A 421,931-nucleotide genomic window follows, 5' to 3' on the forward strand; every position below is an offset into this window, starting at 1 on the left:
GTTTAAGGTCACGCGCACGGCGATGACCACAAACCCGCAAGGGAACTTGGACAAACTTAATTGCGGTGCGTGTTTCACCACAGTGGGCACAACACCCGCGCCGAGACATTTGCATACGGGATTGGCCGTCTCCAATCGCCCGCCCCTTAATTCAGTGTATTTTTGTATCCCGTATTTTGTACTGCTAACTTACGTTACCCGAGTAACGAGTGCCACGTAACTTGTGCGCGCCCCCTTAATCCAGTGTATTTTTGTATCCCGTGTTTTGTATTGCTAACGTACGTTACCCGAATAACGAGTGCCACGTAACTTGTGCGCACCACCTTAATTCAGTGTATTTTTGTATCCCGTATTTTGTATTGCTAACTTACGTTACCCGAGTAACGAGTGCCACGTAACCTGTACGCGCCCCCTTAATTCAGTGTATTTTGTGTCCCGCCTTTGTGTTACGAAATTACGTTACCTACGTACCCAGTGAGACGTCTGAGACATAACAGCATCCGAGGCCACGTAACGCGGAACACAAACAATAAGGCGCCACGGAATAACAAGTAAAAACCCCCCGGGGACCTCTGTAGAGTGTTGTATCGTGTACGACTCGCTCCTCTGAATAAAAGGTACGACACCACCACCTCAACTCCACGTCTCTTATTTAAAATCATCTCACGCAACACCGCCGCCGGCCCTAGTGGGCCACGCAGGGGCACATACATCCACGACCCCAAATTCACGACTAGAAACGAGCTAGTCTGGCGCCCACCCGGACAACACAGATCAAGAACCGCCTTTTCCCACTAGGAGCCACACCGGGACTCGAGCCCGAGACCCCGGACGACGGCAAATTAATACACGGCCAGGACGAACTGCAGTGAATGTTGAACTGATTGATACTGGCTGTATCAGAAGGGCATGAGAGTAACAGAGGTAGAGAATTACCGGGCGTAATAAATAATGTATCAGAGACACCGATACCTTTTTACTCTGGTGATGACGGCACGGAGGATTTGTACCCTGTAACGAGAATGCTGATACCTTGTCGCTTCCTGGGACCGCTACTGCCCTGATACAAAAGTATCAGATACTTGTAACTAGGTACATTACTGTATCAGTATAAGGATGGAACAGATAACGAAAATTGCTGTAACAACCCACCTCTAGGTTTAGGTGGGGGTAAAAACCCCCGATGAGTGACGCGATCAGGCGTCTGGGCCGAAGAGCTCTTGCAGGCGTGCAGCAAGTCTGGCCGAGATGGGTTGCGGCCGTGTAGGGCTTCGGGGGGCGGCGGTCGGGAAGGGGAGGAACTTCGATGGGGATGAGGGGAGGAGCGGGAGAGCTGGGTGGTGAGACAGGGGTAGGGGGATGAGGTAGCAGGAATTGCGCAGAGGGCGAGTGCTCTGGTGAGTAGGGAACGGGGGAGTGCTGCCCAAGGGACTCGGGATGGTGGGTAGGCCTGGGTTCTGTCGGCCCAGTGAAATAGCCCTGCTGGTACAGCTTCAGCAGCCTGGCTTAGCTCAGCCAGAGTAAATATACAAATTATGTACATATTCATCAGGGAGGGCACATCTGTACCCTTCCTGTGCATACATATTCGAATTACAATACTATTTACATTCACTTGTATAATTTAAAGGCTTCTTGTTACAACACTGGGTATTTACATATTTGTCCTGAATTAGGCTGGGCAGGTAGACAAGGTTTCCTTAATTTACATTCCCCTTTGTCTGCTACCTAGGGGCGGGTGGCGAACTAACTTTCCTCCCCATAGATTATGTAGGATGGGTGGCGCACTTGGGGCTTGTGCTATCATACCAGCCGAGGCCAAACTGGTGGACATGACAAACTGTAAAATTGCGAAAAACCTACATTTTTAGGGAATTTACTAGCAACTTGCATCTTTCTCCCATAAGAACCAATGCTTTTACAGCTATGTTTTGCCCACCATTCTGTCAAATCAGCTCTCTGTCTCTCTCGCTCGGATTATAGTTCCCCAGTATGCAGTCGACAGCAGCAATTGGCACTGAAAGCAGGGTGATAAGCAGTCTATATATCTCTAGGTCGTTGGTGAGCCCCAACTCGGACTGTTTCCTTAGTAAGATTTCAACTTTAAATTTGCCTGGTTTTGCAGCTTGCCATTTTTTCTTTTAAACGGGTCGTTAGGTAAGTACAAGAAATAATAATAAAAATTGACGGTTTTAAGCCTTTATTACAGCCAGGTGCAATACAAGAGGCATTCTCTCACCATTTGAACTTAACTAACCAATACGGTATAATTTTAAGGATCTGAACAGATTAGGCATTTATTAAACACGCAAACAAAAGAAAAAAAATTAATTTGGAAAAAAATTTCAAAAATTGAGACAGAATTTGGAATAATATCATATTATATATGAAACTCCCATCTAATACAATGTTAATAAAGGGTTTTACTACTCCTACTAGCGCTGTAGTTTGCAGGCCGCCGTGAGCTTAACTAATCTGACGTGATACGCCAAGTCAAAGGATATGAAGTGGCCAGATCTATCGATATTACAGTGGTACAGAGTATGGTAGCCTACAACTCATGTAGTTTCTGTTCCCTACCACGTTCGTGCAACTTCGGATTTCTCTCAAAAATTGAAATTAAAAAAATCGAAGGGTTAGGTTAGGTTAGGTCAGTTATAACATGCTTGTTTTCATTGGAAACTTCTGATTTAGTGGCTGAAGTGGCGTTAATGCCAAATCGCAAAACTTCGGAAATCTTCGGAAATTCTTGCAGGGAACCGAAAATACATGAGTTGTAGGCTTCCCGTACAGAGTACTCACGCGAGAACATGTAACTGAATGACATTTTTATTTTAGAAAAAACTTCTTATTAGCAATCCCCAGCAACATCTTAAATTATATGTAGGCTACAAAAAATTTAGTCTTAATTCTAAATGGCTCTTTCGTTCGGTCGTTTTAGCAATGTACGTGCAGCGATTTGAAACAAAAAAACTAATATATTTTAAATTTTAAATTACTAAACAGTCAAAAATAAAATGTTAAAAATATTTTTTGTATTGAGTTGATAAATTGATACACAACAGTAATTTTGGTGCTATTAAGTGATAGTTGGCTACATGTAAACGTTTCTGCGCAAGATCGGTGCATGTGATAGGTCAGCTAGCAACTGATGCCGTAGCCATAGACACGGAGTTAACTAGAAATCAACAACTTAAGAGGTGAATATTTTTACACGTCTGCATTTGATACTGTGTGCTTAAAGCATGGAGCAGCATAATGTGTTTTTGTAATGTCGTGTTTGTCACGTGTGTATTGGTGTTTGCTTAATGTGTCCTACCTTTTACTGTGCTGGTGAATATCGAAAGACCGACCACTGTGCGTTTTAATAGCAAAATGGCGACGTTGTGTTAATTTGCCCCTTTAAATGTTTAGTGGACATGTTACGGACACTTTGGACATTTATTGAACTCAGATTTGTCGTGCTGTTAGAAAGATAATTTTCAATAGTTCCCGCTCAAGTGTCTTCATTTTTCGTAAATAAAGGTAGGAAGGCAGTTAATATTAATTTTCTCATGTAATAAACATTCATTATATTTACCTCTCATTTTAAGATAGCATTATTGGTTATTATTAATAAAAGTTGACTAATTTTTAAGTTGTCTAGTAAAACATTATTTGAGGTTATGTATGTTAACAAATTTGCTATTTGCTGATGTTCACTTACATTTATACAAAAGTATTAACTCATGTTTTTGGTAGGAATTTGTGATTTTACAATTGCGGTTAACACTGCGTTACACACATTAAAATTTTACCTATGGTTACACGCAATGTATCTACCAGATACATATATTAATAAACATCACATGTATCTTTAAAAAGTACAATTATTTTATGAGTATCTTGTACATAATAGTAAACAAATGTTTGAGTCGACTTGCGAGTTAAGAAAATTAATTTACTCATTTGTTTACATGGTAATCATTACACACTTTAGTTATATAAGTTTTACAAACACTTATACCGTTTCACTTTTTTGTTGCGGTATTTACTCAGATATTCGTTCAAAAGCTTTATTCACTTATTCGTCTTGTCCCATATATGTTTCTTTTTGAGTATATTATATTTAGTTTTATTCTTGTTCCTGTGCAATAATGAAACCTCCCTGGGCAGTTCCACGGTGTCGGACGTAAAATTTGGAAACAAATTTGTTGAGTAATCTTCTTCGTATTACTATTCTTTTCCATGTATCATTAATATTAATGCTTGAGTAAAAAAAGAGAGATTATAGGGTACATCCTGACATGGAATGGTTCGAATTTGCTAACATGCAAGGCAACAATTTGTTTTTTATTTTTGGTGTCGGACGTAAAACAGAAAACAAAACATTTGGCACATCAGGGGCTAAAGTAACTAATGTCTGTGAAAAATGAAATTAGCTTATTAAATTATGTTATAATTTTTTTCAGCTTGCCTGAATAATAACAAAGAATGTGCATATATTAGATGAATCATACTGTTTAGTTATCATAAATGTATACATTTTTAAACTTTGGTGTCGGACGTAAAATGATGGGGTCGGACGTAAAATGTATGACAAAAAAATACTTGGTTCACAAAGCTTAACTAAAAATACTAAAGGAACTTAACTTATTATCCAGTATATGGCTTCGGTGGTTACATTTATCACTATAACTGATGTTTCTTCTTAAGTGTCACTGTCACAGTCTTTCTCTCTTCTTATTCTCACTTTCCTTGAGATACATTTCTTTCACTGTATTACCACTAACAAAAATGCTAACATTAGGCCTACTCTATATGGATAACAAACTAGGAGCAGGAAATGTTGGCAATCACGAAATGAACATGAATTGAAATTGGTTGAATCTTAGTTTTCACATATTTTGCTAGTGAACTGAAACTGGCCTCTACTCCCAGTCACAATAGGGGCATCAATTTTTTTTACCACATCACTAAATAAATATGAAATGCAGTCTTCTTGTGAAGGCCACTTGTAGTAACTACCAGTGTCTGAGAGATGCATAACAGATACATCAACATAATCTGGCCTTAATTTTTTCACCAGCCCTGGAAACAGTTTGCCATCATACTTAACTATAACCCAGTCGTCTAGATTCACGTGGTTACATTTAGTGCTATTACTCATGATGTCTCCTTCACTGTTACTGCCCTCATCTCTGCTTATTTTCACTTTCCTAAATACTTCATTACTGTCACTGGTACCACCAACTAAAATGTACTTGTTTCCAACAGGAGTAACGCAGTGAACACTGTGTGTGTTTGCAACTGGCAATGCTTTGGCCCATATCTCAGCTACTGTGTTGTTCTTGCTTCTGTTCTCTTCTGCTGTGATGTAACACACAGTGATGTTGGGATTTCGCTCTGCTGCAATTCTTGCAAACTTTTCTGGTGTGTTTACAATGCTTCTACTTGCCTTGACATGGTTCCAGACACTTCTTTTAATTGTTCCCCCAATACCGTCAACAACACCTTTTCCATGCGAAGTCGCAAAGAAATGCCATTTAAGTTTTATGGTGTGAATTTCTTCCAGTTTGGCAAGTACTGAAAAAATAAAACGATTTTTGAACTGTGACGAAGCACCATCTGAGAATATATTTACTGTACTAATATCTGGGTAGGAAGTTTTCAAATACGTAAGAATATGATTAATGTAACAAAAAACTTGTAATTTGGTGTGTTCAAGATCATCAGATACTATTACACACCCTTCAGTTAGGTTTTTATTAATCCATGCATAAATTGTAAATAAAGTTGATTGTCCATGGCTCCAGTGAGCTGATTGTATTTCATTTTGGTTCACCAGAGATGCATTTTCTGCAAAATCAACTTGAATCACAATTTCACTGCCATTAACATTTGATTTAATGTCTTTGCTTGAATGCGTTCGATATAGGTATGAACTAAAAAGTCTTTCAACTTGCTTTTCAAATCTTCAAATGTTTCTTGCACACTACTCAGTATCTCCATCTTCTCTGAATGTCCATCATTGTTTTGCCACTGAGAATATTTAAGTGGCTTTCTCAGATCTTCATCTTTAGGTGTATGTTGACTTATACTGTTAGTACAAGATTCACAACTGTTGGTCATACAATCTTTGGATGAAGCATCACACACTAGAGTAGTAATGAAGGAATCAAAATCTGTTGGCAAGTCTGTAAAGTCTTTCAGTGCCAGTAGCAACAATCTGACATTCTCATGATAGGAACATACACACACAAAATGTGGAATTTGAGAAAAAAGTTTACAGTGTTTAGGACGAAGTGCACAAAATTTTGCTCGACAAATTGTAACCTGTGGGTGTTTCTCTACAAATACCTTATACGCCTCACCTAGTGACACCAAAAGATAACGAGCCTGGACTTCACGTTTCACTTTATTTCCATCCTTGTCTACATCTTTGTATATTACTCTGTCTTTCTTTCCTGGTGCTTGCCAACTGACATCATCATTCTGATAAAATATATGAACCCATTTTCTTAACTTTTCTGAAACTTCATTTTGTCTGGTTCTTCCTATTGGAGGAGTTACTTTAAAGCCACATTGGTTAGCTAGACATTGCACAACATGTTGCCTTTTTCGTGGAGACTGTGGCAAATTACGCTGAATTTTTTTCATAGCCTTTCCTAAAGACTGTTTTGTTTTAAATGGAGTTGAATACAAAGGTATGTCACTGTTTTTTTCAATTGTTGCTGGCTCACCTTTTTTGTTATGATACCAACATTTCACTCTTTCACTTTCCTTTGCACGTAACTTCTTCAGTTCTGTCTCAGACATACTTTCCTTCTGTTGTTTTCTATATTTAGCTTTCCTTAATCGATCTTTCTCTAATAATTCTGCTCTTTTTACTGGATCACCACCCTTAATTCTTGCTCTGCGACGTGCCATCTTTTCTTTGTTGCTGATCTTTGCCATGACCTAAAAAGAAAAGAAAAATTAAATAAACTATAGAAAGATAAGTAATGAAGAGAGTGCTTCAGATATATTATAAAAAGGCGTAGGCCCTTAGGAAGCAAAAAGACTGTAACTGTTAATTTCAGACATAACATTTATTCCTCAAATAAGTTCCATTAAACTTTGGCTTATTAACTTTTCCCATGAAAGTATTATAAACATTAATTTTTAGGTTAGGAGTTACTCTATATAATATGGGAGTATTGTAAACAGATGTGTTTACAGTATACATCATAGTAAACAAATAACTGCCTACAATAATGAACATAAATTACTTACACTGCTGTTGGTGTAGCTTTCTTTATCTGTTGAAGAATGTATTTCACTACAAAAATACTGCAGTTTCAACAATAGAAAGGACTGTGAAGGCCAGCATGGGTGACATGTAAATAACCAAAATGCACAAGTGCAGGTGTGACAACTTACAAAACAAAAATTATGTTCTACAAATATAAATAAAGATATTTACAATATAGGCGGTTAATTACTTCATAAAATCACTGAAAATATAATTTGGTATTAAATGTAAATATTATTAAATTTGGTGTCGGACGTAAAATTATTTTTACGTCCGACCCCCCAGTTATATAAAAAGTTAATTCATAGCAATCTTTTGTTATGTATAGAAAGTAAAGATCAGTACAAACCTACTTTGTATGTGGGTTGTTAGAATTATATCACTAGCCTTGTGGGCTGTATAAAACTGAATACACATTTTGGTGTCGGACGTAAAACTAAAAAAACACCTGCTTTGAGGGAGGTTTATAGAACAGTTATATGATTTAGTCTTCTTAATTATAGTTTCTACGTGTAGCATTAGGCCACACAAATTGAATGGCTTAGAAACCAATCTAATATAGTATTAGTATGTCATCAAGATCAGCCAAGAAAGCAATTTGCGTACAATTGAAACTACTAAGAGAATAATTTTTATTAGGTTTGTTCATCATTATTAATTACATCACAAAGTTAAAGACTAATCTAAGGCCTAGTTTCTGGTAGAGAAATATGTTAGCTTTCCAATGATATAAAACATTTCTAGGTTATGTTAATTTTAATATTTGCTACCATGGTTGACCTTTTCATGGAACTGCCCCCCTCTTATGTCTTACTACCCATTTCAATTCTTTTTGATCACACACAGTTTATCTCGAAATACAAGTATTTTTGGAACAATTTCATTTACCACACTAGCATGTATACATTATTGAAAAGTAAAGGAATACTGAATTATTGGTATAAACAATTTAGTCTAAAAGAACAATCGGCTAAAAACTGGGAAAATACAGTTCAGTCATCACTATCAGGTGTTCTGTTTGTTGCACAGTCTGAGCACACAATTTTTGTATGTTGCAGACACAACCACTTATTGCATTTTATGCAATGATATTTGGTAAGGCGAGTTTTCTTTGTGGTAAAACAAGGTTCACATCTTTTCCTCTTCCCATATTCTTCTCTGCCTGATTCGATCTTCTGTTCATTTCGCCCTTGTAACCTCAGTTGCAATGATGATGGAATCCCTCTGGTACTTTGTGTTCGATGCTCTATATGCTCGGCTGTCAAATCTCGCACTAACTGTTTCAGAAACTGTCTCCTATATTTGCTTTAACATGGTTGTTACAGGACTAGAAAACCGGGAAAACCGGAAAATGTCAGGGAAATTAAAATGGTCAGGGAATTCCGGGAAATGTCAGGGAAAATTCTACGAAATATGGAAATTTTAAAGTTGTGTATAATTCAAACAAAGCTTTGTTTTGATGCGATCGTACCGCTACCGAACGACTACGCTAAAAGGCTGCTGCTTAAGGCACACGGCAACTGCAACTTTTTTTTTACTTGGTCTACGATTGTCCGTTGCAATAGGCTGTTACAACCACCCACCATTACTTCTGGCCAATCCAGGCACTCATTTGTTCACTACCGAATCCAGGCCTTCATTTGTTCGTGTTTTGCTCCTTTTTAATTTGCCGTTGAGACTTTGTATTATGTTCCGTTCCATGCAGTGAACTAAAGAACGGGCATGGCGTCGTTTATCTTTTGAAGGCTATTTTCACGTGGAATAAGATGAGTACAAAGCTTATTACGTGAATTTAAAGGCGTTGTTTCAGGTGAAGTTAGTTTTTGATGCGATCATAAGAAAATAAAGTTCATTTTGATTAAGAGGCAATACCAATTCTCATTTTGAAAACTACCAAGCTGATATGAAAATACGTGGCTTTTGTGTGCGGTTATGTTTTTGCATTTTTTTCTATCTATTTTTTTAAATTACTTTTTTTTTTTCAACCGTAATAATCCGTTAGTTCTATTGCGTGGCACTTACATTGTGTATAAAAAAAATATGCATAACAGAACATGTTTTTCCCCAGAATCGTTAGTTCACATTGTAAGATTCTAAGAGTATTGTATGTTGTAATGCTGCTATTGTAATTCACTAAGTAGGCCCGTTATATTGCTAGTTGTGAATTTGTAATAGTTTTTGTATTTGTTTAGTTATTTTTTTTAAGAATTCATAAACAATAATGTTTTAACCTAACCTGAAAATATTATGTACTTTTTTTTTAGCTTAGAGATTTCGAAACAAACTACTTTTAAGGAGAATTGGCTCAAGGAGCCACAGTTTCAGCATATCAAACCCTCTGCTTAAAACATAAATTCTGCATACTGCATTTTCTGCTACAAAAGTATTCAACTCAGCAATATGGGTTGAAGAGCTCTCACCAGCCATGTCGAAGGAAAAAAACACATTCACAATTCTGCCGTCAAAATAACACAAAAAAAACTTATTTTACCTCATGTTGAAATTTTTATATTACATTTAATCATATGCACGTTAATATTCATAGTATGTACTTCAAAAGAAAGTCAGGGAATTTTTCTCTTAAATTTCTGGAAAACAGGGAAAAGTCAGGGAATTCTAAGATTCTATTTCTGTAGCAACCATGTTTAATTTTTGTTGTCCAAATATATAACTTGAGCATTTACATCTACAATATTCAACATGTTGTAAAACACTACCATCAGCCAGCGCCTTGTATTTCTAGCAACGTTGTAAGTTTCAGTCATTTCATCCAAGACATAGACACCTGATTTGGTAGCATTATAAAACGTTATGATTTGTGGTTTCCTAAGGTCACCACACTCTTTATCAATTGCTGCATTATAATGAAGGCTTGACAGAAGAACAACTTTTTTTTCCCTTTTTTGGCACATATGACACTAAAGTCATTTCATTTCGAAAGCCAAAGATGCTACTTCGTTGCTCTCTATCTCTAGCAGAAAAAAATTCAACAGGCAGCTCTCGTTTATTTTTCCTAATGGTGCCAACGTAACTAAGCTTATGTTTTTTCAACTTTTCTACGAGTTCCACACTAGAAAACCAATTATCACCAGTTATATTTCTACCAGACTACCATAAATATGTTCTGAAAGCCTCATGACAATTTCGCTACCACTGTTGCCATTTTTGAATGGCCCATCAGGCTGCTGTCCAACATACACTTCAAGATTGCTCGCATAATACATTTTTGCATCCACCAGAGCAAAAATTTTGATCCCATACTTAGCTGGTTTTGATGGGATATATTGTTGAAATCCACATCGCCCTCTAAAAGCTTCCAGTTTCTCATCAATTGTTACATTTTCTCCAAGAGAATAGCATGCCTTACAGTTAACAACAAATTGTGTAAAAATATCACGCACTGCAGCCAATTTATCAGTTTTCTTTCTTAGTTCTCTTGTGTCCTTGTCGTCAAAGTGCATGCAGCGAATCAAAAAACAGAATCTATTGACGGACATCACAGTACGAAACATCTCGACACCCATTCCATCTGAACTCCACAAATCTCTTACATGTAGCTAGTTGTTTCGCAGCAAACCCGCCAGGTATAGTAAGCCAATGAATGCTTTTATCTCTATTTTATTGTTATTCTTGCAGTCTCTTTCCCGAGAATATTTCCCCTTGATAGAATCTATGTACTGGTTTGTATGTTCAACAATAATGTTTAGCATAGAATCATCAATGATACAATACCAAGAATCCTCTGGTGTTTTGCAGCCTACAGCTTTACCACGAACTCCTGGTAGATGAACAAGCAAGTTGTGTGATCTGGTTCTGGTGTTCCTAGCTGGCTCACGAGCACTCCATTTGGAATTATCTTTCCCTGAAAAGAAAGTGCATGAAATGGAAATAATTATTATAACACATGAATGAAAAAACAACTAAGAGTGCAACATTTCTCTATACTGGATAGTAAAGCAATGTAAAATGGTGAAATAATCTACACAAAAAATGATATATTGCAGCACATTTATTCAGTGACATAAGAAATAAAAATATCAATATTCATTTTTCAAATTTTATGTTACTACAGAAAAAAAAATTACCTGTATAAATTGAACTACAGTGCCGTTGTTCTTCATCAGCGACACTCTCATCAACTTCACATTCATGGTCAGTGACAGAATTTTCCACTCTTTCTTCAACAAAATCACTATCTGAACCAGAGCTACCGCTAAAATTGTAATTTTCACTATCGCTATCATCTGCGAACAACAAATGGTGCACTTCTTCGACGTCTCTTTCTTTAGACAGGTCGAAAATACAACCAGTTCGCCCCATTTCAATTTCTTCACTGAGCTCGCACAACTACAGGCAATGTATCTCTCAGATACAATACTGCTATCTACGTGCTGAGAAAAGGAGTAACTTGGGAACCCCTTGACACCAAAAGCAGTATCGTATTCTGATAAGGTACCCAAAATATCAGTGTTGTAACACGAGCCATTTAAAAATAAACTCAAGAAAACAAAGGCATGTATCTGTCAGATCGATTGCATGTGACGCAGGTTTAAGGATGTGTTACCTTTAAAAGAGTGATTTTTATCTGGATTGCTTAATCTATTTCATAAGAGAATACATTTTTTTTGTGCTCTCCTACTCTCAATCCACTCTGTTCGGGAGTAGGTATACTCTTTGTTTGGTGAATAAACTAAACTTTTAAAAATGTATCAGGGAGCTGGATAGTAAAATAGGGGAAATTGTAGATACCGGAATATATTTTGTTAGTTAATTCACCCTCTTTTGAAAATTCCTTCTTATGTCGTGGCTTTTCCGCAAAGTAAAAATAAAATTACGAAAATACCATCTTCAAACACTAAAGATGTTCCTGTATTTGCTCTGCAAGCAGCGTTAATAAATATGTACTAATTTATGAGAAATCTCACTTAACTTGCATTACTGTACAATACCTGTGCATGGACGGTGCTGTCACCATTGATTGTTTACCTCTAGAGGTTTCTGTGTTTATTATAATAAAGTAATTAATATGATGGTATATTGCAGTGGTAGGGAAATTTCAATGTTTATATTTTCTTTTTGTTGGTTGTTTGTACAAATGTCATTGAATTAAAAAATAATCTTTCTTTTGTGACATTTCATTTAAAGTAGGGTTTAAATAATGTAATAATGAACGATTCATAGGTTTACGGCAGTGATGTAAAAAATACGTTTAAATATTGAGGATGGTTAATTGGGTTAGTATAGAGACATAAAAAATACTGCAAAATAGGTTATCAACGTTAAAAATACTGTGAAATCATGTCAACGGTTGGTTAGGTCAGGTTAGCCACATATTAAATTAGTAATTAAGCAGCCATAAGAAATGTTTTTTAGTTATTTTAATGTAACTATACTAACACAACTAACCATCCACAATGTTTGAAAGTATTTTTAATGTAGCTAACCTACCTATTCGACCATTCACAATATTTGAATAAAGTTCATCAAAACAAACACACTAACCGACACGGGTAAACAATTAATTGCAGCGGCTCTGGCAATGCACAGGTGCTGTGGCAATGCACAGGTATTGAAATGTTAGATGAAAACTGTGATTTCTCAGAAATTAATAGAACTTTATTAATGCTGTTTTCAAGGTAAATACAGGAACATCTCTAGTAGGCCTATTTTAAAATTTTTTTCTTCTTTTTTTTCTCGTAATTTTATTTTAACTTTGCGGAAAAGCAGTGACGTAACAAATATATTTTTTCTGCTTTGTTGTGCAGCTCAGTTGAATTGAAGCAGTGAGAGAGTACTCATTTTGTGTATCCGAATACACCAATCCTTTACTTAGCACGATTAATGCATTCTTAAAAAATTTTGTGTTATTTGAAATCACCTATTCTATAGCCTTGGTCTCCATAAATAGCAAGGCTAATTTATGTAATGTGTTCCAAAATGTCTAGGGAAATATTCATTAAGTAGAATAACACTCAACGATAGATATGTCAAACCATTTATTTTTATAAGCCTACCGTAGAATACTTTGTATGACAAATACGACACCGCATAATGGGAGATAGTTATTGTCAGTCGGCTGGTTGCATGATCTTCAACTCACATCGTGTACCTTCCCGCGAACCTTCTAACCTATCCTTTACTGTCAGTGAAATCAATATTACTGCCCAGTTATTTACATTTTAATTTTTCAAAATAAAGTGCTTATTCTTGTATCATCGCTTGGTTCACATTAGTTCTGTCAGGTCCGTGATTATTTTTATTCCACCATTCATTTAACAATTTTTCCATGTGAATCATCTGTTTATTTCTGTTTCGGTATCTAATGTCAAATATACAAATATATTCCCGCTAGTACAACCAACAGCATTGTCTTGTATAAACTTTTGATAGAGTACTCATTTTGTACGATTGTGAGCACAGTTGATTTGCTTAAAACTAAAGTGCAACCATCACAAGTGTGGCCTTCTTGACATTCTGCACGCCATACATAATACTTCCAGATTTGTTTCAAATACTCGAACACTATGCATTATGCTCTCACTTAGAAGCCGTAATTCCAATAAGATTCTAACTGCAGGTGTTTATGCACGTAGAGTTATCAGCAGATGAATGGGAGATGTTGCATGTGTTTGTGCGAGTTCCCTGTCACTGGCTAGACTGAGTTCATCATGACCTAGTCTGTGGCCGGGCGACAACGGTACGGTGGCATATATGCACAGACATAAAAAAATTTGGTCCTTTACACTCCATAGCAGCAACTTGACTTGCCATCGCTGATGTTTGTACTACATCCGATAGCGTAGTCAGACCTGCACGCGCATCTTTTCCTTCCTCATGTGGCTGTCTATGCCACGATACATCTGTTGTTTATCGAGTTGAAGCAGATTTTGTGATGTCATACCTAACTTTTTTTTGCCTGTGGTGATTTCGTGCTAACGAAAATTTACAGACGTGCTATTCAACCTGGGGCAGTAAAATTAACATCACACAAAAAATTAATTTGCGTAATTTGAAGATGTGCCAAGTGAGGGATTGGTGTACAGGTTTCGGAAAAATGTATTTTTTCATTTGAATACTTAACCTACATCCTTACTATTTGCAATTATTATCTTGTGTTCAATATATTAAAATACTAATTATTTATCTCTAGCTATATCTAATAAGCATGTGGACTCCAAGCATACTTTTTTTTCAGTCAGTATTTGGAAGTACTTAACTATTTATTTACGTCAATTTATTTATAACTATTTATTTACCTCAATTCAGGCAGTTAGCAAGAAAATGTCAAGGTCACCATCACGGATTTGCTTTAAAAATTAACAGCATTTACAACCAGTGGAGACAAAAAGTGTGCTAAAAGGGTTTCAACCCAAAATTTTTTTTACCCATTTTATAGCCTCTTGAAGTTGGTTCAAAATCAAAAAAGGTGGAAAAAAACCACGTTCTTCAAATGAGTGGCACTTCAAAACTATTTAACAGATTCCATTGATTTTTTTGAAGCTATTATATTGAACAGCAGAGTGGTATATTTCCAATTAGCTCCATCACAATATCTTTGAATGGGGAAAACTCAAAAATTTGACAAAAAAATTTTAATTTATTTTTGTATTATCAAAACAATTTTTTACATAGAATAATCAATTTTCATAAAAAGTAATTCTGGCAATATGTAGACCTATTACAGTAGTTTTACAGAAAACTATGATGCATAAAATTATTAACATTTAACTTTAAATTTTGTAAAATTTGACAAAAGTGCCATTTTTGATTGACAATTACTCAAAAACCCAATTTCTTAAAAATCTGAAAATTGTTAGTTTGTAGGTAGTCCTAACCTTTGTTAATAGCATGCACTTTGTTGGATAGTGTGTTGTTGCATGTAACCATTTCTAGAATATTTTGAAAATTTAAATTTATTACATTTTCTAAGGTCTGCATGCACAATTATCAAACATGTTCTGTTGGTCTCTAAATATGAAATATAATTCATAAATTGGGTAAACCTTGGGAGTTACGAATGGAGAGTCCGTGTGTACATTACAACGTTAACATAATATGTACCTATATATAATCGATATACACACACATATATACTATAGTCCATCCACGGTAACCTCCTACTTTTTTAAACGAACCTTTGAAAAAACACACCAGGATGCAGCATGTTTGGTTCGTTTGCAAAAATACTTTCCATCATATGCATATTAAACATGCATTAACACTAAATTACCGTATAATGATGTTAAATAAAATTTTACAAAAAAAGTAACTATCTATGTACAATATTATTAATATTAATGATCTCGCATGTGTGTAAATGAAACAGTGAGAGAAGTGGTGTGTTGGCAATGATTAGAACGAAATAGTTCCATAGCCAAAATATATATTTTTTGACTTTCCGCGTGTATTTAAGAATTTGTTTGGGTATTTGTTAAGTTTGAACATTTTTTAAATCTCTGGTGAAATAAAAACGTTATGTTAACGGTAAATAAATATTACGTGCCGAAACCGTGGTCGCGCATTAATAATGTTAATAGTCACTTGTTTGTTTTCTCTTTCAGCCGTTTGTCTGCAGTTACGCCATATTGCAGTGTGTTTTAATATATTACTGACCGTGAAATAACGTACAGTTTGTGTTTCAGGATTTTGTGTTAATATTGTGTATTTTAACTTTGTTATATTATTTATTATCTACTATTGTAATGATGGAATTTGTTATCGTTTTGATATTTTGTGTGGTTCTTGTGATTGCTGTAATGGTAATTGGTTCCGGGATGGGGAAAGCTACTTCTTCGCAGCGTCAGATGGACATCATTAACGTCGCTCAGAACTTATATGTTTTAATTAGGAAAGGCGACTTGAAGAAATGTGACGTTACGCAGACGACCGCGTTTCTTCTCAACATCGCAAAGTCAACTGTTCTCAAGTAAGTAGGCTTTTTTCGTTTTCATGCACGTAAAAAAAATATTGACTGTGTCCTAAGTATTGTCGGCCTGTGTTTTAACTCACGAGGTTTTTTGTGTTTTATTTCCAATTTATAATTTTTGGTGTGAGACAACACCGCCATGTGGCGTCTCTGTTGAAAAGTTAACCTAAAATCATATTAGGCCTACTCAGGTCCTAACAATAACAATATAGGCACTTTCAAGTATTTTTATGGGTGTGATACACGTTTGTTTATAACGATGTTTATAAACTTTATGATAGGTTTAACTATAACATAAGGGAGTGATTTTATAATTTGCATTTAATTAGTTTTTCATCTGTTTGGGAGATCACAAAATAAATAAAAAAACACTTCATTAATTTCGTGGACAAAGTCTGTCATGTTTCCATTTAGTGACCACAAAGCAAATATTTGTGACAAAATGCCATATTTGGAACACTGCCTAACTGCGTATTGTGAACGGGTCCCCGGAAAAGTGTTATGACAAATGTTTTTTTTTTTGTTAGGTACTACAAGAAAGACATTGAAGAAGTTTCAACACCAGGAAAAAAGAGGAAAAAAAGGCCACAGGAAGGAAAGTCACTTGACACAGTCGACGATTTCACAGTAAATGCAATCAGGAATGCAATTTACAGGATGTACGCTGAAGGTAAAAATTTGATACTGAAGAGTAGTTTCAATATCACTGGGGTAGGCCCTACTTAATTGTATTCATTTCATATATCCATATGCAGATTGACCGGTTCAGTTTTTTTCCCGATATAATCTGTCCTTTAAAAATACTTAACATTTTTGGGTGGTTTGTTAGGTTTCTTTATTGATATGGTATTGATATATAGAATATTGTGCAACATATGGAATATGTACACGTCCTTTTAAGGTTAGGTTAAAGATAGAAAGAAAATTGTTACATTCTAAAACTACAAGTAATGTTTATATCGTTATACACAGTATACATATTAAATAACCTCAACTTTTATGATGTATCAGAAGGTTAAATAATGACTATTTCCAGTATCAATAATATCCAGTTGTGCGCTTTAGCAGTAATTGGTTACAAATTAGTGAGTTGTGGTCTAAGCAAGCATGGTTATTAAAAAAAAATTGGGATACTTAATTGGCTAAATTGTACTGTGTGGCAGGGTCCAGTACAATATATATTCTATTGCAAAATAGTGTCATGCCCCGCCTAACCCTTTAGAAAATATAGGGGTATTGTTATTTTATAAACAATAGGCCTACTTAATTGTAATGAAGTATCATATGAAAACACAACTTAGCCAGACAAACTGTGTGTTAGTGTATGAAGTAACAGAAGGTTATAAAACAGTAAAAGTTTAGTATCGCGTATCCGATTCGATACATTGATCCTGATCGCATGATCCTGCAAATATTGATCCTGTGATTGATGATGCTTGCTTTTCTAATTTATTACAATTAAAAATCCTGTACAAAACCAAAACTAAAAACCTGTGATATAGTAATGAGTTATGATTTAAAGTTGAATAATAATGAAAATATATATGTTTTATTAAACTTATGATAATTATTCTTGCTATACCACAATATTTGATTATGTTCAGGATCTTTGATCTGAATAAATGAAAAAAAAACATGCACCACACGATCAATAGGATGTACAGGTTCATGCATAAAGATCTAGGGATCACATGGGATACACGATACAAAACATTTACCTATAACACAGTGTAGAGCTTGTAACTTATTGATTGCTAAATTGAATGCTGAAATACTAATATTTTACACAACTTCAATACAAACGCGCAATATAATCGTCATATCATTGCAGACAAAAATACTGCAATGTAGAATTCCTCTAAGCAAACTACAAAATTTAAATTAATTTAAAAGTATTTTTGAAATGTAAGTTTATTAAAACTATTTAATAAATGTAAATTGTGCACTTAAATTATCTTCTACGGGGTTGTGGTTTCGCTTAGTTTTGTGTACCTCTGTTATTTCATGTATTGTTAATGTATGCAATAAATTTACAGGTTTGAATGTTACAGTCGACACCATTTTTAAAGAAATCAGGGAAAGACAAATAGATTATTATGGTGGAAGATCAAGTCTTCATAAATTGTTAAAGAAGATGGGATTTTCATGGACAACTGTTGATGGACGAAAAGCTTTGATAGAGAATGAAAACATAGTATTGCAGCGAATAGATTTCTTGAGAAAGTATAAAGAAGAAAAAGAAAGAGGTGCCAATTTCATATTTGTTGATGAAACATGGATTTTCCAGAGAGGCAAGGCATTAATTTATTTGAAAATTTGTTCTGTGGTCCAATACAAAGTATTTCATTTCCATTTCATATATTTTTCAGGAACTGTATCAAAGTCATGGCAGGACAAGAGTCTACAATCTGCGAAGAGACGTACTGTTGGAGATGGTAAAAGGTTTATTGTTGTTAATGCTGGAGGGCGCACTGGCTTTGTGCCAGGAGCAGGATTACTTTTTGTTTCAGGTCAGAAGACTGCAGACTACCATGGCGAGATGAATGGGGAAACTTTCTTGATGTGGTTTGAAGACATGTTGGTGCATCTTGAGGAACCCAGTGTCATCATAATGGACAATGCTTCATATCACAGCACCCAGGTGTGTGCAATGGTAAAGCAGTGTCTTTTTATTGCTCAAATTGTAATGTGAAAAATTTACATGTGTTTATTATTGTGTATAAGTACGAATATTCGAGACTAATACATTTTGCCAGCAATAATTGTTATCTTAATAGTATGCCTACACTACAGTTTTATAAACTATAATGTTTGAGCTGAAATTGATTACACACACATACACACAGATATATATATATATAATGTAATTGAATTACATCGTAGTGCAAACTAATTTAGTAGAGGGTTTGAAATACCAAATAAAATTTTTTTATTGCAAATAGCATTTGAAAATGACATAATTACTTGTTTGGTAAAAGGACCCACTTTATGAATGCTCTGTTGCCCTACTTAATAAATTAAAATAATATTTTCAAAAAAATTTCTAGTCACTAAACTAACATGCTTTGTTAAATTTAGAAATTCATTACGACAATATGCCAAAACACATGTTTGCTTTGCATAAGTACAGTAGAACCCTGTTATAATTTGTTTTTAAGGGGCTACAAGAAAAAAAAACATAAGCAGGAAATTCAATTTAGTACTTTTTAGTGTGGATTTATTGCCAATGGACTCAACAAGCTGCATAAAGATATATTTGATGCTCCAATTTGCTTGTAGCAAGCCAAAAACAATTTTTCTTTAACATCATGGTGCTTCCAGCTTCTATCTGCTTTGTCTTTACTTACACATTGTCTCATTGCTGTAAAATTGTCTCATTTCTGTATAATTGTCATAATTCACGACAGTGTTTACAGTGGAAATGCTTAAGTCCAGTTCTTTTGCCACTTGAACATGTGATTTAAGTGAATTCATTTGAAAACACACAGAATGGCTAAAAATTTATGAATTTATTTGTTTTCCAAGGGTGTCAACAGGCAGTTAACTGCTAACATACACATATACATAGACAGTATAGACAAAGGCTTTTAATTTTTTTCGTCTTCTAAAATTTTATGAAGTGAACATTACAAGCACGAAACGCATAATTTGTGAAACATTATATCCAGGAATTAAATACATTGTCCTTATAGGGAAAATATTGGACTTGAAAAATAATACATTATAGGCAGGAAAACTTTATAAGCAGTAAATTTGTAACAGGGTTCTACTGTCATTTTATTTTATTTATTTTTATTTATTCATTTCATTCCGTAGACCCCTTACAAACTGCTGGAGTTCTGGGATATGGAACATGTCATGAATTCTTATCAGCTACTTGAGTATTTAGTTAAATGTTGGCATAACGTAGGTTGAGAAAACACCTACAACGAACTGGACCAAGGAGAAGAATGAGATAAAACATGAAAATAATTTGTTGAAAGTGGAGCTGCTGAGAATAGCTAAACAAAACAAGCCCCCAATACGGTATATTATTTCGTTTTTTTTACAGCATTTCTTTAAAAGTGAGATAGTTGCAAAAAATTACGTATACGCCTTGTTCTAACACACTTTTCAGATATGAGGTAGACGAGTTGGCTCGTAACTATGGCCACAAAATTCTACGACTCCCACCCTATCACTGCCACTATAATGCAATCGAACTTGTTTGGGCTCAATGTAAACACCATTACAATAGTAACGTGGGGCGGGCCAAGAGATTTGACAATGATGCAGTTGCAGCCATCTGGAAAGAGGCTCTTGATGCTTCCACACCAGAGAGGTATTTTCATGTTGCATGACCAATGGGGTATTCCTTTTGAAGTAGAAATTGTTTTATTTTCCTGTAGAACATTCCTCAAGCTTCAGCAAAACCCTTACCATACATTTTTACATAATACGTAAGTATTGTTGCCTAGCAGCCTAGTCCTACCATTCCTTTTGATAACTTTGTGTGCTAGTGTGTGTATAGTGTGATTATCATTTTGTGTATATTCATATACCAGTAATACAGTTTTAAAACAATTGGTAAAAATAAGTGGTTTGAATTTGTGTAGTTGTCGTTTTGAAAATGTGTTGCATGTATGTGTTTGTGTTCGTGTTTGTGTTTGTGTTTGTAATTTTATTCCCATGTGATTCATACATATCTGTGTAGTTTCTAGATCTAACAGTGGTGACTTATTTGCAAGGTTTTTTTTTTTTTTGTAATTGCAGTCCATTTGCAATTGTTTCATTTCCATAAATAGTTTTGTATTTATTAGTAATTGTGATATTACTTTCTGTTATGCTTAATCTTGTGTCAATGACTTTAAAGTTATGGTGGGTTCAGTGCTGTAGGCAGATTTCAATATTCAGATAAAATTTCAACGTAGAGAATTTTAAATATTTTCATCTAGCGAACTTGAATAGGTATTTACACATGTAGTTCTTGCACATTAGTATTTTCAAAAGTTATGTTATTATAGTGAAATACATATACAGTAAATCATCAAAACTATTCAAAAAATTAAATTTTCGCTATATCTCACTGTTTTTGTCTGGGACAAATTTTAACCAAAAACAAACACAAAACTTATGAAATAAATATTTTATCATATGCATTCTAAGCCTTTATTGATAACATAGAAAATATTTACAGCTTTATTATATCTTGAATAAACCACTATAAATTTTTTTTTTTCAGATAACATAAAACAAAACATGTTACTTCAAGTATTAAATAATAGCTTTGATAGTTGAGGAAAACACATTAAATGAGTTTTGTTGTGTTTAAAAATAGTTTCTTGTGGAGTGAGTTCAAAATTGTATGTAATAAAGAGCATGCCATGCATTGTTTACTATGCCGTTTTGACAGAAACAAACATATTTTGTTATAGAGTGGTTTTTGCTATAAACAGGTCATTTATATAGAGGTTTTACTGTATACATTAATTTTTTTAGATGGGCGAGGTGTGTGGATCATGTGGAGAAGCTAATTCAAGCAGACTGGGAGAGAGAAGTCCACATAGACAGCGGCACCATTCCTCCACTCATCATCCACCTCAGCAAGGATAGTTCAAGTGAAGACAGTGACAGCGAAGAATTTGAGGTTACGACACAGCAAGTAGATGGAGACAGTGAAGTACTGGCAGTTCCTCTTGATGATTTACCCGGGTGTTCTTATTGAGGTCTGTATGTAATAAACACCTGGGCAACTGTAAGTATTGGGGTTTGAAACATTTTTTTTTTCTTTTATGCATTCCCATTAAGTATGTTGACTACTGGAACTTTATGTATTAACTTTATATTACACATATTATGATAAATTTATAATAAATTTCATTTCTGGATTCGTATAGGTGTATGTGAAACATTTTATTTTGTTGTGTGTCTTCATTTTTCAGTGAACTTACTTGGAAAACAAAAAGCCAGTCCCCATCCAGGGCCACAAATAAATAATGCATATAAGTGGTATAGAAATTACTGTCAATTCTTTACCACAATTTTACTGTTCATAAAATTATGATTTTGTCTAATAAGTATACTCAGGAAAATGTATATAACCATATTTTTATTTGTGGCCTTAACCGGCAAAATGGTAGGGGTTTATAAAATAAAAGAAGAAAATTCATTTTTAAATGTTTTCATCTGAATTTGTTAATTTTATTAAACCTTCAGTCTTTTCCAGATTGCTTAGATGGACAGCCATATGTATAATTTACAATACTTTTTTTTTTCAGATGCAGAAAACTGTGTTGAACTGTACTAAAGGATGATATTTATTGCTTACATAAATGTTGTAAATTTATATGTTCTCCTAAAAATTTACTTTAAATTATATGTTATTTCTTTAGCTAACAAACTTATTTTTTAATATTTTTACCATTGGGTATCATAAATGTTATGAACATATACATGTATACTTAGATCATATTCAAATTACTTATATATATATATATATATATATATATATATATATATATATATATATATATATATATATATATATATATATATACATACATACACACACACACACACACACACACATTGTTTTGACAGCTGGTGATTGTAAACAAACCATTTGACATTTGTCACATGGCAATGTTTTTGTTTACATACGGCGGAAGGATACATAGTGAGATTAAAGTAGATCCGGTGAAAAGCAGGGCTTCAGAAAAGTAGGAGGTTACCGTGGATGGACTATATAAAATATTTACCTGTAGATTATGCAAAGCAAAAACAGTAGTTCATGAATAAAGTTAATAATACAGTAATACTTATACTATTTAGGGTAAAATGGCATTAAAAATCAATTCAAATAAAGAGCCATTCCATTTCAATTCAGGCAGGAGCGTGTCAGGTCACCATCTCGGATTTGCTTTAAAAAATTACAGCAGTTACAACCAGTGCAGACAAGAAGTATGCCAAAAGGATTTTGTCCCAAAAAATTTTTTCCCCATGTTATAGCCTTTTGAAGTTGGTTTGAAATCAAAAAAGGTGGAAAAAGGGGTGTTTTTTAAATGAGCGGCATTTCAAAACTATTATACTGATTTTGTTGATTTTTTTTTATTTTGTACCTATTATAGTGAACTACAGAGCGGAATACTGTAGGGCCGCGACGTCTTGGCGTGTCGTTTTGCGGGGAAGCGGGGAACAGTAAATGAGAGGGGAAGCAGCTGCGCGCGCACATCAGCCGCTATGCGGTTCATAGCAAAAACATCAGGCGCCACACTCAAAGTCTGAAGTGATCAATGGAGCCCGACGCAGGACATTCAAGATACAATAAAGAAATACATAGTGGGGAGAGGGGAATTATTAGTAGTGTAATCAAGTGTTGTGATGAAGCTGCCAACAAATGTCTGCTAGTACCTCTTGCAAAAGCAACCGAAAGAGCTGCGCGATACACAGGTATAAGCCAAAGATCAGTTTCGCGCATCCGAAAACACAACAGAGAGACGCCAAATAAAAAACAAACAACAACATTATACGTTTTTAAACGCATTCCCCGTAATTTCACCCGCGGTTTGTTTGTTTTGCATTTGGCAATTTTCCAAACTTTCTGCACCGCTTGTTAGAATATTTGTTAGCTATAAGTGTAGCCAATATTGCTACACATTATATTGCATTATATTCAATGATATTATATTACGCTATATTACATTACATACATTATACAAACACATACATTATATATTTTATTATATATATGATTTTATGATATATATTAATGTATATTATATTAATATATTATTTATTTACAATTTATATGTTTATATTTACATATATGTAACACTCCTTTATTTGACCGTGAAACAGCCTCTCGTGTTTAATTATTCATTTCAAGCCAAAAAAAAAAGGGAAACGTTTGTTGTCAGTTGATGACTTTGATAGAAGTGCGATCAGAAACACTAGCCACGAATTTTATGCAGTAAAAAAAGTGGTTCCCACAACAAGGAAATTACTGCCAGTTTTGAAAGAAAAAATCGAATGGAGTTGGGAAATGACATCGCTGCGTTAAATACTCAAATAAATGGGTTTTGTGTGGAGAAGAAGCCAAAATAAGCGAATACTTCTTCTCGAAAGATCTGACGTTGTTGCTTGGTGATCACGGTACCTGACTCAGATGAAACAGTGCAGGGAGGCTGGGAAGAAGATATATTTTACATGGATGGATCCTGGGTTGACACTAATTTAACCTTTCAGAAATATTGGCAAAAGAAAGGTGACTTTGAAGGTGTAATGGCAACAGGAAATGCACAGACTGATAGTTGTAAGCGTTGGTTCTAGGGAGGGCTTCCTTCCCGGAGCCTCTCTTGTTTATAAAGCAAGCACAACAACAGGAAACTATAAAATACGCGAGGATGGTTTGTTATAAATATGGTTTTCGGCCCGCTCTAAATGACTAAAATGGTTCTTTCAGAGTGCTGTTATGGAAAAAATACCAACCCGTGTGCATAAAAGTGGTAAGGTTCTTGAAGTGCGTGAAAGTGTCATGTCGATCGTCTTCACATTTCAGCCAAACCAAATGGAAAAGAAAGCATCAGCGAGGGAGTTACATGCAAGTCTTAATTAACTGTATTTCCTACAGCAACCTACAATTACAAATTTAGTTCTTAACTTTAAAGAATTGTATAGCTATGTTTAACTAAGCTGCCCAGTCGAGAAAATGGTGCACTACCTTTAAATAATAAATTACCGTAAAGCATTATCGCATCTTTGTATCATTAAGATCTGCGCTGTGTTGCACCGTACGTGAGATTGTTCTCGACTAATGTTTTCGGAACGGCATGAAGACTTCCAGGCCGTTGTTATCTGTGGAGAGGCAAGGCGGGACGTGTCGATTACAAGGTCGCTGAGCTCTAGGGAGTCGACCCGCCAAGACGTCGCGGCCCTACAGTAGTTCCAATGAGCCCAACGACAATATCTTTAAGGGGGGGAAACTAAAGAGTTTGGCAAAAAATTTGAATTTTGTTGAATTTTCAAAAAAAAATTTTTATGTGGAATAATCAATTTTCATAAAAAGTAATTCTGGTAATATGTGGACCTATTACAGTTTTACAGGAAAAATTGTTTTTAATTCTATGATGCATGGAATTATTAAAATTTAACTTTAAAATTTTCAAAATTTGACAAAAGTGCCATTTTTGATTGAAAATTACTCAAAAATCCCATATTTTAAAAATCTGAAAATTTGTAACTTTTTAGTCCTCACCTTTAGTAATAGCATGCACTTTGTTGGATAGTGTGTTTTTGCCTGTAAACATTTCTAGAATTTTTTGAAAATGTAATTTTCTTACATTTTCTAAGGTCTGCACACTCAATTAACAAATGTTTTGTTAGTTTCCAAAAAGTGAGATGTAATTTGTAAATTGGGGAAACCTTGGGAATTACAAAAAGAGAGTCTGTGTATACATTATCACATTAACATAATATGCACAATACATATACACACATATAATACATATGCATACTCTTTAACTTGCATGAAAACCAAAATTTCAAAGTAAAATTGAAACCAACAATATGTACCTATAATTAATTATATGTAGACTGCTTACCCTTCCTCAACTATATGTAACATATATTGACAAACTTCCTAAAATATTATTTGGCTGATTAAAGACAGTAGATCTGCTGGATCTTCATCAACTCAGCTTTGTCGAAAGTGTGGAGTCTTGCTGATTGTCCAAGTGGAGTATGATTGCTTACTGCTAACAAAACATTTTGTAGTGGCACCGGACATTCATCCTTCTTCTTTTCAGATTCCTGTGGCCACTGAAACCCTTTAGCTGGACCATGGGGATGCATAAAAGACACTGTCATGTCGTTCAACTCTTTAGATATACCAGTGATCTGTCCCATCCACCAATTCTGATCGTATACACAAGCAACGAACTGGCCTACTTGGAAATCATTTATTGAATAATGTGTTTTAATCTGGTTAGATTGTACAACTATTTCTATTTTATCTTTAATTGTGCGTCCCATGTATGTCTCATTTTTAATCAGCCAGTAATGTTTAGATTGTATTCCAACAACTGGTTTTACAGTAGCCCATTCTTTTTCCTTAGATGACCTATACGTTTGAATTGTTTTACTTTCAAGAGCCAATAGAGTTATCTTTGGTACAAGGTTACCTACTTCAGCAACAAATGAAGCAGAATCTCTAATGGCATTAACACACACTGCCCGAAGATTGAACTTAGTTGCAAAGTGTTTACACAAACCACCTATTGCATTACATGCACTTTTGCCATGCCCTGTAGCAGAAAAAATCCATTTTTTTTCAACAGTTTGAGTATTTTTACATAGTTCATACAGCTGAAACCTATTTTTGAAATGTCCAGCTGCCCCATCTGTAATGTACACTATTGAACTCAAAAGTTCTAACTGACAAAATTTTGAAATTTCCAGTTTTATAACCTCTAAAGCACAGAGAACGTGAGCAGAGTCGTGAGCTATATCATCAGATACTATAACAAAACTTCTTATTTCCGCACCAAAGTATGCAACACAGGTAAACAGTGAAAGCTGATCAGTTTGCCAGTGGTAAGTTTGGATTTCATCAGGCAATACAACTGACCAGTTCTCAGCAAAATCAAAATGTAAAACAAGAGCATTATTTTGTTGGACAGAACTTCTTGCTTCAGCTATTCCTTCCCTTTGTATTTTCCTAATGTAACTGTGAGGAATAGCTTTTTTAACCCAATGCCTTACATGTTCCAGAAAATTATTTACAGATACAGTTTTTTTTATGAGGTCACCATGTTCCCAAATCGCAAATGTAACTTCTTCCCCTTCATCCAAGCCAAAGTTTTCAACAGTTAATGTTTCTGTGCCAGGACAGTCACCACACTCCTCGAGCCAGCAATCTTCATTCCTTTTTTCGTCACACAAACACTTCAGTAGAAGATAGTCTTCATCAATTTGGTTATTTGTTACATTTCGAAGAGCTACACAGATAAGTTGCATGTTACTGCAGTAAATACAAGAACACACAGTCTGTTCTGGCTGAATTTTCACCCATCTTGGTCGTAAGGCATAAAACTTTGAAAGACTAATTTCTATAAGAGGATTATCTTTTTTGAATGCTTTGTATGCCTCTTTGATGGACCTTGTCATGAATCTTTTAACCTTTTTTACTTTCTGGCCATTACCATCCTTAATGCAAATAACATCTTTTTTGTTTGGACTTTCCCTTGAACAGTCTTTACTATCTTCTAGGTAATATGATAATGCTAGATCTTGTACCTGTGTAGGTAAAGGATGTCCACTATAGGGGTCAGGTTGAGCATAAATTCCCTTATTTTTTATAACTGTGCGACATTTATCAATGAGGTACTTTGACACTGAAGGTAATTTTTCCTTCAATACAGTTTTACTAAATGTTTGTGGTACCAATGTTAGTAGCTGTACTTTTCCATTGTAGTTACAAGTATGAAGAGCTGAGTCAATATTCGAAAACCATAGACTACAATTGACACACACAGGCATTTCATCATCAGACTCACTTGAAAGATGCACGTGATATATGTCTTGTAATTTGTTCACAGCAGAAGTTTTTAACTCATCAACTAATTTTATCTTCTTTTTCCTCGCATAACCTTCTCTCCTATCCAATCTCACCTCTGAAGGGGATTTCAATGGTGATACTTCTACATTTAATGTTTTAATGAGACTGCTATTTAAAACACTTACTAGTTCATCCTCCGGAATAAAATTCTCTGATGTGGATGTTTCTTCCGCATCTTCAGCAAGTTCCAGAAATTTTTTTTTATAAAAAGTAACACAGTTGCTACACAAAATATCATTTTTATTTACTGAAACAGATACACCCACAAACTTTTGAATATCATCTGCTAAATCATTCACCTTACACATCCTCACACATTTACTTTTATACACACTTTTTTTGTGCCTTTTAATGTAGTCCACACATTTAATTCTCTCCGTACTATGAAAGTCAGACATGATTTAGTTCACTAGCTGAACATCACCCATGAACACACACAACACAACTGTAACAGCAAAAGTTTGGGAATTCCCTTGTAGTCTTGTAGTTGATTCCCCCTATGGTCACCAGGGATTTCCCTCAAGCTACCAGGGATTCCCCTTACAGCAAGCGCCTGGGAATATTCAGATAGGGACTCCCCCTTCATATTTCCCAAGGTTTCCCCTCATACAAAACCAGTTACAAATTATCACATACTATTTAGATACCAACAAAACATTTATTAATTGAGCATGCACAACATACAAAAGGTAATGACATTACATTTTCAAAAAATTCTAGAAATGTTTACAGGCAAAAACACACTATCCAACAAAGTGCATGCTATTAATAAAGGTGAGGACTACAAAGTTACAAATTTTCAGATTTTTAAAATATGGGGTTTTTCAGTAATTTTCAATCAAAAATGGCACTTTTGTCAAATTTTGAAAATTTTAAAGTTAAATTTTAATAATTCCATGCATCATAGAATTAAAAACAATTTTTCCTGTAAAACTACTGTAATAGGTCTACATATTACCAGAATTACTTTTTATGAAAATTGATTATTCCACATAAAAATGTTTTTTTGAAAATCCAAAAAAATCTAAATTTTTTGCCAAATTTTTTAGTTTCCCCCCCTTAAAGATATTGTCGTTGGGCTCATTGGAACTATTCCACTCTGTAGTTCACTATAATAGGTACAAAATAAAAAAAAAATCAACAAAATCAGTAAAATAGTTTTGAAATGCCGCTCATTTAAAAAACACCCCTTTTTCCACCTTTTTTGATTTTGAACCAACTTCAAAAGGCTATAACATGGGGAAAAAAAATTTTGGGACAAAATCCTTTTGGCATACTTCTTGTCTGCACTGGTTGTAACTGCTGTAATTTTTTAAAGCAAATCTGAGATGGTGACCTGACACATTATCTTGCTAACTGCCTGAATTGAGGTGGAATGGCTCTAAAATATAATTGAAAACCAAATGTTACAAATTAAGTACATTTTCTGTTTTATTTATACAATTATAATGGAAAATATATTAGGTTTTCATTATCATTTTTTATGTACAGTTATGTTATAGTTCATAAATTATTTATCCTACTAGCCTACTAATATTATAAATGCTAAAGTTTGTATGTGTGCGTGTTACCACTCAGCTCCTAAACGGCTGAACAGATTTTCATGAGATTTGGTATATAATAACTTTACGTCCTGGAATAGAGCAAAGAGTACTTTTCATTCCGGAAAAATTTATAGTTCCTGTGGGATACATAAATTTGCAATGCCAATTCCTGTTTTTGGTCGAAAATCTACATGGCATTGCATTGTTGATGCTTCCTCCGCCTCCATGGCAACGACTATTGCACTGTTGATACATTCTTTGTCTATATAAAAAGTTTTGTGGAGGTATCAAAGACCAAATTTCATATTTTTCAATTATGTCCTACACACTTGAAACTCTGCAATGATGTCCTTATATTGTGAAATATTCAGCCCGGGCAAAGCCGGATACTTCAGCTAGTTTTTTTATATTTTAACAAAAATAATTTGTTGACTATCCCTCATGCATTCAAGTGGTAAAATTTACATAATAGGTATGTCAAATCAGACATAATAAGGAGGTGAACGATGCATCAAATCAGGTATTTTTGCTTTTTTGGAATTTTGTTTATGATGCAAAAAGAGAATGTTAAATCCAAGATTTTGACCACGGAAGACAACCGTATCATTATCAAAAACTTTAAAAACCACGAAATTTTCAACCTTTTTTCAGGTTTTGTGGATTTTTACCCAGAAGGACTTGGTTTTGGGCAACGACAGTTCAATTTACGTTTGAAGAAGATTAAATTTGCAACAATATGAGACTAAAACGGTTATTGTAGGGCCAATATGTTCGGAGATACAGCTTTGAAATATATGGCCCATTTTTCATTTTACATGATTTTTAGCAAAATTGCATAGCTATACATTAATTTCATAATTACATTTATGTTTCTGAAGGAGCAGTTTATTGTTCGTAAACCCTCCTACCCTGTCAATGGAATCTACAAGTGCCTCAAAAGAACACAAAGTGACCCCCCTCCCCACCATTTGTGTAATTTGGTTGTCTCTTAAAATCCAAATAGAAGAGCTACCTAGACACATTTTTTTAAAAAATACTACCCATCTAACTGTACTTGTTATCTGTACCTACAAATTACCAAATTGTTATGCACGTGAAAAGGATGGGCCATCTGGACGGGGAACGTTAGGGAGTGGTCCTTTGTTTACATGCCAACTTCAAAGCAATGGTCCTACTGCCCAATTGTGGTTGCAGTATTTCCAAATGGTTACACTGATGAAACAATTAATCGAAGCAGAGAGATCAGGAAACTGGGATTTACATCTGACCACCACACAGCATATACTACCATTTTTACATGCTGCAAGCCACTTGTGTTATGCTAAGTGTGCTCACTTGTATGTTTAGGACATGTTGGGTTTGGAAGAGAGAACGGATCCTCAGGAATATAAACTTTTTACAACAGATGGATACTTTACAATCCGATGCTCTAAAAAATTCTGGGCTGGCATCTGGTCTGATATGTCTCTAGAGCAAGTGCTCATGAAATCCATGAAGAGCTATGGAGGGCTCACCCGGGGTCGTGTAATTACTCCCAGCATTCTGATTTGATGGACTTTGGGAATGGTTTATCTCCAGAACATCTGCGAAGAAGTAGAGGTCTACTGTGATATTGACTCAACAACAAGTGAGCAGCATGTGGACCTACGCCAGTCTCGTATTACCCGAGATGTAGCGAATACAGAAAAGTTGTGTCACTAGTTTTCCCAACATCCTCCATTCCCTACTACCAAATTCATAATGTCAATATGCAGTTAGGATGGTTGGAGAAGCAACTGTTAACTGCCACATGGCTCTTCAGATTGGGCATGATTCTTTGTTACGAGTAGTTGGAAAAAAATTTCTGTGATGACAAATTAAAATGAAACAACAAAGTAGTGTCCCTGGCATCTGCTATACAATCAGCATCAGTTGGTGAGAGAAAGGTGACAGTTGACCCTCTAACCCTGTTTCACTGGTTATGCATCTTGAAACAATCTGATGAATTGAAATTGTTTTTTATGTACAAGCGATCACCATTCCCACTGTCGATGTTTACAGAAGAAGGAATGAGGAAGGGCACAAAATCAGCTTTCTACGCAGCATTCTTATCTGTCAACATAAATGAGTCTCGAGAAACACCAAAACATGTGGTGATAGATGGCGGGCATCTTCTCCAAAGTTGTGTGGCCTCAATTCCTTGTTTGAGGTAATAGCTGCCAGGTAAATCCAATACCTCACCACTCACTATGGATCCAAAGTCACAGTAGTTATTGATGGCTACCCGACTGAGGCTGCAGAGGAGAGCACGAAGAGCTCCGTGCGTATTTGCAGATCTAAGGCTGCAACATCCCCTCAAATTTTATTTAACGCCAGTACAATTGCTCAAGTGTCTCAAGAAACGTTCTTATCCAATGAACACAATAAAATTCTGTGTATAGACTTCCTGAAGACAGAAATGGGGAAACACAATATTCCAACAGTGCAGGCTACAGAAGATGCCGACAGACTGATCATAACAGCAATCTCTTTATCCACTACTCACGATAATTGTTGGTGAGGATGTGGACTTGCTAGTCATACTTGCAGGCATCACACTGCCAAACCTCCGGAACATATTTCTTACGAAATGTGGGCGGGGTGTACATGATGTGACCTATACTAACATCTATTTCAAATATGACTATAGTAACTCTCAACTTCTGCTTGTTTTCCACGCCTTCAGTGGTTGCAACTCCACATCATTCTTTGGGCAAGGGAAAACAAAAATTGTCACCAAATTTGAAAAACATTGAGACCTTGATGGCAAAGCTGCAATTTTCTTTGACAGCAACACCAACCCGGATGATATTGGAGGACTGCACAAAACTCAGAACCTGGGTGAGCTGAGATACAATTTGTTCGCAAAGGCTGCGATGAAAACAAACTTCAACCTAGTGAGATTGCCTCCCACCCAGGATTCAATCAGGTTTCACTCCCTGCACATCTACCACCAGGTACAACAGTCTTTAAATAAAATTTATCTTTGTATTTATCATATATCATTGTGCTCTTTGATTGTTTTGGTATAGCCAATCAATGATTGAACTTGCTTTGTATGTGTTTTTTTACACAGGTCCAGAAGTGGTTAGCAGTCAACAAACAGCCTCTTGACAGAGGGTAGCTGCGCACTTCTCAAGGTTTCAGCCCAAAGATCATGACAAGAGATGCGGCGCCTCAACATCTGCTGGAGCTCATCTCCTGCGGCTGCAGAAAAGGCTGCGGCAGCGATTGCATCTCCAGGAACGCTGGGCTCAAGTGCTCCATCACTTGCAGCCACTACGAGGGAGCCTCATGTGACAACATCCCTGAGCTCGCATTTGGCGTGAATTACTCACTTGTCTCAGATGACATGACAGACGAAGACGAACTGAAGAATTGTGGACGCCCGTCTCAGACATTCTTGAAAACTCTCCTGTCATTTCAAAAGAAGTCTTGGACCATCCAAGTCCATTTAAGAGGACAAAATTTGTTTAAAATAACAAATAAATCCTCAAAATTGTTTAAATATGTTAGATTTTTAGATGTTTCCATCTATGTATTTATTTTCAATATTATATAAATAAATAATTATCCCAATAATTAAAAGACATCGTAAGTGATTGTCAGTATTGCTGATTTTTTCGTATTCCCATGACTGTAAATAAAAATACAAATATCTCTTTTTTTTTTGCTTAAGTGGCTAGGGAGTGGGTCAATTTGTAGTCCCCTGAGATCCCAGTAGAGTCCATTGAGAGGGTAGGAGGGTTTACGAACAATAAACTGCACCTTCAGAAACATATATGTTACTGAAAACCATGAAATTTTTCTAAAAATCATTTAAAATGAAAAATTGGCCATATATTTCAAAGCTGTATCTCCAAAACTGTTAGTCCTACAATAACCATTTTAGTCTCATATTGTTCCAAATTCAATCTTCACACGTAAATTCAACTGTCGTTGCCCAAACCCAAGTACTTCTGGGTCAAAATCGACAAAACCTGAAAACAAATTTTAAATGTCGAGGATTTTTTTTTAATTTTTTACAATGACGCGGTCGTCTGCTGAGGTCGAAAACTTGGATTTAGCATTCCCTTTGCACAATAAACAACATATCAAAAAAGCAAAAACACCTAATTTGATGCAACGTTCAATGTCAGATTTATTGAACTAGTAGGTACTTTCTACAAAAACTGCACCTTTGAGTGCGGAAATTTCAAAAGGTACGGACCACGTGGAACAAAGTCTCTGTATCCAAATTGTCAATTCCCACCTACTTGCACCTTCTTGACTTTTCACACCACCTCTCTAAGCAGATGAAGAAGTTATAATTACACGTGTCAGTAGAACAATTATGTTGTCAATGTTTAGTTACTACTTCTGGTAACATGAACGCCAAGTAGCTTAACTTTCTGGTGGCTGATGTCTCAGAAATACATCTAACTTCAACAAAGTCTTTAAGGGGCCGCCTAGTCAGGGGTGTAAGGCAGGATGATAATTGGTGCGCACTGGTGCTTATAGCGCACCATCCCTCTAAGCGGAAGGCTGTGGACTAGCGCACAGTCTTCTCGTCGTGCATACGGCAACTGTGATATTTGAGTATTGACCATAACATTGCAAGGTGGAGAAATGAAGATAAAGGTATATTGCAAGTCCCTAGTTTGCTTTCAAGAATCTCTACCAGGTGTTTTATGCCTAAAAATTATTCTGAAAATGTGAATTTTAGCCATTTTCACTCTTCAAAAACCATAGTTAAAAAAAATAATGAAACAGAACTACTCATCTGCCCTCAGCACAGTCTTAAATGCTTTTCACAAACAGACACCACTCGGCTATCCTGAGCAGTTTTCAAATTGCATATTTTTTTTAAGCACTGCACACTTAATGTGTGCCCAGGCAGGTGGAGCCTATAAGACATGAAACATCCTCTTGATTTTATTTGTCAATGTTACAAGGCATTCATCAACAAAAACATCACTTAGACTATGTGTGTGGAAAATAAATTTGCTGGAAACTCAAAATCTTGCAACCACAATTTTCAAGCTATTTGTGTGATAGTTTAAAGGTGTAAAATAACTTTATAATTCACAATGCTTGTTTGGGCTCAGTATCTAGTAAAAAAAAATTGTTAATTGTTTAGACAATGTATGGCCCATGTGGCAATTGTCCAATTTGCAGGTCTAGCAACTGCAGAAATACAACAGCAGACCGAAATACAACAGCAAGCAGACCAATTACAGCATGGAAACATATTGTTAACTTTATTAAAGCACACCTTACCGTTTGAAAGTAGATAAGTAGTGGAAGTTAAATATATGCTGGTGATTTTGCTGAGCGCTGTCAATGTAATCCGAGCAAGATAAGATAAAGTTAACTATACCTGCAGAATATGTTACCTTTCTGCATGAAATATGCTGCAAATTGGTCACAGAAGGATAGTGCTATTTTTTATTTGTTTCTTGAGACGCATAAACATTTTTCAATGTATAGCAATTTTCTATGCTGTTAGTGTATATACTTTTGTATGTTTTGTTTTACATATAAAACATATAAAATTGTTAATAAAATAGGCCATGTGATAAATCACGAAACCACCAATAAATCATCAAAAATTCCAAAAAAACTTGTTTTACTATGTATGAAGTTAGGTTCTTTACAGTAATTTATTTGAAAACCTGAAAAACTAGAATGATTCCTTATGTTCAATAAACTAAATAAAAGCTATTTATTATGGTAACCATAAACCAAAGAATCCTATCTTATGACTTGATACAAACCCTCTATCTACTTCAGAGCCATTCCATTTCAATTCAGGCAAGAGCGTGTCAAGTCATTATCTATGATTTGCTTTAGAAAATTATAGCAGTTACTTACAACAGTGGAGACAAGAAGTGTGCTAAAAGGATTTCGACCCAAAAAATTTCTTACCCATGTTATAGCCTTATGAAGTTGGTTCAAAATTAAAAAAAGATGGAAAAAATTGCTTTCTTCAAATGAGCGGCATTTCATAACTATTTAACGGATTCCAATTTTTTTTGGAAATGTTATACAGTGGAACCTGGATAATTCGAACTTCTTTAATTCGAAATCTTCTTTAATTCGAATTTTCCTCTTGGTCCCTAGCATTTTGTATCTAAACAATGCTAAAAATCGTGGATAATTCGAATTTTATTTTGGATAATTCGAATTTTCGGTGCGTCTAATTTAGTGAATAAATTATAAACTACGGCTCAAAAAATTGTAAATTTATCGGGAAATACGTTTTACAAACAATACTCGGCAAAAGTTAAGCGTTTGACCAAATGCGCGGTAGCTTGTAGTGTGATGACTCACCCTTCCCCTCCCGCACACTTGTGCCGAGTGCCGACCGCCTGCGCGTAGCAACAACACGCAGCAGTAGTGTCTCCAAGGTCACCTCTCCCCACACTCACCCCTCTCCACTCCGTACTGTACAACTGTGCATCGTTCTGTGTATCGTCTGTTTTGTAACATACAGTGTACTGTAGCTTATTTAAAATTGTCTTTTGATGTGTGATTACGTGTAGTTTTTACGTACAGTGACGTTTAGTGAGTGAACTGTGAGAGTAGCAACCATGGCGTCGACCTCGTCTACAAAATCCCGTGCTTATAAAACTTTGACTCTAGCTGAAAAAGTAGCGGCGATTAGGGAAGTGGACAAAGGCGTGAAAAAGAAATTGGAAATCGCGAAGGACTTTGGGATTCCACCCAACACTCTATCCACTTTCTTGAAGAATAGAGATAAAATTCTCAGCAGTGCAGAGGAATTTGATAAAGACCGAAAACGACTACGAGAACCAGATAACCCAGACGTCGACAATTGTGTTCTTAAGTGGTTCAAGCAAGCCAGAGACAAAAAAATTCCGTTGAGTGGTCCCCTAATAAGGGTAAAGGCCGAGCAATTCGCTAAAGAATTGGGCAAACAAAATTTCAAAGCTAGCACTGGATGGCTGGATGGTTTCAAAGAACGTAATAAAATTACGTTCAAAGCAGTCTGTGGCGAAAGTGGGGCAGTGAACCAGCAAGAAGCCGGCCAGTGGAAGCGAGATTTAGAAGAGATGATCCAAGATAGAGACCCAAACAATATTTTCAATGTTGATGAGACTGGCCTTTTTTTTTAAATGCACACCGGACAAAACATTGGCATTTAAAAGCGAAAAATGTCATGGTGGAAAACTAAGCAAAGAAAGAGTGACGCTTTTAGTCGGAGCAAACATGGACGGCTCAGAAAAGCTGCCCTTGTTGAAGATTGGAAAATCGGCTAATCCCCGTTGTTTTAAGAATGTCAAGTCGAAACCGGTGGATTACGTTAACAGCTCAAACGCTTGGATGACAGGCGACCTGTTTTCAAAGTGGCTAATAAAGTTGGACAAGAAGTTTATTAAAGAAAAGCGTCAGGTGGTCCTCTTCATCGACAACTGTACTGCGCATAACACCATACCAGTGTTGAAATGTGTTAAAGTGGTTTTTTTCCCAGCCAATATGACATCTGTTGTCCAGCCAATGGACCAAGGGATAATAAAAAATTTGAAACATTTCTACAGAACCTTGCTGGTAGAAAACATACTGGCCGGAGATGGAAACGCCCTGAAAATAAAGCTCGATATTCTGCAAGCTTCCAGAATGTGTAAGCAAGCGTGGGACAGAGTGAAGCCAGAAACAATCAAAAACTGTTTTAAAAAGGCAGGTTTTGTTAAAACCGAGGACGAAACTGTGGAAGCAACTGAAGCGGAAGCCATTCCAGCAGCAGTCGACGGCTGGGAGAATGTGGGAGCCGACCCGACCATCTCGTACGAAGACTTTCTCAATGTCGATGAAGATGTTGCGGTGTGCGGTGACGTCACTGACACCGAAATCATCGCAGAGGTGCTCGGCAGTGAGAAGCAAGACGATGACGGGGAAGGTTCGGAAGAAGAGATCGCTGGAGTAGAAGAAGAACCGGTGCCGAGTGCAGCTGACGCCATGAATCACATAAAAGAACTTAGACGTTTTTTTGAGAGCCGAATTAATGTAAGTGATTCATACTTCATCTCTTTGATTAAGTTAGAATCTTTTGTAATGGCCGAGAGCCTTAATTCGAGAAAACAGGCCAAAATATCATCTTTTTTTCAAAAACAATAGGTTGTTTTTATGTTTCAGCTCAATAGTTTTAAGGTCATTTTAATATGTATGTATCGTTTAGGCATTAATTGATGTATTTATTCAAAAAATGTCAACCAATAAAGAGTTTTAATAGAAAATATGATTTTTTATTGTTTTGGCCCTATTTATATTACGAACTTCTTTAATTCGAATTTTTGGATAATTCGAAGTTTTTGACTGGTCCCTTGAGGTTCGAATCATCCAAGTTCTACTGAATTGAACTACAGAGTGGTAAAGTTTTAATGAGCCCCATGACTATATTTTTAAAGGGAGGAAACTCAAAAATTTGACAAAATATTTTTTTTTTTTTTTTGGGATTTTCAAAAAAAAATTTTTTAAATGGAATAATCAATTTTCATAAAAAGTAATTCTGGCAATATGTAGACCTATTACAGTAGTTTTACAGAAAAAAATGTTTTAAGTTCAATGATGCACGGAATTATTAACATTTAACTTTAAATTTTGCAAAATTTGACAATTTCTTAAACATCTGAAAATTTGTCAGTTTGTAGTCTTAACCTTTGTTAATAGCATGCACGTTGTTGGATAGTGTGTTTTGGCCTGTAACCATTTCTAGAATTTTTTGAAAAATGTAAATTTATTAAATTTTCTAAGGACTGCAGGCTCAATTAACAAATAAGATTTGTTGGTTTCTAAATATGAGATGTAATTTGTAACTGGTTCTGAATTTGGGAAAACCTTAGGAAATATGAAGAGTCCCTAACTCAATATTCCCAGGTGCTGTAAGGGGAATCTCTGTAGTTTCAAGGGAATTCCCTGATGACCACGAGGGGAATCACCTACAGGACTACAAGGGAATTCCCAAACTTTTGTTGTTACAGTTGTGTTATGTGTGTTGATGGGTGATGTTCAGCTAGTGAACTAAAACATGTCTGCCTTTCATAGCACCAAGAGAATTAAATGTGTGGACTACATTAAAAGGCACAAAAAAAGTGTGTAGAAAAGTAAATGCGTGAGGATGTGTAAGGTGAATGATTTAGCTGATAACATTCAAAGGATCGTGGGTGTAGCTGTCTCAGTAAATATAAATGATATTTTGTGTAGTAATGTGTGTTACTTTCTACAAAAAGACATTTTTGTAACTTGCTAAAGAATCTGCAGAAGGAATACCTACATTAGAGAATTTTATTCCGGAGGATGAACTTGTATGTTTTTTTAAATAGCAGTCTCATCAAAACATTAAATGTAGGAGTATCACCATTGAAATCCCCTTCAGAGGTGAGATTGAATAGGAGAGAAGGTTATGCGAGGAAAAAGAAGATAAAATTAGTCAACGAGTTAAAAAATGTAGCTAAACAAATTAAAAGACATATATCACGTGCATGTTTCAAGTGAGTCTAAAGATGAAATGCCTGTGTGTGTCAATTATAGTCTATGTTTTTCTAATAATGACTCAGCTCTTCGTACTTTTAACTACAATGGAAAAGTGCACCAACAACATTGGTACCACAAACATTTAGTAAAACTGAATTGAAGGAAAAATTTACCTACAGTGTCTCGAAGTACATTGATAAATGTCGCACAGTTATAAAAAAATAAGGGAATTAATGCTCAACCTGACCCCTTAGTGGACATCCTTTACCTACACAGGTACAAGCTCTAGCATTATCATATTACCTAGAAGATAGTAAAGACTGTTCAAGGGAAAAGTCCAAACAAAAAAGATGTTATTTGCATTAAAGATGGTATTGGTGAGATAGTAAAAAAAAAAGTTAAAAGATTCATGACAAGGTCAATCAAAGAGGCGTACAAAGCATTCAAAAAAGATAACCCTTCTATAAAATGGGTCTTTCAAAGTTTTATGCCTAATGGCAAAGGTGGGTGAAAATTCAGCCAGATCAGAGTGTGTTTTCTTGTATTTACTACAGTAACTTGCAACTAATTTGTGTAGCCCTTCGAAATATAACAAATAACAAAATTGAGGAAGAAGATCTTCTACCGAAGTGTTTGTGTGACAAAATGAATAAATATTGCTGGCTCGAGGAGTGTGGTGATTGTCCTGGCACAGAAACATTAACTGTTGAAAATTTTGGCTTGGATGAAGGGGAAGAAGTTACATTTGTGATTTGGGAACATGTTGATGTTATAAAAAAAACTGTATATCTGTAAATAATTTTCTGGAACATGTAAGGCATTGGGTTAAGAAAGCAATTCCTCACAGTTACATTAGTAAACTACAAAGGGAAGGAATAGCTGAAGCAAGAAGTTCTGTCCAACAAAATAATGCTCTTGTTTTAAATTTTGATTTTGCTGAGAACTGGTCGGTTGTATTGCCTGATGAAATCGAAACTTACCACTGGCAAACTGATCAGCTTTCACTGTTTACCTGTGTTGCATACTTTGGTGCGTAAATAAAAAGTTTTATTGTACCTAGTACCTATCTGATGATATAGCTCACGACTCTGCTCATGTTTTCTGTGCTTTAGAAATTATAAAACTGGAAATTTCAAAATTTTGCCACTTAGAACTTTTGAGTTCAATAGTGTACCTACATTACAGATGGGGCGGCTGGACATTTCAAAAATAGGTTTCAACTATGAACTCTGTAAAAATAAACAAATGTTGAGAAAAAAAATATGGATTTTTTCTGCTACAGGGAATGGCAAAAGTGCATGTGATGCAATAGGCGGTTTGTGTAAACACTTTGCAACCAAGTTCAATCTTCGGGCAGTGTGTGTTAATGCAATTAGAGATTCTGCTTCATTTGTTGCTGAAGTACCGTAAGTAATATTGTACCAAAGATAACTCTATTGGCTCTTTAAAGTAAAAAAATTCAAATGTATAGGTCATGTAATGAAAAAGAATGGCCTACTTAAAACCAGTTGTTGGAATACAATCAAAACATTACTGGCTGATTAAAAATGAGACATGGATGGGAAGCACAATTAAAGATAAAATAGAAATAGTTATACAATCTAAACAGATTAAAATACATTATTCAATAAATGATTTCCAAGTAGGCCGGTTCGTTGCTTGTGTTTATGATCAGAATTGGTGGATGGGACAGATCACTGGTATATCTAATGAGTTAAACAAACGACATCACTGTGTATTTTATGCATCCCCTTGGTCTTCTGGAAAGACCACTACAAAAAGTTTTGTTAGCAGTAAGCAATCCTACATCACTTGGAATATCAGCAAGACTCCACACTTTCGACAAAGCTTAGTTGATGAAGATCCAGCAGATCTACTGTCTTTAATCAGCCAAAAAATATTTTAGGAAGTTTGTCAATATATGTTACATATAGCTGAGGAAGGGTAAGCAGTCTACATTTAATTAATTAGATATAGGTATGTTGGTTTCAATTTTACTTTGAACGTTAGGTTTTCATGTGAGTTAAAGTGCAGCATTATGTACTATAGTCCATCCACGGTAACCTCCTACTTTTCTGAAGCCCTGCTTTTCACCGGATCTACTTTAATCTCACTATGTATCCTTCCGCCGTATGTAAACAAAAACATTGCCATGTGACAAATGTCAAATGGTTTGTTTACAATCACCAGCTGTCAAAACAATGTGTGTGTGTGTGTGTGTGTATGTATGTGTATATATATATATATATATATATATATATATATATATATATATATATATATATATATAAGTAATTTGAATATGATCTAAGTATACATGTATATGTTCATAACATTTATGATACCCAATGGTAAAAATATTAAAAAATAAGTTTGTTAGCTAAAGAAATAACGTATAATTTAAAGTAAATTTTTAGGAGAACATATAAATTTACAACATTTATGTAAGCAATAAATATCATCCTTTAGTACAGTTCAACACAGTTTTCTGCATCTGAAAAAAAAAAGTATTGTAAATTATACATATGGCTGTCCATCTAAGCAATCTGGAAAAGACTGAAGGTTTAATAAAATTAACAAATTCAGATGAAAACATTTAAAAATGAATTTTCTTCTTTTATTTTATAAACCCCTACCATTTTGCCGGTTAAGGCCACAAATAAAAATATGGTTATATACATTTTCCTGAGTATACTTATTAGACAAAATCATAATTTTATGAACAGTAAAATTGTGGTAAAGAATTGACAGTAATTTCTATACCACTTATATGCATTATTTATTTGTGGCCCTGGATGGGGACTGGCTTTTTGTTTTCCAAGTAAGTTCACTGAAAAATGAAGACACACAACAAAATAAAATGTTTCACATACACCTATACGAATCCAGAAATGAAATTTATTATAAATTTATCATAATATGTGTAATATAAAGTTAATACATAAAGTTCCAGTAGTCAACATACTTAATGGGAATGCATAAAAGAAAAAAAAAATGTTTCAAACCCCAATACTTACAGTTGCCCAGGTGTTTATTACATACAGACCTCAATAAGAACACCCGGGTAAATCATCAAGAGGAACTGCCAGTACTTCACTGTCTCCATCTACTTGCTGTGTCGTAACCTCAAATTCTTCGCTGTCACTGTCTTCACTTGAACTATCCTTGCTGAGGTGGATGATGAGTGGAGGAATGGTGCCGCTGTCTATGTGGACTTCTCTCTCCCAGTCTGCTTGAATTAGCTTCTCCACATGATCCACACACCTCGCCCATCTAAAAAAATTAATGTATACAGTAAAACCTCTATATAAATGACCTGTTTATAGCAAAAACCACTCTATAACAAAATATGTTTGTTTCTGTCAAAACGGCATAGTAAACAATGCATGGCATGCTCTTTATTACATACAATTTTGAACTCACTCCACAAGAAACTATTTTTAAACACAACAAAACTCATTTAATGTGTTTTCCTCAACTATCAAAGCTATTATTTAATACTTGAAGTAACATGTTTTGTTTTATGTTATCTGAAAAAAAAAAATTTATAGTGGTTTATTCAAGATATAATAAAGCTGTAAATATTTTCTATGTTATCAATAAAGGCTTAGAATGCATATGATAAAATATTTATTTCATAAGTTTTGTGTTTGTTTTTGGTTAAAATTTGTCCCAGACAAAAACAGTGAGATATAGCGAAAATTTAATTTTTTGAATAGTTTTGATGATTTACTGTATATGTATTTCACTATAATAACATAACTTTTGAAAATACTAATGTGCAAGAACTACATGTGTAAATACCTATTCAAGTTCGCTAGATGAAAATATTTAAAATTCTCTACGTTGAAATTTTATCTGAATATTGAAATCTGCCTACAGCACTGAACCCACCATAACTTTAAAGTCATTGACACAAGATTAAGCATAACAGAAAGTAATATCACAATTACTAATAAATACAAAACTATTTATGGAAATGAAACAATTGCAAATGGACTGCAATTACAAAAAAAAAAAAAAACCTTGCAAATAAGTCACCACTGTTAGATCTAGAAACTACTCAGATATGTATGAATCACATGGGAATAAAATTACAAACACAAACACGAACACAAACACATACATGCAACACATTTTCAAAACGACAACTACACAAATTCAAACCACTTATTTTTACCAATTGTTTTAAAACTGTATTACTGGTATATGAATATACACAAAATGATAATCACACTATACACACACTAGCACACAAAGTTATCAAAAGGAATGGTAGGACCAGGCTGCTAGGCAACAATACTTACGTATTATGTAAAAATGTATGGTAAGGGTTTTGCTGAAGCTTGAGGAATGTTCTACAGGAAAATAAAACAATTTCTACTTCAAAAGGAATACCCCATTGGTCATGCAACATGAAAATACCTCTCTGGTGTGGAAGCATCAAGAGCCTCTTTCCAGATGGCTGCAACTGCATCATTGTCAAATCTCTTGGCCCGCCCCACGTTACTATTGTAATGGTGTTTACATTGAGCCCAAACAAGTTCGATTGCATTATAGTGGCAGTGATAGGGTGGGAGTCGTAGAATTTCGTGGCCATAGTTACGAGCCAACTCGTCTACCTCATATCTGAAAAGTGTGTTAGAACAAGGCGTATACGTAATTTTTTGCAACTATCTCACTTTTAAAGAAATGCTGTAAAAAAAACGAAATAATATACCGTATTGGGGGCTTGTTTTGTTTAGCTATTCTCAGCAGCTCCACTTTCAACAAATTATTTTCATGTTTTATCTCATTCTTCTCCAGCCACGCGATCAGTGCATCCTTGGTCCAGTTCGTTGTAGGTGTTTTCTCAACCTACGTTATGCCAACATTTAACTCAAGTAGCTAATAAGAATTCATGACAGTAGAACCCTGTTACAAATTTACTGCTTATAAAGTTTTCCTGCCTATAATGTATTATTTTTCAAGTCCAATATTTTCCCTATAAGGACAATGTATTTAATTCCTGGATATAATGTTTCACAAATTATGCGTTTCGTGCTTGTAATGTTCACTTCATAAAATTTTAGAAGACGAAAAAAATTAAAAGCCTTTGTCTATACTGTCTATGTATATGTGTATGTTAGCAGTTAACTGCCTGTTGACACCCTTGGAAAACAAATAAATTCATAAATTTTTAGCCATTCTGTGTGTTTTCAAATGAATTCACTTAAATCACATGTTCAAGTGGCAAAAGAACTGGACTTAAGCATTTCCACTGTAAACACTGTCGTGAATTATGACAATTATACAGAAATGAGACAATTTTACAGCAATGAGACAATGTGTAAGTAAAGACAAAGCAGATAGAAGCTGGAAGCACCATGATGTTAAAGAAAAATTGTTTTTGGCTTGCTACAAGCAAATTGGAGCATCAAATATATCTTTATGCAGCTTGTTGAGTCCATTGGCAATAAATCCACACTAAAAAGTACTAAATTGAATTTCCTGCTTATGTTTTTTTTTCTTGTAGCCCCTTAAAAACAAATTATAACAGGGTTCTACTGTACTTATGCAAAGCAAACATGTGTTTTGGCATATTGTCGTAATGAATTTCTAAATTTAACAAAGCATGTTAGTTTAGTGACTAGAAATTTTTTTGAAAATATTATTTTAATTTATTAAGTAGGGCAACAGAGCATTCATAAAGTGGGTCCTTTTACCAAACAAGTAATTATGTCATTTTCAAATGCTATTTGCAATAAAAAAATTTTATTTGGTATTTCAAACCCTCTACTAAATTAGTTTGCACTACGATGTAATTCAATTACATTATATATATATATATATATATATATATATATATATATATATATATATATATATATATCTGTGTGTGTGTGTGTAATCAATTTCAGCTCAAACATTATAGTTTATAAAAATGTATACTATTAAGATAACAATTATTGCTGGCAAAATGTATTAGTCTCGAATATTCGTACTTATACACAATAATAAACACATGTAAATTTTTCACATTACAATTTGAGCAATAAAAAGACACTGCTTTACCATTGCACATACCTGGGTGCTGTGATATGAAGCATTGTCCATTATGATGACACTGGGTTCCTCAAGATGCACCAACATGTCTTCAAACCACATCAAGAAAGTTTCCCCATTCATCTCGCCATGGTAGTCTGCAGTCTTCTGACCTGAAACAAAAAGTAATCCTGCTCCTGGCACAAAGCCAGTGCGCCCTCCAGCATTAACAACAATAAACCTTTTACCATCTCCAACAGTACGTCTCTTCGCAGATTGTAGACTCTTGTCCTGCCATGACTTTGATACAGTTCCTGAAAAATATATGAAATGGAAATGAAATACTTTGTATTGGACCACAGAACAAATTTTCAAATAAATTAATGCCTTGCCTCTCTGGAAAATCCATGTTTCATCAACAAATATGAAATTGGCACCTCTTTCTTTTTCTTCTTTATACTTTCTCAAGAAATCTATTCGCTGCAATACTATGTTTTCATTCTCTATCAAAGCTTTTCGTCCATCAACAGTTGTCCATGAAAATCCCATCTTCTTTAACAATTTATGAAGACTTGATCTTCCACCATAATAATCTATTTGTCTTTCCCTGATTTCTTTAAAAATGGTGTCGACTGTAACATTCAAACCTGTAAATTTATTGCATACATTAACAATACATGAAATAACAGAGGTACACAAAACTAAGCGAAACCACAACCCCGTAGAAGATAATTTAAGTGCACAATTTAAATTTATTAAATAGTTTTAATAAACTTACATTTCAAAAATACTTTTAAATTAATTTAAATTTTGTAGTTTGCTTAGAGGAATTCTACATTGCAGTATTTTTGTCTGCAATGATATGACGATTATATTGCGCGTTTGTATTGAAGTTATGTAAAATATTAGTATTTCAGCATTCAATTTAGCAATCAATAAGTTACAAGCTCTACACTGTGTTATAGGTAAATGTTTTGTATCGTGTATCCCATGTGATCCCTAGATCTTTATGCATGAACCTGTACATCCTATTGATCGTGTGGTGCATGTTTTTTTTCATTTATTCAGATCAAAGATCCTGAACATAATCAAATATTGTGGTATAGCAAGAATAATTATCATAAGTTTAATAAAACATATATATTTTCATTATTATTCAACTTTAAATCATAACTCATTACTATATCACAGGTTTTTAGTTTTGGTTTTGTACAGGATTTTTAATTGTAATAAATTAGAAAAGCAAGCATCATCAATCACAGGATCAATATTTGCAGGATCATGCGATCAGGATCAATGTATCGAATCGGATACGCGATACTAAACTTTTACTGTTTTATAACCTTCTGTTACTTCATACACTAACACACAGTTTGTCTGGCTAAGTTGTGTTTTCATATGATACTTCATTACAATTAAGTAGGCCTATTGTTTATAAAATAACAATACCCCTATATTTTCTAAAGGGTTAGGCGGGGCATGACACTATTTTGCAATAGAATATATATTGTACTGGACCCTGCCACACAGTACAATTTAGCCAATTAAGTATCCCAATTTTTTTTTAATAACCATGCTTGCTTAGACCACAACTCACTAATTTGTAACCAATTACTGCTAAAGCGCACAACTGGATATTATTGATACTGGAAATAGTCATTATTTAACCTTCTGATACATCATAAAAGTTGAGGTTATTTAATATGTATACTGTGTATAACGATATAAACATTACTTGTAGTTTTAGAATGTAACAATTTTCTTTCTATCTTTAACCTAACCTTAAAAGGACGTGTACATATTCCATATGTTGCACAATATTCTATATATCAATACCATATCAATAAAGAAACCTAACAAACCACCCAAAAATGTTAAGTATTTTTAAAGGACAGATTATATCGGGAAAAAAACTGAACCGGTCAATCTGCATATGGATATATGAAATGAATACAATTAAGTAGGGCCTACCCCAGTGATATTGAAACTACTCTTCAGTATCAAATTTTTACCTTCAGCGTACATCCTGTAAATTGCATTCCTGATTGCATTTACTGTGAAATCGTCGACTGTGTCAAGTGACTTTCCTTCCTGTGGCCTTTTTTTCCTCTTTTTTCCTGGTGTTGAAACTTCTTCAATGTCTTTCTTGTAGTACCTAACAAAAAAAAAAACATTTGTCATAACACTTTTCCGGGGACCCGTTCACAATACGCAGTTAGGCAGTGTTCCAAATATGGCATTTTGTCACAAATATTTGCTTTGTGGTCACTAAATGGAAACATGACAGACTTTGTCCACGAAATTAATGAAGTGTTTTTTTATTTATTTTGTGATCTCCCAAACAGATGAAAAACTAATTAAATGCAAATTATAAAATCACTCCCTTATGTTATAGTTAAACCTATCATAAAGTTTATAAACATCGTTATAAACAAACGTGTATCATACCCATAAAAATACTTGAAAGTGCCTATATTGTTATTGTTAGGACCTGAGTAGGCCTAATATGATTTTAGGTTAACTTTTCAACAGAGACGCCACATGGCGGTGTTGTCTCACACCAAAAATTATAAATTGGAAATAAAACACAAAAAACCTCGTGAGTTAAAACACAGGCCGACAATACTTAGGACACAGTCAATATTTTTTTTACGTGCATGAAAACGAAAAAAAGCCTACTTACTTGAGAACAGTTGACTTTGCGATGTTGAGAAGAAACGCGGTCGTCTGCGTAACGTCACATTTCTTCAAGTCGCCTTTCCTAATTAAAACATATAAGTTCTGAGCGACGTTAATGATGTCCATCTGACGCTGCGAAGAAGTAGCTTTCCCCATCCCGGAACCAATTACCATTACAGCAATCACAAGAACCACACAAAATATCAAAACGATAACAAATTCCATCATTACAATAGTAGATAATAAATAATATAACAAAGTTAAAATACACAATATTAACACAAAATCCTGAAACACAAACTGTACGTTATTTCACGGTCAGTAATATATTAAAACACACTGCAATATGGCGTAACTGCAGACAAACGGCTGAAAGAGAAAACAAACAAGTTGTAATGTTGCAGAACCCTGCCCTCCTAATTAAATAATTTTTCTTTTAAATTATTTTCATGAATGTAAATATTTCTTAAAAAAGTCTTTCTAATGATATTTTACCGTTTGTTATACATTTTAGGGTTGATATTTTTCACTTGCTATGTTTTTAAGAAGGTATTTTGTGTTTTAACAGACATTTTCTATCATTAGTAATTTTTATGTAATTATTCACAAAGAAGTCGCTGTTCTAGATTTTTACGTGGTTAGGCCTACTTTTTCATGTTTTTCTCAATAAGTTTAATTTTGTAAAGTAATTCGTATTATAATTATTGTTCTTAAATTTTATTAACGTGTTGTAATATAATTATAAATCACGGGACTGTGTCTGGGCTTGTGTGATGGTTAGAAAGAGAGGCATGAGAGGCCTGTAAGTGTAAGTAAGAAAGGAACAGTGCTTCCCCGCCAACCGAGATAAAGACGGTAATTTCCCCCCTGTATGGGAACTGAGTGATAACTGCTCTCTCACGGTGTGGGAGAGAGAGCGAGAATGGGAGTCCCCGATTTCGAGGTGAAATTGAAAAGAGACTGATCAGGGGAAGCCCAGAGTTCGGTGTGTAAAAGATTTTTTCATGTGTTGTAACTTGTTCTGTAATTGGCTGATATCTGTAGAGTGAATGAAGCGTGCGTGTGATTGGTCGGTGAGGTCATGTGACGTCTACTCCCTGCGTGGAGGAGACGAGTTCATGAGATCACCAGTCGTCTGTCGATCGCTGCCACAGTAGGTCGCGTTCGATGGCTTCTCACTGATAATGTAGTTTACGAAGAGATAATTTCACGTTGGTGGTCGGAGCCAGGCCGAATAGTAAGTCAACCTAATTCGTTTTTTTTTTTTTTTTTTTCGGACAATGAATTAGAAATTGCGGCCACCTTCGTCGGCATTTGGCTCGGGGCGGAATTCGTTTTTGCTGGGTGCGGCCCTTTTCGAGGTCGCCCCATTTTTTTGTACTTGCAGTAAAACATTACTGAAGGACTTCATCTACGCTATAAATTTTCGGTAATTTCTCGTCATGCGAGCTACCAGCAGTTTTTCGACGGGCAGATATATGTGTGAAAAGAGTGAATGAACAATTGTAAGTGTTTGGAATCGTCTGTGAAACATTCTATTAAAATAAAATAAAAACATCAAAATTTGCAATCGGCGTTGAACTGTTTATTTTGTATATAACGAACCGTTATATTTGGCACCCAACGTGGGGCTTGAATTTGGACATGACCCTGAGAGCAAGACGGACATTTTCGGCGGTAAACAAAGATGATCTCCCAGAATTTTCGGCGCAGCTGAGCGGTGAATGCAGTTTTTCTCCGCGGCGAGAGACAACGGGCTGTTGCAGCGAGTGAAGAGTTCCAGAGAAACGACGGAAAGCAGTACATCGCGGGACAGAGCGACCCAAAGCGTCGTGGGACTTCAGGCCTGTCTCATCGCGGGACATCGAGATCGTCGCATCGCGGGACTTCGAGATCGTCACTTCGCGGGACAACGTGGGATGAGTCGCCGGAAACAGCAAGTGAAAGGAGCAATATAATGTAAAGAATTGTGTAATTAGGGTTCCAGTATTGTAGTGTTTTGTATGTGTGTTAGGTTTGATATCCAGAATTGTTGGTTATTGGTAGAAACATGAGTACCAGTAGCAGTGAAACTACCGATTTCATAGGATTTTTAGAAAATCCTGAAAATTCAAATCATTCAGATCCGAACCTTGATATTGAACTAATAGAGCAAGGTTTTTCATGTCAGCAGGAAAAACCTGTAAACATGGAACATCCTGCAGAACTAGGTCAGGATATGGAATCCCACACAATAAGCAGCCCAGTTGAGGTTATGGGGGGGTCAGATCAAATGCTACAGATCTTGTTGTCAATGAGACAGGAAATGAAACAGGGACAACAGGAAATGACACAAAAAATTGAACGGGGACAACAGGAGTTGAAACAGGAATTAAAACAGGATCTTACTAGTAAAATTGAACAGGGACAGAATGAAACCAACAACAAAATAGATCAGGCAATTCACAAAATTGAGGTAAATTCACAAGAGATTGCTAAGTTAAGGAGCGAAATAGGCACACAGTTGCGACAGGAATTTGGCAGGGTGGAGAACAAATTTGATGTCTTTAAAATTAATGAACAGGTAGCCATGTGTACAAACAAAGTAGATGGGTGTGCAAATAATATGGCAGAGATGCAAGTGGAAGGGGAACAAACTAATTTAGAAACTTGTGAAATGAAAGTAATAGTGGCAAAAGAAAATATTGAATTTGTTGGGCAGGATGTAAATGAAAAAATAAACATTGAAAACACATTTGAATTGTTTCATGATGAAGTAAACAGGGAATGTTTGTACAATGTGGTTGAAAAAATTAGTAAAGGTAAAGGTAATACACATGTCACCAGGATTTTGTGTAAACAAATGAAAAAAGTAGAAATTGAAATGAAAATGTTCTCAGATAAACTTAAAGATGAGTTTACTGAGGAAGTGATCAGTGAAGTGAGTTTTGCAAATTGCGGAGAAATCATAAAGGGGAGATTTTGTCAAAATGTAAGCAGTAATGTACGAAGATGTCGGTTGTGTGTACCGAATAGGTTAAAAACTAAAACTTTCGCACTGATCCATGTGGAACTTGGATTGAAAAGAACTGTGCAACATGGTCAGAGGTCTTTTGTGTGGAAGCATGTGTACAGAACTATTGCCGAGATAGTAAACTGTTTTTTGTTCTGTTCAAAGGCAGAAGAAAGTCATGGTAAATGTAAAGGAGTGATGCAAAATCTGGAAACAGTGTGTTTGGACTTGTATGGCCCACTGCCTAGATGGAGGGGTGGAGTCAAATCTAGTTTTGTGGTGTTTGATGTTTTTTAAATTTTTTGCATTTTTTGCCAATTTTTTTAATGTTTTCAGATTTTTTTTTATTTTTTGAATTGTATACTTTTTGATAATTTTTTGTATTTTGTAGATTTTATATTTTTTGAATTGTTATAGTATAATATAGGAATGTATATGTAAGATTTATGACAGCAAGTTTTTGAGATGAATAAGGTTTTTAAAGAAAAGGAAGGTTATACACATAAATTTTTAAGATAAATAAGTATGTTAATGTGAATATTTTGTTTTGGAACAATAATAGTCATAATGGTATTAATTCTTTTGAGTACACAGTTACTAAAATGCTTTACATTGTGAGAATTTCATTGCACTTGGGTAATTAATGTTTTGTTTGTTTAATGTTGTGTCATGGGAAGGTGTTAACTGAAATTTATTGAGTTGTTTTTGGGAAAATGATATAATTTTGAAATGGTTAAATATTTTAAATGAAAATGCCACATATTGGTAATACTAAATATTTGTTTTGGATTGATGACAGGGTGACAACATCCTATATTAAAGGTATGAAGTGTAATGCTAAACGTTAATGAATAACAGTCGTCGAGTTTTGAAGCTGCAGAAACAGTTGTGTGTTCATGATGGCCAGAGTTTAGGTGAATTTTTGGTATTGCCCTAAATAAGCAGCAAAGGTTTTTTTTGTGTAATGTGTTTTGTGAGGCAGCTGGGGGGCCAGGATATTAATTTTAAATATGTTTCCGGCATGGAGTCCGATGTTTTTTCTTTTTGCAAGGGTGAGTCCCTTATCCTTGGTCGCTCCCACCCCTCATCAATGTTAATATATGTGCTGCTGTTGCTGAAAGGGGATGTATGATTTGAAACCTGAGGAAGGACATTAGTTCATGTAATTTGTTTTTGAAGAATAGAAGCATACGTCTGAATCTTAATGAAGTATTTGCCATGCCATGACTATAGAATTGTCAACTTGTTGTTTGTAGAAATTTAAGTGAGATATCTAAAGCTTAAAATTTGATGTGTAATGACAAGTGCAGTGTATATTTGTGTATAGCTTTGTATTATTTTTTTGTTTTAAATTTCATTAATAGGTTGGCCGAGCTGACTAGCAGCTAAAAGGGTTGTAATTGAGCGCCCCTTACCTTTCGGCTAGCTCAGGAGCTAGGAATAACGGAGAAGGCAGTTGGAAGAGTTTGTGTATTTGTTATGTGTAAAAGGTTAGCCGAGCTGACTAGCAGCTAAAAGGGATGTAAATGAGCGCCCCTTACCTTTCGGCTAGCTCAGGAGCTAGGAAAGAAAGATAGAGGAAGTTGGGGAAATTTGTGTATTTTTTGTGTAATTTGGTAATAGGTTGGCCGAGCTGACTAGCAGCTAAAAGGGTTATAGTTGGGCGCCCCTTACCTTTCGGCTAGCTCGGGAGCTAGGAAAGATGGAGAAGGCAGTTGGAAGAGTGTGTGTATTTTTTATGTGGATGATTCTACAATTATAGGATATTTCTGTATACCTAAAAATCAAAATGTCAAATACGTTTTAAAATTTCCAAAAAAATAATTTTAATACTTTAAGAGGTACATAATTATGGCATGGTATCAGCAAAGCTTAAATATTTTTATATGTTTTTGTTTTCATTTTTGTATACTTTCACAACCATGTAAATGACATGTGGGCATGTTAATGACATTCATGAGCATGTGAATGATCAGATATACAGCATATACAAAATTAAATGCAATTTGATTGATTAATATAAAATGTTTTAATTATACTCTGAAACAAACTCTTGCTAGGATTACTTTGAAATTAAGCATAAGTTTTTTACACTTTCACAAATTTTAAATTTAGTTTAACACTTAGGGTCTTCGCAGTACTTCACTACAGAGTTTATCAATTTTTGATTTTTCAGGCACTTTGAATTTGGTTGATGATGCTGGAATAGGTGGTTTGATCATGCACAAAATTCCTTCTCTTGGGTGTAGTTCACAAAAGTATTTTTTCAGAACATCTGGTGCTGCTGCCAAGTTCAATATTTTGTGGCACTTCATGATCTATCTGCAAACTTTCTTCCCTTGAATGGTGAGAGACAGTGTCTAAATCACTTTCTGGAGGTGAATCTTGAAACATTTCTTGTAAACCTTGTTTTTTCTTTCTGTATGCAGCTGTTTCTTTTCCAGTTTTTGCATTTGTTCCTCAGCTCTCTATGAGACATGTCCTTTACTAAGTTACCTACACCTTTTTCTTTGTTTTTTATGTACCCCTGCTTCTCTTTTAATTTATGTTGTTCATTTTTTGTGGATCTTCCCTCAACTTCTTTCTTCTCTCCCTTTCTTTCAATTTTCTTCTTTTTTTTCTGTGAGCTTTTTTTTAGGCATGTTTTCCAAGTCCTGAAAAAAAGTTTAGTTTAGTGTATTGCATCCAATATAAAGTACATGAGTGATAGGACAAGGAAGAATTGATTACAAATTTTTTTTTATGATTAACAATGAACAAAATTATTTTTATTTGCACAGGTAAATCAAATGGCATTTGTAATCAGTTGTCATAAGAGGAATGTTTACTCATTATTTGTAAATTAAAATACTGTTCACTTTTAATTTTATATACCTGTACACATAAAATCTTAAAATTGATATAAAACTGAAATAAGGCATTACATCCTTGACTCACCAACACATGCACACACACACAAAGCCATTTTTACACTTTATAGTACATAATAGTAGGCTACAATTGTGAAAATGTCATTCGCATAGCTTATAAGTCATTCACATGCCCAAATTTGAGGCATGTGGGTGACAGCAAACCAGCCATGTGAATGACAAAATGGTTGTTTAATGCTTCTACACAAGCCAGTTTATAAGGCAACTATGTAAAAATTTGGCCAAATGCCTTCAACTGGAAGGTTTACCGAGAAGTATTATCCAAATTCAGTTATATTTCATATTTAGCTATTAAAATAAACCATGTTAATGATAGTAAATAAAAGCTCTCACCTTCAAAATGGATTAAAGTTGGTAGTTAAACACACAGTTCTTGAAATACAGTCAGCAACAACTTGCGCTAGTTAAGAAGAGACATCCATGTTGGTTTTCAGGCAGTGTAACCAGACATAACAAATTTCCTTTCTTAGTAAAAAAAAATTTTCTTTTCAGACATGTTAATGACCAAAAATCCCTAGGACAATCACTATATTAATTTTAAAATAGTTTTTTGCCCTTTCATAGTTTGTTTGGTTAATATTTTCTTTATAGCATAATTTTAAATGAAAATAAATAATAATATTAACAGAAAACAGATAATTTCCAGTAGAAATCTGTGAGAATGTGAAAAGATACGTGAATGGGACAGGACACGTGAATGACATTTTAGGAATTTAAATTAATTTTTTTTAATAAAGAAATATATTTTGGAGAATTAAATTTTTGAAAAAGTCAGTATAAACTAAAACCTAACTGTGGGGGAAAACCAATATTATAACATTGTGTAATGGAGGCTCAAATTACTTTAAGACATGAATATTCCCATATTTGTAGAATCACCCATGTGTAATAGGTTAGCCGAGCTGACTAGCAGCTAAAAGGGTTGTAATTGGGCGCCCCTTACCTTTCGGCTAGCTCAGGAGTTAGGAATGATTGAGAAGGAAGTTGGAGGAAAAAGAACTGTATTTTTTATGTGTGATGATAATGATGTTTTTGTGTTTTTTATATTATGATTAATGAGAATAGAAGATGTAAGTGAATAATGTCAAATGAAAATGCAGTATGGTGATACAGAATTAAGTTAATGTGTATTTGGTGTAAATATTATGAGGTTGTGTAACTTTTTAATAAGAAATTTTGAATATGATAAGTGAAGAGGTAGTGTGTTGTAAAAAAGTTTTTGAAGTTTCAAATAACTAATTTAATGTTTTTTAGAGTTGTCTTTGTGGTGGAAAGTTTACTATGTGAGTTTCAGTGTCTTAGGAAGTTGATGCATCTGTTCAGAAGTTAGTATTTCTTGGGTTATCAATATTGAGCAGACTAGGTCTAATTTTGAAATAAGTGTTGTCCAGTGGTTGAAGTTATGATAGAGGTATTGGTGAGATTCTTAAAATGTTAGAAGTTGTTTTTTTTGATGGAATTTAGGAAAATTTGGTGTCAACAGTTTTGAAGTGATAGTGTTGTCAATGTTTTGTTGGTGCAGATATGAGGAGTGGAGATATTGGTGGATTTGTGAGTTAAAGTGGTTATTTCATGGGATTTGAGGAGTTTGTCAGAAGCAGCAGAGAATCAGAGTAACAGCGGTTTTTTAAGGGATTTGAAAGGAGATAATTTGTTTGGAGGTTATTTGTCGTCGTCATTGAGGTTAGAAGTTTTTATCGTCGTTGAGAAGTTTTTATCGTCGTCAAGGTGGTCATGGAGACGTAATTCCTGGAGGTTTTGTATTCGTCGAGGTAGTCATGGAGACGTAATTCCTGGAGTTTAAGATTTTCATCGTCATTGAGGTAGTTATGGAGTTTATTGCAGCTGGTGTTGAGGTTTCCACAGTTGTAAAAGTAAGTTGTTCAGAGTTTTTTGTTGTTATTGAAGATTCTTCGTTGACCAGGGGGTGTCTGCTTGAAGCTTATAGAAAGACCAGTTTCAAAGTGATCTGTATTTTGCACTGATGAGAGAGAGATAACCATTTGTGGAGAGTTGTTGACATTTTTGTAGTAAGAGAGATGTTTTAAAAATTTGGCTTTTTAACAAAGAATTGATGTTATTGCAATTTTTAAGTAACAGTTTTTTGAATTTCTATATAAACAAGGGTAGTAACTACTGGATGCATTTATTTCTCAGGATGGTTTGTATTTATTTTCTACAGATTAGTTTTTCACTTTTGTAACTTTTCAATTAAATATAGTGTTAATTTAATTGAAAAGTTGGGGGGGTAATGTAATGTTGCAGAACCCTGCCCTCCTAATTAAATAATTTTTCTTTTAAATTATTTTCATGAATGTAAATATTTCTTAAAAAAGTCTTTCTAATGATATTTTACCGTTTGTTATATATTTTAGGGTTGATATTTTTCACTTGCTATGTTTTTAAGAAGGTATTTTGTGTTTTAACAGACATTTTCTATCATTAGTAATTTTTATGTAATTATTCACAAAGAAGTCGCTGTTCTAGATTTTTACGTGGTTAGGCCTACTTTTTCATGTTTTTCTCAATAAGTTTAATTTTGTAAAGTAATTCGTATTATAATTATTGTTCTTAAATTTTATTAACGTGTTGTAATATAATTATAAATCACGGGACTGTGTCTGGGCTTGTGTGATGGTTAGAAAGAGAGGCATGAGAGGCCTGTAAGTGTAAGTAAGAAAGGAACAGTGCTTCCCCGCCAACCGAGATAAAGACGGTAATTTCCCCCCTGTATGGGAACTGAGTGATAACTGCTCTCTCACGGTGTGGGAGAGAGAACGAGAATGGGAGTCCCCGATTTCGAGGTGAAATTGAAAAGAGACTGATCAGGGGAAGCCCAGAGTTCGGTGTGTAAAAGATTTTTTCATGTGTTGTAACTTGTTCTGTAATTGGCTGATATCTGTAGAGTGAATGAAGCGTGCGTGTGATTGGTCGGTGAGGTCATTTGACGTCTACTCCCTGCGTGGAGGAGACGAGTTCATGAGATCACCAGTCGTCTGTCGATCGCTGCCACAGTAGGTCGCGTTCGATGGCTTCTCACTGATAATGTAGTTTACGAAGAGATAATTTCACGTTGGTGGTCGGAGCCAGGCCGAATAGTAAGTCAACCTAATTCGTTTTATTTTTTTTTTTTTCGGACAATGAATTAGAAATTGCGGCCACCTTCGTCGGCATTTGGCTCGGGGCGGAATTCGTTTTCGCTGGGTGCGGCCCTTTTCGAGGACGCCCCATTTTTTTGTACTTGCAGTAAAACATTACTGAAGGACTTCATCTACGCTATAAATTTTCGGTAATTTCTCGTCATGCGAGCTACCAGCAGTTTTTCGACGGGCAGATATATGTGTGAAAAGAGTGAATGAACAATTGTAAGTGTTTGGAATCGTCTGTGAAACATTCTATTAAAATAAAATAAAAACATCAAAATTTGCAATCGGCGTTGAACTGTTTATTTTGTATATAACGAACCGTTATAAAGTGACTATTAACATTATTAATGCGCGACCACGGTTTCGGCACGTAGTATTTTTTTACCGTTAACATAACGTTTTTATTTCACCAGAGATTTAAAAAAATGTTCAAACTTAACAAATACCCAAACAAATTCTTAAATACACGCGGAAAGTCAAAAAATATATATTTTGGCTATGGAACTATTTCGTTCTAATCATTGCCAACACACCACTTCTCTCACTGTTTCATTTACACACATGCAAGATCATTAATATTAATAATATTGTACATAGATAGTTACTTTTTTTGTAAAATTTTATTTAACATTATTATACGGTAATTTAGTGTTAATGCATGTTTAATATGCATATGATGGAAAGTATTTTTGCAAACGAACCAAACATGCTGCATCCTGGTGTGTTTTTTCAAAGGTTCGTTTAAAAAAGTAGGAGGTTACCGTGGATGGACTATAACCTTTGAAACCTAGTTTTCAAATTTGTATTTCCTGCTCACCCACACTTCTGCATCTTTCTCACCACTAGTTGACAGTTTGGCTGTGGTAACTATAGAGTATTACTTCCAATAACAAGATTTTTTTTTACAGTTTGGTTGCAGAACTTGCAATATTTAGTTCATGTGAACAAACCGAATGTCTTATATACTAAATAAGGAACATTGAAATTGCTGTCCATGAAATGTGTCTTCTTTGGGTAAGTTTCAGTGCAAAAATACCATGATTGTACTTCCTTTTAGCTGTGAAGTTCATAGTAACTGAAACACTGATATTCAGCTGATTCATAGAAATTAAAATTTCAACATGTGTTTGAACGTTAAATAAAAAGGTTAGTGCATTGTAGGAGAACATTGTGTATAAAACCATTTTGGGATGGAAGTTAATTTTAAGCAGGACTTCCGCAAGTATTTATTTTTTTTGTAACATGCCTACAAACAACTGAGAGCCTTAAATACCAAAAACTACAAATAGGGATAAGAATACTAGATAATAATAAACTCTAGGAAAAACAATTTTAACAGTACACTTTTGTAAGATCGTGTGATTACATTTAAGCGAAAAATTATGGATATGGAAAATTTTTTTTACACTTAACAATCCATCAAATAAACAAACAAAGCTGTAAAATTGATAAAAAAAAATGTTGTTAGTTTGTTTATATCATTAATATTATTATTTGTAGAGGTATTGTACTGTTTACTGATGACTGTAGAAGAGTGGAACCTCAAAATCTAAGATTATCAAGTACAGTCAGGTTATGTTATAATCATTGCATTTGTGAACAAATTTCAAACCAAACAAATATCCAACTAAATTCAAATGTATTCTTAATTCTTCCGCATTGTAGTAAATTTGGAACCATGATATACTATCCATAAGTTATGTAATTAAATTGATTGGTTAACACATTATTTTGATCAAATAATAGATGTTTTAAAATTTGTTTCAGATCTACAAGCATTTAACATGTCTTCACACTCAAAAAATGTTTTCTCAATCTAATTCCTCTGTTTTTTTTGTTTTTTTTTGCGCTGGTTGTTGCTCCAAATTTAATCACCTCTGATATTTTTATACTGATGTTAGTAAGAAGACCTTAATGGAAGCCAGGAATTAAATAGTTAATATTTAATAGAAGTATATTAGGATATTATGAGTTTAATAGCCTAGGTGTCCACATTTGGGATAGTCAGGACAGTCGGCAAACTTGTCATTGGTCAGGAAAAGGCAGGGAATTTACTAATTGAACTAATGGAAAAATCATGGAAAATCCCCAGTAGTAGTAATTTGAGGAGAAACGTCACGTTCCGTTCTGCCATCACTCAGATTGTGTGAACATTTTTTTTTCATATTGTGTTTATGCATAGTTTTCACTATAATATGATGACATATGCAAGGTTCGGTTTGAACTAGTCTAGCAATGGGGATGGTGGAGGCTGGACTATCTTTATTTATTTTAGAAAATTGCTAAATAAGTAAATTATTTGAAAAATAAATGAAATTGTGAAATTGTTAATTTTTGTTATGGAAAGTCATGGAACCATTAGGGAAGTTTTATTATAGATTTGCAGCAAAATACATGATGCATTCATATTGTTTTGGCTTCATTTTAAAATTACTATTCTGGGGATGATATTTTGGAAGTGATTTTTATTCCCAGTCTAGGCTAATGATGGTGGAGTGCCTTATGAGTTTGTTTGGAGCTATGCAACTTACGTGTTTAAGCATTATCTTCTTACTTTTACTTTTTCAGTGTATTTATTTCTTGAAAATTTGCTGTCTCACAAATTGAAAATCATAACAGTATTTGTCTTAGGTCCACCAATAGTTTTAACAAATACTACTTAGATAGTTTGCTTCACTTAGCTTAGTTAAATTTTTAAAGAAATAAAACTATGTTAACATATAAATCCTGCCATTTGAATAGTATTTTATTAGCAGTTGATGACTGATGAGTTATTGCCTGCTGTTTGGTGGTTAGCACAAATAAAGTAGTGACAAGAGTCATGAATCCATAATATTAATCTTTTGGGTAAAATTAAATAAGTTCTGGTTTTATTAATTCTTTATAAAGACTATATAAGTTTTTGGGAGTTGAAAAATTATGATAAATATAATAAAGGAAGAGAGTATGATTTTAATTAAAACTTCCATTGAACTTAAGTCTTGCAATATTTCTAGATATTAGAGTGTAGGCTACTAGTTTGTTTGAGAGTTCACAGCATGCATTAAAGGCCAACGTACCTCCATAAACTAGTAATCAATAGTCTCAGTGCACTATGTACAACCCTGTAAATAAATTTAGTTCAAATATAACAATAAAATGATACTAAGTATGTTCAGATTATCTTAATTTCTCTTCAGTTGTGATAATTTCTGTTCAGGAAAAGTACGTAACAGCGTGTTACAGCTCAGAGTAGGTACAGTTTACCTCATCTAGATGACGATGCTGATTTGCGAAACACAGCCAAATAAATATGGTTCCATGGATGTTTTGAGTACAATTCATTTTAGTTTCAGTTCCATGCATTTAGATTATATTTTTGTTTATGAAAGTAAGAATAGCTCCAAAAGTAACATCAGATCCTTGCAGTTTGCTTTGGAAAAAAACAAGAGAGGCATGTGGAGTATGTGTGTTTCGTAGACTTGCAACTGTGGTAGGAGGACACGTAGTTTGTTCACTTATTTCCCACAGAAATGTCAAATTGTAATGAAGTTGTGTGGCTCAGGCTTTACCTTTACAGCAGTAATGTAGATACACCCAAATGTTGCTAATTTAGTTACATGCTATTGAATTCCGTGATGTTTTTTTGGGTATTTAATTTATTGTTTTTTCATTGGTAAAAAATAAAATATAAAATGTGTATGGACTTGTTTTTCATTAAATGTTAACATTTTTTTGATCTGTTTAAAAAATATACATATATCAAACTGGTTTGAAGTGGTTTCTCTTTTTATGAAGCTTCGTAAGATATGTTGAACCCTGTAGGGACAGGTATACCCGCGGGAGTCTGGACATCTGGACCTCTTTATCAGCCTTTGATACAAGATTAGCAGGATCGTGAGCTGCTCATAGAGGTTCAGGCCCAAATCTGCCCATTGTGTCGGGGATCGGTGCTCTTGCAGCCGATTGCTGGTCAAACACAGAAAGTATGTAGTTGTGAATTCCCACTTACTCGTAATATTTAAGGTGTCGGCCTAGTCAGGATTGTATTTGTGTTAGTGAGGCAGGATGATAGTGCGACGTTTACTGGTGTTTCCAGTGCGGTATCATCTCTAAGCGGAAGGCTGTGGACTGGTGTGTAGTCTTCTCTTGCATAAGGGAACAATGAGATTTTAGTGGTAACCACGATAATATGCTGGAGAAATAAAGAGAAAATGTTATGCAAGTCCCTTAAGTGCTTTAAATTAATTATCCAGAAGTTTCATGCCTAAAAAGTATTCTGAAAACATTCGTTTTTGTCATTTTAAATATTCTTACAACACTGTTTAAAAACAAAATACAAATTATAGCTACTGATCAATCCTTAAATGCTTTTCGTAAACACTGATAATTTCAGCAGTTTTCATAATTGTGTAGCTTTTTCTGAAGCTCTTCACACCATATGTGTGCCCAGATTGGAAGACTGATAGCTAAAGACACCACCTTAGTTTCAAAATATTTTTTTAATTATAGCAATTTATGATTTTTTTATTATTGAAAGCACTCAATATTGTTACATTCGTGCTAGGAGGCAAAGTCTCGACGCGTGCCAGCAAGCCTTCCAGAGTCTGGCAAGCGGCCCCGCACGGGCGCTGATGTCATGCATGCCATGTGTGCCCGGCCGGATTAAAAGGGTCTAACTAACCGTCCCCCTCCGCTCCCCACTCACCGTCTCGCCTTGAACTATTGTTACTGACACTTTAAGTGGCCTGGAAATTCTGTGGGATACCCGAGACTGCTGCGTGGAGTGGCGCAAATAAACGCCGCCTTTCTGGATTTTTCGGCCTTCGGGTCAGCCAGGGACGATGTGACACATCACAGCCACTCTCGTCCCTTCAAGAAGGATGCCAGGTTTATATAAGCGATGACGCCGGCCTCCTTGGGAGTTTGGAGAGTTTCGTGAGTGAAGTGAAGTGCGACTTTGGCGAAGAGGGTGAGAGACCTCCCTCGAGAGTGACGCAATGAGGAGCGACGGGACAGTGAAAGTGCGACTGAATGGCTTGAGGCTGTGTGTGTGAAGACAGGCGCGAGGTAAAGGGTGAATCACTGTCAAGCCTAGCTCCAGTGAGGAGTGTGAACTGTGGAACTTGACAGACATTGAGTGACTTGCCAATAAACATTTTTAAATGCAAGTGATTGGTGATCAGACTTTTGGAAGTAAAATATTAACTAGTAATGTAAATATCAGTAATTAAAAAAATTAAATAAAACTTAATTGGGCTATCCCTTTCGAACCCAGTTCCCCCTCATTATACTAGTAACAATATAATTGAATGTATAGTCAGCATAACGTAGTTGCGTAACGTACTCTCATATTTTAGTCCGATTAAAATATACATTTTAAATAACAAAAATTCCGATATACCTGAATTTTGGTAGAGACCTAGGGTACACCAGTAGAAATAAAGTGCCAAATGTCTCCATAGATCCCATGTGTGCTAAAAAAATTATTCAAGGTCAAAATGTTTGGTTTTTTGATTTTTCTCAAAAACTGTGTAAGTTTTGACAAAAATTGTAGATTATAAAATTATCTACAAAAATGGCCCAAATCCTTTTTTTCCCTAAGAATCACCATTCCTATGATATCGCCATTCTAAAAGTTGAAAGAGTTATATTCTACACTATATGCACACATTTCCACGCCACCTGTAAGGTAGTGTACTTGGCACGTTTGTTTTTAACATGGTTTCCCCGGTAGGCCTACTCAACAATCTGTTATGACGGAGTTTTATGGGAAATTACTGTATTTACTGCATGATGATTACTGATTTTGATTTTGATGTAGGTGATGAATCAGCTGTCTCTTCATCAATATCAAATGAATCTTTGTCAATTGGATTAAATTGAACATTCGAGCAAGACTGGCATTGGCAATTAGTGCACGCTGGTGAACACAACAACCCTACTCTTCTACAGCCACATTTAGCACTACAACCTTTTTGCAATTGCAAAAAATAGTGTTTAGGAGTTTTTTTTTTCTCAGCCTCTTTATCCGCTTCATCACCACAATACAAGCAATATTTTTTAAAACAAAAGTCGGACTCATTTTCACGCGCGCTAGTACGAGGTGGACTTACTTTCGATGGACCGGCTTGTTCATCCTCATGTTTTCTTTTAATAGCAGCAATTGAACTTTTCCGGTTGTATAATTTTCGGCAATCAACATGGATTGTTACAGACTTTTCACTTCTGAGATAACCAACAAACTCATCACCTCTTTCGATACTTACATCGATCAAAGTTTTCATTCTACGACTAACTGTAACAGTTTCACCATCAGTCAAAAGTTTATTTCAAATAAAGCACAATTGTGTAATTTTTCAAAAATATTAATTGGTACAAACTGTAATAGAAGTATTTCACTTTAGCCACTTGAAGAAGAAGGTATATGACCGTTGCCACGTGGACAATAGAGTAAGCAGATGTTGCTCAAGGCCATGCGGGTGAAAGGGAATGGCTAAGGGACAGTTTCTATTGAGTGTATATTCTCAGAATTGTATATTTTATGTATATAAGATACACAAATAGTCATTTTTACTTATATTAAGTGCCTAACTACATATTTACGTGGCATTTGTTTGCATATCATGTAGAATCTAACTCCTCCAACTTTAAGAATAGCAATATCTTAGGAATGGTGATTCTTAGGAAAAAAATGTATTAGGACCATTTTTGTAGATAATTTTATAATCTACAATTTTTGTCTGGGCTATATTTTTGATAAAACTTACAGTTTTTGAGAAAAATCCAAAAAACCGAACATTTTGACCTTTGGCCTTGAATAACTTTTTTAGCACACATGAGATCTATGGGGACTTTTGTAACTTTATTTCTACTGATGCACCCAAGGTCTCTACCAAAATTCAGCTCTGTCAGAATTTTTGTTATTTGGTCACTATTTTTATGTCTATTTTGACCTGACTATTTTAGTTTCTTTACCTGCTTAATGGAATACACTTAAGCAGTTTTACGGTTGGATGTATATATTCATCTTTATGTGGAACATGATTGCAGCATACATGAGACCGTTATGTCTGTGACCATGTAGAGTGGCTGAAGGCTGATCTTTAGTTCCTGGTCTATTTTTTCTGAGATGTCTGGGAGGGAAGGGGTTACCATGCACGTGACTGAGTATACCTGCGTCCCTCCTTCCACTGGCACGTCTCCCCTCCTGCTCAATGTAGCCACTGTACCGTGAAGGCTATTATGTCCGCCCCTGCATTACTCATCGTGCGAGTGCAGGTGTAACGCCGCAAAGGGGGTAGGGAATACACAGGGGTGGGAAAATGTTTGTCGCAGCCGCCCACTACCACCTGCATAATGTCATAGAGCACACCCATTTCAGATCACTACCTATGTCATAGGTGTTTTAACAGTATCCACATTGGTCGTGTACTCAATTCAGTTTTACTTGCTGGAGTGTGAAATATTGAATTTAAAAAAAAGTGAAAGGAATATATTAGTTCAAATGGAAAAATGCATGTTATTTTATTAATGTTTTGTTATGCCAAATAGCTGGGTAGCTGGGTGAACGGACAACACATTAAAATTACAACATGGTAGCAGATACTTTATCAATTGATCTCAAAGATGTGGTCTGTTTTGACTAAATGCAGACGGTTGTCAAATATTTGAATTACCAATTATAAATATTTTTTTTTCACATAAAATATTTGAAAAAATATCTTATTGAGAAAAATTTTTCTAAAGATATTGAAATTATATGTTATTGTTATAAATGTTTCCATAAATTTTCATTATGAGCTACTTGTTGAGACAGCTCTAGAGAGAATTCTGAGTTGTATTATTCACTATAATATTTGTGTGCTGTATTTTTATTTTTATAACAATGAAAGGTAAAACATATTTTTTGGTGTTAGACATTTAGCTTAAGGAATAGTTTCTAGTTTATAAAAACTTAAATAAATAAGAGTTTTTGTAGGGGTAAAATAAGTCTTTTAATATTATATAGCATAGTGTTTCAAGGGTGTAACTATATTCTTACTACTTACTTATGTTTTTTTGTCTTGTCTGCCATTAAAGTTCTTGAGAAGCATGAGGTACATTATTTTGTAAATATTATTGTTGACTGTAAATTTAAATGTTTTACACAGTTTGGCTTTAGTTTATAAAAGTTAAGTTTTTCCTTTTATACTTCATGTATTTAAATCCGGTTGTGATAATTATTAATAGTCTACTGTACCATATAGTAATCCCTTAATACTAAAGCAGCAAAAGCAAACTCTTTCCATATAATTTTTGCAAATTTTTAGTTTATACCTAAAAGAGTGGTTGTGAAGTGACATTTACGATAAATTCCATAGTTGTCATACAAGCATTTCTTGTAATTGTGTTTAAGTACTATTTTCAATCCATTGTCTCACAAAGAAATACATACTTACTATTTATTTGCCAACCGTGACGTAACGCTTCATTTAGTAAAGCCTGTTCAAATGATGCTTATTATGATTTTCTTTTCCAAGAATTCACAGTTGCAAAATATGTTTTAATTATTTATCTATAATTTAGTCAGTAGCAGTGCTTCTTCACCTATATAATTTGATCTCTATTGTATGGGTTCCAATTGACTTAAGCATTGAGCTTTATCTATGTTACAGTTAGGATTTATAGGGGGTCTGGCATTTGTTTTAAAGATTAATAAATTTGAATTAAAACAGAAAATAGCATAAAAAATTGTGCAAAAATCCAAAGATAGCATATGTTGTTTTTTTGAAGTGAATATAACTTCATTACTTTATTTTTGTTATAATGGTTTTATTAGTTTAATAATTTTTAGGATATTTATGAGCTAGTATTATACTATGATTTTCACATAGTGAAAAAAAAATGTGTTATTTATTTGAAAAATATGCAATACTAACAAAAAAATTGACTTTACAGTAATTTTTATTTCTTTCTTAAACATTAAATAAATTAATCAATATCAAAATCATCAATATTTTGAGAAAATGGTTTCCACAAATGTCAAAGAATGTGATGTAGGTTTTGCCAAACAAAGTCAAATAATTTTTTAGATCAGTAACCACTTATAATTTATTGTAAAATGGTAAACACACTTTGCTCAATAAAATAATCATTACATTAGTATTTATTCATCATTTGTTTGACTGTAAAAAGTTTAAAAAATATATATTTCTACAGATAATATGCAAATTTCACTACCATTTTCTTTTTTCGGTTGATTATCAATATTTATCAGAATTTTAATAGGTTTTGCAAAACTTGTTAGTATTATTAATAACATCTTACGTAAAAAACCTCATCTAAAAAAAATGAATTTTGTTTGAGGCTAAAACCCATGCCACATTAGCATCTTTACCCAATAAATGAGATATGCTACCGACTATGCTGACGTATCCTGTGTTTAAATTGGTTGTTTCAAGAGTGTAAATACAATGTTACAGGCAATGTTTTTATGATTTAAGGGACAATATTTTGTTATATATTCTAAATGATGTAAACAATGTGCAATAAGTGACAGTGTTTTAGAATTTCATTTGCTTATTTGAGTGGTTTAAAAACATGTGAGTTTACATGGGGCAAAAAGCAGAATGAAAACCTATTCAATGTGCTGTGGCAACTAAGGGACCTGAGAGGTTTATGTAAGCATAAAAGAGCTTACAGAAAATAGTATCATGATAAAACATGCTGGAACTACACAGTTATGTATGCAGCAGGATTAACAACAGTATTCATACAGCTATTTACTTCCTCAAGTACGAAATGAGTAATATTAGTAGTGTTTTGTCACCCGCTACTTTATCAAGTAACTTACTCCTCGAAGTAAAAACCTAATTTGTTCCAGGAAAACTGTGCACTATTTGAAAACATTTTTTTCATAAGAGTGTATGTTAATCAAAATAATTTGTTTTCCAATCAAGTAAATTTGCTTGCTGACTACCATTTCAATCAAGACACTACTCCTGTTAAAATCAATTTACAGTACTAATGTATGTCTAAAGACATTTAAAGTACATTTTTAAATACTTTTGGTTTCCAAATATACTCTGATTATGAATTTGACCAATAGTACCTATTTTATTGGGTGTGTCTAATTTTTTTTTAGAGACAGCAGTAAGTTTTTTGCAAAGTATTTTATTCTGTTTTAGTCATTAGTTATTCCGCCTGAGTGAACTAACATGCATGTTGGCTCCCCTTATTTTGTTTGGTCCGGCCCCCACCTTCTTCCTCACTTTGCAAGGTTTGATGTGTTGGGGGAGGGGGGTGTAGGTTGGGGTTGGGGTTGGGGAGAGATGTAGGACAGGGGTCTTGATGGTGCCTACCTCTGCCTGCCCGAACATTTTCTATTGGAGATCACTGAAGGTGGGGGCAACTCGGAGCTGCAATTATCCCAGATGAGCAGGACACGGTGAATGCTCCCTTTATCTCTGTCGAAACGTCACAGGGACTCATCTAGCATAGTTGGCTCCTTTCCTGTCTCGTCTGTTATTCCTGTTTTTAGCTGATGTGCTGAGTGCAATATTTGTCATTCTCCTGGAATCAATGCAGGTATTGTTCTATTCATGAAGAGCTACAAATAGCAAATATTCAGGTATTTTAAGTAAGGCTGCTACACAGTACGTTCACTAAGGCTGTGTGTGTGAATTCATTTGACCACATGGTTTGATTTAAAAGTCATATTTTTTACATCTATCTTTATATTATGTGTTTTGTATGTTGGTAGTGGGATAGTTCATTAAACCCAAGTTAATATTTAAAATCTTGTTTTGAAGTATTAATGTATGGACTTTAAAAGGTTTATTGATTCATAGAGATTCCTAACTCATAACTTACATAATGCTTGAGTGCAAAGTGCCAGTAACACAATAATTAGAAATTTAATTTTTCAACTAATTTTTGTTTGTAAGTTATAGTTAGAGCCAAGATTTTATGATTTTTATGTTGATTAATTTTTGTATGAAAAGTTTAATATTTCACTAATATTTATTTTTGTGAATGCTGTAGGCCTACATATACTTGTATTGCATGAATATTTTAACTACGGAAATTGTGAGATGTATAAAATTTTATGTATCAGAGTAAGAAATAATGTTATTTCAACTACTGAACTCACATAACTATATTAGCAACTAGCTGCAGTACCCGGCGTTGCCCAGGCTGAACACAGGGTGAAGGGGACCTTTTTCGAAATCAGATGTAGACAGTAATATTGTCTTCTTCGTTTGAATGTTAAGTGTGCAAAATAATTTATATCGCTGGCAGAACCCAGTAGACGTTGTTCTGCCAGTGTTTAGTTATTTACCTTTATATATCTAAAAATTGGTGGTCTGTATGTAATCTAGACTCTATAAAGCATTATAGATAAAAGATGAAAAAATAAAAGATTACTTATATAGAAAAGATTCCATTATCTAGCTAATGCTCGGCATGCGTTGCAGTGCCTCATTCAGTTTTGTTTTGTAATATGTTTGAAGTAGTTACACATATACAAATGATCTATCCATCTTTATATGTATATATATCTTTTTCTCTATCTGCATCTATATATCTATGTATCTCTATCTATATTTATCTCTCTATATATACATATATACATCTATAACTCCCACCATCTCTATCTCTTCTATATACCAATCACTATATAGCTCTATACATCTACATCTCACTCTATATCTATCACTCTATCTCTGTCTCTCTTTTATATTTAATTAAATTGTCTAATGCATGCGCACTTATACAACGAAAACTGACAAAGTGTCACTATATAATATTAAATAAACACATTTATTGAAACGACTCTTGGGCTACCTATTAACTCACCAAAATTTCATTGCAATCGGATGAATGGCGTAGAAACGCATACGGCACAAACAAAAGAAAATTCAAGACATGACAAACGCATCAAACGATGGTGCGTTTAAAATTTAAGTCAACTCTTATCTATTGACGAAGTTAAGAACAAAACTGTTATTAGCGCCTTTATTTTTGCTAGCTGCTGCGAGCTCCACTACGCAGGCTGGTCTAACCAAGGAGAAGGATATGAATTTGCCAGACCTTACTATGTTTATGATCGTGTGGCAGACATAGAGAAATGAAACTCACTATTTGTATGTCTATGACCTATCATTTTTTCTGTTATAAAATGAAATTATCACTTTTTCACTCCCTTAGGGATGGAATTTCACATAAATATGTAGCCTATATGTTAATCCAGGTTATAAACTATCTTTGTGCCAAATTTCAATCAAATCCGTTCAGCCGTTTTTGCGAGATTGAGTAACAAACATCCATCCATCCATACTTACAAACTTTCGCATTTATAATATTAGTAGGATTAGCTGATATCCCCATGCTTTGGGACGGCTGTATACAGTAGTAAACACTCTTGTACTGCTCATTAAACCAGCAGTACTCAACCTGGGGGGCACGCCTCTCTGGGTGGTCTGGAAGAATTCCAATGGGGAGGCATGAGTTTAAAAAAAATGGTAATAAAAAACCTAAAACTAATTAATTTACTCTACTCAATTTTACGGTCACAATGTAACCGTAACATATTTTCGATAAGAGCACAAACACATTAATTGTCCTAATTGTAAAAACAGGATAATTGTTGTACATCTGGCAACACTGCAAGAGCTTGAGGACAGTTTCTCGCTCAGCTGCTTACTTTTTGTTATTAATTTTTCTCTTTTTCCTTTCAAATTCTCAGCTTATTTTCCCTTTCTCCGTGATGCATGCATACCAGTGTCGTCTGACTCATGGATTCATCTCTACACGTGAATGTAGTAGCTGTGAGCCGCCATTTCTGTTGTGATTCTTAATGTCTGTGTTGATTGTTTTAATCTCATTAAAAAGTGAAAGTGACAATTTGTGGGTGTTGTTGTAAGGATGGAAATTGGCTAAATCACAACAAAAGAAAAGACTATGTAATGATGATTATATTAATAATGGATTTATGTTCATTGAGAAAAACATCAGTAAATTACCTCAGTGTGTTATTTCCATGCTGTTCTGAGTAATGATGTAATGCGGCCTGGACAATTAAATCAATATTTGACTACAAACCATTCTGCTCTGAAAGACAAGCTTTCTGACTTTTTTTATTGCCAAAGAAAACAGTTTTAAATGCATGAAACTGGATTCCACTGTAAGTTTTTGAATGGACATTGGAAAAAGCTGTTGAAGCTTCTTATAAAATTGCCTTATTGATAGCAAAAGACAAAAAACCTCATATAATTGGTAAGTTAGTAACAAAACCTTGTTTACTTACTGCTTGTAGAACTGTGCTCAGTGAAGACAACTGTAATGTAGTTGAAAAAAATTCTCGGTGAAATGACACAGTAAAATGCAGAATTCATTAAATGGCTCTGGATTTAAAAATTCTTTACAGTGTGATGAAACAACCAGCATTGAAAAATACACACAGCTAATTTTTTACTGCCGTTTATGGAAAGAACTGAATTCTTTGGGAAAATCCTGTTTTCAAAATCTCTGTAAACGACAACTAAGGCTGTTGATGTATTTTCTGCACTTCATAATTTTAACAGCTATGACCTTCCTTGGGAGAAAGTAACTGGAATATGTACTGATGGAGCTCAAGCCATGACAGGATGCCAATCAGTGTTTATAGAATTGGCTAAGAAACAGAACTCTAAAATAAATCCTTTCCCATGTGTTATTCACAGACAAGCTTTAGCTTGTAAGACTCTATCTGAATCACTCAACGTTACTTTAAACATTACAATCAAAATAGTAAACTATGTGAAATCCAATGCTTTGAACTCTAGACTCTTGAGACATTATGTCAAGAATTGAACAGTGACAAAGAAACTCCTCTTTTTCACACAGAAGTTTGATGGCTGTCCAAAGGTAATATGCTTGCTAGATTATTTAACTTAAAATCGGAAGTTGAAATTTTTTAGAAGATCAAAAGAAAGCATATCTGTATAGCATGTTTTCAGATGAAAAATTTATCGTTCACTTGGCATATTTATCAGACATTTTCGAAACACTCAACTTTCTGAACATGAAGCTACAATGTCAGAAAAAAAACATTCCGAAGAGTTATGATACAGTTAAGTGTTTCACAGAAAAGATAGTTCTTCAGAGTTCAGAGCCAAACTTTTCATCCTTTCCAAGTTTTAAACGACCTCCTCGATGATAAAAAAAATCTCCTGTTGGTACAGATAAATTAATTGAAGGACATTTGGTAGTTTTGCAAAATGAAATTGTAGACTATTTTCAAAATGAAATTGTAGACTATTTTTCACATATGTCATAAAACTGGGAGTTTTAAGTGGACAAGAGATCCTTTTAAAAATCGACATGGATGTACTTCCTGATCATATTCTGGCACAAGCAATCAACCTAACATGTGATTCTCAAGCAAACGCAGAATTCAAAAACATGGATGTTGAAAAGTGCTTTGAGGTTGTTGGCTAAGTTTTCTTTCGCATATTTCTGTGAATCTGGATTTTCAGCATTGGTATACATAAAGTCAAAATATTTAGCAAAGCTGGACGTTGAAAGTGATCTGCGGTGTGCTTTGTCACAGTTACTGTCTAATATTCTAAAACTTCTCAAGAACAAACAGTGCCAGATGTATATAAGAAGAAGAGAAAATGCAAACGAAGCTGATATGAATAAAATGAGACAACATCAGTCAGTAGAAACCAATTGCGAGACAATGAATTTGATAATCGTGGAAGAAGACAAATAAATGTTACATTGAATAATCATTGAGCTGCATTTTGTTACAACATGACAATTGATTACAGTGCACACCAGTCAGTTGCTATTGTATCAATGAGAATTGTGTGCTCACATTTTAAGGCACTGAAATTTAGAAATGAAACTCCTGGATTGTGTTGCGCAAGTGTCAAAGTCAAATTGGTGCCATTAGTCCTGCCACCAGAGCTATTGCACTCATTGGTTTCTGGAACAGGATTATATTCCACACATTTCCCGAAAAATACAGAAATACAACACAGTTGCTTCCTAATGACTTCATTTGGTGCAACAAATGTATTTCCTGACAATTTCATGCCCATTTTGAGGTAATTATAAAATATATCATAGATCAGGTTCACTATTGCCACTGTAGGATGCAAACTATAAATTTTTACAGATTTATTTTATGGGAAGTTCACGACAAGAAGTAGATCACCGTTGTGCACACAACAGTTTAATGAAAAGACCAATTGACATGGAACAACGCAGCTAATGGCATAACTATAATAGATAAAAAAAGGGTCATTCCAAATCAAATCATCCAGAGAAAACAAAATTTTTCACCCCACCCTCTCAGATTTTTATGAAATTTTTTTACAGCATCTATGAACAAATATAACAACGCATGTTTTTTATTTTGGCCAAATTCGCTTTAGTTATTATTTTATAATTTGTTTTAGAAAATGGTGCATTTTAACCAATCTGTTATTTGAGGTGCAAGATGAAAAAGGCATTTTTCAGTAAAAATTAAATTGTGAAGTTATTATTTAATACTAACTAATGAATTTTACAATTCTTACTTGAAATTTCATCAGGGTTCCAAAAATCAGGTTAAAAATAACATTTGACTCATATTAAACCCTGTTTTCACTCTTTAAAGTTGGCACTCTGTAATTTTTTCATCTGTACAGCGATTTCCGTAAATGTTCATAACTTTTTTCTGGTTGATCCAATGAGGCTGAGAAGTGTCTCATTTGAAAGAGGATGAAAAATACTATAATAATATAAAATATAATTTATGGGTATTTGATGTTATCATTTGATAAAAAGGGGAAAAAATTATTATTTTGCTGAAAATAGGCAGGTTAACTCTAAATCATTATCAAATCAATAGTTAGAATAATCATATTAATTTTATTTATTTATTATTACACATAACACATAGTTTGTGTACACTTTAAAATTAGCTAACCTTCTTTTACTTGAGATTTACATTTACACTAAACTCTCGATTTTCCATGTTAATTAGAACCCACCATTGTAAAAACCCTGGATAATCCTTTTCTTGCTATGAACCCTCGAATTTGGATTGCACCATATATTTGTCTTCAGTAAAATTCTGAGCACAAGAGAAGTCTTTGTATTTTTTTCTCAGCTATTGGAATGTAAACCTTACAGCACTGCCCCCCTCCCCTTCCCCGCACACATGTATTTCTCCATCTGCTGGAGAGGCCCCCTTCTCCCTGCTTCCTTGTATTTAATTTTTTTTTCTTTGGTGGAAAGTTATTATTTATTCTCAGTCCCTTGCCAGTTAGTCACATGACCATAGAAAAAAGTGGTTGGTGGGAGGGGGGGGGGGGGTTTGCCAGGCAGACAGGGGCAGGCTGAAACAAACCAGGCTTCTGTGAAGCAGCTTTCAGCCAGCAGTCAGACCAAACACCTTTTTGACATCATTTTTAGAGAGAGCAGTGACTCACAGCAGCAGGGATGTTGAGCCCTCTAACCTCAGTTAGCTCTGTGACCCTGTTGTGACAAGAGCAGCATAGCACTAGCAGTTTTTATCATTAGTTAATTGTGAACAGGTATAAAAATTATGAAAATTAGTTTTGTAAAATAGTTTTTTTTATAGTAAATTAATTTATACATAAAAGAAAACAGTGTGAGTTTTGGACCAAGTAAACTGTGCAGTAAGTAGTTAGAGTAAACTGATAAAGTGTTAAAAAAAATATTTTTTGATATTTTAGTGATATCAAGATAAATGGCAAAATGTTAATTCATGCAGGATACTAACTGTAAAAATAAGTTCAGATGAAGAGTTGCCATTATTACCTAAAGAACAGTGTAGTGTGGGCCTGATCACCGATTCTAATTGTCATAGTATCGATTTTACGGATAAGAAAGAAATTCTGTTAGTTTCAAATTTACCATATCAAGTACAAGAACTCCTTAGTTGGAGGTTAGCAAGAACCTTGACATCTAGTTCTGATGTATGCTTACATCATTTTCTGTACTATACAGAATATTATGAAAATTACCAAAAAAAGTGTTGTGACCCAAACAATGTCCACAAAAAAGTCATTAAAGCAGGCTTAAGACCGATTTCACAGAAATTTGCTAAAGCAGTAAAAAGCAAAAAAGGAGCAGTGTTAGTTCCTGGCAAAAAGATCTGTGACAACTGCAGGAAAAAAATTGTTTGAGACGATGATGACAGTGATGAAATAAGTGACGGTTGCAGTGACAACTCCCTTGACAGTAGCATGTTAACGTCAGTAAATATTTAAAAAATTGATCTACTGTCCAAAAGCCTTAGAAAAGCACGATTTAGACACAAGTATGACAACACTAGGAGTTTCACCGATAAAAGTAAAATCATTCTCAACAGGATCCAAGGTTAAATATGTGAAACGAAAAGTCAGTGAAATTAAATGTAAAATAAAATCAAAGGTTGTTCATGTTTTGACTCTACCAGAAAATGAGTTAGAATATAATGATTCAAATTCAACGGACGCTGTATCCACAATAGCACAAAAGGCCCAAGATTTTGACAACCTTGTCAATGCTATTAAAGAGAAGCTCATAATCACCCAAAGTAAGAGAGAAAAAATTAAAATTTTAACTCTGACACCCCAATCATGGTCGAGGAAGAAAACTGCATCAGAATTTAAAGTAACTTAATACATGGTTAGAAAGGCACACCAGTTGCGTCAAACAAGAGGCATTTTGTCCATGCCTGAGCCAAAAGAAGGAAACAAAGTTCATATTGATGTATTAGAAAATGTCAAAGCTTTTTATGAGGATGGCAAATTTAGTAGGATCATGCCAGGAACAAAAGATAAAGTTAGTATTGCAAAAATGTCCATATTCAAAAGTGTTTAATGCTCTGTAATCTTGAGGAACTGTACTCAGCTTTTAAAGAAATGTACCCTACTGCCAAAATTGGACTATCAAAGTTTTGTGAACTTATGCCAAGTGGTGTGTAACAGTTAATCAAAGAGGAGTTCATTCAGTATGTGTTTGTTGCATTCATCAAAATCCTGTACTACTTATAAGTCCAATGAATCTGGATAAAATAAAATTGAAGGAATTAACTAAAATGTTAATGTGTGAAGATGTAAAAAGAGAATGCATGTTAAGAGTGTGTGATAAATGTCCTAATTATGACAAATTGGATGATTTAGTTAAAACAACACTGGAAGACTATGATGATAAAGACCAAATAATATTCAAGCAATGGACGAATAATGACCAGAGCCAGCTTCGAACAATGGTCCTACCATTGTCCGAGTACATTACACTTTTAAATGAAAAACTTGAAACCTTGATACCTCATTCTTATATTTCAAAGCAACAATCTGAATACATAAAAAAAGAGGGAAAGAAAATGTATCCCAAAACGAAGTGCTTTGCTTTATGGATTTTTCTGAAAATTACGGATTTATCCTTCAAGATGAGATTCAAAGTTATCATTGGTCCCATGCATCTTGCACACTACATCCAGTAGTAGTTTATTACAGAGACGATGATAGCTCCTCTGTTTCACAGCAATCATTTTGCTTTTTATTAGATTACATGAAACTTGATGTAAACTTTGTTTATGAAGTACAAAGCAGAATTTGCAGTTACATGAAAGCAAAACAACCAAAAGTAACAACAGAAGAATACATCACAGATGGCTGTGCTGCACAATACAAAAATTTCAAGAGTTTAGTCAATCTTTGTTTTCATGAAGCAGATTTTAGTCTAAAAGCTTCCTGGACTTTTCATGCCACAAGCCATGGAAAATGTGCTTGCGATGGTACAGGTGGCTCAGTTAAACGATCTGTTACAAGAGCCAACCTCCAAAGACCATATAAAGACCAAATTTGCACACCAGAAGAAATGTTTAAGTTTTGTAGCAAACACTTTTCGAAAATAATATTTAAATTCATTAATATAGATAGTGTAGAAAATGTAGAACCAAAGTTGACTCAGCATTTTAGTGAACATAAAACTGTACCTGGCACAAGATCTTTCCATTTTTTCCATCACTATCTAATACTGTAATAGCAGCAAAACGGATAACCAGTGACAAAGATTTTTCATCGAGGTATAGTTTATCGCAAAAACTAGAACTTCCAAATTTCCAACCAAATACCTACATAGGCTGTGTGTATGAAGATAAGTGATTCATTGGACTCATTTTGGAGCTTGATGATGACAATAAAGATGCTTATATCAATTTTATGCACCCTCACTGGCCATCACAAACATTTTTTTGATCAGAAAACCAAAATGTTGGAAGAGTGGATAAGTGCTGGGTCCCTTTTACAAACATAATTTGCTCCATAGATGTTCCACAATTAAGTGCTCAAGTTGGACAAATGATGTTCAGTCTTTCTAAAGAAATTGTTAAAAACATTAATGTAGCCTGGCCAAGGAAATATTAAGTTTCATATCAACAAAAAAGGTAAGCCAAAAAATTAAATAACTTTATTAATACCTATAATTTTTAACACACTTTAACTACCTACTCGACACTTAAAAGTTACATAAAAATCCTAAGTAGTAACCTTTACAAAATTAAAACTATATGATTAGTTTCATTAGCCTATTAGAGTGTATAAGCTATTTGTTGTGTAATAATAAAATTAATATAATTGTTCTAACTATTGATTTGATAACGATTTACAGCTAACATGCATCTTTACAGAATATAATATGTTTTTCCCTTTTTATCGAATGATAACATCAAATACCCATGAATTTTGTTTTATATTATTATAGTACTTTTCATCCTCTTTCAAATGAGACATTTCTCAGCCTCATTGGATCAGCCAGAAAAAAGTTATGAACATTTATGGAAATCGCTGTACAGATGAAAAAAATTACAGAGCGCCAACTTTAAAGAGTGAAAACAGGGTTTCATATCAGTCAAATGTTATTTTTAACCTGATTTTTGGAACCCTGATGAAATTTCAAGTAAAAATTGTAAAATTCATTAGTTAGTATTAAATAATAAACTTCACAATTAGATTTTTACTGAAAAGTGCCTTTTTCATCTTGCACCTCAAATAACAGATCAGTTAAAATGCACCATTTTCTAAAAAAACTTGTAAAATAAAAACTAAAGCGAATTTGGCCAAAATAAAAAATACGCATTGTTATATTTGTTCATAGGTGCTGTAAAAAAAATTTCAAGAAAATCTGAGGGGGTGGGGTGTAGACCCCTGGATGATTTGAAATGGATTGACCCATAACTTAAATCCTGCAAAGATCAAATACTAAACAAGTGGTTAAACAGGTATGTATTCAAGGGGGAACAATGGGTGCAATTGCTTCCCCTAACACCCACCCCTTTTTAGCATTGGTTGAATTTTCTTACTGTTTACGGAAAAAGTCCCAATATTTGAAAATTTTTTAATATCAAGCCAAAACTCCTGAATCAAATATATTTTATCATCAAAATGAAAATTGGAATTTATATCGTATCATAAAAATTATTATTTTTTGGATAGTAAAAATTTTTGAATTATTGCCATTTTTATTACTAGAAAAAAATAAGTTGCAGTATTTTGTAAATAAGCGCATGGGCTGAAAGATGCAGAAACACTTTTTTTATGCTTTAATAATTATAATATCTTGGCCACTTTCACAACACAGATGTGCATTTCAACTATGGGATTGACATAGCTGACATAACTTTAGACAGTATTGAACTTGATTTCGGTGATGATGGTACACTCTCACCGGCAGAAAAAATGTATGACATCGCAGAATTCAACAAGCACAAGTAAAAAAATATGTCAGTAAATCCCATGTCTGCTATGTCATTCTGTCTAAGTCAGACATGCTGTTACTCCCTTGGATGAAACCTTTCTTCCTCAGCCATATTGCAGACATTCAAGCAACAGGCAAAGTCTCTGTTCACACTCTTTCCCCTCCCTTGTGATGTTGCTCAGGCTCAGCATTATTGGGTGCGTAATATACTTGCTAAATTTGTAAAGTTGCGCTTGTTGATCAGTTGGATCAGGTGATTTCAATCGTGCTATTGCCGTGCAATGCAAAAGTTTTTCAGTGTGTCAATTTTTTATGCAAATATCTTATCCTAATAAATAATTATTGGTGCAATGATCAGTCACATCCATCCGTCACCCGTCCATCCATCAATCACATGATCTGCCACCCATCCATCAGTCATGTGATCTGCCACCCATCCATCTATCAATCATGTGATCTGCCACATGTCCATCCATCAATCATGTGATCTGCCACATGTCCATCCATCAATCACATGATCTGCCACCCATCCATCAATCAAATGATTTACTACCCACCCATCTATCAATCATGTGATCTGCCACATGTCCATCCATCAATCAAATGATCTGCCACCTGTACATCCATCAATTATGTGATCTGCTACCCACCCAACCATCCATCAATCAATCATGTGATCTGCCACGTGTCCATCCATCAATCACGTGATCTACAGCCAATCAGATGGCCTGAAAATTTGTATCTGTCCGTTTGTCAAATCTTTACCAAGTAAGATGGACGGGTGGATAAAAAAAATTTTAATTTCAAAAATGCCTTTAAAGTACTTCCTTTATTTTAAAAGGTTTTTTTATTTTGTTAGTTTGTTTACCGACTTCCATTTTTTGTTTTAATATTTTTAAAGTTTGAAATTCGAAACAAAAATTGACTGAGACACTAGCAACTCAAAAGTATATTTAAATAAATAGTATAGCAAAGAAAACATAGTTTAATAATTTATAAGTGCTTAGCATACATGGTCATCCAACTTGCTAATTAACCTTAACAAGAAAATGTTTCTCAAAAATGTCGGCCTTCTAGTCATTTGAAGGCATTCAAAGGATAATAAATTTAGCAGATAAGTGGAATATCAAAGTAAATTCTAATTTTTAATTTTTTTAAAATTAATTTTAATGTTATATATATTAATTATTAATTATAATGCAGCTTTACTTTCAACATAAAAATAAAGCAATAAACCATTGTGCAAGACTAATTTTTAGAAAGTTTCCTTTCTCTTTAAAAATATTATTTTTAATCTTTGTTATTTGGTTTGGTTATTTTGACATTGGTAAAAATAAAAAACTCTTTTTTAATATAAATTTTTAGTAACTTACTATATAAATAACTTGTAACTGAAATTTTGGTTATATACACATATGCACACACATCGCAAAACCAAAATGAATTTTTGCACGTTGGTCAGTCAGGGTGTCCACATTCTGAAAAGTGAAGAAAGCTAGAATTGACCAGGGAATGTCAAGGAATTTACTTGTACCTAATCCTGGAAAAGTCATGTAAATTCCCCAGTGACAGTTATTGGATGGTAAATTTTTTTTTTTTTTGCATATTCATACAAACTTTTAAATGGCTTTGGAAGTTTGTTGTGGAGGCTAGATTTTTTTTTTTAGTTCAGAAAATTGCAAAAATATATCAAGTCAGGGAAGTTTAAAATATTGGTAGGGAAAAGTCGGGGAAATGCTATTAAATATTTGTGTAGACTCCCTGACAGATTTCTCATCTGCTTTGTGTTAGGTGCCGAAAAGCGTGCAGAATGTTTGTCATTGCTGTGCTCCTGTGGGACTTAGTATTGTAAAGGTTAAACTGTCCTACATATCCTTATTTAACGTTAAGTGGAGGGACTAGGAAGTGAAAGATGCCATCTTGGTTTTGAACTTTTTGTGCCATTACAATTTTTATCAGGTATTGGTAGACACGAAGATTTCATATTTAAAACAGGAAATTTCTGTGTTGTAATTTTTTTTAAAATCTGTTTATTAAAAAAGATAACCATATTACTGAACAAATGTGACGATGTTCCATGTTATTAATTTCTTAAAAAAAAAAAAAAAAAAACAGTGTCATTTTTACTGATAAATGATGCACTTTTACAATATAATGATTTGTAAAAAGCATGAACCAAGATAAAATAAATCCATTACTTATTTCTTTATTTGAAAAATGTACTAACCACATAATCCAAAATTGAAAAAGTAAACTTTTGCTACATCTTTTTTACATAAATTGTGGTACATACTTCGTTCTAAATAAATTACTTTCATTGAATTTAATATTTTAATGATTTTAATTGCATTTTGGTGCTTTGTGGTATATTAACTTGAATTTTGGTGTTGTGGTGTACTGACATGCTTATCGTGTTATTTGGTTTTCTTCGCAACCCACTGTATAATCGTGTCCGTATGTATTGGAAATTGGCCTTTGTTAAGGCAGAGAGTACTCAATAAGAGATTCTCTGAGATTGTAACATAGTGTCTGGTGAAAGTGTTATTACAGTAGTTGTGTCCATTCCCATAAGTGAATACTATACACTAAACACCAGTGACTGCACAGAGAAAAATATTGGTAGCAACTAGTCACAACTACAGGCATTCTTCTATATTATATACAATGATTTAAAGATGCAAATTTGCAATATTATGTGATAAATAATTATGACCTACCTCTGGGTGTGTACCTTCTGGAATAAAAGGGAAAACAAGGCAAAATTCAGGGAAGCTAGAATTTGTTAGAGAAAGTCAAGCACTCCACCTGAAATTCTGGTAAAGTCATAGAAATTTCAGAGTAATAGTAATTTCAGAGGAAAATGTCATACTTCAGTCTGCCATCACACAGACTGTGAAAGCTATTTTTTTACAGATGGTGCTTTGGTGTATAGTCATTCACGTATTAATTTGGCATAATGCAAGGTTCAGTTTGAATTTGGCTGGTTATGGAGATGGTGAAGGCTGGATTTTTAAATTTTTTTTATATAATTGAAAAATGGGTTATTTAATTAAAAAAAAAATTTAATCAGGAATGTTTCATATTTTGGTCAGGAAAAAGTTAGGGAAATTTTATTACATATTTGTGCGGACACCATGTAAACAAAAACTTTTGAAACCAAGATGGCATCTAATTTGGTAACTTTGATATAATACATTTTTGTACTGATAATGGTACTATTTTTTGTTTCAGCCATATTCCTTATTAAAAGTAACTTTTTTTAAAAATAAATTGGGGGGGGGGGGGGAGATTTTGATGATTTTATTTTTTATTAATCCTAATTATGACACCGATGAGAAATCTATAACAGATTTTGAACAATACATTTTTTGTTTAAGATTTCCATATAGTATTCCAGCCAGGAATTTAGCTTTCTTAAGAAATAATAAAATTTAAGTTTTAGAAAAAAAAAATAACTTGGCTGGTTAAAATTATTTTATAGGTTTTTTTTTTAAAAAAATTTTTGCTTGCATTTTTTTATGAAAAAAAAAATTTCATTTTTTTTTCAAGATTATTATAATCTGCAGTGTAGATTATTGTAAGCTGTTGTAGTTTTTTATGAATATGTGCAGTTAAAAATGTTTGTTTGTAATGTGTGTATTGAACTCCTTAAATAAAGATTACTGCATTTTGCCAACACACTATTTGGAAAGTATGCTCTGTCAGTACAGTATGTTATATTTGGTGGCAGTTCTGTTTTAAAGTAGTTTTTCAACTTTGATTAATTTTAACGACCACTGCATATTGAAAATTGGCGGTTGATCACCAAAAAATTGAATACCTTTATCGTTCTTGGGCATTCACATTGTTTATATGGTGATGTTATTGCTTCAGTGTAGAGTGAATATGATTTTAAATACATACATGAGGCACCCAAATATTGAGACTGGGTTATGAGATGTTAATTTTACCTAGTATATATATATTTTTTTTAATTTTTTGTGGATTGAATTTCGTATACAGCTTCCGACCAATTTTATGGTATAAATTCCGCAGTAAATGCCCAGAATATTCTTTCCAGTTTATTTCGTACAGACGAGCTAGTACATTGGAACATAGTTTGTTGGGAAAAGTAATGTCACCAAAATGATGTTCAGAAGAGTTATTCTTATTTTGGAGTGCAATGATCAAGTGATGAAGTATCAATAGTGTTATATTAAGGTTTTGCATGGGGAAAATATAAGTAAATTTATTTCCTATCACAATTGTTAGTTACATAGTTAACTGGCTATATCAGTCCTGATAAAAAAATATTTTCTTACCATTTATATGTAAGAGTTCAAAATTTTTTTTTGTCGGCCTAAAACGATTAAAATCCTCGGTACAATTAGGTGGTCCTCAGACGTGACCCTACCTGATTATGAAATTGTAATGTATGTGACATCACTCTGCACGTGTTGAAATTTCCAACTTTAATATTTGGGGTCATCAGCAGGCTGGCAGGGTGTATGGATTCCATTCACCATTGTTTTGTGATGTCATGAAATGACATGCCAAATCAAATGTTTATTCAATGTACAAAGGTAGAGTAAACACTATTCGTCTTCATGTTATATATATACACACACGTACGCACGCACGCGCACGCACGCACACACGCACACACTCTCTCTCTCCCCCCCCTCCCCCCTCCCCCATGAATTAAAACATTAACATACAAAGAATGTTAAAACTCACAAACTTTGAGTGGATGAAAATGAGTTGAAGGGCATAAACAAGAGGATTACATTCACTTATTTTTTTACTTTTTTATTCTTTTATTATGATGTAATTAGGTAATGTTAAATTTTATAGGTCTCCGTATTAAAAATTTTTATTTATAAAATGGCAATGGAAAATTTACAATAGCTTCTATTCACAAATAAAAATATGTAAGTATTTCGATGAACACATGAAAATGTACGTAGCCAATGTTACTTTTTTTGGAAACTCTGGATCTGCACTGACTAGAGCAGGAAAGTAACAAAATGTTGCAAATTTTTTTTCAGTTGTTCTTGCCTACCATTATTATCTTTCTTCTCAGTAATTAATAGTGTTATGGTGAGCCATGAAATGTAAAATATAATAGCTTAATAATTTCCAAATAAAACTATAGTCTTAAAATATAAAATTGCTTGTGAAAAACCATTAAAATATTTTCTGATATTTTAATAAGTAACTTATGTTTTAGTAATAAGCTAATAAAGGCTCTTAAAGGAAATTTAATATGCCACATGACTATGTATATTAATCATTTTTGGTTGGTATATAGTTTGGGAACTATTCTATTCAAGTATAATTATTATTTTTTAAGTCATGGCAGCTCGGACAGAATAATTAAATTTGATATGATGTCTATGTCGTTTATATGTTCATAACTTTATATAGACATCTTAAATTTGCGTAGTTTCACCATCAAGCAAATTCCTTAAAAAAAAAACAAAATTTTGTTCCTTGTAAACCTGGAAATGTGTATGAATTTCAAAATCAAAGTTTAGTGGCCAGCCTGTGTTAACTTAGAAGTAAGGTTTTTCTTCTACAAAAATATGTAAGAGTTTAAAATTAAAAGTCAGTTGTTTTGGAAGCTAAGCTTTAAACTTGTTAACTATTAGTAGGCCTACGTATGTCTGGTAAGACCCATGAATCCCAAACTGTTCAGAATATGTGGTGTGTATGTTTTGAGTGTGTGTGTGTTTGTGTGTGTCTAACAAGGGGGGATTACAGGACGAGGGATTTGTGATTCTTATTGTTATATATCCGGTGGACTCTTTTCATTCTCTGAAAGGGAGAGGAGCGAGACGGGCTGTTCAACCTGTTTGTAGTCGTCATGGAGACTAGTTTTATCTCTTCTAATTGAGAGGTTTGAGGGGCTGAGGGTGTTTGGTACCTGGCATCCTCCCTACCTGAGTCACCCTCGCCGCCAGTGTTGAGCGGCAGATTTTATTACCTCTTCCGTGTTCCCGCACAGGAGAAATTTAATACCACGTATTGATTCAGTTGTGCTGGATTCTTGTGGGAAGTATTTCTTTTTAATATTATTTAACAGGTCTAGTAAAAAATATTTTACATGGGAGTAGAAATAGTAAGCTTGTAAAGTCCAATTTTTTTACTTTTTATTATATCTATAATATAAAAATGAATTGCAAAATGTGTTGGTAAGCGCATAACTCAACAACGCCTGGACCAATTTGGCCAATTTTTTTTTTTTAATGTTCGTTGAAGTTCAAAGATGGTTTTTACGGCGAGAAAAATTCGAATAATTGCCGGAAAAACCCTAAAACCAGCGCTTTTATTTTTCCCATACAAACGTTTTCTAACTAAAACGAGCACTCATTGTTGTTTAAACAATGTAGGTATGTTCCTAACGTCAAAGAGTCAATTTGCACTTTATTACCTCTGTACAACGTTCAATCATATCTATCAAAACAGTGTGCGTTGGAGCACAGATAAATAAAAAAAAAAAAAAAACAGAAATCGAATAGTTCAATTTGGTTGGCTTCACAATATTATTTCATTTGTTTTACTTCAAAATGCATCAGTTTTCAAGTCATTACATCAGTCAAACAAAACCAGCGTTACCAAAAGTATTTCATAAGTTTAAGTTTTTATTATTTTTTTTCCCTATTTTAAATACGGCTTGAAGGATTTGACTCCAAGTCATATCAAATTAAAAAAAAGTTGAAACAACAACAAACTGTCAATGTCAGTGTTTTTTTTTCCTTGGATTTTAGGTTACCTACCCTAATGAGTTTGCTTTTGTCAACTTATACACGAAACAAATTCTTACCTATATAGTGTTTTGTGCAGTGTTTATTTACCTATGATCGCTAATTATTTCATGTGACAAAATAATCTATAATATAGATATGCCTCCTATTAGACGAATCAATTTAGGTAGAAGAACCCGAAATGCTACAAACCAAGCTAATTACAGATCTAATCATGCACTACAATGAAAATAAAAATTATTATGTTTAACATGATTAACAATAAAGAGATTACTTTTTTTTATTTATCTTTTTATTTATATGTTTTATTTAATTATATTTCTTATTCACAACACCCTGTCACCAGGGTGACAGTTCTGTTCAGGAGAATTTTTTGTCCCGACTATAAAATATGTAGGAACAAAAAAAAGTCACATTACAAATCATTTTGACAGGACTTTATTGCAATTTAATTAGGCAGTGCGAAGTCTGCCGGGTCAGCTAGTATATGTATAAATGTATGTGTAAAATTTTGTACACATGATAAATTATGATATAGTAAATTGTACTAGCAAAAAAAAGAACACATTATTTTAAAACTTTTTGTGTAATTATATTTTAGATGTTTTAATTGATTACTAATTAGTTATTATGACAACACTATATTTATATTTTTTTTTTATAAAATAATGCGTACATATTTTTATGGCAGTTTAGTTATATAAAGATTTAATCAATCTTATTTTAAAAATCCATAAATTGTAACAAGGCATAGTTTTTTAAAATTTTGATGGCTTCAAGTTGAATATGTTTAATTTTGTCCATAGTTATGGTTTTTCAAGAAATATTTTATGAAATGTAATTTCATTTGGTGGGGTGTTTTGTTTTGCATTGAAACCTAACTACAAAGTTCCTCATTTAAATGATTTACTCACTTTGAAGTATGTATTTTTGATCCTATAATATTTTTTATATTTAGTAACAGTTTAGTTTAAAGTACATATATTATATATGTATACTGTATATATATTTTAAAATAATTTTACTGCAGTTTGAAATTGGTTTAGTTATAATTTAACTACAAAAGAGTTCTTCAACTCCATAAACAAATCCTTTCTTTACTTATTTATTAGAATTTAAAAAATCTTTAAAGGCAGTGAACTTTTGTTGACCATTGTTTTAATTAAATTATTGATGTACTCTTAGCGACAGTTAAATTAAAGCCTACAAAAAATACTTTTTTATTAGTTTTGTAAATATTTTTTTCTGTTTTATCACATTTCCAAATGTAGTTTTTAAAATATATATTTATAATCTTACACGTGAGGTTGTGTTGGGTAATTTATCGTTAAGCAGTTGAAAGAAAATTATTATGCTTTGTTTTTTTTCCCTCTTTCCTACGTGTGTCGCAGATGCCTCAATGCACGGTAGACCTTCTGGGAGGGGCTGTCATATATTGGTCTCGGGTGTATTTACAAATTAATGGTTTCAATTAATGCAACTTAATAGTTTCACACAACTTTTGATGAAGAGAAGTTTGTTTAACACTATAAAAAAAAAGAACAAAAAATTGAGGTTGGGCAGGGGTGCTTGTGCGCAACACACACCATGAGAACACTTGTCTGTGGCAGGGAGACTCTGTTGCCATGACGACGGCACAGCCGGCATTCAGCATGGCGGCATCGGACATCCAGCAGGCCCAGCAGCAGGGCCGGGGCCCGGGGAGGGAGCCCGCAGGGGTGGGGGTGGTGGTGGTGGGGGCACAGCCTCCCCAGCAGCAGCAGGCGCGGGGGATCAGTCCCAGCACGCCCGCCGCCCAGGTGCAGGCGATAGTGTCGGCCGGCAACAACACCATCACCATCACCCCTGTCGGCCACCCGGTGCTGCAGGTATCCCCTCCACGTTCACCGGCTCCTTCTGCAGGAGCCCGTGCTATTGATCATGCCTGCATATTCATCCTCCAAATTTTTTTTTTCACAGATAACAATCAAGTTTCACTGTAGGTTTTTTTTTGTATGTAATGCTTAGTTTTAAAAGTTTAAAGTGGTATGTTTGTAGTTTTCAATGGCTTTTAATTTTAAAAAAGGAAGTGGTAAGAGTTACAGTACATATGCTATTGGTACATAAAAGTAAACCATTTGATTGAAAGTTGGTTTTTGATCTTGGTTGCGAACAATTTTAAAGTCAGCCTGAAAATAAAAACATTGATTTGCTTAAAATTTTGATTGGGTGAAGTAAATTTATTAAAAATTGGTGATTTATTTAATTGTGATTTTTTTGTCCATATTTTTATTCGGGCAGCTTAGGTTACAACAATAGATAAGATAATGTTATGGTTTAATTTTTGGTGTGATAGTGTGTAGGTTGCATAATTTTTTTATTTATACCTATGATCAAAAAAAACATGAAGGCGCATAGTAACATTTACTTATTGACACTTTTAATTTTCATTTAATGATTTGCAGCTTTAAACTATTATTTAGGCTTGAATTTTAAATTCCATTCATAATCAGTTGCAATATGTACAGTGTTTTAAATCCCTTTGTGTAACATTTAATTACACTGCTACCATGTTTTCTCTCTTGGCAATGTATATGCCAAGGACTTTTCCTTACCAGTTTAGGTTATTGATTGATTGAGTGATGTATTTATTGTTTGAATAATTGATTTGATTGATTGGTTGATTGATTTACTTGTGATTGGGTTTTCGTCCGGTTGCAAGGAGACCACAAAACCCCCCCCCCCCCCCCCCCCATCCACCCTCTACACGCCCAATTTCTGAAGCCTCTTCTTCAAGTCCTTTCCTTTTCTCACATCCATTATCTTTCCCTCAGTCCTATTTCATTTTCGCCCTGACCTCACCAGGAATACTTGCCTTCCTCTTTCCATTCTTCTCCACTCTCTCTGAATCTTCCACCCATGATCCCTCCTCCCTCTATACACCCCTTTGTTCAACTTGTCTCCCATATTACTCTGCTAATCATTGCACCTCAGAAATGGTAGAACTAAATGAAAATATTCATGGAGCTAACAACTAGCTTCTGCGGTTAGGTCTACACTTAAACAAGCAGCTAAAAGAAGTTCGCTGACAGCACTTTAAAAAAAATCAGGGGTATCTGTTTTTTCTCTGCAAAATTGTCTTTGACTTTAGATGTGTTTTTCTCAGTATTTTTGCCTTTAAATGAAATTAATTATTTCCTAACCTCTAAAAATAAAGAAAATTTTAAATTCAGGAAAATCAAAAAAAAAGAAGGCTTATTTGTTTCAAAATAAAAACAATTGACACATTAAAGTAATTAATATAATTAACTAACACCATATAGTATTTTGATGCTGCTTCGTTAATGTTTACCTTTAGATCCTTCTACATTAAAATTAATTTGTGTTACAGGAAAACCATTTTTTTATTTAGATAGTTAATAACTATGTATATATCACCTAATTAGTTACACATGCAATAAATTACTATCTCATTTTTGTATTATCAGTAAAGTGTGTCACCTGTTAGAAATGGAACTGTTTATCAGCAAAACTATGAATTAAGTTTAATGCATATTGCATGTTGTCACTTATTTTCTTGTTGAACACATTAAATTGTAGTACTTAATTTAATAATTTTACACATACATGCTAAGCAGTACTTAAGAAGTTATGGGCTATCTTCACATTAGAGTCAGTAAACATCATACATATTTATAAAAAAATAAGTGCCATTGTAGGTTATCTGCTTGAGTCGCTAAGAATGTCAAGCTGAAACAAAATTTTCTTTAAAAAGCACATTACACCAGTTTTAAAATCGGTATCAAACGTCTGTTGGTGATGGATAGAGATATAATTTTCAAAGGTTGCAAATAAATTAATTCTATCTTTCTGACTTTTGCCCGGCAGTCTAACCAGCATGTCCTCTTAGTGAATAGCTTTAGAAGCAACCAACTATAGCGTATAATAAATATCAAGTGGTGTTTGTGTGATAAAATAAAAATAGTTGTAAGATTTAACATTATAATGTGTGCAAGTGTGTATCTACCTCATACCAACATAACGAACACACAAAAAAAAAAGTTACCAAACCAATTATTCCACTCACTTAAATCTTCGTTAATGTTGCTCCTAATTATATTTAAAAAATAAATATGAATGGGTTATTCCAAATAAAAAAAAATGTTGCACAAAAACGACAGTAAAATTATTTAATGTTTATTAACGTATCATCATTCTATCAGTATAAATACATTCTTTAAATTAAATTATGTTACAGAAAATGATTGCTCGTGAAGCTAGAGACAACCTAGTATCTACACTAAGAGCCTCTTTTAGTTATTGTCCTTCAGTGTAATTAATGGTAGGTGTTTCTAGTAGTAGGTATTATGGATTATGACACAAACATTGAATTTCAGTTAGGTTTGCAGATCGTCATATCCAAGTAAGTTCCCAATAGAAGAACTGGAGCAAGATAGCTGAAAGAAATGTCTAAAGATACGACTCAAAAGATTCGGCATCAGGAACCAGAATTCAGCGAATTCCGTGGGAGTTGCAAAATCCTATAGGCAGGAACATTCTCATCAACGTTGGACTTATGGTAACTGCTCAACTTAGTCTTCGTCTTGAAGCACTATAATATGGTCTTGACTGATGGTGGTTGGAATTAATGGGTTCAAACAGACTTCCTTAATCTGACAGGTAAAATCAGATATCCCTAATTTCTTATACTAGTAAAGATCTGCCTATGGCGCGTAGGTACGAATCTTCTTGTCGTTCGTGCAGGGCTCCGAGGATTCGAAGACCCTCACGTATACGAACAACGTATTCGCTCCTTCATTGGCGGACCTGTTCTCCTTATTTCCTTCTAAAAGAAACTTATATTGTTCAGTTTTTTGTGGCAACCAAGGAACAAGGCTGCTAAGGGAACTGACTGAAGACTGAATTTATAACAAATTGGAGGAATGAAACCATCTAATAATAGTGCTTCGTGTATGAAAATAATAAAAACAAATATTTGACCGAAGAAATATATGTAGATGAGACTCCAACAAAAATTAAAATATAACCAAATTAATGACTGTTTACATGGTTATAGCTATAAAAATTATAATTTTTTTTAAAAATAATTACTACAACTTTTCCTACAGCTTAATTTTAGTTTTAATACTACTCTATCTTTATTCCTGAGGTTTTAACCCATGAACTGATGTAGGATTAACAAAACAAAACATATTTTCCTTCTGGATTAACAGGATGTTAGGATGAGTGGGGTCTGAATTAGTGAATTTACTATTTTCGTAAAATGTAGAAAGTAATATATTTTATTTTTTATTTTTTTTATTTTACTGGCTACAGAAAAATGCATACTTGAGAATGTCTGAAATGTTGTTAGAAATGAAAAAAGGGGTGACGACAGCCGGCGTGTGTTCCAGAACGGCATCAAGGTGTGCCTGGAGAGCGCGGAGGAGTCGAGCGGGGAGGCGTCGGGTGGGGGCGGGGCGGGAGCCCAGGTGACGGCCCAGGTGGTGGTGAGCAGCGGCGAGGCGGGGGCAGGCCAGGACGCGGCGGGCGGCCAGCAGGCTCCCGAGCCCACGACCATCGTGTCCCCGCACTACATCACGGTCACAGGTGGGTACGTTGGCGGCGATCAGAGTGCCCTTAGTGCACATCTCTTCTCAGTTTTCAAATTGCATGGTTATTTTATTTTTAGTACTGTTTAGCACGTGGACATTGGAGGTGGGAATATACGAGCGTCAAGGAATTGGCGAAGGGATCAATATGCCCTTCAACAAGGAACCATCCAAGCATTTTCTGAGAGTGATTTTGGGAAACCATGTAAAACTTTGATATAAGATGACTGGATGAGTATCTGAACCTAGGTCTACTCAATTGTGTATCCCATTGCATTACCATTTCAGGTAATGCAGAAAAATTCTTACTTATGCATTTTTTTTATTGCACAAATATAAGACTCATTCTAACACACTATGTTGATTTTTAGTACTTATTACATAAAATCTCTGCTAAAAATTGCTCAATTTATTTAGAAAATTAGACTTTTTAAAAGTGAAAATTTAACAAATGTTAAAACTGTATTTACATCTATCTGCCCCTTGAAGTAACACATTAATTTGTCCCAGGAAAACAGAGCGCTAACGAAAACAGCACTAATCAAACATGTTTATTTTATTAAGAGTGCATGTTAATAAAAATTATTGGTTTCCCAGCTACGGAAGTGAGATTGTGGACTAGCTTTTCAAGCATGACAACGATCCCGTTAAAATCAATTTACAGTATTATTTATATGTCTAAACAAATTTAGAATGCATTCATAGAAATGTTTAGTTATATTTTGAAAATAAACATCTAAAAAAAAAAAAATGTACGAAAGAACTTTTTTTTTTTTTGAAAGTTTTGTTTTGTAATATTTAAACATTTTTGTGGAAAAATAAAGATTGGTGCAAAATACAGCTTTATTTCTGAAAATGTCACTCACTGAGAATGAAATTTCAATAATAAAGTATTTTTATATGTCGAACGTAGTATTTTTTCTACTACAAAGCCAGTCTATATTATTTTTTTAAACATAACAAACACAATTTTTGCTCTTTATGCTGTGCTTACAACACAAAGTTATACATCTTATTTTTATATCTTTGGTTATTTAGTTTAAAAGCTGGAATTTTTTGTTTACAAGAGATGCTACTTTGCATTTTATGTTTATACGTGGTTTATTAAACTTTTCTTTAATTCCTTTAAGTGACACAAAAATAGTATGCTATTTTTTTTCAAGTGGAGAAAATCATTGATTCTCAGAAAACTTCTGAACAAATGTGAAAAATCATACGGATAATAAAAATATTTGTTTGTTTACTTAATATTTTTGTAATTTTATTGATTTGACCACGAAATAATTGTTAATGGTATGAGGATACCTGTTAAGTGTTTTAGGTGCGTTAAGCCTTGTCCCTGTGTTTATGTTTACTTAAGTTTTCAATACATCATCTAGTAATATACACATATTGTAGGTTTTGCCAAAGTATGAGAGTTGGTTTACTGCTTTATTAAGAATCATGTGTCTTAATGATTTAATGGTAAGTATTTTTTTATTATATTTTATAGTAGTTACAAAAATGATCTCGTGTACATTTCATCTGTAATTCTGAAGAGCAATGTATTTCTGAATGAAAATAATAAAACTTTTTTTTTTCCGACATGTTTTTATAACATTGTTTTAAAAGAGTGCTGTGATATTTCAAGTAGTTTTCCATTTTAAGTGGTGATGTTTGGTTAGCTATATTTAGAAAATTGTACATGATTGGTTAAACAGGGTGGCCAGCCAACCGGGAAATCGGGAAATGCGGGAAATAGCCAGGATTTCTTAAAAAAAACCAGGAATACCTGGAATCAACCAGGAATTTTTATTAGAACCGGGAATTTTTTTTATGAAGTAACAATCGCAATAACATACGGTTTTTAGAAATATAAATATATATAAATAAACCCGAGGTTGGCCGAAGGTGAATATTCGGTCGTATTCGGGCAGGGACAGAACTTGATGTACATCTTAGGCTTCCCGTTAAAAGCCTATGATGGAGAAACTTGGACGTGAGCACGTTCACCACCCGTCGAAGCACGACAGTATGCTCGTGTGCTATATTTTGTGAAAGTTAATTTATTCATATTGCATTTAAAAACTTTTGTAGTACGTAAGAAACCATTAACAATTCAGACTTCCTTACTTATTATGTTTCTGTATTCAAAAGCAACAGCATTTTAGCTGAAAATGTTGTTGTAGGGTGGTAGTAATTTCTAGCACGCATGTTGGTAGCACTAGTTTTGTGTGTGTGTGTGTGTCTATATTACTATGCGCTCATGTTGTTGCGTCACGGTATCATGGATACTTTTCTCAAGTTTTTTAAAAGTTTGGTTATGCGGGACGTTGTTTTTAATTTTTTAATCTAACATGTAATTTGCGCAGACTATCAAAATGTCAAAGAGTTTGGTCACCACATACAGTGACAAATATACGGAAGTGTTTGAATGGGTGGAGAAAGATCCAAAGTGCAGGGCAGATGCCATTTGCAATTTGTGTAATGTTAAAATCAATATCGGTAGCATGGGAAGAACAGCATTAGCCAGCCACGCAAGAGGGGCAAAACACGTGCGTTTGGTGTCAAGTAAGAAAAATAATTTGCCACTGGATTATTTTGTGAAGAAAAGAGAAACATATGTGATTTCTACAACAGCAGGTAGTTCGTCTGTGCCATGTCCAAGTACTTCAGATGCGTCACAATCAAATCCAGAAGTTTCAGGTATGACAAAATATTTGCTTAATGAAGATGTGGCAAAAGCGGAAAATGTATGGTGTATAGCAACTGTAATGAATCACTTATCATTTCGTAGTGCTGTATCTCTGGCATCATCACTGCCCCTCATGTTTCCTGACAGCAATGTTGCCAGTGAAATGCAGATGCAAAGAACTAAATTAGCTTATAAAATTGTTCAAGGTATTGCACCATATTTCAGAGATAAACTTACGAACTCCCTTGAAGTGTGTGACCACATAGTTATTGCATTTGACAAAAGTTTCTCAAAGGCAGCAGATGGATATTCATGTGAAATTTTGGAATGAAACTAAATCTGAGGTTACTAGCAGATACTTAACTTCTGCATTCCTGAATCGTACATGTGCCAGTGATCTGTTGAATTCTCTTCAGGAATTAGTGGGATCTCAGCTTCTTAAAAAAACGATACAAATTTTGATGGATGGTCCTACGTTAACTTAAAATTTGTTAGAGATCTTGAAGCTGCTTTGCATGATGGGAGTGCAGATGCACCACATTTTTTTAATTTGGGTACATGTGGCCTGCATACATTACATAATGCATTTAGGGTTGGATTTGCTGCAACTGGCTGGAAGCTAGTACAGTTTTTGCATGCTCTATACAATTTGTTCAAAAACTCTCCTTCCAGAAGAGGAGACTTCATTCGGTACTCAAAGTCAAATAGATTCCCCTTGAAATTTTGTGCGGTTAGGTGGGTGGAAATTGTTAAAGTTGCTTCCAGAGCTCAGGAAATACATACTACCAGATTTGGTTACATTTGCTGATGGGATAACCAAAGAGAAAAAGTCCCTAATTGTGAAAGTTTAAAAATTGTGTCAGAGTTATTACACGACAAATTATTAGGGCCAAAGCTGGCATTCTTCAGTGCTATGGCTACTGAAGTGGAACCCTTTTTAGAGAGCGTTCAAGTATTACGTAACGCAATTTTTTGATATTTTTGACCCCCCCCTCCCCTCATGTAACGCACCGTAACGTTTTTCTGTACCCCCCCCTCCCACCTAGTAAAACGTTACATAACCCAAGTGACCATTTTTATCAAAAAGTCACAATTATGTGGCGTAACGTACCGGAATAAATCACTAAAATACCTTTGTTATTGTTTTAATTGCGTTAATGTTATTTATTAACATTTGAAATGTCTTGTTTTTAAAAGCAAGAGCTTTCTAATTTTTTTTTGTCCTAATAAATTTTTACTACTCAATCATACATTTAGCAATCGTACATTAAATTTAAGTTATCATGCCATTTGAATTTTTGATAAAAAATGTTTTAAAAAATGCGTCAAAGAATCTGTCTCTACAGGACCATTCTGAAGGGTTAAAAAAACAATGTGACGTAACGCGTAGGTCAAACCCTCCCCTGTAACGCATCGTAATGTTTTACAAGACCCCCCCTCCTCCCCAAATTCGTTACGTAATACTTGAACGCTCCCTTAAAGGAATTCCAAAGTAATGTCCCATTGGTTCCTTTCCTACACAGTGCTCTCAATTCAATGTTAAAATCAATCATGGAAAGATTTGTAAAAGAAGATGTGCTTAAGAAGAAAGGGCTTTCAAAGATTGATTTGTCAGCCAGTGAAACCCTTATCCGTGCAATGAATATTGATTTGGGTTTTGCTACAAGAGATGATTTAAGGAAATTGAAATCTCATGTGAAAGACAGACTTACTTTTCTTCAAACAAGATTGTGCAAAATTTTACAAATACTTTGCTATCAAGATTCTCTTAAAGTCACCTCTGGCATACAAATTAGCTAAGTCTGTAACCTGTCTGGATCCACTCGTCATTGCTAGTAGTAGTGCATTTGCACAACAGAGAATGGTCAACCTTCTTGAAACACTTGTTGAAAAAGGATGGATCAGTGGATTATTTGCAGAGAAAGTAAAAAGTGACTTCCAAAAAATCTGTAATTTGCCAAAAATTCAAGAATGTGTTAAATCATACACAAGAAGTAATTCACGTTTGGACCATTTCTGGATGACAGCAGTTGGATTGAGTGAGCTCTTTCCAAATTTTATGTCACTTGTAAAAATTGTGCTTATCTTATCTCACGGTAATGCATCTGTAGAGAGGGGCTTTTCAATCAATGCTGAGTGTGTTGTAGAAAATCAGCTTGAAGAAAGCTTAATAGCTTTGCGACAAGTGTATGACTATGTGTCAGTTCTGGGCAGTATAAATAATCTTCTGATAGATAAAAGTCTTATCCATTCTTGTAAAAATGCTCATTCAAGATACAAAGAACATTTAGAACTGAAGAAAAAAAAGAACGCAAGAAGAAAATGCCAATGCTCAAATCAAGAAACAAAATGTTTTGGAGATTAAGGAACTGGAGGCAAAAAAGGCCAAACTACTTGCTGATGCAGCAAATATGGCTGCATTAATTGACGCGGAAATTGCAATGAAAAAACATTAAAAGGTATGCTTATTTTGTGTAAATAAGTTGAGTTCGGCAAATATTAAATTGTTTTAATGGTTGTGTTATATATATACTTTCGGGGGCGTAATATATCAAAATTTCCAGTTTTTGGTAGGAAATCACCATGGCAACGGCTGTTGCTTTGTTGATGCTTCATTTGTCTCTATGGCAACGACTATTTCCTTGTTAGTGCAGTCATCACCGTTGAAATTTTGCAGGTACTTTATATATCAAAAATTGCCCTTTTTTTCAAGTATATATATCTTACAGACTTGAAACTTCACAGTAATGTTCCTTATGTTACGCAGAATGACATTTTCCGAAAATTAGATCCCATGGGTGGTTAAAACCAGGCAACAGTGGGTACTTTGCATGAGAACAGGATTTTGCATTGTTCATGCCTTCTGCGTCTCCATGGCAACGGGCATCGCGCGGCAGTGGCGTACCCACAAGGAGGCGCATGTATAATGAGCGGCGCAAGAGTGATCTGCCTGTAGACTGCCGTAGCGAAGTACGGGTACATCAGTTGTACGCTGCGTGCATGAGTCGGGAAACCATCGGTGCTATTCATTTTCTCTCCGGTACATTATACAGCATTGTAATAAATTTTCACTGAATTTTTTTTTTTATTTACTGTGATTGGGAGATGTGGCTTAATTTTTTTCCATTAGTATAGCCGTGCGAAGCCGGGTCGGGCAGCTAGTTATAAAATAATGTGCACTTAATATAGAAACAGTTTCATGTATCTAAACAGATTAGGGGAGCATAAAGTTTATTTTTTAAACTAGCAACTAAGATTATTTTACCTTTTAACGTAGGTAGTTATGATTCCGGACTGTTGTTTACTAAATTCATGTCTGTCAACTAAAATGCTCAAAAACTAACCACATGACTCACTAATAGCACGTCCTGGTAGGCGTGAATTAAACATGCCCTAAAAACTTCTGGCCTTTCTCACCACAGCTGCTGCTGACTTGCATGGTAGTGTAATATAAATACACACATGCGCAGGTGCATACACGCATGCGTGCACATGATATTTGTGCATAATACTATAAATAGTACCATTTTTAATGGGCGTAAGTAAGTAGGTAATGAAGGGAATTAATAGTTATTAATAAAAGTGTTAGGTACAGTTTTTTTGATTCATAACATAAGTAATTTGATGCATTTGTTTGATGTTACATTAATGGTAGAGGAGCTTAATAGGGGATTTTGGGATTTACTCTAGCGCGGCAGATGAACATAAGGGAGGATACCTTGCATTTTGTTGAGTATCTCCACCATATATCAGTCCTTTATATAGGAACGTGTGTCTAGGGCAACCCATCAGGATAGTAAAAAAAAATTGATAGAAATACTGAAGTGTGTCAGATTAAGGTAAAGTGGTTTAGTTACTAGCTGAAAAGCATGCATTTCAATAATCTGAGCGCAACGTAACAAAGTGGGTGAGTCAAAAACTTGCAAAAAATAAAGTCGTCGTGACATTTTTGAGCGTGGTTGATTTTTTTTATTTTGAAGGAAATAATGCAATTATAATGGGAAAAATATATTCTGCCGATTTCCATAAGCCGAAGTAACAAAAATTGTTTAAAAAATGTAGTGCTTGCAGCTGGGGTAAAGCATGTGTTTCCCCACTCCACGCCTCTCTTTCACTTTCACTTTTTCCCTATCTCTGACTCTCGCACCTGGTTCATTGGTAATCAACTGCTAGAAGCGTAGGAAGATGTCATAACACCAGTTATTCTAGGAGATACTTCTGATTTAGGTATATTTCTTTTCAATACTTTAATAACACGCTTTTCATGGAATAAATTAAATATTGTTAAGTGTTAATAACTATATCTTGTTACAAATATGAAACTGCAGTTAATATCGATGACCCAATTGAATCAGTAGATTTGCATATGACAATAATTCCTCAGAAAATATATATTTTCAACAATTATATTTTATTTTAATTTTTTTCTGAATAAATCATATTTCTAAATATGTACTTCATTATTCGTACTTTTGTCACATTTCATGGTTATTGAAAAGAAAAAGAAAATTCATAAAAATTTTTTTTTAGCCTTCAGATTAAGAATTACCCTCCAAATAATTGTCAGATTTTAGGCTAGCATGACTGGGACATCAAGTTGAACCATCTGTATAAAAATCTGACACGTTCAAGCATTTCAATATAGCAATTTTTTTTTCGGCATTTTAAAAAATTCGCTACGAGCATGCGTCACTTCCGAATCGTCAGTCTTTTGAATGGGGGTATTTTTAGGGTTCACTTAACATCCCCTCTGAATATTGAAATACTCGACTGAACCCAAATTGTTAGATACTGTTACTACAAATTTTTGTTACGCAATCATGTATAAACCTATTATTGATGATAAAATAATAATGCTATACTTTGGGGGGAAATTTTATTAATTTTTTTTTCCACAATACTTGTGTGATTCCTATGCAACATCTAATGTGAAGCACTGCTGCAATGGAAATGCATTAGTTGAATGCTGCAGCCACTAGGGCAGTAGAGCCGCGCGGCCAAACCGCTCGGGGAGCGGGATAGATGCAGCTACACTCCAGCAGGGCCGAAGGCAAGGTACTATTCACAGTTGGCAATATAAGTTGTTCCAAAATTTTACAATTTTCTTCTATCATGTTTCTTTATGCTTAGAGGACCAAACTATGTAGGGAAATTCGTACTGCTTTAATCAGCCTAGCATACCAGGTTTTTTCAATTTTTATGGTTTATATTTGCGTCAGCGCTTAGTAATTTTTAGCTTTAGTGGTCCAAGTTTAATAGAAGCTGGGGATGTTATTTGTTAATCAATTTGGCTCACAGTAATTCAATGTTAGTCTATAATATTTCAAGTCTTTCCTTTCAGATGCCCTACATAGATTACTTGTATTTTATTCTACTCATATTTTGGTTATGCCACTTCTGACTCGGGTCTACATTAGAACCTCCTTGAACGCCTCACCTCCATGCATTTGTCCTGCTCCCTGGAGTAATCTCTTCCAGCACAACATTTTTTTACAATTTCTAGTTCTGCTTAAGAAATTTGTATTCGTGACTATAATGTCTTAGCATTTTGTCTTCTAATAAAATGTTATAAAAATCAAGTGATGTATGTTTTGTTGATGACAAAAGTCATAGGCACTTTTCAGATACCTTATCATCCTTCTTAAAACTAAAATTGAAAAGGTTACCGGTAACTCCGTGTATTATTCATGTGCATGTCTCACCTCCTGCTCGAAAATTCATCAATATTGTGTGGTATATCTTCATCATTTTCGTCTGAATCATTTGAGGGTACATATTTAGATCCCGAATCAGTTACTGAAATAGTAACATAAAACAAAATTGTTAGTAGTTACCCACATAACCTAAATATATGAGCTTACAAAGCAGATTGGATGCTAAGTATACTTACATTAACTGACATATCTCTGTCCCACTCTTCCAGCATTTTATGCAGCTACTCATCTGCCAATGCCCTTTTCAGTGATGTCATGTTGAGAAAGTAAATAATTAAACCCACTTAACAAACATTATAGGATAAGAGCATGCACGTGACAACAAAAAGAAAAACAAACAAGTAGTCACCTAGCTCAAGGAGGTAAAATCAGTATCTTTGCCACAGAGGTCTTATGTATGTGAAATCTATGGAATTGGAATGCTGATAATTATATCCAAGGTTTAGTCCCCACTCAAAGGATTAAAAAAGAACTGATATAAACCTGATACATAGGCCTCAAAGTCGACACCTGCCTATGTATCAGACTGATACACATGGCTTTGTGCAGCATTTAGGCATGTATATAATTAATTTGTATGTATGGCTTAATGGGGAAGACTAGTTTGGTATAACACATATGCACATGGCAGTTAATGTTTAAGTTTAGATGAGTCCCAGATAATATTTTGATTTTAAAAAGTGTGTTTTGTTTTTGGTTTAACTTTTTGTATAAAAGCAATAATGTGTGAAGGGGCAAACGATAGCTGGGCTGTCGACAATGCTCTGGCACTTTTGGGATTTTTTCCCCCAGTCTTTGTTTGAAATCATTTGTGCTTAAGTCACGTGGTTGTCAGATTTTTGGGAAAATGTGACAGATAGCATGAATAACAGCAGCTTGTTGCCCATCTTCTTTCATGCTCTCACGGCTAGAGGGTAACGGCACAAGGTCGTACACGTCTCTTACGCCTGTCAATCCTGTTGTAGGTAAGACCTAACTTTAGAAGTGTAGTCATAGTACCTACCGTGTGCTTGCTTTGAAACCTGAAAGGAAGTGCTAGGCCATTGCAGATTGCAGGTGGTTGTAATTGTTGCATGTGCTATAGCCCGTCCCACTCTTAGATTGCAGTACACGGCTTATGGCGCGCGCTGTTGCCAAATCTCTAAGACATTACGAATTTCAGGAGATGTGTGTCTTTGTAATTCGGATCGAACAAAAAGCATTTTAATAAATCATATCGTAATTTATAATATTTTATACTATTACACATATAAATTTTAAACAATGCCACTTTTATGTTAATTTCAAATAAAAACTACCTATTGTAGACGAAAATTTCTTATAGTTTTCTTTTATGTTTTATATATATATATATATATATATATATATATATATATATATATACACACACACACACACACACACACACACACACACACACACACACACAACATTTTAATGGGCCCGATAAATGCCGTATTTTTGACAAGTCTTGTCCAAAATGATAAATAAAATACGGTAATGGAAATTTTCGGTCGAGTAAGTTATGGGAAAAATCCAAACAATTGGGTCGAAATGGGGAAGATTTTTTGAAAAACAGAAAAATCGCAACAACTCCCATAATATGAATAATAATTTTACCTTACCTTAACAGGCGTACTTAGGGTACCATGTAGCTGCTGTTCCATCCTTATGTTGTAAATGGTTCGTTCGGAACAGCTGGTTGCTTTGGAAGCTTCCTTAATTGCATTGCACACACTCATATTTTTTGAAAAATACTCAAATACATTCTACATAATCTTGCTCTCCCTCCCGCGTAGCCTACCGATATAATTTCTTTTCGGTGTTATATCTTCCATGTTTTATATGTATGTAATAAAAATAAATGTGGAAAATAAAATCACGTATGCTAATATATAATTTGTCAAAATTATAACTGTAACTAGTCACCGGACACAACGCGTTGCTTCGTCGCGAGACGCGATACTAACTGGCAGGCTGGTTTTCAGAAATGCGTGTCTAAGGAAATACATGGTTGACTAAGGAAGTCATGTATTTGAAATTGCTTGCAGGACAGAACCCCACTTATCTAAACACACGACCCTCTTTCCTCTTACGACGGCAGCTTGTGAGAGAAACCTCTATTGCAGCGCGGTCTTGTACTGATAAGACACTTCTTTAACAGCTATTTCCATGGATACTGTAGAAGCAATTGAGATGGAGCTGCTTTTAAAAACTAATTAAATTCATTGTGAACATTTTTCACGCTTTCGTCCCCTATCTATCTTTAATAGAAAAAAAGTTTTCCGCTGGTCAACTTTTTGATGTGTCAGTTTGTGAGAAAATGCATAAAAAAATTATTTAAGTGAAACCTGTACAGTTTTTGTCTTAATATTTGTTCGGTGACGTCCTAAGGCATTAATTTATTAATTAAAAAAATCTTAATGAAATACATAAGTAGGTTATTTTTCTTTGATGTGAAATATCTCTGAATACTTCAAAACAGTTGGCAGTGAATAAGTAATGTTTTTTAATTTTTTCGGACACTTTAAATATTGTTAAGTATTCAAAATAAGCATTGCCTGATGCGTATTTCGATGCTATACAATATGAAAAAAAGCTTGGTCCAAAAATTAAAATTTTAATTTTGTTTGATATTTGGCAACAACGCACGGAGAAACAAGGACAGCGCTAACGGCAATCGGCGTGTGTTAGAGAGAGAGAGAATGCGCCCATTTACTTCCACACTGCAATCTAAGAGTGGGATGGTCTATATATAGTATAATAATTTTGTCTATATTAGTGTTGGGTCAAATCCCAATTTTATCAAATCAGAATCTCGAATTCGAATCCCAGAGGGGACCTCAAATATAACCCTGGAATCCAAATCCAGGTGTCAAGGGTAAAATAAAAGTACAATAAATGAATAATATTAGCTATGATGTTGAAACAAATTAATTTTAATTAATTTTAATTAATTAATTTTCACAAATTAAGTTTCCAGAATCAATAAAAATTGTAATTTTATTAATATAATTATATGTTAAAAGTGCAATAAGTTGGGGAATGGTAACAGGATAGGTATGAAGGGAAAAATTGTTTAGTATATATAATTTTTTAATTTACTTAATTTCCATCTTCCTTTTCATCTTTTTCCTTAAATATTGAATCCTTTAAATACTAATTAATTATTTGATTGGCCCATCCCCAGTCTATATTAATTGGGTTATTTGACATTAGTACACAGGCTTAAAGGCAATATTTAACTAGTTTCAATGCTGCCGTTTGGGTATTTTGACTACCGAAAAACTAAGTTTAGATTAATTTTTTTAATTTTTTTAGTTAATGTTTTAGGGGTTATAAAAACCATTATACTACATTTGTGCATAGTTCCTACTTTTTTTATAAATATTATTCTTTAATATTTAGTTGGGTATTATTTATATAAAACAAATACCGGATGTCATCAGTCCAGTAGGCATCTGCGAATCAGTGATTTTCAGTTGGAATCGAATTCCGAATTGAAGTTAAAAATACATATTCGCAAATTTCGAATTTTTATTGAATCAAATTTTTCAATCTAGTACTCATCAATTTTTTTAGCGTTAGTTATATATTGAAACGGTAAGAAATTTCATATTTTATATTGGAATTGCCAGAGAACATTCACTTATTCTAAACATGTACAACATAATTGCTGTTTTTGTTTGCATAAGTGTTAGGTTAACTTAGATGGTCAATAAACTTTCTGAATTAAAAAAAAGTAAAACGAAATATTCAATATCATAATAAATTGTGCCTAAATACAATATTGTTAATATTCCCCCCTAAATACTATTGAGAACAAACTTTACCATTATGTTGTATTTATGTAACACTTAACAAGTCGTTAGAACAAAGGCTGTCATTTACTAAGTAGGTTTGTATTAGGAAGCAAAGGTAGTATACTAAATGTGACAAAAGAATATTGAGCACTGAAAAGTTACAACACATGTCTGTAATACAATCTTCATGCACTTTCCATAACATTTAATAATGTGTAACTGCAGTCACAGAATATAACAAATGTTTTACGACACTCAACTTTTATTATAATTGTCATGGAGAAACATTAACTGCTCAACATGCTGTAGCAACAACTCACGCCGAGTGGTAACAATGTTTACCTGCGGTGGAGAAAACCCTCTCGCTCGCAACTTGTGTAGCTGGAAGGGACACATAACGCTGAGCTACTTGAGCGACAAGTGGAAAGATCTCTTGACTTTTCCTTCCACCACTCGTACGGATAGTCTCAGTATATGCGGTGTTGCCAAATAACTTTCAATAGCCTTTGTTTTCTGTTCACCACTTGCGTGATTTACTTCTGGTTCTGGCAAATGTAAGGGTATGCTGTCAATTGTATCCCACAAAGACCTAGAACTGGAATGTGGGTTTTCTGTGGGAGTACTAGTACTACTGCCAATTTCTGTGCCTTTTACTGTCATTTTTTCTTTCAATAGATTGACTGCATGTTGTCTTTCACCATCATTGAAAATTGCCACTTTGTATCGAGGATCAAACACATTTATGTCATCCATCTTGTACATGGGGAATCTACTTTTTAAAGATTTCAATAGATTACGTGCAAATGGAACACCTGTTCCTAACTCATTTTTTCTGATGTGGTTAGTTGTAACTTCAAGGCAACCAATAGTAGGAATAATCATTGATGCTGTTGGATAATTGTCCCCACACAATTCTTTAGTCGCCTCTGCAAATGGTTTCATGACTTCAACTATACCACTAGCAAGCTTCCATTCTGATGGTGAAAGTGAGTCAACATCTGATAAACTTAACTCAGCAGCTACAGCTAAGTCATTTTGTCAAACATTGCAAATTCGCTCGATCAACGAGTTTCCAAGTCTTGAATTAACTTGAGCTGTGGTAGGTCCATACTTTGTTGTACCTTCAGCAGCCTTCTTCTAGCAGCACTACTTCTATTGTAACGAGCAACAATACTTGTGGACTTGGAAAGCAGTTGATTTACATTATTATATATGATCTTTCCCACCATGTATTGCCAGCTGCAATGTTTGAGCAAAGCAGCGTCTTTGAATTCACTGTGTTCTGTCAAGAGCAGCTCGTAGATTTTCAGCGTTGTCAGTAACCATAAATATTTTTATGGAGCTCATTTTCGTGGGCGATGGAAGACCCCAGCTTTCACTTAACTCAGATAATGCATTTCTCAAATTTTCACCAGTATGTGAATTTTCCATAACAATATTGTCTACAGTCATGGATTTGTACTCAAAATTTACTAGGTAGGGTCAAGTTAGTGACATGTACCCATCTCCAGCTTTACTTGTCCAATTATCTGTAGTGAGTGACGGATTTTTAAATGCTTGTTCATCCAAATCAAAAACACTTTCTTCATCATATCCTTAACCTTTCCCTTTCTGTAGTGTAAAGTTCAAGCATGTTGTTATGCGAAAAAGTTGTAGGTACTACTGGGAACACAATAATTTGGCTTTAAGTGGTGCATAAGAGCTCGAAAACCTCGCTCTTTAACAAATCTGTAGGGTAAATAACAAAGAGCCAACATTCTGACAATTTTATCACTGATAGCTTTGGCTTCATTTCCTTGTGGTGACAATGTCTCCTTTTTCTTGAAGGTGTCAAAAAGGGTTTGTTGTTTCCAGCAAACTACACTACCAGATGGTGTACCTGGGCCAACACCTTCCATTTCATCATTAACTTCTGCATCAAGTTTCAAATATTCTTTATACTGAACCACGTGATGGCGTGACAGATGATTCTTCAACGTGGAAGTTGTTCCCATCTCTGTTTTGAAATGTTTTGAACACTGCAAACATTCTGCACTGTCATTTTGTTGTTTAAAATGTAACCAATGTTTGCTGCATTTTTTGCGCAGGTTTGTCTCACTTGCATTCGCCGTACAATCGCAAAACAGCACCAATGTCGAATAAACAATTATTTAATTCACAATAAAAAGCAACGTAACTATGAAACAGGCCTTAACGATAGGCAATAAAATATACTGCCATCACTTGGTGGGTTTTCGGGCCGGTTTTTCCTTAGTGATAACAACTAGTAAAGCCAGCAGCAAATATCTAAGTTGGAAAATGGGGACTATTTAGTAAAACTTTGAAATTTGATTATTTTAGTAATGCGAAAATCGGCATACGCGTCTATTTCCAGTTTTCTGTTATTCCACTGTTTCATGTTTAAAAAATATTGGTCAGTCAGTGGTACCAAATTTTCTTTGGTTGGGCGGCAAAACAAAAAAAAATCCCATAGACATATGCACTGTTGAAAATAATTTTAAACATGATCACCTTTGTTAGAATCAATCGTTGATGCTGTGACGCCCTCTACATATTTGAAAATAATTTATAACCCAATATTAGGAACGGCTCATGATTGCGGTATTTGAACCCCGAATGGAACACTCCTTGGCGCAGATAATTTGGGATGGTATTGGTAATCCTGCAAGCCAAACCTTTTTTTTTTTTACGTTTTAATGGCCCTTACCTTTACGTTCGCTATCGTTCGCTAGCAATAACATGAAACAAAAGTCAGAATGATGATTAAATAACCATGAGAATGTGTAATAATTTTTCACTAGTTCTTGTTTTAAAATGCACATGTGAATTGGTGTATTATTTTCACGTATTTGAGTCTTGGTGCTTGATTGTAATGAAAAATATTTTAGTGTTTGAAACATTACCTCAAAATTTGTATGTTTCGATATTTTTCATTTGTGATTTGATTTAATTTTGTTATAATCGATTCGTATTCGTAATTTACGAAGCTTCGCAGATGCCTACAGTGCAGGAGGTATTTGTAAACACCTTAGAGTATTGAAATGTATTTTATAGTTTATCCAAACTTTGGGGTGATTCAATCTTTGCCAACTGGAAAGGTATCTCATCAGGATTTCCTTGTAAAGTTAACATTCAGAACATTCTGGCAGGGTTATCCGTTTAGCTATGCTGAGTCTCAAGATTTTAAATGTTTGAAATTCTGCATGTAAAAAAATTTTGGTGGTTATCCTTTCAGGGTTTACTGTCTAGTGCATGATCACTATCAACCCTTATGGTTAGGGGGTTTCTAGCCTTAGTGACAAGATTCAAGGTCTTTAAATTTAAAAAAAAAAATCTAAATTTCTCATTTATTCCAGAACTTTACAAAAGCCTAAAGTGCAGAGAAATTCATATGGGTAACCTTTCCAAGCAGGTAGGAATTCATCATTCCCCATGATTTTGTTTATTAGTTATAGTAAAATTTACTCATGTAGAAATAAAAATATTTTGTTGACTGCTATGTCATTGGAACTCAATAGATATTTCTAGTACCAATTCTAACTACTGTTTGTAGTGAGATTTCCTGCTGTAACAGTCATGACCATTCTGGCTCTTTTGTTTATGTGGAGAATAGTGTATATAGTTTTAAAGTTAATATTTATTACTTGCTGGCTGGCGAGCAAACAGCACAGGGGCATCTATTGAACTACAGATCAGCTTGCCATCTGTCAAGTTATAACTTGTCACATACACTATCTACTCTGGTGCATAGTTCAGTCCTGCTGTTTTGTACTTTCATTTATGTTTATACTTGTCATTTCTTGTAGATTATTTTGATAAAAAAAATAAAAAATAAATTTTTTTATAACTACGATTACAAATTTAATGTATTCTATACAGTATTCTGCTTCTTCAATTTCACTCACAATTTGTCAGTTTTTTTTTTGCAAAGAGTGCAAAATACTTGCTAAGGCCAGCAATATTTATACTTTGGTTTAATTTTATACGCAAAGGTAGTAGTGAGTTCTTTGTAAAGTATTGTTCGATGGGATCTTCATGCATTTCTCACCCTTAGGGCTTTCGTGCTTTTGTTCTTAAAAACTCCAGATACGTGAACCTTCTGTAAGCATCCTAGCCACGTATATGACATTATTTCTATGAATGTTTCATACAAATTTAAGATTTTTTAAAAAAAAATATGAATTCAATGAAACATATTTTTATAATAATATTAGCACTTCCATGAATTATTGTTTGCTTTGAAGTTTGTGTGATTTATTGAAATAATTAATATCTTTATGTATTTCTGCAAGGAATTGGCACTGCCGTTTAATCATGAAAGTTCTTGTATTACGATTCTGTTTTATTAAATGGGTATATTTAGTACATCAAAGTTTTTTTTTAACATTGCAATGTTAATTTCTTTTTGTGATGCAGTAAATTAAATTGATTTACCCATAACAATAGGAATGTTAAAATTTTTAATTTTTACGGTTGGTTGCATCATTTGTCCCACATTTCCAAGCTGCACGTGCAATGCAGCGCTTATCTTTGTTGTACCTGTGCTGCAGTGTCGGAAGCCGACGCGGTGGGTTCCGACGCGGTGTCGCAAGGCGTCCACCCCACGTATGTGCAGTATGTAGAGGGCTCAGCAGACACTGCGATATACGCCGCGACAAATGGACAGATGTGAGTACCCGCAGTTTTCCTGTCGCTGCTGTGGTGTGAGGGTTGTTTCTGTGTGTGCTGCCCAACTGATGGTTTTTTTTTGTGGTGGTGTGGCAGGGCCTACCCAGTGTACACGGTGGGGGAGACAGGCACAATGTACACTCCAGCCACGGGGCAGTACTACACGGGGAACAGTACTGCAGTCACCTACAGTCAGGTAACAGTAAACATAGTTACTTTTTTACATTTAAGAAATATAATAAAACAGTGTGATTACTTAAAAAGTTGTAGTGTATAGTGGCACTTATCTAAATTAATTTAATAAATGCAAGAAGTACCAAATTTAAAACAAGTTAGAAGTTTCCATAAAATATTAAGTAATTGTTTGGACGTGTATTTGCTACATTGCAATAACACAAATTTGTATGGTAATATAAGTAGTTTTTGGTAAAATTCTGTATGCCAAAATTAAATTTAAAAACAGAATACAGTTGGGAAAACACCTATATTATTCAACAAGATATATTTGTGCTAGAAAAAAAAACATGAGACATTAATTTATTTTGTGGCTTAAGTAGTGTTGGGCCGATTCCTAAAATATACCGATTCTGATTCCATTTTCGATTCTTAAATTAAAGGGTCGATTCTTCGAATCCGATCCCGATTCCTTAATTTTTATCTGACAGTGTTCAACAGAGTAATATACTCAGAAAAAAAGGTTTTTTATGATTTTAAAAATGTAATTGAATTGTGTTTCATTTTCTGTGCAGAAATTAACATTATATACAGCTTTTATAATGTTAAAAAATATGCTCATTACCATCAAGTTACGCTACCTTGAATTTCTAGCACAAATTGGCCTTTTAACCTTGCATATAGTTAGACTAAACACGTGTTCAAACACTGCCAATAATCAAAGATGTCTTATGACGTAAATTGTAAATAATGTTATAACTTAACCAACTTTAGATACCTTACATTATCAACTCAATTAATTAATTGTAAAAAAAAGAGGTTTGTACGGTTAGGTTAAGAATTTTATTTTCAAGCACAACTAAATAATGATCCAAATAAAATGACAATATAACCTCGATTATACATATTTCTAGGGACCAGGGTGAAAAAAAATAAAGAGGGAAATGTAAAAATAAAACTTTATTATCTCATCATGATGGAAATGACAACAAATATGGACCACATTAAAATAAAATGTCAGAGATGCTTACGTTTTAATATACTACCTAGAACTTAATTATCTCACTTGGTGAAAAGAATAAATTCATCCAGTCTTGCAGTTCTTCACAACCGTAAAGAGAAAATAAATTTTCGGTTCTTGAGTAAGAAAGTTCTGTGCATGTTTTAGCATCTCAAAATTTCCACATTTTATGGTGAGATTTTCTTACACAAAATATTTAAACTCTTCAAATAATCGCGTGTTAACATTTAATTCATTTCAGAAATTTATCGGAAACAATTCTGTTAAACTAACCATGGTTGCTACAGGACTAGAAAACCGGAAAATATCAGGGAAATTAAAATGGTCAGGGAATTCCGGGAAATGTCAGGGAAAATTCTACGAATTCTGGAAATTTTAAAGTTGCGTATAATTCAAACAAAGCTTTGTTTTGATGCGCTCGTACCGCTACCGAACGACTCCACTAAAAGGCTGCTGCTTAAGGCACACTGCAACTGCAACTTTTTTTTTACTTGGTCTACGATTGTCCGTTGCAATAGGCTGTTACAACCACCCACCATAACTTCTGGCCAATTCAGGCACTCATTTGTTCACTAGCGAACCCAGGCCTTCATTTGTTTGTGTTTTGCTCCTTTTTCATTTGCCCTTGAGACTTTGTATTATGTTCCGTTCCATGCAGTGAACTACAGAACGGGCATGCCGTCGTTTATCTTTTGAAGGCTATTTTCACGTGGAATAAGGTGAATACAAAGATAATTATGTAAATTTAAAGGCGTTGTTTCAGGTGAAGTTAGTTTTTGATGCGATCATAAGAAAATAAAGTGCATTTTGATGAAGAGGCAATACCAATTCTCATTTTGAAAACTACCAAGCTGATACGAAAACACGTGGCTTTTGTGTGCGGTTATGTTTTTGCATTTTTTTCTGCCTATTTTTTTTAATTACTTTTTTTCAACCGTTATAATCCGTGAGTTCTGTTGCGTGACACTTGCATTGTGTATAAAAAATATGCATAACTGAACATGTTTTTCCCCAGAATCGTTAGTTAACATTGTTAGATTGTAAGAGTATTGCATGTTGTAATGCTGCTATGGTAATTCTCTAAGTAGGCCCGTTATATTGCTAGTTGTGAATTTGTAATAGTTTTTGTATCGTGTAGTTATATTTTTTTAAGAATTCATAAACAATAATGTTTTAACCTAACCTGAAAATATTAATATGTACTTTTTTTTTAACTAAACTAAACGGAAATATAGGTACAAAAATTGCAAAAAAAGCCATTCGCATAATAACTAAAGATAAAAAACATATAGTTGCAGAAAGATATTTTAAAAATTAGGAATACTAACATTTACAAATGAATTCATATACAGAACATTAATTGTCTGCAATAGACACCAAACAAAATTTAAAAGAAACAAAGAAATCCATCATCATAATACTTAAGGCTACAATAAATTGAGACCCATACAACACACCACTACTCAATTTGAAATAGGAATAGAGCACATTGGCAGAATACTATTTAATAGCTTACCTTAAAAAATAATGGAAATCAGCAACATAGACAAATATAAAGCTTCCATAAAATCCATTTTACAATTTAAAAGAATTTATGGAGTATACTGCTGAAAGAGGGGAAGCATTCTGGAACAGCCAGACTCCCTTGTATAGCTACAATGCCTAACAACAATATCCTAATACAGTCAAACCTCTATCTATCGTTTTTCAGGGGACCAACAAAAAAATTCAGTAGATGCGGACATTCAATAGATGTGGACTTCAACCTAAGAATTTTTTAAAAATATTTCAACCTCAAAATTAGTGTCAGAAATATATCAGTTACTTGTCTTTAAAGTTAAATCAGTTGAAAAATAAATAAAAATGGAGGTATTTTACTTAATTCAATTTACACTTGCAAAAAAAAAAACATAAGCACAATAAATCTACATGGAAATTAGTCATTTTCAATATCCTGAAGTCTGAAATATGTTTACTCATGTCATCAAATGTAGAGCTGTACTGAAGAACCCGATTTTGCCAATACACCAATCCCTCACTTAGCACGACTAATTCGTTCCTAAAAATGTTCGTGTTAATCGAAATCGCGTATTCTGAAGCATTAGTCCCCATAAATATAAGGCTAAATTATTTAATGTGTTCCAAGATGTGTAGGGAAGTAATCTTTACATAATATAAATGCGTAGAATAATACTTGAAAATGCATATATCATATCATTTATCTTTTTAAGCCTACCACCGAATACGTTAGATAAAGAAAACATGGCACAGTGTAACGGGAGATAAGTGGTAACATATTTACCGTCAGTCAGCAGGTTGGCTTGCCCGCCCAGGCGTGACCTTCAACACGCGCGTGCGTCTGTCTGCCTGCTGTTGCAAGCAGCTGGATCCTTTGTTATTACGTTTAAAACTTAACAAAATTAAAACACTTTTATGAAATTAAGAACCGGTTTTATATAACTTTAAAACACACAGCCATATGTAAACATTTAATTTGTTATGCACACCTCTTATAAAAGCGGCTATGTAAACAAATCAGTTAACAGATAAACAGATTTAGATTTTCCCTAGAGCACAAACATAACATTAAAATACGGGTACACTCCCTATTTAACGCGGTTGTCGGGGGACATAACTTTTACCCGCGTTGTTGCATAACCGCGATGTTTCGATGTGACCAAGGTCAAAAGGCATAAAACACCGCCTGTGTTCTAATAGGTCGGCAAGCACGCACAGTATAGACGGCCCGCCTTTGTGCGGACTTTGCATCCGCAGTTTCCACTAAACACGGGTGAAAAAATAAAAATAATAAATTTTAAAGATAAATATTAAATGTTGAATTGTTTTTATTTTTCCGCGTGCTGCGCACAGTTTGTCGCACGGCCTACGAGCGCGCCACACGCCGCCATACACACGTGCGGCACACAAGCTGCTGCTGCCAGTCTCGTGGTGTTAGCCACAGTATCTGCTTCGTCAGTGTCCGTAACAAAGTAAGTGCAGTGTGTGCGGTTACACACGATTCTGTGGTCAAAGTCTTCTAAAAAGAAAGGCCGTAGTGATACTTCAAACCGAATATGAATCGCAAAGTACCGAGTTTGATTGACAAAATAAAAATTCTAGATTTACTTACAGATAGCTTGTCTTTTGTAGAAGCAGGCCGCAGATACAGGAAAAAAACGATTCTAGCATTCGTACAATAAAAAATAAAGAATCGTCTATCGTGTCAAGTGGTTAAACTTTATTATCCATGCTTACAGTAAATTATAAATGGTCACATGTGGGAAACAAAAATTGCGCCAATTTAATTTTAGCGCAATCAGTGACACCGTGATCGGCAAGTGTTATATTCCCCAGCCTCTGTGTAAAGGTCGGGAGACCGCTACACATAAACATTTCCGGGACTTGTTTACTACCTCACGGCAAAAGTGGTACAGTATGGTTCACGTAAATATTGGACCACTGGGAATTCCTGGGCAAAGATTAAAAATACGCTAGCCGATTTACTTTACTATTTAATGTTAAAACATTATACCAAAGTAAAAAGATGAACGTGTATAATACAATGAATTACCCAATAATATTACGTCTGTAGGTTTAAGTTGTAACAAAACATTTATATACAGATTTCCAGTAAAGTACCAATTAAGATTCTGGAGTGGAATTTTAAACACCGGACTACCTGATTTTGCCTTGTACGCAGCGACGCTGCTCAGTCAAGTGACTCATGCTCTGCCTGTGTGCTGCGTGAACACATTCCCTCCCCCACTCCCCCTGGTGTTTCTGCCCGCTCTAATCTCTACCTCTCTCCATATTCTCGGCTCGTCTCTCCCTACCCAGCGCTTGCCGACAACCAAGCCTATCCAACATCAATCCCCAGCCGAGTCACGCTGGATAATGTCGCTGGACGGTGGGCTTTATCAGGTCCCCTGTCCGATGCTTCATTTGTGAGATAAAGCGACGTTAAGAACTAGTGTTTCAGAAAATATCACTGGGCTGGATTGGACCATAATTTGAAAACCCTACAAGATAGAGGAATAATGTACGGAGATATCTTGTTTATAATTTTACTGCGGACATTTTCTACACCTAGGCTTTTTTCTGCCCGATGCTTAGTTTGTTAGTTACAACGCAAAATTATCCTAATCGGCTGTCAACCATTTATTCCATTATTATTATTCATTTCTGACTGGGGGACATGGTTTGACCCGCGATATACCCGATTCCGCGATTAATCGGGGCGCGATATACCGGGAGTTTACTGTATGTACAATATGTACATATACAAAACATAAAAGTTAGTTAAATATTTTCTGGGGTGAAATTAACACTATCATCTTGCTTTTTTTAAAAAAAACGTGTCCAATTTCATCTGCTTTGGTTTCTGTACGGTACGGCCTGGTCTGCAGCCGGGCATCAACGGTACGGCCTGGTCTGCGGCCGGGCATCAACAGTACGGCCCGGTGTTTGTTTATCTGCGTGCGCATCTCTTTCCCCTCGCATTCCAAACCACTCTTCCCCCCTCGAATTCCATACCTGACGTCGCGTCGTTTCCGAGATTTTTTTTAGCCTGTGGCGATTTCGTGCTAACTGAAATTTACAGACGTGCTATTCGAGACTAGGGCAGTAAAATTTACATCGTGCTAACTGAATTCGCATTAATTGAAGACGTGCTATGCGAGGGATTGGTGTATTTAATTGAATCAGCATTTCTGCCGACTTCCGATACGCTTGTTAATTTTCGGCCGATATACTGAAAAACGAGAGACTGCCATAACCTAAAAATCCACGAGTACCCTTTTCAGTTTTCGTAGTAGTACTGCATTCTTTCAGATCGCATTATTTCTTCGCAACATGTGCCAAACGTACATATTTAAATTTAACATCCCTTTTTTCAATAATGTTCTTTAATTTTAATATGTCATAAATAAATACATCACCGTCACGGTAAATAGACATCTCGGTTGTTACGTTAACTGTAGTGCAAATGTGGTAGCTATCGTGCTTCTGTAGTAATTATGGTATAGACAAAGAATCTTTAGTTCCTTTTATGGTAATTATCTTAGGATAACAATTGGGTTTGTACTGTAGTTATGGTACATCATCCATATTTCTTCGTAAGTTGTTCATTTGTCTTTTCTTCATATTTACGTGTTCCATTACTTGGCTGCAGATTCAAGGTGATATTTACCATTGTATACTATCGTTACTGTTTTTATGACGGTTTCTTTCTAAGAAATGGTTATTTCTGCAAAATCTTTAAGGTTAAACGATCATCTATTATAATTTATAGTGACGGGACCACATATTTTGTACGATGAATGCGGACAAAACGATAATTCGAACATCGGTACAAGCGGACTTTTTTAACCTTAGTTGTATGGCAATTTTGCCGGGACCGTAGAAAGTATACGATAAACACGGACAATCGATACATGCGAGTTTGATAGATGGAGGTTTGACTGTACCCTAAATCCTGCTTAATTTTTTTTCCCTTACGTAATAAATATAAGAAATTGCTTGACATATCATGTCTGGGTATGAATAAAAGAAATGTTATATTTGTACCTAATTAAGATTATCTGAAAAAAATTATTACTTTTTGTTTTACTTCAAAGTTATATGTATGTAAAACTAAATATGTATGTGTATTTAAAACTGTGTCATGTAAAACTGTATGTATACGTATAACTGTAAATATGTAAATGACATGTTCCATAGCCTTATGGTTTCTACCAAAAGAAGGCTCAATGGAATACAAATAAATAAAAAAATAAATAAAAAATAAATAGCTTAGAGATGTCGAAGAAAACTACTTGTAAGGAGAATTGGCTCAAGGAGCTACAGTTTCAGCATATCAAACCCTCTGCTAAAAACATAAATTCTGCGTACTGCACTTTGTGCTACAAAAGTATTCAACTCAGCAATATGGGTCGAAGAGCTCTACCAGCCATCTCGAAGAAAAAAAAAACACATTCGCAATTCTGCCGTCAAAATAACACAAAAAAACCTTATTTTACCTCGTGTTGAAATTTTTATATTACTTTTAATCATATTTACGTTAATATTTATGGTATTTACTTCAAAAGAAAGTCAGGGAATTTTTCTCTTAAATTTCTGGAAAACAGGGAAAAGTCAGGGAATTCTAAGATTCTATTTCTGTAGCAACCATGCTAACACAACTTTCAAAAGATTGTTTATGTTTGGTAATAAAAATTTACGAACGTTTCAGCAGCAGTGTTTGGAAATTCAGGTTAGCCAACTGCCTTTTGAAAATATATCTAATGTAAAACGAGCATCCATAGAGTAAGTAAAGGCGAGCATCGCTGAACACGCACAAGAACGCCGATTTACAGAAATTTGGTTATGTTGCTTTTAAAATTATTTTAATGTGGTCGCAGTAATCCACTGTGAATTTGGGTAAAATATCATTCAAAAATTATTTCATTTTAGTTCTTTAAAGTTTAAAGTTCAGAGATGTGAAACATCTTAAATATCACGTTCACGTCACCAAAATTTGGTTCATGGCCGTATGGCTTTCCATGGCAGGTAGCACAAACAAAAAATTAGGTTGTTTACAATGGAAAATGTAGCTGCCATGAACAAATAGTTAACGTTTACATTATTTTACTTGCCGTTTACATTTACATAATTTTCTTTAAACATTTTTGGTTGTGTCTAATTATTTTTGAAGGTTTACTATTACATACTGTGCTGCTGCAACGTAATTTCCGAAAAATGCTTTCGCTTCAAGCGTAAAAGTAGATACTGCATTTGTACTGTAGGGAAAATGGCGGTGCATGTAAATAAATACGTCGATCACCGTAATTCGTAAATCAGTTCTGTAAAAAAAGACTGTATTATGTATTTTAAAATATATATATGCATGCATTTTAATATTTTACGTTGCGTAGGAGATGTATTTTGCAAACTTAAAAACAATGTAGGAATCGGTCATGGTCGATTCCAAAACCATTATATTCTGAATCCCACGGTTATACTGGAATCGGTGGAACCGACCGATTCCGGAATCGGAATCGACCCATCACTAGGCTTAAGTTTTTTTGCAGTGTTACAATTCTATTAAGTTACACAAGCTTTTCCAATATGGCATCTCTTTTAATGTTTTAAAACAATAAAAGTATAGTTTATGTTTTATGGGCAGTGTATAATTATCTAATTTAAAATAACTACTTTAAGAAAACTGCATTGCATGTTTGCAAAATAGTGGTACATGTTTAATGCTCATTGCACCTGTCATGTATTGATTTTAAGAAAATTACTGTCGAATGTTGTCCCATTGAGTATAAAGAACTTGATAGTTGAGTCGAGCTGAACCTACTTGCTCGACTCAGCTTGAGTTTTCAACTCCCGGCCTATCTTTACAAACCTGGAGTAATCTAGGATTATATGTACCTCTTAATTGTGATGCTCGTACAATGTGTTCATTATAAAAAAAATGATTATTTGATACACATTGCAAATGCATTTCTTACAGAATCAAGTACTTCAACATGTAATGCTGTACTTTCCAACTGTTTCATTATAATAAATAATGTATAGACTCATTTGTGATCACTTAAAGTATCATCGCTGCAGTTTTGTTCATCTTAAATCTATAGTACAAAATTTTAACTCCTTTGTAAGCTCTTTACTCAAAATTTAAAGAATTTGCTGCAGAAATAATGGTTTCTTAAAGTGGGCTAAAAATTACATTTTCATATGAACATAATGAGTACCGTATGTCATTAAAAACAAAAAGTAACAAATGAACAAAATACAAGTTTACTATAAACAGTTTGCCTAACTGAAAATAATGGTGCACGTTTAATAAAAACAAATTTTAAACATTGAGTGATGAAACTTTGACAAAGTATCATAGGGTTTCTAAACAGCTTGATAATTGTTGGACAGGTAAAATGTCAGGGTACTGCTGTTGTATAAAATCGGATGATATACAATTTTTACCTTAAACAACCAGATACTTATCCTATATCAGTCTAGTTAAATGTTCTGGTACTGCTTGAAGTGCTGAGTATATAAAACAGATACAGTAAAACTCGCTTAAGGGCGTATGTCCCGTTCCAGGTCATGATTTTATATTTATATTAATCACTGATCAACTTTTAGACATTTTCAATCGTTTAACTTTCATGAAATGAAAAATATATATAGTAGCATACTTTTTGCATAATTAGCTGCCAAAGTTACATTTTTAACCTTTTTGGGTTGTACAAATAAGGAGAATTTAATTTATTGCAGAACTGAAACTTTTTAGGATTAACTGCTATGCCACTGGCTACTTCAAGAAATGGTTTGCATTTCTTTCAGAAAATATTAATTAATTTTACCTGACATTTCAAAATTCTCAAAATTTGTATGATCTTGACAGCCAAGAAACATGAAATGAGTTTTTGTGATAGAAATGCAAACCATTTCTTGAAATAGCCAGTGGCATTGCAGTTAATCCTAAAAAGTTGCAGTTCTGCAATAAATTAAATTCTCGTTATTTGTACAACCCAAAAAGGTTAAAAATGTAACTTTGGCAGCTAATTGTGCAAAAAGTATGCAACTATATATATTTTTCATTTCGTGAAAGTTAAACGATTGAAAATGTCTAAAAGTTGATCAGTGATTAATATAAATCTAAAATCATGACCTGGAACGGGTCATACACCCTTAAGATGTTCCCATGTATGTAATACGTTTTCCCGTTTATAATGTTTAACTAATTATTCCCTTGATAACTTCCATATATCCCTATGTTATTTTTTCCCATTCAAAAGTTTGCTTTTATAGATGCTTCTTGCATATAACTTCAAATAATGTAATAAAGTTTATCTTTACGCTCTTAAACTTTATTTATAATTAAATTTTTAGACAATTGTTTCAAAGCAATAACAAACATGGCCATCAAAACCTTTGTCGCATGCAGCACGCTGTTACTATATACTTTTCGACCAATCATCTGCTTGCATTCGTATCCTTTGTGAGGTTTTTCCAACTGTACACCATTTCCCTCATTCGAGGCATAACTTCTGACGAATACACAACAAAATTAAACCACTAGCCATTCGTTGACCTGATTGCTTGACACATGACACAACTGTTACAGCAAAATTAGTAGCTTATTCACTGCACTGTGGTAAAAAATTTGATATGGTGGACGTAATGATGAACCTTTTAGTTTACTCATCTTGCTATGATTTCCGTTTTCGGCCGGACATATACCGTATTTACTCGTAAATTGTACACAATTTTTCGTAAAACGTGTGATGAAAAATCATGGTACAAGGCTCATTCGAAACTTGACAATGCCGCATAGCAACGCTGCATAATGCACAGGTTTCTTCAGGCTCCAAGGTTGGTTGACCTGCTAGTACTTAAAAGAACGACACATCTTGTATGTTGATTGTGCTTTGTTATTTTGTTTTTCTGTAAGAAGACGTTGCAATGATTGCTGAAGGTTTATGGTAGCGATCATCTACGTCTGCTGAAAAAAAAAAAAAAAAACCTAAAATGATTTTAAAAAGCTCAGGATATAAAAACTTATGCCTTGGGTAGGAAAAACATTGTGGAAAATCGTAAACGCATTTGATGGGTGGGGGAATTGGTTTTGAGTGATGTTATTGCAATAAAAATTTTATTTAAAAGGTGAGAATTTGTAACATGTACTTCCTCAGCAATTTGCAATATATTTTGTTTATAATCATTCTTACTTGGCATTGAGATCTGTCGTCTGTCACTGAGATGTTTATGGCGCTTCACTTATGTAAATAAAACGTTCTGTGATCGGTAGCCATTATTTTTTTTTTTTTCCCGGTCCATCACAATAAACATGTTATTCATACAGTAAAATTCTGTTATAACATAAATTTATAACGGCGCTAAAAGTTTATGTTATAGTGAATTTTCGTTATAGCCAAAATTAAAAAAAAAATCTAATTTTTGTAGCATTTTTAAAATATATTATTTTCTCGCTTGTTTTTACCATGGAAATTCACAACAAAAGTAAAGGAAGTATACATAAAACTTACTAAAATAACATTTTTAAGTAGGGTTGTACAAGAATGAGATTAAGGCATCGAGAAATTTTCGAGAAAGAAAATATTTTTCTCGCGAGAAACGAGACGAGAATGAGAAATTTTTAAATAATCAAGATTTACTGTAGATATCACTTTCAAAATATATTGTTCTGTACATAAAACTGTTGTTTATCATATAGAATGACAATTTAGTTGCCTGTGCACAACTGACATGCACCACACGTTTTGTAAGCCTACACTAAATTATAAATAAACATTCACTCACACTTAGGTAAAAGTCTAGTAGCTAACATGTTAATTGTGGTTCCCGTTGACTTACCGCCACTTTTTGTGTAATACTGCCACACTGATATGTCCACATCTTCCATTTTACCGTAAAATCAAAGTTTAATTTGACAACAAAGTTTACTTCTGTTAAACTGTTATATTCCAGCAACACTTTTTTTTCCACTAGGTTACGCCGCAGTTAGAGATAAAGCAGTATTAGGAAATTATTCTCATATTCCTAATGTAATTTAACAGGCGTCACATTATTTATTCATACTTGCAGAGTAGCTCGCGTAAACGGGAAACTCTGGTACTGTAATGAAAACAAAGAAATTGATACTAGGGAGGCTTTGGCGGGATTCATTACTCGTGACGTCTTACTACTGAGTGAAACAAAGGTGGAAAAGGAAATGGGATAAACATACTATTTATTCTGCCTTTTCAACGGGTTTGAACACAAACATTCACGTAATTTTACGTAATACAAGGGCGTGAATTGTTCTGCGTGTTCAATCCATTCCTTTACATTCCAGTCCATTTAATAATCACATGACTTGCGCAGTCTTTTATTGGAAATGAAATAAGAAACGGAACAGCGAAGCAGACTCGGTCTTGCAGCATGACCACACCATTCCCTTTTGTTCGTTAAAAAGTAAATTTTGTATTTCGCCGTAATAATCAACATTTCAGTATGCTATTAAACATTACCAAACAAAATATTATGACTAAATTAAAGGTAATGCTTTTAATAACTTTACCGTAATAACGTGTAGGTATGTAAATTGGAATTTCATATGACAGTTTTTATTCACAGTTTTGGTTATTGATAAAGGTTTTGGATGGTTGACTATCGGCTAGTCTAATATCTCTTAATGATTGCATAATGTTTGCTTTGTGGTTCCGCCAAATCATTTTTCGTCCAAACAGGCAGACGCGTTTGGTATTGTTAAAACATTTAAACCAAAATACTGGCAGTGTGTGTAATGTTTAACATATAAAAATACAACTATCAATATCAAATTTAGTTTGCATACCAAATTGAGTTGTTACCGGTACCAAAAAAAATTCTCGTTTTTTTCGAGAAATTATTTTTCTCGCTCGTTGTTCGAGAATGCAATATTTCTCAAAATTTTTCTCGAGGTTCGAGATCTCGCACAACACTATTTTTAAGCTATATCAGCACTTGCTGACTGCGAATAATGAGACAGTGTGGCCGTGATAAGGCCGTCACGCACATCGTGGCTAAGCGCACAGCTGTTTGTTTACATGGAGACGGGCGGGCGGGGTCACGCAAGGTCATGCCGGCCGCTTCCTGTCGCTTTGACCGCAGCTGGTTTGCTGGAGACATGTGCGCTAAGCTGATGATATCGGGTGCATATTTGCGGAGTTTTGAATACTTACTAACAATATGTAAACTCAAAGATGTAGTGAAATTTATTTTAAAATTTGTCACATTATTACTCACGTTGACACCTATGAAAAATGTCAAACACAAAAAAAAATTTAAAAAATCTCTAATTACGTTGGACAACCATACAAATTATATAAAATAATTTTTCCGACAATTGGTCAGTAACACAAAAATAATCACTTGTACAGACCCTTGGAAAATAACACAAAATAAAAAATCACTTTTTTAAAAACGAATCAATTTTCGTTTGCCTTGATTTCACTAGACTTTCGGACAAAATAAACAACTGGACCTCTTGGAAGTTTGTCAAATCTTTCATCGAAGCATTTGTATGCTGATAAAAACTACTGATTTTTCAAGTGCCTCCATCATTGACTTTTCGACGGAACAGATACGTCACTTGGTTCGTCGTCATTATTGTCATCATCTTCAGACGCCGCTTTGTTTTGATTAGAAGAGACGAGCTCGACAAGTTCCGTGTTTGTCAACTTCCCGCACACATCAACATTATCATCAGCCATGGCAAATTCGTGGAACGTGCATGGCACATGCAGTTGTTCAGCAACGGTAGGCCAAACACCGGGCTCATCTGCTGAACCATCCGGTTAGATGTAGAAGCATCAGTTTCACATTCACGTAAACCTGCATGCCTAAAACACGTAACTATCACTGCTGGCGTGATCTTCTCCCACGAAGCTGCCATAGCCTGAATAGCTTCCAATACAATTTAGTATAGTTCGAGAGATTTTCTTTTTTTATCCATGTCTGAAGCTAAGTACGTAGTTACACGTGTCACGTATAACTAGACGTAAACAACAATGCGCGTAGTGCCGTACACTGAAACTAACCCGTACGCAACACTTACGATGCAAGTGTGAGACGAGTTATGCTCATTTACGGGCTACAGTCGGCATGATTCTAAATAAAAATGCTCGCAGCGGGGCCCTGTCGCACTTGCTTTCGTCGCTGCGAGGCAAGCTATGCTAGCTGTGGGGCCCCACCTTGTGCGGTGTTGCCAAGACGGCCACATCATGCGCGTTGTTTCATTCACCGGACGCGTGGAATTGTGCGAAGCTGTTTCTCATTTATTAAGGAAATTGTAGATGTTTTCTCATTGTTTTAGAGCAAAATTACAGATGTGTAATCTATCGCTAAAGTGAAAATGAGCCCACGCTGCATTCGTTATTTCCGAAATTTTTGTCCTACGCAGCATACGCAAAACAGACGGTGCCGATGGCAATTATCGTTATAGCGGACTTTATGTTATAGACCATATTCGCTACAACGGACTTTCACTGTAGTTAATCCATAAATAAAATATTTATTACCTGGTATATTTAGATACATGTATTTACGGCAAAGAATTGTAACTTTGTAGCAAAATTAAAGAAAGCTGCAGAGGTTAACACCAATTTCGTGAATGTTAACTGTGCTGAAGTTAGCTCTATCCGCTGGCTCTATTTACTGCCCAGTGCATCATTGTACAGAGAGCTTGGGACAAGAGCCTAAGCGATTCCACGCAACTGAGGCAAATTCTGTCGCAGTTTTTATTTTTTTACATTAAATTAGGCAATAATGCTGATAGACCTAAGGACCTTCCTACAGGTTTCTACTACCATTAAAAAATTAAATTCAAGTCGACCACTGTACAGCATCAGTCTCTCTGAGAGCCTCCAATGTGTGGTTTTCAAGGTATCTGTCACAAACTTTAATTTTTCCCCATCCAATTTGGCTATTGGTGGTGATAGATCTAATACATAAGGCATAAGGGCCTTTCTACTGGTGTCTACTACCAATAAAATAGAGAGGCAAACACTGTACAGATTGCACCAGGGCCTCTGAGGGTCTCCAATGAGTGGTTTTCATGGTAACTTCAAAGGTAATTCAATATTTTGAATAATTACTTAATTGAATAATAAACATTCAAAGTAATGCGACGCTTTTAACCAACAACAAATATTTGTGGTAATGGAATCCCCAGAAACGGCTGAATTTTATAAGAGAAAGCTGAACAAACGGCGCATATCCTAAGTATGTCATTTTAAGGCTAAGATCCTGAGTTTCTCGCGAGTGGGCAAAGACACGCGTAGTTATCTTTGTCCTCAACAGAGCGCATTAGCAGTACTGTTGAACGATGTAGCGACGCGCGGAAAAAGGAGGGGGGTGGGCAAGAGGACGCTGTTCTCAGAATTCTTATCGCCCAGCGGGGTGTCATGTTTACGACCGGTCTGGGAGAGGGGGATGGGGAAGGGTGTACTCTTCCTCGGCTAGCATTAGATTTCCAATCCCTTTGCCTCTCTGTCCCTTTCCCATACACCCATCCAAGACTACTCGATCCTCAACAAAGCGCAAGAGAATAAATATTACTATTTTTGGTACATTTCAGTTAGAAACCCTTACGTAACCGAGAGCAACCCAAGGTAATTATAATAAATATTAATTTGGTGCACTACACATATACAATATACAAATTGTATGTTTTACTGCGGTGATTATGTGGCCAAAACTATCAAGATATGGTCTCTTTTCCAAGAACGCTCGTTCACAGCTAACCGCTACATTCAAATAAGTTGGCCAGTAATGTAGTTTTCCTGCCCCCGTAAAAAAAAAAAAATATTAATTTTTAACTGTGTACTACAAAGGTTTTGCGCTCCTACAAATTTTATTTCTTTACACATTTTGTCACAGGTGTGTGCGTATGTGTATTACACAAACAGTTGAACGTTAACCATCTAATAGCATGACGTTGTGTTGCAAAGCTGTATTATTTGCTATATTTGATATCTCATTAGGACTGTATTTTTCTTTGCAACTACGTATATATACAGGTGAATTTTTTATACTATCGGAGAATATTTTGTAGCTGAATATCTGTCTTCAAAATATTGCAGGTTATTGCATTAATTTTAGTGTTTTAAATGTATTATGTTTTTAAGCATGTATACATGAGGCTAGAGCTAGAAAAATGTTTGGTTTCCGTTTTTAGCTGACCTGCAGCTTATGGCTTTTGATTACACTTCCTTTTTTTATATGTGATGTTTAAAAACGATGTTATTTGTAAATGTCCTGGCATTCGTACTTCTTGTAAAAAAACATAATCATATTTTCGAAAAATAAGCTATCATTTAGTAATTTATTATTGCAATATAAATACATGTCTATGCCAGTCGCGTCTGGCGAAATGAGGAGCTCCTTCACGCTATCCCTACTGGTGACGTCAAGCATCACTGGTAGTTCGTCTTTTATGTATGAACTGGAAGTCAAAGAGGCTCGAAATAAACATCAGTTGTAACTAATAATAATAATTTAATTCTGAAAGGGCCACATACTCGAAGAATTGCCTTCTCTACGCAATCAAACGTGTTGGAAGTAAAATATCTAAGGAGTAGGCTACACGTCATAGGTTGTATAAGAATATTTCGGAGGGAGCTAACCAAAGGATATTTTATCAAGCATACAGATAAAGTGATATTTTAAGAGTAGTAATTCCCCCCCCCCCCCCCCCCCCCCAACACCACTAACAAACTGACGGATTTATTGACACATCCGTACATAAAAAATTACTGCTCCAGAATCTGCACCTGAATCGTCTTAGTGGGGAAAAGGTGTACATAAATTTCGATCACTGACTGAGGTTATACAGAAGGTAATCAACCAGAGTAAGTGATTAGGAGCAAGGAATACTAATCCAATAAATATACCATTTATATAATTAAATGATAATTTTTACTCACGTTTTAGAATTTGATATTGCTGAATAGCAAATTTACATTTTAAAATATTGTAACAATGAAAAATTGCGAACCAATAAATATTTTTTGCTGAGTGTATAATTTGATTATGTCTTAAGACAAATAGAAACTAGATATTATGAGTACAAAATATTTGTAAGTAATAAAAATTTACATAATAAAATACTTACATTCATACAAAATACAAATATTTTTCTTAGATATACAAGTATAACTTCAATTCATTTTCGGCCAACGAACATTAAGTTATGCTTTGGGCCCTGATAATAAATAATACCTACATAATTACATTTTCACTTTTCACCAAAAGTACATGAGGTACAAAAGTCAACAAACCTTAAAACACAATAAAAATATACCCGGTATACATTATATTTTAATACAAACACCAATACAATACTAATTTTAACTGAACATTTTTTGGAGGTATGCATAATTTTATTAAAATAATCAGAAAGTAATGCAGTTACATGTTTACAACCTTGCGTACTTCACTTGCCTTTGACGAATCCGGATATGTTCAATGTTTAGCCAGCCGAAAAGGATGTTTGGATTTTATTTTTAAACATGTGAAATTAGTCCTTTCTTTTAACACTTCATCGCTGTCACGTGAATTTAAGGCATCTTACATTATTATTGTACTTTTGTTTTGTAGTAACGATCGGTAGGCTAAATATATACATGTGTTTGTTGAAACTTCGTTTTAAACATCCATAAATTAATTTTGTCAATTTATTTATTGATACTAGTAAAATACAAAATAAATGATATTTATTTTACGACCTCTTAAATTATTTAAATGATATATAAAATATGACCAAATTTTTTTTCAAATGAAGACGTATTTTCAACTGGAAGTACGCGAGAATTACACAGATTCATTTACTTGCGTATTGCATATAACATACTTCACGTCCATTTCTGACAGCCTTGCGAAGTCACTTCCAAAGTATCTACAAGTATATTCTTCAGGCGAATTCGGACACGGCATTATAATCTTCCATTATATCTAGAAGACGTGTTCTTACATTTGTTGGGAGTTTTCAATTATTTTTTTGAAATAATAAAGGCAATTTTAAAGTTTAACTCCATTTCAGAAACACGCAATATATTTGGTGGTTCTCTGAAAGTGTATTTTGTGTTTTATTCTATTTCGATAATGAAGTCAATCTGAATTTCTTGCCCTTTTTTCAGATTTGTTTATACATTAGATGTATATAAATATAAAAATGTATGTAACAGGATGAATCTTATATGGTTTGAACAGTTATCTATAATGACTTAGTTGGTTTGTTCATTAAAAGACTTTCTTTTTTACTGTTCAAGTTGGATTCCTTTATAACTCAAAATAAATTATCATGTAACTAAAAAAATGAATAAAACAGGGTTCCCACGCTCCTTGAAAGTCCTTGAAAAGTGCTTGAAATGGTTTGAAGTAATCAAGGGCCCTTAAAAGTGCTTGAAAAAACATTTAGGTGCTTAAAAGTGCTTGATAAAAATTTTACGCTGTTTACAAGAGTTATAATTATGTTGCATTTATTTGGGACAAGTTAAAAGTGGGGCACCGCAATTTAATTTTACGATATTTATGGTACGTTCGAATATTTTCACATAGATTAATGCCCTGTTTTTCGATGGCATACGATAAGATATCTTCTATGTACTATTTTTACCGGCAGTTATGGTGTCATCAATGTTTTTGTTCTGATAAAAGTTCGGTATAATGTTAAACTCAGCCAGTTTGAAATGTTTCTGTTCCTCAGATAAGCTTTTATCTTTCTGTTTGTAAGTAATAGACAGAGAAAAAAAAATTCTGCACGTGTTCAAAATATACGTACTAAAATTTTCATAATATTTGGGTCCTTGAAATTTTTGAAAAAGTCCTTGAATGTGCTCGATAAGTGCTTGAATTTTTTTAGCTAAAAGGAGTGGGAACCATGTAAAAGAGCAAACTTCTGTTAGTATAAAGGTGTTAATTTTATGAACATAATGTAATACAATTTGTTCTCTAGATAAGTAGATTTAGAAGTAAGACTTCATATTTCGTTACCGTGGTACGACTTCCGGAAAAGTTTTACATATATATATATATATATATATATATATATATATATATATATATATATATATATGTTTTTACAGAAGGTACCGGAGCTTGCAGGTTGCGCAGTAAGTAATTGTATTGTTTGCGAGAGTTCTCTGTTGGCAGTAACACCTATGATATATGTTTGATGTTCTGTTTCCAACTCATCGTTAAAACTAAATTTTACAGACTGATTATTATCCTTTGATTTAAAATCTAAGTTATTTACAGTGTTTAAAATATGCTTTCTTGCGTTTAAGAATATTTCGTATTGTTTGTATGATGTTTGAGTTACCCGCAAAGATAATGAGATAGTTATTTTATACTGATTCTTTAGCGGTTTTTTTAAAATTTTAGTCTTAACAATAGGGAATGAATTATTCAGGCTGTGCTAAATAAATAGCTTATGCTTTATGTCATTAAGATCAAACTCTTCTGTTTTTGTGCATTGTATAGTATTCCTAGTTTAGTTAATTTATCCAACAATATATTTATTCAGTCAAGGGCTTAGATGCTTTATAAAAAAAACTCAAGTGATTCATAATCAGTTGCCGTGTATAGATATAATTTGTAGAAAATAAGCAGTATATGTTTTACTGCTTAGAGTTGATATAAAACCATGTATAAAGTTTGAAAGTATTTTGTACTTTTCATACTTAAAATTATCATGCAATGTTCAAATATTTTTCGATATAAGTAAGGACACATGTATTAAGCGAATACATGTCGTGTCAGGCTATTTCACACATAACTGTAGCTTTTTACTTAGAGGTTTGGCGAATTGCGGGCGTGCAGCAATACGGTAACTACGTCCTCATTGGCCCCGTCAAGTGCGGGAAAACAGCCTTCACCGACCACAGCCAATAATTACAAGAAAAATCTACAGTGTTTTGTAAAATACCTTGACACGAAACGTATTCGCGAAATACAGGTTTCCCTAGATATAAGACGTAATTGCTCTCTGACGATAATTTTCTTTACTGGTATTTGGCAGGAGAATAGTTTTTGTAGTCTTGTGATATCCATTCTGAAAGAATTCCAATAATGGAATATGTGTTTATTATAATTAATGGAGAAGTGTATATACTATTAGCAAATGGATCATTAAAAATGTGAAAAGAAATTATAAAAAATTACAAATTAGTCTACTGCACATAAATCACAGATTTTAAAAAACCAAATTTACTATAACATTCAAAATATTACAGAGCGTGCCATGTAAAAAACACGGACGCATGTTGTTGTCTAAATGAAATAAATAAAATACAAGTCTGCGGCTTTAAATATCAAAGAAATAAAATGTTTCATAAATATTCAACGCTTGTAAGGGTACAACCATACATTACACTGATAGGACATATTTTTTCTAGTACATCATACTGATTCCTAACCAGACACACATATATAAATAATTTGTGTTACACTTCAATTAATTTGGCCATGAATTAAACCTGATAAATAAACAATGCAAACAAGCAAAACTCTACAGAGTATCGTCAAATAAAACCTGGGCCAAAAGTAAATCAATATTTTAGTGCTCAATACAATTCGGAGGAAATGGAAGATTTTTTGTAGTATTATAAATGATCATACAAGGATTGCTGATTTGGTTTTGTATTAATTTTGAGCGTAAAACTACCCCGAAAATATTGAATAAATTTTTCAGTTAAGCTGCATATAAACTGAACTGGTTTGCTAGCTGTCTTGCCATCGTAAACATGACTATGAGTCTGATTGGCCATGTTGGTGATAGGCACGATTTTCAAGGCAGTCTCCCGATATTATATGAAATGTTTTTATTTTCATACAAAATGAAGCACGAATATGTTTTATATTTCTTGTGTGAGATACCAGTTGCAAAGACTTTGCAGTTTGATTTTATGGGTAGTGAATCAATGGTATAAAATAACTTCATTTATTTTTTCCCGATAACATCTTTTTGACATTAGTATAATTTAATCACTCGCCAAGCAGAGAACCTTATTTTTTGTAGTCACGAAAAAAATTGTTTGTATTCAATATCAGCTAATAACTTACTATTGCTTATGTCATCAAATACATTTACAGTACTGTTCAATTTGTACAAGCATGAGAAGTAAACAATAATTTCTGCAACAACGTTCTTCCGAAAGAAGGTATAAACCGATTTTAAAGGTGCGACCCAAATTTCAACTTTCCAGCCCTTTTGGTGTGGGTTGGAATATTTATAGGCCAGTGTGTGAGCGAGTGAATTACTTTTTGCATATTCGAGCAATTCAAAATTTAGGCAATAAAGTTTAATTATAACAATTTCACGTAAGCTAGAAAGCTCAAAGGCTGGTAAAACAATAGAATTTTATTTCATATAATTCTAGATCAATTTCATCTAAGTATAACACACCCATTTAAACACACTTTATATACATAATAATTTTACTTCAGCAAGGTCTTCGGTTTCTTGTAACACAAATAAAATTACCTAAAAGAATTACTGGACATACTTACAAAAGTTTTTAGATTGTAATATTTGCCAAATAATTTAAATAAATCTAACTGAAAATGTAAGAACACAATATAAAGGTCTTTAAAATTGTATTTTGGAAAATTACCTGAATGTTTATTTGCTAAAACTCCTCATTTCACTTGTTCAAAAGTATTTACATGTATACATATGCGTGCGTGTGTGCGCGCACTTGGAACTTATGTTTCTTTGATCATTTATAGTTGCAAATAATGTAGCGGATGTTAAATTGAAAAATATATAATTCTTTCTGGCCAATATTTGTTTACAAACATAATTTTACATGACCCCAGAAGAAAAATAAAAAAAAAGAATCGCCACTGCTTTGTAATTGTGTTTCTAACGAACTTGTGTAACTAACGAAAATGTTTAACTGCTCGAGGTTAGTGATACAATAAATGCTTGGGTAGTGAAAAATCTATTGTTAAAAACCAAAGGTAATTTTAAACAACTTTTAGTTGACCATTGTTCAACGACAGCATCGAGAGATTGGCCCTTATTTTTGTATCGTTATATACATAACTAAATCATTATGCGAGGAAGTTGCCATAGGCGGCTGGTCCTTTAGTTACTATTTTTTTTTTTAAACATCTCTATAGAGTTGCAATAGTAACTATTAATATTTTGATCATAACTCATTTATGTAACATTACACCCAGAGGTATAGCCCATTCTACCAGAGCTAAAGTCGAGGTACAAATATAATTAAAGAAACACAATTAAATAAATATAACTAAAGAAATATAATTAAATAAATTTATAGAAAATCATTGTCATTTTGCAAATAATTTTTTTTACAATAATTGAAATATTCTAATAAAATCTTAAACATTATTTATTTGTCTTGAATGTACGATTCTTGAATAGAAGTATAAATAATAATTTAATAATTTAAATTGATTTTGAAAGTTATATTATTATATGAAACCATTTTGCTATTATTGTAATACACCGTGAATGCTAAGGTAAAGAGTCATATCAAAATACATAATGAAGTCACTAAGATAATATGTGAAATAATGTTGTAATAAATGTAATTTGCGACGTTCACGTAGATGCCCGTAAACGAAACAGGTTAGATATTATAATCATATTTAGCACTTTAGTATTTCCAATATAAGTTTTTTTTTAAGACGCCTAACTATTATAATAAATCTCTATCTACTAAAACAATTCAGTAATTGTAGTTAGATGATTTTAAATAAAAAATATTCTATGAATAAATTTGTCACGACAAGTGAAGCATATTAATAATAATTTACATCACTGAAAAGCTGACAAATATATCTATAGAAATTGTCGACAACGTGAGACGGTTTTCAATTCATTGATTACTATTGCTGATACTAGTGTTGTGTTTTGACTGTTTCGAAGCGATAATATTCCCGCCTGAACTCCTGCGATATTAGAGCCATCTAGTGAGTAAACTCGGAACTAATCGGAGCTCTAGCGGCAAACTGTTGAACTCGTTCCTTTCATCAGCGGCAAGTGACAGTTAAATCACAGTATTTAATACTCAGATTATTTAAATTCTGTACGTTGTATTAAAAAAATTACTAGACAGAATTGTTCATTGTACCTCCTTTAATTTGTGTGCAAAGTAATAGCCATGTACCGTTAAAATATATACCTAATATTTAGTTTTGAAAATTTCAAAATTAAAATTAAATAAGAAAGCATTTTTTTGAAAAAAAATTTATCGTCATATTTACAAAATTCAAAGTTTTATTTACAATTCTGTCTAGTATGTATTTTTTATCTACTACGATATTCACGGGAGAAATAATTTTCTTGGAGGCTGCAAAACTAAGGATCTTAGCCTTAATGATTTTTTTTATTTAGCAACTGATCTGTACTATTTCCCTTTTATGAAGTTTTCCCTGTTAAAAAGTTTTTCTCATCCAGTCCATTTAAAAACATCTTAACAGGGTTTTACTCTATTAGTGGACATGAGTATTGAATTTTCTGGGTACTGTGCATAGAAATTGTAGTGTGTGAATATATGGCAATGAACAACTTGTATGTTTAAAATAGGAATTTAATATGTATTTATTGTAATGTTAAAAAACTTTTATTTTATTTTTTAAAAATTAACATACCTAAATAAAATTGCAATGCATCTACACTAAAATATATTTTTTCTTGTTTTGCATTTGAAAGAGTTATTTTTTTGATAAATATTAGTTTTTTACAGATATTTTATTGGTTATACCATATTGTTAGGGACAAGATTATATGGTGAATTGTGATGAAACTGAAATAACACCAAAAAGCATAACAACGAAATGCAATTTAATACATCATGTAGCACCAAAATGCAAGTTATATCATGAAATTACGTAGCTTTTAATCAAAACTGAATCAAAATCAAAATAAAAGTAATCTGTTAATGTTTTGAAATTCAAGGAATGTCATTCTTGGACAAAAAATTTGTACCATAGTGCATGCAACCAAAAAATCAATTAAATTTGTTTTATTTTGCATCTCTTTTTGAATTACTTTTAAACTACAAATGCTTGCTAATTTATTTTGTATTGTTTTGAATGTATCATTTTAGAAAAAAATTCATTACAAATTATTTTATCATAAAAATGCAGCATATAAATTTTGCAACTATTTTGGTTGCTGAAGTATTTAAAATCTGCTTATATAAATATAAAAACTACTACACCGAAATCTTCTGTTTTAAAAACAAAATCTAGCTAAAAATAAAACCATAAAATCTTTTCTCTACATATTATGCAATTTCAAAACTACTGTGAGACATGTGCATTTTCTGTCATTCAAGCTTGAAAAGGAAAATGCAATAATAGAGTTGTCTTTATACTCAACTCTAATATACTCTCTATATTGGCTGTAATCTGCTCTTCATAAAAATATGCTACTTGCGCACCACTAGCTGAAATGGCAACTGGTTTGTTTTATATGTATTAGGAATGGGGTAATCTAATCCTCAAATTCTTCAATACCATCATATTTGAGGAAAAATTTTTAATGCACAGATATTAAAGAATTTAAACTGTACCACCTGTGTAGGGGATTTACACATAACTTAGAAACACACAACTTAAAACAGACATAACATAAAAATTCTAACTCTTGTGTTTCCATGTTATGTTTTTATAAGTTTTGTGTTTCTAAGTAATAACAGCAGCCCCCTTGTGTAGTTGAAGAGGACTACATTATTTAGCTCTACAAAAACTATCAATGAAATATGTATATCCCCCACCAGCTACAATTTTTTAACGATGTGTTTAGCACTTCAGTGAACATTTTCGACACTCGGAGAAATTGTTTGTATCGTAAAATATGTAAATACACAATGGTTTTTAATTGAAGTTTAATTGTTTGAATGTTTCTTAGCAACTTAAATTATTGTGTTTTTGCTCATAATTATTTCATTTCTGACTTTTAGAGATCTATATTGGGATCGGAGGCTCATTTTTTAGGATTAATTTTAGTTTTAAATTAGTGATGGTTCGAATCCCATTTTTCTCGAATCCGAATCTCGAATCCGAATCCCAAACAGTACCTCGAATCCACCCCTCGAATCCGAATCCGAATTCAGTTCTCAAGGGTTAATTATAAAATAATTTATAAGTTAAGAGAAAAAATTAAACATTATGCAGAATTATTTGACCCTTTAAATTTTTATAAAAAAAACAAGGATTTTGACACGGTCTGGATCAAGACGATTCCGTTTTTGGTCACATATGTTTCCTGCAGTGCTGAACAAACGTTCAGAGAACACTGTTGCAGGTGGTGAACACAAATATTTTTTGGACAGTTTATGTAGCCTGGGTGAACACGCAGACTGAGTTTTCCAGTATTCGAGAATGTTTACTTCTGGGTTAACTGTAGGATCACGTAAGAGTCTGGTCATTTCATCAATTGCTGTAGAATCCGACTTGGTGGATTTAAGGAATTCAGGCATTATCTGTGAGTACAGTGATTCATGTATACACGGAAATCAGAAAACGAAATTCAACATCCGACGGAACAATATTTTGACATTTGTTTAAAGTCCGAAATGAAGGTAAACGCTTTCCTGAAATATTTAATGGAAACTGAAAGGCGCCATCTTGGCTTCAATGGTTTTAGGCCATAAGAAATATTGTCGTGCGTCTTTTAAAATTAAGCCTCACTAAAGCATAGTGATTAATATGCCCAAAGTTAAAAGTGACGGGGTGTTTTCTCTATTTTACCCATTAAAATTTTTTATATTAATATTAGTTATTTTTTATGTTGCTCAAAATGATTGGCTTACAAATTCATTGGTTGGCCATCATGGAATTCTCAGATAATACATATTTTAACTTTGGTAGTCTACACAAACCAAACTTGGTCCTAAAAAAGTTCATAAATAGAACGTGTATCAGAATATTTAAAATTGGATTACGATTAAAATAATAATTGTATAATGTATTAATTTTTGTCATTCATTATTTCATTGTTATTACTACATGTGCGACCATAACTTGTGATGAAAGTCGGCATTATTGTTGTATTACTAAGTAACAGATTTCTCGGTAAAGTTATTTAAAAAAAAAAAAAAACAAGATTCATATTTAGTCTAGATCCTAAATGTGCTTTATTTTATTTTTTAGCATATTCTGAGAATACATGTGATTTATGCCTTATTTAATGCCAATGTAGCGACAATGCATCCATGTTCATGAATATAAAGTAAGTTTCCCAAATCAGTACATGCTTCATAAATTTTTTTATATAATAACGAATTAAAAGTACAATACAGTAGAACCTCGTTAATCCGTGATGCGCTAATTCGGGAATCGGATAATCCGAGACGATTTAAAAGAGAAGAAAAAAACGAGAAGTAAAAATTGTCAGCGCTTAAAATTAACGTCACGCGGGCGGGCGGCCGGCAAACACTACAAGCCATCGCGTGGGCCGCCAAACTCTGCAACGCTGTTTGTACCGACCCTTTGTGTCGCCCCCCTTTCAGCTGTCACATTTGTCACTCTTTAAACTTGAGGGGGATGTCCTGACTTCTGCTTCCCGTTTCCCTTTGTTTGTTTCCACCCGCCAACGCACGGCAGGCGCCTAGCGAGTGACGTGTCTGGCTGGCATTCGGCTGTACCGAAGTGGGCGAGGGGGGAGGGTGCAAGGTCAGCACGATCTTATGTTTCTCTCTTCGTCTGTTGTAAATGACCGTGAACTAATGGCTAGGCAGTGCTGTATTTTTTTAAGCCAAGACACTAATTCGAAGACGGCCGGCCCTTACCGTGAACGGCCTTAACCCAGCTGCACGCCGGTGTCTGAGAAGCTTGACAAGACCTTCCGGGCTTTTAATCGTTAGTCCGTGAAATTCGGTAATCCGTGATTATCTCGGTCCTGACCATCAGGTATTAATGAGGTTCTACTGTACCTTAATAGGATGTGTTCCAAGGAAAACGTAAACAGTCTAAGTAAATTGTAAGCATTTAAGTTTTTAAAGTACTACATTTACATCAATATTTTTCCTCGAATCCCGAATCTTTTCCCTCGAATTTCGAATCTTTCGAATACTAGAGATTCGGTGGGATTCGAGGATTCGAGGATTCGACAGGCCCATCCCTATTTTAAATGTAAGAAGTGGATTGGACTTGCCACTATTTTATGTCTTGATTTAGTGTGTAAATTAAATAGGGGTGTGCGAAGCTTCGAGTATTCGAAGTCGAATCGAAGATATTTTTTCCTTCGACTTTGGCTTCAACAAAAATAAACTTCGAGTGGAAAAGTCGAAGATTTTTACCAGAAACGTTTGGCCCACTATTTGGATCAATATGTATATACTGCCAAAATATATTTGCGGCGGGTAATTTCCCGTTTATGTATACAGCAAATTCTCTCTAGTACGTCCCTATTGTTAACGTTCAATCCAGTATAACGTATAAAGCCGCCGGTCCCTTGAAACACCATGCAAATTAATAGGCATAATAAATATATAACGTATGTTTTTCAAAGCCCTGGATGGTAATTTCTCGTTAATATGTATCGTTTTGCAAATATTAATACACAAAATATTAAACATTTTCTCATTTCATTCACAATTCTATAGCTTTGTTTAAGGCCGTCCCTGGTCCAGCCTCTTGATAGGGAATTGTAGGTTAAAAAGTGTTTTCTACATCTTCTACAATTTTTCAGATAAAAATTTTGTACTTGGCTTGTTTGCTGCAGTTTTACAACAGAAATCATCTGTCAGATTAATATTGTAGAAAAAATATTGATAAGTATTTTATTTTACGTTTTTAAAATTAAGGAAAACCGAAAAAGTGGTCTAAAAACAGGCTGTAAGATATACAAATATTTAGAGTCTGCACAATTTTTCCTTTTAAAGTAAAGATAAAAAAAGTAAGCGGTGGCATACTGCTAAATTTATTAGAACAAGAAATATTTCGTATTTTGCATTTTCAGCTATTTTTTCTGGCCACGAGTAGGTTCACTTGCGCCTGTCTTACGCGCGGGAGCGTGCAGCCGGCTGCCGTGTTGCCATTACTTCGGACCCATCCTCGGCTAACGGAATCTGACCCCACCTCCTCCGTGCCAGTAAATAATCTGAATGGTGCGGAGTACTGTGTGAACGACGAGAGGAAAGCTAAGAACAGTGCCATCAATTCAGAGACGCATGGATGTGCAGCAAAAAGCGTAAGGTTTGAAGAGAAGGTGAACCCAAATTTTTTATAGTTTTAATTATTTCTTCCATTTACTGTAAAGTGTGTTTGGGCAAAAAATATTTTGTGCCATAATGTGCTTCACAAAAACTTCCAATTTTTTCAATTGGAAATGTGATCAAGTGACGCTTTGCAAACTAAACTATCCTGATTCAAGAAATGAATTCATTTTTATGTAAGTATAAGTTAGGCACTAAATCCTCAGCTTAAAAGTAAGAGTAAACAAACAGTTCTACGTGGAAAATTAGATTTGGTAAGCATGAAAACAAGTTAATTTTCAACCGACTTAAAAAAAGGAGGTTCTCAATTCGGTTGTATTGTTTTCATTCACGTGAGTATTATACTGTCCAAGCCAAATTGTTAGTTACAATTAGCCAACTTTTAAATTAATTGCTGCTTATAAAAAATATGGTGCCTGGATTTAATATATATTATTTCAGTTCCTATGTGTAAGACTTAAAAAATTAACTTGGCTACGTTGGGGAATTCAACCCATATTCAGCGGCAAACTTAATTTCTTAGCACCAAACTTAATTTCTTAGCACCATTCGTTACTCCGTCAATAATTTTTACTTAATTCGTTTACCCTGAGAATCTCAGTGCACTAGCTCTGAGATAGTTTCTCTCTTCCCCCCCCCCCCCCCCCTATTTTTTTGTTGTAGTTCAAGACAATGTGAACCAAAAGTGGAAACTTGAAACTTGTACCTTAGATAGGTTAAATATATTTTACATATTTTGGAACAGCTTAGATCCGCTGTGCGAAAAGTTTCATAATGGAATTTATACTTGCATGCTAAGGTTTACATTAAATAAAAGGCTCAGTAGATTAAGCAGCCGGTAGGTAGTTATACCATTGTATTATTACATAACATTTTAAGTTGTTCTGTTCTTCGGAGGAGAAAGAATAATTGTAAATTTTTAGACGACTTTCTGAATGTAACTTAAAGCTAAATCCCTTTATCAGGCATTATTTTGTTTTAACTTAGGAAGCTACATTGAATGAATCCACATAGCAATGAGACAACAGTTTGAAAATCTTATTAGTTGCCTAAAAATAAGTATTTTATTTAATATTAGTATACCAATATTAGTCACAAAAAAAAATGGAAAATGTATTGGGGTGTGCGGATATTCGTAAACACGAATAGTAGCGCAGTTTTTTATGAACTATTCACATTCGGAAGTCGAATATCAAAGATTAAAATTGCTAATATTTACAGGCACATCTGTAGTTGCTGGTTGTTACTCAGGTGAAGCCAAACTTCTCTTTTTTTCATAAGATATTATAGTCGTCATTGCTTATTTGCCGATATACAGTAGACTCTTAATCATACGACACTTCACGATTCCAGGTAAAAGCATTGTTATTGTCATTTGGACTAGTTTTGACCAACCCCGATCTAACCTAATAAAAACATTTTTTTGCTCTTGAATCTGTATTCAACCTTCTCTAGCATGAAAATAATACACTGTTATATTTAACTATTTATTTCCCTTAATAGATGGCTGTCTTATGAAAAAAACAACTGATAACCTACAAGTACATGTAGGACCTGAATTGATACCAAAACAAGCCGTCTGGCAGCTAGCATCTACGGGAACAATATCAGCATTCAAATAATGCAGGGTTTATTTCACGCAATGTTACCTCACACACTGTGTGTATGGCAGTCCTCACCGCCGCTATGTGCCCAGTCGTATTGTGACGCTCCGCAAAAACGGTTGCTTTTTTCGTTATGATAATAATACGTGGAAGTAAAAATGGCAGTTACAGTTTTAGACTCTGGTTTCTACCTACTGATTACTTTTTGGTAACCAATGAACGTTTTAAGATAAACACGTTTTAAATAGCGAAACTAAACAGATTTACATACAAACACATTTATAAATATACGCGTTACAAGATGATAACACCATCTCTTAGCACTCGCCGCCCACGACCGTGCTACCACATTCCTGAAATGTCAGCCTTCACGTGACACTCCTGGAAAGAGATCTACAGAACTATCAGGAGATTGCCGCTACTTTCGGGCAGCTGGAGGAATATCTGCCTCAAGTGGTGTGGGTATGTACGTGTGAGGACGCCCAGTGACAACACGAAACGAAGCGCTGAATCTCAACAGTGGGCCGTCGACCTTGGGTATCTAACACAAGCTGGCTGGTAATATAGTTCTCTTGAAGAGGATCTCAACACGCGGCACCCATGAGTGCAAAAAGTTATTTTCCAGCCTACTTCCTTCAAATTTTACAAATTCTCATCTCCCCCTCCCACCCCTCCGTTATTCATTGCGGTCATGGAATTTGGATTTTAATTTTAATTTTAAAAAGTACAGCACTGCACTTTTTAATATTTCTATCTGAGAAATGTGCATATTAATGATGTTTACATTGCTTCAATAGTTAATAAACATGGTACAATTTTCACTTTGTCTGCAAAAGTTAATATAGTATTACTATTTTCACTACATGTGTTCTGTATTGTTATGTATCTATCTAAGTGAAAATGTAAGATAATTTATCGACCTTGAAATTATTCGCAATAAATTAAAAAAAAATTCCTGTTCGATTCAAAATTTTCGACCACCAAAATACACTATTCGCACAACCCTATAATGTGATAGATTTGTGTAGTGAAATATGTGTACATGTGATTTGCATAAGTTTTCTTAACGCTACTACTACGATGTTTTTTTTATTTAGTTTCGGCAAAGACAACTTTCCAAGAAAATGATAGAGAATGGAAAAAAAACTAGCTATTGCCATAGGGAACGTAGAAAATGATACACCACATATTAGTATCGTAGGGGACGGCGGCTGGAATAAGAGGACTGACTGGCATAGTTTCAATTTAAGTGGAGTGGTGAGTTATCTTCCTGTTTACACCAATGCTTACTCAATAGTCTGTTGTTCATAAAATAAAATATTTCAGTACTTATAACATCCAGTCAAAATGTGCATGTTAATTTTTTTCTTCTTTTTTTAAGAATTGCATTATCAGAGCCGAAACAAACCAACTCTCGTACCTGGGAGTGAAAAGGAAGTATTGCTTCGCATGCGAATTTGCAAGACTCAAAAACAAAAAGGTGAATGAACATCTTTGCTTTAAAAACTATAGTGGTCCAAGCACTGTAATGGAACAAACTATAATAGTAGAAGGGTTCTGCGGGAGTTTTGAGCAGCACTTGTTAAAATACTTACTTTGGTGACAGAGATTCAGTGTTTACTCTAGAATAAAGCAGCGAGTTCCTTACGGAAGGGAAGTCATAAAAATTGAGTGTGCAAACCACATTGTAAAAAAACCATGTTCACAAATTTTCCATAAATATGTCATTTCCACCATCTGCGCGTCGTTTGCTTGAATCAAGAATAGTAAGATTAAAATCCGGCGCTAGAAAAGAAATCGAAATTGCTGGAACATCTCTTGTTGGTACATCTATCGTTCGATTGAAACTTGACATAAAAAATGGTCCTCATCATGTATTCGGTTGTCACGAAAACTGCCGTGTAGAATACTGAAAAAGAAAAAATACCAATGAAAATTTTGTGACATTTGTGAAAGAGTCGGGGATTTTGGAAGCTATTGAAAAGGCTATTGATCCTATGGTAATGAAATCTGATAGACTCATACTTAACAAAACTAAAAATCAGGTTGAGCGATATATGAGTATGTTAGCTAAGTTTTCAGGTGAAAAACGGGTAAACTTTGCTAAAAGAGGCTGTTATTACGCTCGTTGTATGGGAGCTGGACTGGCCTATGTCAGAGGTCCTAGGTGGCACTTCATCCCATGGAAAAACAAATTTGGTCGAAGCCCAGGAAAAAACTTCCAAACAGTTTTAAAATTAGCTGTCTCCAGTATGAAGAAGAAATAAAAAGAGACGACCAAACAACACTCCTGGTCCTGATTTGGAGTATGGTCCAAGTTCTGAAGACATTTTTTGTCCTGAAGATGTGTTGAGTCCTGAAGAACTTGATACAAAGATGAAGTTTATCCTGGAAAATCTGAATCGGGATGCAACAACATTAAAAAATATTCATGAGTTGGAAAGAAGGAAGTACTGTTGGTCAACATGAGAACACTAAATGGAGGGATGCTTCTATGAACAGACTTACAGCATATAGTTTCGGTTTTGTGGTAAAAAGAACACATACATCCTGTCACTGTCTAGTAAAATACATTTTGTATCACAGAGAGATAAATTCCAAAGCCGTTCAGTTTGGACAAGTTAACGAAAATGTGGCTAAGAATATGTATTCCAAACTAAAAAATGTCTAAGTCGAAGATTGTGGCTTTTTTTTGTACACCCAAGCTTTTCATTTCTCGGAATATCTCCAGATGTACTAGTGGCAGACGATGGTTTGCTGGAAGTTAAATGCTTATTTTCAGCTGGGGACGATAATTTAAGGACTACATTTCAAAAAAGAAAAAAAAGTTTATCAAAGAAAAACCTGGAGATTTGCATCTAAAGAAAACCCACATTTTTTTTTTTTCAACCAGATTCAAGGTCAACTTGGCGTCTGCAGTAGAAATTATTACGACTGTGTAGTTCATACGAAAAATGATTTCCATGTTGAAAGAATTTTGTTCGACAAAGAAATTTGGGAAAAACTGATGCTGTCAAAGCTACAACAGTTTTTTGTGGAGTGCTTACTTCCAGAGATAGCAGATCCATTAAATACCCGAAGACTAAATGCGCGAGAGCCTGACTTTGTAAAAGAAGCTCAAAAATCACTAAAGAAAAACATAAAACAGATTTCTTCAGTTTTGGTTTCCTAAATGTTATGCACGTTTTCTTCTGTTTTTGACATAGTCCTAATATAACAGTGTAGATAATATTATGATCATATTTTGGTTGTAAAAGCAATACAATTTTTTTTAGAATTTTGGTTATCAAGCACATATTTTATGTTTATTTGTAGATTAAATTCGAACTTCTTATAAATTTATATAGACACCTCTTTTACTAAAGTATTATGTGTATCGTAGCAGTGAAAGTACTTGAAAGACTATAATTTCTCTGTTTAAAAATGTATGTCATGTTCATTTCAATCTTTATATTATATGTAATTAATATATTTATTTACATAGTACACATATTGTATACATTTTTTAATGGTGTCTTTCAACGGTATCATTAATGTACATACATAAAAACTATCTTTGTGAACTCTCTGTAAAATTACACAAAAAAACTCTGGCCAGAGTATCATTGTTTAATACAGCATTAAATTTTGTATCGTGTTTGTTCCTGTACATTTAAGGAAGTATTTCAGACATAACTTTATTAAAGTATTTAGTACAATTAAAAGAAGTTATTTATTATCGAGTGAAAGGTTTTTTAATCGATTAGAGTTATAAGACTGGGAATTATTTTTTTATTGTATTCGGTTTATGCTCGAAATTAGACCACAAAATCATACCCGGGCCGAGATTATACATCAGAATCTCTCGCTATAAGCCACTCTTCAAATAGTAACTAAATCCCAAATAAATAAATTGTTTCAGCGAAGAAATTGTGGTTGACAACTGTTTAATTGAAAAGGTATGTAAAATAACACGTGCACATATAACGCGCACAGCATGTGAAGGCCGTGGATCCCGGCGGAGGAAACATATCGGGTGGCAGGGAGGCAGATAACAAAGGCACTGCGACAGCGGGCAGCGCGCGACTGACGACTTGGCAACCCCGCGCGCGGAATAAGCCTCGCCGCAGCCGAGCGCTGCACATTCGCGACACCCGCGTGCTCTACCGGATAACGACTGACAGGACTGGCTCTTGTATCCCGATAACGACAGGTCTTGTGGAAATTGTTTACAGACGTTTTCTTTATTTCGTTGAGTATGGCAGTTGTAGTGCTGGTAACCGAGTGGATAGAAAATTCATTTGTATAAAAAAAATGTCCGTTTTTTGTGTGATTGGTGTAACAACATAACATTTATGCGGAATAATCAAGAGTTATAAATAAAAAACGCTTAACTTTTTCAATTAAGAAAAAAAGATTTGATTATAATATTTATCCTACAAAATGGGTATTTTCGCGTTTGAATTTGTAGCAACGGATATTGGCCGATGGCGGCCATATCTGGCTAGGTACATAAAACGTGGATTATACGATGGCCAACGACTACTAATGCGTTTTTGTTACCGTTTGTTTTCTGTTACGATGACCTAACCTATAATTTGTTTGTAAACATAATTTCAAATTGACATCTTTCGCAATCGTACACAAATGTAATACGTATACAACATTTATTTAACAGATCTAGTGGCACGTTTCCGACGCTAGTGAACATTTTGTGACGTTTCGTGAAGCTTGTTTAATGGCGACGCGACATGACGACGTGGATAACCTGTTTATATTTTTATATTTAGTGTATTACGGCAGCATATGTATATAGGCCTACCCGTAGCAGTTATGAGAAAAGAAAAAGTGTGATGTTGCAGAACGCTTTAATATTGCACCTACAACTCTGTCCACAATAGTAAAAGACAGAGCAAAAATTGAAGGAAATGCTGCAAAACTGCACCAGAAGAGGTAAAGATATAGCAAATGTATCGATAGTGGCCTTGACAAAAATCTTTTTGATTGGATTGTGCAAGCATGCTCTAATAACATACCCATCTCGGGCACAGCATTGCAAAAAAAAGCTTGGAAAGGCTTGGAATTGACAATTTTAAAGCCTCAAATGGCCGGCTCACACGTTTCAAAGCCAGGTGGAATTTAATCTAATGAAAACCAGATGAATGAATTTTACAAATTTAAAATAAATGAAAAGTACTTATTTTTCCTGTGGATTAAGACATTTAACAGTAGTTATGTAGTATATATACATTTTTTGAAGATGTTTGGTACAATGGAATTTTCTTTAGTCTATATAATCATGATGAAACATATGTAACAATTTTTTAATATTAAAAATTATCTTATTTCAAATCCTTCTACTTCGATTTTCCTTCGACATTCCTTCGCACAAGCTTCGCTTCGACTTTGCTTCGCATTTAAAAAGAGACCTTCGCACATGCCTAAAAATAAATAATAGTTAAAAAAAAAAAAAAAAAAACATGCTTTTATAGAAAATCCAACTATAAAATAGGAAATAAGTTTTAATAAATTTGAATTAAGAATAGTGTAAATAATTTTATTTATTTTTTTTTTTTTTAAGTTGTAAAAGCTTAGGGTGCTTTTTAAGATATTATCAAAATTATAATCCTTCTACTCATATCTGTCAATAACATATTTATAACTATTGACACCATGCACCCCATGCTTTTTTTATAATAAAATACATTTTTTTCTTATTTAAAATATTCTTAATTAAAATTTATTTTCTATTGTTTTAGTTGGATTTTCTATAAAAGCGTGTTTTTTTAGTTTTTTTGAAACTATTATTTATTTTTCATTTTTTAGCCTTCTTGGTCTTGGCACAAAGACACTAGGTACCAGTTTTATGAAAACAAAAAAATCGTTAATCCTGACAATCCTAGTAAGGATAATGGGTCTAACTGTTGAAAATATTGAATTGTCATCGGTCCGTGATAAGTATACCAAATAATCCGACGTTTTGGAGGGGGTCAAAATCATGTTCGAAGTTTCTGTTACATTCTAACATACATATGTATGAAGCTAATAGAAGCATGTTAATGAGGAAGTTGGCATTGTGCAGGTGGCGAGCAGCCTGACGCAGGGCGCAGCCACCAGCCAGCTGCTGGCGCAGGGCAGCAGCACCTACCTCATCCAGCAGGGGGTGGACGCGGAGATCGCGCACTCGGTGATCTCGGCCCAGCGCGGGAGCCCCCCCACCGTGGCTGCAGTGAGTGCCATGCGCTTGTGGTGCGGTTGTCCAGTTGGTAGGGACAAGGTTGTATGCTGAATTGTGATTAAACCATGTCAATACATCACATAGCACCAAAATGCAATTGAATTCGTCATAAAGCAGTGTTTCCAAGTATCACGGTTTTCCCGTGATTGTTACTGGTTTAAATGTTCCGTTACAGAATTACGGAGTTGTATTTCTTGATTGTGGACAGAGAGAAATTTAAGTATTTACAAATAGCCATTTTCTAGTTTGTTCCGAGACATTTTCGGGACGGCGCAATACATTTGTACCGTAAATCTCGCACATGTAGCCATTTAGCAGTGTCATTGGAACAAGTGTTTTGGAATTCTATAAGTTTATGGCACGACAATTTGGCAGATGTGGTTTGTTAATGGTTTGGTAACATTGGAAAGGTTTAAAGTTAGCAACAGCCAACACTAGAGACCGAAATGGGCTCTTGCAGTTGTGCTTGTGGTGTGTTTCGCGTTGCCATTGTTAAATGGAAAATGGTGAAATGAAGCTTGCTGCCGTTAACTTCAACATCTAGCTGCAAAATTTTCTTTTTTTTTCTTTCAATATTTAAGTGTCTATGTCTTGTTCCTTCTAAAGTATTTAAAAGACATATATTTTGTGAAGCTTGATTCTACTATCACGCATGGGGGCGTGATGACTGCCGATGTCACAGTGAGTCGAGGAGCATCAAGACTGTGGTAAACTGCTATCTGTACGCAAAACCTATTTCGTTTTTTTTAAAGTGGTGAAAGTGAGAGTGCAAATGCGGAACAGTTATTTACGCCATTTCTGGTGGAATATAATGTTCCATTGGCCATTTCCAACCGTGGAATTAATTTTAAAATAGTCCTAAAGTATGGATGTTAATAGACCTAAACATCTGCATTAGTACAGTGCATGGCAAAACTAACTAAAGAAGAAATTGCATCGGTTTTCCCAGTTTCAGCATTTTCATTGGAAGTTGATGACAGCACAGACAAAAATGTGATTTAGTTTTATAGTGAAAAACTTAAGAATGTACTGTGTTATTGTTGCTGGAATTATTGGACAACATAAGTGAAGGTATTTTCACTGCCATAGATAAAGAACTGCTTTCATTACAACAATAGTGGGAGAACTGTGTTGGTTTTTTGTGTGATAATGCTAACACAATGATTGGTGCAAACAAAGTAGTTATGTTGTTTGCATGGGCTTAGCACCCATTTATTTTTCTACAACACTGTTCATGCCACCTTATACATTTGCCTCCTCAGAAATCTTCAGTTCAGCTTTGTGTCAAATAACTCACGAGATAGTGAATGCCAGGTTGATTGTCGAGGAAGAGAGTAAATGTAGGGGAAACTGTGGGGAGAGCTATTCAGCATTGTCTGATGACAGCTTGAAAATTCTGGTACTCATATCTTGAGAAAACTGGCACTTCAGTCAAAACAGTGGTATGTTGTGCATGGTTTACTTGATAACTATTGCGAGGTATTTTTGTAAACCAATTTTTTTTATGTAACATGGTCATCACAGTTTAATATTTTTAAAACTAACCTAATGTCTAAAACTGGTTTTCCTTTTTTTTTATACCCCTACCTAATCGAAAATAATTTAATTTTTGTATTTCTTAAACTAAGACAAAATAAACTATACCTGTAATACGTCAAGGAATTACCAATGAAAACTGGTACATGTACCATGAAACTAGTATTACTAACACTCCTTTGTCTGGTTGGCCGGCTAGCTGGCAGGAGGGAGGTTAAGCCACGCCTCTGCCTCTCTCTCTCTCTCCCCCCCCCCCCCTGCCGCAGCGCTGCCTCTCCCCCCTGCGGCTGCCTCTCCCTCCTGCCGTGTATCTGCCTCCCCTACCCTCCCTCATTAGAACAAAGACGCACGACTTGCCAGTCGTTCCGCCAACTGTTTTATTTAATCAAAATTTAATTTGTGTTTAAATAATTTGTGGCGGTATTTCATTTTGCTTTTATTAAATGTTATTTTTTCATACCTGAAAAAAAGAAAAATCTATTTTTTCCTCCAAATTTTTTTGGAGTTGAAAATTCGGAAAAAAAAGTGGGGCCTTTACGCAAGTAAATAGGGTATATATGCAGAAGGGAAAAAACTGTTCACTCTGTATTGGTTATATTCCTATAACTTTTCAAAACCAGACCGTTGTTCACCATTTCATTTGACAGGAAAAATTTTATATCATTACATAGTCATGGTTTAGTGTCAGGTGTGGACGGTTGTGTGCACGCTCGGTCCTTGGCCTCCATAATGTTCTGTTATTTTTACTTTGTTTATGTGATGGTTTACAATATTAACTTGTCACTACTAGATCAGTCAGATTGCCTTGGGTTTCTTCAACCCCAATATAATGTTCTAGCTTTAGAACAAACACAGGTTTTCAATATGCTTAGATTGCCAACTAAGAAATCAAATTCTGGAACTGTGGCTAGTGGTGATAAACCTTTGTCTGTCACATCGAAATCCAAAGTCTACAAAATGGATCAACTTATCAAAACGGTTGAGATCCTTTGTTCTAAAGTGGATGACCTGAAAAATTAAAATTGTATTCTTAAGGGTTCGGTTCACTCCCATGCTAGCCGAATGGCGGGATAGGGATTTACAGGTTAAACTTAAATGCACGTGATTCCGTCAGTTATTGTAATAGAAAACTAAAACAAACACCAAATTGTAGATATTATAAGCATACAGGTTTCTACGAAAACAATTTTAATTTAATTTAAGTTTTTAAGTTTGATATTGTAAAATTAGGTTTTAATTTTGTCACAGTTATCAGTCAGTATGTTCTACCCCCTTAATTATCTCGTAACAACGTTGGTCATATCTCAATCTCACGAAAAGTCCTTGGCGATGGCAATGTATCTGGTTAAATATGCAAGTAACACCAAATTTTTTAAATGTATTTTGTGGCAGTGCATGATGTATAGGCTGCAATGCACACTGGTAATATGACGTGCTCCGCCGGCGGCGGACAAGAGATAAGGGCCGCGTGGAATGAGAGAAGGAACGGCCTAGTTGCCACTTCGCCTATTTCCCCCTCATCCACCCCTTATCTTCAGCTGCCACGTGACAGTAAACCCGCACTTCAAGTGATTGTGTTCCTCGGTTCAATTCTCCAGTTGCTACGCTACAGCCATGGGAAGAAATTAGCGTAAGTGTTCCAAGATCTCGCAACCTTTATCTCACCGTAGAAAGTCCATGAAAAATCGAATGAAGCTTCTTCTAGCATCTAAACGTCAAAGTAAATGGTGTGTATTTTATGATGCAACAATTATTTTAAGAAAATTTTATTGTAACCTTTTTACAGCTGGTAAAGTAAGATGAAGCGATGTTGTAATCAGCATAACAAAAGCGTAACGCTTACAGGGTAACTAACTATCAGCAGTGTCGTATTCGAAGGAGGATTGGGGAACGGGGCTCAGGAGTGAGGTGCTCAATGAAATTTTTGCATTATAGCACACTCGCTTAATTGAATACTTGCGCATTTGTCTACTTGCTCACTTGCATACTTGCACACAATCCACACATTCGTAGACATTATTATTCATATACTTACATATATTGATACATCTCTTCTAACGCGCATAGTGGCCACTCGTCCATATGATTTTTATGGGTTTTACGGCTAGAGTACTTATGCTTTTGAAATCAACACAGTCAGTACAGTATATAATTCTGTAGTGAACAACTGGCTTAGGGCTAAAGGTTTCCAGCGGGAAATGAATATATATTTCATTCATAAAATGTTTTTATTTGCCTTATAGGTTGTGTATGGTACATGCAGCCTTACAAGAAAAACAACACACATTTTATAGTTTTATTATTTTGCCTGCCTATAAATTCAGCAAGCCTATTTAAGACTGCAAGCAATACAGTTTAAATGTGCAACATGAAATGACCACTCTATGCGATATTCGGATCAGAATTTCGGGTGTGCCATGAATTTAGTTAAAATTGTATAATTTTTTTTATATAATTTCTTTATCCATCCGCCCCGGACAAGCAGACGTAAAGAGCGAGCGTTGAAAAGCAACAATTTCACAAGAAACTATCTAAGCTTAATTACTTCATAAAAATGCGATGAAACTATTTAAACTATCAAAAAACCTATGGACTTCTAAATCTGGATCAGATATTTTGAAATAAATTTTAGGCATTAGTAATAAAGATTCCGCCGGCTTTCGCGGCCATTGTCTTGCATTTATTGGCCAATAAATTTAGGCATTAGTGTTCCTAAGATTAGGTAGTTGATACGCCGAGCCCTAACAAACCCGCCGGCACACGGGAACCTGTAAAATAAAATAAGGTATCAAAGTTTTTAAAACTAGTCAGTGCTGAAATTAATGGAGTTGAAATATTGGATGTTTTAAAATGAATATTACTAAGTATGATATTAATTCATTGTTATCAGTTAAACAATTTCTCACTTACAAGAGAATGTATTACTATCATCATGCCAATGACTACAATTATAATACGCACAATGTTATTATGTTTTTATTTTTATAACATGGTTGTATTTGATTCGAACAACAGGAAAAAAAATATTTTTCTTTACAAACTATATTTACGAAATTGTAGTAATTCGACAGGCCCTTGAACATAATTTTGATATGGTAGCCATTGATTAGGCCTATGTTAAACAAAGTTAATTGTAAGTTAATTTAGATGGTTCATGAGGCTGGAATATATATAATGTATATATAAAAATTACATTTAGGTTTATGTAGTGAAGTGGTCACTTAGTAACGGCAATTACGTTTATTATCTCCCATAATCTTCAGTATAATTTGCGCCAAACTTCTTAGCGGGCGAATTTTCACAATGTTGTGCATTACCACATCAAAGAACTTCTAACTCAATGTCCAGTCGTTACCTTGGTAATAGTCTGCTTACAGCCGAGCTGTTAGCAATTTAAGCTACGGTGAACAGTGCTTTTCTGAGGACCATTGAGTGAGCAACTATATGGATGAGTCGTTGTGACATTGCTTGGACAGTTATTAGTAGCAGCGATTTTTTTTACCTCTTAATTTATGAATATATATATATTCAAAATACTGAACATTTAAATGACATGTAAAGCAAGTTATATTGTACAACTCATTTAATATTGTAAATAGATAGGTAAACTGAATATTTCCATCATTTATTTCAGTCTGTTAAATAGAATAATAAATGATGTTTATTACATCCACAGCGCACGCTGTTCACCATGTATTTGAAAAAGATAAACATGAACGAACTATTTAACTGATAGAATTAGTTTATGAACATTTTATAATGTGCCTGAGCATTTAAAATCTAAATGTATTCTAAATTTTATTCTTCAGGTCAGATCAGTGCAAATAACTATTTCCCCCAAAAAAGAACATATATTCAAGCCGGCGCATACAAAATACAACTGCAATACATATTAGAGCTGAAATAGTTGAGGAAACTAGCTAAAAAGTTAAAATAGTATTAAATAGAGCTGGAAAAAAGTGTGAATTAAGAATTCGTGTGAAGCTATTGCATTTTTATCTGGGAACCACAACTTCTTAATCATTTTTTTATACACAGGGAAAAAAACACTACAAAATAGCTACTTTTATTTTTAAGAAGTAGAGAAATGTTCGTTATAGCTGTAGGTTTTCACTGTGATTTTTAAGGTCTTGTGTGTTTTGGCATTGTAGTGGGAAAACCTTGACAGAAACGTAATAATATAAAGATAAGCGAGGACTGATAGCCACAGCATTATTATCGTTCCACTATTCGTCTTGCTATTTTTAATACATGAAATAATTAAACAATTATAAATATTTAACTAAGGCTATTTAGATGTACATCTCAGTAAGTTTTTTAAAGGAAACCTGCTACGGAAAATTTTATCATAATAGGGCTAGTTTACATCTTACATTATTACGATGCGGAAATTAAGATTTACTTTAAATGCACTTAAATGAATCATTCTTGTCTCCAGTGATAATTACGATATCAACAAACATTTTATGAATAATTTTAGTTTTCATACAGAATATTCTCCATTGTCATTCTCAACATAAGAACAAAATATAGCATGTTATCCTGAGCATTTTATTAATAATAAAGTAAAATCAGAACTAATAATTATTTTAAAAAAGTTTGTTTTTTTAAGCCCTAAAAACGTTTAATAATTGTTGCTAATAAAAACATTATAAACTTAAAAATTTGCTAATGTTTTAAACATTTCAAACCTAATAATCATTTTTACAACCAAAAAATAACAAAAATATCTGGCTGAATAATAAGTTGCAGTACCTAGAGTCGGGATCAACAAAAATTATTATGACACAAATTGTTGTTTATGTTTCCGATAGAATAGTTTTTAATTTTGAGATGTCGTATAATACGAAATGTTGGATAAGAAAAGGTCGGATGAAAGTGACACTTGGGTATTTGATTATTTGTGCATAATTCAGTCATATTCATTTAGTAAGAAAATGAAAGTAGGTAATGAAAATAAATCATAACATTTTGTGGTTAAGTTTATATCAATCATTGATTTGAATTAAATAAAACCTGCATGTGTAGTTCCGATGCGAGTGGTAAAGTCTCTGTTTTCAATGAGTAGAATTCGTGATTTTCCGGAGGTTCAAAGTACAGGAGGTGCTTTTGGGCGTTATTTATTTAATGCCTAAATTATTTTGATAAATACTAAATTGTTTACATGGAATTATGTTAATATAAAGCAGTGTTTACGTTTACAGTAGTCAAATGTCAAGTTTCCTTTAGAATGACTGTGAAAAACGGGGAGGTTCATCGCAGCAATGAAAGAAATATTTTAGTGTCCAATATAAGTTATAAGCCGAGGCTCCAGATTGTAAGGATCTCAAGGCAATTGCGAGCTACATATATTTTGGGTGAAAAATTATGGGTCAAATAAAGTATTGCATTAAATGTTCTGGACATTTATAACCCGGAACCACGAGATGAAAATAAACTGTAGAAAAAATGCTAAAATGTTGTTTATTTATTATTAATTCTGCTTGCGTTTTGTAACATATTATCCCAGCCTAATCAACACGCGAGTCAATAGGCCTCAAAGATATAAATTTTTTATTGGTAAAAAAGTATTAGCCTGGATTAGTATATATTGCATTGAAGAATTTCTGTTTGTCACACAACATATTCTTTTCAATCCAGTGTTAGTTTAATACGGTACAATTTCAAATTTATATAAATATAGTAACATTTGAAACAAACAAACGGTACGTATTTTGCTGAATGTATCAAATATTTATTGTAAAACCGATTGGATGATGATATCAGGAAACTAAAAAAAGTTACGTTAACTTATTAAAATATTGTTTGCCAAAATCTAAACCATTGAAATAAATATATATGTACTTTATGGAAATAACTTTAAACTGAGAATACACAAAAAAAAATTCTGTTTTAATTCTTGAATCACTATATTAGGATTTTGCCCTTAGTTCTGTGTTTTTTTTTATTTGAATATAATTTTGTAGGTAATATTCTATTTAACTTTTCCTTAATCGTACCAGACTGCCTTTCCCACCAGCCAGCCAAATGGTTCACGGACTGCTATTCAATATATCCATGGTTAAACCAGCAAGCAAATAGCACACGCCGCCAATTAGGGCCCATTCGGAAGCAGAAGGCACTGCCTAGCTGCCCTCGGATAGCTAGCAGAGCGACCGCGGAACCGCCTGTCTTCAGTAGCCCGTAGCCCTTGGTGCGAGCGTCATGTGTCAGATAACGCTTGGCAACACCGCGTTGTAATTATCGTGTCCCCCCCGCTTCTACCCGGATGACAGCGGCACCCGGGAAGAATATATGTCTGTGATAACGAGTGTTCAACTGATCGTGACTACTAGCGCTCTCCAGCGGGACAGAATCACAACCGTGACCTTGAACCGAGCCCTTAAGACTGTACTCATCGATTCGCAATCCAAATTTTCAGAGATTAATCATGAACGTAAAGTCTGAACTATAATAATGGAAATGACAATTCCTTCAGTCAAGCAGTCAAGAATTTAGTGTACAACAAGAAGGCCGAACGTGTTGAGTCACCCGGTGGCGTGGGTAACGGCACTTCTTCTAGTTACTTACTTTTCACACAGCATGAAAGTGCAACGTAAGAAGCAGTGTCCCCACCCAGATTGTTGACAAAGACGGTTTACCCTTGTGCAACACAAGCACATATTTGTGTCAAACCCAACTGTCATTGAAGCCTGTGAAAAAGAAGGGAAAAAAATTGGTTGTCTGTAAAGTTGGTTTACGGACGATAGTTTAACTTGACAACGTCATAACAAAACATTGATGAAATTATTGCATACTTTTATGAATAAAATTGAATCATTTTTATTTTAATGATAAAAGAATACATACTTGAAATTTTACTAGTAATCAGATTTTAAAAATGCAAGAATAATTAACCTTTATTGCCAAAATTGTTGTTGTAATAAGCAATGAAAACCACGTTAACTTTTCACTTAACTTTATAAACAGTCGACGAAACAGTTCATGTGTAGATGACTTGTAATTAATTTTAAAAACTGGCATTTAGCTATAAAGCTATATATATATATATATATATATATATATATATATATATATATATATTATATATATATATATATATGAACAAGTTTTCATAAAAATAAACTGTAATCAAATATCTATCATCAATTATATGAATCACCATAATTTTTTAGTCAATTGTAACATAACCTATTATTACTGCACTCGCCGACAACGTAACGGAACACAGCGTAACGGGACACAGCGTAACGGAACAATGTGCGCAACGGGACACTTTTTCGTGTGTGCAGCTGGCGTTCATTGATTTATTAGACGTCACGTCAAAAAAACCCATGTAAATGGGAGTTCAAAATACTTCCACATTAAAATCCGTTACTAAACCAACAGTAAACAAACCTAAGGCAATGTTTGTCACCTGGTTCAATCCCGATATTCAAGGAAAATAAATCTCTGATCACATCTCCAACGAACTTATAGTCCATTAATTTGGGAGTTTTACCTGGAAAGTTTTTTGGGAGTTTTGAAAATTGGCATGCTTATAGATTTTGAAGTGCTCTTTTCAAATTTACACTTTGCCACATCGTAACTTTGCCACTCGCGCCACCATTTTGGAAAAATGGCACCCAAAAACAGTGTTTTGACAATATTTCCTTTCCAACTGTTAAGCAATAAAAATAGCTGTGTAATAAATTACACTAGATAATATTTGCTATAATTTATTTAATTGCCTTTTTTCTGTGAAATCAATGGTTTTGTGGAGCTGCCCTTTGAAGTAATGGTTTGAAAGATGTATACTGTACAAGTGTACTCTTAAGGGGCCTCCCTAGTAAAAATGTTTAGCGTGTGGGCCCACTGGCCACGTGCTACTGCCAGTGGTTGGGCGTGGCTATATACGTGAGCCTGTCGCCTGCGCCTGGTGGAGGGGGGAGAGGGCGTTTCAGCGAGGGGGGCGGAATAATGGGAGGGTTGTCATTGTGTGGAGTCCATTTACTACTTATACCTGCGTTATCTGCGAACAAGATCGTGGCAAGAAAGGTGACTGTTTTTCCCTTTCGCTACATTCAACCAAAAGATAATGTTCTCGTATTGCCTTGCTTGCTTCCTGACAGTGTTTATTAACTTGAAACATTAAATTAGTTTTGCGATCCAGTCCATATCCATGAAATGCAAACAATCGTCAATTCTGTTTGAAAAATTTATTTATATTTTTTAATTATGTTCTACATAATTAAGAGATTTACATACATTACAAAAAATTGTCACCAAAAATTAATGCGTTAGCTTGTGTTTTCAGAAAAAAATTGTAAAAATTATTATAATTAAAAAAAAATTTACGACATTATACTTTAGAACTGACATTTGTGTGATGAATGGTTTTGCACGAACATTATGCTTTCATTCATAAAAGTCTTCCGCACCGCGACGAGAAATCACGTCCTACTAATAGATTGAGTAATAAAACTGGGAATAAAATCATGAAAATAATATTAAATATTTTTACTCTTAGACACAAATCAAATTTTGAAATCGCAATAACGACAAACAAATTTTTAACTTACTTCCTGAAGAAAAAGTGCATGTCAAACTCACTTTAAAATTCTGTAGAGAAAAAAATGTCAGGAACAAACAAGTGTTCCCACCAACGACACATCGTCAACTTTGTATTCTAGGGTTCACGTCATATTTAGTTACACTAAATATTACAGTATATTATTATTTTCTGGCACTTATTACATGTTTAGCATTTTATTTTTTTAAATATTTTTTAATGATTTTAACGTTGCAAAATATGTAGGGCTGTGCGGGAAAGGATTTTTTTTTTCGGGAAATTCTCGGGCGGGAAAATATTTTTCCCGCCGGGAACGGGATTGGGATTGGGAAAAATTGATTGAAATATATTAGGGCTGTGTGGGAAAGGATTTTTTTTTATCCTGGAAATTCTGGGTCTGGAAAATATTTTTCCTGCGGGAAACAGGAACGGGATCGGGAAAAAATTGATTGAAATATATGCTTCATATCAATTTTGTATCCTATAAATATGTTTATTTTTTAAAAAAATGTTTCAAAATAATTTCTTCTACTTGTTTTAATAATTTTTTGACACTGTTTGCATTTTGCGGTTTGGTTAGCATTTTTCTCATAAAATTTCCACACGCCTTTTAACTCGGACGTTATTTTTCCCGAGTTTTCCATACGGACAAAGAAAATATAAACGAATTGCAGAATACCACATAAATTCCACTAAAGATAGCCGACAAGCACCGTAAACTATTAGACAGTGTAACCAACTACCAATACCTCCAAAATGCTGAAGTTTGTTTATCTTTAAACTCAAAAACACTAAAAAATTAACTGTCCGAAAGAAAATATTATACTTTTCTACATTTCAAAGCTATTACGGTAACTTGTATTTAATTTTACAATATAATTATTATTTTTTTATTTTGGCTTTTAAATCTCCGAAAATATGACAAAGAAATACGTGATCCGATCAACAGGAATCATTTATGCTTTGTTTATGGCCTGTTGGCATCCAAAGGAAACTGATTTTCGGACATCTCGTGATGTTTGATAAAGAAAAATATTTTAGGTGTTTTAAATCGGCAGAATACTAATTATGACAAAATATTAGTAGTGTCTATATTTTAGTTAAGATAATTAATGGCATAGAAAATTCGGGCATTATTTAATGCAAAACTGGCGTATTGCTGTCATGTTTGACAAGTTTCTCTCGTGAGTAGAGTTGAGATAAAACCATTTTCACGTATTTTTGTTTGTTTTGCTATAAACATCAAGTGAGGCATTCATTATTTTTAATGCTGTCGTATTTCGGGTATGTTATAGGTAATTACGTACGTATGTCAGACATTATGAAAACAAGTTATCATTAAACCTGGAAAAAAAAAAGTTTAAAGATTGCTAAAACAGAATAAAGATTTGCGGTTTTCCTTCTTTCCAGCACTGTAAATGTTTATTTTGAAGGAAATGTGTACAGTAGAACCCCTGTCATACACTTTTCAACGGAGGGCACAAAAATGGTGTATGATGCGGGAAAGTGTATGAAAAGGGAATGGCAATATACAATTTTTTTCCAATCTAGCATACCAGCACAATGTCAGATTAAACATAAATACATATGCGTAAATAATTGCATTATATTTATAAAATATATGAATTATTCATATATATATATATATATATATATATATATATATATATATATATATATATATATGTATTTATAAAATAAAACCACCAGAAATGTAAAATACAGTCCATAATCAAGTAAAGCTGACATGAGAAACAGTGGCCTTACAAAATGTTATAAAGTCCTTTCTTGGAGGGAGGGGGAAAAGTCACCAAGCCTAAATTAAAAATAAAAATAAATTAGGCTATTGTAAAAAAAATCATAACTATTTGCTTGTTTGTTTTATTTTACAAACAACTTTAAGCAACTAAACAATTTTCAATAAAATTTTAATTTGAGAAACGTAAAATACAAAACAATCCGATCGTAAGTAAATAATAACAAACGGGTATATTCAGTTCAAAGATTAATGAATGCACAAAATATGAGATCCGTTCCTTGGTAAAACGCGTGCACCATTTTCATAATCATTGCTAGTTTGCGCCACTAGTCTCGCTTCGGTGCTGGCTATAGATGCTACTAGCGAAGTGCACAGTCTTCCTGATACTATCCATATCTATGGTGATATAAAGTTATTTTCTTACATTTGCAATGGTAAACAATGAACGTTTTTCAAAATAAAAGCATTAAAACGTAGTTTATAAGGAGGAATATAAAAAAACATTTGTGAATTTTAGGGCTTTTCCGCTTCGTAAAAACGTATGAAACGGGAAATTAATGATTTTATAAGTCTGTGTTCCGGTTAAGTAAACCATTTGTAAAAGTACTTTCGGCGGGACCAAGATTAATTGGCGTATGACACGGGAAAATGTATGAAACTGGAACGTATCATTGAGGTTCTACTGTAAGGTTGATTAGCTGATTGATTTGAGGTTATGTTATATCTAGTAAAGATAAACTTAAAATTCCCGAAAATTTTGGGAAATTTATTTTCCCTCCCGACGGGATAAAAGCCTCTATGTTCCCGAAATTTTTCCCGAATTTCGGGATCCCGCACAGGCCTAATAATATGATGAATAAATATACACTAATGAACTGGAATCCCGTTCCGAGACTGTTTACGAGCAGTGTAAATTTCTTAGCTGTTGCAACAGCGGCCTACAGGTGGATTCAGACTGCAGGCTTAGTCAGTCATGCTGAATCCACCTGAGTTCAGATTTTATCGAAGACAAGTGCGGGTGGTATGTAAGAACTCAGTGTGCACTGACTGTTGTGCTCAAGGTGTCAGTGAAATGTATAGCTGGAATCACGGGCGAAAATCTGTAGGATTCCCATGAGGCCCGCGCGATAACGTGAAGATTTTGCAAATGCAAGCGGGCCCCCTCCGATGGGCTTTTTTTATTTCAGGGAGGTTTGGGCCACCCTGAGATTCTCCCCTCCTCCCGGAATCTACACATGCAGCTGGAATTAATTTTTAGCCAAGTACGTCATTTGGTGCTGTATTTAGGCTGTCAAAGAAGATACGAAATATGGCTGCTTTGATAATTGACGATAACTCCTTTTTATTATGAAATAGTACCCATCTACAACGAAATCCCTAAATATATCACCACTACTGTTGGGGATTTTCTATACAAACTATCTAAATAATTTTGGTTTCGTCACTGTCACTAGCTGTTATTGTATCATACGAAAACATGTATGTTTTGTGTATTAATTTACGGTATTCATCTCTGTCAAAAAAAATCTTTTTCGATAATAAAGTGTAAGCAAGGTAGAATATAAGGCTAATTTTAAAATAAAAATTGAATAAAGTATTTTTTGCTTGCAGTAGTTCAAATTTTTGAATTAATTTAGTTGTTTGTTAAAAAAAACCTTCTAAAATCAAAGAAACTACCTACTTCCTAAATAGATAAATAGCGCTTTAAGAGTTCACACGCTTTTATTAATATTTAAACGCCAACATTTCAAATGTAGGTTTCACATAATGATAAAATCTTATCTATTTTCATGGTTACGCCTAATGGAAATAATAAACAACAATTCGTCATATATGTTTTTTATGCTTTTAATAACTACTCTACACATGAGCGAATTTCAATATACATAAAACTAAGGAACTCTGCATTACATTTTAAATCTGTGTACGACACTAACAGAAATTGAAGCATAAAATAACATTTTTATTTTTTAATTAATAAGTATTTCATCAACGTGAGCTATGCTTTCATCTCAATGAAGCCACGCTACATAGAGGAAGTGCACATGTATTCAGTCATAACAACAGACCCTGCGGATCACAGAGTAAACGAATGAATGGAATTCATAGCATTACCAGGGTTTTACGACATATTTTCGCTTCTACTCAATCGCAACATCTCACTTAGCATGTATAATGATATGGTTTCAGTAAACATAACATAAAACATATTCGCCCCATGTACAGTAGAGGAAACTAAAATGTTTGGAACACTGTAAACTAATTGTATTGTCATTTCTGTAGTCGCTCGAAGCGGCAAACTATGTATTATTGTTCAATAAAACGAAATATTAAAACAAACAAACAATAACATTACGTTCAGACAATTTGTTATGTGAAGTGAATGTAATAATATACACAAGACAGTTTCTTAAAAATACACACACCAAAACACAATCCCATAAAAATCATATAATATTCCATGTCGACTTAAAATTATTATCTATTATTCACCATGATAATTTATTGCGGGTAGCCAGTAGCAAAGGGACACAATTTTTATTCATTTAATTAACTTTGACCAAACTTGTAAAACCAGGCATGAGCAAAGTAAGCTAATTCACAATTTTATTTTGCATCACAATATTAAACATCAACTAGTAATGAATTAAGAGTTATCTTCGCTTGGTAGAACATCGAATATAGTCATCTCCAGGTATTAAACTGAATTTTGAAAGAGGGACTCAAGTTTCTGAACAAGTTGTTGACTTTCCTGATGATCCATCGACAGTTCGTAAACGGTCTCATCGTCGGGATGTCGAGCTTGGGACCTTTTTCCTCACCATAGACCCGTGGTCTGTTCTACCATTCGCACAGCTATCCCAACCTATACAAATAGCAGAGTGCTACTACTCCCGTTGCTTCTATCATGGAGCTCGCCCGCAGTCGTACTTCCCTATCCAGCCTGCGTAATACACGCGTCCTACCTGCTAGCCGCCAAGAACGCGTCCATTTGTGAAAAAGCCTCACCCGCCAACAATACTAACTCATTAATTATAATATGCAAAACATAAAAACATTACATATGCGATAAAACAAAATTTGCTGCTGTCATAAACCGAAGAAAAAGAATCAAGTTGAAATACCTATATCATAGACAGATAAATCTAAAATAGAGTTATCGATAGTAATGTTTTAATAAACAGAATAATGTATGTCATATTACGCTAAATACGTGTTCTTACTAACAACCGAATTTAAAAATAATATAAATATATATATTTTTTTTTTCAACCATAACCGCATAGATGAAACAATACTTTTGATAAAAAAAATTGTATAACTATACGACAGGACTAAAAGTACATTGTACGTAATAAGTATTTTCTTATAGAAATTAATGCTGCAGAATATACGAATAGATTCAAATGCATAGAATTTAATATATTGTCGAATTTATTTGAAAATTTGCATGTACAAAAGATTGAATTTGAAATGAATTATCTGTTTTTAACTACAAATATAATTTTATCATATCTCACTTTCATTCATATTTCAGAGTGTCATTTTCAACAACAAAATAGCCACAACTTCACTTAAAAATATTTTAATTTGATACTTATATTGTATAACTTTTGATGAAATTAAATGTTAAGAGTTTCATTTAAGTTTGAAAGGAAACATAAATATAACGTTCAAAATAAATAACAAACGTTTTGTCTAGTTAGGAGTTCCGCGTCATGCAAATAAAGGAAAGTTAAACTTTTCAATATACGGCTGCAATAATTATAGAGGAAAATGCTATTTATTCATTACTTTTAATTCCCGTTTGAAGAAGAATAAATCGAAAAGTGTTATACCGAAAGTATAAAGTTGAAGTTCAATATTGCTTGTCAAGTAAGTTCAAAATCAAAATAAAAAAGAAGAAAATTTGTTTTCTTGAATCTACTTTTTTCAGAAAAGTATACATACATACAATATGTTTTAAAACTAAAATAAACATTTTTAGTCCTTGAGTATAAATTTACTGAAATATTTTTTTAGTTAATTAATTTTTTCATGCGAAGAAATATTTAATTGTTAAAATCACGAGAACATAATTTATTACGTTTATGTATTCTAAAAGCTTATGTTAAAGATCGACTATATGCTATTCAATTTGCCCAAGAATTTTACTGCTTTAGGAGAGCATTGCAAAAACACAATTTAACTAATAGGTATTATCACAATAAGTTATGTTCATAAACTATATTAAAGGGAAACAAATATTTATCATTTAATGATATGAAACTTTTTCCTTTGAGGTAAAAATTGAGGTATATTTAATGTAATAAGTAAATCCTCTCATAAAATTTACTGAAACTAATATTCTTCATTGTCCGTCATATTATGATTCCAAACAGTTTAAATCAACTGAAACATGAAATAAAATAGTAAGGTTAACCATGAGGTGTGGAAGAAATTAGAGATTGCTTTGTAAAAAGTGTTAAAAATTTCTCATGAAATATTGTGATTATTATGTTCGTACATAATGTAATAAAAAATTCAATACATGAAATTCAACACATAGGTACTTTGTATTGCAAGTTATTAAACATACCTATATTTTAAAAACACATGTGCGTATCTAAGTCGAATTGTTATGTAATACATGATGAACAATAACATTACCAACACAACTTTCCTTCCAAATAACTTTCACCCAAAGATAAGGCCGCGGACAAATTATACACACTGGTCGCACGAGGAGCTGAAATAAGTCTTATAAGAAAGCCGGCCGGAGTAATTCTTTTCAAGTCAAAGCTGAAAGTAATGGATGTTGTTTGTCTAAAGCAGGCAGTGAAATGACATACAAGTTTACAGAATAGCCATATAAGATCTTTGACGCTTCTTATCCCGTCAGTGGACTGTATGCGAAGAACCAACTGCATCATGGCCCGCCGCCAGTTATATACTTACGTATGAATACACTTGTAAACAATGGTTTGTATACTTATGTATGTTGCCGACATCGATAGGTATTCTTTGGCAGCTCGATGTGGATTCATTCGAACATGTTTGCGCTAAACACGACATATTTTTAAATAAGAGTGACATCGCGCACTGAAAAAAGTTGCAGGTCTGTAATGCAACAGTGATACAAATATTACATAGTTAGAACATTTTCTGGAGCACAACATTCACTTTGGGTAATGCTAAGCTACTTGATAGGTACACTTTACCCGCTTTAAAAGTGATAACTTAAAAAAAAAGTGTACATGGAAGCAGACTCAGCCATATGTTTATTGCTGTTGTATTTGTCATAAACCTACTAAGTTCAATACGGCCTGTAAGTAGAACCCATGTTTTTTTACGACTTGTGTACAAGCTGTGGTTGTAAAGCGAATTTATATTCTTAGTTAACTAACGTCTATCATAACAAATTTGGAATAAGGCTTCCTTAATTTTTTTTCTAGAACGAAAATATCTGGAAATAAAAATCAAGGAAAAAAGCATGAAAGATTACGGATTATTTTTTTTCAACAACAAATAATTTATGGTTTAACTGCTTTGTGTACTATATAAAAACATAACAAGCTTTCAAAATGTTACATTTTTTTTGATTATCCGTTATAGTTATGTTTTGTTTTAACTCATAAATATTTAAGTTGATTGCCAACGTCACGAGTGTACAATAATTTATTTCACACCGCTCCGGGTTGCAGGTAAAGTAACAGGCGTGAAATTTGATCAGAAACGCGTTCTATTTATTCAGGCCCTTTAATTGGGCGTGACGGACCATGTGCCAAATATGTAATAATTATAAGTAAGTGAAGTATTACTTAAACAAAAAGAACTTGAATGCAAAATAATGGATCTAACAAAAATAATTTGCAAGGTTCTTTCGTGGATGTTGTAATGTATGGGCAATATTTACTTAATTTTGGTTTTTGGATAAACTATTTGTGGTTAGTAAAATTGTAATAATTTTGTATAATTGCTGTAAAAAAATTATTTCCTGCCCTTATTAATTAATCGAGCTGTAGAAATAAGTTTATCTGAAAATGTACGTAATCTTCATTAAACATTGCCACTATTTATACTTTTTAACTTCAAAATGGTTTTTGAATTTTGTAATTAATAACGTACCATCCATAATTACATATGTGAGCAATCGGTCACTGACCTCATCTTCAATACTCCTCGTGACTCCTGCGCCAGGAGGAACATATATATACTTCTGACTAGCTTATTTAATATAGATCTTCCCTAGTTTTTATTTTTTATTTATCATTCCATGAACATTTTTAAAACAGAGAAGACCATCAGATATCTATCCAACCAAAAAGCATAGAAAAATGACATTTAGTTTTCAAAATATGATTTTTCTTTTAGTTTAAGATACATTTTATATAAACCTACATTTTTAAGTATGAAAACTTTTGTAAATAGTTAACCATTTGGTTAATACCAGTATAAATTTTTCTTCAGCGTTGTAAGATGTGTAAAATCATTTTGGAAAACTAAAATAATTTTAAAAAATATTGGGTAGTATAATAATTGTTTTTTGAATATTTATTAAAAATAGAAGGAAAACACTGAAGTGTATGTTCATGTTAAAAGTTAAATATAAATTTTGTCGAATTAGCTAGCGAGACTGTAAAGTCACCAATGAATAGTTTGTACGACAACTTTCAACGTGTTGATTGATCAATTTCAATACTTTATTTCGTAATACATGATCTAGTATTGTACGCTTTAGGATATTAGTAGTTTAAAAAAAAGCTATGTTTTAGAGATACACGAATATACACACAGAGTAAGTCGAGCACATGGTACTGTGGCGAGGCACACTAAAAGCAATTCTGGGAATTTCTTTCGGTCACGGGATTATCTTACCGTTGCGGTTGTGGGTTGTCTCCCTCTCACGCACGCACACACAGGTAGCCTGCCTCCCCTCCGGGCACTGGTTCCCTCATCCCGCTACCTGAGCTGTGGGCTGCGAGCTGGCTTCGCCGAGCGGCAGCATGAGACGGTGGAAAACTTTCAGAATTTGCAGAAATTGCGAAAAAAAAATCTCGGAATTTAAAGCGATGACTATATGTTTTAAATACATGAATTTCTTCAGAAAAAAATTATCTTTTTGGCTAAACTTGTACTTTTTTTCTGTCATTATCCTAAGCAGTATAAAATGGCCCCAAAGTTGGACAAGTTGGTGATTTTGTATTTCATATTTTGATAGAAAAAAACAAAAATGTAAACGTATACAGACAATTCGTGTAGTATCTTCTCGTGGGTGAAAAATTTTCAGATTCGTAGTGTCGATCAATAAAGTCCCATCATTATTTAAAAAACATAGTGTTCCGCTAACTTCTGAAGCTACTAGGGAGGCCCCTTAATGCAAAACCACAGCACCAATGTAATGGACAGAACTGCAGGAATCCCTTTGATTTTAACCTGGAATTTAAATAATGTGTTCAGAGTCATGAAATATACTTGGAATAAAATGCAAATTAAGTGTGGAATACTATGTGAAATTTTAAAGGGTTCATAGTATTACGGTGACAACACATATTTCCATAAACTATAAACAATATATCTAAGAAACGCTATTAATCATAAACCCTTTTCCTTAAATCTAATTTAAATACAGTAGAACCCCGATTTAACGAAGTGCTATGGTTACCGAAAATGTTTACTCTAAATTGATGTTTCGTTAAATCCGATTTACCAATTTTCAATGACCCCCGCACTCATAATCACGTCCCTACGTTTCCATATCGTAGACAGGGTCGACGCCGATATCTTGTGCTGCCGTGCAATCTCAGACTTTGTCAACTTTCCATCTTAAACGTTTTTGATCTCGCTCGTACGTACGTACACCTCAGTCGTACGTACAGGTTTTCAGAAACCATGAAAAATTAGGCAAAAAAAAAATGAAAAGTGTAAGAAATTCGTTAAAGTTTATTAAAATACAGTCGCAACCTGCAGCGTTTATAACAAATACGAGCTACATACACATTGCGTCACAGTAAAAAATTAAAAAAAAAATGGCAGCAAAATTGATGGAAATTTACCGTCCATAGCGCACCGTACGCGGAGAAAGGTAATTAATTGTACTCGGTCAGCTGTTGTAACGGCGCGGCGTAGCCGCCGGCGGGCTCTCTCTGTTCGCTGAGCTGCGAATGCGCAGTATGACTCACTCAACACACCGCCCAGACTCGTGACCTTCCATCAGCAGCCAGCCAATAGAAGCGAGCTTAGCGGAAAAAAAAAAAAAAATAAAAGCTCCACCGCCCGTGTCCCAGTTTTGTCCAGTTCTAATACCAGTAACATAAACGAATCGTCAAAAAAACGTAACAAAGCCGATATCCAAAAACAGTAAATAAAGTCATGTACAGTAGAATACCGCCGATGCACACGGCAGTGTCTAGCCGAGCTCGGCGCGTCCACTATAGCACGAAAAGCCGTCTCAGCTATCATGTTATCTTACCCGCCCGCACGCACGAAAAGCCGCTGTGGTAGCTTCTGCGAGAGCGTAAGAAACTCGTCCGGCCAGGCTGGCGGTAGCGGCGGCTTGACGTCATACGTGACGTGACGCTTACCTCTCCCATCCCCTGCTAATTCTTCAAGGCTCATCCCTCCCAGAGCCACAAACCTTGTAAACCCCCCCCCCCCCCCCCCTTTACCCACTAACATTTCAACACATTCCCTCCCTTATTTCAACCTTCTGCAAGTTATTATGATAAAATTTGTTTATTAGTCACACAGCAGTTTCTGCTGAAAAATCACTAATACCTCGAATTTTATTGAATAGAAAAATTTAGCAGGGCCGTAAATATTTTTATTTTAATGCATAGTTACTTTTCCATCTGCATTCCGACGTGTTTTTTTATTATTATTTTTTTTTTACGCTGCGAAGGGACGTGGAAAAGATAATTGCTTGAGCTGTCAAAATAAACATCGCTGACGGCAAGCATCCTGTCAGTCTGTCGCTGTGATTATCTACTCCAAAAACATGTCACAGCATTTCAGGATAGCATTGTTCTTATATCTTTCGTTTATAGCCGAATGTTTTCTACCTGATCCACACAAGTTCCTTCGAAACGTTTTGAACGAAAATAACCAGCCGGCTAGCATAATCGAACTCGCGTGACGCGAATTCATTTAGTGCAAGTATTTTATGTATTTGGATATATTGGGGGGGGGGGGGGGGAAGTAAGAATTGGCCCGAAATCTCTATTGCGACCATTCCGTTTATAAGTCCGTTTTTCCGGAAACCGTGAGTGGTCGCATCATTGGGATTCTACTGTACCAATAAAAAAGCTAAGCAGGTGGTCAACAGGCAGTGTAGTCAATTCCAATCACAATCTGTAGTCAAAATCCAAGAAGAAAAGCAAAAAATCGAAGTCTGAACAGCACTTATAAAAAATGCATTCCAAAAACTAAACACCGCGCACAAAGTTCTTACTGAGAATAATGATAATGGCGTATTGGTGTGACGTGGTCACAAGTTGAAAAAACCTGGAGGATGGGAAAGGGAATATTTGGAAACGTGTTATTATTGGCTAGCACTGTTACTATGCGGGCGTGATTGGAATATAACGTGGTGAGTCAAACCTGGGCAAAGGAATGGGGAGGGGGATGCGGACAAAGAAACCCTTCATGACGTCATGTGTCGCGGACAGTCTATCTATCCAGGCGCGCGCAATGGCACGCATCTACGCAATTCAGTTACAGCGCCCGCAGTTTTTAAGCAATTTGAACTTTTTTTTTTTTCGTGTTTGGACAGATGATTTAAAGGCACATATTAATATATAGTACCTCTATTCTATTACAGACACCACAGAGTGTATTTTTTAATAAGTTTCCGTTACAATTTACTTTCATTTTTTGGAAATCTATATTATTATTTTAATAAATTGGTGTTTTTTGATGGTTCCTGAAAACCTTTACGTTAAATCGCTGTTTTCGTTAGATCCGTGTTCGCAAAATCGGGGTTCTACTGTAGTAGCAGGTGGTCTCTGTTAACACGGGCTCAGTTCTGTCAATACTATGCTAATTCTCTTGATTAGCTATCAAAACAAACATTGCAAAACATTATTTACTTATTTTCATAATCAAAACGGGATAATCTACGTATGATGCATCTATGGTGTTCTGAATATTTATCAGATTCAAGCTAACATTAATTTTAAATATAAAACTTATTATTTCAAAGGCTCAAGCTAAGTGTGTTCAGCGGTTCAGCAATTGGACCACTGGGTGATGAACTGTAATATAAGCACAAAATGAAACTCAACGAAAATTATTACATTTACTCTAGTATTCATAAGGTGAAAACAGACACCATTAGTTTTATGCTTAACATAACAACAAAAAGTTTGACTCACAATAACAATATTGTCAAGGTACAGAATAATATTTTAAATCCGTAAATGTTTAGTATGGTGTTTGACTATAACAAGGGGTACGAATTTCAGGCGTTTGCTTGGGGGAACAACCCACCTTAGTTTGATGTATACCGTAATATGTTGAAGTTGATGACCCTTTTGGAATAGGCCTCCATTCTGCGACGACTAACTATGAATGCGAATGACGGAAACCTACTTCCTTCGGGTTTGACAGTTCTGGGTTGACTAAGGCAGATAGAATAGGAATTGAAGTTCAACTCGGCAGTGATGTCTTCGTCTGCTATTTCTTGATACTCCACCAATGGAAAGACATCCTCCTTCGGGATGTTGTATTGGCATAAATTCTTCTTAGTTTCTTTTCGTTTGACGTTGTAGTAACTTCCGACGATGTATCCATCTTCTTAGAAGTTTCGTAATATTCTTCAATGATGTCTCTTATTATAATTTGTTGCAATGATAAAAAATTCAGAAATATCTATATTGCAGATATTCGTTAATCAATATAATGACGGCTTTCACTGCTTACAATAAATATCTTGAACTTAACCAGAAGTCTTTCATGCAGAAGCTCGTTTTCATGTCCTTTCCGTATGACAATAGAACAATTACTTTTTAAATGTAAAAATTTCTCATTTTTGTCCACGATTCTCAAAGATATGCCATATATACCCAAATCTAAGACGACCTCGAATCTAAGACGACCCCCAAACTACAGCCTCATGTTTTCAGGAAAAAAAAAATTTATTGTATTAAACACATGCCAACAAATTAGATATAAAATTGAAAATATGAATGTTACAAAGGATTTCAACCACCACTTTTGAAATACTGTTAACAGTTTATGTACAAACAGAAAGAAATACCTATATGGCTGGTACTGTAACTGTTGGAAACTGTTAGAGTTTCATTATGCAGATGCATCATCTTCATTGTTGTCATCTTCACTGCCTCTGACTTCAGCTTCAATTGAATCTTATTCCCACATGACACTATCTTCACTGCCATCCAATGCATTAAAATTGAAACATTTCTTGAAGCCTTTGATGATCACTTCCGATGAGATTGTGTCCCATGCAGCCTTAATCCACTGACACAAGACTGCTACACTTGGTTTTCTGATTTTGCCTGTTGGTGTTAGAGCATGGTTGCCTGCCAAGAGCCATTCATAGTACAGCACTTTTAGACGGTCTTTAAACCTGCAGCTTTGAAGTCATGCCTCCAGGAATAATAACAAGGTCGGTGTTCATACCTTTAATACATGATCTCACCTCTGGCATTAAATGTTCTTTGAATGCATCTAACACTAACATCCCTTTATTACCATCATCTTGAAGTTTTTCATAGAATTCTCTTTCCCTTATAGTAAAACGGCTTGCAGACGTACCGCTAGTGTCCAGGTGGTCGGCCATTTTCACATAATAATTTGTGTTAAAATGTAAATAACATAACTCGCGGAACCATTCGTCCAACTGAAAAAAATAATGACAGCAAGGAAGTCATGGAGAAGGACGTACTGTATAACCTACATTAATGTTTTTGTACAAGAAACTAGTCGATAAGATGGGCGCCATCTTGTGCCATAGAACATTCCAAAAACATCAGTCATAACATGTGCAGCCAGTAACTACTGCATAACCCGAAAACATTGACCCAAAATAGGTATGTTTACCTAAAAATCAGTGTATCTGAATCTAAGGCGACCCCTTTGTTTTGAATTATAAATTATGGTAAAAAATGTCGTCTTAGATTCGGGTTTATACGTTATACTGTATAGTAAGTTCAAACAAAATATAAATAATTAAACAAGCGCAACGCTTAGAGCAATAACTTCAGGCAAAACATATTTTAGTGCAGTAAGAAATTATAAAGAACAATAAATTGTGTTAAAGACATGTAAGGCAATTGTAAAAAAAAAAAAGTATAAATATTTTATTATTTATTTTGCAATATAAAACTTCTATAAGAGCGCAACCATTTGCCTCTATAGGTTGAGCGTACAATTTCTGCAAAGTGTACTCTAACACGCGTATTGACGATAAAAACTCATTTCCACACCACTAGGCCTAATCCACATAATGCACTTATTACAATTTTCAGTGCAATCTGCTTGGCTTCGTTATTCTTGATGGTCCAGTTTCTGCGGGTTAATTGTCTCCAGAACCGAGCAAAACGTTACAAAATAAATATTAATATGTATAATTATTCTTTGTTTTCTCTCTACCACAAGCAGGTCAAGAACTTACTTAAATATGACTTATCCTAAAAAGTTCTGGCATTACGTCAAAGTACTTAAACACTGTTTTTATGAACATCATGCACTTAGGCAATCGAGTTGTATCTAGTGTTCCTGTGGTACTATCTTTTATTTTTGCTGATATTTTTCTAGTGATTGTGTGTCCTCTAATTATAAGTAGTGGTGCACCGATGCGGATACCGATTAATCGTAATCGGTGATTATGGGTACTTTCCAATTAATTGTAATCAGCGATTATCTTAACGATTACTTTGCCGATTATCTACGTCCCGGCAAAATTAAGTAGGTTTTTACCGTGTAATATTTTGTAACACATTTTAGGACGAAATACTGTAATATTTGTATATATTATAAAATACATCTAACTTCGTCAGATCTTGATTACAGATATTTCGTTAAGTATAATAAATATAATTTCCACAAATAAAAAATACATTTTTCCTACACGTTTATTTACGTTTCGTCTTTTGTTCTGTCTTTTTAGTGGCCTTGTACATTACCTATAGCCAGAGATGTAAAATAGATGGCACGCAATATAAATACCACAAGCAGTTGCAGTGGATTCTATGACGATCAATCTTTTCGAGTCGTAGTAGCGGTTCAAAATCGCGGTCCTGATACCTTCTATAGTTTATCACTGTGTTTTACATTTTACCAACTCGTTATGGGCGTCTTTGTTAACATTATCCGTTGTTGTGTTTATTGTATGTGACGTGAAAAGTGAAAAAGTATTTATAATTTTATATATTCAGTCAACATAAATAAAATTACATGTGCTAGAATTGGTTTTGTGTCATTTTTATATAATTATAGTGAGATGGCGAGTAGGGAGAAAAAAAGTGAAGTGTGGAAACATTTTTCTATAAACTCAAGTGAAAAAAATAAAGCAACATGTTTACATTGTTAAACGGTAATTTCTCGTGGTGGTGGTGGTGGTGGTGGTGGTGGTGGTGGTGGTTGTAGTGGACTGACCAATCAGCAGGGATATACTACTATTAACCTATGGAACCACGTCAAGCAAATGCATCCTGACAAATTAGCGGAGAAGTGTGCTAATGTAACCATAGATGATTGTGAATTGTGATACAGATGGGGTTCCAAGAAAAGTAATGAAATTGGCTTAAACAAAAATAACATACATCATGGAAAAGAAAATACTGTATGATGTGAATGTCCCAAGAGCATTAGAACTGACACAGTTTATAGCTGAAATGATTTGTGAAGACATGCAACCTTATGTGATAGTTGATAATAATGCTAGTTTTCCGCAACAAAACCTTACCCATTGTAAATTACAATTATTAGACTGTAGTTCAAGTTGTTTACAGTAACAAATATAAATAGAAATTAATTTAATTTAAACTTTGCAATGACTTAATAGTGTATATTATATATTTTTATACTGTTATTATAACTGTATGGCCTATTCTCAATTTTACCTAATCTTGTTATTAAATTCACATGGGAATAAAAATTTTTGTGTGCATTATTACACTTAAAAAAATTTGTTCATTATAATCGGTAACTGAATCGGTATCTGCCGATTATTACTCTCATAATCGGTAATCGAATCGGTAATCGGTAAAGTCATATCGGTGCACCACTAATAAGTAGATACAGGTGTTTTCTGTGAAAAAATTTGCACAATTTCGTTACTTTTTATGAGATGATTTCGGTATATTTTTCGCTATTTTATCAGTAGTTTCGTCAAAAATTTTGTTCATTTTAAAACTGCAATATGAGGTTTATAAATATAAGTTCTACATTAATGTGTTTAATATGTCATTTAAGAGTAGAACTACACAGTTTCATACATAACTTTACCAAATATTTGCACAGAACAAGCAACAATTCAACAACTATGCAGAGCATTTCCGTATTCTACTGGCAGGCGGCAAGTTCCCAGCGCCTTAAAAAAATAAATAAAAAATAGTGGTGGATAATTAAAATGTGTTGTAAAATTTTTATTGTAACATAATTAAATGTAACTCTCTCTTATACAAACCACAAAAATAAATACTTTTCTAGACCTATATATGCCTTTTAAACTCTGTAACCTGTAAGGCCTACCACAATTCCGAGCATGATAATTCACAAGATATTATTGCACAATTTATACAAACTTTTTTGTCTGCATTGTTCAGGTTTTGTCAACCGTCAAATTGAAGTAGAAATAACGCCATTACCAGATCTAAATTCAGCATTTCACTGGTTCAGTAAAGCCAAATTTTTCAGTGTGTTTGACCTAAACTCGGCTTATCATCAAATACCACTAACTCCAGAGTCAAAACACGTCACAGGTTTCTGCGTTCCGTGGAATCTCTACCAATACAAAGTAGTACCTTTTGGTCTAGCCACAGGCGCGCAAGTGTTAACACGCCTTCTAGACCAAATTTTCGGCGACCTGAAATTCAAATTCGTTTTTAATTATCTTGATGACGTCGTTGTTTATTCAGAAACTTTTGAAGAGCATATTGCTCATTTGCAAGAAGTTCTTGAGCGACTACGTAAAGCCGGCCTAGCTGTCAATACAAAGAAGGTAAAATTTGCAGTGCAGGAAATTTCTTTCCTCGGACACCTGATTTCAAGTCGAGGAGTAACCATAGACCCTAGTCGCACACAAGCGATAAAGGATTTCGAACCCCCTAAAGATGCTAAAGGAATTTCCAGATTTATCGGCATGGCAAATTTCTACGCTAAATTCATACCTAATTTTGCTGAGCATGCAGCACCACTGAATGCTCTACATAAGAAAAATTCAGTTTTTAATTGGGGTCCAGAACAGGACAAAGCCTTTGATTTCCTAAAACAGGCAATAGCTAGCCCTCCAGTGCTCAGAATGGCTGATTTCAGTAAGCCTTTCATTCTGCAAACCGATGCATCCAGTGTGGCCATTGGTGCCATGTTATCCCAAGATTTCGATGGCTGCAGGCAACCTATAGCTTTCGCCTCCCACACCCTAACACACCAGGGGAGAAAAGCCTCCTCGGTGTACGAACTTGAGTGCCTTGCCGTAGTTTTCGGCATAGATAAGTTTCGGCCATATCTAGAACATAAAGAATTTCTACTAGAAACAGACAACCAGGCCCTTGCTTGGCTTTTAGCCCATCCGAAGCAACTAGGTAAATTAGGTCGCTGGATTGTAAAAATTGCTTCTTTCAAATTCAACATCCAACATATTCGTGGTTCATAAAACATCGTGGCAGACACTCTTTCTCGAAAGTTAGAGAACCCTTCCAACTCCGATATTCAGGAAAACAATCCCATTGCCTGCCACGCATTGTTAACAGATTTTCCACTAGCATTTTCCGACATACAATCCAATCAAAATTCTGATCCACAATTGTCAGACATAATTAACCAAATAAAATCAGTCTCCCCTCCAAAATATTACAAACTTTCAAAAGGCATACTTTACCGAAGGACACAACAAGGAAAAAGATTCAGAATAGCCCTACCTCAAAATCTCAGGGACATGGTTTTCCAGTATTACCACTCGTCACCTTTAGGCGCACATTTAGGAATTTTCAAAACGATTGAAAACATTCGCAGGAATTTTATCTGGGACGGGATGCACAAGGATATTACACAAAGGATAAAACTGTGCAAATTATGTGCATTGAGTAAACCTGCGCAGCAGACCCAGTTCGGCTATTTAAGTTCTGACGTGGCCGAAAGGCCCATGCAAAAGCTTTTCATAGATTTTGTGGGACCCTTCCCAAGATCAAAGGACGGAAATACAATGCTTTTGGTATGCGTAGACGCCTTTTCAAAATTCATGTGGCTAATTCCAGTCAGGAGAGCCACGCCCAAAATTACCATTCGAGCCCTACAAAACAACATTTTCAAAATTTCTGGAGTTCCTTCCATCATCGTTTCCGATAATGCCACAAACTTTAAATCGACTCTTTTCAAAAACATGTGTTTTTCACACGGAATACAGCATGTAACCACTACACCATACTATCCCCAGCCTTCGCATGCGGAGCGTTTCAACAGTAACCTCCGATCTGCTCTCATAGCATTTCATGCGAACTCGCAGGATAAATGGGACTCTAACCTCGTGTGGTTACAATTGGCTTTCAATTCGGCCAGACATGAAGGTCACAAAACAACACCGTTTGAACTCATGTTTACCTACCAGCCCAACACCCCACTCTCTAATCAATGGTCTTTGAAAGAGTTACTACCAGACGACCCGAGGAACATTAAGGAAGTCTGGAGTAGAGCTCGTAGAAACCTGCACTTAGCCCATGAGGCAAGTAGACAGAAATATAACAGAAAACATTCTCCCAATCCCTACAGACTAGGTGATTTGGTGCTGTGCAAGGCACACACCTTAAGCAAGGCTATCGACAAGCGATCAGCCAAGCTTTCGTATCGTTGGAATGGCCCCTGGCAGATACAACGATTCCTCACGCCAGTAACCGTCGCTCTAGCCGACCATAGTTCTGGCGAATTTCGCTTGCGCGCCCACATCTCCCAAGTGAAGAAGGTGCACCTTGACATCACTACTTTCCTTACACAAGGAACAGCGCTAATATTCCAGCATGCCATACTCAACACACAGTGTTGATATTTCAAAAAAAATTCCTAGGTCCTAATTATAAGAAGAAAAAAAAAACATGGTACTAGTTCATAAGATATTTAAGTTAAGAAGTGTTAAGGTGTCTAGTTTTAAGTGGCGCCACTTATTCAATAAGTTATCTGTAAGTTTTAGCTCTTATTTAAATGTGTAAGAATTCTTATCGGTTGTAAGTAGTTTACTACAGTAGATCCTGGTACACTTAGGTTTTTGGTGGCTCAAGATGGCCACCCTGACTCCGTCTTTCAGGGGGGAAGTATGTGCCGTTTCAGTGCCACTTTCAGGCACAAATGTACGAATTTAAATTTAATTTTTAATTTTTAAAGAAAGAAACCAAATAATAAATTTGTATTTTTTTATTTTATTTAATTTTGTTTCCATTACTGTACACTTCGACATAATCTTGTGCTACCCAGTGCACCTGTGCTTGTTCGCAGGCTTCAATTAGATACTGGTTGCTGATGATTTGTGATCGCAGCATCTCGGCCGCGGTTCGCGTCACGTTTTCCCTATGTAACAGAATGACTTTCGTGTTAGCGAACGATACCCCAAGCCCACTGCTAGCATCTTTCGGAGGCAAGCATACGTAAGGGTTTTGCCGTCACGTACTGGACTAGGTTACAGCCAGCGGCGAAGCCTCGGGACGGTCCACATGACGCCTTTCCCAGGCGATTTAGCAAATTTAAACCCCCCTCCCCTCATCACCCACCGGTGGCTTCACGGAAACTCCAACCCGGAGCATCGACCCCCAGTGAACCCAGGCGGGGACATTGTCTCTTCAAGGACTTTCGCCCTTGTCAAACAGAGCCCTCAGCGAAGTCTAGCGGCGGGAAAAATCCCTAACCTTGCTCTGAGCACTGGTCGCGAGCGCGCCCACTGCACTCTAGCGGACGTTTCTGTGACCCTCCAGGCAGGTTCTCGTCTTGCCCGCCAGAGTGCACTACTCATCCCTCTCATAAGAGACAGCTTGTCACAATCGACCTTGCCAGCAGTCGCAGTGCGATTGCGATTTTAGTTCGCCTACGACTCGCGTGAGAGCGCGGCGAACATGTTGCAGTCTGCTTCGCCCCTTCGGGCATCTCCGGACACCTTCGGGCAATCACCACCCCCTCTTTCTTTGGCTGGGGGCAGTTGCTTCCTTTAATTAGGCACCCCGACGCCATTTTTTGAAGATTCGGCGGGCAGCATCTAGTCTGTGCGGACCACGCGTCGCTATCCGCGAGAGTTAATCTCCGTTGTTTGTCCCAGACTCGACACTACGTCATGTAGTCGCCAACGTCAAGGCATAGAGGCCTCAATTTTCTTATTTTTAAATTTTGCTGCCCGCAATAGTTTTTTTTGTTAATCTAAATTATTTCATTTTCTCTAATCATGATTACCGCGAACTTCCATGCCGCTAGCTGCATTCCCTGCTCCTGGAGGCAGTCTACATGAACTTCACCCCGCTGTTTTGGGTAAGTGGTCGTCATCCCTACCCCCCACCCCTTTTTTTTTGCCTTTCACTGGGCATAGTCTTGCCCAGGCTTAGCCGCCTGTTAACCAGTCTAAGTAATTTGGGACTTTGGTTGCAGGCGGGGTCCAAAATCAGCCTCAAGGTTTAGCTCCAAGTTGAGGTCCAAAATTAGCTCCAAAATTAGCTCCAAGTTCAGCTTCGAAGATTATCTCCAAAATTAGCTGCAAACTCCAAAATTAGCTCCAAGTTTAACTCTGAGATTAACTCTAAGTTTCTTCTCAAAAATGATTTCTTCTGGACTTTAATCTGCCGAAACCTCCGGTGCCAGGACACAGGATATAATTAAATTTCAATGTAATTGTTTCTTTCTTTTGAGCCTGCGAGCTAACTTAAAACCAGTATTAAGTTCAAGATGTATTATGGTGTTACTTTTATATGTATTTTGTTGCCATTTTGTAATCAATATGTTTTAATACCAATGTAATTAAAAGATAAAAACAAAAGTAAATTATTTTAGTAAAAAGGGCACTTATATAAATCAAACCACCAGTCTTGTTATTTCATTATTATTCATCCCCGATCCACATAGCCTACTAGAGTTTCTAGGAGGTTATAAATAAAATTCTTTTATACGACGTCTGGGCACCTCTGTGGTTATTGTTGTTATTGTTTTGTTTTCTGGGCTGACGCTTCCAAGGCCTTAATTTAATTATTCATTGTTGAGTGTTTACCTGCAGCCCAGCCCACACCTGTTGTTTCTTTTTCTGCCCAAGAGGGGGGTTAATCCAAACATGATGTCACTGCATTTTCTAAAGTACTCTTTCAAACAATTTTCTTGGCTATCACTGAACACTTGGGATGGCTTACTGCAGGGGTCGGCAACATGTCGATCGCAATCTACTGGTAGATCACGAGACAATATTTAGTAGATCACGAGCGTTATTGAAAATTCACGAATTTTTCCAACCACTACGAACCACTGCAAGTCTTAAATGAAATTTAAACATCAAGAATATAACAATTCTTCGTTAGCTGATTGAGGAACAATTTAAAAATACACTTCATTCGCGAATGATACCGGTAGGTATAAAGCTGTTTCCGCCAGTACAATAAAATAATGTGTTATTTTGCAAATGGTTTTTGTTATGTAACGAAAATATAAACAAACACGATACTCAGTTCAGCAGTGTAGCCATCTTGATCTCATCTTATAGCAAATGTCACGGATGTGGGGCCACATTTTGATGTTTTCTACACGCTAACAGAAAATGTATTGAAAGCGAAATAAGAAATAAATATTGCGCTTAGGAAGTTATAATAAACTTATTTTCCGAATTAGATATTTTCATGCAACGTACTTAGAGAATTTTTGTGGGTACATATATGTTGGCAATCCTGCTAGAATAAAAAAGTAGTTTAAACGTTTCCTTGTTTATAACGGTTAATAACTTCAAAACCATCAAGTATATAACGAAAATAATGGCTTTAATCGTGATGTTTATTTAACGAATGCCTTTTAAAAATACACAGCCACAGTTTATGCATACGTGTATGACGAACCGATGTTAAAAAAATAAACGAATTTGTTTTTTTTTTTAAACCAGTGTCGTCTTGTGATGACACCTCTTATCCCTGATCGTATTCACAGCCGTTGATTTATAACTCCAAATACTCTAAACAGGACACAACTGCGTGTAAATATTGTTTTCTGATATTCACGTGACGATTGTTGGCCGTGCAACAACGTTTACTATTACATTTATTTTAAGCCCACATTTCTTAATTATTGACTGGTGTGATAAGTTAATCACTTATGATGAGTGCACCAAAGAAACAAAAGACTTACAACTTCCATGCATGACTTTTTTGTCACTGAAACAAACTGCAAATGCATTTGTTTACTGTGCAAAGTAAATATTGCATTCATGAAAAATAGTAATGTACAAAGACATTTAAAACAGTACATTCAAACATAAATAAAGAGTTTCTCCCGATCTCAGAACTGAGGCGAGAGAAAATTAAGAAACTGAAAAATATGTTGTCATTACAACAACACATGCTTACGAAAGTGACAGATAAGGGCACAGCAGCCACAAGTGCTTCTTATCGCATTTCTTATGTGTTGGCAAAACATAAGAAGCCATTTGAAGACGGGGAGTTAATTAAAGAAGCATTTCTTGAAGCTGAAATAATGGCAGCTATTCAGTCCCTGCAACTTTCAGCTAGAATTGTCACAAGAAGAGTTGAAAATATGACAAGTGATGTCATACATCAAATAAATAAAGATTTGGATGCATGCTGCTACTTCTCTCTCCAGCTGGATGAGTCAAATGATGCAACTGGCATTGCTCAGTTGCCAATATTTTCCCGACTTGTATTCAACGACTTTTCAGTCTAAAGAAGAATTGTTGAAACTGATTCATTTGAAAGGCCATACTAGAGGTGAAGATATTTTTTTTGCAGTGAAGCAGTTTCTTATATCTGACAAAATACCAATTCACAAGCTTGTGAGCATTACCACTGATGGAATGCCTGCCCTTATTGGTTCAAATAATGGCTTCTTGGCTCAGTGTCGAAGAGATAAAAGCTTTCCAAAATGTTTGTCATATCATTGCATCATACATCAGCAATCTTTGTGTGGAAAGTTCTTGAACATGAATGAAACCATGAAAGTAGTTGTGCAGATTGTTAACAAGATACGGGCCCATCCTCTCCAAAGACGACTCTTCAAAGATTTGCTGGATGAATTACAACTGCAGTAAGGAGAGCTACTTCTGCATTGTGAGGTGCATTGGCTGAGTAAGGGCAAAGTTCTTCAACGATTCATTCACCTGCTACCTGCTATTACAGCATTTTTGAAAGAACAGGAACACTCCATGGCAAATCTTCTTGAGGATGCAAGGTGGCTTCATAATTTAGCTTTCTTGGTTGATCTCACAGAAAACATTAAACTTCAAGGGAAAGATAGGGAAATGGTTGAAATGATATCTGAAGTAGATTCTTTCATTGAAAAACTTAAATTTTGGGAGAAAAGCCTAAGAGGAGGTGATTTAAGGCACTTTCCTACCCTGAAAGCTCAAGTAGAAGCATTGGAGACCCCATATGAAAGAGAAGAACATGTAAAACTTTTGTCTCATATGAAAAATGATTTTGACTCCAGATTTTCAGAATTCAAAAAGATTTCTCTGATATCCCAGTTTGTCTCTTTTCCATGGGCAAACCTGAATCTTGAGGAGTGTACTTCCTCAATGGAGACGACGTTCAACATTGATAGAACTGCTACAGATCTCGAAATTATTACATTGAAAAATGACTTGCGTGTGAAAAGTGTTGCACAGCCAAAGACCTGTTGGCAAGTCATTCCTCAAGAGAAGTATCCAGTGCTCACTGATGTTGCACTTCGAGTGAGAGCCTTGTTTGCTTCAACGTACCTATGTGAGTCTTCATTTTCCAATATGAACTTCATCAAAAATAAGTACAGGAGTAGGATAACTGATGAACATTTGGAATCATGCATTCGTCTCAGTATAACCAGCTATTCACCAAACGTCAAAGCTATTGTTAAGGAAAGTTCCTGCCAAGTTTCCCACTAAGTGGAGATATTTTTCAATGTTATTTCAATTTTTAGTGTTTCGTCTATAACTAACAGACCTCATTTAATTCAGTTATTTCTGTAATTATTTCTTTATGCACTGTAACCATAAAAAGTAGGGTATTTTAAAACTACCAGGAAAAACCAAATAGAGACTATTTTGTAAATGTGTGAAAGTAAACTTGTTTATGTATAATCAATAAAACAGAACAGTAGATCATTTCAACATGTGGCGACTTAACAGTAGATCACCTACATTTCCAGGTTGCCTACCCTTGGCTTACTGTAACCACAACAAAGAGGTGTGTTGTCTTTTTCTTATCAAGGGTTTAGTGTTTTATTTTTATGGAATATGAAAATGTTGAATAATGAATGTTATATTCCTTGGAAATGTTTCTGATGGAGAAATCACTGAACCTTGATTTTCTAAGACAAGTTTTGCAGCCCTTTCCATGATATCCGGTGGTGTACTTTGTCTGTTTGTTTGTAATTCCTCATTTTTTCCTTAAAAATATAAATATATGAATAGGTAACCAAACACAGTGTGCTGGCCTGAATGACTGACTTTCCTTCACTACTATATTTTTACCTTGTTAAGGCAGAAAACATCATGGATTTTTTCAGCTACCTCAGGGTGGCCACTCAACCGGGAAATCGGGAAATCCGTGAAATAACCGTGAATTTTCGTGAGCACCGGGAATACCTTGAAAAATCCAGGAATTTTCGTAGAGAGTCGGGAACGTGTATGTGCGGGATTTTTCATCATGAAATGTATACGCATCAGCAGTAAATAACCTTAGCTTTCCCATACATTTGTTGTATAAACTCTTTAAATAATAATTATCTTATTAAATGTAAGTTAAAATAACGCATTATGATGGCGAGTAACCACAGTTTTCGATGTCTATTAAAAAAAATGTGACGAGTCTGCTTGCGCAGGTACGCACGCGCACAGCGATCGATCGATATTTCTCCCAGCATGCATTCTAGCAGTCAAGTCACATGACTTGTTTGCTTCCTCGTTCGCACGCGCGCTTCGCCATCTTTGTTGTACAGTTTTAGTGCTCGGACAAGGTTATACGATTTTCTACGCAAGTGAAGTGTGTTAGATGTTGGAATATTACGTTTAGAAGTCCATACACGCAGCATTTGAGGATTTATCAATTGAAGTATTTTTGTGCGTGGCTCAAGTCCGTCTTATGTTTACAGTAATCGTTTAATATAAATCGCCGCATTTGAGTTTGATTTTGCATATATTTGTTTTATGATGAATATATCCTATTTACGTGAACAACAGAAAGAGTTTGATGTAACAACTATTTGTTTTATGATGTAAATATAACTATTTTCTGTACAGTAAGGTTATGTGATCTGCAACAGTGTGTAATTAATATGCCGAAGTGTTCTGTTACTACGTACAGTGATAAGTACAAAGATGAATTTGAGTGGGTGGAAAGGGACCCCAAGTGTAGTACAAATGCATTGTGCAAATTGTGTAATGGAAAAATCAATATTAGTAGTATGGGTAGAACCGCCCTTGTTAGTCATGCTAAAGGTGCAAAGCACACATTTGCGGCAGCAAATAAGGCAAGATCTTTACCAATGGATGTGTTTGTTAAGAAAAAACAAGATTTAAAGCCTACATCTTCGGTTGTAACACTTACACCATCTTTAGATTTGCCTTGCTCAAGCAGTGTAGTTCCGGCATTAAAAACTTTTCTTGTTAACGAAGAAACGTCCAAGGCAGAGATTTTATGGTGTTTAGCAAGTGTTATGTTTCATTTATCATTTAGGAGTGCTGCTGGTTTGGCATCTTTGCTACCCATCATGTTTGCTGACAGTACCATAGCTAGTAAATTGCAGATACAGAGAACAAAGTTAGCTTAAACAGTAGTACATGGAATAGCTCCTTATTTCACTGAAAAACTAAAAAATAAGTTAAATAGTTGTCCTCATGTTGTTTTGGCATTTGATGAAAGCTTGAATAAAATCTCCCAACGTCAGCAAATGGACATTCATGTCAAATTTTGGGACGATAATAACAATGAGGTAACTAGTAGATACTTCACTTCTGCTTTCCTTAATAAGGCCTGTGCCAGTGACCTTCTGAGAGCTATTCAAGAATTAGTCCCTCCTCAGCTTCTTGAGAAAACCATTCAAATTTCTATGGATGCGCCAAATGTAAATCTTAAAGTAGTTAAAGACCTTGAATATGTTTTACATGAAGGGAATGTTGATGCTCCTTACTTTCTTCAATTAGGAACATGTGGTCTGCACACTGTGCATAATGCTTTTAAGACAGGTGTTACATCTACAGGCTGGAAGTTGGTTCAGTTTTTAAGGGCATTGTACAATTTGTTCAAAAATTCACCTTCTAGGAGAGGAGATTTTATAAGTTACACAAACTCATCCAGATTCCCCCACAAGTTCTGTTCAGTTAGATGGGTGGAAAATGCTAAAGTGGCATCCAGGGCTCAGGCTATGCTACCTGACTTACTTTTGTACACTAGCAATGTTACCAAACAAAAGAAAGTTCCAGATTGTGAAAGTTACAGAATTGTTTCTGAATTTTTAAATGACAAACTTCTTGGGCCTAAATTAGCTTTTTTTAGTGCCATGGCAGCAGAAGTGGAGCCTTTCCTTAAGGAATTTCAGAATGAAGCTCCAATGGCTCCTTTTCTGTATAGTGCTCTTCATTTGATGGTCAAATCTGTAATGGAAAGGTTTGTGAAATGAGATATAATTGAGAACAAAGACATCACGAAGATAGATCTAACACTCAGTGACAATCTTATATTTGCAAAGAATGTTGACTTGGGATTTTCCACAAAAGATGCATTAAATAACTCTAAATTACATGTGAAAGATGTAGATATTCTTCATTTCAAACATGACTGTGTCAAATTCTACAAATCATTTGTACAAAAGATTCTTTCTAAGTCGCCTCTCTCATTTAGGTTATCAAAGAATGTATCCTGCTTGGATCCAGCAGTAATTTGTGCTAGTCCCACATTAGCTCAACACAGGATGCAAAAACTTTTAGAAGCACTTGTTGAGAAGAGGTGGATGGCTGGTTTGTTAGCAGACAAAATAAAAAGTGAATTTAGGGAGCTATGCAAGTTACCATATCTGCTGGAATCTGTAAAATCGTACAGAAGAAATGAAGAAAGGTTGGATAAATTTTGGATGCAAGTGGTTGATGTTGATAAGCTTTCACCAAATCTTACATTGTTGGTTAAAATGATGCTGATTATGTCCCATGGAAATGCATCGGTGGAAAGGGGCTTTTCAGTAAATGCAGAATGCCTTGTTGAAAATCAACATGAAGAGAGCCTGATAGCATTAAGAGAGGTGTATGATTCTGTATCAATTTTAGGGGGCATAGGAAAAGTTCTAATTGATAAAAGTCTTATCCATTCGTGCCGGAATGCTCATGCGAAATATGTGGAACTCTCAGAAATCAAGCGAAAACAAAAGCATGAAGAGTCAGTTGCTATCCAAGAAAAGAAAAGGAAAGCCTTAGAAATTAAGGAATTGGAAGCCAAGAAGGCTAAACTGCTAGCAGATGCAGCAAAAGCAGCTGCATTAATTGAAGATGAGATTTCAATGAAAAGAAAGTAACAAGTAAGTTGTCCATTTCCTGTTATCTTCTAAGTGTATATACCTAATTGTAATAATTCCTATGTAGTTCAATAATTTTACGGCGTTAAAAATATTTTACAGCCATTGTTTGTTGTGATTTATAATTTTCAAGTTTGTTGCCATGCAATTTCAGTGAGTTGAGAAAACCTGGAAAAAACCAGGAATTTAAAAATGTCAAATGGGTGGCCACCCTGTACCTTAACTTGAGGCTTACCATAATGCGACAACTAGCAAAAGAACCTAAGCAGCCAGCAATTTAATTGTGCGAGAAGGCTCTTTTGTTTTTTGTTGCACTATAACAAATAGACAAGTTGTCATTAAATATGGTCAAGAACCAGAAAGCTACTTCAATTGAAAGAGATTACTTTTAAAATGGATATAGAATTATTAATAATGCTGCAACATAAGACTGCAGATAGGCAAATAATACTCGCAGATACAAAAAAAAATACTATCAATTAGGGATGGGGTGAATCCTGATTTCCTCGAATCCGAATCCTAACTCAAATCCTCGACTGGAATTGCCAAATCTCAAACCCAAACCTGAATCTTTTAACAAATGATGTCCACATTTCTAATGTGAGTGAGATATTTTTGCATCACAAAACAGACATGCAGCTTTGGTGGTGTCGGATTTGTCCAGAACAAAATTTTCCCATACGTCCGACATCTCTGATTGTGATTTACGTCACGTAAATGACTTTAAATCACCATTCACAACGAAAGTTAACACATGTTACATGGAAACATTCAATTCAGTAGAAAAACTCGCACAGATAAAATCAATACCGATAACAAATTAATAAACAAACGAGACGAGACGCCATACTTCGTGTGTGAATTGCGTGTTGTGAATATTGTTTTGTTTGAGCTTCGTTTCTGTTGAAAACTTTTACGTTTGTTTGTAAACTATTTTATTCATTTATATTCTTAATTAAAACATAACAAAAAAAAATTCTCATAAATTCTCATAAATTCTCATAAAACGGAACAGTGTTTGATGAGTTCGAAGATAATGCAGCTGACGATGCGCTGCGGTCGCGGGTTGTGAGTGGAAGTTTGGGGCTTGATTAGGTTATGGCGCAAACTGTAAAAATCAATAATACTTTTGCATCACTGCTTGTATTTTGAAAAGTGGCAGATTATTAATAAATTCTTAAACTGTTGTATGTAGGCAAAACATAATATCAACACAGCTTAGGCTGAGTACATTCTTGTTTATAACATCTGATGCCTTCCTAACCTCAAATATGTTGTGCTTTTACTGTTTCTTGTGTATATAAAGAAAAAAAATTTTTCTTGAGAAATTTCAGTTTTAGTACAGATTAGCGGTTAGGATTTTTTCTATAAATAACCCATACAAGCAGTTTATGCATAATAAATAAATAAAAAACACCGAATCCTTTGACGAACCCTATATCAGACCTGCCGAAACTTCGAATCCCTAGGATTCGGCGGATTCGGCGGGTATTGGATTCGGTCGCCCCATCCCTACTATCAATATTACGTACTTATTCAATTTTAGAACTTAAATTTCTGGGCAAATATATATTTTATGTACCTATTATTAAACATAGTTTAAAATCAAAATGTAGCCTTGTTGTAGTGAAGAATTAAAAGTTAATTATATTTATTCTTTTATACATGACGTAGTGAAGGACACAAAATTAACTAATACCGTGTAAAATCATTTAATGCAGTGTAAAATTAATTACCACAGTACTTAGGCAACATTTGCTTATAATGATATAATTTTTATTCAGTATTGTTACAATCTTATATACTATTAAAATCATACCTAATTGCACATGAAATTATATGTGGTTACCTCTAAGTTTGAAAAGAAGTTTCATTATTAAAATAGTAAAATCTACTTCGGAGCATTCCATGGGGCACGTTGCACCATGACTGGGGAAAGTTGCAACACGTTGCAAAGTGCCACGCAGTTTACTCATAAATATAATCTTGTCTTGTGCACAGTTTTCAACACAAAAATAAAACTTATACTATTATGAATATGTTCTGCTATGAATAAGCTATCAGCCCGGCACTGTGTTTCACCAGTAAAGTACAAGTTTAATGGTCAACCAAAACATTTATAAAAAGAAAAAACTTACTTACCAGCACAAAAAATTGATTTTTCCGTGTCACCTGAAGAATAACTTCCAGTGCCTTCAACTGACTAGCCAACTGATGCGTTCTACTAGTACATTATTTCACAGCACTTGTTCTGATACACGCCGAGAAAAGTGAGCTGTTGCAACCTACCCCTGTTGCATTGTGCCCCGTATACCACTAACAATGTACAGACTTGTCTTGATACATTGAACTAGGCATTTGCTTAAAGTAATTAGGTACAGTTACCTTGATGTACTCAGTCATGTGACCATGTTTGCTATATTACCCCCGGTTTACCTGGTTGTTTTTTTGGTTGCTTTGATAATGTTCAAATTTCATATCTGTAAAAACATGGAGTGTATATTCATGCTATTGTATGAAAATCACAGTGATTAAAATTTTTTATTAAAACTCTGTTTAACTGTAAAGTGCCTAAATTAAATTTAAAATTACAAGATTGCTGTTTTTCTAAATAGAAAAAGAGAACATTTTGCATGTTATTTAAATGGTTTTCTATGAAAATGATGCACTTTATTTATTATAACTAGCTGCCCGACCCGGCTTCGCACGGCTATACTAATGGAAAAAAGTTAAGCCACATCTCCCATTTACAGTAAATTAAAAAAAAAATTCAGTGAAAATTTATTACAATGCTGTATAATGTACCGGAGAGAAAATGAATAGCACCGATGGTTTCCCGACTCGTGCACGCAACGTACAACTGATGTACCCGTACTTCGCTACGGCAGTCTACAAGCAGATCACTCTTGCGCCGCTCATTATACATGCCCCTCCTTGTGGGTACGCCACTGCCGCGCGATGCCCGTTGCCATGGAGACGCAGAAGGCATGAACAATGCAAAATCCTGTTCTCATGCAGACAAAGTACCCACTGTTGCCTGGTTTTAACCACCCATGGTATCTAATTTTTGGAAAATGTCATCCTGCGTAACATAAGGTACATTACTGTAAAGTTTCAAGTCTGTAAAATATATATACTTGAAAAAAAGGGCAATTATTGATATTTAAAGTACCCGCCAAAATTTCAACGGTAATGAGGACTGCACTAACAATGAAATAGTCGTTGCCATAGAGACGAATGAAGCATCAACAAAGCAAAAGCCGTTGCCATGGTGATTTCCTACCAAAAACTGGAAATTTTTATATATTACGCCCCCGAAACTCCCCTTGGGATCGGATTTCCGCAGATTCCGTTCTTAGTGAGCGTCTACATCACAAAATGAGTAACTATGCTAAATTTCAAGTCAATCGGGTGTATAGTTTTAGAGATCTCGTGATGAGAGAGTCAGTGAGTGGTATTTTATCCCCTTGGGGGTATAATTAATCAAAATCCTTTCTTAGCGGATGCCTACGTCATAACATCTACCTGCATGCCAAATTTCATCCCGATCCGTCCAGTGGTTTGGGCTGTGCGTTGATAGATCACTATGTCAGTCAGTCACCTTTGAGTTATATATATTTAGATAATTTTTTTTGTGAACAAAAATCACATTGTGTTAAAATAGATACTACATTAAACTATGACATCAGAGTCATTCCGTGTGAAATCATTGAATTTAAAATTAATAGTTGCTCGACCATTTTAAAAAAATTTAAAATTTTTACCCAAGAAAGTCTCATCAGTAAATAGCTCAAAACTATTTTTATTTAATTTTTATCTGCCACCATTTTGAATCAGGGCTCAATTATCTTCGCTACTGCGTGCAAAAATAAGGCCTCGTAGAGGTTTTGTTAAAAGTTTATTGTTGGCCTTGACTAAAAGATAGTTGTTTCTTGTCTTTACTGATAAAAAGAGAACATAATAGGCTTACATAAAATGTATAAAAATATATTAAATACATTTGGAAAACATAAGAAAAATGTCCTTGAAATATGCCAAAATATTGAATATTTTCAGAAATTTTCATGATCTTTTAAGGTGACACTTGGGGTTGGAACCATAAGACCAAATTTTCTGTGTAATAACTATGGCTAGAGTAATTTCCAGCTGTGTTGAGTTAAAGTAATTGTTTCAAGCCCTTCCTGCTTTTTTTTAGCATCAAAATATCAAAATTTTCAAATTTTGCTAATTTCAAGGTCAAATATCTTAAAATGTTTCTGTTCATGCCAAAAAAATACATCTCTTAGTGAAGTTTCATTTTGTGGTTCAAACTGGTTTAAAAGTTTTGGGTGTTTTGAAACATGTGTTGAATTGCTATACACGTAGGTACTTATAATTCAACAGTTGTTCATGTTTTCATATTATTTTTAAAAATGTCTTTATCATTAAAATTAAATTACACTTATACATTATATGTACAAAAAGGTTTAGTAAAGAAATTAACTATAACATTCTTTACACAGTTTGATATTCACTTATACACTTTAGATACCCACGTCTGTGTAAGGAGACATTGATGTGCATGTTCTAACAAGCAAGGCTAGTTTGATCATCCGCCTGGCAAGTTGTAACATGTCTACAGACAGTGCCAACTAGTTCAGTCTTGTGTGTGTTCTCAAAGAATGAAGATGTGTTTTTTTTTTGTTTTATCCTAAGCAGCTACGTATGTTTTTTCGTTTGTTATTTGCAGTTTTGTGAAGTTCTGCAGTGAAGTAGCTTTCTTGAATTTCAACTAGGTTTTCTTACTGGTTTCTAAATACAGTACATACTTCTAGATGAATATATAGCAACAATATTACAAGACACATGTAGTGCTCTGTGGGAACGGTTACAAATGAATGCTGTGAAAATCAGTCCTATGGAAAGCAAGAATTAATGACTGCATCACAATTAAATGAATCACAACGTTACCTTCTCAGAAAGAGTTAAAATAGATTGTTTAGCTAGTGTGTGTACTTATCACGAAAAGAAATATTTGGAGAAATACCATCGTTTGTTTGGAAATTCATGTTGTGATCCATTTTCATGCCATAAAAAAGTTATTAAAAACAGTTGAGGGAAATAACCCTAGCATTGTCTGAAAGATGGCCCACACTGATTCCTGATAAATCTGTTTGTTGCTCTTGCCATAAAAAATTTGTTGTCTGTAAAGTCGGTTTAGGGACGATAGTTTAACGTGACAACAGCATAACAAAACATTGATGAAATTATTGCATACTTTAATGAATAAAATTGAATATTTTTTTTATTGAATTATCACTATTTTGTATGGATACAAAGGACTGAAATGAAATCTACAATTTAATTGATAAATTTACTTTTATTTGCACTCATTAATTCAAAAATGTTTATTACTTTAACAAAGAGATTATTTTAACTATAACTTTTATACATGTTTGCTATTTAACTTCTTCCAATCTGTGTTATTCTGTTAAGGATAGGACAATAATAGGAAAAGTAGGAAACAAATGGGAGTGTTTCAAGGATAATGTGAAGGAAAATGGCTTACCCAACACCAAGATGCAGTCAAAAATAATATATTTGCGCCATGGACTCTGCAGCAATGCTAGGAGCAATGAAAATGTTACATTGAAATGCATGAAAACAGAATTATGCCACGGACTGGGTCGCAATGCTAGGAGGTTCAGGTTAGCAAAGAGAAATATAAAATGAGCATAACGGGACACAGTGAAACGGGACAATGTGCTTAACGGGACACTTTTTCGTGCGTGCAGCCAGCGTTCATCGATTTATTAGACGTCACGTCAAAAACACTCAACACCTTCAAGTAGTGATTATGAGAACTTTGATGTTGGAAAAAGTGTTGATGAAAAACCATTCCGTTTCACCTGAAATTGTCTTGGAATCTATCAATGACGCAGGCTCTGTTTTAGGAGTTTCGCCTACTAAATTAATGAAACTTAGTGCTGAAAAGAAACACCTATAAGTAAAGTGAACTGTAAGCAAATTTTCTGGTGTGATTCAGAAAAAATTAAGTGACACTTTTAACATCAGCTGTGAATTTCAAGATAAGGAAGAAGAATTAAAATTGAAGATTGTTGATACTGCCACAAAAGACTTACAACATATTGTTGAAGATCTAAAGCGAAGAATAATGACCAGCACACCCAACAATGAGAAGATACAAGTTATGTGTAGTACCAAAGAGCTGGTCAATAAAAAAAACTACACAAGAGTTAGGTGTGAGTGAATACCTAGTTAGAAAAACCCACGAAATAGTTCAGGAACATGGTGTCATTCCACAGCTTACATCTAAGAAATCAGGGAAAAAATTGTCCAAAGAAACTAGAGAGTTGGCTGTTGAATTTTATGAAAGTGATGAAGTTAGCAGAATGTGTCCTCGAATGAAGGATACTAAATCAGTTCGTCTTGAAAATGGAAAGAAAGAACTAAAGCAAAAACATTTAATCCTATGCAATTTAAAAGAACTATACAGAAAGTTTGAAGAAGAACATCCATCAGTAAAGATGGGATTTTCAAAATTCTGTTCTCTACGCCCCAAGTGGTGCATTCCGGCTGGAGCCAGTGGCACTCATTCTGTTTGTGTGTGTTCAATTCACCAAAATTTCAAACTAATGACAATAGCAGCTAAAATAGAAGACTGGAAGATCCTTCTTGAGAAAATTGTGTGTGATCTGAACAGTGAAGACTGTATGTTTGGGGAATGTCAAAGTGTCTCGGAATAGCATCCTTGAATTTAGATGAAACATTGAACTCTTACTGTGATGAAGATGATGATATAACATATCAGCAGTGGATGATGAGTGACCATTGCAGTCTTGTTATTATAATTGAAACTTATACTGAATTCAAAGAAACATTTGCTAGTAAACTAATGGTGTTGAAAAAACATCATTTTATCTCACATAGTCAATCACAGTTTTTGAAAACACAGAAAGATAATTTTAAAAGTGATGAATGTGTAGTGATTGGTGATTTCTCTGAAAACTTCACATTTATCATACAAGATGAGATCCAGAGTTATCACTGGATCAACTCTCAGGCCACACTTCATCCCTTCTGTATGTACTACAGAGATGAGACCAGGAATTTATGTATTCGACACCTTTGTGTTATAAGTGACTGTATGAATCATAATACATTGGCTGTGTACACATTCCAAACAAAGTTGATATCATTCATTAAGTCCTTTGTTCACAATTTGAATAAAGTTGTTTATTTCTCAGATGGAGCAGGAGGTCAGTACAAGAACAGGTTCAATTTTACTAACCTATGCAAACATAAAGAAGACTTTGGAGTTGGTGCTGAGTGGCATTTTTTTGCAACAAGTCACGGCAAGGGACCTTGTGATGGGGTAGGTGGGACTGTAAAGCGACTTGTGGCTAAGGCAAGTCTGCAACGACCGGTAGAAGGCCACATTACAACACCAATCAGCATGTTCAATTTTTGCGTGGAAAACATTAAAGGAATCGGCTTTGTCTTTATAGAGGAAAGAGAAGTTCGAAAGGTAGAGCTTCGTTTAAAAAGTCGGTTTGATGAAGCTAAAAGAATTGTTAAGTACTAGAAACCATCATTGTTATGTACCAAAGGATAGGTCAACAATACAATTCAGCACCATTTCAGAATCATTCATCAGAAACCATCAAGAATATACTATTGATGGAACTCGTGTAGTTTGCATGACAGTGACATATCAGTGAAGGACAATATTGTGTGTGTTTATGACAACAAATGGTACATTGGTAAAGTTTGTGAGGTTTCAAATGAAAAAAAAAAAATGTTATCAAGGTGGTATTCTACAAACCAGGTGGTCCATCAACAAGCTTCAGTTTAACAAGCGATGAAGTCTCATGGGTGGAGATGAAAAATGTTTTGGATGTCCTCCAACCTACAGAGTTCACAACAATGACAGGAAGAACATTTAATATTACAGAAGAGAAAAATACTGATCTCTCACTGAAACTAGAAGCCCACTTTCACAAATAAAACTTCAGCATCACAACTGTACCAAGTGAATTTCAAACTGTGTAAAGAATTTTAGGCTATTGTGAGTTTTTTTAACTAATCCTTTTTGTACATATTATGTTAAAAGTGTAATTTAATTTTAATGACAGACATTTTTTAAAATAATATAAAAATGAACAACTGTTGAATTATATGTACTTATGTGTGTAGCAATTTAACACATGTTTCAAATAACTCAAACTTTTAAAACAATTTCAACCACAAAATTAAACTCACACATTTTGATAATCACTAATATATGTATTTTTTGGCATGAACAGAAAAATTTTATCCGGTCCACCTTTTAAAGATATATGACCTTGAAATTAGCAAAATTTGAAAATTTTGAAATATTGATGCTAAAAAAAAGCAGGAAGGGCTTGAAACCATTACTTTAACTCAACACAGCTGGAAAGTACTCTAGCCGTAGTTATTACACAGAAAATTTGGTCTTTTGGTTCCAACCCCAAGTCACCTTAAAAGGTAATGAAAATTTCTGAAAATATTCAATATTTTGGCATATTTCAGGTCATTTTTCTTATGTTTTCCAAATATATTTAATATATTTTTATACATTTTATGTAAACCTATAATATTCTCTTTTTATCAGTAAAGACAAGAAACTTCTATCTTTTAGTCAAGGCCAACAATAAACTTTTAACAAAACTTCTATGAGGCCTTATTATTGCACGCAGTAGCGAAGATAATCGAGCCCTGATTCAAAAAGGTGGCAGATAAAAATTAAATAAAACAGGGTGGCCACAGATCGGGAAAACCGGGAAAACCGGGAAAAGTCAGGGATTTTAGAAATGGTTAGGGAAAATCGGGAAAAGTCAGGGAATCGCCTGAGAGGTCAGGGAAAATTTTCTCTTCTACCGTGCATGATTAACTTTGAATATGCCATGTTATGTTAGAATGTGTACCGTAAACCAGTTCTTACGTGCTGTTCTCGTTCGACAGTACGAAAACAATGGCTTGCGTGCAACATGAATAACTGTCGTAGATATATTTTTACATGCTAAATATCGCACACCAGTACCATAATAATTTGGTGTGTATGGTTTTTATGCTCGCGGTGTTGCCAACAAATGTAATGCGTACCGGTAAACCAGTTCTTACGTGCTGTTCTCGTTCGACAGTACGAAAACAATGGCTTGCGTGCAACATGAATAACTATCGTAGATCTATTTTTACGTGCTAAATATCGCACACCAGTACCATAATAATTTGGTGTGTATGTTTTTTCTGCTCTCGGTTTTGCCAACAAAATATACTTGTTTTTGAGCACGTTCTAAGGAATCTACAAAATCAAATGGCTACTTTGTTTGGCAGCATATTTTCAGTTCTTATTTTCGCTTATATCATGCATATTATTTCGTAGGGATTTTTATAAAATAAAAGGTTTAATAATTGACGTGTTAAAACATTGCAATGAAAATCAAAAGGAAATGAAAAGCCGGTGGTTGGGTTAATTTAAACATTATTTCTTTCGGTTTCGGCTGGGATCGCCATATTGGCTTATTTGCCTTTATGTAAATTTGTAAAGTACCTATTGCTTGTGTTGCGGAAATTATTAAGACAGAGTTGTAGGGGTAGTGTTCGTTAGACGCAGTGTTTGAAGTGATTATTACTGCAGTGAGCTACTTCTTAGGAATCGTAAATGGGGATTATGAAACGTCTAACATGGCTGGCTAGATGTTCAGTGAGTTAGCTAACCTATTTTTATACAGACGTGACAGACGTTCGATTTATTTGTTTACACGTGAAAATATTGCGTAAAATTTCGTGTTTCAGTATTTAAAGCGTGACGAAATTTTCATAGTTTAGAAATGACAATTTAAGGAAAGTTCGTTAACAGTTTCATGGTAAGTTGCGAATAATTTGAGACCCTGAAACATGGTATTTCCAAGAAAGACTTCAAATTTCAAAGATGATTGGCTTCAAGATGAGAGATTTTGTTTGTTGTTGGAACGACCTAAAACCGGAAGTAATCATGATCGTTGTTCGCTGTGTCAAAAAACATTCTCCCTCAGCAACATGGAAAAACGTGCACTCACAAGTCACATGAATGGTGAAAAACACAGGCAAGCAGAAGAATATTCCAAACGTAGCAGTTGTAACTTGGTTATGTACTTTTCTTGTAAGCCAAAGCCTTCTACTAGTGCCAGTGGTAATTTTGATTCACAGTCATCCTCCATGTTGTATACTACTACTATTGTTTCTGATGGTACTGTTCTTGGTGACGAGTCAGGGGTTTTCAGTAAAATGCAACCCGAGAAATATTGTGAACAGTCAGTTGTGGAATCTACAGCTCTTTGCAAAATGCCACTGTTTGGGATAAACACGTTTGTTTTAAATGAGGAGGTGACTAGGGCTGAAGTTTTGTGGTGCATGCAAACAGTTTTATCACATAAGTCTTTGCGTTGTGCAGCAAGTGATGTGACTGTGATGCAAATGATGTTCCCAGACTCATCAGTTGCCAAAAAAAACTCCAACTTCGAAGAACAAAAATTGGGTTCATTATATTACGTGGCATAGCCCCTTATTTCCATAATGAATTAGTGAAAGACATATTCCAGTATACTGAAATAGTTGTGGGGTTTCATGAATCAGTAAATAAGACTTCCGAACTTGGACAAATAGATATAGTGGTGAGATTTTAGAGAGAACAGAGCTGCCAGGTTTCAACTAGCTACTTCAACTCAGCATTTTTGAATCATGTCACAGCTGAAGATCTGCTGAAAGCATTCACTGAGACACTGTCAGAAATAGATTTGTGCAAAATTCTGCAAATATCTATGGATGGTCCCAGTGTCAACCTAAAGTTTCACCGTGATCATTGTGCTTCTTTGTCAGTCCTAAATATTTGCATTGCTTGGTTATAACAATTTTTACTTTTCAAATTTTTAATAGTTTTAGATACTGCATGGTCTTATTAATTTTTTATTGTTTTTATTACTGTTGAAATTTTTATGCCAAAGAATCGTAACAAAACTGCTTACAACAGATATCCTATATTTCTCGTTTTAAAATACATTTATAAAATCGCAATCACGGTTGTGTAAATTTAAAAAAATGTCAGGGAATTTTTTTGCACAGTCAGGGAAAACCTGGAAAAGTCAGGGAATTTCATTTCTACATTTCTGTGGCCACCCTGTAAAAATAGTTTTGAGCTATTTACTGATAAGACATTATTGGGTAAAAATATTAAAAATTTCTAAAATGGTCAAGCAACCATTCCTTGGTGATTTCACACGGAATGACTCATCAGCAATGTTTACTTATTTGTGTGCGGTTTTTATGGTATTGTGTGCTACAGCCAACTTACCGTACTGTTGCTCAGGGTTAGTCCAGAGTTGATAAGAGTTAATCCAGTCACAACCTAGTAGACAGTCCACTGATCAATCAGTTTTATGAGCTACATTTTGTAATCATCTGATGTAAAATATCTTTGTTTTGATAGTAAATAATTAGTGTTTTTTTTATTTAAAACAAGTGGCATTCACCTAAATTATATAGTCATCTGTGTTTTTAGGAATGGCTAAACTCTGTGATTTCTTTATCAATATTTTATAACCCTCTCCACTTTTGGAAAATTGTGTTCTTCTGTACAAAGTTGTACATCATCTGTAAGGAACTTTCACTTATATGACCCTAAGTTTTGAAGGACTTTTGAATTATTTATTTATCTGAGCCTACTTAAAGATTTTTTATTAAATTATAATTTTATGGCTTTTCAGTGGTAAGGCCCAGTACAGCTGTAATTCATGGAGCACGAATTGGGAAAATGTCAACTTGTCCACACAGAAAACATATGTGTAGTCTCCATTCATTTCCTCTTTTTATGTTCTCTACTTGAACTTTAGGATATTAATATTTAAATTTCTCTTTCCTTTTCAAAATATTAAAAATAATTATTACTGAACTCTGAAAGTAAAAAGAAAATATTTGAATGGACTTCATGTTTATTTTATAGCAGAATATTTTTGAAGGTGAATATTATATATGTTATATTGAAAAGGTAAAATGCTTTGAATTGGAATTAATACAATTTTTGACTGGAACTTGGCAAATATTTTATTTGAAATAAGTTATTGAGATGTAGAGGTAAGAAACTTCACTTCATAGTAAATGTGGTTTAAATTTTTTTCAGTTATATTTAGAGACCGGAAAAATTCGCGAATTCATTTCGCGATAGGCTAAAATACAAATAGTTATATCTCAGTGCTGCCTCTGCCATTGGCTCAAAACTCACCTGGATGACTCTGGGCCAATGAGAAACGCCCGACCAAAGCTTTATCGAATCACAGGCTGCTACGTTGGGACGTCTCACAAGATAGCAGCCAATGAGTGGGTGACATTTGGCCGAGTGTACGTAGAACTATGGAGTTCATTCTGCAGGTCATTGAACCCGCGAATTTTTCCGGTCCCTAGTTATATTGTAGGACTTATGCTTCTTAAGTTGATGAATATTTTATATTATTCTCATATTGCATGTTACATTAAAAAACTAAAATTGTGATAGTTATTTTATTGTTCATTAAGATTGTCCCAGGTGCTTCAGAAATAACTACTATATGTATTTTAGTTGTTTGCAGTGCATGGTTAAAAGCTTGTCTAGGCGATTCTTCTAAAATTAATCATGGAAAAGTTTACAAATGTTTATCTTCTAAGAGAATGTGGTTTTGCCTGTGTGTAGTTTAATAGTTGATTGACAATGTTGCTTTGTTCGAGTTAAAAAAATTAATTGCCATTGGTATATATGTATGCCCTGCTCATAATATGATTTTTGTTTCTTGAACTGTAGCAACTGCATTGAGTAGAACCCTGTTGGATTTTTCCAATGGAAAAATGTTCATCTATGCAGAAAAATTTTATAATCAGGAACTTCATCTTCAGGAACTCTTTTTATAATGCGTAAATTATTTGAGATACAGATTTTACATACAAAATATCAAAAATGTGAAACAGAAATATTAATATGATTTATTATGATAGATTTTTTTGAACCTAAGTCCAACAGCTATCATATGAGAAAACTCACAATAAATTAATTTCAGTTTTAAGATATGTATTTATTTATTCTTCTTTGGGGAGCATGGACTTTATGCATGTAGGTATCTACAAATGCTTCCTGCTGTATTGAAGAAAAAAAAAATTATTTGTTGACTACTTGCTTTCATAATCAATAGCACAAATTGTGAGTTTAACAATTTTAAAGCTTATTTTACAATTAAATATGCGGGGATTATCAAAATATATGTTGTACATGGAAACTTACATGATCTTCTTTATGAAGAAATAGCTGGGATTTATAAATAATTGTATTATAAGCAGTAAAACATTATATGTAGGGACCTTATAACAGGTTTCTTCTTTGTTGAAGTTTATACAAAACTTAACATTTAGGCAGCATTATTATGTTGCCTGTGCAAGTGAATGCCTTGATTCTGATGTGCAAATGGAACTTTCAAGTGTATGCTGTTTGATGTTTGGAAGATGTTTATTCCTTCTTTGACCAGCTGATGTTAATCTCTTGTTCATAATTATTTTTTTGGCTGCTAACTCGCGTTCCCTCCCAGGATGGTGGTGGGGTGGCGTACTTGGTTCCCGGGAATACTAACCCCTCTCCCATGGAAGGTGACGGTCACCCCAGCCTTTCTCACGCCACCAGGGTGTCACCGGCCACTGTGAGTCTTACACTAACTGCTTGCTTGTCCTTTGCTTTGCTTCACTTTGCTTTGCTTGTTTGCTCATCTTGCTTTTGTTGTCATGCTTGTGTTTTGTGCTATTTAAATTTATGGCTTTTTGTGTGCCATTTAAACATTTATTGAAGCTAAGTGAGTTTTTACAGAAATAGGGGCTGGGGTCTTATTTTAAAACTACTCACAAAAACTTGTCAGCTTGGTATTGAGCACCAGGAAAAGCCCACATAAACTTAACTCTAAAATAAGCAATATAGTGTATTTATGTGACCACCCATAATACAGCATTAATTTGTATTCTTATAACTTATATTGTACATTCTATTTTACATTTGCAAGTTTGATGGTAAAGCAAGGTTAAGTATTATTTCTTGTATTGGTACTCTAGTCTATGCTTAGTAATATGTTCCTTCTTGAATGCAATGTTAACCTAAATTGTATGGTAGACACATTGTGCTAATCATAATTTAACGTTGTATGGTTTTTTGAAGATTAAAGGAGCAGGGAAGGACCCATGAAAAGTTTCAAAATAAAGGAGATTCAAAACTGCAAAAAAATTTATATACCTAGCCATGTAGCTTCAAAGAAGCTAAAAAAGCGAGCTTAAGAAATGAAAAATTTATAGGTAATAATTCCCTAGAACATTATAGAAAGAAACAGCATCAAGTATATGTTTAACTAGAAGAAAATTACAACATACAATAATATTTAATTTGCAGCTAACACTTAAACATGAGATTATAGTAACAAGAGAATATACGACAGTACACTTGATGTCCAGTAAAAATTACACTTGGCAGAGGCTCATGCAAGTGCAAACTACCGCAGATTAAAGTAATGAAAAACTATAAGTCAAGAATGAATGTGATTCATTCTTAAAGGGATAGACAAACAAGAACATTATCCCTTTAAAAAAACATGAGAAACCCTAATGATATAGCAAAGTATCTCGCAAGGAAATGTGCAAAGGTAAAATATTACCAGCTCACAAAATCTACACATTAAAAAAAAATCTACACATTATACAATCAGTTAATCCGGACTCAAAATTTTGATGGTGGCATGCAAAAAGCAATTCAAACCAGAGGTTAAAAGTTATTTCAAATGAAGCCACCACGTACCAGATGAAAACATCAAACTATAAAGTATGTTTTGCGTCTTGCCTTGACAATTTAGCTAAGGATGCATCATACTTCTTATGCATAAATGCTTGAAAATTTAGTTTTATTTTTATATTTAGGTAGGTCTACTGTAGACATGATTATTGTTATTACCTACATTTAATGTTTATTTTTAAAATATAATTAACTTTCATGTTTCTTATTTAAAATTACTAATTTTTGTTGTAAAGAGTCTTAAAATCTATTTGCATTTATAAAAATATAGAATGAACATAATTATCTATACACTTTCAGAAAATCATAAAAACAAAACATTTACATGAAACTTCTTTCAATCACTATTAAATTTCTGGAGTTTTTTATTTTTTTATTATTTACAAATTTTACAGATTTGTTTATTGCAGGTTGGCATTGCTAGGAGCTGCTAGCACATTTAATGGTGCCTACCTTATAGCAAAAATATTGGTTTGTGCTTCAGTTAACAAAGAAAAAGAGTCATAACTGTTGTGCAACGTGAGTTCCGTGCACAATTTGACGCTAAGGCATCCACCCAGGCATCCATTTTAGCTTGTTACAATAATAGAGGGTGCATTTGCAAAGGTAAGATTAGTGGTCAACCCTCTGTGCCTGAAGAAGATGTGGACCATGTTAGAGAATCATTTTTGGTAGATTTCCTAAACAACACCTGGTGCGGACATTTACTTATGAAACCGTATATACTCCAGTTCATCCAGGCACTAAAACAGAATGATTACTATGTATAGACTTAAATGAATAGGCACAACACCATTTTTCAAGGAACAGAAAATCGTGTCACCTTTAACCATGAGAGAGATTCCGTGAAAGTGAATGTGTTCCATGCCATGTCAAGGGAAGAAGATTTGAAAGCCCTTCTTTTTCATCGAAAAAACTGTCATAGGTCATTCTTACCTCGACATGCCGGCTTCTGCGTCAGTTGGGAGAAGAATCAAACTTCATCTTCCAACAAGTTGGTGGCCTCACTTCCATTTGGCTGTACAGGAACACGTGAACACACACATTTTCCTGGGAGATGGCTCAGTCTTGCAGGTGTCAACGATGTGGTGTGGTGCAATTGCCACCGTGATCATTAGGCAACCCAATGCGATTTCTCTCTGTGGGGTTATGTTAAAGACAGTTGTGCCACGTCTGCCATAATCTTTGCTGTACCTGAGTGAATTGAGAGGCAGTTGCGTGGCAGTGTAGTCCATCACTGCAGACACACTGCTCAAAGTGTGGGACGAGTTTCAGTACTGCTTCAATGTTTGCTGCACAACTCAGGGAGCACATTTACTGTAACCATTAAAAAGCTTCATATATGTTCCATTAAGTGATAGCTGGTTCAAGTGATTTGGCTGTACCAAATAATTTCTTATGATTTGTTTGACAAGTGTTCTGTACAACCAATAATAGAGGAATTTTAAATTTTGGAAAATGTAATGTGCTAGAAATTGAACTAGTAATTTAATGGCTTGTGTATGACACATGATTTGCCACTCTTCCATAAGGATCTATCTATCTGGGGTTCTATCTTGCCAATTGCATTTTAATGCAAGTGTATGTTTTATGCTGTTGTTTTGTTAACCTTCTATTTTTAAATGTAATTTTGTCTTGAATGCTGAAAATGTTGTTTTGCACGATGAAATTTTGTCGTGATTCTGAATGACTGCTTTGATTATTCATTGTGTTCAGTGTACTTTCCTATCTGTGCAGGTCCAATGGCTGCTGGAGAATTACGAGACTGCTGAAGGCGTCAGCCTCCCGCGTTCTCTGCTGTACAACCACTACCTACGCCACTGCAGTGAGCATAAGCTCGATCCGGTCAACGCTGCTTCTTTTGGGAAACTAATACGCTCTGTGTTCCTTGGCCTTCGAACAAGAAGACTCGGAACAAGGTATCACACACCTTGGGTAATTCTGGACTTCTGAATGTAAATTTGGTGCAATTTACTACCTATGTTATGGTGGTTTTTTTGAATGGTTTTTAATGAGTACCAGTATAGGAAATACAAATTTTATCTTATGTATTAAAATAAATAACCTAAAATTTTAAGCTGTTATGAAACAAATACCACTGTAAATAGAACAAGCCATCTGTTTTTCGTAATGTGGAATACTATATCTTTCCATAACTCGATGTGTAAATGGTTGGTTCTTTGAATTTAAATCTTACTTTACAATATTATAATGCCAATAAAATATTTGTATTTTCTGTGATGGCATTATTCCTATCACTGTTTCTTACTAAACAAAAAAGGATTGTAGTTTTATTTTGCCAGAAAACTTCACTTAGGGTGTCAATGTGAGATTGTTATTCCTGTTAAAATCCACAAAAAAATTTGATAATCCTATATTTTTTTTTTCAAGATAAAAGTTTATTAAAATGTGTGTTTTTTGTTCCCAATTTCAAATATAAAAACTTAAGTCCAAGTTTGTGATTGTACTTTGGATTCAAAACGGGGTCTATACTGTATGTATGTATTCATCAAATAAGTTTTGTTGGCCTGTACAAATATTCAAATTTTTGAATACAAATAATAAACTATTTTTATTCAATTCAACCTCGATACTAACACTTCGGAATAATAACTATTTGTTTCCTACGAATAACAGACATACCTTACCTCGTGAGAATGTCTTATACCAACGTTCACTGTTGAGGTTAAGTAATTTCTGCAATATAATTATCCTTTTTGGATGTTATAATGGGACACTATAATCAGAAACATGAACAATAAGTGGTGTTTTAAACATGCAATGAGTACTCAGTTATTTTTTCACTACTGTCTCGCTAAACAGTAATGGAAAAATCGCGAGGACGATTCAAAACACGACACATTACGAGTACGACATTAGTGATATCAAACTTGAAAACAAAATAATATTGGAATACATTTCGTTAAACGCACCAGAAGCAGGGGAAAAAATAAAATTAAGTCTCCTACTATGGATTACAACACCACAAAACATGAACAGTCCATGGACAGTGTACATCTATGACAAAGCAAACTTTGCAACTCAAAAAATCTACAAAAAAAGTTAATTTTTAGATTTAAGATTTAAGATTAAAGATTAAATAAAAAAAAAAATTTTTATAGTATTGCTGAACTAAAATACAATTTACCTGGTGGCTGTTAAAAATGAAAACTTGTGAATAACCAGAGTTAAAATAGGTCAATAGTAGCCCATTCTATCACAAATTGGAAATACAGCATTTAAAAAAAATAAAAATTAATTTTTTTCGTAAAATAGATTGCAATGGATTTCACGGTATTGAGCGGTTCGCAAAAATTCTCTGGATCAATATGCAGAGTAGCAGGTTGTAAAAAATAAGGCGAATAGGAACTAAAATGAATGGTTGGTTGCTTAGGTTAAGTAAGGTTAGCTGTATAATTAAAAAAATTAATTATTTCATAAATTAAATATTTTAATAAACATTTTTTTATAAATAATTGTAGCTGACTTAACCAAACTTTCACTTCATTATTATCTGTCTAATTTTCCAGATGTTATTACATGATGTGAAAAAAATATTTTAGTGATATTCTATTTATAATTCTTACTATTAATTTTGATAGGGATGTGCGGGTACCCGATATTTTCGGGTACGGTTCGAATCCACAATTACCCAAACCAGGAATCGTTGTACTTACATGGATTCAAACAGTATACGGATATTTACAAATGTTATGAATTTATTTAATACAGCTCAAAAATACTAGCAATGAAAAATCAAATTAGGCTACTATTACGTAAGTATTTATTATATGATGTATCAAAGAAAATTAATTTCCCTGTAATTATTTATGCAATAAATAATTTCCTTATTATTGTTGAGCACGTAGGTATATTTCAGTTTGTTTCACATGGTATATTTTGTCATATAACCATTTATTTTAATATAAAACTTGTACCCTTTTGAAAATAATTTTTTTTTTGCCAAAACTTGAAATATTTCCTGCAACTGCGATTGATATGCTCGTCTATGAGATTTCCTTGCGGCGCCGCATTCGTTCAAATTCAACGTAACCTCCATACTGGTCTTTGTATGTATTTGAGTCTTGAATTGTAGTTTACAATATTTCATGGTGAAACAGTTTTTAGGTATCGGTTTAGAAAAAAAATGAGTTCCGACAGTCATGATGGTGCATGTGCGTTGCCAGTGACGTCAAAACGAAAACATCATAGTTGGCGTAGCTTTGTTTGGAATTTTTTCGCTAAAATTTCAGATTTTAAGTCAAAGTGTAAAACGTGTGGACGTGAGCTTAAATGCACCTCTGATAGTACTTCAAGCATGAAGAAACATTGAATGCTGCACAAGAAAGAGTATTCTGAAAGTTCTGAAAACCAATTGATTTATATAGGCCAAGTAGGGAATATTTGAAACTTGCTTCAATTCATGTTTTGAATTTCATCATTTAGAGGGTTTGTTATTATTTAAGTTAATAGGTATAATTATAAACATTTCAATTTCAGTGTAAGAAATAATTGCCAGTAGTTACAGTTAGAAAAAAGAGAATACACATTATTTTTAATTATTCTATACTTAATATTCGGAATCCGATTCATATCTCAAATATTGCCAGTTCGAACCGAACTGAAAATCAAGGATTCGCACATCCCTAAATTTTGATATTCGTATTTGTGAATAATTTGATATTCGTATTCAATTCAAAATTTAATTTGAACTGAATAACCGGGATTCGCACAGGCCAGGCCTAATGTTTTGATATTAATTTATTTTCTTTTTTTCCATAGGGGCAATTCCAAGTACCACTACTACGGTATCAGGGTGAAGCCAGGATCAAGTCTAACACAGTTTGTAGAGGAGTGTGCTTCATCCGGGAGGCAGCAGAACTCCCAGAAGCGTTTCAAGTTCCTTTCAAACTCTAGTCAAAAGTCGGAGAGCCAATACGAACAAGGATCGAACAACTCTACGTCCAGCCACCCCAACTCTGTGTCTCCTCAGCATCTGCAGCACCACCAGTACCTGGGAGATGGCTCGGGGGCGATACCGGACTTCCCGGAGATAGACTTCAGTCCGGGGTTGAGTCTGCCGGAGGACTGCACCCTGGAGGATGTGGATACGTTGCGTAGTATATATAGGGAGCACTGTGAGGTGAGAATATACTGCTTCTGTTTTATTATAGCTAATACAGGGCTACCACTGGTTTATAACTCAAATCCTGGTCTCAGACTTAAAAATAATCCTGGAAAATCCTGAAAACTTAAAGTAGAAACCAGTAAAAATCCTACAAACTTAAACTGAAATCCTGTAAAATCCCTGCAATCTAAATAAAATAACAATACAACATAATTTTAACCAGGAATTTTTTGTAAAAATGTATTCGCCTGTGTTACTTAAGGTCTGGTAAACTAAAAATAGCCCAATTAAAAAAGACATATTTTTAAAGCATACTGTTAAAACAATACAAAAATCCATAAAGTTATTTATAACCAAAAAATTGTTTATGTTTTCGTTGCTGAGTAATACACGGCGGTTGTGGACTGCTATACTTAGTTGAAATAAATGCTGTCTTTCACATACAAACTCTATCACTTTTTGAGATTTCTTGCTTTCTTTCTCTTTCCTAGCAGAAACTTACATCAAAGGATTTAGCATTGGTGACTGCAGAGATGACAGATGTGCTGATTTGATGAGTTTCAATTGCCTGAATGCTCTCTCTACACTCGCATTAGTGTGAGGGAGAATCAACTTTTCTCGTGCCAACTTGCAGTGTGTTGGAAAATGTGGTTTGCCATTTCTCTCACACTTGAAAACTTTGTGCCAAAATAATACATCACAGCATTCAGAGAATCATGATCATCATTAGACATGACATTTGGGAAAGCTTTGGCTAGATTTGCGATCTTCACCCATTCTCCACACTTTTTCTTGGCTGGGTTGAAAAGTCTTAAGTTTTTGAAATATTTCACTTGTTTAAAGGAGGATATTTTGTTCTCTGCTAGGAATGTATGAGCTGAATGACCAATGAATGGAGAAGCATCAGGTTTTGTTCAAAATTGATTGAGGTCAGATTACTTTTCTGTACAACACCAAACGGAACGAAACTGACATTTGTTAGGGCATGACCTAACCACATGAATGTCACTACACAAGAGACAACTTTGTGACTATGGAGAACTTACTAATGTGTGTACAGACTGACCTCGAGACTGCCTCCAGCTGTTTTGGTACCCTTGAGCCGTCCGTTTGGGAACCTGATTTCCTGAACTCCTAGAACGGGAAGCTATCACAGCCTCATGAGCACAACAATGTTTTTCAAGAAATGAAGTGAAACTACTAAGAGTGGGAAACTCGTCTGTTAATGTCATTTCCCATTGTGTTTGTAAGGCAGTATCCAAACGTTTGCATAGAATGGGAAGCAGCATCAGATCCCACTGGTCTACAGGGACAGACAAGGCCTTAAGAGCAGACACATTCTCTGTAACAGTGTTCAACAGTTGGCGCAATGCCTTGGGAGAGTCAGCTGATGCAGAGGGTGCTTGAAGTAAAGCCTCCACATGCACAGACACAATGAGCCTCTTGTTCTCGTACCTACCAATATGTAGTTTCCAAGCCACATCAAAGTTTAGATCAGACATGGGCAAGGCCTGAATCATGCTGAGGGGTTCACCACTGAGAGCAGTCTTCAGATAGCCAGTTTCTCAACACATGATAGGTCACTATTGTTAGCAACGAGAGTGCAAAATAGGTTGGAGAAGTTAGGCCAATGTTTAATGCTACCCTCAAAACTTGGAAGTGTAATTTTTGGTATAGCCACCCTAGAATTGCTCACCTTGGACCTTGACGATGTTGAGCTCTCCATCGAACACCCCTCCAGGGCACTTACCGTCGCCATGACTTCAAAATATTTCTCTTCGGAATCGTCCATACGTGCCGTCAGTTCTGAGAGATCGATATCAGAATTTTGTGTTGCCCCAAGAACCACAAAATCCGCCTCAAACTTATCACGGACTTGGGGTGGATCACGAACTATGGCCCGAAACAATCCTTGCTTAGAAACATTGTCAACAACACTTTGAGACAGGTCGACGGCACGTTTGAGCCGAGCCTCTGCTAGGCGGATACGCACGAGTGCCGAGCCTATATCTGCCATGGTCACACACAGAAGCAAAGGACAAAATAACAAAAAAGGCGCGACAACAAAGAAATAAACAAAGCGAAGACCAATATAACCAAGGTTAGACACAGCAAATCAAAATTTATATCCAGCAAAAACACCTAACGCAACGAACAACATGAGCAGACGCCGATAAATAATACATCATAACCCCAACACGAAATATATTCCACGGAAACAAAGAAAATATAACAGTTTCTTAGATCACTAAATCTTTGCGAATTTCTTCTTAAACACGTTGCCGAAGAGATCTTTACCATGAAAAATACTCTAAATAACGAAAGTATAGCGCACGAAATAACATGAACGAAGTGTGATTGTTTACCACGTGCACACGAAACACACGTTTCAAACAGCACCAGAAAAAACCAGAACTATCCAGCCCGGAGGACCAAATGTTTTGTCTAGAGACGTACGAGACTGTAAAATCCATATAAAACGAAACAATTAATAACTATTCACTCGCGAACAACTCGATTGGCAGCAAGCGTGCACGATAGCACAACTTACCGCCATGATGGTTCAACAACAACTGTTGCTTCGTTGCCGGAAGCTGCAGGGCTACCCACCTTGGCAGGCAGCCAACTTGAAAAACTTGGCGCTGCTAGCAAGCAGCGCGGAAAGTTCAAAATTCAAATGTTTCAAACACTATACACTAAATTACACACAATATTTACAAGTCCAAACAGTACAATAACTACAGTACAAACCCAATAGTTATTTTAAGATAATTATCATAAAAAGACATAAAGATTCTTTGTAGATACCATAATTACTACAGAAGCATGATAGCTACCACATTTGCACAGTAGTTACTGTAACAACCGAGATGTATATTTACTGTGATGGTAATGTATTATTTATTTATGACATATTAAATTAAAGAACATAATTGAAAAAAAAAAAGATGTTAAATTTTGATATGTACGGTTGGCACATGTTGCTAAGAAATAATGTGATCTGAAAGAATGCAGTACTAGTAAAACCTTTTTGTTACGACCCCATTTATTGCGACCACTTATCTATTACAACCCGATTTCGAGGAACCGTGAAAAAATTGCCGAAAATCCGAAGAAAATCGGACAGAAAATAAGTTTTCTTGTGGTGAGTAGCGTGTTACTGCGTTTCTCTTGCCGAGTGCTGTACTGCTGTAGGCAGCGCATATCTAAAAATAGATACCACTTCCTGTCGACCGCTGTCAGCGCTTGACAACCCCCATTCCACGTCCCTTTGCCGGCAGGGTGCAGATAAAAGTTTTTGTGGCAATGTGTTTACGTTTAGCTTTTTGCGAGTGTCTAGTCTGCCCTCCTAAGAAAGAAAGCCTTAACTCCATTTTTTTTTTTTTGTTTTTTTTTTTTTTTTTTTTTTTTCCCCTTCATATTCTGAAGCTTTGGAACAGAATACACCTTTCTACGCTACAAAAACAGTGTCGTAACGAATCTTTGCCAGTTTAAATCGCTAGTGAAAAAAGCCATAAGTCCAAAAGTTAGGGCAAAACTAAGGACAATTTCAAGGAAGAAAGCCTTAAGTACACCAGTCTTTGTACTTAAGGCTTTCTTTCTTACGGTTTTCAATAGTTGACATTGGTGTACACGATGCCTTAGGTGCTTCTAAGTAAATTGAAAGTGAATCTCTTGTCATTTACACTTTAAATAGAGATTCACCACATCATATTTTTTTGGAAAACATGTAATTGTTACTTGTAGAGACTCTTTTAGCCTCTGTGCTGCCATCTCTGTTCGGGAGTAATTTTTATAATATTTCTCCAGGACAGAGATGGCAGCACTGTGTGGAACACAAAATCTGCAGGCAATATGTGCCACTGAGTTGGTACACATGAGTCTATGGAATGGCTATGTTGATTGTTACTTTCGTTGTCAACATTAAGTACTGTTTATTGTCATATTTGTGGTTTATTTATCCATCAGATATACCCAAAGTGCAACAATGTAAGTCAAAATAATTTATTTAACTTAATTTATGTCCGGCATTTAATAACCATAATTCAGACCATAGCAAAAATAATTTGGTACTAGACTGTGAACAATGTACATAATGGAAACACCACATTGACCAAAGTATCGCAGCCAGAACTTTGTACAGAAAACATGGAGATGAAGAACCATGTGGGAACAAAGTTTATTTTACAGCTGATTTACAAAAAGTCGTTATGTTACCAAGAATGGAAGGTATCAAGTCTGCAATATTTACAAAGCGCATCATTGCATTCAATGAGAGTTTTGTTCCTGTTGGTGGCAAACAAAAATCTTTCAAACCTCTAGCTGTCATATGGCATGAAGGCATACCTAGAAGAAAGAAAGAGGACATAGTTATTGCATTCAATGTTTTTTTCCTACACTGCAGAGACATACACCACATAGTTTTATGGCTGGACAACTGCTCCGGACAGAATAAGAATTGGTGCTTACTTACGTATCTTGTGCATATTGTCAATTCTGAGTATGTATCCTCACACGTAATTGAGTTGTATTTCTTTGAGCCAGGCCATGTGTTTATGGCTGCTGATTCTTTCCACCACCAAGTAGAGCAATCCCTACACCGCCATGGTAAGGTGTATGACTTCAAGGATTTTCAAGACTGTTGCAAAGGCTAACTCTGGAAAAACTGAAGTCAAATATATGAGATACGTAGGGACCCCAGAAAATGGTAAATAAAACTGGCTCATTTCGGTGTAAAAAAATGACAAAAGCGGTGCAAAAAACCTGTGTAAAGATTAGCAAGCGGTGCAAAAAATCTGTGTAAAAATAAGCAATCAGTAGAGACCCCAAAAAATTGTGAAAAAATTATGCCATTGGCGGTCTAAAAAAAACCTCATAGCCTTACTGCTTCCTTATTTGCCTGGCCAATTTTTGGGACATAAGTTTCTCTAAGAGTGTTGGCTGATGATGGCAAATCCCCTGCACCTAAAATGTATACATAACATACAATGTACTTATAAATAGGTAGCATTTATAAGGTTATCGCTGAAAAATATTAATGGGCTAATTTATTCAAAACAATTCTTAGCCAAACATAACCTAACCTTTTCTAGATTAGGTACTGCTGGATTACAGAGTCAAACCATCAATCAATCAGTCAAAAATATATTGTGGTGTGCTCACCATTTCACAATGCAATCCATCCTATTTATGTGTTTGTTAATCTGAGGTACTTGCATATTTATTTGAAGTAAAGGTAAGTTAATCGATAATAATGTAGGCCTACATATGCTTATGAACTTTTATTAGAGGGGGAAAACATTTCTAAATAAATAAGGCTAACCTTCAACATGGGTGTTACACCATTCCCTCATAGCTGGATGATCAGCTTTTTCCAAAGGAATGTTAACTTACAGCATCATATTAACAAAATCAGAAAAAAAATTCTTGTTTTCTGCATTTTCAAGCTTGTTTGCTTTATTCACGCTGTCGCCTATCGAGATTTGTTTAGACACGGTAGAATGCTTGACAAAATAATTGTCTTTTTTGTTTTGTTTTGTGTGTGTAATTTGCCACATGATTTTTGCACGTGTCTTAGCGTGTACAATCAACCCGCCCGTTGCAGAACTTGCACATCATAATTTTGTCCCGCTGATCAAAAATATAAAATCATCCGATATTATCTCTCTTTCGCGATCAAACATTGTCGAAGTTTTCGGCATCTTAGCCACAAATTCAACTGTATCACAAAACTTACAAAATGTGGATGGTAGTTGTAAACACTCATAGAAATGTGCACGCAAAAATGACTGCCATCTTAGCTCGATGCGATTAAATTAGGTTAGAAAAATCGACACCAGTGCGCCTTGCGGCAGAAACGACCATTATTCAACACACAAAAACTGTGGAGTCAATTTGTTATGTTGGTAGTGCGCACATATCGATTGTTGACAATTTTTACATTTTGTTTTCATTTGCGATGGCAATATGTACTGCTTGTAAACAGAGTAATACAAATACAGTAAAACCTCGTATTTACGTTCTCGTTATTTACGTTTTCCCGCAAATAACGTCATTTTATGTAGGTCCGTTTTATTGTACATTAACTTTCGTGTTGCATTTTCCCTGAAATTACACCGCTACGTAACCAAAAAACCCGGAATGTATGTTTCAAAACACGGTAAAAATGTAAATACTCGTCACGTTAGTCATAGATGTGAAAAGTTTGAAGTAGTTCGCCTATTGTCTGTAACCTTTCGTTTTGATGTATCGACAAGTTCTATGGTGCCTCTCCTCTACTAACGTTTTAATCTTTGCTGCCATAGAGAACTTTCGTAGCAGAACCACAAACGGTTTTATTTATGGTGTCATAGAGCACTCTCGTAGCAGAGCATAGTCCGAAGCGCTGAGCTATCGATACTACCGGAAAGCGCTCATACACAGTACGTATATTTAGTAGTGCTGCATTATGTACAGTAGATATCTATGATGGCTTTCATTGTTTACATTAGTCAACGTCCGTTTTGGTTAGCACGTGTTTTTTTATCGTTCACAATATTATTTATGGCAAGATTTTGATTGAAGATGGATAGGTATAAAGTTCCACGAAATACTTTATCTATTGAAGATAAAATTAAAATTATTGAGAAGTTTGACAAGCATGTGGGTACCCGAGTGGTTTTGGCCAAGGAACTGAATATTCCTGTTAGTACTTTAAACACAATAATTAAAAATAGGTGTTCTATTGAAGCAAATGCTGCCCAATGCGGGCCTAGTGCGAAGAAGCGCAAGTACGTGAAAGACTCTACATTTAAAGAACTTGAAAGTTTGTTGTATGAGTGGTTCATTTGTGCTCGCTCTTCAAATCTTCCAATCAATGGCAACGTACTACGCGAGAAAGCAAAAGTCATTGCTTTGAGGCTTGGAATTGATGATTTTTCAGCTTCTAATGGATGGATAGACAGATTTCGCCAGCGCCATAATGTTGTTTATAAGGTTGTGTGTGGTGAAAGCAAGAGTGTGGACGAGGAAACTGCTGATGTTTGGAAAAACACGTCGCTCAAGGAACAGTTGGAGGGGTACTCAGCTAAAGATGTTTTCAATGCTGATGAGACAGGTTTGTTTTACTGTGTATTGCCTAATAAAACATTATGCTTTAAAGGGGAAAAATGCCATGGTGGCAAGCTGAGCAAAAATCGCATTACCATTCTCTTACTTACAAATGCTGATGGTTCTGAAAAATTTCCGTTGTTTGTAATCGGCAAATCAAAAAAACCACGTTGTTTTAAAAACATTAAAACTTTGCCAACTTTGTATGAAGCAAACAATAAATCCTGGATGACAGGGTCTCTTTTTCAGCAACAGATCCAAGCTTTTGACAGAAAAACGGCGCTGCGTAACCGAAATGTCTTGCTATTCATTGATCAGTGCCCTGCCCACAAAATAAACATAGAGCTGAGGAATGTGAAGATTGTGTATTTCCCTGCGAATTGCACAAGCACACTCCAGCCCCTAGATCTGGGCATCATCAACTCTTTCAAGTGCTATTACCGCAAATGCATTGTATCCAGAGCAGTTGCCATGCTGGACAATGGCAAGGACCCAACACAAATGAAAATAAATCTACTAACTGCACTACATTTCGCAGCAAGAGCATGGAAGGAAGTTACACCAGAAACTATAACCAACTGTTTCCAGAAAGCTGGTTTCTTTGTTGACAGTGGACAGAGTGCTGGATCCAGTGAAAACTTGCCTGGAGCAGATAAAGTGAAAGAAGAATATCTGCAACTTTCACAAAATGGAGACTTCACTGACTATGTACAACTGGATGATAATGTTGTAACTTGTGAAGTCCAGACTGTGGAGGACATTGTTGATAGTCATCTGGCAGAAAAACAAGAAAGTAGTGAAGATGATGATTCGGAAGTGGAAACTCCCATACCGACGACGATCGATGCACTTCAAGCCCTACAGACTCTAAGGAATTATATTCTCAGTGCACCAAACAGTGAAAATGCAGTTGATGCACTTCATTCCTCGGAAAAAGAAATTCAGACCATACAAACTGAACAAAAGAAAAGTCAAACAAAAATTTCAGATTTCTTTAAAAAGTTTTGAATTTATACTAGTATGTACCTATAAAACTGTACTAGAGAAAATTTAATGTAGGCTTTATGTTGCATTGTTTTTTATATTTAAGAAAATTATATTTTTGCAGTGCCCTAAATGTGTTGTAAACAACTATTGTTTGTCTTGTAGCACCAGTAAATGCTGATACATTTTTTTAAGCTAAAATTTAGCATTAACTGCCAATAAAAGTGCTTTCCCACAATTTACACTTTCCCGCAATTTACACTTTTTCCTTGGGGTTCCTTGAAAAGTGCAAATAAGGGGTTTTACTGTACGTGGATTTCAGTAACGTGTCAAAACGAAGATAATATCACGGCACTAGTCTTTCAGTCTATGTTTATTTCACGCCTATGTTTATGATGGCGTAAATAAATAGAACTTACGACATAAGGACATTATTTTGTGCGAAAATTCGTGAACTTCGCGCGAAAATTCGTGAATTTCGCGACTATGTCAAAATAAAAGGAAAGTCGCAAAATTCGTTTAAAGTATCAAATTTTCGCGTTATTTCGTGAATTTCGCGCTTCACCATTTTTCGGGGTCTAGAGATACGACAACTTTTCTGACTTGACATCCTGTGTTTTATTTCTCAAACTTAAGAAGGATGAAAACCGTCCTCTTTTAAGTGACATAGTCTACATCAAGGCAGAAAAAGGAAACAACAATCTACAATATAAGTCATGTTATGATGAATTTTCCCCAACAAGAAACCTTGAATTCATGACCATGAAAGGCCTTTCCACTGCTTTGAAACCTCCAACATTCAAAACATCTGCAAGAGGTGTCTGCCCAGATAAAAAATAAGATATACTGAAAAAACTTGTACCACTTATGCCAGAGAGTCGCAGACAATTTTGGAAAGTCCTGCCTGTAAACAATGTTCCAGATCTGTGTATCTCTGACGATAAGTAGAGACCTGAAAAATTCGCTACCGCGATAACGCGAATAATAACGCGAATTTAAGCATTTTCACATGTAAAACGCGAATTTCTGCACTTTTAATTGAAAACGCCTATTTATCATGCTTTTGGCACATTTTAAAGAAATTTTGTAAAATCCGCCTAACAATTACGTATCAAAATAAAGATGAATCGTAATTAATTATTCATACGTATATTTACAATGATTTTCCGTAAGTTAATTACTTTTCTAGATACTACGGTTATTTTGATTTCTTAGTTTAGTCGCCATCTTTCTTTTCTCAACGGTTGTTCACTTGTACTATAAAAATAAAATTTGTCACGGGCTTGAAATATATTTATACATGATTATATAATTATAAAATTGCAATGTTTAATTTCTTTCGTAAATTGTTCTCATATTCTTATAACATCGATTAAATTTACTTTTATATTTTTAACGGTGCCTTTACGTTTGGGTTGAAAATAAATCGGCTGGCTAAGAATGTTTGAGATTTCATGTTGGTCACTCTGTTTTGTTCGTTATTTTCATACAAACAAGTTTCTTCTGACAAAAACTTTAATACGTAAATTACGTTGTAGTATAATACGAACGACAATATTTATTGTTAAATAATTATTAAAATTAATTTTTAAACTTTCCTATACCCATATTTTAAAGTTATAGTTGAATAACACGAAAGAGACATACAACAAGTATGGAACTTCAATCGTAACCTCAAAAAATGAAATCCTACGAAGCTGTAAACAAGTTTGCCGCGAAAACCAATTATTTTATCAACGAGTAACGTAGCTAGTGCGATTATATGAGGTGTTTGTTTTCGTTGTGGTTTTCTGGATTTTGAGCATTGCTTTAAAATAATTGTACAGCTAGTGTTAAATTAAGTGTAAAGTTACCCATATTTTGTTTGAAATGCCTAAGCCTACCGTAAATGCGTGTATACGGGCGGAAGAATTCAAACGTTAAGGTTTCTACGCTTCTGACCCAAAAACGTTAATGTGCAGACAATGCAGCTGCACAGTTACATATTAAAAAAGAGATAAGAACAGCAGAAGTCAGTGGGGTCGTTACCACAACGCCGAAATACCATAATGCTGAATGTCAAAATTGACCACAACGCAGACAGCTAGAAAACTGTTGTGTACCACAACGCCGAAATAACTGAATGAATTTGTGTGTGTTTCTTAAATGTACCTAACGCCGAAATACCACAATCAAACCTAACCTAACCTAGCGTAATATAACCTAACCTAACCTAGCCTACCCTAGCCTAGCCTAGCCTAACCTAGTCTAACCTAACCTAACGTTTGTAGCAGTCCTGCAATGACATTTTTCAGCATTAGTGTATTTCGGCGTTGTGGTACACAGCAGTTTTCTAGCTGTCGGCGTTGTGGTAAATTTGGCATTTCTGCGTTGTGGTGCGTTCCCTAGTTAGTTTTTGTAAACAATAATTCGCAAATTTGTAAAAAAAAAAATCAGTACCAGTTTTAAAGTAAGGAAAATAATACCTATTTTGAAAAAAAAATAACACCTATTTTTCAAAAAAATAACACCTATTTTTCAGAAAAATAACACCTATTTTTGAGAAAAATAACATCTACTTTTTCAGGTCTCTAACGATAAGTAATGGATGAGAAATGTACATAACACAGTTAGTTCTTATACCATAACTTTTGACTTTATAAAATATTACAATGACTGTGCAGCATGCTGTAATTAATACAGTAGAACCCGTTTATAGTGAACCCGCCTATAATGAATTCCCGTTTATTGTGAATTTCCGTCTCGGTCCCGGCAAAATGATGTGAGGTTATGTATTAATTTATTGGATATAGCGCACAACTTTTGTCAATGTTGATACGTTTTCCCGTGTACCACGAACAAATTTTGCCGACATAATGCACATTTATCTCAAATATTTTCATATAATTACAAGTATTTTCACAAAACGTCTATTCTGGATCACATTAACGTTTTTCTCCGCAATATGCTACTCGATATTCCACTGTTCATATTATAAACAAATCGTAATGGAGTGGCCTCGGTAGGCTAAATGTAGCCAGAAATGATGCTCAGTTTGGTGAAAATAAAAAATAGTTTACCCTGCATAGTTAAAGAATGGGCGAACGCGTGTACATTTAATAAGTTATAAAAATTAAACATAAATTACCGCCACACAAATACGTATGTACTTTATAGCAGCAAATTCAATATTTTAACGTCTCATTTTTATCGTTCACGTTTCGGACATTTTGATCGAGTAAGGTTCGTAAGACCCACTACATAGAATTCTGTGGACTAAATTTTTCCATAGAAAGAAATTTTCGTTCCAGCTTTAGCAACTGGGATACTAAATGATACGTAGTGATCTTTGATGCGCCAGACTCGTTAATTTTTGTTTATTTACTTTTGACGGTAAAAAGAATTTCATGTTATTAAGCTGCAAATTTGCTTCAATAAGAAATATGTACATAAAAAAGGGTGAAAAACGCGTTAAAAAACGTAAGGCATTATCTGTGCGAGATAAACTGTACATTATTAAAAAGGTAGACTCCAACCCACTGTCCCGCACGTGTTAATAGCAAAGGAACTGGGAATTGCAACATCCACATTAAGTACAATATTAAACAAGCTGAACAATATTCTTTCTCAACCTGCGAATACGCCTGAAAAAAGGAAAATACGCCGATGTCGAAGAACCATTAATAGAAAGTTTGTACATGTGTAGTGTATTAAAAATAATATCTGCATTTGCTCATAAAACTGTTGCTTTGAGTATTTTCATTCGTTCTTTTCTTGGCTTAGGCCTATGTGTAGTTAAGATTATGCTTTTGAGTATGTATTGCCAATATAAAAGTTTTCCCAGATATAAAGTTTCCCCTCTATAGTGAACATATAAACTACTCCCTTCAGATTCATTATAACAGGGTTCTACTGTAGTTTGTTTGCTGAAGTTTTTGCTAGAAATGATTGATAATAAACTCAAGTATTAGTTGTTAATTTTGCATACATTTAAATTAATTTTTTTTATTTGTATTGTAATGTAATTCTATTGCTGCTTACACATGTTCACAGTAAATTTAGATTTCTTTTTCGTTCTGTTAGTGAGACAGTAAGTTTTGTTGGAGATAAGGTTTTCTTCCTTAAAAGTACATATCTCTATAACCATTTTTTCTAGGTATGAACACCTTAACTCCATTTTTAATACATTCCGTATATAAAATATGTTTAAAAACCATATCATAATACTTTTACTTACTAAGGATTACATATAAATGTAATAAATTGTGCAAATATAAATTAGCATAGACTGGCCAAGAAACAATGTTCTTTTTGCTCTCCTGTAAAATTTGGTTTATTGGAGTTAAGGCTTTCTTGCTTAGGAGGGCAGTAGTGTGGTACGCAGTTAAGGCAAAGCTACTTGCTGGATTTCTCTTGATGATTTTGATTACTATCGGTTGACAATATACAGCTACCGACTGGATGCATGCCCGCCTCGACTTTTTTTAACTGCCGCAGCAATGTTTATTTTGACAGCTGAAGCAATTATCGTTTCCCGTGGGTTGATAGAAAAAGGTCGCTTCACCCAGCATAAAAAAAAAGGCTACGCCACTTATTCCCCACGCAGGAAACACACTGGCTGCCGTCTTGTCTCCCCCGCATTTATCTTTCTTCTAACATTCCACATCTCGCCTCTTGCGCGAGCAATAACGAAGCGACCACGCATTGGGCCGTTATATGCTTTGTTTGGTGACAGCAGCTTGATTTTATTCGGTATATTCCTTTTCATAAGACCCTTGCTATTAAAATACATTTACATTTAAGTTTGAAAGCTTGTAAATTCCTTGCCAGAGATGACTGAACTCGATCTTGGTGTGAAAAGTTACATATTTTGACCCCTCCTACACCGCTTTAGTACCCCATTCATAATAGCCCAATTTTACGGGAGAAGGGAGGGTGAAAAGTGCATTTTCTCACTGAAGGTTTTTCAAAGGGAAGCGAAATTGGGGTGTTATAAGGGAGGACACTAGATGGTTTGTGTGTCTGGGAGGGATGAGCTAACCTTGAAGAATGTTACCGAAGGGAGGGAGGGGTGAGCTTATGCGTCATGAAGCTGTTGCCGCCAGCCAGCCGGGCGAGCTTCATGTGCGCCCACTCGCATTGCAGAACCTACAGCTGCCATATTATTACAGGAAATGTCCCATTATTTTTTTGTTATTCTTACATGAACATTATTGGAAGTATTAAAGCCGACACAAAAATACGCTGTGTGTTAAAATTAACAGATTTTTATGATCTTTCATTCCGTTTTTTTTTTTTTTAATTTTTTTCTGATTTTCATATTTTGGTCAAAATGTCAAATTTTTTGACGGTTGCCGAGAATGTATTCGTAAAATCAGTGTTTCCTTAAATCCGGGGTTCTTGACATAAGGGTTTTAGTGTATTTAACTACGGCAAGCAGTAAATGTACATGTAAACTAACCAGTAAAAATAAAATGTCTTTTGAAATATTTTGTTTAGAGGTGGCCTGTAGGGCGACGGACTTGACATGAAAGTTGAAGTGGGTTTAAAGCAAACCCATCTAGCATTGTGAGTGACAGCATCCTGCCATTGTACGACTGGTTTCTTAGCGAGTAGCGGTTTGGGAAGGGGTGTGGGGGGGGGGGGGGGGGGGGGGTAAAATCAACTGAAAATTTTGGAAAACATCTATTACAACCGTATTCCTGGGAACCGTGAGGGGTCGTTTCAGAGAGGTTTGACTACTACGAAAAGTGAAAATTGTACTCGTGGATTTTTAGGTTATGGCGCATACTCTTTCGTTTTTCAGTAATATCGGCCGAAAATTAACAAGCGTATTGGAAGTCGGCAGAAATGCCGATTCAGCTAAATATTGGCAAAATCGGCTTCTTCAGTACAGCTCTACATTTAATGACATGAGTAAACATATTTCAGACTTCAGTATATTGAAAAAGACTTTAATTTCCATGTAGGTTTATTGTGTGTGTGTTTTTTTTTCAAGTGTAAATTGAATTAAGTAAAATGCTTTTATTTTTATTACTTTCAATTGATTAAACTTTAGGGATGTGCGGGTACTCGATAATTTCAACTTCGATTCGATTCCTCAACTATTTGAACCCGGAACCGAAACTAAAATTTGGAATCGAAAAATTCTGGCAATTTTTTCAAAAGTAAAAAAATCGAAGAAATTGACGGTTACCGTTCAACTGATTGCTAGAAATAAATTTATTCATCAATTATCATTAATGTAACTCGTAAAATTGCTGCGCACTTTCACTCAAGCAAATTTCATAACGTTATGAAATATAGGTTAGGCCGAACATTAAATTCTTTTCAAAGATCGTGTATGATATAATTTACACGTTCAGAACTACTAACTGTTTAGGCTTGCAAAGATAAATACCTTACGAAAACTGCTTGTTTATGAAATAGTTTAACAATCTGCTCAAACATTTTTATTTTTGCCTACTTACGGCATATTACTCATGACCATTTCTCACGTTGCACGGGAAAAAAATATTGTTGGTTTATTTGTTTTGAAAAATAAATAACACATATTAAAAATGAATTTTACAACCATCAACGCACAATTTTCTGTTAACAGTTAAAATAGTTCCCTGTTCAACCATACATTTACAAAGATCGCCATTCTGTGACAGTCTTCTGTTAACAGAATAACCAACATTAAAACATTCACGACATAAAAATATTTTAGCGGTGCCGGACGTATAGACCAGTTGACACGCCGGGAAGCCTACAACTCACGTAGTTTCGGTTCCCTGCAAGAATTTCCGAAGATTTCCGAAGTTTTGCATTTTGGGTTTAACGCCACTTCAGCCGCTAAATCAGAAGTTTCCAATGAAAAAAGCATGTTGTGACTGACCTAACCTAACCCAACCCTTTGAATTTTTTTTTAATTTCAATTTTTGAGAGAAATCCGAAGTTGCAGGGAACCGAAACTACGTGAGTTGTAGGCTACCGTGACAGGCCACCATTTATCATAGATCGCGCGTGCCGAGACACAAAGGAATCGAATCACTGAATCGTAACATTCTGTCAGTATCGAAGTACTGTTTAGTGTTTATGCTTTTGCCTTTTACAAAACTTAATTAAAGCTGATCATTGTTGTGTGGTTTAACTTCGTGAAGTTAATAAATTAATAATATTTACGTATTTTTTCCGTTTTTAGGGGAACAGATCTTGTTGAAAAAAACAAAGAAATATATGTTACTTATTGGTTTTAATTTAAATAAACCTACTGGCTAGGCCATGCTGCATACGTCATATGTGCAAATGTAGGTTAATTAATAAATTATACTTCTTAGCGCAGCACGCATCGCACTTTCTCGGTGACTCCAGTGAGGCAGCTGACTTTACAGTTGGTAACATTTGACATCTTTAAACAGTGGTGAAGTGATTAAATAAGTAATGGATGAAAATTGTGGCAAGTTTAAGGGCCGCAGTCATCTTCCAGAATTGTATTTCTTATTCATTTAAGTTAAATACATATGGTTCAAAATAAATGCAATTTTTTTTTAGTTAGTCCTACCAGACTAATGACTATGTAGATAAAGTTACCCAAAGAATCGAAATCTGAATCGAATTTCAACTCTTGTGGTGATAATCGAATCGGAATCGAATCGAACTGAAAATCATGGAATCGCACAACCCTATTAAACTTTAATGACCAGTTACAGATACAGTAGATCCTCTTTTTTACATATTTCAAGGGACCCGAAAAAATATATCTAAAATGCAGGAATATATAAAAAGTGGGCAATGCTAAATTTTTTAAAATTAATATTTAACCATTATAAATACCATTATAAGGAGATAGCATGCACTAAACAAAGTCAAATGTTACATATTCTCAAGTTTTACACAATAATAAGCACTTTGAAAAAGGGCCTAATTAAACGTGGAGGGAGGCCAGAACCTGGCATGGACTGGGGTATACGTGAATGGAGCAGATCAGGTACGCAAGGTAAATGGTTTCAGGTACACAGACATTTTATTCAAATACCAATTCAAATCAAAACATTACGTTTAACATTAATGGTAATGTTAAGTGAGAACAAGGCAAGGCCAAATACATAAATTGAAAACAATTTCTTTTTTGACAAAACGTGTTTGTTAACAATAATAAATTTGTGAGGTATGCCGGCTACACTGTAAACGATCCAAACAACTGACTCTCAAACGGGGCAAAGCCCAGTTGACTCGAAATAAAAGCATTGCCAAGTATGAAGTTAAATTCACATAAAGTAGAATTACAAAACTACTGCAAAGTGCAGGTACAAAAAAGGGAAAGAATTTACATTATTCTTTAATAATCCATTACGTGCGACGACGTCTCAGGGGGAGACAATTACAAACAAAAACGGAAGCGAAGATGAAGTTAATTTACAGCAAAAATCCAAACTTATTTTTCTAGGTGGCGGCCAAAAAGGAATTTAGACAGAACAAATTTAAGAATAAATGACTCTACATTAGGGTGAGGTCCACCGCCTCACTGACGACTCAAACCAACTTACATTTTTCCCCTGAGGTCGCACACGCACGTAGTTCAAACTGAACCTAACGTACTACATGCTAGTAGACAACCAACAGATCAGCTACCGCTGACAACCGAGCCTGACTAAACAAACCAGTAGAATAAGGCCCCCAACATGGTTGCAGCTCAATTTATAAGCTCGCGCCGCAGCGCGCGCATGCGCCTATCAAAAGGGGGGGGGGGGGGGGGGGGGAGAACGAGTACAAATTGAACAAACAGTAGGAGGGGGGGGGGAAAGGAGGGAGAAGGAGGGGAGCGGAGTGCCAGAGGCCCGCGATGGCGCGCGCCGTTTAAAAGTAGCGGACCCGACCGCTACAACTTCATTATCTCAGACAGTAAAACAAAAACAACCTTAACAGCACTTTAAACAAAATTGTTAATAAAAATTGTTACTATACAATAATTACCTATAATTAAATAAATACAATCAATCTTACTTAAAGCTTCTTGAAGAAGTCTGAAATGTGCAATTGTTTTGAATGGAGTCTGCACAAGTGCTCAATGTTCACCTCAAGTTTGTGCAGGGTCGGAATAAGGTCTTCATCATTATTGAAACTAGACACAAATTTTTTAAAGGTACACACCGCCTGAGTTGCTTCTGCCTGCGTTGGAATAGGTTCTTCACCATCTTCATCTTCTTCGCTGTCTTGACAGTCAACAGACGCCCTTTCTGTCAGATAGTTGTCGAAAATGTCATTTAAGTCTTCAATTTCTGTTGTTACAACATCACTGTCTACTTCTACAAAGTCACTAAATGACACACCAGCTTGCAGTTTTGCCACTTCTTCATCAAGTTGATCATTGCTGGATAACTCTTCAACAGCAGTCACTCCAGAAGAAAAGAATTCAGCTTTCTTGAAACAGTTAGCTATAGTTTCTGGCTGTACCTTGTTCCACGAATAAGCAATGTTATGAAGTGCATCAAGAACATTGAACTTCAAGGTGGTGGGGTCTTTTCCAGATTCCAGCATGCACAGAGCTTTCTGCACCAACCTTTTACTATAGTTTACCTTGAACACATGAATTATGCCCAAGTCTAAAGGCTGCAGGTGGCTGGTGCAGTTAGCAGGAAAAAAGACCAACTTTACGTTCCTCAGCTCTATGTGATGTGGATGTGCTGGACACTGGTCAATAAAAAGGACAATTTTACGGTTTTGGCTTCCCATTTTCGCATCCAGTGCATGTAGCTGAGACTCAAAAATGCTACTAGTCATCCAAGCCTTCAAGTTTGATGAATACAGTAGAACCCTGTTATAATGTTTTTCAAGGGAGCACAAGAAAAAAACATTATAAGCAGGAAAACGTTATAAGCAGGAAATCTCAATTTAGCTCGTAACAATGTTCGAGCTTTGTGCCAATGGACTCACAAAGCTATGTAAACAACTTTAATGTTAAAACATACTTGATACATGAATTTTCTGAAACAAGCCAACAATTTTTCAACTTCGTCTTGTTCCCTGGTTAAATTTTGTTTGTCTAAAGATACACTGCCACATTTTTTGTAAAATTGTCTCACAATACATGATAACATTAAGAGTGAGAACGTCTACTCCTTCGCCACCGGAAAATGTTTAATTTTGGGATTCCTATGTATGAATGAAAAAAAAAAAAATTATTTGTAAGCAATAGAAAACACTTTTAGTTATGCCCTCGCTCAATGGTTGGCAACTTAAATATCGTAGGACTATGTACGTGCATCTGAATACCCACTGGAATGGCAAGGAAGGGAAGAGTTGACTAAGGGTGCCAACTGACACGTAACTATGAACATTGTGTACCTTCAATATATTGCATAAAATTGTATTTTAACAAACTTCATGTATTGTATGGCAGTGATTGTAAACATAAACATACATAAAGGAAACTTTTTATCGTAAGTGTTGGAATAGTTTGGTTTTAAAACATTTTTTCCCCATTTATTGAATGTTAGAAAGCAAACATTATAAGCAGGAAATTACACTATTTATGAACATTATATGCAGGAAATAAATACATTGTCCTTATGGGGGAAATATTGGGACTTTAAAAATATGACATTATAAGCAGGAAAACATTATATGCAGGAACATTATAACAGGGTTCTACTGTAATTGTCGGCAGTGTTTTTATGTTCCTAAAACATCTGGGATTCTTACTTTTACCAATTACAAATGGTGGCAGCTTTTCACTGCCATCTGCATTTGTCGCAAGAAGAACGGTAAGTCGTAATTTACTGTTTTTTCCTCCATGGCAGCGTTCTTTAAAACTGAGTGTTTTGCTTGGCATCACACCATAGTACAGTCCAGTTTCGTCTGCATTAAATACATCCTTTGATGCGTAGTCCAAGAGATGATGTAACTGCTCTGTTTTCCAGGTTTCAACAGTTTTGAGTGTTTACACTTTTACTTTCGCCACAGATTGTACTGAACACAACATTATTTCTTTCTTTGAATCTGCAAATCCAGCCGTTAGATTTAGTGAAATCTTTGATTCCTAACCTACCAGTAGAGGCACTGGAAAATCGTAAAAACGATATAGGCGCGAATAAAAGCGACAAAATGGTTTACCGACGAATAAACGCTACAATCCCGTTTTTAGATTTATTTATTAAAATTTCAAGTAATATTAAAATTTCCAGTAAATTTTAGGTTTACCTAGGGCTGATCGGTTCCCACATTTTCAGTTCGGTTCGGCTCGGCTCGGTTTTTTGTTAAAAATGTCGGTTTTCGGTTCGGTTCGGTCACTACTTCAAAATTTTTCTTTGAGCTGTCATACCAAAAAAATTCCACTATAGTATTTGATTACTTGCAATATCTTGCAAAAGTTTTATTTCTTAGGGGAGTCACTTTCTCAGCAATATAAAAGTTATTTTCAACTACTATTTGTATTTATAAATAAGTTTATATGCTACTGAAACAACCATATGTGTAAAAAGGAACAGAACAAAACAGTTTAGAACATTAATAATTAGTATTACATTAACCTTGTTGCCAGCTTGAATTTATGAAATGTACTGGAATAAAATTCAATAGCAATAATGTGATTAAAATCAATATACAAATAAAAACTTCCTACTGTAGCCTCTATGCCGGGCGTTAATGGACAAGCCAACATAAACAAACGTCTTAACCAAGAAAACGTCTTAACCAAGAAAACGTCTTAACCTACCAGTGCATTAAAGGCAGAATGAATCATAATGACCATATTTTCAAAATACACAAGTAAAGTATTCATATTTAGTATGCGGTATTTACTAGGATTTTTTTTCCGTCACGTGCGTAACATCATCATCTTTGCGGAACACGGGCGGTATTATTTTTAATTCCTTCGTCACAGATGTTCATAGTTGCCTCCAATTACCAAGACGTAGTGGCAAAAAAGAATTTTTATTTTACGAGAAATCAAATACTCTAGACTATAACGACGCAAAGCCGCAATAATCACGCGCGAATAGTAAACAAACTACATCTAAAGGGTCTGACGACATGCACATTCATTCTCCAACTGCCATTTGGAACGGAACTTGGAAGGCAACTAATCGATCCTAGCGCACGTATAGCGCATTCTGTGATGTGAAAATAGAACTGAGTGACGCCATGCGTCGTGAGCGCCCTGCAGAATACGAACGGAACTAAGCAATGCTACGAAACTTCTACCGTTTTAGCTTACGAACCGGAATTAAATAAATATTATTTTAGTAACGGAAGTGATATATCCTTTAAATAAGAAAAAACCATATATTTAAGAGAAAATAGTAGTATTCCGACAGAAACTTCCGACGTTAAACATAGGAAATAGTGAACTGTAAGAAACGCTTAGACTTTACTATCCCATGGTTAAAATGGCGAACATTAAGAGAATAGATGATTTAAACGTTTTATAGTGAAAAACTTAGCATGCGTCTTAAATGTGTTTTGATGTATTATGCAAGCGGTACGTTTCTTATCCAATATGAATGTTAAATACATTATTTGGTAGATATGTACTTGAAGTTAGTTTTTAATGCCCTAATAAAAACCGAATCATCGGTTTTTTCTGGGAATTCGGTTCGGCTTCGGTTTTTACTAAAATGACCGAACCGAACCGAAAATTCGGTCAACCGATCAGCCCTAGGTTTACCTAATATTTTTAAATAAAACATTTCTTATTATTAACGGCATAACCTCATACAATAAAGAACATTCTTTATTTTATGCATCTTCTTACCGTGTTTGAAGATTACCTAATAAACGGTGAGGATGGCGAGCCATGTAAACAATCAACACAATATATGAATCTTGTAAATGACACAAAACACAATTTAAATACGCATAGGCTCGCGTGTAAACTTGGTTAACGGCAAACGTAACGTACGACCCAAACAAATGTAAACGATTAAAGAGAGACGTTTATTTACGTGCATGAATATTTTCGCGGCAAAGAAAGTGAAAACATTTAAGCGGCCATGTTTGCCAACGTGTGCGTGCTTGTGTGATATTAACACAAGAAATCAAATTATTTACTGTTAAATGACAACTAAAATAATATAAAAATGCATTAATTTAAGTTTACAACACACGCAGCTTATATTTGGCAACTACAAAAAAAAATTACGAAAATCTTCTTCAGTCATATTTGTTAGCACTTTAATGGGAAAAAATGATGGCAGCAATGTAGCTCTAAGCTCTTGTCTCTCATTTGTTGAATGTACCTAGTGTTTTCCTAATTTCCTAACCCGAAAAACAAATGGTAATCTGTGAAACTAAAATATTGCGCTGCTATTCACAATCAAATTAATGTTATTAAAGTCGGTTTTCTGTATCGCATTCGCGTGCAATGCAGTTAGAACTATAAAATATATATATATTTTTTTTACCATTACGGGACGGACAAAATCTGTTACCGTGCATTCACGTGCAGAGCAATACAAGTCGCGCCATTTCTATGTTGACACTGAGGGCGTACGGTGTTGTGGTGAAATTATCGGTGGAAATTAGTGGGCGCCACCACGTGAGTGGGCACGTAGACCCGGCGAGAGACTCTACCCCAGGGCGTTACGTGGCCCGTGTGCGGCGAGATATTAGCCCTCCAGATGTTACACGCAGCTCCTGTCCCTACCTAAGCCCGCTCTCAGCGTCGGGCACGCTTCTAATCCGCAGTGGGCTCTCAGGGCGTCCCACACGCCGCTGGCCAGGTTAGGAACCCACGTGGCCCCCCCGAACACAAAAAGACGTAACACAATTAATTGGTTTTTATTCTACTCACGGTATACGTCCTTACACGCTCCTTCACTGATACAACTGTAAAACGCCCGAGGCACGAATCAGATTAGGTGAGGAGGCGAACCACGCACGTGGTCGCCTCAAGGCAGCGACACGACCGCCCTCGGCCGGCGGGAGAGAGAGACTGGGCTGAGCTCATCGCTTGCAGGTGGCAACATGGCGCCCTTCGCGCCGAACACAATTACCGTTACAACTTTGCTGTAGCGTGCCCCGGGTTACTCTTAGAAAATACATAACTAATTTTACAATAATTATTAGATTACTTCCATGTCCGGACCGTCTGTAATAATTACTTATAACATTAAAAAGGGGTTCCAATGAGTTTCATGCTAGTTCCTCCGTCGCCCGCTAGGGAGCGTCCGTGTTCGTGCTTGGATTTATAAAAATAACAACAGATCATGAAGTTATTAATTAAAAACACATACATGCATAATCATCGTTACACTGTTTGGTGGGGGTGGAAAGAAAAAGGTTTACAATATTAATTAACATATTTAGGGGTGCGGCGCACTGCATCTAAGCGCCCTCTTGCCGGGCTAGAAACACACGCACGCACGAGCGGGAGGTTTGAACTGAGATGGTGTCATATCGGGCTCAAAGGGGCCGCAGGCCCGGACGACGTCAACACTAACATACTTTGTCCAAAGCTTGCAACATCCGCATAAACTGGGAGAAGAATTAAAATTAAAGCTATATAAACGCTATATGGCAAAATATAAATGCTACGAACAGCCATTATAAACGCTATTTTCCAGTGCCTCTACCTATCAGCTATTTGCCGTGCTTTCTCACTAAGTAAAACACCACTGACGGGAATGTTTGCAGATTGTGCTTCAGTAAACCACTTTTTCAAAATCTCTTCCAGCTTCTCGTAAGTTGATGTCCGTACATACTTTCGCTTATTCGCGGTTGCTGCCCCACATTTAACACAATTTTCTTCCACTGTCTTGCAGTTTTTCAAAATCATGTTCAGTGTTGAACACAAAATCTTAAGTTCGTTAGCAAGAGAAACTTGGGTACCCACGTGCGCATCATAGCATCTCAAAATGTCCAGTTTTTCTTTTATTTTGAGATTTTTTCTTACACTTTTTTCGGACATCGTGAATACTCCCACACTAGCAAATTATTTATTTCAGATTTTGGGCAAATATTTAAATAAAACTAACCCATCACTTGTTATGAATTGAAAAAAAAACTTAGCACTACGTTGCCCATGTTCGGAATTCACTACTGCCAACTGCTTCCAGAAACTTTTTTTTGGGTATTTGTAACACAAAATCATTTATTAAAATATAAAATACCATTTATATTTTTATAAATGATTTACGAATTTTATTTATATTGCTAGCACAAACGGCCATTTTATAATTTTAAATCACTAATATTAAGTCGCCAAGAAAAACTTACCTTCAACTAACCATTGAAGTGAAACGAGCTTGACCACACACACACAAAGATGCCATTTTTGCTGGAATTAATTTTCTTTAAATAATTTTAGTATACGCTCAGTAATCGCATCTATAACTTTTAATTTTTAGTGCGTATATAAATTTATGTATGAATATTTAAATGTATGGCACATTTTGTTTTAAATTTACTTATCATTTCCGCATATCACAGAATATTTAGATGTATGGCCGTATAGTTAACCGTGGCACAGAATAAAATTTCAAAGTGAAGGTGGTTTACAATGGCTAGGGCCTGGAAAATTTCGGTGTTTTCAGTATGCAAAAAGCGGTACTTTCAAATTAGAAAAGCGGTGGTTTAAAGTCGGTATTTTCGTTATGCAATGGAAATTTTACTGGTATTTTAAATGTTGACTAAATTGTGCAATTATTGAATTAAATAGTTTACATATTTAATAAACAATCCATGTATACTAGGAATAGACTACTATACTAATATGCATAATAACAGCCAATTAAATCCAAAACAGTTACACAAAACAGACACTTTGCTATAGATGTTTGCAACTACAAATTTTCTTTTTTTTTCTGCCGCTGATGCCACATGCTTAGCAGAATTTAGTTGTTTGTCAATGGAATTTTTTGGGTTAAATGATACTTTAACCTTACGTGAGTATTAGTGATCGGCAAATACGTAGAATCCCGCGAGAATACGGGCCAATTCCCCCCCCCCCCCCCCCCCCCCCCCCCAAATATATCCAAATACATAAAAAATCGCCTTTGTTCGCATAGATTTCATTATCAAATAGTCTATGGAGTAAAAAAGACAACTTTTTTAAATTCATATTACACCTTGGACTCGCATACCCTGAACAATGGGTTCTGATAAATTGTCGCGCTAAGTGAATTCGAGTCACCTGAGTTCGGCTATGCTAGCCGGCTGGTGGTTATTTTCGTTCAAAACGTGGCGAAGGAACTTGTGTGGATCAGGTAGAAAACATTCTGCTATAAACGAAAGACATAAGAACAATGCTATCCTGAAATGCTGTGACATGTTTTTGGAGTAGATAATCACAGCGACAGACCGACAGGATGCGCGGCCGCCCTTGCCGTCAACGCTGTTTATTTTGACAGCTGAAGCAATTATCTTGTCCATGTCCCTTCACAGCATAAAAAAAAAAGAAAAAAAATGTTGGAATGCAGATGGAAAAGTAACTATGCAGTAAAATAAATATATTTATGGCCCTGCTAAATTTTTCTATTCAATAAAATTTGAGGTATTAGTAGGGCCTGGAATTTTTCGCGATCGCGAATTTTGTGAAAATTCGCGCGAATTTCGCATGAAAACGCGAAAAGTAAGTACATTCGCGAAAACCACAACATTTCTATATTACACTGCGAATATATCCCCGAAAATTACCATTACGGTAGAATCCCGTCGATGCGACCCCCCTCTGATGCGTCCATTCCGTTTATATGACCGTTTTTTTGAGAAAACATGAAAAATTTGAGCAGAGAAAGTCGAAAATTTGAGTAAAATCGGCTGAAAAACAAGTCTGTTACACTTTGTTGGGCTCTATGTGTTCACTTTTATCTTGGTGAGAGCTGTACTGTAAGCAGGCAGGCAAACAATAGACGTCTAAAATTAGATACCACCCCTCTAGACTGTCCACACGGCAGTGTCTAGCCGAGCTCGGCGTGTCCGCTATCGAGCTCGGCGTGTCCACTATCGCACGAAAAGCCGTCTCAGCTGTCATGTTATCTTACCCGCCCGGCGGCTTGACGTCATACGTGACGTGACGCGACGCTTGCCTCTCCCATCCCCTGCTAATTCTTCAAGGCTCATCCCTCCCAGAGCCACAAACCATGTAAAAACAATCCCCCCCCCCCCCCCCTCCTTTTCCAGCTAACATATCAACACATTCCCTCCCTTATTTCAACCTTCTGCGTGAGAAACTGTCAGCGTGGTTTTTTTTTTTTTTTTTACGCTGCGAAGGAACGTGGAAAAGATAATTGCTTGAGCTGTCAAAATAAACATCGCTGACGGCAAGGGCAGGAGCGCATCCTTTCGGTCTGTCGCTGTGATTATCTACTCCAAAAACATGTCACAGCATTTCAGGATAGCATTGTTCTTATTTCTTTCGTTTATAGCCGAATGTTTTCTACCTGATCCACACAAGGTTAAAGTATCCTTTAACCCAAGTCTTGTGTTTCAGCAAAATTACCTTATTTTTACATAAGCCGTGTTCGTGTATGGTTTTGATGCTCAAAATTGATCTGGGGTATAGTTCACACTAAGTATCTTCTCATTTGTGCGCTGGGGTTTGTTCAAGTGGCAACCCCGTGTTCCTCCACTCCATTAAATACAAGCATATCAGTATCAGAAACATGGGTTTTATTGTACTGACAATAGCACAGTAATGTGCAAATTTTGCAACTGTAAAGTTTTATGGGATAGAAAAGATTCCATTGACAAACACCTAAAGTCGGCTAAGCATGTGGCATTGGCAGCCATAAAAAAAAAATTGTAGTTACAAACATCTATAGCAACGTGTCTGTTTTGTGTAACTGTTTTGGATTTAATTGGCTGTTATTATGCATATTAGTCTATTCCTAGTATACATGGATTGTTTATTAAATATGTAAACTATTATATTCAATAACAGCACAATTTAGTCAACATTTAAAATACCGGTAAAATTTCCATTGCATAACGAAAATACTGATTTTAAACCACCGCTTTTCTAATTTGAAAGTACTGCTTTTTGCATACTGAAAACACTGAAATTTTCCAGGCCCTAGGTATTAGTTTTCAGCAGAAACTGCTGTGTGACTAATAAACAAATTGTTTCATAATAACTTAAACTTATAAAGTATTTATTAACGGCGAAGGACAGTCGTATAAGCCCATAAAAATATTTATTTTACCGAGAATGGACTATACAACCTGGCTTTTGGCGCACGCGGTGTGGGAGGGGAGGAGGATGCTGACAGTTTCTCACGCAGAAGGTTGAAATAAGGGAGGGAATGTGTTGAAATGTTAGATGGAAAAAAGGGGGGGGATGTTTTTACATGGTTTTTGGCTCTGGGAGGGATGAGCCTTGAAGAATTAGCAGGGGATGGGAGAGGTAAGCGTCGCGTCACATCACGTATGACGTCAAGCTGCCGCTACCGCCAGCCTGGCCGGACGAGTTTCTTACGCTCTCGCAGAAGCTACCTCAGCTGCTTTTCGTGTGGGCCGGGAGGGTAAGATAACATGACAGCTGAGACGGCTTTTCGTGATAGTGGACGCCCCGAGCTCGGCTAGACACTGCCGCGTGGACAGTCTAGAGGGGTGGTATCTATTTTTAGCTGTCTTTTGTATGCCTGCCTGCTTACAGTACAGCTCTCACCAAGATAAACGTGAACACATAGCGCCCAACAAAGTGTAACAGACTTGTTTTTCAGCCGATTTTACTAAAATTTTCGACATTCTCTGCTTAAATTTTTCACGGTTTCTCAAAAAACGGTCCTATAAACGGAATGGACGCATCAGAGGGGGGTCGCATCGGCGGGATTCTGCTGTAATGGTACTTTTCGGGGATATATTCGCAGTGTAATATATAAATGTTGTGGTTTTCGCGAATGTACTTACTTTTCGCGTTTTCATGCGAATTATCGCAAAATTCGCGATCGCAAAAAATTCCAGGCCCTAACAATGGCAAATGAAGGTGTCGCAAGTACGTGCATGGACGTATTAGAAATATGTTCTAGTCATAATAATATTCACTTTATTTTATAGTGTTCTTTCTGAACTTTTTCTGATGGTATTCTCACAGATGCTGCGCTGTTGCAACGTAAATTACGGGAAATGCTTCCGCATACCTATAGCGGGAAAATAATGTATTAATACTATAGGGGAAATATTGGTGCAAATAAAAAAATACTTTAACTACGGGAAAACTCAAATCCCGGGTACGTGAAAAAGAGGTTATACTGTATTTATGACACTAATTTTGAGGTTAAGCAATTTTACTAAAGCATTACAGCTACGCAGGTTGCCAGCGAGAGACGCTTCTCTTCTGCTGGAAACCCTATCTCTACCTCCAATCGTAGAGCTAATTTAACTCCTGAACGTGCAGAACAAATTACTTTTTTGCATGATACATTAAAGAACAGAATTTAATAGTCTATGACAATCTCTCTCAGAATTTTGAAACAATGTGAATGTACTTTTCAAACAACATGATTTTTTACATGCTTTTTAGCTACACCTGTATGTTTGTCTGTCCGTCTGTAACTCTTTCGACTAAGAGTGAGTGGCTCATCACTGTAAAATGTCCCACCTATTTCATTACGTTCGTTAGCCGAGCGGTCTAAGGCGCGCGACTTCTGTGACGTCAGCTTTCGGATTCAGCGATCGTGGGTTCTACTCCCGGCCACGCCGAAAAAATAAAGTTTTTTTTTTCCCCGGTAAATTCTAAGATTATATCCATACATTAACTGTAAATGATTCGGAGAGACTTTACCATTTATTTGTGACATTGCAACTCCAAATAGTTATCTCAGATGGTAAGAGGTAGTGTCGGTAACTCATTTCCCTATGATAATTATACATAAATATAGTTTAAAAAACTAAAATCATGCTTTTAAAGAATATCAAACTAAAAAGTTAAAAATAAATATAGTTTAAAAAACTAAAGAAACATGCTTTTGAAGATTATCAAACTAAAAAGTTAAAAATAATTGTAAAATTTAATTTATGACAATAGTATATAAGCAATACTAGTATAAATGAGAAAAAAGCATGGGGCGGTTAATATACAAAAAATATGGCACAAAGCGCCTCAAGCTTTTTTCTCATTTATACTAGTACCTATTGCTTATATACTATTGTCATAAATTAAATTTTACAATTATTTTTTACTTTTTAGTTTGATAATCTTTAAAAGCATGTTTCTTTAGTTTTTTTAACTATATTTATTGGTGTTATGTTTGTTAAAGCTCTGTAAGGACTCCAGAAAAATTGACAAGGATGAAATTATTCCAAAGATATGTTACATTTACACCAGGGGCGTAGCTAGGATTTTATTTTTGGGGGGGATTAAACATTTGGCTCTTCACCCACCCTCTTTTACGAAGTGGGTCCGACCTCCCCCGGAAAATTTTGGATTTTTACGTGCAAAATGGTGCTATTTTAGCAGTTTTCATAATATAACATTGAATATTGTACTGCTGTAAATATTATTTATTTTGAATATTAAAATGACACAAATTAATTTTTCCAAAAGAAATAAAACAAATTCAGAAACATGTCCTCTTCAGGCATCACAAAACATTCAAATTTTCTTAAATCTAAATGATGAGGAACGGGAACAGATGCAGGCTGTTAACCATAATTTAAAAAGTTCACAAAAAATTACAACACCCTTAGTATAACGAAAGTAACAATAACTCCAGAAAATCTGGCCTTCTTTTGAACACAAAATATGTACTGTATGCACATTCAACCTATAACATTCAACTCCGAGAATATTTGGTTTTCTCAGAAGTCACAAAAATTGCTTTGCCACTCCTCCCTTCCCCCCACTTCTCTATGCCTCCAGACATTTATTTGGCTGGAAAAAAAATTATAATCTTACACTTACATGTATGTAAAAACATTAGCAACATCATTAATAACTGTGTTCATAACATATAATATATATAGTGTATATAAAGTACAGTTGTGATTTGTACAATTTTTGCAATTTAGTAAAAACTTTAGCTGCACTCTAAATTTTGTACACAGATCTGTTTTTTAAGTCACTTCTAATTTTTCAGTAGAATAGTATACGGTGATTTTTTATTGCAAATATGTCCAAAACTTCAGGATCAACTTCTGTATCTCGGTGAACTGTAAGCAATGCTAATCCATTCAAGCGGTTTTCTGACATACTGTTGCGCAGATATGATTTAAGTCTACGGAGTGTAGAAAATGACCTCTCACTTGATGCTGTGGACACTGGCAAAGTAGCAGACAATTTTAGCATTTTGTGAGTGAATGGGAAGAAATTAGTGTCACACATATTCAGTGATTCAATAAAATCATTCTGCAACTGAACAGTGTTCTTTTCTTGTAGCCACTTTCGTCGCCACATCTGGACTTCACTAACAGCCACCGTTTGAGGTATGTCTTGAGGATACTGCTCAAGTAGAGTTTGAATGTTGCTTCCAATGTCAATGTCTGAAAGGTGAACACATTTCCTTGGCAGAAGAAATTCTAATGAGCACAAAACATTTTTGTGAAGCAAGAACCTTTGATCAATTTGATTAATAAAATAGTCTAGGAAAGGTATGTAAATTGACTGCCTGTAATATTCTTCTGCATTGCTTGTAGCATAATTTGAACGCTGAACTTGTTTTCCACATTTCCTCGGTATAGTGATTTCAAAATCATTGTCTTGCGCCCGTTTTACTGCAGCGGAAAAAATAGTATTGAATTTAGTGGTGGCGTTACTGCGCAGACCTAGGATTTCTAATTTTAGCGATTCTGCATACTTAACACAAGCGGAAATGTCGCACTTCTTACCTTGTAAAATATTTGACAAATTGACTGTGAAGTCAAATATTTCGCATCATATCTCAAGTGAAATGATAAATTTACTCTGCTGTAAAGCACAATGAAAGTGGAATGCCTTTGTAGAAGTGTCTGCATGACTAATATTTTGAAGCTCTAACAGTGATTCACATATATAATCGTAAAGTTCATGAAACAAAAACAATGACTCTTGGTGCTCAACCCATCGAGTTTCACAAAGTTTTAAAAGTGTTGTTCTCTGCATACTAGGGTCTTTTTGCAGTATATAATTTCTTAGAACATCTTGTCTTCTGGGCGAACTTCTAAAAAATGAAACTACTTATTTTACTGTCCCTATGCAGTTTCTAATTTCTGGTAGGCTACAAGCATGAGTCAAAGCTAAATTAAGAGAATGGCTTGCACAATGAACATACACAGCTGCTGGGTATGACTAGCGAATAGCTGACTGGCAACCCTGTAATCGTCCACTCATACTTGCTGCGCCATCATATCCTTGGCCACACAAATTATCTAAATTGATACCACTACTTTTCAGAGTTGTAAGTATCATCGATGCAAGAGCTGACCCACGAAGGTCATATACGGGCACAAATTTCAAAAAGTCTTCTCTAATTATATAGCCAGAATCTGTATTCTTAACATACCTGACACAAAGCGATAACTGTTCAATTCCCCTTATATATGGTTTCGTCAGCTAAAATACTAAAGCACTCTGAAGCATTAACTCTGCTTACTATTTTGTGTGAAATAAGTTCCTCACAGGCATCAATAATCTGGTTCTGAATATCAGGGCTTATATAAGAATAATTACCTGAACAGGTGTCAATGTGTTTTCTTAGGATTTCATCTCCACTTTCTAAGCGAAATCTTAAAAGGCTGCGAAAATTACCATCATTTTCTAACGATTTAGTCAACAATGGCCCAGAGTCATGATGGCCACGTAATGCAATCTCCTGCCTACCACAAAATATAACTATTTTCCTGAAGTTTCAGTTTTTTTTGCTGAATCAAGTGCGAGAATTATATCATCCCGCTTCCTTTCAAATACAGAAACAAAATTATCTGCAAAAACATGGCATCTCTTGTGGTAAGATGTGGATTCATGCTGTCTAAAGTCACTTTTTGCATTTTTCCAACGAGTAAAGCCCCTACAGGCTGATGTTCTCCTTTACCCACTTGTTTACTTCCAAACACACAACAAACACGGCAAAGTGCTCCTCCTCCTAAGTGTTCTGAGTAGGCTAACCAGGTAAACTCACTTAGCCAATGCCTTTGAAATTTTAAATTTCTGTTACCAGCTGGAAATTTATAATTCTCTGGTGGAGTCCATGGCATCTTTACTATGTTGTATTTCAGAGTATCATCAAGTCTTTTGTTATTTACATACAAACCAACATCAAATTGATTATTTAAAACATCGTCACAAGTATCAACGGATATATTACTACTTACGTTGATAAAATCAGGTTCGGTGGTAGGTACTGTGCCGAATCAGTGCTACTTTAGGCACGATTTGTTTTATTTTCTTAGTTTTACAAAATTTTAAATTTTTTTATAACTTCAATTTTCCTCCTTCGCCCGCTGCTTTCGCCCCCATCCAAACTTGTTCGGTCGAGTGTACCGGCAGGTTAGCTCGTCGAGCAGTATAGTGCTCTCACCGCCGTTTCCCACCAAATTTGCTGGGTCTAGCCGACTACAGGGCTATCATCAGCAACGGTATCCACTGGCCGTCGCATCTCGTCACGAGTTTAGCGCTACGCGTGACGAAAGTAGCCACCCTAAGCTTCCCATGGTCACCTCCACCCCTTCTCGGAGGTGTGCTGAAGTTTGCGGTCTCTAACACGTTTTGGTGTCCTTTTTTCAAGCTCCGCCGCACGTCCCGACGCCTGGCCAGCGAAGTCTCCCAGGGCAGGTCATTCACCGGACATACCCCCCACCCCGTCCTGGTCCACAGCGGTCATCGGCCAGCTGCGGCAATGACCAACCTCAAGGCCAAAATCCCCCCCACTTGCAAAATGGCGGCCACCAAGTGCCGCGATGGTCTCTGCGAGACTCCGATCTGCATGCCCACACCATCTAGCGGCGAAAGGACGAACCAGCTGAGAGCAAGAGCGCACTACTGACCACCCTATCCCCACCAGGAGAAACAGTCGACCTCACACTCAGTCGATAGGTCGCCGGAGCCCTTTTTTTTCTTTCGGAACCATTCGGGTTCCCTTCGGGTTTTTCGAAGCCCCTCCCCTGGACAGGCGACCAAAGACAGCTTTAATTAGGCGAGCTGGCGCCATTTTTGATTATTCGGCAGGCAGCACGCGGTAAGGGCGGATCTCTCTTCGCAGCCCGAGACGACGCGCTTCTGAAAAGTCGTGAACGGCTTTCTCTAAAGCATGTAGTTGGTTATCGACAAGGCCATGTGCCTTAGCACTCAATTTATAATTTTTTTTGCTGCCCGAAATAGTTTATTTTTTGAAATAGTTTTTTTGTCTTTACTTATTATTCTTCATGGCGACAGCAATCTTCCGCGTCGCGCATCACCTGGCCATCTCCAGGGACCGACCAGATCTACTCCACCCCGCAGCTTAGGTAAGTTATTTCGTCGCCCCACACACACCTTTTCTTTTCCGGTTCTCGTGGGCTTAACTTCGCCCAACATCAGCCGCCTGTTAACCAACCTAATTTGATGGGAATACTGGTTGCAAGCGGGGATCAAGAACTAGGATGAGAGATTCCGCTCCAAATTCAACTCCCATGCAGTTCATGAGTTAGTTCACCGAAATTCATCGCCTCCTGCAATGGGAGAATTTCCCTGAGTGGAAAAAACCATAAAATAATTTATAATTCTGAACAACCAGTTTCAGGACACTTTTATTCATTTAACGAGTAAATGTAATTTTTTTTATAATTTGTCTTATGAAGAGCCTGCGCGCTCAATATTCAATGGCCTGTAAAGTTAAGAAACCAAATGACCTTAAATTCAGTCAAATATAACCATGGTTACTTATTATAATATCTCGCCCCGGGACCTCCCATTTGGTTTATTGTTTAACAATATTTAATGTATTAAGTATAGCAAATAAGGTCAACAATTTTCTTGGTATTTTGTTTCGGCTGTAATGCCATGGGTTATCTTCAGTAGAATAAGGTTTGTAAAGTAGAAATAACAGCAACAAAATCATTAAGTAAATGCCAATGTAAACCAAACCAGATCTTATTAATTTCTTATCCTTGATCACGATCCACATAACCTTACCAAGTTTTAAGGAGGTTAATCATAAATTTTGTTGTGCGTGCGCTGTGCCCCTACGGGTAATGTGTTTAGTACTGTTTCTGCCTGGCGCTTCCACGGCCAATCTATATTTGTTCTTTAGACGAACTTTCATATTGAGCGCAGCAGCACGTTACAGTACTTGTGGCTGGCCTTGTGCTGGTAAATTATGATGTTGTAACTGAGAGTCCAATGATGAAGCAGGCGAAGAGGTGCTTTGAGAATCATCACGATCCACATGTTGTTCACTTTTAAAATAATCACTGATAGTTTTCTTTGTATTATGAGTAGCTTCAAATTAGGGATGGAGTGAATCCTGATTTCCTCGAATCCGAATCCTAACTCAAATCCTCGACTGGAATTGCCGAATCTCGAACCCAAACCCGAATCTTTTAATAGATGATGTCCACATATCTAATGTAAGTGAGATGTATTCTGCTTGCACTAAAAGTCCCTTGACTTTATCACATGTAGATTGGTACATTTCTGGTATAAGTGTATATAAAGACAACAATTTTTTCTTGAGAAATTTCAGTTTTAGTACAGATTAGCGGTTAGGATTTTTTCTATAAATAAGCTAGAGGTCTGCAAGCCTAAGAATTTTACTTCCAGCCGAGCTCGAGCTTTTGTGGTACAGTTACACTTTTGGGAAATTATTTTTATCTTAAACTTAATATCATGTTTGAATAAAGTATTAAAATGAAGTGGGCTTATTAATTTTGGGTAACTATTTACAGAGTGTGTTTACATTTTGCACTGCTAGAAAAAAAATATTTTTTTTCATTGAATCTTACCTGTTTCCATTGGTTCATTAGTAACTGATATCATCCAACTAACATAACCAAGTATATGTTTGTGTAAATGTAACATATCTTTGGAAAAATTTCACCCTTGTCAATTTTTCTGGAGTCCTTACTGAGCTTCAACAAACTTAGCACCAAAAATCATGTTGTTAAAAGTACATTCACATTGTTTCAACATTTCCACTTTTCAGCACAATAATTCTGAGAGAGATTGTCACAGAGTATTAAATTCTGTTCTTTAATCTATCATTCAGAACAATAATTTGTTCTGCACGTTCAGGAGTTAAATTAGCTCTACGATTGGAGATAGTGTTTCCAGCAAAAGAGAAGCGTCTCTCGCTGGCAACCTGCTTGGCTGGAATGCTTTAGTAAAGTTGCTTAACCTCAAAATTAGTGTCATAAATATCTGTAACTGGTCATTAAAGTTTAATCAATTGAAAGTAATAAAAATAAAAACATTTTACTTCATTCAATTTACACTTGCAAAAAAAACATACACACAATAAACCTACATGGAAATTAAAGTCTTTTTCAATATTCTGAAGTCTGAAGTATGTTTACTCATGTCATTAAATGTTAGAGGTGGGTCGAAAAGTATCAACCTGATACTTTGGCACTGATACGCGCCTGTATTAGGAACGGCAAACGAGTACACTTGAAAAGTATCAGAGACTTTAGTATCAGTTCAGAATTCAGCTGGAACAACACCACGGCCAATGAATACAGTACCCGATCACAGATGACGGTCACTTGGGCGGAGCTTGTGAAAGGGGAGGGAGCAGGAACGACGAATAAGGGATAAAGAAGGGAAAGAATGTAGGGGAGGAAGCGCAGGGGAAGGCGTTGAAGCCTTGAAGGAGAGGCGCAAAGCGATATTGTTACAAGCAGGGTTGCCACTCATGGGTTTTTCCACCCAGATCTGGGTTTTTCCAATGGTGTTTGGGTTTCTGGGTTTTTAAATAATGAATTCCAACAATTCTAGGTTTTTTATAATTTTAATTATTTTTATACCTAAAACAATAATAAAGGTAGTAGCTACTGTATCTGTTGCAATATCTGTTTGATAAATGCAAACAAGTCTATGTGTTTCACACACAAAAATACATATAAACACAAAACTAGTTTTCAAGAAGCTAAGTCGAATATTAAATTAGACACATTCTTCAAAGAGGCTTGCAGAACACAAAACCAATGCAACAATTAACCTTCAAACCAATCTTGTAGAATCAGACTCTGAATAAAGACTAACGTACATGATGCAGTTTTATAAAAACAATTACCGGTTTAAAGGATGCAGTGATGGTGTTTGTTTTGTCATGTATATATTTGAAGGTTTTTTTATGATATGTACTGGTCCAAGAATTACTTATACAGCCATTTTGCTGCAGTGTAATTTTCTTGTATTGGTTGTATTTAACCGTTTTCAGTCTTGTAAGGTAATTAATTGTTTTATATTAAAACCAGTTATGTTTATATTTTTGAATTAGTACGCAAACATTTTCAACGATAGCATTTTAGACGCATCTGGGTTTTTTACCCATGTGTCTGGGTTTTTTTGTAGGTTATCTAGGTTTTTCATGAATATCAGAGTGGCAGCCCTGGTTACAAGTCGTTTTGTTTATTGTCCTACTTCAAAGTACGCTCAGTGCGCAGTGCGTGCACCGTCTCGTTCAATAATAAAACTAATGAAATTTTAATATTAAAAAGTACATTAATACAAGATATAATATTTATATTTGTGCTAAATTAACAGCTATGAAAATGCAAATAAATTCTCAGTTGACACTAATAACAGATGTAATCAACATATGGACTTTTTTTCAGAAAACAATTAGTAACTAGTGTTTTCATACATTAAAAGATTACGATTTTATCAAAAATTAAAAATAAAAAAAAAACAGATACGTACATTAGTGAGCATACTATATCAATGTTTACGTTTCAAATGTTTCTTCAGATTAGTCGATGATGATTTATAACTCAGTTTTTGTTTACACAAATTACAATTAGCAAACTCATTATTTTCCGTGAAAAAATTCCACACAAATGAAGTCTTTTTCGTGCACTTATCCATTCCTTATTTCACTATAAATATACTAACTACAAAGCATGACAGCCCGCAACAATGTACATGGTGATACACGGCCAGGACGAACTGCAGTGAATGTTGAACTGATTGATACTGGCTGTATCAGGCGGGCATGAGAGTAACAGAGGTAGAGAATTACCGGGCGTGATAAATAATGTATCAGATTCTCCTTCCGGTCGCACGGTCTGCGTACGCGGAGCTTTGTTGCCTCCTGGGACCGTCTGATACAGAAGTATCAGAGACTTGTACCTAGGTACATTACTGTATCAGTATCAGGTTGGGACTGATACCGAAAATTGCTGTCCCAACCCACCTCTATTAAATGTAGAGCTGTATTGAAGAAGCCGATTTTGCCAATATTTAGTTGAATCGGCATTTCTGCCGACTTCCGATAAAGTACGCTCGTTAATTTTCGGCCGATATTACTGAAAAACGAAAGAGACTGCCATAACCTAAAAATCCACGAGTACCATTTTCACTTTTCGTAGTAGTACTGCATTCTTTCAGATCGCATTATTTCTTAGCAACATGTGCCAACCGTACATATCAAAGTTTAACATCCTTTTTTTTTAACAATGTTCTTTAATTTAATATGTCATAAATAAATAATACATTACTATCACGGTAAATATACATCTCAGTTGTTATGGTAACTATAGTGCAAATATGGTAGCTATCATGCTTCTGTAGTAATTATGGTATTCTACAAAGAATCTTTAGTTCTTTTTATGGTAATTATCTTAAAACAACTATTGGGTTTGTACTGTAGTTGTGGTACATCATCCATATTTCTTCGTATGTTGTTGTTCATTTGTCTTTTCTTCATATTTACTAGGGATGGGAAATATAGTTCTTTGGAAAGAACTAGTTCGTTCAGAACTAGTCACTTCAAAGACTAGTTCTTTAGGAACCGTTCTATTGAACTACATCGGTCGCGGACTGTATCGTGGTTTCCAATGTTTAAACAAAATATTCCATACATGACACCAACACAATCGTTACGGACTTTTTGTTTTATGGGCATTTCTTTTTCTATAAATAAAAGAGGCACACAGTAATCCGATGCTTGTAAACAATATCTCCCTTACAAATGAACGACTATCATATTGTTTTTCTTTCACACACTTCTTACATTTTTGAATGTGTATTAATTTATTTTCTGCAAGTAAAGTGCTTATTTTCACATGTGTACAAAACAAAATAATGGTATAGTGTTTTCTCATCTGTGACAACCTAAGCTGATTTTTTTCGTATTAGGTAAGTTTTATTATGTTTCTTTAAATTTTAGTGTAGTTTTGTAATGTGTGGTCTATGTGTAATTAAAGTTTAATTTCAGATTGTATAGGCTATCTGAAATTTAACGTAATTACACTTATTTACGTGACACGTTTTTTAATGCCAATATGTAATGTAAATGTCTAAAGAATATTAGATAAAAATTAAGAGTTCACGATCGTTAAACGATACATCATTTCGCAAGAAAGAACGAAACGAAAATAATGACCGGCAGCCTAACTACGCAAATAAATAAACTTTTGAACTAGCTAGTTCAGTGTGTATATGTACTCCCTTTCTCTTCGGTCTTCGTAGTTCAGATCAGTACTTGGAACTGAAGAAGCGATGGGGAAATATAAAAAAGGGGGGGGGGGGGATGAGACCAAATAAAGAACAAACGTAAGAGAGGGAAGAAAGGAAGAAACAAGAAAGAAAGACGTGGCATATTGGGTGACATGGATGGTGGTGGGGGGGGGGGGGGGGGGGGCGTATCTTTCGCGCATGCGCAGTAAGGACCAAACAGAGAAGGAGACGAGAAACACGCAAAGAACGAAAGAACGATTGTTTTTGGTAACAGCGAACGAGCGAACTAGTCACCTAGGGATCTTTCGCGCATGCGCAGTAAGGACCAAACAGAGTAGGGGAAGAGAAACACGCAAAGAACGAAAGAACGAAAGAACAATTGTTTTTGGTAACAGCGAACTAGTCACCTAGTTCGCTCGTCAGAACAGTTCAAAATGAACTGGTAGTTCGCGAACTACCCATCCCTAATATTTACGTGTGCCATTATTTGAGACAAGAAGTTTCAGAAAAAATTTTAACGGACATTATATCACACATTTAATGGCGTAAATGACTAGACCTCTGGCAATTTAAACGCTTTATACGGAAAAACCTACCATGTGGGACCTCGTAAGCGAGTTTTACTGTATTTTTTTCCCGTAAATAGTAAAAACCGAATCCTTTGACGAATCCTATATCAGACCCGCCGAACCTTCGAATCCCTAGGATTCGGCGGATTCGGCGGATATTGGATTCGGTCGCCCCATCCCTACTTCAAATGCTTGTGAATGTTTTCTTTTTAGATTACTCATTTTTTCATCACAAAATAAGATCACCGACACACTAAGCTTTAATAAAATATAAATAAAACTCCAGTGTCAACAAAGTACAGTATCATTATCATCAACAACAACAAACAGTGTGGCAAACATCAGTTCGTAAAAATGCCATTGTTAATGCTTAAATGCTTTCACGTGGATTTTAATTCCCTACACTGTTCTGTATCGTTTGGCATTGTTTGCCATTTATCGGAGAAAGTACTTGAATACTTTTTAAGGTTACAATGGCTCAGTAACAATTATGTGTGTCAATTGAATTATTACAATCTTACTTTTAAGATACAAAAAAATTACAAACTCAACTCAGGTAAAAAAAAAAAAAACCTTCCACACATTTTGGGGAGGGGAGGATGGATCCCTATGATTCCCCCCCCCCCCCCCTTCCCTACACCCCTGATTTACACAAACATATAGTACTTGTAAACTGTGGTTATGTTAGTTGGATGATATCAGTTACTAATGAACCAATGGAAACAGGTAAGATTCAATGGAAAAGAATGTTTTTTTTTTGTCCTAGCAGTGCAAAATGTAAACACACTCTGTAAATAGTTACCCAAAATTAATAAGCCCACTTCATTCTAATACTTTATTCAAACATTATACTAAGTTTAAGATAAAAATAATTTCCCAAAAGTGTAACTGTACCACAAAAGCTCGAGCTCGAGCTCGCTCGAAGCTCGAGATTTTTCAAGTAGGCTCGCTCGAGCTCGGCTCGAAGTAAAATTCTTTGGCTCGCAGACCTCTAGTTATTTATAGAAAAAATCCTAACTGCTAATCTGTACTAAAACTGAAATTTCTCAAGAAAAAATTTTTGTCTTTATATACACAAGAAACAGTAAAAGCACAACATATTTTAGGTTAGGAAGGCATCAGATGTTATAAACAAGAATGTACCCAGCCTAAGCTGTGTTGATATTATGTTTTGCCTACATACAACAGTTTAAGAATTTATTAATAAATCTGCCACTTTTCAAAATACAAGCAGTGATGCAAAAGTATTATTGATTTTTACCGTTTGCGCCGTAACCTAATCAAGCACCAAACTTCCACTCACAACTCGCGACTGCAGCGCATCGTCAGCTGCAATATCTTCAAACTCATCTAACACTGTTCCGTTTTCTTTAAGCATATGAGAATTTTTTTTTTGTTATGTTTTAATCAAGAATATAAATTAATAAAATAGTTTACAAACAAACGTAAAAGTTTTCAACAGAAACGAAGCTCAAACAAAACAATATTCACAACACGCAATTCACACACGAAGTATGGCGTCTCGTCTCGTTTGTTTATTAATTTGTTATCGGTATTGATTTTATCTGTGCGAGTTTTTCTACTGAAATGAATATTTCCATGTAACTTATGGTTTATCTTTCGTTGTGAATGGTGATTTAAAGTCATTTTCGTGACGTAAATCACAATCAGAGATGTCGGACGTATGGGAACATTTTGTTTTGGACAAATCGGACACCACCAAAGCTGCATGTCTGTTTTGTGGTGCAAAAATATCCCGCGGAAAGTCATGTACAACAAGTGCGTTACGTAAACATCTTAAACTCCACTCGGTCCAAATCGCTGTTGGAAAACAGGAGAATAGTGAATCTTCCGGTTCAGGTGAAATTGCAGGATTTGTAGAATCTTATCTGAACCTCAAAACAATGAACCATCACTCACACAATCCACACTAGCACAATTCATGACAAATAAATAATAGTTTAAAAAACTAAAAAACATGCTTTTTATATAAAGAAAACCAAACTACAAATAGAAAGTACTATTACAAAAGTACAAACTAAAAAATAGAAAGTAAATTTTAATAAATTTGAATTAAGAATAGTGTAAAAATTTTAATAAATTTAAATTAATAATAGTGTATATAAGAAAAAATGTATTTTATTTAAAAAAAAAAAAACTGTGGGGTGCTTTTTAAGATATTGATAATCCTTCTACTCATATATGTCAATGAAATATTTATAACTATTGACACCATGCACCCCACACTTTTTTTTAAATAAAATACATTTTTTCTTATATACTCTATTATTAATTTATATTTATTAAAAAATTTTTACACTGTTCTGGATTCAAATTTATTAAAATTTACTTTCTATTTTTTAGTTTGGTTTTCTATAAAAAGCCTGTTTTTTTTAGTTTTTTAAACTATTATTTATTTTCTACTTTTTAGTTTGGTTTATTTATAATTTAAAGTGATACTTCTTTATCGACGTATGCAAGAAATTTTATAACAATGTAAAAAAACTTTATAGTTATTATATCAATTTACTTTTAAAGTAGGTTTTGAATAGATATTGGCTGCAGTTAAAATAAAATTGATAAATATTGTTTTATCTCAGAAGTGTGTCTAGATGTGGCTCAATTTTTTGTTTATTACATGACTTTGCTGTTAAAGTGATTTTGTGTAGATATTGGCTGCTTCTAAAATATATATCCAATATAGCGTGTTGAAGAACTACAGTACTCAATAAGTTCAATATCCTGCTATGAAAATGAATATATTCGGGAAGTCATTGATGTTTATTCTAATTCAGCATATCTGATGGGTGACCATCCTTTGTTTGCAAATGTCGCACTAAAAATTTTCTCTCATTTGTTCCAGTCCGATTCAACTGTAAGTTTCATTTGCATGCAGTTGTACCAAACTACACTGGAGTATTCTAAGAAATGTTTTAAAATTTCTATTTTCTTTTTGTCTTCTTTGATGAGGAAACGTTCACTTTCTTTGTTGAAATCTTTAATCCACTGGTAAGCATTTGAGTTTCTGCCCGTGAATTTCCCTTCATGAAATCTTTTGCAATTTTCCCTCAATTTTGAGTTTCAGATATAGATTTTTTTCTTCAAGAAATTTTTCTAACAGTTTTTCCAATTTTTTATTTTATCCCACTAGCTATAGATTCAGCACTTTTTTTTCCCCTCAATTTCTTCCAGGTAAAAATCCTTAAACTGTAAGTTTTGCTCTCTATCCAAATATGTTTTTCATATATCATCTGTCAAACTTAGCCATATTTTCTGTGTTTTATGTCTTTTATTTAATGATTTACTGACATTGGCATAGTTAGGAGTACATATTTGTAACTGCTTGGTGTAGATTTGCAGGTTGGTGTTAGAGTGGAATTTGAAAAATCTGCCCATCAGGTGTAGCTAATGAGGTTATGCATATGGTGTTTGATTTCCCATCTGCTGTTGGTTTCACAGCCAAATCAAACCTCAATTTTTCCATGTTTCGTGAAATATTTGCAGAAAATGTTGTTTTATAATAATGTTTCCACTCTTGGTTAGTTGGTAAAATGAAACAAAGACGTAATTGTGTTTCTCTATTTAACGAAAGAAACAACATTTAAAGCCCTTATTTCAGATTTTTTTCTTCATATTTTTACAAATATAGATAATATTCTCTTCAAGAAAGTATATTGTTAACAATAATCATAACCATTCTCACTTTTCATTTAATTAAATGTCACAATATTTACTAGGCTTTGTTTATATCGCGCCAAAGACAAACTGAAACCATTTTGCTCATGTGCGAACTCTTTTTTGTGAAATTATATAAATTGATATAGAAATCTTATTTTGCAAATTGAATAATGGAATAATCTTATCAAATTAGTGTATTGTCATCTGTCCTCGATAAATCTACAAAGTTTGAATGAAATCTGGCCGTTTAAAGTGGGTCAAAATCGCACCCAAAGGAGTCGGTTACAAACATACAAACAAACAAACAAACATACAGGTGAAGCTAATATAAAGTGTGTAAAAAATTTAAGTTTTCAAGCAAAGATGGCAAAGGAAAACACTAAGGTAGGCTTATTGCAGATATGATATGTGTAGACAATCAGCCACTGTCTGTTATAGAAAACAAAGGCTTCAGAAATCTTATTGCATTTCTGGAACCTCGTTATTCAATGGTTTCGAGAAAATTTCTGGCAAATACACTTATACCAGAAATGTACCAAACTACATGTGAGAAAGTCAAGGGACTTTTAGTGCAAGCAGAATACATCTCACTTACATTAGATATGTGGGCATCATCTGTTAAAAGATTCGGGTTTGGGTTCGAGATTCTGCAATTCCAGTCGAGGATTTGAGTTAGGATTCGGATTCGAGGAAATCAGGATTCGCCCCATCCCTAGTTTTTGTTAATTGTAACAATGGCTGAAAGTATTTAATTCTAGTTTAAATCGCAAAGCCTTACAAATTTTACGAAAACACCATAAAATCTAAGAAAATAGCTAAAGTAAAGCAATAATCATAGATAAAAGGATAGTCAACAATAGAACTTCATTTTTACATACCTAGGATCTACCAAATGCCGTGTTTAACTTTTTTTTTTACTTGCACCATCATTTCCCCTATACATATTACCTTCAAGTGAAAGCATTTCTCACAATTTACGTTACAACAGCGCTGCATTCAATTGAAAACTATCAGAAAAGTTTAGACAGAATATTAAAAGTTGAAAGTGAATATTGTGAATATTTTATTTATTTTACGTTACTGCTTATGGTCATGGCAACTTTGCTTGCCATTCTAAACAAACTATTTTTTTTAGGTGCCTTGGTGATCCATACGGCCATGAATGAAAATGTTGGTGATATGTATGAACGCAAAAATGTTCAGTTTTATATCTTTCCTGTTACGTATTATGTATGAAATGAGTTTTAAATGTTTTTACAAAAATAAACAGTGGGTTACTGTGCCCATGTTGAAATAACTTTTAAAGCAACATAACAAAATTCCTGAAAATATGGCATCTTCAAGCGACAATGCTGGTTTTGCATTAGAAATATTTTGGAAAGGCACTTCGTAGCACTAAATTTCCAGACATTGCTGTTTTTTTTCGCCATTTACGATATTGGTTTTACGAACGACGAAGTATGTATAGCTATGATGGCAATCCTATTAGAGAAATTCTGTAATAATTTAGTAAAATCCGGGAATCTGTTTGTGGGCCTGAAGTCCATGAAAATTAATAAAATCCATAAAATTGGCAGGCTTGAGCTAGTAAATATGTGAGTGAAACTTGTTTTCAGTAAGTGAAAATGTGCATTATGGATTGGGCACTTCCATATATCTATCCATCTATCTATCTCAATGGGGTAAAATTAATTTACCGTTAAGTTTAGGCATTTTAATATTAAAACAAAAAGGTATAGTGAAATTATTTATACTATGATTACAATCTAGGGGAGTCAAATTTTTAGCCTCAAAAACATCTTTTCTGTAAATACACCTATAAACAAAATTTTTGGACTGTTTTCCAAGAAAGCTGGTATATATTTACAGGAATAGCTCCTTTGGTATTATAGGATACTCTATGCCAAATTTAACAGAAGGTTATGTTCTGGTTTATTTACCAACATCAGTTATTGGATCTTTATCACCCCATCCTTATCATAACAGTTTATTTTTACATGATGTTGCTCAGGTTTGTTAAATTTTAAATAATTAATTAAGTGCTAATTTTTCAACATGAAAAACAGTTTGTTTTGCAAAACTTTGTGGCACAATTCCTAGGGTTATGTATTTATATTTTATCATATTTGGCAGCTGCTGTTTATTTGTTAAGTGTTAAAGGGTCACAATCTCTTGCATTTTAGTCATACTTTACGTTTGCTTTCAGGCCTTCTTGGATGCCATAGTAAATTTAGAATTTCAAACAGTGGAAAGTTTGTGGAGAGAGTTTTGGCGTAGTCAGGATAACAATGGTGATGAGTGCGAAGAGGAAAAGTATCTCTCCAAGTAAGTGAACTGGATTATAAATGTTGTTACACATTCATAAACTAGTGAGTCGGTTCAAGCTTATCTGATCACTTTAATGATCTGTTAACATAAAAATAATACTTCCTGCAAACTGAAAATTCATAAAAGTATTCATTGTTTTGTACTACCGCATACTTATAATGGTGGTTAGCATTTAGGGAATACAGGGAAAAACCTGGCACTGTTAGGAATTTTGAATTTCGAAAAAAAATTTTGAATGTTCAGGGAAGTATATTATATCAGAGAATTCAAATCAAATGGTTGGACAAGTGCTGATCCCTAATTGCTAACTGGGTCATATATATTGTTGTATTGTGTGTTTTTATTGTGTGTGTGTGTTTGTTTAATTAATAGAGACAGACGAGTCTGCAAATTTTAGGGTCGAGTTAAGCTGAGTTAAGTTATAATACCTTAAAGTTGAGCTAATTCGATTCTACATCATAATTTTGAGTTCTAAAAAATTGAATCACGCTTGAGTAATTGCAGAAATTTTACATCATTATTTTATGTTCCTGGTTTTTAAGGTAATGTACCTTGTACGAGGGTGTTTTTTTTTTTTTTCAACCTCCGATCGGCTGTAATAAAAAAAACGGGAATGAATTGGGAAATTATTTTAATGTCAAAATAAAAACTTACATCTTTACTCTATTTTTCCACATAATCACCGTGCAGATTGAGGCATTTGTCGTACCAATGCACCAGCTTTCCAATACCCTCTGCATAAAATGATGCCTCCTGCCTATTCAGCCACGTTTTAACAGTGCCCTGCAGTGTGATTACAGTTTCATTTCTCCATGGCATGCCAATTAATCGATACCCTAATCGCTCGTACACGAATCGACACGTCTCGTAGTGTTTACCCCCTTCCACCAACTATGTGGAGCGGCCAACTCACACCTCAGTTGAAGCTTGGTTATGGGAATGTCAACATGGCTGCAACGATAAACTGTACGGGGAAATGCAAGCTGCGTGGAGTCATCCGTTTCTTACAGGCAGAAGGGCACACTGCAGCAGAAATCCATCGCCGAATGAGTGTTGTGTACGGTGAAAACTTTATGAGCGATGGCGTTGTGCGAGAGTGGTGTCGGAAATTCCGCGAAGGCCGTATTGATGTTCATGATGAAGGTGGCCAAGGAAGGAAGTCTGTAGCAACAGATGAAACAGTTCAGAGAGTTGATGCAGTTGTTCGTGAGTGACGTCGATTCACAATTTCAGAACTGTCTGAACAATTTCCGCTCATTTCAAGGTCAGCCCTATACGCCATTGTTACAGACAATCTCGGATACAGGAAAATCTGTGCCCGATGGGTACCCAAGATGTTGACTGACATCAACAAGGAGCGGGGAATGGCATCAGCCAATGTCGTTTTTGCTGTGTTACGCAGACGATGGTGAACACTTTTTGACTCAAATTGTGACAGGTGATGAAACATGGATTCATTTCGATAATGAAGAAACAAAACTTCAATCACAACAGTGGATGCACACCTATTCTCCAAACAAGCCGAAAAAGTTCAAACGGACATTCAGCACCAAGAAACAGATGGCTACAGTGTTCTGGGATCACTAAGGTGTGCTACTGGTTGATTTCATGGAGCCAGGGACAACAATCAATGCTGCTGCATACTGCGCGACACTACGACGGCTAAGACAGTCGATACGCAACGCGCGGAGAGGAATGCTGACATCTGGTGTTGTCTTGCTTCATGACAACGCCTGACCGCATAGTGCCGCCGTAACACAACTCCTTGCAAGATTTTGATGGGAAGTGTTTGATCACCCTCCTTACAGTCCGGATTTGGCACCGAGTGACTATCACCTTTTCCCCACGTTGAAAAAGTGCTTGGAGGACGACGCTTCAACACCAATGATGAACTGCAGAGCACTGTTAAAACGTGGCTGAATAGGCAGGAGGCATCATTTTATGCAGAGGGTATTGGAAAGCTGGTGCATCGGTACGACAAATGCCTGAATCTGCACGGTGATTATGTGGAAAAATAGAGTAAAGATGTACGTTTCTTTTGACATAAAATAATTTCCCAATTCATTCCGGTTTTTTTATTACAGCCGATCGGAGGTTGAAAAAAAAAAAAAAAAACCTCGTAGCTTATATTAAAGTTTACATATGTCTTCAACGAGTTTTTCATTTGTGTAAAGTGAATGAGTACAATACAACTATCAGTTGTATACATATTTATGTTTTAATTAGAATTAAGTGTTTTATTCCCACTGGATTCTGGAAAACTTCATGGATGTGAATGCTTTCGAAGGCAAGAAAAATTATGTGGTTTAGTAAATTAAATAAAGAGAAAATATGGATGGTAACTTTAATAATGTATCTATTGTTTAAAATGATCTTAAACTTATAGTTTCCTAGATGTTAATTCGGAAGGAATTTTCTTAGAAAAAATCCAAATTTCTTTTTCTTGGCATGTTTTCAAATTGTTTTCTAATAGTGTGTTGTATTATCTATAAAATAGGTAAGGACATTTGTTCACGATAAAATAGCTAACTTATAAATTTAAATATCTCAATTAACATGATTTGATAATTCATTGGTTGTGTGTGTGTGTGCACGCGCGTGCGGGCACGTGTGTGCGTGTGAACATTATTATGATAGGAAATATTCATAAAGCAGAGGAGTGATAAATAGTTGTGCTTTTTAATTAATCCTGTGAAGTTCTAAATTTCTTTTGGTTCCTTTAAAATACTCAACCTGAAACAGACGTTTAAGATATTAGTTTTTCGTGTTGTTGAATTGTTTTCAATTATTGTTTAGTGAACCAAGATAAATGACAAACCTCATCCATATTTTTGGTTTGGCACTTAAGAATAAAACCATTTTTTTATAAGAACCAATTTTCAAACAATAATTACTTACTTGTTAAACTGAACATAAACCAAAACAACTACTTAAACCCAGAACTGAACAGCCATCCTTAGGGACCCGAAACATTCGCGGATTCAATGACCTCTGTATTTCTCAAGTAACCACACTTGTTCATTGGTTGCTAAATTGTGAGGCGTCTCCACTGGGTAGCTTGTGATTCGACGCTTCTTTGGTTGATTGTCTCTAATTGGCCCAGTGAGCTCCAGTTAAACTGCGAGCCAATAGCCAAACCAGCAGAATTGTACACGTTTGAATTTCAGCCTATCATGAAATGAATCCGCATATTTTCCCGTCCATAGCCATCATTTGAATTTTGTGTTGTGTTTGTTTATACCTTTTGAATTTGTGTTTCAGAACAAAACTGTACCTGCTTTGCAAGTGTCCTCCGGTACAGTTGTTTGTAAGGCAGGTGGACTACCTCTTCTACCAGAACTTGGTTGACGTTCTGATACCTGATGTCCTCAGGCCAATCCCTAGTAAGTAATGATGGGTTCAATCCCAATCGTCTCAAATCTGAATCTCGATTTCAAATTACGTAGAGTATTTCGAATTTACCGTCACATCCAAACCTAGGTTTCCAGGGTAAAAAATAAATGAATACACAAGATATAAAAAAGTATTTACTGTATTGAAACCATTACACCTTTAAATCTTCTGTTTACAAACAACCTTTTTGAATAATTACATATGAAAATCAATTTACTAGGCCTGTGCAAAGTATCAACTAGCAAAAAAAATTGAAGCTCTTTTTAATATTTGAATTGTGTCGTGTTCTGTTTGTTTAATTTGAATAAAGTGGATTTATTAAAGAAAAAAATATAATATGGCACTCAAGTGTGCTTTTATGAATGCACATAATTAAATTTTTCCTTGGTTTTTGGATCAATTCTATTAAATTGTTAAATGTAGAGCCTAATTGTTTTTATAATTATTACAAATGTGAATTTATTTATTTTTACTTAATTCGTGTATTTAAAAAAAAAAAGTGTATTACAGTCTTGCTGACAAAAGTTTTCTAATTCAATTTGACTTTACCAATATTTTGAAAATTGATTTGATATTCACTTTGCATCAAAAAACTGGTATTCGCACAGGCCTTCAAATTTACATAATACCAGTGATGATGAAATATACCATTTACAAATCTGTGGTGTTATGGAAGAGAGGGTTAAGCCAAAAACATCAAATTTTAAGAGAGGTGGAAGAAAGTCAAGGATTATTTGAAGGATATGTCTTTGACACTTTATATGGTTTGTAGTTTTTTGTTGCCTGTATATGATATCAATAATTGAAGACATGAAGTAAATAATGCGCTAAGTGCCATTTTCAAAGTTTTGAGATAATGAGGTTTTTATTCTGAATGCAACCTTTTTTAGTCATAAAAACTTTAAATTGAAAAAAATTATATAAAACCAACCTAATAGTCATAGTAAAAGTGATATCTTTATTAAAATATAAAATGTAATCCAATTATTAGTTTTATATTTTTAAAGTCAGTAAATCAAAACAGATCAATGTCCATTTTATCAAATGTAAATAACGAATTAAAGTGCCATATGTATTTTTTGATTATCTAAGTGCCGAAAATTGAAATATTGTATTTTACCTCAATGAATACAATAAAAAAGGCTTTGTTATGTTCATACCAAAATTATATAAAAGTGTATTTATGTACCAAAACAAATTTTACATTGTTTAGGTTCTGAAATACAAACTAGGCTTTATTGAGTGAGGGTACAGAAATAGGCCAAAATTGATTTACATTGTTTATTACTACAATCATTACAGAAGTCATTAAGTAAAAGAACAACTTAAAATCAAGTTTTTTTTTTCCTTCAGTCTTTTCAGAGTACACTTAGGATGTCAGCTGCTCATAACACTCTTTATGTTTGTGTTCTTTAAGGTATGGAATCATAGTCTTCCGATCGGTCTTCTTTTCTTGTGAGATTTGGGAAATTCACTCAAGTCTTGGAAGGTTTACGTTCTTGATGTCCTCAACCTTACCGCCGGGTTTAAAGAAGTTGACTGTGGTCCATGGTTCAAGCTCGTTGAATGTTTTTTTCACCTTGATTTTTCCCGGTTTTGAAGCAACAATTTTTATCCAGATAACTTTGGAAATATTGAGCGTTTTGGTGTTCAGGAATTTTTCACAACATTCTTTAATGTTAAAAAAGTCATTCTCGTCCATCATGTTGACAAAGGGATTTTTTTCACGAACAATTTCAATCATTTTCTTTAGGTATTCAGGTACATAGCACAATATGATACGTTTTCGCTTATCTATGACCGCAAAATCTCGGTCGCAGTCTAAGAAGGTATGCCCTGCTACAAGAAACTTGTGATCTATTTCCCTGTAGACTCCAACTGCTGTAAGGTATATCCACAAGAAAAGTAACATCTGGTTTTTATTTTGCCCAGCGCAGTTATCGCTCCAGGCAATCAGTGAATATGTACTTTAAATAGACATGTGGCTACCTCATTGCCTCCTCTGCAAGATTGGCCTTCATGCCACAATGTCATCCTAGATAGCCCACTATGAAAATTGAGCACCTAAATTGTAGGTAGACAACTGACGCAGATAGTACATACATATTGCTATGTGTTAACGTGGGTAATGAAAATACTTGCTGGAGATCAAGGGAGAAAACATTAGTATGACTGTCGATTCTTCGAGCATTTTTACAATCCTCTTTTAACTGTAACATAGCCTTTTCTGCTTTCAAATGATGAATCTTCAGTTTGTTTTGGTTCTCTAGTTTTTCCTGTCCTAAAGAAGATGCAATTTTTGCATTTAAGATGTCGCAGGTAGCGCATGTATCAGTCCGAAGCCTATGAAATGACAGTTTGGGAAAAAAAAATTTTTAAATGTCAAAGTAGAAATGTTCTGAGGTTTGAGCATTTGGATATTTTTGTTTGAATGATTTGAATAGCCTACTGATATTCAGATCTGGGGACAAGTACTCTTTTTCAGACTTATTGCGCCCATAATGGCTTACTTCCCGTGGAATTGAATTTACGTGTTCACATACCAAGTTTTCTTCCTCAACAGTGTATTTACTAGGGATGGGTCGGTACCGGTTCTGGGTTCTCGGTTCCTATGGTTCTCAGCATTTTAACCGGTACCGAGAACCGCAGCTAAAATGTCAGTGCCGGTACCGGTACCGGCAGTATAGCAAAACCCTTTACGAAAATCTTCGTTCACTAGAACTTAACTGCAGCATGAAATGGCTCATCTCACGTCCAATTCACGTATGAATTATTTTTTTTTTGGACTTCTGTGGAATAATATTCATCTCTAACTATAAAATAAATTACACGTGAAAATATTGAATATTCTCGTCAAATCTGTAAACAAAGTACGTTTTACAATCAAAACATAACAGTTGAAGGTGCCATAGATGTAGTTCATAATTGTGTGCAACTCTATAACGTGCCTCAGCAAAGATGTGAGAATAGAAGATGCCATTTTTGTTTCAATTTGTTTTTAAAATAGGCAGTTAATTGAGTCGTTGACACGTAAGTATGGGTGACTGGTGTATAAAGAACAATTAAAAGTGCAAATTCCACAGAATATTTGTTTAATAGAATTAATGATTGATTTAAAATTTTCCGTAATAATTTTTCGGCATTCTAAAATTTTATGCTTTTTGTGCAGTGCTTTGGAGTGTAAGTTCACTGCATCTGCAGCCATCTAGCGGAATGGCTAGTAACTTTCTCTTTTAGGCAAACGGGATTGCTTTGAAAGTGGCACGTCTTTGTTTTTAGTGTTAATAGCGTTTACGAAGATTTCGTGGACACATGATAAAAAATATTGTTTTTAAAGTTTATTTTTCTTTTTTTAGTAAAGTGGTGTATGGATTTGTAGATGTATTTTACTATTGACTGGTCAAATGAAATACTTGTTGATAAAGTATAATTATTCTGGCCAAATAGAGCAAATTGTGTAAGAAATGGGATCATAAGTGTGGCAGTAATTTACTGTTGACTGTGCAAACAAACTGGATTCAATGTAGGCAATAATTTAGATGGATAATTTATTATTTTAATTCTTTGAAAGTTCACAAACATTGTATTTATTTCCATTATTCTAATATTTTCTTTTTTATTCCTATGTTTTAAAGCAGGGTGTATGTAGATTTCTTGAGGTAATTACATACTAGATTAATATAGTACATTTTAGTTTTATTAAGTGTTCTCTATATTATTTTGAATTTATTTTTTTATTAATACATATTACATTTGTAATAGGTTTGTGTGTTTACTGTAGCTTGAAAACTATACTAAACCTTTTAATTTGCTTTGATAGCCTCTTTAAAGACTGAAACATTATGTCAATGCATTTCTTTGTAAGCATACAATAAAAAACATTGTGGACAGAACAATACAAACAAATTATTATTTTCAGTGTTATAAACAGTAAATTTTTTAAGATGTAAGTCTGGATACAGGCTTTTTAGTGCTTTTTTTGTAGCCAAAATAATAGATAGTTTATTACTTAAAACACCTCATAAATAATGTGTGAATAATATTTATTTTATTAAGTCAGAAACGAGGACTGAGAACCGAGAACCGGGAAAAAACAGGAATTGACCCATCACTAGTATTTACGATGTTCCTTTTTATTACCCCTTTTCTCTATGTACATGGGATTGCCCGTCTGCTTTAACTCGACCAAAGTCTGCACTTGTTTTGGAATTAAATCAAAGATTTGTTGAAAAGTAGCCTGAAAGACTTGTACAATGTCGCCTTCCCCACCATTAGGAACTGTATAAACAGTAGTGGACTGCCGCCTACTATCTTTTTGGGTCCTCATATTGCCCATGGCGTCTCCTCTTAACAGGTTTAACAGTAATCAGGCCTAAGAGATAATTTTGCTGCTTGCTAAAATCAATTTTGTAAAAGTCTGTAAACAAAATCATCTTTTGAGCAAATGAAATCGTTTTGTAGCTACATTTACATTTACATCTTACATTTTCGGCTGGAGGTGTCCGCTGGAACTACGATGTTTTTCTTTGTTCAGGGTGTCCGGCGACCTGGAAAACCTGGGAAACCTGAAAAAGTCAGGGAATTTTGGAGGTCAGGGAAAAGTCAGGGAAAATTGTGAAAGTTCTGGAAATGACCAAAACCACTAACCACTCGCTTATCATGAAGGTTTTTCTCAAAGTTTTACAGAATACATTCTTTAGTTTTACTATTTTACAAATCAAATCATATTTATACTAATGTTTTCCTTTACCTATCTGGACTTGCGACATACAAGCGTGCTGCTTTCATGAAGTCTATAAATACTTACCGTATGTATGACATGCATACCGTATTTTGATGATAATACTGCACGCAACGTTAGGAAGGGGGCAGATAATACCATAGATTGTAAACTTGTAAGCTACTGTTCATAGTTAGCCTGCCTAATATATTGCTACTGTACCATATTTTGGGTTATAACATACCATACTTTTGGCGGTTCTCGAGTGTAGTTACCGAAGCTGGCTGAACCGACCACCGGCGCCATTACTGCAGTTTCTTCCGTTTTACACATTTCGTCAGTTCTCTCAGGTTGCCAAACATAATTTTCTCTGAAAGATACAAATATTATTTTGGAAATTTTTGTACTCTAATCATAGCCAAAATACTTACGAATTTTAGTGCTGTGATCTTAGGAAGTTATAAAATGTAGCATATTTCTTTACACTGTAGCGATGTGCATACAAACTTACGCTTTGTTTATTGCGAATCTTTCGCGGTCTTTCTGCTAGATTTTACTGGAGCTGCGACTAGGCCTCTACAATTTCGGTGAATAATGTCTTAATTCAAGAAAACATTGTTCAATCCGACATGGCTACTTGACCCAGCATTTAGTTGGTGCCCAGAAGTGCCGGGCGATAAATTATGCAAGACTGTCGTTTCCCTCAGTAATATGGGCAAACAATCTCTTTCAAGCCACACGAAAGGCCAAAAACACCAACGTGCAAATAATGCAGTGAATTCTTCCAAGTCAGTTGGTATTTTTTTCAAATCGGTTACTGCTGTGTCTAAAGTTACCACAAGCAAATTCGATGGACAAGTTGCTGATGGACAAGCCTCTATTGAACAACTTCATTCGTCAGGTAACGTCAAATCATCTCAAAGCTCTTTGTGACATATTAGTGATTTGCCTAGCAGATCCCAGTCTCTGAGTTCTCGAGGTGTTGAACAATATTTCAGGAAAGACAGTATTACAAAATCAGAAATTTTGTGGTGTTTGAATGCCATTATGCTGCATTCTTTTCTTAGGTCTGCTGCCAATAGTGTATCTTTATTCAAAATAATTTTTCCAGATAGTGAAATAGCTGCAGGAATGCAATTACAGAAAACCAAATTAGCTTACACAATTGTGTCAGGCCTTGCTCCTTACTTTCAAAAGGAAATGTTAAATAATGTTGTTGACTGTCATCATATTGTTCTTGCTTTTGATGAAAGTTTAAACAAAGTTGCTCAAATGCAACAAATGGATATTTATGTCAGATTCTGGGACAAGGAAAAGGAAGCTGTTGCTACACTATATTACAACTCTGCATTTCTGGATCACACAACTGCAAATGATTTGTTACTTTCATTTAAGAAATCTCTGAAAGATATCAATCTGAATTTTTCTGGAAAAATTTTCATTTTTGTCTGGAAAACCTGGAAAAGTCAGGGAATTTTTCTATCCTGGTTTGCTGGACACCCTGTATGTTGTATATTCTAGCCCACTATTTCTTCTCTTCTTTCTTTCATCTGATTCTCTACCTTCTCCCTTCTGTCTTTGTTTCTTTACACTGTCACACATTTCACTAACTTCCTTTAAAAATAAAACTATAAACACCAACTCTTTCTTCAGAAAACAATTGGAACAAACATAACCTCACAAACAACGTAAATAGGATGATGCAATCATCACAACAGCTGAGTTTTGGCACGAGGCACATAGATCACAATTTACTTTGAGCTGCATGGCACCTACAGCTGGCGCATTCTGTTAGCAGCTGTCTGAAGTAGCAGAGTAGAGTTGGCACTTAGAGCAATATACACTACATCTGGGCTGGCACATACATCATAAATCCGGTGTTAACTCAAAAATGACAAAAATGGCACTCAGCACATTATTTACTTCAGGTCTTCAATTAATAATATAACGACTAATATTTTATCGTGAAAATAATATTAGACTTTCTTCCACCTCTCTTAAAATTTAATGTTTTTGAATTTTTGACTTAACCCTCTCTTCCATAACACCACAGAAATGTGCTTTAAAGCATTAATTATGTTAAGTCCTATAGCATTAATAAATTTTTCAAGTGTTTGGAGATGCATTGCTGTTTTGCTATGTTTCTATGACATTTTGTTTCCCAGTTACTAAGTTCAAACAGTCTTACAGTATTTTAAGTGTAGCTAACTTAACACTTAAGAAAAATTATACATCTTAAATTGCAATGGCCATGGATGGACATTAAATGATTTTGTTCAGTCTGTTATGTAATTACAATAGAACCCTGTTATAATGTTCCTGCTATTAATGTTTTTATTCTTATAACAGCATATTTTAAGTCACAATATTTTCCCCTATAAGGTATTGCATGTGTTACAAGAATGGTGCATTTCCTGCTTATAATATTTGCTTTCTAAAATTCAATAAATGCAAAAAAAATAAAGTTTTAAAATTAAAAATCTAAATATTTTAACACTATGTATTCCCATTTGTGACTTTACACTTTCATATGTTTTTTTACAATTATTTTTATACCATAGATGTAAATTTTTTAAATAAGATGCAAATCAAAATGCAAGTGTACCAGAACAGTAGTGCTGCACACATTTAAAAGAAACAAAAAAATATATATATTTTTTTCCAAACTTAACTAAAACAAGTGTATAATCCTTCCGTTCATTGCCATTCTAATATTCTAATGTTTTTTTTCAGATGTACCTATGTAGTCCTACAATATTTTAGTCTGACCACTAATCCCCGATGGCAAAAAAAAAGTTTTCTATTGCTGATAAAGAGTTCAATTTATTTCATTTGTAGGTAGGAATCCCAAAATTACACATTTTCACTTGGCGAATGAATTGAAAATGAGCATTCCCACTCTAAACGTCGCCGCGAATCATGAGATAATTTTACAGAATAATGTGGCAGTGTGTCTTTAAAGACAAATAAAGTAGAAGCTGGAAGTATGGCGAAGTTGAAAAATTTTTGGCGTGGTTACGCAAATTCGAACATTGAGTGTATCAATCAGTGGTTTCAACATTAAATTTGTTCACATATTTTGACTAGTCCATTGGTAAAAGGTTCAAACACTGACAAGTGGTAAATTGCAATTTCCTTCTTATAACATTTTCCTGCTTATAAGGTTTTTTTTTCTTTTGCCCCTGTGAAAAACTTTTATAACAAGTTTGTGCTGTAATATGAAGGCACTAGATTAACCTGAATTAAAAATTGTTCTACTGAAGTTAAGGAAGAAAATAGGTTTTCTCGTGAATGCGTTTAGTACAGGAAATATTTTGGTCTGTTGGTGTATGGTGGTTCTGTATGTGTGACAAAAAAAATGTTATCTTTTATTGTTAAACAATGGTAGGGGTTTTTTCAATATTTGTTTTTACACATAAGGCATTTAAAAAATGATTAAATTAACAATTAAGGTCACCATCCTTTAAAAGCTGATTATTATGCCAGTTGCATGACAAAGTAGCAAGGGCCCTAAATGGTTTTGAGAATTTGGGTGTAAAAGTAATTTCTTAGAGTGAATACTATTCCATGGATAAAACCTGTAAGCGGTTTGTTTTGCAACTATAATTCCTTGATTATCCAATGAACTTAACCTAACAAATTGTTAAAATGATATACAGTATTTTTAAAGTACCTAAACTAACCAACCATTCATTTTAATAAAATTCTTTATATGTATATCACAAGGCTGCCCTTAGAAAATGATTACATGAATTATTAGAACTGAAATTTTTTTTGTTAATTTCTGCCAGTATTATAAACACAATTTATGCGCATTTCATCCGGTATCTATAACCATTATTTACGGTTTTTTGTTTAGGTTTTTGAGTCGCAACGTCTGTTTCGTCATAGAGCCATACAGCTGCTACTGTGCCATATGGTGTTCAATCAATTATAACTATTGATTTATATGCCTTTGAAACTACTATGTTTACTTCTTTTAATGACCACCTCAATGGAGTGTCCGTGTTTTTGTTTTGTTGTTGGCTTTTTTTCCCCCCTACTTCTGTTGCATGTGCCCACGATATTTAGTGTGAGGAAATGAATACAAATAATATTTTGTTTTCAAGTTTGAAATGCAAAATATGATGTTTTTGGTATCATCTACAGGATTTTTCGTTTACTGTTTATTAGTGAAAAAAAAAAAACCTTTGAATACTTTTTGCATGTTTAAAACGTCGCTGATTGTTCATGTTTTTGATTATGAAGCTCTATTATAATAATGAAAAAAAAAAGGTATTTATATCACACAAATGACAACCTCAACAGTGAACATTGGTATAAACAAACGAATATTTGTTATTTGGTAGTGTTAACATTCAATGTTGGACCAAATACGAATAGTGTATTATTTGTATTCATAAAATCAAAATTTGAATATTTTCACAGGCCTAATAGCTACAAATTATTCCGTTGTGTAATTTTATTTTGTGTTTGTTATGAAGCCGTCTACATGAAAATAACATTGGTTTATGTTATTGCAATTCTTATTATGTAAGAAATATTACACATTTTTTTCTTAATTAGGGTTTTCTTTAGTTTTTGGTCCAAATTAAACATTTATTATCTATTTATATGAAAAATTGTACCCTGACTTGCACAAATTTTATTTACATGTTTATCACTCTGTCTCACCTATCACATAAGTTCAGTGTATTACTGTATTGTACTGGCTGTAAAATACATTAAATATTTTGTCGTATTAGATGATGTCTGGATTGACCAAAGTGCATTTATATATGAGATGCTAAGTAAGTTTGTGGTTTGTTTGTGCGCATTCTATTTCTAGGTTCTTTAACCCAAGCTATTAGAAACTTTGCAAAAGGCTTGGAGTCATGGCTGACGCAGGCCATGAGCGGGTGCCCTGAGGAGATGCTCCACATCAAAGTGTCCGCTGTGAGTGCCTTCGCCCAGACGCTGCGACGATATACGTCCCTGAACCACCTGGCCCAGGCGGCACGCGCTGTGCTGCAGAACTCATCACAGATCAACCAGATGCTGGTTGATCTGAACCGAGTTGACTTCCACAATGTGCAGGAACAGGTTTGTCGCTGCTCTTCGTACATTTAAGATTGTTAAACACTTACATGCAATGCAAGAACAGTAAAATAAATAAGAGAACATGAAATTTATTAATGAGCCTAATTAAAAATAGAAGATTACATAGTACTCCATATTTGCCAAAATAAACCTCGCATAAAACTTTTAAATATATCTTATGACCATATTTAAAGTTTTTATTAAAAGTTTATTCAGGACTTCGGTAATTATTTATATTTAAAGTTTTTATTAATTGTCTATTCGGGACTTCCGTAATTATTTAAAGTTATAAGCCTTTAAGCTTTCTGTTTAAACCTAAAAGCATGCTCGGTACTGGTGTTGACATCTGCTGATAATTTTTTTAACCATCCTGTATATTCAATTTATTTGCTGCTAGTGGCGACGTGGGTAAGTGGTGTGAGGATACGCAATATGTTAGCTTTGTTTGTCTGGTGGTGTAACAATATCCTGGAATTTACTTCATACAATATTAAATTCCTCCAGTGGGTCCAAATTTAAATTCAGAGTAGATGGCAGGAATTTCGCCTGTCAAATGGCTTTAAGTCATTTCCTCAGTACTTGGGCATCCCCTGAGGAGGATTGGCCACGAAGCTATAATTCATATATCACCTCGTCCTTAAGAACATATTCTTAAAACATATTCTGGAGTGATCATTATTAAGCTTATTTTGGGCAATTTACTCAAACTCAAAAACCTTCAGGTGGGCAGGTATGAAACTCCCAGCAATTAGTATATCTTAACGTAAACTCTAGGTTTCCTCACTATACATAGAACACTCATAACTATAACATAAATTATACTATTAAGTAGTTGGTCGCACTCTCTGACTCGCCACAATCAGTGGGTTGAGAACTTATAATTTGTTGCCCTCCCGCGGCACATGAAGGAACAATGACCGCCGGGGTGATGGGTAGGAGAAGGTGGTGTGGTCTCTTGTAGCCACATGTTATCACGCTGCTGCGGTAAGAAGGCCGCCAGGAAGTTTGTCTGCCAGCCTGGCCGTCAGAGTCTTGGTGAAGAGGGTGGCTGGGAGGGGGGAGAGAAATGTGTGCGGTGGCGGTGGCGGTGAAACAGGTGGGCCGCGCTGAAGTGAAAAGACGGCCAGCAGGGAAATGAACTAAATTTCATGTTCTGAATATAAAATGTCAAGTCTCTCATGGGTCGGGAGTTGATTAGGTAAACCTTTATAATGCCTACTGGACAGGGAACAATCCACCAAAATGGGGGGCAGCTGACAAAATGTTTTTTTATATTACTAGGTATGCTTATAGACAAAACCACACTAAATGCATTTACACCACGCTCTGCTACTACTTGTAATGGCCTTTGGTGTCTATAATATTCAAAAAAGAAAATTAATTATCATTTACCACTTGTTATGCTACCACTTGTTATGGCCATATTTAGTAAAGAAAATTTATATAATGATTTTGTAAGTGGCTGGGATATTAAAAAGGATCAGACTAATAAAACACGAAACCCCAAGGCGACACTAAAGGACAAACAAAGAAAAAGATAATGCCTCCCTGAAAACACTGTGGACACACTGTGGACACACTGTGAAAACACTTTATATTATTAAATTAAATAAATGCAGTTTCGTCTATAGGCATGCTTCAATTTATTTTACTTCATATGTCTGAATGGTTACAAAAGGAAACAAACATAATTTTTATCATTGAAGAATTGAATTAGGTGGATAACAGAATAATGATATTAATAAGTTACTTTATAATAGAGTAACTTAATAATAATAATAATAATAATAATAATCACAATGAGATAAGTTTTTAACAGGGTTCAATTTATAATAAAGCCGGCCCGAAAATGATTACACAAATGCATTAAGACATAATTAATAATAAAACGTAATACAATATGTTAACAAACAGAATTCTACACACTCTTTTGCTTGTTAGATAAGTAATTATAAAAATTTGGCGGTATTTAAGTTTTGCATATTTGCTGGGCTTGCTAACATCCTAATTCTTGCAGAAATGGCCCGCTCTGAATGTCACTGAACAAAAAAGGGGTTCTGAGTCTTCGTGGAGAATTTGGAAGTTGAAAGTCCGTAACCTGGGGGTCTGGGGTGGTTATTTCTTATGATGCCAGGAAGACCATTTAGCCACAATCTCGGCTCCGGTTCTGAAACCCTGTCTGTGAACAAGCCAAATCCATATGATTTATATCTGGTCCACAGACAGTCGTAAATAGGTACAAATGCACGCAAAAAAGGTATTATCAGGGAAGAGGATGGTTATCGAAAACTCACCAAAACTGAGTGTTGCTCCTTGATATCAGAAGGTGTCTTGCTGAGGTGCCCACGAAACTCAGCGCGAAACTAGCACGGTGGACACGGAAGCACTCATAAAATAAAAAATTTAATGTACTATGAACTATAAAGACAGACTGACTTATTACAAAAAGTAACTTACAACGAGATTTGGGGAAAAAATCGCTTGATGAGGCGACTACATCTTAGTTGAAATAGTGAAGTCTAATCTAGCTTGGGGCTGGATGAGAATGATGCAGTCAGTCGGAAGTTGCGCTAAGAAGTCCCTAGCATGGCACCTGTGTCGCTAAATTAAATTCTGCGCTACGCCTGGAAAGAAAGAGGGGATACTTCGGCTTCAGGGCCGAAAAGTTCCAAAGATGTCCGAGTGAGGGGTCGAGAAATACAGGCTTCGAGAGCTAGAGACTGTTTGTCGGTACCCTATCGCAGCGCTATCAACTGGGGATTGGTCGAAACAGAGATGAAGTTGACTCACACATCTCGAATGAGACTACACCTATCCCTCACTTAGCACGACTAATTCATTCCTAAAAATGCTCGTGTTATTTGAAATCGCATATTCTGAAGCTTTAGTTTCCATAAATAGCAAGGCTAATTTATTTAATGTGTTGCAAAATTGTGCAGGATAATATACTTTGCGTAATATAAATAATGCATAGAATAACACTCAATGATAAATATCTCACACCATTTATCTTTATATGCCTCCCTTCGAACTTTGTATGATAAATAAGACAATGCGAAACATGAGCCGGCTGGCTAATTTGCCCGCCTGGGCGTGACGAACTCACGTCATGTACCTTTCCAAACCATCCATTACTGACAGTGAAACCGATATTACTTTCCGGATAGTTGCATTTTAATTTTTCAAAAATTAAAGTGCTTATTCGCGTATCACCACCTGTTTCACACCAATCCTGTCAGTCCAATGATTATTTTTTTCATTGCAACATTCATTTAACAACCTTTTCCATGTGAATCATCTGTTAATTTCTGTTCCAGTATCTAATGTCAAATATATTCCCGCTAGTACAACCAACAGCTTTTGGTAAGAGTCCTTATTTCATACGATTGTGCGCACAGTTGACTTGCTTAAAACTAAAGTGCGACCAACATAAGCATAGTCTTAATGACAATCTGTGCGCCGTTATACTTTTAGTTTTGTCTCAAATACTTGAACACGATTCATTTTTAGTAATCAAGCACGTACAGTTACCGGCAGCTGAATGGGCAGACTTTGCTTTTGTCTGAGTGAATTCCCTGCCACTGGCTGGACTGAGTTCACGGCCCGGTCTGTGGCCAGGCGACAACGATACGGCACGGCGGCATACGCACGGACGTAAAAACATTTGGTCCATTACACTCCATAGCCGCAATTTAACGTGCTATAGCTGATGTTTGTACTGATGCCGATAGTGTAGTCAGACTTGCATGCGCATCTCTTCCACCCTTGTTTGCCTAATTGTATCCCACGGCACATCTGCTGTTTACAGAATTTGAATCCGACTTAGTAGCGTCATGCTTGACCTTTTTTTTTTTTTTGCGTGCTGAGTTTTCATGCTAACTGAAATTTACAGACATGCTATTCAACACTGGGGCAGTAAAATTAACATCGTGCTAAATTAATCCGCGCAATCTGAAGACGTGCTAAGTGAGGGATAGGTGTACTTCAATAGCAAGGGGCTTATGGAGGAGACTGGTGGAGCGCTCTGGTGGCTCGAAAGAGAATGACAGGAAGACGTTTGTTGCGTGGGTCGCTAGAGGGCAGTAGCATATTGAGCAAGAACTTGAATACCCAGGGGAAGTAGTTGACAACTCCGGCACTAGAGGTTAGAGGCGGTACATTCGAACATCAGTGGCCAGTCCTTGAGAAAGGCCATTGCTTGTCCCAACAGCTTCCCAGGCCAGCTCGTTTCTCAGAGCTTGCCTTAAGTGAGCACTTCCAGTCAGGCTCCCGAGTCAGTTTACCTAACACCCAGGCACATCTCCAGGCTCAGTAAAGCTAATTTCCCACAGCCCCTGCAAATTTCCATCTCCCACCCCCTCCCTCTATTCCATGAATCTCAGCCAGGGTATTGACCAGCACGAGTCACGACACAAGGGGAATTTCAGTTGCCGGGTGTGCACTTAGGTGGGGAGAAGATGAGGCAGGATGCTGGTCTCACAAAGGGTCTGCAAAATCTCAGATTCTGCGCTGGGAACGACGCTAGGAACTAGCCGAACCAAGATTAAGTGGGAGGGTACAGTGAGCGCAACAAGTTTAAATATAAGCTATAAAACTGCTGTTTAGATGATAATTTAAATTTAAATTTAAAAATTGTGCCGAAAAATCACTATTGGCGGCACATTATGTTCCATATACACAAAGAAAATTTATGGTGCACAACGACAAACAATGAAACTTAATATACAGAGTTACACAGGTGAATCAGCACTGTGACAAAATAAACTACAGCACAGTCGAACACCGTAAGCCACAGTTGAGCGACAAAATAGATATTTTGAAAACCACAACGATGATAGCACAGACTAACACAGTATATGTTTCCTAAGACAACAGTTGGTACGTTTCGGGAGAGAGATCTATTTCCTTCTTAATACACAAACAGACTGATGTTTCTCATGACATACAGTTTAATGAGTAATAGTGTATGTCCGAAACTACATCTTGAACAATTTACATATTATTTTAAATGTTGTTTGTCAGTTGAAATTTTATTTAATGGATTATACTATACTGAATTTGAAGTTCACATAGATACTGTCTTTCTTTAAACAGATTTGTGTCTTGTTTTGTTTTATGTGTATAGTTGTTTACATTTATGTTAACAAAGTACATGTTTTAGTGTACAGAATCTTAATTCAAAAGAGGAACCTGTTTCTATAACAACAAGTGTCAATAGTGTTCTAAAAGAAAGGGGGGGGGGGGGGGGGGGGGCTGATAGGTTTACAGGATTTGTTTATACAAAAAAAATTATTTTCAAAAATAAAAATGGCAGGAGTTTCAAAAAGCACTTAACGAATTGTCAACTAACCTAAAAATGTATTTTCAATCATTATTTGTGTAAAAGTTTCTAACCTCCCCTTCCACAAATACTGGCTACACCCATGGTAAATGTGTAAACAAAACACATTTAGTTACATGCAGTAGTACACAATATACTCAAAAGACGTGAATTAAAATTTTGGTGACTGTAATTTTTTTAAAAAATAGTAGTTGTATTTATAATATTAAATTTCAGTGATTTTCCCAAGACATGTGATAGTAGCCTACATGGAGTACTCTAGTCTGAAACTATGTATTTGTACTGTTACGCAATGATATTACACTCACGCCTGTAGCATGGGGGATCTACACAAGGCAATCGGAAGATGAGAAAAGATGCATTATCGAAGTTTATGAACCTAGATTCATATTCCAGAGAACACAGGTTCTCCCTGCTGGCCATTGTCATATTTTGACGTGAAACATCTTAAAAATCACAGCGAAACATATGGGTACCAGAACAGACGAAAAGGTCTGACAGCAAACGTCAATCGTTCTCAAGTAAAGTATAACAAATATTCCGTATTCACAGTTCACAGGTTGGAAATGTTGTGATAGTTTTTATCTAATCTTAATGGCAATTGCTTTTCTGTACATGTATAAGTTAAAATACTCTTCTAATGGTTTTCACAACTCATACTAAAAACATAATGCTGTAATCACAATGCCCTGTAACAGCCCCGACATGACACAAACAACACCATGGCTATTGTATTAAGAAGTAAGGTCGTAGTGAAGTCAGTCCACGAAAAGTGAACCCCAACAGCCCATCAGAAACATAATGTGGGAATTATGAATGATGTAGTAATGTAAAAATAGTTTTTTTTTTTTTTTTGTGAAATTATTCATGCTTAATTTTATTTGATCATTCTTTTGATAGACATGACGTAAAATAAACTCAATTGAATTTCTACCTCAGTACTATAAATGACTATACACCTGATGGTGATAAATGATAACCTTTTGTGGCATTTTAAACATGTAATATAAATCATGCAATATTTTACTTACTTAACTGCCAGTTGTCAGGAAATTGTGATTTTCTGTCACTAGATTGCATTTCATTTCAACTAGTGACCTGGAGTTAAAACATTAATTAATTAGAATCACAAGACTTTGTATGTTGCTTATTTATACAAATTCTTTCTAATATAAAAGACATAATTTACTCATGTCGTTCGAGTATTAGGACTGTATGGTCGCGTTTTAACTTATGATAGTTTTCCATTATGGCACTTTTCTTTCCCCCCCCGGCGGAACTCTTCCACTATGGCAGTCTTCCGTCACCCCCCGTCAAAACTTTCCCTCCTGTTTTGACGGGGGGTGACGGAAGACTGCCATACTGGAAAACTACCATGTTTATATTTTTACAGATCGTGGTTATAAGTATACAGTGCTGCTTCCTATAACCCATTTTTGGAAACATTTGTTAGTGTGCGATCTGTTGAGTTGATTTATGACTACAGAAAGTCACCGTCAGAAGCGCTATCTGTAGCCTTTTAAGTTAACCTAAGAAACAGCTAGGAGTTAACAGCGCTACCTAGCAACGTATTCTATACACTACAAAGCAACTGTACTCATTCCATGGAGTACATAAAAAATATGGCAGAATTCCGCCTCGCCCTTTGAACTTATGGCAGTTTTCTGTTATGGTACTTTGATGCCTTTTTTCAAAGAGGACAGGCAGAATTCTTCCATTATGGTAGTTTTGCAGTATGGTAGTCCAAACCTGAAGAGACCATGATTTTGTTACTTTGCTCTAAGATATAACAAATTTTAATTTTTTTTTTATTGTAACCAAACAATTTTTTGGAATTTTTTTTTGTAGTGATAATCTTACATTATGATTATAATATTGTTACAATTTTAATAATCGTTGAGTGGGAAGAATTGGGTTCGTATAGGGATAGCTCAATTATTTTTTTTTTTTGCACAGTTTTATTGACTGCTAATGTTTACAACACTAATACATAATCTTACTTAATATGCCTACTAATCAATTACTCACACTCGGTATCTCAAGTCCTTACACACCGCACACCTCGCTGGGCTGCACCCCTCGCCGCATCACTTCTCGTGGACCTCCGTCGCCGAACTCTCATCGTACTCCGTCACCGCCGTTGCACTTCCCTTCGCCAACTCCCGCCGCCACCGTCGCACTTCCCTTCACCAAGCCACTGTCGCGGAGGTCGGCGTCCAGGCTTATATGACCCTGGCGCCCTTCTAGAAGTGACGAGTGCGGATGGTGCCAGTTGCATCATCACGCCCGAAGTGTCGAGAAGGGCATTGTTAGCTCACGTGACAGCCTGGGATGACAAGTCATGTCATCCCGTGCCGACCCAACGCCCGAAGCGTCGAGAAGGGCGTCTGCAGCTCGTGCGATGGCCCGTGGAATTCCCAACGGCTTTTCGGCACCGAGGCAGGTGCCGCGCGGGGAGCGTTGTGGAGGGTGTAGCGACGACCCTTGTAATCCGGGCAGGCACACATGGATTGACGTCAGTGACCGTGCAGGGCCGCCAGCCAGCACAGAACCCAGCGCGTGTGGCAGCCCTGCTTGTGCTTGTAATAATATTATAATATTTTAATAAATAAAAATAAAAAAAATACATTTCTTCATAGACATAAAGTATGATGTGTGATAAACTCCACAATTGATTGAGATACAAATTTTCCACTTCAGTGGACAAATGTACTGAAATTTAATTATAAAATTTTATCACAATTTTTAATATTTTTTGAAATCATAGATAGTTAAGAACACTTTTCTCATTTAATAAATACCTACATAATTAACACACCTATAATAAATATATGTTCCAAGGGAACTTGGACATAATTTTGGTCAGCACCAAATTTAAATTTTAGAATGGCTACATCTGAGAATCAAAAAATCATTTAGTACTGTAGGCCTACATCTTTTTAAAGGATTCAAGTCCAAAGACTAAAGCAAAGATATGGAAACTACATATAAAAAGCAACTAAACCAAAGCAATGTCATCAATATAATTTTGGTTAAAACTTAACATGGTTTCTTTACATTATTTTGGGATACAGTGGAATCCCGATAATATGAACCCCGAAAATCGGGCTTATCGTAATGAGTTGACAATGAAAATAAATTCTAAAACCTTCAATCATTTTGCATTTTAAAAGTAATTTTTTGATGTCTTGACCCAATTAACATGTTTGTGATTTTTTGTTTATTTATTTAATCTTATGTTTGTTTCATGCTTTTAAAAGTGTTATAGATAGCTATATGTAATAAATTAATGCTTACAGAGATGTATTTTATATTTTATTACTACATGTTGCATTACTGCACTTATTTGGCTAATCCCAAAATATGGTAATCTGAACAGGTCTCTGTCCTATGAAGTGTTTCGTCCCAATACAGTGACGAGAATCTTACTATTTGTATTAACCATCCTATACTATATTTAGTAGTTTACCTTTGGAACTGAAACAACTTTGTATGACATAATAACCGTACTTTTGTATTAAAAAAATTACATAGCCTTATAACTACATATGTAATTTCTATTCGTATTGATTAGAGTTTTGTGTTCACATTTGCACGTTATTATTAATGAGGTTTCACTGTAATCTGGCAAGACCATTGTCTTGAATATGCCAGATTAAGGTTACACTATCAGCATTAATTAAGTGATGTTCCCGTAGGCCTCGTGGGTGTGTCAGTGTGATGATGACGTGATCCAGCGCCTGGAGGCAGACTTCAAGGTCACACTCCAACAGCAGAACTCCCTGGAGCAGTGGGCTGCGTGGCTGAAAGGAGTGGTCACTCAAATTCTTGAGCCCTATGTCGGCAAGCCTAATTTTGCTAAAGCTGCTAGGCAGTTCTTGTTGAAGTGGTCATTTTACAGGTAAGTGTTGTGTCTGAACTTTCTTATTGGTAAACATGTGCAAATAATTTTTTGATGCGAAGCAAATATGAAATAGAATGTTAAAAATATTCGCGAAGTCGAATCGTGAATATTTTTCCGCTGAAGCCTTATTACACTTATTTTACAAAATACAGGATTGAAGTAAAAATAATCATTTAAACGTTTGTAATATTTCAACTGATTAAGTAATTAACCAATTGTACTCTTTGTATAACATCATTCAATAAAAAATTTTATAATTATAAAATAACCATATTGAGCATTCATAAAGGCAAAACATTGTGCTTTTGTTTTTTAAGTATCCAACTTAATTCAAGCAAAATGTAAATAAATACACCCCCCCCCCCTACCCCTAAAAAAATAAAAGCTATTTCATAAGCGAAACTTGGACTTTCACTGTTTTAAATCTTTGCATCACAACTGAAGTTTCAAATAAAACGAATAGCCAATATCATGGTGAAATCAAATCAAATATTGAAAAGAGCTTCGATTGATTCTCTTGGTCGAAGCTTCACACAGGCATACTTATTGGTTAATGTTAAGCCATTAAAGTGATGGTCATTTTGGTAAGCCTGTCTGAATAATTTAGGATAATATGTTTATCAAATATGCTAGAGTCCAATGCCAGCCAGCACTATGCTTTATAATAGGCACCCAATTTTACGGGGAATAAAATTAGCTGATTTTGCTGCAACAGAAAACATGGCCACTCTTTTGCCATGCAAAACCCTCGCAAAGCCCGCCAAAATCTCTGATAGCCGGCATCAAGCCGCCAGGGATGACGGCTGGGCTCCGAGACTTCTTGGCACTAGGTGCGATGACGACAGTGCTTACACACTTGCCGGGCAAGGGGCAGGGCTAGCAAGCCACACCCCCCGGTGGTAATGTGTCGGAGCCATTGTGGTCGGTGCTAGCAGAAACCCTCGTAGACAAGAGCGGGGGAAGTTCTGTCAGTGCTCCACGCCAGTATGTTCTAGCTGCACACACCTTCTGCTATGTATTCGTCTGGTGTAACAACAATGCCAATTTTATTGTACAAAAATCTTGGTGTTGGCCTTGTGCTATTATCAAGATTTTTTTACTATGTGGTTCGGCTCTTCATCTTTTGTAGAGATGTTGAGAGAGATGGTTTATCTTTCACAGTTCGATGGTGATTCGTGACTTGACACTGCGCAGTGCTGCCAGTTTCGGGTCATTCCATCTTATTCGCCTGCTGTACGATGAGTACATGTTCTTTCTCATTGAGCATCAGGTGGCCCTGGAGACAGGAGAAACACCGATAGCTGTGATGGGAGAGGTAAGAAAAATAGACATTTTTTATATTTACTCTTACGTGTTTTGTTTTGGTATTTATTGTTTGTTTTGTGTTAACAGACAGTCTCGGGGTGTTTTAGTGCAGGAGGTAAGACTTTAAAAGAAAAATAGAAAAATTTTTAAGCCTTGTGATAAAAGGCTTTGTTACCCTTGAACAATTTCATTAGCAGTTCATCCTGATAAAAATATTGAAGGAGACTGTTTTCGTTAAAGATACTTCGTTCTCGTATTCTATGTAGGACTAATTTTTACACAGTATGTTATTACTCGTATGGTTATCCCAAAGGACATGGGTTTAAAGCCTGTTTAGCCATCCTGATTTTATTTTCCTGTGGTTACTTCAAAATCGCTCTAGGCACATGCCGGGATGTTCTGTCTGATTCCTGTCCAGATATCATTGTCCATAGCTATGCATTATTCCTTCAAATTTTGCTATTGTCAAAATGTTAAAACCAAAAATATATCTTTATATATATTTCTTGTGTGCGTGTGTATGTCACTGAACTCCTAGACGGCTGGACCGATTTTGATGAAATTTTGTGTGTGAGTTCATGGGGATTCGAGGATGGTTTAGATTCACAATTGGATATTTTATCTCGATTCTGAGTTAAGAAAAACTAAAAAAAACACGCTTTATAAGCAAAAATTGCAACGCATTATTAGAAGCCATTAAGTTTTGCTATTGTAAGGAACTAAGTAGAGAGTAAGAAAAAAAATAAAGATCCTGACAGTTTATAGTGTCGCCATATTTGTTTCAATTTTCAATACCCTTTTTGTATATTACAATTTAAATTGCAGAAAAAAATCATGTTTCATAGCCACACAAATAGTGAATGTGTGTCATTTCTCTATAAAATTATTTGTGTAGTTTATTGATTCCATAACAAATTTTTTCAATCATTTTTAATAAAAATTATTCATTTTTTAAATAAAAAAAACTATTTAAAATAAAACTATAAAAAAATTTGAAAAAAATTCTATTAAAAATTATTTACTTTGGAAAAAATTATTCATTTTAAAAGTTATCAAGCAAAAAAAAATTTTTTTATCAAATTTACACGTGAGTTTTATAACAACCAACCTAACCTAAAAATTATTTGGTAGCTTATTGACTTCATAACATATTTTTCAATTGTTTTTAATAAAAATAAGAATTTTATAACGTGAGTTTTATAACAACCTACCATTTTTCAATTGTTTTCAATAAAAATTAGAAAATGTTTATTTAACTAATTTTTCATTTATAAGTAGTTGTTAATTTTGGAATGTTTTGCATTTGATCCGGTAGACTGCGCTACCATCGCAGCATCAAATATTAAATATTATTCTATTTTAATTTCAGTTTGTCCCGACAGTTGGTGCTGCGATCAAATTGAGAAAAATATTTGAAATTTTGTGTTATTATTGTGTTCGTTTAAGTCGTGTGCTAATTAAAATATTAACTATGAATATAAATTGATGTTTGAAGAGTTTTGAAGTGTTCCTAAAAAACGATACTTTTTGCGAATTTAGGGTGGAATCGAAGTAAGTATATATTTTGTATAAATTTTTTATCAAATTTACACGTGAGTTTTATAACAACCAACCTAACCTAAAAATTATTTGGTAGCTTATTGACTTCATAACATATTTTTCAATTGTTTTTAATAAAAATTAGAATTTTATAACGTGAGTTTTATAACAACCAACATAACCTAATAATTATTTGGTAGCTATTGACTTCATAACATATTTTTTCAATTGTTTTTAATAAAAATTAGAATTTTATAACGTGAGTTTTATAACAACCAACCTAACCTAAAAATTTATTTGTGTAGCTCATTAATTTCATAATAAATTTTTTAAATTTTTTTTAATTCATGTTTTAAATAAAAATAATTATTAAAAAATTAGAAAAAATTATATTATAAATTACATACTTTAAAACGTTTTCGTTGATGATTAAAAATTTTATTTTCAATAAATAACTCATATTCGTTGTGGATTACTTGAGTTTATTTCATATAAATTTGTTAACAACCAACCTAACCTAAAAATTATTTTTGTAGTTTATTGACTTCATAACATATTTTTTCAATTGTTTTTAATAAAAATTAGAATTTTATAATGTGAGTTTTATAACAACCAACCTAACCTAAAAATTTAGTTGTGTAGCTCATTAATTTCATAATAAATTTTTTAAATTGTTTTTTTTATTCGTGTTTTAAATAAAAATAATTATTAAAAAATTATAAAAAATTCTATTAAAAATTACATACTTTAAATCTTTTTCGGTGATAATTAAAAATTTTATTTTCAATAAATAACTCATATTTGTTGTGGATTACTTGAGTTTATTTCGTATAAATTTGTTAACAACCACCCTAATATGAAAATTATTTGTGTAGTTTATTGATTCCATAACAAATTTTTTCAATCATTTTTAATAAAAATTATTCATTTTTTAAATAAAAAAAAACTATTTAAAATGAAACTATAAAAAAAATTAAAAAAATTCTATTAAAAATTATTTACTTTGGAAAAAATTATTCAAATTTAAAGTTATCAAGCAAAAAAATAAAATTACACGTTTTTTATCTAAAATTTGTTACAATAAATCTTTTTTGTTAATTAATTAAAATTTCATTCTCAATAAAAAAAACTCACATTCGTTGCGTATTATTTTACAGAATTATTTTATTTTTTTTTTTTTTTCAGAAAAATGCCACGTCTTTGAGGAAGAGCCAGAAATATTGGTCGACGTACTCCGAACGCGCAATTGGTCCATGATCGTCGAATAAATAGAACAGATGAAGAACACTCGGCGGATAATGCAAATCTGAGAGATCAAGTTACATCTACACGTGCGAATGAAAATTCAGTACAACGCACTCGACGTCTTCGTGCTAATGCAGTAAGACAACGAGAGGCATGTCAACAAGCGACGGATGCACATAGAGAATGTAACCAACGCCGGATGCAAAATGATCGAGCATTGACAAGAGCATCACTCAATCGCCTTGCGTTTGAATATGATCCTGAAATCAACTATTCGTCACATGCATTAATCTCGATTGGTAGTATGGACAAAAAGTGTCAACATTGTCATGCTTTCAAGTACAAAGGTGAATCAGCTGGTTTATGTTGCGCATCTGGAAAAATTTCACTGCCATCGCTAAATCCACCGCCGGAACCTTTAAAAACACTTTTAGCTGGCACCACATCTCAATCGAAATTGTTTTTGCGAAAAATTCGTAAATTCAAGTCATGCTTCCAAATAACATCATTTGGAGCAACAAAAATTGTTCATAATGAAGATGGTCGTAATTTCGAATCTACATTCAAAATTCAAGGTCAAGTGTACCACCAAATTGGTTCATTGCTCCCAATGCCTGATGCCAATCCAAAATTTTTACAAATTTATTTTATGGGCAATGAGGAGCAACAATCACACACACGCTGCGCTTACAACTATATAGAGCAGATGGAGGAACGAGAAATTGTGGACATTTTGGAAACGTTTTTGCAAAACCATAACCAGTTGTTGCAATTGTTCAAGACTTTTTCTAGCAGACTGCAAAACGACAACTACGCCATTATTATTAAAGCAGACAAAGTGCCCTACGGAGAGCACGCAGGCACATATAATGTTCCAACTATTAATGAAGTTGCAGTTGTTATGGCTGGTGACCCATGTGAACGTCGGGACATTTGCATTCAACGCAGAGATAATACGATGCAAATAATTCAAGACAATTATCGTTCTTACGATGCATTGCAGTATCCGTTGATATTTTGGGAAGGAGAAGATGGATACCATTTAAGTATTAAACAAAGGAATCCAACTACAGGTACAACTTATAGACTATCTTACAGATTTTTTTTTTCAAATAATTTCTGTATCTCTCATATATATATTTATTTGCAGGTGAAGAACTGATCAAGAAAGTTAGTGCTATGAACTTCTACGCATATTGATTGATGACAGCTATTTCATCAGTATATTGTCGATATGTACGTAAAAATCGAACGTGAGAGATTACGATATATAAAATTTAATAAAACAAAACTTCGTGCTGAGGAGTACATTCATTTGCGTGACGCCGTTATTGGTAACGTAGATGCATCTAATGACATCAACAACATCGGTAGCGCATATATTCTCCCATCATCATACATTGGTAGTCCGCGTCATATGCAAGAGTATATTCAAGACGCCATGACTTACGTACGTGCATATGGCCGACCAGATCTTTTTATCACATTTACGTGTAATCCAAACTGGGATGAAATTCAAAGTTTTTTGTTGCCAGGTCAAACATCGATGCATCGCCATGATATCACTGCACGTGTTTTTAAACAAAAATTAAAATCTTTGATGAATTTCATTACACATCACTCGGTATTTGGTGAAACACATTGTTGGCTTTACTCTGTTGAATGGCAAAAACGAGGTTTACCTCATGCGCATATTTTGATTTGGTTGGTGGATAAAGTACGCCCAGAAGAAATCGACAAAATTATTTCAGCCGAAATTCCAGATCCGAATGTTGATCAAGAATTGTTTGACATTGTAACTACTAATATGATCCATGGTCCATGTGGTACTCTAAACATGATGTCACCATGTATGGACAATGGAAAATGTACGAAACGTTTTCCAAAACCATGCCAATCTGATACTATCACCAATATTGACGGTTATCCATCTTACCGGCGTAGAGACGTAGACAATGGCGGTCAATCATATGAATTGCGTCTGTCAAACGGTGTGACAGTAGATATTGATAATCGCTGGGTAGTTCCATATTCACCATTGCTGTGCAAAACCTATAAAGCGCACATAAATGTTGCACTATGCAGTTCAGTGAAATCTATAAAATACATTTGTAAGTATGTTCACAAGGGCAGTGATAAAGCTGTATTCGCTGTTCAAAATGTAAATGACAATGACGAAATTACACGTTATCAAATGGGTCGATACATAAGCAGTAACGAAGCTATTTGGCACATTTTTACGTTTCCTATACATGAAAGGGATCCTGCTGTTATACATTTGGCTGTGCATCTTGAAAACGGACAGCGTGTTTACTTTACAGAACAGACTGCACTACAACAAGCTTTAACGGCTTCAAAAACAACTCTTACTGAATTTTTCAACCTTTTTTTGCCGACAAGATGTTGTTGGTCAATTCGCAAGGACATTAATGTATACTGATGTTCCTAAAAATTTTACGTGGAATAAATATCAAAAAATTGGGAACCACGGAAACGAGGCATTCCAGTCCCAGGATTCACCGACATATTTATGACAAATACTTTAGGTCGAATATATACAGTTCATCCTAAGCAACGCGAATGTTTTTTTTTTTTTTGCGTTTGTTATTGGTTAACGTTCCTGGACCAACATCTTTCCGATATTTGCGAAAAGTCAATGGTACTTAATACGACACTTTCTTTGATGCGTGTCGTGAGTTACATTTATTGGAGGATGATAACCATTGGGATCTCACACTTGCAGATGCAGCACTGAGCTCATCTCCACAACAAATTCGTCAATTATTTTCAATAATATTGACAATGTGTTTTCCGTCTGAAGCATCTGCTTTGTGGGACAAATATAAAGACTCAATGAGTGAGGATATTTTACATCGGATTAGAATTACTAATCAAAATCAAAATATTGAATTCTCCGCAGAAATATATAATGAGTCATTAATAATTATTGAGCATATTTGTATTCTTATTTTGAATATGCCGCTCATCCATTTCGGCATGCCAGCGCCGAACCGCCCAGCAGTAGATACCATCAACAGCGATGTTCAACGGGAACACCACTTGGATAGAACTTCTTTGGCTACTTTTGTTGCCAATAATGAACAATTGCTCACTGCTGAGCAACGAAATGTATATGATCAAATTAATGTATCATTTGCAGTGCAACAAGGTGGATTCTTTTTTTTGGATGCACCAGGTGGTACTGGTAAAACATTCCTCATTTCATTGATACTTGCACAAAATAATATTGCATTGGCTATTGCTTCATCAGGAATCGCAGCAATGTTACTTGATGGTGGACAGATGGCGCATTCAGCGCTTAAATTACCTTTGAATGTTCACACAAATCCCGAAGCAATGTGTAACATAAAGAAGCATTCAGGCATGGCTCAAGTTTTGAGAAAATGCAAAATTATTATCTGGGATGAATGTACCATGGTCCACAAGCATTCGCTTGAAGCTCTCGACAGGTCCCTGAAAGATATCAAGGATAATACTAGGCTTTTCGGTGGTGCTCTATTGTTTCTGTCTGGTGATTTCAGACAAGCATTACCAGTCATTCCACGCGCGACATATGCAGACGAAATAAACGCATGTTTAAAAGAATCTTATCTATGGCGAAGTGTCAGAAAATTATGCCTTACTATTAATATGCGCGTTCAACTTCAAAATGATCCATTAGCATCAAGATTCTTTGAACAATTGTTGGATATTGGCAATGGTAAAATTGAATTGTATGAAGATACACAATATATTCGACTTCCAGAGAATTTTTGCAACATGGTGGCTACCAAAGATGAGTTAATAAACAGTATCTTTCCAGATTTGAGAAATAATTGATAATTGATAATGGATGGCTACGAGAGCGAGCAATTTTAGCTGCGAAAAATTTAGATGTTGATGCCATCAATTTCAAAATACAGCAATTACTGCCTGGTAATGAAACTACATTTAAATCGATCGACACTGTTGTTGATTCTGATGAAGTTGTTAACTATCCTGTAGAATTTTTAAATTCATTAGATTTACCTGGAATGCCACCACATAATTTGCGACTGAAGGTTGGTTCACCTATAATTTTGCTTCAAAATTTGAATGCTCCGAAATTATGTAATGGGACGCGATAAGTTATAAAAAAAATCATGGGCAACATTCTTGAAGCTACTATTTTGAGTGGAAAATTTCAAGGTGAGGTTGTACTTCTACCACGGATCCCAATGATTCCTTCAGATTCGCTTATACCATTCAAACGTTTACAATTTCCAATCCGCTTGGCATATGCTATGACTATAAATAAGTCACAAGGCCAAACCATGACAATTTGTAGCTTAGATTTAGAAAATCCGTGTTTTACTCACGGTCAATTATATGTTGCGTGTTCCCGAGTTGGAAAACCATCGAATTTGTTTGTTTATACACCTCAAGGATTAACTAAAAATATTGTACATCCAATAGCATTAAGATAAATTAAGTTTTTGTAAATTAATAAATAAATGTTATAAAATAGTTTCATTATAAGATTGTTTACCTTTACTTAAAACAAGTTAAAGTTTGTATTTACGATGCTGTTATTGCCACACTCCATGGATAATATCCCAACCTGTAATCAGTCATTTCATTCACTTAAAATTTTCGGTGACGCCTAGAAATATCCGTGTCAATAATCATAGACAGTGGCTGCTATTATCCAGTCTACATATTTCATCCGTGGAGTGTGGTAATAGATGCATCTTTTTAGTTAACTTAGCTTCTACATTTCACTTCACTCATACAGTATATGCATACTTACACACACAGTATATATTCACATGCTACCGATCGGTCGAATTTGTATAAGTGTACATGTAATGAAGTTAGATATTAAAATAACTCTTGAATAATAATTTTCATCAAAACAGTCCAGATTGTTACAGCTTATTGAAGAATGTTTGAAATGTTCGAATTAACGACGTGTGTACAGGACAACGTCTGTCGGGTCTGCTAGTATATATATATATATATATATTTAATTTTTTGAGTCTAGTGTTATTTATTAAAAACTTCACCCAAAATTCCAGTCTGTTGATAAAGCCTCATTTACTTATTATTTGATTAATTATTACTTGCTATTTACCTCCAGATTTAACGGCAGAGTTTGTCTGCATATATTTTGAATTTTTAGAAGATAAACTCTCCTCATTTCAAGATGACATTTTGATACTCTGTGATTTCAATGTACCGGGTATAGATTGGAATAATCTTAATCTTAACCCTTTCCATCAGGCGACTATGAACATTAACACTAAGGTGCGCCATTTACTTAACTTTATATCTGTACATAGTCTAAAACAGTGCAACAATATTCAAACTCATATAAATCTTTTAGACTTGTGTTTAACCAATCTACAGCTGTGTTCAGTGACAAAGGCTTATGATGTTCTTATCAAAGAAGATATTTATCATCCTGCATTAAACATCAACATCAAGATTGAGTCCTTCAAAAACAGTTCCAACATCACATCAACGTTTAGAAACTATAAAAAAGGTGATTTTCTCTGTCTTTCCAATTCCATCAAAAATCATGACTGGTCAGATTTTTATAATTCTATGGATGTAAATGAACTTGTTGACCAACTAACCAATTGCGTAGTTGAAAATATGAATATCTTTATTCCAATGACAAACAAAAAATCATCTAAATTTCCAATTTGGTTTACCAGTGAGTTAATTCAAGCATTAAAGTCAAAGAAGCATTTCCATAAGCTTTATAAAAGAAACAACAACACGTATTACTATTCACTTTTCTCTTATTATCGTAAATTAGTGAAATATTTAATAAAAAGAGACAAAATTCAATGGACTCGAAATACCAATAATTATATTAAAACTAACCCTAAAAAATTTTGGCGATATGTCAAACTAATGAAAGATGGTTTTTATGAACAGCATTCTCTAAAAATTAATGGAACTATCACAAATGATCCCGCTGAACTAGCCAATGGATACGCTAAATATTTTTCCAGTGTCTACGAACCTTCTACATGTATCCAACAACCTGTGACAAACAATATACATTTAGTATCTATTCCTGTGCCCACAATCTCAGAATGTTTAGTATTATGGGGCATAAAATCGTTGAAATCATCCAAATCTACTGGTCCTGATGACATACCTAATTTCATTATAAAAGGCTGCTCTGAATTATTAGTCCCTCTTTTGCTGCATATTTTTAATTTTAGTTTACAATCCTCTGTTTTCCCGGAGAAATGGAAAACTGCTAAGGTGATACCTATCCACAAAAAAGGCTCTAAACAGAATGTTAACAATTATAGGCCTATTTCTCTACTCAATGGTTTTTCTAAAATATTTGAAAAAAATAATTTTTAGATTTTTAAATTTCCAGCTTAAGAACAGTTTATCGAACAGTCAGCATGGTTTTAGGAAAGGTTTATCGACCACCACTAACTTGCTTACTTTTTTAAATCCTATACACAGAGAGGTTACCAACAGAGGGCAAGTGGATGCCTGTTATTTTGATTTAGCCAAGGCCTTTGACACTGTGAACCATTCTATACTTCTTAAAAAATTATTTAACTTTGGTTTAACTCAAAATTTTACAAACTGGTTTTCTAATTACTTAACTAATAGAAGTTTTTATGTTACAATTAATAACCACAATTCTTCCCTGTTTAGTATCTCTTCTGGTGTCCCTCAAGGAGGCACATTATCGCCTCTTCTTTTTAATTTATATATAAACGACCTACCTCAAATTCTCAACCATTCTACAGGAGTACTTTTTGCCGATGCTCTAAAAATATTTAGGAATATAATAATACAGAATGACTGTATTTTATTACAAAATGACATTTCCCAAGTAAACAATTGGCGTAAATTTAATCTGGTTACACTAAATAAACACAAAACATTTGTTATATCCTTTACAAGGAAATATCAACCACTTAATTTTGATTATATTTTAGAAAACTCTGTAATCACGAAATGTTCAACAATTACAGGGCTGCCAGCGGTCCCTAGAATTCCCTAAAAGTCCCTTTTTTTCTGCTTGTCCCTAAAAGTCCCTTTTTAATTGAAGTTTTTGAAACAAAAATGTATAATAAAACACGTGGCGAGGTAAGGATGGCTGAAGGGGAGGAGGAGGCCATTAATGAAATATGTACTGCAATAAATGTTGACTATCTACTATCTAAACTGCCACACATACTTTACTAAAGTCCCTTACACACGGTACTCTTTAATGAGCAGATAGGTGGGTACTTTTCTGCCCACCTTGCAAAGGTGGAGAAGGAAGCATCTGCACTCAAAAGAAAAGCTGATTATTTACAAAATAGTTTGCAGAAGAAAACTAAAAGTGTTTTAATGACAGTCTTTTTTCAGAAGAAGTAGAACGAGGAAAAATGACAATTGTAATCAAGAACTATTAATTTTTCAATCACATTGTTTGTAAAAAAAATTGTTTGTTCTAACTTAAAAGATTAAAAGTTGGCAGAGAACTGAATTTGGGTTAATTTAAATAAAAATTGGAAAATGTGCAGCATTAGATTCACATTCAAATGTTTTTGTTTTTTTCAATCAAAATATTGTATTGTTAAAATGTATTTCATCTTTGTTTCACAATTATTTATTTGTGAGAATTTAATATTAGACAAAGCTTCAAATGTTTTTCTTTTTAATGTCAATATCGTCTGTCATTAGTAAGAAGGGGCTAACATTACAAATCATAAACTTTTCAGGAGAGCAGAAAAACAAAATGAGCACACTGTAATGTATCACTGTATTTTAGTTATTTATGGTAATAATATGAAAATTGGCAAATAGATGTAACAGAGACATCTTTCTAATGAAAAATATATAAATTGAGTTACACCAAAAGTTTCATAAAAATATGTCACATGGGTCCTTATTACAAATCACTCGAGTAGGTTTGTTGGGGCCATCTTAATATGTCCATTGGTTTTTATAATCAACTAATCAAAGAGATTATATTATTGTGTTCTGTGGAGGTTAATTTATCACTATTTTTAATCATCAAATTAACAAAAATTAACACCAAAGAGTACAATAAAAAACTGGCAATATTAGTCAACTTCATCTTCTGTGTCAGTCTCAGGAAGACAGTCTTGTGCATTTGAATCATGCTGCATTTGTAGGTATTCTTGGTGGAATTATCATTTTCCTGCATAAAGTTTGCAAGTCTTTGTACTTGGCATCTGATAAGGGTAAGCCCGTCCAACTTCAGGCATGATTTTCCTTCGTTTCAGAATTGTTATACTTTATGTCGTCAGTTCTTTATGCACACTAGATGACCAAATCTCAATTTCCTGTGTTCCTTTGGTGACCTTAAGACCACACAGCTGTGACCATTTCACCCTGTCACCATCGTCTGTGGTAACGTTAATGGGGAACAACTGATCTTGAATTCCACTCCAGTTTATGAAATCGGGAAACTCCGGTTTCCTTGTTTTTAAAGGACCTTAATTAAATGTTATTCATCTTCATTTCACATTTATTTGTGAGCTATTTCTATAAGATAAAAAATATTAAAATAAATGTAAAAAACTATCATTGAAAATACATTGGTGTAAAAGGGAATGGTGTAAGCAAAAATATTGTGTAAACCAATAATTTAATTTGTTAATGTCCTTAGTTTTTAGTGACATGCATTGTTTATTTTCAATATCAGGAAGTTAAATCAACCACCATATTAAATTGTGGAAACTAATTTTTATTAATTTACACAGTATTCTTGTTTACTTGGGAGAAGGGTGACAATTTTACAAAGTAATTAGCAATATAATTACATCTAGAAAATTTTCTCTGTGAACCATTTGTATTTAGAAAGTCTCTAATTTCAATTCAGTAGTCCCTAAAAGTTCCCTAATTTTATGTCTGAGGGCCTTAAAACACCCTAATTTTTACCTACCTGGTGGCTGGCAGCCCTGCAATTAAGGATCTTGGTGTTATTTTAGATTCTAAATTATTTTTCCATAATCATGTAAACTATTTATACATGTCTTCCCGCAAAACCCTTGCTATGATCAAATTCATTACTTTTTATGCTACCAATTCAGACTCAATTCTCTCCCTGTATTTTCCCTTAATAAGGTCCAAATTAGAATATTGTTCAGTAATCTGGAATGACATCAAGTCGGCCGATGCAAATAAACTAGAAAGTATACAAACAAAATTAATTAATTTAATAAACTTAAAAAACCTTCCTTCACCTGCTTTAACTCCTCTTGGTGCACGTAGAGTATATTTAGATTCTCTGTTTGTTGAAAATTGTTTTAACGCTAAAATTAACTGTACTTATCTCCTGGAAACCACTGGGTTAAAAATACCACAATTTAATTCTCGTTTATACCAAACATATTGTACTCTACATAACTTTAATGACATAATATACAGATTAGTTAGGAATCACAATAATAATCAATTGTCTAAACTTAAAAATTTATCCTCTTAACTTGTCCTCTACTCACATGTTATATTTTGTATTATCCATTTTTTTTATATATATATTGTGTATAGTTTAATAATTATGTAATTAACATTTCGCTAAGTAATGTGTCATGTTATCTTGTCCTTTTGGTATTTATATCATTTATGTTTTCATGTTTTGTGTTTATCCTGTGCTGTCTCTATTTATTGTGATAGTGTTTGTTTTTACTTGTTTTGTGTTGTACTTGTTTTGTGTCGTGCCCACCTCTAAAGTCCCAAGACTGTCGGTGGGCATGTAACAAATTTAAATAAAAAATAAAATAAAATATAGGCCACTGATAGCGAATGATTACCTAGTTATGTAAACTGTAATTGGTATGGGCTAGAAAAATTAGCACTATAATTATTGGGAAATTAGCATTTCAAATATTTGTAAAATTAATATTCATACCTTGTTTTATCACATGATGATCGTCACACCGTTTTTTTAGTGTGTCGAAATTTGAATTTAAAAAAATCTCGCACATAGGTCACATGAAGTTTTTAGCCCAGCTATTAGATTCCGAGTGTTTTGTGTAGGTAGTAAACATGACAGGATAAAACACCGTGCAACAGCAATCTGTTTTCGAGTTGCTGTTCTGTTGGGCATTGTGGTAGTTATAATGGAAAAATTCAGTAATTAGAATGTCAGTAAACTTGTTTAAGACATACCCACAAAATACAATTTCCTGTCCAAAATGATCACATGTTTCGGTTCTGCCATTTTCTCAGTAGGATATACTTTTTTTATTTAATGTAATATGTTTGCCCATAACTTCTTTCCCTTGTAAAACAATTTATTTTATAGTTGAAATCTATTATTTATTGGGGTATTACCACTTACGTATTTAATCATCAAAAATATGAAGTTGTTTGATGTTTAAAATTTCTTTTAACAACGTTTTCAAATGTCATAAACTATTATCTGTTCGTCTTCGTTGCTGCTGTGCATCATGTATAAAAATGTAGCCAATGCTAGTTTGCATCATTCATGTTAAGGTGTATTGAGCTCAAATTTAAAAGTGCTCAGATTAAGCTCTTGTTTCGTAAAATTGTTCCTCACATTAAAAATGTGAATTCTCGTAACAAAGAAAAAAATTTAAATTATAATTATTCTATTTTTTGATCCTTTTAATCCAAATAGAATCATGATTTGCAGAAAATCCAGCTTGTCACAGGTACAATATTTTTTTTCAAAAACTTTTTTTAAATTATAAATAAAGTATATAAAATGCTATGAAGTATTTTTATTTTAAATAGTGCTTTAAAAATTACAAAATCTTAAGTTTTAAATTTAAATGCAAATACATTTTTTTTTCCAATTTAAACAACCTTTTATTTCAGTTCCTATTTACCTTATTTTCTACTATCTACTGCTACTCTGCATATTGATCTAGAAAATTTTTGCAAACCGCAAAATACCATTAAATCCATTGAAATCTATTGTATGAGAAAGTTATTTTTTTTTCCTTCATGTGGTATTTTCAAATTGGTGATTGAATCGGCTCATATTTACGTTCTTAAACCCTAGTTATGCACGAGTTTTCATTGTTAACGGCTGCCAAGTAAATATTTTTTTAGTTCAGGGATATTAAAAATTTTTTTGCTAATTTCATCGGGAATCTTAAGCCATAATTTACGCATTTATATATATATATATATATATTATATATATTTGAGTCGCAATGTCTGCTTCATCATAGATATATACAGCAAGTAAACCACTACTGTATCATATGGTGTTAGATTTGCCATCGTCCGGGTTCTCGTATTCGAGATCCGGCGTGGTTCCTAGCGGGAAGGCTGGTTTTTTAATGAAAGTGTATCCGGGAGGGCGCCAGGCTAGCAGCTCTGTGTCTAACCAAGAGTTGGGTCGTTGGGTGTGAATGCCCCTGCGTGGCCCGCTAGGACCGTCGGCGGTGGTCGTGGTTGGAGGGATCCCTGGCTATTGACAAGTTACGGGCCCTGCACAGCATAGCACGCTGATTCCTGACTGGGTTAGGGAAGTTCACACAATAACGTGCACGGGTTCGGTTTTGCACTGTCGTATACACGCCGCGCACGGAGTGGACGTTTAATTAAAACGAACAGTTACACTTGCAGTTTACAGTTACACGATGCACATTTAGTTTCCCCAAAAAATTACACTAAATTAACACTGGGCGCTCTGATGCGCCGTCACTAATCTTAAATCCTCATGCCAGTCGAGGTTGGAGGCGGCCAATCCCATAAATTGCAAAACAGCGATACCCGGGTCCACCTGTGTGGACCACGGCTCGCTATTAAATTTATTACAAGTCTTTACGTTGTTGTTGCCATTGCCTGTGCACTCGGCGATTATCCAAAAGTCTTTGATGGCGGGAGTCGGCCCGTGCTGTATGCTGCACTGCCCCGCGTAATGCTTTGTGCGGGGAATTTAAGTTTAAGCGGGTGCGCACGGGGAGTTTAAGTACGAAAAGGTTTTGAAGAATGACTATAATTACCAGTAGTGAATTTTAGTGGAAACAAAAGATGAGGACTCCCCGTGGGACGCACGTCCGCCCCGGTCCGCGAGTTGCTCGGTACTGGCGTCTGGCCTTGGCGCGAGGGGAGGCCTCAGCGTCCTCTCGTGCCAAAGTTTCTAAAGTTCCGTTATTTGGAAATTATTAAATTAACTAGATATTGAAAGTGGCTCTAAATTCATTTATTAAATAATAAAGATTAACCTAATTTGCAGATACTCTCTAAGAATTAGATTTAACATTAATTAAGTTTGAATAATACGAGTCACACTGGAGACTGTTCTTCACTTGTTGACTGCTCCAGTGGCGAGTTATACACAAAAATGGGGAGGTCATAATTACTTTACACAATACTCTAATTATTTTAGGCAGAAGGCTGCAAGGGGAGCATTCACAGATGTATTGACGTAAATTCACACGTGAGTGACCCGGGCACTCTTACGTCGCACTTCCCTTGGACGGGGTTTTTAATAAAAGGTGACTGTACCATTAAATTGTGTTTGATTTATAATTAACTGTGTTTGAGTTGGCTGGTTAATTAGGGCATGTTCTTTGATTCTACCTGTTGCTCCGGTGCTCGCCTGACTCGGGTGGGCCATGGCTAGGGGTGCGTTCCGTTAGCGGGGTCGGATACTGGCGGTTGCAGGTCGGGCTTTGGGGTGGCCTTCAGTCAGACGACGTCAGATTGATTGTGACTATCACTTTATAATCCTTTAAAACAGTGGTTCTTAACCGGTGGTCCGCGGACCACTGGTGGTCCCTGGAGGCATTCCAAGTGGTCCGCGAAGCCATCCTAATAATATGTGACGTAATGAGTAGAGTCGAAACAACGCGAGCCGCACGTGGCACGAGTCCGAAGGCGAAATGCGGTGCAAGAGGGCGGGGGGTGGCGGTTTCGTTCCATTCGTTCTTTGTTTTATCGGCGCGGGTTGCCGATCGTCACTTGTAGCGTCGACGATGTAATGAGCGGTAGGGATTTGTAATGTGGCCTTGAGAGAGTGACGAGTACCTACCTACTACAGTACTTGGTTTAATTTTTAAAGTTCGTCAGCAAAAAGCAAATTTCCTTAGTGCACGAAGGTAGTTATAGTAAATAACTACTCCAGATATAAATACTACGTAGGTAGGTAAAATAAATATTATCTATTTGTTTGGTTTAGGTATGCCACACAACTAACTAATTGCAGATTACTAATTTTACTTTATTTTCGTCACATTGTAAATCTGCTTGATACATCTTGAGTAGTAGATACTTTCAAAATTAATTGCGAAATCGAAAAAAGCACACACAATCTGCGAATCTTTAATAAAGCCCTGTATGCTCATAGTTGCAGAGGAGCTTTTAGGCACGGAAGCTCAAAAGAAAATTCGTGAAATACCGCTTTCTAATATCACAGTTAAGTCACGCATTCAAAAAATGTCAACTGATATTGAAGACCAAGTTATTGACAAGATTAAAAACAGCCCTTATTTTGCATTACAATGTGATGAGTCTACCGATGTTTCGCAATGCTGTCAATTACTTGTATTTATTCAATTTTTGGAGGACAATAAAATGTTTAAAGAAGAGTTATTATTTTCTCATGAACTTAAAACGACGTCGCAATGTGCAGATGTTATGAATGCTATAAGTCAATATATGGAGGAACATGGACTTATGTGGGAAAGGCTTGCCGGGTTTGGTACTGACGGTGCTCCTGCTATGCTTGGTTCTCGCTCTGGTCTTGCAGCATTGATAAAAACCAAAAATCCCTCCTCAATTACGACGCACTGCGTTATTCACCGTCAAGCATTGGCTGCCAAAACGCTCCCGGATTGTTTCACTATGGCTCTGAAAACTGCTATAAAAGTAGTTAACTTCATTAAAAAGAGCGCACTCAATACTCGTCTATTCAAACAGTTGTGTTCTGACATGAACTCTGTACACGAAACTCTGCTTTTCCACACAGAAGTTCGTTGGCTTTCCAAATGAAACATGCTGTGGAGGCTGTACGAACTAAGAGAGGAAGTACAAATATTCTTAACCAACAAGGAAAACAAAGAGTTGCTAGATCAGTTCTGCGAGCCCGAATATAAGGTACGTTTTGCTTATTTGGTCGACTTTTTTGCGCAAATAAATAAATTGAACCTTCAACTGCAAGGGTCAGGAAATTTGAAGTTGCAAGGCATGAGCAACATATTTGCATATGAAGATAAAATCAGGGCATTTATTGCTAAAATCGAGCTATGGATCAATAAGGTCGAAAGAAAAAACTTTTCTGCATTTGATACGCTCAACCAAATTATTGACGGACTAGGTGCAGATATTAAAGAAGAAATTCAGAAGAACATGATGATCCATTTGACTAATTTAAAAAGTGAATTCAATCGCTATTTTCCTGACTGTGAGGACAAAAGTATTCAGAAACTGATCCGGAATCCTTTCATTGTCAACGTTTCCGAAGTCTCTGATGAAATCCAAGAAGAAGTGATTGAAATGCAACACGACACGAACTTAAAAGATACATTCGAATCAGGAATAAATCTTGAAGATTATTGGAGCCAAACAGCAATTTCTTTTCCAAAGCTTCGAGACATTGCTATACGTTACCTAACTTTATTTTCATCGACGTATCAATGCGAGCAGGGATTTTTTTTTTAATTACTGTATTCCAAAATTAGTGATTAAATTAGCTCGTATTTACATATTTAATCATTAGTTATTCATTAATTTTCATTCTTAACGGCAGTCAGTTAAGTTGTATTTTAGTTCAGGAATATTAGAAACAAAATTTCTTTTGATTTCATCTGGAATCTTTAATCACTATTTACATTTTTTAATATATTTTTGAGTTGCAACATCCTAGAGACATACATGGTGTTAAATTGATTGTGACTATTAAATTATATGCAGTTGAAACTATGACTTTTGATGGCCATAGCAATGGAGTGCCGTGTTTTGTAGTGTTGTAGTCCATGGTTTATTAATTGGTGTTTGTGATGGAACGAATACAAAAATATATGGTTTTCAAGTTTTAAATGACAAATATGCTGTGTTTTAAATTGTTTGCTCTATTTTGCTGTTACTGTTTGGTGAGACAGTAGCGAAATAATTTATTTATTTATTTATTTATTTATTTATTTATTTATTTATTTATTTATTTATTTATTTATTTATTTGTAATTGTAACATGCCAACTAACAGGACAAAGCCTTTAATGGTAGGCACACAATTAGACACAAATACACTCACAATAATAAACATAAATGAAAAACACAAAACAATACAAATAATACAATATAAAAACAAAACACACACATAACAAAGACAATAAAACAAAATTCAAATGTTACAATTTAGACAACACAGAACTAAAACATGCATGATCATTAAGAACTAAGGAAAATAATTAATGTCTTTATCAAATTTATTAAAATAGGTTATTAGCCTAAAGATAAGATCATTATTTCTGTTAACTGTACATAAAGTGGTAGTTAAACGACTATTAAAAGGAGGTACTCTTAAACCGGTGTTGTCAAGTATATATTTACAGTTCAATTTGTTAGTATAACAGTTTTTAATGAAAATAGAGTCAAGTAATAAACTTTGAATACTTGTTGCATGATAATAAAGTGTCACTAAAACATTAAAAAAAACTATTTATTTAGCACAAATGGCTTAATCTCAACAGGCAACGTAGGTATATGACAAACTCAAGAGGAATGCTATTTCAAATATTCGTAAGCAAACAAAAATATTCATTATTTTGAAGTGTTAGAATTAGAGGTAGAATCAAATACGAATAGTTTATTATTCATATTCATATTGGGAAATTTGAATATTTTTAACTGCCTTCTTAATTTAATTAAAAAATTGGTAGCGCAATATGCTGAACAAACGTTAAGCAGCTTTAATTCATAGTATTAAACCCAAATTAACTACATTTTTGGGGTTTGGTTATTTTATTAAGTTATCTCAGATTGTATATAACTTGGCTGCATCACAGAGACGTTGCAATATCATGAAGTATCGTCACAAAAACTAGTGTAGAAAATGATGCCAGAAACTCATCACATGTGCTACGTTTAACATTTAGGCGATTACCAAGTATCTGCAGTTTTCCCGCTGAAGCAAAATGCAAGAAAGTGCAGCCTGTTCTATATTCATCCAATTGGCCAATCATACACCTTTGTCTGTGACGTCAGTCCGTGGAAAAGATGGTGGACATGTTGTGTTTGTGTATTAAGTTAAGTGCTGATAAGTCTAAAGTGACAAACATAAATTTAAATAATTTAATTATACATGCACATGCATCCTGCACAAATAGCAAAGTATGAATATAAAAAGTGATTCAGATCATTGAAAGTCTACAAGACAGGGTTGTGTCTAGACACCTGCGAGTACTCGAAATTCGAGTTTCGAGTCGAGTTTTTTAGTAATACTCGAACTCGAGCTCGTGGCTTTTCATCAACTCGAAATTCGAGGGAGCTTTTCTTGCACTGTAGCTATAAAAAAAAAAGACTCTCATCATATCGGAATAAAAGTCTTACAACACTATTATCCTTTACTTTATAATGTAACATGAAAGACCGTATACATGAACACATCATTTTTACGTACCCGGGATTTACGAATTTCCGTGATTAATTTTTTTTACTTCTATAATTTTCCGCATAGCATTAATGTATCACTTTCCTGCTTTATGCGGAAGTATTTCCCGCTTTATGCGGAAACATTTCCCGCATTTTACTGTAAAAAGCGTTTAAATTGTCCGGGGTCTCATCATTTACGCCATTAAATGTGTGATATAAAGTCCCGTTTAAAATATTTATGAAAGTTCCTGCCAGTAATGGCGCACGTAAATATAAATATGAAGAAAAGACAAATGAACAACAACTTACGAAGAAATATGGATGATGTACCATAACTACAGTACAATTCCAATTGTTATCTTAAGATAATTACCATAAAAAGAACTAAAGATTCTTTGTAGATACCATAACTACTGCAGAAGCATGATAGTTACCACATTTGCACTATAGTTGCCGTAATAACCGAGATGTGTATTTACCGTGATGTTAATGTATTTATTTAGGACATATTAAAATTAAAGAACATTATTGAAAAAAAAAAGGATGTTAAATCTTGATATGTACGGTTGGCACATGTTGCTAAGAAATAATGTGATCTGAAAGAATGCAGTACTACTACGAAAAGTGAAAAGGGTACTCGTGGATTTTTAGGTTATGGCAGTCTCTTTCGTTTTTCAGTAATATCGGCCGAAAATTAACAAGAGTATTGGAAGTTGGCAGAAATGCCGATTCAACTAAATATTGGCAAAATCGGCTTCTTCAGTACAGCTCTACATTTGATGACATGAGTAAACATATTTCAGACTACAGGACATTGAAAAAGACGGTAAATATGTATTGTACGGATTAGCGCCAAAAAAAATCGTACAAATATGAAATAACTTTCATTATGTGCTCTTTTACGTCCTCTTTTCAAAACCGCCTGCGGAGATTAAAAATTCCAATTACTTTTGGAGATATCGCCGTTCTTATTTTGCAATACAAGCCCTATGTAATCATTCAACAGACGCCATTTTATATTTTGCCGTGTGTGCGTGAATGCCTAAATAAATGAAATTTTCCATTAGGTAAGGTTAGTACTTCAAAATAAACGGAAATTAAAAATAATATCAATTAATTTTACTTGTATAGTTTTAAGTATTTATAATGTAACTGACCTGACCTAACAAAAAGGGTTCGAAGGTAGATTAGGTCAGGTCAGCTACAGTATAAATACTTTGAAACTGAACGGACATTAAAAATAATAAAAATTAATTTTAAAGGTTGTTTAGTTTTAAAGTATTTATAATGTAGCTGACCTGACCTAACAAACCGGGAAAAAGGATGAACAGTAGGAACTCACGTAATTTTCTTTTTACGTGATGTAGTCGTTCAACTACGTCGCGAAAGAAAAAAAAATCATACTTGTAAACAAGCAACAATGGTGAACGCGGGAAGCCTACGATTCACTCATCCTTCTGGACATACCCGAATACTCACGCACGTTGGCAAGCCTTCTTTCAACAGACGAGAGGCAAACGCCCGATCGTGCATCTTCGGTTTTTTTTTATTTTTTTTATTGTAAATAAATATGCAACTCATGAAAACTAATGGTCAATTAGGTTATGTTAGCTACATTATAAATACTTCAAAACATTGTGGATGGTTGATTTGGTTAGGATAGCTACATTAAAAATACTGTGAAATCATGTAAACGGTTTCCTAGCGCTGGATAGCTACATATTAAAAAGTTATTTGCTAAGCAACCACAAAATGATTTTACAGTTTTTTTAATGTAGCTATACTTACCTTATATAACCAACCATCCACAGTGTTTTAAAGTATTTTTAAATTAATTACTTCTTGCTAATTTTAAGAAAAGAAGGCTTGCCAACGTAAGTATTCGGGTATGTCCAGAAGGATGTGTGAATCGTATGCTTCCCGCTGAAACTCCGCATCAGTGCACAGCATGAAAATTAAAAAATTCCATATCTCCTAAAGTATTTGGAATTTCTGATCTCCGCCGGGTTTAATGAAAAGAGGAAGTTAAAGAGCACAGAATAAAGGTATTTTCGGATTTTTAAAAGTTTTTTTTTAAAAAATCGCCAAAAAATGAATATTAAAAAATTCGATATCTCCAAAAGTAATTGGAATTTTTTACCTCCGCAGGCGGTTCTGAAAAGAGGACGTAAGATAGCATATAATGAAAGTTATTTCATATTTGTACGATTTTTTTTGGCGCTAATCCGTACAATACATATTTACCCTTCTATTTTTATTACTTTAAATTGATTAAACTTAATGACAAGTTACAGATATTTGACACTAATTTTGAGGTTAAACAATTTGGTAAATATGTAGAGTAACGGTATATGCGAAAAAAAATGCTAATATTCCGAAAATACTTATATTCTATGCTCTTTCACTTCCTCTTTTCAAATCAACCGACGGAGATAAGAAATTCCAAATACTTTAGGAGATATCCAACTTTTTAATTTTGAACATGTAGAGTAGCGGTATTTGCGAAAAAAAATGCTAAAAATCCGAAATTACTTTTATTATATGCTCTTTCACTTCCTCTTTTTATTAAAACCGGCGGAGATAAGAAATTCCAAATACTTTAGGAGATATAGAATTTTTTAATTTTGCAATACAACACCTGTACAACCATTAGACCGACGCCATTTTTGTTATTTTGTCGTGTGTTCGTGAATGCGTAATAAATAAAATGGTCGATTAGGTCAGGTCAGTTACATTATTAATACTTTCAAACTAAGCGGACATAAAAAATAATGTGAATTAATTTCAATGGTTCTTTAGTTTTAAAGTATTTATAATGTAACTGACCTGACCTAACAAACCCGGACAAATGATGAACATTAACAACTCACGTAAAATATTTTTGTTACTTATTACTTGCGCAACAATATCCAAATAAAAAATAAGACTTTAAAATTAGAAATGTTAAAGACCCACCTAAGTTGGAGGCAGGTACATTTCCTTGGCCATTAGAAGGAAACGATGTAGTCGTTCACCTACGTCACGATACCTACGACGGAACATTAATAAATAAATAAATAATCACGTATTGGTTCATTTGAATACTGGCCAATCACGGAACTGTCACGTGACAAAATTGTCCAATAAGAAACATAATAGATACTCGTAAACCAGAAACAATGTTGATCGCCTCATGAATACCCAGGTATTGCAATGAAAATTAAAAAATTTGATATTCCTAAAGTATTTGGAATTTCTTATCTCCGCCGGTTGATTTGAAAAGAGGAAGTGAAAGAGCATAGAATAAAAGTATTTTCGGAATTTTAGCATTTTTTTTTTTTACGCATATACCGCGACTCTACATATTTACCAAGAATTTTACTAAAGCATTCCAGCCAAGCAGGTTGCCAGCGAGAGACGCTTCTCTTCTGCTGTAAACACCATCTCCAATCGTAGAGCTAATTTAACTCCTGAACGTGCAGAACAAATTATTTTTCTGCATGATAGATTGAAGAACAGAATTTAATACTCTATGACAATCTCTCTCAGAATTTTTGTGCCGAAAAGTGGAAATGTTGAAACAATGTGAATGTACTTTTCAAACAACATGATTTTTGGTGCTCAGTTAGTTGAAGCTCAGTAAGGACTCCAGAAAAATTGACAAGGATGAAATTATTCCAAAGATATGTTACATTTACACAAACATATACGTACTTGTAAACTGTGGTTATGTTAGTTGGATGATATCAGTTACTAATGAACCAATGGAAACAGGTTAGATTCAATGGAAAACTTGTTTTTTTTTCTAGCAGTGCAAATTATAAAAGCACTCTGTAAATAGTTACCCAAAATTAATAAGCCCACTTCATTTTCATACTTTATTCAAACATTATACCTACTAAGTTTAAGGTAAAAATTATTTCCCAAAAGTGTAACTGTATCACAAAAGCTCAAGCTTCGAGAACTTTCAAGTAGGCTCGCTCGAGCTTGGCTCAAAGTAAAATTCTTAGGCTCACAGATCTCTAATGTAGGTCTATCTATTTAGTAGGCTAACAATGATAATGGTTTCTTTTTTTATTTCCATATTTTTCTCAAAAGTTCTCACATTTTATTACTCCATCACAGTAAATTTATGTGCAATAAACTTAAAAAAAAACTCGAACTCGACTCGATACTCGCGAGTATTTTAGCAAACTTGCTCGAGCTCGACTCGAAGTGAAAATCTTCTGCTCGCAGACGCCTAGTTGTGTCTGATTGTAAAAAGATAAATTTTGTACAAAAATTTTCTAAACGTACATAATATTTGTTGTAATTATGTAGCATTTTATAATGGAAAAAAATTTATATCTTTAATTAGATAAAATAGCATGTATGTTAGAAAATGGTAAAAAAAAAAGCATTCAAAGTGTAAATTACCAAAAAAATGGCATCTAAAACAAAATACTAATTCTTCCACCCCCTAGTAATTGATATAAAATTATTTTCCTAGATTGTGAGAAACAAAATATTAAATTAAATATCATTCATACATCATCAGCTTTTATTCAATACTAATAATTGTAAGATATAAATATTTAAGAAAAAAATAAATCATTTTGACATTTTAAAATTATTTTTTAATATTTTGATGCTTAAATTTATCCAAACATTTTGGTTAGGTTTGAAATGATTTACTTGCTGTTCAAGGGATGACACCTGATGAAACTGTAGTAATTGAATGTGTTTTGGTATCGATACAACTGTTACGGCAGTGTTTTTCCTGTGTACATGGGCAGAAGTTCAACAATCCGTCCAACCTGACTGGCTATCCACAGCCCAGCCCCTGCAACGGGGGCGTGGTGCTAATGGGTGACCCATTGGAAGAGAAGCTGGTCCCCGGTGCGACCTTGCTGGTGACATCCGGGGATGTCGCCCACCACGTCACGGCCAAGCGACTGAAGATAAGCTAACAGCTACAGTATTAACTACCCCCCGTGTAGTGCACTTGTCATGTCGTTGGTTATTAGTTGGTCGTTGTGTTTCAGCTCCCACAATACCTGTGTTTTCTTCTCGTAACATCATTCTCCTCATTTGTTTGTCCTGTTTTGCATGATGCTTTAATGTTTGTTTTTTTTTGCACGGGGAGCATGTACATAGGAGAGTTGAGACACTACTGTGTGTTTCAGCATTCATGCCATATATTGTTTCCCTATAAAATGAGAAGAGTGGCTTTTGAAAGATGATTTTTCTATTGTGGTTATTTGTGGAAAGGTGTGGTGACAACATACTGTAATGGTACTACCTCCGTACGTTATGGCAAGGGTCATTTTGTAGTCCTTATTTCTGAAAGGCATATAGTGTGCTGAGTTACTGATAACAATCTGTTATTAAAAAACAAATAGTAGGAGTGCCAAAAGAGCTTTGTAAAGGAGTATTAAAAAATTGTGTACGTACCCTTTTTCTGCCTTGAAAGTGTGGTGTTTTAAGCTGTGGTATTCTAAAGAAAAGCTTGCTTATTGGTTTAAAGTTGTGCCATTCAATTGTATTTTGATGTTCTCTAGTGGCTTCTTTACTATTCTAATGAGGAAACAATAAGGAAATTTACTCTTTGGAGTTGAGTCAGACAGTTTGTGGTGCTGGACCGTCCGTTGCTCACTTGTGTACCTGCTCAGAGCACTGTATAAGAATCAATGGAATTCTAATTTTTATTTTAGGTACTTATTTATTTCAGTTTGTGAACAATGCATTCCTTTTTTATATGTTATATGTATATTCCATGGCATCTGTAAAAATTTGTATGTGCAATTGTAAAGAATAATTTTTCTGGTTTAAATCAATGCCAATCATCCATAATCAAGCCATACTTTTTTTGTAAGTTTTAGTAGTTTTTGCTATTGATATTCTACATTGATATTACCATGCTTGTTTGATTAGGAACTGTAAATTTTTCACTGAATGCACTTTGCTGTATGTATCATTTGGTTTTAAAGCCAGCTTTGGTTTTTTTAGTCTGATGCAATGGTAATGAGTCTTTACTGTGGCAATATTGCCACATTAACATTAAATTAAAATGAAATAAACAAACAATTTGGTAGCCAGTTTACATTTGTTGGGAGTGAGTTTTGACAGTTTAAGGTTCACAACCCTTAAAAATATAATTTAGACGTATGCAAAGACCCAGAAATTTCTTAAGTAGCAAGTCTTAAATTCTTGGGTGACAGACACCAAAATTCTTGGGTAAATTGAAAAATTCTTAGTAAAGATTAAATTTATTTTGAAGAAAAAAATATGCATGCCAAACATAATGGACAGGAGGGAAGGAAAAGTACGTGTCCTTTGCTCCTTAAGGCATAGTCTGTTATGGTTTGTGGCGTGGAATTCTTCTCTCCATTACATTAATATATCAATGTGCTGAGCCACCACTCAATACAACCACTCTGGAAGATGCCTAAGTACCAACTAACATGGCGACCTACGACTCCTGCTTCTTGCCCATGGGGAAGAAACAGCACTAACGCCATTTACCACCAATCACAAAGCAGCTTACAATTATGACCAATGACAGACCACATTTTAGTATGAAAATGGACTATGATTCTTTGACTTTGATTACAAGACACATCACGTGTTTTTTCCCTCGCGCCAAATACACCTGCCTCACATTAATGCTTATATAACTGGCAAAACTATTGCATCAGCATGCATTCACTCAAAGAACCACAACAATTAAAACAAAATAAAATCATGAAAACACATAAAAACATAAAGCAGGTAAAAATACATTCAAATGATATTTTCACAATTAAGTTGGGAAGGGCAGTAACTTGAGTTCTTACATTACCACTCCAACTTATCAGTGAAAAGACTTAGCACTTAATTGAGAGGTTTTAATAAAAAAAAATAATGAAAAAGAGATAAAAATGTATCATTACTACTGCAAAAACATTATAAGAATTAAGTGCACATAGTAGTACACTCAATCAAACTTTGCATATATAACTTTAAAACTTCTATTCTTGGCCACTCAGGAAAACAATCCAAAACAGTCATTTTACACATCTAAATTTCAACTTGTCATGGGCTCTGCAAAAAAAAACCTTAGACATAACTCTTATTTCCACTTTAATAAGCTATTACACGTCTTTTTTTTCCCAATTAATTATCTACAATACCTTATACCAGCAAAAAAAAATGATACCCATTTCATCAGTGGTCAATACAACTCATTTCAAAACCTTCCTCCTTATAAGCTTCAAACTGGACCTCGCTGATCGATAAAGAACATTATTACCTCATTAACTTCGTCAACTGCCAGTGGTGGTTTCACCAGCAGGCTGAGTAGGCTTGAGCCTAGGGCGACAGTGGGGTTTTTTTTTTTTTTGTTTTTTTTTTTTCCCATAGAAATCAAAAAGATTTCTGCATGGCGATTTTCTGTTTTCTGATGTTTTACAGATTGAAGTCTGCTACAAATTTTGTCGATGTATGTTCTGGGAATCCGTGTAGCAAACTTCCGTATTCTAGAGAGAGTAAAATAGCTAGTTCGCCGCCCCCCAACCAGTAATCGGAAAAGTTAAACGCTTTAGCTCTTTTGTGCATAGAGTCGGAATTAATGAACAAGATTACTTACGACAGTATTATCAATCATTTTGCCAACAAAAAATCGCGCACCGAACTTTTAAAACTTGACTGAGTTGATTAATTTTAACTGCTTGTAAGCGCAATAAATATTATTTATTCGCGTTTACCAAATGTACATTATTGTATAAGTAGCATGCATTACCCCGCCTTATTAATAGTACATGATTGAGCTTTGATTAGCTCAGAAATATACCCAAAAATTATTTTAGGTGCAATTTTAACGAAATTGTTGGATTAAAAAAATTATCTAGGACATGAAAATTGTAGAGGCAAGGGCGGCAAAAACTTTACAGCCTATACCTTAAAAAAATTTTAATCCGCCACTGTCAACTGCTTCTCAAAACTCATGAACTAATGAAGGGGGAGGGGGAGTATGGCCAAGGAGAAAGGATCCAAACACCTTTAAAAAAAAACATTAGCCGCACTGCTAGAAACAACCATTTAAAATTACACTCCTTGTCCCCAACTGCCTCACCATTGTACAAATACAATAAAAACCTCTCCACTTTGACTATCCACTCTCAAAACTTAAATATGTAACACCTATGTGCCTTTTTCGGTATCGGACTCAACACTATGGTCAAAATCTCTAGAAATTTTGCTTTAATTCTAAAAGCAACTCAACTGTTACTAACTACTTTGGCATACCAACTTCTAAAATGTTAACAGTTAACATCCTAACAGAATCCTTTAACTCTTCCGTTTTACTCAAACTTAACCTTGTGACCTTTACATAAACAAAAATTTAAATACTTTACCCAATTTCAATGGCCTATGTCCATCAAAACATTTTTTTTTCCCTAAATAACTCATGCACTTTACTTCTCTTATTTTAAATACTGTGGTAAAATATCTTCAATTATTACAAATAATTTTCTTCACGCTTCTTCATTGATCATGTCATATGGCTGGCAGGGTGATTTCATAAAAGGAAATTCACGTGATGTCTGGGCAAGCCAAGCCACAGGAGTAAAGCTATCACATGTTAGTTAAGTTTAAAGGTGGAACTGACAAACATAGGGCTCACACTGATGGAGATGGTGAACATGCATGGGCCAGTGGACCTGATGTTATGTCTGGCTTTCTCTTCGGGATGATGTGAATTCGCAGTGTTTGTGACCTCACTCTGAAGCAGAAAAGACTCAAACTCTACAATATTAAAGATTTAAATTCTGTACTATCCTGTTAGTCCTTAAAAACACAATAAATGTTATACATATTGAACTTTCCTAAGGCAAATTAAAATCCTTTGAACTACATATTTGCATACCTGACTATTTTGATACAAATTTGTTAAACAGGCAACACACAGACCAGAATCGGTAAAGAACGTTTAATCATAGTTGTATGGAATTTCATTGTACGTATGGACAAATAACAGACTCGAGGCATTTGGTTTATAGAAACTAACTGAACAAAATAACACACAAGAAGTATCCGTGGAAGGTTACTCATTCAAATACTCTGAACAAGCCATGATGGCCAATGATCTCCTTTATTAACGACTGCCCACTCATGCTGTCTTGTGGACAGTGGCAAATAGCCTTGAGCCCTTAGGCTCTTATGTTTGTATAGTGGTCAGCGGGGAGGCTACGTGTGTCTAACTGGAAGCAAGCTTCCCTTATTCCTCAAGTCTATAATTGGATGTGGCGTACGCACAACACGGTACACGAATCATGCCATCCCCTTTTCCGCGCGGCACCTTTGTGATCTGACATCATCGAGCGATTGGACCTTATTACAGAGCGGCTCTCTAACCAACTGGACCTCTTGCGAGACTTGGAGTTGTTTTTATGCTGTGTAGGAGCTCCCACTCCTTTACCCAACTTCCGCCTGGTCCGGGCCCAATCCTGACAGAGTTCTAGTATGACGACTTTGCAGGAACCGGCAGAGCCTGTCTCACCACTGCTTCCTGTTACTCGAACATCTCAGTTTTCTACGACTAGCCGTCTCTGTGAGCACCATCGCTTCTTTTCGGGAATCAACCTTAGGGTTTTTTAGAATCAACTGCAATCTTTCAGATGAAGAATAACTAGTCTAATCAGATATGTAAATGACATCGCTAATCCCATTATCATCTTCTGGAAAAATTATTTTTAGATCTATTTACTTGTCATTTTAATATCACACAAATGTTAAAAATTGCAGAGATAAAACTACAATAATCACAGCTCTTTCTGATGAGCTTAACACAATATGAATTAATCCTTAACTATTCCTTATTAACAGTACTGCATATATGAATAGTAACTGATAATAATTTTTATTAAGAACGTATAAACAATAATTTACATTATTTAGAATTTACAAAGCTGATTAATTTTTCTTGTAGAAGTATGTTTTCCTCTCTTATTTCTTCCCTTCCTTCATCTACTCTTGGTGTTTGAGGGTGGTTTGCTTTAAGTTCAGTGCATATGTGTGTATTGGGGCTGTCTTAACATTTCTGCATAGAGATTGCTTCCGCCTACATCTCCTTAAAGCGTCCAGGATTGCTATCCTGTAACACTGGTAGATCTTATACGTACCACATAACACCATTGCTGCCATGGCAATTATTTGGAAGATGATGAAGATAATGGTGGCACACTGACTAAAATTGCTTTAGCAGTCACTCGCTACATGACCAACACTACTACACTTAAAGCAACGAACGCATCACTGTTCTACAATCTACTTGAAGTGGCCTGTCTTCCCGCAAGCAAAGCACTACACGTCATCCGTAGGGCCTCTATCCCTCCTATTTTTATCTCGACTTGCCCCAGGGGTTGGCTTGTTCGAAGCTAGAAGGGCTCTTGACAACACAAACTGCTGGATGCTTCTCATCCTTTTTAGAAACTAGGCCAGAATATTTTCCTCGAGAACCTTCACTAGAACTTTCTCCTCGCCAGTGGGACTATGAGCAATTGTTCCTCTGCCAACAAGTCAAAGTCTAGTAAGCATAATCCCTCAACTTTTATTTATTTATTTTTTTAATGACTGTAGGCATTGTTCGTCTGTAATTTTTGCTATTTCCTACTTTTTTCCTGTGAAGTCCAGCAGATTTTTAATACTTGTGGCAGAAATGTGAAAACTAGAGATGTTATGCAGTTATAGTACCTCAAGTTAGGCGGCCTCCTTATGTTTAGCGCCAGTGAGTAGCAATGAGTAAGAAGTCTTTCTAGATTTGGTACAGGATGTAGTGATTAGTAGGTACCCTCTTTTATCGCATAATCGTCGCACCCATATTTTAGGCCGTCAAATTTGGGATAAAAAAACTTTTCGTGTTTTTGGTCCCGCTAGTAGATGCCGAGCACTTTGTGTAGGTATGTTTTCCGTATAAAACGGTGTATTTTAAAGTAGAAATCTAATATTTATTCGGTCATTACCGCTTATTTATTTAATTAAACGGAAATTCGGTGTTGTCTGACGTGTAAATTTTCTTTTAAAGATGTTTTTAAACGTTATTTCCTTTATCTAATTGTCTGCGTTGCCGCCGTGTACCGCTTATAAAAATGTAGCCAGCACTTCATTCATGTTTGGTTATGTTGCTTTCCGTATAGAGCACGCGCACGTAGTCGAATATCGATATCTCGCCGATTGGATGCAACGCGTGCTCTCTGTCAGGTGCCGAGTTAGCTACATTTGATAGCCCGCATTCTTTCGTGGCAAGTGTGTACTACGACATGTCAGTTCACGTTAGATTCAAGTGGCTTGCGTTCGCGTTAAAGAGTTTTGGTTTTTCTATTTAAAGTTGAAGAAAGGTTTTTGTTTAATGAATTATTAATATAGATTGTTTGGCATGCTCTTGTATACTCCACCTTTTTTTAAATAAACGTACTTTCCATGAACAGGTTTTGTTTTTATGAATAACATTACCTAACAAAAAAAAATTTTCCCTGCATAATCATCGCACCCCTACTTTTCAATCTGGATTTTAGAATAAAGTGTGCAACTATTATGCGAGAAAACACGGTAATCTTCTGCAGGCCATAGAGAAGCTGTAACTGGCGGTTTTCGGTACCTGTGTAGTTATTGTCAGCCCTAAGTACATGCTTGTATGCATAAGCTGCCAGGGCGAGTGTAGCACAACAGGCTATCACAAATATATTTCTTATAGTCAAGTGTTTATGATTAGTGCTTCTTACACCTGAGAGTTTCTTAAGTTCTCTGGATCTGTGGAAATTTTTGTAACTTTGTTGTGCTAGAATATCTTTTTCAGTCAACTTTAACCATGTTAGTTAAATAAAACTCAATGTTATTAGTTTTTGTGTTTTAGTTTTTATGCAAACAGCTACAGGCAACTTGTAATTTTTCCATCTCAAATCTTTTTTGTAATAAAATAATTTTTGAATTTTCCAGACAAATTTTCAGAAGTTTTTGAACCATATGGCTTTTTAAGATCATGAGTACCAAAATAAATTATGCTGTATATTTGCTTTTGAGTCGTGTAGTAGATAAACTAGCTGTAATATATACAGTAATTTCAAATATACATAGTTAAAAAGTTTAAAACAATTTATTGGCACTATATAACATTTAATTATTTTTATTATAATGAAATTAATTGTTTCAAATATCATAAATATTTATTTAATGGTTTCAAGTTTTATCGGTATGACATTTGATATAATTCTTATTCTGTTAAATTATTAATCATGTATATTTTATTTATTGTGGATTACACATTTTGAAGTTATGATACATATGTAAAATAAGCATTTGTCTTACTAAGTTGAAATGTTTTATTTTGTTGTAGCATTATTTTGTACTTAAATAAAGCTAATTTTTGTTTAACTGTTTTTTTTTGTTATAATTCATTTTTGTTTTTAATTATAGTTTCCAGTTCTTTATTCTGTAATGAGATTTCATTTTATGGTTTTAAATTTTTTTTTTTTTCAGATTCCATATTGGTATGGTTTAAATAAGTTCTGACTTTCTTGTTAAAAATTTTCAGGCGAAATAAGTGATCATGGTATTAAGGAATGTCACATTTCAAATTATGTTTCGTCTTAATTTCAGCTACCTAATTTTCATTACAATTCTGATCCACCCTTAACGTTCAGTATTCCAGCAGACAGGGGAAATAGTAAAAACCAGAAAAACTCAAGGAATGGAAAATGTCTATTAAAATCCTGGAAAACACACAAAGATCAACAAAACGGTGGTTGCAAAATGGTATCAGTAATTTTATATGTGGGTAGTATCTATATATGTATATTGATCATAAATTAGTTTGTCATGACTCACGAGTAATTTTTATCACTTACATTTATTAAATTAAGAGATAAAAACAACTTGTATTAATTGGAGGAACAATCAAATTTGATTAAACATAACAGACTGAAAATGTCGGTAATGTATAAAAAAGTGAATGATTCAAATGTGCTTTCTAATACATTGACTGATTAAATACAATGGAGAGGAAGGGAGATGTTAGAAATGTTAGGGAAAAGTCAGGGAAATTGGCTGAAGGGAGAGAGTGGGAACTCTGTCATAGCTTGGATTTTGCAAGTCTTATATGTCATAGAAAAGTCTTTTCAGTATTATTTAATAATAAGGAATCCACAAAAATTGAAAGATTTAATGGTCCTTGGGCCTTGGGCATCATTCTCATTTGGCTCTCTGGTGTGGTTCCTAACACCTCGGTATGAATGAAATTATTTTAGCACTTATACGGTACCAAGGGGTTCGGAAACCACAGTAATCATAGAGGTTCCATTACGATAAGCCTCTATGCAGAACCGTGTGATGTGAAATCCTATGAAAACATTTTTCATGCAGTTACGGATTTTAAAGCCCAAAATTGACTTTGAAAGAAGCTAGTTGTTGTTGTTATAAACAGTCAAATATTGGTTTTACTGAAACTGTCTCCAAAAAATTGGTCTCTATGATCAGTTGTTTTATACAGACATATAAAAAAACATGAAATGTTTACTACAGGCATGAGGTTGTGTTTACTTTGTCAGGGGGAGTGGGAAGAAGCAGTTTTGTTGAATAGCTATGTTCCTATGTTATGTTGGTTTTGCATCGACTGGAGTGGTCACTGTGCATGTGGTATATGCATTATCTTGTTGAACACAAAGCAGAATCCAGCTCTGTAAAGGAAACTGAACCAGCAACCAGCAAAGTATAAATTGTGCAACATATGAATGTATCAGGATTATTTAGTTTGCAATTTGCTAACAGCAATAAATTTTCATGAATTTTTTACTTTCCTCATTTATTAAACTAATTTTTTTTTCTAGTTTGTTTTATTTCTTCACATCTGATTGTGTATTCAGAGTCAATAACACATTCTCAATGTTTGATTAGTGAGATATTGTAGACAAGCTTTACACAACCTTTTTTTTATCATGAGACACTAAATTGTTGCTGTAAACATTCCTAGAACCTAATGACTTTTTTTACACATAATTATTTTAATATATATTCTTCTTGGTTTCAAAGTTTGTTAATATAAATGAAATTATTTTATTCTATTGCAGAGTTTGATAATGGGTTAAAAATATACAGTACAGTAAGTATTATGATTAAAATAGTGCAAAATGTTTCTGTGACTCATATATATATGTATATATATATATATATGTATATATATGTATATGTATGTATGTATATATATGTATGTATATATATGTATGTATATATATGTATGTATATATATGTATATGTATGTATATGTATGTATATGTATGTATATGTATGTATATATATGTATGTGTATATATATATGTATATATGTATATATGTATATATATGTATATATATATATGTATGTATATATATGTATATATGTGTATGTATATATGTGTTGACAAGGTCGGGGGATTCGGTAGTATTTATAACGTACTTTTAGTGGGCGCCACCGTGTCTAGGGGGCACGGACCCGGCGAGAAGACTCTGTCTCAGGCGTGACGTAGCCCGTGTGGCGGCGTGACTCGTTTCCCCCTTTCGCAATTACCTTAACCACGCAGTGGGATCTCAGGGCGCCCCACACGCCGACAAACAACACTCGAAGCACGCAAACACAATGTCTCTATGAAAACGCCTTCCTCGGAGAGCCGGAACGGAGCGTCTCTCTTCAGCTGGCGACGGGAAGCGACTGCGCGAGCAATGGCCGCAGAGGTAGCGTGGGGAAGAGGGGGGGGTGGGGGTGATTGGCGCCAAGCGCCCTGAACAGTTACCCTGTCTCCCGTCGTGCCGCGGACGTGGTTAAAATGCATAAAAATTACAATAAATTTTAATATAAAAACATATGGCACTTGGGGAACAAAACAAAAGATTGCACAGTATTATTATATCTTGGGGAGCGAAGCACTGATTCTACAGCGCCCTCTTGCGGCGGCGCGCTATTTAAAACACGTCAGCCGGGAGGATTAACAGGAAGGGAGGGAGGTGGTGGCACATCGGGCTCAGATGGGCGTAGCCCTGGACGACGTCAATTGCCCCCTCCTAAAGTAGGCCGATGTGATGACATCTCCCGACCTTGAGTGGGCGTGGCATTGTTTACCTCGCGCTCCCTGTGGCAATGTTTACATTTCGCCAGCTGAGCAGCAGCTCCGTGCCCTTGGATGTCTCCTGGGTCGTAGGTTGTACCTTGGAGCGGGCTCGGGTGCTTCTCTCTCTCCTTCACCTGCCTCGGATTCTGCGGGTTCTTCCACGAAGACCCGAAAGTCTGAGTCCTCTATGGAATAGTGGAATGGCCACATCATCTCATGGCTGTCCGGCGACTCTGGTCGTTCGTCCGCTTCGTCTGGCGTCCATATCAGAGGCAAGGGCATACCATCTCCTCTCGTCGACAGTTCGTCTGTTTCCGCGAACCCGCGGAAGGGAGAGTCCTCTCCGTCTGTCTCTGTGAACAGCTGTCTTGTCAGGCCCGTTCTGCGTGGGGCTGGAACTGGCGACTCCACTTCCACTCCTGGAAACCCGTGGAATCCTGCGCCCTCGTTCTCCATAGGGGTTGATGTCGCAGCATTGGCGTGATGTTGGTCCTCGGTAACTGTGGGGGTCACGGGTTCGCTTCCCTCTCCCTCAGGGCCTCCTTCCCTGCCTCCGTGCGCGATTCGTACATCATCCCGATGGTACTTCGCGGCACGACCACTCGGAAGTGTGACTACGACCGCGGTGGGACCTGGTATGCGCAACACTGCTATGGGGCCGATCCACTTGGGTGCAAGCCCCGCACAGAAGTTTTTGTTTCCAGCTGAGAGTGGATGTAGACGCGCGTACACCATCTGCCCAGGTGTCAGTGGCGGCGGTGGTCGTGTGGTGACGGGTGTGTGTTGCGCCTGGTAGGCCGCCTGCCTGCGACGAGCCTCTTCATGCGTCATAGCGATGTTCCGCCCGCGCTCCTCTGGGGATTCTTCCCTGTCCTCCGCGCATCTCTCTTGCACCCGGTACTGGCCGGGCAGGGGTAGGTTACGTCCTTGCACGAGTGTGGCTGGAGATTCGCCGGTAACTGTGTTCACACGGCGCCGCAGGCAATAAGTGATTTCCGGGATGTGCGTGTCCCACAGGGTGTGGTCTTCAGCCAGCCGGAGTCTCAGCTGCGCCTTTATCTCCTGGTTGCGCCTCTCGGTGGGGTTAGCGCGGGGGTGGTACAATGGCGTGGTATGCGTCGTGACTCGCCACGCCTCGCATAGCTCCCTCCACTTCCGTCCCGAGAACTGTGACGCGTTATCCGTCAACACAACGCGTGGGTAGCCCCAGCGCGGGAAAAATTCTGTGTCCATGGTGCGTGCAATGGTGCCAGCGCGGCAGTTTGACAGCGGAAAGGCCTCGACCCAGCGCGTGAAGCAATCCGTCACAACCAACAGGAATCTCTTCCCGCATGCTGACCTTGGGTACGGCCCCATCAAATCCAGAGCGACCGTGTGAAATGGCTCGGATGGTCGCCGGGGTCTTTGTTGTTCTCGCCCATCGGCTCGCCGCACCTTTCGCCGTTGGCAGTGTCGGCATCCTCGCACGCCGTCCCTCACATACTTGTTAACCCCGGGCCAAAAGAAGAGGTCTCGTACTGCACGTACAGTCTGATCCGTACCCGGGTGTCCGGCTAGTCTGTTCACATGTAACATTGTGAATATTTCGCGTCGCGTCACTGCGGGTGCAAATGTCCGCCATGGTTGTTGAGTGCCTGCGGTGCGTGCCTGTAACAATCCCTCGAGCACACGGTACCCCTCGCACGCAGCCTCCCCGCACTGACGTATTAGCCCTTGCGTGTGTTCGTCTCTGCGTTGTGCCGCGCGCACGAATGCGTCTAGATCGTCTAGTTCCGCCCCTGGCGGTAGGGTGGGGGTATTGTTTACATCTGTGATCGCACACAGCGCCGCCGCCTGACTAAGTGTGTGTGGCCTAGGTGTCGGTGTGCCGCTCGTGGGTGGGAGGAGCTCGTCCCAGTCCGCGTCGTCCCGCGCCTCTACCGTGTCGTCTGGGTTACGCGACAGCTCGTCGGCCAGCTCGTTCTGTTTGCCAGCGACGTGTTCCACAGTAAAGTCGAGTGCTTGCAGGACCATAGCCCACCGCGTCAATTTTGACCGCCGCCCCTGCATAGTGGCAAGCCATTTCAGGCACTGGCTGTCTGTCCGCAGTATGAAATGCTGGCCCTCTAGGTGTGGCCTGTACCTCCTCAGGGCCCACACCACGCCCAAACACTCCCTCTCATTCACACTGTAGCGTTGCTCTACTGCCCCGAACTTGGCGCTCGCATACTCAATTATGCGAGGCTCGCCAGCATCTCCAAGCTGTAACAATATGGCTCCTATTCCCTGTTGGCTTGCGTCCGTTTGTACAATTATCTGCTTCCCTGGATCTAGTCGGGCCAGCAAGTGACATTGCCGGAAACGCTGTTTCAATTCCTCGAAAGCTGCTTGCATTTCCGTGGTCCACCGGTAGGACTTTTTTGGTGACAGCTGTTCCGTTAGTGGTGCGGCGATGACAGAGAACTCTGGTATGAACGCACGTAGCCAATTGGCCAGTCCGATGAACCGTTGCAGCTGCTTACGAGTGTTTGGGATAGGCTTGTTTACAATGACAGACAGTTGTTGTGACGTTGGCCGATTCCCCTCCGCATTCACGACCAGGCCCAAAAAATCTAGTTCCGTTGTACCTACGTGACATTTCTCGGGGTTACATGTAAGCCCGTGGGCGGCTAGTCGCTCTAGGATCAACGCGAGGTGGTGCGCGTGTTCGTTCCATGTCTGTGACCAAATGATAATGTCATCAAGATATGCGGCCGCGAACTTGCCCGCGTAGTCCCCTAATACACGCGTCATCATGTTCTGGAACGTGGCGGGTGCATCCTGCAATCCAAAGGGCATGGCGCAAAACTGAAACCGTCTGCCGTCCGGAGTCGTAAAAGCGGTTTTAGGGCGGTCCTCTGGGCGTATGGGTACTTGCCAGTAACCCGCTTTTAGATCTAATGAGGAAAAAATCTTTGCATTACCCAACCCCGCGATTGTATCTGCGATGTTCAACAGTGGAGGTGGTGCGTTTACTGTTACCTTGTTAATTGGTTTAAAATTAACGCAGAAACGTAAAGTGCCATCTTTTTTTTCTGCTAGTACGACCTGGAAGTTGTATGGGCTCTCGCTGGGCTCGATAATGCCATCTCGCAACATTTCCCTCACTTGATTCAGGATGGTCTGTTTCCCCGTGTGCCCGTAGCTGCCAGGAGGGATGAACATAGGGGTGTGGGGGTGAGTAGGAATAGAGTGCTCTGCGACCGTCGTACGTCTCAGCGGATCGGCAGTCGCGAACACGTCACTGCGGGGTACAATTACACTCTGGATAGCTGCCTGGTGCTCACGGGGCACCCCATGCTTGAAAGTAGCGAGACTGACCTGGTGTTTGGTTGGTGGCGGTGAGCGTCCGAGGCCATACACTGTACGGCGGCCCTGGTTGCCGACATGTACGCACCCATCGCGTACCTCGATCATGGCACCTTGGTCGTACAGCCACGGATGTCCCAGGATAACGTCGTCTCGGAGGTCGTCGACCACCAACGCCGTGGTGCTCGAACGTTGGTCGCGCACGTCCACGTGCAGCGTTACGACGCCCCTGGTGTGGCAGGCGTTCCCAGTGGTCGCCAGCTGGAGTTGGCCCGGCCAGGCCTCGAAGGGCGTCCCTTCGGCGAACTGCGATGACACACAGTTGTGGCTGGCGGCGGTGTCAATGAGGGCACTGACTGCCCGCCCGTTGACCACGACCGGGATGCGAAGTAGCACGCACTCCTCCACGCTCACGTGCCCCAGGCTTGGTCCAGCTGTTGTTGTTGTGATAGCCGGTTGCGCGGGGGGTGGCGGGCCGTGTTAGCGCGTCGCCCCCGGCTGCCCGTTTCCCGACGGATCGTTCCGTTGGGCTGCTGGTCGATATCGGTTGCGCACTGGGCAGTCCTCATGCCAGTGGAAGGTGCCACTCGGGCACGAGTGGCATTGCGGTGGCGGCCCCACGCCAATCTCGCGTCTACGCCACGCCGGTGGCGGGCGTTCTTGCCGACTGTTGTTGGCGGATGGGAAGTACGGCACCACAGCCGTTGCGTCAGCGGCTGTCACGGTCTCTGCTCGTACTGTCGATTTGGATGACCGTACCGACTTCAGGTCATACTCAACGGCGCGCGCGTGTTGCGTGAACTCCTCGGCCGTCTGGCGGGTTGCATGTCGTAGATGCGGGCGTAGCTCCGGACGCATCAGCTCGACGATGCGCTCCAACAATCCCTCCGGGCCGCTCGCCGGGAACAGCCGTCTATGTAGCCGGAGCTTCTTGACAATGAACGCCTCCGCCGATTCATTCAGACTCTGTTCCAGACAGTACAACTCCGTCCTGACCTTCATCTCCGCTTTCACGTCCGCGAACCGCGCCTCGAATCGCCGTGTGAACTCCGACCAGGGCATGTCGAATTCACTGACGATGCTCCACCACGTCTTCGCCTCCCCTCTTAGCGCGCCTCCCACGCGCTCTGCCCACTCCACGTCCGGCACGCCGTACCGATTCAGTCTCTCATGACACACTCGCACGAACTTCCCCGGGTCGTCACACGTCCGTCCAGAAAATTCGGGCAGCTCAATGTGACCCACAGGCGTAGGTCGCGCGCACGCATTTGTTGGCTCGACATAGACTCGCGTCCCCGTGGCGAACGCCGCCCCGCGTGTTGCGAACTTCACCTCTCGACATTCGGTGCAGTCGTACCAACTGTCGCGTGAAGAAGCCTGCTCGGTCTGGTCCATACACCGCACGTGTTTGAAGGCCCGGCAGTTTCGGCACCAAGCGTCCTTGCCCGCCTCTCCAGTACAGGTTGCCACAGTACACTTCAAACGTTCTATCCCGACTGAATTCATTCGCCCCGCAAAACCGTCCAGGCGTGGTTCGCAGCGTTCCAGACACACGCATGTGTCCATCCACGAGGCCGCCGTGACGCCCCCCACGTGCCTCGGACGTGCGCACGTGACGCAATACATACTGTTTATGTTAAACACGAGCTCTGGTTTAATTAAGCCCACTCCAGCTGCCGGTCGTCTATCGTCTGCCATGCTCGCATTAGTTCAACTCACATAAGCACTGCAACAAAATTATCGCTACCGGGATGCGGAATGCCTCTGCTGCGCCTGGATTCCTGGAAGCGCGCTAGTGGTCACTGGATCGGTCGCGACGGAGTACCGTTAGGCGCGCTGCACGGACAATGGCTGCTCGGCTCCGACGGAGTACCGTTAGGCGCGCTGCACGGACAATGGCTGCTCGGCTCCGACGGAGTACCGTTAGGCGCGCTGCACGGACAATGGTTGCTCGGCTCCGCGCACTCCGGTTAACAATCGCACAACTCCCGCGCATCCGGTCTTGGTGGTTAAGGCAGCTTTTTGTCACGCCCCACGCTCTTGGGAGCCAATTGACAAGGTCGGGGGATTCGGTAGTATTTATAACGTACTTTTAGTGGGCGCCACCGTGTCTAGGGGGCACGGACCCGGCGAGAAGACTCTGTCTCAGGCGTGACGTAGCCCGTGTGGCGGCGTGACTCGTTTCCCCCTTTCGCAATTACCTTAACCACGCAGTGGGATCTCAGGGCGCCCCACACGCCGACAAACAACACTCGAAGCACGCAAACACAATGTCTCTATGAAAACGCCTTCCTCGGAGAGCCGGAACGGAGCGTCTCTCTTCAGCTGGCGACGGGAAGCGACTGCGCGAGCAATGGCCGCAGAGGTAGCGTGGGGAAGAGGGGGGGGGGGGGGGTGTTTGGCGCCAAGCGCCCTGAACAGTTACCCTGTCTCCCGTCGTGCCGCGGACGTGGTTAAAATGCATAAAAATTACAATAAATTTTAATATAAAAACATATGGCACTTGGGGAACAAAACAAAAGATTGCACAGTATTATTATATCTTGGGGAGCGAAGCACTGATTCTACAGCGCCCTCTTGCGGCGGCGCGCTATTTAAAACACGTCAGCCGGGAGGATTAACAGGAAGGGAGGGAGGTGGTGGCACATCGGGCTCAGATGGGCGTAGCCCTGGACGACGTCAGTGTATATATATATGTGTATGTATATATATGTGTATATATATATATATATATATATATATGTATATATATGTATGTGTATATATATATATATGTATGTATATATATGTGTGTATATATGTATGTATATATATGTGTATATATATGTATATGTATATATGTGTATATGTATATATGTGTATATGTATATATATGTATGTATATATATGTATGTATATATGTGTATGTATATATATGTGTATGTATGTATATATATGTATATAGAGCATAATATTTTGTTTGGCAGCAAAACATTTCAGAGTTAGTGGTGAAAATTAATTAAAATATCTTTTTGGAGATACACCATTGCTAATTTTCACGGTGATTTGATGAAGAAACCACAAGAATGAACAACAAAGATTAATCCACAAACATGCAAAAGAAAAGCCAAAATCAGCCAAAGTTAAATTAATAGACAGCACAGAGCATTCACTGGAAGGAATTAGTCAGAAAAAAGGTCAAGGCTCAGGCGAACAGAGTGGGTTGACGACAAGAGAGTTGCAATAGAACAGAAAAAAAAAGGAATTTACTATAAAGCCTGGAAAAATTATGTAAATTCCTGAGTGATATTAATGCCATCACCCAAACTTAGATAAGATTTTTTTTTTCAGATGGTGTTTTAGTGTGATAAAAGGGCATATGCAGGTTCTGTTTGAACTAGTATTGTGAAGGAGGATTGTGGAGGCTGTATTGTCTGTATTTATTTAAGATAATTGCAAAATAGGGAAACTATTTTCAAAAAGTTGGTCACAAAAAAGTAACTGAAATTTTTCTAGAGATTTGTGTGAACACCCTGTAATACCCATTCAGAAAATGATGACCTTTTAGTACCTAGCAAGCGATACATAGATACATGCAACTCTGTCATTATGATGATTGATGTTTTTAGAACAGTTTAAATGTAGTGGGCCCGTGCTGAGTCGGCACAATTTGGTTGTGTAGGGCTCTGCCGACTATTCGGTTCTGCCAGTTCAGTATGAGCAAAGTGTTTCCATAAAACTATAGAGTCTGGATTGCTATACATTTGGCTGGCAGTGTACATTTGTTGAGAAACGTGTTGGTATCGCACTAAACATCAGTGGATTGTTGGGCAGATGAGAGAGAACCTCCGCTACCTAAAGTTTAGCAAACTGGTTTGAGTATTGTTGCTACTTCCCTTTTCCAGGCCGAGTACCCACAATTACCCGCACCCTTCCTGGAGTTTGCAACTATGTATTTTGTGTGACATGCAAAAAGTAACAATGTTACATTAATTTGTAAAGCCGCCCTTTACTTGACGGGTTCCACCCCCAGAACAGGATACAGACAAATATTCTCAAAAGGCAGAGTTTCTAAAATTAAGGAATCAGCTTTTTCAGCAACAAAGAAAACTCAAAAAAGCTAACTGCAAATTGAATAGCAAAATTTTTATGAAATATACCTTATACATACAAAAAATGCCATTAATTTGGAGAGAAGTTTATACACTTCTAGATTTTGTACCATTAAGTTACTACGCTTACATTTTAAGGATAAATATTAACATTTTTTAACATGCTAAAAAACCATGTTACAAAAATAATAAGTGGTCGCATAAAACCCTTCACGCTAACATAACATACCAACATATTAAGGAGCCATAAAAATATTAAATTAAGAGTCTTAACTGGGGTTATTTATTATTATTATTTTATTTTGTTTGCAATCTTAAAGTGTTCATAGTCCTTGTGCTGGAGTGTTAACACAGCAAGGAAATGACAAGAATTTCAAGACCTTGTAAAACATAACTAAATTCGTTTTCGATGTGAATCCAAGATGCGTAAGACCCGTGAACTCACTTTCACAGTATAGATGTGATCTCTCAAACACATACAAAGCTACTTCTAGGTGGGCACAGCTGATCACCGTATTTAAACTCTTTTGTTTTCCACAGACGAGCTTTAAAAACTCTTGGCAGGGATCTTAACAAAACTTACTTGCTTAGTCATTGGTCTGGAAAATACCTCCAAAGGGCATGCTAGTTGATTAGCGTGCTCCACATTGCTCGAAATCAAAGTGACACTGGCACTCACACTCCTTTCGCACAAGGCGTCTTGCACATCTTCTTGCGATGCATACGTAAATTCGAGACACCAAATCATTGCCCAAGAAATGCACACGTTCGACACCTTCCATTTAAGTTACTTGTGAGACACAGTCCACAAACTATTAAAGCCATAGAAGGTCCGTTGACAACGCAATAGGCTGCCCAAGGCACATCATGTCACGATTGGTGAACGATTCCTTCACATACACTCCACCACCCTAAATGACCGTGCTCTAGTCCGCGTGCAAGAAAGTAGTTCTGCACTTCCACTTGCCCAAGCAAAAATATAAATTTATAGTACCTAATCTGTAATCCTTATTATATAATCAATAAATATAAATAAAGCCTGCTTTAAACTACATACAATCAAATCTAAAATATTGAATGTGATTTATTGATAAAAAAAAATTACAAGACAGTTCTTTACTGATCTAAAAGCAAGTTCTGCCAACATAAGTGCAAAGTCTATCAATCATACCAACGTAATAATGACGCCCAGAAAAAAAATACTTTACTAAATTTGATTTTTTTTAAAGTAAAAAAAAAATTGTTAGTTTCAAAAAATAATTATAAACATTTACAACTTTTTTTAAGTAACAAGGTGTTACAGCTGGTAAGATTATGGGTGTGTAATTAAATCAACATGTTCAGCTTGTTTGAAAATATACATGTCCTTAGGTAAACAAGCATTTACTTATGTTAACTGTGGTATACTAAATGACTACTTGTAAAGCATTATAATACTATAATAAACCTAATTGGTTCAATTGTAAAATTCATATGTCTCTACTTAACAGAAGAGCACAGTGGACATTCTTTCATTTATTTCACTTGTAGAATTCTACCAAATATGTTTGTTTGACCTTCAAGTACCTATTTTTAAGTTTTTTTAATTGGTAAGTTTAGCAGATATATTCTTTTTCAACTACATATTTTAAATATTATCAAAATACACATTTGTTATTTTGCAAGTCGTCTGTCTCACTTGTTGCTAAGTAATTATTTCCAATTTTTAATTTTTTTTTATTCAAGCATACATACATCTGTGGTTATGGCAAGGAAAAATAAACTTTTCCTTGTCATTAATAACAAAAGTAAAATCCAGTGTAGTGAGAAGTATTTTGTATTTTACAAAGTTCTTCTATGACCTTAATAATGAATGCTATGGCTTGAAAAATCACTTTTATATTCTATAAAACTTTAGTCTAATCATACAAACATGAACATTGAAGAGCTTAAGCAGGAAGTAATCAGCTGATGGTAATTATACTGTATATACTCCTGTTGCTTTTGAACCTCTGGATGTTACGAGAAAAACATACAATAAGTAAAACCATTCTTCCTGTTGCATTTTGCTCAAGAATCCATCCATCCAAGAAAATAAATTTATTATTTTTATTGTTAAATCTAAATATGCATTACTGTGTGCAAGGAAGCTATTGTATTTTGGATTCACGTGTGATCCTAAAACCCAGTGCAATGCAGTTGTTTATTTTTGTCAGAAGTGTTTTGTAGTCTAGGCCCTTTCATAGGAGGGAATATGTGTGGATGTCATTAACAGTAACCCAGATTACATGCTGCTTGACGTAGCCTTAGAACTCACAACTCTGGGTTGTACTGATGTGTCATTCAACTTATGCTGTTAACTGCTGTTGATTTATGGGGTTGTAAAATTATGAACTGTTCCTAATTATTGAAAACTTAAGCATGTGAATGTAGTTGCAAATGTTTTAAGTCTTAGTGCTAAAAATTATCAGTTTTTTTTTTTTTTTTTTTTTTTTTTAAATTTGTCACAAACTTTTAAGTGCAGCCAGTACACTTAAGTACATTTTTAAAAATATTTGTATCAAGTATGACAATGTCGTAGAAAATGAATAATATCCTGTTTTAAAATAGCAAACTTTAAATTTAAGTTGCCAACTACAATTTTTCAAATAAGTTTGTAAATTTGTGATTTTGTCTCAGAAGACTGACTCCAGGCACTTTAATCAGAAATTTTAAACATTTGTTTATTTGCATTCAAATTAGTGGTACCATGATTTTATGTTTGTGGATTGAATCTTGCATTAGGGTGAAAAGGTTCTGTTGCAAAAGCTTTTATAAATAATTTGGCATCATGTAGTTTTAAAACTGCAATGCAGGTGATTACAGAAATTCGGTGTTTTAAACTAACTCATTCATATCTGAAGTATGACAGCTGCGTTTGTAGTGAAAAATTATCTCAAACCGGACTACATTTTAAATTTTTGGTATACCAGCATATAAAATACGTAATGTTCAAATTCACTCCATGTCAAATATTTTCTAATGTCTTATTAATTTTTGTATATAAGCATTTTAACTAAGCTACTCAGTGATTATGATAATCACTCTGTAAATTGTAAACTGGTGATGAAAATGCAGTGAATGTTAGGATGTATACTATATAGACATATTTGAAGGCTTATATTCCTATTGATAGTACTTACAACCATAATGATACTGTTAAATATATCTAAACATTACTTACAACACGTGTACCACTAAGTATTTAAATGTTTTGGCTGACTGTAACTTATGTGTACTAATGGGGCTGTAAGTTTTAATTGTATTGTGTGGCAGTGTTTTTTGTGGTGTGATGTATAAACTTTTATGAAACCTATATGGCATGTTCTTTTCTCTGGTTTGTAAATTTGTGACTCTTTGTGTTTACGAAAAATTGTTGGTTGTATTTTCTTTGTAACCTCAACCAGTGCAGCGTAGCAGTTTATAGCGCTACGTTACTTCAGCATGTCTGTTTTTTGTGTGTGTGTTTGCAATTATTTTGCTGTTGATGTTAAAAGATAGTATAGTAGAATCTCGATTATCCATGGCCCGATTAATCAGGCATTTGGTTAACTAGGTTCTCAATTAAAAATGAAACTTTTTTTTGTGGGGAGGGGGGGGGGGGGGGGGGGGGCAAGACAGCAAAGTGTAATTCATTAAGGAAAGGACGAGAAAGGAGTAAAACTAAAAACTATGTATTAAAAGTATAAATATACGGACAAAGAAACGAACTAGAATTGCCAGTGTATAAGTTACTAATAAATTTGTCTGTATTATGTAACCTAAACACATTTGAATTTGATTATCCATGACTTTTGCTTATCCGTGCTGATCTCCCCCCCCCCCCCCCTTCCCCCAATTTTTCCCAGTTCATCAAGGTTCTTCTGTAATTTATTTGTGTGATCATAAAAAAGTTGTTTCCTCAAATCCTTACATTAGGCTGAACTGGCATCATAATTATTTTGAATAAATTTGTGCTATGTTGATCTTGATGTAAATAGTAAGGGATCTTTTATTTATATAAAATTTAACATTAAAAAAAAAATTTGATACCAAAAACTGAACTGAAATGTAAACAACAGAGTGATAATTTCTAAATGAACTTAAAACACCAGCAGTATCTACATGGAATTTCAAGATGAAAAGTTTAGATAGTCTTAAAAATAAAGGCTACTCATAAAAAAACACATATGTGTAAAAATTATTGTAATTCATTAGTTATTAAAATTAAAAAAAGGATCTGGGCGAGTGTGGTGGCGGGCGGAGCGATGGTAGGGTGCGAGTGCGCAGGTTAAGGACATGCGTTGTGATTGTGCCTTTTTATTTTGTAACAGAATTTTTTTTTGTGCTGTGTCAGCACACTGAGTTGTAGAGCCGTGAAATCCTACGAAAAGAGCGGCATGCAGCTCGTAAGCCATGGTCTGCTGACCCCTGGCTCGCCCGGAAAAAATCTGTACGGGATTAGCTCAATCAATGGGTGCCGGATTTCGGCGTGTGCATAAAGACCTATAACTGTACGTATAAGGTAGCTACTGTTCACAATGAATCATTTATGCACTGCACCTAGGTGCATTACAGATATTAAATATCAAATTTTGATGTGTAACATTTTAGTTCTCGGTATACAGCATTTGATGGAAGTAATTTCATGAATGTGACGGAAGTATTTTGGAGTGGAAAAGTGTAACTATAGTGTTGCCATTTGTAGCGGATTGCACAAACCCGAGTTCAAAGCGCCAATGGGAAACTTTATAGTATTAACTTTTTGATCGATTTTAACAAGATGGCAGTATTTTCATAAAATTCCTCTTTGAAAATCAGGTTCAAAGCTAGGGTATTGTCTTTTCAAGTATAAATTCGCTTTTATCGGAGCCGTTTCTTTATATAATTCAAAATTCCAGTCTGCAAATCATATTATTCAATAGTTGACATAGCTGCTCCGGCAGTGAATTAATTCTAGCTGCGAGTGCGAAAACTATGTGTGATTCGCATCCAGAAATGTAGTTAAAAACACAATTTGCGTATTCTTATCACGTTCAGCATTATTTTAAAGAATTCTATGTTAATTTTCATGTTTGAGTTTCATATTATAAGTTTATTATTATTTGCTACATGAAACAACATGAATTTGCTCGTTACCAAAGTTAGATGTTACATATCGGTAGCAAGTACTGAAAAGACACTCTTTTTTTTTTGGGCAGGGTTTTTGCCCCTTACAAAAAGTTAAATTTTGGTGAGCTAAGAACAGACTGGATGCCCGGCCACTGTTGAAGAAAAGGGGTAGTTTTCTCTCTTCCATGCATTCCTGCCTCGAGGTTGTGCTTGTATTTCTTCCATTTATGATTGGACCATTTCTCCCAATGCACACACATTGTGACATGTGCTTTCATGTCCACCATTCCCGTTTAATTAAACTTGTACTGTGTTTTGACAGTTGTTTCACAGGGCTCGAAATAATATATGTTTGATTTTTATCGTACCTTTAGACTATAAACCTTACTATTTAAAAAATAAAATAATTATGGTGCATAGTGAGCATAAATTCAGAATTTTTATAAAGGCCTATCTGTGGATTTTTTTACTGTCAATGATTGTATATTTTTATTGTTACGCTGTTAATATTTGTGATGAGATGTAATAAATAATAATAACTTTTTCAAGAGTTTTTTTTTTTAAATCTCTTGTCAATGTATTCTGTGATTTTAATTTTTTAATTGGATCAACCTGATCATCAGAAGAGTTGAATATGTACTGCTAAGCAGTGTAGGTGTCATTTTTATTTCATATTTGTTTCATGTTCTGTAAATGTTTTAAATGTTTTCATGTGATACTCGAAAGGCAGTGGGTATTATTTTATTGTTATTCGTGAAATACATGGTACTTAACTCTCATTGTTATAAATCAAATAGCTACTGCAATCCTGCTTTTTATGCAGAATGTTTTTATATTGCGATCACAATGTTTGAATTACCATATCACTAGAATGTAACTATATGCACAAGTTGTATATTAATTCAAATTCTAAGAAGCATCACAAAAAGTGCAGTCAGGTGCTGTGTTTGCAGATTAAGAATACAGTGCATGGCAGAGTAGTCTCTTCAGTGTCTGTATGACCATATTTCTGTCTGAATTGTTTTTTTGGCATCGTTATTTAAACTCTGTGACTTTAAAATCAATGGTTCTCCTTTAGTGGCTAATCTTATACTGTGAGAAAATGAATAATTAATTATATTAATGTTTGTTTCATGTTTATCGTTGGATTTACTTGATCTGATTTTCGAGCCTACTCATTGGAAACTTGTTTCTTCTCATCTGATGTGTTGCAGCTATTGCAAGTGTAATAGTATTTACTTTTTCTTGTACATATATGTCATTTTTTGTTTTGTGTGTATGCCTCACCAGTATAACATATCAACCATTATAGATATGTTATGTTCATTGTTATTTCATTTCTTTTCACTTTTTTTGTCAAAAAAATAATCATAGCAAATCTTTGCAAATAAGGGGTATTTTATTTTGTGAGAAAAAGTAAACTAGTAAAAAGTGTGTTCATCATGCTTTGTGGTGGTCGTGTGTGTATGAACAGTGGTAGTTTTGTTTTGTACTCTTGTTTGGTACTATGGATTGTAAATGTCCACAAAATTAAATGGCAGAATGAAATATTTTGTTTTTTATTTACTGGAGATCTTTATGAATGATTACAACTGTTCCCATAGTTCAGAAGATAAAGCTTTGATATATTATTATTTTTTATTTATTGGCTTTGTGTCTGTGTAAATACTTAAACATTTGTGGAAGAAAGGTTTCTCTGCAAGCTTACTAAAATTTTCACATCAGTAATGTTGTAATTGAACATTGTTTGTTCAGGGTGTATCGTATTTCTGCACATGAACTTTAACCATAGTTTCTGTGGGCTAAAAACAATAGAAAAGCAACATGAAAAAATTTCCATGAAGATAATTTTTCTGTCACTACGTAAATTGAATTGGAAATGAAGCCGATTATGGCTGGTGATGTGCAGCTGGTAGTGTGTGCAAGTGCTTGTATGTACAGTAAGTTGCTAAATACATGGTCTCTGTCACCCGAGAAGTATCAAACCTTTATGGTACAACGGGCACATTGTCATAGTTGATTCGTCTTTCCTTCAGTCACTTGAGTTGGCTGGGAAGCTGCAGTATTTTCACAGAAATATGTACTAAAAAATATTATTTTGCTATATTTGCAGGGACAGGATTATATGGTGAATTGAGACAAGCCAAAATAAAACCGAAAAGAATGTCAGTACACCATATAACCCCAAAATGCAAGTAAATACACTATAATCCATAAAGCACCAAAATGCAGCAAAAAATCATGAAATTAATCAAAATATTTAATCAAAACATAACTAATATTGCGATAACTTAATCTTTTAATATATTTAATTGAATTGAGTAAATTATTTAGCATAGAGTTAGTAGCAAAATGTATGTACTAAATTAATTCCAAAAAATTTTACTTTTTTTGATTTTGTGACTGTTATTAGCAAATATTTTTTCCATTTCAACATTGGTACATTTTTCAATTGCAAATATACTTAACTGATTTATTTTTATTGTTTCCAGTAGTTGGACATTTATATTACAGATTATTATATTGTAAAAGTGTATCATCATGTATCAGTCAAAATGACACTGTTTTTTTTTAAGTAAGTATATTTGAACAAGTAAGTGTTGTAATTGTTGAAAATTGTGCTATCTATGAATAAACAAAGTTCATAAAAAAATTTAAAAAATAATACAGAATTTTTTTTTTTTTTTAAACTAAATTAGCCTAAAAATAAAACTGTAAAAATCTTGTTTCTTAGTACCTCACTTAGCACTTCTTCAGATTGCACGAATTCATTTAGCGCAAAATCTCAGCAGGCAAAAAAAAAAGTTGGGCATGACGCCACAAAGTCTGTTTCAACTTTTGTAAACCACAGATTTGCCGTGGCATATAGTTAGCCTTACAAGGGTGGAAGAGATGCGCGTGCAGGTCTGACTACGCTATTGGCTGTTGTACAAACATAGGCTATGGCAAGTTAAGTTGCGGCTATGGAGTGTAAAGGACCAAATGTTTTTACTTCCGCCTGTATGCCGCCGTGCCGTACCGTTGTCGCCTGGCAACAGACCGGGTGGTGAACTCAGTCTAGCCAGTGGCAGGGAACTCGCACAACACAAAGCAACGTCTGCCCATTCCTTTGCTGGTAACTGTACGTGCGCAAGCACCTGCAGTGGGAATTATAGTGGAATCATGACTTCCAAGTGAAGCATAATGCATCATGTTCAAGCGTTTGAGACAAACTAAAAATATTACGGCGTGCAGAATGTCATGAAGGCCACACTTATGTTGGTTGCTCTTTAGTTTTAAGCAAGTCAACTGTGCGCACAATCGTATGAAATAAGAACTCTATCAAAAGTTTATATAAGTCTGATGCTGTTGGTTATACTAGCGGGAATATATTTGACATTAGATACTGGAACAGAAATGAACAGTTGATTCACATGGGAAAGGTTGTTAAATATACTTTGCAATGAAAGAAATAATTATTGACCGGACAGGTTTTGTGTGAACCAGGAGGTGATACGTGAATAAGCACTTTAATTTTTGAAAAATTAAAATGTAACTATCCGGACAGAAATATTGGTTACACTGTCAGAAAAGGATGGCTTGGAAAGGTACGCAACGTGAGCAAATTAGCCAGCCGACTCATGTTTCGCATTGTCTTATTTATCATACAAAGTTCGATGGGAGGCATATAAAGATAAATGGTGTGAGATATTTATCATTCAGTGTTATTCTAAGAATTACTTTACGTAAAGTATATTTTCGTGCACAATTTTGGAACACATTAAATATATTAGCCTTACTATTTATGGAAACTAATGCTTCAGAATATGCAATTTCGAATAACACGAAGGATGGATTTTTAATATATCTGTAGATACTTTATTATAAAGCTCATTTTTCTTTACTGCATCATATGCCATTTATTATTTATTGGTCACTGTGCAGAATATACAAGAAAAAATATTGATGTGGAAAAATGTACCATAATTCAAAAGACCCTGGCCGTCCGATTAGTTTAAAAAATGTCTGGCCTTGAAAAAAAATGATAATGGGAGTCAGTGGTCTAAACGTTAGCAGTTCTTGACATCCACTACTGCAAACATGGGTAAGTCTAGAACTTGGAGGAGTGCTGCAAGGGCACTGTACATGCAGAATGAGAAGATGAAACATTCATCACAAAGAGATTGCAGTGAAATATTTCTAGGCTATCTGAATGGTTGCAATGATCATAATTCCAACTGTCCCTAATTGTAAAAAACAAAGTGTGCACATCTACTATTAATTAGTTATGTAGAATGTTAATACCAGGATTTATAACCTTCCTTTAATTTAAATTGTAATAATTCCTGTTTGGTAATGGTAGGTTGTTGTTGGATGAGTTGTTTCCATCATGGGTGTGTATAGAAGCAGTACACGGCAGGCGTAAACCTTTTGTACAAAAGGTTATCTTTTATCATAAGCATGAGCCTTTACTCTGGTGTTATCTCTTATCAGGTTACTGATATTTTCTTGAGTCATTTAATTCCAATGGAAGGTGTGGAGAAGCAAAGCTCTCTTATCTAGATGTGCTGTTTTGCTAATGCCGAGAATTTTGTGGTGAATTCATTTTAAAATGTGCTGTTCATTGGTGAAATGAAGAATTCTGCATCCAAAAAGTATATAATTTTTACTATATTTCATATATTTTTTATTGTTAAATCTTTTTTGCAGTAAGATAAAATGTGAAAGGTTTGTCATTGTGGCAGGATTATTTTTTTTGGCATTACTTTATAAAACTTTGTGAGGAATTAATTTTTTAAGTTATAAGTGAAAAACAGACATCTGTTGAAAATGGAGTACTCTGAGGTAAGGTGTTACTTTGTGTTTCATTTGAATTTATGTTTTAAGTAATCTAATTTGTTCATGTAATCATCTACATAATTTGCTGGTGTGACAGAATCATCATAACAAGTAGCTAAATAATTACATACTATAGTTTTATTTATTTTAGTTTGTAACATTATCAGTGGGGACCAGACATATAGACAGGTACAAAACAGAAAATAAAAGATAATACAAAAACAAAATAAAACAAAACAATAACAGGAACAAAAATGGTCACTTCCATGTACCTGAACACTCCCTCTTGACAGCACCAAAGTAGGCAAGCCCTACCTGAGGTGAAACCACAGCAGGTACACCTATCCCTCACTTAGCACGAATAATTTGTTCCTAAAAATGCTCGTGTTATTCAAAATCGCATATTCTGAACTATTAGTTTCCATGAATAGCAAGACTTAATTTATTTAATATGTTCCAAAATTGTGGAGGAATATACTTTACGTAATATAAATGCCTTTGAATAACACTCAACTATAAATATTTTACACTTTATTTTTTATGCCTCCCATCACACTTTGTATGACAAATACGACCCTGCGCAATGGGAGATACGTGGTTATGTACTTTATCGTCAGTCGGCTGGCTGACTTGCCCGCCTGGGCATGACCTTCAACTCACGTCGTTTACTTTCTCAAATCATCCTTTACTGACAGTGAAACCGATATTACTGTCGGGATAGTAATAATTTATTTTTTCAAAATTTAAATTGCTTATTCGCGTATCACCACCTCGTCACACCAATCCTGTCAATCCAATTTTTTTTCATTGCAACATTTATTTAACAACCTTTTCCACGTGAATCATCTGTACATTTGTGTTCCGGTATCTAATGTCAAATATAATCCCGCTAGTACAAACAACATAATCAGACGTACATATATAAACTTTTGGTAAAAGTTCTTATTTTGTATGATTGTGCGCACAGTTGACTTGCTTAAAACTAAAGTGCGACCAACATAAGCGTGGCCTTCATGACAATCTGCGTGCCATTATACTTCTAGTTTTGTCTCAAAGACTTGATGACGATAAGTGATAAAGCATGTACAGTTACCAGCAGCTGAATGGGCAGATGTTGCATTTTTTTTAGTGAATTCCCTGCCACTGGCTAGACTGAGTTCACGGCCCGGTCTGTGGCCAAGCGACAATGGTATGGCACGGCGGCATATGGGCAGACATAAAAAAATTTGGTCCTTTACACTCCATAGCCGCAATTTAACTTGCCTTAGCTGATGTATGTACAATAATCGATAGCGTAGACAGACCTGCGCACGATTCTCTTCCCCCCTTGTTTGGCTAAATATATCCCACAGCACATGTTCACACAAATTTAAACAGACTTCATGGCATCATGCTCGACTTGTTTTTTTCCTGCCGAGATTTCGTGCTAACTGAAGTTTACAGACGTGCTATTTGAGACTGGGGCAGTAAAATTTAAATCGTGCTAAATGAATTCGCACAATCTGAAGCCGTGCTAAGTGAGGGATAGGTGTAGTTGCATCCACAGTTGGCCAACACACGAAAACAAGCATACGAGATACTTACAGTGACTAAAACAAAAGTAAAAATGTAGTGTATTGACTTAAGTGAACCAAAATTTTTGATAAGATTTTATTAAGTGTCATCTAATTTGTTATTTATTTCGTTATTTCCTAATAATTTACCAAATGATACTTTACCGTGGGTCGTGTGTGCCAGAAATAACTTAATATTTTCAGTGCAACAGAGTTTTATTCAGAGTAGTTAAAAATATGTAACATGCATAATTAAATTTTTGAACATACTCTGATGAGTGCATTAAGAATATATTTAAAAAAAAAAAATAAGCATCAATGAATAGTAATATATTTAAATATATATAAGTTAAGTCTGAACTCAACCAAAAAATTTCGGCTGCAGGTTCATCACGAGAAAAAAATGAAAACATCTTGTATTGGTTGTGGTCGCTGTCCCCTAATGTTGTTGGCTAATTGCTGATGTGGTGCTTCCCTTGAGGTTGAGCTTCCTTACACTTGGTGCTGATGATTAGGAGCGTCCACGTAATTGAAGTGACCACATTGTCTACGTGTCTGTATGTATAGTGCCAACTCCAAAATGCCCTCAACTTTTGGTGGACAAGTAAGAAATACGTAGATAAATAAAAAAAAATAATTACTGTCTAAAATGCTTCCAAAGGCTGGTATATACCTCTAAAGTAAGTTGAAGATAGGCAACTGATTTGTTGGAAATAAAAAGAGAAAGTATTTTAGATGGAAGACAAAAGTCTGGCTGATGTTTAATTAGATAGAGCTCTACTTTAACTGCGAAACTCGTTGATGTACAATATCGTCATTGAAATAATTCGAGGCAATGCCCTCATTCATCATACATTTTTGAGAATTAGATTGGTTTAAGGTAAAAGGTAATTTTATTGCTTTGTCTTGAAAAATTCCTGAAATTGGTTCTGTAGATATTTTTAAACATCGTGTGCACATCATGTATCAAAACTCTCCAGTCCATTAGAAGCAAAATTTTAAATTCTGAGATATTTTGCACAATTTACAACGTTGGTTTCACATATTCTGCTCAGTAAATTTGAATTAAGACACTCCCTTTGTGTATATTTATTAGTGATGTGCGAGTCTCGGCATCATCGAGAACGAGTCGAGACAGAAATTTTCTCGATCTCGTCTCGAGATAATTTTTTTGGCTCGGAATTTTCGAGAATTTTGTAAACAAGAAATAGGTTAGGTAATATAATATATTGAGGCAGCATTTTGCGTTGCGTGTTGAAATAATTAACATATCTTCAACGTAACGTAGATCGAATAATATAAAATATACTTGTTACGATAGTATACACGATAAATTATTAAAAAGTTAAAAACGAACAACTTCCGTTCACAAGTCACTACATGAAACGGTAAACGTAAACAATGAATTGTGCTGTGGTTATCACATTAAATTACAGAAGAAAATGATTATTTTCCGTTAATAAAACCAACATTAAAGTTAAAAATAAATCATTTTCGGTATCAATATCAAGTATCAACGTAAAACGGTACGGTAAAAAATAAAAATATAAACATGACTGCAGAATTCTTCCGCGATTGCATTTTGTTTTATGGCCTTAGGTTATACATACGGCCAGCAGTATATAACAAGCAACATGATGTTTAAATTGCGGTCCGTATCGATAGTGACATATCGATAGTGGTGAATGTTCAGACTTTCATGATCAAGTACCGTCCATGGCTCAAGGAAACTGTATAGACTATGGAGTCAATAACGTATGTTTACATACGACAGTAGGCAAATAAACTGTTGAGTGTTAAGGTAAAGTTGTAATTGCAATTGCAATTGTGGATACGTGATAAAATTATTGAATAATTATGTATGTTTGTCAGATTATTGAGTTTTACTTTTTTGGATCATATTATCCTGTTAACTAAAGTACAGATTTCTCGATCTCGACTCGATTCTCGAGAATTTTTAAATTGCTTTCTCGATCTCGTCTCGAATTCAAAAAAGTCTTTCTCGCACATGCCTAAATTATTTATAGTTCATATTGTCCTCCTATGATTTTTATTTTATTTTATACATAAATTACCATATTTTCACTCCATTAAAGATCATATAATGTATTAAACATCCAATATGTTACTGGCTACTCTGTACCAAATTTCATCAAAATCAGTTCAGAAGTAGAGTTGTGATTAGATAACAAATATTTAAACATCCAAGCTTTTACAGTTAGATATTAGTAGGATATTACTAAACAGATAATTATCTATACTCAAAAACAGTAGGTGTCTGGCATACAGTACTACCAAAAATAGTCATTTAAAGATCACCACTCACTCATATTAACTTAAGTGTTTACCTACTTTTTAAATGGAGTATAACCACTTTTACATCTCCAAAACTAATAAATGTAAAATGTTGTGCGCTTGGATGTTTGTTACTCACTTGTGTCTTTACTAGATTAAGTCTGGAACATAGGTAGCCAATATACATGATTAACACATACACTATGTTAAGAGACAAGATTAGGGTTGGGTGGGGTGAATGTGATACAGTGTAAAACTTGGGGTGAAAGTGATACATTAAAAAAATTTACTTTTTGCTATACAATAAATTTGAAGAAAATACATTTGCTTGCCTGTTCTTTATACGTCCCCATTCCATAATGAATGTTATAAACGTTTAGCTACATTTTATAGGAAATGAAAAAGTCTCAAGCAAGAAATAATTCGACCAAAAAATTTTCATGTCTAGGTCCAGCAACTTTTGTTATATCTTTGTGTGCATAGAAGATAGCTTCAAAATTATAGTTTTAAATGGTGCAGGAAAGTATCCTTAATGTTTTAATGCTTAGAAAGATATCTAACATTATTTTGGGGTGAATGTGATACCATAATTTTAGGTAGTTTTATTAAAAAAGTGCTTAATATTTCTATTTTCCACTGCTGAATTTAAAATGTACGTTGTCATTAAAACCTTGTTTTTTTTTTTACCTTAAAGCTATTTCTGTATGTTGGTAAACCTGAACATAAACAAATTGTTGTACTCCAATTTGTACAACTTAGTGTTCTATGTAGGCCCCTATGTTTATGTTTTAGAGTAATATAAATAATTTAACATCACATGTAGAACTGTGTATTTCTAAGCATTCCATATTTTAGTTTGTATTAAGTTGCATTTATTCATTTGCTATTGTATTTATTATTAATAGAGAGAAAATCCTTATTAGGACCACAGTATTTCTTCAATTTGTTGACTGAGAAGATCATTCAATAATTGGACAGTACGTGGTTAAATATGTAGAATTTGTTTGACTTGTCACTAGTCGCATTTATGTATTGTGACAAAATGTATGCTTCTTTAATATAGAGAGAAAATAATCACTCTGTAACATGACTTCATATTTTATGTCCGAACTCGAGTACCACTAAACTGATTGTCATGAAATTTTTTGTGGGTGATACACATGTATTTGACTTGTCTCACACGCATCCCACCACACTGATAGCGTTGCTAGGAAGTAGGATATAATAATGTATCTCATTCACCCCACCTGTGTATCATATTCCCCCCAATCGCAGGGTGAATATAATACACTAAATTTATTTTTTATCAATCTAACTAATTAATCTAAATTTTTATTGAGTTAGGATTAGGTTTCTAAAGCCCTAAGAAATGTGCGTAATTTTTCTCAGTGTTGTGGTGCTCTTAGTTAAAATAATATTTTTGTATCATATACACCCCACCTGACCCTATATTATGAATTATGATAACAGAAATAACACTGCAAAGTATGCCAATGCAATATATAAATCTGAAATTAAAGTAAATACACCATTTAGCAAAAAAAAAGTAACTGAAACATGAAAACAATCAGCAGTTTGACATAACATAACTCAAATTTAATAATTTTATCTTTTACTATGTTGAATTCATTAAAAGTAAATTATTTTGTACAAATTTTGTTCCAAAATTTTGAAGGGGGCGGGGTTCAAATCCGTGGCAGGAATATAACCCAACTACCTCCAAGGTGCGCTTAAATGATACTAACAAAAAAAAACCTAAATCCTGTGCTATAACAGGAATCAGAAGCAGGGAGTGTATGGATAAGTAACACCAACTTAATATGACTCACGCTTAACCACATTATGTAAAAATAATTAACAATTTGATTCATAATCACAATTAATCATTGGTATTTTATTTTGAACTATTGTTATGGATGCAGACAGGACCCTGACGTGCGCCAGGTTCGGAGCTAGCTGGCGGCCCCTCACGGCAAATGACGTCACGCGCTGTCCATTGACGTAAGGCCTCTGTCAGACGAGCGACCTGGGTGGCGCCACCTACATTCTCGCCACTCGCTGTGCGACCCGAGTGGCTGGCCAGTTGAAGAATGGACAGCGAGGAGATAGCATTAGTTGTACATATGCATTTGGCTAGCAAGAAAAAGAAAAAAAGGCGATATTGGGTACATCCAATGATAATGGAGAGAAGGGTAACAAGTTTATTTCATACATTGTACCCACGCATCAAAGAAGATGAAGGCAAATTTTTTAATTTTGCACGTATGTCTCTGACAACATTCGAAGAATTGCTTCATATCTTAACAGACAATTTGACCCGCCAGGACACGAACATGAGAGCATCCATAAAACCAGAATATAAAATAATCTGCACTCTTAGGTAAGTAAATTTATTTAAATTAGAATTAGAATTAGTTTATGAGTCGTCTTATTAAAATTATATGATGCGTGATGGACATTCCCAGACCCAACAGATTATCTATGTTTGCTTATGTGTAAATTATCAATTGTTATTATTTAGTTCTTGTGACAGACACAAATAAGCACAAAAGTTCCTCTGTAAAATTTGTAACATAAACAAAAATTGGGGTTAATATTTATATTCCAACAGAATTTGCAATTTAAAGCTGAAATAATAATGCAATATTTCAATCTATATATATTTTAAAATAAAATGTAATCAATGAAACTACTTTATGTACCTGAAACATTAATATACATAAATTTGGAACAGTACAGCATTACTCACGTAATCTTAATACAAATTATATTGCCTGACATACTATTAACAAACATCTATGAAACTGTACAAATGTACTCACATTAAATAGTAAAGTTAAACAAAATACAGTTCAATGGAATCCAATTGCAATATATTGAAGCAATGAAATAATGTTTTAACACTGAAGAATTAACTACCCAATAATAATTACTATTGGACGTCAAAAAGATCTAGGTCAGAATATGGGCTTCTTGCAGAGGTATTAGAGTAACTTGAGACATTAGAATGTACATCACATGGGTCGTCTGCTGTTGAGGGTCGCGGCTCCAAAGGATAACCAACTGGAGAATGAGAAGCGATGTTATACGAGGGATAGTTAATGGAAACATTTTGTAGTGGAATATGTAGAGGAGTTTCAACGTGTGCACTTGGGTTGTCTTGACGCTGAAATATGAGGGAAGTACGAATATACATTTTCATTTCACTTTCAATGACGTCCATGAGCTTCCTTTTAACCCCGAATCGTGCATGTTCGGGAATTTGTTTCAAAGGCTGAAGCAATGACAAAAGGAACATTCTATCGCAATCATTTTCTAGATGCTTTTCCCGTTCTGCTCTATTATTCACACTTCGCTCCACAGCACTAACAAGTCTTTCACCTATTGGGTCGTTTTTAGTTTTAGATTTTTTTGGGAGTGGAGTATCCCGTACTGCAGTCACATCTGGATTTTCGTCTGCGAGAGAGCTGGTAGTGTTCTTCGAGCTTGTTACTTTTTCCAAAAATGATAGTTGTTTGAAGAATAAGTAAACAGGGCGTTTTCGTGGTGCTGACCCAGATTTTTGTTCTTTCTGGAGTTTCAGTTCTCTTGAGTAGCTATCACGTAAGCTTTTCCAGCGTCTCAGCAGCTGCACACCTATAACACGATATAATACCTTAGAATATTGTCCACAACAATATAACTGAATCGTCCAGTGGGGAAGGGAACTAAGTCACTTGATACAATTTATTTGTTACGCATTAAATTGTAATAATATCAGAGTATTTTCCCCAGAATCCACTTTAATTTACTTTAGTGGTATTTCCGGAATATTATTTTTAAAAGGGTAATATGCAACAATAAACATTATTTCCTTTCTCCATGGACCTATTACATTATTTGAACATTTACTAGTAATAATTGCCATATATAATAATAATTCTTTACCCCTTGTGGATGCATTTATATTACCTGTATCAATGATGCACTAAAAACAAATGTTTGTGTTTTCCATAAGCTATATATTACATATACTAGTTGGTTTAGGCAAGTAAATGTCGTGGTTATACATGGGGACAGATGGACGCAATATTGTATAATTTTGTCTCGTTACATATATTTCAGACGAATGTTTCAAAATACTCTATCAAAAGTTGACAAGGTGACAAACATTAGTTTTGATAACTTGTCATTATTTGATTTCCTAAACCAGTAATAAAGCAATGTAAAAAATAAAATAAAATTATTAATAACATTTTCAGTCAATTACCCCCATAGTATAATTTCTGAAAGGTGGATAATGTTTACTTGTTTAGTGTGCGCAAAACGTTGTTGATTAACAAATATGTTGTGTGTTGTTTGTTTCAGATATTTGGCAACGGGTTGCAGCATGACTGATTTGCACTACTCCTATGCTTTGGGAAGATCTACCATTGGAGTAATTGTAAAAGAAGTGTGTCAAGAAATATGGTCTTGCATGAAAGACATGTGTATACCACAACCCACTGAAGAGAATTGGCTTAATATTGCAGCAGGTTTTGACAGGAAGGCCAACTTTCCTCATTGTTTGGGAGCCATCGATGGCAAACACATTAGAGTAATACAACCGAAACAGAGTGGCTCACTTTACTACAACTATAAAAAATTCTTTTCCATTGTTCTTCTCGCGGTTTGTGATGCTGATTACATGTTTACCTACGTACACATAGGATTGTATGGACGAACAAACGATTCCTCTATTTTCAAGCAGACGCAATTGTACAAAAGAATGGTGGATGGAACCTTGAGGATTCCTGTACCAGCCCAAATTTCAAGAACAGTCAATGAGATTGTACCATTCCTATTTATTGGCGATGAAGCATTTGGACTGTCTGAAAACATGCTAAGACCATATGGTGGAAGGAACCTTTCTCAAAAGAAGAAAATCTTCAACTACAGATTGTCCAGGAGTCGTCGGTACATAGAGTGCAGTTTCGGTATTCTTGCTAATAAATGGCGTATTCTACACCGCCCAATAGATGTCGACATTGAATTGGCAGAAGATATTGTGAAAGCATGTTGTATATTACATAATTTTGTAAGAAAGAGAGACAGCTACAAGTTTGAAGATGCAATTACAACCCCAGACCTTCCCATTCTTGAGCGAGACAACACGAGTAGGGGTAATCATAGAGCATTGGCTGTTAGAGACATTTTCGCAGATTATTTCATTAATGAAGAGGGAGAACTGAAATGGCAGTATGATATGATATAAGATTGAATGTAAAACCAAATACATTTCCTGTTGTTTCACTCAGGTGTTCAATGCACTTACACTGTTCGGAACAATATGAGTAAATAGCTACATTTCGGTCTTAAAACAGAAGAATTCGAGTTTTAAATCTACATATTTTTTATAACTTCAATTTAATAGTGACATATTATTAGTAAAAAAATAAATATTAATTCAACACAAGCTACTTTTTTTAAGTGGGTTAGTAAAGTAACTCAAACAGCACGTACGACATGCATAGGCCCTACATTTACAATTCTACAGTATATATACATAAATGTTACAACAACACAATGTTTGAAATGTAGTCTGAACACACAGCATTGATAAAGAAACATCTGAACAATATTGTCCAGTTTAGACAAGTAATGTAAAACATGTAATTTAATCCATTGTTGTGTATTATGTGGTGTTGTTTATGTGAAATTATATTATGTTTAACAGTTGCGTTGTGTTAAATCATGTTATGTAATATGTTATTTTATAGTTATATAAAATTAGTATTACTTACCAAATTCGTTTTTCTCTTCATTCGACGCCGCTTCATTGTTACTCATAAACATGTTAATTAACTCTTCCCATGCTTTCTTCTTTTTGTCCCTATTCGAATATTCCGATGTACTAGCATCCCAAATAGCTGGGCGGAGTTGTACTTCGTGAATAAATGCCTCAACGTCGAGGTCCATAGTGAAGTGGTCGCTTCTCAGTGGTGTCGTGTGACAGGCTGCACTACAACAACTGACTGACTGGGTGGCCGCCACTTACAGGTGGCGTCCGGGTAGCGGATGGTCGACAGTCGCGAGCCACTTGATAGGTGGTACGACCCCGTCTGGCAGGTCCGTTCAAATATTGTTGTCGACTGGGTGGCGCCACCCAGGTCGCTCGTCTGACAGAGGCCTAAGGCATGCCACACATGCCTGGCCGGATTACAAGGGTCCGAGCTCCCCGCCTCCTTTCCCCCTGGTCAACCCTCGCATTGTCCCGCCTCGGGCTTAAGTCACCTTTAGCTGTCTGGGAATTCCGGGCTTACAGAGGCCACCATGCACAGACCTTCCAACTTCCCAAACTGAAAAATTAAGAGGTTCGTCACCTCCTCTCCAACATACACACCAAAATTTGTAGTTGTCCAACTTTGAAATTTGCGACGTTTTACACACCACCATAAAAAGGCTATCGAGTGTGATTCATACAATGATTAGAAGACCAACCAGCAATTTATATCAAAAGACTAATAAATTAACCTCTTTATATCTAAAAAACATTAATAAAATACAGAATTACAATCCAAGAAAATATAGTTAAATTATAGTGAACCTTTGTCATACTACCTTAATGCTGTTGATTCCTTGATGTTGTAGCTGATTTTGCAGTCTTGAGAAATGAAGTATAAAACTTTTGTTCAAAACATTTTCCCTTTTGGGTGGATTTTGCTGTCAGACATTCCAGGGTTTCTTCGCTGAGTGCTGACCTGAACTGTGTGTGTGTGTTTTAGTAACCTGGCTAAATACTCTCTCACAAGATGCGTTACAGTGTGGGATTGTCAAAATAGCAAGCATTACTCTGGATAATTTGTTATATTTTAATGTCCCATCTGCAGCTTTCATCTGACCCCTATTCTTTCTTCATTCTTGATGTCGTGTGGTAATTCTGGCTCAAGTTGAAAATTACAAAATTGGGCCTGTAATGCATCTAATTATTCATCCAAATCTTGTTCAGTAGAATCAAGAATTGTAGGAAATTTTTCCACAAAATATTGCAAGCTTGAAAATGACGCACTGCAAATTGATTCAATATTTGCAACTTCAGCATTAATCATATCATCACTTTTAAATGAAAATTTATGTACCATATAATCCAAACTTGCTGAATAATATTTTCTTACAGAATCAAAGAAAATCAACTTCTCTTCTTGTTTTAGTGTTGCCACAACTTTGGTCATCGCACTGCCCACTATTATATCAGAGTCATTTTTCGATTGTCTTTGCTATGGTAGTCAACATTTAAAATTGACGATCCACATTTGACTGCTGCTGGCTTAACAAATTTAGACATTATGTTCTGTAGCAGACTAAGCAAACATGATCTTAGCACATGAATCTGATGCACACTGGACTGGAGAAGCAAATTTGGTGTTTCAAATGCTGATATAGTATTTGAAAGAAATAAGCAAAACGCCTTATTCAGTTCTGAAGAAATAAACATAAATAACCTTTCTTCCCGTGACAGACTGCAACTTACTGGAGTGTCATTTTGTTTCGGTTTTTTGTGTTTGCTATTACACATTTTTGTCTCTAAGCTTCGTTTTGAACTGGATGAAACTGCAGACTTACTTATTCCAGAACCTTTGTCTGAGTCTTGAACAGAGTTTGAAACTTCGCTAGTAACTTGATTATGAACCAGTTTGGGAATTTTGTAAGTTTGTAAATCACCAACGTGGGAATCCTTCTGACCACAAACTTAGGTTCTAAAAAAACTTGCAAGAGGTTGCCACTACTGCAACAATCTACTTAAACACCTACCAAGAGACAGCCAACGTGTACTCACATGTTTCAAAATCTTTCTAACTTCTGTGTTATGTAATTCCTGGAAATGCTTCAAATGCTCTTTCCTTTTCACACTTTTATCTAAATAATAATAAATGTCGATCAAATATTCATCTATTTTGATAGGAAGGCATGCTGCTCCCTTTTCAGCAGCTAAATTTATTAAATGGCATGGACAACCCATTACAATGAGATTTGGTATCTCAGTTTTTAAGAGAGCTACAACGCCATTCTTCATTCCCAACATTAGAGGTGCATTGTCTGCACTTAAGGCCAAACAATTCGACAACGGGATATCACATGATTTGAGGGTGGTGAGTACAAGATTGCCAATGTTTTTACCAGTTGCATCACCTTCTAATGAAGGGACAGACAGTACAAAGTTTTCAATTTGTTGAGAGTCTTTGCTGTAAAAAGTGACGACAATAGGGTACAATTTAGCATCACTTTTGTTGCTACTGTCCGTAGGGACAGAAAACGATGTATTTTTAAGAATTTCGACAGTTATCTTTTTTCCGTTAATGCCTAATTCACGCACAATTGCTGATGTTTTCGTTCGGGCGCACCCGTATTTTTTGGCTATCTGGCTGTCCGGAAACATAATCCTAAACAACGGCTCGGCATGATCAGCACAGCTAAATGGGAGGTTATGTTCGATGATAAACGAAGTAAACAAACACTCCGCACGTGTAACACTTTCATAATCATTTTCTTGAACAAAAAAATTCAACTTGCGATTACTTTCAACGCACAATGCACTTTCTTTGTGTTTTTTTGTTTCCACATGTTTGATAACATCGCGTCTACCGCCATGTGCCTCAGAAAAATCACACCTACACAAGCAGCAGAAAGCATATGTAGCTAGAACCTTTCCGAGATTCTTTGTTACACGGATACTCTTCTGAAAATGCATGTCGGTAAATAGTTTCATATTTTCTAGACATTTAAAAATTTTGAACAACTCATTTCACATAGAAATCGACTGAAGCGTTCGCGAATAATACTGGGACACAATATAATAATGGCTGACAAAACTATTTTGATTCGTTCACGTGACGCGATAATCGTACCATATCGAGTCCACAGAACTAACTACCAGCGATAATCGATAATACATGGTGTTCGCCGAAGCCGAACGTACTTTACGATAATGGCGATTATTTTTACCGTTTGATGCATGATTTGACGCAAAAAAAATATCGAAATACATCGCGGATAAGTCAAAAGTCCGGAGATTTATATGAAAGCTCCGGAGGGCGGGAGATAACATACAAAATCCGGAGACTCCGGCCAAAATCGGGAGAGTTAGAAGGTCTGCGTGGAGTGTTGCGAATAAACACCACCTTTCTCGATGTTTCGGGCGTCGGGACAGCTCGGAATGATGCGACTCAACACAACCGCTCTGGACGGTTCTAGGAGGGCGCCCCAGGTACTTAAGCAATGACAGTTCCACGGGTTCCGAGCGAGTTATAAGAGTTTGTTGAGTTCCGCGAGAGAAGTGCGACATCGGCGAAGAGGGAGAGAGACCGACCCCATCAAAATTGGCGCGACGCGAAGCGACGGGATCGAGAGAATGTGACTAATTGGCGCGAGACTGTGTGTGGTAAGGAGCTAACCACTGTTGAACCTAGCTCCAGTGAGGAGTGTGAACTGTGGAACTTGACAGACATTGAGTGACTTGCGAATAAACATTTTTAAGTGCCAGTGATTGGTGATTAGACAAATTTAAGTACAATTATTTATTATTAATGTAAATATAAGTTATTAATAAAACTGTAATAAAACTTAATTTGGCTATCCCTTGCGAACCCAATTCTCCCCAAATTATGGGTATTAACTCTAGGATTTCGAGGAAAACATGCAATAAGCAAATATAAAAAATATTTAACTCATTCATTAAATACTTTATAGATCACACCTATATATTTTCACATCAATGTCATATGTACTTATATATGAATAAACAAAGACACAATGGTGGATGGTCTTAATGCTAATAAATGATTTGTGTAATGGAAGTAAAGTGTTTGAAGATGCAATAAACACTATACAATTTAATAGTGTCCTGACTTGTAGGTCTTATTGAATGTTTCTTTCAGAGAAACTTGCGCTATACTATGCATTTCCTACACAATTCATGCACGTAAAAAATTTAACCTAAGAAGATAGACTTTAAGTACATGAAGAAGTAAAAGGGCAATGCAAGTAGTATAGGATAGCCGGTCGGAGCCTAGGAGTAATAATGTGGAGCCATAGCTGGTGTCTGCACATTGGATTGTGATGTTATGGCAACTATCTTGGTTGACGACCCCAGAGGCTATCTTGGATCTGACATTTTGTTTTATTACCATCTTGGTTTCTAGAACATTCTGTATTTTTAACTGTGATATCGTTGCAATTTTTGGTACTGTCGCGATCTTGGAGTCAAGAAATGTTTCAATTTTCTTATGGCTGTCATCTTGAACATCTGTAATTTTTATGCTATAAAATCTGGGAAAAATTTAAAATAAATACAAAAATTGGGCTAACCAAATTTTAAAAAAACCTTTTTTGTAATTTGAAAATTAGGACATCACCATTGCACTTTTGTTATAGCCGGCATATTGAAATTTTGTAATTAATATCTGATTTTAATGGAAAAAAATTAAATTGATAAAAAATTCATTAAATTTAATTTTGATAGTAAAATATATAAAAAAGGGACGAGGTTCAAAACCCGGCGAGGGCAATTGATTACAAATGGCATCACCACTAATGCCAAAGCAGATATTATATCAGCCAGTATGACGACATGGTGGCCATTTTCTTTTCGTCTCCTAAAAGGTGCTGTTGCCATATTTTAATTTTTACTGGCTAGAGTGCACTAATTATTTATTGCCAGGGTGCCCGCCAGCTTGATGACCATCTTGGTGGCCATCTTAGACATTTGTATTTAATAAACTAGAAATTCTGATAAAAAATCCAAATATCTTCAAAAAAATCGGTTATTAAAATTATGATTGATTAGATCACCTCAGTTCGATTCTTGATTAATTAAAATTACCAAAAGAAATTACAGGTTTGAGAAATAAAAACACCATAAAATTACAACTAAATATTTTATTACATGATTTATGCAAGTACAAAAAAACATTACTGCCATTTCTCGATTTATACAGTCGTCTTAGAGTACGAAGCGAATCCTTTGCATGTCTTGACATGTCTTCTCAGAGAAGTTTCAAATGACATATGATTACCAGTTTTCACACAGCACAGAGTTCACAATTTCGTTAAAATAACAGTGATATATTTCATGATGCCTCGCGATGAACATGTGTACTTGCAGAAATTATGTATAAAAATTTTTATTTGTAATTTTGTGGTGTTTTTATTTCTCGAACCCATCACTTTTTTTAGTTATTTGATTAAATATATTTATTTACCTAAATTAACTTTTTCTCATAAGAAAAAATCGAATTGAGGTGATCTAATATATCATTATTTGAACAAGAGATTTTTTTTATGTTTTTTGGAACTTATTCAAAATTTCTAGTTTAAAAATTACAGATTTTCGATGGCGTACGAGATTCAAGGATAGCAGGGTGCCCTGGCAATAAATTATTCCTGCGCTCTAGTACCTAAGTAATAATCAAACTAATATGGCGCCAGTGCCCTATAGCAGACGAAAAGAAAATGGCTGCCTCCAGCAGATGAAAACAAGATGGTCACCATTATGTCATACTTGGCATTAGTGGTGCAAGGTCAGTCTGTCGGTGGCTTCTGTGAAGGTAGGATCTGACACAATTTTTATTGATTTCCTTTGCTGGAGTTGAACACAGTTTTTTTTATATAAATTTTACCATCAAAATTTAATTAATTGAATTTTTTATAAATTCAACATTTTTCCTGTTCAAATCAGATAGTAATTATGAAATTTAAAGATGGCATACATAACGAAAGTGCAACGGTGATATAATAATTTTCAAAATGGCAGAAAGTTATATTAAAATTTTCCCGATTTTCTTGCATAAACATTGTGTATTTTCAAGATGGCGGTAGTTACAAAAATTGCAATGTTTCTTGATTCAAAGTTGGCAACCATAACGTAAAATTGCAATGATGACATAGTTAAGATGGTGGAAAACCAAGTTAGGGGAAAAACAAAATGGCAGAAAAACCAAATTGCAAAACCCAAATGGCTGAAAACAAAATGGTGGTTCTAATATGACCACCATTGTTGAGGTCAAAGTCAAATTTAATGTCATCTAAGAATTTGCAGTGATGTCACAATCCAATATGGCGGACACCGGCTCTGTCCTTACACTTACACTCCTGGGCTTGGAATGGCTATCCTATACTACTAACGCAATTGACTTCAATTTAAGCATAACAAAAATCTCATGCCAAGGCAATGCAAGGCCAATACAAATTCATGTAAACTACGATTATTTTACGCAGCATAAATTAATCAGAAAGGCAACAATCTTAGGTACAAACTGGGTGTAATGATTTACCAAAAATCTTACAAAAAAGGAACAATGAAAACTAATTAGAATTTAAATTCGTAAGGAAATCCTTTTAAATAACGATGGATCTCTGCAGACGCTAGAGACCATGAAATCTCACGAAGCTTCAAGGTTCGGAAGGACCAAATTGAAAGCATTTAACACTAATACCAATGGAAGCTAAATTTTGGCTAACCAGAAACAGCATTTACAAAAAAAAATAGACACCAGCTCTATAATAAAACATCATGTCCTGTCGTAAGTTCAGTCGCCCATTTACAATTACGTTACTTTTATCATGATAAATTATACGATCTACTATGTTCGTTCTACCAAGTGACAAAAAAATATAACAAGAAGAAGGCCGATAGGCCACAATGCCAAGTGCGCATGAGCGTCAGCATAGAGTGGAGGGGATAAACAAGGCAAAAACATAGAAAAGAAAAGGGAGCAGGCAATCTAAGGAAGGATAAAGAGGGGGTGAAGTGAAGGGGGGAAGGAATCGATGACCTTGCCGCGCAAAGTTCCCGTTGGTGTAACGTAACATTGGTGTAACGTAAATGTCTCCCTGGAAACATTTTGGGAGACTGTGGATCTTTAGTTTCAAAAGAATAGATAAAAAATGCAGGGTCGTCGTAAACTGTGCCTCTTTTTTTTATCATAGTTAATTGAACAAAAGAAAACAAAACATCATCTTGGTAATAATAAGTTGGTTTGGTAAAGAGGTTGATTACTTAAAATATATAATTGGACTAATACATTATAAGTTAAAATTTATAATATTGGTTAATACCTTAATAAGTTAAAATTTTATAATAGGGTTTAGCTATATGTTAAGAAGTTAACCTTTACAATCGGGCAAATACACCAATAGGGGCTAATACATGAATAAGTTAAAATTTATTCTAGGGCCAGCCCGTGCCAAATTATTAAATGGTGCCTTACACCATAGTTAAAAATTAAAATAAACAATCCCAGAAATATAATTATTAGCAGGTAGCATAATTAAAGTCCTGTATTTATACCACTTTATTTATCACATATATAGTACAATTAGCTGGCACTAAGAAATTGCGTAGCACTGGCACGCTGTGGAAGTCGCGGAGAATTTGGGGGTATTATATTTGGAACTTGCTGGTCGGGAGTGATACATTCTACTGTAGCCAGGCTGCCGGGTGGTGCCTTAGTAGCTTTCGGTTACCGAAGACGAGGAAGAGCATTTGGCTGCAAAGTCAGCGCCGGCTCTGGGACCCTGTCTGTGAACAAGCCAAATCCAAAAGAATTAGACCTGCTTCACAGCCAGTCGTTAAACGGGCAAAAATGCCCACAAAATGAGAATCGTTGGGGAAGAGAAAGAGGGTGTCGAAAACTCACAGGGTGTGGTTCATTGTGCTCAGGAGTGGTTCCTCATAGATGCGCGCGAAATCCTGACCGAAACAAGCGCGGTGAACGCGGAAGCAATCATAATTTAGATTTATTAAAATTTAGCAATATATAAAAGTTTCTACATTGTAACACCGACTGACTAATGACTATCTAAAATCTTTGGGAAAACATCCCTTGACGAGACGACTACATCCTAGTGGACGTGTCGAAGTTGAATATTGCTGAGGGGTGGCCGAGAAACGAAGTATTCAGTCTGACATCGCGCGAAGAAGTGCCTGGTAGGTCAGTGTGACGCTTAATTAAAAACAGGCGCTTGATTTAGAAATAAGGGGGGGGGATACTTCGGCTTCAGGGCCAAAAGGTTCCGAAGACTTCCGAGTGAGTGGTCGATATCTCGACGTTTATTCTGGCGCCCGATGGCAGGGCTATCTACTGGGAGGTGGCCGAAACAGAAAATAAATCGACTCGCACATGTCGAACGAGGCTGCTTCTAAAGCAAGAGGACTTATGGAGGAAACTGGTGGAGCTCTCTGGTGGCTCAGGTAAGAACGACGGGAGGATGTTTGTTGCGTGAGTCGCCAGGGGGCAGGCTGAGCTTGACAACCGCTCGGAGTAGTTGATAATTTCGCTAGCCTTGAAGGAGACTGGGGTTAGTGTTCGGTCATTGTACTGGAGTCTAAAGAGAAGGGAGGAGGTTGTAAACAGCAGTGACAGTGGGAAATAAGCTCTACTGAGCCAGGAGATGTGACTGTGGGTTTGGTAAAATGACTCATGAGCATACCTTGAAGTGCTCACCTCAGGAGAGCTCTGAGAAACTCGGGGCCCTGAGAAGATGCAGTGATAAGCTGTCCTGATCATGGCAACCGGCCGTGTTTCAGTGACCAGACGTGCGCCGAAGCGAGGATAAGATGAAAGATGAGCCTGAATGCTGGCTTTGCAGAGGTTTGGCAAAAATCAGATACGGCGCTGGGAACAAATTAGGGAACTAGCCTGACAAAGATTAAGTGGAAGTGTACAGTGAGTGTAAAATGTTTAAGTAATTACTGCTAAAATAATAATTTAAAAATTAAAATTTACAATTGTGCCAAATATGTTAATTGGCGGTACAATATTTACATGTATTAGAAAAACTTCATATAAACATTGCTTTATTTTTCATCACTTTATAGGAACATGTTTTGACATAAATGGTCAGCACATTTTTTAAACACACAAAGATTTGGTAATTGATTTAAATTTTTTCTCAGTAGTTCTTATTTAAACATGCTTATTTGAAGTTTGTGCTGTAAACTTATAAGGTGTAATCCCTTAAAAATATCAACCAAAAGGTCATTAAAATGTTTATTACGATAATTTTAGATTATATTAGTTGCAATAACATGTATCAATGATGGGTACAACATTTAGTCTCATTGTTGCGTGTGCTCCGCACACGCACATCAAAATATGTCGCGCGGTGCCTAACCGCGCGCCGATGCAACCCGCACAAGGAAAGTGTTCGCGCGCTGCGCGCGCGAAGTTCGGAGCCGCTCGGCAGCCCTCGGGGAGGCTCGTTTTGGCGGGCTTGCCAACCGGACATCGCCGCAGGCGCCGGTTCCGGTTGCCCCGACCGAGAACATTCTGCCATGTTTGATACGAGCAGATCGCAGAGTATAAAAGGGGGCCCATATTGCGGTGAAGGAGGAGACTCGTCGCGACCATCAGCGACAACAGCCGGAGGCCCTGCTGGCCTTCGCTGCGGAAGGAAGCTACACCGTCAACACGTTTCGCCGGCCTGCCGTCACGCTGCCCGTTGGAAGAAGCTACCACTTGGTAAAGTACTATTTGTCGTGGACACTTATAGACCGAGTGGGTAGAAAACTTAGAATGAGAAGAGGGGCAGTGGTGACGGAGGCTAGGCTTGGAGACGGCGGTGTGAGCTTGTGAGTCCCGAGGAAAGACTTGACTACCGACTGGACATACAGCACTTAGGTGCGAAACCCGGCAGTGACACCCGAAGAATAATCCCAGTGCCCACACCGACGACCAGTTCTCGCGCTAGGATAGTTTGCGCAGATAGTCACTGGTAATCCATGCGCCGACTTGCCCGCAGAAATACGTGTCGACAAGAGTCGACGAGCTGTTAGAGTAATTATTAGAGGTCTGCGTACCTACGTAAAAACGTCTTGTGTACAAATAGTATTATTTTAGTTACTGATGTTTGGTAACTTGTTCATTGACATAGGTCAACAATATAATTATTTTCTTTTACAGTCTGGGAATTTATGTACGTTGTAACTTAGCTTTTCTTTGACGGTGTACCCAGCGCCAAGCGGCGTGCCAAGTATGAGAGCACGGGCAATTGTAATGTTGATGTGTTAAGCTGCATTCACGTGTCTCATAATTGTTAAATGTTTCTGTTCGCAGACTTTCGAATCAGAGCCACGCCGCAAATAGGAACTGTTTACGTTTTCGTCATTAATGTTGTAATGAATAATTTCTTGTTTAATCAGTAATAAATGTATTCAGTTGTAATAGTTTTGGATGACTTTTCGCCACACTCTGTTTCCCTTCCTACTCCTTGTTCCCCTCATGTGTTTAACACGAGAGGCTACATCATGATAATGTTTAGGCTACTTGAAATAATTTCTTCTTTAGGTTACGGTTGTATACTTTCAAACTTTACTAAATGTATTGCATTTTATAGTACATATAGTTCAGTTAAAAAAAACCTTCAATAATCAATTTTGGATTTAAAGGTACCTTGTATTGAAATTTCACTGTTAAATGCTCCAATTAAGAAAAACTTATAAATAAGTACTTAATTTTCTAATATTTTGTAGGTTCTCGTTTTAAAAAATAGGTTTTTTGTTGTGACACAATTTTTTTACATACCCTTTTGCTGCATACTCATGTTCACATTAGAGATTTTTTTCCAGCGGCAAGATTTCTACTGTGTCTATTTCTTTCTTTTTGTGTGTAATGTCAGTCTGTGGTTTAGTTGTTTATGTTAATCCTCTCTTAATGGTGCATGATAATTTTATGTTATCTGACAGCATAGCAAAAGAAGAACAGACGATGGGAAAGTCGTTTTGGAAACTCAAAGGCCTTCATCTTTTACATCACACACAATTTTGGAACCTGCTGTCAACCCACAACAGCTCTTTGAACCTGCAGCATCGGAAGTTGAGGACTGTAAATATTATCAGCAATTGTTATAAAATTTGTTTTGTTTAATCTAGTCCAACCTTTTTAAATGTTTGGCCTTGTTTAGGAAAATGGTGCCTCTGACTTGAAATATGAGTAAAAATTAAGGAAGGATTTTATTAATTTCTTTGCACTGCTTCTTCAACTTCTTCTAAGAATGTTTGTAGCGAAAACGATTAAACATGGGATTTTTAAGTAGATATTTCTTTAAAAAATAATGAGGAAAATGTTATCTTCTCACTGTAGCTTTTTACTTTTAGTGAGTCTTATTACCTGAATTTTAAACATATGTTGATAGTTTAACTTGTTTTGGTATAAATTAAATATTGTGCCACATCAGTAAATTCTCGGCGCCATATTGTCTCTTTTTTATGTTTTAGGTTACATACTTGATTTAAGAGACTACTTGATTTAAAAAAAAAATTCTGGGTCCATTCCTGTAATCTCTTGGCCGGCTCCCTGCGCCGTTTCCCAGCGCATCGGCTGAACTGTTCAGCGCTCTCATGCATAAGAAGCAAACATTTCCAAATTACTGCCGCCTTTTGTGCGGGTCTATGGCATGATATTCCTCACGGCTGCCCTGCTCTTCCGCCCGGTCCCCATCTCGCTGTCCTGCTATGGTCCGCCTTTCACTGTACCTCTGTTGTCTTTTGTGACAGCGAACATGATCGGTTTTTGTCAGGCACTATGCTCAAGTTATGGGCACTCCTGGACACACCTGGAGTACCACATCGGCCGGTGTTTGCTATTCGCCAGCATCCATTCCCCCCTTGTGCCACAGCGATATTCGCTGTGCTTCTAGAAACTTGCAGGGCCATGCAATGACCGATTCCCCTCTCATATACAAGCGACTCCCATGCCTAACAGTAAGCTTCAACGCACGACTCTCATGCGCGATCTGTCGTCTGACTTCGCTCCTATGTCCTAGTTAACTCATACTTCATACCACAAATGTGAGACACTGTCCAAACCTTTTCCTTCAAACTGGATGCTTGGGTGCCACTACGCGGCACACTATCTGCCGGTGGCTTACCACTATAGGTCAGCTCAGCCCATGTTTTTTTTTATTATTATTTGGCAGGGCCCGATCGCCTAATAGTCTAGGGCCAATCAAATAACACTTACTCCTCTTACTTCCGGGAGCCTTGCAGCCACATTTTAACTATGCTTGCAGATTGCTCTAAGTAGCAGTCACAGCGCTACACTGTGTCATCATCTAGGCTACTCCACATATCTTATTCTCCTTTCGTGTCGGTGAAGCTGCCAATGATCTTGTCTGTAAGAATGTAATCTCGGCACCTACCCTTTTTCTCTATTTATTATGTAGTTTTTATAAACATCACGGTTGATCGTTATCAACCATGCTTCCGCAGCTGTGTTCTTCATTTTACACATCCGCTGTGAACTGAGTTTAGTTCGTGTTTCAACTCCACTCCGCTTGTGCCTGCAGGCAGACAACTGAACTGAATCGTGAAGAAAAATATCTGTGTTTTAAATGATGTAATTTAAAAATGTAATTAGTTACTGGCATTCCCTTGATAATTTTTTAAAGATATATATATATATATATATATATATATATATATATATATATATATATATATATATATATATTACAATTTGACAATGCCATAACACAGAAATCCTTTTATTGTTAACTTTTGAGTCATTTTAGAATGACCAACCGAGAAGTTCTTTTTGTAAGTTTACCAGTTTGATTATATATACATACTAGCTGTGGCCCGCGACTTCGTCCGCGTGGGATTTATTCAATAGTTACAAATAGTACTTCATTGTAAAAATTGATTCGCAAAACTTAACGACTGAATGATACATAGCTGCAACCCGCGACTTCGTCCGCGTCGGAAACACTTAATTTATTGAATATAGCTACCCGGCCCGGCTTCGCACGGTTGGTGTACCCATTTAAAAAAAAAATAAGACATTTGTGTCAGTCGTTCAGAGTAATGCGCGTATCTACAGTACATATATGTTTGTTATATTTGTAATTTTTTTGTGCTTACCTATAGCTACTGTTATATACTTACACCTATTTTCATTCTCTCAGTATATTAGAAGGTTTCGATACAATAAATTTGATGATTATTTTATTATTTGTATCCAGCTACTATTCTAACACCTATTTTTATTCTCTAAGTGTTTTTTTGTTGTTTTACGTATTTTTATGTTTTTTGTTGTTGATTTATGTTTATTTTTACATTTTTTATTTAGATAAATATACACATATACACCACATGTACACCCTTACTTTTGCATAGGAGGTTTCTAAAAAAGAGATACCTAAATAAAAGCTAGGATATTAAAATCTGTTTTGTTACTATTTCAATTAGGTATTTTTAATATTGACTAATTTATTGTTATATCATACTTAACTCCTTAACTACAAATCATATATCATTAAATTTATTGGGTTAGAGCTTCGCTGTAAACGATATTTGATGTTTTATTTTGTGGCAGCAAAATGAATTGATTATCAGCAGATCCAACTCGTGATAGGCCCACATACAGTTGGTCATGAGTAAAACATTCCTTTCGTAGGTCGATCCCTACTAATTCGAAGGTTTGACCTTGGGACTTGTCGACAGTATATTGGCTAAATAAGTCCCTGTAGTAATCAAGTGGATTAAAACCATCTCTAACCATCAATCTAAATGCATAAAATTGCATACAGGTCACAGTTTTATTATGGGCAGTATGCACCACACCTTACCTCCCTTCACAACTCTAAGTTAGGTTATGAATAGAGGCAGGAGGATGCTGAAAGCTCGTGGACCAAGGTTCATGAAGTGTTTTGAAGTGGTGAGGGGTTAGTTTGAATGTAAATAAGGCTGACTGGTCATGCACACTCACAATATACAATTAGGGTATTAATTAATGATTTAAAAAAAGAATTTCAGATATATAATTTATTAGAACAATTATTTTAAAAAAAATTATTTTGTTACACCTTGACTGACTATGTCAATAATCTCAACAGAAAGTTATATATCTTTCAACATTTTTTTTTATGTTGTTATCATAGTAGTTGTTTAGACATACTTATATTTTATATTCTTTTTTATTTTAGCTAGGGGCCCCCTAAAAAAAATAATTTTTACATACATATTAAAACACAACCTTTTAAAACAAACAATATTAATTACATGATTAATTTTATAAATTACATTTTCCTTTGTTTATCAACATATCTTTAGTCCAAGTCATTACGCTGTTTCGTTGTTTCAAAAGTTATAAATTAGATAACGCGTTGTTTCGTTGGTCCAAAAAAGTTAATTAAAAAAAAAGGAGTAAACATGGTTGACGAAAAGTCCGATGAGATTAAGTCCGCAAAAAAAATTCTTCCACTTAGGGTAATGTTGTAAAAAGGTTAGTAATTCATGCCAAAAAAAAATGAAAAATAGCCGTCGGCTTTCCTGATTTGGTGCGGTCACTTCATTTGCTTCCGGCCGCTGAGGACAGGCCTCAACACCACAGTACAAGTTGGATAAAGCAAACCTCATGGCCGGTAGCGTGGACCGCACTTCAAACACACAAGAAGTAAAGAATATTAACACGCCCGGCGCTACAAACATTACCCGACGTTCTTATTAAATAGTACAACAAAACTTACCACTTAGTGCGGTTTAGAGATGCTTAATGCATGTTGAAAATCACAAACTCCCACAAGAATGAATTTAGCCTTAAGAAAACATGGCGTCAAGGTGCTGGAAAAGACCGTTTGTGCTCGGTAACGGCAAGACGAAGAAGAACATTGAACAGGGTACTCGTAGAGAGTACTTTTTGAAAAACAAAAAAGATCGATAATTACTGGAGCATTAATTCTATTACAAAAAAAGATTGACTTATAATTCCTTGAATATACCTTCACATATTTACTACAATAATTAAATTGTGAACACATTATTCATAATAGATTTAAAAATACATTGACACAATAAAAAAACTTGATGTGTTCAAACATTTAAATTACACATAATTATAATTATTACAAACAATTTGAACTTTGTTCACAATTAACTTTTAAATATTTAAATGACATAAATTAATAAATACCAATATAGAATACTGAAAACGTGTGGAAACCAGTTCGCCATTTAAAAAAAGAAAATAATAAATAAGTAAATAAGTTAAGCAAGTGCCACCAAACATTACAATGGCACAAGTACCTTGTTGAGGAACATCAAGGGCTACTGGAGAGGATCGTACGATCTGTGTAACTCAGAGACCCTTTTAAGTTGGCCGTCTCTACCATGCAGCACAATATCTCTGGGACCTTTTTCTTCGTCGACCAAAAGTACGGCTACCTCGTTTAAAGCCGGAGCATTATATCTGCCCGGATGTGATGTCTGCAGTGGGCGGTCGGAGTGAATAATTACATAACTTTAAATTATCCGAAGAGTTTTGTTCTAAGTTTTGTTTAAAACTTCGTATGTATATATTGTGGCTGTTCAGTGCGGTCTGTAGTTCGTTAATTAAATCAATGTTTAGCGTTGGAGTTATGTTTGACCGCAACGATAGCTGATCTGCGTCTGAAATGAAATAAATCTGCGAGAATTGCGGATTTTGGCCTGATGGTGGTAAAAGACTACTTATAAGATGATAAACTTGGCCCTCTATTTTAAAAGTGGTCATAACATTTTGTTCTCTAATTTCTTTCGCGCCAATTGAAGTCATTTGAAATAGGCTATTTTACCTACGTATGTTGGTTAAAAAATGTCTAGATAGTGAATGATTATTTGTCAAAAGACTTTTTATTGGCTGTGGAGGCTCCTGAATATTGGGGAGACTGACTTTTCCAGAAGCACAGCACAAACCATTAGGTTCATCGACCCATTTTTTGGCAGAACATTTAGAGCAGATCTTGTTCATGGCTCCGATTTGGACGGAAGACTGTTGAGCTTAATCAATCTGTGGATCGTATCTAAAAGCCGATCTGTTACTGTGAGCTAAAACTCGATAGCGAACTCCAGCCGTTGACGTCTGTTGTCTTTCTCTCTGATTCCGAAGGCGTTCGGAACGCTCAGAGCTCGATTCCCTAACGTGAGCTTGTACATTTCTAATATTTTGTTCTTCAAGCCGCTGCGAATGCTCGATACTCGACTCTCGCGCGCGGACTTGAGACGTTCGCAAATTTTGTTCAGCAAGCCGTTGTGAACGCTCAATACTTGACTCTCTTGCACGCGATTGCGACGCGCATTCTCTCTGATTTGCCAGACGATTTTCAGTTTCTGATGGTGATTCTCTATCACGAAGTATTTTTATTGCCCTAGCCTGTAAACTATTTCTAGAAAGTTGAGATCTTGATCTTTTGTGCATTTTAAAATGATAAAAAAAAAACTAAATACTACAATAACTAATACTAAATTATTTGCTTACATGTTGAACAGGAATTAGCCTGTATGTGAAGTGGTGATTGAAAAATTATAAAAAAATTAAAATATTTTCAAGGAAAAAAATACGAAATCGCACACAACCGCTGTATAGGGAGCCGACCGTGCGAGTGAGCCGCACAGCACTTTATTTTGTGACATTGACTCCCCTCCCGCACCGCAGTGACGCTTAGGTCAAATGCTGCTGCCTAGCTAGCCGAGCGGGGTGTGGGCGGGAGACACGCGACGACGCACAGTTGCTAATTATGAATTACAAAGATGGAAAAATTAAAATATGTTGCTTAAATAATGTGGTTAATAAATAACGCGGTAAAAAGTAGCCTATGTTCATCAGGGATAGAAAAATTAAAATATGTTGCTTAAATAATGTGGTTAATAAATAACGCGGTAAAAAGTAACTTATGTTCATCAGGGATAATGTCGGCTTCTAATGGAAAAAGAATTTTTCAAATCGGTCCTGTAGTTTCGGAGCCTATTCAATACAAACAAACAAACAAATCTTTCCTCTTTATAATATTAGTATAGATTGCATATTGATAACAAATTTCTTCAATAAGCATGCTATAACCAAAATGATTCTACTGTTTATAATCGCTGTATGTTCTTCATATGCGTGATGACCCAGAGGTAACCATGTTGTTATAATAATAAATAATAGTTTTAAAAAAACTAAAAAAAACACTCTTTTATAGAAAATCCAACTAAAAAATAGAAAATAAATTTTAATAAATTTGAATTAAAAATAGTGTAAAATAAAAAATGTATGTTATTTAAAAAAAAGTGGGGTGCATGGTGTCAATAGTTATAATTATTTCATTGACAGATATGAGTAGAAGGATTATCATTTTGATAATATCTTAAAAATCACCCCACGCTTTTTTTTTTAAAATGACATACATATTTTTTATTTTACACTATTTTATAATTCAAATTTATTAAAATTTATTTTCTATTTTTTAGTTGGATTTTCTATAAAAGCGTGTTTTTTAGTTTTATAAACTATTATTTATTTTCTACTTTTTAGTTTGAATTATTTATAAAAGCGTGTTTTTTTATTTTTTAAAACTGTTATTTGTTCTAATCTACTATTAATTTCGTGATAACTATAAGTAACTGTAATTATTTTCCAAATTATTAATGTGTAAGGAAAGGACCTTCTCAATGAGAGTGTATAGAATATGTGAGAAAAATTCGGATAGCCCGGACTGGGATTCGAAACCAGAGCCTTCCAATGACATGTCGGCTGCTCTACCATCGGGCGCTCTATGTACGATAAATATGGAACAAAGCGCCCCACGCTTTTTTCACAATAATACTAGTATTTTTCATTCATTATTTTTTAAGCTTATTTTAAAAAATATTTTCATTTTTTAGTTCGATGTGCTTTGAAAGCGTGTTTATTAGTTTTTTGAAACTATATTTATTTTTCACTTTTTAGTTTGAATAGAAGGATTGGCGAAGTCCCAGACGAATTACAGTTGGATTTACGGCACCAATCCCAAAATTTGTTGAAAAGAAAACAAAAAAAAAATTTTTTTTCAGCCGTGGACAGGATTATAACCCACGACCGGTAAATTCGTAGGTTGACGTCATCAAATTCAAATTCAAATACTTTTATTACACAAGTTTGCACTATACAGCTTTGGGTTCCATAATACATACCAGCACTCAGTGCTCTTTTGTCCAGATATTGTAGTTTTTACCTATTTACAGTTGTTTACATATTTGGTACACTTTTACACTGAAGAAAAAATTTAAAAACCCTCCGTTACGGTTTTTTGTGAGCTTTGCTCTATGTGTCCGTTCCACAAATTCCTTAAGTTAATGAAATGAAATAAATATGTACAAATATTACATGGTTATGGTATTTACAAGTAGTGTGTAAATGGCGGTCCGAGACCTGGCGCTAGCACGTGGATTGTGATTATCGGTCCGCCATCTTGGATTGTGACGTCACGGCGGCCATCTTGGATATGAGTAACGGGACACAGCGTAACGAGACAAGTAGATCACGGCCGCCATCTTGGATGATCGTGACTTTGACCTTGACCCCGGCGACCATTTTGGATCCTCCATATTGCATCCGCCATCTTTAAATCGAGCTCCCCACTCATTATGATGAAATTTTCGTCTGTCACCATATTGATTTTTTTCTGTTCCACTGGAGGCCGCCTTCTTGGATACCGTCGACTTTGTTTCTGCTGTTTGTTCCTAGAGAGCGCAAGGTTCGCTCTTGATTTTTTTCTGTTCCACTGGAGGCCGCCATCTTGGATACAATCGTCTTTGTTTCTGCTGTTTGTTCCTAGATAGCGCCAGCGTCGCTCTTGATTTTTTCTGTTCTGCTGAAGGCCGCCAGTTTGGATACCGTCGTCTTTGTTTCTATTTGTTCCTAGATAGCGCCAGCGTCGCTCTTTATTTTTTTCTGTTCTGCTGGAGGCCACCATCTTGGATACCGTCGACTTTGTTTCTGTTGTTTGTTCCTAGAGAGCGCCAGCGTCGCTCTGTCAAATCACATAAGGTCGATGTTCCATTACCATCCATAGCTATTATTGTCCTTATTGACATATTAAATATAATTTTTTATGCAAAATACATTGGAAGCGCTGTCATTCGAACCATCTCAGCTCTGATCTTTAGGTTGGAAAAAATACGCCTTTAACCGCACGGCCATCGAGACATTTACCAGACCGAGAATTAAATAAGGTATATATAAAAATAACACACATATTCGGACTTGTATTTTTTTTTAATTTTAAGTAATAATTATATTACCTGTTCGAGACAGAACCACCATCTTATATTAAGACGTAACTGTTGCAATTATCGTTACGGTCGCCATCTTTAAAATCCGCAATTTTTATGTTAGAAAATCGGGAAAATGTTTAAAAATCATAAAAAAAAATTCAATTAAATAAAAGAATTAAATAATAAAAATCTTAAAAACCACTGTTGCACTTATCGTTACGGTCGCCATCTTGGATTATATAAATGTTGCCTGTTTCGTTACGCCCGACATCATGATAGAGTACTATGTCATCGTTACACTTTATGTTACGACCGTCATATTGGATCCTATTAATGTTGCATGTTTCGTTACGGCCGCTATCTTGAAAATCTTTATTTATTATCCGGTTTTAATGAAAATAAGTTCAAAATTCATCAAAAAATTAACTTATTAGAATTCTGATTGTTTATATCGATTCCCGTCCTTGGTTCGAAACCAGTGAAGGCAAAAAAAATAAAAAAATAACCAGTTCCTTCCTACACAGAAGCCACCTACAGACTGACCTACCACCAATACCAAGGTATATATATATATAATGTCAACTGGTATGACGTCATGTCCGCCATCTAGTCTTCATCCGCTGGAGACCGGCATCTTGTTTTCGTCTGCTAGAGTGTGCTAGCGACATGTTAGTAGAATTTTCTGTCCATCATACCTTTAACCTCGTCTGTTGGCATTGAACTTTGTCATTGACCTTGAACTTTGACCTTGACCTTAAAATTAACTCTTACCACTGAATTGTGCTATTGTATTCAGTTAGAGACATGTAGTTTCGTAACCACGCGGTCTTTTAGCCATGCTGACTCGTAACCATGTGATCTGGAAGCTTCGTAGTCCTATAGCCTCGCGATCACGTAACCTTGAAGACTCGCAATCGCGTAGTCTCGTAACCTCATGACTCGTAGTCTCGTAGTCATGAAGCATTGGAGCCTCGTAGACTTGTAGCTACGTAAACAAGTAGTCATGTAATCTTATAACATAATGCTGCTGGAGTAGTTGGCGCTTTATACATTCGAAGGTAGTTGGTGGAGACTTGTAGACTTGTAGAATTGAAGCTTTGTATCCAAGTTGTCTTGTAGCCATGGCGACTTGCAGACATTAGGAGCCGAGGAGACTTGTATCCTTGTAGCTTCATAGACAAGTAATTTCGTAGCCACGTGGTCTTTTAGTCATGCAGTCTCGTAATCTTGAAGATTCGTAGTCACGTAGTCTTGTAACCTCATGGCTCGTAGTCGCGTAGTCGTGATGTTTTGGGACCTCGTAGCATTCTAGACAAATATCATTGGTGCTGTTAAAACAAAAGGTTGTAGGAACAATTGGTGCCATCTGGAGCCTACGATGTCTGTAGCTGTATCAAAACAACATCAGTGAAGATACTGTAGCAAGGTGTATACCTTGAGAAAGAATGCTAAATGGTATGAGAAGAATGATTGTGTTAAAAACCACTACGCAAAATGATAAGCTGTAATCGGTGTATCAGGTTGTTAACGTGAATTGACAGCTTAAAAAGACATGGTAGAACATGTAAAGCCAAGCCCACTTACGGCATAGAGAACATCGATGGATCCACTCGACTAAAGAAGAGTGATCTGCATTACGACAATAATTTTCCTTGTCCTGAGCGTGATGGTATTAGCTCACCCGATCGTACGAAGAACATAAATTGAAGGATGCTGATGGCTTCGAGAAGACTGAAACGAATGGAAGTAACAACACCGTGAAAAGTGAGAATACATTCAAGCCGATAATCAGTAGATCCACCATACTTTGTAAAAAGGAAGTAAAAAGACTATTAAGACACTACGACATCAACGATAACGAATTCTTAAGGTAATCTGGGTGAAGACGATGCCTTCTATGGTTATTGCTACAGTGACTCTTAGCTGGTGGCGTGATCGAAGACTGTGCTGAAGCAGCTAAAGCAGGCAAGATCGAAGACTGTGATGGTGGCCTGAGACCAAAACGATGGAAACGACATAATAAATTATCCTGATCAAGCTTGTGATAATCACTGTCTCGATGACGAAAGTGACCTTGTGGTTGACGATAAAACGGAAGACACCGTAGATAATATTTATTATATACGTGCAAGGAAGATGGTAGCAGAAGAGATTGATTACACAAATTGGAAAGATCCAACCATATTTGTTGACCAACTAAGACTGATGGTGGCATCTGATCGTAGAGGAAACTACTCGCATATCGAGGAAGTATCGTTCGTACTTAAAGAACTGTGGAAAGCTGGCTACGTAAGTAGTATATAATAGGGGCTCCTGAAACTGGCTTCTGGCTGTGGAGCCTGTGGAGCCGACCGCCATATTGGATTGTGACGTCACGGCGGCCATCTTGGATGGTTGTGACCTTTGACCTTGACCTGGAATTTGATCCTCAAAAATCGCCAAAAATGACCAAAATTGGGCAAAAATTGCCCAAAATTCCTCAAAAATCGCCAAAATTTCAATTTTTTTGAAAAAAATTTCCGCCAAAAAATCTCAAATAATTCCACAGTTCAAAAATTAGGATTTCGAAAATCCTCAAAAGTCGCTTTGCCCTAGAAAAAACGAAAACTCCTAAAAGCGGCTTAAAACTCCTAAGAGCTAGCCGCTTATAAGCCGCCGACCTTGAAAATAAGGATGTCATGGCAGCCATATTGGATGATGATGTCACCGTTGCATTTTTCGTTGCGGCCGCCATCTTTAACTTTTTTATTTATTATCCGATTTTAATGAAAAAAAATTTAAATTATAAAAAATCCATTTAATAAAAATTTAATAAATTATTTATAAAAAATGTACTTTACGACACGGAGCTCAGAGTCCTCGGTTCGAACCCGGTGAGGGCAAAAAAAACTAAAAATGACTTCCGATCCTTCCCTCGTGGAGGGCGCTGGCATACTGACTCCCACCACTTTTTTTCAAAGCATATATATCGTCACCTAGTATGACGTCATGTCCGCCATCTTGTCTTCGATGCTGGAAGCCATCATCATTGTATCGTCGGCTAGAGTGCGCTGACGCCATGTTAGTTTAACTCTTACCCGCTCGAGTGCAGTAATCATTTATTACTAAGGTGCCCGCCATCTTGAAATTTGGCCGCCATCTTGAAAATCCGTAATTATTTAGCTAGAAATTCGGGAAAAGTTCCAAAATTTATTAAATAAATTTGCAATCAATATACTGATTGACCCGGTCAGTTCCTATCCTTGGTTCGACCCCTGGCCGATACAAAAAAATTAAATATAACATCAATTTAACATAATAGTAACAGGTTCGAGGAATTAAACACCGCAAGTTCTTTTACAAACAGAATATTTATTACATAATTTCTATTCTACTACAGGATCACTTACGAAAGCTAGCAAATTTATAATCAATCATTTAGTTCCGCATCGGTGTGAAATGACTTATTCTTAGCTCCAATCGGTTTATACTAGACAGAGTCCAACCAGATCCTTTACTGACATAGTTCTCCTCTTCTTGACAGAGTTTCTGGATACCGTGTTTAACAGTTTGCTTCACATCGTTAGAACTGTAAATTACTGTAGCCGATGTCTTGAATGCACACTTTTTCACTTTGTCATCTAACGGATATGGCTTTCCATATAGACAGTCCAACCACAAGTTATATTTTAATGGTCCGTTTGTTGCTACGTCCTCAGTAAGCTGATTGATTATGTCCTGTCTGATATCATCAAGAAAAGTACAAATATCCTTCGACTCACCGAACGTATTTAGATAATAGTAGTCTTTCAACGTTCCACGAAATGCAGTCTGCGCCAAGTAGAAGCCATTATCGTTCACTTGTAATGCTCCGAACACAGTCTTAGGTTTAGGTCCATGTTCAGTCGTCATAGCAATCGGTTGCTGCGCATCTGTTTTTTTTATTGTACGCTCACGAGCCTTCAATCTAAAGCGAGGAGTCGAAATGTCTGCAGGTAGTTCAGCAGTAGGCACACGGACTTCACCTTTACATATTTTCGCATGTCGTCGCAAACTATCAATTCGAGTAAACCATTCATGACAATCATCACATCGAAACTTTATACGAGAAGGATTCTTTTTGCATTTGCTCCGCTCATGTCTTCGTGCATCATGGGAAAATGTGAACGACATATCACAGTAGCTGCAAGGATACCGTGCCGATGTAGACGAACCTTTCAGACCCGATCCAGATATGGACGTTGCAACAGTAGTACCATTTCCAGGCATACTCTTATGAACATCGACGCATCGCTGTTGCACCGAAACCTTTACTTTCTGCCGCACAGCAGGACCTTTACATGTCTTCATGTGCGTTTTCATATTATCTTTTCTGGCAAACTGCTTATGACATTTCTCACAAACAAACATTTTACGATATAGGTTCTTGGCACATTCTCTCTTCTCATGCCGTCGAGCATTGCTGCTGTTTGAGAAAATCTTGTCACAGTAACAGCACCGATGTTCGTTAGTTGTTGTCAATTCGGCATCCATTGAAGCCTCCATCGAGGGCGAAACGAAGTTCGTCGAGTTTTCCTGCACAGCCAGCACTACCGGCATTAAAGTCTCTTCTGCTGGTGGTATCGCGTCTGATGAAGTCTCCTCCAGTGTTGTCGCCGTGGTTGTCAACGGAATCTGCTCCTTCTCCGTCGTAGCTGTCGTCAAGGTTCCCGTAGTCGACGGTACAACCTCCATCGATTTCGACGTTAAAGACGGTAAAGATGCCATCGAGGTCTCAAGAACAGCTAATTGACACGACTTATGCACCAGAAGAAATAAACTAGGTGATCCTTACAACGCCGACGTCAGTAACAAACTGAGCGTCCTGCTGTCTAGGACTCGCTTATATACATGCACCGTATGGAATAATACGCTAGTCAAATCAAGAAACATCTACAATAATACTAGAGTCAAAACAACATTAAAAATAGAAGGACCATCAACAAAAAGGAAGCACATTCTGGAAGCACAATAAAAAAAAGGCAGCACATTTGGAAGCACCGACAACGAAAAGGCAGCACATTTGGAAGCACCGACATCTAAAAGACAGCACCGCCATCGAAAAGGCAGCACATTTTGGAAGCACCGACAACGAAAAGGCAGCACCGTCATCGTAAAGGCACGGACCGCAAGTCCGGGTCATGTCAATATCAGACATATAGACCATGAACACAGTACACACAGGAAACGGATCGTACACACAGTACACACAGGAAACGAAACGTACACACAGTACACACAGGAAACGGAACGTACACACAGTACACACAGGTAACGGAACGTACACACAGTACACACAGGAAACGGAACGTACACACAGTACACACAGAAAACGGAAAGTACACACAGAAAACGGAACGTACACACAGTACACACAGAAAACGGAACGTACACACAGTACACACAGAAAACGGAACGTACACACAGTACACACAGGAAACTGAACGTACACACAGTACACACAGAAAACGGAACGTACACACAGGACACACAGGAAACAGAACGTACACACAGTACACACAGAAAACGGAACGTACACACAGTACACACAGGAAACGGAACGTACACACAGTACACACAGGAAACGGAACGTACACACAGTACACACAGGAAACGTAATGATCACACATACAGTAGCGGAAACACACACAGGCTTAGTTGGAAATCAGAATACAAGAAATAAAAACATTAAATTTTTACTTTTAATATTTTATTACTTCTCAACATTACACAAATACAAGTAAAAGAAGCCATTATTGTATGTAGCCAGCTTTCCTCAGTTCTTTGAGTATGAAGGATATTTCTTTGATGCACGGATAGTTTCCTGCACAAAGCGAGCCATGTAGAAGTCTTAGCCGGTCAACCAATATGTTTGGATCTTTCCATGATGTATAATCAATCTCTTCTACCACCATCTTACTTGCTTGTTTATTATAAATACTTTTAATATCACAATCGTCCCAGTGATCATAATAAGCATTATCAGATTTATTTATTATAACACGACGTTTCCATCGTTTCGGTCTCAGGACATCGCCACATTCTTCGATCTTGTCAGCTCTAGGTGCTTCATCACAGTCTATGCCTTTGTCAACAGCCTCAGAGTCACTGTAACAATCACTGTAGAATACATCCTCTTCACCCAGATTACCGTATGAATTCGCTATCGATGATGTCGAAGTGTCTTCATCGTCTTCATGCTTCCTTTTTAGGAGTCCATCATTTTTACAAAGAATGGAGGATCTACTGAATATAGGCTTGAATGTATTCTCACTTTTCACGGTGTTGATACTTCCATTAGTTTCAGTCTTCCTGAAGCCATTAGCATCCTTCAATTTATGTTCTTCCTCACGATCGGGTGAGCTAATACCATCACGCTCAGGACAAGGAAAATTATTGTCATAATGCAGATCACTCTTCTTTAGTCTAGTGGATCCATCGGTGTCCTCTATGCCGTAAGTAGTCTTGACTTTACATGTTCTACCATGTCTTTTTAAGCTGTCAATTCGTGTTAACAACCTGCTACAACGATTACAGCTTAACATGTTGCGTAGTGGGTTTCTAGCACAATCATTCTTCTCATGACGTCTAGCATTCCTTCTCATGACAAAATCCTTGCCACAGTATCTACAGCGGCTTCCTTCCGATTCAGCTATAGATAACAAACCATGATCCATGGTAGCTTCTGTGACTAATGTTAGATACAAACTGTCAGTTTTCTCCAATTGGAACCATTTCTTAAATAGAGTTTTTGAAATATTTCATCAGCGAGAGTTAAGTTATCTAATGCAAAGCAAATTGATGCAAGTAGTTGTGGCTGTCGTCAACAGATGGCGCCACGTGTTGCTTGCAGGTAAATAATATATATTTCATTAATGTGGGATGCGGAACGCTCACTATCGATCGCAAAGGGAGGTTGGCTTCGATAGTATCCAAGGAGAAAAATGTTCGTCCTTCCTGCTAGTGCTTCTCAGATTTCTCACGGTCCGCCATCTTGGATTACGACGTCACGGCGACCATCTTGGATGGGTGTGACCTTGACCTTTGACCGAAACTGCAGGAATGATCGCAAGCACACGGATTAACCATAAAAATATTGATAATTATAATCAGGAGCACACGGAGAAAACCATCATAAAATTGGCAAGAATAATCAGGAGCACACGGAGAAAACCGCCACAAGTTTTCTTTGATATCATTTAAATACAAAAAAAAAAGGAAAAAAAAATTTAAAACATTCTGGCTTGTACTAGAACTCTATCTTTGCTCAACAATGAGAAGTTCACAAGCTAGCAAAAAGTTTGAATTTTTTTTCGGTTTCTGTTGACGACAGCCAGAACTACTTGCATCAATTTGCTTTGCATTAGATAACTTAACTCTCGCTGATGAAATATTTCAAAAACTCTATTTAAGAAATGGTTCCAATTGGAGAAAACTGACAGTTTGTATCTAACATTAGTCACAGAAGCTACCATGGATCATGGTTTGTTATCTATAGCTGAATCGGAAGGAAGCCGCTGTAGATACTGTGGCAAGGATTTTGTCATGAGAAGGAATGCTAGACGTCATGAGAAGAATGATTGTGCTAGAAACCCACTACGCAACATGTTAAGCTGTAATCGTTGTAGCAGGTTGTTAACACGAATTGACAGCTTAAAAAGACATGGTAGAACATGTAAAGTCAAGACTACTTACGGCATAGAGGACACCGATGGATCCACTAGACTAAAGAAGAGTGATCTGCATTATGACAATAATTTTCCTTGTCCTGAGCGTGATGGTATTAGCTCACCCGATCGTGAGGAAGAACATAAATTGAAGGATGCTAATGGCTTCAGGAAGACTGAAACTAATGGAAGTATCAACACCGTGAAAAGTGAGAATACATTCAAGCCTATATTCAGTAGATCCTCCATTCTTTGTAAAAATGATGGACTCCTAAAAAGGAAGCATGAAGACGATGAAGACACTTCGACATCATCGATAGCGAATTCATACGGTAATCTGGGTGAAGAGGATGTCTTCTACAGTGATTGTTACAGTGACTCTGAGGCTGTTGACAAAGGCATAGACTGTGATGAAGCACCTAGAGCTGACAAGATCGAAGAATGTGGCGATGTCCTGAGACCGAAACGATGGAAACGTCGTGTTATAATAAATAAATCTGATAATGCTTATTATGATCACTGGGACGATTGTGATATTAAAAGTATTTATAATAAACAAGCAAGTAAAATGGTGGTAGAAGAGATTGATTATACATCATGGAAAGATCCAAACATATTGGTTGACCGGCTAAGACTTCTACATGGCTCGCTTTGTGCAGGAAACTATCCGTGCATCAAAGAAATATCCTTCATACTCAAAGAACTGAGGAAAGCTGGCTACATACAATAATGGCTTCTTTTACTTGTATTTGTGTAATGTTGAGAAGTAATAAAATATTAAAAGTAAAAATTTAATGTTTTTATTTCTTGTATTCTGATTTCCAACTAAGCCTGTGTGTGTTTCCGCTACTGTATGTGTGATCATTACGTTTCCTGTGTGTACTGTGTGTACGTTCCGTTTCCTGTGTGTACTGTGTGTACGTTCCGTTTCCTGTGTGTACTGTGTGTACGTTCCATTTCCTGTGTGTCCTGTGTGTACGTTCCGTTTTCTGTGTGTACTGTGTGTACGTTCCGTTTTCTGTGTGTACTGTGTGTACGTTCAGTTTCCTGTGTGTACTGTGTGTACGTTCCGTTTTCTGTGTGTACTGTGTGTACGTTCCGTTTTCTGTGTGTACTGTGTGTATGTTCCGTTTTCTGTGTGTACTTTCCGTTTTCTGTGTGTACTGTGTGTACGTTCCGTTTCCTGTGTGTACTGTGTGTACGTTCCGTTACCTGTGTGTACTGTGTGTACGTTCCGTTTCCTGTGTGTACTGTGTGTACGTTTCGTTTCCTGTGTGTACTGTGTGTACGATCCGTTTCCTGTGTGTACTGTGTTCATGGTCTATATGTCTGATATTGACATGACCCGGACTTGCGGTCCGTGCCTTTACGATGACGGTGCTGCCTTTTCGTTGTCGGTGCTTCCAAAATGTGCTGCCTTTTCGATGGCGGTGCTGTCTTTTAGATGTCGGTGCTTCCAAATGTGCTGCCTTTTCGTTGTCGGTGCTTCCAAATGTGCTGCCTTTTTTTTTATTGTGCTTCCAGAATGTGCTTCCTTTTTGTTGATGGTCCTTCTATTTTTAATGTTGTTTTGACTCTAGTATTATTGTAGATGTTTCTTGATTTGACTAGCGTATTATTCCATACGGTGCATGTATATCGACCATCAAAACACGAAGTGGCGTAACTGCAAAAATGCCGATGTTGAGATATACTGGCTACAGACATATCTTTACGTGGTCTATCATGTCACGAAGTGGCGTAACTTAATTCCCAATGGTTTTGAAGATATAATGCTTTTTCATTTCGTCGTAAGTGTTTTGGAGACTATTCAGCAAAACACGTACTGACTTAAGTTAACTTACGCCTGTTCGTGTTTTCCGAAAAAAAAAATTGTTGACTATGTCTCGTTTTACACGAAGTGGCGTAACTACATGTGGGGCGGTCGGAAAATGCAACCTAATTGTTTTGTTGCACAAAGATGGGAATAGAGGGAAAACACCGGAAGGAAGACTGATACCGCAATACCGCACTATCTATATACTGATCTGCACCACTATCTGCTCGTCTGTCCATCACAACACATGCTTTAGATGTAGAGCCCAGGTAAGCATTTTGTTAAAATATTACTTATTAGGCCTACAACCATAACTAACCCTTAACCACAGACGTGAAACTTTTGTGCGTATATACAGGCGTGAGGTCCCACGCTGCAAATAATGCTGACACTAACACAGACGTGAAGTCAGGTGTCAGATAACCACTTATCGCTCCGGCGGCAGAGAGAAGACTGAATGGTAGGAAGGTACTGAAGATCTTGTGTCCACGAGGTTACTGGTTACTGATGGCAGAGGGCGTCAGAACGCTGTGTGGTCCCGGGGACCTCATGTCTGTGGTTAAGGGTTAATAAATTAGTCTGCATATAATTTGTACATCAAGAACACTTATGTTCACCTTTCAATGCATTGTTTGATAAACTGTTTATTAGTGAATTATTACTGCAGGTAAAATTAACTCTAGGCTATTTTGAAGTGGACGTTACAACATACATTGCAAGTTTAATTTTGTATATTTATAATACATTACTTATTGTATCTTACAGATCGACGCTGGAGTTTGCATGCAAGTAAGAAGTGGACTAAAAGAAGATGGACGCTTTAGTGAAGTGGACTGACGGCACCCGGAACGTGGTGAGATTAACTGATTTAATTCCAGTTGATAAGGGCAATGCTTTTAAAAAAGGCTCCAAAGTTAAAATGCTTTACAATAAAACATTTTATTTTGGAACAATAATATTGTTAGAAAACAGTGATTCAGATAGCATGTCTGATGAAGACGAACAGGCATTGGCCGAATTTGTGCCTCTTTCCCGCCTTAAGAGCAATAACAGAGATACCGAAGCTGATCACAACCCCAACACTTCATTTGGAAATACAGATATAGCCTCTAATGTAGACTTAAATTGTTTTGGTAGTGAACCCGATGACAGCGACGCGGATCCAGATTTTACAGAACTGTGCGAATTAAAAAAATGTAAACTAGTAGGTGTTCAAACATGTTGTTGTGGATTGCTTGTTTGCAAATCCCACTGGTCAAAAAATGAATGTGACCATATTGTTTTAACTGATAGCAGCGATGAAAGATTCATTGCTAAATCTCCAAAGAAGAAAAAGAAGAAACCCCAACCTAAGTTTGCAGAAAAGAATAATATTGATAATACAGATCCCATGCATTCTACATGTTCTTCCAACGGTTGTAACTTAGAGATTTTTGCAGCTTGTGTGAGATGTCTTGAGTTACTATGCTTTAGACATTTTGAGGAAAGTGATGAGTGTAAAAACCATACAGATAATTTAGAAAAATTGGAAACGCTCATCGAAGAGCCAAGAGAGCCAGAAGATTTTGTTACAGAAGGGTCTGCACGAGAATTTCCCTTAGAAAAACGGTACAAAATAAATAGACAGAAAGAAAGAAAACAAAGGAGAAACACTGGTCACGGCTATACACAAGAAAAGTCTTACAATTTAGTTGCTCCAAGAGAAATTAAAGACCGTTGCATTGGTAGATTCTGTGAGAAAACCAAGAAGTCTTGTAGTAAATTTACAGATGAAGACAGACAAAATATTTTCAAGTCGTACTATGCTATGGGTAGTCTTCAATTACAACGAGAGTTCATTGCAAGACACATAGTGTCAGGGGCAACAAAACGCAAAACTACAGTTGGCGACAGTCGTAGAGCACAGTCAAAACAGTATTTTTTAACATTAAAAAATGAAAAAGAAGCAGTGTGCAAAAAGTTTTTTCTTAATACTCTTAGTATTAGTGAACGAACAGCAAGAACAGCTGTTGGAAAAGTAGCAGAGACAGGTGTTTTAGAACCAGAAAAGCGTGGAGGAAGACAGGAAACCCTAGCAGCTAGAGATGCAGATATTCGTAAGCGAATGACCGATCACATCAACAGATTTCCAAGAGTAGAAGCGCATTACTGCAGGGCTAATACAACCAGAGAATTTCTACATGATGATTTGAATATTAAAAAAATGTTTAACCTTTACCAAAGTGAAGATCCCAACGCCAACAAGGGCAGCATCGGGTTATACAGACTTATTTTTAGAAGTTTAAATTTAAGTTTTCATCATCGTAAAAAAGATATGTGTACTCTCTGTATGACTTACAAGACAGGCGATGGAGACACAAAGGACAGAATTAAACAGAGGTATGACCAACACATTGCGGAAAAAACAAAAGTTAGAGCAATAAAGGAAAGGTGTAAAGCAGCAGCAATTGAAAACAAAACTAATGTTTGTTTAGTATTTGACCTTCAGCAAGTAATCTTCTTGCCGAAAACCAACGAGAGCGCCGTATTTTATAAAAGACGCTTATCAGTGTACAACTTTACAATATACGACTTGGGAACCAAGGACTGTCATTGTTTTACTTGGAATGAGTCAATAAGTAAAAGAGGTTCATCTGAAATTGCTTCTTGCATATTCCTCATGCTTAAGGAGCATGATAAAAACAACGTAGGCAAAAAAGTGACTTTGTTTGCTGATGGCTGTTCTGGCCAGAACAAAAATAGTATTCTGCCTGCAATGTTCCTTTACTTTTTGTTCAATAGCTCTAACATTTCTGAAATTAGTTTGAGATTTTTTGAACCTTACCATGGTCAAAATGAAGGTGATGCTGCTCACAGTGCGATTGGCCATGCCATAAATCAAGCAGGCGATCTGTTTGTTCCTTCCCAGCTGGTACCAATAATTAAACTCGCCAGAAGGGCGCGTCCTTACATAGTCCATCAAATGGAAACAAGGGACTTTTTGGACTTTAAAAGACTCTCCAAAGAACTGCGCATTCTCACCATTCGAGAGGATAACGAAAAAGGACAACCCATAAATTGGCCTAACATGGTAGAGTATGCTTTTAAGAAAGACCATCCTACAACAGTTTTTTTCAAGAACAGCCATCTTGATGAAACGTACAGGTCATTTACTTTAAAACGTGATGCTGACAAGAACCTGAAGATGCCCCTAGATCGTCTCAACGTTCTACCGCAGGCTATAACAAAAGAAAAGTTCAAGGATCTGATATCACTTTGCGAAGGACCTACTCCCGTTGTAAGGGCTGCAGAGTTTCAGAACTATTACAGGTCCTTACCTAATTAACTTTTCAAAGATTGTTGTCTAGAAGAGATGAAACTTGAATATCGTTATTAGTGTTTCTTCTTTGTTATTGATATTTTATCAATCAATATTATTTAGTTAAGATAAGTTTTTTTATCATTTTGTATGGTTTTTAAAGCTAAACAGTACTGTTTTTATTGAAATTGACATCAGGTTATTTTATTTTACTTTTTTTTAAAACAAATTTTTTATTTTATGAAACCAACAAAGTTGAGTATCACTAAGTGGATATTGTAGTTCTGATAATAATTATTTTGCCTAGTTTTTGTTGTTTAGAAATTTTTTTTTAAGAGTGTAGATTTTTCAATGTATACATGTTAGTTTCACTATAGTAAAAATTTTTATGTAAGCAGTTTTCAAACCTCTACTTTTTTAAAACCATAACATATTATGTGAAGCTACTCGATTAAAAATTTTTTTTAATAATACACTGTGTGAAGAAGGCCCAATAATTAATGCTGAGTGATTGAGTTATTTACTGCTAATATGATATACTTTCCTAATAACCTTTAGTGTTTGTACTAACAAACGATTTGTATTGTTATAAGTAATAAAACTTGAACATTTTTCATTATTTAAATGTTTTATTTCGCGGCGTAACTCTGCAATGAATGAAAACAACAAAACACGAAGTGGCGTAACTACAACATTTTTTATATTTTATTATAAATCTTAAAATATAAATTTGTAATAAATAAAGTAATTATAGGTAACCCAAGTCAGACATCTTAAATATATATAAAAAATTAAATGAAGGGTTTTCTAGTTTGGGATTGTGCGGTATAGCACTTCAAACATAGGTGCTTTTCTTATTTTTGCTCTCCTGAAAAGTTGGCATTTTACAGATACGCCACTTCGTGTTTTGATGGTCGATATAAGCGAGTCCTAGACAGCAGGGCGCTCAGTTTGTTACTGACGTCGGCGGTGTAAGAATCACCTAGTTTATTTCTTCTGGTGCATAAGTCGTGTCAATTAGCTGTTCTTGAGACCTCGATGGCATCTTTACCGTCTTTAACGTCGAACTCGATGGAGGTTGTACCGTCGACTACGGGAACCTTGACGACAGCTACGACGGAGAAGGAGCAGATTCCGTTGACAACCACGGTGACAACACTGGAGGAGACTTCATCAGACGCGATACCACCAGCAGAAGAGACTTTAATGCCGGTAGTGCTGGCTGTGCAGGAAAACTCGACGAACTTCGTTTCGCCCTCGATGGAGGCTTCAATGGATGCCGAATTGACAACAACTAACGAACATCGGTGCTGTTACTGTGACAAGATTTTCTCAAACAGCAGCAATGCTCGACGGCATGAGAAGAGAGAATGTGCCAAGAACCTATATCGTAAAATGTTTGTTTGTGAGAAATGTCATAAGCAGTTTGCCAGAAAAGATAATATGAAAACGCACATGAAGACATGTAAAGGTCCTGCTGTGCGGCAGAAAGTAAAGGTTTCGGTGCAACAGCGATGCGTCGATGTTCATAAGAGTATGCCTGGAAATGGTACTACTGTTGCAACGTCCATATCTGGATCGGGTCTGAAAGGTTCGTCTACATCGGCACGGTATCCTTGCAGCTACTGTGATATGTCGTTCACATTTTCCCATGATGCACGAAGACATGAGCGGAGCAAATGCAAAAAGAATCCTTCTCGTATAAAGTTTCGATGTGATGATTGTCATGAATGGTTTACTCGAATTGATAGTTTGCGACGACATGCGAAAATATGTAAAGGTGAAGTCCGTGTGCCTACTGCTGAACTACCTGCAGACATTTCGACTCCTCGCTTTAGATTGAAGGCTCGTGAGCGTACAATAAAAAAAACAGATGCGCAGCAACCGATTGCTATGACGACTGAACATGGACCTAAACCTAAGACTGTGTTCGGAGCATTACAAGTGAACGATAATGGCTTCTACTTGGCGCAGACTGCATTTCGTGGAACGTTGAAAGACTACTATTATCTAAATACGTTCGGTGAGTCGAAGGATATTTGTACTTTTCTTGATGATATCAGACAGGACATAATCAATCAGCTTACTGATGACGTAGCAACAAACGGACCATTAAAATATAACTTGTGGTTGGACTGTCTATATGGAAAGCCATATCCGTTAGATGACAAAGTGAAAAAGTGTGCATTCAAGACATCGGCTACAGTAATTTACAGTTCTAACGATGTGAAGCAAACTGTTAAACACGGTATCCAGAAATTCTGTCAAGAAGAGGAGAACTATGTCAGTAAAGGATCTGGTTGGACTCTGTCTAGTATAAACCGATTGGAGCTAAGAATAAGTCATTTCACACCGATGCGGAACTAAATGATTGATTATAAATTTGCTAGCTTTCGTAAGTGATCCTGTAGTAGAATAGAAATTATGTAATAAATATTCTGTTTGTAAAAGAACTTGCGGTGTTTAATTCCTCGAACCTGTTACTATTATGTTAAATTGATGTTATATTTAATTTTTTTGTATTGGCCAGGGGTCGAACCAAGGATAGGAACTGACCGGGTCAATCAGTATATTGATTGCAAATTTATTTAATAAATTTTGGAACTTTTCCCGAATTTCTAGCTAAATAATTACGGATTTTCAAGATGGCGGCCAAATTTCAAGATGGCGGGCACCTTAGTAATAAATGATTACTGCACTCGAGCGGGTAAGAGTTAAACTAACATGGCGTCAGCGCACTCTAGCCGACGATACAATGATGATGGCTTCCAGCATCGAAGACAAGATGGCGGACATGACGTCATACTAGGTGACGATATATATGCTTTGAAAAAAAGTGGTGGGAGTCAGTATGCCAGCGCCCTCAACGAGGGAAGGATCGGATGTCATTTTTAGTTTTTTTTTGCCCTCACCGGGTTCGAACCGAGGACTCTGAGCTCCGTGTCGTAAAGTACATTTTTTATAAATAATTTTTTAAATTTTTATTAAATGGATTTTTTATAATTTTTAAATTTTTTTTTATTAAAATCGGATAATAAATAAAAAAGTTAAAGATGGCGGCCGCAACGAAAAATGCAACGGTGACATCATCATCCAATATGGCTGCCATGACATCCTTATTTTCAAGGTCGGCGGCTTATAAGCGGCTAGCTCTTAGGAGTTTTAAGCCGCTTTTAGGAGTTTTCGTTTTTTCTAGGGCAAAGCGACTTTTGAGGATTTTCGAAATCCTAATTTTTGAACTGTGGAATTATGTGAGATTTTTTGGCGGAATTTTTTTTCAAAAAAATTGAAATTTTGGCGATTTTTGAGGAATTTTGGGCAATTTTTGCCCATTTTTGGCGATTTTTGAGGATCAAATTCCAGGTCAAGGTCAAAGGTCAAGGTCACAACCATCCAAGATGGCCGCCGTGACGTCACAATCCAATATGGCGGTCGGCTCCACAGGCTCCACAGCCAGAAGCCAGTTTCAGGAGCCCCTATTATATACTACTTACGTACAATAATAATTTGTTTAATTGCCATGTGTGTACTATTGAAAAATAAATGAATTATTTATATTTTAAAAAGTACGTTTTATTTCTTGTATTCTGATTTCCAACTAAGCATGTGTTTCCGCTACTGTATGTGTGATCATTCCGTTTCCTGTGTGTACGTTCCGTTTCCTGTTTGTACGTTCCGTTTCATGTGTGTACGTTCCGTTTCCTGTGTGTACGTTCCGTTTTCCTGCTTGTACATTCCGTTTTCCTGTGTGTACGTTCCGTTTTCCTGCGTGTACATTCCGTTTTCCTGCGTGTACATTCCGTTTTCCTGCGTGTACGTTCCGTTTTCCTGCGTGTACATTCCGTTTTCCTGCGTGTACATTCCGTTTTCCTGTGTGTAAATTCCGTTTTCCTGCGTGTACATTCTGTTTTCCTGTGTGTACGTTCCGTTTTCCTGCGTGTAAATTCCGTTTTCCTGTGTGTACGTTCCGTTTTCCTGCGTGTACATTCCTTTTTCCTGTGTGTACTGAGTTCATGGTCTATATGTCTGATATTGGCATGACCCGGTCTTGCGGTCCGAAGACAATTGGCCTGTATGTGTGGCTTTGTACATGAACGGCTTATAGGTTATTATTGAAAAATTAGACTTTCATGTTTGGCTAATCGGCACTGTATTTAATTCGTTGGTCAGGTTTATTGTCTTGAGTTTTTTTTCGTAGAGTGAATGATCAATAAACTCCGCGAAAGGTAATGGAAAACAGAATCTTAAATTTATTTATTAATTAGTTACAACTGTCAGTGGTCAAGAATCTAACCGTGGACAGCAATCCATCGATTCGATTTGTAAATTAATAATTGATTTTTTCGGAGACTTTTGGAATTTTCCTCGCATTTGTAGCTAAATAATTAGGGGAGACCGGGGTAAGTTGATACATTTTTTTGTTTCTAATTTTTATAATTTTTTTTATGAACACGAAAATTAGATAAAAATTATCAATGTACAAGCAGTTGTTCCTTTACACATTTAGCATATTACAAGTTATGAAATATGATAACAAACTTAGTAAAAATTTATTTAGTTAGCAAATGCGAAGTGTCTCAATTTGACCCACTCTGGGGCAAGTTGATACTGCCATTGGGGCATATTGATACAACCACAGCCAACCTATTCAAATGATGATTCATGATTGTTCACATAACTATAAATGAAAAACTACTGTTCTGAATTTTTATAAATAATACAAATTTTACATGTTGGCAGTGCGCTGCGAATTATTCACCATATTTGTTGTTGCTCTAGAAAAAACATATTGACTAAGAAATAATTAACGATAATAAAATATTTACCAAAACATTTAATCACTTCACTAACATTTAACTATTTTAACTCAATCACTTTGACTGTCTTCGGACAAAACACAAGTGTCCGATTGGCAATAAATGCATGTGTATTCCAGAATGTCTTTTCTACATTTAAGGTGAGCCCATTTTGGCAGGAAATGCACTGAATCCATTCCTCGCCTTGTTTGTATGATGAATATAGTTTGAAGCAAATTAAACATAGGGCATCTTCATCATCTTCTGATTCTGTATTTGATGAACTATCATCTTCCTCGTCCCGGCGCCTCAGAATTTTTTTCTGGTTTTCTTTGGATTAATTTTTAGACATTTTTAAACTTTTTCCTGGTTTTTCGTCATGAAGGTTTTTATTTTGCTTTCTCATCAGGCTTTCTTTTCTCACAGATGCTCTTATTTATTTTTCTCGCAGTTTTATTTATTTTATCCGTGCTTCATTTTCCAGTCTCTCTTCCACTGGAGTGTCTGTAAGAATTGATGTCATTCGTCTTCTGTTTGTAGGCCTAGTCTGTTTTCGTTCACCAGCTCTGGGAAATGGACGTACTACCTCGGGACTGACCACTGTACGAGGCATTTCTTGGTTAACACTGCTTGAGGATGGCGCAGTTTCAGCATTTTCTTCACTTAATTCAGGCCTCGTTGAGGTAGATGGAGATTCAGGAGGAATAGATGTGTTGTTCCCAACTTCTGTATGTCTTTCTTCTCTCAAAGGACGATCTGTCACCGAATATGGCAAAAAGTCTGCATCTGTAAAAATATCTGGATTGTAAGGCATGATACCAGTGCTTTGAAACCCTGATGATATATTTGTTTGAGTTAATGCATGGGATAGAGCACGTGCGACAATGGATGGTATGTCGTATATTGTTATCGTTTTCCCAGGGTTGCTAGTCATCCAGTTGTCAACTCCAGAAAAATTATATCTCTTAAACGGTCCAAAAACTGACTTGTCTAGTGGCTGAAGACGGTGACATGTATGAGGCGGGAAAGACAAAAGAATTATGCCACTGTCTTTGCAGAATTTCAAGACAGGTTAAAACAAATGAGATTCATGATTGTCTAGTATAAGTAGACAAGGCTGCTCTTTCGTCGACTTGACATGGCTATGGAAGTGCTTGATGAAAAGTAAAAATTAAGGCCCGGTCATCCAGCCAGACGGATATGCCGTGCCCACACAGCCAGGAGGTCCGCCTTTGATAAAATAGTCTTTAAAAAGAACTAGGGATAATATAAATAGTGGCGGAACTGAATTACCAACATCATTTACAGCAACTGCCATGGTAAACATGGTTCCCCTTTCAGCTTATGTCGCCTTTCCCACTTGGCGCATACCTTTCTCTGCAAAAAATTTCGATGGTCGCTGCACAATCTGGAGACCGGTTTCATCAGAATTCCATACGTCCTTAGGGGAAAGAGAGTATTTATCTAATACAACCTTTAAGTTTGTGAAAAACATTCCAACATTGTGCTTGTTGAAGCTAGTGACGCAGCTCAAACTTGTTGATTCAGGATATCTGATGGAAAGTATAGGATGACTCTTCATATACCCGGTGAACCATTCTGCTGAATTAGTTTCGATGCAGTCCAAGTCTCAGGAATTGCGACGTTGTTAGCCAAAGCTAAGTCATAAGCCAATACCCGCACATCTCTAGGAGTCAACCCATAATATATTTTTGAGCAGTGAAGAATATGTTATTTCAGCTGTAGTTTTATATATTTACTTAACACCTGCCTGTGTTTAGCATACCCTACTTCAACATCAGGTCGCGGTCCTTTTTTCTTGCAATATCTCGACAGGGTCATTTTATCAATTCCATATACCAAAATATGTTGATATAATTCCAGACACTGTGCTGAGTGAGCCATCTGATGCGTTTCCTCATACATGCGCGTAGTTTTATCTTTACTCTACAGATGGCATGCAAAGTACTAATATTTTCTTAGGCTAGAACGATGGCTATGAGCTTTATCTGCTGTACACGAAACTGTCGCTATTTATTTGTTTACACAATGAAACAAAAGCATCTTTATTTATAAAATACAACAGCGGTTATTTATATTTTTTCGAAACAAAAAGATTTAGTAAGCTTAATCGGAAACGTCAAGTGTAGTGATATTACGGAAACGATACAAAAAATATAATTTATTTTGAAAAAAAATAAACAAGCGGGGCAAGTTGATACATCGTATCAATTTGCCCTTTTTCAAATGTATCAACTTGCCCCATACGACGCCATTTCATTTCAACACCGGTACATGGAAAGAGAGACCCCACTAAACAATTATCAATAATGGAATCAACTTACCTTTTAGAGGCAAAACAACATATGAATCAAGACAGAAATAAAAGTGTTTATCCGTGCACGTTATGTAACTTCAAACAACAACCATAAAATTTACTTTTCACTTTAAAAAACAACATTCTTGAATAACTTTTATACCGTTACACCCATACCACCAAGCGTACACTCGGACTGAAGGCTCCACGGGATGGGTCTCCCCTTCCAAGGAGACACATGTGCGCATGCGCGTTTCCGCTCAGAACCAGTTGAATCAACGTGCCCGTCTCAATTTACCCCGGTCTCCCCTACATGATTTCAAGATGGTGCCCAAATTTCAATTGGCGGGCACCTCAGTAGTAATAAATGATTACTGCACTGTAGCAGGTTAGAATAAAACTATGATGATGGTAAGGCGAGTACACACAAGATGGTGTCCTCCAGCAGACTAAAACAATATGTTGGCAATGAAAACTAACAGGTGGTAGCTCCTGGTAGAATGTAATGAACATGAAATGACGGATCCATGATGTACGTCAAGGTAAAAGTCAAATTTCAAGGTCAAAGCAAATTTCAAGGTCAAGGTCAAATTTCAAGGTTAAGGTCAAGGTAAAATTTATGGTCAAAGTTCAAGGTCAAAATCAATGTTCAAGGTCAATGACAACGTTCAATACCAACAGACGAGGTTAATGGTATGATGAACAGAAAATTATACTAACATATCGCTAGCACGCACTATCAGACGAAAACAAGATGACGATCTCCAGGGGACGAAGAATAGATGGCGGACATAACGTCATACCATTTGACATTATATATACCTTGGTATTGGTGGTAGGTCAGTCTGTAGGTGGCTTTTGAGTAAGAAGTATCTGGTTATTTTTTTATTTTTTTTTTTGCCTTCACTGGTTTCGAACCAAGGACGGGAATCGATATAAGCAATCAGAATTCTAATAAGTTCATTTTTTGATGAATTTTGTTGTTTTCATTAAAACCGGATAATAAATAAAGATTTTCAAGATAGCGGCCGTAACGAAACATGCAACATCAATAGGATCCAATATGACGGTCGTAACATAAATTGTAACGATGACATAGTACTCTATCATGATGTCGGGCATAACGAAACAGGCAACATTTATATAATCCAAGATGGCGACCGTAACGATAAGTGCAACAGTGGTTTTTAAGATTTTTATTATTTAATTCTTTTATTTAATTGAATTTTTTTTTATGATTTTTAAAAATTTTCCCGATTTTCTAACATAAAAATTGCGGATTTTAAAGATGGCGACCGTAACGATAATTGCAACAGTTACGTCTTAATATAAGATGGTGGTTCTGTCTCGAACAGGTAATATAATTATTACTTAAAATTAAAAAAAAATACAAGTCCGAATATGTGTGTTATTTTTATATATACCTTATTTAATTCTCGGTCTGGTAAATGTCTCGATGGCCGTGCGGTTAAAGGCGTATTTTTTCCAACCTAAAGATCAGAGCTGAGATGGTTCGAATGACAGCGCTTTCAATGTATTTTGCATAAAAAATTATATTTAATATGTCGATAAGGACAATAATAGCTATGGATGGTAATGGAACATCGACCTTATGTGATTTGACAGAGCGACGCTGGCGCTCTCTAGGAACAAACAACAGAAACAAAGTCGACGGTATCCAAGATGGTGGCCTCCAGCAGAATAGAAAAAAATAAAGAGCGATGCTGGCGCTATCTAGGAACAAATAGAAACAAAGACGACGGTATCCAAACTGGCGGCCTTCAGCAGAACAGAAAAAATCAAGAGCGACGCTGGCGCTATCTAGGAACAAACAGCAGAAACAAAGACGATTGTATCCAAGATGGCGGCCTCCAGTGGAACAGAAAAAAATCAAGAGCGAACCTTGCGCTCTCTAGGAACAAACAGCAGAAACAAAGTCGTTGGTATCCAAGATGGCGGCCTCCAGTGGAACAGAAAAAAATCAATATGGTGACAGACGAAAATTTCATCATAATGAGTGGGGCGCTCGATTTAAAGATGGCGGATACAATATAGCGGATCCAAAATGGTCGCCGGGGTCATGGTCAAGGTCACGATCAGCCAAGATGGCTGCCGTGATCTACTTGTCCCGTTACGCATATCCAAGATGGCCGCCGTGATGTCACAATCCAAGATGGCGGACCGACTATCACAATTCACGTGCCAGCGCCAGGGCTCGGACCACCATTTACACACTACTTTTTACAGGTTAGGTGATTTACTAGATTATAATACCTTTAGACATTTGTAAGCTATATACAAAAGGTTAGATTTACACTTTAGCACTTGACATGGTATACCCTAATGATGCTGTGGGTGGCGTTCATTTTGGTGTGTGTAGCACTGGCACTCTGGTTGGCGACCGTTGCACTTCACACGGAGGAAAGACCCGCGCCATAATCCGCTAAGCCAAAAAACCAACTGTCGAGGATATATTATAATAATACTAATACCCCGAGTGCTCGAGCTGGAAAGTAGGTAAGTAGACGGTACGCATGCGCCGACTGCACGGTTGTCTCACTTGCTCTCACACAGAGGCTGGGTGAGTAAATTATTTAATCCTGTCGATCCTAATCAGGATAATGAGATAAACTTATTAAATTAGTTTGTCACCGGTCCTCGATAAGTGTACGAAGTTTAGATTAAATCTGTCTTTTTAAAGTGGGTCAAAATCGAGTGCAAAGCAGTCGGTTACAAACATACAGGTGAAGATAATATAAAGCGTGTAATAATAAAGCGTGTAAAAACTCCCGCGCCTTCGACGACGAGGCAAAGTTTGGCACGCTGTTGTTTCAATCACCGCCAAATTGGAAAAAAATTTAAAATCTAAAATCAATATATGTAGACATTTTACACACGTTAAAGTGTGTTATTTTTTTTTAAGTGTTTTGTGCAATTCTGATAGATTCAAAATCTTAGTTAAAATAATCATAACCCACTCTCACTTTTCATTTAATTAAATTAAAAAATATTTAGTAGACTTTAAAAACTATAAAGGTACTACTATAAAAAAATATTAATTTAAAAAATAATTTTTATAAGTAAATAGTGGTATCTTATATACATTGTATTAAATGTGACGCTAGTACTATAAAACATTTTGGCCGACAGCGAAACGCTGGGTGACACTCTATGGTATTTTAAATTTAATGGTTTTTGGCATAATGTCATCTTCTAGTACTATAAAAACAAGATGTTCCATGAATTTAAAACATTAACTAGTATTATAAATTTTTACATAAATATATCTAATTATTACTATGTAAAAATATGTGGTCTCTCTATGAACTTAACTGTGACCTAGTACTATAAAAATATGGCAGTCTCTCTTTAACTTAACTGTGATGTCATCATCTAGTAATATTGTCACGCGCACCTAGCCGGTGCCACCGCCATTTCTGTCACGATCCACCTTCAGAGGGGGGGCGAGAATCGTAGCTCTTTACATAGAAACAACTCGCTTGGCATCAACTAGTCTTAACTTCATAAAATACTTTACTGTACCTAGGATCATAGGTTCGTCATCCCGTACAGGATGTCTGGTGAGAGCTGAACTAAGGAGATTTTGCAAAATAACATAATACTTAATTAAAATTATTTTATTCTTAAAGTCAAATACTCAACATCATTTTAAAGAACATTTAAATAGCGGGATTACAATTTAAAACAATAATCTCTTTACTTCCTTAACGATTGAACGACCTTACAAGAGAGAGAATGAGAGAACTTCACTAAACACTTCCCTAGTCCTTCCGAATACCTCAAATCATAATTAATACTTAAAATTAAAACAAAGATAAGTCCATACTCACATTTTCCGAAAAGCCTTTCTTGATCGATTACTTTAAAAAAATAACGTAGGGGCCTCTCCTGCCCTTGAAATCCCGAACGAACATTACATTTTAAAAACTATGACGCGTGACCCCTGACGAGGGCCATAGCCTCCGCCCGAAAGCTTGACGACTACATTATGACCTAACTTAAATTAAACGACTCGTGGCCTCTGGCGTCGACCATAGCTTCCGCCCGAAAGCTTGAATTCCTACATCACGAACGAACTAACAACTCGTGACCACAGGTGAGACGCATAGCCTCCGCCTGAGTGAGCCTGAATTCCTACATCACGAACGAACTAACAACTCGTGACCACAGGTGAGACGCATAGCCTCCGCCTGAGTGAGCCCCGAGTCACCACTCACTTGCGCTTAAATTCGCGCGCCCTGCCGCGCCTACCATAACAAAAGCTCGTTATTGAAGTCAAATTTACTAAACAACTAACTAGAACATCTGGGAAGACTACCCCCCCTCTACCCCAATGTGCAGGCCACACCGCGCGGCTTGTTACGACAGCGCGCCCCAGTAACTGCGGCCCGTGGCTGCGCCAGCGCGCGGCCAAACAAACAAACAAAATTCTGCAAGCCCGCAGCGCGCCGCGCCGGCCCCGTGCCCCAATTACATGGTCACGCCACTTGCGCTGACGAGTGAACAGAGCAGCCAGCCCAGAGTCCCGTCAGTAAAGTCCCTAAATTTGATTTCAACAACCCTGCAAAATTTCAACCCGCGACATAACCCTCCCCTCACAGAGCTCGAGCCCCATCGAGCTACCTCAAAATTACAAATTGTCTTTTTCCATTAAACCATAACTATAAATTCCTCATTTCACAAAAATAATAATTTTCTTAGTTCCTTGCTGTCTGAACATACATCTAGATTCTGCATAAGATTTATTTTAAAACAACAAGTATTCATAAAATTAAATGTAAAACTTTTATCTGGTTTGTTCTCACAGGAACCTTCAGAGGCTCGAGTTCTCAATTCTAAAAAAATTGTTCTGTTAGTGAAGCTCTCTTTACAAATTAAATTACTGTTCTTAGTTTCTCAGTATTCGTTAAACAATGTGCGAATTCTTGATAATTATTATTATTTTTTTTTTTTCGGTTTCCGTTTATTACCATACTTCTTTCGTTCTTCAAAAAAAATTAAGTGTCCTTACAGTGTTTCAATTAATTAAACTCTTATCTCGTGAAGGTTGGTGCAACTCCTCGAAGTCAGTGTTGTCGAGAAGAGTAGCTCCCTGGGCTGGCCATCAGCAAACACCACTCAACTCCAACAGCTACTGGACTGGCTTCCAGGGCAGCTCACAACTTCTCCCCACATCTGCTTCGGAGTTGTGCCATCCTCATCACGAACAGATTACAATTCTGAAACATCATCAACAGGCATTACCATCACGCCTGACAAATACAAAACTAACTACTAAACTGCAATCGATGGGCAAGGATGCAAACACACAAAAAAATAAAATTAATTAATTCAACTGCTAACATAAAGTATCCCACCCTTAGCATAATCTAATCAGGCAAATAATTTGATAGGAAAAAATTAAGGAAGGGAAACATGACCTCCAATGATTTTCCCTAACTCTTGAGTCTTGATCTTCTCTATACAGCAAATAGTCCCCACGAAGTAACTGGGTTGAAGGTCAGTTCACATGACCCACCCATAACCTCTTCTACTCTTCTTTTCTTCTGGGGGCAACCACAATGCCCACCAATCTCTCTCCATGGTGCCGAACCAGCTATCCCATGAGAGTAAACAACGTAGTCAATAGGAGCGCAGAGGGGAAACACCAATCTCTGGCTTGTCGAGTCATAAAACTGCTTTATCTTCTTCTTCTTCTTCTTCTGAGTAAAACATCTGATTAATCTTGCTACTATTCTTCCCAACAATAAAAAAAAAGTTCATCAGGTATCTTCATAAAAAAACATTCTAACTAATAATAAGTCTTCTTTTTCTTCTTTTTTTTTCTGTTAGATGTAATAGAAGGCCATGTTAGGGAGGTTATAGGGAAAAAGAGTGGCCAATTCCCACCCCATCACCCACCTAGATCATGACTAATTAACTTTTAAACTTTCTATTTCAAACAAATAAAAAAAAAACATTTTTTTTTATTCAAACTTTTAAACTATAATTACTTTTACTTCATAACCTCAAAAGCTAATCAATAATTCTAAATGAAATTGTGATTTACTGCATCCTTGTTCCATCCGATCTGTTTGTTTATAACCTTTCTTGTAAAGTATAAAATTTTCAAACATTACTAATTCAAAAAAAAATTAAATTCTGGTGTCCTTTGAGTTACAATTAACTTTACTATTTCTTAGCTTGAAATAATTTAAGTTTTCAAAACTATTTCATTGTCTAATTCACAACACCTAAAAATCAACTCAAAACAACAAATCATCAAAATCAATAAGATCATCTGACCTACCTATCAGTACGGTGAACTTGAACTGTTCGTACACATTTATAATAAGCTATTGTATTGAAATTCCAACCTAAATAAGGTTTTAAAAAAACTACTAATCCCTCTGTAAATTAAGAAAATTAACTTTAAAAATTAAACTTAAGGTATTAGTTCTTTTTGACAGCTACCACAACTCACTAGTTCCATTACATTACTATAACCTAAAAAGTTCTGTAAATAATGTTTATAACAAAAAAAACTCCAGTTACTGTCTTCCATAAAAAAAAATAAAACTTTACATGACCTTATTAATCTCCACTTGTAAGTCCATGGCTGCCAGCTTTCTCTTCTCTTGAATCTTCAGTCTTGGCTCTTGTTTCAGTGATCTTGTATCTTGTCTCTCGAACTCTTGTCATCTTGTAAACTGGACTGCTGCTCAGCTCATCTTAAGGAATCTGTAACAGTTTCAAAAATACATGTTAATTTAAATTACATAATTCCTGTTCTTTGGTCCTAAAAAAAAATTGTATTATTAGTACACATTACCCTGAAACAACATTATTATTCATTGTTTATTACTTAAAAAAAATGCTTTACCATAAAATCCTTTTTTGTTCTTTTCATTAGGCCTATTTATTTTCCTTCTTCTTAATTAAATTCTGCTTCAAATGTTAATCCTAACTTAAGACCTACCATCTATTTATTATTCATTACCTACATTATTTATGTTACCCTAAAATTCCCATAAGTTTCTAATACTTCCTATCAAAGACATTCTCTCTAAAAAAAAATTTACTTGTGACTCTTAACTTAACAAACTTAAAAAAAACTTTTACACTAGACTTAACTTATTATTCATTCTTAGTTACTAAATTTCTATATGTAAACTTTAGTACTTACAAACAAAAACTGCCTATTTCTCTCTACCTCTTAATCTCTTTCAATTATTACAATAATAATGTTACCTTGCATCTTTAAACTTTCTTCTTTTCAATTAAATTAGACATCTCATAACAATAAAAATTCTGCCTATACTCTTCTTATGGGTGTACAACCCAACAACAAAATTTCAAATTCTCAAGTTTCCTTATATTTAAATTATGCAATGCACATAACCTCTGTGGTGCCTGTACCCTTTTAGGCCTACCACCTTCTCCTCTCACAGCATGACAACTCTTATTCCTCGGGGTCTGTATTCACTGTTACAAATCAAATATCTCAAAAAAATTAAAAACAAATTTATTATTTTAAGAAAACAAAAATTTACATTGAATTTACTATGGAGCCTGGAAATCTTAATGTCTCACAGCAGCTAACATGACTAAATCCCATGGAACCCCAGGTTTACATAACCTGTGCCCAAAAATTTAAGCATACCAGGCTTTCTCTGCACTGGTTTTACAGCATCACACACTATTTAGGGCCCCTGATCTGCCATCAGTCCCAAGGAGTTTTCCCACAACCCCTCTCTACACAAGCGCCTACCGCATTCCTCTCAATTGGCTATCGGTTTTACGGCATTCTTTTGGGATCCGACCATCAAGTTAGGGCTAATCGAACACTAAACCTCCATACTTCCAAACTAATGTAAATCAATTAAATTTTCTCTGTAAATTCTAAAAATCAAAAAAAATTATTCCAACATGCCAAAGAAACTTCCAAAAAAAATTCATAATCTTATCTTCAAACCATTAAAATAAAAATAAATAGATTACTCTGTTTTCTCCTTAATAACTGTAAACTGTCAACAAATATCATGTCGTAAATTTTAACTATGCTTACTGACTCTTAATCATAAAATCTCATTTGTCCTAATTAATAAACAACCGATTTCCTTAAAATCTCACTGTATCTCTCACACTCAAACTTCACTGGCTGAATATCTCAATAAATTCAAAAACAATTATCTAAACTCTTAAAGAAACTCCTCCCCAATTATTCAAATTACTTCACCTTATTTTATTTCATTACTTAAAACACCTTACTCAAAAAAAATTAATTAATTATCTAGCTATCTTCCATTATTATTTATTTACCGAACAAAACTTTCTCCTAAATTAATTTAGTAAAATTCAATTTCACATTAGGCAAGTACACTAACTCTCTACAGCAATGTTTCTCATTTCCCTCCTTCCTAACTGAATCCAATCTTACTTAACCTCCAGGGAATTTACCTCACAAAATAACCAAAAATTTCACTGTAGTGCCTATCTGCTATAGGCCCACTACACAACAAGGGATTCTAACCCCACCAACAAACTTCATTGAAATGGTACCCTATCCCATACAGGATAGCCACTTCGGTACTACCATGGGGAACTCCTGCCCCAAACTACTCACAACTCTCAGGATTCTCCTGACCCTTAATTCCGTAGTCAGCCCATCTCCTATGGTCTGCGCTACAATTCCCTTTCTTCCCAGGGACACAACACCTCACCTTAGGGTCCCTCGCCCTAATGAAAACATTAATTTTGTCTCTCTGTTCTTTTGGAGTAAATTCCCTCTACACACAAAATCTAGCCTTCCCAGTTTTCTCAATGCTTATCGATTTTATAGTGTACCTCCTTAATAATGTTTACAAATCCCAAAAAAATATTTTTAAAACCGAGGTAGAATTTAACTAACAAAAACATAAACAACTTACAACGAAACACTTCTAGCCTATACATCATACACTTCTTAAATTAAATTACTTACATACTGAAAGTTCCTCTTCTTCTAAAACACACTTAAATTTAAATTTATTTAACCAATAGTCTATTTTCTTATCGCTAAGTTACCGTACAGCTGATCAAAACAAGGTCACGGCCTGTCCACGTCTCCGTATGAGCCCGTGACGTCACCGAATTCCATCAGGTGCGCCAACCCTCGCTTGCGGTTCCTCCGTTCTCCGCTAGGTCTCAGCACCTCCCCGTCACGTGTTCACTCTGCCACGTCCACTGACGTGTCGTTCTGAAACAACTCTCAACATTTTTCTAATTAAAACAAAACATCACTATAAATTCTATAACTCTCTTTTACATAAACTCTCGTTTTCTCTTTAATTCCTTTCTAACGTTTATCCTTCCCTCGACTGATTTAATTCGTACGTCTCGTCTCCTACGCGCACGAAAACAAAACAAACTTCTCTTGAAAATAATTCCTATTTACGACAAAAAACTTTATTTTAAATTATAATTCTCTTAACCTACAATCTTAAAATGAACTTCAATTAAATTAAACCACTTGCATTATCTCTAATAAGCATTTAACTTATAACGTATTCTCCTCACGTAATAATCCCCGATATAAATCTACAATAAATTCAACGACTTAAAACAACTTATCACTATAAACTTTATCCTTACAAGTATCCTCAAATAAACATCTGTTACGTCAAAAAAAAAAATCTCAAAGACTTCCTCCACTATAGACTAAAATTCCGTAATCCTCTCCTCAAGTAAACTCTTAATAACCTGCTATCAGAAGCTGAAACTAACTTAATAATAAACATAAAAATCTACCTCTCTCTCTCTCCAGAAATAGAACCTATCCGGCGAACTCTACCATTTCTGTCACGCGCACCTAGCCGGTGCCACCGCCATTTCTGTCACGATCCACCTTCAGAGGGGGGGCGAGAATCGTAGCTCTTTACATAGAAACAACTCGCTTGGCATCAACTAGTCTTAACTTCATAAAATACTTTACTGTACCTAGGATCATAGGTTCGTCATCCCGTACAGGATGTCTGGTGAGAGCTGAACTAAGGAGATTTTGCAAAATAACATAATACTTAATTAAAATTATTTTATTCTTAAAGTCAAATACTCAACATCATTTTAAAGAACATTTAAATAGCGGGATTACAATTTAAAACAATAATCTCTTTACTTCCTTAACGATTGAACGACCTTACAAGAGAGAGAATGAGAGAACTTCACTAAACACTTCCCTAGTCCTTCCGAATACCTCAAATCATAATTAATACTTAAAATTAAAACAAAGATAAGTCCATACTCACATTTTCCGAAAAGCCTTTCTTGATCGATTACTTTAAAAAAATAACGTAGGGGCCTCTCCTGCCCTTGAAATCCCGAACGAACATTACATTTTAAAAACTATGACGCGTGACCCCTGACGAGGGCCATAGCCTCCGCCCGAAAGCTTGACGACTACATTATGACCTAACTTAAATTAAACGACTCGTGGCCTCTGGCGTCGACCATAGCTTCCGCCCGAAAGCTTGAATTCCTACATCACGAACGAACTAACAACTCGTGACCACAGGTGAGACGCATAGCCTCCGCCTGAGTGAGCCTGAATTCCTACATCACGAACGAACTAACAACTCGTGACCACAGGTGAGACGCATAGCCTCCGCCTGAGTGAGCCCCGAGTCACCACTCACTTGCGCTTAAATTCGCGCGCCCTGCCGCGCCTACCATAACAAAAGCTCGTTATTGAAGTCAAATTTACTAAACAACTAACTAGAACATCTGGGAAGACTACCCCCCCTCTACCCCAATGTGCAGGCCACACCGCGCGGCTTGTTACGACAGCGCGCCCCAGTAACTGCGGCCCGTGGCTGCGCCAGCGCGCGGCCAAACAAACAAACAAAATTCTGCAAGCCCGCAGCGCGCCGCGCCGGCCCCGTGCCCCAATTACATGGTCACGCCACTTGCGCTGACGAGTGAACAGAGCAGCCAGCCCAGAGTCCCGTCAGTAAAGTCCCTAAATTTGATTTCAACAACCCTGCAAAATTTCAACCCGCGACAATATAAAAGAAGAAAATAGTCTTTCTTTGAACTTAACTGTTATCTAGTACTATAAAAAAGATGGTGGTCTATGAATTTACACTAGTAGTATAAAATAGCGGTCTTTTTGTGACCTACTACTGTAGCTTATATTCCTTATTCCTTTCTTTTCTCTTCATCTGACCTGGTCTAGCAGCTAAGGTCGCTGCATATAACCTCGACGTGCTCATGTCCCCCGGATCAAATCCTAGCTGCTGCCTAAATGTTTTTCTTATAAGTAAAAATAACTTCAGCGCTACACTGCAACGCCTCCTAGCTCCTAAAGAATGAACCACAGCAGACGATGCTCCTCGCCAAGGATAACTCCACGTGGCGATACACCCACCTGCCACGCCCACCCCAAGCAACCACCTGTTGCTAGGAAACAAAATGGCCGCCTCTAGACCGAGAATAACACAGCTTCCTACCCCCTCCACCCTCTTGAGGGGTCCCCTTCCTAGTGATAGGAATAGCATAGCTTCGTCCCCTATTCCCCTCTGAGAGGCCTATCCTTAACACAGTGGTCTTACCTCACCTATCCCCCCGTAGATCCCACTCTCCCAGAAACCTTACGCTCCCCCTACTCACGTCATATCTGAATGCGAGGCCTGTATGCGGTGCACTGCCCATATTTTGGCCTACATGCTAGCAATAAAAAGAAAACTTTACCAGAAAGTTTTCTATAAGACATAGTTTTGACTTCAAACACGTTTCACAGTCACGCTTTTGCTAGTGCGTGCTGCCCCCTCCCGCTTAGTGAGGGACTTCTTAATTCCATGGGGGCCCAGTCCCCCCCCTCCCCCCCTCTTGCAAACTTCTCCGGGATCAATGCCCAGAGGGTACTTGATATCATCTGTCTTAAATTTCTATCACTAATTTTAAGATATAGTCATTACGAAAATGCAAGAAGAGAGCATAGTTATACAGAATTGTGGTGAATTATTTGGCTGTTGGACAAAAAAATTTAATTAAAATTTAATTTTTTAATTTTTAGTTCATTCAATGTTAAAAGCGGGAATTTATTAGTTTTTTAAGTATACGTTTATTTTATTATTTTTAATATCAAAATAAATAAAATATATTGAATATTAACAATTGAAACAAATTAAAAGTACTAAATATGAATTATTAAAGAATTTATTTATTACAATCAACTTAAAGTTAGTCATTAATGTTCTTGAAATCTAGTCATTTCAGCTAATGCGTCAATATTACATGGAACTTTTCTTGTTATCTTAGAGCAATCAAGTTCTCCTACTTGGAGACCATCCAATGACTTTACACGACTACGGGCTACATAAGTCTGTCCGGCTGCAAAAATACACGATCCCAAATAAATAACTGCATAATCTACAGTCCAGACTTACATTTTATGCACCGTAGATGCTAAACTCAGTTTTAATGGCAACATTTGCCTTTCAGCAGTACCATAGCTGTACATTTCACTCGAAACTGAATGGCTATTGGTTTAATTATATGTGCACCATCTGTATCGAAATGATGATCACGCCGGAAGAGTGGCCAGATTTTTTTAGATATAATACCCGTATTGCCATTAACGAAACCCGGGAACATTTTCCACAATGACCCGACTTCGGAAACACTCTAAACAAATTTTTTTTGTTTACATTTTCGAAATTAGGGGCATTACGCCACATCTCTCCGAGGGGGAGGAAGTTGAACTCCGGACACATGTTCCACCATAACCCGTCCTCGGATACTCTTTAAAGATAAAATAGTATATTTTTAAAACTTTGGAAGTTTAGAGGCATTATGAGGGGCAGAAAGACGAAGCCCTGGCACAATTTCCACCATAACAAGACCTCAGAAAAACTCTAGATGGAAAATAATATACTTTTAAAATTTTCAAAATTTAGGGGCATTGTCCCTCCTTACCCGGGAAAATTTTACACCATAACTTGACCATTTGGATGGAAAATACTCCAAATTGAAAAAAGCATAGAGTTTACAAATTTCAGAAATTTTGGGTTTTTAACCCCTCCCCCTTCTAGTGTAACAGTCGACCCTGGGGTAAATTCTCACCATGCCTTGAGCTCATGGGTACACAAAAAGCCTGGTTATTAACTATAGCTCTAAATTAATGGTTTTTAGACCCTCTGATCCCAATAAAAATATTTTATTATCAGAGATTCTTTATACGTATGCAAAATTTCAACACATTCCGACTTCGGAAAGTGGTTTACAATTAAATGGAAAGATTTTATTACATAGTCCATTCATATATGCACGTAAAGCTAATAAAAGCGTGGTAATAATAGGACAATTCTTGCGAACTTTATATATATTTTTTAATTTAACAAAACTCCCTAGTGGATCCTGCCAGTAGTCATATGCTTGTCTCAAAAATTAAGCCATGCCATGTCTTAGCACGCGCCATGGTAATCGGTACAAATACACTACCCGGTATCGGATATAAGAAAATTGCTAATCCTGGAGAACCTGGTAAGGGTAATGGGACAAACTATTTAAATTATTGCCTTGTCATCATCCTTGATACGTGTGCAAAGTTTCAAATTAATGCGACGTTTTGAAAGAGGTGAAAATCATGTTCAAAGATACATACAGGCGAAGCTAATAAAAGCGTATTAAAAATAAGGGTTCTTGGCTATTAAATATATGTACCTAATCACCGACTGGATGTGGATGGCCACCGACTGGTTGTGTTAGCTTGACCAAGCGGTTGTTTGGGTAGGTCATCTAACTGCGCATGCCTTGTTGCTAACTGGACGCGCCTGGTTAATCGACTGTAATGTAGTATTAGCCTGTAAACACATGTAATGGCATGTTATAGTCATGCTTTCCCTTCTGATAAGACTACATAAAACGAGTAACACTAAATACTTTAGTAATTTGTTTGTTTGTACTTGCAGAAATTTCATAATAATATTTATTTGTAATCTTGATGATTATTTTCTTAAACCTATTACTTTAATGGTAATGTTAATTAAATTACCTTTTTCATCGTCAGGGTTCGAACTGAGGACACGAACAAGTATTACGAATTATGAAGATGGTGGTCAATATGTCATCATTGGCTTACTGGAGGCTGTTAGACTATGACTTTAAGTCACTTTCAGGATTTTTCAACGTGATGTTTTAGTAAGTGACTTTTTCTAAAAATTCTTTTCGTTGAACTGTCCAGGGATCGTACCGAGGACTGTCTAAATACTGATTTCCAAAATGGTGGCCAAGACAGCCGACAATATGGTGGACTCCTCCACGGTAATAAATACTACTGTACTCTAGCGGATTAAAATTAAACTACTAAGGTTGCAATGCGATTTTTTTTTATTTTTTTTCCTAGCCTAAGTTATTCTAAGTGTGGAAGGGGAGGGTACAGGTTAGGGGAGCACCTAAGTGTGTCTCAGGCCGAAGCCTATACACTCTACCATGGGGATTTTTAACCATGCAGGACAAGGGTGCGTGCATCATGTGCTAATTGGGGTTTACTAGCCAGACACTCTAGCACATTATGTTTTTACAACGTGACACTAGCGCTCCTTGTATCAATTTCTGAAAACCAGATGGCGGCCCAGAAATCATAGGCAACATATTGGCAGTTGGTAGATGAAGAATTTAAGCCTCTTTGAGGATTCCTTCACCATATATTATTAAATAGAATTTTTTTTACCTAAAATTACTATTTTTGGTTCGAGCAAAGATCAAATCATGGACAGTATTTAATTTAATAAATCAGTAAAGTAAGAAGCGAATTTTTTGATAAATGTTGGATTTTATCCTAATTTCTAATTTAATAATTACCGATTTTTGAAATAGTGGATTTCAAGATGGGGGGTGTGGTGTAATACTAGCTGCCGCTGTCTTCAGTAGAGGAAGGATCGGTCTCCATTTTTTTATCGAATGACCTCGCTGGGTTCGAACCGAAGACACCGAACTTCATTACTTAGGTGCATTTTTAAATTAAAATCTTATTAATTAATTTTTTGTTCTTAAAATTTTTCTTCTTTTTTGGATGAATATTACATTATTTCAAGATAGCGTATGAGTCATTTAAATTAAAAATGGTGGAAATTCTAGAATCCAAGATTACGCATGTGACTTAAGAAAGACTTATTATTTAAATTTATTTAAATTGTATTTACGATTTTTTAAATATTTTTATTTTTAAATTACATGTTTACTCTCACCGGGAATAAAAAAAGGCCCGTGTTGGTTTGAGCAACCAAGCATTTGAAGAAAACAATTTTGTTTTATTTTTGGGTATTTTTCGAAGCTTTGGGTGAATAATTAAAGAATTTCCAGTTTACCATCAAAATCAATGTTATGCCCTCAGCGGTTTATGGCGTCTTGTCCAGTAGGAATTTACGCTACTATGAGGAATTTTCGTATTTTCTATGGTAAAAGAAAGTCTTTTGAGGCAATGCGAATTTTGTATTTTTTATATATGTTGTGTTAAATAATGGGACATTTTTCCTTACATTTTTCCCCCACGAATAGGGATTTTTTTTAGGACTTTTAAGGAATTTCGTTAAATTTTTGAGAAATTTTGAGGAAATTTGACACCAAGATGGGTGCCGTGACGTAATAAGAGACCTACATACAATCAAGTAGAAGAAGATATTATTTCCTAAGCATATTTCAAGGCTTTTAATTTGAAATTATAGTTTCTTTTCTATTCGAACATTACAACATGCAAGCAATTATGTATTAGGGGTCTTTAAAAATAAGTGTAAATAAAATAAATTTGGTTTGAATGTTCATAAAATATGTATGATTGTTTGTGTAAATAAATGTGATCTTTCAATCTAATTAAACTCTATAATGTAATATAAAAATTGTACAGTATCGCTTTCAGTAATTTTGTGTTGGCTCTGAAGAGCATGGTTTACCATTCAACGAAACTAATTAGGAACTAGACGAAATTGCTAGCTAGCCACTTTGTGGGAAAGGAGTTGAAAATTCCTGAGTTATTTCAATTTTTTTTTGAAGAGCATAACTGCTAAATCATTAGTCATTGCATTACACATGTAGTATTACAATTTCATACTTGTAATTTTCTTTCTCCTTGGTAGTTATATAAAGACTTTAAAATTAAATTAATATTTAGGGAGTGATTTTCGTTCAACATTTTTATTTATTTATATATACTTATTCTGTAGTCCTCCTAAGTGTCTTCGTGTGTACATACTGTTAGTAGAAATATATTTTTATGGTTGTGGTGATTATTGTTAATGAGTAAAAAAGATCCAAACTTGAGCTTGATTGTTACACTTCTGTAAAACTGTTTACATCGGGATTATTTTTATAGTAGTTGTACTGTTGTTATGTGAATGTTTGGACTAATGACCAAAGATATTTACTTATACTTTTGAAATCAAAATGTAAGGTTGGTGGCAGTGGCTGTGGTGCAGTTGCTTGAGAGCCCTCAGAAGAGAAGACACGCAGCCACTACTCGTGATGTCATCAAGCGAGGACGACTCGAGCGACGACGAAATGGTTGAGTGGGATGTGCGAAGCATGCAGAGTTCTACTTTCTCCAGGACTACACAGTATGTAAGACACCCGATTGTTGGTCCTTGACATTGGCTTTTTAATTTTACTTGTCATACAGTGGCATGGGAACGTAAGGGGTACGATGGTACAATTTACCCATTTCAATTTCTAGAGAGGGGCACAAAGAATAATTTTCACCACCCTAAAATTGAATTATCACATACACTAGTTATTGCATTAATTATACTAGTGGAATAGTTGATATTGTGAAAATAGGCATATGCAAAACATGCCGATGGAAAATCTTGACTCACTAAAACTATAAATGGAGATTTAAAATTGGACGAAAAATAGATGAGATAAATTGTCATATTATAATTTACAGTGAAACCTCATAAGTAGAAACATACTTCATTCAAAACTTTTATTAATACAAATTGTGTTCATAGTTCTTAGAAATTGCATATGAATTATAGTGAAAATAATTTGTTTAGTACAAAACAAACTTAAGGTTAATATTTAATCCAAAATTCAAAAATTTTTCAAGTATAAAAAAATAAATATAGTAAATAATGGTTAAAACCAGTATCCCATAATAATATAAAGACACAAAAATACTAAATAATAATACTAAAATAATACTGATACAATTGCTTTGGTTATAAATTTATGCATAAAAATGTATTTACAATCCCTAAAAAGTACATTTTATGGTGTATAAAATTTTGTGAAAGTTTTCTTTGTTCATATAATATTTTTAGATGTGTTTAGTAAATAATGAGAACAATTATTTTATCTTTATTGAAATTAGATTTAGAAATTATGTATAAAATAATGATCTAAGATTTAAAAGATTCTGTTAATGCAAACCTCGTTATTGCGAAGTGACAAAATAATGATCCCTTCAGTTTTGTATTACTGATGTTTGACTGAATAGATTTAGATTATTTTACACTTAGCAAATACTTTGTTTACATATTGTATTACAGTTTGACATTCAGCAGCATCCAACACAATAAACTTATAACTCTCTGGATGGTAATTCTGGACAAAATTAATTGAACAGGCTTTTTTAGGAAATGAATAGTTCTTGCCGTAACAATCCGTTTCAGCTGAAGCTCAGCTAGCTCTCTTTTGGTTTGAAGAGGGTTTATCCCTTACTGATCCATCATTTGATCATACGTTTGTTGCTGCTCTGCCCACGAATAATTTTAGGATGGTTAAAGTGAAACATGTATTTATGCAAGCATTTCAAATACTCCTGTGGTAGCAAATTCTTTCAAATACCTGATTGAAGAGAATACTTCTGTTGCATCTGAAGCTTATCACAATAATACACAATATTTTAAATATTAAAAAGATTAATATAATATGTCATGGTTAGTTTCACATTATTGTCATAATCTTTCATTTATGAAAAAAAAAACATTCACTTATGTTATTTTTAAAAATCTTTTGTTTACGAAAAATAGAGTGTTTATTTGACAACGATTTAAAAGTGTAAACCAATTATAGGTAAGGAAAATGTATCAAATTACTTATATAAAACAAAAATACAAGCCGTGTGGGGCTACACAGATCATTAAAAAATAAAGAACAAATGTTTCAACTCTGTTCTTGGCAACCACATAAAGAAATTGGATACTTTGGTACTTATGATTTTTGATAAGGAATTTTATAAATATGTTCACAGACTTGGTAAAATCAATTAAAAACTTTTTAAATTACATTAACTCTGCTTTTATATTTTTAGTTGTTACTACCCGGATTAGATTGCTGCGCAATTCAGTCATGACATTTTAGAAGCATCGCAATAACACAATTTACGCCTATACCAGTTACTATATATATGATGAACTCGTTGTACTGCGTTCGTAACAATATATATTGTTACGAACGCAGGACTACGACACGCACCTGGTTCGGAGCTGGCTGGCGGCCCTGCACGGCCACAAGAGTCACGCACCTTTTTACGTGCCGTACACTGACGTAAGGCAATCCACGCATGCCTGGCCGGATTACAAGGGCGTTGGGTCGGCCCGCGATGACGCGACTCGTCACAATCGCTATCGTCGGTTCGAGAAGGGCACCACTGAGGTACTTAAACAGCGACGCCAGCCTCCGCTGCGGTTCCGAGTGGATTCCGAGCGAAGGAAAGTGCGACATCAGCGAAGAGGGTGAGAGTCTCCCCCTCTCCCCCCTTGAGAGTTGTGTGACTTGGAGTCCGACTGTATCGTGAGACAGTGTGTGTGTGTACAGGCGCGCAGTAAGGGGGGAACCACTGTTGAGCCTAGCTCCAGTGTGGAGTGCAACCGGTGGAACTTGACATACATTGAGTGACTTGAGAATAAACCTTTTTAAGTGCCAGTGATTTGTGATCGGACATTTTTAAAAACAATTATTTATTATTAATGTAAGTATAATTAATCAATCCGTGTAATAAAACTTTATTAGGCTTTCCCTTATGAACTCAGTTATAATCACATAAATATGAACACTATATATATAAAAAATTAATTATGAGAGAAACAATGACTTTTCCTTTAAATTTATTGGCAACAAGACTCTAAATGACTACTTGAACTGAGAAATTAGCATACATTGGTATCAAAAAATGTTTAAGTAATTGAGTTTCGCTCATATCTCGTGTACTATTTTACTGAAAAATATAAGATTGATTATTTTTGTGATTAGAGTGAATTATCGATATTTTAATTTATCTTTCAATTGTATTATTCAGATGTGTAGTTTCACTTTTAACAGGTGAGGTGGCCATAATCCAATGTTTTATTAACTGCATCAATAGATTAATTCAGCTTATAAAGTACTTGTAAATTTGTAGAGTAATAGTATTTTATTATTTTTCAGGGACCATTCGGGAAAAAGCTCATGTTAAGTTCACAGATTGTAACACCACAAGAACATCATCTGTGAGAATTTGAAGTTGTAAATCAAGACCATTTTTATTATCAAACAATGTGAATGTATGTTCTTTAATGACATTTTTCATACATGGGCACATGTCATACAAACGCAGAATAAACTGGAATTTATGTTGCTTTACTGAAGACATAAGTGAGAAAAGTGTTCCTGCAGACAGAGAAAATATGAAAAATAAGGAAAACTAAGGAAATTTAAATGATGATCAAAAACTTCGAAAATACAAGGAAATTAACATAAAAATCTTAATAGTAGTATATAATAGTTCCTCTTGCGCTAAGCTTCAGGCTGAGGAACTGGAGCCGATGTTCGTCATCTTAGACTAGGACATCACGGTGGCCATCTTGGATGAACTTAACCTTGACCTTTGTCCTTGACCTTTACCTGAAATATTAGCCAAAATTTTCTCAAAATTCGCCAAATTTTCCGGTTCTTTTTTTTTTTAACTTCGCCAAATATCTCAAAATATCTTTAAAACATTTCGAAAGAAAAATTCCAGTTTCAAGGGAAATTTTCACATTTTAGTCCTTAAAAATGCCAGTGGCAAAGAGGCTTGAAGTCTGCATATAGAATGGCCATGGTCGCTATTTCCAATTATGATAGCACCATTGCAATTTTCGTTACGACTGCCATCTTTAAAATCCATATTTTTTATGCTAAAAAATCAGGAAAAATTTTGAAATAATCAAAAAATTAATTAAATAATTTTTTTATTAAAAACTTTCCACCATTTTGGATTGTGACATCATGGCTGCTATCTTGAAAATTCGTATTTTTATTGCTAAGAAATCAGGAAAAAAAATAAAAATTAATAAAAACCAAGCAATAAAAATTAAAAAGAAAATTTTAATTTAAACAACGCATCTACGTCACAGAGTCTTCCGTTCGAACCTGGTGATGTCAAAATAAAAGTGCCCACAGATCCTTCCTCCAAGGAACCACTAGTACCAAGGTATGTATATCACTGGCTAGTTTGATGCCATGTCCGCCATCTTGTTTTCGTCTGATGAAGCCACCATCTTGTTTTCGTCTGCTAGAGAACACTACCACCATGTGAGTTTAATTTTTACCCTCTAGAGTGCAGTAATCATTTTTTGCCAGGGTGTCACCCATATTGGGAGCCATCTTGGAAAGCTTTAATAATAAACCTAATCATTCAGAAAAAATTCCAAAAATCATTAATTTTTTTTAAATAGGTAATGATTAATTCGATTGATTCTTGTCCTCGGTTCGATACTTGAACAATGTAAAAATATTCATTTTATGTAAAAAGTATTAATTTCAATAAATACATTGGAAAGTCCTAAAATATGCTTAAGTTTCTCATCTACCAGACTCCAGTAAGCAGATGTACCGAATATCTTATATATTTGTAATTATTTAGCTAAAAATTCTAAAAATAAATAACCAAATTCATCAAAACATTTCCTTCATTGGACTACAGTACTTTTAACAATATATCGAAGACCCTCTGACATTTAAGAAGTGAAGAAGTGGGTACACAAATACCTGTCATTTGCTGAAGTATGTAATAATATTTTCGACCAAAGAACACTCTAAAATATTCCCTTTTATTTTAGCATGTTAAGTCTAAACTAAAGTGATTTGAATCCGCGAAATAATCTTATATATTTTTCAAAAGAATATAAATTGCTGATACTGTAGCACGCATCGAAGGTGAACTTTAAAGTTGCTGTACAGACGTGTCAGTCTACCTGGTGATGGGAACAGATCTTCGTTCCCGAAAAGTAGTAACTGTTGTGTCTTAAGAAGCTTACTTTGTTAATCTGTCATTGATTACTGTTGTGGCATACATTGCAAATAATTGTGCTTTCCTTTAGTAAACGATGTCATTCAACCATTTCCACAAATATAAAATGTTTATCTGTAGAGTTATCTGTTAATACTGGGAACAGAGCCCCCGTTTTTATGATATTTTTCTCAGAATGATATCAGTAATAATCATTGTGATTGATGGTTACTCCTCAAGAATTGTCGTGAATTAAAAGAAATTGGTCAAATCCTTTTTATTACAGATTAGCCTAAAATTGATTTAGATTTTGCCTACATTACAATTTAAGTGCTTTGTATTAATTTCAAACATTAATTTTTTTTATTGTTAACCATTTGTTCAGCACAATGATTTCGACTCGCTTGAGTGCAGAATAGACAAAGAAAGTTTAAAATTAGTTTTGATTTATTTGTTTTAATCTTTTATATATATATTAGTAGTGTGTAATAAATCCTCCTGCACCAGGATGCAGGATGTGGTTTTGGTATCGGGGTCCGCCATCTTGGATTGTGGGCGTCACGGTGGCCATCTTGGATGACCTTGACCTTTGACATTTACCCCGGCGGCCATTTTTGATCCGCCATCTTGGATCCGCCATCTTTGATGCAGCATAACGGAACACGTCGTAACGGGACACAATGTATCAGGACACATCATAACGGGACAAGTAAATCATGGTGGCCATCTTGGATCCGCCATCTTTAAATCGAGCGCCCCACTCATTATGATGAAATTTTCGTCTCTGTCGCCATATTGATTTTTTCTGTTTGCTGGAGGCCGCCATCTTGGATACCATCGACTTTGTTTCTGTTGTTTGTTCCTAGATAGTGCCAGCGTCGCTCTTGATTTTTTTTCTGTCCCACTGGAGGCCGCCATCTTGGATACCGTCGACTATGTTTCTGTTGTTTGTTCCTAAATAGCGCCAGCAGCGCTCTTGATTATTTTCTGTTCCACTGGAGGTCGCCATCTTGGATACCGTCGACTTTGTTTCTGTTGTTTGTTCCTAGATAGCGCTAGCGACGCTCTGTCTCAGCACATAAGGTCGATGTTCCATTACCTACCAGAGCTATTATAGTTCTTATCGACATATTAAATTTAATTTTTTATGAAAAATACATTGAAAGCGATGTGATTCAAACCACCGCAACTCTGATCTCTAGGTTGGAAAACATACACCTATCGGCTATCGAGACATTTACCAGACTGAGAATTAAATAAGGTACCTATATAAAAAAATAACATGCATATTCGGGTTGAATTTTTTTTTAATTTTAAGTAATAACAGGACTACCTGATCCAGATAGAACCTCCATCTTGTATTAATTCGTAACTGTTGCAATTATCGTTACGCCCGCAATCATTAAAATCCACAATTTTTATGTTAGAAAATCTGGTAATATTTTAAAAATCACAAAAAAATTAAATAATCGAATTAAATAATAATATCTCTAAAACCACTGTTGCATTTATCGTTACGGTCGATATCTTGGATTATATCAATGTTGCATGTTTCGTTACGCCCGCCATCTTGGTTGAGTACTATGCCATCGTTACACTTTATGTTACGACCATCATATTGGATACTATTAATGTTGCAATCACCGTTATAGTCACCATCTTGAAATTTATACGCCATCTTGGAAATCCGTAATTTTTATGTTAGAAAATCGGAAAAAATCCTAAATTCATTTGAATTCTGATTGATTAGATCGATTTCCGTCCTTGTTTCGAAACCGCTAAGAGCAAAAAAAAAAAGGGATCCTTCCTTCACAGAAGCCACGTACAGACTGGCCTTCCTACACCAATAACAAGGTATTTACCATCAGCTGGTATGACATCATGTCCGCCATCTTGTCTTCGTCCGCTAGAGACCACCATCTTAATTTCGTCTGCTAGAGTGTGCAGGCGACATGTTAGTATAATTTTCTGTTCACCATACCTTTAACCTAGACTGATGGCATTAAACTTTGTCATTGATCTTGAACTTTGTCATAGACCTTGAACTTTGACCTTGACATTGAACTTTGACCTTGATCTTGAAATTTGACCTTGATCTTTGACTTTGACCTTGATGCCCATCATGGATCCGTCATTTTATGTTCAGTACATGCTACCAGGAGCTACCACCTGCTAGTGGTCATTGCCACCATCATATTTTCGTCTGCTGGAGGACACCATATTGTGTGTACTCGTCTTACCATCATGCTAGTTTTATTCTAACCTGCTACAGTGCAGTAATTATTATTACTGAGGTGCCCGATATCTTGAAATTTGGGCGCCATCTTGAAATCATGTAATTATTTAGCTAGAAATGCGGGAAAAATTCCAAAAGTCTCCGAATAAATCAATTATTAATTTACAAATTGAATCGATGGATTCCTGTCCACGGTTCGATTCATGACCTGTGGCAGTTGTAACATATTATTAAATAAATTTTAGGTTCTATTTTCCATTACCTTTCGCGGAGTTTATTAATCATTCACTACGAAAAGCAACTCTAGTCTATATACCTGACCAACAAATTAAATACAGTACCGATTAGCCTAGCATGAAAGTCTATTTTTTCAATAATCAGAATAACATATAAGCCGTTCATGTACAAATCCACACATACAGGCCAATTGTCTTCGGACCGCAAGATCGGGTCATGCTAATATAACAGAGGAAAAAGGAATGTACACGCAGGAAAACGGAACGTACACACAGGAAAACGGAATGTAGGCTACACGCAGGAAAACGGAATATACACACAGGAAAACGGAATTTACACACAGGAAAAAGGAATGTACACGCAGGAAAACGGAATGTACACACAGGAAAACGGAATTTACACACAGGAAAACGGAATATACACGCAGGAAAACGGAATGTACTGGCAGAACAACGGAACGTACACACAGGAAAACGGAATGTACACGCAGGAAAACGGAACGTACACACAGGAAACGGAACATACACACAGGAAAAAACGGATTGAACACACAGGAAACGGAACGTACACACAGGAAATGGATCACACATACAGTAGCGGAAACACATGCTTAGTTGGAAATCAGAATACAAGAAATAAAACATACTTTTTTTAAATTATAAATAATTCATTTATTTTTCAATAGTACACACATGGCAGTTAAACAAATTATTATTGTATTTAGCCAGCTTTCTGCAGTTCTTTAAGTATGGACGATACTTCCTCGATATGCGAGTAGTTTCCTCTACGAACAGATGCCACCGACAGTCTTAGCCGGTCAACCAATATGTTTTGATATTCCCATGATGTGTTATCAATCTCTTCTGCATCCATCTTCCTTGCACGTTTATAATAAATATTATGATCTCTGGTGTCTTCCGTTTTAACAACAACCTCAGGGTAACTTTCATCATCGAGCCAGTGATCATCACAAGCATGATCAGATTTATTTATTATAACACGTCGTTTCCATAGTTTCGGTCTCAGTACACCATCACAGTCTTCGATCTTGCCTGCTTTAGGTGCTTCAGCACAGTCTTCGATCTCGTCACCAGCATCAGAGTCACTGTAGCAATCACCGTAGAAGGCATCGTCTTCACCCAGATTACCGTAAGAACTCGATATCGTCAATGTCGAAGTGTCTTCATCGTCCTCATGCTTCCTTTTTAGGAGTCCATCATTTTTACAAACTATGGAGGATATACTGAATATAGGCTTGAATATATTCTCATTTTTTACGGTGTTGATACTTCCATTAGTTTCAGTCTTCCCGAAGCCATCAGTATCCTTCAATTTATGTTCTTCGTCACGATCGGGTGAGCTAATTCCATCACGCTCAGGACGCGGAAAATTATTGTCGTAATGCAGATCACTCTTATTTTGTCTAGTAGTTCCATCGATGTCCTCTTTGCCGTAAGTGGGCTTGGCTTTACATGTTCTACCATGTCTATTTAAGCTGTAAATTCGTGTTTACAACCTGCTACATTGATTACAGCTTAACATTTTGCGTAGTGGGTTTTTAGCACAATCATTCTTCTCATGACGTCTAGCATTCCTTCTCATGACAAAATCCTTGCCACAATATCTACAGCGGCTTCCTTCCTTCTGATCAGCTGCAGATATCAAACCATGATCCATGGTAGCTTCTGTGACTAATGTTAGATACAAACTGACAATTTTTCCAATTGGTTCCATTACTTAAATAGATTTTTTTAATATTTCATCAGCGAGAGTTAAGTTATCTAATGCAAAACAAATTGATGTAAGTAGTTCCGCTTTTCAACATCAGATGTCGCCACGTGTTGCTTGCAGGTAAATAATATTTATTTCTTTTATGCGTGATGCGGAAGGATCACTATCCATCGCATAAGAAGGAAGGCTTTGCTAGACATCAAGGAGAAGGAAGTTCGTCCTTCGTGATAGTGTTTCTCGTCCGTCTTATCAGATATATTTGGACTAAGTAATTTTTTTTAAATCCACCTTATAAAAATAATGTCAGTTTTGATTGAGTACCAGAAATTAACAATTTAATTCATCACAGGATAAAACGACATACCTCAATAGGTAAAAAGTCCTTCATGCGGGGATCAATTTCTCATCTGTAAGCAGAAGCACTCGGAGAAAACCATCAGATGTCTAGACAGGAATAATGAGAAGCACTAAAAGAGAACCACCATAATATTGCCAAGAATAATCGGAAGCACACGGAGGAAACCACCATAATATTGACAAGAATAATCGGAAGCACACGGAGAAAACTACCATAATATTGTCAAGAATAATCGGAAGCACATGGAGAAAAACACCATAATATTGACAAGAATAATCGGAAGCACAAGGTAATATTGACAAGAATAATCAGGAATACACGGAGAAAACCACCATAACATTGACAAGAATAATCGGAAGCACACGGAGAAAACCACCATATGTTGGCAAGAATAATCGGAAGCACACGGAAAAAACCGCCACAAGTTTTCTTTGATAACATGAAATTACAGAAAAAAATTAATAAAAAATTAAAAATAAAAACGAAAAAATACAAAATATTCTGCTAGCTTGTGAACTTCTCATTGTTGTGCAAAGTTAGAGTTCTTGTACATGCCAGAATTTTTTGTATTTTTTCGTTTTTATTTTTAATTTTTTATTAATTTTTTTCTGTAATTTCATGTTATCAAAGAAAACTTGTGGCGGTTTTTTCCGTGTGCTTACGATTTATCTTGTCAATATTATGGTGGTTTTCTCCGTGTGTTTCCGATTATTCTTGTCAACATATGGTAGTTTTCTCCGTGTGCTTCTGATTATTCTTGTCAATGTTATGGTGGTTTTCTCCGTGTATTCCTGATTATTCTTGTCAATATTACCATGTGCTTCCAATGTTCCGATTATTCTTGTCAATATTATGGTGTTTTTCTCCATGTGCTTCCGATTATTCTTGACAATATTATGGTAGTTTTCTCCGTGTGCTTCCGATTATTCTTGTCAATATTATGGTGGTTTCCTCCGTGTGCTTCCGATTATTCTTGGCAATATTATGGTGGTTCTCTTTTAGTGCTTCTCATTATTCCTGTCTAGACATCTGATGGTTTTCTCCGAGTGCTTCTGCTTACAGATGAGAAATTGATCTTTGCATGAAGGACATTTTACCTATTGAGGTATGTCGTTTTATCCTGTGATGAATTAAATTGTTAATTTCTGGTACTCAATCAAAACTGACATTATTTTTATAAGGTGGATTTAAAAAAAAATTACTTAGTCGAAATATATCTGATAAGACGGACGAGAAACACTATCACGAAGGACGAACTTCCTTCTCCTTGATGTCTAGCGAAGCCTTCCTTCTTATGCGATGGATAGTGATCCTCCCGCATCACGCATAAAAGAAATAAATAATATTAACCTGCAAGCAACACGTGGCGACATCTGATGTTGAAAAGCGGAACTACTTGCATCAATTTGTTTTGCATTAAATAACTTAACTCTCGCTGATGAAATATCAAAAAAATCTATTTAGTAATGGAGCCAATTGGAAAACTGTCAGTTTGTATCTAACATTAGTCGCAGAAGCTACCATGGATCATGGTTTGATATCTGCAGCTGAATCGGAAGGAAGCCGCTGTAGATATTGTGGCAAGGATTTTGTCATGAGAAGGAATGCTAGACGTCATGAGAAGAATGATTGTGCTAAAAACCCACTACGCAAAATTTTAAGCTGTAATCGGTGTAGCAAGTTGTAAACACGAATTGACAGCTTAAATAGACATGGTAGAACATGTAAAGCCAAGCCCACTTACGGCAAAGAGGACATCGATGGAACTACTAGACTAAATAAGAGTGATCTGCATTACGACAATAATTTTCCTTGTCCTGAGCGTGATGGTATTAGCTCACCCGATCGTGACGAAGAACATAAATTGAAGGATGCTGATGGCTTCGGGAAGACTGAAACGAATGGAAGTATCAACACAGTAAAAAATGAGAATACATTCAAGCCTATATTCAGTAGATCCTCCTTAATTTGTAAAAATGATGGACTCCTAAAAAGGAAGCATCAAGACGATGAAGATACTTCGTCATTGACGATATCGAGTTCTTACGGTAATCTGAGTGAAGACGATGCCTTCTACGGTGATTTGCTACAGTGAATCTGAAGCTGGTGTCGAGATCGAAGACTGTGCTGAAGCACCTAAAGCAGGCAAGATCGAAGACTGTGATGGTGTACTGAAACCGAAACTATGGAAACGACGTGTTATAATAAATAAATCTGATCATGCTTGTGATGATCACTGGCTCGATGATGAAAGTTACCCTGATGTTGTTGTTAAAACGGAAGACACCAGAGATCATAATATTTATTATAAACGTGCAAGGAAGATGGATGCAGAAGAGATTGATTACACATCATGGAAAGATCCAAACATATTGGTTGACCGGCTTAGACTGTCGGTGAAATCTGTTCGTAGAGGAAACTACTCGCATATCGAGGAAGTATCGTCCATACTTAAAGAAGAACTGCAGAAAGCTGGCTACATACAATAATAATTTGTTTAACTGCCATGTGTGTACTATTGAAAAATAAATGAATTATTTATATTTTTAAAAAAGTATGTTTTATTTCTTGTATTCTGATTTCCAACTAAGCTTGTGTATCCGCTACTGTATGTGTGATCATTCCATTTCCTGTGTGTACGTTCCGTTTCCTGTTTGTACATTCCGTTTTCCTGTGCGTACGTTCCGTTGTCCTGCGTGTACATTCCGTTTTCCTGCGTGGACATACCGTTTTCCTGTGTGTACATTTCGTTTTCCTGTGTGTAAATTCCGTTTTTTTGTGTGTGTAATCCATTTTCCTGCGTGTACATTCCGTTTTCCTGTGTGTACGTTCCGTTTTCCTGCGTGTACATTCCGTTTTCCTGTGTGTACGTTCCGTTTTCCTGTGTGTACATTCCTTTTTCCTGTGTGATATTGGCATGACCCGGTATTGCGGTCCAAAGACAATTGGCCTGTATGTGTGACTTCGTACATGAACGGCTTATATGTTATTCTGATTATTGAAAAAATAGACTTTCATGCTAGGCTAATCGGTAATGTATTTAATTTGTTGGTCAGGTATATTGACTAGAGTTGTTTTTCGTAGTGAATGATTAATAAACTCCGCGAAAGGTAATGGAAAATAGAACCTACAATTTATTTAATAATTAGTTACAACTGTCACTGGTCAAGAATCGAACCGTGGACAGGAATCCATCGATTCAATTTGTAAATTAATAATTGATTTTTTCGGAGACTTTTGGAATTTTTCCCGCATTTCTAGCTAAATAATTACATGATTTCAAGATGGCGCCCAAATTTTAAGATATCGAGCACCTCAGTAATAATAATTACTGCACTGTAGCAGGTTAGAATAAAACTAGCATGACGGTAAGACGAGTACACACAATATGGTGTCCTCTAGCAGACGAAAATATGATGGTGGCAATGACCACTAGCAGGTGGTAGCTCCTGGTAGCATGTACTGAACATAAAATGACGGATCCATGATGGGCATTAAGGTCAAAGTCAAAGATCAAGGTCAAATTTCAAGGTCAAGGTCAAAGTTCAATGTCAAGGTCAAAGTTCAAGGTCAATGACAAAGTTCAAGGTCAAGGTCAAAGTTCAATGTCATGGTCAAAGTTCAAGGTCAATGACAAAGTTCAAGGTCAAGGTCAAAGTTCAAGGTCAAATTTCAAGGTCAAAGTTCAAGGTCAAGGTCAAAGTTCAAGGTCAATGACAAAGTTCAAGATCAATGACAAAGATCAATGCCATCAGTCTAGGTTAAAGGTATGGTGAACTGAAAATTATACTAACATGTCGCCTGCACACTCTAGCAGACGAAAACAAGATAGTGGTCTCAAGCGGACGATGACAAGATGGCGGACATGATGTCATACTAGCTGATGGTAAATACCTTGTTATTGGTGGAGGTAGGCCAGTCTGTAGGTGGATTCTGTGAAGGAAGGATCCCTTTTTTTTTTTTTTTGCTCTTAGTGGTTTCGAACTAAGGACGGAAATCGATCTAATCAATCAGAATTCAAATAAGTTAATTTTTTTATGAATTTTGGAATTTTTCCGATTTTCTAACATAAAAATTACGGATTTCGAGATGGCGTCTAAATTTCAAGATGGGTGACTATAACGGTAATTGCAACATTAATAGTATCCAATATGATGGTCGTAACATAAAGTGTAACGATGGCATAGTACTCAACCAAGATGGCGGGCGTAATGAAACATGCAACATTTATATAATCCTAGATGTCAACCGTAACGATTACTGCAACAGTGGTTATTTAGATTTTTATTATTTAATTCGATTATTTAATTTTTTTATGATTTTTAAAATTTTACCCGGTTTTTAACATAAAATTCGTGGATTTTAATGATTGCGGGCGTAACGATAATTGCAACAGTTACGAATTAATACAAGATGGAGGTTCTGTCTCGAACAGGTAGTGCTATTATTACTTAAAATTAAAAAAAAAATTCAAGTCTGAATATGCATGTTATTTTTTTATATAACTTATTTAATTCTCAGTCTGGTAAATGTCCCGATAGCCGAGCGTTTAAAGGTGTATGATTTCCAACCTAGCGATCAAAGCTGCGCTGGTTCGAATCACTGCGCTTCCAATGTATTTTGCATAAAAAATTAAAATTAATATGTCGATAAGGACTATAATAGTTCTGGTAGGTAATGGAACATCGATATTATGCGATGAGACAGAGCGACGCTGGCGTTATTTAGGAACAAACAATAGAAACAAAGTCGACGGTATCCAAGATGGTGGCCTCCAGTGGAACAGAAAAAAAATCAAGAGCGTTGCTGGCGCTATCTAGGAACAAACAACAGAAACATAGTCGATGGTATCCAAGATGGCGGCCTCCAGCATACAGAAATTTCAATATGGCGACAGAGACGAAAATTTCATCATAATGAGTGGGGCGCTCGATTTAAAGATGACGGATCCAAGATGGCCACCGTGATCTAATTGTCCCGTTATGCTGTGTCCGGTTACGACTTGTCCCTTTACGATGTGTCCCATTACGCTGTATCCAAGATGGCGGATCTTAAATGGCCGCCGGGGTCAAGGTCAAATGTCAAGGTCATGGTCATCCAAGATGGCCGCCGTGACGTCAAATTATAAGATGGCGGACCCCAATACCAAAACTACATCCTGCATCCTGGCGCAGGAGAAACTATTACATACTATTTATATTGATTTGCTTAATAAGTACTCTATCCTCATTTCGTCGCCCCACGTTGTTTCTAAATACACTGATTTTCATGAGACAATAGGCAGGTAAAAAAAAAAACTTTTTGCAGTCATTACTATGGTGCGAAATCTGGAAAAGATCTACCTGCTTTCTTGATGTGTAACTTCTTAGCTTTTGGTATAGAGCACTTGATAACAGAAATTTCGTGAATGAAACGGAAGTCGTATGAATAAAGTGTAACCAAGGTGTTGCTATCAATGCCGTATGGCGAGAACTGAAGTTCACAAAGGTAAAGGAATCTTTATACGAGTAGTATTATGTGTTTACTTAATTATAATAAAATACTTATAAAAATTAGGTTTCAAGCTGGTATAGAGACTTTTTTTTTTTCGCTTTTATCGGAGTAAATAGTATACAAATGGGGTTTCACGCCCAGGCTTCAGGCTATGAAACTGGGAGCCAACCACCATATCGGATTAAGATGTCACGCAGCCATTTTGGAGGACCTTGCCCTACAAAATTGGTCAAAAAAGACTCAAAATGACTCAAAATTTCTAAAAATGTTTTTACTTCGAGGGAAAAAATCCCATTTTGAAGGAAAATTTCCCGTTTTAGCAAAAGAGTTTTGCATCAAAAATAACCCAAATTCCGAAAAAATGGTTTTACACTCATAAAAGAAAGCCGTCATTAGCCGCTGATATCAGGACCATGACCTTGACTTTGTTCATAAAATTCAGATTCTTTAATTTTCGACCAAAAATAAAAAATAATAATTTTTATTTCAATTCCTTAGTAACTTAATCGATTTCAGTCCAGGTTCGATTCCCGGTGAGAGTAAACATATAATTTACTAATTTATTTTTAAAAATTCTCAATATATCTTTTAAAAATAATAACAATTACTTAAATCACATCCCGCCATATACAATGTTGACCTAACCGTTGCAATTGTCGTTACGACAGCTATTTTAAAAATCCATATTTACTATGCTAGAAAATTAGAAAAAAAATTAATATTTTAAAAACATTATTAAAAAATTGAAAAAAAAATTCAAATCATCGTTGCACATATCGTTAGTCGCTATCTTAGATTCTAGAAACATTGCACATTTCGTTACGCTCGCCTTTTTGGATGTGTATGACGTCATCTTTGTTGAATTCGAGAGCGTTGCAATTTTCGTTATGGCCACTGTCTTGAAATTCAGTATTTTTTTATATTCTATAAAATCGGGAAAAATAAATAATTCTTGGATTATGACGTCACGGCCGCCATCTTGAAATTCCGTAACATTACAGCAAGTAAATTCGAAAAAAAAAATATTAAATTCACAAAAATCAGTTTATCAAATTAAAGGTAATGTAATATTATTTTAAAAATGTACTTACGCCGTGAAGCTATGAGTCTTTCGTTTAAACTTGGTGAGGACAAAAATAAAAAATGCGACGGATCCTTCCTCCATGGTAGCTGCCGACAGACTGAACTCCCATCACAAATGACCAGGTATGTGTGTGTATATATATATACACAAACTTTCTGGTGATATATATATCACCAGCAAGTATGTCATCACGTCTGCCATCTTATTTTCGTCAGATAGAGGTCGCATTATTGTTTTCGTTTTCTTGAGTGCACTGTCACCATGTTAGTTTAACTTTTTACCCACTAGATGGCAGAATTTTTTTTCATACTGTAGCACCCACCATTTAGCAATTTGGACGCCATTTTTAAAATTCATAATTTTTAAGCTTTACAATAGGAAAAAATTCGAAAATTCATCAAAAAATCACACATTAATATAGTGATTGATTCTATCAATTCCTGTGTTTTGTTAGATACTTGATCGATGCAAATATTTTATTTATGTAAACAAAATTACAAATTTTTGGGAAAGTCATAAAAGAAGCTGAAACTACTCATCTTCGAGCCTGCAGTAAGCAGATGATAACATTTTGACCGCAATCTTGAAAATTAAAAATAATTAATATAGAAATTCGGCAAAAATTTCAAAAATCACTCATTAATTTAATAATTAATTCGATCGATACCTTCCTTTGTTCGATCGTTGCTCGATACAAAATAAATAAATTTTATTAAATATCACATCTATTCAACGTAAAAGTGACAGGTTCGAAAAATACACACTTTATTTTACAAATACAATTTATTACATAATTTCTACTCTACTACAGGAACACTTGCGAAAGTTAGCAATATTATAAACATTTAGTTCTGCATTGGCTTAAACTGACAATTCTTAGTACGAATTGGTTTATTGAAGACAGAGACCAGCCTGAGCCTTTGCCTACATATTCTTTTTCTTCCCAGTAGAGTATCTTGATACATCGTCAAATTTGTAAATGGGCATATTCACTGTCTTGAATGCACACTTATTCACTTTGTCCTCAAATGGAAATGGTTTTACATATACACATTCCAATCACAAGTTGTAATATAAATGTCCGTATGTTGCTACTTCATCAGTAAGCTAATTGATAATGTTCTTCCTGATATCGTCAAGAATAGTACTACGAAATGAATGCGGAGACATTTTTTCAACAAGATGGAGCAACGAACACTGCGAGTGTAATCATGAACATCATGAATGCGTTATTCCTTGATCACATTATTTACCAAAATGGGAATATTGCATAGCCCCCACGTTCACCGTAGCTCACCGCCTGTGACTTTTTCTGTGGGGCTATTTTAAAAGGAAGACGAATTAAGATAACCGACCAAGGAGTGTTGCAGAGTTAAAAACTCATAACCATCATGAGGTGGTTCGCAAAAACCGCAATGCTGTGAAATGTAGGGGAGAGTGGGCCAGAGTGAGACATGGGGTACAGTGAGACATGTCTTTTAACTCCAACTATTATTAAATGGAAATTTGTTTCAATTTTTCCCATGTTGGTACCCTTAATGACCTCCATTTTGATTGTGTTTTAATGTTGATGACACCTGATATTAACCAGATATTTTAAAGTGTTGGTTTTCAGGTAAGAAAATAAATATTTTCTTTCCTTAGTTTATTATTTTTCATACTTATATTTGTTGTTATATGTTACTTATTAAGACATTAACTTAATGTGCACATTTTGAGGAATAATTCATGGAGTCACAGACATGCTGGTTATTATAGGTTAGGATTTTTAATTCATAGATATGTGTGTAGTAGTGTGGGGCACAATGAGACACAATAGAATGGGGCACAGTGAGACATGTCTCACTGTACCCCATGCTTGTAAATTTTAGAACTAGCTTCCGTTTCGGGAACATCCAGCCCCACATTATATTTTGCTAATTTTTAGAAGACTATGTGAAAAAAAGTTCTTGGTCACGTTATGCAATTTTAACTGTTAAATATTTATTATCACACAAAAATGTTCTTTTTTTGTTAGATAGGCATATATATTCTATAAAATAACAAAGCAAAATTAACATCAAATTACTTGATACTTAATTTCAAGTTACATTAATTATCAAACTTACATATCCATTTAACCCAATTTATTTTTAAAAAGGTTAAAAAAAATTTGTTTTTTAGTCATGACACGCAACAGGAAGAGAAAAACAACTATTGGAACATTTAAAGAAGATGACATGAGAGCAGCTGTAAAACTTGTGGCGGAAGTCTTGTCAGTGCGAAAAGCTGCACAAACTAAAGGTTTAGCTTTTCAGACACTTCACAGGTGAGGCTTAGTTATATGAGATTCAGGCCTACTTTTGGTTTATAAAATATGTCTTTCTCAACAAAATTGTTTCGTGTTTTAGGTATGTGAGAAAAAAGATGAATAATCCCGAAATGGCTAACGTGAGGATGTGTCCCAAGTACAACAGTCGCTAAGTGTTTAACACTGAACAAGAAAGCGAGATGAAAGATTATCTGTTAACTTGTTCAGCTATGTGTTATGGCCTGAGTTTGATGAACTGCAGAGAATTAGCATTTGAAATGGCATCAAGAAATGGTATTGATTGTCCCGAAACATGGAAAGTCCAAAAGAAAGCTGGAATAGAGTGGGTCCGAGGTTTTTTGAAGAGGCATCCAGACTTATCCCTAAGGCAGCCAGAAGCTTGCAGTTTGTCACGTGCTACATCATTTAATAAACACAATGTGGGGCTGTTTTTCGATAAACTTGAGACTGTGCTTAAACGATCTGACCACTTCTCCAATGGATGGCGTATTTTCAATCTTGATGAAACTGGTTGCAGCACTGTTCAAAAACCAACCAAAATCATTGCAGGAAAAGGAGTGAAGCAAGTTGCAAAAGTAACAAGTGGCGAGAAAGGAAGCCTCGTCACATCATGTTATATTGTCAACGCAGCAGGGAATGTTCTTCCTCCAGTCATCATCTTCCCAAGAGTGCATTTTAAGGAACATATGCTTCGTGGTGCCCCCCCCCCCCCCCCCACTGGAAGTCTTGGCCTCGCAACACAGTAAGGATGGATGAATGGTGAACTTTTTGTAGAAGTTTTGCACCATTTTGTGAAGCACTCATTTTCCTCGCTAGAAAATCCCGCTGTTTTGATACTGGACAATCACGAGAGCCACTTAAGGATAGAGGCTATCGAGTTAGCAAAGGAAAATGGGGTAACCATTTTAACAATTCCTCCTCACTGCAGTAATCGCCTTCAAGTCTTTCTATAATGCTTCGGTTGACTCGTGGATGTTGAGAAACCCTGGAAAAACAGTTTCGATATATGATGTGGCAAGTTTAATTTGTGAAGCACACGAAAAAGCAATGACGACCGCAAACATCACATCTGGATTCCGCCAAACAGGAATTTTTCCTTTTAACAGGAATGTGTTTTCAGAGAGTAGGTATATTGTCACGTCTCACTTTCAGAGGGGGGGTTCAATTCTTCAAAAATGTAGCTCTGAACATAAGAAACTCAAAACATTAACTAGCCATAGAGCATCTCACTGAGGATTGAATCTTAGTAGGTGTATTCTTATACAAGAATAGAAAATCAGGATACTGAGAAAAAAATAAGAGTAACCTAAAAACAATAGAACAATCACATTTATTTATAACAATTAAATAAAGCTGACAAATAATGAGGCACCTTCCATGTCCGCTACCAGCCTTATAGATATTCCGACAGAAAAACAATAAACCATATATAAGATTTTCTTAGTAGTACTAACACATTAACATAATCGTAATAATTTCCTCCAGGCCACCCAGTGATACCAAGCTTCATTAGCTCTTCCACAACTTCATTTTTAAAATTTATTAAGAACATCCACTACCTTGAAACGGATTTTAGAAATTATTTAGTTTAAGTTTATAACGTCATCATTTACATGAAAAGACAAGGATCGTGATGCAAACAAATTACCGAGTTATACTTGAAAATAAAAAGGGAACGGTAGTGCTCAACGTATTACACGTTAAAACCACTAAGTTTCTAAGAACAAATTATTTATAAGAGCAAATAATACACCAAACGAGAATTTTTAAAGTTAACTACGAAGAAACACTGAAGGCTAAGAGTCCGGCATCACTCAGGCGCCATTTCCGATAGCACTCACCTAACCATTACCAAGTCGCCGCGCGGCCGGGCAGCATGACAGCCTTCCACAGGATTACCGCCCCGCGAAAACATTTTACATCTCTTTTAAGCTATTTTCTTGGCCGCAAAACCCCTACGGGGAAAACATCCTGACGGGAAGTTTTCCTGTGTTTTACAAACACGTAAAGTTATTACAACAAGCCGGCCGCGCGGTCGGCCGCGCCAGGTTGCCCACGTAGTCAGAAAACCGGCCGCTAGATTGCGACACTCGCCTGCGCACGGCGACTGCGCACAATCTGCGCTCTCAGCTGGCCTCAAAAAAAAACGACAAACAAGTCTGCGCCGCGTTTCTCTGGAACTGCAGCAAACAACGTGTCAGCTGGCCTGGCTGAAACGCGGTCACGCCTGCGTTCCCAGACAAAGACGTGCAAGACTCGCACTCTTCCAGCCCCCCCGCAAACCCAAATCCAACAAAGGTGTTACCCCATCTTAGCGTGAGGGAAACCAAGTCCCGAACTAGCGAAAAGAATTTAAAATTGTATTTTCAACAAATAAACTAATTAAATAAATTAATGATAATTTTGAGCTACGCGACATCACCCCGGGCGGCAGGAGCTTGTGCCCCACAAGCTTACAACAATGCTTGGGGAATATTTAAGTTTGCTTCAAAAAAAAAACCCATTGTCCCTATCATTTCTATGTGATCCAGTTACAAATTTAAATTAGTGATTACAGTGGTTGTTGTTTAGGTATAAATACCAACTCTAAGTTCTACTAGCACTTATTGACAATTTCCTCTCGGAGGACAAATGTGTTTTACAAAATTTCACATGTTAGCACTGCTTGGGACAGCAAGCAGCCAGGAGGGATACGGCGAAGAGATGCACCAACTCAGGGCAGAGACAGGAACAGCCAGCGGAACTGTGAGCTGCAGAATCACACCCCACTCCAACTTCTGCCTCTCCCAGCCGGTTCATCCCGACGTCGTTCATCCCAACTGCTCGTCATCCACGGTACACGACACCATTCCTACACAAAATACATGAGCAGCATCAGGAGTCATACAATTACAAACAACTAAAAAAAAAAACTCTCAAACATCAAAATAATAGTGAACAAATCAAACAATTAAATTATCTTACTTAAGTTAATGACGTATTTTCATGTGTTTATCAAGAAGTATTCATGAGATCAACATAGATCAACACAACTAACCAAGGAGGGTCATACCAGGTATCAACACAAAAATAACTTTTAAAGATTCTTAAAACAAGTAACTATTCAAAAACTAAACTCGTAACTCATCTGCAATATTCAACATCTTGAAGAAAAGCCTACCCCCCACATTTCGTAGAGGAAGGATAAGGTAAGGTACCTAATAGGAAAATTTACAACAAAAACTTGACTGTGTCCACGTGTAGGTTGAAAGTTTATAACTACACTGGCCTTGTCTTGCTATACACTTTGTTTTGAACGTCAGGTCAGTAGTTTCAAACGATGGATAATTCTAGTCTTCTCGATAAATTTGTTGTTTGGGGGGCCACACCCTATCGCGATGCGTAATCACTGTCCTTGGACATGGCCACTCCCAAACCGCTGATACTCCTGGTAATCGTGCATCACCACACGATTCGACGATACGGGCACCAGCCCGCAGCAATGGGTAGAAGCAGGTCCTCTTCTCCCAACTGGCCCACGTGGTATCTGGCTGACCCTTAACGACGCGCCTTCTCCCAACTCGAGAAGGGACAAGAGTTCTGGATGGAGCTGCACCACAGCACTCCTTTCGAAATTGCCCTTAACAAGTCCGCCTCAAAAGTCATTCTCTTCGATTGACGAAAACTATCAATGTCACTTCTTGAATAATAAAAACACAAGGGGGGGGGGGGTTATGGTGGAAAATGGGAATACGGAAAGGATCCCACCCACTTTCTCAATGATTAGTCCTGACGTCATAATTCCCCTTATTGAACCTGGTATTCTCCCTCCATCGTTATTTGGTTCTATAAAAATTATTTATGGGCGCATGCCCCTTCACATAAACATTAATCAAATTCTAATTTTTCTAATCGTAGGTAAAGCTTTACATTGAACAAAATTCATTCACTACTGATCATCACAAATGGAAATGGTTACTTTCAATTCCTCCCCAGTTTCACTGGATATCTTAGCTACACAACCATTATCTCTGGCTAGTATGTCTTTTAATTCTACCTTTCCACTGGTAGAAGGAACAGCATTTTCTACTGTAGTCGAGATTTCTACAGACATACTGAGGGGTTTCCGATTTCTCAGATATTTTAATAACAGAACTAAAAACATTCCAACTATTACCAATATAGTAATTACAGTTACACTTATTTCTATGCCAAGGGTAGTAACATTGTCCAAGGCGGATACTCTTGGTAGCGTTCCAATACCTACTAGATATGGATTTTTAATAATAATAAATAATAATACACTACTTACAATGGAAAGCGCAATACTCTGTAAGTTTTTCATTACAAATCTTGGTACGTTTTCTGGTTCTCTTAAATGAATCGGGTCTAAAGGGGTTTCAAACTTTGTCAAAGAAAAATTTAAATGTGGTATTAGAGTTGGCCAATTTTCATCTAAACAATCCATTAAGGATGGAAAAACTGTATGTGTTGACGTAGGATGAGGGAAAATTTTCAATTTACGTAACTTCGTCCAAGCAGCTGGTATTACATGTACCAATTGAAATTTAGATTTTGTTAACGCATCACATGGATACAACTCGTTAATTTTAAGTTCTTGGTTTAAATACAAACGACAATCACACGGTACTTCTATATCTACAGCTCCGAGGATGTCTCCACTTCCTAAAAATAAAGATTCATTGTTATGTTTCATGCATTGCAAGTCTAATTTTCCTGACGGGTTTGTTAGGAAGTACCGCTCTGGTCCAGCCTGGGTGATCATCAGTTGGTTTCCGGAATGGCATCGAAACGCACATGTGGTACTAAGATTTTCAACGGTAATCCCCTGAAAAAGAGCCTTTGGACACAAAGCACTACCTAGGGTATCTCCGGAGAACCTGGGAACAAAACACAATTTATCTTCAAATGGTCTACAATCTAATAAATTTCTACCCTGAATAGTGATTAGATGGTCTCCATCCACTGCCAGAAAATTCGGAGCATGATCCAAATGACAAGTTGAGTTCTTCCACTGAAATGGGACTGCGACAAACTGAAACAATCTCCAATTGGAATTTAGTTTAACAATTGGTACTTTAATTTGAAGGTATAAATTTTCCTTGTGGACTTGACATTTACAAATGGGTAAATTAAAATATTTCTGAACTTCTGATACACTTATGGACAACGCATAACCATCCCTATTAAGAATTTCATTTAGCATATTTAATTTCTCTTTCAATTGAGCTGGTGTAACTACAATGGCAGGTATTTTATTTGACCGGCACTGGTCCAGAATCTCTAGTCTTGTAAATGTATGCGCTTGTTTGGCTAATTGAGAGGCCAACAGTACCTGAAACTGGAATGAATGTCCTATGTCTTGAACCATTCCTGAAAACTTAGTCACCATAGTCTCTCGGAGGTCTTTTAAGTAATCAGACAAATTTGTGAATTTTGATTGTACTCTTTTTAGAATTCCGGTCATTCCCTCGTTTATAACAAAAATAGTGTTGCTCATATTTGCCAGTGCCTCATGAGTGTTTAAAATTTGTGATTCCATCTTGTTTATGTGTTCTGACATTTGTTGTTCATTTAGGAAAAGATTATTCAATTGACTATTGACGGCAATGTCACAACACCAATGAAAAAACTCTCCAATGAAATTTAACCCTCGTCTTTCCCGAACTTGAGACTGAAAATCCAATACGTCATCCCCTGCTGCTTCGTTTACCTTATTAATTAGCATGTCAGTATAAATTAAGCTATGTTTTAATTCTTTGAAAATAACACACCATTCACTTGAACTATTGGAGGGACAAGAAGTGATTTCTTTGATACTATCCTGAATGTCATCTAATTGCATTGGCCAAGCAACCTTAAAATTTACTGGTACCGATGAAGTGTACAATGTTACCTGAGGTATCGGCTCGAAATGCGCTCCCGCAACCACCCCCACTGCTCCTTCAGGTAGCGGTCGATGTTGTCTGCTGCTTCCCAGCTGCAGGAGCACCAGGACGATGTGTAGCATCCTCATCGTCAGTACGGAAGATGATCACGCCTTAAGACTCTGTAAAAATTCTATACAAAACTAAATATTAGACAGGCTCGATTTTTGTTTACAAGTGTTACAAAACTTTCGAATTATTTTTTTTTTCTCTCTCTCTTTGTTTTATTTAGTTATCCACAACCACAATAAAAAAATCTCTATTACATAACTTATCATAACTTATACACTGTAAAAATTTTTCATTCTCTCTACGTTTGTAACTTCGTAAACATCTCTGCCTCGACTCGTCTTCTTTAACCTGTACAGGTTATTAGACAATTTGTCCACCACAACATAAGGACCGAACCATTTATGCAATAGTTTCTCTGACAAACCCTTTTTTCGAACAGGTGTGTACACCATAACCTCCTGTCCTATCTTATAGGTCACCGCTCGTCGTCTGCGGTCATACCTTTTTTTATCGATACCCTGTTGTCTCTTTAAATTCTCTCTGGACTGTCGCAGGATCTCCTTCCAACGAGTACGCAGTCGAAGGCTGTCCTCATCTTCTACAGGCTGACTTAATTGAACATCTGAGGGTAATACAGGTTCTCTACCATACATGAGCACAAATGGGCTAAATTTTAATGTTTCCTGCCTCGCCGTGTTGTATGCCAAAGTGACCAAGGGTACATATTCATCCCAATTACGTTGTGAGGATGCCACATACTGAGATAGCATCATTGCTATTGTTCCATTTAATCTTTCACATAATCCATTTGTGTTTGGCCTGTATCCTGAGGTTTTCAAACTTTGTACATCCATTAACCTAAGTAATTCATTAACGACTTTGGAAGTAAAAACTTTTCCTCTATCTGTCAATATGGAACATGGTACAGAATGGCGACAAATTATGTTTTCTAGTAAAAACTTAGCTACGTCATTGGCGTTACTAGTGGGGGTGGCTTTAGTCTCCGCCCATCGAGTACCGTAATCAATAGCAACAAGAATGTATTTGTTTCCTGACACTGTTTTTGGAAAAGGGCCTAAAATATCGACACCAATACGTTCGAAAGGTTCACAGATAGGTAATGGTTCTAATAACCCTGCTTTCTTTTGAGGAACTCCCTTTTTCCCCTGACATCCCCTACAACTCCTTACATAGGCCTGAATCTCTTTTAGCATATTGGTCCAATAATAACGACGTATAATTTTGTCTGCGGTGCGAACTACTCCTAAGTGACCGCCAAAAGTGGGATTGTCGTGACTTTCCCTCAGAATTTCAGCCTTTAAGCTTTCTGGGACTACTAATAGCTTGTCTCTACCACTTGGGTTAGAGTTATTTTTGTACAAAACACCATTCAGCAAAGAAAAATTTTTCGCTTGTCGGCTTAACTTATTATCGATTCCTGACGGTTGAGTCAACTCAGAAATTAAAGGTCTTAGACTCACATCAGAATATTGCAGCTTAGCTAAATCCACATCATGCATCACAAAAACAGGTAACTCAAGGGATTTTTCTTCGTCAAGGGCTGTCCCTGTGTTGACAGCATTTCTACTCAAACTGTCTACATGTACATGAGTTTTTCCACTACTATAACATACAGTGTACTCATACTCCATCAATTTCAATGCCCACCTGGTTAACCTTCCTGCGCTATGAGCATTAAATTTCAAACGATTCAAATAACATAGGCTATGATGATCGGTTACAATTTTGAATGGCTTCAGGTAAATGTAAGGCCGAAACTGGTCTAAAGCATAAATCAAGGCTAAACATTCAAGGTGAGTTATAGGATATCTAGTCTCAGCTGACGTGAGAGTTCGACTGGCATAGGCAATAGGTTGTAATTTTCCATCAATTCTTTGTAACAATGTGGCTCCTATCCCTAAGGTACTAGCATCTGTATGTATTTCAATGGGCTGGTTTTCCTGGAAGTGAGCTAACACGGGGGAAGAAATCAGCTTTTCTTTCAAAATTTGGAATGCTTGTTCTTGCTTGTCGGTCCAGATAAACTTTTCATTTTTCTTTAGCAATGTCGACAAGGGTTTCGCAATCTGAGAGAAATTTGCTATAAACTTACGATAGAAAGAAGCTAGGCCTAAAAAGCTTCTCACCCCTCGTTGGTCCTTAGGTGTAGGAAATTGTTTCACTGCTACTACTTTATCGGGGTGGGGTCTAATCCCTTCATGGTTAACCAAATGTCCCAACACATCGGTTTCAAAATAACCGAAGGTACATTTTGACGGTTTCAAGGTTAAATTAGCATTTTGCATCCTTTTAAAAACTTGTTCTAATCGGTCAAGATGTTGATTAAACGTACTGCCCACTACTAGAATGTCATCCAAATAGACTAAGCATGAACCCCACTTTAACCCTGCCAAAGTCTTATCCATGTATCTCTGAAAAATTGACGGAGCGGTTTTCAAACCAAAAGGAAGGGTTTCAAAACAAAAAGTACCATCGGTGGTAACAAATGCAGTTTTTTCCTGATCCTGTTCAGCTACTCTCAATTGGTGGTATCCTGAATTCATATCCAAGTGAGTAAAATACTTAGCACCAGTCAAGTGACTTAAGAAATCATCTATTCGAGGAAGGGGGTATTTATTATCCTTAAGAATAGTGTTAAAACGACGGTAGTCCACACACATCCTATAATCGTTGTCTTTTTTTCTAACAAGAACAACTGGTGAACACCAACTCGTGTCACAGGGTCTCACAATCCCATTTTTAATGTGTTCTTGTACTATGTTATGAATAATTTCCCGTTCCCCAGGAGAAACTCGATAAGGTACAGATGATATGGGTGTGCTGTCCCCTGTATCCAGAAAAACTACTTCCTCTTTTGTTCTCCCTATCTGGCTGGGGTCCCAACTGAAAACATTTTGATATTTATACAACAACTCTACCAGTCTGTTTTTTTGTTCCTCTGGTAACTCTGGATTAATGTTTAATTTAGACACATCAAAATCGACATTATTTTTATCTCTAGCTTGTAATACCTTAGTTACTTCTTTGTTCTCGATACTGGGTGTTTCCTCAAACTCATTTAAATATCCTAATTTCATTCCCTTATGAAGAGTAACTGACTGGTTAGTAGTATTAGTAACCCAAATGTGAGTATGCTGTTTTCTGTTTACAATACTCCTAGGTACAAGTACAGAATATCTGTTGTAAATATCCTCCTTAGGCTCTATCAGCACCTCATCAGGTAAATTATTTCCTTCAAAATTAATTTCGATAAGATGATGCATCCTTGGCTCTACTCTAACATGATTGTGAACTGTCACACAACCTAACCTGAAAATATTTTCTGGCTCGATTTGGCTTAACTCCTGTGTTCCATCCTGACCTACATTATGATTAACCCGATTTTGGTTTTGATCTACTTGAATTTTGTCTCTTTTTACTTTGGTTTGGCTTTTAACCTCCCTTATTTCGGTATTTGTGGTATTTACGAAGCAATCAGGACGTGTTATGGTCAATGACATTTTCTGGCCTCCCTTACAAGAAATTTCTGCTCCATATTTGGTTAAAAAATCACATCCTAAAATGATCCCTTTTATTGGGGCTTCCACCAGACCTACCGCATGTGAATAAACATACTGTCCTAATTTAAATCTTAATTTGGCCATCTTATTAAGTTTCTGAACTCTTCCTGAGACTCCTGTAAAACCTCTTGGTTCTGCGGATTTCCAACAACTTTTCGGTACTAATCTATCCTCAATTAGTGATACCGCAGCTCCTGTATCGATAAAAACGGGGATTTCTTTTCCGAACATTTTTGTCTTCTGACTTAAAATACCGTCATTTTGTAAAAGAGACATTTGGTTAACAAGGGACGAGTTGTCACCCCGACCGACTCTCGCCCTATTTAGTTTCCCTGTTGTGACGTTTTGCAATCTCGTATCAAGTGACCTGGTCGTTTGCATTTTAAACAAATCGGCCTACCATCTGAGGTCCACTGTGGTCTGTCAGTTATTTTTGGAAATGAATTACTTGGGGTCTGCCTGAAAAAATTGTTGTTCTGATTTCGATGGTATTGTGTTAGTGTACTGTTATTTTTGTAATTTCCTCCCTGAGTTCTAAACTGTGACTTTGGTTGTGCCTGTAATCTCATGGTATCCAGTTCCCCGCGTAATTGTTTTAATTGTTTATTAAACTCTATCAAACTGTCCTCAATTCTCGTGTTGATAGATGACAATTCTCTTTCTGGTGTTTGAATTTCTTTAAGATTTCTGATAGGTACTTGTTCCTGTTTCGAATTTACCCACTGTGTCCTCTCATGATTTTTAGCGTAATACAGACCTGCCTCAATATTCCTCAAATTACCTAGTAACTGTTCCACAGTATTGTTTGGGAAAAGCATAACTTTCTCTACAATGTCTGGCCTTAACCCACGCAATACATATCTAACCTTACTAGCTTCATTCATCTTAGCATCAAGTCGGTTACAAAGATTCAATATGTCGTACACAAATGACTCGAAAGGTTCATCTACTGCTTGTACTCGCGCCTGCAATCTTAACTCTAAGTCCTCTATGTGACCCACTCTCACAAACGCATCCCTTAATTTATTTGCTAATTCCTCAAATGTAGTTAAATTCTCCAATGTGCTCTCACAGCTGTCATACCATTTTAAAGCAGGCCCTCTCAAAAATGTAGGCAAGTATGACAAACATTTTTGCTCATTCCACCCATTTACCTTGGCTGCTCTGCGAAACTGTTTTAAAAATTCCTCAACCTCCTCACATCTCTTTCCAAAAAAATATCCCGGGTCCACAAAACACCTGCCTGTCTCCATGTTTAAATTCTGATCTTTCAATTCTGGTTTTATGTCGCTTAATTTATCTTTTAACACTTTCAATGATTCATCATCTGACGAAGAACTACTATCACTGTTCTCAGGGTTTTTTACTTTGTCATCCAATATTTCAATTGTGTATTTACTAGCCATCCCTAATAGACTCCACCTTAAATTATTTTCATTAGTCCTTAACTTAAGCATACATTTCACATTTCACCTTAAATTAATTATTGTTAGACAAATACAGCCATCCCTGGTCTCCCACTGGTTTCCTGAAATAACCTAAAATAAATTTTATTATCATTACACAATTAATCCTATAAACACATCAATCTTAATACACCAGCTGCACTGCATGCTCTTCTTCTTCACTAAAATAAATCAAAATGTTAGACCACACCTAACACTCTTATCTTAATTTATTTTTCAGTATCCCAACATTCTTTATACCTACTAACCGGCGATCTCCACCATTTGTCACGTCTCACTTTCAGAGGGGGGGTTCAATTCTTCAAAAATGTAGCTCTGAACATAAGAAACTCAAAACATTAACTAGCCATAGAGCATCTCACTGAGGATTGAATCTTAGTAGGTGTATTCTTATACAAGAATAGAAAATCAGGATACTGAGAAAAAAATAAGAGTAACCTAAAAACAATAGAACAATCACATTTATTTATAACAATTAAATAAAGCTGACAAATAATGAGGCACCTTCCATGTCCGCTACCAGCCTTATAGATATTCCGACAGAAAAACAATAAACCATATATAAGATTTTCTTAGTAGTACTAACACATTAACATAATCGTAATAATTTCCTCCAGGCCACCCAGTGATACCAAGCTTCATTAGCTCTTCCACAACTTCATTTTTAAAATTTATTAAGAACATCCACTACCTTGAAACGGATTTTAGAAATTATTTAGTTTAAGTTTATAACGTCATCATTTACATGAAAAGACAAGGATCGTGATGCAAACAAATTACCGAGTTATACTTGAAAATAAAAAGGGAACGGTAGTGCTCAACGTATTACACGTTAAAACCACTAAGTTTCTAAGAACAAATTATTTATAAGAGCAAATAATACACCAAACGAGAATTTTTAAAGTTAACTACGAAGAAACACTGAAGGCTAAGAGTCCGGCATCACTCAGGCGCCATTTCCGATAGCACTCACCTAACCATTACCAAGTCGCCGCGCGGCCGGGCAGCATGACAGCCTTCCACAGGATTACCGCCCCGCGAAAACATTTTACATCTCTTTTAAGCTATTTTCTTGGCCGCAAAACCCCTACGGGGAAAACATCCTGACGGGAAGTTTTCCTGTGTTTTACAAACACGTAAAGTTATTACAACAAGCCGGCCGCGCGGTCGGCCGCGCCAGGTAGCCCACGTAGTCAGAAAACCTGCCGCTAGATTGCGACACTCGCCTGCGCACGGCGACTGCGCACAATCTGCGCTCTCAGCTGGCCTCAAAAAAAAACGACAAACAAGTCTGCGCCGCGTTTCTCTGGAACTGCAGCAAACAACGTGTCAGCTGGCCTGGCTGAAACGCGGTCACGCCTGCGTTCCCAGACAAAGACGTGCAAGACTCGCACTCTTCCAGCCCCCCCGCAAACCCAAATCCAACAAAGGTGTTACCCCATCTTAGCGTGAGGGAAACCAAGTCCCGAACTAGCGAAAAGAATTTAAAATTGTATTTTCAACAAATAAACTAATTAAATAAATTAATGATAATTTTGAGCTACGCGACAATATATAGTATGTATGAGGGCACCGGAGGACGGAGGGGGATTAAGGGATTATGTCACTTCCTTCGACCATGCACACATGAAAAAGTGTCCCGATACGTTCATCAGCCATGTACGCACGAAAAAATGTCCCGTTACAGTAGATGGAAAATACCGATTCAAGGACAGGCGCAGGATCCAGGAGCCGACCTTGACCTTTGACCTTGAACTTTGACCTTGAACTTTGGCCTTTAAGTTTAACCTTGACCTTGAACATTGACCTTGACCTTGACCTTTGACCTTGAACCTTGACCTTGAAATTTGACCTTGACCTTGAAATTTGACCCTGACATTGAAATTCGACCCTGACCTTTAGCCTTGCGACCCTCGATGTTGCCAACCTGATGACGTCATCTAATCCGTATGCTAATCCATATGCTAACCTAACCTAACCCAACCTAACCTAACCTAATCCATATGCTAATCTATGCTAACCTAACCTAACCTAACCTAACCTAATCCATATGCTAATCTATGCTAACCTAACCTTACCTAACCTAACCTAATCCATATGCTAATATATGCTAACCTAACCTAACCTAACCTAACCTAATCCATATGCTAATCTATGCTAACCTAACCTAACCTAACCTAACCTAATCCATATGCTAATCTATGCTAACCTAACCTAACCTAACCTAACCTAACCTAATCCATATGCTAATCTATGCTAACCTAACCTAACCTAACCTAACCGTCAAGTCCGCCATCTTGAAAATCAATAATTTTTATGTTAGAAAAACGGGAAAAAAATTAAAAATCATAAAAAAATAACTAATCGAATTAAATAATAAAAATTAAATAAATTATTATTTAAAACCACTGTTGAACATATCGTTATGGTCGCCATCTTGGATTATATTTAATTGTTGCATGTTTCGTTATGCCCACCATCTCTGTTGAGTACGATGTTATCGTTACACTTTACATTATGACCGCCATATTGGATCCTATTAATGTTGCATGTTTAGTTATGGCAGCCATCTTGGAATCGTGTAATTATTTAGCTAGAAATTCGGGAAACAATCCATAATTAATTAAATAAATCACCCATTAATTTACATATTGATTCGATCAGTTCCTGTCCTTGGTTCGATACTCGATCGATGCAATAATGTTTAATTTTATGTAAAGAAATAATTTCAATAAACCATGTTCAAAATTCTTAAAGAGGCTTAAAATCCTCTACTACCATCATCTTATAAGCCATCATGTACGCCATCTTGGAAATTCGTAATTTCAATGCTAGAAATTCGTAATTTCAATGCTAGAAATTCAGGAAAAAGTTCAAAACTCATTAAATAAATTTTGCAACCAATAAAATGATTAATTAGATCGACTTAGGTCCTTGGTACGATTCTGGATGCTGAAGAAAAAATAAATATAACAACAATTTAACATAATAGTGACAGGTTCGTAAATAAAACATCGCAAATTCTTTCACAAAATAAATTTTATTACAAAATCTATATTTTACTACAGGATCACTTACGAAAGCCCTGCATAGGCGTGAAATGACTAATTCTTAGCTCCAATCGGTTTATACTAGACAGAGACCAACCAGAACCTTTACAGACATAGTCCTCCTCTTCTTGACAGAGTTTCTGGATACCGTTTTTAACAGTTTGCTTCACATCGTCAGAACTGTAAATTACTGCAGCCGATGTCTTGAATGCACACTTCCTCACTTCGTCTTCGAATGGATACGGCTTTCCATATATACAGTCCAACCACAAGTTATATTTTGATGGACCGTTTGTTGCTACATCATCAGTAAGCTGATTGATTATGTCCTCTCTGATATCATCAAGAAAATTACAAATGTCTTTTGACTCACCTAACGTATTTAGATAATAGTAATCTTTCAATTTTCTACGAAATGCAGACTGCGCCAAGTAGAACCCATTATCATTCACTTGTAATGCACCGAACACAGTATTAGGTTTATTTTCATGTCCAGACGTTATAGCAATCGGTTGCTGCACATTGGTTTTCTTGCTTGTACGCTTACGAGTCTCCAATCTAAAGCGAGGAGTCGAAATTTCTACAGGTAGTTCTTCAGTAGACACACGGACTTTACCGTTGCATTTTTTCACATGCCGTCGCAAACTATCAATACGTGTAAACCATTCATGACACTCATCACAGCGGAACTTCATGCGAGATGGATTCTTCTTGCATTTACTCCTCTCATGTCTTCGTGCTACATGAGAAAAAGTGAACGACATATCGCAGTAGCTGCAAGGATACCTTGCTGATGAAGACGAGCCTTTCAGACCCGATCCAGATACTGACGTTGCCGCAGTTGCGACATCTCCAGGCATACTCTTATGAACATCGATGCATCACTGTTGCACCGAAACCTTTACTTTCTGCCGAACAGCAGGACCTTTGCATGTCTTCATGTGCGTTTTCATATTATCTTTTCTGGCAAACTGCTTATGACATTTCTCACAAACAATCATTTTACGATATAGGTTCTTGGCACATTCTCTCTTCTCATGCCGTCGAGCATTGCTGCTGTTTGAGAAAATCTTGTCACAGTAACAGCACCGATGTTCGTTAGTTGTTGTCGATTCGGCATCCATTGAAGTCTCCATTGAGGCTGAAACGAAGTTCGTCGAGTTTTCCTGCACAGCCAACACTACCGGCATTAAAGTCTCTTCTGCTGGTGGTATCGAGCCTGATGAAGTCTTCTCCAGTATTGTCGCCGTGGTTGTCAACGGAATCTGCTCCTTCTCCGTCGTAGCTGTCGTCAAGGTTCCCGTAGACGATGGTACAACCTCCATCGAGTTCGTCGTTAAAGTCGGTAAAGATGCCATCGAGTTCGCAAGAACAGGTAATTACATGATGAATGCACCAGAAGAAACAAACTAGGTGATCCTTACACCGATAACGTCAGTAACAAACTGAGCGACCTGCTGTATAGGACTCGCTTATATACATGCACCGTATGGAATAATACGCTAGTCAAATCAAGAACCAATTACTATAATACTCGAGTCAAAACTACATTAAAAATAGAAGCCCACTCAACGAAAAAGGCAGCACATTTGGAAGCAAATTCGACATATGAAATGGACACGCAATGCACGCACTTGCAGATTTCATCACAAAGTTAACATTTAAATTTCATTCAAGCGAAGTAGCAAGCCAATGTCACATCATCATATTAACATCCTATTGGTCATACTATCCTCAAAATTTCACAGTATTATAAATCACACCAGTTATAGACGGACTTATGGTTTCTAACACACAACATTTCAGTCATTTTTCTTTAATAAATTTATATTTTAAAATGCAAAATATACATGGTAAACGAAGAACCATGTACGTAAATATTTTATATACTTTATGTACACTGTAGACGTCAAGAGCTTGAAAGTACATATGTAAGAAAGATATTTAATAAAACTCATATTAAATTGTATATTTATTCCCATTATTACACATCAGATCAAAAAAAGTAGGTTTTATTATATAAACCTCGAATTTCTTAGTTCATGTTTCTTTGAGGACGTATAAATTTTCAGCATTTCGCGAACCAAGTAGAAGTTTTAGTCTATTCTTCAATCATTTGGATTGTCTCTCGATGAACAATTGGTCTCATGTGCTACGGCTTCCATCTTCTTTACATATTTGTTATTATTAGTCTTAAAATCCACGCATCCGTGTCACTATCACAGACGCAAATTTATCATCATCATCATCATCGTAGCTGTCATCAATATTATCATGAGCTGCATCAATATCACTCATTTTATGATATCGTTTCCGCATTTCAGTTGTCAGAGATTTACCACAATCTATGATCTTGTGAGCTTCACATTATTCTCTATTGTTTTGTAGACATGGTTAGTTCCATTCTCGTTTTCTTTAAAAGCCTGTGTGTCCAGTTTTATTATTTAATCCTTCAACCCATCATCTCAAACACAATTAAATCATCGTAGTATACAGAAAAAAAAATCAACAAAGTTCCTTTCATTTAATCTTAGGAACCACATCATCCTTTCCACCTATAGTATAGTTTCTTGAGCCCAAGAGTCTTTCATTATATACCATGCAGTGTTCTTCAAGAGATGTGGTATACTTCTAGTTCTACATACAAATCCATCCTATCATTGATTTGTTGACACATTAGAAAAAAAAACCTTAATTTTTATGTGTTTTATTAAATTATCAATTCGGCTAAAAATAATTACCACACATAGTGTGTTATTACATTTCCTTCTTCATCTGCAATGCTAAGTTCCTTGATAATAAATCCATACTGACTAGAGAAGCCTTGGAGGTTTACACATTTCGTCATGGTGGTCGAGACGAGACTAAGCTGGTAATGTACTGTCAGGTCTTAGATAATAGGCGACACAATCTACCTTGTTGCAGGATGTCTCGATGATGTCCGGAGCCTCCTCGTCACAATCACTAGTGCAGTGATGACCGAAGTTGCAGACCTCTTTGGAAGTAACCATCCTCGGTGACGTAGTGCACACGGCGGAATCCGGGCGTTACTTCCGCGTACTTTGCAGTTGGAACGAACAGCAATTGCTTGAATTTGTAGCAGCAGCTCTATACCCACACGACTATGTGTTGACTGCTGTGTCTAGGGTGTTGACCTCAATTTATTCCGCTAGGAGCTAGGACCACCCTCCAGTCCAGTCACATGTACCGTTGCTTCCGTTGTTGTCCCCCGCCTTGCTGGCGACCTCCAACATCCCAACACGGTGATCAACCATCCAAGCCCTAAGCATGCTAGCATTGTGTCTTGAGATCGGACCTGGACATCCAAGTTACAAAGAGTATAATATACTCTGAAATACATAATAAAGAGAAAATTGATATAAATAACATTATACTTTGCTTAATAGTTCCAGAAGTAACGAAGGCACTGCTTGACCAGTGACAGGTGTAACTAAATATTAAATATATTTAATATTTTATTTTCCATTACCTTTCGTGGTATTTATTAATCATTCACTCTACGAAAAACATCTCAAGACAATAAACCTGACCAACGAATTAAATACAGTACCGCTATGCCTTACATGAAAGTATAATTTTTCGATAATCTGAATAACCTATAAATCGTTCATGTACAAAGCCACACATATAGGCCAATTGTCTATGGACCATGAGACCGAGTCATGACAATATCAGACCGCAGGACCTTCTTCGTCTTTAGATAATAACAGTCATTTAGACCATCATGAAATTTTTATACATACTAAAGGACCAAGTGACCTTGAAATATATTTTAGTAACACCAAGAGGTTTTGAACTAGTAAATATTCAGTCACTACATATTTTACTACGCGAAATCAACAAAAAGGAAGCACCATCAATGAAAAGGCAGCACATTTGGAAACACCATCAACAAAATGGAAGCACATTTTGGAAGCACCATCAACGTAAAGGCAGCACATTTTGGAAGCACCATCAACGTAAAGGCAGCACATTTTGGAAGCACCATCAACAAAAAGGAAGCACATTTGGAAACACCATGAACAAAAAGGAAGCACATTTTGAAAGCACCATCAACGTAAAGGCAGCACATTTTGGAAGCACAATCAATAAAGGCAGCACATTTGGAAGCACCATCAACAAAAAGGAAGCACATTTTGGAAGCACCATCAAACAGGCAGCACATTTGGAAACACAAGTTACGAGAACTAAGTCTTAGTTAGAAATCAGAATGCAAGAAATAAAAACATTAAATTTTTACTTTTAATATTTAATTTATTTCTTATCATTATACAAATAGAAGTAAAATAAGTCATTGTTGTATGTAGCCAGCTTTCCTCAGTTCTTCGAGTATGAAGGATATTTCTTTTATGCACGAATAGTTTCCTGCACAAAGCGAGCCATGTAGAAGTCTTAGCCGGTCAACCAATAAGTTTGGATCTTTCCACGATGTGTAATCAATCTCTTCTACCACCATCTCACTTGCTTGTTTATTATAAATACTTTTAATATCACAATCGTCCCAGTGATCATAATAAGCGTTAGGTACCAGATTTATTTATTATAACACGCCGTTTCCATCGTTTTGGTCTCAGGAAACCGTAACATTCTTCGATCTTGTCAGCTTTTGGTGCTTCATCACAGTCTATGCTTTTGTCAACAGCCTCAGAGTCACTGTAACAATCACTGTAGAAGACATCCTCTTCACCCAGATTACCATATGAATTCGATATCGATGATGTCGAAGTGCCATTATCTTCTTCATGCTTCATTTTTAGGAGTCCATCATTTTTACAAAGTAAGAAAGATCTACTTGAATTCGGCTGGAATGTATTCTCACTTTTCACGTTAAGGATTCTTCCATTGTCTTCATTCTTCCATAAATCATCATCATCGTCCT

At 35.6% G+C, this 421,931-nt stretch overlaps 7 protein-coding genes and 1 long non-coding RNA gene across 27 annotated transcripts; 5 read left to right on the forward strand and 3 right to left on the reverse strand.

Moving 5' to 3' along the window:
- Positions 1-3,129: 3,129 nt before the first annotated feature.
- On the forward strand, positions 3,130-294,016 carry LOC134535570 (DNA-binding protein RFX2-like). Of its 6 annotated transcripts, none has more exons than XM_063374759.1 (16): positions 3,142-3,525; positions 76,706-76,829; positions 85,662-85,919; positions 89,445-89,640; positions 106,384-106,501; positions 106,598-106,697; positions 142,091-142,237; positions 193,578-193,685; positions 196,553-196,734; positions 199,598-199,958; positions 243,940-244,058; positions 247,323-247,444; positions 257,003-257,256; positions 266,293-266,495; positions 267,660-267,813; positions 291,892-294,016. In XM_063374759.1, exons 3-16 carry the CDS (start codon positions 85,677-85,679, stop codon positions 292,063-292,065), a joined length of 2,481 nt encoding a protein of 826 aa, XP_063230829.1. In that variant the 5' UTR covers positions 3,142-3,525; positions 76,706-76,829; positions 85,662-85,676; the 3' UTR covers positions 292,066-294,016. The 6 variants fall into 6 exon arrangements, with proteins under 6 accessions (XP_063230831.1, XP_063230829.1, XP_063230828.1 ...); XM_063374760.1 differs by having other exon boundaries at positions 3,148-3,200; XM_063374761.1 differs by lacking the exon at positions 76,706-76,829 and having other exon boundaries at positions 3,130-3,200.
- LOC134535574 (uncharacterized) lies at positions 3,519-22,652 on the forward strand. Of its 4 annotated transcripts, none has more exons than XR_010075644.1 (5): positions 3,519-16,199; positions 16,727-16,869; positions 18,236-18,840; positions 20,110-20,520; positions 21,678-22,652. XR_010075644.1 is itself a non-coding variant. In XM_063374774.1 (5 exons), the coding sequence occupies exons 1-5, from the start codon at positions 15,976-15,978 to the stop codon at positions 20,302-20,304; spliced, it is 1,044 nt and encodes a 347-aa protein (XP_063230844.1). In that variant the 5' UTR covers positions 3,519-15,975; the 3' UTR covers positions 20,305-22,652. The 4 variants fall into 4 exon arrangements, 3 of the variants coding, with proteins under 3 accessions (XP_063230844.1, XP_063230842.1, XP_063230843.1); XM_063374774.1 differs by having other exon boundaries at positions 18,236-18,445; positions 18,569-18,840; positions 20,110-22,652; XM_063374772.1 differs by having other exon boundaries at positions 20,110-22,652.
- Positions 28,595-38,996, forward strand: LOC134535567 (tigger transposable element-derived protein 4-like). Its single transcript, XM_063374753.1, has 2 exons — positions 28,595-32,311; positions 32,431-38,996. Exon 2 carries the CDS (start codon positions 36,444-36,446, stop codon positions 37,470-37,472), a length of 1,029 nt encoding a protein of 342 aa, XP_063230823.1. The 5' UTR covers positions 28,595-32,311; positions 32,431-36,443; the 3' UTR covers positions 37,473-38,996.
- LOC134535572 (uncharacterized) lies at positions 41,293-47,896 on the reverse strand. Of its 6 annotated transcripts, XM_063374770.1 has the most exons (7): positions 47,536-47,896; positions 46,865-47,007; positions 45,245-45,499; positions 45,101-45,166; positions 44,895-45,025; positions 43,254-43,685; positions 41,293-42,101 (listed from the first exon to the last, which is right to left on the reverse strand). In XM_063374770.1, exons 1-6 carry the CDS (start codon positions 47,757-47,759, stop codon positions 43,470-43,472), a joined length of 1,035 nt encoding a protein of 344 aa, XP_063230840.1. In that variant the 5' UTR covers positions 47,760-47,896; the 3' UTR covers positions 41,293-42,101; positions 43,254-43,469. The 6 variants fall into 6 exon arrangements, with proteins under 6 accessions (XP_063230840.1, XP_063230838.1, XP_063230837.1 ...); XM_063374768.1 differs by having other exon boundaries at positions 44,895-45,166; XM_063374767.1 differs by having other exon boundaries at positions 45,101-45,499.
- A 23,398-nt stretch (positions 294,017-317,414) lies between the features above and the next one.
- LOC134535576 (uncharacterized) lies at positions 317,415-387,918 on the forward strand. Of its 6 annotated transcripts, none has more exons than XR_010075646.1 (4): positions 317,415-319,372; positions 340,104-340,242; positions 384,749-384,915; positions 387,724-387,918. XR_010075646.1 is itself a non-coding variant. In XM_063374775.1 (4 exons), the coding sequence occupies exons 1-4, from the start codon at positions 319,548-319,550 to the stop codon at positions 386,846-386,848; spliced, it is 408 nt and encodes a 135-aa protein (XP_063230845.1). In that variant the 5' UTR covers positions 319,385-319,547; the 3' UTR covers positions 386,849-387,286. The 6 variants fall into 6 exon arrangements, 1 of the variants encoding a protein (XP_063230845.1); XR_010075647.1 differs by having other exon boundaries at positions 384,760-384,911; XR_010075645.1 differs by having other exon boundaries at positions 317,419-319,372; positions 384,749-384,911.
- LOC134535577 (uncharacterized) lies at positions 325,278-343,992 on the reverse strand. 2 transcript variants are annotated; one of them, XR_010075650.1, is made up of 2 exons: positions 343,886-343,992; positions 325,278-325,479 (listed from the first exon to the last, which is right to left on the reverse strand). It is a non-coding gene; the product is annotated as an uncharacterized LOC134535577 (long non-coding RNA). The 2 variants fall into 2 exon arrangements; XR_010075651.1 differs by having other exon boundaries at positions 325,278-325,537.
- LOC134535573 (uncharacterized) lies at positions 325,495-333,081 on the forward strand. The gene is made up of 2 exons (XM_063374771.1): positions 325,495-325,784; positions 327,752-333,081. Exons 1-2 carry the CDS (start codon positions 325,495-325,497, stop codon positions 328,635-328,637), a joined length of 1,176 nt encoding a protein of 391 aa, XP_063230841.1. The 3' UTR covers positions 328,638-333,081.
- A 17,111-nt stretch (positions 387,919-405,029) lies between the features above and the next one.
- On the reverse strand, positions 405,030-415,103 carry LOC134535568 (uncharacterized). The gene is made up of 2 exons (XM_063374754.1): positions 414,955-415,103; positions 405,030-409,055 (listed from the first exon to the last, which is right to left on the reverse strand). Exon 2 carries the CDS (start codon positions 409,009-409,011, stop codon positions 406,924-406,926), a length of 2,088 nt encoding a protein of 695 aa, XP_063230824.1. The 5' UTR covers positions 409,012-409,055; positions 414,955-415,103; the 3' UTR covers positions 405,030-406,923.
- Between the last annotated feature and the right edge of the window lie 6,828 nt (positions 415,104-421,931).

Source organism: Bacillus rossius, chromosome 8, assembly GCF_032445375.1.
Source record: "Bacillus rossius redtenbacheri isolate Brsri chromosome 8, Brsri_v3, whole genome shotgun sequence".
NCBI classification, from domain to species: domain Eukaryota; kingdom Metazoa; phylum Arthropoda; class Insecta; order Phasmatodea; family Bacillidae; genus Bacillus; species Bacillus rossius.

What these genes read in the sequence shown, in the direction of transcription:
- LOC134535574 (XM_063374772.1), top strand. Translation starts at nt 15,976, where the DNA reads ATGATGGAATTTGTTATCGTTTTGATATTTTGTGTGGTTCTTGTGATT. An exon ending in GCAAAGTCAACTGTTCTCAA is followed by an intron (nt 16,200 to 16,726) that starts GTAAGTAGGCTT and finishes TTTTTTTGTTAG; the next exon opens with GTACTACAAGAAAGACATTG. An exon ending in CTTCATATCACAGCACCCAG is followed by an intron (nt 18,841 to 20,109) that starts GTGTGTGCAATG and finishes GGCATAACGTAG; the next exon opens with GTTGAGAAAACACCTACAAC.
- LOC134535573 (XM_063374771.1), top strand. Translation starts at nt 325,495, where the DNA reads ATGGACAGCGAGGAGATAGCATTAGTTGTACATATGCATTTGGCTAGC. An exon ending in AAAATAATCTGCACTCTTAG is followed by an intron (nt 325,785 to 327,751) that starts GTAAGTAAATTT and finishes TGTTTGTTTCAG; the next exon opens with ATATTTGGCAACGGGTTGCA.
- LOC134535576 (XM_063374775.1), top strand. An exon ending in AGCATCGGAAGTTGAGGACT is followed by an intron (nt 340,243 to 384,748) that starts GTAAATATTATC and finishes TCAAAATGTAAG; the next exon opens with GTTGGTGGCAGTGGCTGTGG. An exon ending in ACTTTCTCCAGGACTACACA is followed by an intron (nt 384,912 to 386,757) that starts GTATGTAAGACA and finishes TTACGAACGCAG; the next exon opens with GACTACGACACGCACCTGGT.
- LOC134535572 (XM_063374764.1), bottom strand. Translation starts at nt 47,759, where the DNA reads ATGATGGAATTTGTTATCGTTTTGATATTTTGTGTGGTTCTTGTGATT. An exon ending in GCAAAGTCAACTGTTCTCAA is followed by an intron (nt 47,008 to 47,535) that starts GTAAGTAGGCTT and finishes TTTTTTTGTTAG; the next exon opens with GTACTACAAGAAAGACATTG. An exon ending in CTTCATATCACAGCACCCAG is followed by an intron (nt 43,686 to 44,894) that starts GTATGTGCAATG and finishes GGCATAACGTAG; the next exon opens with GTTGAGAAAACACCTACAAC.
- LOC134535570 (XM_063374761.1), top strand. Translation starts at nt 85,677, where the DNA reads ATGACGACGGCACAGCCGGCATTCAGCATGGCGGCATCGGACATCCAG. An exon ending in ACAAGAAGACTCGGAACAAG is followed by an intron (nt 196,735 to 199,597) that starts GTATCACACACC and finishes TTTTTTCCATAG; the next exon opens with GGGCAATTCCAAGTACCACT. An exon ending in TATATAGGGAGCACTGTGAG is followed by an intron (nt 199,959 to 243,939) that starts GTGAGAATATAC and finishes GTTTGCTTTCAG; the next exon opens with GCCTTCTTGGATGCCATAGT.
- LOC134535567 (XM_063374753.1), top strand. Translation starts at nt 36,444, where the DNA reads ATGTTGATGAGACTGGCCTTTTTTTTTAAATGCACACCGGACAAAACA.
- LOC134535568 (XM_063374754.1), bottom strand. Translation starts at nt 409,011, where the DNA reads ATGAGGATGCTACACATCGTCCTGGTGCTCCTGCAGCTGGGAAGCAGC.